The 576716-nt window shown below is 38.0% G+C and overlaps 1 protein-coding gene and 1 pseudogene across 1 annotated transcript; one reads left to right on the plus strand and one right to left on the minus strand.

The window, feature by feature from the left end:
- Window positions 1-179283: 179283 nt before the first annotated feature.
- Window positions 179284-180942, plus strand: FOXG1 (forkhead box G1). Its single transcript, XM_049898367.1, has one exon. It carries the CDS (start codon window positions 179374-179376, stop codon window positions 180847-180849), a length of 1476 nt encoding a protein of 491 aa, XP_049754324.1. The 5' UTR covers window positions 179284-179373; the 3' UTR covers window positions 180850-180942.
- A 52110-nt stretch (window positions 180943-233052) lies between these two features.
- LOC126083676 (Wilms tumor protein homolog) lies at window positions 233053-233988 on the minus strand (annotated as a pseudogene).
- Window positions 233989-576716: the final 342728 nt, after the last annotated feature.

Consider the following 576716-nt stretch of genomic DNA (forward strand, 5'->3'; position numbering starts at 1 on the left):
CTCCCTTGTTTTCCACTGGCTATAAATAGAGAATAACAAGGTGCTGATATATTAATTTTTTTATAAAAGCCAGAATATTATATTTTCTTCTGCTGTCAGTGGTCCACTTCAATAATTACAAGTAGGTGATGTAAATGTTATCTGTTTTGTCAATCATATCTTAAATAAGTTATAATTTTTAATGTTTCACATTGCTAAAGAAAATTCCATTCAAGGAATAAATTGCTTGTAGAAAATTTGCCCTTTACCGATACTGAATTTTATTGTCTGTATATAAATAATACTTTCCTGTAAAACACATTTTAATAAATTTCTGTTCGATTTATTGTTGTTTTTACATAAAATAGAAGAGCAATTCTTTTATCTGAATATTTTAATCCTACTGTTACTAACAAATTTTTACCCAATTGATAGCGCATATTTTAGTGGTTGTAATTGGAGTGGTTTATAATTATGCATATCCAGAATAAACAAGACAAACAACAGGGCTGGTAATGCCATCATCTTAAGAATATAAATACATAAAAGTACATTAAAAAGTATAATTATAAAAAGGGAATGAGAGTTATTGTCAAATCTTTTCTAGGTATAAATCACCACATTTACCAAAGGCTATTACAGAAAGCACGTAAACCAAGGATATTACAAAGTATTATTTAGAGAAACAATTGGACTCAGACTTCTTAATAACTACTTGCTACAAAAAAAAACTGCTGGCCAAATACAAAATGAGTGTAATCTACCATGATTAATTGTTTATGTTTATTTCCAAAGTGTATAATTGAGAAAAAGGGTAATCAATGATATAAATGAAATTCCAATGTATCTTTCATACACAGCCTTAGTGGCCGTTATTCTTTCCAACTTTTCCTACACATAAGAGCAAACTACATTTGCAAAAAAAAAGGCAGGCTTCTGTTATTGCCCTGATCCCAGGTGACTTGTAAGTGAATTTTTTTTTTTTTAATCACATCAAGCACAGAAATACAGATTAGAATGAAAACATAATTTATTTTGATATTCTTAATGAATTACTGTGTGTCAAATAGGTTTTAAAATGAAAAAGCAATAACGTTAGCAAAATCTTCTCATAATATCTTAATAAAAACACAAGAAACATAAATGTATGATTTCCTGTGCTTTGTGAGGTTTCTGAACTGCTCCAGAAAAAGATTGCCTCGGGAGTTGACTTCTGCCCTGCTGATTGATGCACCTTCTACACGATCCTTCAACAGCATCCTAGTAGCCCACCAGGAGTACTATTCAGGAGTCATTGGCATCTGGTTGAATGACCCTTCATCACCTCTAGTCCTCTCTTAAAACTTCCATTAACAGAGGTCAAATGACACCTCAGAGCCTGTTAGCAGCTCCACCTATAAAAAAAAAAAAAAATCTCATTTACAATTTGTTAATCATTTGTGATGTCTTTTTCAGCAATGTTCTTACTTCAGCCTCCAATTCTTTCAGTGTCTTTCTCCTCTTCAGGGAACTTCCTCTGACTGGAAAAGTTAAGTTGATTCTGAGGAAAGTTTAATTTCCTTCTTCCTTTATCCCCTAAGGCTTCTTTTTTTTTTTTCCTGACTGACGGGAGATGAAGCTGCATTCCCAACAACCACAAAGCTTCCCTCAAATTTGTGATGCTAAAGTTAGTATCATCCCAGAATTCCTGTTTAACTTTCAAAAGTTGATAGAAATCTGGAAAGGGAAGATTTCTCAAATGAATACCTTTTTATTTTCCCTCAGAATAATTCTATAAATTTTTATCTCCTGTAATCTGATTACCATAAATATAGAAGGTGACACATAAAGAATTATTTCCAAATATTAAAAAAAAAAATCCGTTGCCGTCCAGTCGATTCTGACTCTAGCAAACCTATAGGACAGAGTAGAACTGCCCCATAAGGTTTCCAAGGAGCACCTGGTGGATTCAAATTGCCAACCTATTGGTTAGTAGCCGTAGCTCTTAACCACTACCAAATATTAACCACTTCCAAATATTAGTGCTTTCTTACTTCAGGGCAAGTGAGGGGAGCTTTACGAATATTCAAATCTAGGTTATTTCTGCAATCTACTGATCTAAGATTGACTACTGAAGCACATAGTTTAAAATCTTTACAAAATGAATGAGCCACCCGTCTGTATGAAAAAAATCTCTCTTTAGTTATATCGGTGAAGATAAAACTTAAGATGACTTTCAGTTTTAAGGCTTTGACACTTGCGCTCACAGCCAATGGCACTTTTCAACAAATCACCTCCAAGTGCTTTACCAATAGGGTTATTGAAACTGTTTGACACAAGAGCAAATACGAGTGACTTATCAAAATCATGGTGCAAATTTCAAACCAGGCCATGAACTAATTTGTCTCTCACTCTCCCTCTTTCTCTCCCTATTTTAACGTTCACATTATACTATTCATTTTTTTCAAAAAAAAAAAAAAGCAAGGGCTGTCTATATTAATAAGGGCAATACAATTGGAGCACATTTATTACTTTTTCATTATAAGGACCACCAATATGATACACGTTACTCCATTTTTTGAAATTAATAGGGCCTTAAAATATGTATGATTCTGTTTCAGAATGTGGGTAGTAAAAATCAGTTTTGAAAGATAGTGAATTCTTGAATATCTGTCTAAGTGGAGAGAAGAAAGTGTAAGGAATATGCGAACTGAGAAATGTTTTAAGTATTTGTATTTTCTTTAATCGCATTTTGGTGTTTGTATCTTAAAATATTTGCTCTCCCAAAATGCATACTTAGTCAAACTGAATTCATTAAAAAACACTGTAAAGACACAACGTGAGGGGCAGAACACTGGTCAGCTTATCTGTATACTATGTTAACCCAGTTCCTTCCCCTTCCCTGTGCTGGCCAGAAATGAAATCATCTCTCCAATGAAAGAAAGATGCTAGTTCTCTTTTTCTAAGTTTGCACCACTTCTCCTGGCTGATATCTTTTCTGTAAAGGAAATGTCTTTTAAATATTTGAGGGAGTAAGTTTATCTTTAATTCAAATCCTCTACGCTAATAACTATAACTGAGCTAGGTGTTCCCGCCTCAGTTCTATTACTCAAAAACGCAGTGCGTCAAGTTCTATTACAGCTTATGTTGTACGGTACTATTGCTAGATTGGAGAAGGTATAAAATGATTGCAGGAAGGAAAAGGAACTGACATTTCTGCATCTTTGTGAAAGGGAATTGCCGTTTAGTCCCGGTTTTATCCTCAGTGCCCTGTATTGTGCTTAGGGTAAGACGGCACTTAGAGTTTGAAAATGGATAGAAAAACAAGTAAAATAAGTTATAATCAAGATTAGCATTTGCACATCACGTCTTGTTGCGGTCCATTGCCCGCAACAACACCTCCAAGGATTGTAAAGAATAGAAGAGCACCTTTTTAGGTCATCTCTGCTGTTCAATCCACACATGTTAAAAGCAGCTTACTATACCTTTAATATGTGCCCTCTGTTTACAACAAAATGTAAACCAAGAAGAAAAACAAAAACTAAAGCTCCAACCAGAGTAGCATGTATCACTACAAAAATCCAGTATGTATTTGGTCCATGACACCATTTCAATATAGCACAAGCAAATGAAAGTCTTTGTTTTTTCTTATTCTTTTTATTCTGCCGTTGAGAGACCTCGTCCCTCCAGTCTGCTACAGGGCCAACCAGTCAGCAGACAATTCCAGAATCACATTTCATAACACAGTCCAGGAACCCAGTGACCACAGAAAAGCTTCCTTTCGTTGTTATTAGTTTCAGGACCTCTGGGATATTAATTCATCAGGGCTCTCTCTCATCACTTCATCCATTATGCCTGTCTATAGCTCACATGGAGCAAAGAAGGATGCAGGCTCCTACTAAAGCAATAGCGTGAGATTACCAACACAATTACTTTCCGTGTGAGTAGGGAATTTTCTATACCTGCAGAAATGACTACAACCTGCTTTAGAAATATCCTTGTTGCTGTGGCCTTTTAAGGCTGCTACATAACTGAGATTAGTAATATTAATCTATTCTTTGTCGAGGAACCATGTCGTGTGTGGAAAATTAAATAGGGCCATCCATTTTAGAATTCAAATGCTAAGTTAAAATCTTCTTCTGCAGCCTTATCCTTTTTCTAGAATATGGTACATGTGTCGATGTTATAGGAGAGCATTTTCTCTCTCTTTCTTTGTTTGGATCTGGTTTTACAAACAACCGTAATATCCATTTCTACCGCTTACAAAATCTGTGAACAGGCAAGGCAGAGAGAACCAGCCATTTTATTTTTCCTTCAAAAATGCATGAAAATGTCAGCTGCCTTTTCCATGCCCATATTTAAAACACCAATGGACTGATAGAGAGCAAATGACTGTACCTAGTTAACCAATAAAGGTAAGGTTTTTGTTGTTGTTTTATGTTCCTGTGAGTTAACTTGTAAAATTCAGAGATTATCCAACTAGTCTTTGACTAGCAATGTAATTTTGTCTCTCACAAATTCAGATGCTTTGTGTTAACAAAGATTTCTCTCTGAACACTACTTTTCACCCCTGAAAATGAATGGTAATAAGCAGAACAAGCTCAAGAACAAGCAACTCACTTCTTTTTGAGACAGGATCCCAGCGCCATCTGCTGGCATTAAGCCTCCATGACCGTCTGAGTTACGTAAACCTCAGGAATTAAAGGCTGGAATGCTGTCTTGTGATGTTGCTCTTTTTAGGAGCAAAGACAAGACTTGACCTCTGTAAGGCATGCTTTCTGAACACTCACTTCATATTTGGAGAAATTAACGCACGGAATTCGGTGGTCCCTAAGGAAAGCACATTTCTTGTCCAGTTCAGCCATTTGGAAGTTGCACTTGTTTAACTACAGTTCTGTCCAATTTCCCTTGAATTAGGCCATGGGGGCACAGGAGGAAAGGACAAAGCGTGTACAGAACCTCTTCCCTCTGTAAGTCAGTATTAATAACTCTCACTCTTGAAGCCCATTCTTCACATATGCTTTAATCTATTTAACTATTTAAATCATCAAAATGTTAGAACTTCACTACTCAACAGAGAAAAAAAGTCAAATTTGGAATGCAGGCTTACCAGTACGTCACTTTTTTCTTGTTTGATAGTTTATCCTATTTCCTAGATAGTCACCTTTGGACTGAGTGTCCTGCTATGGTTTTATTCACTGAACTGGCATTTTCAGTATTTTTTTCCTAAAGTAAACTTCAGCTTTTCATCTCTAGCAAAACAGCTACACTATTGCCTTGCTTATCTGACATCCCTCATATACGAGCATGATTGCAACAATAAACTGTGAATTGAATTCCGGGTTTATTTGTTGGCTCATTTCTTAAAAGCCTGAAGGACAAAGTAGAAACTGCCCCATAGGGTTTCCAGGAAGTGCCTGGCAGATTTGAACTGCCAACCTTTTCGTTAACGGCCGTAGCTCTTGTCCACTATGCCACCGGGTTTCCTCTTAAAAGCTAGTAAAAAGAAAAAAAAAAAAGTCAATATATTAAGAAACAAAAGTGAAGCAGGTGACTAACTTGTAAATAGGCATTAAAAAATAAACGTTCCAATTTGTTCTTCAGCTATTTTTTCCAAAAAAAACCTCTATAGAAGAAAAACATGTAGAAAGTTTTGGATCTCAATGAGAAAATCCATTCTTAAAGTGGATTTTCCTTGCTATCATTCTGGAGTCCAAGACTTTCAAAATAAATGCAGCCATAAATCCATGGTCAGTGTCTCTGACCCTATCAGCTTCACAAGGAAGCATTTCCAAACCATAAATATAGGCTGATTGAAAACCAAGGTCATGTCTTTGTGGTGATTTATAGAGGTATTTAAGAAAACTGTCTAGGACTTAATCCAAATTAACATGAACAATTTCCAGAAATGTGATTGTCTCTTGCACAGAAATATTTGAATAAATAGACAGACACATAATTAAGTTTTCAAACTTAATTGTCTGTTTTTTGGGATGAAAGGTAGTGAAAAGAAAGATAAACAACTAATTAAAAATACTACCAGAGGTAAAGATGAAAGAAATGGAACAATAGCAATGTTGAAGGAGAGGGTTCATTATCTGCCCTCTTCAGCTCATGTGTTCCTTCTGATATCAGCTCAATCATTAATTACTCATGGAAGTCTCCACTGACCTCCCCGGTTAGGCCAAATTGCCCTATTATATGCTTCAGACCACATGTACCTCAACTTCATAACTTTTATCACAAATTCAGTTTTATATAGATGTAGGAGATTATTTTACCAATTTCTACCTCTCCTACTAAGCAGTAGGCTTCATAAGGATATCATCATGTTCTGAGTGTCAGCACTGTATCTAGACAAAAAGAATGGGCTCAATAGACAAGGGTTGAATAAGTGAATGGATGAAAGAAGTTAAGAAGTTTGTTTGACAGTGGCTCAAATTTATATCTTGCTTGGACCTTTGTCTTTATGTATTAGATACTAAGCTCTTACTCCCTATCAACAAATGAAAAATTTAACGATAACATATGGAATTGAGCCAAATTCTCAGGAATGTACGATACCCATTTGAAATTAATTAGGTTCTTGAGGAAGCCTTGTAAACAGTCTGAGGTCATTGAGTTAGCAGCATTCTAATGTCTTCACAGATTGCTTGTTGACACTTGCGGTTTTTCCCCTGAGGTAGTATATCAGGTGGTTGATTTATTTATTTATTTATTTGCATGCTAATATTAGCAAAGATAGTAAAATTTGTATTTCATGTAAAATGCATTGCTAAACGAGACATGATACACTGAACAGGCGAGCGACACTGATACATGCAGAAAATATTGATTTCATAGTCCTGAGGATGAGGCGATAGTAGTGTTAAGCACTCGAGAGTTAAGCAGCATTTTTTTTAAAGTTTCAAGAGAACAGGATTAAGTAGGGGAAAAAAAGACTGTATCAAGTAAAAAGTATTGCATAAAACATTTTCTCAGTTATAACCTTGCGTGTGTGTGTGTGTGTTCTCTCTTATATGCTGGCAGTGATGTAAAATATGTTTATTCACTTAGGCCATAATCAAACATATAAGTTATGTTTCTTATCTTCCATAAGGAAGTCATTTTGCTTGAGCAGCGATCTGCAAACTTTTTTCTGTAAAGGACCAGAGAATAAATATGTCAGGTTTTGCAGCCGTAGGGTCTTCATCTCAACAACTCAACTCTGCTCTTCTGGTGCAGAAGCAGCCATGGACAATCCATAAACAAAATCGGTGTGGCTGTGTTCCAATAAAACTCTTTTTACAAAAACAAGCAGCTAGCAAATTGGCTCAGAGGCCCTGGTTTGCCCACCTCTGGCTAAAGAGACAAAGGAAATGAGGCTCTTTCCGCCTAAAATCTGTGCAAATGAGGAAAATAGGTGTTAACTTGACAGCCAAAAAAACTGCTGTGTTAGTCATATGGTGATTCACATTTAAACAAATGAGGACAAGATAGTTTTAAGTAACCTAAAGCACACTCTGAAGAGCCTTGGTGGTGCAGTGGTTAAGCACTTGGCTGCTCATGTAAAGGTTGGCGGTTCAAAGGGAGAAATGACCTGCTTTCATAAACATTACAGCCCAGGAAACCCTATGGGACAGTTTTACTGTGTCTTGTGTATAGGCTTGCTCTGAGTCTGGGTCTACTCAACAGCACACAATAAACACATTCCCTAACTCTCATCTTCCATTTTACCTTTACTGACACAGTGTTTCATATCTGCCTCTGAAAGATTTCTGAAATCATTCCTGTTTTTCCCTACTGAAACCCTTTTGGATTACTCTTCTAATTTGTTTCTTCAATCTATTTTATATGCTTTTTTCACACTCTAAAATGTCTGCCTTCTTTCTCTTTCAACAGGTCCTCATCAGCATTTCACAACTTATGGTATTATTGGGCCCCCAGTGCTTTCCAACTTCAAGCTTATTTATTAGACTTGACATGTTCCCTGATATATAGATACAGTATGTGACTTTGGGACTTCTCAACACACTGTGAGAAGAAAGAGTATTATAATAAACGCACACACATCTAATTTGGCTTCTCTGTTTCTCTATTTTCCAGTTGAGATGTTGATATTTGAGAGATACATATCTGCAGAAACTCAACTTGCTCAAGAGAATTACTTGTAAGTCTACCTGGAGGTGCCTCAGAAGAAAGACGTAGTGACCTACTTCCAAAAAATGAGCCATTGAAACCCCCAAGGAACACAGTTCTACTCTGACACACATGGGGTCGCCATGAGTAAGAATCAACTGAAAGCAATTGCTTTTAAGGAAGACTCTATGTATCTCAAGATGGGCCTGCAGAAAGCCTTTTCAGAAAAGACTTAAGCAGAAACAATTACCAGGACATGATCTTCTCATGGTAAGACAAGAGCACAAGAGAATGAACAGAAACACGAAATGCCTTGTACCATCTTCCTTCAGAACTGGACCACTTAATTTCTGCCCATCTTTCATTGGTCAAACTAAATTATGTGGTCAAGCTTATAGCCAACAGGGTGAGGGAGTGTACTGTACTTACAGGGAAGTGCAACTAGGGCGTAGAAGTAATTATAGGCAAAGAATACCTTCTACCACAGACTGTATGAAAAAATCTATTGAAATGGATATTATATAATCTCTTGATGTGAATACCTAAATCTTATGAAACACTTTTGTGGGAAGGTAATATCAACATAAGCATAAGGGAAGCACCAACGTAATGAATTGCCATAAAATTCTGGCAAAGAATTTTGAATTTGTTGATGACAATTTTAAGGTACAGAGAGAGCAGAGAGTTGTTGCAGCATGCAGCTTCTTCAACCCGAGCTAGTGTACAGCGAAAAGAGAAGAAATGTAATTCCCATTTCACTGGAAAACTTTATGACAGATTTGTTTCGAGAAAAGAGACAAAAAATGCTTCAAAATCTGCAGACTGATGGCAATTTAAAAGGGCCATTTGGGCATACAAAGACATGGTAAGTAGAGTTTAGGACACGTGGAATTTGAAGTGATGTCAGGTCATTTACTTGGAATTTTTCTGAAAACAGTTGAAAAATGGGATTGAAACAGAGTTTGGGGTTGAAGGTGTAAAGACAAGCATCAGAAGTCTGGAGGTGAGAAAGCTGCAGGCATAGATGACGTTATCAAAGGAGTAAGTAAAATGGGGCAAAAGCACAGAATGATAGATAGAGGTCTAAGTAAAAACCAACCCTTGAGGTGAAAGCAAAAGAAGGCAAGAGAAATGAAGAATATTTGTGCCCTTAAAGTACTTGTGAGGCGGCCTACTATACTGGAACAAGCACCGGCTGAGACATCAGACAGACCTAGGCTTTGAATCCTAACTGTCTAACTGTGAGACCATGGAGAAAGGACCTCACTGAGCTTCAGTTACCACATAAAGTGAGGCTAATACCAGCTACTTCACAGTGAAGATTAGAGGTATACTTCCTCTACGACAAACATAGTGGTTTTAGATACAAAAACAAGTAAGTTAGTCTTAAGGCTCCAAGAAGCTCTTAATAGAGAAGAAAATGAATGCCAGTAAAATAATTACTGTACTTAAAATCAGGTGTCACAGTTCCTTACGTCTGATGCAACATGCTCTACTTCTCATTCTTTTCCTAATTTATGGTCATTCTTTATATATAAGTTACGTTTCTTTTCTTCCATAAACCCTTTACAGACGTTCACTCTGAATCATGCAGCCTGCTATTTTCTCTCAAAATACCCTATCCTTTTCCTTCATTGTACCTAAATTCACATATTTATTTGTATGGTTTTATAGTGTCTATCTCACAGGGTCACTATGAATGGACTTGATGGCAGCGGGGTTTTTTTTTTTTTTTTTAATACTGTCTATATTCCCTATTTTATTAGTCAGTCAATATTAAAGGTTATATTATTTTTGTTGATACACCATATGATCGTGTATCTCCAGGAAAAAAAAAAAAAAAATCAGTGATATCAGATGCAAATCCCGTCAAGCTCCTACCTTACTCACATTTTCACCTTCTTATTATAGAAATAAATGTTTCTTCATCTAATCAAGGTTGATCCCCCACATTCCTCACACACACTATTTTCTCCAAGTCTTTATCAGTCAGCAGTATTTTAGTCTCTCCAACTCTCTCCTGGGTCCCTCTGCAGAGACTAAAAATATGCTAGGTCTCTGTGAACTTAAAATAATTTCTCCTCCCAATCTTTCTCTCCTCCAGTTATATGCGCCTCCTTGTGTCATTTTTGCAGCACCACTCTTCCCTAGAGCAGTCTAGCTTTCCTATATCTACTTCCTAATTTCCCATTCATTCTTCAGCCTACTGTGGTGAAGCTCCATTCACAACAGTTTAATGAAAGACCTCTGGCAGAGATCATCAACGGTTTCTTGATTAAAACAAAAACACAGTGAATCATTTATCTTTCCTGACCTTGCAGTCACATTTGGCAGTTGACTGTCTCTTTCTTACAACTCTACTTCACTTGGCTTCTGTGACGCCACTGTCACCTAGTTATCGCCTGACATCTTTGACAGTTCCTACTCAGTTCGTTTTGCTGATTAATCTTCTCTCTCCTGTTCTCTAATATTGGTAATTACTGGAGTTCTGCTGCTTCTTACTTGAAAAGATTTTTTCTGAATGAAACTATGGTGACCAAGACGCAACGCTGTGTCACCAGAGAGCTCCCAAACTAGGAATCAAGTTAGAGCTGTTGTCTAACAATTGCACATAAATCCATAGCCTGTCTTATCTCTGTGCTTAACAGTCACCAAGGACATGGTTTATATATATCACACAAAAAACCACCCACACTTCTAATTCTAAATCTCATTTTTATAAAACCTAGAACTGACCTAATCTGTAGATCCATATGGTCAACGTCTATTAATTATATGTCTCATAGGTACCTCAAACCCAACATGTTCTAGAATTAACTCATCAGCTCTTCTACCAAATGTGTTCCTCCTCCTATATGCTCTATCTCAATAAATGAACCACCAATTACCCAAGTAGCAAAGTAAGAAATTTGGAAGTCAAACTAGACTCCTACTTCCCTTTGTATTTGCTTCTAACCAGTCTATGTCGGACATAGATTATTTTTGCTTACACAACAAAAGAGCAAGGACCAAGGAAGCCATGATTAAATGTGTTAAACATTGTGCTGACAAGAAGCCATTGGGTTTGGCAGGGGTCATCAAGAACATATCTCCAGTTGCATGGTAGAATCAGGTAGAATCAGGATCCAGATTAAAGTGAATACCAAGAGCATAAACCACACTCCTTCAGAAATAAAAGAGTTTGGAAGTTCCTGAAGCTGTTTAGAATGAGGAAATTTGATTTCATTTTTCATGCAAGAACTAAATGTTAATGTCTTATCTTCATTTTAGACTTTTAAAGATCTTATTCCAAATAAATTTCCTCAATTAGGCTTGAATATAAATAAAATCTGCAAATGCTAAATAGTTCAGATTTAGGATTATGATGATTATGGCCAAATACAAACTGTAAAATTTTGACTTATGTACTCCTTCTGAGACTCCCTTAGAGCTTACTAATAATTGAAACTAATTCTTGCTATTATTGTTCTAGTCCTTACCACGAGCCAGGCACTTTGCCATGCACTATACATAGATAGGAGCCCTGGTCAAGAGCTCCACTGCTAACCAAAAGGTCAGCAGTTTGAATCCACCAGCTGCTCCTTGGAAACCCCATGGGGGCAGTTCTATTCTGTTCTTTAGGGTTGTTATGCGTTGGAATTGACTCGATGGCAACAGGTTTTTGTTGTTGTTGTTGTTTATTTGTTTTATAGATAATTTTCTTCAATCCCTACAAAAACTTGAGAGATAGCTATTGTTTTATTGCTATTACCCTCTCATAAGGATGAGGAAACGCAGGTTTAGAGAGGAATCCAGAGCTTCCTTCAACATATAATTCAATCTTTAGGCCTCAGAATTCTGCTTCTACAATGTTGTTCACTTCTATTTTGATATTTCCATTTATCTAATTCATTTAAGTTGGCATTTCCACTTGAGTATAATAAAACAGCATTGGTTTTTTAACTACTTATAGTTCTTGTTTTGATTAGAACAGACTAGTTTTTATCTTTTAGTTGCATCTTTGATTTCTCCCTTTTTTTTAATTACTCAAATTTTACTATGCTTTATTATGCAACTCATGCGTTAGCATCTAACTGTTTTAAATATCATACGATTTAGAAAAAAAACACCATGCAGGCAGATAGTTTAACTAAGATCCAGGCCTGACCTCAGGGGGTGTGTATGTGTGTGTGTGTATATATATATGTTTTTTTAATTACTAAGTGTTAGCTCTGAGTGACTATATCAGATAGAGTGTTTGAGATCAATGAAATAGATACATAGACAGACAAAAGCATTCCGAAAGCATGATGTTATTAATTTCTCTGAATTAATTTAGGTAATTCTATTATCCAAAACAAAACAGAAACCCTTGTGGTGCAGTGGTTAAGTGCTACAGCTGCTAACCAAAGGGTCAGCAGCTTAAATCCACCAGGTGCTCCCTGAAAACTCTGTGGGGCAATTCTACTCTCTCCTATAGGGTCGTTATGAGTCAGAATCGAATCGACTGCAATGAGTTTGGTTCTGGGTTATTATCCAAAATATTTTACCCGTCATTGCTTCAGATACCAACTATTGTAGACAGTGCTTTCCCTACAGATCTTCAAACAATAGAACAAGCGTAAGTGTGAGCTATGATTTTTCTCACAAGCAAAAAAAAAGAAGAAAAGCATAATTGTTCTATGGGAAGCCTAAGTTTAGAATTACCTTATTATCCATTTTGAGAACCACCCACATTTTTGCCAGGCTGGAAGATTCCCCAACCTTCACTTTGCTTTTTTCCCTGATAAGAAAGGAATCATCTCCTGAACACGTTAACTGGTTTTCTTCTGGAAGGACAGGAGCTCCTGCAGGGGAATAACATAACCAAAGCAGCCCACAGTGAAGCACAATTTCTCTTGCAGGTGTCAGAACCCAAAGATTTGGGGTGCCTGCCCAGCTGGAGCTGAGTCGCCTCTGACAGTAAATAGCCTGGCACAGCGGTGACTACCAAGTGCTATCTGTTTTTTCTCTGTGCATTGTGTGGGTTGGGATTTTTCATTTCATACTTCATTTGCACCTGCTGAGTGATGCCACAGAATGGCAATACTCTCCATCTCCTCCCACTTAGGAAGCAGCACATTGTATGTAGCAGTGGTGCCCACGCCACTCATCAAGGCTCCGGCCTAATCCTGGTTGCAGATGCAACTGTCTTCCTTTTGCAGTTCTGCATAAGTGACAAAAAGAAGAAAAAAAAAAAAGTAGTATGATTTGATTAGTAAGAGCATAAATCAAAAAGTAGCCTGCAATGTACTTCTTCATCTTTTAAAATATATGGCCCACCAAAAGCTGTGGTTTTCAGCAAATGCTCTTTCTCAAGAAAACGTAATGTCCTCTAGACATAGAGTAATTAAGAGGCACTCAGGGAATAAGAGATGGAAGTCACTTATTTTAAACATTTATTAAGTGTTTAAAAATTGGGGAATACCCTGGTTTTGACTCCTAGGATAAATATTTTAAATCTAAATATTTAACAAAGAGGCCAACATGATTTGAAGACACCAGCATGTTAATGTTCCTGACAACCTGACTGTATTAAAAGCCCCACCTTTCAACTGAGATGTTCTCACATTCACCAGTAATATAGTGTGCTTAGAATACTAAACACCCAGTTGGTGCTTTCAATGTAAGCTTGGTGTAAGATGTACAACATATTCAAATTAAGTAATTTCTGAAGGAAAATCAGGAATGAAAATAGAGAACAGATTTATAAACCATGATAGATAATCTCTCATTTGCCTTCCGAAGGACCAAAAGGTGTCTTGAACTCTTGAATGAAGCCAGTTAACCCATCAAGTCTAAGATCTTTGTCTTATAACATTAAGGAAATGAAACAAACCCCTAAAAATAATGAGTCACAAAAAGCATGAGTGCTCTGTTTGGAAAATTAAATGTATTTAAAGGCATGTTAACACCCTACCAAATTAAATCCATCATATAATTAATAATATAAAGAGTGCTATTACTTGAGAGTATATGAAATCTACGACTTTATAACAGATGGTGCTTGCGGTTTTAAATGAGTGGATCATTTCATAATTAAAAATGACCCTTCATGTTCCCTCTTGTTCTCTGGAGAACAGGGGTATACAATGGACTTAGACCTTCTTCAGGGAGCTCTGAGAATATAATATCTGAACTGCTTTCGTCTTGTAAGGATGGTCTTTCTTTAAAGAGATTATTTAAACAATATGGAACTTTTTTAGATTAACTATCATAATGTTTAGAGATTAAGTAGAAGAAAATACATTGCTTATCATAAGATTTAAATTAACCTTTGAAAACAGTTAATACAAGATATCTGACATAAATACAAATGTCCCTTCACCAATGGAGTTTAGTATTTTCAATTCTATTGAAAATTAATCTCAAACATTTGTGGATTCATGTCCCATTAAAAGAGCATAGTTATGTCACAAAAGTAGTCTAGTTAAATAAACATTAACTGAATGTTCTGGCTAAGTTTCATTAAACACCACCCAATATGGATTATCAAAATTAATATTAGGATTAAATCAGTGTATATATAAATTACAACAAACTCAACATAGTTGAAATGGTCTTTGATGATTCAGAAGTTGCCTCATCATCTTGGAAGTCCTTAGAAGCATCATTATAAGTTGTTTTGCACTGAGAACTAATTATCAGTAAGTTACTGTATTTTGTTCCATTAACGATTCATTCTTTCAACATAGGTTTGCTGAAAACCTGACCTGTCTCAGGCATTGCTGGTGACTGCAATAGGTAGCTATACATTAGGTAGCCTACCCTCAAGAACTTCACACTCTACCTTGGAAGATAAATAGAAGCTTCAAACCATTACTTCAGTTTTTATAGACTTTGAGGGATTTTAACAATCCATCCACTCTCCCCAATAAGACTCATAACAAGACATCACAACCATGACCACTTTTGATAAATTCCCTCCCATGTTTCACAAACAAGTTGATTAGTGAATTTATCTGCATATAATTAAACACCCCAGATATACTTAAAGCAGGTTAATATATGAAAATATTAAATTGTGTTTGCTATTTCTACATATTTTCTTCCATCCTTTTCAAGGAGGTTGCTTTTTCTCCCTAGGTAGTTTTGCCAGGCTGGAAGCTGAAACTTCTGAGTGTCAACAGCTCTCATCACCTATTGTATAAACCTAAACTCCTTGGAGAGATTATCCCAAGTATGCTGGACAGTGAAGGGAGGAACTGATTCTTCTAAGGGCAGCAAGAGAAAAGGAAGAGATGGCCCTGAAACTAGGAAATGATAAGAAATCAGTAGTCCCATGGAAAGCCTACATCAGGGCTTCAAGGAAGTGACAGTTTTCAGGAGCTAAAGACCGTGTGATGCACGAGTGAGATTTCCCTATCATCAATGTGGCTCCAAAGAAACAACACTGGGAGATCTGAGGAGCTTCAGAGCCACAGGCTTCAATGATCAGTGTCTTAAAGTAACCATCAGGGACCCACAAGTGGAGGAGAATCCACCATGTCAAAGCATTTCATAGAAAGCAGGGAATCTGTACAACTTTGCATGAGGAGAGGGAATCTCAATAACAACTGAGGTTAAATTACCCTCAGAAAAGATTTCGGTTGATTTAAAGAAAATTAAGTAATGAGATAGCTGTTAGTACCTGAGTTTGTGGGCTGAGATTCATATTTTCTATAGAGCTATAACCCATTTCTTCTGGTTCTATTTCCAAAAAAAGAATAAGGTATTGACCAAAATCTCTTATTTTACTTCTAAGTAGGTAATGCATACTCATGGTAGGAAGAAAAAAAAAAAAAAACTAATTTTTTTTAAGACTTGGTAGTAATCTAAAATAATGTTTCCCTAGAATAAACATATAATTGATGAGGAGGAAATTAAGCCAGAGAGAAACTGAATGAGTCACTTTTACTGTCACGCCAGATTTGAGACTGCCAGTTCCTGAATTACTCATAGCAACCCTATAGGACAGAGTAGAACTGTCCCATAGAGTTTCCAAGGAGTGCCTGGTGGATTCGAACTGCTGACCCTTTGGTTTGCAGCCGTAGTACTTAACCACTACGCCACCAGGGTTTCTACATAGGGTCGCTATGAGTCGGAATGGACTCAATGGCACTGGGTTTGGTTTTTCGGTTTTTTAGTTCCTGGATACACTTTACCCACAATCTTATGGTCTATGTGTGTGTGTGTGTATTTTACCTTCTCATTTTCTTTATCTATTTTTACATATACCTAAATTAGAGAACTTATTCATTATCTTTTGTTTGGTCATGTTAGGCAAGATGATTCCAGATTGCCTTTCCTTTTGACAACATAGAGTTGGCCAAACATAAAAAGTCTGAAGTTTCTTACAATTCTATGTTGTAGTCAACAGAATACCGTAATGTGAAGCCATTGTATTAAAGCTGTATATTTTGGTAGTCATCTATTTCGAATAGATCTTGACAAAACCTGTTGCCATCTAGTTGATTCCGGCTCATAGTGACCCTATAGGATACAGTGGAACTGCCCCATAGGGTTTCCAAGGAGCAGCTGGTGGGTTCAAACTGCCCACTTTTTGGTTAGCAGTCAAGCTCTTAGCCGCTGCACCACCAGGGCTCCTTAGTAAAAATTCGAGTAACAAATTTTGAAGTATATCTAGACTGCTAGTCTACTTAAAAACAGTTATCCACCACCACCACCACTAGTCACCATGCAGTTGATTCTAACTCACAGTGACCCTATGTGTGTCAGGGTTGTACTATGCTCCATAGGATCTTCAATGGGCTTATTTTTTTTGGAAGCCGATTGCCAGGGCTTTCTTCTGAGAAGCCTCTGGGTGGACTAGAACCTCCAACCTTTGTGTTAGAGGCTGACAGTGTTAACTGTTTGCTCCATTCAGGGACTCCACTAATAGCTATAAAAAACCAAAAACCAAACGCATTGCCATCCAGTCGATTCTGACTCATAGCAACCCTGTAGGACAGAGTAGAACTGCCCCATAGGGTTTCCAAGGAGCTGCTGGGGGATTCAAACTGCTTACCTTGTGGTTAGCAATTGAGCTCTGAAGACAAGCTCTTAACCACTGAGCCACCATGGCCCCAACAGCTACAGGAGTCAGGAAATAAATTTATTGTAAAGGTAACAGGGACTCATTGGTTACCTGGAGAAAGGATAGGCACACTAAACTCACAGCTATCTATGAGCTACAACTAATTATAAGTTGCAATGAAACTACAAAGAATCCCAAGAGGATTCAGAAGGAAATGCCAACCTCGGGATGAGGTTAAAAAAAAAAAAAAAAAAAACTCTTAGTGGAGTTACCAATGAGCTCAAGTGAGGTTATCAAAGAGTTGGGTGAGGGTTCCCAGTGCTCACTGAAACAGTTTAGAATGAAAGGGATAAGGAAGAATGTCAGCCTCAAGTCATAATAGCCTGACGTCCCCACATGAGATGAAATGTTTATGGGAACCTGTTATATAGAGCTCATACTCTAGACTAAACCAGGAATTCTAATTGCTTCCCCCATTAAATGGACTCAAAACTAAAAAAAAATAAGAGAGATTAGGAAATGAATGGGGATTGTTGCAATTTGAAGACGATCTGGTAATCAGACATACTTCTGAGTGCCCACAATGCAGTGTTGTTAGGGGAAAGGTAGTCATCACATCATGCCTCCAATCACTTTAGAGTCTCTGAGAATGGTCATTGCAGGAATAGAGACCTTTCTCTTAGAAACATGGTTTGGAAAAGATGCCCAACACCAAGGGCTCAGAAAATAACTTTGGTCCAAAATTATAGGTATTTAAACAAAATGCTTTGGCATGGCTTATTTCAGGTGGTAACTTTTGAGACTTAACTAACGATGCCAACTTTCGGCTTCTAGACTTAAGAAGAAAGGCAGATGTTTCCATGGGTTTGTTCTAGGACCCTTGATGGGAAGGATCTATAGAGTCGCTGAACAAGTTGATTTCAATATGCACACATGTGTTTTAAACCTAGCACTGACAGGTGAACTCACAAACTGTGCCAAGAAATGCCCTGCATGATTTTGACAGAGAAAATAAAGAGACAGGGTCTCCAACTCAGTGAGCTTTGTGTTTACCTTCACCTGGATTGATTAATAATAAACCTAAAAATGATCACTTGGTCATAATACTATTATTAATATACAATTTACAAAAAGGCCTTTATACTGAGACAATTAGGTGAAATTAGCACTTGATAAGTGTATTCTAATCAGTCACAAGGATATCGATAAGGGATTGTAATCAGTTCAGCTTTCAAACCTTCACCAAGACGAAAAATGTTTACACAGAAAACCTAATTTAATATATAAGAAGTCTCATATAAAATAATTAACATCAAGCATTGCTTTAAAGGCTTTGAGCCTCAATAAAATAGCTGGTAATAAAAGCTTTCGTTAATCGGTTGGCACACATATAAGAAAGGAAATATCATATTTATGACAGAAAATTGAATAAATTATTCTTAGGAATAAGAAAGCATTTGCTATGAAAACCGTAGCTGCAGGAATAGAGCTGATCTTCAGAAAGGTTCCTAGCTGAATTACAATCAGCTCTTGCCTTAAAAAAAAAAGAAAGAAAGATACTCATGTTTTTGCTGCAAAGCTTTTTGTTCAATAAATGGATTTTTTAAATCTACATTAGAAGAGGCACTGAGAAAAAAAAAATAATGGATCTGGCAATAAAGAGAAACTCCAAATCTGTAAATCACAGAGCAGTCTTTCATGTTCCAAGTCGTATGCTATTTTATGTTTATATTTATACAGTATTTAATTTGAAGAGTTCATGGAAGGAGGATTTGTGGCACTTTCCTTGAGTATGGCAAGCTGTAGCAATAATTTTTGGCATGTAAAACCAAAGGATAGGTATTTGAAAGTGTTGCTTGAGCCAAGCAGGGACAAAGGGTAAGAGAAATAGAGAGATTGAGAGAGAAGAGAAATACAATCTGTGGACGATCTTGAGGCTTTTATAAATAAGACCTGTGACTGCATGAATTGTGTTCATCAATTCAGTCTTCTTTCTCTCTCGCTCTCTCTCTCTTTCTGTCTATAACAGGTAAACACACACACACATACACACAAACTGCTCACATCTGTAGCCTATGCTTTGCTTCAGATAAGCTTACTGGCTTTAAATTCCCATCACAAAGGCAATCTGCATACATGAATTTGGGGCGTATATGTCTTTCCCTAGAATTATACTTTTATCTTAATTTCATGTAGTATACATAGTTATTGGAGCCCTCGTTAAGAGTTCAGCTGCTAACCAAAAGGTTGGCAATTCGAATCCACCAGGTGCCCCTTGGAAACCCTATGGGGCAGTTCTACTGTATCCTATAGGGTGGCTATTATTAAAATTAAACACTATTAAGGATGGTTGAATATACTCAATAGGCACATTGCAGCAAGAGCCGTGAGCCAAATTTATTGTTTTTATTTTGAGGATTTTTTTAATGAAATAAGCCACACATATCAAAAAGTATAATAAAAAAAAGTATCTTGAACCCAAAAATACCACATGAGAAACAAAATGTGATAAATACAGTTGAAATGTCCTGTGTCTCTCTTCCCAATTACATACCTCTCCCTCTACTTTAGAAATAAACACCATTTTGAATTAAATATTTATCATTTCCAAGATGCCTTTGTATTGTTATCACACACACACACACACACATATATGTTCTTCAAATTAAATATTATATATTTCGACATATGAAATGAAACAGTGTATTGGTTTCCAACAAGCTTTCTTCACTCTGCGTTATGTTTGGAAGATTTGTCCACAATGATACAAATGGTCCTAGTCTCTTTCGTTTATTTTCATTGCTTTAATGTATTCCACCATACGACTTTCCGCCATTTATTTATTCATGCGACTGATGATGGTTGGGTACATTAACTCAAAATATTCCCTGCTTCAAACAATGAGCTATAATCATTCTTGCACACATCTCTTTGAGCACATGAGCAATATCGTCTCCAGGATACATATCTAGGAATTGCTGGATCGAATGTAGGTACATTGTCAAGTTTATTAGGTAATAACCAACTGTTCTCTAAAACAATTTTTCCAATTTATAGTCACAGCAGTGTCTTTTGCTGCATATCCCTGTATACACATTAGACTTTAGGCTAAACTGTGATGGCCTACCTCATTGGGGTTGTAATCAACATTGCCTTGATTTGTAAGGAAGTTGCATATCATTCCATGTTTTTATTAGTTGGTGAGGTGTCTTTTCTTCCTCATATTTTTTGCCCATTTCCCATTCAGATGCTTGATTTTTTATTATTGATTCAAAGAAAGTGTTTACATATTCTTGATAGTAATCCTTTGTCAGCTCTATGCATTACAAGTATCTTCATCTAGTCTTTCACCTGCCTTTTCTTTTTTTCTCAAAGTCTTTTAATAAGCAGGAGTGCTTAATTTTACTATTGCTCATTATTTCAATGTCCCATATGCTCTCTGAGGGCATTGGTGGTTCCCTAGTAGGATTCTTGCCTTCTACGAGGGAGATCCAGGTTCGATTCCCAGCCAACGCACCGGTAAGCACAGACACCACTCATCTGTCAGCGGAGACTTGAGCACTGCTCTGATGCTGAACAGGTTTCAGTGGGGCTTCTAAACTAAGACAGATTAGGAAGAAAAGCCTGGCAATCTACTTCCAAAAATCAACCAATGAAAATTCTATGTATCATAATAGTCTGATTCGCTACCTACCATAGGAACAGTGCAAGACAGGGCAGTGTTTCCTTCCATTGTGCATGAGGTCCCCACATCAGCTAACAACATATGTTCTACACTTTTTGTGCTTTAAGAAACTCTTCATTACTCTACAGTAAAGATATATCTTCCTTTGTTTTCCTCACAAAATCTTAAAGTTTTGTTTTTATTTAGGTCTTTATTCAACAGGGAATTTTTGTTGTTATTGTTTATGATGAAAGAGAAGAATCCTATTTCATAGAGATTAATTTATTTTTTAAAAAATTCATCCTTTCCCACTGATTTCAGGGCCTTTTCTCTCATATATCAACTTTCCAAGCATATGTGGCTTTCTTTCTGGGCTTTCTATTTCTTTTTATTTATTTCCATAGGTCAATCAACCTATACCCAAAGTAATATTGTTTTTTCCTATTACTATTATTTTAAAATGTCTTGGTATTTTGGTATGGTATCTCCCCAATTTGTTTTCTTCCCTCCTCAGTTGTCTTGATTTCTTTCTACTTCGTACTTATATATCAATGTTAGAATTATCTTGTCAAGTTGCATAAAAGCACTGTCGAGATTGTTAATGGAATATTGCTTCGAGTTTATAAATTTAGAAATGGTTTATATTTTTACTGTTTTGACTCTTTCTATTGCACATGATATATCTCTCCATTTGTTTAGTTCTTTAAAGGCATTCAATAAAGTTTTAAAATTTTCTCCCTGAAAATCTTGCACATCTTTTGTTGGATTTATCCCTACCACTTTGCATTTTAGTTGCTATTATAAATGCCATCCTTTTAAAATTACATTGTAAGTATTTTTGCCAGATCCTGTATCTAATAAACCTCTTAAAAATCTCTATTATTTTTAACAATTTAGTTGTAGATTCTCCTGGATTGTTTATTACCCTCAAAGAAAGGATTGTTTCATTCTTATATGTACTTCTTTTTCTCGTCTACTTGGCTGGTCAGGACAATACAAAAAAGAGTATCTTTTTCTTATTTCTGATTTTTAAAGGGAGATTTGGTAGATTAAGGAATTTTCCTGTATTCCTAATCATCTAAAAAGTTTTACCATAAATTAGCATTGAATTTTTAAAATTTTGTTTCTGTTTTTATTGAGATAACCCTGTGATTTTTCTTTATTAACCTGTTAAGGTGATGAGTTTCATTAGTACATTTTCCCACAGTAAATCATGCTTGCATGATCCACTGCCTCTGAGGCATTACTTACACATTGTGGGTTTGGGCAGCTAATTAACTGGTTTAGGACTTCTTGCTTCCAAATTGATGTAGTATCATAGCTTATAATTTTCCTTTCACTTTCAAGTATATGTGACTTTGGTTAAACTCTTTTATTAAAGAGATGGGCAATGTTTTTCCTTCTTTCTGTTCCTGGAGCAGTTTATATATGGCCGTATTAGCGTTATCAGTTACTTGGCTGTTTGGTAGAATTCACCTGTAAAACCAGTTCTCTTGGATGGTTTGTGTTTGGAAGAGAGAAGGGGGTGAATAGAGTTAATTAGTGGAAAATGGGTGGATAGAAAACTACTGTCCAGCCCGCTCCAACTCATGGGTACCTTATATACAACAGCAAGAATATTGCCCAGTCCTATACCATCCTTATAATTACCTGCATGTTGAAGATCATTGCTACCGCCATTATGCCAATCCATCTAACTAAGGGTGTCTTGTTTCAGTGATTAATTCCTCCTGATGACGTGTCCAAAGCAAGCAAGCAAACTGGATACTATTCTGTTGTGATACATAGAATTTTTATTGGCTAATTTTCTAGGTGGCTTAGTGGTTAAGTGCTAGGGCTGCTAACCAAAGGGTCGGCAGTTCAAATCTGCCAGGCGCTCCTTGGAAACTCTATGGGGCAGTTATACTCTGTCATATAGGGTCACTATGAGACAGAATCAACTCGACGGCACTGGGTTTTGGGTTTTGGGTAATTTTCTAAAGTTGATTGCCAGGCCTTTCACCTTAGTCTGTCTTACCCTGGAAGCTCCACGAAGTCTGTCCATGAGTGCCCCTGCTGGTACTTGAAATACGATGGCATGGTTTCTTAGTGGTTGTAGCTGTTGTTAGAGTCCCACTTATTTTGACCTTATGTACAACAGAACAAAACACTGCCCTGTCCCGTGCCATCCTCACAATCGTTGCTATGCTTGAAGTCATTGTTGCATCCACTGCATCAATCCGTCTCATTAAGAGTCTTCCTCTTTTTCACTCGCCCTCTACTTTACCAAGCATGATGTCCTTCTCCAGGGACTGGTCCCTCCTTGTCCAAAGTACATAAAATGATGTCTCGCTATCCTCGCTTCTAAGGAGCATTCAGATTGTACTTCTTCCAAGACAGATTTATTTGTCCTTCTGGCAGCCCATGATATATTTAGTATTCTTCACCAACACCATAATTCGAAGGCATCAACTCTTTTCCGGTCTTCCTTATTCATTGTCCAGCTTTCTCATGTAGATGAGACAATGGAAAATATCATGGCTTGGGTCAGGTGCACCTTTGTCCTCAAAGTGACATCTTTTCTTTTTAACACTTGAAAGAGGTCTTTTGCAACAGATTTTCCCAATGCAGTACGTCATTTGATTTCTTGATTGCTGCTTCCATGGGTGTTCATTGTGGATACAAGTAAAATGAAATTTAGACAACTTCAGTGTTTTATCTGTTTATCATGATGTAGTTTATTGGTCCAGTTGTGAGGATTTTTGTTTTCTATATGTTGAGGTGTAATCCACACTTGAGGCTGTAGTCTTTGATCTTCATCAGTAAGTGCTTCAAATCCTCTTCGCTTTCAGCAAGCTAGGTTGTGTCGTCTGCATATCGTAGGTTGTCAGTGAGTCTTCCTCCAATCATGATGCCGCATTCTTCTCCATATAGTCCGAGTCCTTGGATTATTTGCCCTGCATACAGACTGAGTAAGTATGGTGAAATGATACAAACCTGATGCACACCTTTCCTCATTTTAAACCATGCAATATCACCTTGTTCTGTTCGAAGAACTGCCTTTAGTCTATGTACAAGTCCCGTCCCGCATGAGGACAACTAAGTGTTCTGGAATTCACATTCTTCCCCGTGTTTTCTATAATTGTTATAATCCACACAATCGAATGCATTTGCAGAGTCAGTAAAACACAGGTAAACATTTTTCAGGTATTTTCTGCTTTCAGCCAAGATGCATCTGACTTCAGCGATGCTATTCCTGGTTCTAAGTCCTCTTTTCAATACGGCTTGAATTTCTGGTAGTTCCCTGTCAATGTACTCCTACAACCATTTTTGAATTATCTTCAGTAAAATTTTACTTTCGTGTCATATTAATGATAGACATTTTAAATGCTATTTCAATTTAGTAAGTGGAGATACTTCAATGTTTTCTACTTAACAGATACGAAAAGTTTTATTTTCCTTTTGAATTATGGCTTCCACTCAAGTTTTCAAAACAATTATCAGCAATGAGTTGACCTTTAATTTTTCTAAATGTCTGATTTGCATGTGATTATGTCAACTTGGTTATTTATTTGTTTATTTGTGCCTTCTCTCTTTGCCAGTCTTGCTTCTTTCTACTTACGTTGGATTTATTCTGTTCTCTTTCAAACTTCCTAAGTTGGACACTGAGCTCGTATTTTTCAGCCTTTCTTAGCAATAAATTTTTTTCTGAGTACTTTTTTTAGCCATATCCCATAACTTTTGATATATTGTGTTTTCTTTATTTTTCAGTTATATCGTCTATTTCCATTATGGTTTCTTCCTTGAGTTATATAAAAAAAATCACATAAAGATTTCTTTTCCCATGGGGCATTTTTTTTTTCCTCATCAGTTCTTTTGTTGAGAATTTAGCACTTTGACGATTCTGGCTTTATTCACGAAGCTTGGACCAAGTCTCTACTTTGTTCAGTCTGATGTCCTTGCCTGCTGCTTCAGTGCAGCTCAAAAATTCAGGCATCTTGTGATCGGCAATGCCCACAAGACAGTCTTTGAACTAGTGGAAACTTATTATTTTGGTTCTCAGCTCTTTCTTTACTTTGAGCTCTGGTGGTCATTACTTTCTTACAAGCCAAGTTATGCATTTTTAAAATGTTTTGTAGCAGGAGGTTTACAGGCTATTTAGTCAAGCCCATTGCCAGAAATGAAAATCTGAGGATGGCTCTTCATTTATATTTGCAGTTTAGGAGGGAGACTGAAGTATGATTTTTTTTGTTGTTGTTCCAATTCTAGTTGTTTCTGCTTAGTAAAGAAAATTCTCAAGGGAATGTTAATTTGTCAGTGGGGTCTTCATGCAGGGGATGGCATCTATTTCAATACATATTTTGGCTGATCTTGCTCTCTTGGCTCTTCAGTCTATCTATCATTATATCTAGAAAAGGATTTGACCCTGTGACCTGGACATTCCTCCCCAGCACCATAGAATGGAATGTTTAGGTGTCAAAATATTATTCATAACGTTTTACACAAAGGACTTAAAATTACTTAGAAAATATACATACAAGGAAACAATATGAATGAGCAATTGAACACGGTTAGGAAAGGGAAGACAAGGAGAAATAGGATAATTATAAATCCAAGGATAAAATAAGCATTCCAAAATAGTACCATAGAGTGCTATGTAGAGATGGACCTAATTTGTGGTGAAACCAAATTTGGTTGTGAAAGGAGGAAAAGTAAAAAGGGAAACATTATCCATCACAAAAACAACAATGTCCCCAGAATTAAAACAGACCAGTTATCAAAGTATTGGATCAAAAACGATAACATAGTATGGTAAAGCCACATTTAGCCCTGTGTAAATTCTAACATGTTACAACTATATTAGCTTAAACATCTGTCCAGGGCTGGGGGGAAACAAAGAACATGTAACCAAACAGTGCTGAAAGATACAATAGAAAATAATAACTGAAAAATAAAATAAAATAAACATCTGTCCAGGGCTGGGGGTAGACAAAGAACAAGTAACCAAACAGTGCTGAGAGATACAATAGAAAATAATAACTGAAGGATACTATAAAATTTTCTGTATGTTTTCCATAGAGAGAAGCTTGTGGAAGGTTAGGATTTTATCTTCTCTCTTTTTTTTTTTTGGCAATGAATTGAGAGAAATACATGACACACAAAAATTTACATGTGTGAAGACCCAGTACCGAGTACCCAGTACCCAGTACCCAGTGCCGTCAAGTCGATTCCGACTAATAGCGACAGCCATGAAAATAAATTACCTTAATGGAGATGGAGAGAATGAGTTGGGAATAATGCTTGGAGAAAAAGAAAAAGGTGGAAGATTTCCATTTTAGAGATAGTAGGGTATTGAATCAAACCAGAGATACAATTACTAGTTAACCAGGTACCATGGAGTCAGCTCTGACTCGTGGTGATCCATGTGCATCAGAGAACTGTGCTCCATAGGGTTTCTAACGGCTGACTTTTTTGGTAGTAGATTACCAAGACTTTCTTCCCAGGTGCCTCTGGGTGGACTCAAACTTCTAACCTTTCAGATGGCAGTCGAGCACCTTAGCCATTTACAACACCCAGGGACTCCAATACAATTACAGTAGTCTTTAACCCTTAACTTCTAGGTTCTGGGTAATAGCGTTTTGTTTTTTCCTTTTCTTTCTTTTTTTAGTTTCTGAGACATTTTTGTGCCTTTATGAAATAGATGGTTATTCATGCAAAAATATAAGACATTGACTCAGACAAAAGGAAAAATTGTTTTTAAAAAAGTGCTTTTGTTTTTCAAATAAACACAATGAGTTGAAAATAGGGAAAACAGAGTGACATTTTCTTCTACATTCACAGCCTACAAAGAATCCCAGTACTTTCAGCTTAGGTCTCACTTAACATTATCTTGCCAAGCAGTTTCAAGTCCCCTCCAACTTCCAGATAAGCCTGTTGCAATGGGATGCAGGATTGTAGAACCATTTGCCACTGGTTACCAAGAAAGTCTTGGTAATCTACTACCAAAAAAGTTGCTGTTGAGTCGATTCCAACTCATAGTGACCCTATTGGACAGAGTAGAACTGTCCCATAGGGTTTCCAATGAGCTGCTAGTGGATTCCACCTGCTAACCTTTGGTTAGCAGTCGTAGCTCTTAACTACTGTGCCACCAGGGCTTCAACTAGGTAATAGTGTTTTCCTATTGATATTTTGGTTGTGTTTTGAAGTTAAATATTCCTGTAATAAAGAGGTAACTATCAAAATTCAGTCAAAAGCAATTGATAAGAAAGAAGCAGACGGGGAAAGAGTATAGTCTGTTGCACATTAAAAAAAAAAAAAAAGAATTTCCTTGATAATAAGGATTACAGATACATCTTTAAATGAATAAAGAGGAAATAATGCTTCCAGTGTTTCAACCTTAGGGTATTTTGAAATCCTTGTTACCAGTGTCGGTGAAGGGGTAAATTCTGAGTGAAGAAAAGGAAGTTAGCACTGTTATTTGTAACTTCCAACTAACTCACATCTATTTGCATTAATGTTCAGGAAACAGGAATGGATTTAACCTTCCAGCCCCCCAAAAAAAGAGCAGTTTTAAAAACTAAACAAAGTAATTTGTCGCCATCTTGTGCCCTATTTTAAAATTACAGTGTGTTTTAGTATTTGAAGAGAAATTTCTCCAAAAAGTTCTTTACAGAATTCTCACGAAGCTGCTGTATTCGTTTTCCAAATAATATATATGTCCTATATATCTATTAATTTTAAATTTCAACTCCATTAGTAGTCGAGTGCATAAAATGTTTGAGGGACATATGTTCCATTGTGCTGATTTGGCGGGGGGGATGTATACACAAAAAAATCACAAACTGATAAAAATGCATTTTAATGACATACTTCTTTGTCACAAACATTACGGTCTGGAGCAGAAAAAGTATGAGGAAGAGGAACCTTTTAGGCTATAACAGGAGATTATGCTTTGAAAAGTTATAAAATTGCAGCAAAAGAGCAGATTTCTAGTTTTGCCTTTAGATTGAATAGTTGTCTGACTTAAAGAAAGATATTTAAGTTGTGGGTACTTTTCTTTCTCTGTGAATCTCTCCATCTCATAGGGGCCAGAGTCAAAGGAGATGGTAGATGTGAAAGTACTTTGAAAACATAAAGCTCTATTTTAAAAATAAAGGCTTATTAAAGTAAATAGATAAGGAAGAAGATAGTGCTGGACTTGTGCCTAAATTGAGAAGGAGTCAGGCCCTTTCCTCCACAGGGATTTGAACTAGGGAAGCTCAGAATATACTTTATTTATTTTTAATAAATATCAAAAATCTATTATGTGTGAAGGATATTAAGAAAAATAAAATCGAAAGAGCTTCCCTAGAACATCTCACAGTTTAGTGAGAGATACAGCTTTTCTTCTTTTTTTTTTAATTGTGAAAAGATGTGAAAAATACTAAGGTAGCAAGTTGAAAAAGTGCAGTGAGTAAAATTTAGATCCATGGTTTTGTTTTGTTTTTAAAGTTACGATAATAGCTTTAGATTGTGGAATAAGAAATAGATAATAAGTTCATGAAATAAGTATTGGTTAGGTCTACCTGATCCTAAAAATTGGGACAAAGCTGAAACATCCGGTAAATTATAAAAAATCCTAAAACATCTGTGTATTTCACATAAGCCGTGTCAACTCTTTCTTTAAGGAGCATCACGAATTTCAACACTGAAAACAAATTAAAAGGGAGAATCATTGCTTTAAGTGGATGTGAGAACTCTGGGATTTGCTTGCCACACCTCTTTCTACACCACCACCTGTCCACTGAGCCTCCGAGTCAGGTCTCCTCAATGTTGAGTCCAGTGATTTAGATCCTGAAGAAATAAGCAGGACTGATTAATCCAATTAACAATTTCTACTTAACATCTTGGAGAAAATAATAGGTTAAGATTTAAGAGAGAGACAAAGAAGTCTATTGATCCCTTAAGAAGATGACCATTTATTTGAGAAGATAAGCCATATCTAAATAGTCTACCGAGACTGGCCCTATGTGTCCTGCCTGACACCCATTAACTCTTCTCAAACAAATAGAAATCCAATTCTAATGACTTGAAGAAAAATATTAATCTCTATGTAACAAGATGTTAAAATGGTATTTTGATTAAAATAAACCAGGAAAAAAAAAGTTGCAGTCGAGTGGATTCCAACTCATAGCGACCGTATAGGACAGAGAAGAACCGTCTCGTAGTGTTTCCGAGGAGCAGCTGGTGGATTTGAATCACCGACCTTTTGGTTAGCAGCCTTTGCTCATAATCATTGCAGCACTATAGACAGTACATATTGGAAGCCAAGCTGAGGTACTCAATCAAAGTGTAAATATTCAAAGAAAACAAAGATCCATGGCCACTTTTCTGAAATCTTTGGAGAAATACAAAAACCCACCCAGTGCCATCGAGTCAATTCCGACTCATAGCAACCCTATAGGACAGAGTAGAACTGCCCCATAGAGTTTCTAAGGAGCTGCTGGCGGATTCGAACTGCCAGCCCTTTGGTTAGCACTTAACCACTATGCTACCAGAGTTTCCTGGGGAAATATAAGTTCAATAATTTAGGGTTTTTATTTTAGAAAGATAATATAATGTATATTATGTAACATCCTCAGTGGATATTATGTATCAATATTTCTGCAGGAAAATGTATGCATATTTCCACCAAGTGGGATAAATGGAGAGTATAAATAGCCTGATGTTAGTTTAAATCAAGTATTGCTACCAAACGATTACACCACAAACACACACGTAGAGGTACAGATCGATACACACATAGATATAAACGTTATTGTTGCTCGTTGCTGTGGAGTTGATGCTGACTCATGGCAACCCCATGCATGCAGAGTAGAAGTACTCTATAGGATTTTCAAGGCTGTGTGACCTTTTGGAAGCAGATGACCAGGACTGTCTTCTGAGGCGCCTCTGGGTAGGTTCAAACTGCCATCCTTTTGGCTAGTAGTCAAGCACTTAACCATCTGCACCCCTCAGCAGCCTGTATAGATAGATACACATGTAGATATTTGTTATGTTTTATTTTCAGCTTCTTAGATTTCAGAATTATAAAGGATTTTAGACCAGTAGTCAAGCATCAGGAGCCCTGGTGGTTCAGTGATTAAGAGTTCAGCTGCTATCCAAAAGGTCAGCAGTTCGAATCCACCAGCTGCTCCTTGGAAACCCTATGGGCAGTTCTACTCCATCCTATAGGGTCATTACGAGTTGGAATTGACTCAACGGCAACAGGTTTGGTTTGGTTTGGGTTTCTTTGGAGACGAGTGGTGGGCATAGAGGAAATACTTACTAAACCAAGGTCTAATGAGAGAAGTGTCCACAGGAACTCTCAGGGGATTGATACATGCCTCTTTCATTAGAAGGATACGATGCCCTGGTGCCTAGTTCCTGGCCAGAAACTCTGAAAGGGGAGAACTGGATCACTAGGAAGAAACGGTGGCTACATTCCTAGAGTTTGTTGGGACAAAGGATGACTGAGTATTTCTCATGGACCACACAGGGCCATGTGATCCTTCTAGGTTCTAACCAGTAAAATCACCTATTGTATCGATGACCTACTGCTGTGAAACCACCCCAAACTGTGGTTTAAACCAGCCATCTATTATCTCCTTCCAATTCTGTAGATTGACTGCCTGGTTCTTCTGCCTCCTGGACTCACTCTTGTGGCCAAAGTCAGTTGACAGCCTGGATAGGGCAGGATAGAGTAAAATGGCCCCACTCACATTTCCCGAACCTTGTTTGGTGTGATTGTAAAAGTTCAGATGGTGGACTCTCTTTCCCTTTCTCTCCAAGTTCTTGTTACTTATGATTTGTTTATGAAGAGTCCTCTAACACATCTTCCTTATAAATTGATGTTGTTAGCTGCCATTGAGTCAACTCCAGACTCACGGAAACCTCATGCACATTGAACCATTGTGATCCAAGAAGTTTTCATTGGCTGATTTTTGGAAGTTGATAGCCAGGCCTTTCTTCCTAGTCTGGAAGCTCCACTGAAATTTGTTCAGCATCACAGCAATGCACAATTCCCCACTGGCAAAAGAGTAGTGGCTGTGCCTGAGGTGAATCAGCTGGGAATAGCACTGGGCAAGAATCACACCACTGAACCACCACTGCCATCTCCTTCCCAAGTTGTCTTTGATTTCAGGTTTCTCCATATGATGCCAAAAGAATTCTAAAAGAATGAGGCCAAAGCTTAGAAGTCATAATGTTACTTTCCCCATATTTTAATGTATCAAAGCAAGCCACAAGGCCAACCCAAATTTGCAGAACTGGGAAGTGAATTCAGGCTCTTGATGAGAGAAGCTACAGATAATTTTAGGTTACATTTAGTGGATCACAAGAGTCAAAAGGACTTCAGCTGAGAGAACCTGCAAGTGAATCACAAAATTCATAAGGGCTAAAATAATTCATAAGCTAAGTGTCAGAGGAAAGCTCACCCACTTGCATCAGAAAACAGATATTGATGGGTGCTGAGAACCCCTAGAAACACCCAGAGAAACATCACCGAACATAGCATCCAAGGACATTTCTGCTCCTGTTTCCCAGCTTCCATGCCCTTGTTTTCACAGAGTTGAAAAGATATGTAAAAAGGGAGAAAAAAAGAGTGGGGACAGAAAGCTGGGAAAGAGAGAAGGGGCAAAACTTTCTCCAACTGTAAGATCAACATATTAATTATTTTTTCTTGAATAAATAATGAAGGTAGTACGGCATTTCATAAAAACAGCAAAATATCATCAAAATAATCCTTACCCATCTTTTTCCCCACAGTCTTATATCTCATTGTGATTGCTCAAATCTCCTTTGCCTTATTCTTCAAATACTACAGCCCACTTGGCTCTCTTCCTGACTCTCCGGTTCATAAAAGTCTGCCTCTTTTTTTCTTCCAGGGATGGTTCCTCCGAATACACATCCACACACCACTGATTAATATAATAGGAATTCTACAAGTGTCTGGAGAAATAAAATTTAGTTTGGAAACCCTGGTGGCATAGTGGTTAAATTCTACAGCTGCTAACCGAAGGGTCGGCAGTTCCAATCTACCAGGCACTCCTTGGAAACTCTATGGGGCAGCTCTACCCTGTCTTATAGGTCACTATGAGTCAGAATCGACTCAACAGCAAAGGGTTTGCATTAAATTTTAAAAACTAGTACCATAGGCAGTAAAAGAAAGTCATTGAAAGTTTGTTTTTTTTTTTAATCAGAGGAATAATAGTATGAAAATAATGTAAGAAGATTAATCCAATGGTCATGTGCAGGATGAATTCAATAAGAAGGTTCTAACAGATAGCAGCAGAATTCAAACCAACCTCAAGAGAGTAAGAGTATTATTCAGTTATATGGAAAGATAGCCAATGGTAATTTGCTTAGCCTGGAGAACCATGTGCTGCAGACGAAAAATGATGAATGTGTAGACGCATGCTAAGTAGAAAAGGATCTACTGATAGACCATTATAATACTCATGAGTAAGTATAATTGGAGGTTGTATTTGCATTAATCAAAATCTTAGAATTTCAGGCCTTCTCAAGTCTCAGTATTTTGTGATAGGTTGGGAAAAGACGGTATGGCTGCAATTTGCAGACGATCTCTATATTGACAAATTCTTCAAAATAATTATTGAAATACTCCAGATGGGTAAAAGCAAGATTCTATTGCATCAAATTATCAAAACATCTATGTTGATAAAAATCAAACCCTTCATTTAACTCAGGTTACTTATCATACACATCCAGAATTGCTCGCATTTATGGACTATTGCCATATAAATCACTCTATGTTTAATATTTGCTAGAAAGTATTTTCCAAGCATTTACAATGTAATAGGAACTTTTCTGGGCATTAGATAGATACACAGTTACAAGGCAGAAACTGGCCTGGCCTTCATATTGTGTAGTCTGGGATTCTGACACATAAATAGCTTATGAAGCTCTGGGATGTGTCCTATGACAGGGGAAGTACAAGAAATGGTGGAAGCACATAGAAGGGGAACCTAATATATAATTGGGGTGTGAGGGGGAGTCAGGGAAATATCTATGAAGAAAAAAAGCAATGCTTAAATAGAAACTTAAAGACTCAACATTAAAAAATAATAATAATACAAATAAAATCCAAATCATAATCCATATCAGATGGCACAGCATATTGAAGAATTTGGAGGTGATAAGAAATGTTGTGGGGGGGGCCAAGATGGCTGACTGGGGGGCCAAGATGGCTGACTAGCCAGAAGCTTCCACTGAAACCTCTTGCAAGAAAGAACCAAAAAAACAAGTGAATTGGTTACATATATGACAATCTACGAACCCTGACCATCAAACACAGAACTAAGAAATCAACCTGAGTGACCAGGGAGCAAGGGACTGTGCAGAAGCAGCGACTAGTTGCCAAGCCCACACAGCACCTCAGCTCTGATTCCTTGGTGCTGTTCTTTGGCGTGAATGAGGTGGAGCTGATAGTGGTTTCCTGAGACATGGCAAGCATGGGATGCAGCCCTAACCCCTGGGGCAATCTCAGCAGGGACACAGCCAGTGCACACAGGCTACACACGCCTCTGGAATCTGAGATAAAACAGCACTCTCCACACAAGTGATTTTGTCTCTTTTACCACACTACTGTCTCCAATCTATCTTATCCCTCCCCTCTCTGCCCCAGTCGGCTTCATTAACATTCTAATTCCCTGGGCCTGAGATAGAAGTGCCTTGCTTTTTCTGACCCATTCTCCTAGCCTGGGAGAAGTAGCAAATTAACAAACGGGAAAAATACTTTCCCGACTCCCCTAAACTGGAAGATCAGAGCAGAAGCAGTGCCAGTCCAGGAATAAGAGATCCATAAATTTTGGCTTTCACCCCTACATGGAACCAGGTGGCTATTATAATGCAAAGACAAATCTGTTAGAGGTCTGACTATAACAGTTTCAGCTGTGGAGAGGTAGGTTTTGTAGGTCTGATACTGCTCTACCTATTAAACAGAGCCCTCACCTACCCACAGCAGGGACCTGAGGGCTGAGGCTCCATCCACACCACCTAGCCACCCACAAAGGTGATCTGAGGATAGTGGTGCCTACCAGTCTTTACAGGTATAAACATGAGGTGCCTAAGGTACGGCTACAGAGCCCACCTACCAGAGCGCTCTGGAGAACAGAGACGGCCCTTCCTCACTGGCACCTGGGGAAGGCTCTCAGCACCTGCCCTCCTCAGAGTGTGACTCCCTGCTGCTACCAGAAACCAGTGCATACAACCATCACCACTACTCCTCTAAGATAGGAGGTGAGAGCCTACACCACACACTAGGTGACCAGCTATCAGGACACCTGAGCTGATTCTATTCAAGAATAGTGAATGGACTCATAGGCTCATATACCTGGTAACAGCTGTAACCATCTGGTAACAAGACATTAGTGCTTCAAAGGCTCCAATAATCAAGTTAGTGCACTCCAGTAGCCTATCTGGGTATATTGAAACAAAACAAAACAAGAAGATTGGACTCAGTGAGCAAATATAAAATAAATTATTACAATAATTTATAGATGGCTCAGAGACAGCAGTTGATATCAAATCACACAAAGAAGCAGACCATGATTGCTTCTCCAAACCCCCAAAACAGAGAATCAAGATCTCTCCCGAATGAAGATATATTTCTGGAACTGCCAGATGTAGAATACAAAAGATTAATATACAGAATGCTTCAAGACATCGGGGACGACATCAGGAATGAAATTAGACAATGTACAGAAAAAGCCAAGGAACACACAGATAAAGCATTTGAAGAGATTATTCAAGAACATAGAGAGACAGCATTCAGAAATTCAAAAGATTAACAATAAAATTACAGATTTAGACAACTCAATAGGAAGTCAGAGGAGCAGAATTGAGGAATCAGAATGCCGAACTGAGGAGATGGAGGATAAGGCAATTGGCACCAATATATTTGAAAAAATCAGATAAAAGAATTAAAAAAAAAATGAAGAAACCCTAAGAATCATGTGGGACCCTACTGAGAAGAATAACTTGCCTGTGATTGGAATTCCAGAGCAGGGAGGGATAACAGAAAATACAGAGAGTTGTTGAAGATTTGTTGGCAGAAAACTTCCCTGACATCGTGACAGTTGAAAGAATATCTATCCAAGATGCTCATCATCCAACCCCGTACAAGGTAGATCCCAAAAGAAAATCACCAAGGCATACCACCATCAAACTTGTCAAAACCAAAGATAAAGAGAAAATTTTAAAAGCAGCCAGGGATAAACGAAAAGTCACCTACAAAGGAGAATCAATAAGTTTGGACTACTCAGCAGAAACCATGCAGGCAAGAAGGCAATGGGATGACACATATAGAACACTGAAAGAGAAAAACTGCCAGCCAAGGATCATATATTCAGCAAAACTCTCTCTCAAATATGAAGGCAAAATTAAAACATTTACAAATGAGCACAAGCTTAGAGAATTTGCAAAAACCAAACCAAACCTACAAGAAATACTAAAGGAAATTCTTTGGTTAGAAAATCAATAATACCAGATATCAACGCAACACAAGGACACAGAACAGACCATCCTGATATCAATGCAGATAGGGAAATCACAAAAAAAAATCAGATTATTAAAAAAAAAAAAAACTCAAAACAGGGAATCAATGATGTCATTATGTAAAAGAGGCCAATAATCAATAAAGAGGAACTAAATACAGGAGGCATAGATCTTCCATATGGAAAGGAAATGAAGGCAATATAGGGAGATACAAGTTAGGTTTATTCTTACAAAAATAGGGGTAAATATTAAGGTAACCACAAAGAAGACTAACAATCCCATACTTCAAAATAAAAGCCAAGATAAACATAAAGACTCAGCAAAAACAAATTCAACTGCAATGAAAAAGAGGAACACACAATTTACAAAGAAAAACCTCTCAGCACAAAAAAGTAATTGGGAAAATGAAATTGTCAACAACACGCACAAAAAAAGGCACCAAACTCATACTTATCTATAATTATACTGAATGTAAATGGACTAAATGCACCAATCAAGAGACAGAGAATTTCAGGTCGGATAAAAAAAAACGTAATCCAGCTATATGCTGCCTACTAGAGACACACATTAGACTTAGAGACACAAACAAACTAAAACTCAAAGGATGGAAAAAATATATCAAGCAAACAACAATCAAAAACGAGCAAGACTGGCAATATTAATTTCTGACAAAATAGACTTTAGACTTTAAAGTTAAATCCACCACAAAGAATAAAGGAGTACACTATATAATGAGTAAAGGGACAATTTACCAGGAAGATATAACCATATTAAATATTTATGCACCCAATGACAGGGCTAAAAGATACATAAAGTCTAACAGCATTGAAAAGTGAGATAGACAGCTCCCCAATTATAGTAGGAGACTTCAACACACCACTTCAGTGAAGGAGTGGACATGCAGTAAGAAGCTCAATAAAGACACAGAAGATCTAAATGCCACAATCAACCAACTTGACCTCATAGACATATACAGAAAACTCCACCCAACAGCTGCAAAGTATACTTTCTTTTCTAGTGCACATGGAACATTCTCTAGAATAGACCACACATTAGGTCATAAAGCAAGCCTTTGCACAATCCAAAACCCTGAAATATTACAAAGCATCTTCTCTGACCATAAGGCCATAAAAATAGGAATCAATAACAGAAAAAGCACGGAAAAGAGATCAAATACTTAGAAACTGAACAGTACCCTGCTCAAAAAAGACTGGGTTATAGAAGGCATTAAGGAGAGAAGAAAGAAATTGACAGAATCCAATGTGAATGAAAACGCTTCCTATCAGAAGCTTTTGGACACAGCTAAAGTGGTGTTCAGAGGCCAATTTATACAAATAAATGCACACATACAAAAAAGAAGAAAGGGCCAGAATCAAAGAACTGTCCCTACAACTTGAACAAATAGAAAGAGAGCAACAAAAGAAATCCTCAGGCACCAGAAGAAAACAAATAATAAAAATTAGAGCAGAATTAAATGAATTAGAGAAAAGAAAAACAATCAAAAGAGTTAACAAGATCAAAAGCTGGTTCTTTGAAAAAATTAACAGAATTGATAAACCATTGGCCAGACTGAAAAAAGAAAAACAGGAAGGGAAACAAATAACTCAAATAAGAAAATGAGCAATATCACAACAGACCCAACTTAAATTAAAAGTCATAACAGATTACTACGAAAAATTATACACTAACAAATCTGAAAACCTAGAGGAAATGGATGAATTCCTAGAAACGCACTACCTACCTAAACTAACACAAACAGAGGTAGAACAACTAAAAAGACCCATAACAAAAAAAGAGATTGAAAAGGTAATCAAAAAAAATCCCAACAAAAAAAAACCCTGGTCCGGACGGCTTCACTGCAGAGTTCTACCAGACTTTCAGAGAAGAGGTAACACCGCTACTACTAAAGGTATTTCAGAGCATAAAAAAGGACAGAATACTCCCAAACTCACTCTATGAAGCCAGCATATCCCTGATACCAAAATCAGCTAAAGGCACCACAAAAAAAAAAAAAAAGAAAAGAAAATTACAGACCTATATCTGTCATAAACTTAGATCCAAAAATCCTCAATAAAATTCTAGCCAATAGAATTCAACAACATATCAGAAAAATAATTCACCGTGACCAAGTGGGATTCGTACCAGGTATGCAGGGATGGTTCAACATTAGGAAAACAATTAAATGTAATCCACCATATAAGTAAAACAAAAGACAAGAACCACATGATTTTATCAGTTGATGCAGAAAAGGCATTTGACAAAGTCCAAGACCGATTCATGATGAAAACTCTCAGCAAAATAGGAATAGAAAGAAAATACCTCAACATAATAAAGGGCATTTCTACAAAGCCAACAGCCAACATTATCCCAAATGGAGAGATTCTGAAAGTATTCCCCTTAAGAACAGGAACCAGACAAGGATGGCCCTTATCACCACTCTTAATCAACATTGTGCTGGAGGTCCTAGCCAGAGCAATTAGGTTAGATAAAGAAATAAAGATTGGTAAGGAAGAAGTAAAACTATCTCTATTTGTAGATGACTTGATCTTATACACAGAAAGCCCTAAAGAATCCTCAAAAAAACTACTGAAACTAATAGAAGAGTTCAGCAGAGTATCGGGATACAAAAATCAGTTGGATTTCTCTATACCAACAAAAAGAACATCAAAGAGGAAATTGCCAAATCAATACCATTTACAGTAGCCCCCAAGAAGATAAAATACTTAGGAATAAATCTTACCAGAGATGTAAAAGACCTACACAAAGAAAACTACAAGACACTACTGCAAGAAACCAAGAGACCTACATAAGTGGAAAAACGTACCTTGCTCATGGATAGGAAGACTTAACATTGTAAAAATGTCTATTCTACCAAAAGCCGTCTATAGATACAATGCAATTCTGATCCAAATTCCAATGACATTTTTTAACGAGTTAGAGAAACAAATCACCAACTTCATATGGAAGGGCAAGAGACTCTGGATAAGCAAAGAATTACTGAAAAAGAAGAACAAAGTGGCAGGCTTCACTCTACCTGATTTTAGAACTTATTATACTGCCACAGTAGTCAAAACAGCCTGGTACTGGTACAACAATGGAACAGAATTGAGAATCCAGATATAAACTCATCCACATATGACCAGCTGATATTTGACAAGGGCCCCAAAGTCAGTTAATTGGGGAAAAGACAGTCTTTTTAATAAATGGTGCTGGCATAACTGGATATCCATCTGCAAAAAAATGAAACAAGACCCATACCTTACACTATGCACAAAAACTAACTCAAAATGGATCAAAGACCTAAACATAAAATCTAAAATGATAAAGATCATAGAAGAAAAAATAGGAACAACGTTAGGAGCCCTAGTACATGGCATAAACAGTATACAAAACATTACTAAAAATGCAGAAGAGAAACCAGATAACTGGGAGCTTCTAAAAATCAAACACTTATGCTCATCCAAAGACTTTACCAAAAGGGTAAAAAGATTACCTACAGACTGGGAAAAAGTTTTTAGCTATGACATTTTCAATCAGCGTCTGATCTCTAAAATCTACATGATTCTGCTTAAACTCAACTACAAAAAGACAAATAACCCAATTAAAAAATGGGCAAAAGATATGAACACAGATGCTTCACTAAAGAAGATATTCAGGCTGCTAACAGATACATGAGGAAATGCTCACAATCATTAGCCATCAGAGAAATGCAAATCAAAACTGCAATGAGATTCCATCTCACTCCAACAGGGCTGGCATTAATCCAAAAAACACAAAATAATAAATATTGGAGAGGTTGTGGAGAGACTGGAACATGTATACACTGCTGGTAGGAATGTCAAATGGCACAACCACTTTGGAAAAAACTAGAAATAGAACTACCATATGATCCAGCAACCCCACTACTTGGAATATATCCTAGAGAAATAAGAGCCTTTACGCGAACAGGTATATGCACACCCAGGTTCATTGCAGCACTGTTTACAATAGCAAAAAGATGGAAGCAACCAAGGTGGCCATCAACAGATGAAAGGATAAATAAATTATGGTATATTCACACAATGGAATACTACACATCGATAAAGAACAATGATGAATCCATGAAACATTTCATAACATGGAGAAATCTGGAAGACATTATGCTGAGTGAAATTAGTCAGTTGCAAAAGGACAAATATCGCATAAGACCACTATTATGAGAACTCCAGAAATAGTTTAAACAGAGAAGAAAACATTCTTTGACGGTTAAGAGTGGGGAGGGAGGGAGGGAGGGAGAGGGGCATTTACTAATTAGATTGTAGGTAGGTTTTGTTTTAGGTGAAGGGAAAAACAATACACAACACAGGACTGGTCAACACAACTGGACTAAACCAAAAGCTAAGTAGTTTCCTGAACAAACTGAATGCTTCAAAGGCCAGTGTTGCAGGGTCAGGGGTTTGAGGCCCATAGTTTCAGGGGACATCTAAGTCAATTGGCATAATAAAATCTATTAAGAAAACATTCTGCATCCCACTTTGGAGAGAGGCGTGTGGGGTCTTAAACACTAGCAAGCGGCTGTCTAAGATGCATCAATTGGTCTCAATCCACCTGGACCAAAGGAGAATGAAGAACACCAAAGACAGAAGGTAATTATGAGCCTAACATACAGAACTAACCAAGGGATCGGCAGTTCAAATCTGCCAGGCGCTCCTTGGAAACTCTATGGGGCAGTTCTACTCTGTCCTATAGGGTCGCTATGAGTAGGAATCGATTGGACGGCACTGGGCGGGTTTTTTAAGATACAGAAAGGGCCACATAAACCAGAGACTACATCAGCCTGAGACCAGAAGAACTAGATGGTGCCTGGCCACAACAGATGACTGCCCTGACAGGGAACACAACAGAGAACCCCTGAGGGAGCAGGCAGACCCCAAATTATCATGAGAAGACCAAACTTAATGGTCAGACTGGGACTAGAAGAACCCCAGAGGCCACGGTCCCCAGGCCTTCTCTTATCCCAAGACATGAACCATTCGCAAAGCCAACTCTTCAGACAGGGATTGGACTGGAATATGGGATGGAAAATGATACTGGTGAAGAGCGAGCTTCTTGGATCAAGTAGACACATGAGACTATGTTGGCATCTCCTGTCTGGAGGGGAAATGAGAGGGCAGAGGGGGCCAGAAGCTACCTGAAAGGACACGAGGAGAGAGAGCGGAGGGAAGAACCATGCTATCTCATTAGAGGGAGAGCGATTAGGAGTGTATAGCAAACTGCATGTAAATTTTTGTACGAGAGACTGACCTAATTTGTAAACTTTCACTTAAAACACAATAAAAATTAATTAAAAAAAAAAAAAGGAAAAGAAATGTTGTGCATTTCAGGAATTGAATTATTGTGAAGAAAATAGAGAAACAGGGCAAGAGAAAATGCTAAAGTAAAAGACAGCCAAATTGTGAAGTCAGGCTAATGAGCCCTCGGGAGGTTTTAAGAAGAGGTGTGACATCATTAGGTTAAGCTCTCAACTGCTTACCAAAGTGTTGGCAATTCAAATCCACCCAGTGTTGGGAATTCAAATCCACCCAGAGGCTTTATGAAGAAAGGGCTAGTGATCTACTTCAGGAAGGTCACAGCCTTGAAAACTCTAAAACACATGGGGTCCCCATGAGGCGGAATCCACTCAACAGCAATAGGTTAGGTTAGGTTTAGGTGACATCATGGAAACCCTGGTGGTGTAGTCGTTAAGTGCTAAGGTCAGCAGTTCGAATCTGCCAGGCGCTCCTTGGAAACTTTACGGGGCAGTTCTACTCTGTCCTATAACATCGCTATGAGTCGGAATCGACTTGACGGCAGTGGGTTTTGGGAGGTGACATCATCAGACTTGCAGTTTTAAATGATCATGCTGGCTTTAATATGAAGGAGAGAATGGAGAGGCCTAGAGGAGGCCACTTGGAAGTCCTGTTAGCAGGCTATTGCAGAAATCAAGGTAATAGATGATAATGATCCAGGCTATGCCCATGATAGTGGAGAAAAGAGAAATGGAAGGATTCCAAAGATAACAAAGGGGGTAGAAACATACAGATGGGAAATGATTGGATATAAGGGTGGGAGAAAGGGATGATAGAGTGGAAAAATTTCTGCCTGATTATTCCTATTTTCTCTGAAAAGCAGGGGGAATACTTTGTCTCCATTTGATAGCATCACCATGGAGAATATGATATAGGCCTCACCAGGAAAAGAGAAAGTTTCCAGATTAAATTTGATTGTCATTTGAGGATGGAGACCCGAATTCAGAATGGAACCAATAAAAAGTGGCTAAAAAACAAACATTTATTTTTTGACCCTACAAATGTGTTCCTCTTTCTTCAGCAACCCCTTTTTTAATGAATGACATCACCAATCATACAGCAATCTAAGCCAGAAGTATGAGTTGCCTAGGGCTCAAATCCTGTACCTTCTATCTCCTTCATATTTCTTAAATTCATCCGCTTCCCTCCAGTTCCATTGTCACTACCTTGCTCTAAGTCACCTGGATTTCTATAACAGCTTCCTCCCTGATTTTGCCTTTAGCGTTGTTATTTCTGTTCTTTGTTATCTCTGGTACCAAATCATAATGTAATCCTTTACCTCTGCTTGGACCTATTATTGTCACTTCATACTTGGCATAACGAGAGAAGGATATACTGAGTGCCCTATTAGAGAGAGTTTACAAGTCTACTTTCTCACTCTAACCTTTCCCATCCCTCAAGCCTTCCTTCTACTCATCAGCTATTTTGGGTTCTGCTTATGAACCGGAGAAACCCTGGTGGCACAGAGGTTAAGAGCTAGGTCTGCTGGCCAAAAGGACAGCAGTTTGAATCCACCAGGTGCTCCTTGGAAACACTATGGGAGAGTTCTACTCTAACCTATAGGGTCGCTATGAGTCAGAATCAACTCAGTGGCAATGGGCTTGCTTTTTTGTTTATTTATTTATTTATTTTTGGTGAGAACCAGAAGGGCCAGAGTAGAATGGCCAATAGGAGCTGAGTGTGAGTCATAGAAGATTCTTGCTATTCTGTGCTATCTTATTGGGGGCCACTGGCAGAAGGGATTAGAAAATGGGCTTATCTCCATTCTCCATTCATAGCTTTTTGGTGGACATTGATTCATTAATTTCTTCAAATGTCTTCTATATATCAGACATCTTGCTTTATTATATGAGGCAAAAATGAATATGACACCGTCTCAGCCCTTACAATCTTGGGAGGGTGGTAGAATGAAGTTGTCCAAAAACTGCCAATTCTAATACATTCTGGAGAAGTATTACAATAGAAAAAAGTACAAGGTGCCAAGAGAACACAGGAAGAGGAGCTCATTACTAAAACGGGGTGAGGTGAGGGCATGTTTTCTAGATAATATAATGTCTGAACTGAATCCTAAATAATCAGTAAGGATTAGTAACTTTTTATCATATACCCATGGACTTTTTCTGTGAAAAATATGTATTTATAAATTATTTTCATGCAGTACTATCAACAGTCAATAAAGTAAAAATTACACATCCAGTGAGGCTTATCGTTAAGAATACTATATGTAAAATGATATTTTAATCTTCCTGATAATTTCTAATGTTTTGGTTAAATCTTTAAAAAAAAAATCTTTACGTGCCGGAAAAAAGAGTTCAGAGTCAAAATAGACAATATGTCAGTTCTTTCCTTTTCTTGTCACTTGCTTGTGCTTGCAATAATAGTCTTATCTTTAGTCTAGAGTTTCTTTTCAGGAATCTTTTTATGAACCTTGCCCATTTTGGGAGGGTTGTTGTCATTGTTTTTAGGTGCCATCAAGTCAGTTCCAACTCATTAGTGGCCCTATGTACAACAGAACTGAAACATTACTCAGTCCTGCACCATCTTCGTAAATGTTGTTATGCTTCAGCCATTGTTGCAGCCACTGTGTCAATCCATTTCATTGAGGGTCTTCTTCTTTTTTGCTGACCCTCTACTTTACCAAGCATGATGTCCTTCTCCAAGGACTGGTCCCTCCTGATAGCATATCCAAAGTATGTGAGATGAAGTTTCACCATCCTTGCTTGTAAGGAGCATTCTAGCTGTACTTCTTCCAAGACAGATTTGTTCGATCTTCTGGCAGCCCATGGTATATTCAATATTCTTCACCAACACCATAATTCAAAGGCACTAGTCTACTTATAATGAGACATTATAATCCATAAATCCACTTAACTGGGCATGGACAAACTGCAAAACATTTCACTAGACAGAGTGTAAACAAGAATGAGACTTCTATTCCCTTTCCTCACTTCCATCAGAATCCTTCACAAATATCAAGGGCACTGGGACTTACTGAGGGCACCAGTGTTGTCATAGTAAACATTTATAAAATTTTATGTATGCCTACTTAGTAGACAGAAATACATAAATAGAAGTTGTATTATTTTTCCCACATTTGAATGGTTTATTCTGTATACCTACTGGGATGCATGATACAACATCCCATTGTTATACCCTAAAAAAAAAAAAAAAAAAATTTTTTTTTTTAATGGTAAAATTCAGGCACTGGGCAAAGAAAATAGGGTATACAAAGGTCCTGAGACAAGAAAGCACATAGTCTCTTTGAAGAGCACTACACTGTGAGCTTTGCAGCCATAGTTCCTGGGCTTAGTCCAACCGGTGACTGTGAATAAGATACTTGTATTTTCAGCGTGTAAACTTTCTTGTTGATAAATGCAAGTAATGGTGTTTACTTCATAGTATTCTTTTAAAACTCAGTGTCTTAGGCACTCCAGTGCTGCTATAACAGATAGATATACCACAAGTTGATGGCTTTAACAAGCAGAAATTTATTCTCTCACAGTTTAGGAGGCTAGAAGTCTAATTCAGTGTACCAGCTCCCAGGGGATGCTTTCTCTCTCTGTTGGTTTTGGAAGAAGGTCCTTGCCATCAATCTACCCCTGGTATGGGAGCTTCTCAGAGCAGGGACCTCAGATCCAAAGGATGTGCTCTGCTCCCAGGGCTTCTTTCTTGGTGGTATGAGGTCCCTATCTCTCTGCTCCCTTCCATCTCCTTTTATGTCTTGTAAGATAAAAGGTGATGCACGTTGGATCGAGGATGTGACCTAAGTAAGGTGTTGCACTCCATCCTAACCCTTTTTAACATAACCTAATCTTGCCTCATTAACCACAGGCAGAGATTAGGATTTAGAACACACAGGAAAATTAAATCAGATCACAAAAGGGAGGACAACCACACATTACTGGGAATCCTGGCCTAGCCAAATTGAGATATATTTTGAGGAGGCGCTGTTTAATCCATGACAGTCAATAATGTAACAAAATTCTATCTTGGAATATTAATCCTTGTTATTTTCTTTTCTCTACTTCCTTATATGTGAATTTTTCCCCCAATAAGCAAAAGCCATCATCATTGCCTTAGGGAGAGGCAGGATTGTTATAGTGAAGAAAAAAAATAGTAAAAATATCAAGACATAACCAATCATTGGGTTGTTCTATTTTTTTTACTTCTAGAACAGGCTTTTTAGACTAATTTTTTTAAAAATAAAGATTTTCACAACCAAAATAATAAATTGGAAAGAGGATGGAAGAAGAACTAGATCATTCCATCCAAGCCTCCTTGGAGAACTAGATCATTCCATCCACACCTCCTTGGAGAACCTGAACTGATGGGGTGTGACTTTGGCGGAAGTCAAAGGTGGGAGTAGAGAGAACTGACTCTGAGAGGACCAAGTGGAGATGAATGGAGTCAGTGTGCAGAGACTCATAAACATTTTCCATGGCCTGCTCCACAGAGCCACATGAAAGTCAAGACACCAGAGAGAACCAACATGTGCCCAGACAGAGAACCCATGCTTGCTCTTCGTCTGCTCACTGAGGAGTATGGGTGTCATGTCAGGGCTGTCTACATGAGACTTTGCTGAACTCCAGTCAAACCACCTGCATATTCATATACAACTCTTTTGAAGGCCCAGGTTATTCTGAAAATCCCAAAGAATAAAGTAGAGTTCCTTAATACCCAGAAGAGTAGGCATATGGCAGCACTGAGCAGTACTTGGGTATACTGAACAATGGCAATTCCCATTCGACTATAATAATAACCATAGTAATACTAGCCAACAATTTAGAGAGGATTGGTCAAGTTACCAGGCACGATACTACTTAGCATATTAATGTACATGGCATGATTTAACCCAGGGTCTCATCTTCTACGCTACGCCATTCTTAGCATCTACAGCCTACTGCCTCCCAGATAAAAGGAGATTATACAAGTAAATTATTTAGCACTGTGCCTGGTGCATTTATTGTTTGCTTTAATTAGCACTTTAATATCATGGAAGGGGGGAGAGGAAAATAGGGAACAGTTTGGTTATCTCTTGTAACATTAAAAGGATAAATGAATCTAAAATTTTCAAGGTTCAGATACCAATGTTCAGAAAAGTTTGTTTTGTTTTCCAGACTATATTTAAAATTCACAAATAGTTCTGTCTTCTTATTTCATGTTGAAACATAGATATCATCTAAGGAAATGGGGCAGGAATCCAGAGGTCCTTGTTTTATAATCTCTGGGTGAAAAGAAGGTAAATGACTCCTGAGGCTTAATATTCTTACCCCATTTACTTGCTCTGTTTTCTAGATTTTTTGCTTCATTTCTAAACTCTTTTCCAGCATTTTCCCCACTCTTCAGGTATCCACTGATCTGAGCTAGTTTCCATGCTACTTTGCTGTCAATAGGGACCTGCCTGTGACTGGAGACTAAGATTGATTGTAAGTTGAGGTATTACTAAGCCCACTGAAGCCTCATGTCTGTACCATGTTGTCTAATCCATGTCTGACTTTTGGGTATGTGTCTCAACTGATTCCAAAGTAGGGAAGAAAGCGTGCATTGTTTATTGGTGCTTCAAAACCATGCAATATGCACTAAGCAAAATACCAGAACAATAGCGCCTGTTTTAAGAATGTTCTAAAATTATAATTACATAAACATTACAAAATTATGGAAGTAATAAAAAAACATGTTGTATAAAAACATTCATTCAATAATCATTTATTGAGTAACTATTAAGTACAAGGCACTAAGGATATGAGGATGACAAAAATAGACAGCCTCTGTAGTCCCAGAAATTGGAGTCTATGAAAGAGGCAGATATTAATCAAAAAACCAAAAATAAATGTAAAACTGCAATGATGACACTTATTAAGGAGTGTTGCACGATGCTTTGACAGCATATAATAAGGGGACTTGAGCTAGTCAATAAGATCACAGGTAAGGCTCACCAAAACTAATTGAGCTGAAGAGAGTATCTTTCTAGTTGAAGGAACTAGAATATATTTACATATTGTAGGGCTTATTCAAATCATTTCAAAAATATGGTCTCTCCCTTCCTGTATGAATTTGTTACAATGAAAACAGAACCACACATATATATATATATATATATGTATAAATGACTCTAGACTTAAGATGCTCCCTTCCAAAGTAGCTAGTGGAAGGGCGGAGTATCTAACCCTGAAGTCATCTGTCAGAAGTCTTGTTCAAAATATCACCACCAATGGACCAAAAATAAAACATCAGTACGTATGAGTCATCAGACTGGAAATGCAGGAGTTAGAATATGCATGTTAGGAAAGCAGTTAGCAACCTATAGCTAATAAAAAGGGATAAATAGAACATTAGAAAGAGAAATTGACTAATTTCAACCTTTTCTGCGTGTATGTGTTTTTCTGAATTCCATCCAGTCTTTGTTTTGGGGAATAGTCTTAAAGAGTGTTTTGATTAACTTCTGAAGACTTACCTTTGTATAGAAATGCTAAACTGAGGTTATTGTTTAGGATAAACAGTTTATCTGCATATGAAGCTGTACCCAGCAATCTGAAGAAAGCCATGACCTATGCAAAACAAAACTGGAATCTTTTTCTGAAAAAGCCACACTTACAAAAACAACTTCTAAAATAAATGTTATATATGCCAGGGGGAGGGAGGGTACCATGGTTCAACTGCAGGATTTATTTGTTCCTTTAAGGTATTAGTTAATTTTGCTATTTCTGGAAATCCCTATGCAGTTGCAGACTGCAAGAAGATTTGGATTACGTAGTAATTTGTAAATACAATAAAATGCTATTTTCAAAGTTATTATGCCCCCTGCCTGTTACTGTTCCCCAAAACACCTAAATAAACTTTATCAATGAGCATTTGTTCCGACTGCTATTTACCAAATGAGAAACTTGAGCTAAAAAAGAAACTTTAATAAAGCCAATTTTAAAATTGCTGTGCTCCATTCTACCCAAACATGACATTTAAATAAATAGCACCTATCGCCATCCCTGAGGACATACGTCGTAATTTGAAAAACTACAGATGGTGTACATTCATTTCTGCCTTGCTTTTTCCGACTCAGGCTCATTGTTACTGGGAATTTTAAGTAGTGTTCTTTGAATTCTTCCACTTAGTCACCACCATGCTGAATTTAAAAATCAACATGGATTTAAGAAAGCCCATTTTATTTTTAAGAAACTATCAAGAAAATGAACAGAGAGAATAATGTCCTTGATTTTTTTTTTTCTGAAGCAGTATGGATCATGAAGGATTTATATCATGTTTTTATAGGTGTCAAAACACAGCTCAGTGTCTAGTATATTTTATAAGATTTATAAACAAGAGAAATATTGCATAAAAGTGATATCGCATCTTATGTTTTAGCTAGTTATGCCTATTGATTATAGGGCGTATAACTTCAAGAAGACAAAATAGAAATAGTGCCTATCATGTTGAATGCCAGGCTAGGGTGTTTATGAGTACCTCCCGCTGTGTTAAATGACTCACACATCTGTCAGGTGTGCTGCATTACAGCCTTACAGCCGCAGGAAAATCTCAGTATAGGTTGTATGCCAGGCAAAACGCTTTGTGTCAGACCTTGTCAATCCTGCTGATGGATGAGTTCAGTATTCTAATGAGTAAGATTCAAAATAGGTTTCTACTTTGTCAGATCTTCCGATCACATCGGGAGGCTCAAAGCTCAGGCAATTGGAAGCAATAGGATCATCTTTAAAGGACAGTACTTCTCCTGACTCGTACAAATGTGTGGGTTTTAAGCTCTCCTGGTGAGATGGTCTCCTATCCCCTTGTAATCCATTTTTTAGAAGCTTCATTTAACAGATTAATTTCTGTTTACTCAAAACAAATTAATTCCAAACAATTTGCAAAGGATACCATACTTCTGAAGAGCTTTCATAACTGTTAGCTTTACGTTTTGCAAAGTACAGTGTCTGCAGTCAATGGATTTGCAGACATGTTAGTGAATTACATTTTAAGCTGTGCTAACATTAATTAAATCGTATAAATTGTTTCAGTAAGATAGTATGTATGTGTTCTACTTAGATAACTTGTAAGTGATAAATCCAACTACTTTTCTCATGACCTTTCATATTCTAATATAAAACTGAGTGGTTATTGAATTGGCTTTGGGAAGAACATGTCAGAAAACACAACCCCTGTTACTATCAACTAGATGCCTTAAAAACTGCATATTATTCATGTCATTGTCCATAAAAGGACGTAAGTCCTGCTCCCAATGACAATCTTGTAAGGGGATTTCATATTTTGTAAAATCGACATTCAAATTTACTATTTTCAAACTCTATTTGATATCTAATAAGAATCTTAGTAAATTGTATTCCAAATAATGCTCACTCCACACATCCTTAGTAGGGATGTAGTGAGGTGAACAAAAACAATGAAAAAAAAAAATGAGCTATCAGTTAGAAATGAAAAACCAATCTATTCTCTAATCAAAATGTCATGACTGCTCAATATAAAATTTGGAAAAACTTACTAGGAACATCATTTCTTTCCAAGAGACAACCTTCATATCAGTTAATACCCTCCAAAATTCCAGAAGCCGTACATTTAGCCTTTCCAATTAAACCACCAGTTTTGAATCTAATTTACCAGTGCATCAAAAATGAAAATTCTAATATTACCTATGAATTGTATTCATATAGAGATTATTCATTAATCAAGAAAGGGAACTTCTCTGGGTCATTTATTTATTCATGTATTCATACTGTCATAAGCATTAAGGAAAAGGTGCTGAACAAAGCAGATCTAGTTCCTCCTTTCATGATTTTAAAAGGTCTAAATCTCTAACTAATCATATTTCACTATTTTGCCAATTCGGTCAAATCATGTGCTAATACCGCACATAACAATACATATCGCAAATAATATCTGTGTTATAAGAAGACTTAATTTTTAGTTTTCAAATCTTTCTTTTAAAAATATATGTATATTTTCATTGCAGAATATTTAGAAAATGCCAAAAAGATAAAGATTGCAATTAAAATGAAGCCATCCATAATCCATAATTCCACTATCCGTATTTATTGAAAAGCTATTTTCCCCCACCTCCACTGCAGAATCTTAAGTCAGTTGACATATATGTGTAGTCACCTCGGGTCTTTCTATTATGTCCCAGTTATAGAAATAAAAGCAAAAGAGTTGATCAGTCATTTTACAAAAGTGGCTATCCAATGGCCAAAGGTAGTCAACTTCATTAGTCATCAGGCAAATAAAATTTAAAACAATTAGATATTCTCCATAATGGCTAAAATGAAAAGGACAGACAACACCAAGCAAGCTCTGATAAAGATTTGGAGAAACTGAGTCTTGCTTACATTGCTAGAGGGAATGTATATTGGTGTATATAAGGACTCAGGAGACTTGTAGGCAGTCTCTCCTAAAGCTGATTTTATGCATACCTTATGATTCCGCAGTTTACCTCATAGATATAAACATACTCAACAGAAGCAAAATATATTTGTTCATCAAAACTTGTGTACAAGAATGTACATAGTAACAATATTTATAATAGGCCCAAACTGAAGACATCCCAAATATCCAATAGTAATAGAATGGATATTAGTATATTCATAAGTGAAATTCTATTCAATAATAAAAATGAGAAAAAATGTAACTGCAGAAAACGATATGAAAGTCTTTCAAGCATACTGTTGGGTAAAAGAAGACAGGTTAAAAAGCATGCATAGTGCATGATTGAGTTTATATAAAGTTAAAAACAGATAAAAGTACTGCAATAAATGCATGATGTCCCACACAGATTCTTCTCCCCTATCTCCCTTATGGAACAAAACCTTAAGTTTCTGAGTAAAGGGCAGCAAACCCTGTTGATCTTTAGAACAGTTTCGCAGAAGAAGAAAGGAAACCGAAAATGCCCTTTGTAACTAAGGGAGGAGAAAAATTAATTCTGAGCTGAGATCATTAGATGTCTCCTACAATTGGAAGAAGTGGGGAGGATCACTGAGAAATCTCCACCCTCAGAATCCAGGGACACAATGCCTACCTAATACTGATCTGAACCAGAACACGGAGCATGTCTTCCCACCCCTGCTACCAGAACAGCAAACATCAAGTAACAAGTAAGAGGATTTGCTTGAAGAAGTTCAAAAGGTTGAAGCAAGAGTCTCTCGGAGGCACAGGTGTAAAGCGGAAGACCTAAAGCTGAGGATAAATCAAATATCGAGAAAAATCCAATGGCAAACCAACCCCCAACTTAAACACAAAATAATTCTAGAAGAATCTGAAGTACAGGTGCACAGAGGGTAACCATAGCAATGACACACCCCAAACCCAGTTTCATTCCTGATTGATCCACTCAACCCCACATACTAGAGGCCTGGTAAAAGAAAGTGTGTGCCCATTTCCAGGCATAAAGTCTATTTACCTCTGTCTCTACTGTCTTACACAAGATGTCAGCTTCCAATAAAAAATTAAAGGGATACAAGAGACAGCGGAACCTAACTTCACAGATGTAAGAGCCATAACAAAGGAAATTTAAAATACCTATGATTCCACGCACTGGGTTTTTTTTTATGATTAATATGTAAAAGGCTGTAATGGAAAAGATGGATAACATGTATGATCAGAGGGAAACTTTCAGTAGAAAAAAACGCACTATAAAAAATTAAAAGACACACTTAAAATTTTAAAAAATTAAAAATCAGAAATGCAGAATGTCTTTGACAGTTTCATCAGTAAACTCAAGACAGCAGAAGAATCAGTGAGCCTAAAACAGATTAATAGGAATAACCCAATCTTAAATACGAAAATTGTTGGGGGAAAAAACAAAAACAGATGAAAGCATTCAGAAGTTGTGAGAAAATATCAATCTAAAATATATGTATGCATAATTGGAATCATAAAATAAGAAACCAAAAAAAAAAAAAAACCAAACTCAGTGCCTTCGAGTCGATTCTGACTCATAGCGACCCTACAGGACGGAGTAGAACCACCCCACAGAGTTTCCAAGGAGCACCTGGCAGATTTGAACTGCTGAACCTTTGGTTAGCAGCAGTAGCACTTAACCACTATGCCACCAGTGTTTCCAGAATAAGAAACAGAACAAAAAAATATTTGAAGTAATAATTGCTGATCTAAAATACAGATCCAAGGTCTCATTGAACATCAGCAAGACGAATACAAAATACACATACACACTTAGACATATCACATTCAAGCCACTCAAAAGGAAAGACAGAGACTATTCTGAATGCATCTAGAGATAAAAGACACATGACATATATGACATATAGAGAAATAAAGATGAGAATTGCAGCAAACTTTTCATCATAAACAATGAAAGCCAAAAACAATATACTGACATCTTTAAAGTGATGAAGGGAAAAAAAAAAAAAAAAACAACTGTTAGCCAATAATCTTATACTCTGAAAATAACTTTCAAAAATGAAAGAGATATAAAGTACTTTTAGAGAAAGAAAAACTTAGAGAATTCATTGCCAGTTGATTTGTACTAAAAAAAAGGTGAAAGTGTTTCAGGCAGAAGAAATACGACTCGGAAAGAAACTTGGATCTACATAAAGAAATAAAGTGCACTGGAAATAGCATAAATAAAAGTAAACATAAAACTCAATTTTCTTGTTTTTAATTGTTCTAAAAGATAAACGACTGGCCACAGCAATGATGTGTAAAAAAAAAAAAAAAAATAGAAGCAGTGAATTGTGTTTTATAGCATATGTACAAGTATAAAGTACTACAAAGATAGCATAAAGAAGATGTCTTAGCTGGTACTGTCACAACAAAAAATACCACAAGATGGGTGGCTTTGAAGAACAGAAATTTATTTTCTCTTGGCAAAAGTTGTGTGATAGATATATTTACAAAAAAAAAAAGAGTAGCTGCTGAGGCTGCTTATATACAACCAAACACTTCATGGGAGTTGTTCCCTCAGTTTGGAAGTTTAGAGTTATGGTTTCACAGGGCATCCCAGTTAATTGGCCTAATAACATGTTTAGTGCTTCTGTTCTACCACCTACTTCGTTGTGTAGTGCCTACAGTCTTAAAAGCTTGCAAACTGCCATCCAAGTTTCAACAATTGGTCTCTATTCACTGGGAACAACAGAGGAAGAAGGAGAGTCAGGAATAAGAGAAGGATATGAAATGTGTGGCTAACTGCCTCATGAACAGCTGCCTCCTTTGCCATGAGACCAGAAGAACTAGATGGTGCCCAGCTACCTTTACTGAACATCTTGATCAAAAATTCTATAGAAGTATCATGATCAAAAGGAGGTAAATGCAGAGCAGAATTTAAAATTCTTGTGGGCTCCAGAATTTTGAGAGCCATAGAGGTTGGATGAACCCCTGAAAATAATGCCCTGAAATAAGCTCTAAACCTTAAACCCAAAATACCCCCTGAAGCCAACTTAAAACCAAACAATGGTTTAGCTTAACTGGGAAAAAATGTCTGCCTTGAGCACTATGCTCTTTTAAGAACTATGGGATGAAATTGACAGCAGTAACTCGAAAGATTAGACAGGAAACTTAAGGGGCAGTGAGTTTATGTTAATGAGGGAGGAACAATTCAAAAAAGGAGGGTGTGAATACAGAATTTGAAGAATATGATCAATACCACTAACTTGTACATGTAGAAATTGTTGAGTTTGTGCATATTTTGCTGTGCATAGTCTCAACAACAATAAACAAAATAAAATTTAGAAAAAAAGAAATTTATTTTCTCACAGGTCTAGAGGCTAGAAGTTCAAATCAGGGTCTCAAACATGTCGATACCTTGTGTGGGCTTCTCTCCTATTATCTATTGTCTGCTGAAAATAGTTACCATTCTTTTGCTTGTAGATGGGCCCTCACATGGCTCTGTCTTCCCTTGTGCCTCTGTCTATTCTGCTCTTTGTATAAGACACTATTCAGGAGTGATTAAGTTTAGGGCCCACCCTACTCTAGAATGACTCCATTAACATATCAAAGAAAACCTCTGTTTCCAAACAGGGTCATAATTATAGGTACAAGGATTAGGGCTTCAACACAGCTTTTAGGGGGACACAATACAATTCATAGCAGGAGCAGAGGAAGAGATTTGGAGTATATCCTTTTGTGCTCTTTATACTACACATGAAGTGGTTTAATATTATTCTGAGATAGATTCTGATCAATTAAACCTGTATATTTTAAACTCTAAGGCAAACACTAGAAAAAAAAAGTATAAAAGAGGTAAAAAAATAAGGAGGCAACAACCAGTAAAATGAAATCATAAAGAAATATTCAAAGAAGAAAATAGTCTACAGGACAAATAGCTTCCATGAACCACAACCTCATCTATCCTGAGACCAGAACTAGATAGTGCCCAGCTACCACTATCGACCGTCCTGACCAGGTACACCATAGATGGTCCTGGATAGAATAAGAGAAAAGTGTAAGATAAAACTCAAATTCTTTAAAAAGGTCAGACTTACAGGACCAGTAGAGACTATTGCCCTGAGATACCATTTAAATTTGGTACTAAAACCATACCCAGAGGTCACTTTTCAGATAAATGAGATTGGCTCCTAAAATAAACAATATCACCCATGAATACTGTGCTCCTTTAAAAAAAATTATCTACATGAGACCAAATTATCAGCATTTACCCTAAAGAAAAGATGTCAAATTTGGGGGGGGGGGGCGCAGAGGGAAGCTATATTAATGGAAATGGAGCAACTAGAATGGAAATAATGAAAATGTTGACAAATTGTGAAAAACGTAACCAGTGGCATTGAATAGTCTGTACAGAAACTGTTAAATGAGAACCCAATTTGCTGTGTAAACTTTCACCAAAAACACAATAAGTATTCCAATAAAATTCATGGAATGCAGCTAAAACAGTATATACAGGAAAATTTCTACATTAAATGCCTATATTAGAAAAGAGAGAATATCTCAAATCATTACTGTAAATTTTCACTCTAAGAAACAATAAAAAAAGAAAATTAAGTCCAGAGCAAATAGAAGAAAATAATAAAAATAAAAGCGGAAATCAATGACATTGAGGAAAAATAAGTGAGTAAGTCCATAAAGGAAATAAATTAAACCAAAAACTTGTTCTTTGAAAACAACGAATACAAAGAATAACTCTCTAGCCAGGCAAAGGGAGAAAAAATAGAAAATACAGAAATTACAAATGCCACAAAATCAAAGAGTGGAATATCACTAAGGTTCATAAAAGAATACTGTGTACAACTCTACACCCATAAATTCAACAACTTAGATGAAAAGGAAAAATTCCTTGAAGACTCAAACTTCCAAAGCTCACTGAAACAGAAATAAGCTGAATATTTCTACATCTATTAAATAATCACAGGGTCACTATATGTTGGAATCAACTTGACGGCAATGGGTTTGTTTGTTTTTAATTTATTAAACAAATTAAATTTACATTTTAAAAACTCTCCAGCAAAACAAACCCCAGGCCTAGATGATTTTGTTGTTGAATTCTAACAAATATTTAGGAAAGGTATAACGACAATGCTACAAGAATTCTTCCAGAATAAAGTAGGATATGCTTCCAAAGTCATTTAATGATGCTAGCTTTATTCTGATTCCAAAACAAAACAATTACAAGATAAGACAACTGCAGAATATTACTCATAAACATAGATGCAAAAATTCTTAGCAAAATACCAGCACATCAAATACAACAATAAATACAAATGGAGCTGTGCTTACCAAAAGGTCGGTTGTTTGAACCCACCAGCCACTTCACGGGACAAAAAATCCTGAGAATTTGCTCCTGTAAAGATTACAGCCTGGGAAACTCTATGGGGCAGTTCCACTCTGTTATCTACAGGGTCACTAAGAGCCGGAATCAACTTGACGACACACAACAACTATTCTCAGAAAACAAAATTGTCTACGCAGAATATCTCAAAGACTCTACTAATAAAGCCACTAGAACAAATAAGCAAGTTTAGCAATGTCTCACGATAAATGGATAATGTACAAATATCAGTTTTTTTCTAGATAATAGCATTGAACAATCGGAAATTGAAATAAAATATCATTTAGAATAAGACCAAAGATAACACAAGTATAAAGCTTACACAATACATGTAAAGTCTTTATGCACAAAGCTATAAAACACTAATGAGAGAAATCAAACAAGACCTAAATTAATAGAGCAATATACCTTGTCCCTATATTGAAAGATTCAATACTGTTAAGGTATCAATTCTCCCCAAACTGATATACAATGCAATTCCAATCAAAATTCCAACAGTATTTTTTGGAAATCAGCAAACTGAACCTAAAATTTATATGTAAAGGCAAAGTAACTAGAAAAGCCAAAGGTTCTTGTGAAAAAAAAAAACCCACAAATTGGAGGACTTACACAACTTAATTTTCATGTTTTTATAACACTACTATAGGTAAGACAGAATGGTTTTAGAGGGAAAAAAAATTAGGCATACACATCAAGGAAGCACAACAAAAAGTCCAGAAATAGATCCACACATATGTAGTTCATTAATTTTCCACTGAGGTGCAAAGTCAATTCAATGAAGAAAGGATTGTTTTTTCAACATGTGGCTCCTGCATGTGCAAAAAACTCAACCTAAATTCATACGTCATACCTAATACAAAAAAAATTTACTCAAAATGGATCACACCCCCAAGCCCGTTGCTGTCAAGTCCAATTCTGACTCATAGCCACCCTATAGGACAGAGTAGAACTGCCCCATAAGGTTTCCAAGGCTGAAAATCTTTATGGAAGCAGACTACTGCATCTTTTTCTCAAGGTGGCTGGTGGGTTCGAACTGTTTCACTTAGCAGCCAAGGGTTTAACTGCTGCTCCACCAGGGCTCCTTAAATGGATCAGAGACATAAATAAAAATCTAAAACTATGAAACTCGAACTCCACACGCTTGACAGCATCATTCAACTAATCTATATCTTTGCTGATTCTTTGTTGTTGTTTTTCTCTCTTGATACCTGGGAGATGTGTTAAATTACAGTAATTGTGTATTTGTCTATTTGTCCATCAAATTCTGTCAGTTTTTCTTTGTGTAGTCTGAAACTCTGTTAGACACATATACACTACTAAGCTATTATAGTCCCTTAATGCATTAATTGTATTATCATTAGGAAGTGTCCCTCTTTGTCTCTTGTAACATTTTTGTCTGGAAGCCTTTTTCTTACATTAATATAGTCACTCCAGCTTTCCTATTCTTAACAAGTTATGTAGTATATATTTTTCATACCTGTTGTTTTCACCTATTTTTGTTTAATCCTACCTCTTGTACACAGCATAAAGCAGCTTCTGATTCTTTTTTTTTATAATTATTATTGTGGTTTAAGTGAAAGTTTATAAATCAAGTCAGTCCCTCACACAAAAACTTATACACACCTTGCTACATACTCCCAATTACTCTCCCCCATTTTTTTTTTTTTAATGAGACAGCCTGCTCTGTCCCTCCACTCTCTCTTTTCGTGTCCCTTTCATCAGCTTCTAACTTCCTCTACCCTCTCATCTCCCTTCCAGGTAGGAGATGCCCACAAAGTCTCAAGTGTCCACCTGATCCAAGAAGCTCACTCCTCACCAGCATCCCTCTCCAACCCATTGTCCAGTCCAATCCATGTCTGAAGAGTTGGCTTTGGGAATGGTTCCTCTCCTGGGAAAACAGAGGGTCTGGGGGCCATGACCACTGCCTTCTAGTCCAGTCAGACCATTAAGTCTGGACTTTTTATGAGAATTTGGGATCTGCATCCCACTGCTCGCCTGCTCCCTCAGGGGTTCTCTGTTGTGTTCCCTTTCAGGGCAGACATCGGTTGTACCCAAGCACCATCTAGTTCTTCTGGTCTCAGGATGATGTAGTCTCTGATTCTTGTTTTTTCACCCATTCTAAACATCTCTGCCTTTTGATTAGCATATCTTACTTGAATGTGATTATCAGTCTGCTTATATTTAAGTCTGCCTTTTGCTGTTTGCTTTCTATTTGTCTTATCTATTTTTTAATCTCCTCTTCCTCCCTTCCTACCTTATTTTATATTAATCATTTTTTTATTTTGTTTTTTGTTTTGTTTTGTTTTAGTATTCCATTTTATTTCCTCTCAGTCTTCTAACTCTGTCTCTTTACATAGTCTTTTAGTATTTGCCAGGAATTACAATATCCATCTTTAATGTACCACAATCTTTTTAGAGTTAATCCTGAATTACTTTAAATAAAACATAAGAAACCTACAATAGCATACTTACATTTATCATCCCATCCCTTGTATTATTGTTTCCATATATTTTACATCTACATATTTTCCAAAACCAAAATTTCAATGCTTTAAGCCATTATATGCCTTTTGAAGAAATTAAGCAATAAAATGAAAAATATATTCTTTTGTATCTACCAACATATTTGCCATTTATTTCTGAGTTGCCATGTGTGTCCTTTTGTTTCAGCAAAAAATCTGCCTTTAGAATCTTGAAGAGCAGGTCTGCTAAATTGACTGGGTATGGAATTCTTGCTTGACAGTTTTCTTCCTTTTTTCTTTCAACAATTTGATTGTCTTTCCAATGTCTTCAGGACTTTTGTTTCTAATGAGAAGTCAGACATTAATTGTTTTGTTGTTCCCTTGTATGGTATTTGTTTGTTTGTTTCCTGCTGAGTTAAGATTTTCTCTTTGTCCTGTAGGTTTGTATTTTAAAAGAAGTTAAGAAATACTCATGTTTGATGCACATAAATTTGTTTGGTTTATTGCCAGGTGGTCATGGCAAGACATGCAAGTAAGACCTTATGATATTCATTTAGAACCAGAGAATCAGAATTAACCATTACAATTATAATGTTAGTTAATTGACGCAATCCAAATCTTTAGACTTAAGGTATTTACTTTTAATCAGTGGTCTTAGAAGGAAGGCTTGACCATAGCTCGAACTCAGTGGAGCTCCCTGAAAGCTAGCGTCCAAGGCCAGTGGCAGCGGAGATAGTCTCTGTAGGCTCCCGGTCTTTAGAGAGAGTAAGAGACTAGAGAGAGAATCCTTTGCCTGTGCCCTCTCTCATCAACATCCAGTGCTTAGGTATGAATTTCTCTCCTTGGTCTTACACAATAAGGGCCAGTGTGATATCAAAGACTAGTGTGTTACATCATCTCTCCTGGTTAGATATTAGCCGAATATCACATTTTTCTTCAAGGCTAGAGATTAAGGAAGTTGTTTACAATTTATGTCTCAATGCTAGCTTACAAAGATTAACTATGTGTTTTCTTTTATCACAAAATGCCAGGCCAAAGTCAACTTTAAGGCTGTTTACTACATTCTTTGTATATTTCTACATTTCTACTTCTAAAGTTAGAAATTTTCTAAATAGCTTTCTAATGACTTTCAGCCTTCTAACAATTTATGGTTAATGGTTAGAAAGCCTCACAAAGGTAGACATATTTCTATTTCTAAGCTCATATTGTGAAAGTACGTGTACGTGTGCGTGTATTTCAAAAGCATAAAATTGGCTTACAACTAATGTAATTTGAGAGAATTACAGAAACATACAGAACACTCTTGATCTTGGGCTTTCATGTAGCTTGACTAAAAAGTGCCTAAAGTGGTGAGGGGAAGGCCCTAAGTGTGGTTTTATTTGTTTTCATCCTCTTTGATTTTCATTAAACTTTTTGAGTCTGTACTTTTTTCACCAGATTTGGGAAGAGTTTAACAATTACATCCCTAAATATTTTTTCTGCCCCTTTCTCTCCCTCTTCTGGGACATCAGTTACACATATGTTGGACTGCATGATAATATCCCACAGTTCTCTAAGACTTTTCATTCTTTATGACTTTTATCTGTTTTTTATGTTAGGTAATTTCTATTGATCTAATTTTAAGTTTATTTATTTTTTTTCTCCCACCTCCAATTTGTTATTGAGCCTACCTAGTGATTTTTTTCACTTTAGTTATTGTACTTTTCAGCTCTGGAATATCTTTAAGAGTTTCAATTTTTCTGTTGATTTCCCCTACATCAATTTTTCTTTAATTATTTGAACATATTTGCCTGTAAATTTCAAAGCATATTTATACAGCAATTTTGTTTTCTTCATCTGCTAAATCCAACATCTGGAACCACTCAAAGTCAATTTCTATTGATTGCTTCTTTTTCTCCTTCTGCCATAAATATAGGTCATAACTTCTTGTTCCTTGGCAGAACTAGTAATTTTTAGTTGAAAACTGGACATTGGAGATTTTGGAATTTGTGTTCTTCTGAGCGTTGCTTTATTTGTTGTTGTTCCTGCTGTTGTTTGTTTGTCTAAACAAAACAAACAAACCCACTACAATCAACTCAATTCCAACTCAAAGCAACCATATAAAACACAGTAGAACTGCTGCATAGGGTTTCCAAACTGTAAATCTTTACGGAAGCAGACTGCTACATCTTTGTCCTGCAAAGTGGCTGGTGGGTTTTAACTGCCGACCTTTTGATTAGCAGGTGAGTGTTTTAACTGCTCACCACTAGAGCTCCTCTAGGGGGTGATTAACTTGCCTGAACTCAAAGCGCAAACTCTCTCTACCCCGCACTGTGAAACAGCTGATATCTCTGCTTCATTTTTTACTACTTCCTGCTGCTGAATTTCTTAGCCTGGCACCCTGAGGGAATCCTTTGCATCTGCATAGTTTAACAGTGAGCCAAGTATTTGAGCAGAATATAGACATAGAATTGGGAGCGCACTCTCTGGAATTATACATTGCTTTTGGGATTCTCCTCTTAAGTTTCAGCTACTCTGCCAATTTCAAGTTCTCTCCTCTGATGCCTCAAGTCAGTAAGGCTTCAGTTGTCTCTACCCAAACTGTCCACAGTTTGGGGAATGCACTCACCTGAAAAAAGGAACAAAATCACAGATCTAACCCAGTACAGCTCTGTGTTTCAAGACTAGTTTCCTCTCTGATCTTTGCCTGTTCTTGGATAATCCCTCTAGGTTCTTCCCTGCACAAGTGTAGTTTACCTGTCTTTCAGAGATTTTGGCAGTTTATACTCAGGTTTGTGTCTCACCCGTTCTATAGTTCCCTCACAGGATTTCCCTCTTAAATTTCCATCCACTCTTCCAGACCTCAGCTATATTTTTTTGTCATCTCCAGCTAGTAAGCCTGTAATTTTCTGCTACTGTAGACATGGTGATTGGGGAAAACCTTCAGGAAATAAAGCCACAAACTAGCAATTTTTATCCTTTCTATTTGCAGTTTTTTAAGGGTAAAATCTGCCCTATCTTCTGTCTAATTTTGGATGCTTTCCAGTATCTTTATATGCTTTTTTCCCAATTTTGTACAGATTTTATAATTGTTACCTGCCAGAGAGCTTGCAAGAATAGTTTATTATATTGCTAATTCTGGAAGTTCAAGCTAGATATTGACTTTTTTAAAAGAGCTGGTTTAATTACCATTACAGAAACAAAACATATTTACTGTAGAAAATTTAGAAAATATAGGTATGCAAAGAGAAAAAAATAAAAATTACTTCTAGGCTAACCATCACAAGGTTACCATTGATAATATTTTGCAGTTGATAATGTCTTGGAAACATGCATGGAATTATGTATTTTCAACCATAAACTTTCTTGAAAGGTATGCAAAACTCACTTGTGAGAATGACCTTCATGCTATGAGACAAAACCTAGAGCTATTAAAAAAAAAGAAGTAATTATTATGAATAATTTTATGCCAAAAAAAGTTGACAACAAAGTCAAAATAGGCAAATGCCTTGAAAGACATAAATTACCAACATTCTTAAAAATCTGTGAAAAGGAGAGAAAATCAGTTTTAGATATTCAGGCAGTTGGATATGTATCTGGAATTTATGGGACAAGTCATGGCTGAATTTATACATTTTGGAGTTATCAGTAGTTAAATTATACTGGAGAAATAAAGACCATGCCCTGCTAGGCCTTGTAGGACATGTAAAAGTATTCTGTCTGTATTCTAAGAGCATTGGAAGCCACTGATAAGTTTTATGTAAGAAAATGACAAATTTGCCCTTTAAAAATTCACTAACTGCACTGCAAAGAACTGACTGGAGGAGAGAGAAAAAAGTATGGAGGGAAATGACTTTAATGGCTATTGCAGTAGTTCAAACAAAAATGTTGATAGCTTGAACTACAACCACTCCTCACTTATCCACAGGGCTAGGTTCCAAAAACCAGGTTATTACGCAAAAATTAGCATTATGCAAAAATGGAGGATGACTGCATCATTACATAATTGCCAAATTACCTCATTATATATCCGCCAAATCACATCATTACATAACTAACAAACGACTGAGAATCATGGCCCAACCAAGTTGACACATAACCTTAAGTGTCAAAACAAGTGTTACGCTCACCTCGCACCTCTGCATTTGTTACTGCCAAATGTACATCATTTATAGTTACAAAATAGTCAGATAGATTTTTTTTACTATTGTTGTAAATGTGAAATGTCAGATAACAAGATAGTCAAGTGAGGAGTAGGTGTACAGTGAGTTTGGTGAAAGAAGTAGGAAGATTTACAAGATACTGAGGAAGTAAAATTAAGAGGTCTTGTTGATGGATTTGATATTTGGGATGAAGAAGCCTTTGCTTCTGTCCCGAGTAACTAACACGTGACAGTGCCACTCACTGAACTAAGGAATCTGCACATCATGCATTTATTAATTTTTCCTCATTTGTGTCTACTTGGAAACTGTATAAGCCTTGAGAAAAATTTTCATCTTCACTTAAAACCTCTGATCACAAAATTAACATGAATATTCCATTTAGATACACAAGACCTACAAAGGCATCCCAGTTGTACAGTAACATAATAATATCATTTGAGTGATAAACTATTGTGCTAATATTGTCACAACTATATCACCTCAAATTTTGCTACCCTAAATTCTCAGCATACCTTTGGCTCCAGGTACACAACTCAGCCTAATTATAGATCTTATCCTTTCCACAAATTTTGAAATCCTTTCTGCCTCTACTGTCAGTATGTGTACACTTTCTATTATCTTTATTGCTGTCCCCACAACCTATCCTACTTGTATTTCCACATTATTAGAGGAAATATTATGCCAAGCAAAGCCCTATTGCTACAAGAAAAGAAAATTTTAAAAATATATTTTCTAGTGTGTACATAATTAATACATAAAAAGACAGGGCATAAATAATATTTAGCCCTTGGAGAAATTTATTTTCTTTTAAAACATTGATAGCACTTTGTGATTGTTGCTTTGAGTTACATTGACTTTTATGACATTAATTATATGTTTTGCTTGTTTTTTAAAAAGTCGTTCATTCTGACAGGAGTAATATAAACAAAGGTACATTTTATAAAGCATGTAATGCTAACAATCAGTTCAAACAGAAATTTTGAAACTAGAAGACTACAAAGGACAAACTCCTATCCCTTAAGATTAAAGATAACCATCTAGCAAAAATTAAATTATAATGTTCAAGCAATACAAAGGCTAAACAAACATGAACCTTAGCCTACATACCAGTTATCAAACATATTTTACTACATGATACAGCTCATATATATGTCTTGGCAGTGCTGCTAGAAAAGAAACACCATTGATTTCTTGAAAAATACCTTTAAGCCATTACATGCAAAATTCTAAACTAGGAACTTTAGAAGGTGCAAAATTTGGATAAAAGCAAACCCTGACCACTAAGAACTTTAGAATAAATAAAAGATACACCAAAAGATCTCTGTATCATGGTTCAGATTACACTTAAGCTGAGATCCACATACTTCCTTCACTCATTTATTAGTTTTTCATTGAGTTCTTGCTATATTATAAAAAAAAATAGGACCTGTCAAAACACATTTGTTGAGCCAATTGAGCTTGACCTCTATGATCTCTTATTTTAGAGATTTAGAAGCCTCTGGGAAGCAATTTATTTTGTAGGGAAGAAGAATACTCAAAAAACTATGTCCATTTACACACAGGGACTAATGCTTAATTCTTAGAAAAAGAGAAAAGAAAGGAAAGAAGGAAGAATGAGAAGGAAGGAAGGAAGGGAGGGAAGTTGGAAGGGAGAAGACAAGGAAGGGAGTGAGGGAGAGAGGAGAAAAGGAGGAAATAAATAAGGAAGAAAGGAAAAGGAAATGGGGAAAAAAGGAAAGAAAAAAAAGCTGTATGTGACTAAATAATTCTGAAAATGCATAGGTGAAGAAGGCTTGCTCTTTGTTCCTCACTTGCAACAGAACACATCATAGAAAGAGAAGACAATATTTCTCTCCTCACTTCTTCACAGACCACTAAGAAGTTTTGATCCCAAGAAGACTTCAATGTATCAGTCGTGGTGTCTGATAGGAAATGACAAAAGTGGCAAAGATGCCTGGTAGGAGTCTGTGCTTCCTGGTGGAAAAGAGCAGTAGGAACTGACAGGGGCAAGGTCCCTGCTGTGTGTGATAGTCTCCAATGGATGAAATAACCATCAACATCAGGCATTATCGTAGCCAGAAGACGCAAGTGGTAGCCAAGAGAGCAACCAATAGACGTAGTAAAACTCAGTAGAAGCAACAGGACTGCAAACTACATGGCATGTGGTCATCAAACCAACTGGTCAATGAAAACTTGTGAATACTTCTGGGAGACCTCCATAAATATTATATTTTGAGACAAGAAAATCTACATGAGCTCCTACATAAAAAGTTGTTTTTTTTTTTTTGTTTTTTTTGTTTTTTTTTTTTTTACATATGTCAAGTGAAATCTTGATTATTATTATTATGAGCTCATTGTCAGCCACAACTTAGTAAGACCTGAAGAAATAGATGGTCCTAATGGACTCTGCAGGAGAGAAGCAGGAGAAGGGACAGCTTATTTCAATCCTCACCCGAGTCCTGGAGAAAGATGTTTATTTCTTGAGCTCGGTATTCACAAAGAAGGAGAAGTAGCACCATCCAACAATGCCTTCCTTGTTGCCAGGGCAGGAAAAGAAGTAGCGTGGTGTTATAGATTGAATTGTATCCCTCAAAAATGTGTGTCAACTTGGCTAGGCCATGATTCCCAGTATTGTGTGGTTGTCCACCATTTTGTGATCTGATGTGATTATCCTGTTGTTGTTGTTGTGCTGTGGAGTTGATTCCATCTCATAGGAACCCTGTTATCCTTGTGTTGTAAATCCTAACCTCTATGATGTAAATGAGGTGTGATTAGAGCCTGTCATTGAGGCAGGACTCAATCTACAGGGTTAGGTTGTATCTTGAGTCAATCTCTATTGAGAAGTAAAAGACAGAAGCAAACAGAGAGGAGAGGGACCTCATGCCACCAAGAAAGAAGCACGGGGAGCAGAGAATGTCCTTTAGACCTGAGGTATCTGAGCTGAGAAGCTCCTAGACCAGGGGAAGATTCATGACAAGGACCTTCCCCCAGAACTGCCAGAGAGAGAAAGCATTCCCCGGGAGCTGGCATCTTGAATTCAGACTTCTAGCCTCCCACACTGTGATAGAATAAACTTCTAATTGTTAAAGCCATCCGCTTGTTGTATTTCTGTTATAGCAGCACTAGATAAAAAAGTTTTTTTTTTTAGATAAGTAAGACATGTGGCAATAAAAATGCTGTAGTGATTCCTTTTGGGCCATAGTAACAACATTGCTGAGCTCTCACTGCCACTGCTCATTCAGGCTAAGATGAGGAGCTGAGTCAAATCTTGTAACATAACCTGAACCAACAGGATGCACACCTGAGTAGGTCTGCCTGGTGAGTTTGGTAGTCCTTTTATGGTATTGGAAACCCTGGTGGCGTAGTGTCTAAGTGCTATGGCTGCTAACCAAGAGGTAGGCAGTTCGAATCCACCAGTCGCTCCTTGGAAACTCTATGGTGCAGTTCTATTCTGTCCTATAGGGTCGCTATGAGTCAGAATCGATTCGACAGCAGTGGGTGGGGTTTTTTTTTATAGTATTGCTCTCATCTTCTTGTCTTCACAAATGGGAGCTTGTGCTTTCATCTCTCCTAAAGCTGAATTTCTCTCTCAATGCCTCAACTACAATTATAGTTTTTAGTGTTATACCAATATTATGCCATGTATTAATGAAATGCCAAGAACCATCACATCTTTTCAGTCCTTAGGCAACATTCCTTAATGAGAATAAATTTATTTTTGCTTTCATAAAGCAATATTAAGAGTACATAAAGGTGCTACCATTTTCTCCTTTCTCTTCACCTACGAGTTATTAAAAATCAACATTTTAGAACTTCCTTAGGCAACTATGACATAAGCTTCATGAGGACAGGAAATTTTGTCTGCTTTGTTCATTGCAGTATCTCTAGGGTCTAAACCTGTGTTTGACACAAGGTAGATTCCCAATAATTTTTAATTAATCAACACAAGTGGCTAAACTTTAGAATATAATAAGTGCCACAGATTTTCAGAATGAGGAAAGATTATTTCCAGATTCTAGGGAAAGTAGAGGTGAGCATTCCAGGATTAGGGAAGCAGTGGAATTTAAATTAAGTCACAAAGAGGAAAGAGGACAGGGGTCATTAAGAGATGAAAAGAAAGGACAGTCCAGGTAGAAGCCAACAAGGTAATCTAAGTCCCTGGAGCTAAAGAGTACATTGCATGCCCAAAGAAGAGTGGGCAATGCCGTGAAAACATGGAAGGGTGTGTCATGGATTGAATTATGTCCCCTCAAAAATGTGCATGTTAATTTGGTTAGGCCATCATTCCCACTATTCTGTGGTTGTCCTCCATTTTGTGATTGTAGTTTTATGTTAAAAAGGATTAGGGTGGGATTGTAATGCCCTTACCAGGTCATGTCCCTGATTCAAAGTAAAGGGAGTTTCCTTTTACTTTTCAAAGTAAAAGGAATTTCTTTATCTCTAAAGAGATAAAAGGAAAGGGAAGCAAGCAGAGAGTGAGGACCTTACACCACCAAGAAAGCAGCACCAGGAGCAGAACATGTCCTTTGGACCCGGGGTCCCTGTGGCTGAGAAGCTCCTCGACCAGGAGAAGATTGAGGACAAGGACCTTCCTCCAGGCCGACAGAAAGGGAAAGCCTTCCCCTGGAGCCAACACCCTGAATTTTAGCCTACTTTACTGTGAGAAAATAAACTTCTTTTTGTTAAAGCCATCCACTTGTGGTATTTCCCTTACAGCGACACTAGATAACTAAGACAGAGTCATGCAAAAAAGAGGGAGAAGTAACACTTGAAAGGCTGGCATGGTTAAGTTCAATATAAGGTTAATATCAGCCCCTGAATGGCAAACCACAGGGTGTGGATTTTATACTCTCAGCATGGTGAAGCTGCTGTCTGTTTCTGAGCATGAAAATGAACATCTCCTCTGAGTCTCAGAAAAATTAATGAGGCAGCAGTCCAGATGAAGAGGATAGAGATTGGAGGCAGGAAGAGCAATAGAAATTCAGATCAAACCCCTAAGGCATGTTCTAAAAACAAAACCTGATAGGAAGGGGTGGCTACATCCAATTGATTCCATCTGATTTTAAAGAAAATGAGTTTGTATAATTCATTTAAAACAGGCAGAAAAAGATTGAAGTCAAAATGCTGTAAAGCCAGGGATTGTGGTCTTCCTAGATCATCTGTCAAAAATTGATTCTTTTTATTCTTAAAGGCCTTTGGGTACCAAAAGTAGAATAGTAAAACAGAAGAGTTAAAATATCTCTTACTACGGAAGAAAAGAATATAAAGAGGAAGAAAAAGCTCAATGGCAATATACCGCGATAATATGAGAAAGGTGTATTTGACAGAAAGCAAACAAAACAAGGAAGAGAGAAGAAATCACAGCATGCTGCAATACTTTTGAGTGTGTTCTTTCAGGAATAGACCACAAAAAAGAGTGCATGATCCACAGGATGCATATATTATGGAAAGAGGAAGTTCAGAAAAAAAGAAGAGATTCAGTCTATAAAAATTTTTAGCAAGGAAAGTACAGCCCTTGTAATTGATTATCTAAATACCAAGCGATTAGACTGATGAGCCTGTCATCCCCCTGCAATCCCAAAGAAGAAACCAAAGAGACAAAAAATTCAAGGCACAAAGCGGCAATAAAATACTGACGTAGTTACCTCTACTTAGATGTTATGGTTGGAGGGGAGTAAGGAGAATCCCCATTCCTTGGCCATGAAGTGAGCAGGACATTAGTTAGATCAGCCAGACAAGGGAGCAGAGGCTTTTACCCAAAGACTGAGCAGAACATACAACTCAGTAGAGGCTGTAAGAACCAGAGGGCAGGAGGGAGATGCTCCCCAGCGAGAACTAGGAAGGGAGAGATCCCTGAAAGGCTGAAGCTAAGTACAAAGCAAAATAAAACAAAAAGGTTGATTTAACCCGAAAGTGACTGCATTTTAAGCCAGTTAATGACTTGAACGGATGAGTTTAATTCCTTTACACACATTCACACATTTTTCTCTGCCCGCTGAGAGAAAGGAACTAACTTGTGATTGGATTGTCAAATCAAACACACTAATCAGATATCATACCCAGTATGAAACCATACCAAATAATTTCAAGTACACAGGCAACCAAGAGGTTCAAGCAAAGCAAAAAGAGGCTTAAATCATCAAAGATGGCTTCTGAGGCCACCTTCCTTCCCATCTCTAACACACACCATTGGTCCAGAAAAGATAAGATTCAGGGTGTTCCTCAATAGCAGAAGGTGTTTGTAATGTGAAATGTGTCCATTTTATACCCCATCATGTTGAAAAGCCTTCGTGACACTCTCCAGGAAATCATGCCTTAGATCCTGGGTTCTACTTACTACAGCTAATCCTTAGCCAGGTTCATCCTATTAAAGGCATGTCAGAGAAAAATGTGTGTTAGTATATTTACCCAAAAATCTCATTGAGATTACAGTATACCAAGAACCCTGCTTTCTTTCTCTTCCCCAAGGGGTCTCCCTCCCTGTACCCATAAAGGATAGATTGCAGACCAGCTGTTTTAACTCCTGCCTTACATGCAGTAAGTGGAATTTTTCAGAAGAGTAAAGTTTTATTCCTTTACCTGTGTGTATTCGATTTGCACTTCATGAGATTTTTCTAGTTTAATCTTGACCATCATGTCTTTTTCTAGCTTCCATGGTATTTTGGCATTTATTCACGAGACAATAGGCTCCTCACTTCTAGTAGTCCTCCGTAAAAACCCAGACTATTTCTGTTACTTTGATTTGAATTCATGTTTTGGAAATCTCAATAAGGTGTGTACATGTTGAAAGATTTAAACTGACTTCAGGATGGAAAGAACATATTTAATCAGATAAAACTTAAGTACGTATTTTTTTTAATTAACACAGTTGTCAAATAGGGTAAGTTAAGGATAGAAAAACCACCCAAAAATGTACTATAAAAAATATTTTCCATGCAACAGAGAAGGTGGGAAGCTCCTACTTTCCCTATATACGCGATGCATTTACTTTAAGAACTTACGTGATTCTAAAACTGTATAATTTAGAGAGGCTAAATTAGGTAAGAAACATAAGCAAGAAAACAGATGTGTGATCTAACAAGTTGTTGTTGTTAGGTGCCGTAGAGTCGGTTCCGACTCATAGCGACCCTATGCACAACAAAAGGAAACACTGCCCTGTCCTGCGCCATCCTTACAATTGTTGTTATGCTTGAGCTCATTGTTGCAGCCACTGTGTCAATCCACCTCGTTGAGGGGCTTCATCTTTTCCACTGATCTTGTATTCTGCCAAGCATGATGTCCGTCTCCAGGGACTGATCCCTCCTGACATGTCCAAAGTATGTAAGACGCATCTAGCCGTCCTTGCCTCTAAGGAGCATTCTGGCTGCACTTCTTCCAAAATGGATTTGTTCGTTCTTTTGGCAGTCCATGGTATATTCAATATTCTTCGCCAGCACCATAATTCAAAGGCGTCAATTTTTCTTCAGTCTTCCTTATTCATGGACCAGGTTTCACACGCATATGATGTGATTGAAAATACCATGGCTTGGATCAGGCGTACCTTAGTCTTCTGGGTGACATCTTTGATCTTCAACACTTTGAAGAGATCCTTTGCAGCAGATTTGCCCAATGCAATGAGTCTTTTGATTTCCTGACTGCTGCTTCCATGGCTGTTGGTTGTGGATCCAAGTAAAGTGAAATCCTTGACAACTTCAATCTTTTCTCCGTTTATCATGGTATTGCTCATTGGTCCAGTTGTGAAGATTTTTGTTTTCTTTATGTTGAGGTGTAATCCATACTGAAGGCTGAGGTCTTTGATCTTCATTAGTAAGTGCTTCAAGTCCTTTTCACTTTCAGCAAGCAAGGTTGTGTCATCTGCATAACGCAGGTTGTTAATGAGTCTTCCTCCAATCCTGATGCCCCGTTCTTCCTCATATAGTCCAGCTTCTCGTGTTATTTGTTCAGCATACAGATTGAATAGGTATGGTGAAAGAATACAACCCTGACACACACCTTTCCTGACTTTAAGCCAATCAGTATCCCCTTGTTCTGTCTGAACAACTGCCTCTTGATCTATGTAAAGGTTCCTCATGAGCACAATTAAGTGTTCTGGAATTCCCATTCTTCACAATCTTATCCATAATGTGTTATGATCCACACAGTTGAATGCCTTTGCAGAGTCAATAAAACACAGGTAAACATCCTTCTGGTATTCTCTGCTTTCAGCCAGGATCCATCTGACATCAGCAATGATATCCCTGGCTCCAAGTCCTCTTCTGAAACCGGCCTGAATTTCCGGCAGTTCCCTGTCGATATACTGCTGCAGCCGTTTTTGAATGATCTTCAGCAAAATTTTGCTTGTGTGCAATATTAATGATATTGTTCTATTATTTCCACATTCGGTTGGATTACCTTTCTTGGGAATAGGCATAAATATGGATCTTTTCCAGTCAGTTGGCCAGGAAGCTGTCTTCCATATTTCTTGGCGTAGACAAGTGAGTACCTCCAGCACTGCATCTGTTTGTTGAAACATCTCAATTAATATTCCATCAATTCCTGGAGCCTTGTTTTTCACCAGTGCCTTCAGAGCAGCTTCGACTTCTTCCTTCAGTACCATTGGATCCTGATCATATGCCACCTCTTGAAATGATTGAATATTGACTAATTCTTTTTGGTATAATGACTCTCTGTATTCCTTCCATCTTCTTTTGATGCTTCCTGCATCGTTTAGTATTTTCCCCATGGAATCCTTCACTATTGCAAGTTGAGGCTTGAAATTTTTCTTCAGTTCTTTCAGCTTGAAAAACGCTGAGCATGTTCTTCCCTTTTGGTTTTCCATCTCCAGCTCTTTGCACATGTCATTATAATACTTTACTTTGTCTTCTCAAGAGTCCCTTTGAAATCTTCTGTCCAATTCTTTTACTTCATGAATTCTTCCTTTTGCTTTAGCTGCTTGACGCTCAAGAGCAAGTTTCAGAGTCTCCTCTGACATCCTTCTTGGTTCTTTCCTGTCTTTTCAATGACCTCTTGCTTTCTTCATGGATGATGTCCTTGATGTCATTCCACAGCTTCTCTGGTCTTCGGTCACTGGTGTTCAATGCGTCAAGTCTATTCTTGAGATGGTCTTTAAATTCAGGTGGAATATACTCAAGGTCATATTTTGGCTCTCATGGGCTTGCTCTGATTTTCTTCAGTTTGAGCTTGAACTTCCATATGAGCGATTGATGGTCTGTTGCACAGTCGGCTCCTGGCCTTGTTCTGACTGATGAAATTAAGCTTTTTGATCATCTCTTTCCACAGACACAGTCAATTTGATTTCTGTGTGTCTCATCTGGTGAGGTTCACGTGTATAGTCGCCGTTTATGTTGGTGAAAGAAGGTATTTGCAGTGAAGAAGTCATTGGTCTTGCAAAATTCTATCATTCGATCTCCAGCCTCATTTCTATCGCCAAGGCCATATTTTCCAACTACTGATCCTTCTTCTTTGTTTCCATCTTTCTCCTCCCAATTGCCAGTAATTATCAATGCATCTTGATTGCATGTTCGATCAATTTCATACTCAAGCAGCTGAGAAAAATCTTGTATTTCTTCATCTTTGGCCCTAGTGGTTGGTGCATAAATTGGAATAATAGTCATATTAACTGGTCTTCCTTGTAGGCGTATGGATATTATCCTATCACTGACAGCGTTGTACTTCAGGATAGATCTTGAAACGTTCTTTTTGACAGTGAATGCAACAACATTCCTCTTCAAGTTGTCATTCCCAGTATAGTAGACTGTATGATTGTCCAATTCAAAATGGCCAATGCCAGTCCATTTCAGCTCACTAATGTCTAGGATATCGATGTTTATGAGTTCCAATTTCATTTTTGACAATTTCCAATTTTCCTAGATTCATACTTTGTTCATTCCAGATTCCAATTATTAATGGATGTTTGCAGCTGTTTCTTCTTATTTTGAGTCATGCCACATAAGCAGATGAAGATCCTGAAAGCTTGACTCCATCCATGTCGTTAAGGTCGACTCTACTTTGAGGAGGCAGCTTTTCACCAGTCATCTTTTGAGTGCCTTCCAACCTGGGGGGCTCATCTTCCAGCACTATATCAGACAATGTTCTGCTGCTATTTATAAGGTTTTCACTGGCTAATGCTTTTCAGAAGTAGACTGCTGGGTTCTTCTTCCTAGTCTGTCTTAGTCTGGAAGCTCAGCTGAAACCTGTCCTCCATGGGTAACGCTGTTGGTATCTGAATACTGGTGACATAGCTTCCAGCATCACAGCAACACACAAGCCCCCACAGTATGACAAACTGACAGACACGTGGGGGGATCTAACAAAAAAAGAAAAAAAAAAAAAACTAGTGCCATCGAGTAGGTGATAAATATAAAATTTAAAGTTGTTAAAAGTCTCTTGTTAGCTAAATTTTACTACAGCATTGCAGTTTTTCCTTCAGTAGTTGAAATAGATATTATTAATTCTTGCTTTAAAAGAGCCTGTCTCTCTAATAGTGTTCCGTACATAATCCCACATTGTCACGTGATAAACAAACCTTCAGTATTGTCTACTTTATTATTTTCTGCATTTGAAATAACTTCTTGGAACTGACTATACTCTTACATTTTTTATTTTTTATTATTGATTTTTTAATTGATTCAGGTGACTAGTGATTAATAAGTCTTTTTTTTTTTTTCACTTTGCACTCCATTTGGAAATATATTTGAACTCACCACATTTTATCTGAATATTTTGGACTCTTTAAATTTGGACCACAAGATGAAATAATATGGTGCAGAGATTTTCTTCAAAATAATCTGGGGATGATGATATAAATCCAACAAGATTGGAAATGAGTTGATAATTATTGAAGCTGTCTTACGGGTGTTTCATACACATTACAGTATTCCTCCACTTGAAAAATTTATGCCTGAAAATTTTTATATTAATTAAAGATGGGCTATGACATTCCTATCAGGCTACCCACGTGACACTTCAGTAGCCTCATTTCTCATCACTGAAGAATACCTCCACTGTTTATTGCCAAGAATTTTTTTCCAGACCTGAATTAACACTAGAAGTAAAAAGTATTATACAGTGAGATGTTAATCTTGTTATTTGTAATAGTTTGACTTTCCGTCCCATCCCTCTGTCTCTCAATGCTGTTTACAAAAAATTAATTCCTAAAACACCTCCAGAAAGAGTCTCAAATGTTCCAATTTTGTTGTTACTATTTTAGAAAAAGGAAACTGAAAAAAAAAAAAAAAGTTCAAGGTCACAAAGCAATTTTCTGTAAAAATCAGCCCAGGAAACCAAAACTGCATGGTCCTGGAAATGAGTTCTAATTATTAGAGGTTGCCTTGATTAAGACTAAACATGAACTGTTGGTTTGATTGAGATGAAATTAGATTATAGACCGGCCTTTGCTTTGTCACGCTAGTATTCTCTCTTCTCTGAAAGCCCTCAGTATTTATGTGGTAATGCAAATGAATCACCACCAAATTTGAATCAAAATCATGTTTGCCAATAAGTACAGTCTTTATGGATCCTCAAAGACACTTTCTGGCAGCGGTCTCCATCAGTCATAGCTTTATGACTCATATCAGTCATCATGAGTAATGCCTGTCAATGTCACCAACATAGACCCTGGCTGAATAATCAATGTTATGCACCCTAGTGAATGAGGTAAGTTTCAGTGGTTAATGCAATTGAGATTGTCATCTTTGCAAGCACTGAAGTTCTTACAATTATTTTTTAGAGCGGATGGGAAGAATATTTCCTGTTCTGATAGTAATAGTTCTTCACTAATGAAAAAATAGCCAAACTTTTGAGTCTATACATTAAGCTTTGACTGAAAAATATATAGATATGTATTTCAGGACTAGTACTAAGGTCATTTCATTAAAATAGATTTCCCAGGGAAACAGAATGCCAATTTACTAACCTAAGAAAATATTGAGAAGTAAAGTATCTTTATCTACTTGTCCTTAATTAGTGAATTAGAGTACATAACATTTTAAAGTTACATAAAAGGCTCACACACATCATAAAATTGTTTCATGCCTGGCACTGAAAAAGTGAAATGAGTTGGTCATTGTTGTTTCTATTTAAATGATGTGTTAGTTTTTACTCTTAAGTGAAAAAATTATAAATTTTGAGGTTTATAACCCATTGCTGTTGAGTCAATTTCAACTCACAGCAACCCCATGTTTTACATAGTAGAATTGCTCCATAGGGTTTTAATGGCTGTAATCTTTATGAAAGCAGATCTCCAGGCTTTTCTTCCACAATAGCACCTTGTAGATTCAAACCACCAACCGAAGTTCAGCACCGTGTGGATAGGATCTCTGCTGAGACTATTACAAAGCTGAAATCAAAGTGTCTGCCAGGCTAAGTTCTCTAAGTTCTCCAGGGAGTCTGAGGAAAAAATAAATTCACTTACACGTTCATTCTTAGAGTAGGAAGAATTCATTTCCTTGCTGTTATAGGACTGAGGTCTCAATTCCTTGTTAGCTGTCAGCTGGGGCCAATCTCAGCTCCCAGAGGCTGCCCACAATCCTTGCCCTGTGGTCCTCTCCATTGTCAAGTCAGCGACAACATCAAATTCTTTTAATGTTTTGAATTTTTAGCTTCCACTTCTGCAGCTAGACAGAGAAAACCCTTTGCATTTATAAAGCTCACGTGATTATGCCTTGCTTATCCAGACAATACCTCTCTCTTAAGGTCAACTGATTTGGGACCTTAATTACATGTGTAAAATTCCTTCACAGCAGCACCTAGAGTGGTGTTTGAGTGAATAGCTAGAAGAAAGTGTGACTACACCAGAGACCAGGAATATTGAAAGGTCGTCTTATTAGATAAAATCTTATTAGATAAAACTTATCAGTATTAGATAAAATGAAATTTTACAGTATCTTCTGCATTCATGTATTTATACCAAATTATCTGGAATAAAAATCTTCAAATCCCACATATACCTAATTATACATGTTGTTGTCGAGTTGCTTCTGACTCATGGCAACCATATGTGTGCAGAGTAGAACTGTTCCATAGGGTTTTCAAGGCTGTGACCTTTCAGAGGCAGATCACCAGGCCAGTCTTCTGAAGATCCTCTGTGTGGGTTCAAACTACCAACATTTTGGCTAGTATTCAAGTGCTTAACTGTGTGTGCCACTCAGGGACTTCTATTAATACCTACACACCCTAAAAGTCTCGGTAGTCGGGGTTTCGTTTTTTATTTAGTCTGTTTTTTTTTTAAATTATTTGTTTATTTTCAGTTGGCCATATACAACACTTTGTACCTTTGTACTGAAGACCCAGATTTCACAATGTATTGTTTTGCCAATATACTTATACAGCTAGGCTAAAACATGCACACTCATTTGCTAGCCCATGGACTTTTGAACAGTTTCACAGATTTTCGGTATAACTGTTTATGAGAAATGATAAAAGAGCAAAAAACTAATTTAACTACCATAAATAGAGCCTATAACTTGGCTAGTCCACTGTCAGTTAAGGCTGTGATAATGGTCCTCTAGATCTCTATCATGTTAGTATTTTGTTTTTTGTAGGGATCTGTGGTATATTCTTGAAATGGAATAAAAGCCAAGAATCATCTGAATGGTGTATCAGTCAAAGCAGTATCGATCTTCTCACTGTTTCTGGTCAAGTTCTTTTTTTTTTTTTTTTTCTGAAAAAGAATTAGGTAGACTCAGGTCTATCATGATTCAAAGATCCTTTGACTCATCAAAGTGGCTCATATAGCAATGATATTTTAGAACTATCATTCATACTGCGTCATTATTGGCAGATACAGACATACTTGAAGTGACAATGAACGGTATCCCAATCCCGTTGCCGCTGCATCAATTCCAACTCATAGCAACCCTATAGGACAGAGTAGAACTGCCCCATAGGGTTTCTAAGGAGTGGCTGGTGGATTTGAACAGCCAACCTTTTGGTTGGCAGCCATAGCTCGCCATAGCTCTTAACCACTGTGCCACCAGCGTCATAAAAATTATTTCTTTTTGTGTCCTTGATTATTTTTCTTGGTCATTCTAGCTAAAGTTTGCCAGCTTGTTTCCAGAAAACAAGTTTCTTATCAGGTCCAAAAGAAACTAAGCCATCTGTCTTAGTTATCTAGTGCTGCTTTAACAGAAATACCACAAGTAGATGGCTTTAACAAAGAGAAATTTATTTTCTCACAGTCTGGTAAGTTACAAGTCCAAATTCAGGGCTGCAGCTCCAGACAAAGGCTTTCTCTCTCTGTTGGCTCTGAAAGAAAGTTCTTGTCCTCAATCTTCCCCTGGTGGAGGAGCTTCTCAGGCACAGGGACCCCGAGTCCAAAGGACGCGCTTTGCTTCTGGTGCTACTTTCTTGGTGGCATGAGGTCCCCAACTCTCTGCTTGCTTCCCTTTCCTTTTATCTCTTGAGGGATAAAAAGTGGTGCAGGCCTCATCCCAGGGAAACTCCCTTTACCTTGGATCATGGAGGTGACCTGAGTAAGTGTGGTGTTACAGTCCCACTTTAATCCTCTTTTACATAAAATTGCAATCACAAAATGGAGGACAACCACACAATACTGGCAGTCATGGCCCAGCCAAATTGATACACACATTTTGGGGGGACATAATCCAATCCATGACATTCCACATTTGGCCCCCCAAAAAATGACGTCCTTGCAACAAACCCCATCGTATCATAGCAAAAGTCTTAACTCCAAGTCCAAAATCCAAAAATTCGTCTTAATCTGCGAACTCTAGGATACAAGTTATCTGCTTCCACGGGTACGATGGTAGAATAGGCATAAGCTAGACATTTTCATTACAAAATTAGAGGAAAAGAAGACACAACAGACACCAAGCAAGTCAGTGGAACAATTACACTAGCCCTAAAGGCTTGAAAATAATCCTCTGTTTTCTGAGGCAATTTACACAATGGCCCTGCCCTACAGACTCTAGGTTTCAGCCACACTCTCCTGATTTTGGGTGGAGGCCCTTTGGCCCTGGGCTTCAGCTCCGCAACTCTGCTCCCTGGGCTTTAGGCACACCATTCTCCTAGTCCATCTGAGTGGCAACTCCTCTCTTAGAAACACCAGAGGCCATAGCTCCATCCTTTGAAATGCCTGAGGTCGTGGCCATACCTTTTTGAGACTGAAGCATCTGGGCATCTTGTCTCTCCAGTTTCTACTTCCTGGTTTCTTGGCCTCTGGGTTCCTCGGGCCTCATGCCTGTATATGCCCTGCTGGGGCAAGTGTTCCAAAGCTCTGTAGCTCTACTGATAAGTGCCTGGAGGCACCCCTACTCTGCCAGGAAGCCTCCCGTGCACAGGCACTCGGTTTTCTCGCTCTGTGGGTCAGCTCTAGCATTGTCTGGCACTGGTCTCCTGATTCTGCTGCTGCTGCTTTGCTGCTGCTGCCACCGGTCCTCTGATGCTGCTGGCCGTCTGTCACTGCTAGCTCAAGTCCCAAGAACCAGAGGTCAGACAAGAGACAGCTGCTGGATCCAGAACAAACTCTTAACCACTGTGCCACCAGAGTCATAAAAATCATTTCTCTTTGCATCCTTGATCATTTATCTTGGTCGTTCTAGCTAAAGCCTGCCAATTGTTTCCAGAAAACAAGTTTTTTATCAGTTCCAAAAGAAATTAAGTCATCTTTAAAAAAAAAAAACCCACTGTTAATATCATAATTCTGTGCTTATTAATATTTGGTCATGAATAGTTTGAGGAGAACCCACAGTATTAAGTGGTTTAGGCTAGAAAACAACAGGTTGTGTAAAGTTCAGACAAGGAACTAGAGCCAAGTGCAATGTTAATAAGACAGGGATCAGAGGGACCCCCAAATCTGGAAACCAAGTACAGGAAATGGGCCAGGGAGCAGAAACAAAGCCATTCCCCAGAACAATGGGGCAGGTTATCAGAAAATAGCCTGCAAACTTCTTTAATGTTGTCTTACAGAAGCACCTGGATAAAACCAGCCCTAGGGACATGCACAGAACATCCATCTGTGACTGCTGTGTGACCTTCCACCTGGAGAAGTGAGAGACAGCAGCAGCAGCTGGGAATCCAACTTGGGGAGAGAGAGACTGCACAGGCGTGACACCCCATAATAAGTCTTACTATGAAACCCAGAGGCCTCCGGGACAGAAGCCGTCTTAGAAAGCTGCTGCATGTGCACCTTAGTTAACCTATCCCCTCTCAAAATGGGCTACTTGCCAGAAAAACCCCACCTATGCCTGTGAATAAACATGAATCTTTTCCCCGCCCAAGAACTTTTAAAAACCCCGACAGGTCTTTTGTTCTGTAAAATGGGGCTAAGTGTTGCTTTAGGCCCTCCTCATCTCCACTTGCAAGCCTCTTCAATAAAACTTTGCTTGTGTGGAAAACTCTATGTGCCTTACGTGCTCATTCCTGACCAGTGAGAGGCAAGAAACTTACTCTGGTAACATTAACCGGTTGAAATTAGTTTGAAATCCAGAGTAAACATCAAAGTAAAAACAGAGTCTGGATATAAGTAAGGCTTTAGAATCAAGGGATTCTGACAGATATGAAAAGAGTAATATTATTAAAACACAGATTAGGTTATTAAAATGTCTCCCTATTGTACTTAGAATAAAACCTAAAATGTTTACTTGTAGCCATCAGGGCTTGGTTAGGAGAACAGAAGTCACTTTATGAATTCCTTGGGTAAGGGTTTAATTTCAGAATTAGGGGTCTGCACAGCCGTTATTGTAAGATCTGGGGGAACGAAGATAAAGGGAACCACTTTTCAAGGATGGTGAGCTAACACCAAAGCCTGGAGCGCTGATATTCTCAAGAATACGTTTTTCTTTGCTATGAACAAAATACATTTGAATTTTTCGTGTTGCTTTAGTATCCAAAGACTTTGAACAACATGTTTGTTAGTTCTAGTAGCTATTTTGTGGCTTGCTTTGATTTTCTATGTACAGCATCATATCATCTGCCAATAGAATTTTATTTCTTCCTTTTTAATATGTATGCCTTTACCCATCCTTCCCCTCCCCACCTTTTTTTTTTTTTCCACCTTACCCTGCCCGTTGCCCTCAAGTCAATTCCAACTCATAGCAACCCCACAGGACAGAGGAGAACTACCCCCTAGGGCTTCCAAGGAATGCCTGGTGGATTCAAGCTGCAGACATCTTGGGTTTTTTGGGTTTTTTTGCCTTAGGGGTTGGCAAACTTTTTCTGTAAAGGACCAGATAGTAAATAGTTTTTGCAGATCGTACTTTCTCTATTATAACTACTGAACTCCCCTGTTTTAGCACCAAAGCAGGTATAAACCATTTGCCACTGAGTTGATTCTAAGATGTGGCAGCCCCATGTTTGTCAGAATAAAACTGTAATTTTTTTTTTTTTATGTAGGATTTTCAGTGGTTGAATTTTCAGAAGTAGATCTCCAGGCTTTCTTCCAAGATGTCTCTGGGTGGCCTAGAACATCCAACCTTTTGTTAGCAATCAATCAAGCACATTAACAGTTTGCACCACCAGAGACTCCTAAAGCAGCTATAGATAACATGTGAACAAAAGGGTGCCCCTGAGAGGCAAGAGAATTTATTTACAAAAACAGTGGCTGACCACATTGGGTCCTTGGGATATAGTTAGCTGACTCCTAACTTATTGCACTGGCTAAAATATCTTCTATATGTTCAATACAAGTAGCAAGAGTCAACATACTTGTCTTCTTCCTGATCTTTAGAGAAAAGCACTTAGTCTTTCACCATTAAGTACAGGCAGTCCCAGGGTTACGAACAAGATTCATTCCTAAGTCTGTTTTTAAGTCTAATTTGTAGGTAAGTCAGAACAGGTACATATGGCTCTTATTTAGCATCAGTTAGTCAAATGTTTGTCTTCGTATATAGTAGGTATTTCACCTTTCTATGTATATACAACACTTAGGAAACACTTCCAAACCACGCATTGTTTTCATGAGTGTCACAAAGTAGTACATATGTTCATTATTATGAACCACTGTATTTAACTCAAATTTTAAATGTAATAGACTTTGTGGCAGTCAGTTCTTAAGTACAAACGAGTTGTCCATAAATTGCCTATTTGTAACACTGAGACAGCCTGTATAATGTTAGTTGTAGGTTTTTCATAGATGCCTTTTATTAGTCTGAGAAAGTCCCCTCGCATTCCAGCTTTGTTCAGAGTTTTTATGTTAAAGAGTGTTGGATTTTGTCAAAATCTTCTTCTGTGTCTAATGAGATAATATGGCTTTTGCCCTTTATTCAATTAATATGTATATCAGTGATACTTGGATTTTAAGTCAACTTAATATTTCTGGAATAAATCTTTCTTAGCTATGGTGTATCATCATTTTTATGTTACTGGATTAGGTTTGTTATATTTTGCTAAGGATTTTCGCATCTATATCTTTGAGTGATATTAGTCTAAAAATTTTTTTTTTTTATTAGTCTATGTCTTTCTTTTCTTGTAATATTTTTGTTTGCCTTTGGTAACAGAGTAATATGGGCCTTGGAGAATAAGTAAGGATGTGATGTTTGTGAAGAAATGGTTTTATTTCTTCTTTAAATATTTGAAATAATTTACCAGTGAAACTATCTAGTCCTCAAATTTTATTTGTAGAGTTTTTAATTGCAAAGTCAGTACTTATGTTTGCTGTAAGTGTATTCAGTTTTTCTATTTCTTTTTGAGCTAGTTTTGGTAGTTTTTGTCTTTCCAGGAATTTTCCCATTTTATCTATGTATATAACTTTATTTGTAATATTCTATTACAATCTATTTGATTTGCATAGTGTTATAATGCCCACTCTTTCACTCCTGATTTTCTTCATTTGTCTTTGGTCAACTTTTCTTGGTCATTCTAGCTACAGTTTCCCAAATATGTTCATCTTTTTAAAGAACCAGTTTTGATTTTATTGATTATCTCTATTGTTGTTCTGTGTTCTATTTCATTGATATCTGCTCGTATATGTATCATTTCCTTCCTTCGGAATGCTTTGGGTTAAGCTCTTCTTTATCTAGTTTGCAAAAGTGTAAGCTAAAGGAGTTCCTGTGATATGTGAAAAGCTTTAGTTATCTCCCACTGGACACATAAATGAGTCTCCCATGCACATTTATGCAGAATTCCAGAAAGCCAAGGATGTGTGGGGACCTTATCAAGTCCTTCTATGACTACCCTATTTCCCAGATCTCCCTGTTAAATTTCTGTCTAAGCCACTTCTCTGTTACTTTCTGCAATCAGGGTGACAACTTCAGGCTAACTGAGTTGTTGGCCTTCCTTGATAGCTTGCTATCAAGATCATTACTTTTACTGACAACACTTATGAGCATGAAGTTTTTACCTTTCACCCCAAATCAAGAGGGACCTTTCCCGCAGTGAAGTTTCTGGTTTTCCTGGCCTGTCCTACCCTGATAGAAATACAGTACCACCCAAGCTGGGAGGGAAGGAAATAGCCTAAAGTAAGAACACCACTGAGTCCCACTGTTCTTACCTAAAGTTCACTGATTTTTTTTTAATTAACTCCCCTCAAATTGCTATATAATTTGGTAGATTTCTGGAAACTGTGGTGGTGTGATGGTTAAGAGCTATGGCTGCTATCCAAAAGGTTGGCAGTTCGACTCCACCAAGTGCTTCTTGGAAACCCTGTGGGGCAGTTCTACTCTGTCGTATAGGGTCGCTATGAGTCAGAATCAACTCAGCAACAATGGGGTTTTTTGGTATGGTAGATTTCCAGAGCTCTGAAATGGTCTGATATGGTTGTTTTTGACAATTTGTCTACTTTAGTATTTGATTTTCGAGGAGAGGATTTGCTGACCTCATATTGCCATACCAGAAGATCCACTTCACGTATGACTTTTTGATGTAAGGTCAAGGGCTATCTTACCTAGCGATTTTTTAAGCAAAGTACTGTCATGTTTATAGTTTGTCTTTATTTAAATGAGATTCTAAGAGGAAGCAATTTCCAGTTTCATTATCCATTTGAATGAGAACAGCTCAGTGGCAAAAACAAGTACAAATTAGCTAAATGAAAAGTTCAAGCTGTGAATTTATCTTCAGGGCAAACTGCAGTGATTTGAAGGGCAGCAGTGGGAAGCTAAGTATACAAGCAATGCAAAATAGGTACTCTGGAGGTCTGACCTCCCTATGTTGTTCATTATAAATTATATATATATATTTATATATATATATAAAGATAATGTATTTATATATACATTACAAATATGTGTGTATGTAAGTCATATAATTTGTTTAGAGTGTAACTTGGATTGAACACAGGTAGTTAAGTTACTCTAAACAAATATGGTAATTTTATTTATGAAATAGTTATCAAATTTAATCTCATTAATTAAGAGTGTAACATGTTTAACATATCTGACACCCATTCACCAAAATAAAAAACCTGACAGACAAAAAGTAGGCAAAGCTTTATGGTTGCCAAGAAAATTAAAGATACGCAGTAATTCAAATTTTAAAAATCGAAAAAAATTAAACATTTTAAAAAATGAAAGCAATTTTTAAAATCTATCACTACTAAATATTGCCAAAGATATGAGAAAATCATGAGAGCTCTATGTGCGGGTGGAAGAATAAAATGCTAACACCAGTTTGGGGAACAAATGGGTATTATTGCTCCATAGATGCAAGGATAGCAAGGCTTCATCTGGCTTGCTTTGGACATATCATCAGTAAAAGTCAATTGCTGAAATCACTAAAAAAGGACATCATAGTTGGTAAAGTAGAGGGCCAGGAAAACCCTCAACAAGATGAATTGACACAGTAGCCTCAACAATGGGCTGGGCTCAAACATACCATGGAGATGGCTTAGGACCCGGCAGCATTCTGTTCTATTACACCTAAGGTCGCTATGAGTCGGAGCTGACTCGACAGCAATTAACAACAACAATGTAGTTTTTAAAAGCATAATTTCATTTCTTCCAAGAAGACATATCCCAGGAAATGTGTAGAAGAATTTTTTTTCCCACAGCATCGTTTGTGATTGGGAATAGCTGTCGTACAGCAATTAAAATGAGTGAACTAGATCTAAACGTATAAAATGGGTAGATATTAAAACATAACTGTGAGAAAAAATGAATAGTATAAAAAGAGTATATTACCATTTATATGTTTTAATGCATATTGTTTTTGTATACAAACATAAGAAATTAAAGTTAATACCATGAAGTAGAATACTCAAAATTTATAATAGAGGCTGATTCTGAGGAAAATATAGTATTGGGAAGGAAGAGAATATAGTATTAGGAAGTAACTCTGTATCTGTCAGTAGGGAGAGGGCAGTACAAAATCACAATTTATCTAATTAACATCTCCAGGTTGGCTTCCAACAGTGCTGCTATTAATTAGCCCTCTGCTACCAATCACCAACTTCTGCCAACTCTGCAGCCTCTAGCGATGCCACCCATTTACCCATTGCCTTCTAGTCGATTCCAATTCATAGTGACTCTATAAGACAGAGTAGAACTGCCCCATAGGGTTTCCAAGGCTGTAAATCTTTATGGAAGCAGACTGCCAAATCTTTCTCCTGTGGAGTGGAGCAGCTGGTGTGTTCAAACCACCGGCCTTTCAGTTAGCAGCCAAGCACCTAACTACTGTACCACCGGGGCTCCTTAGCTCTGCCACACTAGGTCCTAATCCCATCATTCTTTTGAGGATTCTGATCTACTGTTACTAGTCCTCCTCTACCACTTATAATGCTAAGAATTAACCACTAAGAGTCACATGTCTCCCCATCTCCCATAGAAGATACTTCTTCTTCAGTATAATAGCTCTTTCAATACATTAAGAGCTGTTACAGCCTTTTCATTTGGCATCAAAAATAATAGTATTGCCATTTCAGATTTATATTTATCACAGATAATGGAGTTTCACCATATTCATATTCTAGACAGGGAGCCATCTGTGTGCCAGCATTTTGTGAAGTACTCTGCTTTTTTCATCAACACCAACACCTAGAAGAAACAACATGCCTTCTAAGAGATCTCTTCTGAGATGACAAAGGAAGAGGTTCCATTGTTAATTCATTGCCTCATGTTCAAGCCACCAGGTCTAACCAAAATATCCTTCAAAGTAAAAGCACCTCGTCATTTTCTCCCAGGAATTAAGGTCCCATGCAATCAGTTAACCTGCCATAATTATGAATAAGTCTTTACTATAAACTTCCTTACACATTAAACAAAATTTCAAATTTAAAACATTTATGAATTATTGCAGATTCAATCTACTTGCCAATGTCATCACAATTTTCTAAATTTAGGAGCTTTATGAAGCTATTTTGGGGCCATAGTTTTGTTTCCTATGGTGACTGTGAGGATTACATGAGATAGTACATTTGAAGAAACGTATGTTACGCAGGGCCTAGCACATAAGGTTGCTATGAGTTGGAAATAACTCAGCAGCAAAGGGATTGGTTTTGGTTTTGGTTTAGCACATAGTAAGGAGCCCTGGGAAGCACAGTTAAGTGCTTGGCTACTAACCAAAAAGTTTGCATTTCTAATCCACCCAAAGGCACTGCAGAAAAAAGGTCTGGTGATCTATTTCTGAAAGAGCACATCCATGGAAAACCTTATTAAGCGCTGTTCTATTCTGCAACACGTCGGTTGCCACTAGTCCAAATCGACTGAGAATTTCTTAGGGATCCTAATCAATTGTCCTCAAGTCTACTCCAGCTCATGACAACCCCATGTGTGTCAGAGTAGAACCGAACTCTGAAACGCTGGGACCTTTGGAAGCATTCCACCAGGCCTTTCTTCCAAGCTACCTCTGGTTGGGTTTGAACCACCAACCTTTTGGTTAGTAGTGGAGCACTTAACCAGTTGCACTCTCCAGAGACCCTTGGCTCAGTTAATTCCACACATGCACATTCGTTTTTTCCCGGTCTTTTTCAATTCTTTACCAGTTAAGAATATCCTCCTTCTCATGGCTCTACCCACCTCCATTTTTCTCACTATTGCTTGTTCTTTCTTCCTTTATTAGCTGTGATTTAATTAGCACCAAAAGAATTCTAGAAATCCACACTAACCATGATCCTGTTGAGACTAGAAGAGTTCTACTAATCCACAGATTTCAAAGAATATAAAAATTATAAGATTGAAAAGAACATTACAAATTCATAAAAAAAGCCATAACTATCTTCAGTATGTAAAAGTCTATAAACATGCTCAGAAGTTTCTTTCAGAGTGCCACGGAATTATCTATTGAATTCTGTAAACAAGCTTACTTTTCCTTGAACACTAAAACGCAAAATAAATAAACGATTCCTTATTTGAGCTTAGTTTTTCAGCTTTGATTTATATTTCCACAACTGAATTTTTTCCACTTGTTCTCTATTTGACAAGATTTAAATTGCATTATGGATTAAGCTTTTTTCTGGGTTGGGCTGTGTCAGGCTGGGTTCTCTAGAGAAGCAAAACCAGAAGAGTGAGTAAACATAGAGAGAGATTTATATCAAGGAAATGGCTTGTGCGATCATAAAGGCTGGAACATCCCAAGTCCATGTGTCAGGATAGAGGACTCTCCAAATTCATGTAGCCACAGGGGCTGGCATGCCCAAGAATGGCAGGTCAGACAGCAGGGCTCTTACTCACAGGCTGTGAAGACTGACAAAATCCCAAGATCAGCAAGCAAGACAGTAGGTCAGCTGTTAGCTCAAGAACTGGAGGTCAGACAAACATAAAGCCAGCTGCAGGATACTGAGTGAGCAAAAGCCCATGCACGTTGCTAGAAAGTACACTTATATTCAATGCAGGCCACACACCCAAGGAAACTCCCTCCCAACTGATTGTCTACTCAACAGTAGATCCCACCATGAATGAGATCACGTTATCTCAAATCTCATCATGGAAGTGATCACATCATCATACGACAGCCACACTATATCATAACTGCCAAACCACTGAATCATGGCCCAGCCAACGTGATGCACAACTTTAACAATCACAGGCTGGAAGACAAAGTCTCAATTATAACAGTTTATTGGAAAAATTATATCGTGAGTTTCAAACAACCAACATGATATTCAATTTTCAGAATATAATAGTCATGGGTTGAATTGTGTTCCCCAAAAATAATGTGTCAACTTGGCTAGGCCATGATTCCCAGTATTGTGTTGTTGTCCTCCCTTTTGTGATATGATGTAATTATCTTCCATTGTGTGATATGCTGTGAATCCTGACCTCCATATGTTAATGAAGCAGGATCAGTGTGGTGCTTATCTTGAGTGACAGCCCTACTCAAGTACTACCCTTACTCAAGTCCCACCCTTACTCAAGTCCCACCCTTACTTAAGTCCCACCCTTACTCAAGTCACAGACTTGCTTGAGTCACACCTTTTATCTTACAAGAGATAAAAGGAGAGAGAAGCTAGCAGAGAGGGGAGGGACCTCATTACTGCCAAGACAGAAGAGCCAGGAGCAGAACACATCCTTTGGACCTGGGGTCCCTGCCCAAAGAACCTCTTAGATCCAGGGGAAGATTGATGTCAAGACACGTGGAGATCTCCAAGGAATGCTGGACCCACAGATATTGAAAGGAGACAGGACCTTCTACCAGAGCTGACACAGACAGAAAGCCTTCCCCCAGAGCTGGCACCCTGAATTCAGACTTCTAACCACCTAAACTCTGAGATAATAGATTTCTGTTTGTGAAAGTCATCCAGTGTGGTATTTCTTTTGTAGAAGCACTAGATAACTAAGACAATAGCCAGATGGAATTTGGGATCTATCTTATACTTTAGTGATCATAAGACAGGTACTTACAAAAGCCTGGTATTCCTAAAAAGCAGATTAGCTATGCATAACATCTGACCAAGTTTTTTATTGGAGGGATCCCAGATCTCACTTTTTATTAACTCTCCCTGTAAATCACTACTGTTAAGAATGCATTTCATTTAGAAGGTATATTTAGATGGATTTTACCCTGCTATTTTTCTTTTTAAGTATTATTCTTTGGCTTATGGTGATTATATTGTTCTCTGATCTTTTTTTCTCACTTTCTCTTTGTTTAGCATGGCCTTTTAGTTTACCACTGTGGTGCTTACTGATCAGAAGACTACTGTTTTCACCTGAACTCCTGAACAATGGGGCTAAATTAATTTCTACTGTTTAATGCCTGGATATGTGTTTTTTTGTTGTTGTTGGTGGTGGTTTTTTAATGGTTAATCTATGACGTTATTAAACAACTAAATTATCTTCATTAGGCAGTTGGTATTATCATCATTAGTTATTGAGTACCTAAATTAAACTAGGTAACATATGAACATACCACCCTGGTTGCCCAGAAATTTACAATGTAAAACCAAGTGAATTTCAAACGATGTAGAAAAATCACTCTCCACATTTTCTTAAGTTCTGTCCTTACCTACACTTTTTCCCAAAAGCTTCCTTCTCGCTGTTATTAATCTTCCTGAGCAATCAAAGGGCAGAACATCAGGCAATCAAAATATGGAAAGGATTGTTCTGTTCTTATATAAGTGTTCCTATTTCTTCAACCTGTGATTGTTATTTTGATAGACACCTATTACGTTTATCTCTTTCTTGAATGCAGTCAGATTTCACTTTTCTGCCATCACTATTTGGTGTTTTTAACAGCCTCATATTGATTTAATTTTCATGTGCTACCGTTTTCGATAATGGTAGAACTCTTCATTTGTCCTCCATATTTTACATTAATACATTTACATGTGTGGAAAATGGAGCTGCAGCAACGGTAATGATACCTGTCTCTGCATTATCTCAAAAACATACTTGTGTAACCAAGAAAAGGAGAAAATTTACATTCAGATTATTAACATTTAAGTATACAGAACGCAAGACTACCATTATTTACGAGTGGTTTATTACTTTCTTTTCCGAATAAATGTAGAGTTTGCTAATTATATACTGCAAATGTGGAAAGGAGTTTCTTAGACCTTCTGAACACTACTTTTTTCTACATAATTACCTTTAAAGTGAGGCAAGCATCTTTGTACTTCCTCAGTTATTAGAAAGGTATGTTCGCTAATGTATTTTCTATACTCTAAATACAATAATTAATTTTTAAAAACTTGGTTATCTGAAATACATTTTTCAATTCTAACACTTTCACAAGCATAGGGGTTCAAACATGGTAAAGGTTCACTATAACTCTTAGATTATGCTTCAAATACAACAAGTAGTCATAGAGCCTATGATATGCAAGGCACTACAATAAGGACCTTAAAGTACATGGAAGTAATGAAGACATTGTTCCTACCTTCTGTGGCAGTAAAACTGACATTTTACTTCACCACCATTGTGAATCCCACATAAGTAGTGATGTCTCCCACAGCCTAGAGGGAGAAAAAGCATTTCGAGATATACTGAAAATAACAGCACAGTCTAACTCGTTCCTCAAAGTAAAGGAGATCTTCCATATTTTTTGTAAGCTACTGACTCCTTACAGGAACAACTGTATCCCTGACCTTTGTAATGCTGATGTCTGAAAATACCTAATCACTTATGTAAGAGTGATAATCCTATGATAAAATTGTTTTATTTTCGGCCCTGAAAAACCTAGTAAAACTTACTCTGTCTAGTAATCTTCTAGGTTTTTGTTTTGTTTTGCTTTTCCTCAAATGCCTCTTGTGCTTTTTACCCAGTCGGCTAGTTCTTCTAAAGTCTGCATTCAGGAATGGATTCCAAAGTAACCTTTCAAAAAGAAATTATGGACAATCCTATGTATGCTAGAAACTCAGATTTTAACTAGAAGACCTTTATCAGAGTTATTTTTTCTCATCTAACCGACATCGTACGAGGCTGACATGTTCATACTAAGCTGTACCATACTAACGTTAATATGTTCATTCTAATGTGTTCACTGTAACACGTACCATATTAACATGACAGGGCACATGCGCTAAATATGTGTGGAGATCAGGGAAGAGTACAGCCTTCAAGTTTCATTAATAAATAATAAATATGGCAAAACAAATTAATTTAGTAATTAATGCAAAAAGTTTGAGAAGTGAAATGAGCCAAAGCAAAAGATTTTTAAAAGTTTAAAATGTATGTTAAATTAATTAGCCAGTAATAAAGAAATAGAAGTGGGGAATAAAAACCAGGACCTGATTTCTTTCAGAGAGCAATAAAAGAGACAAACATCTGTCAACTCTGACCAAGAAGGAAGAGAGAGAAGATAAGTATACAATCATAGAAGTGAGAATATTTTTTCAGTTATAATAATAATAAAATAAATCCTATATAAAATTTTATGCTAATATTTGAAAATGGAAGTTTTAAGGAAAAATTCCAGCAACCAAAGTAGCAAGAGAGAAAATTTTCATAAAAGTAACTGAAGAATTTATAAAAGGTACAGCCTATAATATGAACCAGGTGCAGATGGTTTTACAGGCAAATTGTATGAGTTCATCCAGGAAAGGAAATGTATTACGTGAAGAGATTATTAGAGAAAAAGGACATAGTGGTTCATGGAAATAGATACTGAAAATGAATTCAGTAAACACCAACAGGTAATCATAATTTTTAAATGCCTTTAATTAATTAGGAATAGAATGAAATTACCTTAATACTAATAAAGAATAAACATTGCTGTTAACAGTAACACACTTGAGGCATTCTGTCAAAAGTCAGGACCCACAGCAGGCAGCCACTATCATCAGTGCACTTCAGTTTTTTTTCAAGAACCTAACTGATGTAAAAAAAAAAAGAAAAAGAACAAGTGCTTTTATAATACATGGAGTAAGGTATCACAATAATTAATATTAATGGATTTTATAAGGTTTATTATTTTTTTATTAATATAGGCGGAAAATGTCACAATGGTTATTGTCTGTGAATTTTAGATTTTTCACCAAAAAAAAAAAAAAATTCAAAAGAACTGACCAGGAAATTTAAGCAGACATTTATAAGATAAATATAAATAGATAAGTAACTTGGTGGTGCAAATAGAGCACTCGGCTGCTAGCCGAAAGGTTGGTGATTCAAGTTTACCCAGAGGCACCTTGGAAGAAAGACCTGGCCATTTACCTCTGAGAAATTAGTCACTGAAAACCCCATAGAGCATGGAAAACCCTGTGGAGCACAGCTGTACTCTGACACACATGGGGTCGCCATGAGCTGGAATTGACTCAATGACAGCTGGTTTTGAAAAAATAATAAAATGGATAGAGACCTGGTCAGACTAACTGAGAGCCAGGCAGAGAGAGAGTACAAATTACAATACCAGCAGGGAAAGAGGAGATTTAACTACAGACTCGGTCTGCTCCGTTTAGTTTCTGAAAAGATAAATTCCAAATAATCAGAGATCATTTATTAGTTACATCAGTTTAAAATTCGTTTGATCTCTTAAAATTAACTTTGAACTTTAAAATTACATTTAAATGTGTTTTAAAGAACAGTAAAACCATTTTGGATATTGGAAACTCATTAGATAAATAAAACAGTCTCTGATTCTACTCTGATGATGCAAGTGGGATAATATTGTGAGCTCATGTAACCTGCAACATTGTCCGAAGCTTAAGGACTAGTTCTTTTTTTTTTAACAAAGACAAAAGTTTGTAAAGTTTATTTTCGATGAAAACACATACTCGTGTTTTTTTTTTCTTTCTTTACATGTACATAATTTTAAATGTTTTGTCTAATATTCATCTATTGCAGTTATAACTATAAGGAATTTGAAAAGTTATAATTAATTTTAAGTTTTAAAAAAATCAAGTCTTGCATAGAATTAAATGTTATATTTGCTTATATCCACACAGTGATAAAATAGGAGGAACTTAAGTCTTTTGAACCATGAACTTAATAAAGGGAAACACTTTATTTCCCCTAATCCTTTCCATATTGGGTTCATCATCTTCTGAATTTAATTTGCTAAAGTTTTTATTAAATTTATTAATGAGGAGATTCAAAGGTAACTTGGATCAAGAATAATAAAATATAAATATAATTTGAACATTTTAGATTCCTCTCCTGAAAATCCTATTACTGACCTAGTAATTGTTATGAATGATTGGAGTTCTTTTTGTTGCTGTTGCTCTTGTTCCACTCATCTTCTTACAGGGATGCTCAGGTATATTAACATAGCCAATTATAGCAAAGTGAGGGCTAAGGCATACTGAAGAGAACTAGAAGCCTAAAAAAAAAAAAACGCATAAAACCAAAAAACCAAACCCATTGCTGTCGAGTCGATTCCGACTCATAGCAACCCTATAGGACAAAGTAGAACTGCCCCATAGGGTTTCCAAGGAGCGTCTGGCGGACTTGAACTGCCGACCTCTTGGTTAGCAGCCGTGGCACTTCACCACTATGCCACCAGGGTTTCCATAGCTCACTGAATAATCAAGGATAGGCAATCTTATTGCAGCCGTCATACCGACCTGCATATGGAATGTTTCAAATGCACTCTCTCTGACAAATATTAATTGATTTTACATTAGCTTATATGAAATACAAATCAGTGTTTTAAATAAAAATTTTTTTTTCCTTTTCAGGTAGGATTTGTGTTCTTACTCTGGTTTGGGGATTAAACAAAAACATCGAATGGAATCCAGAAACATAAATCCATTAAATTCTTCTGTAAAGCGTAAAAAACTACTTTGTATTTCTGAAAATCTGCTATAGGGAAATAATATTATTTAATTTTTTTCTAATAGAAGCAGAAGAAAAGATTATCTTTGAAAGGGGCATGGAAATAAACAGTTTATAAATAAATCTCTGTTTTGAGTAAAATAATACTAAGAGCTGAAACTCAGGATTTTTTATGTCGGTGATTTATTCAAAGATGATAACAAGAACAATAACTACAATGTCTTTTTGTGGCAGTCATTTCTAAGTAGTACTTGAAATGTGATAATATTTATCAAATTTGATAAGATTTAATAAATAAGTAATTGTAAAAGATTATTGATCACTTCAGTAAGTTAAAAATCACTGTCTTCATTTTAGTGTCTGTACAAGAAGAAAATTATATAATTATGAGGAAAACGTATCAGAAAATAAGACAATAAAGACGACTTTATCCTTTTTTTTAAATGGCAATTTTTCAGTTTTCAGATGGTACCTCTTCTACTTTTTTAAAACCGTACAATTCATATCAGAAGACTTTTCAAAAGTTCTTTATCAATACCTTCCATTATCAATATATCCTATTTACTAAATAACTTTTAAAATCCAAGTGTATGAAAAAGATGGACTTAATTAAAAACTAATGAAAGGCTCTCTTCTGTTTTTTCTTCCTTCATGAGTAATTCAGCACAAAAGCCTTTTGGTGAAGCTGAGGAAGGTCAGCAACTGTGTGGCCCAGTACAGGGTGTCAAAGCACTTGAGTGGGATGTGGAGGGCACCTGTACAGGAGGCAGTGGTTGGAGTGGTCTAGCACATGCTGCTGGAGCCTGACCGGTATGAGAATGGGGTAGGGTGGGGTGGTAGTGAATTCCATAATGCGGCGGTAAACCAGTACTCCCAAAAGAGAGCCCTGAGCTTATTGCCATAGTGTGAGTATTCCTCGTTTCTGTCAGTTGCCATCAAGACAATTCCAACTAATGGTGACCCTATGTGTGCTCAGGAGAGCAGTTCCATAGGGTTTTCAAGGCTCTGACCTTTTGGAAGCACATCACCAGGCCTGTCGTCCAAGTTGCTCTGAGTGGGCTCAAGCTGCCAACCTTTCAGCTAGTAGTCAAGTACTTGATCTTTGCACCACCCAGGGACTCTGTAAATATTCCTACCAGGGCCAAATTCAATCTTGAAAAATTCCTGAATGTATAAAATGGTCTCGCAGGCTGGTTCCAGCACACCATTAGGAGGATGGATCAAGTAAGTATATACATGAAGGATGATGGGAGCCAGATTTCTCACTGTTGGACAAGGGAGTTACAAATATGGAGAGAAAAACTAGAATGTGATGAATTGGAATATGGAGAGAAAAACTAGAATGTGATGAATTGGAATTAGTGCTATCCGTGTGAACTTACAATTTTCAACATGTATAAATACAGAAATATAGACATAAATGAGTCTAAAAGTGTGTATACATAAATTGTATTTTGTGTGTGTGTGTATTCTCCAGCTCTGTCTAAGATCCTTGGGCTGGAGACATGACACCCAATATTAGTAAGTACACCTAAACTAAAAACCAAAGCAGTTGCCCTCAAGTAGATTTCAACTCATGAGGACCCCAAGTGTGCAGAGTAGAACTTCTCCATAGGCTTTTCAAGGCTGTGACCTTTCAGAAGCAGATCGTCAGACCTGTCTTCCAAGACAGCTCAGCCTGGGTTCAAAGTTCCAACCTTTTGGTTAGTAATCAGCACGTAACCATTTGTGCCACCTAGGGACTCCTAGCACCCACATATTGAATGAGACTGATTCTGGGCTTGAGACAGTGAAAGTATAACTTGAACCTGGAATATCTTGTGCCAAAAATAAAAGAGGTACTCTGAAAATTATGGCCAAAACTGAACAATTTGAATATTCAAATGAGTAATGAAAGTGGATAATAAGTCATTGACAAATTAGGAATCCAAAAGTCCATAGTAATATGAACAAATCAGTTTATAAGCAAATGGGAGGAAGAGAAAGTTTTTCTTTACAGACTACCAACTAATAAGTGTGGAAGGAATGATAGAATTAGAAAATCAACAATTAACAACCATCATAGCATTAATTACTTCAGCCTATAAAACACACCTGTATCAGATAGTTTCTGAAAATGACCACCACCAAGTTCTTCCCCTTCTGTGCACAGTGCTACTTCTCACATCAAAATATAATAAGCTAGCTATAGTGAGTCACTTGGCAAATAGAATATACCATAGGCTCTGTTCTGGGACTTCCAAATCTAGGTCACAAGAAGCCTGCAGCTTCCACCTGGCTTTCTTGAAATGATCATTCTTGACTCTCTCTCTCTTTTAACATAATCGCAACGGTATAAAAAAAAACAACCCATAGGGAAAAACCATATTTGACAGCCTCTGGTTGGTAGGCCCAACTGAGCTCACAGCCAACAGCCAGACTCAAATTCCAGATATGCATGTGGGTGAGTGTAATGGTTCATGTTATGTGTCAACTTGGCTAGGCATGATTCCCAGTATTGTGTGGTTGTCCTGCATTTTGTGATCTGATATAGTTATCCTCCATTTTGTGATCTGATATTTTACATGTTACAAATCCTAATCACTATATGTTAATGAGGCAGGATTAGCGTGGAATGTACCTTGATTCTCAGCTTTACAAGAGAAAGTGACTCAATTCCACCCTTACCCAAGTTCCACTCTTACTCAAGTCCCACCGTTACTCTGATATAAGGAGAATTTCCTTGGGGGTGTTACCTGCTGCCATATATATATGGATGCTCTGACAAGGCTCACCCTTGCTCTGTATCCTGCATCCAGCTCAACATCATCTGACCTTTGGTTCCTAGGACTTGAGCCCGTCCTCTGATCTGCTGATTGTGGGATTCACCAGCTTCTGCAGCGCTGTGACCCACCTGCCTGCCATCTGAGGTGCCAATTTTGGGATTTCTCAGGTTCCACAGCCCTATAAGCCAACAGCCTACCATCTCACCTGTCGATTGTGTTCGTCAGCCCTCGCAAAAAACGTGAGTTGGAGAAGCCTCCAGCCTGACATCTGACCATGAATTTGGGACTTGCCAGGCTTCACAACTGCATTAGCCATTTCCCTGAGATAAATCTCTTACGTTTATTTATATTCACACGTTTCACTGGTTTTTATTCTCTGGAGAACCCAGCCTAAGACATTTGGTACTTGAGAGTGATTCTAGAGAAACAAAATTGCAAGGATAAGTTTTTTTTAATTGGTTTTCAAGTCTGGCTAGCCTTAAAGGCACTGATTACTTTACCTCCATGGCATGAGATGGCAATAGAAATAAGCAAAATATTACCACCAATAGATCAAATGTTTGTGAGAAACAAGGCTCTCGGTGATTGCATATTTAGTATTTTCTGCAATTTTTGTCAGAATGAGATGTAAAAGGAAGCTGGTTGGTTGGTCCTACTTTCACTAGACAAAGTGGTGAAAGAAAGCGGTGAGCTCGGGGCCTCATAGTCATAGCTCAAGTACCACGTAAAAGACGTGAAAATTGCCGCTTGTGCCCTGAAAGAAAGCCTTATTTCTTGTAGTAACAGAGCTGATATTACTGAAAACCAAACTCAGAGTCTTACTGTAATAGTGGCTGAATTATAACACCAGTAGAATTCCCAGTTTTGAATGGTGTCTAAAGTGAGGGCATCGATAGGGAATAAATTGTATGATAAAATGGGATGGGGATATATGGGCAGACAATCAGGAAGATGGGACCATTGGAGCCTTAAATTCTGTTGACTCATCCCTGCCAATGGTGCCACCCCTCTTATCTGAAGAGATCACTCCATCTTTGTCTCCTAAGCCACCCTCCCAAGCAAAGCCATTACCCCTTCCACCCCCATTTGATGAGATTAACCCAGCCATGCCTGAATAGCCTTTGTCTGAGGTGGCACCTGAGTCATTGCCTGGAGCATCACCTGAGGCAAATGTTTTATAAGACATTACTGAAAGTTCCTAGGACTCACCTCCACCACCCATTTTTTCTTCTAGATTTATGACTAGACTTAAGTCCCAGTGAGCCCCAAAAGAAGAAAATATGACCAAGGAGAAGGCATGCTACTGTCTCAGGCTGGGTTCTCTAGAGAAGCAAAACCAGCAAAATATATACAGAGAGATTTTTATCAAGGAAATGGCTCACGCAGTTGTAGAGGCTGGAACGTCCCAAGTTCGTTAGTAAGGATAAAGCCTTCTCCTGGCTCAGGTAGCCACAGGGCGTGGCGAATCCAAGATCAGCAGGTCAGGGAGCAGAGTTCTTGCATGCAGGCTGCAAAGATCAATGAATCCCAAGATCAGCAGGCAAGACCGCAGGTAAGCTGCTAGCTCAAGTCTCAAGAACCATAGGTCAGATGAACAAGAGTCAGCTGCAGGGTCCAGAATGAGCAAAAAGACCATGAGCCTTGCCAGGATGTCCACTTACATTTGATGTAGGCCACAGGCCTAAGGAAACCCCCTTTCAACTGATGAGAAGATCACTTCATGGAGGTGATCACATCATATGACTGCCAAACCATTGAGAATCATGGCCAAACCAAGTTGACATACAACCTTAACCATCACAGATACACTCCAAAAGAACTGCTTGACTTTTCTAATATATACAAGCAGAAACCTGGAGAACATGTGTGGGAATGGTTATTAAGGGTGTGGGATAATGGTACAAGGAACATAAGGTTGGATCAGTTTGAGTTTAATAATATGGGCCCATTAAGCACAGATCCTTCATTCAATGTTTCAGTTCAAGAGGTTAGAGAAGGATCTAATAGTTTATTTGGTTGGCTCACTGAAACATGGATTAAGTGACGGTCTACAATAAATCAGGTTGAAGTGCCAGACCTGCCTTGAAATACTGCAGAAGGTATTAAAAGGTTTAGGAAATTTGGCATTTTAGAGTGGATTTATCAGATTAGACCCACAGACCCACTCATGGAGTGCCCAGAGGATACACAATTTACCACAACGGTGAGGAACAAATCTGTGAATGGGGCCCCAGTATCCTTGAAGACTGCTATGATTTCTATTTTATCTAAGTCAGATTTGATAGGAACTGCCTTAACTGAACTATGACACCTAACTACAATGTGGCTGATTGGATCCATTGGTGGTAGGGGCCAAGTGGCAGCACTTAATTGACAAAGACAAGGTGGGTATGGCTACCATAATGGACAGCAGAGTCAAAACAGTAATCAGAATAGTCTGACTCAGATGGACTTCTGGCATTGATTACTTAGTTCTGGTGTCTCTGAAAGGGAAATAAATGTGAAATCTACTAAATATTTACTTGCTTTGTATAAGCAAAAGAATCCTAGGTCAAGTGAATGGGAGCCTGACTTGAATCACCAGAACAGAGAGTCACAGCCCCTCAATCAATTTCCAGACTTGAGCCAGCTTAGACACTCACAACCCCTTGAATGAATGGAAAGCTGGGTCCCCTTGAGGAAAAACCCCACTGCACTGTCAAAAATTTATACTGTTAATTTTTCTCCTAGCCTTCCCCAAAGAGTGACTGTTTATTAGGGAAGAGGAAATTATCAGAGTTTTTGGAGATTATTGGATACTGACTCTAAACTGACACTAATTCTAGAAGACCCAAAATGTCAGAGTGGGGTCATATGAATGACTGGTTATTAACGTAGTCTTACCTCAGGCACATCTCACAGTGGTTCCAGTGGGTCCCTCAACCTATCCTGTAGTGATTTCCCTAGTTCTAGAAGGCATAATAGGAATAGACATACTCAGAAAATAGCAGAACCACCACATTAGATCCCTGACATGTACGTTAAGAGCTCTTATGGTAAGAAAAGCCAAGTGGGAGCCATTAGAACTACCTCTACCTAGGAAAATAGTAAATCAAAAGCAACATCATATTTCTGGAGAGATTGTAGAGGTTAATGCCACCAGCAAAGACTTAAAGGATGCAGGGGTTATGATTCCCATCACATCTCCATTCAACTCGCCTATTTAGCCTGTGAAAAAAACAGATGGATCTTGGAGAAAGATGGTGGATCATTGTAAACTTAACCAGGTAGTGACTCCAATTGCAATTGCTCTTCCAGATGTGGTTTCATTGTTTGAGCAAATGAACATATCTCGTCATACCTGATATGTAGCTATTGATCTAGCTAATGTCTTTTTCTCCAAACCTGTTTCAAAGGAAGACCCGTAGCTGTTTGCCTTCAGCTGGCAAGATCAACAATATAACTTCATTGTCCTGCCTCAGCCGTATATCAACTCACCAACCCCATGTCATAATTTAGTCTGCAGGAATCTTGGTTGCCTTTCTCTTCAATGAGAGATCACATGGGTCCATTACATTTATGATATTATGCAGACTGAACCTAGTAAGGAAGAAATATCAATGACGCTAGACTTATTGAAAAGACATTTGTGCACTAGAGGGTGGGAAAATAATCCCACAAAAATTCAGGCACCTTTCACCTCAGTGAAATTTCTAGGGGTCCTGTATTTTGGGGTGTATCATGATAGTCCTTTTAAAGTGAAGGATAAGTTACTACATTTGGCCTCCCCTGCAACTAAAAAGGAGGCACAATATCTGGTGGGCTTCTTTGTATTTTCAAAGCAACACATCCCTTACTTGGACATGTTACTCTGCTCTATTTATCAAGTGACTGGAAAAGCTGCTAGTTTTGAGTGGAGCCCAGAACAAGAGAAGGCTTTGCAACAGGTTGGGGTTGCCATGCAAGCAACTCTGCCACTTGGATCATATGATCCAGCTGATCCAGCAGTGCTTGAAGTTTCAGTTGCAAATCAAGATGCTGTTTGGAGTCTTTGGCAGGCCTCTATTGGTGAATCACAGCGCAGACCTTTAGGATTTTGGAGCAAAGCCCTGCCATCCTTTGCAGATAACTAGTCTTTTTTTGAGAAACAGCTCTAGGCTTGTTACTGGGCCTTGGTAGAGACTGAACACATAAACATGGGCCACCAAGTCACCATGCAGCCTCAGCTGCTCAGCATGAACTAGATGTTGTCTAAGTCACAGAGTCATAAAGCCTGACGTGCACTGCTGCACTCCATCATTAAATGGAAGTGGTATATAAGAGATCGGGTTCTAGCAGGACTTGAAGGCACAAATAAGTTGCATGAGGAAGTGACCTGAATGTCCCTGCTCTCCACTCCTGTCACATTACCTTCCATCTCCGTCTGCACCTATGGCCTCATGGGGTGTTCCTTACAATCAGTTGACTAAAGAAGAGAAAACTCGTGATTGGTTTACAGGTGGTTTTGTGGGCTGTGCAGGCACCACTTACAAATGGACAGTGGCAGCACTACAGCCCCTTTCTGGGACCTCCCTGAAGGACAGTTTGAAGGGAAGTCCTCACAATGGGCAGAACTTTAAGCGGTGCACCTCGTTGTTCACTTTGTTTGTAAGGATAAATGGCCAGATATATGATTGCATACTGATTCAGGGGCTGTGTGTAATGGTTTGGCTGGATGGTCAGGGACTTGGAAGAAACATGATTGGAAAATTGGTGACAAGGATGTATGGGGAAGAGGGACATGGATAGACCTCTTTTATTGGTCCAAAGACTTAAAGATATTTATGTCTCATGTGAATGCTCACCACAGGGCAACCTTGGCAGAGGATTTTAACATTCAGGTGGATAGGATGACACATTCTGTGGAAACCAGTCATCCTTTTTCTCCAGCCATTCCTGTCATTGCCCAATGGGCTCATGAACAAAGTGGTCAAGGTGGCAAGGGTGGAGGTTATACATGGGCTCAGCAACAGGGACTTCCACTCACCAAGGCCGACTTGGCTAGAGCCACTGCTGAGTGCCCAATCTGCCAGCAGCAGAGGCCAACACTGAGTCCCCAATATGGCACCATCCCTCAATGACCAGCAACCTGGTGGCAAGTTGATTACATTGGACCACTTCCATCATGGAAAGAGCAGCGATTTGCTCTTACTGGAATAGACACTTGCTCCGGATACAGTGTTTGTCCTCCCTGCATGCAATGCTTTGGCCAAAACTACCATTTGTGGACTCATAGTACCCCACACAACATCACCTCGGGTTAAGGGACTCACATTACAGCAAATGAAGTGTGAAAATAGGTCCATGCTAATGGAATTCACAGGTCTGACTATGTTTACCATCATGGTAAGATAGCTTGATAGAACGAAGGAATGGCCTTCTAAAGACACAATTATGGTGCCAGCTAGGTGGCAGTAGTTTGCAGGATTAAAACAATGTTCCTCAGGAGACTGTGTATGCTCTAAACCAGCATCCAATATATGGTGATATTTCTCCCATGGCCAAGGTTCATGGATCCAGGAATCAAGGGGTGAAAATGGAAGTGCATCACTCACCCCTGTGACCCACTTGCAAAATTTTTGCTTCCTGTCCCCATGACCCTATACTCTGTAGGTCTAGAGTTCTTAGTTCCAAAGGGAAGAATGCTACCACCTAGAGACACATCATTGGATACATCAAACTGGAAGTTAAGAATGCCGCCTGGCCACTTTGGGCTCCTCACACCTCTGGAGCAACTGGGAAAGAAGGAGTTACCATATTGGATGGTGTGATTGATCCTGATTACCAAGGGTACATCATATTGATACTACATTATGGAGGTAAAGAAGCCTATGTCTGCAATACAGGAGATTGCTTAGGGTGTATATTAATACTATCATGTCCTCTGATTAAAGTCAATGGAAAACTAAAAAACAAACCCGTTGCCATCAAGTCGATTCTGACTCATAGCAACCCTGTAGGACAGAGTAGAACTGCCCCATAGAGTTTCCAAGGAGCTCCTGGTGAATTCAAACTGTCAAACTTTTGGTTAGCAGCCATAGCACATGACTACTAATGGCCCAGATGCTTCAGGTATGAATGTTCATGTCACCCCACCAGGCAAAGAACCATGACCAGCTGAGGTGCTTTCTGAAGGTAAAGAGAAAACAGAATGGGTGGTGGAGGAAGGTAATTCTAAAATAAGTAGATGTTGTTATATTGATAGAAAAGAGCACCATTAAACTACATAGCTTGTGAAACACCCCAATAACATAAAAAATGAGCAAAAGGTAAATAGTAGATCCAGAGAGAGTAATTGCAAAAGTCAGGAAATGAAAATCCACACAGATCAACTGTGAAAAAGTCCCCACAGGCAAAGAATCATGAAGCAGAAGAAAACTGTAAGTCAATACTCCAAACAAACAAACACAAAAAAACTTTGCTATATTAGTACAACAGAATGCTACTCAGCAATAAACGTAAGTCACAGTTGATTCACACTAGAACATAGATATATTTTAAATGCATTTTTGTTAGTTGCAGAAACAAGATCAAAATGGTATACAGTGGATGATTCCATTTATACGATATTCTGGAAAAGGCAAAACTATAGAATAGAAAACATCATCTGTTAGGAGTAAGGGAGAGAAAAGTGTTCACTACTAAGACATTCACAAAGGTATTTTTCAGGCAATAGAATTATTCTGTATAGTATTATCTTTGTGTTTACATGCCCATAATCATTTGTCAAAACCATAGAATAATACATCACAAAGAGTGGCCTACACTATATACAACTTTCTAAAAATCATCCAGGATATTTGTGTATTCCAGAGTGTGATGCAAACCATGGCAAATGAATTTAACTCTATTACAAACATATGGCATAAGCTCCTTGACGGTGGTGAGAAAAAAATGAACTAATCTAAAGAACTTTGGAGACTGTGTTTTTTTCTGGAAAATATAAGGATAAATATAAGAAAAACTGTAAAGAAATACTGCTTTAATTTGCAAATTTGTTTCTCAGAGCAGTATTATTTAGCAATTGTGAAATTATACAGGTACCAGGGTTGAACAAATACATAGATCAACAGCACATAATGGGAACAAAGCTTCTTACCGTCAGACAAAGACTATTTAAATAACATGGGGGTAGGGAGAGACTAGAATGAAAATCAGCAGAAATAAAAAAGGACATTGCATAATGATAAAAGGGAAATTCAACAAGAAGACATAATCTGAAATGTATATAACCTAACAACAACAAAACTTCAATATATATGAAGGAAAAGCCAAAGGTGAAATAGAAAAAAAAAAAAATCACAAGGATATGGAAATCAGCAAGTATATAAAAAAATAAATACCACGTCAACAGTTGCAGAAATGAGGACTAGAATTGTTATAAGCATTTCTTCCTGTTTTAATACATGTGCATGTGTGCATCTATAGATCTAGGTATATCAGAGCCCTGGCAGCACAGTGGTTAAGAGTTTGGCTGCTAACCAAAAGGTTGGCAGTTCGATTCACCTGCCATTCCTTGGAAACCCTATGAGGCAGTTCTGTTCTGTCCTATAGGGCCTCTATGAGTCAGAATCAACTCGATGGCAATGAATTTTTATGTTTTATTATGTATAGCAAATATTTTTGTTTTCTTCCCTCCCTTATCCTATCACTTATAAAATGTAAGATGTAAACGGGACTAGTGCATTTTTGGTTGTACATATGCTAGTTGTATTATGTTAGGCACAAGTATGGCTTTATAATTATCTTTATTTAGAGACTACGTATGGTTTAAGGAGATGTGTACAGGTGCCAAGTTGACAAGGGGTAGACTGTGATGGTTAATGTTATGTGTCAACTTGGCTAGGCATAATTCCCAGTACTGTGTGGCTGTCCTCCATTTTGTGATCTGATGTAATTATCCTCCATTTTATGTATTGAAAATCCTAACCTCTATATGTTAATGAGGCAGAATTGGTTGGGGTGTATCCTGAGTCACAGTCTTACAAGGAGGTGTGACTCAAATCCCACTCTTACTTAAGCCATACCCTTACTCAAGTCATACCCTTACTCTGATATAAGGAGAGTTTCTTTGGGGGTGTTACCTGTAGTCAATATATACGTGGATGCTCTGGCACGGCTCTTCCTTGCTCTGGATCCTTCATCTGGCTCATCATCATCTGACCTCCAGTTCCTGGGACTTGAGCCTGTTATCAGACCTGCAAATTCTGGGATTCACCAGCTTCTGCATCCCTGTGAGCCAGCTGCCTGCCATCTGACCAGCCAATTTTGGGATTAGTCAGCTTCCAAAGCCCCAAAAGCAAACAGCCTACCATTTGACCTGCCGACCGTGGGTTTGTCAGTTCCTGCAACCACGTGAGTCAGGAGAAGTCTCCAGCCTAATGCCTGATGCAAGAATTTGAGACTTACCAGCCTCTATAACCATGTGAGCAGTTTCCTTCAGATAAATCTGTCTCTCTCTCTCTCTAGACATATATATGTATATTTCACTGGTTTTGCTTCTCTAGAGAGCCTAGCCTAAGGCAACAATTGACATCTAAAGAATGACAAAAATATACTCAGAAAACAAATGGTGTCAGAGTATAATAGCCAGTATGCAGGTTAACTACATGCACACGGCAGCTACAAAAGATGAACATTTTTTTTAACAATTTTACATTTACCAAAGAAGCAAATTAAGGTTCATCAAAAAATAGAACTTTGTTAAAATGCCATGTACTTGTTTTATGGTATAGTATTGATTTTATTCACTGGGATATAAGCATAATGAGAACAAGTAATTTTGTTTACTCTTGTGTCTCCAGTACCTAGCATAACGCCTGAGCAGTTACTCAAAAACGTTTTTGATTGCATGAATAAATGACTCACATCTGGAGGTGATACACCATGATCTTTTTAATGCTCACTCTTTTCCATTGAGTCGATTCTGACTCATAGTAACCCTATAGGACAGGCCAGAACTGCTCCATAGGGTTTCCAAAGCTGTAAATCTTTACAGAAGTATGGAGGGGCAGAGAGGTTCAAACCACTGACCTTTTGGTTAACAGCTGAGCACTTAACCACTACACCACCGGGGCTCATCTTTCAATACTTAGGGAATCTAAATCATTGTAATCCAGGCCCTGCCACCAAAATATACTGTGTTACATTTCAAATCTAAATCAAAAACCAGACTGCAATGATCCCCGTTTTTGTTTAGGAAATTAAGAGAACTATGTAAGTAAAAAAAATAACCCCACATTTCATGGTCTTTTTTCAGGAGTATTTCCATCTGTGTTCTTTTAAAAGTTAAGCATCAGGGCTTATAAAAACAGAAAGTAGAAAGTTAATATGTTCATTCTTGTCATGAATCAAACCTAGCATGACTGGCTTTGAGGAAAAGAAGTTAAAAGGTGCTGCAACAGTAGCAGATTGCGGGAAGAGTAGAAAAGGACAAAGAGGCAGGAGATTTTTAATCACAGGCTTTAATTTAAATTGAAATTTCTGCTGAGAATTCCTCTAATAATTGCTTTAATTTCTCTATCATTTGTCTTTTGTGTTTTTAGCTACATTCATTATTGGGAAGACTTTAAATTTAAAATAATTGTGCATACTGAATCCTCTATTGCCTCAATTTTCATTTCATTATGTTACTTTAATATTACAATGAACCAAAAAAAAGTATATTCTGATGCATCCAATTATTAAAGAACATTTCACTAGTCAAATAAAACCTTGGAAACTTTAGATTCTATTATTTTGGTATTCTATTTTAAGGCATTCTTATAGCTTTTTATTGTTTTTATTATACCAGTTTACAGATCTAATTAATTCTGCCAGCACAGAATTTGAGGCAGTAAACAGTGAACATGTTTTGAGACAGTGGAGATGTATGCCGTATCTATATACACAAATGGTTTGATTATTTTAAGTAAAGTGATTGGATGTTAATTGGTAAATTCATTCAAAGCTGTCGGATCTGCTGTGTGCATAAAACAACTACTGTATCAAAATAAAAATGTTCTAAGTTCCATGTAATGCTACTCCCTTCCTAAAAATGTACAAAAGAAACAAGGTATGAGAATAGATATATATACAGAAAGCAACTTTCTTTGGTGGGAGGAGATGGGAGGGGCTGGGAAGTGAAATCACTTTGTAGATAGAAGACACTTGTTATTTTTGGTGATGGGAAAGGCAATACCAATTATGGGTGAAGTCTGCACAGACTGACCAAGTAAATGATGACGCTAAGAAGTACACAAGAATAAGGGATGATTTTAGTAAATCATATAACATACACAATTTTGCATGTGGCCTGCAGTGAATATTATAAGTGGACATTCTGGGAAGGCTTGGGGGCATTTTGCTCATGCTATATCCTGCACGTAGCTCCTGTTCGTCTGACCTCTGCTTCTTGGGACTTGAGCTAGTAGCTTCAGCTAGCAAAATATACAATTTTGCAACAATAATAACAACCAAAAAATATATGGGTGGTTATATACGTACATATGTATGCATACATATGTATAGGAAGGCACATGTGAGTATATGGGTGTACCTGTATAGGTATATCTGTAGGCACGTGTATATACATGTTTGTGTGTGCTGCATACAAATTCATATATATGATATAGCACATAGGGGGCACAGTTATGAATAATTCCTAGGCATAACCAAATACATCCTGGGATTGGTTTAACGGTTTGAAGGCTTAGGACCTTAGTCTCGTGAGGCAACTCATTAATTGGCATAACACGGCTCATAAAGATTATATTCTACAAGTTTGATGGGTAACATCTGGAGTCTTAAAAGCTAGCAAGTCACATCTAATATACAACTATTGTTCTGTACTCATCAGGAGCAAAAGAGAAAGAAGGAAGCCAAAGACTTAAAGAAGAAGTTAGTTGTCTTAGGCTGTGTTCTCTAGAGAAGCAAAACCGGTAAAGCAAATAAATATGTATATATAGAGAGATTTATGTCAAGGAAATGGCTCACGCTGCTGTAGAGGCTGTAATGTTCCAAGTCCAGGGGCCAGAATAGAGGCTTCTTCTGATTCATGCTGCCACAGGGGCTGGCAAACCCAAGATCACCAAGTCAGAGAGCACAGCTCTTGCTCTCAGGCTGCAAAGATCAACAAATCTCAAGGTGGACAGGCAAGACCACAGATAAGCTGCTAGCTCAAGTCCCAAGAACTGGAAGTAAGATGAACAGGAGCTAGCTGCAGAATCCAGCACCAGCAAAAAGCCCCCAAGCCTTCCCAGAATGCCCACTTATGTATTTGATGCAGGCCACGTACCCAAGGCAATTCTCTTTCGACTGATTGGCTACTCATAGTAGATCCCATCATGGGGGTGATCACATATCATATCTCAACAGGGAAGTGATCACAACATTATACAACTGCCAAAACACTGAGAATCATGTCCCATCCAAGTTGACACAAAATTTTAGCAATCACAGTAGTCTACAGACACATGAAGAAATGATAACGATCATAAGCCATTAGGGAAATACAAATCAAAACTACAATGAGATACCATTTTGCCCCAACAACATTGGCACTAGTCCAAAAAAAAAAACAAAATAATAAATGTTGGAGAAGTTGTAGAGAGACTGAAACAGTTTCGCACTCCTGGTGGGAACGTAAAATGGTAAAACCATTTTGGAAAATGATTTGACACTTCCTTAAAAACCTAGAAATAGAAATACCATACAATCTTGCAATCCCACTCCTTAGAATATATCCTAGAGAAATAAGAGTCATCACAGGAATAGCCCACACATGTCTGTCAGTTTGTCGTACTGTGGAGGCTTGAGTGTTGCTGTGATGCTGGAAGCTATGCCACCGGTATTCAAATACCAGCAGGGTCACCCATGGCAGGTAGGTTTCTGCTGAGCTTCCAGACTAAGACAGGCTAAGAAGAAGGACCCAGCAGTCTACTTCTGAAAAGTATTAGCCAAAGAAAATCTCCTGAATAGCAGGAGAATATTGTCTGATATAGTGCTGGAAAATAAGCCCCAGAAGGCACTCGAAATACCATGGGGGAAGAGCTGCCTCCTAAAAGCAGAGTGGATCTTAATGATGTGGATGGAGTCAAGTTTTCAGGACCTTCATTTGCTGATGTGATACAACTCCAAATGAAAAGAAACAGCTGTAAACATCCACTAATAATTGGAACCTGGAATGTATGAAGTATGAATCTAGGAAAATCGGAAATTGTCAAAAATGAAATAGAACACAAAAAGATCAGTATCCTAGGCATTATTAGTGAGCTGAATTGGATGGATATTGGCCATTTTGAATCAATCATATGGCCTACTATGCTGGGAATGACAACTTAAAGAAGAATGGCTTCGCATTCATCATCGAAAAGAGCGTTTCAAGACCTCTCCTGGAGTACATTGCTGTCAGGGATAGGGTAATATCCATACGCCTACAAAGAGGACGAGTTAATACAACTATTGTTCAAATTTAGGCCAAAAATGAGGAAATGGAAGTTTTTTTTAACCAAATTCTGGAGTCCAAAATTGATCAAACATGCAATCAGAATGCACTGATAATTACTGATGATTGGAAAGTGAAAGTTGGAAAAGAAGAAGGATCAGTAGTTGGAAAATACAGCCTTGGTGATAGAAATCATGGTGGAGATGGAATGATAGAATTTTGCTAGACCAACGGCTTCTTCATTGCAAATACGTTTTTTCATCACATAAATGGTGACTATACACACGAACTTTGCCAGAAGGAATACACAGGAATCAAATTGAAAACATATGCGGAAAAAGATGATGGAAAAGCTCAATATCATCAGTCAGAACAAGGACAGGGGTCGATTGTGGAGCAGATCATCAATTGCTCTTATGCAAGTTCAAGCTGAAGCTGAAGAAAATTAGAACAAGTCAACAAGAGCCAAAGTATGACCTTGAGTATATTCCACTTGAATTTAGAGACCATCTCAAGAAGAGATTTGATGCTTTGAATACTAATGACTGAAGACCAGACGAGTTGTGGAATGATATCAAGGACATCATACATGAAGAAAGGAAAAGGTCATTAAAAAGACAGGAAAGAAAGAAAAGACCTAAATGGATGTCAGAAGAGACTCTAAAACTTGCTCTTGAAAGTCGAGTACCTAAAGCAAAAGGAAAAAATGGTGAAGTAAAAGAGCTGAACAGAGGATTTCAAGGGGCAGCTTGAGGAGACAAAGTAAAGTTTTACGATGACATGTGCAAAGACCTGGAGATAGAAAACCAAAAGGGAAGAATACACTCAGCATTTCTCAAGCTAAAAGAACTGAAGAAAAAATTCAAGCCTTGAGTTGCAATACTGAAGGGTTCTACCGAAAAAAATATTAAACAAGCAAGAAGCATCAAAAGAAGACGGAAAACTACAGTCACTATACTAAAAAGAATTGGTTGACATTCAACCATTTCAGAAAGTAACATATGATCAGGAACCTATGTTAGTGAAAGAAGAAGTGCAAGCTACACTGAAGGCATTGGCAAAAAACAAGTCTCCAGGAATTGATGGAATACCAATTGAGACATTTCAACAAGTGGATGCAGTGCTGGAAGTATGTATTCTTCTATGCCAAGAAATTTGGAAGACAGCTACCTGGCCAACTGACATGAAAAGATACATATTTATGTCTACTCCCAAGAAAGGTGATCCTACTCAATTGGGAAATTATGGAACAATATCATTAATATCACACGCAAGCAAAATTTTCTTGAAGATCATTCAAAAGTGGCTGTTGCAATATATTGACAGGGAACTGCCAGAAATTCAAGCTGGATTTAGAAGAAGATGTGGAACCAGAGATATCATTGCTGATGTTAGATGGATCCTGGCTGAAAGCAAAGAATACCAGGAATATGTTTACTTGTGTTTGTTGACTATGCTGAGGCATTCAACTGTGTGGATCATGACAAATTATGGATAACATAATGGAGAATGGGAATTCCAGAACACTTAATTGTGCTCATGAGGAACCTGTACATGGATCAAGAAGCAGTGAAGAAGTCAGGAAAGATGTGTGTAGTGGTTGTATTCTTTCACCATCCTACTCAATCTGTGTGCTGAGAAAATAATCCGAGAAGCTGGACAATATGATGAAGAACAGGGCATCAGGATTGGAGGAAGGCTCATTAACAACCTGTGTTATACAGATGACACAATCTTGCTTGCTGAAAGTGAAGAGGATTTGAAGCACTTACTGATAAAGATCAAAGACCACAGCCTTCAGTATGGATTGCACCTCAACATAAAGAAAACAAAAATCCTCACAACTGGACCAATAAGCAATGTCATGATAAATGGACAAAAGATTGAGGTTGTCAAGGATTTCATTTTACTTGGATCCACAGTCAACACCCATGGAAGCAGCAGTCAAAAAATCAAAAGACGCGTTGCATTGGGTAAATTGGCTGCAAGAGATCTCTTTAAAGTGTTAAAAAGCAAAGACGTCACCTTCAGGACTAAGGTGTGCCTGACCCAAGCCATGGTGTTTTCAATCACTTCATATCCATGCAAAAGCTGGACAATGAATAAGGAAGAAAGAAGAAGAATTGATGCCTTTGAATTGTGGTGTTGGTGAAGAATATTGAATATACCATGGATTGCCAAAAGAACAAACAAATCTGTCTTAGAAGCAGTACTGTCAGAATGCTCCTTAGAAACAAGGATGGCAAGACTGCATCTTACATACTTTGGACATGTTATCAGGAGGGATCAGTCCCTGGAGAAGGACATTATGCTTGGTAAAACAGAGGGTCAGTGAAAAAGAGGAACGGCCTCAACAAGATGGATTGGCACAGTGGCTGCAACAATGGGCTCAAGCATAGCAACGATTGTGAGGATGGTGCAGGACCAGGCAGTGTTTCGTTCTGTTGTATATAAAGTTGCTGTCTTACAGTCATCTAGTGCTGCCATAACAGAAATACCACAAGTGGATGGCTTTAACAAAGGGAAATTTATTTCCTTACAGTAAAGTTTTTTTTTTTTTTTTTCAAATTCAAGGCATCAGCTCCAGGGGAAGGCTTTCTCTCTCTATCGGCTCTGGAGGAAGGTCCTTGTCCTCAATCTTTCCCTGGTCGAGGAGCTTCTCAGGCACAGGGACCCCAAGTCCAAAGAACGCACTTTGCTCCCGGTGCTTCTTTCTTAGCGGTATGAGGTCCCAACTCTCTGCTTGCTTCCCTTTCCTTTTATCTCTTGAAAGATAAAGGGTGGTTCAGTGCACACCCCAGGGAAACTCCCTTTACCTTGGATCAGGTAGTTAACCTGACCATACAATACTGGGAATTATGGCCTAACCAAGTTGATGTGCACATTTTGGGGGGAACGTAATTCAATCCATGACAGTTGCTATGAGTCGGAAACAACTAGATGGCACCTAACAACAACAAATAACACACATATAGACATATGCATACCCATGTTCATTGCAACATTGTTCACAATAGCAGAAAGATGGAAACAACATAGGTGCCCATCAACAGATGAATGGATATACAAATTATGGTACATACACACAATGGAATACTACCCAATGATAAAGAACAATGATGAATCCAGGAAACATCTCACAACATGGATGAATTTGGAGGGCATAATGCTTAGTGAAATTAGTCAGTTGCAAAAGGACAAATATTGTATGAGACCACTATTATAAGCACTCAAGAAAAGGTTTAAAGACAGAAGAAAGCATTCTTTGATGGTTATGAGGGTAGGAGGGAGGAAGAGGGGAATTCACTAACTAGATAATAGATAAGGATAATCTTTGGTGAAGGGAAGGACAACACACAATACAGGGGAAGTCAGCACAACTGAACTGAACAAAAAGCTAAGAAGTTTCCTGAACACATCCAAGCACTTTGAGGGACAGTGTAGCTGGGGTTGGGGCCTGAGGACCGTAGTTTTGGGGGACATCTAGGTCGACTGGCATAACAAAGTTTATTTAAGAAAATGTTCTGTATCCCACTTTGGTGTGTGGCATCTGAGGTCTTAAAAGCTTTTGAGTGGCCATCTAAGATGCATCAATTAATCCCAACCCACCTAGACCAAAGGAAAATGAAGAGCACCGAAGGCACAAGGAAAATATTAGCCCAAGAGACTAAAGGTCCACATAAACCAGTGACTCCACCAGCCTGAGACCAGAACTAGATGGTGCCCGGCTACCACCAATGACCACCCTGACAGGGAACACAACAAAGAGTCCCAGACAGAGCAGGAGAAAAGTGCAGGGCAGAACTCAAATTCACATAAAAAGGCCAGTCTTAATGGTCTAACAGAGGCTGGAGGAAACCCCAAAACTATGACACCTGGATACTCTGTTAACCCAGAACTGAAATGGTTCCTGAACCCCACTCTTCAGGCAAAGATTAGACAGGACTATAAAACAAAAAAATAATACATGTGAGGAGTATGCTTCTTAATTCAATCAGATACAAGAGATCAAATGGGCAGCTCTTGTCTAGAGGCAGGATGAAAAGGCAGGAAGGGACAGGAATTGGTTGACTGGACTCAGGGAAGGGGGTCGGCAAGTGTGCTGTCACATTGTGGGGATTGCAACTAATGTCACAAAACAGTGTCTGTATAAATTCTTGTACGAGAAATTAATTTGAGCTGTAAACTTTCACCTAAAGCACAATAAAAAAGGAGGAGTGTTTTATAATATACCCAAAATATTGTAATCCATTACTAATCTCAAGGAACTATGCCTTATTTCTAGATACTTTATTGAGATTGGCTATCCACTGTATTGATGTAGGTTCAGCTTAAATTAGAATAGTTTATACAAGATAGACATAAGTTTCCAGATGGACACACCAGACTGACAAAGTCACCAGGTGTCCAGGCTCCTTCTTTCTTGTTGTTACCACCATCTGTAAAGTATTACTCCTTCCCTTTAAAAGCACAAACAGGGAATTGCACACATTACTTCCACTCACACTCTAATGGGCAGACCTTGATCATATGGCTATAACTATCTGCAAAGGAGGCTGACAGTCTTTACATTCTGAGCAACTATAAGCCAACTAAGAACTGTGAGAATAACCACCCATACCTGTCATAAGAAATGAATTCAATAAAAGCTCACAAATTTATGAAATTATATTTACAAATTCTGTTTTTTAGCTGCATAATTAAGAATTTAAAGCCTCTATGTTAAGTGGCCATAACTGAATTCCAAAGGTAGGTACATACAGAGAAAAATTGATTTTTTTTTTCCAATAGAGCTTTGAATAGCATGCAAAGTGCCCACACATCTGTCAGTTTGTCCTTCTCTGGTGGCTTGTGTGTTTCGGTGATGCTAGAAGCTTTGCCAATGGTATTTCAAATACCAACAGCGTCACCCTTGGTAGACAGGTTTCAGCGGAGCTTAAAGACTAAGACAGACTAGGAAGAAGGACCAGGAAGTCTATTTCAAAAACAAAATGGCCAGTGAAAACCTTATGAATAGCAGCAGAACTCTATCTAATATAGTGCCAGAAGATGAACCCCTTAGGTTGGAAGGCACTCGAAATACCACTGGGGAAGAGCTACCACCTCAAAGTAAAGTCAATGGAGTCAAGCTTCCAGGACCTTCATTTCTGTTGTGGAATGACTCAAAATGAGAAGAAACAGCTGCAAACATCCATTAATAATCAGAAAGTGGAAAGTATGAAGTATGAATCTAAGAAAATTAGAAGTCATCAAAAATAAAATGGAACTCACAAAGATCGATATCCATTGGCCATTTTCAATCAGATGAGCATATAGTCTACTATGCCAGGAATGACAAATTGAAGAAGAATGGTGTCCCGATCATTACCAAAAAGAACATGTTATGATCTATCCTTTAGTATAACTGTCAGTGACAAGCTAATCACTGTGATGGATGGAATAACTATTATTCAAATTTACACTCCAACCACAAATGCCAAAGATCATAAAATTGAAGATTTTTAGCAACTGCTGCAGTCTGAAATTGATCAAATATGCAATCAAGATGTACTGATAATTATTGGTGACTGGAATGTGAAAGGTGGACTCTGAGAAGGATTAATAGTTCAAAACCATGGCCTTAGTGACAAGAACAATGCCAGAGATTGCATGATAGAAGTTTCCAAAACAAACAACTTCTTCATTGCAAATACCTTTTTTCCACAACATAAACGTGAACACCACCAGATAGAAAACACAGAAATCAAATCGACTGTATCTGTGGAAAGAAACAATGGAAAAGCTCAATATTCTTCTGTCAGAACAAGGCCGGGGCCGACTGCAGAATAGACCATCAATTGCTCATATGCAAGTTCAAGTTGATACTGAAGAAAATTAAAACAAGTCTATGGGAGCCAAAATATGACCTTGAGTATATTCCACCTGAATTTGAAGACCATCTCAAGAATAGATTTGATGCATTGAACACTAGTGGTGGAAGACCAGTTGAGTCATGGAATGACATCAAGGACAACATACATGAAGAAAACAAAATGTCATTAAGAAGGCAGGAAAGAAAGAAAAGACTAAAATGGACATCAAAAGAGACTCTGAAAGTTGCTCTTGAACATAGAGTAGCTAAAGTAAATGGAAGAAATGATGAAGTAAAAGAGCTGAACAGAAGGTTTCAAAAGGTAGCTCGAGAAGACAAAGTAAAATATTATAATGAACTGTTCAAAGACCTGGATGTAGAAAACCAAAAGGGATGAACACGTTCGGCATTTCTCAAACTGAAAGGACTAAAGAAAAGATTCAAGCCCCAAGTTGGAATTTTGAAGGATTCTACCGGCAATATGCCCAAAATACGTGTGACGAAGTCTTGCCATCCTTACGTATAAGGAGCATTCCAGGTGTACTTCCTCCAGGACTGATTTTTTCATTCTTTAGGCAGCCCATGGTATATTCAATATGCTTTGCCAACACCGTAGTACAAAGGCATCAATTCTTCTTTAATCTTCCTTATTCATTGCCCAGCTTTTGCACTCATGTGAGGCAGCTGAAAACACCCTGGCTTGATTCAGGCACACCGTAGTCTTTGAGGACATCATACTTTATAAAGTAGAGAGTCATCTAAAAAGAGGAAGGTACTCAACAAGACGGATTGACACAATGGTAGTAACAATGGGCTCAAGCATAACAATTGTGAGGATGGCACAGGACCAGGCAGTATTTCGTTCTGTTGTACATAGGGTTCCTATGAGTCAAATCAACTCGAAGACACCTAATGACAACAATGGGCAAAATATTGGATGATATAGGAAGCATCAAAAGCAGATGGAAGGAACACAGAGAGTCACTATACCAAAAAGAATTGGTTGGTGTTCAACCATTTCAGGAGGTAGCATATGATCAACACCGATGGTATTGAGGGAAGAAGCCCAAGCTGCACTGAAGGCATTGGCAAAAAACAAGGCTCCAGGAATTGACTGAATAACAACTGAGATGTTTCAACAAACAGATGTAAGACTGGAGGTTCTCAACAGTCTATGCCAAGAAATTTAGAAGACAGCTATCTGGCCAAATAACTGGAAAAGATTCATATTTGTGCCCATTCCAAGGAAAGATGATCCAGCAGAATGCAGAAATCATCGAACAATATTATTAACATCACACACAAGTAAAATTTTTCTGAAAATAATCCAAAAGCAATGGCAGCAGTACATGAACAGGGAACTGCCAGAAATTCAGAAGAGGACATAAAACGAGGGATATCATTGCTGATATCAGATGAATCTTGGCTGAAAGCAGAGAATACCAGGAAGATGTTTACCTGTGTTTTACTAACTACACAAAGGCATTCGACTGTGTGGATCATAACAAATCATGGATAACATTTGAAGAATGGGAATTCCAGAAGACTTCATTGTACTCATGTAGAATCTGTAAGCAGACCAAGAGGCAGTCTTTCGAACAAAGCAAGGAGATACTGCATGGTTAAAATCAAGAAATGTGTGTGTCAGGGTTGCATCCTTTCACCATATTTATTCAGTCTTATGCTAAGCAAATAATCTGAGAAGCTGGACTATGCAAAGAAGAATGTGGCATCCGGATTGGTGGAAGACTCATTAACAACTTGCAATATGCAGATGACTCAACCTTGCTTGCTGAAAGCCACAAGGACTTGAAGCACTTACTGATACAGATCAAAGACTACAGCCTTCAGTATGGATTACACCTCAACATAAAGAAAACAAAAATCCTCACAACTGGACCGGTAAGCAACATCATGATAAACAGAGAAAAGATTGAAGTTGTCAAGGATATCATTTTACTTGGATCCCACTTTTTTTCCACAATCAATGCCCGTGGAAGCAGCAATCAAGAAATCCAACAATGTATTGGGAAAATCTGCTGCAAAAGACCTCTTTAAAGTGTTGAAAAGGAAAGACATCATTTTGAGGTCTAAGGTGTGCCTTACCCAGCCATGATATTTTTCAATCTCTTCGTAGACATGCAAAGGCTGAACTATTAATAAGGAAAACTGAAGAAGAATTGATGCCTTTGAATTGTGGCATTGGTGAAGAATATTGAATATACATGCCATGGACTGCCAGAAGAAAAAACAAATCCATCTTACAAGAAATACAGCCAGAGCACTCCTTGGAAGAGAGGACAGCGAGACTTTGTCTCACTACTTTGGACATGCGATCAGGAGGAACCAGTCCCTGAAGAAGGACACCATTCGCGGTAAGGTAGAGGGTCAGTGAAAAAGAGGAAGACCCTCGATGAGGTGGATTGACACAGTGGCTGCAACAATGGACTCAAACATAGCAATGTTGATGCAGGACCAGGCAGTGTTTTGTTCTGTTGTACATATGGTTGCAATGAATCACAACCGGGCTGATGGCAGCTAACAACAACAAGAACATTGTGCAAAGCAATACTAGTCCAATGGCAGTTGAACTAGAACACGTTACAGACAAAACTTATTAAAACACGATGATATTTTTCTCTTACATTGCTACCCTTTGTTAGATCTTTATGGTCACCTATCATCCTTTCCACTCTCCTCTTTCCTAAATAATCCTGATTTAATTTAATTATTAACATGAGAAGCCTCTCTCTCTCTCTCTCTCTTTCTTTCCCCTCCACATAAACACACAGGACAAAAACAAGAACAAAAAAACTTACGGCTATCAACTCACAATCATAAAGGAACCAGTCTTTGTGTAAAGCTGATGTTGCCGACAGCAAAGCAGAGATACTGAAAAAACTGGAATTCTTGATGACAAGGTTGAGCTGCTGAATCAACCCACCTTGATGCCATTTCTGGAAGATAATAAATGTTCTTACTTTTAAACTGGCTTAGTCAATTTTTCAATCATTTGTTGCAGAAAGCATCCTAACTGATATATTCCTAAATAACTTCTTTCTTACTTACAAAAACCTTGTAAAATATGATTTCCAGAGTTCAGATCAGCTGTTTACAACTCTGAAAAGTAAAATGTTCAGTTAAAATCAAATTTTCCTGAAATAATTCTGTGCATATATTCTGAATAAGTGTGGATAGCACTAAAATAATGCATCTTTACATTTGGATTGATCATAGTGAAACACTTTAATTTTTTTAAGCGTTGATTTCAATAAGAGTTCATCAGAACCTTATAATGTAATTACGTGCTTATCTAATTATGTTTCCATGTTACTCTCCAAGGTTTAATAGAATATCAAAATACAGCCATTAAATGAAGGACAGATGCTCTATTGTCCAATACTAGGAAATTAAATGTTTTCCTGATTTAAAAAAAAAAGAGAGAGAGATAGTATTTGTTTATTGACATACTTTTTTTTTTTTTTACACTTATAAGGCCTTTGGGGTTTTTGTTTTTGTTTTCTTTTTGCACCAGCCTTATCTATCTTTTCCACAAGAAGAATCCTGGAAGCTTATCTATTTTCACCAGACCAGAAGTCCTGTATTATTCAAAGGGACTTTCAAATGTTCTCTTTGCAGTGGAAATTGTCCTTAAAGGGCCTTGGAATACTAAGATTCTTTTGCAAACAAATAGCAATTTCCCTGGCTGCAAGAAGAAACTGATGTTCTTCATTATTAGACTGTTCTTTTTTTTTCTTTCCTCAGCCTTCTTTCTTTTATTTCATTATTCTTGACTTATTTACAATTTATTACACTTTGTATCACAAGACACATCATTATAATTGTCAGCCTCATTTAAGGTTTTGAAAGACGGTGAAAAGAGATGGATGCTCGAGACCTCTGGGTAAGAACGGAAGCAATATTAATGCGTCAATTGCTTGAGTAAAACAGATGATCCAATCATTTCTAAATGGAACACATTCTAGGCTAAGATAATGCTAACAGAACTAAATAAGGCCTCCTGAAAGAATGAAAAAAAAATATGTTGTCTACTTATAATTTGGGCCTCAACTGCCTAATTTGAAGATGGGAATGATGCCAATAATAGTGCATAGTTCATGGGGTTATTATAAGTATTAAAGAATAAATGTCAATAAGCATTTAGAATAGTGTGTATGCTCAAAAATGTTAACAATTACTATAAGTAACTCTATATGTAACAATTGTCAAGTATAAGCATACTTCAAAGCTTTTTTATTTCAACTCTTAATGATCACACAAATACATAATGATATTCTATTAGGTTGGCTTTGTTGAGAACAAAATTAAAGCATGCATTCTGTTTTCTTACCTGTGTAAATGCTAATTTCTCCAGCTATATATTTTTTAAATAATGAATTGATTGGTTATGTTTATAAAGTATAAAAATAGCTCAACTAGCTAGACAAGCTTTTTCTTTAAAACATTCACTACATTCGATATATTCAAACCAGTTGACTGGCACCTTAACAAAGATAAAAATAATCAGGTTTACTAGATATTTTCAACCAGTATGTGGTGTATTTTGTTTTCACTGAGTTCAAATTGTTTTTAGACAACAAGTATTTTCTTTGGAAACCCTGGTGGTGTAGTGGTTAAGAGCTATACCCACCAACCAAAAGATTAGCAGCTCGAATCCACCAGGCGCTCCTTGGGAACACTATGGGGCAGCTCTACTCTCTCCTTTAGGGTTGCTATGAGTCGAAATCAAACCGATGGCAACAGGTTTTTTTTTTGTGTGTGTGGTTTGGTTTAATTCTCTTTGACATAAGTAACCGAGGAATTCATTCCATTTGCAATTTAGTCACATTGATTCTACCCCCAAAATCACAAGTATTGAGATGTCACGGTATTTCCATACAACATGTGTTAATATCCATTTATAAGTCAAATATTTTTTTCTTAATCATCAAACATGTATTACCAGCTAGATTCAGAGCATCTTTTTGGCTGCAAGCAATTTTTCCAAAGAATATTACAACTGGAAGAACTTCAGATCATATTGGACAACCCCTTTCTTTTACAGGTGAAGAAACTGATGAGTACAAAATGACTCGAGAGCAGAGAGAATCTCAAGGTCACTGGCTTTAGCCAAACGGAGAACTCAGGTCTGTTCACCACATCCCACTGATTAGTTTTACAGGGCTGCTGTCCTCAAGGGACATTCAAGTTACTAGAAAACTTGCTGCTCTGTAGAACAGTTAATGGATTTGATTCTAACGGCATTGTTAGGACCTTTTGTAAAGTTTTATTGAGACCTACAGAAAGTCCTGTATTCAGTTCCACTAAAGATATAGTACTATTAATAGACAAAGAAAAAAAAAAGAAAGAAGGAAAATAGGTAATATTCAAGCCCTATCTAAAATTTGTGATGGAATCATTATGTCATCTTGATTAAAGAAATTGCTTTTCTGGCTATTATCTGAGAACAGAACATCTAACCAAAAAGTGCTGGGTGACATGTTCTAACAAGAAAAGATGTAGTTGTGAGTTGTTTGAAGATGTTGATTGACTCTTTATTTACGGTAGAAAAAAACAAACTGCTACAAGATATTTTCTGAATCCCGATGTATTTCTTGGAAGACTGGAAGTCTTATTCTTTTAATCAGTCAGAATATTTGTATTTTTTTTTTAATCTTCTCTTTACTTAATACTCTGTGACTATTAGAGAAGTCTTTTCACAGGAGCAAGAAGAGAGCTAAACATCTACCTAATGACGTTTATCTGTGTAGATGCTAAATCCTGGTACTTCGTACAAATTACAACTTATTTTTAAATTGCTATTTGTAAACTAAACTTGTTTATTGATTGCTTTAATCTTCAATTCTTTTTGTTGGTACAAATTCAACCACAGAAATGCCAGGAAATAAGGAGCACTTAAAATAGGGGAGAATTTCCATACCTCTTTGTCCCCAATTTGACAAAATGGGATTTTGTTTATTTGTTTTTTGCTATTTCTTAAGATATTTCTAGTTGTTGAAAATAATATGCACACTTCAAATACCAGTTTGGGAGAATATGAATGTTCAAACAATCTTAATATGGACACTTAAATGTTTTGTTACTTTACGCTTTCTTTGCCATACTAGAAAGATGATATACCTTCCCTTTTCCTCATGGAACATTTTGAAGATTAAGCCCCCCTTCTTCAAGGAAAGAAAAACAGTACCTTTGGTGGTAATGATTTTGTTGTTGCTGTTAGATGCTGCCAAGTCAGTTCCAACTCATGCCAACACTGTATACAACAGAACGGAATACTGCCAGGTCCTGCTCCATCCTCACAATCTTTGTTATGTTTGAGCCCACTGTTGCAGCCACTGTGTCAATCCATTTTGTTGAGGATCTTCCTCATTTTTGCTGACCCTCTACTTTTCCAAGCATGATGCCCTTCTCCAGGGACTGATCCCTCCTGATAAAATGTCTAAACTTGCTTATAAGGAGAATTCTGGTTGTACTTCCATGACATATTTTCATTCTTTTGCAGCCCATGGCATATTCAATATTCTTCACCAACACCATAATTCAAAGGCGTCAATTCTTCTTCAGTCTTCCTTATTCATCGTCCAGCTTTCACATGCATATGAGGCGATTGAAAACACCTTGACTTGAGTCAGGCACACCTTAGTCTTCAAGGTGGCATCTTTGCTTTTCAATATTTTAAAGAGGCCTTTTGCAGCAGATTTGCCCAGTGCAACGTGTCTGATTTTTTGACTGCGGCTTCCATGGGTGTTGATTGTGGATCCAAGTAAAATGAAACCCTTGACAACTTCAATATTTTCTCCATTTATCATGATGTTGCTTATTGGTCCACTTGTGAGGATTTTTGTTTTCTTTATGTTAAGGTGTAATCCATACTGAAAGCTGTGGTCTTTGATCTTCATCAGTAAGTGCTTCAAGTCCTCTTCACTTTCAGCAAGCAAGGTTGTGTCATCTGCATATCGCAGGTTGTTAATGAGTCCTCCTCCAATCCTGATGGCCAGATAGTCTTAATATAGCCCAGCTTCTCGGATTATTTGCTCAGTATACAGATTGAATAAGTATGATGAAAGGATACAACCCTGAAGCACACTTTTTCTCATTTTAAACCACATAGTATCCCCTGGTTCTGTTAGAACAACTGCCTCTTAATCTATGTGCAAGTTCCTAATGAGCACAATTAAGTGTTCTGGAATTACCCTTCTTGGTAACATTATTCATAATTTGTTATGATCCACACAGTGAAATGTCTCTGCATAGTCAATAAAACACAGGTAAACATCCTTTATGGTATTCTCTGTTTCAGCCAGGATCCACCTGACATCAGCAATGACATCCCTGGTTCCACCTCCTCTTGTGAATCTGGCTTGAATTTCTGGCAATTTTCTGACCATGTACTGCTGCAGCTGCTTTTGAATGACTTTCAGTAAAATTTTATTTACCTGTGGTATTACTGATATTGCTCAATAATTTCCACATTCTGTTGGATCGCCTTTCTTTGTATTGGGCATAAATATGGATCTCTTCCAGTCATTTGGCCAGGTAGCTGTCTTCCAGATTTTTTGGCATAGATAAATGAGCACCTCCAGTGCTGCATCTGCTTGTTGAAACATTTCAATTGGTATTCCATCAATTCCTCGAGCCTTGTTTTTGACCAATGCCTTCAGTGCAGCTTGGACTCCTTTCTTCAGTACTATCGGTTCTTGATCGTATGCTATCTCTTAAAATGCTTGAACATCAACCAATATTTTTTGGTACAGTGACTCCATGTATTTCTTCCATCTTCTTGTGATGCTTCCTGCGTGGTTTAATATTTTCCCCACAGAATCCTTCAATATTGCAACTCAAGGCTTGAACTTTTTCTTCAGTTCTTTCAGCTTGAGAAATGCCAAGCACGTTCTTACCTTTTGGTTTTCTAACACGAGGTCTTTGCACATGTCATTATAATGATTATCTTCTCAAGCCACGCTTTGAAATCTGTTCACCTCCTTAACATCATCATTTCTTTCATTTGCTTTCCAAGAGCAAATTTCAGAGTCTCTTCTGACATCCATTTAGGACTTTTCTTTCTTTCCTGTCTTTTAAAATGACCTTTTGCTTTCTTCATATATGATGTCCTTGATGTCATTCCACAACTCATCTGTCCTCCATCGTTAGGGTTTTATGTTCCAAATCTATTTTTGAGATGGCCCGTAAAATCAGATGGGATATGCTCAAGGTCATATTTTGGCTCTTGTGGACTTGTTCTAATTTTCTTCAGCTTCAACTTGAACTTGCACGTTAGCAATTGATGGCGTTTTCCACAGTTAGCCCCTCGCCTTGCTCTGATTGATGATACTGAGCTTTTCTATCGTCTCTTTCCACAGATGTAGTCAATTCAGTTACTGTGTATTCCATCTGGTGAGGTCCACGTGTATAGTTGCCACTTATGCTGTTGAAAAAGAGGTATTTGCAATGAAGAAGTCATTGGTCTTGTAAAATTCTATTTTCCGATCCCCAGTGTCATTTCTATCACCAAGGCAAAAATTTTCAACTACTGTCCCTTTTTGTTTCCAACTTGTGCGTTCCAATCACCAGTAATTATCAATGCATCGTGATTACATGTTTGATCAGTTTCAGACTGCAGAAGTTGGCAAAAATCTTCTATTTCCTCATCTTTGCCCTTAGTGGTTAGTGTGTAAATTTGAATAATAGTTGTATTAATCTGTCTTCCTTGTATGTATATGAATATTATCCTATCTACTAACAATGTTGTACTTCAGAATAGATCTCGAAATGTTCTTTTCGATGATGAATGCAAAGCCAATTCTCTTCAAGTTCTCATTCCTGGCATAGAAGACCATATGATTGTCTGATTCAAAATGGCCAATATCCACCCATTTCAGCTCACTAATGCCTAGGATACTGATGTTTATGTGTTCCATTTTATTTTTGATTATTTTCAATTTTCCTATATTCATACTTCATACATTCTATGATTATTAATTGATTTTTACAGCTGTTTCTTCTTATTTTGAGTCACACAAATGAAGGTCCCGAAACCTTGACTCCATCCATGCCATTAAGGTCAAATCTCCTTTGAGGAGGTAGCTCTTCCCCAGTCATCTTTTGAGTGCCTTCTAAGCTGAGGGGCTAGTCTTTTGGCACTATATCAGACAATGTTCCTCTGCTATTAATAAGGTTTTGACTGGCTAATTCTTTTCATGGAAACCCTGGTGGCGTAGTGGTTAAGAGCTACAGCTGCTAACCAAAAGGTCAGCAGTGCCATTCCACCAGGTGCTCCTTTGAAACTCTATCGGGCTGTTCTACTCTGTCCTATAGGGTCGCTATGAGTTGGATTCAACTCGACAGCAGTGGGTTTGGTTTTTTTTAAATTATTTTCAATAGTAGACCTCCAGATCTTTCTTCCTGGTCTGTCTTTGTCTAGGTGCTAAGCTGAAACCTGTCTGCCATGGGTGACCTTGCTGGTATTTGAAGTACTGGAGGCAAACCTTCCAGCATCACAGCAACATGCAAGCTGCCACAGTATGACAAACTGACAGATGTGTAGGGGGGTAATGGTTTACACTTTTCTTTCGATAGTCATCAATGTCAAATGAGAAAAAAATAGCAAATATAGTTTAAGAGAGGATGTACCCTTGAGATTCCTCTGAACGTAAAGTAAGATGGGCTGAGGGAATCCAGAGCAGAGAGGAAACTGACCCCTTCTCCCTGGAAGGATTCCTTAGAGGGAAACCAAAAGACACAAGAGAGGAATGGCTATGTGGTCCATCTAAGAAGGCTGGACCATAGACACAAATCTTCCAAGGCTCACTAATGCTCTATGGCCTAAGAATTACACCGAAGCAGCACTGAGCTGATAGGCCTGAAGGAACCATTCTTAATGGTAGTCAGATGGACTGATGAGTGATTGTTGTTGTTAGTTGCCTTCCAGTCAATTCAGACTTATGTTGACCCCATGTGTGTAGAGTAAAACTGCTCCCCAGGGTTTTCCAGGCTGTGACCTTTCAGAAGCAGATCATCAGGCCTGTCTTCTGAGGCACCTGTGGGTGGGTTCAAGCCGCCAATCTTTCAGCTAACAGTCATAGAAAGCTTAACCATTCGTGCCACCCAGGCTTTGGTGACCTGAAATTCTCCTCCCACTTCCAACTATGGAATATTCTTCTCTGAGGCTTAGGAAGGAGAGGTGTCAAGATCCATAGCTAGATTATTATATCATTGATGTAGTTGCTTTTAAAATAAGTAAATGTGATGTTTCTTGCTAAAATTTCAACTTTCTAACACACGTTCCCCATAAGTAAGAATCAACTAGACGACAACTAACAACAAAAACACACACACATTCAGAGACACTGTTGATACCAATAAGGAAACGGGTTTTCTCCTGTAGCCTTACTCCTTTTTTCTCTACAACCACAGTTTCCTCATTAAAAAAAAAAAAAAAACTCTCCTAAGCTTCTTCAGCCTTTTATCCTCTATTGCATGGTTAACCTCTACTAAAATGTGATAACCATCTCTGCTATCTCTATTTTCTTTGTCTCACAAACTAATTCCTTGGCATTCTGAAATCTGCTTCAGCGGCTAAGTGATGGCAGAAAACAATATCTCAACATAATACTTCTATTTGAACAAAAAGCCACGGATTACGCCTACCCACTTAATAATATTTTGTTTATTGTCAGTGATTCTGTTGGACTATCTTTTTCCTTCTTCTTCCTTCTTCATCTTATTTCTTCTGACCTTCTGTGTTTTCAAATGTGCACACACACATGCAGGACTGTATGCTACACATACACACAAACATGACTGTCATTTTAATTTAGTGATTTACAATGACTATTCTTGGAAAGAAAAGTATCAAGACCAATTATAAATAACAATAGGGTCTCTCAACACATGATACAGGTTCACAATTTCACAAAATTGTATAGCCAATCTGAGCTGACTTCTTGGTTGACTGAAATCAGAAAAAATGGTTGAAACACTGATATATTAAAAATAGTTGTTTTTTTTGTGTTTTTTATTTATAATGATTATTTGGGGAACCTAGTTATACTGGTGGCAGTTACTGGTAATCAATAATCCTCTTTGGGCTACAAAGGATTAACCGGCTTCTTAACTTCCTCTTAATCATTTATTTCAAACTCTTTTGCTTTAAATTTCTTTCAAGGGGAAAAAAAAAAAGTCATCTTTTTATCACAGAGCAATATTAATCACACAAGAAAAGAAAATCTCATTAAAATCCTGACGCTCGTTAGGGAAGTTTAAATTATTCTAACACTTCTCTGATATTGTTACATCCATGTAGCGAAGAGGCCTGACTCTCCTGCCAGTTAATTGTCTTCTATGAGCTGACCTACTGACCAAAGTACATCTTCTATGCTGAACAGAAGACAGAGTTGTAGCTGTTTTTATTAAAGCAACCAATTAAAAATTTCTCTGCCAAAGCACTGTTTTCCCTAAGTCCTATTACGTTAGCACATGCTTGCAAGCGTGTTACACATAGGCTTCATTTTATACAAATGATGTGCTTCCGCAAATTCAGGGATATTTGGAACCTATATCTGAGGTGCAGAGTCGATTTCAGGCTAAAGGAAACCTAGACAAAATGCTTTGCTAATTGAAGCATTCCCAAGTAAACAGCTATCCCCTAATGGATAAGTTATCTTATAAAATTGTGTGGAGCACAAAAATAGTAATGTTCTGTAAAGCTGGAAGAACAGACTATAATGGAAAAATGGAAAAAAAAAAAACAAACCCCAAACCCATTGCCATCAAGTCCATTCCGTCATATAGCGACCTTATAGGACAAAGTGGAACTGCCGCACAGGGTTTCCAAAGAGAGGCTGGCAGGCAAAGGCTAAAAGTCAGCAGAAATAGAGCTTGAAGATTTGACAGTGTAAGGAAAAAGGAAGCAAAATCACCTTCGGAAAGCAAGCCCACCTAAAGGAGCTTGAGCAGTCGGTCATCTGTAGCAGTAGGGAACAAAAAGGGAGGTAGTTTAAGAAGGGGAGAAAAGAGATATATGCAGTCTCCCCAGTGCAAAGTACACATATGTCCTCATTACCAAGTGTTGTCATAAGAGAAATACCAGAAGTCGATGGCTTTGAGGAACAGAAGTGTACTTTCTCACAGTTCAAGAGGCTAGAAGTCCAAACTCAGGATGTAACTTTGGGAAAGGTTTTTTTTTTTTTTTATGTCAGCTTCTAGTAGCAAAACTGCCAGCAATTCTTAGAGCTTTTGGGCTTGTAGAAGCATCTGTCTTTGTTTTCTATTTTCCTCTTTGCCATGTGTTTGTATCTATTCTGTTCTTTTCATCTCTCTACCATTCAGGAGTGATTAGGTTTAGGGTGCACCCTGCTCTGGCATGCCGTTAGTAACATAACAAAAGAAAACCCCTATTTCCAAACAGAATCATGTCCACAGGGGGACACAATATTCAACACATATTATGGGGGGACACAGTTCAATCTATAACAACATATGAAAGATTTTCATTCTAACATAGGTTATGCAGTTGAAAAGGCATTCACGACGTTAATGAAAATGGCTATCAACTGTAATCTTTTGAGTCTCTCAAACTAAAGAGTAAATAGCATGACACGTTATACATTTTCTTAAAGAGTCCCATGGGAACCACTTGATTAAACAGCTAAACCGGCTTATTTTTTTTCCCCTGCCGGCCTTTATTTTCCAGGTTTTCAGTATGTAAGTGCACATGGTAAGTGTTCAACAAAAAGACAGAGTGTTTTCCAAATTTAAACCACAGAAAACTTTTTCCTAAATTATTTCTAGAGATTAAGAGATTAAGGATCAAAGGGGTCACAAATTAGAAAAAATTACACTAAAGTACAAGTGAAGATGATATGATCCAAAATCACATTAGGAGACAGTACAAGCACCTGATTCGATTTGATTTAAAACATTGAGATTTTGAGTATTCAGGTGGCACTGGATGCGTGGCTGGTGTAAAATGAAATGGACTTCCTGACTATGCTATGGAGAGGCAAAAAAAAGCACTGTGTGCCAATTAGAAAAGTCAACCGGCCCTATTCCAGCTAAGAGCATCAAAACTTAGGAAATGGCGCAGACAAGTGAAGTCAATACAGCTGTTGGCGGGGTTCTATCTATGGAAAACGGCACCTAAGGCAATCAGTGTGAAATTGCTGAATGCTCTCTCACAGCCGGCTATGGAAACAGTGATGGCCAATGTTGCTATTGTTGTTAGGTGCTGTCGAGTTGGTTCTGATTTATAGGGACCCAATGTACAAGAGAAAGAAACACTGCCCAGTCCCGTACCGTCCTTGTAATTGTTGCTATGCTTGAACCCATCCTTGCAGCCACTGTGTCGATCTATCTCATTGAGGTCCTTCCTATTTTTCACTCACCTGCCACTTTACCAAGCATGATATCCTTCTCTACAGACCAATCTCTCCTGATAAAGTGTCCAAAGTACGTGAAACGAAGTCTCACCATCCTCACTTCTAAGCACCATTCTCACTGTACTTCTTCCAATACAGATCTGTTCATTCTTTTGGAAGGCCATGCTATATTCAGTATTCTCCATCAACACCATAATTCAAAGGCATCAATTCTTCTTTGGTCTTCCTTATTCATTGTCCAGCTGTCACATATATATGAGGCAATTGAAACATCATGGCTTGGGTCAGCCATATCTTAGTCCTTAAAATGACCTCTATGCTTTTTATCATTTTAAAGAGGTCTTTTGCAACAGATTTGCCAAATGAAAAGTGATGCCCCTACCTGCTGTACTTTAGTTATGCCTCTGGTGTTGGGCATCCTTCAGATTCAAATCTGGATGAATGTATATAGTCACAAACTTCAATAGGCTTGAGTAAAAAGAACAAAGATAAAAAAAGAAAGCCTAAATCTTCCGAGTTGCCAGTCATTGTAGTTTTCTTAGCAGTCCTCAAGTATTAGACACTTTATAAAATGCTCATCCAGTGGCGCAGTGGTTAAGAACTTGGCTGCTAACCAAAAGGTAGGCAGTTCAAATTCACCAGTCGCTCCTTGGAAACCCTATGGGACAGTTTTACTCTGTCTTATAGGTTCACTATGAGTCAGAATCCACTCGATAGCAAAGGTGTTTTTTTTTTTTTTTTTTGCTATGCATTGTTTTTTCAAAAATACAGAAATTCCAATATCAATAACATGTATATAACCTGATTTATGAAAAACTCAAACTTTTCAGTAACGACCTAACCAGTAACCCCGTTGCAGTTGTGTCGATTCAAGGAAACCACATGTGTATCAGAGTAGAACTGTGCTCCGTAGGGTTTTCAATGGCTGATTTTTCAGACATAGCTTTCCAGGCCTTTCATCCAAGGCACTTCTGGATGGACTCAAACCTCCAAACTGGACCTGATTTAATGAGCATATAGCCAACTGTGATTTGTGATCTTTGGCCAGATTTTTTACTTAAAACCAGGCTTTTAACTTAAGCAATTAAGTGGATGGTGAACAAGAGAAGAGGGAAATTTGAGGGGAAGGGGTGAAGAATAGATGAGTTCAGTTTTTGCCATGTTTACTCGGAGATGTCTGAGGGACATTTAGGTGGAGGTTTTCAGCAAACAGCTGGATATTTAATCTGAAACTCAAAAAGAAGTTGGGCGAAACATAAATATTTGAGATTCATCAGTGAATTGACGGGAACTGAAACCAAGGATCGCTCAGATGGGCAATATAAAGTATTTCAGAAAGAGTCTAGGAAAAAAAAATCTCAGAATTTTAATGCTTAGGCAGAGAAAGAATAGGATTCCTTATAGAATGATGATTTAACAAACCATATTCTGTCAGTTTGTCATACTGTGGCGGCTTTCATGTTGCTGTGATGCTGGAAGTTATGCCACTGATATTTCAAACACCAGTAGGGTCATACATGGTGGACAGGTTTCAGCTGAGCTTCCAGACTAAGACAGACTAGAAAGAAGGACCCAATCGTCTACTTCTAAAAAATTAGCCAGTGAAAACCTTATGAATAGCAGCAAAACATTGTCTGATGTAGTGCCAGAAGCTGAGCTCCTCAGGTTAGAAGTCACTCAAAATATGACTGGGGAAGAGCTGCCTCCTCAAAGTAGAGCCAACCTTAAAGACGTGGATAGAGTCAAGCTTTCAGAACCTTCATCTGCTGAATGGGCACAACTCAAAATTAGAAGAAACAGCTGCAAATATCCATTAATAATCAGAATGTAGAACACACTAAGTATAAATCTAGGAAAACTGGAAGTCATCAAAAATGAAGTGGAACACATAAACATCAATATCCTAGGCATTAGTGAGCTGAAATGGACTGGTATTGGCCATTTTGAATTGGGCAATCATATGGTATACTATGCCAGGAATGGCAAATTGAAGAAAAATGGTGTTGCGTTCATCATCAAAAAGAACATTTTAAGATTTATCCTGAACAACAACACTGTCAATGATAGGGTAATATCCATATGCCTACAGGCATATTATTATATGATTATTATTATTATTATATGATTATTATTGAAATTTACACACCAACTTCTAATGCCAAAGGTGAGGAAATTGAAGATTTTAACCAACTTCTGCAGTCTAAAATTGGCCAAACATGCAGTCATGATGCACTGATAATTACTGGTGATTAGCATGCAAAAGCTAGAAACAAAGAAGGGAAATATGGTCTTCATGATAGAAAGGATGCCAGAGATCACATGATAGAATTTTGTAAGACCAACAACTATTTCACTGCAAATACATTTTTTTCAACAACATAAATAGCAACTATACACGTGGACCTCACAGGATGAAATACACAGGAATCAAATTGACTACATCTGTGGAAAGAGACAATGGAAAAACTCAATATCATCAGTCGGAAGAAGGCCAAGGGCCAACTGTGAAACAGACCATCAATTACTTATATGCAAGTTCAAGTTGAAGCTGAAGAAAATTGGAATAAGTCCACAAGAGCCAAAGTATGACCTTGAGTATATCCCACCTGAATTTAGAGATCATCTCAAGAATAGATTTGACTCATTAAACAGTAGTGATTGAAGATCAGGCTGGTTGTGGAATAACATCAAGGACATCATATATGAAGAAAGCAAAAGGTCATTAAAAACACAGGAAAGAAAGAAAAGACCAAAATTGATGTCAGAAGAGACTCTGAAACCTGCTCTTGAAAGTTTAGCAGTTAAAGTGAAAATAAGAAATAATGAAATAAAAGAGCTGAATGGAAGATTTCAAAAGGCAGCTCAAGAAGACAAAGTATTATAATGAAATGTTCAAAGAGCTAGAGTTAGAAAACCAAAAGAGAAGAATATGCTGGGCATTTTTCAAACTAAAAGAACAGAAGATAAAATTCAAGCCTCGAGCTGCAATATTGAAGGATTCTATGCAGAAAATACTAAACATTTTGATGCAGGAAGCATCAAAAAGAAGATGGAAGGAAATCACAGTCACTGTACCAAAAAGAATCAGTTGATGTCCAATCATTTCAGGAGGTAGCATATAATCAAGAACCAATGGTATTGAAAGAAGAAGTCCAAGTAGCACTGAAGACATTGATGAAAAACAAGGCTCCAGGTATGGAGGTAATACCAATTGAAATGTTTCAGCAAACAGAATCTGCCCTGGAGGTGCTCATCCGTCTATGCCAAAAAATTTGAAAGGCAGCTTCCTGGCCAACTGACTGGAAGATATCCAGATTTGTGCCCATGCCAAAGAAAGGTGGTCCCACAGAATGCAGAAATTATGCAACACTATCATTAGCATCACACACAAGTAAAATTTTGCTAAAGATAATTCAAAAGTGGTTGTAGCAGTACATTAACAGGGAACTGCCAGAAATTCAAGCTAGATTCAGAAGAGGATGTGAAATGAGGGATATCATTGCTGAAGCCAGATAGATCCCGACTGAAAGCAGCGGGCACCAGAAAAATGTTTTCCTGTGTTTCACTGGCTATGCAAAGGCATTCAACAAATTATGGACAACATTATGAAGAATGGGAATTCCAGAACATTAATCGTGCTCATATGGAACCTGTACATAGATCAAAAGGCAGTAGTTCAAATAGAACAAGGAAATAATGAGTGGTTTAAAATTAAGAAAGTTGTGTGTCACGGTTGTATCCTTTCCCCATACTTATGCAACCTGAATGGTAAGCAAATAATTAGAGAATCTGGACTATATGAAGAACACAGCATCGGGATTGGAAGAAGACTCACTAACAACGTGCAATATGCAGATGACACAACCTTCCTTAAAGGGAAGAGGACTTGAAACACTTATTGATGAAGATCAAATACTGCAGCCTTCATTACAGATTACACCTTAACATAAAGAAAACAAAAATTCTCACAACTGGACTAATAAGCAACATCATGATAAACGAAGAAAACATTGAAGTTGTCAAGTGAGGTGGTTCCTAAACCGCATTCCTACCCTCACAATAGGGGTAGGCTATATTGGGGCTTCCGATCAGAACTGTTTCACTAGGATTAACCACTTCCTTTCTCTTTATATTGTTTTAACTTCAGGAAAATTCTACAGATAAGGGTCATAAACAAGTCCCAGGAAAACTGACCCCAGACCACCAGGCATGCGCAGATAGATCGTAAAACTCATGCCAAGGAAACAAAAGACTCATGTCAAGGAACAAAAGGTCACTGGACTTCCGTCATCTGTGATGGCCACACCCATTTCAGAAGTGAAAGATCCATCACTCGCTTCCTGCCTGTTCCTGGCCCTACCCCACAATGAATAATCATTAAGGAATCATAAATACATATAACTTCCTGATTCTGCCTACTGTAACAACCCAATGAAAGCTGACCCCCACCCAGTTTTCAGGGATCTGCCTTGGCCTTAACAGCTGTGTCCATTTCTCCATTCAGACAGTCTGCACTGAGCAGAGACCTGGACCTGACCCGGTCCTATTCCAGTTCAGGTGATTACATTAAGGATTTCACGTTACTTGAATTCACAATGTCCGTGGAAGCAGCAGTTAGGAAATCAAACAATGCATTGCACTGGGCAAATCAGCTGCAAAAGACCTCTGCAAAGTGTTAAAAAGCAAAGATTTCACTAAAGTGAATCTGCCCCATGCCATGGTGTTTTCAGTCACCTCCTATGCATGTGAAAGCTGGACAGTGAATAAAGAAGACTGGAAAATTGATGCCTTTGAATTATGATGCTGGTGAAGAATACTGAATATACCATGGACTGCCACAAGAACAAACAGATATGTCTTGGGAGAAGTACAGCAAGAATACTCCTTAGAAACAAGGATGGAAAGCCTTTGTCTCATTTTTTGGACGTGTTATCATGAGGGATCAGTTCCTGGAGAAGGGCATCATGCTTGGTAAAGTAGCCAAAAAACCAAACCCACTGTCATCGAGTTGATTCTGACTCATAGCGACCCTATAGGATAGAGTAGAACTGCCCCATAGAGTTTCCAAGGAGCACCTGGTGGATTCGAACTGCCGACCTTTTGGTTAGCAGCCATAGTACTTAACCACTATGCCACCAGGGTTTCCTGGTAAAGTAGAGGGTCAGCGAAAAAGAGGAAGACCCTCAATGAGAAGAACTGACACAGTGGTTGCAACAATGGGCTGAAGCATAACAAGCATTTTGAGGATGACACAGGACTGGGTGATGTTTTGTTCTGCTGTACATGGGGTCACTATGAGTCAGAACGGACTTGACAGCACCAAACAACAACAACAACTTCCTCTTAATCATTTATCTTGAACTCTTTTGCTCTACGCTTCCTTAAAAAAAAAAAAAAAGTCCACTGATTATGCCTGCCTTAGACAATGCCTTACCCCTGTTGTAGAGATTTTTGATTCTGAATCATACTTGAGGAGTTATCTTGGTTGTCAACCAGCAGATCGGAAGTAACTAGCAAAACAAACAAATTTTGGTAATTTGAAAGGTATAAAGTGAGTGTAAAAACATTATTGTGTACAGAGCACCCATATATTTAGCAGAGGATACAAGACTTCTTTTTACAAGACTTACTAGCACATAGTCCATGTCCTCAATAATTTTACACTTTCGCGAAGAGAACGAGGGGAATAATCTGACTATAAAATCACTGTAATATAATGTGAAGCCAGTGTTATAAAAAAAAAAAAAAATAGCTCTGCTGGTTCAGGGCAGAAAATACTCTGATTAGAAAGTTAGAACAGTTTGAAGGGAAGGTATTTGTACTCATCCTCTGCATACAATTTATTCCCTGCTATGACTATTCTCCCAACCCACCCCGGCAGCCAAATGACCACCTTCAAGGCTCAACCTCAAATCCCACATCCTCCTTGAAGTCATTTCTGAATCTCTAAATTGTATGCAAGCTCTCTCCCATTCAAACCTCTACTGTATGTTGTCTATACTTATCTTGAGGCACTCCACCTTGTATTATACTATGTTTTTACTTGTGTAATCTCTCTCCTATCAACTAGCCCATTCATTCTATCTTTGACTCTTCTTTAGCACATAGCATAGAAAGACTGAATCAAGAATTACTGGTGGAGTTAATATTGAACATGAATCTATTAAAGAATTGTTGGACATCTGTGTGAGGTTTATTGATTATTTATGCCAAGTATTGGGAACTGAGAGATTAATAAAACATGACCATGCATTTACAAAGTGTGCAACGGAATTTACTAGTAAGGCTAAATCTAAACTTTAGAATTCAAGTCTTCATACTAATATGGCTACTGGCAGGGATGATAATGGTTTAATTCAATTTGAACATAACACAAATTTCAAAATTGTAGTTTTTACAACTTACGAAGACTTGAATATTCAAAATCATCTCACAAAAAGCACTGTTGTCCAATTAGGGGAAAAGGTCTTCCCTTGTCATCCAGCAGTGTTATCTGCAATTTAAAAAAAAGTAAAATTGGCAAGTAGAAAGCTAAGTATCTCAAGGACCGAAAATAAAGGGCAACATTTGATGGACAATACTTTGAAAAATCAATAGTAGATCAATATCCTTATTAACAAAAGTGTGTTACTTAAATCCTATTTCACCTATTGTTTGTATTTATCACCAATATGTGTTATCATGAAAGTGCTGTGGGCAAAGAAAATCTATTTTCAATAAGATGTTTAGCACAGATTTCTGAAAACTAAATATTTCTATTTCCATTTCACACAATTATGTCAATAAGGCTGTTTTTTGTTTGTTTGTTTTGTTTCCTTTTTCATTAAATCAACAGTAGCAATGTTCTAATTAAAAAGAACAAAACCCGTTGCAATAGAGTCGATTCCGACTCATAATGAATCTGAAAAACAGTAAAATTAGGGGAATGTTGTATGACTTATTTTACATAAATTTGCTGCACAATCAGCTTCATTTTCACCTCTGTAAATGAATTATAGCTCAAAGTGACTGCCCGCAAAGAGCACATTCAGAAATTAAATTCATCTTTCAAACAAAAAAAACATTTTGGGGTCTATTTCCCAAACCAGTGTATCCTCTCACTACTGCCTCAAGTCATCCTGCTTGCTCATATCACAATAAGCCCTCAGAAAACTCAAGGATAAATTCATCCAGAATAAAATATACTATAATTTTAAAGTTTAAAGGGTTCATTTTCCCAGACCTAGTTGAGTTAGTAAGTAAAAGTCTTAAGCTGAAACAAAAAATTTCTAATAAATTAAGGCCTCAACCAGTAGAAATTTTGGCATGTCCCTCAACCCAATAGATTAAAAAAAAAAAAAAAAATGGAAAGGATCTCATCCAAAGAAGGGTTATAATTTCTCACCATTATAGGCAGGATATTATTACATCAATGGTGTTATTCCTCCATTTTAAAACTGCACATCATCAACAGACCTCAACAGGTTCAACAGAAACTGTACAGATCATAAATGTGTCTACCAAGACACACTTTCCCTTTATTCCTGCCACAAGACGAAATGACATTTCCCATCTTTTTTTTTTTTCATTAGTGGAGCCATAATGTCTGGTTTTCTCCATGGAATATAAGTAGAAATGACAAGCCAAAGTCTTAGGACTTAGGTGTGCTTATACCATATTGTTTCTCCCCTTATCATCAACTGAGATTCATAGAGAGGCAGCCTCCACCATACAGAAGACGACATCCCTAGGGGATTCTATGGAAAACAATGGAAAGAACTTGAATCCCTAAATAACTTCATGGAGAAGAATTGGACCACTTATTTTGGGTTTTTATTTAAGGGAGAAATCAATTTCTATCTTACTTAATTTACTGAATTATTGTTAAGTCTCTTTGTTAAGTACCCTAACTAATAAAAAAAAAAATACATACCTACATTTCCTGTTCACTTTGATTGCCCCCAAAATATCCTCATCAGTACTTCCTTTCGTTATTCTTAATCAGGATAGGCCTGGCTCTGATTGGAAGTAGATATGCATTCAGATACCCAAGTATAAGCAAACTATAAAAATGCACAGCCTTCTACTGGTAATTATTTTAAGTTCATTATATTATTGGCCTTAATGTGTTTATTAAATATTACCACAGTTAATATGAGTCAACTCTCTCACGGTAGGTATAATAAAAGAGAAATTTTAGGAATTGTTGAGCTTTAAAATTGAAGAGGGTTTTCTTTAAATCTCCTAGCTCACTCTTTTGCTTCTAAATTGGACATGCCCCTCAACCATTTAGAACGTATTAGACAACGAGCATTTGTCATGGATTGAATTGTGTCCCTCGAAAACATCTGTCAACTTGGCTAAGTTATGATTCCCTTGTATGATTGTATGATTGTCTACCACTTTATCTCCTGATGTGATTCCCCTATATGTTGTAAATCCTATCTCTATGATGTAATAAAATGGATTAACGGCAATTATACTAGTGAGGTCTACAAGATTAGGTAGTGTCTTAAGCCAATCTCTTTTGAGACATAAAAGAGAGAAGTGAGCAGAGAGACATAGGAACATTGTACCGCCAAGAAAGCAGCTCCAGGAACAAAGCATATCTTTTGGACCTGAGGCTCCTGTGCAGAGATGCTCCCAGACCAAGAGAAGACCGAAGCATCACAAGGGCCTTCCTCCAGAGCCAACAGAGGTAGAAAGCCTTCCCCTGGAGCTGGCACCCTGAATTCGGATTTCTAGCTTACTGGACTGTGAGAGAATAAACTTCTCTTTGTTAAAGCCGTCCACTTGTGGTATTTCTGTTACAACATCACTAGATAACTCAGGCAGCATTTAAATTGTTCAGTTACTCTACCTAGCCCATCACTATACAAAATTAACTACTTAAATCATGCTAGTTTTTTTTAGTTCATAATGATCTCCAAATCGCCTGAATTCAGTTCAGTGTTTTTTCCACTACAAAATTTTTCTTTGCTTATAATTTTATGAAGTTGAACATCATTCCAGGAAAATACTGTCTTACTTAAAAATGGCATTTTTTACTGCACACTTAGACAAAAGCAGTGGACAAGACTTTAATTATAAGCTTGTGCCATATCTTATTTTCTTGCAGAGTTTCTAAGATTATCATTTCATTATTTTCTAAATTCTACCATTTGTTTTGAAAAGATAACTGCACTTTTATTTTATCTGTATTTGCACTTTGAAGTTCATAAGTCTTTTTTGCTGGCTACTTTTTGGGTTTTCTTCTTGTATTTGGCTTTCAACAGTTTTATAAGTAATGTGCCTGTGTGTGGTTTTCTTTATACATATCCTATTTGGGTTTCTTAGCACTTCTTGCCTTGATATTTTAAATCAATTTTAAGTTTTTCTTTAGCACTATCACTTTAACTATTATTTCTACTTATCTTGACTCTAATCTTTCTACCTTGGATCAGATCCTCATCACTCACATAAGCTCTTTCAACAGCCTCTAATTGTCCTTCCTGTCTCCAGTCTTTAACTATATCTTCTTTACAAAGTGATCTTACTACTCTTGTGATTAAAAAACTCAGTGCCTGTAACATAAAGTCCAAATTCCTCATACATTTCATATACATAGTCTTTCCTGATATCACTTCTAGCAATTATTTGAGCAATGTGTCTTACTGTGGTGCAGTGAATTACTTATTATGGCCCTTCTAGCCATAGTCTTTGTGATTCCTACACAATGATTGGGTGGAACCATGCAAATAAGGTGTATGGAACCCTAACAAGATGTGATGGTTGGTGTTGTTATTGGTTTGGTTAGGTCATGATTCCCAGTGTTGCTTGGCCATCCTCCATTTTGTGATCTGATGTAATGACCCTAATTATCCTCCATTTAATGTGTTACAAATCCTAACATCTATATGTTAAAGACACAGGATTAGTTTGGGGTATCTTGAGTCACCACCTTGCAGGAGGGCATGACTCAAGTCCCACCCTTACTCACATAATGTCCCTTCCTGTGGTGTGGCCAGCATCCAATGTATATATGTGGGTGCTCTGGCAGAACTGTCTCTCTCTCTCTCTCTGCATCTGGATATTGTGCCCAGCTTGTTATTGTCTGACCTCTTCTTCTTGGAACTTGAGCAAGCGACCTGCCCTCTGTCTTGCCAATTCTGGAATTCACTAGCTTCCACAGCCCTGTGGGCCAGCTGCCAATAGTCTGACCTGATCGCCAGCTTCTGTAGCCTTGTGAACCAGCAGCTTGTCATCTAGCCTGCCGATTTGGGTTCATCAGCCCCTGTGGCCATGTGAGTCAGGAGAAGCTTACGCCTGACCCACAAATTTGGGACTTGCCAGCCTACACCACAGTCTGAGCCATTTCCTTGATTTGGTTCATGAGTTCTGTGAGATATTGCAGAGAATTAGGAAACCCAAAGATGGGAGAGAGAGTACTGAGGGAAGGAGGTTTAGGATTAGTTGATGTTAGAGATGATAGAGTGGTACAGCAATTTGGAAAAGTTAGACAGTTGAGAGATCTTTAACCTTCACCTCACAGGAACCAGCTTTATGTTGATCCATATAAAAGAAATTATTCATTTAGTTGGTGTCAAAATGGTGGTTTTGCTGCAAAAGCCCAGACTCATTGGAATATGTGGTTTTGGAAAAAAGGGGATAAATGAAAGAATAAGAAACCTTTGGTTTATGGATAGGATAAAAAACACCTATGAATCAAAGCAGCTGTTATTTTGCAATCAGTTACCCAAGGCAAAAGGTATTCATGGGAAGTAGTAGCGGTATATCTCACTCCTAAGGAATTGGCTAGTTGGATGTATATGGAAATATAGAGTGATAAGGAAAGGACCAATGTTATGGATTGAATAAAAAGTATCCCCAAAAAATCTGTGTCAACTTGGCTAGTTCATGATTCCCCACTATTGTGTGATTGTTCACCATTTTGTCATCTGATGTGATTTTCCTATGTGCTATAAATCCTACCTCTGTAACGTCAATGAGGTGGGATTAGTGGCAGTTACTTTAATGAGGCAGGACTGAATGTACAAGATTAGGTTGGAAGATTTTTGTTGTTGTTGCTGTTCTTTAAGTGAAAGTTTACAGTTCAAGTCAGTTTCTCATACAAAAACTTATGCACACACTGTTATATGACCCTAGTTGCTCTCCCTACAATGTTACAGCACACTCCTTCTCTCCACCATATATTTTCCCATGTCCATTCAACCAGCTCCTGTCCCCCTCTGCCTTCTCATCTCACCTCCAGACAGGAGCTGCCCACATAGTCTCATGTGCCTACTTAAGCTAAGAAGCACAGTCCTCACTGGTATAATTTTATGTCTTATACTCCGGTCTAATCTCTGTCTGAAGAGTTGGCTTTGGGAATGGTTTCAGTTTGGGGCTAACAGAGAGTCCAGGGGCCACGACCTCTGGGGTCCCTCCAGTCTCAGTCAGACTGTTAAGTCTGCTCATTTTACTAGCATTTGAGGTCTGCATCCCACTTTTCTCTGGCTCCATCAGGGATTCTCTGTCGTGTTCCCTGTCAGGGTAGTCATTGGTGGTAGCCAGACACCACCTAATTCTTCCAGTCTCAGGCTGATGGAGTCTTTGGTTTATGTGGCCCTTTTTGTCTCTTGGGCTCATATTTTCCTTGTGTCTTTAGTGTTCTTCATTCTCCTTTGCTCCAGTGGGTTGAGACCAATTGATGCATCTTAAATGGCCGCTTGCTAGCTTTTAAGACCCCAGGCGCCACTCACCAAAGTGGGAAGCAGTACATTTTCTTAATATATTTTGTTATGCCAATTGATCTATACGTCCCCTGAAACCATGGTCCCCAGAACCTCGCCTCTGCTACTCTGTCCCTCTAAGTGTTTGGTTGAGTTCAGGAAACTTCTTAGCTTTTCGATTAGTACAGATGTGCTGACTAGGTTGGAAGATTTTTAACATATCTTGTATGAAGTAGCTGCATCTCCCTTACCTGAATGTGTTATTGGTATGGATATTATGTCTAACTGGGGAACAATCCTTCCACACAATAATGTAAAACTGAAGGTGTGTAAATTTGCCTTTAGACCAGTATTGATTGGTCATACTTCATGGGAACCATTAGAATTGCCCCAACCTGCTCAGGTTGTTAACTTGAAATAGTATAGGATACCTGGAGGGCAAAAGGAGGTTATTGCTTTGATTAAAACCATGCTAAAGTTACTGAAAAAGAAGAAGAAAGTGGGAGGCCTCACTCTACCTGATTTTAGAACATATTATACAGCCACAGTAGTCAAAACAGCCTGGTACTGGTACAACAGCAGGCACATAGACCAGTGGGACAGAATTGAGAACCCAGATGTAAATCCATCCACATATGAGAAGCTGATATTTGACAAAGGCCCAGAGTCAGTTAATTGGGGAAAAGATAGTCTTTTTAACAAATGGTGTTGGCATAACTGGATGTCCATTTGCAAAAAAATGATACAGGACCCATGCCTCACACCATGCACAAAAACCAACTCCAAGTGGATGAAAGACCTAAACATAAAGAATAAATGATAAAGATCATGGAAGAAAAAATAGGGACAATGTTAGGAGCCCTAATATAAGGCATAAACAGAATACAAACCATTACTAAAAATGACGAAGAGAAACCAGATAACTGGGAGCTCCTAAAAATCAAACACCTAAGCTCAGCTAAAGACTTCACCAAAAGAGTAAAAAGACCACCTACAGATTGAGAAAAGATTTTCAGCTATGACATCTCCGACCAGTGCCTGATCTCTAAAATCTGTATGATTCTGTCAAAACTCAACCACAAAAAGACAAACAACCCAATTAAAAATTGGGCAAAGGATATGAACACGCACTTCACTAAAGAAGATATTCAGGTGGCTAACAGATACATGAGAAAATGCTCTCAATCATTAGCCATTAGAGAAATGCAAATTAAAACTACAATGAGATTCCATCTCACTCCAACAAGGCTGGCATTAATCCAAAAAACACAAAATAATAAATGTTGGAGAGGCTGCGGAGAGATTGGAACACTTATACACTGCTGGTGGGAATGTCAAATGGTACAACCACTTTGGAAATCTATCTGGCATTCCCTTAAACAGTTAGAAATAGAACTACCATACAACCCAGAAATCCCACTCCTCGGAACATATCCTAGAGAAATAAGAACCTTTACACAAACAGATATATGCACACCCATGTTTATTGCAGCACTGTTTACAATAGCAAAAAGCTGGAAGCAACCAAGGTGCCATCAATGGACGAATGGATAAATAAATTATGGCATATTCACACAATGGAATACTACTCATTGATAAAGAACAGTGATGAATCTGTGAAACATTTCATAACATGGAGGAACCTGGAAGGCATTATGCTGAGTGAAATTAGATGCAAAAGGACAAATATTGTATAAGACCACTATTATAAGATCTTGAGAAATAGTTTAAACTGAGAAGAACACATTCTTTTGTGGTTGCGAGAGAGGGGAGGGAGGGAGGGTGGGCTATTTACTGATTAGATAGTAGATAAGAACTACTTTAGGTGAAGGGAAGGGCAATACTCAATACAGGGAAGGTCAGCTCAACCGGACTGGACCAAAAGCAAAGAAGTTTTCTGGATAAACTGAATGCTTCGAAGGTCAGCGGAGCAGGGGCAGGGGTTTGGGGACTCTGGCTTCAGGGGACATCTAAGTCAATTGGCAAAATAATTCTATTATGAAAACCTTCTGCATCCCACTTTGAAGTGTGGCATCTGGGGTCTTAAATGTTAACAAGCGGCCATCTAAGATGCATCAATTGGTCTCAACCTACCTGGATCAAAGGAAAATGAAGAACACCAAGGTCACAAGACAATTATGAGCCCAAGAGACAGGAAGGGCCTCGTGAACTAGAGACTTACATCATTCTGAGACCAGAACAACTAGATGGTGCCTGGCCACAACCGATGACTGCCCTGACAGGGAGCACAACAGAGAACCCCTGAGGGAGCAGGAGAACAGGGGGATGCAGACCCCAAATTCTCATAAAAAGACCAGACTTAATGGTCTGACTGAGACTAGAAGAATCCTGGTGGTCACGGTCCCCAAACCTCTGTTGGCCCAGGACAGGAACCATTCCCTAAGACAACTCAGGTGTGGAATGGACTGAACAATGGGTTGGAGAGAAATGCTGATGAAGAGTGAGCTACTTGTATCAGGTGGACACTTGAGACTGTGTTGGCGTCTCCTGTCTGGAGGGGAGATGGGAGGGTAGAGAGGGTTGGAAACTGGCAAAATGGTCATGAAAGGAGAGACTGAAAGGAGGGAGCAGGCTGACTCATTAGAGGGAGAGTAAATGGGAGTATGTAGTAAGGTGTATATAAGTTTATATGTGAGAGACTGACTTGATTTGTAAACTTTCACTTAAAGCACAATAAAAATTATTAAAAAAAAAAAAACATGCTAAAGGCTGGAGAAAATACTGAAGATGTAAAAGATTTCATTTTACTTGGATCCACAATCAACACCCATGGAAGAGGCAGTCAAGAAATTAAAGGATGAATTTCATTGGATAAATCTGCTGAAAAAGATCTCTTTAAAGTCTTAAAAAGCATAGACGTCACTTTAAGGAATAAGGTGCACCTGACCCAAGCCATGGCGTTTTCAATAGCCTCATATGCATGTGAAAGCTGAACAATGAATAAGGAAGAGAGAGAAAAACTGATGCTTTTGAATTATGGTGTTGGCAAAGAACATTGAATATACCATGGATTGCCAGAAGAACAAACAAATCTGTCTTGGAAAATTACACCCAGAATGCTCCTTAGAAGCAGGGATGGTGAGACTTCATCTCACATACTTTGGACACGTTATCAGGAGAGATCAGATCTTGGAGAAGGACATCATCCATGGCAAAAAAGAGGGTCTGTGAAAAAGAGGAAGACCCTCAACAAGATGGAATGATACGGTGGCTACAACAACAGGCTCAAGCATAACAAAGATTGTGAAGATGATGCAGGACCAGACAGTGTTTCATTCTGTTGTATATAAGGCAGCTAGGAGTCATAACCGACTAGATGGCACCTGACAATAACATCAAAGGCTGGAGTGTTGGTGCCAACAAATTCTCTGCGTAACAGCCTGCATGGCCCACAGAAAAGGCAGATGGCTCATCGAGGCTGACAGTAGACTATGAAGGCCTAAATAAAGTAGTGCCACCTGTGGCTTCAGCTGTGCCAGACATGGTATCAACAGTGCTGAAAATACAGCAGGTTAAAGGAGACTCGTACTCAGTGATTGATCTTGCAAATGCATTTTTCTCAGTCCCAATCTCAGAAAAGAGACAGCTGCAGTTTGCTTTCGTGTGGGAAGAATTCCTATTTAATTTCACCACATTGCCACATAGTTACTTGAATTCTCTGGCTTACTGTCATAGTTTGGTTGCAAGAGACTTGGATTTGGTGCAGATCTCAAGTGTATCAATACATTATATTGATAGTATTATGTTAATATCAAACCCTGAAGAACAGGCTAGGGTTGATTTGAATACAGTGGTGACCCACATGACTAACAGAGACTAGTTAATAAATCTAGCAAAAATCCAGGGCCCTGCCAAAATGGTGAAATTCTTGGGAATAACTTGGTCAGAACCCACCTGTGACATTCCACAGGCAACCAACAATAAGTTGTTGTCACTACCTACACCCAAGACTAAGCAGGAGACCCAACACTTGGTTGTTTTATTTGGCTTTTGGAGAACACATATTCCACATCTGGGAATACCGCTGGCCCCCATCCATAAAACCACTTGGAAGAAAACTGCCTTCAAATGGGGGCTAGAGCAACAGTAGGCTATGTCTGAATTACAGAAATAGCCTCACTCTTCTTGCCTTTAGGCCCTTATGATCCACATCCAGACATGATTTTGGAGGTGTCTGCCACACAAACTTATGCAGTCTAGAGCTTATGGAAAAAACCTGAGAATGCCACCCTATAGCAATCACTGGGATTCTAGACTAGAAAGTTTCCAGATGCTGCAGCATGATATAGGCCGTTTGAAAGGCAATTTACTTGCCTGATTTTGGGCATTGATTGAGGCTGCCTCAAAGACAGAAGGGCATAAAATTATCACAAGACCTAAAATACCCAAAATGTCTTGGGCAATGTCAGAGAAACACTCTAATAAGGAAGATGGTATCCAAAATTGTTCCATAATAAAATGGAAATGGGTCATACAAGAACAAGCTATGAGGGGAATGCAGGGAGGCACCCACCCTATCCACAAGCAGGTAGCTTCTTTTCCCATAGGCTTCCCCTAGAACCACCTGAGAAGATGCCAGAGCCCATTGCTACATGGACAGTGCCCTGTGAACAACTTTTTGCTGACCAGCAGAAGGCTGCTTGGTTCATGGATGGCAGTTTCAGGGCACACGGACAACATGTGATGTGGAAAGCTGCTGCATTTAGACCAGCAAATGGAAACTCTGATTCAAGAAGGTAAGAAGAGTACAGCTCAATGGGATGAACTATATGCTGTCTTCCTAGCCATGAAGGAAAAATTGCACAATGCTGAGAGCCCACATGTTTGGACTTTCATTGATTCATAGGCAGTGGCCAAGGGCCTGTCTATATGGTCAGGCAAGTGAGTGACGGAATATTGGACATCCATGTGGGAAATGGACCTATGGAGAGCACTGTGGAAATTTAGAGGGTGTATTTTTGTAGAACATGTCTAAGCTCATCAGAACTCCTTTTCTGGATCAGAAGACAATTGGAATCAGAAAGCAGACCTGCTGGTATTCTCACTTCAGGTGGTCAATTGGGTCCATGAAATGAATGGACATGTGGGAGCTGCAGCAATGCAGGGATCAGCTGGATCTAGACACATCCACCTTTCACCCTCTGAGTCACAAATGCCAGTAAGGACTGTTCTGTTTGCCAGCAAGAAAGACAGAGGTTGCAGATGGGTGTGGAACAGATTCTCTGGGCGGTGGACAGCCCTGCATATAGCTGGCAAGCTGATTATATTGGACCAATGACACCATATGGCTACAAATGGGTCCTCACAGGAATAGATGCTTATTCTGGACTGGGCTTTGCATATCCTGTGACAGATGAAAATGCTAAAAACTTCACGAAGCGATTGGAACAAGAGATACCGTACCTATATGGGCCATCAAGTTATATTTTATCAGACCAATGAACACACTTTACAGCTCACAAGGTGCAGCGACAGGCCAAGAAACATCATGCTAAATGGACATATCATGTTGCATCCCACCATCAGAGTAATGGTTTGTTAGAGAATTGAAATGAGCAATTGAAACATTTATTATATAAAACAAAGGGAGATAAAGGCATGAAGGGCTGGTTCATACTCCTTCATGAGTGTGTGCTCACATTCAACATGAGGGAGACAAAGGGAGGATCACTACTTGATAGGTTTCTACATTTCTCTGGGGGATCTGGGAAAGAGGGAGTGGGGAGGATGCTTATTCCACTGTACAATTCTTCCCCACATCACCTAAAACTGTTTTTTTCCTGCCAGATGCTGCGGTTCTGAGGATCTGGGATGCAGTTTCAGGGGTGATCCCTAAGCAAGAAACTGTAACTATACCCCTGAACCTGCAGGCAAGAATTCCCAAGGGCCTGATGGGATGAATTGAACCTTTCCCCTATCTGGCAAAATTGAGGTTGACAGTGAACACCATGTATTGCCTACTGGGCCAGATAGCCCACTCATGTTGTACACATGTAGCCCTACCTAACATGAATGACAATGAACTGAGGGAGAATTTGCTGAACTGGCATTGCTACCGGTAATCTGGACTGGCACAGAAGCTGAACCTGATGTCCCTTCCCAAGGTAGAAAAGTTTGGGAAAAGTAAATGACAAATGGAAGGAATGAGAAATAATAGCTGAAGGTAAAGGAATGAACAAATGGGTTATGCACCAGGGGAAATCTAACATTATGCTGATACCTTGAGAGATACTCAGAGTAAGGGAATAATATTCTCTCAGTTAAATTGTATCAGAGGCCAGAAAGTATGAAGATAAGATGACTATTGGAGAGACTGACCAGATCAGATGGACACCTGCAGCAGACCTAAATGGCTGGTACCTAAGTAACCTCACACCCTGAGGACTCTTTGCCCTACTGAAGGACTAATAATTACTGTTTTTGACTGGTAAAATAATTGAGATGGACAAGTTAATCCTTGAAGTACGAAAGTGCCAATAGCTAGAAGAGCCAGGGGGTGGACTGCAGTACAGTAAATTACTTAACACAGCCCTTATAGCCATAGTCTTTGTGACTCTCACACAATGATTGGGTGGGCCCATGCAAATAAGGTGTATGGAACCCTAACAAGATGTGGTTGTTGGTGTTGTGTGTTGGCTTGCCTAGACCATGATTCCCACTATTGTGTGGCTGTCCTCCATTTTGTGATCTGATGTAATTATCCTCCATTTTATGTGCTGTAAATCCTAACCTCTATGTGTTCATAAGAAAGGATTAGCTTGTAGTGTATCTTGAGTCACAGCCTTGCAGGAGGGTGTGACTCAAGTCCCATCCTGACTCATATTATGTCCTTCCCTGGAACATGGCCCACATCCAATGTACATATATGGGTGCTCTGGTAGGGCTTTCTCTCTCTGCATCTGGATCCTGGGTCCAGCTCCTTATTATCTGATATCTGGCTTTTGGGACATGAGACAGTGGTCTGCTGTCTGACCTGCCGATTCTGGGACTCACCAGCTTCTGCAGCCCTGTGGAACAGCAGCCAATAGCCTGACCGATTTGCCAGCTTCCACAGCCTTGTCAGCCAGCAACCTGTCATCTGGCCTGTTGATTTGGGTTCTCCAGACGCTGTGGCCCTGTGAGTCAGGAGAAGTCTGCACCTGACCCATGGATTTGGGACTTACCAGCTTCTACAACAGCGTGATCCATTTCCTTGACATGGTCATGAGTTCTGTGAAACGTTGCAGTGAATTACAGAACCCCAAAATGGGAAGGAGAGTACTGAGCAAACCAACTTGGTGTCGATCCTTGTAAAAGAAATTATTCATTTACTTACTATTCCTAGACTAATATTTTAACCTTAAACAATCTGTTACTGCTTGTAATTCTCCCACAAACTCATTCTAGGTATTAGTGACATATCTTTACTTCCCATATCTCCTGATATTTTACTAAAATAAAAGAATAGGTGCACGAAGATAGAATTAACATATAATTGAGAAGTACATAGGAAAGAAATTTTCAGCAAATGAGAGATAACGAACAGATTATTAAAGCTGAAAATTAGAGACAAGACAATTAACTAATAAAATTAAAAATAAATGACTATAAAATAATGTCAAAGAATTCTCTTAGAGTTTAAAAGCAAAAAGGTGTTATGGATTGAATTATGCCCACCCCCCCCCCCCAAATATGTGCTGTAAATCCCAACCTCTGTGCCTGTGGTTATAATCTCATTTGGGCATAAATTGTCTTTATTATGTTAACGAGGCAGAATTAGCATAAGGTTTGTCTTGAGTCAATCTCTTTTTGAGATATAAAAGAGATTAAGCAAGCAAGAGATTGAGCAGAGATGGGGGAAGATTGATGCCAAGCCACATGAAGATCACCCAGGAGCAGAAGCTCAGAAAAGACAAGGACCTTCTTCCAAAGCCCACAGAGAGAGAAAGCCTTCCCCTAGAGCTGGCACCCTGATTTCAGACTTCCAGCCTTCTAAACTGTGAGAAAATAAATGTCTGTGTTAAAGCCACCCAGATGTGGTATTTCTGTTATAGCAGCACTAGGTAATTAAGACAAAAGGCAAAGAGCTGGAAATCATGAGAGAAAAGATAAGAGTCACAGGGGACAGGTATGGAAGTCCAACACCTGAATAAGAGAAATTCAAAAAAGAGTGAATGCAGAAAATAGAGAAGAGAAATTAAAAAAAAAAAGGGAGCAAAATTCTCGGAGTTGAAGTATACCCATTAAAAAAATATGTATATCCCTATTTAAATAGAAAGTTCCAAGTGCAGTGATTACAAAAAAGACTAACACCTAGAGATGATGATGAAAACTTATATTATTTAAAAAACAAAAAAAGGCTATCTAAAAAAAGGGGTGAGAATGGATTGATTTAGACTTCTTATCACCAACACTGAATGCTAAGAAATTGTATCAATGTCTTCTAGTCACAGAGAATTTTCTTTTCTTTAGAATGTTACATCAAGTCCAGTCATACACACATGTGCAGTTGTGCACACACACACACAGGCATAGTGAGAGCAAGACAAAGACATTTTTGTACTTCCCGTATATCCTTTTTTAAGAAGTTATTTTATGACATTCACTAGAAAAATAAAGAAAAAAAGCAAAAAGGAAAAGGAAGAAGAGGAAGAGGAGAGATGTTATTCAGAAAGCGTGGATGCCACACAGGAACTCATTGAAAGAAATCCCTGGAGACAGGCACCACACTAGTCCTGGCTTGTATTTGTTGGATGGATAGCATCAGACCTCAGCTTAAAAATGTATGGGGAAAATATAATAAAGACATGCTATTTCTTCAAACCAAAGGAGCAAAGTCAGTTACTAACCCAAAGGAAAAAAAGACAATATTGTAAAAAGCTGTGATTCGAATTCGGAGGAAATATAATTTCATCTTCATTTCAAACAACTGATAATTAGAAAAAAGAATCCATTCCATCCTAGCATAGGACATTACCCTGCATAATCACAAAATGTAAACTTTCAGAATCAACCTAACGGAAAAGAGTCAAAGACTTGGTTTTTATTTCATATCAAATTACAAGTGACTACAATCTTGACAAAATAAAAATAAGAGGGTAGCTGATAAATAGTGGGGAGCAATGGAGGTGATAAGATGTAGGAAAGCGTATGGGAGTGATAATACCATCTCATTATAAAGAGAGTTTTAAAGAAACAAGGAGTAAATGTATCAGGGGATCATTTATTACCACACAGTTAACCTGTAGAAGTAAGAAAAATAATAAATAACTCTCAAATACTCAGAGGAGGTACAAGCATATAATTTAGTATTATGCAGGAACCACCAGCAAAAAGAAAAGGAAGAACTGTTTCAAAGAGCTTTCTTCCAGGAAGCTAAATAATTGAAGAGAAATAGGACTGTTGCTTTTCATCACAAGCTCTTCTAAATTGTTTGATTATTGTTCCATGTCCATGCATTACATTGATAAAATTTTAAAATAATGTATAAAAATACAGCTTAGGAGACTTCTCTTCCAGGAAGCCTTTCCTGAACCTCCAGACACACATGGCTTTTCTCTGGGCTTGCATAGTATCCAGTGAGTACTTCTAATGTGGCTTTTATTTTATTGTACACATCTGACTAGGTGTCCATCTCCTCCATAGACTGAGTTCCACTGGAGTTGGGACTAAACTTTACTCATCCTTCATCACTTAGGGTCTAAATTTTTGTCACCTGGTACAGTATCTGGTGCACAATAGGTAATTATTTTATGTGCATTTAATGAAATCAATCAACTGTATTGGGTGATCTAGATTAAAGTCAGTATTTCAATCAATTTATCAATCAGTCCATGAGATATTTAATTCCTTCATTTACCTCATTATATATTTTAACTTTATAATGACAGTAGAATAGGATAGAGGTATACAAAGCTACATATTTCCAAACCACCAGTATTACATAAAATACTACAAGGAAATTTAAAATATAATCGAATACTCAAATTCTTCATATCTAGAATTTAAACATAAATCAAAAGTTGGTCCCAGACTATCTCGTTTTAAATCAACTTGCCATGTTCAGAAATGTTAATATCCCTCACTAACTCACAGCATGTTACTATCAGCCTTAATTTGGTATTATTTCATAGAAATGTTGCAATTACAATTCAGTCCACATTGATCAGCAAAAGTTAAAGGTCAAAATTAATTAATGTAAATAGTAAAGGGCAAAAAATTAATATGATGACGCACCTAAAATGCATAGAGTGTACAGAGAGGCACTGATATTTTGAGATTATCCATGTCGATTTGCAAAAGAACAGAAGGAAAAAATCTGTGGATAGAGCTGAATTGCAACACACTAAATTGGATGTCAACATTAAGAAAAAAATGACTCAAAATGTCGACCACAGTGAGTCTCATTTTAGATTTGAAACTTCTGACTAATAGACCTAACAATGACTAATGACATTGCAAATAAGCTGTGAAGAAAATGTGCAGCAGCTGCCTTAGAACTTCCACGTTGATGGGTGGATTTATACCAAAACCTAATAAAAAACCAAATGACTCCGTTTTAGTAAAATGCATACAAAGTTTTAGACACTGTATTGAATATATAAAATTTTTTAATTAAGACTTTTTGTGAATTTTATTTTGAATACATAAGGAACAGGAAAATGCTAGAAATTTCACATAGTTGTAAAATATATGATGACTTAAAATCAATTAAAGGCCAGTAGCCACTGACAAGGAATATTCCCATTTTTTAGAAGGTTTGTGTGACTTTCACAGTCCAAACACAAACCAAAACCAAATATAATATTAGAATATTATACTTGCTATTTATAAGCCTCCATAACTTACACTTCACTTGCTCTCGAGAATGAATTTCAGAGTTAGGCCTGGCAGGTGTTTTGGACTCCATTTTAGATAAAAGATACATGAGAGAGATTAGAGTGACAAGCCCAACATCACATATTTAGCAAATATTGGAATGGAGTCTAGGATTTGCATGTCCTTGATGTTCACTGGTCTTTGTACTAAATGCTTGTTCCCAGCCCTTTCAGCTAATAAAACATGCATACTCTTCTATCAGGTTTCATTTGGGGACTATTTTGTAAATACCTAAATCTGTGAGGAGCCACATCAAAACTAAATAAATTTTCAAACCTCTCCCACTCTCCCATCCCAATAAATGACTCATCACAAAAACAGGGTAAATAGGAGAAATGATAAAGCAACCTACAAATTCTCTTTATGAAGGAGTAAGAGTGAATTCTAATAAGTTACAAAAACAACTTTAGGAAATACATATTTTTTAATAGAGTACATTTGAAGAACTGCCTACTGTGCCCTTATGTGTGAAAATTTATTTTTTGAACAATATGAGAAAACAAAAATACAACTCTGAATTACTTTAAAATCTAACAAGCCAAAATATCTTTTGATTGTATTTATTTCACTTAGATATAGTAATATCTTTTCAAAACTGTAAATGGTACTTTACCTTAGAACACTTTTTCTCTAAACTGTTGTTGTTAAGTGCCTTCAAGTCAGTTCTGACTCATAGTGACCCCATGTACAACAGAATGAAACACTGCCCAGTCCTGTGCCATTCCCATAGTCATCGGTATGTTGCGCCACTGTGTCAAGCCATCTCGTTGAGGGTTTTCCTCTCTTTCGCTGATCCTCTACTTTACCAAGCATGATGTCCTTCTCCAGGGAGCGGTCCCTCCTGAGAACCTGTGCAAAGTTCCTGAGACGAAGTGTTGCCATCCTCGCTTCTAAGGAGCATTTTGGCTGTACTGAAAATAAAATCAGGATTTTTAAAAATATTTTACTAAAGAGTAAGTATCCAGTATCTTTGATCAGGTACCCTAACCTCCTGTTACCCATTCCAACAGGGAGGCAGACATTTGAACTGTGTTTTTTTCATTAATGTGGGCTTTAAGATTAAAACTTCAGACCCATCTAGGCATTCTAAAAACACAAGTGTGTAATACACATGGTAAGCAGTAAAAACAGCTGCTCTGCTGCATCTGGGGGTAGGGATTTATAACAGAAAAATAGTAACCACCAGAGACAAAGTGTGTTCTTATTTCCAGGGTAAAGGTCTTGCTGCTAGCACTTTGATGTAAAGCCAGGACTTGGGACCAAAACAATGAAGTTTTCTAGTGAAAATAAATAGCCCTCCCATCAAGTCAGGAGATAGTGTCAAAGGAACAAGCTACATAGTGATTGAAAGGCAGACAATGTGACCACTTCAGTACAGACACTGGCCACACAGAGGTGTGAGGTCAGTGATAGAACACAACAGCAGCAACAGAAAGGCAGAGTGAACTAGTTAAAGGTATAAAGCAGAAAGCTGAGAGAGAGCAAAAGTGACAGAAAAGCAGCCCAGTGTTCTCAATGCACAGAGAATCCAGAAACTGCACTGCATATATGGTGCTCCAGAGAGAAGGTAGAAGGACCAAGCAAGGTTCAAGATTTGGGAGTAATCGAAAAAAGTCCCAGTCCTAGAGTACAGAGACTAGATTTGATGGGTATGTCCACCATCTACCAACCGCATGGTTTTGCTCAGTTACTTTGTTATGTAGCCTCAGTTGTCTCACCTACAGTCTAGAGTAAAAAATGATAGAAGAAATATTAAAGCATCTACCAGATGGGTGGTATAAGCTTTAAAAGAAATAATGAAGAAAAACAATTAATTAGCACTCAATTAGTATACTCAATAAAAGAAAGCTATTATTATTTATATATGCTAAAGTCATTGAGTCCCTTGTAGTGTAATAAGAAAGCTGGGGCTTAAACAGGTCACCAGGTCTTTCTCTCACAGAGCCACTGGGTAGCCTCAAACCTCCAACCTTTCAGTTAGTAGCCAAGTGCTTAACCACTAAATAATGAAGTAACCCCGTTAAGTTCATTACATATTTGTAATGAAATTTTTTTAGAAATACACCAGTGAATACTGCCTACTTTACCTTCCATTTCAGGAATCAGATTATATAGCCTCAAGTCACTGGAAATATTTTAATTTAATAGGTTTTACAAAAGAGTTGAAGTTCTAGATTATTAAATGGATGTGGCTTTGATGATTTTATATATGGACACAGTCATGTTAATAGTTGAGTTATACCGAAGTTATCCAAAAAGATTTCAGAGAAGACATACGTTTCCTCATGTTTCTCAGGAAAGAATTGATTTTCCATCCACAACGTCACTGACATAGTTGACAATAAAAACTCAATTTCCTGACTTTAAATTAGATACTTCATTTACCTGCTGTCCAGTCTTGAAGTAGTTCAGACCAGACAATGAAGCCCTTTTTATAGGAGCTCCATTTTGATTATGATCTCTTTCTAAATGATTTACGGATAATGCAAAAATTTTTTATTGGCAAATACTTAAAAAGTAAGTCAATTTAATTTATCAGCTTGTCTTGATTTCAAGGGAAATCAAGAATCTTAGCATTGTCGACATTTTATTCTTTCCTGATTTATCATTTATTTAAACACCTGCATTCTGTAAATTTTTTAAAATTGGCCACAACAAGATGAGACAAATGAAATTACTCCAGTTGTTTCATTAAATACTGATAGTTTTTGGCTCATATGCCCAATAGGACAAAATAAATCAATGAAACCAATTGCTTCTAACATGGGTTTACCATTCTACTAGAGAACCCCACTATAGCACAGCTCACTACTACACAGATTTACATATTCTAGAGAGCAGTGCTTGCCACGCAAAACTTAACAGTAACATACAGTAAAGCCACCTTGAAAAACATGGCTAATGTATGAATCATCTATTCACTCCACGCTCACTATACTGGTATCATTATGAAGGATATTCATAATTTAATCATGTAAATCCACTCTCTATATGGGTATAAATATTCAGTGACCCAAGGTAAGGATATCGTAGTACTCAGTGATAGAGCCCATCTTCTATCCAGCAACCCCGTTTGTACAAGGAGGAACCGTGACTGACTTGGACATCTCTCCAGATCTAACATTGTAATTTCTGTAGCTGTCAATATAACAAATATATTTCCCATATTATTCAGACAACAAGAAGATCCTCTAAAAACATATTTAAGAAGCCAATTTTTACCTATTTAAGTGTTCAAGTGTGTGCAAATGTGTGTGTATTACAACCTAACAGAGATTTTCAATGACTTACCAAAACTATAAGGCAAAGTCATAAAATAATCCCACAGAAAAGGTGTGAAGAGGACACTTTACCAGTTGCCATCGAATTGATCCTGACTCTGGGAGACCCCATGTATTACGGAGTAGAACTGCACACCATAGGATTTTCATGGCTGTGACCTTTCAGAAACAGATCACTAGGTCTTTCTCCTGAGGTGCCTCTGGGTAGATTTGAACCCCCAACCTTTCGGTTAGTAGTCAAGCGCTTAATGATTTGCATCACCCAGAAACTCCTATAACAAAAAAAAAAACCAGTAAGAAGTATAAATTGGTTATAATACCTGTCCAGACCCAAGACTGCTTTAGAGAGAAACGTATGACACAAGAGCAGAGCCAGTAGCAGGTGCTTTCCCCCTTAACTCTGATTTCTAGGTCCTTCTCCAGAGCTGTAGCCCAAAGAATAGCTGTGACCCAGTATTCCCATGAAAGTGATAGCTTCCAAAGAACATGCTAGTTAAGGCTGACAACAGTCCTACTTGTCCATGTTTAGAGGCCAAAAATCTTACCCTTATTTGCTGCCTCAATTTGCTGAAACATACAGTAAAAGCTTCCTAGAAAATAAGTATTAGGAGAAATATCTTTTCCATTGTTTTTGGGCAGGGTGGTGGAACTAGGACTACAATCTATTTCTCTTAAGTATACCAGGCTGTTTCACTAACGTATTACCTAAGGCCATTTTTATTTTTTGCATTACCATTAATGTGGTGTAATTTAGAAGAACCAATAGGCCTTTCTTTTCAAAAATATCCCCTCCTGTAAGCTCCCTTAAATTTCCATGATTATAACCCACCTGTATTATAAGCATCAAAAGACCTTCTTTCTGTCAAATTGCCATCCATCAACCCATTAGTAGTTGTTAAATCAATTACTGGGTTCCAACCAGCAACTTTTTAAACAGAATACAATAGAATAAAAAATATCAGAGTACATCACAAGTAGTAAGGCTATACTTCTGTGAAACTTTTGTTTCAGTTGCGTATGTGTGTATGTAGATACATGTATTTGTGACCTGGGTCATGATGTAAACTGCATTTCTTACTATGAGTTAAGGGAAAAGCATTCTGAAAACCATTGCCTAAAGAGAGATAACATGAAGAGCATAACACAAGTTGGGATTAGTTTACCAAAGTCATTAACGGGTTACTCGGTAGGACTGAAAAAGTTACATGCAGTTTTTTAGCAAGGGAAGAGAAAATTACAGAACATGGTGCTGCTGTGAACTGGGGTGGGAGGCTGCAATGAGGAACATGGAACAGCCATAATGCAGGATGAGGTGCTGAGCACTTAAACTGAGGAAGCTAAAAGGAAACACACAAAGAAGAGCCAATGGAGTAAGTGATAGGTTCCAACATTGTGTATTTTTCAACTTTGTCTGGGGATCTTCTCCCTACACCTGCCTCGTGTATACCTAGATATAAAAAAGCAAATATTAATTCCTGCCCTTTCTTCCTTTGTAGATGTACCAGGGACTAGAAACTATGAAAGTATGTTGAGTTTGTCAAAACAAATCATTGTGATGGGAGTTGTCTGTAATCCATGAGGAGCTAGAGATCAGCATCACTTGACCCTCACTTTATATAGTATAGCCAAATATATCTAGCTCTCAAAGTCAGGATCATCACAATGCCAGCTTTAAGGAAGGGCTTATATTAATTTGTTCTAAGAATTTATTATAGTACATGGCAAGTCCTTAACATATGCTTTTTCATTTTTCTCTCCTCCTTGATGTACTCTTTTCCCTTCTCATCGGCTTAAATTGCATGACCAATCATTGCAATCATTCCTTTTTGTATCCTCAGTTCCCTTATCCCTCTCTTACTTCATACTCATTTGGCTGAACCACAACCCTGATTTTACATTCTTTTTTGCCTTACTAGTGCTGGAACCTCTGCAACTGACATGGCTGGAGAAAACATACAACTTGTGAGCTGGTTGTATATAAATTCATGAACAGGGTTCTCAAATGTGTCCATAATGCTGCCTGGCAATCACGCTACATCTGCCTAGTCTTTTCACTCTACTGCTCTACTAGATGTCTGTTTCATTCCTTTTCCTTCTTCCTCGAAACTTAAGTACTTCCCATCATCATTCTCCACCTTAGCTGAGCTTGACTTCTAGTTCACTGAGAAAAATGAAGCAATCGGAAAAGAATACTCACAGCCTTCTGTACCCAGGTACTTTGCTGTCCCTTCTGTTATGAAAGATGAACTGTCTGTGCTCCCATCTGAGTCCAGCCCCTCCCACCTTCTATACTTGATCCCATCCCATTTTCCCACTTAAGAGCATAGATTCAGCCATTCTTCTCTGTCCTATATCTTCAAAGTTTCACTTTCTATTGGATCATTTCCATCAGCAACTGAACATAATTTTTCTCCCATTAAAAAAGGTTTTATCTTAACTCCACTATCCCTCTAGCTAATTCATCTTTTCTCACTTCCTTTTTAGCAAAACTGATCAATAAATTGTCTATACTCCCCAAATTCTTCTTCTCCCATTCTTTCTTAAACCACAACTAAGGGACTTTCACCTCCACAATTCTAACAAATCTACCTCCTCAATGTAACCTATGACCTCCATTTTGCTAAATTTGATCAATTGTCTGTCTTTATCACACTAGACCCATGAGCAGCATTTGACACAATTTATCACCAACACCCCTTTCCTTGGCTTCCAGAACACCAAACACTATTGGTTTCCCTTTAAACTCAGTTGCCACTCCTTCTCAGTCTCCTTGTTGAGTCCTCCACTTCTCTCCAACCTCTTAACATCGGAGTCTGCTATGACTTAGTCCTTGGTCCTCTTCTCTATATACTACTCCACTGGTCTGCTCATCCAGGCTTACTAACTTTAAATATCTTCTACTTATGCTGTCAATTGCTCATATGCAAGTTCAAGTTGAAGCTGAAGAAAACTGCAAGCCCACAAGAGCCAAAGTACAACCTTGAGTATATCCCACCTGAATTTAGAGGCCATCTCAAGAATAGATTTGATGCACTGAACACAGATGATGAAAGACCAAATGAGCTATAGAATGACATTAAGGACATCGTACGTGAAAAAAGCAAGAGGACATTAAAAAGACAGGAAAGAAAGAAAAGACAAAAATGGATGTCAGGAGAGACTCAAACTTGTTCTTGAACATCAAGTAGCTAAAGCAAACAGAAGAACTAATGAAATAAAAGAGCTGAATAGAAGATTTCAACTGGAAGCTCGAGAAGACAAAATAAAGTATTACAATGACCTAGAAAACAAAAAGAGAAGAACACTCTCAACTTTTCTCAAGCTGAAAGGAGTGAAGAAAAATTCAAGCCTGGAGTTGCAATATTGAAGGATTCTATCCCCTGGTAGTGCAGTGGTTAAGAGCTTGGCTGATAGCCAAAAGGTCAGCAGTTTGAATCCACCAGCTGTCCCTTGGAAACCCTGTGGGGTATTCTACTTTGTCCTATAGGTCCGATAGGAGTCAAAATCGACTCTATGGCAATGGGTTTGTTGTTGTTTTTTTTTATGGGCAAAATACTGAACAACGCAGGAAGCACCAAAAGAAAATGGAAGGAATACACAGAGTCACTGTACCAAAAAGGATTGGTCAACATTCAATCATTTCAGGCGGTAGCATATGATCGAGAACCAATGGTACTGAAGGAAGAAACCCAAACTGCACTGAAGGAAATGGTGAAAAAAAAAAGCTCCAGGAATTGACAGTGTACGAATTGAGACATTTCAACAAGCAGATACAGCACTGGAGGCACGCACTTGTCTATGCCAAGAAATTTGGAAGACAGCTTCCCAGCCAATTGACTGGAAGAGATCCATCTTTATGCTTATTCCAAAGAAAGGTGATCCAACAGAATATGGAAACCATTGAATAATATCATTAACATCACTTGCAAATAAGATTGTGCTGAAGATCGTTCAAAAGTGGTTGCAGCCTTACATCGACTGGGAACTTCCAGAAATTCAAGCTACATTCAGAAGAGGATGTGGAACAAGGGATATCATTGCTGAAGTCAGCTGGATCCTGGCTGAAAGCAGAGAATACCAGGGAGATGTTTACCTATGTTTTATTACTATTCAAAGGCATTCACTGTGTGATCATAACAAATTATAGATAATATTGCCAAGAATGGGAATTCCAGAACACTTAATTGTGCTCATGAGGAACCTGTACATAGATCAAAAGGCAGTGGTTCAGAAAGAAAAAGGAGAGATTGCATGATTTAAAGTCAGGAAAGGTGTGCGTGAATTTTGGATCCTTTCACCATACTTATTCAATCTGTATGCTGAGCAAATAATCCAAGAAGATGGACTATGTGAAGAAGAACAGGGCATCAGGATTGGTGGACTACTCATTAACAACCTGCAATGTGCAGAGTGGCATAGTAGTAAAGTGTTACAGCTGCCAACCAAAAGGTTGGCAGTTCGAATCCGCCAGGCCCTCCTTGGAAACTCTATGGGGCAGTTCCACTCTGTCCTATAGAGTTGCTATGAGTCAGAATCGACTCGATGGCAGTGGAATACGCAGAGGACACACCTTGCTTGCTGAAAGTGAAGAGGACTTGAAGTACTTACAGAAGAAGATCAAAGACCACAGCCCAGTTTGGATTGCACCTCAACATAAAGAAAACAAAAATCCTACAACTGTACCAATAAACAACATCATGATAAATGAAGAAAAGGTTGAAGTTGTCAAGAATTTTGTTTTACTTGGATTCACGATCAATATCCATGGAAGCAGCAGTCAAGAAATCAAAGGACTCATTCCATTGGGCAAATGTACTACAAAAGACCTCTTTAAAGTGTTAAAATGCAAAGATGTCACTTCGAGGAGTAATTTGTGCCTGACCCAAGCCATACTGTCTTCAATTGCTTCATATGCATGTGAAAGCTGGACAATGAATAAGGAAGAGAGAAGAAGAATTGACACCTTCGAATTAAGGTGTTGGTGAAGAATGTTGAATATACCATGGACTGCAAAAGAACAAACAAATCTGTCTTGGAAGAAGTATAGCCAGAATGCTCCTTAGAAGCGAGGATGGCAAGACTTCACCTCACATACTTTGAACATGCTATCAGGAGGGACCAGTCCCTGGAGAAGGACATCATACTTGGTAATGTAGAGGGTCATCGAAAAAGAGGACGACCCTCAACGAGATGGATTGACACAGTGGCTGCAACAACGTGCTCAAACATAACAACAATCATGAGATGGCACAGGACTGGGCAGTATTTCATTGTGTTCTACATAGACTTGACCACACCTAACAACAACTTATGCTAATCACTCAAAAATTTATATCTCCCGCCGACCTCTCTCTTGAAGTCTAGATTCATATATTTAACTTGGCTTTTCCACTTGTATGTCAATCAAGCATCTTAATATAACCAAAACCGCTCTCCTGATTCCATGTCCAAACCTACTCCACCCTAAGTCTCCTTCTTCTCGATAAATGGAAACTCTATTTTTTTCAGTTGTTCAGACAAATATTTGATTCAATGTTGATCCTTCCCTTTCTCTAAGACCTCATATTTATCCCATCAGGAAAACCTATGAACTCTACCTTTAAAATACATACCTTTATAATATTTACATATATTATAAAATATACATACACATATATATTTAAAAATACATATTTTTATAAATTAAAAAGTAAAATCTCTTCTCACCACCTCCACTGCTAATGACCTAGCCATATCACCATAATCTCTCAGCTGAATTCTTCCCGTGGCCTCCTAATTTATCAAGGACCTTCCCAGTCTGGCTCACAAAAGTTTACTCTCAGCTGGGTAGCTGGAGGGATCCTTTTAAAGTGCTTGTCAAATTATATTACTCATCTGCTCAAAACCTCCCAAAATGCCCCCCAACACACACACTGATTTCACTCATAGTAAAACCAAAGTTGTTACAATGACCTACAAGGCCCTACATAACCTGCCCCCTCTCCCAACTATGTCTATGGCTTTATCTTATCCTCAGCTCCCTGCACCTCTTTGAATATGCCAAGATATTTCAATCGCATGGGTTTTGCAAAGGATGTTCCTTCTGTCTAGAATGCTGTTTCCCATACCCACATGGCTCACTTAGTTCCTTGGTATCTGTTATAATATTGCTTTCTCCTTGTGATAGATCGGATTCTAAGAAGGAGCCAATATTTCTATCCCCTGGTGTACACTCATTATATAATCTCCTCCCCTTGAGTGTGGGAGGATCTGCAAATATAATGAGATATTACTCCCAAGATTAAGTTAACTAATTAATTGACTTTGAGCTCATCAAAAAGGAGATTATTCAGATTATGCTGGGCGGTCCTGACCTAATTGGGATTAGCCTTTAAGAAAAGGTGAAGTGTCAGAGAGAGACACTCTAGCTAGCCTCAAAGAAAACACAAACTACCATGTTGTGAATTGCCTATGGGGGTTACAGGAGCTGAAAGAGAGAGCTAAGAGCTCACCCAAGAGATAACAAGAAAACAGGGACCTCAATCCCACAACCACAAGAAAATGAATACTACCAACAACCTAAGCGACCTTGGAAGAAGACCCTGGGCTCCAGATGAGAAACAAAGCAAAGCACACCTTAATTTCAACCTTATGAGACTTTGAGTGGAGGACCCAGTTAACCTGTGCCTGGAACTACTGACCTGATCCAAGAAACTATAAAATAACAAATTTGTATTTTTATAATCTCCTGGTGGCATAATGGTTAAGGGTTACAGCTGCTAACCAAAAGGTTGGCAGTTCTAATCCACCAGGCAACCAAAAGGTTGGCAGTTCAAGTCCACCAGGTGCTCCTTGGAAACCCTATGGGGCAGTTCTACTCTGTCCTATAGGGTCACTATGAGTCGGAATTACCTCGGCGGCAACGGGTTTTAAGTTTGTGGTACTTTATTATACAGCAATTGGAAACTAATACACTCCAAGCTAACCCAGTTAAATTGTAACCCCTCTGTTTTGAACTTATTATCCCCTTTATCCTCTTCCATTGTATTTTTCATGACACTGATTTATTTTATTTATTGTCTCGCCACAATGGAATGTGAAGTTCCACAAAATCAAAGAGTTTTACCTGTCTCGTTCACTGTTTTGTTCAGCTATAGTGCCTGACATGTAGTGGAAGCTAATATTTGTTGAATGAATGAATAAAATGATTATTAGGTACGTGAGTAATAGTATATAATAGTAATATAATAGTAATTCCTCACAATAATCCAATTAATTATTTAATCAGTTTATAAAACTTCGGATCCAAAATCTTAGGTAATCTTGAAGTTTAGTTAATAAGATATAAATTAATATTTAACTTATCTCTAGATATGTAAAGCATTATGGTTTTTATTAGAAGCAATGAAAAAGCACATTAAATGTCCATAAATGCTAATCCTGTAAACAGTAATAGAAATGGTAAACCTGTAAGTTGGCTTTACCCTGTGCCTGGCACTCTTCTAAGTGCCTTCCTTGTAAGTTTATTTCATTTTATCCTCACAAAAAACGTAATGAGATAATAACCATTATTATCACTATTTTATACTTCATGAAACCAAAACAGAGAGGTTTAGCAATTTACCCGAGGTCACACAGCCAGCAAGTGACAGAACTGGGTTCAAGTCTAGGCAATATAACTCCAGACCTTGAGTTTTTTAACCAATATGTTTTAAACTTTGAGATTTTAACCTCATTATATTTTAAGCATCTGTGTATACACAAAATTTATATTTGTCTATAACCAAAACACTATAAATAAGCTTAAAAGAGCAATGAAAAACTGAAGATACTTGAACTAGGTGATAAAGGGTTAACCCAGAAACACCCTTAAAAATTAATAAAATATACCCTAATAGAAAATGGTAGGAGGATACAACAGATAGATGACAGAGAAAAAAATACAAAATGTCAGTAAATATATGGAAAAAAATATTTTTGCTAGTAGATATAGAAGTACATTAAAGCAGTTTCGAGATTTTTTTCCTCTTAAACTGGCAAAAGTCAGTTTAATCTTTGGTGGTTTAACAAGACAGACAGTTTCATAGATTGCTAGTGTAAGCATACATTAGTGCAATCTTAATGAAATAGTACTCAACAATATGTGACCTCAAATTTTTTTCCCCTAAAAAAATCTATTTTAAGGAAGTAATCAGAAGTGGAGAAAAAGATTTGTGTGCAAAGATGCAGATCTCAAGTCATTTTAAGGATGAAAAATGAGAAACAACAAAAATTTGAAGCAATGATTAGCGGGAAATGGTTAAGCTGATCATTGTTGACCTGTGAGTTAATACAGGCATTTGAAATGATACCATTGTGGTTGAGTTGATTCTGACTCATAGTGACCCTATAGGACAGAAGAGAACTGCTCCATAAGGTTTCCAAGGGTAAGCTGGTGGATTCGAACTACTGATCTTTTGGTTAGGTGGCAAGCTTTTAATCACTGAGCCACCAGGGCTCCAGTATTGAAATGGTAGTGTTCGAAAAACAAAATAGCGATGAAGAAATTTTCACGCTTTAACGCAGAACACAAAACATACCCACAGACGATGATTCAAATTATTTCAAAGATACTGTATTTTGTGTGTATATTTATGCATGGGGAAAGACCTGTGGTTTTGGTTTTTTGGTTTTTTCTTTTTTTAATCACACAAAATGTTAACAGAAGTTATCTTAGAGTTTTGTTTCAATAGGTGATTTACATGTATCTTCTTTATAATACACTGGAAAATGTTTTACAGCACGGCTGTGTTATAACTGAAGTCAGAAGCAGACAAAAGTTAAAAGCATTTTAAATAATTTTTTAATAAAAACATACCTGTCTAACTCATATAATAAACAAGGACAGGTAGGTCTTCAAATTCAAATTCTTACCTCCTGCTTTTGACCCACATAGTACAGTGAGATTGTGGCTTTCTGCCTCATAGGAGACAACTATATGGTAAACACAAAACTAGAAAGTTCCACACAGAAAAATCTTCCAAGGGGAGGATGAAGCTTCACACCTGACAACCCCAAATCAGCTCTATATTATTGGGTACGTTTCCAAAATATTATTGGACTTTTTTTTCTTCTTCTTCTTTTAACTCAAACGTCTTACTTAGAAGCCCCAAGAAGTCACGGAATTCCTACTAAGAGTTAAAGATTTTCCAGCAGTTATTCGTAAGACACCTGAGAATACACTGAAATATATCGTTGTCATATTATTGGGGTTTTTGCTGTCACAGTATTGGGTTCTTGGAGTAGCTGTGGTCAATATGCATTTACTACAGACATCTCTTCCCAAGAAGCCATGCTATCATTTTATCAGACTCCATCTCAAGGCAGATAAAGATACACCATATTTTAAGTGATTGTAAGATAATTTTTTTTTTATTTTAACATCTCTGAGATGTGGAACATCTCACAATTTATGGCGTGTCACAACTTAATTGGCAGTGTCCCCCCCTCTTCTTCATGATCTATAAAATAGTGGTGCACCTTACAATCAACTATATCTTTGATTCAGTAAAATGTGCTAGCATTTCACCTCTTCCACTTCCTTACTTCCAATCAATAGAATAAAACTTTGATCATCTAAACACCAAACTGCCACACTTCCCAAATTTAAGAATGTCCTCTGACTTCAGAGGACACTTAACTAGCAAGAACTGGTATCTAGTGCAGCCACAACGGACTGGAAAGGTACATACAAATGGGTTGTTTCGTAGAGTCTATGCAAGGAAAACACCCATGCAGCCCTTTAAACATGCCACATGACCTTCTCAAGTGTGCCAGGAATGATATGTAAAGAAACTACTTACACCCCTGGCAAAAGACATTGTGAGTGTCAAAGCCAGATGTGGCTGAGACTCTGAAGCTGGACAGATAAGCTCACCTAGAAATAAAGGTGTAAAATCATTAAGCTTCATACTCAACTGGAAGAGTCACAAACTACTTTTCCAACAGGTGGTTCATACATCTCTGGTACATGGCTTGGAACCTGAGTAAATGGCTGTGGCATTACTCCTGAGCAGGGGCAAATTATCCAATAGGCTTGCTTACCAGGTCATCTGTAGTGAACAGTTTCACATTTTTGCACATCAAAGATTCTGCTTCGAGGTATGGCAGATGTCTATCTGCCTCCCAACCCCACAGCACCTTCCTACAGAATCATAACCTTTTTTCAAATTTACAATTGTTTACTACAGATTAGTAAGTAAATACAAGTAAACCTAAATTCTTACCTTGCTTACTGGGCCACTGCCCCTATTAAAACCCGAAAACTCATTGCCATTGAGTCGATTCCACCTCATAGCAACCCCACAGGACAGAGTAGAACTGCCGCATAGGGTTTCCAAGGAGCGCCTGGCGGATTCGAACTGCCGACCTTTTGCTTAGCCGCAGTAGCTCTTAACCACTATGCCACCAGAGTTTCTGCACCTGTTAAAATAAATCTGAAAAGAGGCTTTGGTGTTTACCTTGCCTATTGGCCAATCCACTGCTGCTCCTGAGGAAGGACAGAGAGCTTATTGCCCTGGGTCTCTGATATCACACCCCAAAGAATCCTTCAACCAATAAAGCCAAAAACCTGTTGACTTCTAGTTGAGTCCAACTCATGACAATCCCATGTGTTACAGAGTAGAACTGCTCCATACGGTTTTCCTGGCTGTAATGTTTAGAGAAGCAGATCACCAGGCCTTTTGTCCATGGTACCACTGTGTGGATTTGAACCACCAGCCTTTAGGCGAGTAGTCAAATGCAAACTGTTTGCACCACCCAGGGACATTTCAATCAATGCAGACTTTAAACAAACTAATTGTATCTGTAAGTAAAGCCAATACTACTTTGTTATTTTGTTTTATCAAAACCAATTGCCTTCCACCTGGGACAAATACTCATTTCAAACAGACCTAGTAGGGAAGAGAGGGTGACCAGGTAATTACACCTGCTCAGTTATGATTGTTGTTCTGCCATATAGAAAAGGAAAAATTGTTTCCTTTGGCCAGTGATGTCTATTAGAGCTCATTTTGGGGAAAAGAAATAGGCATCAAAAGAGAAAAGAATGAAAACAAAGAGAAGAGAAAAGAGTAACAGAGACCACCATCAATGACAGCAGAAGCAGGAACTTCTGTGCCAGCTATTAGTGGAAGTGACAAGGTGGCAATCACCAGGCATTCTAACAGGAGAGAAGGTTGTGATAGAGTCAAAAGATTAAACATCTCTGCAGCTGAGAGTTTCATACACTCATGGGTATCAACCAGTTTTATAGGCCCGTACTATATTCACAATAAATCTATGAATGAATGAATGAATGACCCATTGGATATTTGTAACATACATAGCCCCTACCTAACTAACCTCTGTGTATATCGCTCTTAACCTTAATATCAACATTCTTAAAAACATGGAATCTACAATGTATTTATGGCAGGAAATAGATACGGAATTCACACACCCAAAAGGTATTTTATTGATTTAATATCTATCTTCCCCAACTAGAAAACGAGCTCAATAAAGGCTGAGTTTTTCTTTGTTTTTGCTTTTGTATTCTTTATACAATGCTGTGTTTTCAGCACCAAGAACAGTGTCTAGGATATAGTACACGCACAGCACATGCTTGTTGAATAATGAGAAAGTTTATACATCATCCAGGGACTTCATATAATTCTCCATATCTTTATAACATAAAAGATAAAATAGTTTATATTCCTTAGGACTGAGAAAGTATAGCAAGTTTAGAAATTCAAGCCCTGTCATGTCAACTGAAGTGTACCTCAACTTGATGATTAAATAGGTTTGTACTTTATAGTAAGTCCTTCCAAGTACTCTAGAACAAATGTCAGATACCTTTCTGCACAGCCCAACAGCGAATTTAGAAGAAGTCAGAGAGAACTTGGTGTCTAAATGGACAAGGGGGCATCTGGGTTCCATTTTTCAGTGCTCTAAAAACAATAGTGTCGTTAATAATACCCCCATATCTCATTTGGAACCAGGGATGCAGTGGGCTACTGTGGATTTCGAAGGTTAGCTAGCTTGGATGGCCAAACACCAGCTGAGGGCAGCAGAGAGCTACCTGAGAAAAAATTCATTTAGGAGAAAGGCTTAGCAGCTCTCAGCTGAGAGGAGAGGGCTTCACTAGAGCCACAGTATGCTGCTGACCAGGCAGCCCATTTGGAAAGCCAGTCCACAGTGTGGCCAGCAAGAATGGTGTTCCCAAACACATTAATGCATGAAGTCAAGAAGCAAGGGAGAAAGGCAGGAAGAACCTCCAAGCTACTTGGAATAATCTGGTCTCCTACTCGGCATAGTTCCCAGGAGCCATTGACTCAGGTAGTGACCTCTCTCCAGAGCTGCTGAATCAGATAACCTTTTAGATTGCTTCAAACTCCAATATCAACAAACATGTTTTGAGTACATTATTTTTGCAAAGAATATCATTCCTGTAGAAAGAATATAAAGTTGGATTAAGAGGAAGGAGAAAATCACACATGAATCAAGAGTAGCAGGCACAGATTCTACCACGTTAAAAGGGTTACCCAGAATCCTCTAAACGCTGAGACTTCTCAAGTAGGCACGGTGGAATCTTGATGAGAACAAACGAACAGCAGCATCGGTTACTAACCCTGGTCCAGTATGAAGGCTCCAGCCTGGAAAATTACTGGATCAAATCATAGCCTGTGCAAAGCCAGGGTTCACATCGCTTTTCTGTGTCTTCCTAGTGGTGTGACTTTAGGCAAGTCATTTAGCCTCTTCACTTCTAAAATAAAATAATATCTGTCTTTATGATATCTGAAAGGAATTCACACACAAAAAAAATACCTTGTAGAGTTTCACACAAATATAAGGTAATTTTATTACTGGTCTGAGTAGTAGGAAGAGCAGAAAGATACCTAGGCAAAAACAGAAAAATATCCAAGAAACAAAACTTTGACAGACTCAGAACTTCCCTGGAAATGAGCCCTGTTCTTTCTAGCAAGCCAGATCAGTATAGGTACGATTCTCCTCAAATATGCCTTCAGCTTCACTGGGGCCCATATTACCATATTTTCACACAAAAAGTGAGCCCCTTCTACATTTGTTTGCCAATCACACCCTCCCACCTCGAGGTATTTTCATAAGTGCCCTATGCTAAGTTTTTTACAGCAATATGTAAAAAAAAAAATTTTTGCATAGTGATGCTTATGAAAATACCTTGCAGGGAGAGGGTGCAGTTGGCAAACAAAAGTAGAAAGCACCATGTTATTTGTGTAAAAATATGGTAAATGCTGAACATATTTGCATCATGGAGTGACATTTGCCTCCCATGAACAGTGTTCTTCTTGTCGTATGTGTGTAATGATGTTCCAAACCAGACGGAATTTGGAGATATTTTATTGCCACCTCCTGAAGGAATTTATTCACAGGGCCACAGAAGCAGGGAGGGAACTCGAGCTGTTTGCACCCAGCTCTGGTTCCTAAAAATAATAATAATAAATAATCATCACCATGAGGCTATAAGAACATGTTAGAAAAACTCAAATACAGCTGCCTCAGCTTTGTATTCAGTTTAATCCTGTTCCCACGCTATGATTTTTCCCGGATGGACAGCAAGAGAGAGCGGAGTGCATGCCAATGAGTTAGGAAATGTGACTGGAGAGCCTAGGGTTTTTGTCATTTTTTTAAATCATAAAAAGGACATGAGCAAGACATGGAGAAGAAGGGAGGCTCATCAATCCTTACTTCTAATGAGATACCTAACTGGAAAATCCATCATCGTCACTAAAGAGTGACAAATGACAACCCAGGCACCAGAAGAGGGTCTTCCCAAATGAAGGCTGACAACTCATTGATTCACAGATTTTTTTGAGCTATAAGGCACAGTAGAGATTCAGCCTCCTCGTTTTATGCATAAGGAAACTCAGTCCAGAGAAGTGGTGTGACCAAATCAAATTCTCCCAGGTGTTAACAACTAGGCCAATTATCATCCTAGACTCCTGCCTGGCTTGACTAGCAATCAGAGGCTAGCTACCTAGCTAGGCTAGGCTGTGCTAATAGCTAATATCAGAGGCCAAATTTCACAGCAAAAACACAGAATGTATTGGCCATAAATAAAAGGAAATAAACAAAACTGACTACATTTAAAGTTATGAAATATGGATCTACATATTCCAGCAGTCATCAACTGTTTTGTTAACATAACATGGAACATACTTGTGTCCCATCAAGCTTATGCACAGCCTACACCACAAACATGACCAGCTTATGAAATCACAGGGGTTGAGATGAATTCTTCTCCTACCTTTCTCTAAAGTGTTAAATGCCCAGCAAACATCCAAATTGTTATTCTGAAAAGACTTGGCTGTGTACTGTCTCTGCCATTGCTAAGACTTCCTCTGCCCAGATATTCCATTTCATCAGTCCAGTAAAAAGGAGAGATGGATGCCATCCAGGAATGGGAAGCCCATTTCTTTGAATTTCAAAATATTTTGAGAAAAGGTCATACAGGTAGAACATCAGTCTCATTATTTAAATGAAGGGATTATTTTGAGTGCGTTCCCTGATATTGAGTATACAGCCATCTCAATCAACTAAATGGTTGATCTGGATTTTTTTTAATATCAGATTTCTACATTTTCCAGTTTTAAGTATCCACGTAGAAACATATTTGATGATCACTTGGAAAAGAATGTAGAGCCCACAAACCACTTTTTAACACTAGTTTAACACGGAATTTAAAACATGGAAGCATGCTTTTACAACTTGTTTGCCCTGTTTGCAGCACAGACTTGAGGTAATTAAGTATCTTTTCCTTCCTGTACAATATTACCATAAGCTGAACTCATTAACATACCCCTTGATACCAAAATAGTACTGCTTTCCAGACGGACAACCAAGATTTATTAGAAAAAGGAGATGGTATTAGCCTCTCAAAATCCACTTCTTAGTAAACTATCCCACACACTTCCATCACTACCGTTGAGCATCATGGTCACTAGAGGTCGCTGCTGCCGTTTAAATGAGATTTCTTCTTGGCTCTCCAAAAAAGAGGAGGGAAAAAAAAATTCTAAAGATGCTTAGGGTTTTTAGAATTTTGTTGTTGTTGTTGCTGCTGTCATTGTGAGGGTTTTGGTGAGTGGAAGGAAACTTATTTATTAATGAATTCCGACCACTGATTTTTCACACGAAAAAAGGAAGAACTAGAAATGTGAAGTAACTTACCTAAGCATCCACAGGTAAGGAAATGGTTCCCCACGACTAAACTTCTCTGGGTTTTAAATAGCAAATGTGTTCCAGGTGTGAACAGTGAAAGCAATCATCTTTTTAAACCAAAGCCCTCTAAGTAATATTTATTACACATTATTTTTAATCTGTGTTCTCTCTGGCCTTCCCTTCAGCAACTGGGTCCATGTGAATTGTGAGGACACATGTCTTTCTCAGGCCAGACGTGAGAGAGTAAGGAGACCTGACAAAAGGCCATCATGCAAGTTCAGGTCATTTCTTCCTTGGGAGAGTTTATCTTCAAAGTTATTAAAACTAAACAAAATACACAACACAAACACACACACCCAGTCCAACAAAGACAACATCTCCAATCCACCTTGCCTGCCAACCAAAAAGAAAGGCAGTGGAGTTTTCTTGGAAGGCCGGGCCTAAGAAGGGGACAGGTGGCTGTGAGAGCAATTCTGAACTGCGGTCACAGACTAAGGTGAGGGGAAAGGAAAGGCATGCATAGGAAGCAAGGATGAAGGCAAGACAACTAGGAAAGGCATCCAAGTGTTAAGGCTGTAGCTTCCAGGATACTCCGGCTTACAAAGGAAAACCAAAAATTCATCACCCCTCTAAGTGGATTGGCAGGCAGGAGAAAGACGAGGCCGCTTTCACACACTCGCTCAAAGTTCCTGGACCCCTTTTCAAGCCCTCACCTCAAGAAAAGAAAAAAGGAGGGGGGGGAGGAGGAAGGGACGACGTGCCCTGAAAAGAAAAGAGAAAGGAGCCAACATCGCGGTTAGCCTTGGGAAAATCTCCACAGATGAGCATTTTTTTGTTGCGTTAAGTGGCCCACATTAGCAGCCTACACACGTAGGGGAAGGCTAACATTGCCCGTTAATATAATGCGGGAGAGGAATGATAGACCTGGGAGTTGAGAGTGGAAGCGCTAATTTTGCATAAAACAAAACGAAACAGTTCTGAGGAAGACTTAAGCTCTTAGAGGGTTGGGTGGAGTGAGTTCGGGGCGTGCCTTACTCCCCTGGGGAGGCATATACCGGGACATCAGTTTTAGAGACGCGGTTAGTTATTTCAATATAAATTTGTTTTGACCGCCTGAAAAGATAATTTCTACAGTGTGGAAGGAGATTCTAAGGTCCAGGGTTCTGAAGTGGCTTGTGGGAGAGAAGAGAGAGAATCATCTCCCGGGTGTCTCCTCAATCTCCAGCGTCGGCACTAAAAACTGACAAAAGAGCAAGGTCCAAAACTCAGCCTAAAAACTAGCCACCTCCACCACCCCACACTGCGTCATCTCATACTGGAGAGTGAGAGATAGAAAGAGAGCGAGAGAGGAGACAGAAGAGAGAAAAGAGAAGAGGGATGGGGGGAGGAGTGAGAAAGCGAGGAAGGGACGAAGGAACAGAGAGTTGGGAGGAAGGGAGAAAGAGGGAATGAAATCCAACTGAAGTCCGGTTATGGATCACACTGTCTTTTTCCAAAACGAATTAAACTTGCTTGTTCTTCATTTGCCTTCCTAGCAAATTTTCTACCTTAGCAGCGTTCTAGGTACATTAAAGCAAAGCAATACAATACTTGGGACGGGTGGGGCCGAGGAAGAGACCAGAGGGCCTGCGCGCGGGTGCCCCGGGGTGCACCCACTACCGTAAGTTAGTAACCAGACGTTTAGCCGCTGCGCTCTCAGTGAGCATAGCCTTTCCCCAAGGTTTGCTTTAGAGCAGTCAGGAGAAATCCCGGAGTGAGGCCGGCTTTACTGAGCGAGGAGCCGATGGGCTCCACCAAAATGCCAAAAAATGCCCAGCCCCTCCAGGCCCAGCCCAGAGCCCAAGGAGAAACCCCAGGTCGTTGAGGCTGCGGAAGTTTCTGGAAACTCCTGGGCTCAGTGCAACGACCTGACCTGGGGTTTCTACTGGGTAGGTCTCCCGGGTCGGGGTGGGGGGGGGGAGGAGGGAAAACATCCGTATGTGGCCTCTCCTTTAATGCCCTTATCTCAGTACTTTGAGCAACCCACTCAGGAAAATCAAAGGACCCATGGGCTGGAAGAACTGATTAGAGAAAGCCGGTTGTCAGATCTCCGTGTTGGGAGGCGGGTGGGGGCGGACTGTGGAGAAGTAGGGAGAAGCCCCCACGGTCGGCACTGGCAGGCAGAGGAACCCGGGCTACGTTTTCTTTTAGAAAGCCGGATAAAAGCACTAGAAGCGTGGTGGTTACGGCAGCAGCCGCACCTTGAAGACACCCGAATTCAGGCTGCTCCGGCTACATTTGGGACAGAAGTGGATTATACCTCCAGACCCAAATATTCCCTAACCTGCTTCCCTAACGCGCCCTTGCGCTTTCCAGGGAGAGCACCGCGCTGTCGGAGGCTCGGTGCTTCTGTCAATTGCCAATGAGAGCAAGACTCGCACAGAGCAATTACTAAGAAAATATTGTGACGATGTTGTAGGGCGGAAGGGGATGTGAGGGGGTGGGGGTGGGGGAGTTAGTTTGGAGAGCAATTTGCAAAGGAATATTAACTTTGATTCCCGAGGTCACCGCCGGAAAAGCGGCGGGCGAGGAGTGAGCTGCAGAGTTCTTCCTCTAGGTGGCGGAGTTTGGTACCGAACGACCGCTAGGCAAAGGCTGACTTCAAACACAGGAGTAAGCTTCTTGCTGGTTAAAAATAATAATAGTAATAATATAGAGGTGTGGGGCTGTTTTTTTTCCCCTTTTGGATATTTATTTATTGCAGCGAAAAGTCATTGATTTTCCTAAGCAAACTGTGTTTCTCCTTCACTTCGTGGAAAATAAAAACTGTTTGAATAAATAAGTTATTTCTGAACATTTTGTTGTCAAAGTGTTAAATGTTCCCGTCATTTTTATTCAAACACTAACATGATTACAGCCAATTATATATTCACCAGTGTTCTTTATTTTAGAGTAATTGTACTTGTCACTAATAAAACAGAGGCATAATGGATCGCTACTGTTCTGGATTTTCAAGCAATTTTGTGTAATTTGATTGAATTATACATTTATCTGCTACTTTTTTATTTTTATATTTGGGGATCCTATTTTCTTGAAAATTGCAGCTCTAAGCTTGTTTTGTTGTTTCTTCAGTAACGTACACTTCGGTAACACTGATAAATAGAAAGAGTCCCTTTGAAATGTCGAAAATCAGCTGTTTCTATCCCCACCCCCAACCCCTTACCCTCTCCAGCACTTCCACGCGGGGAAGACCTGAACTCTGCGCTGCCAGAAAGTCAGAGCGAGAGGCTAAGCTCCCCCTGAAAGTCGAGCGTCGAGATGAACTCCCTATACCCTCCAAAGACAGCCGCCTCTCTGCGTCGAGTCTTTGGGGCTTTGTCTCTTTCCTGTAATGATACTGTTGGGTGTCTGGGGCTTCAAACATGCCAAGACAAGCAGACCAGGGGTTCAGTTCATGTGCGATATGTATCAAGGGAAAGAGTATACACAGCGCAGCCGAAAGATAAACTGTATATATTACTCCAATTACACAAACCCCAAATGCCCTACCTACCCACCGGTCCACCCCCCTCTCGAAGTTACAACAATTACCTGTCTTGCCTATGTTCTTTTTAGGTTCAGATATACGTTGAAAACTGAGATCAATGATTTCTCCCTTTTTTGATACCATTGAAATACAAAGAGACAGAAAAAAGAGACACACACCTACCAGTGTTCACATATCAGAGCAAATCAAGAAATAAACGTGACAGCAGACAGCTAGGAGGTAGGTTTTTAAGGGACCGTCGCGGCAACTGTAGGAGCACAGTACGTGCAGTTCTTTTCCCCAGTAAATCCCTCCAGTTCCTAGGACAGGACTCCAACGCCCCGCTAGGAGCTGCAGCTGCGAGATGGAGCCAAAGGCTCTGACAAGTGCCTTGTGTATGACCCAATATTTATCAATAACAACAACAACAACAAAATCAAGTGAAACCAAGGCTGGGGATTTTGAACTACTTCTAAAGCCCTGGCTTGGATACACACGTGGGCGAAAAAAGTCGCTGGAGAGGAGTTGGCTCCATTTGTCCGCCCTGGGGAGCAATCCTGGGGCAAAATCCAATGCTAATTGATCCCAACCAGCCACAATCTCAGCTGAATTTTTTTAAGGGACAAAGACTAAGGAGTGTGTGCTAGATACTCTAAGCATTTTTCAAATAAACCGAGCGTGTAAGCAATAGCGTATACATGTACATAGATGGGGAAAGTGAATTTTTTGTAATTAATCAGAAAAACGATGCTTCACGTGTGATTCCACATTTCTTCAAAAGCTAACATCTCCCACCCTCCGATCGTTTGTAGCCTGGACTTAAAACTTCCTCCAGGAAAAACTGCGGGCCGGGTTTTGTGGTCCGAGCGGTTCTCTGGTCTTTTCGGGTGTTTAAGTCCAAAAGGCAAGCTGCCTGGGGAGGCGATTCGAGCGCGGCGTCCGGCCCCGCAGGCGGCCTCGGTAGCGTGAGTTGGGACAGCTCCGGAGCAAGGCCGGCGCCTCTCGGCCCGAAGACAGCGCGCGGCCGCCGCCTGCCAGCCTCACTGGCTGCCCTCGAAATGAGCCGGGCCTTTTCAGCGTTTCCATTTCCTCGTAGCCTCATCTATCTTATCTAGCAAGTTCACGCTCCGGGAGAAAAGAAAAGGGTGAGAAAAAAGAAAAAGAGGAAAACCTCTCCACCGTGTGATTCACAGTTCACACGCTCGGGAGCCAAACTTGCCGGCCGCGCTTTCATCCTGAATGGTACTTTCTCTCCTGCGTGCCTGGAAACAAACCAAGAAAGAAGACACTAAAATTGGTAAAGAAGAATCTATTTAGGATTGTTTTAAAAATAAACGTGACCCCCACCTTTGTCGTTGTAGATTCTGAAACAGAGGAGCCTGGTTGCTTTAGTTTCACGTAATAACGGTAACTTGCTCCTAACGCCGTTCTACACGCAGCATACCCTGTCCTCTCCTCTCCCTCGCCTCACGCGGCTCCTTCCAAAGGAAAGGAGAGAAATACGGTAGAACTGCTCGCCCTTATCTGGCTCAACACCTCCTCAAATGTAACTGAATATTAGAATTAGCTTCACCTGCTTGCACCCCAGTCTCTTAACGCTGAGCTGCGCTTTGTACCTATACCAGCTTTAAACCTTGATCTGGTTTTATTTCCCCTGTTCACCGTGGCAGACGACCTGTTAGTCTAAAAATATTGATCTGTGTGTGTGCTTTCGGTCTGATGTGCAAACATGAGACATCTAGGCTGAAAAGACAACTTTAGGGAGGGAAATGTGGAAATGAAACCTAAAAGCAAGGCCTCTGGCTTGATTGCGCTCTACCAGCGCCAGCGACAAAAGTGCTCGCAGCGAGCGCGCGTGTGTGCGCGTGAAGGAGCGGCGCGCGGGCCGGGAAGCCCAGGCTCAGCGACCCTCGCCGCCCGGAACCGCCACAGTTACCAAGGGGGTGGGGCGGAGGAGGGAGAAGAGCAGGACCATTTCGGAAACCAGGCTGGCAGAGATTTTTCTCTTCCCCGGGTTGGGGGAAGAAAAGCCTGCAGGAATGGGCGCTCAAGAGTAAGGAGGCAAGTGGGGGTGAGATGGGCAAGAGGTATCAACTGACCCACTGGTTTGTCCTCTCTTGTTTTTATAAAGAAAGCTGGTGTATTTGATTAGAAAATAGTTTCCTCTCTTATGACTTTCCCCTTGCAAAGAGGGACTTTGGGATGCGGGGCTCTCTGCGTGCCTCCTGGCCTGCCCACTTGCACTCAGGCCGTTTTCTCTCTCCTCGTTCTTTCACAGATTAGAGAGTGAGAGCATTTCCTAAAACATACTCATCGGCCTCTTGTACATATGGACCTTGGGCTGTTTTGTGGTCTTCGTGTACTTTTAACTATTGAGAGGGTGGCTAGTTCAGCGCTAGTCGCCTACTGATTGCTACTTAGTTAACATTGTTCTACCTTTTCTCACGATTGGAGGGTTGTTTCAAAATAGAGGGGACTTGATGTCACACATCTCCGAAGGGTCATATAACCCTTCCCAAAGTAGATTATTCAGGTTTCTACTGGAAATGAAATTGAAGCTCCAATTAATTAAGGAGAACAGTGGGATAGTTAGGAAATCTGACTGTGAGCATCTTAAGGCCTGTAAGCATTTCTTTCAGCCTGATATATATTTATTAAGCTATAATTTTTCTCCCTCAATACCCACTAGTAGAAAACCCAAGGTAGCATTTTCTTCTGTGCTGGCTTTTGCCCACTCTCACTTCTTCCCTTTCCATATATAGACTGGAAGGTTAAAGCCAGGGGGACCTGTGATCTAGCTTCGGTCATTCTTCCTCACCGCCACTCCTCCACCTCGTCCTCTTTTTCTCAGGCTTTTCCCGACCTCTCTGAAGGCCGGACATTGCCTTTTCCTTGGGCAACTAGAGGAAGTATAGAAACCGGTTCCTCGGGGTGCACTTGCCTGGAAGGTGTGTGACCATTCCTCCCAAATGGAGCCGGTCAAGAAATGTAACTGGCCTCCCCTCACACTATCAGGGACTCAGACTCCTTCCACAAATCTTCCACCCTCGAATTTCCCGAGCGTGCTGGCAAATAACGGGAATAAGTAAAAGGGTGATGGGCATTTTGCAGTAACAAGAGATGTGCAGAAGATTCAACTCAGAACTTACTTGGAGGGACATAAAGGACCCTTGGCCCTCAGGCAGTAAAATTTGGCTCTGGATGTCTGGGAGCCTGGCTATCTGTCCGGGTAGTGTTGGGAAGAAACCTCTCTGGGGTATATATTGCTGCAGGTCTCAGGACAGTGGCTTTGAATGGGTCTGTATCTGCCTTCAGAAAACTTGGGATCCCTGGCAGCGTCACAACGACCAGCCTGGGGTGTCCTAGGGGTCTGTCTGGGCCTTCTCTTTTTACCTTGGACTTTCTCGCTTCCGAAGTGGTTCCCTAGCTTATACAAGTTAAGCATTTCGATTCTCAAATACAAGGCTCTCCCATGGATTTTTTTTTTTTTTTCCCGAGGTTCTCAAGCAAAATTGCCGGTGCCACAATGTTATGATGGAAGGATGCTGAAATGACAGGCCTAGTAGACGCTTGTCTTAATCATCGGCTTCTTAATTTAGTTTTAGTGCGTTGGGTGTGTGTGTGTGTGTGTGTGTGTGTGTGTGTATACGCGCGCGATTGTGCGCGCCCCCGGGGTTGTTGAGGGTGCGCGCGTGCGCGCGCGTGCTGAGAGCAGCCGCTGACAACCTGCAGCTCCCTAATGAGTGACGAAGCAGGGCTGCTGCAGAAAAGTAACACTTCCCTGGTGTGAAGACCTCTTACTGGGAAGTTTAGTTCACTACTGTTCTCGCAAACCTAATCGTATAACCTGTAACCAAAACCCACAGAACAAGGATACAACACGCTAAAGAGTAACTTCTAATCACTAAATGTTAGCACTATTACCTGCTGTTAGGAAGGGATTACAGAGGAGCTGGCTAGAGCGAGGGCAGACCCTGCTCGTCACAGGATCTCTCTGGAAGTACCTGGATGCCTCTGCATGGGTTCCTCTAGCTCCCAAACGTCACGGGGTCAGGGACTCCCTGTGCATCTGCAGGACGAGAGCTTTAGCCAGAGCTTGGCGCTGGGCGCCTGTCCAAGGATGTCCAGTCCAGGGAATCGACAGCAGGGTGAATTTTTAGGTAAATATGCCCCCCTTCTTTTCCCGCAGGTAGCAAGGAGAAAAGAAGGGAAATACAGACCCAAAGCGGGAAGTAGCCTCTAAGAAAGACTAAATGTAACACCACCAACTGGAAAGATGAAAAGTATTGCTTAAGACTGGGATGGAGAACGCTGTGGAGCCTAGGTTATTAATTAATACTGGAGACAGAATAAGCTAATTTATATCTCGGTCAATTTTTCCATTGGAACTGCTCACTCTTTACAAAGTCTGTCCCCTTTTGGGGGCAGGGGAAAACAGAGAGGACCCCAGAAGGGAAGAGTTTACTACTGTATCAGAAAATTACATTTGCTCTGACTTTTGCTTTTATTTGTTAAAGGTGCCCATTTGTAGATGTGAGAGAGATTAAGATTGAGTCGATCACGAGCAAAAAAAAAAAAAAAGTTACAGAATTTGTTTCAGGCCTGGGACAACTGGATGCCCTCCATCTTTTGAAGGTAATCAGAGAGACTGAGCTAAGCTCAGCTGCTCAGCTGGAGTTAGGGTTTCCTGGGCTTAGGAAAGAGGCCCGAGGTGGATGGGCAGGCCTTCAAATCCAATTTGTACCCAAATTGGCTGTTAGGATGTACAAAGCCCCATCCAGGGACTTTCAACTTGCACAATACTCTGTCCAAGAACTCCCTCCTTCCCCCCCCCACCCCATTTCAGCCAGTAGCAGTTCTAAAAGGAAGCCATTGCTGAGACAAACGTGGGCCCCTGAGTAAACACTGCATCTTTTGTTGAGCAAGCCTACCCCCATATATATATATATTTATATATATCACCCTATCTCCATATAAAATGCAATTAAAATTATTTGGAGGAATTCAAACCACTTCCCCAAAAGTTGCAAATGAATTTTGTCATTAGGGATAACAGTTCCTCATACAATTATCCAAGACTATATACTGCTTATTCCTACACCAATACCCTACTTGAGAGACTTGTATCCATGCAATCCTTAAAATAATATACTGCATTCTTAATTTGCATGAAAAACATTTTCCCAGTCCATATAAGCTCCTGGCATGCGAAATCAGATTATTACAGCTCTCATTAGCAGAACTCAGTTTTTGCTATCTGCAAGTAAACAGAAGAAAAACTTATTTTCACCTGCTAAAATTTTATGCAGGATCATAAAACAATGCACACTCAGCTTTGACCTAAGAAACACCTTAAAACATTAAAAATTCATCAGTCAGTGCGGGTGTTGCATTCAAGGAACGCTCCTCCAATTTGCTGCTGAGCTCGGATTTGAATAAAATGCCCAATGTTAACAAACAATACCCACGTTTGGCACTTTGTGTATTAAATTGATCAAACAGATTTTAGGAGGCACAATGCACAATTTGTACAGACCTGATTGAGTTAATATAATATCAGCAAATTTTACATCGAAATGATTCTGTTTCTTTTCTTTGTGTTTAAAACCAGCACAGATTACAAATTTTAATGATCTGAAAATGTTTGGTATACAAAATCATGCTTATTTCAGTATTAGCAAAAACACAAGAAATTTTTCAACACAAACACCCAGCTGTGTCTATTTTAAAAGCAGTTCAATGACAGCTTGCACTTATGAGCATGCAATCAGCTAATTTCGCTTTTTTTTTTCTTCTGTGTTAATCAACACTTTCCTTCCTGCATATCAGAGTACAAATAGTATAGTTACTCCACAGCAGTAAATGTTTACGTAACCTGTCCTTTCCCAAGAATCCGGTTACACCGAATCATTTCACGCTAGACCGACTACGAAAACGTACCGGGCCGTCCACCTCAGAGGGAGCCCTGTGTGCCATTATAAGTGATGGTGAGCAGGGGGGCTCTGGGGGGAGACTTGGGGAGGAGTAGATGGAGGAATGGAGGGAGAGGGACAGGAATGGAGGGAGGGAGAAGGGGTGGGGGAAATGAGGGAGGAAAGGGGGAGGAGTGAGGTGGGAGGAAAGAGAGTTGAGCAAAAGTAGGAAGAACAGGCCTGAGGAGCTGAGAAGAGTGGGAGGAGGAGAGTTGAGCAGGGAGAGGTAGGCCCATACATCTCTCCAGCCCTTTAGCTCACGGGGCTCTAGGAGAAATCCTGAACTTGGGATCAATGTTTGGGGCCATGTCACTATCAACATTGATTGCCAGAATCCTTGAATTGTTCCATACGTAAATACAGTTTAAGTTAAAGAAATGTGTAGACATTTAAAACATACATAAACACAGTGGAAGGTTATTTGAAGGTAGTCCAATATTCAGAGCTCCTTTATGGCATTCCTAACACATACATATTTAAAAATCACTAGCCATTTGTAATTGTCTGTTATTCCTTCTGGGGTCAACTCTCTTAGAATTTCATGGTGTGGGGGTCGGGAGAGTGGAATAACCCCCTATTAACCTGAATATTCATCAATTGCATTCCTAGTTCAATTAGAATTGAACTTTAATTTCAACCATCACGCATAAACACCACTCTTTTTTCCTCATTTTTCTTAAATGTCTTAACTGCCATTTAATTTAACGGAGGGTTTATTCTCAAAGTGAAGAAACGCTTACATTTATGACGACTATTTACCTTACAAAGGAGGGAAAAGGTGTTCATTTATGCTTCACCTCCCTCTTCTCTTGGGCTACATCCTCCATAAAATGTGGTGTTTCGTGTTCATGTGGGATGAACAGCCTTTGATCAGTGTGCTCCGCACCAGATTCCAATCCCTGGGAAATGCAGGGCCTTAGCCCTGCCCCTGGCCACGGGATCCTTTTAAAGCCCCCGAATCGCAATCTCCCCAGTCACTTCAGCCTTCAACCAAACCCTCCCAGCCCCAAAGCCCAGGAAGCTGGGATCCTGGGACCCACGTTCCCATGGCTCCTAGGAGCCTCCCAGCAGCACCGGGAGTGGGAAGAGACTGGTTTCTGGATGCGGTTATTTCAGGATTGAGGCCCGCGCAAAATAAAAGCATTTGAGAAACGGGAAGAAAGAAAGAGGGAGTGGAAAATAGGAAGGCTTTAAAAACAAAACAAAAAAGGAAACAGACGCCCACCCCTATATTCCCTCCTATGTCAACAAGCAAAAAGAAAACATTTCCTGGGTAATCGCTCGCGGCTACTCGCTTCCAATTCGGATTAGAAGCGGAGGAGAAGCTGGAGCAGCGAGGAGAAAAGGACACCGAGCCACCCCGCGCGTGAGCGACGGTCTGGAGCAGGAGAGAAAGAAAGGGAAGGAAGAGACACACAGAGCATGTGTTACCTGGTTTATTTCGAGACTGTTTGGTTTTGTTTTCTTTCTGGGCACCCCTCATTTCCGAAGGCCATCAGAGGTGCCCACTACTGAGCCGCCCCCGCCCGCCGCCGCCGCGCCCGGAGCCCCGGGCCCTGCTTCCCCGCGGCGCCCGAGCCCGAGCTCGCCGCCGCCCGGGCCGCGGGAACCGAGTAAGTAACCCCCGCTTGGCCCCGCGCTCGCCTGCCCACTTCCTCCTCCTCCTCCCCGGCCCGCCGCTCCCAAACCTCTCCCGACCCTCCTCCCCCGAGGTGAAGGGCCCCCGCCCCCACGCCAGGGCTGGGCCCGCCCTCCCCCGCCACCCACGGCCTCGCTCGAGCGTCACCTACAAGGGGCACAATTGTCCTACGGGCCCGGAGATGCCAGCCCCGGGCCAGCGGGGCAGACTCCGGAGAGGGGTGCCTCCCCTCTTCCTGCTCCATTTCCTGCCCTCTCCTTGCATCCTCTCCCCTTCCTCCCACTGTCCATTCCCTCGCCCACGCCCCCCGGCTTTTAAAAAATAAAACTGGATACAAACTTTAATCAATAAGGACAAATATTGACGCTCCAAGGAAAAGGAACCAATACAGTGAGGAGGCCGGACATGTGAGAGATTTGCCCTAAGAGGGGAATTTCGGCTGAACAGCGCCGGCGGGGTGCGGGGCCGCAGGGCGCTCGGGCAAGGGCCGCGGCGCGGCGTGCTCCCGCCGCCGTATCCCTGCGCGGCTCGGTGAGGCCGCGAGGTCCCAGGCCCGCCGAGAGGGGGAGCCGAGCGCCCGAGGGGGCGGGAGCCGGCGGGCGGGGCGGGGGGGCGGGCCCGCCGATTGGTCGACAGCGAGACAGACGCTCCCGCACGCCGCCGGCTCTGATTGGCCCAGCGGTAGGAAAGGTTAAACCAAAAATTTTTTTACAGCCCTAGTGTGCGCCTGTAGCTCTGCAAATTAATTGTGGCTATAGCCGCCTCGATCGCTGTCTCCCCAGCCTCGCGGCGGCCGCTCCGGGACGCGCCCGCCCGCAGCCCGGCTCTCCCCCCCTTTGGGCTGCTGCTGCTGCTGCTGCTGCTGCTGCTGCTGTGACTGCTGCTGCGAGAGGAGGAGGAGGAGGAGGAGGAGGAGGAAGCAGCAGAGGGGGGGAGAGCGGGGGGTGGGGGGGAGACCATGAAGTAGAGTTGGGAGCGAGGGATCTTCACCCCCGGGGCGGTGGTTGTTTCTTTTTTCTCTTTCTTTCTTTTTTTCTCCCCCCCCCCTTTTTTTTTCTAATTCCTGAGGGGTGGTTGCTGCTTTTGCTACATGACTTGCCAGCGCCCGAGCCTGCGGTCCAACTGCGCTGCTGCCGGAGCGCTCAGTGCCGCCGCCGCCGCCCGCGCCGCCCGCGCCCCGCTCGGCACCCACCGGTCACCGCCGCCCGACGCGCCGCCGCTGCCCCGCTCCCGCGCCGCCGCCGCCGCCGTTTCCCCCCGACGACTGGGTGATGCTGGACATGGGAGATAGGAAAGAGGTGAAAATGATCCCCAAGTCTTCGTTCAGCATCAACAGCCTGGTGCCCGAGGCGGTCCAGAACGACAACCACCACGCCAGCCACGGCCACCACAACAGCCACCACCCCCCGCACCACCACCACCACCACCACCACCACCACCACCCGCCGCCGCCCGCCCCGCAACCGCCGCCGCCGCCGCCGCAGCAGCAGCCGCCGCCGCCCCCGGCGCCGCAGCCCCCCCAGGCGCGGGGCGCCCCGGCCGCCGCCGCCGACGACGACAAGGGCCCTCAGCAGCTGCTGCTCCCGCCGCCGCCGCCGCCGCCGCCCCCGCCGGCCGCCGCCCTGGACGGAGCCAAAGCGGACGGGCTGGGCGGCAAGGGCGAGCCGGGCGGCGGGCCCGGGGAGCTGGCGCCCGTCGGGCCGGACGAGAAGGAGAAGGGCGCCGGCGGCGGGGGGGAGGAGAAGAAGGGGGCGGGCGAGGGCGGCAAGGACGGGGAGGGGGGCAAGGAGGGCGAGAAGAAGAACGGCAAGTACGAGAAGCCGCCGTTCAGCTACAACGCGCTCATCATGATGGCCATCCGGCAGAGCCCCGAGAAGCGGCTGACGCTCAACGGCATCTACGAGTTCATCATGAAGAACTTCCCCTACTATCGCGAGAACAAGCAGGGCTGGCAGAACTCCATCCGCCACAACCTGTCCCTCAACAAGTGCTTCGTCAAGGTGCCGCGCCACTACGACGACCCGGGCAAGGGCAACTACTGGATGCTGGACCCGTCGAGCGACGACGTGTTCATCGGCGGCACGACGGGCAAGCTGCGGCGCCGCTCCACCACGTCGCGGGCCAAGCTGGCCTTCAAGCGCGGGGCGCGCCTCACCTCCACCGGCCTCACCTTCATGGACCGCGCCGGCTCCCTCTACTGGCCCATGTCGCCCTTCCTGTCCCTGCACCACCCCCGCGCCAGCAGCACTTTGAGTTACAATGGCACCACGTCGGCCTATCCCAGCCACCCCATGCCCTACAGCTCCGTGTTGACTCAGAACTCGCTGGGCAACAACCACTCCTTCTCCACGGCCAACGGCCTGAGCGTGGACCGGCTGGTCAACGGGGAGATCCCGTACGCCACGCACCACCTGACGGCCGCCGCGCTCGCCGCCTCGGTGCCCTGCGGCCTGTCGGTGCCCTGCTCCGGGACCTACTCCCTCAACCCCTGCTCGGTCAACCTGCTTGCGGGCCAGACCAGTTACTTTTTCCCCCACGTCCCGCACCCGTCAATGACTTCGCAGAGCAGCACATCCATGAGCGCCCGGGCCGCGTCCTCCTCCACGTCGCCGCAGGCCCCCTCGACCCTGCCCTGTGAGTCTTTAAGACCCTCTTTGCCAAGTTTCACGACGGGACTGTCTGGAGGACTGTCTGATTATTTCACACATCAAAATCAGGGGTCTTCTTCCAACCCTTTAATACATTAACATCCCTGGGACCAGACTGTAAGTGAACGTTTTACACACATTTGCATTGTAAATGATAATTAAAAAATAAGTCCAGGTATTTTTTATTAAGCCCGCCCCACCCCCACCCCCACCCCATTTCTGTACGTTTGTTCAGTCTTTAGGGTTGTTTATTATTCTAACAAGGTGTGGAGTGTCAGCGAGGTGCAATGTGGGGAGAATACATTGTAGAATATAATAAGGTTTGGAAGTCAAAATTACAGTAGAATGTGTATCTAAATAGTGACTGCTTTGCCATTTCATTCAAACCTGACAAGTCTATCTCGAAGCCGCCAGATTTCCATGTGTGCAGTATTATAAGTTATCATGGATCTATATGGTGGATGCAGACCTTGAGAACAACCTAAATTATGGGGAGAGTTTTAAAAATGTTAAACTGTAATTTGTATTTAAGAAGCATTCGTAGTAAAGGTGCCCAAGAAATTATTTTGGCCATTTATTGTTTTGTCCTTTTCTTTAAAGAGCTGTTTTTTTTTTTTTTTTTTTTTTTACTTTTAGACCAAAGATTGGGTTCTAGAAAATGCACTCGGTATACTAAGTATTAAAAAAAAAATAAAACCAAACAAACAAACAAAAAAAAAAAAAAGGAAAGTTGTTTCAGTTGGCAGCACTGCCCATTCGAATGAATTGGAAGGGGACAAAATTAATGATTGCCTTCAGTTTGTGTTGTGTATATTTTGATGTATGTGGTCACTAACAGGTCACTTTTATTTTTTCTAAATGTAGTGAAATGTTAATACCTATTGTACTTATAGGTAAACCTTGCAAATATGTAACCTGTGTTGCGCAAATGCCGCATAAATTTGAGTGATTGTTAATGTTGTCTTAAAATTTCTTGATTGTGATACTGTGGTCATATGCCCGTGTTTGTCACTTACAAAAATGTTTACTATGAACACACAGAAATAAAAAATAGGCTAAATTCATATATATCTTGATACTTCTGTCTCTTTTATTAAATAGAGCTAATTTTTAAAAGCCCACTAAAATTATAGGACTCCAAAGGCTTTTTCAGCCAATCTGATATTTAAATTGCTCCTTTGATTTCAACTGAGACTTTTAAAATGAAAATTGTATTTTTATCCAGTGTGGAATAAAAGTTTACAAGGAGCAAGCTATTTAATGAACACTAGCTTTAAAAAAAAAAAAAAAGCATAGGCTTTTCAGCTGATATCTTTAAGTTTCTGTAGATATACAGCAAAAAGAGATATAATTTAATTTTATGTGCATAGCTATTTACCCTGTGTTTATTTTCAAATCAGTTAATAGAATGCTTACTTTTTATATATTTTGTTTCAGGTATCTTGTTTATAGTACTTGACAAATTATAAATAAATATATATGTATATGGCTAGATAGAAGTAAATATAATGCACCCATATGTAATATATATAGATACACCGAGCCCTTCAGTTCAGGTACAATTTGCGCTACGAATGCTGCAAACATTTTTGTTTAAGATATTTGTATTTATACTTTCTAAGTCAGCATTTATTTTTGTGGCTGTTTACCCACAATGAAAGTTCTAATAAAGATGTGCTGAAGTTGCAATATAGATTTTGCTGAAGTTATCACCTGTTGTAATGACTTGTAGATCAATGTTTATATTTTATTTTAAACTATAAAAATTTAAAATTCTAGATGTTCAGAAGAAGTAAAATGCCTCTCTCTCCTTTTTTAAAAAAATTTCACAGTGTAGAGGTATTTATTTGATTCCTTTTTACCTATGTGTGATTTAATCTAGAGATTTGTTCCTTTTGCTTACACTGAGTCATAGTTTTAACTTGATGTGCATACATATATATATATCAAGTTAAAATATAATCATATATGTATATGAAGTCTAAAACATTTTTGGAATTGTTTCAGTCAGCCCAATTGCTATAACTACAGAAAATAATTAGAAAACCAGAGTAAAATGTTTACTAACTAATTGGATCCTGTGGGGAATCCGTGGAGGACAAGTTGTTCATTTGCTACAGTTGTGTAGTCTGAACTGTATTCTGCAGTAATGCAATAAGCTGGATACTTTTTTACAATGGACCCAATGAAAAATAATCTATCCCCAAGATGTTATCGGCAAACACTTAGAGAGTTGCTCAGAAAAAAAAAAAAAAAAGCCTAGGGGAGAAGCAAGCATACGCGAATAAATTTGAAATTGAAATACGCAGTAGTTAATATTGAAAAATTGGGGGTGGAGGTTGCGGAATGGAGAGAGAGGAAGGGAGAGAGGAGATCATTATGCTTAAAAAAAAAAAAAAATCCCACCACTAGAGAGAGAGACCCAGGGAAGACAGATAAGGGCCAGGAAATTTAAAAGAGCTGGAACCAAATTTGCACAAATGAAGAATGAGCCAAAATATACCAAAACTGGATGTAATTTTTTTAGTAAGAGAACAATTTTTGCCCGAGTTCCAGGTTTCTTGAAATTTAACAGTTTAGAAAGAAGCAGGAAAGAAAATGCCACAAATAAATTGTTTTAAAAGCTAATTCATTCATGGCGGATATTAAAAACAGTAATAGAATCCAAGCGAATAGAGTTAGGCAAAAAAAAAAAAAAAAGAACAAAACAGAAAACAAAAAACCTCCCACTAGGCATTTTTGAACCAAAATAGCTCAAAGAAAGGCAAGTGTTCAGGCTGACAAAGGTATGATGTATTGTTTGTTTTTGCCATGGATTTTATTTGTGGGATGAGAGTGTAATATCACATAGGAAATACAGTCTTTTGCCTACCAAGGGTTAAAAAGAAAGTTGAACTCTTCGATTGAGGTAAAGGAATATAGATATACAAGAAAGATTTCCTCCAGTATTTTCCTTTTCTGGCTACCTTAAACAACTATGCTTATTTGTGATAATAAGGGTTTAATTTTGGATGATAGTGAAATAGAATTTCAATGGAAAAATTTGAACTCTGAGGTGAAGAGTAGAATTGACTTCTTTGAAGTCGTAGGAACTAAGGACAGGAATGGAAGTTCTGCTTGGACATATTGTCCAAATTACATATATGCTGGATGTGATGAGAAGTCAGAATAGTTTGTTTAATATGCATCTAGACATGAAGCGGGAGATACAGAGAGAGAACTCTGTGAAGGCCTCCTGAGGTCCAATATGAACATTTCATTCATCTCCATCTCTTCTAGCATCCTTCAAGTTTTCTTCTCCAAAAACACATGACAGCCTGGCATGGCATTTAATACATTTTTACATCAAATTGGTTGTAATGTTGTGTTGATAAATGTCACCAACCCTTGCCAGGTTAAATTAGCTTATGCCAGAAAAATACTTCAAAACTTTTTGAAGCTTCTTTCATACTTTGGATTATTTTTAACGAGATCAAAGTTGCTCTTCTTGAGATTCTGTAACTGAAAGTGATTTACAACTTAAAAATTGAAATCAAATTATATTTTATTTCCAGGTTTAAAGTATTTTACTTGGATTCATCTGATAAAAAGTTAATAAAAATTATTAATATACAGAGAGAAAATGTAGTTAAACTGGAGCACTGACAGGATTCTTCCAAATATTTTTCTCAGACCTGTTACCGAATTGAAAATCAAAAGAACATAAAGTCCAAAACTAACAAGATTCAATTAAAGTCTTATTCTGGAGGGCTTCAGGGGTTTCTGTGGCTTATATAAAAATCAAAGACAGAAATTAAAAGAAAGAGTCTTGCGGTGTATTGATTTAAATATTTCGGTTGGTGGGTATTTTGCCTTAGATAGCTAGCTAAATTCAATGTATTTAGCACTCTAAATATATAATATGGTTTTGTAAAGGTATTTTCCACAACATTGTTGAGGAATTTGCATGCCTTGAAATAATTTTGCTTTGGAGAAATTAATTTTATAAAAAGCTAAAGTGGCTGGTTGTGTTTAAGACTAAAAGCCTGTTGGAGAATTAGGCTAACAAAGGGTGAAGGTGAAGATCATTAGAGGTTTTAGAGCTGGCTGAGACGGGTTGCTGGGGTTGTGTAACTGTGCCTGGAGGGCGGGGTTCCTGTACATTCCTACTTCACCAGATAACCTGCCCCCAACACCACGCCAGCTTCTGCCAGACAGATGGAACTCTCCAGCATGAAAATCTGCGCAGCCATTCCAACAAGCAGGGTAGGTGAAACTTGAATTAAAATCTCCCCCCCCTCCTTTTTTTTTTCCTGCTTGAGGCCAGATCCCAGAGATAAGGAAAGAATAGAGGTCATCTAGATTCTCTCTTTAGCGCACACACACGTCTGCCTTCTCCCCAAGAGCTACCTACCTGTAAGAGTTCAAAGGCGTTATCTTTCACAGTTACTGCGTCTTTCTGGATTTTCTTGTGTGGGTTTTTTTTTTTTTTAAGTCTTTTTCTCATCTCGATCATTCCCCTCTCTATCCTCCCCTACCTCCCCCACCCCAACTGTCAGCAGTTGAAATCGTCCACCTCTTAGTTTTCGTTCCCCCAAACTGATCCTCTACCCTCTCTAGCGGTCAGTTCGCGCGGACCTTGTCCTGAAGATGTAGGCCGAGGGGGCTCGGGGCTGGCGGACACGTGGTGTGGTATTTTGTTTTGAGTCTCTTGTCTCCTTCCCGATATCTTTTTTTTTCCTCCACCCAAGACTCTGCCTGACGTTGTCCAAAGGATTCCAAGGAAAAAGACATAAGCACTGGGAGCACTTTTTCCTCAAGAGCGGTAAGTGAAAGGGCTTTTCGGAAGGACTGGGCGGAGCGGTGGGGGTTTGCGTCTCACTTGACTGCTTTGAGGTTCTAAACCGCGACTTTCAGGAAATTTTTAAGGAAATTTCCTAGCGTCTCGCTAACCAACAGAAATAGCTAAAAGAATGCATCATTTTTCCACGTCGGCAGGAAATCATGGTGAATCTTCTCCAAGAGGATGTAGACATGGCAAAGGAGGATGGAGAGAAGACAAGATGACTTTATATGGGTGGGGGTAGTGAGGGATTGAAATAGGTCCTAGTGTGCAAAGTAATTTATTTTGTGGGAATATGGTTTGTGAATCTTATGGCTACTGCAGGAATACTCTAACCGGACTTTCTGGACGTTCAAACTCGGAGGTATTTGCTCTCCCTATTTGAGAGAAAGCTGTTAGCTCCAGAGCTGAGGACTTACCTCACTTTAAAGGCTTTTTTTTTTTTTTTTTAGAACGCTCCTCCTCCATTTTCACTTAAATTGCCAACCACCCCCATAGCAGGCCCTGCTCCCGAAGCTTGTTAACCTGGGTCCGGCGAGGGGCCTTACTAATTCACCCGAGCTGCCCCAGGTGGAGTTGCACCGATGTGCGTGGGAGGCTTCTCTCCAGCCTCTTCGAAGGACTAGGGAAATGAGCACCGTTCTGGGCTTGACTCTGTCCCTGCTGGGAATATCCCAGCTCCTGGCTTTGGCAATCTCAGGCAAATAATTGATTCTTAATGCACACTTAGGAGACTACTAGGTGCGCGAGAGTCTGACTGTCCCGAGAGTGGCTGCGAGCGCGCGCCAGACGCAGGTTCGTTCCTCCGAAGCGCATATGAGGTCCGCGCCCCGGTGTCCTATTTAGTTTTCCCGGCCCCTGAGGCACTGCTGGGTGAAGTTAGAGAGGGGCGCGGTGGCAGTCGTTGTGGCAGGGACCTGGCGGCTTTGTTTTCTCGGGTTTTGGAATAGTGTAGAGAAGAGACTTGGGCGGCGGAGCCGGGGCCGTGCTGGCGGCTCCGGGGCCGGGAATGAGGGGCGCTCTGGGGGCGCTGCGGCGGAGATGCCGGCAGAGGCTGAAGCCGGGCGCTGCGCAGGGAGCAGCAAGGTGAGGGCGCTCTTGCCCAGGACAAGCAGAGCTTTGCCTTTGGACGCGCACACTGGCTGATGCCGGGAAAACTGACTCTACAACCTTGGCTGGCGCGCTTCCCCACCTTTTTTCTTTCTTCTGGGTTCTCCCCACCCCCCCCTTTTTTTTTTTTTTATTGAAAGTTGTTTCTTACTGTTTACCCAGTGTAGTTTCATATCTCAGCACTATCTGCTGGTTGATAAAACTGTTCTGATAGACATCATCTCTGCTTCCCTGTCTACTCGACTTCCCCCGTGCTTTCCATCCCATTGCCCTTCTCTTCCCAAGCCTGTGGTCCAAGGCCAAGAGGTCTTAGGCAAAAGAGGTAGCCTACAGGCGGGTATTTCTTTAGCGCTACGAGCAGCCCTGGGTTGGGGGAGGGAGACACAGGTTCGGGGGCGCAGAGCACCCGGCGAGCGGGGTTATTCTCAGGCGGTGGCCTTCCGCCTTGCACAGGCGACAGAAAAGAAAGGTCGACGCAGTATAAAGCCGGTCCACTTCCGACTCCGCTCCCAGCAACACTCCTTTCCCCAGTTTCGATGCTTCAGCACCACCCTCACCCGGCCCTCTATCAAAACTTGAGGTAGGCAGAAATTTCTAAATTGTTGTGATCAGAAAAAACCTTTAAAATAATTACAAATAATAGCAACTCGCGAAATTTTTTGGGGGGGGCGAATGTGTGTGTGGGGGGGGATAATATGTCTCACGTCTTTTATGTGGCCTGTTGCCTGACACAGAAGATAATCCTCTTGCCTGGTCCTCGGTCTCGGTTGTTCCATAACCTTCCCAGAGTGTAGGAATAGCAAAGCAGGAGGAAAGCCCGTCGCACGTAGCGGGTTTGGTCCTAACGAAAGGGAGTGCTCACTTGCCAGACACGTTTGGATATACACTTCGGGCTTACACTGAATTGTCTTATTCGGCTAGCACTCCTCGAAGTAGGATTTCCCTTTCTCCTCCTCTTCTTTTCCTGTTGTCTCGTTCTTTGAATCCGAATGGTTTAAGGTGCAAACAGACCTTCCTTCACCCTGTCTGGGAAGGCGGTTTTTATTCTGTTGACTGAGCAGGAAGACCAAAAAACAGTAGCGAGGTTAGGGAGAGTTTTCACTTCATTCTTTCATTTTCTCACTACTCTGAAATTTAATGACCTGATCATTGTTGTTTGAAGTTAAATTATCTGTTAAATTAGCCCTAAACAATAACTGATGATATTTTCCTTTGGGGTCCAGTTGCCCCTGAATTCCTGGCCTTGGATGAGAGAGTCAAAGAGAATGTTCGGTCACAGAGCATTTGAAGAATAATCAAAATTGATATTTATGAGGTGGTGATACTATGTAGGAAAAATCAGTTTCAAAGAAGCTGGATTTCGTAAATAAAGGACCACATTAGATTCTAGGATGAATATAAGTAAGCATCTTTGTTGCTGAACAACAACAACAACAACAAAAACATGGACGTGGTATTTTCATTACTCTTCAGAACCTCAATGCACACAAACTTTTCACTCAACGGAGCTTGCTAATCTTTATCAATTCTGCCCTCGCAGCGATAACATTTCTGAGAGAAAATTCACTCTTAAGTAGAATCTGAAACGTTGTCATAGATATGAATTTCAAGAAATCCAAAGTGTATTTATTTCTTTGAGTCAGGCGCTCATTTATTTTGCAATTTTGTAAAATACAGATGCCTTCCTCCCTCCCTTGCCTGTTTCAGATTGCTAGCACGTTCAGGCAAAGGTGTGAAAGCTTGCATGGTGTATTGAGGAAATGACATTTTTCTCATTTGTTTTAACAAAAAGCCCAAAGAATCTTTAAATCCAAAGGTACTACAGTCGTTTAAAAATCTTTTTAAAATAATGAGCACTATTGTGTGTTTTCCTATTAAAATGTGCTGAATGAATAATTAGAGGCTCTGATAAAGGTTGAAAAATTCAGAGCAAGAAGAAGGTAGTAATTTTATTATTTGATACTTTTATAATTTTTATAATTAATGATGTAGGTTTAAAGATTGCCAAAGCTAACAGAAAGTAGAATACTCCTCCCACCCCCTCACAAATACTGTGGAAGGAATAAAACAGAATCAGGTAGAGCCAGCAGCAGGGTTTATTTATCTATTTAGTCATTCATTTCAGTAGTAGTAAAAGTATTAATGGAGCTGAAAATATATACTTTTAATTATACATTTCGAGCTCTGATTGCAGGCTGGAAGACTAGAATCGATCATTTCAGCATCGATAGTGTTGTCTATTACTACATTGATTTGTGTTTATTTATGCAGAGGCTTGCAGTTATTTACTTACATATTTCAGCATCTGCCTCTTGATTATTATCGCAGGTTGGTTTTAATGAAAGAGCTTATATAGGAAACACACTTCCTGACAGATCCATTTTAAGTAAACCTGATAGTGAATTATGGCAACTCAATGAGTTTACAAAATTACTTATTCATACTTGCTTTTTAGCAATTAGGAACCTGTTTTTGATTAAAGCCTCATGCTGCTTGAGAACTTCCATTCTTCTCTTCACACATTGTATTGATGTATTTCCCTAGGAAAACGGATGATTTTGGTGATGTCTGATATGATAGAATGAAACTAATGAATGAGCCTCCTTGTCATTTTCCGTTGGCATGACTAGGTTACCGTCATAACAATAAGGTGGCCACTGGATTGACTAATGTCGTAGATGAAATATCAAGGAGCAGCAGGATTTAAATGAAGAAATAAGACATCTGTTTTAAAACATCTGTTAATTTTGTTTTGTTTTTTTTTTTTTTTTTGGTTACCTCTGAAGTTATGTCAGGGGTACTTATTCAAAACAAAACATTTGGGAGATCTTGAGTCTGTATTAAATGCGTGTCTGCGCTCATATGACTTAGTGTATACGCGCAGTTATACCTTAGGAAGAGGGGTATTTCTTTTGAACGAATACCTCACTTGAATGTTGTGTGGCATGGCTCATTTGAACAAGCAGGAAAGATAAACACCTTGGAGGTTGTCTTTTATAAGCACAAAGCAATAGTGGGAGATTGAGAAGCGTTCTTCTTTATGCTTTTATTGCCATAGCAAAATACTAAGAGGTGACTTTAATTTTTTTAAGTCCAATTTATTGAGAGCTCTTTAATCCTCACTGAATAGAATTTTTCTCACAATTTGGAGAATGAATCCTCCCTTGCTAAGAGTATGGAATACATCTAAAAAATAAGGTTAACAGTCCTATTCTTCATCTTTCGCCTTCCCCTCCACACCTACTCTTTTCGAGGAATACAGAAAGAAGAAAACTAACCGAAATCTTTCTTGAGAAGCATAGGGCCTTGAGGGATGGAAAATGAATTAATCTCCTCACCCCGACGAGTTTTCCTGAAACTACTTATCATCAGCCTCCGGAGCTGTGAGAGGTGGAGCGGTGCAGTCCAGAAGCTGCAGGCAGAAGGTGGGCGATCCTGGGAACCTCAAGCTCTGCAGAAGGCTAAAAGGAGGAGCAGAGGGAGAGCTTTGAGCTTATTTATTTGTTTTATTTGTCTGTCCTGTGCCAAGCCCTTGAAGTTAACACAGCGGCCTAGCCTTTGTAGGACCAAGCACCCTTGGCATTCATTCTGGAGAGCTTGAGATGCCAGTGCAGCCGCCGAAACAGGACTTAGAGCTCAGGCGTGCTCACCCACCCTCCCTCAGTCTTTTTACGCACGCACCAGCTCTGCCTCACGTGCATCGGGCTAGTGGACAGTGTTGACTTGAATTGCTCTCCCTCGCTCCAAGCCTTTCCTGTGAATGAACCCGAAAACACTCGACAGGTCGTGAATAATCGTTTTAATGAGTGTGCAAAGCGTGCGACGGGGTGCACCGAGCTGTCGGGTTAAACAAACAACTTGTACTCTGACCAAATCCGATTGTTAAAGTGCAAAGTGATGTCAGTACCATTTCCATTGCCCTTCGGAAAACCACAGATCTGACACGCGGGAGTCCAATTTTCCCCATTAATGAAAAATAACAATATTTTCCAACCGTGTATGTGATCTTCTTTAATATTAATCTGAGCCAAACCAAAGCCTCATTTGCGAATCAGAGTAGTCGTGCCACTGCCTCAAAAGAACAAATTGAAAGAAAATAAAAATGAGGGAGAAATCAGAGAAAATATAGGAAGCCTGAGGGAGCGTTTCTTTTTGTTAGCTCACACATTGCTAATCAATAATGTAAAAATCTTCCCTTTTTGTATTTGCTTATGGCTCACTTGAAGCAAATATCAAGTTAACTGTATCTAAACAGCTGGGGTTGGTAATTTGGCCCCGTACTAAGATCGAATCTGTGGACCTCTGAGAACTTTTTCTCTCTGAAGTTTCACTAAAATATTTGTCTTTTATACGTTAGCCTGTGATAAAACAGAAAGATAAGTACATTCCACATTTATACTTTCAAGGAAAATAGTTTGGAAAGTAATGGGAGAGGAACCCTAACGGGTCACCAACTAAAACAATAACAAAAAGCACAAGTGAGCTCCTCCCAACCCCCCACCCTTTTCTTACACAACTACACTGAGGAAATATTTTTGTTTCTTTCGCATCCCGTAAAATGTTCTGTTGAAATTAGCCACATGGGCTCCTTTCCTTGTTCATTCTTTCATTTCACAATTTCAAATTTCAAATAACAACAGGGAGAGGAAGAAGAGAAAACTTCAAAAGGTTGTTTAAAAAATCCCTTTTACACATACTGTCTAAAAAGTTTGTGAAGGAGAGGAGAAATGTGTGAAGTATTTCCCCTACCAGCACTTCGTACATTCACAAATCAAGCAGAAAGGCCAAGATGCTTGGCAATCAGTGTATTAGTTCCCAATAACTAGCTTGTTCAGCTCAATAACTGTGTAAGGAGATTAGAGTTTATATTTTTATTGAATTAAGAACTATTGATCCTATTTTTCTTTATTCAAGCCTGAAAACATATGATGCCCTAAAGTCTAAAAGGTTATTTATCCTCTTATAATTGTAATCAGCTTGGCAAAGTGAATTGTTAGGGATATGATAGACTCAAATATAGAAGCTCAGCTTTTGCTTACTTAACTCCTATTGGCCATATTGTTTTCTACATATCTGTCTGTCTTTCTGACCATTTATTTTACATATGGATATGTCAGTATATGAGTGATAGCAATTAGTGCATTAATCCACCTAAAATGTATAGCTACTGTGCTTGATGGAATAAGCAATTTCTTGTGGAAGTTACTGTAGCTTTGTTATGGTGGTTGCTAGTTTATGTACATCTGTGACTATTTAGCCCCAGTAGGGAAAAATAGATCATATTGAAATCCTATTTCCATCTTCACAACTTGGAAAAGATAACCAGGGGTTTAGAACAGAGTTTTTGATGATCTAGATTGTTATTTAGTCAATGTGTGTATCAGAATATCAATTTTGAATATTCTCTCTTTTCTAGAAAATTTGACAAAAAGTGACTTTCAAAAGCTAGAAGCTTACTTTTTTTTTTTTGTATTAAATATTTTCAGGCACACAACAGACTGTGCAGTTATTACCTAAGCAGATTTCTTCTCTCTGGGCTGAATGAGTTGAGGAATTTTAGGAGTCACTGAAAGAGCTGCATCCATTTCTGTTTTAGATACACAAACAGCAGAGCTAGAGGGTGCGCCTGTTTTGTGTGTATATATGTAGTTAAAGAACTACACTATCAAAACATTAATTATATTTGAAAGAGAGCAGAGAGCTTGTTGTAGAGAGAATTGCATTATTGAATTTATATTCCACAGAAATCTGTCTGGAGAGAAGGCTGAAATTGTATACTTGTCTCATGTGATGCACCATTTTCAGTGAGGTGTGCAACGAGAGCGCAGACATGAACCAGGCGAACTTGGAGGGGAGTGATCTTAGCTATTTGGATGGTCCAGAGCAGACGGCATCCATGTGAAAATGCAAATCACATGAAGACTACATGGGACCTTTGTTCTCTGTCAACAAAAACAAACAGGATTCCCACCGCCGCCCCCCCCCCAAGCAAATCACAGAAGGATCTTAGTTGAATATTTGGGTGAACGGGAGGGAGCAGTTGAGTGATTAAGAACATTTCAGTTACGGTATTTTTTGATCCCCAAATCCTGTTTATTGCACAGCTGCCAAATTTTATATCCAAAATTTAGACTCTCTTCCTACTAAATCCTACAACGGTATGAATCATCCCCGATCATTTTTAGTTTTTTGGCTTAATTACTAGGTTTCAGCTTTAAATTACCAATAAACTAATTAAACTGACTAATCTTCCTAAACTTCTGTTGAATAGTGTAATAGCTGCAATAACAACAAAAATAAAATAAGAAAAACTGCAACAATAATGGCAAAAATAAAATGTTAATAATAATAATGCAGATAATAGCAGAAACAATTACAAAATAATTTCCCTGGCTGACAGGGTGAAGACAAAATCCGTTTCAGTCTGGAATTTGTGTTTCACGGCTGCTGTCGGGCATTCCTCTGAGCTCTTGTTTTGCTGGTTAGATGGATGATCCTTTCCTGCCCAACTCCAGTTCCCTACTAGACTCCTTTGGTCTAATATGGTAGGTCTTTTTAATGACACTGAGTACTTTTGTACCTATCCACCTGCCCTTCATTGCTATGGGCATGTTCCCCTTTGATCACCATTCCCAAATAAATCAATTCCCGAAGCAGACTGGGAGCAGAAGCAGAGAAATAAGGAGATTGCTGGACTGAAGATCTGGTGCCTTCCGGCAAGAGCTCTACTGGTGAGTGGGCAAGTCATCCTGTTTGGGAGGCATGTTCTCAGAACTGATGGAGTTTTAAGAAGGGCAGGGTAACTGATGTTCCTGTGAACCCAAAGAGAACACTGGCCCCGAGGAACTCAGGCCATAGGGCAAAGCACAAAATCTAGGGACTTGGCTTGCCTGCATGAACTCTTTCCATTCCTTAGGGATGGAGGGATGGAAAGGTGGCAATAAAGTGAAGGGAGTAGAAGTGGAGGGAGGAGAGCAGGTTGAAGATATTAGTAAAGGATGGTGACTTAGTGAGTAAAGCTAATCCCATCTCCTCAGGAGGAGGGAGAGGTGCTTTTGTCAATTGTAAACCTGCCAAGGATTTTTGTTCTAGGCAAGAGAACAGCTAGTAGTTCCTGGGACCAGGCTGGAAAGAATCTGCCAGTGTGTCTATACCTGCAGAAATTCAACTCTTCTCTCAATCCAAAGTCCTCCCTATCTCCTGATCACCCCCTCAAAGGAAATAAAAGAAAATAAAAAAGAATGGGTGGGAAGGAATTAGATTCAATGTTTATCAGGCAGATGTTGAAGTTAAAACCGGTGGTTTGGTAATTGCCTTCATTTGTGAAGGGGAAAAAAAAGCTGGTTAGAAGAGGAAGGATGGCTATGGGAAAGGAGAGGAGCAGCTGAGATTGAAATTCCTTGGCAACCCAGCAGCTTAGGGCCAAATGGAGAAGCATCTTAGCTATAGAGGGAAGAGGGACCCTTAGGAAGCAAGAAAAGACAGCCATTAAAGATGTTTGCTTTGTTCTGTTTTCCTGTGAATTATCATAGCCCTGAAAATTCATGAGACATCAAGATCTGCAGGCCTTGTTAAAACAACAAATGAAAATTTTCCTGAAAGAAAAGCCTAAATATCGATAGCCGGTTTTGAGCTCTAGAAAACTTTTTTTCTTTAGATAATGGCTTCAGGCTCACATATATCCACATCCCATAATAGTAAACCAAACAGTAGTTGAAGGAAGAAAGGGAGAGAAAGGAGAAAAAAAAAAAAAAAAAAAGGAGGGAGGATGAAACTTCCCTGCTGGTAGTTCCACCTATCCTTTGCTTTACTGTTTATGGGCCGGTAGGCTGGACATTTTATTTTTCTTTCTAATATTATCATCAAAAAATGAAAAATCTCAGTTCGTAATAGTATTATCTCACTAAAGGTCAGCAAAGAACAAACAAGGAGCTTTCATTTCTGGAGATAAATTTATCAATGGGCTGCTCAGCCTTATCTCCCCCTTTTGAGTTTACAAGGGGAGAAAGGCAGCTCTGGATACAACTGTGTACGGCTCTGTTCTTAAATGGTACCCAGGATTTCTCGGTGCACTCATACTAACTACTGAATACACTTCAACTCTTTTGGAAGTATAGCTCTGCAACTTGAGATCAAACTGGAGCGTTTCACAGGGAATATAATTCTGATTAACATATTTTAAGGAAAATACCCTCAGCCTTTGTGATCACTTCCTATTTGTTTAAGTTGTGTTTTTAATTAACAAACTATCATTTGTTACAATAAGAAAATTAAAAGCAATCAGCATCGCCAGTGAAAGTGGTATTCAGTCCTTTTACGTACATTCCCAGTGTATGGCATTTGAGAATTTATTTTCCAACACTTTGGTTTTAATTGTATGTAACTGAGAACCTCAAGTCAATGGAGAGATGCATACCTAAAAGAAGCGAAGTTTAACACTTTTGGAATGGGGGTATTTGATAGAAAGGAAAGAAACAATAAAAGCAGTTATTTCATGAAGTAGTAAAAGTCATGAAGACACCTAGGTAAAGAGTTCATTAATCTACTTACGAAAATTAGTAGATTTCTGTATCCCAATATCTCAATAAATCGTTTGCCAATGCAAACCAGATTTGCAAAACAAACACATTATTAGTTTTTTTAAGTTTTTACCACCAATAACTGGGATTTATTTATGATCTGGAAACATTGAAGGAAAGCCAGGACCACAACTTTCTGCTTAGATAATATTATGAAGCAAAGTTTTTTTTTTTTCCTTGAAGTGTACAAGAGTGAGGAATTTAAGGGTGGGTGTAATTAAGATCTGTACAGTTCTTCAGTAAACCAAGATGTGGTAATTCCATTCTTTATACATTCTCATTCTTATAATATTGAGTAATAGAAACATACAGCTTTAAAAACAGGAGAGGGTGATAGTTCAAGGAACAATATTTCAGAAGGGAAATGGTTTCAGATGATGCTCACTAACATTTTTTCCAATAAAGAATTTCTCAAAGCATAAAGAGCCAGATCTGTAGCGCAAGTGTGGCAAAGTATCTTAGAAATGGGCTTTGTTGGGGGCGGGGAGGGGGGGACATAATGGACAGACATTCTTTGAATGTTTGTGAAGAGCAATACTCCTTTGAAGAGGATTGTGAGATTGTCTATCAGGCTCCTTAAAAAATGGGACGAGGGCAGGTTTGGAGGCTGGGTATGTCCGAGCATCCTAGCTCTTGCTAATCATGAGAGGATTTGATTTCGGTCGGATAGGAAACGATTCTGTCTTGAGAGGATCTGCAAAAGTCTATTGGTCCTATCGTGTTTATTCTTGATTAGATACACATTTCAAAAACAAATCTTTTCCGCTAGGCTCCTCTTTGCAGTTTCGGCTTCATCGACAGCAGCCAGCTTACATTAAAGTCTGATCCAATGCATCAGTCCAGTTTTAAAAAGGAAACGATGGACAGGAAAAATAAAGTTGCAGTCTTATCAATGAAATCCTCATTGGCACTTGGGAATGTCGAAGAGGAAGGCTCCAAAACAGAATAGGGGGAGGAGAGCAATACTTCTTAGGTGAGTTTTGGGAAGATGTTAAGTAAAATGCCTTTGAGAAATTGGAATTACTCGAGCAGTTTAAATACAAATCTGCCGGAAACCGTGCTCTGTGCAAATGAAAATGAAGGAATTTATGCATATTCTAATTTTCTCTCTTTGGCTGCTATTTTGGAGGAAGAGACTTCTTTTGCTGATGGTGAGACTTTTTTGTTCTGCACAGGAAATGTGTAAGTGAACACAAACTCCCCCCCCCCCTTTTTTTTCCTTAGGATTTTTCTCCTCCATTCTCTCCCGGCCTCCCTGCAACAATCAGAGGTAGTTAGGTTCTCAGTTCTTCTGCCACTGATGGAAGCTTCTTCCCATTCCTAGGAGGGTAGGGGGTTAGGCAGCGCAGAAAACGGGCTTGGGTCTCCTCTAGGTCATTAAACCTTTGGAAATTAACAGTTTTCATTCCTAATTTGGGCATTCAAACAGAGTAGGGGGTGGGAGGGAGTCATATGCTTAATACGATGAAAAATCATCTCGAAAACGATTTCCTCCCACAGTAAAATTCTCAGTGACAACTAGGTTGTGGAAAACTTACATGCGATCTTATAAACCGCGTTCTGAAGATTCTGTTGACCGTCAGCGCCGAACCCAAACACTTTCCCTCTCACGCCTTCGAGAACAAACTTGGCTGGTACATTTTAATCATATGAGGACCAACCAGAAACTCTCTAGCTCCCCCATTCTTATGTAAGTAAAGCACCTAATGCTGAGAATGAGTCAAGTGGAGCGCTCCGGTCCTTCATTAACGTTTTGTGGAATATGTAGGGGTCGCCTGAAATGGGAAAGGGAACTGTGTGTCCTGAAAAAAGGGGCCCGGGCTACGCTGTTGGTGGAAAGAGGGGGACTGGAAGAGAGAGAGATGCGGAAAGAGAAAGACAGAGGCTTCCTCTCTCTCCTGGGGCTCCCGCCTTTGCCCCGCAGGCTGAGAGCTTCAGATTTAATGGGGGCGGGGCGGGGGGGGGGTGCAGAGACAGACTCCCAGTTTCTATCTTCTTTTCTATACCCCCGTAAAACCTGGAGACAACGTTATCCTTCAGTTTAATTTGAAAGAGCTCGGTGGGTGCCTCCTCCCCCGCTCCTCCCCCAGTGCAGCGGCTCACAAAGCGCAGCCCCAGTCCCCGGCCTGGCCTCCGCAAAGGCCTCTTCTCCCCGCTGGCCACCTGGGCGCCTGGCTGGGCCTACGGGCAGCAATGGCAGCAGAGCAGTGCCTTTCCACGCCTCAAAAAACTAAATGCGAGTCTGGAGCCCCTTCCCCAGATATGTTTCTGGTGCTTCTCAGGCAGCTTAGCTAATAGGCAAGGTAAGCAAGGTGCTTACCTTGCTTACTAGATCATGTATCGTGAACAATTTCACATTTTTCCACCACATCAAAGATTCTGCTTCTAGGCATGGCTGGCATGTCTCTTTCCCAACCCTGTCACAAAGCCTTCCTACAGAATCAAAGCCTCTTCAAATTTACAATCCCTGGCAGGGTCGGATGACTCAGTAAGCAAGGTAAGCACAGGCTGACTTGTGCTTACTTACTAATCTGTAGTGACCACTGGGTAATTGTTCACTACACAGGATCTGGTGAGCAAGGTAAGCACCCTGCTTACCCCGCCTACTGGTTAACCTGCCCCTGGGGATCCCTATCTGAGCCCCTGTGCGCAGGAGTGCCGGTTTTCTCACTCCCCACCCTGGGCATCCCAGTCCTACCTCCCGCTTCAGTCTTGCTCTTTCAGGGAGGGGGCGCCGCTGGGCAAACCTCTCGCAGGTCTCCTTGACCCTCCTCGGGGCTCGGCTCGAGGCTGTATCCGTTCCCTTTCTCGCTGGGGTGTAAGATGGGGGGTGGGGAGGGATTCGCTTAAGAAAACGCTGACAAAGCAGGGGGGACCCTTCTCTGCAAACCTCAAGTCGAGGAACCCCTTCGGAAAAACCCCAAAACTCCTATTCTGCAAAAGGCCTGCTATGGTGTGGCGAGGCCCTGTGGTCCAAGAAAACTCTGGAGTGGCCTCCTGCAGCCTCAGTGTCAGCTGAAGGCAAGTCCCGCCCCGGGACGTTGTTCCGTGCTTGCGAGGTCCTCCACTTCAGGCCCCCCAATGCGTCCTGTCCCACTCTGCCCACCGCTCTGCGGACCCTGCACTTCTGCCCAGTCACTGGGCGGTGGTATATCTCTAGAAACTGTTTTCTGTCTCCTTTTGGTGGCTACTGGGCTCTTTACCTGTTTTAACCATTTCTCGTCTTGAACTTCCATTTCTTCTTCACTTCTATAAATGTGGATGGAGACAGGGCGGCGAGAAAAGGCTCATTGAGATAAATGTCTCTCTCTTCAGATCACCTGCTTCGTTCTGAAGAGCCCTACACAAATTCACACCAGCAACTGAAGTTTAAGCCACTTTGTCTTCCTACAGGGCCTAGGTTAGTGTCTGCGTTTAGTAGGCATGCAACACATGTCCAAAGAACCACTGAATAAATGATTCCAATTCCCTGGGCACACTGGGCGCCAGGATTAGTGGAAGTCTTAAGAAATCAGCTGACCTGTGACTTCTGGTGTTTTACTGAATTCAGCTGAGAAGTTGATAAATAAATGGTTTTTACAGCCATTTTCCTAGTGACTACCAAGAACAGTGGGAAATCCCCAAGAGTTGCTGAAAATGTTTTCTTGAAGTTTCTCATGTGTATGAAGTAAAATGTTGTGAGTTTTAGAATTGGGGATTTATCAGCCCTTCTGTGGGTTTTTCTATTTGCTTTTTACCAAAAAAAAAAAAAAAAAAAAAACCCAAAACAAAACACTTTCGCTTTATCTGGAAAGAGCTTGAAGCTTTATGGAAAAAGATTCATGTCTTGTAGCCAACTTCAGGCAGAAACTAAGAGATTTCTCTTTGATTTCCTGCTGCCCTATAGATAAACCATTGCCAACCTTAATCCACTTCTATCTTGTGTCTTCTGCTGTGTTATTTGACAGTTCTTGTTCTTTATGATAACTTTTATTTTAAAATGCTATGAGAACTCTGTAACCAGGAGAGAAATTTTAGAGTTGTGAAGCTGTGAGACTGGATTCAGTTGGGTATTAAATACGTATTCTACTGAGCACCAGTTTTGTAACCCATAGACTAGTCCCTAAAAGCATTTAATGTCCCACTTTCATTGATTGTCACATAGTGAAGATGTATAACCAATGAGATTTATAACCATGAAAGTAATTTGAAAGGTTATAATTACTAATCAAATGTAAAGACTATTTATTAGCACCATTATTATAAGGCATCAGAGGGATACAAATAAGAACTGTTCCTATCCTCTGGGAACTTACAATCTAGTTGGGCATAAATAAAGTAAATGTAAATTAACAGAAACATCTACTAAGCAATGTTCAGTGTCTGGCATATAGAAGACATTCAGTAGTTTAGTGCCTCATATTAATTTGCAGACATGCCATTCCTTTAGCAGATATATGATACTGATAAGAAGTAAAGAAGGATTAATTAGGAAAACTTCCATAGTTTTTTTTAAATATTTTTTATATATATTTTATATTTATTTATATGTCGCGTATTAAGATTGCAAGTTATTTGTGTGTGAGGGGATAATGGTGGCATAAATGGAGAATGAGTAAGGTGTTTGATGAGATGGAATTTGTTGGTAATTTGTAATAACCCTTTAAAACCATGCAGAGGAGTTTGTATTTGATGGGAGAGGTGATAGAGAGCTATGATGGATCTACGAGCAGAAGATGGCATGATTAAAATTGACCTGTATTTTTTTAAAATGATTCTGCCCACTACTGAGCATAGGGAAAATGGAGGGATAAAGAGTAGAAGACAAGATCTGGTGCAGCTCTGGAATGTAATACTGCTAGAGAATGGCTACAGACAGAGTCATCATTATGCTCTTTCTTTCCAATTTTTATGCAAGGGATTGAAATGAACCTCAAGGTTGACTTTGAATAGAACAGGAGCCACAGTACCAATGGAAATAGCACAACCTCTTAATCTTCATTGTTGGTAGTATTGGGGGATATTAGGTGACTAACCTCAAGACATTTTCATTGCTATAGGTGCAAGGTATTTTTCCTATATAATGGATTTACCTGTTTTCAGTTGCAGTGATTCTGCAACTGGGGGCAATTTTTATCCCCCATGGACTTTGGCAGTGTCTGAAGCCATTTTTTAGCTGAAACAACTGTGTGTGTGTGGCGGCGGGGCACTAGAGGCATCTAGTAGGTGGGATACTGCTAAACATCCTACAATGCACAGGACAGCGCTCCGCCCCGCACAACAAGCATTATTGGGTCCAAAATGTCAGTATTGCTGACGTTAGGAAACCCTGAGTTCTGAGAATGAAGCACGAACTCTAGCTCATGAGTCCCAGGACCAGACTTCTATTTTACTGATTATTTCTATTGGCGTTATGTTTTATTTGCTTAGTAAGACAAATGTATCTCTGAAAATGGCAGTGTCTCTGCCTCGTCCTGAGGCCTTAGAAATAGGGAATTTGGAAGAGTACCTGCTTAGATGTTCTACTTTTCATAAAATGGAGTCAGAAATCTTCCTTAAGGGTTTGTCATTTAAATGTTATTTATTAAGTCAATAAAACGTGCCTTTGGAGTTGCTTAGCAACTTATGGAAAGCTTGCATTTTAGAAGTTCGTTTGTTTGTTTAAAACCAGGGTAGGTTGCATATTATTAGCTACATTACATGAATCAACAAAGAAATGTACACCGAAAATGGAATAAGATGTTTCAACACATTTTCTGCTCTCCGTGTCTGGCAATTAAAACGCTCTAATTGTCTGGCAGAATTGCATCAAGTATTTGACGAATGTTATTTACGTATGAAACTTCAACATAATATTGAGTATGTAAGAGAACCAAAGGGGAAAAATTAAGCAGGTTTGTCATAAAGTATGTGTTTATCTTAACCTTTCTTCTTCAAAAATCTTATCTACGAAGTACTTTTATCAGACACTAATTATACTCTTTCTGAAAAGAATTTCTCCAACACCCTTCAGTGCCTGCACCCTTTAATCATATCTCATTACATCTACCTAATCCATATCTTTTTCACATTGCCAGGACTCATTAACAGTTTTAAAAGCCAATCTTGGACACTATCATTTCTTGTAATTGAAATGAAAATAATGCCAATAATGTTTTATTTCTAAAATGTGACAGATCATTTAAATCTGTTCTGAAACCATCTCTCCTTTAAATATTAATGAGAAATTAACTTTCCAACATGCATTAAGCTAGCAGGAATGGTGAGATGTGTCTGAAAACCCTGAAGCACCTTTCTGAAGGAAAAGTTATTTTTATAAGCTGTTTAACAGTGGATCGTCAGTCACTTTGAAGGGAAGTGATCCTTGATTAACTGTTGGCTGATATTGTACTTCCACAGATGTGTGGCAGCAATACAGGTGCTACCTGTAAAACAGGACAGGTAATTTACAGGATCTAAGCATTTTATTTTTTCTGATTAAAAAATGTAAAAGCTTGACTGGACCTTCATCTCTATGTGTTCCACCACATAAATGCTGAAACAAGACAGACCAAATGCTTCACTGAAATGATGAAATACAGGCGTCATGGTTCCCATGATTTTAAAGAAAAGCCTGTAAATCTGGCTGGCACTTTATTCCTTTCGATTGCCCATTTTTAGAAATGGAAACCCTGACCACATTTGAAGTTAGATTAAGCATTTTGAACATTTTCCCGAGAGGTTTTGTGAAGAATATATCTTTGGAGAAGGGTGATGTTTTCTGTCTAATGGTGTTACATGAAGTAAAGCCACATGATAATGGCTTTTTAGGACTTGAAAGTCAAATGCTGTCCCTTGGAATATAACCGTTGGACTAACAAGTTATTCTCTAAAATGGAACCACTTCCTCCATTATAATTGAGCTTGAGGTTCTTTCTCGAAAGTACTTTTAATTTAAGAGTCATAGGAAAAGTTTAAGGCGGCTGGGTGGTACAATGATTAAGTGCTCAACTGATAGCCGCAAGATTGGTGGTTCGAACCCACCCAGGGACGCTTGGAAAGAAAGGTCTGGTGATCCGCTTCCAAAAGGTCACAGTTTTGAAAACCTTATGGAGCAGTTCTACCCTGCACATAGGGTCGCCATGAGTTGGATTCAACTCCAGGGCAACTAACAACAACAGGAAAAGTTTAACGGTCATATTTAATTATGCAGATAACTATTAAGTTATCGAGTTTGGAAAAAGCACCCACCAAAAGTCATTGTTCAAAAATACAGCTTATAAACAGGTACCCAAGCTATTATTCAGTCATAGTGGAAACGGAGTCAGAGCTTCATTCCTCTTTGATTTTTTTTCCTATTCATTAATTCTGCCAGGTAGCAATTATTTATTTTGAGGTTTTTTTTAATGTTCTTTTTTTTTCCCCTATGGAATACATATTCTTTTCTTCTAGAACTTATCTGTTTCTTCTGATTTCTCCCCATTGATATGGTTCAGATTGTTGTTGACTATAGGGAGCAGTTAGTAAGCAGAGTCAAGTGAAACCATGTGATAGTTGGTGAGTTTGTTTTTCTGTATCTTTTACAGTTCCACAGTTGCTAAGAATTGAGTAGGGTAAGATAATTAGAATTTTAGGATTTGTGAACACTTTTTTTTCAAAAATTACTCAATTTTTTTTCTTTTAAATTCTTTTTATTTCTTTATTCATTTTAGTGGGGAGAAGTTTTACATTTACTCAGTTAGACACAACAAGTTCTTCATATGTGTTCTTTTTGCTTTCACTAGCTTGAGTAGTTGGATCTAACCTAATTTTTATGGTACTGGACAATGCTTATTTAAATGGAACTTTTCCCCATTTATTATGAATTAAATTAGGTTGACTAATAAAAATGAAATTGGGTAAACGTAACAAAAGATTACGTAACAAAAACAACATAAAAAAATTACAGGTCCAGCATTAATATACTTTTTTTAAAATAATTTTTACTGTGCTTTAAATGAAAATTTACAAATCAAGTCATTCTCTCACACAAAAACCCATATACACCTTGCTAAAAAAAAAAAAACAAAACACTCCCAATTACTCTCCCCCTAATGAGACAGCCCCCTCTCTCCCTCCACTCTCTCTTTTTGTGTCCATTTCTCCAGCTTCTAACCCCCTCCACCCTCTCATCTCACCTCCAGGTTGGAGATGCCAACATAGTCTCAAGTGTCCACCTGATCCAAGAAGCTCACTCCTCACCAGCATCCCTCTCCAACCCATTGTCCAGTCCAATCCATGTCTGAGGAGTTGGCTTCGGGAATGGTTCCTGTTTAATATACTTTTAAGATTGTCTACCTTTTAAGCATAATTTTCATCTGTGTGTATTTCTCTCATAAGAAATTTCATTGTTTTTGTACTGATCATCTACTTTCTTGTCCTTTTTATGTTATTTTCAGAAGTTTTCCATTGGTCGGTACCATGAAGGCTGATGGCTTGATCACCCACTGTATCGGAGGCTATCTACTTATCTGTGAGCAGTTATCAACCAGAGGTTTCCAACTATGAGCTCTCCAACTCAAAGAAAAGTACCTGGATTCAGGCAGAAAGACATTTGGGAAGGAAAGATGTTCCCTTCGGGGACCATAATGCAGAGAAAGTTACTTCAGGATTCTTTCTGTGTTTTTGAAACTTTTTTCTACAGTATCCTCCAGACTCTAGTTAAACTAGGATTCATCCAGGTCTGTTCAATATCGGGAATTCTTGGTCCTCTTCCCACCCTCTGGCTCCACAGATAAAGAAGAGATGATAATAAATGAATAAAAATTGCTTGTTTCTATCTGACTGAATCATTCCAGTCTTGAAGCACCCTGGTGGTTTAATTAGCCTTATTAGTGCATTTAGTATCTCCCACACATTTGTTAGTGGGAAAGTGCGCCTACTTGGCATTTGCTTAGTTGGAAAAAGGACCATTAGCCCTGTGGCACTGGACTTTGCTCCTGAAGCGCATGGCACTGTGGCAGCATAAAGCTTGAACAAGCTTAGTTTTTTCACTGATGCATGTACCTGGCATAGCACCATCTTTCTCTGTCTTAGTATGCTAGCTTTGACTTGTACTGGGCCACACATCCTTCCAGAGCTTAGTATGGCATTTGATCCATTATAAAGAGATATGATGCCTCTTCTGGGGAAAGTTTGAGGGATTTTATCCCAGCAATCCAGAAGTATGTTAAGATAATTAACCAAATCCTGTGGATATACTGCTTCTACCTTAAGTGAAAGAAAAACAGAACAGCTGCCATTATTTATCCTCATTTCTTATAAATAGGCAGGATTTTTCAGTGTGTATTATCTTATCCTAGAATTCATTCTTTCAGTTCTTATTTGTGTTGGTTCTTAGAGGTTATAATGAGAGAGGTGCTAGCAAAAAAATTGAAATAAAGGGCACAAGATGAGATTGCCTTTTGAGAATTAAACTTCAAGATCAACACAAAACAGATCAGCACAAAGATACGCAAAGTTATTTTAAAGGAACAGATTAACTCCTGTGCAGCAGGACTTGGCTTAAACTAATTGAAGGTATTAGCAGTCCACAGAAAGAATATTAGTTATGAAAGCACAGATGAAGGAAAATCAGAACCAATGTAGGCAAAGCCTTTCCAAACATGGTTCAGAGAGGGAGTGGACTTTGTCCAGTGGACTCAATCACAATGCCAAGATCACTCCTATTGTGAATAAACATCAGGCTATTCAAACTTGATGCTTTTAAACATCCCGTGCATTAAAATGCCTTCATTTTGAATCCATGTTTTTCAAGCTGGGACAACTTCTGGCATATGGATAAAATCAGGAACTTAGGCTTTCAGTGTGAGAGCCAGATCCAGGATTATAGTATATTTGCCAAGGTCAGCCCTTTTTGCAGACCTTCCTGTGACAGACGAAATGCACATACAACTACATGATTTTTATTGTGGACAGGAGAGTAGTTGAAGTAAATTATCATTGCTCAAATAATGATTTATTGGGGCCAAAGATCACCCACAATACAATATTATACATTAAAAACATAACCATGAAGTCAAAAAGAATTTTGGAGTCCTAAATTCACTTGTTAACTGTGAGATCATCTTAATTTTATAGGCTTCAGTTTTTTCTGTCTAGTAAGCATACTCTTAAAACTGCTTAGCCCCATGCCCAGAGTGTGGTAAGGAACAACTGTAGCTAGTGCTTTAGGCATTTGTCACTATGATTATTAGTAAAATAATAAGATGAAATATATTTAGAATATGATTAGGGAAGAAGACTCTAACAAGGATCAATATTTGAAGTCATATAGTTTCTAAAAACTATTACTGCTCTAATATTTAGGACGAGTACAACTACCATATTTGCCTTCCTCTGAAGTTCCAGTTTTTATTTCTATCCCCTGTAACTTTTTATTACTTGTAATATTTGAGGAATAGATAAATTAATGAAGGAAGAATATTCTGGCCTCTACCGATTCTCAGCGGCTTAATAGAGTCAAGCAAGATTTATTTCTCCCTCATGTCACATTCCAGTGTGGTTCAGAATGGAGAATAGGCTGGAGCTTTGCCCCATTCAGTAGAGTTTAGACATTCAGGGACTCAGGAATGGCCGTGCCGTCCAATAGGGCCTTGGACTCTTTCCTGGATTTTCTGCATTGGGTAGGGAGAAATGAAAGCTTTTTGGTCCTGCAGGATAACCTCTCATTCCATTGGCCTGAAGTTAGTCATGTGACCCAACTTAATTGCAAGGGAGGCTCCAGACTGTTATTTAGCTGTGGGTTTAGAAGGAAAAAGAAATGGGTTTGCTGAACACACAGCATTATCTCTGCCTTACCAGCCAAGTAAATGCTACCACCCACAAAACTAAATCTCATGATTTTTTTTCTAAATTTTTATTAATTAGTTAATGTTAGGGAAGAGCTCTTGCCTACAAAGTATATTTGCATGCAATTTTATAGAGCTATATAGCTCACACTAGAGAGCCTTTGTCAACAGGGACAAGGATGGCTTTCCTATCACCTTTTGATAATTTTTTGTTCAATAGGGAGTCTCTGGATAACTCTTGGTGTAACACTTATCCTACTTCATTTCTATTTAAAGCTGGTATATGTGAAAGAGATTATATCCTCAAATGAGCATTTTTCTTGCTTTTATCATCTTGTGTCATTATCCCAGCATTCTTATTATTATAGTTGTTATTGAGAGCATACTTTCAGATTTAGAATAGAGATTAACTGTAAAATAAGTAAATAGGAAATTGTTTTGTTAGAATGAAGTATAAAAGTCAATGCTTTTAGAATTTTTTTTTTAAGTTAACTGCTATTTCAAAGTGACTACAGTATTTGAAAAGTGGATTGACAATCTTAGGTTCAAGAATTTTCTTCTGTGAAGAATGGCTATGATGGCAAACTTTACGTACAGTGCAAGCATTGCTATGATGCTCCAAAATCTGACTTTTTCGCAAGTTCCACTTTACTGCTGAGACTCTTCTTTGTATTTAAATTCATTCGGTATTATGAATCTCAGGGATTCTCCAAAAGATAGACTTTTAATATTTTCCTGATGGTATTTCTTCATTATGATTAAGGACAGAGATGAAAACTTCCTGTTTATTTTGCAATTTACCCAACAAATTGCAAATGATAACAATTAGCACTCAATGTCCACGTTGTAGTTATATCAATAATCTGTTGGCGACTGGCTTTGTAAATTTATTTCAATATGATCCTATCAATATACTATTTCCAATTATATTGATACTGTTTTCGAAGGAATCAATATTTTAATTACTTTCTCATAATGATTACACATATATGAAATTGTTTTGTATTTTGGTCTCTTTTATTAGAAATCAAACCATCCTGTATTAGCCATGTTTAATCAGAAGATACATTTGTAATACTCTTTAAGATACATTTTTAAATGACCATTTCAGGAATTAAGTGAAGTTAAAAATGTGCATTATTTTACATGATTATATATTCAGGTCCTTACTACTGTTTTAGTGTCTATTACACTAATTAATAATTCTTACATGATATATTTGTTGTTCTCCAACTGTTTTTTTAGTACATTGAACACTTTTTCATATAATTACTTGTTTGCAAATTAAGGGTTAGAGAGTTTAAAATAATAACATCATAATTTTAGTTTCAGTGCCTTTATTAAATAAATAAATGTAGAAAAATGAATATCCATAAATACATTAGTTCTTTAATTGGAAATGCATACTACTTAATTGAACAATTCTGTGAAAGAAAATGTTTGCAAATACACATTTAGAAAAGTGAAAAATGACATTTGCATGATTTTATTAAGTAGAAATGTATTAAATGTGTACTCATAAGAATTACTATTGAATATTTAAGCATGATGCATTTTTAAGCTCAGTTGTCTTCATAATCTATCTTTGTATATCACTTTTACTGATAGTATCATTTATGTTATATAATTCATTTTCTTGAGGAGCCCTGGTGGCACAGTGGTTAAGAGTTAAGGCTGCTAACCAAAAGTTCGGCAGTTTCAATAAAAACTATTGATCAAGACAAGGAAGAATTTACCAAAAACGTTTACCCAACCACCCTAAAACTTTCATTTTCATTTACTCTAGTGAATGTGAACCTTTTCAAAAGTTTCTAAGTTTTCAGTCTACTAGGACATGCAAGTTATTGAATATTAATGTAAAATTATTACCTTGAGTGTTGCATATTCCGTATGAGATTTTATATAATCGTTATTTTATTAAGTATTAAAAGGGTTTAAGTGCCCTAGATATTTTAAACTGTTTTTTTTTCTTTTGTTTCATAACTTAAATTGGTATTATAAATTCTACATTTATATCACTTTAACTTTCATATTATAGAACATAGACGTTTTGGCTTAAGGTTTTAAGCATATTTGACAAAAATCATTTTAGTCCTATAGTAGTTAAGCAGAAACTGTTTAGCATTTGAAGATGTGTGTAACGTAAATGCTAATTAAAATTCATTGGCAAATCATTTAAGATTTTATGTAAGTTGACTTCAAGACATTTTCTTCCAGAACAGTTGTTACATTTCCCCATGTTTCTTGCATGGTAGATTTTGTATTTAGCATCTGACATGTTTTCTCAACTACTGGTTTATAATGAAAACATGTAGGTACTCGAGGGAATGTGTTAAAAGCAAAATTCCATGATCCTTGAAAGGTAAATGACAGCGCCGAGATTGTCACATCTGGATCAGAAGTATTTCGTCTGTTTTACCTAACTAAACAAACACAAATAAAGATAATTAGGATCCTAACAATGCATGTTTTAAAAAACAACTTATGGCTTTGATTAGGTCAGAACCCAAGTTTTCATTTTTCTTTGTTCCCACAGAGTAAGAAAAATGGATTGACGTTCCGTATCCAGTGCCTTTAGCCCATTAATGGAAAACTATCATTTCATAGTTTGAAATTTGACCAAACCAAACCCACTGCCATGGAGTCGATTCCGACTCATAGTGACCCTATAGGACAGAGTATAGCTGCCCCGTAGAGTTTCCCAGGAGCCCCTGGCAGATTCGAACTGGCGACCTCTTGGTTAGCAGCCGCAGCACTTAACCACTACGCCAGAAGATAAGATTAATCACTGGCTTTCAAATAACCATATATATAATGATTACTTAAATATATACACATATTTACACACATATAATCACGTACATTTTAGTATGCCTAATTTTTCAGCTGAATTTACCTAATCACATTTTCTTTATTAGAATACAGCTAACATGTTTCAGAATTGCTAACCTCTAGCTGTGAAAATCCGTCGTACACCCATAAAAGTAAAACGAATTCCTTAAGTAAAATCACAATTGTTTATATTTAAGTTTTTAGCGTTCTAGAAAACCGTTCACTGAGTTTTAAATGCAACTTCGCCTGGCAAATTAGTAATTTGAAGAAGAAATTTTAATGTAAACTAATATTTTCTAAATCAGATTAATTTTAACTCAGAAGAAAAACTATTTCTGATATCATGAAGACAGAAACGTAAAATATTTTGTTTACATTCTGATCACGTGTCTTGATTTTAAATTAGTATAATCATACCTTCTTGCTGAGTTGGAAGTGTTTTCTTTACATTCTAGGCAGATGGCTTGCTATTAAATTAATATAATCATACTCTCTTGTTCAGTTAGGAGTAAAGTAGTTGTTTAATTAAACATGCCATTTGTTTATAATGTAGTGCTTCAGAAATACTAGTTCAAAAGATAGGATGAGGATTTATATCCAACATTTCAACCTGACAAGTAAATTACATTTCTTCTGCCATAAAGAGGTAAGCAGTGACAAAAAGATACATTCTTATTACTCAGAGATATGATATGCATCAGCCTACCAAATATGACTTGTTCCACGTTCAAGATTAAGGCAAAATGTATACAACCACGAAAACAAGGCTCTTCAATCTTGACTTTCAGTAATTCAAATGTTACATTAAAATGCCTTTCCTGTTACTAGTCAAGCCAAGGGTGAAAAAGGAGCAGGATGGGTTTTGATAAGAACATCTGGAAGAAATTAAATATGCCAGTTATTGTACACATATGAAAAACTAGGTCTTAGCAAATGCTATACTCAAGAATAAAAAAAATAAAAAATGTCTTCCATTTGCCAAAGCAGAATTAAGAGGATCATGTATGTTTTTTATAGTTTCCATTTCGTTAAATGGCCTTTGGGGTCATTTCTCCCTCACACAGAGCTCTTGTTGTTACAGCAATTACCATTTCTTCTACTACAGTAATGATAGACTCCTAACTTCCTAGTTAAACTTATGTGAAAAAATAATTCAATAAAAGGTTATATATATAAAGTAAAAATGTATATATTGCTCCATTGGCATAAAAGTGTGGATAATCTTCTAAAGTTCTCTAGAACTAGAATACAGGTTTTATACTTCGACTATTTTTGATAGAATATGTATTTCTAAAAAAATTCTGATTTCTATTTTCCAATTGGAATTAAAAGCCTTATACATAGGAAAAAAGAAAAGATCACTAAAAGTTACACATGAAATTGTAGTTGATCAGAATAAGTAAATTGATGTTACTATGTCACCAAACATAAACAATCAGGCTTTCTGGAGTTTCTTCAAAGATTAGCTATCACGAGCTTGTTAAATATTTTGTCAAACTTGCTGAAATATTGCCTATTTATTCTATAAATTATAAGGTAGATACAAACACCTCTTCCTTCAGTCACTAATTGATTCTCTATATGTCTCCCTGTTACCAAAAAAAAACCAAACCAACTGTCCTATCAGGTCGCTGTGAGTATGAGTCATCTCCCTGTTAGGCTTTAAAAATTATTATAATAAGAATATTGATATTAGCTAATACTTATTGAGTGATTATTATGTGCCAGACACTTTACACGTGTTTACTATTTGAACCAATTTGGTCACCTCTCCACATACCCCCAAATGCACACACTAACATTGTTACATGCTCACAATATACTTGTGTTTTATTGAGCAAATTAGAATTATATATGAAAGCAAAATTAAGAGCCAGTCTTATAGCTCAGTTAATGAAAAAGGATGCTAACATGTGGTAAAAAACCAATCTGGTGTTATTTTCATTTTGGCAGTTATATTTTTTTCTCCCCTCAGTGAACCACAAAGAAAGAAGATGGGTATGATTTTTACAGGGGTGAAATAGGTTGTCTGTCAGTTGGGTTTAGGCGACAGTTTGTCTGCAAGCCGTAAGGTGATCTGCAGAGCGCCAGAGGAAAGCAGGCAGGATTCCTGGCTTGCAAGAAGAGATATTGATCTACCTTAGCCACCTAAACAATGCCTCACCTGTTTGCCTTGTCCATACCTTATTTTACGCAGTCTAATGCTTGTTTTGTTTGACTTTTCTTTTATTTCTCTGGATCTGAGCTTTGATACACTTTGGGGAGTACATAAACACAGTGTTGTACTTGAACATCGCCATACTTCTGAGTCCTCTGGTGGTTTAAGACCACCCCTCCCTCTTGAATAGCTCTGTTATTGAAAATTAGGAACCAGAGCTAAATTACTAGGCTACAGACAGAAGTGGTTGATCCAGCAGCCTAGTGTCCAATAACACTGAATGTGAGATGCTGCTAATTACTGCCCTATGGACCTTGTTTCAAATTTCTTAAATTTCAGCTAGTAAAAGCCTTTATTATTATTAATTCTTTTCTCCCCAGCAGATAGTTGAAAGATAAGTTACTATAGTATTTAGAATTCTATCCACTTATTTTGGAGCACAAATATGTTACTATGTACTGCCTCAAGCACTAATGAAATACAAAACTACATTCAGCTTCCCAGTAAACTATAATATAAATATTTTACCAGCACTTATTATTAGTTTGCCATTTCCTGCTGACAGCTATTCCAACTTTGCCAGCAGGCACTGGGTCTCACAATTGTATTATGTTTTGAACAAATAACGACAAACAAAAATTCTCTCAAAATAAATGAACAAGATTTCCTGGGAGGAAAAAAAAAAAAAAATTCTTCCAATGTTAAATGAATATTTCTTTCAAACTCTGACATGCAGTATTATTTAATTTGCATATTGCACATTTCACTTGTACTGAAAAACAATTAACGAGGAACTAAATTACGTGCACTCTTAGGGATAATTTAACATTACTGTTGTTTAATTTTAAGGTTTTTTTTTTTTTTTTTTTTTTTTTAATAAACTTTCTGCTGTTCCAGAGCAGCCCACATCACAGTACTCCTATTGATAACGAGGACTCTGGTTTTCCATTGACACAGTTTAAGATTAGCGGAGAAAAGAGCAACTTTTCTAGAAGCAGAAAGTGAAAGATGCACATAAAACTCTGTCTTTTTTTTCTGTGTTGTCAAGGAATACCATGTAATTTAGCAAACGAGCAAATTGAAAATGTTTAAATATATTTTGGCTTTAAACTGATATGATTTTCCAAAGTTCTTATATCAGAGATACCACCTTTGATCTCTATGAAAATCTGATGCTCTTCATTTACAGACGAAACAAAGTCACATGAATGCCCTTATCCCACCTTAAATGCTTGTCTTCTTCATTTCCCAGCTCTTGCATCATCAATAACTACAATACGTCTATAATCAAAATTTTAAATATCCCACTTTCTAAACCTCATCTATCTTTTCAGCTCTCTTCCACCAGTACCCTGTCTCTGTAAACCTTCAATCCATTTATCCTATTGTCTTTTCATTGTCCTTCGCTCCCTCGTGCCCTCACTTAAAATCTATGTTCGATTATATTCACCTCCCTGCAAATACCATCCGCTGCTTTGGTGCCCTTTTGCTTCATCATGCCCAGTTGGCTGAAGTACAACCTCTGTTAAAGGAAACCCCCAACCTTCTCTGCACTTGGCCAGCTGAAATTGAATGCAGCTGGAGAAAAATATATAAAACAATGTTGCCTTATCTAACCCTACATTTAGGATCAGTTATTTCAAATGAGTCCTTAATGCTGTCTGGCAATCATACCACATTGTCCTAGTTCATTCACTAAGTTCATTTATACCATCTTTCCTCAAATCTCCAACAGTTCTTTCCCCATATTTATCCTAAACTGTTAATCATGATATCTGCTTCACTATGAAAACTGAAGCAAACAGAAGAGACTTTCAATAAGCTCCTACTTTGACATTTATTGAGCTAACTATATTTGAGTTAATTTAACTTTTATTACCATACCCCTAAAAAAGGTCAATCCTCTACTGTACACTAGGTTCTATCCCTCTTACCTACCCTAAGACATGGATCCAGTAATTCTCTTCTCTCTCTCCTGCACCATCAATATTTCCTTCTATCCTGAATTGTTCGCATTAGCATATAAGCATGATTTTTTTTTCTTGCATTTCTAAAAATCTCACTTTTGATTCCACTTCCCTTTCTGGCCCATTCCTTTTAAAATTGTTCCACTTTTTTCATTTCTTTTACAATAAAACTCCTAAAAGAGGTACCTAAACATGCTACTTCCAATATCTCTCTGCCTATTCTTTCTTGAACCCAGTCATAGAGATTTTCAGCACCAGAACTCTACTGGAACTTCTTTTACTTAGGTCATCAATGACCTCCATGTATCCAGTGGTCTATTCTCAGGGCTCATCTTACTTGAACTATCATTAACATATGATAAAATCAGTCGTTATCTCTGTAAAACACTTGGTCACTTGACTTGCAGGAGAACAAACTTACAGGGTCGTGTTTTTGTTGTTGCTGTTTGTTTTTCATCTCTCTGGATGTTCTTAGATTCTTTTTTAAAATTTCCTTCTATTCTCCCTGATATCGAAATGTATACTGCTTCTAGGCTCAGTACTCACAGTAACTCTTTTTTCTATCCATAATAATGACTTTTTTGAACTCATACATTCTCAAGGCTTTAATTGCCATTGATATGCAGATGACTCCCAAATATAAACCATCAGTTCAAATTTCTAAATTCCATGATTTAACAACTGTCCATAGGCATCACCACTTGGATATTTAATATACATTTTAAGTTCAACATGTTCAAAATTAACTTTCCGGTGTTTTCCCACAGCATGCTCTTCACCCAGTCTTTTCTTTTTCAGAGAAAGCAACTATAGTCAATTCTCTTTATTTGTGGTAGTTATGTCCTATAAAGTCATCACAAAGACTGAATTAGTGAATACTGAACCATTTCCCCTAATACAGTGTTAGGTTCCTGTGAGCCTTTGGTCAAAATATTTTTGTCAACTAATCACTACATGTCTTAGTGATCTAATGCTGCTATAACAGAAATACCACAAGTGGATGACTTTAACAAAGAGAAATTTATTTTTTCACAGTAAAGTAGGCTAGAAGTCCAAATTCAGGGTGTCAGCTCCAGGGGAAGGCTTTCTCTCTCTGTTGTCCTTCTCATCAGTCTTTCCCCGTACTAGGAGCTTCTCCACACAGGGACCCTGGATCCAAAGGATGTGCTCTGTTCCTGGCCCTGCTTTCTTGGTGATATGAGATCCCCCCTCTCTGCTAGCTTCCTTTGATCTCTTAAGAGATGAAAGGTGGTTCATGTCACACCTCAGGGAAACTCCTTTTACATTGGCTCAGGGATGTGACCTGGTAAGGGTGTTACAATCCCACCCTAACCCTGTTTAACATAAAATTACAATCATAAAATGGAGGATGACCACGCAGTACTGGGAATCACGGCCTAACCAAGTTGATACACACATTTTTGGAAGGACATAATTCAATCCATGACACTATATAACCCGCAGAGTGGAAAGCATTTTTTTGTGAGGCTGAAATGTACAGTTATGGTAATATAACAGGAAAATGTTAAGCCCTTCACAGCTAATGTTTTATTACAAAGAAACACTACATACAATTAATTATTAAAAAAAAAATTTAAATAAGATGCTTTGGAGCAATAACATACATACCAGAGTAGGGTGGATCCTAAACCTAATCACTTCTAAGAAATAAAAAGTGAAGAACTGAAATAGAGACACGCACAGGAGGAAGACAGATTCATATGAGGTCCCTGCACAGGCAAAGGAATGCTAAGGGTTGACAGCAGTCACCAGAAACTAGAAGAGAGACCCATAGAAGGAATCAATACTGCCAAAACACTGACTTAGATTCCAGAATGGTGAGGAAATAGACTTTTGTTCTTTAAAGCAACCCACTTGTGGTATAGCTTTTGTTTTGGCGGGACTAGGTAACTATGACACTAATATACAATATATTTTATTTATTTGTCTTGCTTATTGTTTGCCTCCCCCACTAAGTGCAAGTTCCATGATGTCAGAGATTTTGTCTTTTTCCTCTAATTTTTGTCAGTGATAAATCTTCACTGCCTGAGACAAGTTGTAAGTATCTATTTAATGAGTAAATGAATGAATTAAAGAATAAATAAATCAAAGATTTTGGGAGCATTCATTAAAAGAAAATATTTTATTAGATTTTTAAGTTTTTGTAATTGTTTATGAACTTGTTGTATTTTATGAATTGAGGAAATAATAATTAATCAACTGTTTTTCTTCTCTGATTCTTCTGATCTGTCCTGACAGCTTTGCCATGTACTAGTTAATTTCAAAGGCACACTGTATAAAAAGGCACACTGTATAGGCATTTAATAATTTAGTCTTCTTATATCATAGACTCTCCAATTGGAAATGGATATGAGTTGGAATCAACTCCACAGCAATGGGTTTGTTTCTTTCTTTCTTTTTAAATAATAACTAGACTAAGCTCTTTGAAGGCAGGGTCTTGTCCTATTTAGTTTTGCATACACATCATATAATTAAGTCAGCAAGATATGAACAAACACTTAATAAGGATCTAATAGGTTGGGTGAGGGGCAACAGTGGTTCAGTGGTAGAGTTCTCACCTTCTATGTGGAAGACCCAGGTTCTATTCACAGCCAATGCAGCTCAAGCAAAACCACCACGCATCTGTTAGTGGAAGCTTGGATGTTGCTCTGATGCTGAACAGGTTTCTGGGGAGCTTCCAGACTAAGATGGACTAGACAGAAGAGCCTGACAATCTATTTCTGAAAATCAGCTAATGAAAACCCTATTGATCACAGTGGTCTGATCCACAACTGGTCATGGGAATGATACAGAACCTGGCAGCATTTTATTCCATTGTGCATAGGGTCACTGTGAGTCGGGGGCTGACTTGATGGCAGCTAACAACACCAGAGTATGCTAGGTACTTCTGTTTCCAGGGATGGGACTGTTGAGAAAATGGAACAGGGCCTGTGTCTGTTTTGTCTGCTTTATTCATGGTTGTATTCCTTGTGTCTGCTGCATAATAAGTATTGAATACATGGGTGGTAAATAAATGTGATTCTACACAGTGAAATTAAGAGTGAATATAGGTATGCATACATATATCATTGCTTCCTGCTATCTGTAATGGTGAGATTCAAGAGAGTCTCCATAAGAACTAGGACCCTACAAAAGCATTCTTTTAACATAGAACATGCATATTACACTGACCTAAGTTTTTAGCAGTTTCCTTCACAAAAAATACTTGGTTTTTTTCTCCTAGATTCTTGTTTCCTTTTAAAAGTCTGAGAATGTGTTCATGACAAATTTGTAATTCTCTAGGACATTTTGGAGATCCTCTACCCAAAAAGCCAATCTGGAAAACAATGATTTGTCAAATTGTTTGCTTCTTTTAACTTTTTAGTTTAATTATTTTTGGCATTATAATACTGTTGGGTTTATTTGTGTCCCTCTAAAAGGTAGGTTTAAGTCCTAACCCATGGTGCCTGTGAATCTTACCTGGTTTGGAAATGGTGTCTTTGAGGATGAAATTAGTAAAGATAACATGGGCTCATACTAGAGTAAACCAAAAAAAACCAAACTCATCGCCGTTAAGTCGATTCCATCTCAAAGCAATGGTGGGCCGTAATTCAATATGACTGGTGTCCTTACAGAAAGAGGAGAAGAGACACAGAGGGAACAGACAGCCATGTGAAGACAGAGGCAGAGTTTGGGGTTATGCTGCCAGAAGCCAATGAAAAACTACCAGAAGCTGGAAGCAACAAGTAAAGGTCTTCCCTTGGGGCCTTCAGAGAGAGAGCATGGTGCTGTTGACATCTGGTCTCCAGAAATTTGAAAGAATACATTTCTGTTGTTTTAAGCTACCCAGTTTGTGATCCTTTGCTATGACAGGTGTGGTTGCTGAAACCAGGTTGAGATGAGCAAAGCATTTTTAATTATCTTAGCCCTATAGGGTCACTATGAGCTGGAATCTATTTCAAGGCAATGGGTATAGGCACAGAGACTAGGGCCTACAAGCTTTTCAGAATTCTACAAAAACAGTGGAGACTGAGAATGCGGTGACAATGTTTACCCATTCCCCACCAAGCCACTGGTTCTCCTCTCCAGAGACAACCAAGTACCAGTTTCATCTGTGAAGAACTTTCACTCAAAGAGCTTGTACTGAATTCATCTAGAAAATGGGAAGCCACTGAAGGTTGCTGAGAAGGGAAGTATGATGATATAACATTCAGGATAAATTAGAGCCTGAAGCCAGGTATACCAGCTTTTAGTATGAAGAAGGAACCCAAGAAGCATTAAGACTTGAACAAAGTAATACAGAAAGTGAATGGCAGAATTGGTGCAGGAACCACCAGAACCAACGAACGGAAATTACTTGGTGGCAAATGATGGTTCTATTTAAAAAAAAAAAAAAGTCTAAAACTGAATATATTACCTTAGATGATGGTAACCTCTTCTTCACCCCTTCCCTTTGTAAAAGAAATCAAGCAGAGGACGGGACACAACCTTTTAGGGATGTTGTATACCAGGAGGTTGAATTAAATGGCATATATAAAACTCCAATTCCCAGATTTTGTTATTATTATTTTTTTATTTACTAGTTTATACTGAAAAACGTAGTTAATGTTCCCTATTTTCTCCAGAGCACTTCTATTCATTCAATGTGAAATGGAATAATATTTCAAATGATCTGGAACATAGAATAGTTTAAGAATTCAACTTAATAATATAGACAATGTATATTCCTGAAACAATTTAACCAAAAAAATGAATCTGAGTTTTTAAAAATGTGTAGGTTTACTGGAATTGCTTTTGATACACATTAGATGACATTCTTATTCTACTTAGACTACTGGTCAGATAGTAGCTGATACATAATGGTGGATCATCAACTAAAGCAAAATCCTCTGTGAAACATTTTTTTTTTCCCCTTTAAAATTTTAACAAAGTCATTCCATGGCAGTCACAAGCTTTGACACCCAGGTAATCAAGAAACAGAAAATAGAGCAAATATTATCAAGAGAAGATAATTTTTGAACTGTAACCCAATTATTTATATTTACCAGAAAAATTACTTTGTCCCAATTGTGAAGTAAAAGATTTGAGAATGTTAAATGGATTAATTTAGTCGAGAAGATTACCAGTTTTTATTTAAATTGCTTCCAAGGGTTTGCAACCAGGTGGGAGGGTGGGTAGGTTGGTGAAAAGATCATCCTAGCCTGAAAGCATAGCAGAATCTCAGGAATGGGAGTGTGTGCGTGTCAGGAGGGTGGCATAGGGCTGTCTGGGTGAGGGCAGAAGCGACCCGTATATATTTTGTGAGAGGTATTCACAGGAATTAAATGTGTCTCCATCCTGGCTTTAGACCAATTTTTGTTTTGCAGTAGCCACTTTACCCAGTCTCTGCATTGCCTTTTATCTCCATGGCACTGCTACTCCCCCTTCGTCTGTATTTCTGGAAGGGTAACTAATTGTGATAAAAGGAGACGTTTTGTGGTGAAAAGGATACAGTTTTAAATACCTTTAAAACATTTCAAAAAGCAATACAATTAGCTAAGCACTTACGTTTTATTAGTAATAGCAAGCAAAATTAATAAGTAAATTCAACTAAAAATGATTATGTGTCAAAGTGTATAGTTTTTACATTGACACTTCACATAATCTGACTTGGCTTGGAAGGGAAATCATTCGGCTGTTAAAATTACTTTTAAAGAGCTGTCAAAATTGGAAAACCTGCTGTCAAAAATATGATGAGAAAAGTTTAAAAATGGTAAAGTATGTTGACTTAGACAAAAAAATATTACCTTCATGGAGGAAAACTTGAATATTTATCATGATCTTCATAAGGGATGATTTTTCCCTGTGAAATTGGAAATATTTGTTTTAAAATTTACATCCTGACACATGTATTTTCGTTTCATAGCAACACGAATGAAACCATTTATATTTGTGCCACAATGAGAACAACTCTAGGGGCTAGAAAATGCTAAAATATAAATGCCATCTTTATTTATTCTTACCATCATTTTAAATTTTGTTTTTAATTGAAGAGGAATTTTAACCCTTATCCTTATCTTCAGCTTCTTTGACTTGTTACATATTACTAATCATAGAAATATATTTTACCTAATGGGAGAATGTAATCCAAGTTTTCTTGAATGTTTGGTAAGATTTTTATATTTTTATTCTGTTTTTTAAAATGATAAGAAAATTGTATTATTTCTCACTTATCAAATGCTCAGTTATATGCCATTGAGAGTTTGAATTCCAAAATGGTTGAATTTTGAAGCTTGACATGAAGTATCATTTAAAGGCTGGTTCTTCTGTCTCTACAGTAATATTATTCCAAAAGACATAAATATTTGAGAGCTCTGAGACTTATGAGGATTAGTGTACAAATGACTGTAAAGCACTTTGAAAATGTAAATGTTTAAACAGTCCTTTTTTATTTTATAAAGAAGAAATTCAGAGTAAAAATTTAGCTATAATGGAATGAATTACATGAGATACAACTGTAGAAGAAATAAATCTTCTCCACAGAAGGAATAACTCAATGCAACTGTCTATGTTGAGCAAAGAATATCACTTCACAGTAGCTACAATTTTACTGCTTCTGTGGCATAATTACCACTGGCTATTATTTTATTAGGTTAATCTGTATATAACCTTATATTTTAACATCATTGGCTTTATCTTGAAAGTTTTTCTAAATGAGTTTCACACACCACATAATCTATGCATCCTAAAACACGAAAGCTTAAACAATAAAGGTCTTATAAACATTGCCACAAATAAGATAAATATAATTTCACGGCATTTACCTGAAATTCCAGTTCGATGTTAATTATATAGAAATTTAAGTGTGAAGCTTGCAAATTAAACACACCTGAATCTGAATATATAAATCTTATTGTCCTCAGAACTATGCTGACGTAGCCTTATTGCCCAAGTGCCATAACAAACTTTAAATTTAGAACTCTAACCAATAATCCAAAGTAGAGTATGTACACATTAGAGAAAAGTTTGTGTTGCTATGGGAACTTTGGCTTTTGTTTACGTTATATTGCAAACTATATTTTGTGCCTTGGTTCACCTTAATGACTACCTTCATATATTGCTAATTATACTATTTTCCCTCATTCACTCTGATGATTAACTCCTTAAGGTTAATATTGCTCATCTTTATTGAGTTAGTTCATATTTTTCCTGAATACAGAAATAAGAACATACATTTACCTTCATTTGTGAAAATTGCATTATGCATGTCGCCTGTTCATTACATTAGGTAAAAATTTTTAGCTTTTATGAGATTGCAAAATTACATTTATGATAATTATAAGATTGGACCTTATTTACCTATGGGAACAAAATATTCCAAATTGTAGAAAATAAAATTTGTGAACTTTTTTTTTTGTGTGTTGGACATAAAAAATGTATGATTCCGTATTCAAAATTCTCTGCAGAATTTTACAAGAGAAAAATCTAGGCTATTAAAAAAACAGTTCACTCATTCAATGTATAGGCAAAGACATAATGGAATATTCACTCTGTGTATGCAAAATTCCTCCTGCGTTAGTAGGATTCTATATAGTCAGTTAGTAGGTGAGCATATGGCAAATATAACTGTAGAACAGATACTGAATCTAAAGGTTTTCGTTACCTTTCCGAATTTTCTAACTAAAAAGCTTGCTAATTAGAAGAGCATCAAATGAAAACTATGTGTGTGTTATTTTAATTAAGATAAACTGGGATTGATATTTTTAATCTGGAATGGTCATTGGGATCCTACCCTGTGCTAGATATGTACTGGGCATGAGTAATTCATGATAAGCTGGGCGAGCTCTTCTGATACTATAAATAAAGAGCAATTACAATATAGTCTTTTGGGTCCTATATTTTACAAAGCTGTCATGAAAACCCTCAGGATTTACGAAGGGTGGTGAAAATATTATGTATGGTACTGTAGTGATGGGTACACAGGACCACGCATTTCTCATAACCCATTGAACTTTACTGCACAAACAGTGAACCTTAATGCATGCATGTTAAAAAAAATCAGTTAGAAGGCTGGGAGAACCTAGGATGGAATGCAGACTACGTAACAAATGTATGAAACAATCTCACTGAAAGGACGGGGAGAAAATTGATGACCAAAGTTACTGAGGGAATGAGTGGAGCCGCTAAGACTAAAGGCAAAAGGAATTGCATGCATGCAGTACTTTAGTTCCACAGGGCATGGGTTAACAATTTTGAAGGCTCTGTACGTGCATCCATTGAACAGTTAAATAATGGATGAAGGATGGTGAGAGCTAGGTTTCTCATCATTGGAGGGGCAGGTTACAGAAAAACAAGAGGAGAAGGGTAGAATGGTTAAAGGATGGAAAGATAGAATGTGATAATAAGTTAAAGAAAATTAAACTTGGAAACATCAGCATACACTTTTTTTAGCTTAATATAGATTTGGATCAATACATAGAAATATTTATAGATATATATGTATGTATACACAAGTTAATAATAAACACATATTTACTTAATCTGTTAGTTGAGAGGACCTGCAAACAAGGATGCCCAATAGCAACAAGCACACCTACCACCTGTGAAAGGACCCAGGGCTCTTTGGAGAAAAGGCTGATTCTACAGCTGGTGCAGGCAATACATAAGGAGAAAGCTTATAGTGCCAGAAAGTAAGGAAGCACGCGTGCACGCACGCACACACAAACTGATGGGGTATGTCAAAAGGACACAGAAGTCAACCAAAAGAGCTCCCGATGGCCAAGGCTGGGACAGTTGGAGCAATAAAATAAAGTACTATTGAATTATACCCAAAGTATAAAATAAATATCCAGGAATCCATACCAATATGAATAAGTGATTGAATAAATAAACAGGAGAAAATAAGTAAATCTCCTGTGTAGAATTCCAATTAATTAAATAGGCACTCTGCTCTCAAGGAAATGGAGCATAATCCCTAACTCCGCAAGTATGAGTTATTCATAGTAACTTCCTTCTAAAGAATACAGTATGTAAAGGGGGGAAAACAAAGTAACTCTACAGAGAAGAAATCTGACAAACACTACCTTAGCTAAGTGATCAAGATTAACATCAGCAGTCATGTCAGTCATGATAGTGTGTACTCTCGACAAGATGTGATGAAGATGCACTTTACCTCTGTGGTCTTCCTCCTGAAAATGCTTAACCATAGTGTAATCATGAGGACATGAGGCATACCCAATAGAGAGACACTGTATAAAACACCAACCAGTACTCCTCCTAACTGTTAGGGTTATAAAAAACAAGGAAAAAGTCTGAGAAACTGTCACAGGCAAGAGGAGCCTAAGAGGACATGACAACTAAAGTGGTATTCTTCATGGGATCTTGGAGTAGTGAGGGCATCTGGTAAAAACTAAGGAAATTCGAATAAAATATGGACTTAGTAACAATGCATTAATATTTGTTCATTAGTTGTGACAAATGTTCTACACTAATGCAAGAGGTTTATAGTAGGAAAAATGGTGTGGGGTATATGGGAATTCTGTATTATCTTTATAACTTTTCTGTAAATCTAAAACCATTCTAAAATAAAAAGTTCATTAAAAAAACCCTTAGTGAACACTCTACTGAATTCCATCCCTGTATTCTACCAAGTCAGATTGAGTTTTCTACTCTTTATTTCCAGTGAACAACACCAGTCCTGTAGACCTGGCTCAGTCAGAGCCAACTTTCACCAGGTTAAGGGGAAAGCGAAGGCAGTTTAAGCAGACAGAGGCAATTGTTTCAAGTTACTGGTTTTTATTTTTTTTAAATCCTTGGTGCTGTGTATCTTTCGTATCTCTCCTGTTCTTTTCCCTTGGTTGCTTTGTAACTTTTCATTGCTTGTTACTTATTTGTCATTAACTATCTATGTGACTGATGATACTGAGGTTTTCCATCATCTCTTTCCATAGATGTAGTCGATTGGATTTTTGTGTATTTCATCCAGTAAGATCTACGTGTATAGTCACCATTTATGTTGTTGAAAAAAGGTATTTGCAATGAAGAAATCTTTGGTCTTGCAAAGTTCTATCATGTGACCTCCGGTGTTGTTTCTATCACCAAGGCCATATTTTCCAACCACTGTTCCCTCTTTGTTTCTAACTTTTGCATTCTAATCAACAGCAAATTATTAGTGCATCCTGATGGCATGTTTGATCAATTTCAGACTGCAGAAGTGGGTAAAAATCTTCAGTTTCTTCATCTTTGGCCCAAGTGGTTGGTGTGTAAGTTTGAATAATAGTCATATTAACTGGTCATCCTTAGAGGTGTATAGATATTATCCTATCACCGACAGTGTTGTACTTCAGGATAAATCTTAAGATGTTCTTTTTGACGATGAATCCAATGCCATTCCTCTTCAGTTTGTCATTCCCTTCATAGTAGACCATATGATTGTCTGATTCAAAATGGCCAATATCAGTCCATTGCAGCTCAATGATTCCTAGGATATTGATGCTCATGTGTTCCATTTCAAAAGGTCAGAATTTGAATCCACCAGTCGCTCCTTGGAAACCCTATGGCGGCAGTTCTACTCTGTCCTATAGGGTCACTATGAGTTGCAATCGACTCAACAGCAACAAGTTTAGTTTTTTTATATAAAGTTCTACAACAAGACATAGGGTGATACAAGTCTATTTGGTTAAGTTAAAGTGAAAACATTCAGAACAAAGTGTTTAAAATTTATGGGTGTAGGGTACTGTGGAGAGAGATAGGAGAGAGTTTTATTTGAAATAAAGTATTGATGACACACACACACACAAAACTACATAAATATAAGAGGTAGTGGTTAAGTGCTATGGCTGCTAACAAAAGGGTCGGCAGTTCGAATCCGCCAGGTGCTCCCTGGAAAGTCTGTGGGACAGTTCTACTCTGTCCTATAGGGTCACTATGAGTCGGAATGGATTCAATGGCACTGGGTACTGGGTAAACTATATAGTGTATTCAAAGCCTGCAAGTAGTCACTGTGAGAGTCGTAGGTGCAGATCACAATAGACAGTTGTTGTTAGGTGCCGTCCAGTCAATTCTAACTCATAGCGACCCTATGTACAGTAGAACAAAACACTGCCTGGTCCTGATCCATCCTTACAATTGTTGTTATGTTTGAGCCCATTGTTGCAGCCACTTTGTCAATCCATCTCATTGAGGGTCTTCCTCTTTTTCAGTGACTCTCTACCAAGCATGATGTCCTTCTCTAGGGACTGGTCTTCCCGATGACACATCCAAAATATTATTATTTTTCTTTTGAGTGGACTTTAATTGAGAGCAAAGTGAAAAATGCAGGTCATATTTTAGTGTTTTCATCAATATGCTGTAAGATCAACACCCAAACAGTGATGCATCTAATATTTATATATTTCCTGATTTTAGTTATCAAAGAGCAAATCATTATCAGGTGTGTGTATATATATACATATATATATATATATATATATATATACTAAAACACGTTGCCGTCGAGTCGATTCTGACTCATAGTGACTCTATAGCCCAGAGTAGAACTGCCCCACAGGCTTTCCAAGCACCTGATGGATTCAAACTGCCAATATTTTGGTTAGCAGCCATAGCTCTTAATCACTAAAAAAAAAAAAAAAAAAAAAATTGGTTCCCTATATATAGTCACATAATAATTTCAAGCAACAGTAAATAATAAAGTTCTTTAAAAAAAAAAAAACACACACACAAAACCGCATTTAAACAATGGATTTCCTCACACTAGTCTCATTTTTTTCACCCATACTTGTAGACCCAAAGTTAAGTTACTTAAGAATTGTCTTACCAGTGGAGACACATCACTGATTCCACTGAAATGGAAGTTAAGAATGCCACCTGGCCACTTTGTGCTCCTTATGCTTCTGGATCATCAGGCAAAGACGGGAGTTACCAATGATCGATTCTGATTACCAAGAGGAAATTGGATTGGTATTACAAAATGGAGGTAAAGAAGAGTATGTCTGGAATGCAAGAGATCCCTTAGGGCATCTCTTAGTACTACTATGCCCTGTGATTTAAGTCAATGGAAAACTACAGCAACACAATTCCAACATGAACTGGCCCAGACCCTTCAGGAATGAAGGTCTGGATCACCCCACCAGGCAAAGAACCATGACCATCTGAGGTGCTTGCTGAGGGGATCCTGGACCAACCCCCATTTTCTTTAGAGTCATTTAAATTTTTACAGCTTGCCTTAGGCTGGGTTCTTTAGGGAAGCAAAACCGGTAAAGTGTATAAATATATATATATATAGAGAGATTTATATCATGGAAATGGCTCATGTGGTTATAGAGGCTGTGACATCCCAAGTCGGTGGGTCAGGATAGAGGCTTCTCCTGATTCACATAGTTGCAGGGGCTGGTGAGCCCAAGATCAGCAGGTCATAGAGCAGGGCTATTGCTAATTTGTGAAGATCCACAAATCCCAAAATCGGCAGGGAAGACCACAGGTAAGCTGCTAGCTCAAGTCTCAAGAACTGGAAGTCAGACGAACAGGAGCCAGCTGCAGGATCCAGAACAAGCAAAAGGCCCCAAGCCCCGCCAGGACATCTGCCCACACTTGATGCAGGCCACACACCCAAGGAAACTCTCCACCAACTGATTGGTTGCTCATAGCAGATCCCATCATGGGAGTGATCACATAACAAATCTCAAAAAGGAAATGACCGCAACATCACATGACTACCAAACACCGAGAATCATGGCCCAGCCAAGTTGACACACAATCCCACCCATCACAATCCACCTGTTGTCATCTTAGCACCTGTACACATCTCTTTAAACCATACATAATCTCTGAATAAAGACAATTATAAAGTCATATTTGCATCTAACATGATACAATGGACACCCATACAACTGAAAAAGCACTAGCCCTGTTTACATATTATATTTTATAAGCAAAGAAAACAAATATATTTAATGCACACATAAAATGCACACATACAAAGCATAAATACTCATAACAATTACACTCCTCATTTCTGCAACCGATCACGTGGCCATAAGTGGTATTTAGAGCTACCTTCTTTCACCGCTCTTTCCGTATTCCCTTTGCCCTCAGCAAGCACCTCAGATGGTCATGGTTCTTTGCCTGGTGGGGTGACCCAGACCTTCATTCCTGAAGGGTCTGGGCCAGTTCATGTTGGAATTGTGTTGCTGTAGTTTTCCATTGACTTAAATCACAGGGCATAGTAGTACTAAGAGATGCCCTAAGGGATCTCTTGCATTCCAGACATACTCTTCTTTACCTCCATGATGTAATACCAATCCAATTTCCTCTTGGTAATCAGAATCAATCATTGGTAACTCCCGTCTTTGCCTGATGATCCAGAAGCATAAGGAGCACAAAGTGGCCAGGTGGCATTCTTAACTTCCATTTCAGTGGAATCAGTGATGTGTCTCCAGACAGGAGCATTCCTCCCTTTGGAACTAAGACCTCTTGACCTGCAGAGCATAACGTCATGGGGACAGGAAGCAAAACTCTTGTGAGTGGATCACTAGGGGTAAAAATAAGTGGTGCCACTCCCATTTCCACCCCTTGGTTCCTGGACCCATGAATCTTAGCTATGGGAGATACACCACCATATATTGGGTACTGGTTTAGAGAATATACAGCCTCCTGGAGAACATCACCCCAACCCTGAAAGGTATTGCCATCTACCAGGCACCATAATTGTCTCTTGAGAAGGCCTTCAGACATTCTATCAAGCCAGGTGCTTCAGGATGATGGGGAACATAGGAAGACCAGTGAATACCACGAGCATGGGCCCACTGCTGTACTTCTTTTGCAGTGAAGTGAGTCCCTTGATCTGAGGCAATGCTGTGTGGGATACCATGATGGTGGCTAAGGGATTCTGTAAGTCCATGGATGGTAGTTTTGGCAGAATCATTGCATGCAGGGAAGGCAAATCCATATCCAGAGTAAGTGTCTATTCCAGTAAGAATAAAATGCTGCCCTTTCCATGATGGAAGCAATCCAGTGTAATCAACTTGCCACCACATTGCTGGCTGTTCACCTTGAGAGATGGTGCCATATCAAGGACTCAGTGTTGTTCTCTGCTGCTGGCAGATTGGGTGCTCAGCAGTGGCTGCAGCCAAATCAGCCTTGGTGACTGGAAGTCCATGGTGTTGGGCCCATGGATAACCTCCATCCCTGACACATGGCCACTTTGTTCATGAGCCCGTTGTGCAATGACTGGAGAAGCTGGGGAAATAGGATAACTGGTTTCCACAGAATGTGTCATCCTATCCACCTGATTGTTAAAATCTTCTTCTGTTGAGGTCATCTTTTGGTGAGCATTCATATGAGACACAAATATCTTCACTTCTTTGGCCCATTCTGAGAAGTCTATCCACATACATCTTCCCCATAAATCCTCGTGTCCAATTTTCCAATCATGTTCCTTCCAAGTCCCTGGCCATCCAGCCAAACCACTGGTCACAGTCCATGAATCACTATACAATCGCACATCTGGCCATTTCTTGTTCCAAGCAAAGTGAACAACCAGGTGCGCTGCTCTAAGTCCTGCTCATTGGGAGGATTTCCCTTCACTATTTTTTTTTTTTTTACTGTCCTTCAGAGAGGGCACAGAAAGTGGCTGTAGTGCTGCCATTGTCCACTTTCAAGTGGTGCCTGCATATCACGCAGTACCATTTGTAAACCAGGCACGAGTTTTCTCTTCTTCAGTCAACTGATCATAAGGAACTCCACATGAGGCCATAGATGCAGACTGGGAGCTGGAAGGTAATGTGACAGAAGTGGAGACCATAACCATTTGGGCCATTTCCTCATGCAACTTACTTGTGCCTTCAGGTCAGCTCAGGCCCAATCTCGTATATAACACTTCCATTTAATGATGGAGTGCTGCTGTGCATATCCAACTTTATGACTCTGTGGATCAGACAACACCCAGTTCATGACGGGTGGCTCAGGTCGCATGGTGACTTGGTGTCTCATGGTTAAACATTCAGTTTCTACTAAGGTCCAGTAACAAGCCAAAAGCTGTTTCTCAAAAGAAGAGTAGTTATCTGCAGAGAATGGCAGGGCTTCGCTCCAAAATCGTAAGGGTATGCACTGTGATTCACCAAGAGGGGACTCCCAAAGACTCCAAACAGCATCTCTGCCTTCCACTGACACTTCAAACACCATTGGATCAGCTGGATCATATGGCTCAAGTGGCACAGGAGCCTGAACCTGTTGCAGAGTCTTCTCTTGTTTTGGGCCCCACTCAAAACTAGCAGCTTTTTGAGTCACTTGATAAATAAGCCAGAGTAGCACACCCAAATGAGGAACATGCTGCCTCCAAAATCCAAAAAGGGCCACTAGGCATTGTGTTTCCTTTTCCATTGTGGGAGGAGCCCAATGCAGTAACTTTTCCTCTACTTTTGAAGGAATATCTTAACATGCCTCACACCACTGGACCCCTAGAAATTTCACTGAGGTAGAATGTACTTGAATTTTTGTGAGATTAATTTTCCATCCTTTAGCACACAAATGTTTTGCCATTAAGTCCAGAGTCGTTGACATTTCTTCCTTACTAGGTCCAATGAGCATAATGTCATCAATGTAATAGACCAGTGTGACATCTTGTGGAAGGGAAAGGTGATCAAGTTCCCTGCAAACTAAATTATGACATAAGGCTAGGGAATTGATGTAGAGTTGAGGTAGACAATTGAAGGTGTATTGCTGGTCTTGCAAGCTGAAGGCAACTGTTTCTGACGGTCCTTTGAAAGAGGTATGGAGAAAAAGGCATTAACCAGATCAAACGCTGCATACCAGGTACCAGGAGATGCATTAATTTGTTTAAGCATCTGAAACAGCAGCTGCGTTGGAGTTACCACCTGATTAAGTTTTCTATAATCCGCTGTCATTCTTCAAGATCCATTTGCATTTTGCACAGGCCAAATAGGCAAGTCAAATGGGGATGTGATGGGAATCATCACCTCTGCATCCTTCAAGTCCTTGATTATGGCAGTAATCTCTACAATCCCTCCAGGAATGTGGTATTGCTTTTGGTTTACTATTTTCCTAGGTAGGGGCAGTTCTAATGGCTTCCACTTGACTTTTCCTACCATAATAGCCTTTACTCCATTTGTCAGGCATCCAATGTAGGGGTTCTGCCAATTGTGGAGTATATCTACTTCAATTATGCATTCTGGAACTGGGGAAATAACTACAGGATGGGTTCAGGGACCCAGTGGACCTACTGTGAGACTGACATGAGCTAAGACTCCATTAATAACCTGAATTCCATATGCCCCGACTCTGACTGGTGGGCCACAGTGATGTTTTGGCTGTCCTGGAATTAGCGTCAGTTCAGAGCCAGTACCCAGTAATCCCCGAAAAGTCTGATTATTTTCTTTTCCCCAGTGAATAGTCACTCTCTTAAAATGTTTTAGATCCCTTTGGGGAATGCTGGGAGAAAGACTAACAGTATAAGTTTTTGGCAGTATATTATTGTCCTTCCTCAAGGGGACTTGGCCTCCCTTTCAATCAAGGGATTGTGGCTCTGTAAACTTGCTCAGGTCTGGGAATTAATTGAGGGGCTGTGACTCTCATTCTGGAGATTTGAGTTAGACTGCTGTTCACTTGACCTAGAATTCATGCACTTGTACAGATCAAGTAAATGTTTAGTAGATTTCAGATCTGCTTCACTCCTAGGGACACCACGACTATGTAGCCAATGCCATGAGTCCATAAGTGTCAGACAATTCTGATTATTGCCCGGTCTCCGCTGTCCATTAGTGTAACCACGCCCACTTTGTCTTGGCCCACTCAGCCCCATTGTAGTTAGGTGTCTTAATTCAGTTAGGGCAGTTCCCACTGTCAAATCTGACTTACATAAAATAGCAATCACAGCAGTCTTCAAGGACGCTGGGGCTCCCTTCACAAATTCGTTCCTCACCGTTGGGGTAAAAGGTGTGTCCTTTGGGTATTCCATGTGTGGGTCTGTGGGTCTAACCTGATAAATCCACTGTAGCATGCCAATTTTCCTAAGCCTTTGGATACCTTGTTCTACTGCATACCAAGGCAGGTCTGGTACTTCAACTTGATTTAGTGTAGGCCATCACATAATCCATGCTTCAGCAACCCAACCAAATAGACTATTAGATCCTTTCCTAACTTCTTAAGCTGAAATATTGAATGAAGATGTGTGCTTAATGAGCCCATATTGATAAACTCAGACTGATCGATCTTTATGTTCCTTGCACCATTATCCCACACCCTTAATAGCCATTCCCACACATATTCCCCAGGTTTCTATTTGTACATATTAGAAAAGTCAAGTAGTTCTTTTGAAGTGTAGCATACCTCCTCCTGTGTTACATTTTGTACTTCATCTTTTGAGGCTCGCTGGGACTTTAGTTATAAGTCTAGAAGCCGAAATTATTGGTAATATGTTTTGAGAACATTCAGCATAGTCTTATAAAGCATCTGCTTCAGGCAATGCCCCAGTCAATGACTCAGAGGTGCTTTAGATGCAGCTGGGCTAATCTCATTAGGTGGGAGTGGAAAGGGCTAATGGTTCTGTTGGCAGGAGTGATTCAACAGAATTTAGGGGCCCGGTGTCTCCAGCTTCCTGATTATCTGCCCATATGTCTCCATCCCAGGTTTCACGATGCCATTTCTTCCCAATCAATGCCCTCACTTTAACTTCAGACACCTCTTGGTTGGCAGTTGAGTTGGCGTTGTGATTCAGGCACTCTTACAATAAGACTCTGCGTTTGGTTTTTGACAATATCAACTCTGTTACTTCAAGAAATAAGGCTTTCTTTCAAGGAACAATTGGAAACTTTGAGGTCATTTATGCGGTGCTTGAGCTTTGACTCTGAAGCCCTGAAGTCATCTCTTTCTTTCATCAGTTTGTCTAGCAGAAGTAGGGCTATCCAACCAGCTTCTTTATATTTTTCATTATGACAAAATTGTAGAAAGGTATCATACATGCAATCACCCAAAGCCTTGTCTTTTACCAGTACCTGATCTATTGGTGGCTATGTTTTCCGTATTTGAATTGCCCCCTCAAACCATGGATTAACAGTGTCCTCTTAACTACTGGAAGCAGCGTCATCGACATCTTTAAGACTAACCAGGCTTGAGAACCAACTTAAAAATTCATCTTTACAGTTTTATTTTTCTAGAGCCACTCTCGGTACTAAATGTCTTAGGCTGAGTTTCCTAGAGAAGCAAAGCCAATAAAGAGTATAAATATATATATATATATAGAGAGAGAGAGAGATTTAGATCAAGGAAATGGCTGATGGAGTTGTAGAGGCTGTGGTGTCCTAAGTCAGTGGATCAGTGTCATGGATTGAGTTGTATCCCCCCAAAATGCGTGTCAACTTGGTTAGGCCACGATTCCAAGTATTGTGTTGTTGTCCTCCATTCTGTGATTTTCCTACGTGTTATAAATCATAATCTCTCTCTGTAGTTAGAGGATTAGGGTGGGATGTAACACCCTTGTTCAGGTCACATCCTTGATCCAATGTGAAGGAAGTTTCCCTGAGATGTGGCCTGTACCACCTTTAATTTTACAAGAGATAAAAGGAAAGGGAAGCAAGCAGGGCTGGGGACCTCATACACCACCAAGAAAGCAGTGCTGGGAGTAGAGTGTGTCCTTTGGGCCCAGACTTCCTGCATGGAGATGCTCCTAGTCCAGGGGAAGGTTGATGACAAGGACCTTCCCCTGGAGCTGATGCCCTGAATTTGGACTTCTAGCCTAATAGACTGTAAGAAAATAAATTTCTCTTTGTTAAAGCCATCCACTATGGTATTTCTTTTATAGCAGCACTAGATACCTAAGACAGTCAGGATAGAGGCTTCTTCTGATCCACGTAGCTGCAGGGGCTAGAGAATCCAAGATTGGCAGGTTTGAGTGCAGGGCTGTTGCCCAAAGGCTGTGAAGATTGACCAACCCCAAGATTGGCAGCCAAGACCTGAGATGAACAGGAGCCAGCTGCAGGATCTAGAACAAGACCTGCCAGAATGTCTGCCCACATTTGACGTAGGCCACATGCCCAAGGAAACTCCCCTTCAACCAACTGGCTACTCACAACAGATCCCATAATGGGGGTGATCACGTATCATATCTCAACAGGGAAGTGATTACAACATCACACGACTGCCAAAACACTGAGAATCATGGCCAAGCCAGGTTGATACACAATCCCAGCCATGACAAAACTTAAAACCAGGACACCCCAAATAATGAAAATGAATCCCATTTCATTTGTATGAGGAATATGTACATATCTGAAGATCCAAATGATTACAACACAAAAAAAGGCAAAAATAAAACACAAAAACAGAATCTCAGATCTTCAAACACAGCTTCTTAAGAAAAAAAGCATTGTGCTAATGATGAAATGGAATTAACCAAATGGGAAGATTCTTTTAGATTTCCATGCAGAAGTACTGGTTAGCTCTGATTCTTTTTTCAGCTGCTTGAAACACATGGGTTTTAAAAGCTGCCTGGTAGAACTACATCCTACCTTCCAGGTTAGCAGCCTGCCTGACCTCGGGAATGTGGGACGAGACTCACCCCAAATGTCTTGCTCTCTGGTTTATTGCTTACTGTTGCTGAGTAAATGGAAACCATGACAAAGTTTATACTAGCAGATACATACAAATGCCCTGGCTTATAAATATTCCATGATGGAAAATGGCACAATGACTCCATTCCTAGTGAAAATGCATGCTAAAGAGAAGCAAAAGGTGGGGGAACCCTATCAACAATGGCTCTTCTTACAGAGGAAAATTCAAACCTAAGGATGATGGGCTTTTAACTAACTGGACATCATTAGTCCCTTCATCAGCACTTGGTGAGTCAACTAAAAGTCAGCAAAGCAGAAAACTCCTGCCTCTGGGCAAACCTGGAAGGATCCAGTAGTATAGGGATCTTGTCTTGGAAGTTGGATGAAGAAGATCAACTGTCATTCTTTCTAAGAGAGGTCAGTGAGGAGGGATTTTAAAGTCTGATTTGAAAGTAGTTCACATACAGCCCTGCCTGGGACACAGAGCTATCCCTGTGTTGGACCCCTTAAAGCGTCAGCTGGAGTTTGACCACCTTTCTCTGGTGTATGTTGTAATGGCCAACTAATTCAATTGGCCCGGCAAACTTTTTTTTGACAACTGGGCCACCTACAGCTGAAGGGCTTTTTGCTAGTTTTACCTGTATGAGTCCCCTTGTAGGTCTTCAGGTGGTCGGACCAGGAGAACTTTGGCTGACAAGTTTTACACTGGAATGGTTTCACACCTATGTGTCTCCTTTGGTGTCTTTTGAGCTGGTCCGAAGGGAAAACCTTCGCTCATAGTCCTTGAAGTCGCACTGATACGGTTTCTCACCAGTATGCTTCCAGCTGTGCGTCTGTAAGTGGGACAGTTTTAAGTATTTCTTGTTGCAGCCAGGGTAGGCACGCACGAAGGGGCGTTTCTCACTGGTCTCAGATGTCTCCTGGACAAGAGTCGGTGCTACTCCAGGCAGACGGCATAGGTCCTGAATGCTCCTGAAGATGCCATGGGTGTGTGTTCTGTACTCGGCGCTGCAGAGGATGGGTGTGGTATGGTTATCACTCTTGTATCCCGCGTGGTGGTTGCTCTGCCCTTCTGTCATTTCACTGAGCTGGAGCTCCCAGCAGCAACTCCCTTTAATGTAGTTCTTATTCATCTGATTCCAGGTCATGCGTTCAAGCTGGGAGGTCATTTGGTATAAATTGTCATTACCGTGTGGCGTCCTCAGCAGCAGGGCCTGGCTGCCTGTCCAGCTGTCGGTGGGAGTTTGGCAGCCGTAGGCAGGAAGCGGCAAGGAGTACTTCTGTTTGCCCAGGGAGCTCTGCTGGTTCTTGGGGTCCTCGTGCTTGAAGGAGTGGTTGTGGAAGTGCGGCGTGCGATGTGAGGGCTTGTGGCCGTAGCTGGCTGTCCTGTCGAAGGTGACCGTGTGTATCCTTCCCGCCACTTCCCAGTTTATTTTTGCCATCATCTTCCAAGGTGACTGTGGCTTCTGCACCGACCCAGTGGGAAGTTATGTATAAAAAACGTCGCCTCCTCCTTGGAGAAAGTTGTTCTCCCCCAAAACAAACACCATGGTTCTTGAGCCAGGGGCACTGGCTCACTGTGATATGTTGATACCTTTTTGAGTGCCCTTAATATTGTTTTTTACTATTTAACTTTTTACTCTCTGTTTCGTCAGTATTAAATAATATTGACTGTCACCTGTTACCTATATGATAAAAAAAAAAGTGATTTTATTCTACTTAAGTCTTCTTTTTCTCTGCTCCAGTTTGTTTTAGTTGCATTCCTTCCACCTCCTCAAAACATAAAATGTTTATAGGATATTCTATAAGGATGCCCTCACACTGGTTTTAATCTCAGCTCAACAATGAAATCTATTAATGCTTATCTTGCTGTTGTTTCTCCAATTATAGGTTGGTTGGATAAAGGTTATACTCTAGTAAAATTTTCAGGAAAGAAAAACATGTACAATATTTCCTGAGTTCTTGTTAATTTAAAATTATTTTTCTAGAGCTTTCATAGCTGAAGAACACCTTGGCTAGATGTGAAGTCCTTGACTGGCATTTTCTTTGCTTGGATTTCTTGAAAATGCTACTCTGTTGTTGCCTTGATTTTATGCTTCTCTTGAGAAGCCTGTTGTCAGCTTAATTTTCTATTCTTATAAGTAATTTAATATTTCCTCCGGTGGCTTTGAGCATTTTTCCTTTTGTCTTTTAAAGTCTAATAGTCTTACTAGAATAAGTACTAGAACACGTCTAGGAATTAATTGACCTGCCTCAACTTCTCAGGGACATTGAGTCCTTCTAATACGTAGATTTTAGTTTTCCCTTATTTTTAAAAAGTTATTCAAGTTATACTTTTAAATATTAGTTCTGGGTTATTGCTTTTCTTCTTTAACCCACTGCTTTAGGGACTTCAATTATACCTATGTTTATCCTTTGCATAATTTTCACTTTATACACTTTGTATTTTACCCTTTTTAAATTTTTAAAAAATATCTTACATTTTTTCTCTTGATGGCTTTCCTGTCTTTGTCTAATGTCCCTAATTAAGTTTTTATTTGACTCTATTTTTCCCTGAACACCTTAATTTATTTTTCATTTCTCAGCTGGTTTTAATTTTTTCTTCAGTTTGTTTTGTAATTTTAATAAACCCTGTTGTATTGTACTTCTACCAGTATACTTTGTCTAGCTCTGTATATAGTTTTGAATTTACATTTATACACACACACGTGCACATGTATATACTAGCAAATTATTTTTTTACAATTTTAAATTGAGTTTGGAATGCTACTTACAATTGTCTTCTGCTTTGGATTTGGAATTTAGGTGAAAGTTTCTATCACCTAAAATTTTATGCTTACATCTTTTGTTTTATTTTTACAGTAGCTTTTATGGTGCTTTAATTTTTTATATTTACATGTTTTGTAAACAGGGTTCATAATTTAAAGTTTTTGCAATTTGGGGCTATTTTGAAGAAAGAAAAGCTATAGACATGTCAAAACTTTATTGAATGTATTCTTTTGTTTCTCTGATAAATATCTAGGATAGAACCTTTTGATAGAAGAATATTTAACCTTATAAAATTAATTTATGTTAATTTAATTTAAACTGAAGCCAATTAATTTTCCAAAGTGGTTGTACCAACCTACAGTCCCAGAGTTGTAGTTGCTCCACATGCTCAAAAACTCTTGGTATTTTTAGTGTTTTAAATGTTAGCCATTCTAGTTGGGTGGGTAGTGGTTTTATATTATTGTTTAATTTGTACTTCCCTGATGTTAAACCTATTTTCATATTCTTATCAGATATTTATAAATCATCTATTGTGAAGTATCTGTTCAAGTAATTTTCCTATTATTTATTGGGTTATAATTAGATTGTATTCTTGTGGAGTTCATAAATATTCTGGACACCAATTCTGTGTCAGATACTGAATATGTGTGTGTGTTTTTTTTTTTCATTCTGTGACTTGTTTTTCATTTTCTTAATAGTGTCTTTCAAAGAGCAAATATTTTAAATTTTATAAAATCCAATTAATCATTTTTTAAATGATTCATGTGCTTTTGTGTGTGTGTGTGTTCTATTTGAGATATCTTTTCTTACCTCAAGTTTATGAAAATACTCTCCTGTGTTTTCTTCTGGAAGTTTTATAATATGAAATTTTATATTCAAGTATATGATACCTTTTAGGTTAATTTTTGATATTGTGTGAGAAAGACTTAGGTTCATTTTCTCCCGAGAGATATCCAGTAGTTTCAGTGCCATTACTTAAAAATAATTTTCTTTCCCCATTGGATTACTGTGCCACTTTTGTAGAAAATCAATTGGCCATATATAGATGTCTGTCTTTTTGCCACCTATCTACTCTTCCTTTGATCTATACATGTATCTTTAGGCCAATACCACTCTGTCTTGATTATTTAATTTTTAAGTAAAGTCTGTAAGTTCTCAAACATTGAGAGAAATACATATTTCACTTTGGGAAATGTTTTTATTGTCATATAAATTTTCTTTTACTTTTTTTCATGCATACTTTTTAGAAAAATAATTAAGAGACTTAATTTTTTTTTTTTTAAGCAAGGTATTGGATTTGCAGAATGATTGAGCAGATAACACATAGAGTTCCATACCCCACACTACCCCCTCACTGCTTCCCCTATTATTAACATTTTGCATTACTGTGGTACATTTGTTATAATTAATTAATAGATATTGATAGGTTATTAAGTACAGGTCTTAGTTCACATTAAGGTTTACTTTTTGTGCTATATGATTCTATGGTTTTGACAAATGCATAATGACATGCATCAACCACTAAAATTTCATATAAAATAGTTTACTATTCTGAAAAACACCTGTGATTCACGTATTCATTTTTCTTCAATTCTTTTGCTAACCCCTGACACTCACTGATCTGTTTATTGTTTTTACAGTATTGTGTTTTCTGAAATGTCATGTATTACAATGATATAGTATATAGCCTTTTCAGGCCAGCTTCTTTCACTTACCAATAAACATTTAAGATTTATTCATGGCTTTTTGTGGCTTGAAAGCTCACTTATTTTTATTATTGAATAATATTATTGCATTATATGGGTGTATCAGTGTTTATTTAACCATTCACCTGTTGAAGGACATCTTGGTTGTTTATTGCTTTTGGAGTTATAAATAAAGCTGTTATTAACATCCATATGCAATACCTATAGTTTTACAGGTACAAATTAATTGCCTTTTGGTGTGATTTCCAGACCAATGTTGTCACATCAGATTTTTATCTTTATGGAATTGCTCAGGAAGCCTATTTTAAATGCAAGGGAAGAGTAACTTAAATTGAACATCTTTAGGAGATTTTTCAAAATTCAAGGGAACAGTAACTTAAGTAGGGTAAATCTTTATGAGATGATGGGAGATGTGTGTCCATATTTTAGGAGACCAAGACACACTTGAAAGAAGGAAATAAAACTCTATAGCTTGAAGTTTAGAGTCTTCAGAAAGAAAGTCTATAATTGCAGCATGATTCCCTAATAATAGTATTTTAGAGGACAAGTTTACAGCTACATTTAGACAATATGAAAGAGGCTCACAAGTAATATTCTCCCTAAAGGTGACAGGGAATGGAATGGGGACCATAGAAGATATTATACCTTTAATAGTTTAAGTATTATATCAATTTATATTTAGAATGTTCTTTTCTTTAAAATTTTTTTTCTTTAAAATAACGTAATGAAAATACAGCAAATATTTTCTATTTTTAGAATTGGGCAAAATAGGCTGTCCAATGCAAAATTGCGAGTGAGATCATTTGAAGCTGAGAAAACATAAATACAGTATGAGCCCACATGCCATGAAACATTAACAAATAGGGACGGGAAGCAGTGGGGGAAACCCCAGAGCTTTTAATCTTATTTTATGGTGGCATTCATGTACTGAAAAGAGTGAAAGAACAGCCCCCACACTTCCAGAAATGAGTCAGTTTCATGTCTCAAGCTGATTATAAACCATTCATGGGCGGCAGCCTCCCACAGCTGACTTTAACTGTGATTAGAATAGAGGATGGTCGTTAGTTTGGGCATGCTGTATATACCCTGAAGCCTTCAAAGCCTGATCATCGGGTAAATTCTAGGACCAAAAAATGAGCTTACAAATATTTTTTCATTTATGTGTTCTAAAAATGACAGCTAGTCAACAGGCCAATCGAATATGCTCAAACCATGCTCCATACTTTTGGCATATGCTGGAATAATTTTAAAAGTTTAGGAACCCCTTTTCAGTTTTCCATTTTAGACCATTTCAATTTTCCATTCCTATTTCCGTCACAAAGAACTCTATTTGATGAACATAACTCATACTGTTCCATGTAAAATCCTAGTCTCTTGTTAGAATTAAAATGTTTTAACAAATAGTATGGATTCAAGATGCTAATGGTCTAGAAGGGGAAACACTTTATAGTTAATATCTTGTACTTTGATGACAAAACACTGAGTAGAAGTGTTTGTAAAAACAATTTTTTTGGTTATTTCTTTTTCAAACACATAGGATATCTCATATTTAGAAATTTCCTTTTAAACCTTTCTTCTGAGAAGAGGTTTACTTGAATACATATAACAAAGGATTAAAAAAAAAAAAAGTCTGCTTTGCAGAATGACAAGATGGTCTGCATATTTCCTTGACTAAAAGCAAGGAAGTCCTGAAACTTGATTAAGGTGTTCACTTTTCTGCTACGTATTTGAAAATGTTAAGATTCAGTCATGAAATCATTATTTTTTGTTACATAATCAACTTTGATTAAAACAATTGTAATAGTATCAGACCTACAAGATAATAAACATACTGTCTATCAACTGGCAGATAATATTTGTTGAATAAGTGAAAGTAATATGTACTGGGCATTATTTATTTAGTATACTCCAGTATGTGAAACAGTTTAAGAAAATTGTATAGGCTATATTTAAAATATTCCTAGGTATAATTTCAGAAGAAATGTTTTTCTTTTTCATAAGAATACCATTTTATTTAAAACAAAATGAGGAAACTGTCCCAGTATAATGTGTGGCCACTTTACATCAAGCATTGACACCAGGGAAAGAACCCACACCCATTGCTGTTGAATCGATTCCAACCCATAGTGACCATACAGGACAGAGTAGAACTGCCCCATAGGGTTTCCAAGGAGTGGCTGGTAGATTCAAACTTTGGCCTTTTGGTTAGCAGCTGAGCTCCTAATCACTGTGCCACCAGGGCGCCCAACAAACATTAAATGCTCTTATTGTGTGAAAATTCATTTAAAACATGGAATGCTATATTTAAGAGAAATATAAGTTAGCCTTTTAATTATCTTTCCCAGCCTTCCCCCCACCCCCACCCTGGGCTCAGTTTCACCTATTAACCCTGGTTAAAAATATGAATTAGAAATGATTGCAGTAGAAGATTTGGAAAGAAAAATCCTTCCCCCTCACCTACCCCCTGCACTTATAGAAGTATAAGCCAAATTAAAAGAGCAGACAACTCAAAGCTGCCAGATGATATTCCAAAGGAAATCTCAAAATTTGAAGATGTAAACCATAATATGGGAGTTGTTCGTGCTAGTTTTTCAGAGTATCTTCTTAGTTTCGTTCTCAGAAGCATATTTAAAAAGTTAGTTGAATTATTAAAGCTCCAGGAGTGCTAAAACTCCAACTTTCCCACCCATACCCTACTAACCTGACAATAATGCATGTAAAGGAAAATACTCAAATAAAAATTCACACTCCATTTTTTCTAGGAGGAAGCTTATGGCATCATTATGTTTTAACTCATTTCTCCACTTAAAATATAAGGTAAGAATGGCCACTATAGCACTTGATATTCCTCTCAAAGGAAAATAAACAAAGCATATAATCCAGGACAAGTAATCCAGGATTCATATATAAGTGGCACTACATATTTCTGAAATGCCCTCCAAACTAAAGATTTATAATGAGTGAGACAAGAAATTATAATTCACTCTATCAAAAATCTGAAGAGGGAGGGAATATTTTTGCTATGCACAAGCTGAATCAAGTTAATGAGGCATCTAACATTGCAAAAAGAACGTTGTCTATAAATAAATTCAGTCTGATTGGGATGTATTAGTTGTCTGATAATATTCTGTAGCCTACTGATGCCTTGGTTGGAATATAGATTTCTTAAAAGAGAAAGGCCAATGCAAAACTCCAGGTTGTTTTCTATAATGGCATTAAAAGTAATTTTCTCTTTAAAATATGGCTTTGCATTCATGATATTTCCAAAGTAATAATTTAAGCAAAAGACAAAACATGCTCTTCTACTGAAATCCACCTGAACCTTGGAATTTGTCAAAAAAATCTCCCCACTTTTGTATTTTTTCCGTTAAAATCTGTCTTTTAAGATCCTACTCTTAAACTACATACATGAACTTTAAAGGCTAAGAAGGGATATAGTTAGACTCTCAGTTATTGTTCAGCCCAGATCTACAACCTTGACCGCGTACTTATGATTATGGTTGATAGGATAGATGGACGTTTTAAAATGACTACATGCTATTTTTTTTATTAGGTTCTGGGTGAGTCTATATTAAAAAAAAAAAATCTATAGAGTATGTGAATTTAACTGTTCCAATCAAATGAAAAATTCTAGTTTCATGGACCTTGTTTTTCATAGAATTATAGAATGAGAAGCAGAATGTATTTTATATTGGTTGTCCTTCTGCTTTTTCTTAGAAAACTCCTTTAATTTGTTCACCTGGTCAAATGCATAATAACTCTTCTCAAAAACTTTTCCCATACATTCAGTCCAAATTTACTTCTACAAAATTTACCCTCTGAAATAAGTTTAAAAATGTAAATGCATACATTTTTACTAAAAAAAAAAAATAAAGTCTAGAAAAAGGAACAAAGTGAAAAGCAGAAGTTCCCCTCTTTTGCACACCTATTCCCCACTTCCTGAAATTAGCCACCATTAACAATTTATTGTGTAATATTCCAGAAATATCTCAAGAATTCTGTGAATTCTTGGTAGGTGCCATTAAGTTGGTTCCGACTGGTAGCAACTCTATGTACAACAGAACAAAACACTGCCCGGCCTCCTTCTTACAATCCTTGTTAGGTTTGAACCCATTGTTGCAGCCACTGTGTCAACCCATCTTGTTGAGGGTCTTCCTCTTTTTTGCTGACACTCTACTTTATCAAGAATGATGTCCTCTAGGGACTGGTCCCTCCTGATAACATGTCCAAAGTAATTGAGATGAAGTCTTGTCATCCTTGCTTCCAAGGAGCTCTCTGGCTGTATTTCTTCCAAGACAGATTTGTTAGTTCTTCTGGCAATCCATGGTATATTCAATATTTTTCTCCAACACCGTAATTCGAAGGCATTAATTCTTCTTCAGTCTTCCTTATTCATTGTTCAACTTTCACATACATATGAGGCGATTGAAAATACCATGGCTTGGGTCAGGCACACCTTAGTCCTCAAAGAGACATCTTTATTTTTGAATATTATAGAGACCTTTTTCAGCAGATTTGCCCAATGCAATACATCCTTTGGTTTCCTGACCACTGCTTCCATGGGCGTTAATTGTGGATCCAAGTAAAATGAAATCTTTGACAACTTCAATCTTTTCTCCATTTATCATAGTGTTTATTGGTCCATTTGTGAGGATGTTTGTTTTCTTTATGTTGAGGCATAATCCATACTGAAGGCTGTAGTATTTGATCTTCATCAGTAAGTGCTTCAGGTCCTCATCGCTTTTAGCAAGCAAGGTTGTGTCATCTGCATATTGCAAGTTGTTAATAAATCTTCCACCAATCCTGCTGCTCCTTTCTTCTTCGTACAGTCTAGCTTCTTGAATTATTTGCTTAGCCTACATATTGGTGAAAGGATGGAACCCTGACAAACTTTCTTGATTTTATACCATGCAGTATCCCCTTGCTCTGTTCAAACGACTGCCTCTTGGTCTATGTACAAGTTCCTCATGAGCACAATGAAGTGTCCTGGAATTCCCATTCTTTGAAATGTTGTCCATGATTTGTTATGATCCGCACAGTTGAATGCCTTTGCATAGTCAATAAAACACAAGTAAACATCTTTCTGGTATCCTCTGCTTTCAGCCAAGATCCACCTGGCATCGGCAATGTTAACTTTCCACATGCTTTTCTGAATCTGACTTGAATTTCTGGCAGTTCCCTGTCGATGCACTGCTGCTTTTGAATGATCTTCAGCAAAATTTTACTTGTGCGTAATATTAACCATATCGTTCGATAATACCACCTTTCTTTGGAATAGGCACAAATACAGATTTCTTCCAGGTGGTTAGCCAAGTAGCTGTCATGCAAATGTCTTGGCATAGAAGAATAAGCACCTCCAGTGCTGCATCCCTTTTTGAAACATCTCAATTGATATTCTGTCAATTCCTGAAGCTTTCTTTTTCATCAATGCTTTAAGTGCAGCTTAGACTTCTTCCTTCAATAACATTGGTGTTTGATCATATACTGTCTCCTGAAATGGTTGAATGTGGTCTGGCTGTTTTTGATTCAGTGACTCTGTGTATTCCTTCCATCTTCTTTTGATGCTTCCTGTATCACTCAATATTTTGCCCATAGAATCCTTCAAAATTGCAACTTGAGACTTGATTTTTTTCTTCAGTTCTTTCAGCTTGAGAAATGCCATGCACGTTCTTTCCTTTTGATTTTCTAACTCCAGATCTTTGCACATTTTATTGTACTATTTTAATTTATCTTCTTGAGCTGTCGTTAGAAATCTTTTGTTCAGATTTTTTATTTCATCATTTCTTCCATTCAGTTTAGCTACTCTGCATTCAAAAACAAGTTTCAGCATCTGTTCTGACATCCACTTTGGTCTTTTCTTTCTTTTTAATGATCTTTTGCTTTCTCCATGTATGGTGTCTTTGATGTCTTCCCATATCTCATCTGGTGCTCCATCATTAGTGTTCAGTGCATCACGTTTATTCTTGAGATGGTCTCTAAATTCAGGTGGGATATAGTCAGGGTCGTATTTTGGCTCTTGTGGAATTGTTTTAATTTTCTTCAGCTTCAACTTGAACTTTCAATGAGCAATTGATGGCCTTATTCTGACTGACTATATCAAGCTTTTCCACTGCCTTTTCCCACAGATGTAGTTGATTTCATTTCTGTGTTTTCCATCTGGTGAGATCCACGTGTATCATTACCGTTTATGTTGTTGAAAAAAAGATATTTGCAATGAAGAAGTTGTCTGTCTTGCAAAATTCTATCATGTGATCTCTGGTGTCCTTTCTGTCACCAAAGCCATGTTTTCCAACTACCGATCCTTCTTCCTTTCTAACTTTAGAGTTCCAATCACCAGTAATTATTAATGCATCTTATTGTATATTTGATTAATTTCAGATTGCAAATGCTGATAAAAATCTTCAATTTCCTTATCTTTGGCATTGGTGGTTGATGTGTAAATTTGAATAATAGTCACATTAACTGGTCTTCCTTGTAGGCATATGGCTGTTATTCTATCACTGACAGCCTTGTACTTCAGGATAGATCTTGAAATTCACAACAAATGCTAAGCCTTTCCTCTTTAATTTGTCATTCCCATTAAAGTAGACCATATGATTACCTCACAGTTCCGAAGGCTAGATGCCTTCTGAGGGCTCTGAGAGAACTGTTCCATGCCTCTCCCTAAGCTTCTGATAGCTCCACCAGGCATCCCTTGGCTTGTAGCTGCAGGTATCACATGGTATCCTTCCTCTGTCTCCCTGTCTCTGTGTATCTTCTTTTTTTAGGACCCATCCTACTCCACTGTGACCTCATGTTAACATGACTTATCTTCAGAGAACCAGTTGCCAAATAGGGTCACACTCACAGGTACAGAGGTTAGGACTTCAACATATCTTTTTGGGAGACATAATTGCATTCGTAACAGGAGCTTTTCTTAATCTCAGCAATATTGACATTTTGGACTGGATAATATTTATGGTGGGGGACTGCCCTGTGCATAGTAATATGTTTAACAGCATTCCTGATCTTTACCCATTAGGTACCAGAAGACCCCTGTCTTGGTTATCTAGTGCTGGTATAACAGAAATACCACAGTGGATGCCTTTAACAAAGAGAATTTTATTCTCTCACAGTCCTACTAGGAGGCTAAAAAGTCTGAATTTAGGGTGCCAGCTCTAGGGAAGTCTTTCTATCTCTGTTGGCTCTGAAGGAAAGTCCTTGTCATCAGTCTTCACTTGGTCTGGGAGCATCTCAGCACAGGAACCTCAGATCCAAAGGTCACACTCTGCTCCCGGTGCTGTTTTCTTGACGGTATGAGGTACCCCATCTCTCCCCTCCCTTCTCTCTTTTTATGAGGTACCCCATCTCTCCCCTCCCTTCTCTCTTTTATAGCTCAAAAGGGCTTGGCTTAAGATACTATCTAATCTTGTAGATCTCATCAGTATAACTGCCACTAATCCATCTCATTACATCATAGTGATAGGATTTACAACATATAAGGAAACCGCATCAGGTGGCAAAATGTTACACAGTCATACAATACTGGGAATCATGACTTAGCCAAGTTGACTAAGTCATGATTTGGGGGACACAATTCAGTCCACGAAAACCCCCATCTTCTTGTGTTGTACAAGCAAAGGCATTTCGAGCAATTGCGAAATGTTCTTCGGTGGACGTGATCACTCCATGTTGAGAACCACTGCTCCAGGACAAACTGTTACATACTATAAACCAGGAGAAAATAGCTTATAAATCAAAGCAATTGAAAGATTTTACTTAGCTAAAACCTAGGTAACTTGCATTAGAATAGATTCTAAGGTATTCGACCCGATTGGGCCAAATTTATTGATATTATTTACAAAAGTTTCAAATTTCAATGTGTTAGCTCATGCAGTTTGAGATGATCCTAAGAGTTTCCTTGGTTTACTTGGTTAAATGAAACTTGGACACAATGGTGGCCTATGTATAATGAGGTTAAAATGCCAAAGTTTTCCTGGCATGATTTCAAGGAAGGAATCCAAAGACTTATGGAGACAGGAATAATTGGACTTGATTTATCATGTGCAATCTACACATCTACCTCTTAATATGGTCCATGAGAAGTTCCAGAAGACACTTCTTTTTCTAAAGTATTGAGAAATACATTAGTGAGGGGGAGCACTTACATGCTTGAAAAGCTCTGCGGTTGGTCTTTATAGGCCAGATATGACTGTAGGTGATACCACAATTGAGATGGATACCCTAATATCAATGAGGATGATGGAAACCCAGAATAACAGAGGCCAAGTGGCCACGCTGAATTGCGAAAGTCAAGATGTGCATGTTAACTTGTAAAGGGCAGCAGGAACTTACAAAGAATAAGAATTCCTTGGCCCATAGAACTCTTTGGAAGTGGCTTGTTTAGCACAGTGTCTCTAAGAGTGAAATAGATAGATGGGAAGACTACCAGCCTATTTCATCATCTATGTAATACAATAAACTCTATTATCCAAAAACCTGACTTGAATCACCACAGTGGAGAATCACAGCCTTTCATCCAATTTCAAGACCTAAGTCAGTTCACAGACTTAAGAGTAGTGCCTTGATTGAAGGGGAGGCCAAGTCTGCTTGAGAAAAGTACCCTGTACCACTGCTACAAATGCACACTGTAAATCTTCCTCCAAGGCTTATCCGAAGGGTCAAGAAAGAAGCATTCTTTCAGGAAACCCAAAGACTTAAAGGTTTGAATAACCAGAGGGCAGAGTTCAAGTAAACAATAGCCACTGGAAAGTAAGGATAGAAAACCCTGGAAAGAAGACAACCAGAGAGGGTACCCCCAAATTTTAGTGTAAAACTTACTTAAATGTCTGTCTGATCCATGTACAGGGCAGACTCCAAGAAAAGGTTGACAAAATTAAAGGGAGAAATAGACAGTTCCATAATCATAGCTGGAGATCTTAACAACACTCTCTCAGCAATTGATAGAACAACTAGAAAAAAAAAATTACAAAAGGCTTAGAAGAAAACTACTAAAGACTATCAACTACCTTGACCTACTTGATTTTTATAGGAAAGTATACCCTACAGCGAAGTCCCTGAATGAGAGCTCAGCTACTAACCCAAAGGGAGGTTCGGGTTGATTGCAAAATTATGGATAATTTTCATATAACGTGAAGGTATATATATTTTTTGACAATAAAAAAAGAAAATGAATATGAACCTCCAGGAAACTCCAGGAAGGACAAAAGGCTTTGAAAGAATAATTTTTTAAATAAAAGGTATTATGGTTTTGAGCAATTTATGGAAGTGCAGGGAAAGAAAATTAACTCTGATGTTTGGAATATTCTCATTTAAGCAACAGAGCTTTAAAGACCTAAATAAATTTCCATGGGTGTAATCTTACTACATGGTCAGCAAATAATGTGTCCTATACTTTTTTATAATAGCATATACTATAATACATACAAAGTTTTGACTTCTTATAATACATTTGAATATCTGCAGTAAGATTGTGAGAATTTGAACAGGATATTCATGCTAATGAACTTTAATAAAATTAATAACATGAAGATGAATTAGAGCATTTTTAGTGTTGGGACTGGAACACAGAGGAAGAAGACATATGACGTAAGTAATGGAATTTACTTGATAATAATATTGGTATGGGCTGTTGCTTTAAAAGCTTCAGATTTCTAGTTTGAAACCTCAGTTAGGGGAAAGAAAGTTTTTTGGTTAATCTTTGAAAGTGTTGATAAAATTAAAATAACATTACTGCATTAGTGGTATCAGATTCAGGAATAAGAGGAAATTGTGTGTGTACATGAACTCTTTCTAGGTGATAATATGAACCACTTGGAATATGAGTGTACAGGATGAGGAAGGTCAAGAAAAGTGCAATCTCATTCACTTCAGCTCCAGTTGAAGCTTGGAGACTAATCATGTCGGTGAGATAAAAATTAGCATCTGAAAGAAAAAGAAATTTAATTCACTGAAGCAAGTGCCCATCTAAAATGTATTTAAAATTAGACCATTTGTTTAATTATTTTAGAAGTATTTACAGGAGTCCCTGAGTGGTGCAAACAGTTCATATGCTTGGCTGCTAACTGAAAGGTGGGAAGTTCAAGTCCACTCAGAGGTACCTTGAAGAAAGGCCTGGTGATCTAAAAAAAAGAAAAATCAGCCATTGAAAACCCTGTAAAGCACAGTTCTGTGACACACATGCAATCACCATGAGTCGAAGTTGACTCGATGGCCTACTCAGTCAATCAAACAGTTACAACACTAAACCCCTTGTCTTCTTTTGTTCATAACTTCTCTAAAACAAGAAGGAATAATTTCAGATCACAGTGTTTTTGTTTTCAGTGGAGGAAACGGACGCTGCAGTTTGTTGGTCCAATGACATGTTCACATAAGCCAGTACAAGTTCATTCATTACCACGAAAAGCCATGGTGGTACATATCCTGCAGAGTTCTGACATCTCAATATTTCTCTCTTTGGGTTTTTTTGTTTGTTCGTTTTCCTTGTCTTTTTAAAATAATAAACATTTTCAAGATATTTCCAGAAGAACATCATATAGTTTATTGGCTAGCTGAAGACAATTCAGAGTCATTGTTGTCCAGTTGGATCATCACCTTCTCTACGTTGACAATTGATGTCTTAATTTCCTAACTCATTTTTATTTAAAAATGTATTAACCATCAGCTTTCCAAAATCTCTTTGAAAAACACAAAAGCAAGATGCTGAGATGAAAACAAACAAATAGCAAAACAAAACAAAATAACTTAGTTTTTAATTTTTATTTTGGCGTGTTTTTACTGAGAACTCTGGATCACAATGTCTTATAATTTTATATTCCTCTCAACTTTTTCCAAAAAAATGCATTTTAGTAGATATTGATAGCTTGTATAAAAATGTATATAGACAAAATATATTCTCCAATTTTTAATTGTTTTGAATTCTTTGTGTTCTTCTAAAATTCTAGGACAAATATAGTTGTCTCTTTTGTTCTTTTCGGGAACCAAGTATAGACTGAAACCAGTTTGTATATCTCTTTTTTGATATGAGTTACTTTTTTGCCTGAATTGTATGCAGACAGAGGGATGAGGAAATACAAAGAATGGAGGTGGAGAAAAGAGGGAGAGAGGAGATAAAAGAGAGGTAGAGAAGCAGATTATTGCATGCAGCATGCTAGTTTAAAATCTGTGAAGCAAAGAGTAATGGGTATGTGAGCTACAGATGAAGAGAGATAAGAGATAGTTTTCCTTGTAAATGATAGTACCCCTTCTGTTGACATACTCAGGTTATCCAGCCCCATTCTAGATTTCCCACTCCTTCCCCACCACAGATTTTTTCTGTGGGTGCCTCTCAAGCTTCTTTCTGTACCATTTGACTCCCCCAAAATGACTTTATCCATTAAAGTGTTTATCCTTTAAAGTGTTAAAAGTTAACAATTTTCTCAATTTATGTAGGTATTTTCTTTGTACATAGACTGTCAAAAAAACCTTGATCCTTTAAAATGTTTACATTTAAAGTATTAAAAGAAAAAAACAGTAAAAACAATTAAAAATTTAAGTTTCTGAAAGTATAGGACATATTATTTCTAAAACATAGTAACGTCGTGAGTACCCCATGCATTCTTCAGGTCATACATCTAAACACATTTCCCCCTTTTCATACGTATACATACGTATACACGTGAACAGAAACTGTTTTCCACACAAAAAGAAGCAAGTGGGGATTTTGCTTTGCTTTGAAAAGAACCACCTATGTTAGTTCAACTAAAAAGGATGGTGTCACGAGAATTATATAGCATAGCATGTGGGTGGTAGTGCATATGGCTGGGAGGCTATAGAGTCTCTGGTAGGAGGCATGCGGTTAGGCAGACCCTCTGCCTTGTGTTGCTTTCCCTGGTTTGGTGAGTCTTGTCTGACTCCTCTCCCTCCATTCTCAAACTCTAGTACTTTCAGGGCCTCTTTAAAGTTCCTGTATGCCTCTAGTAGATTTCTTATAGCTCACAAAGCACGTTGGTTTGTTCCCTGTTCTAGCTGATAGCTTCTTCCATAGGAGACTATTTTTATCTTTTGTTCTGCTGGTGCTTCTGAAAGCCTCATTTGTTGTGACATAAGGTGACTCCCTGAGAATATTTCTGCTCCTTTGTTTCAGCAGAGATACAATTTTCCTGATCTGCTGTATTGTTTGACTGGTAAGGAAATGCTTGATAATTCTGCTCACCATTCCCTCCTCATCTGGAATTTGGTCCCAGGTCGTGACAACTTCTGCATTATTAAAACTTTGCTGATTTTGTTGGTGCTTTATTGCCATTGCTGATCACAGGGCCAGTTGGGAAAAGGTCACTCTGATATGGACTTGGAGCTTCACTTCTTTTGGCGGGGAGGGGGTTAAAAACTTTCTCTTCTTTCATTTCTTAAAAGATCTGCCCCTGGGTTTTGAACAGGTGGACCGGTAATGATGATCATCTTCTCACTGACACCTAGAACTTCTACTGGGGTAATCTTGATGGAAGCCAGAAAATATTGCAAGTTTTAAAATGTATTGACCCATTTTCCCCATGACTTCTCTCATAGTCCAGGTGTGTTGCAATTTTAAAACTATTCTTATTTAGATTAAGTAAACAGAAATAGAAGAAGCAATTGATCTAAATGCAGTTTCATTGTAATAAAAAATTCACAAAATTTCATCCTTTGAGTGCGTGTGTGTGTGTGTCTGTGTACATGTTCGTAAGCATGTGTAAAATAACAACAGCTTCTATTTTTAAAAAATTAGGACTCTTCTATTGGATTCAAAGCTTATGTGAAAGAAGAAAATAGCTTTTAGGACACTAGCACCTAAAAAGACTGAAGTAATTGCTGTGAGAAGTGTATTAAAATCTCCAACTGTGTTTGTTGCTTTGCCTATTTTTGTCTTTGGTTCTGTCAGATTTTTGCAGGTAGTGTGAAGTTCTGTTATTAGATGTATACTATTTACGATTATTATGTCTCTCTGACAAATTTAGCCTTTTCTCATGCCTTTCTCATATTTCTTCTTTCCTAGTATTTCTTCTCATTTTGATTTCAATTTGCCTGATATTAATGTAGCCATGTAGGCTTTCTTAAACTTACTGGTTACATTTTTTACTCTCTTCTATCCTTTTACTTTTAAACTTTTTGTGATATTATAGTTAAACAGCACCACTTGTGGGTAGCATATTGTTGGATCTTTTCTTCTAGTCTAGAAATCTCTGAAGTTTAATTAGAATATTTATTCCATTTACATTTAATGCAATTATTGATATAGTCAGATTTGATTATACCATTTTTAAAAACAGTGTCTTAAAAAGAAGTTAAGAGAAGGAAAACACACCTACTCCTCACTTATTGACTGTCTTGTTATCCGACCCTTCACATTTAAGACAATAGTAGAAAATGTACTAGCCAACTATTTTGTGCATTAATGAGGTGTCAGGTGTGGCAGCAATGGCTATAAAGAGTTCTTTCCCTTGGAAAGGCCTCCAGAGAGCCTCTGGGAAGTTGGGCCATGCTGCCCGGAGCCCTCCTTTCCCTCCTGCTGACAGAGGTGTCACATCTAGCTGCCACTCGGGGCCAGCCTCCACCATGACTATAGCCTGTGAGTGGATGTGCAAGCAGCATTGAGTCAGGGGATGCCTGTTCTGGGTTTCCAGCTCCTACACAGCCTGAGGCCCTGCAGCTCAAAATCGCCATGGGCTGGGGAAGGAGGAAAGGAAGAGGCATGGGAAAGGGTGTTTGGAAGAAATGTTCTCGAGTTTAATGACATCTCAAAGTGAGCCAAACTGGGCCTGAAGCCTCCACCTCAGAGCGGCTGGGTGTGAGGTCAGGCTCCCAGCTTCCCAGCAGGAAGCCCCGAGCTTCAGTGACTCGCCAGGCCCAGAGGGCAGAGCATGCTCAAAGATCTTGACAGCAGGGCTTGGAGGAGTGGGAGTGAAGCTCTGGAGGCGGCTCTATGGGGGAAGCTCTGACCTAGCACAGGAGGAATGTTAAGTGGCTAAGCCATGGGCCTTCCAGCCACATTAAAAAAAAAAAAAGCCACATTAGCCTGGCTTTATCCAGCTTTGTCTTCTGCAAGCCTCTGTACAGGGGAATAATCCATAACTGGACTCCTTGCAGTGACAAACACATCAATAAGTCTTAAAAAAAAGTCTTAGCTGTTATTATTTCTATGATCATATTTTTTAAATAAAAAAAAATGTGGACAAATGGCTGCTCTGATCACAGAAAAAAAAATTCTCAATTTTTGCATAATGCCAATTTTCACATAAATGCCTGGTCTTTGAAACCTAACCATGTTGGTAAGTGAGGAGTAGGTGTAAAAAAAAAAGTAGTCTTATATAAATGTGTAAAATAGTCTTATATATTTAACCCACATTTCTACCATTTTCAATGTTCTTCATTATTTCTTACTAGATCTGAGTTTCCATCTAGTGTCATTTTCCTTGAGCTCGATGAATTTTCTTTAGCACTTCAGGTTTAGGTTCAGGTTAGGTTTAAGTTCTTTCACAGTTCAGGTTTAGGTTCAGGTTCAGTTTTTTTTTTTTTATATATATATTTTTTTCTTTTTTATCTTCTTACCTGCCGGCTTCCCTCTCTCTCTATCCTCCCATCCCCCCTCCAGACAAGAGTTGCCAACACAATCTCGAGTGTCCACCTGATATAATTAGCTCACTCTTCATCAGCGTCTCTCTCCCACCCGCTAACCAGTCCCTTTCATTTCTGATGAGTTGTCTCTGGGGATGGTTCCTGTCCTGTGTCAACTGAAGGTCTGGGGAGCATGGCCGCCGGGATTCCTCCAGTCTCAGTCAGACCATTAAGTTTGGTCTTTTTATGAGAATTTGGGGTCTGTATCCCACTGATCTCCTGCTCCCTCAGGGGTCCTCTGCTGTGCTCCCTGTCAGGGCAGTCATCGATTGTGGCCGGGCACCAACTAGTTCTTCTGGTCTCAGAATGATGTAGGTCTCTGGTTCATGTGGCCCTTTCTGTCTCTTGGGCTCTTAGTTGTCGTGTGGCCTTGGTGTTCTTCATTTTCCTTTGCTCCAGGTGGGTTGAGACCAATTGCTGCATCTTAGATGGCCGCTTGTTAGCATTTAAGACCCCAGACGCCACATTTCAAAGTGGGATGCAGAATGATTTCATAATAGAATTATTTTGCCAATTGACTTAGAAGTCCCCGCAAACCATGTTCCCCAGACCCCCGCGCTTGCTCCGCTGACCTTTGAAGCATTCATTTTATCCTGGGAACTTCTTTGCTTTTGGTCCAGTCCAGTTGAGCTGACCTTCCATGTATTGAGTGTTGTCTTTCCCTTCACCTAAAGCAGTTCTTATCTACTGATTAATCAATAAAAAACCCTCTCCCACCCTCCCTCCCTCCCCGCCTCGTAACCACAAAAGTATGTGTTCTTCTCAGGTTTACTATTTCTCACGATCTTATAATAGTGGTCTTATACAATATTTGTCCTTTTGCCTCTGACTCATTTCGCTCAGCATAATGCCTTCCAGGTTCCTCCATGTTATGAAATGTTTCAGAGATTCGTCACTGTTCTTTATCGATGCGTAGTATTCCATTGTGTGAATATACCGCAATTTATTTACCCATTCATCCGTAGATGGACACCTTGGTTGCTTCCAACTTTTTGCTATTGTAAACAGAGCTGCAATAAACATGGGTGTGCATATATCTGTTGGTATGAAGGCTCTTGTATCTCTAGGGTATATTCCTAGGAGTGGGATTTCTGGGTTGTATGGTAGTTCTATTTCTAACTGTTTAAGATAACGCCAGATGGATTTCCAAAGTGGTTGTACCATTTTATATTCCCACCAGCAGTGTATGAGAGTTCCAATCTCTCCGCAGCCTCTCCAACATTTATTATTTTGTGTTTTTTGGATTAATGCCAGCCTTGCTGGTGGGAGATGGAATCTCATCGTAGTTTTAACTTGCATTTCTCTAATGGCTAATGATCGAGAGCATTTTCTCATGTATCTGTTGGCTGCCTGAATATCTTCTTTAGTGAAATGTGTGTTCATATCCTTTGCCCACTTCTTGATTGGGTTGTTTGTCTTTTTGTGGTTGAGTTTTGACAGAATCATGTAGATTTTAGAGATCAGGCGCTGGTCGGAGATGTCATAGCTGAAAATTCTTTACCAGTCTGTAGGTGGTCTTTTTACTCTTTTGGTGAAGTCTTTAGATGAGCATAGGTGTTTGATTTTTAGGAGCTCCCAGTTATCTGGTTTCTCTCCATCATTTTTGGTAATGTTTTGTATTCTGTTTATACCTTGTATTAGGGCTCCTAGGGTTCTCCCAATTTTTTCTTCCATGATCTTTATCGTTTTAGTCTTTATGTTTAGGTCTTTGATCCACTTGGAGTTAGTTTTTGTGCATGGTGTGAGGTATGGGTCCTGTTTCATTTTTTTGCAAATGCATATCCAGTTATGCCAGCACCATTTGTTAAAAAGGCCATCTTTTCCCCAGTTAATTGATGCTGGTCCTTTGTCAAATATCAGCTGCTCATACGTGGATGGATCTCTGTCTGGGTTCTCAATTCTGTTCCATTGGTCTATGTGTCTGTTGTTGTACCAATACCAGGCTGTTTTGACTACTGTGGCTGTATAGTAGGTTCTGAATTCAGGTAAGGTGAGGCCTCCCACTTTCTTCTTCTTTTTCAGTAGTGCTTTGCTTATCCGGGGCTTCTTTCCCTTCCATATGAAATTGGTGATTCGTTTCTCTATCCCCTTAAAATATGACATTGGAATTTGGATCGGAAGTGCGTTAAATGTATAGATGGCTTTTGGTAGAATAGACATTTTTACTATGTTAAGTCTTCCTATCCATGAGCAGGGTATGTTTTTCCACTTAAGTATGTCCTTTTGAATTTCTTGTAGTAGAGCTTTGTAGTTTTCTTTGTATAGGTCTTTTACATCCTTGGTAAGATTTATTCCTAAGTATCCTATCTTCTTGGGGGCTACTGTGAATGGTATTGATTTGGTTATTTCCTCTTCGGTGTTCTTTTTGTTGATGTAGAGGAATCCAAGTGATTTTTGTATGTTTATTTTATAACCTGAGACTCTGCCAAACTCTTCTATTAGTTTCAGTAGTTTTCTGGAGGATTCCTTAGGGTTTTCTGTGTATATAATCATGTCATCTGCAAATAGTGATAACTTTACTTCTTCCTTGCCAATCCGGATACCTTTTATTTCTTTGTCTAGCCTAATTGCCCTGGCTAAGACTTCCAACACGATGTTGAATAAGAGCGGTGATAAAGGGCATCCTTGTCTGGTTCCCGTTCTCAAGGGAAATGCTTTCAGGTTCTCTCCATTTAGAGTGATATTGGCTGTTGGCTTTGCATAGATGCCCTTTATTATGTTGAGGAATTTACCTTCAATTCCTATTTTGATAAGAGTTTTTATCATGAATGGGTGTTGGACTTTGTCAAATGCCTTTTCTGCATCGATTGATAAGATCATGTGGTTTAAGTCTTTTGTTTTATTTATGTGATGGATTACATTAATGGTTTTTCTGATATTAAACCAGCCTTGCATACCTGGTATAAATCCCACTTGATCAGGGTGAATTATTTTTTTGATGTGTTGTTGGATTCTATTGGCTAGAATTTTGTTGAGGATTTTTGCATCTATGTTCATGAGGGATATAGGTCTAAAATTTTCTTTTTTTGTAATGTCTTTACCTGGTTTTGGGATCAGGGAGATGGTGGCTTCATAGAATGAGTTGGGTAGTATTCCGTCATTTTCTATGCTTTGGAATACCTTTAGTAGTAGTGGTGTTAACTCTTCTCTGAAAGTTTGGTAGAACTCTGCAGTGAAGCCGTCCGGGCCAGGGCTTTTTTTTGTTGGGAGTTTTTTGATTGCCATTTCAATCTCTTTTTTTGTTATGGGTCTATTTAGTTGTTCTACTTCTGAATGTGTTAGTTTAGGTAGGTAGTGTTTTTCCAGGAATTCATCCATTTCTTCTAGGTTTTCAAATTTGTTAGAGTACAATTTTTCAAAATAATCTGAAATGATTCTTTTAATTTCATTTGGTTCTGTTGTGATGTGGTCCTTCTCATTTCTTATTCGGGTTATTTGTTTCCTTTCCTGTATTTCTTTAGTCAGTCTAGCCAATGGTTTATCAATTTTGTTAATTTTTTCAAAGAACCAGCTTTTGGCTTTGTTAATTCTTTCAATTGTTTTTCTGTTCTCTAATTCATTTAGTTCAGCTCTAATTTTTATTATTTGTTTTCTTCTGGTGCCTGATGGGTTCTTTTGTTGCTCAGTTTCTATTTGTTCAAGTTGTAGGGACAGTTCTCTGATTTTGGCTCTTTCTTCTTTTTGTATGTGTGCATTTATTGATATAAATTGGCCTCTGAGCACTGCTTTTGCTGTGTCCCAGAGGTCTTGATAGGAAGTATTTTCATTCTCGTTGCTTTCTAAGAATTTCCTTATTCCCTCCTTGATGTCTTCTATAACCCAGTCTTTTTTCAGGAGGGTATTGTTCATTTTCCAAGTATTTGATTTCTTTTCCCTAGTTTTGCTGTTATTGATCTCTAGTTTTATTGCCTTGTGGTCTGAGAAGATGCTTTGTAATATTTCGATGTTTTGGACTCTGCAAAGGTTTGTTTTATGACCTAATATGTGGTCTATTCTAGAGAATGTTCCATGTGCACTAGAAAAAAAAGTATATTTTGCAGCAGTTGGGTGGAGAGTTCTGTATAAGTCAATGAGGTCAAGTTGGTTGATTGTTGTAATTAGATCTTCCGTGTCTCTGTTGAGCTTCTTACTGGATGTCCTGTCCTTCTCCGAAAGTGGTGTGTTGAAGTCTCCTACTATAATTGTGGAGGTGTGTATCTCACTTTTCAATTCTGTTAAAATTTGATTTATGTATCTTGCAGCCCTGTCATTGGGTGCATAAATATTTAATATGGTTATGTCTTCCTGATCAATTGTCCCTTTTATCATTATATAGTGTCCTTCTTTATCCTTTGTGGTGGATTTAAGTCTAAAGTCTATTTTGTCAGAAATTAATATTGCTACTCCTCTTCTTTTTTGCTTATTGTTTGCTTGATATACTTTTTTCCATCCTTTGAGTTTTAGTTTGTTTGTGTCTCTAAGTCTAAGGTGTGTCTCTTGTAGAGCATATAGATGGATCCTGTTTCTTTATCCAGTCTGTGACTCTCTGTCTCTTTATTGGTGCATTTAGTCTGTTTACATTCAGGGTAGTTATACATAAATAAGTTTTTAGTGCTGTCATTTTGATGCCTTTTTATGTGTGTTGTTGACAATTTCATTTTTCCACATACTTTTTTGTGCTGAGGCGTTTTTCTTAGTAAATTGTGAGATCCTCATTTTCATAGTGCTTGACTTTATGTTAGTTGAGTCGTTACGTTTTTCTTGGTTTTTATCTTGAGTTATAGAGTTGTTATACCTTTTTGTGGTTACCTTATTATTTACCCCTATTTTCTAAGTAAAAACCTAACTTGTATTGTTCTATATCGCCTTGTATCACTCTCCATATGGCAGTTCAATGCCTCCTGTATTTAGTCCCTCTTTTTGATTATTGTGATCTTTTACCTATTGACTTCCATGATTCCCTGTTATGTGTATTTTTTTTTTTTAATTAATCTTAATTTGTTTGTTTTTGTGATTTCCCTATTTGAGTTGATATCAGGACGTTCTGTTTTGTGACCTTGTGTTGTGCTGATATCTGATATTATTGGTTCTCTGACCAAACAATATCCTTTAGTATTTCTTGTAGCTTTGGTTTGGTTTTTGCAAATTCTCTAAACTTGTGTTTGTCTGTAAATATCTTAATTTCGCCTTCATATTTCAGAGAGAGTTTTGCCGGATATATGATCCTTGGCTGGCAGTTTTTCTCCTTCAGTGTTCTGTATATGTGGTCCCATTCCCTTCTTGCCTGCATGGTTTCTGCTGAGTAGTCAGAACATATTCTTATTGATTCTCCCTTGAAGGAAACCTTTCTTTTCTCCCTGGCTGCTTTTAAAATTTTCTGTTTATCTTTGGTTTTGGTGAGTTTGATGATAATATGTCTTGGTGTTTTTCTTTTTGGATCAATCTTAAATGGGGTTCGATGAGCATCTTGGATAGATATCCTTTCATCTTTCATGATGTCAGGGAAGTTTTGTGTCAGGAGTTCTTCAACTATTTTCTCTGTGTTTTCTGTCCCCCCTCCCTGTTCTGGGACTCCAATCACCCGCAGGTTATCCTTCCTGATAGAGTCCCACATAATTCTTAGGCTTTCTTCCTTTTTTTTAATTCTTTTATCTGATTTTTTTTCAGCTATGTTGGTGTTGATTCCCTGGTCCTCCAGATGTCCCAGTCTGCATTCTAATTACTCGAGTCTGCTCCTCTGACTTCCTAGTGCATTGTCTAATTCTGTTATTTTATTGTTAATCTTTTGGATTTCTACATGTTGTCTCTCTATGGATTCTTGCAACTTATTAATTTTTCCAGTATGTTCTTGAATAATCTTTTTGAGTTCTTCAACAGTTTTATCAGTGTGTTCCTTGGCTTTTTCTGCAGTTATCCTAATTTCATTTGTGATATCATTAAGCATTCTGTAAATTAGTTTTTTATATTCTGTATCTGATAATTCCAAGATTGTATCTTCATTTGGGGAAGATTTTGATTCTTTTGTTTGGGGGGTTGGAGAAGCTGTCATGGTCTGCTTCTTTAAGTGGTTTGATATGGATTGTTGTCTCTGAGCCATCACTGGGAAACTAGTTTTTCCAGAAAATCCGCTTAAAAAAAAAATGCAGACAGATCCCTATCAGAGTTCTCCCTCTGGCTCAGGCTATTCAGATGTTAATGAAGCCGCCTGGGGAGGGTGGGGGAGGGAACAGAGAGATAGGAGAGTAGCACCTCAGAATATAGCCAGAGTTGCTTGTCTTGCTTGTAATGACTATTATATCTGAGATTCCCGCGGGTGCCTCGCCTATGTGTGCTGGCTGTGTGGAGATTGCCCCCGGGGGGTCTGGCCCGCTGGAGTCACGGTCAGATCCTCTGCTTCCAGCCCCACGCCCAGCGTCAAGGCTCCCCTAATGGGACGGTGCACTCTCGACTCCAAAATCAGTCGCTGCCTCCCAGGGACTTCTCGTCCCTCCAGCTGCGTGGCCGTGCTGCCTCCGAGAACCAGTTGGGCCTCCTCCCGGGGTTAGTTCAGATGGGTGGAGCAGCTCCCCGTGCTTGTGCCGTGACCGAGTGTCCTGGCTGGGACGCTGTTCTCCCCGCTCCAATACCAGTCGCTGCCTCCCGGGTACTTCTCCTACTGGCTGCGTCCCACGCCGCCCGCGTGACCCGGCTGGGCCCCTTCCCGTGGTTAGTTCAGGGGGGTGGAGCAACTCTCCCTGTTTATGCCGTACCTGCGTCCAGTCCAAATCCCTGCAGGACGGTTCCCTGGCTCGGACGCTGCTCTTTCTGCTCCAAGACCAGTGAATGCCTCCCGGGGACTTCTCCTACCGGCTGCGCCCCACGCCGCCCGTGGAACCGGCTGGTCCCCCTCCCGGGGTTAGTTCAAGGGGGTGGAGCAGCTCTCTGTGCTTGTGCCGTACCTGACTGGTACGCTGGCTCCAGGCTCTGGAAACAATCGCTGCTTCCCCGTATTAGTTCGTTCTCCGTCTCTAAATCTGTGTTTGTTGTTCAGGGTTCGTAGATTGTTATGTATGTGATCGATTCACTTGTTTTTCCGAGTCTTTGTTGTAAGAGGGATCCGAGGTAGCGTCTGCCTAGTCCGCCATCTTGGCTCTGCCTCCTCAGGTTCAGTTTTAATGGTGATGAATTTCCTAGCTTTTGTTCACTTAAAAAACAAATTTTTTTTTAAGTTTCACCTTGATTTTTGATATGTGTTTTCACTGGATATACAACTTTTGCTGGGTGGGATTTTGAATTTACCACTTTAAAGATGTTACTTGATTGTCTACTAGTCTATATTGTTTCTGAGGAGAAGTCAGCCTTCATTCTCATCATTGTTCCTTATTTGTTTTCTGTCTTTTTTCTTTGGCTTCTCTCAGAGTTTTCCCTTTACCTTATGTTTTCAGCAGTTTGACAGTGATGTGCTTAGCTTCCTGGATCTGTAAGTTTATTCTTTTCTTTACTTTTTTCTACCTTTCATCACCTCTTCATCTTTTATTTTCAGAAATTTGACTGTGCTATGCCTAGTTTCTTGGATATGTAGATTAATACTTTTCTTCCAATTTGAAAAACTTTGGGATTTATTTTTTTTTTCTGCCTCATTGTCTTTTCTCTCATCTCCTCCTTTCTTAAATGTTTACTAATTGCACATAAGTTGGAAAGGCTGATATTGTTCCACAGACTATCAGAGAAGTAGCTCCTTTTAAAACATTTTTTTTTCTCTATATTCTTCAGATTGGAAATTTTCTATTGAACTGTCTTCAAGTTCAGTGAACCTCTTTCCTCCCATTTACAATCTTCTTCCTCATCCAGATATTTTTTATTTCAGACACTGTACTGTTAAGTTCAATAAAATGAGCTCTTGTTAGCTAGTTTTTTGAGCTCCTTAATACTATAATCTTTTCTTTTTCCCCCTTATCAGGCTCAAAATATCACTATCCACGTTATACAGAGTATAAAGCCTAGTCGTTGACCTGGCAGCTAGACGAGTAGGTGGGATAGCTTCTGAATGGCACACCTTGCCAATGATAGGCCTCTGCACAGAGGAAGAGCTACCCTTGCTTAAAAACGGTGAGACACCATCAGATCTCTGAAAGCTCGGGGGATCTGCAGAGCCACCATCCCATTTTAGGATCTCATTGTATTTTACTTAACAGTACAATATATGAAATTAAAAAATATCTGGATAGGGAAGAAGATTGTAGATGGAAGGCAAGAGGTTCATTGAACCTGAAGACAGGTCAGTAGAAAATATCCAATCTGAAGAAGGTTGAAAAAAATATCTCTATGTATGTATATCACCTTTTGCTGTTTATTTTTTGACTCAACATTATGTTATTAAGAATCATTTATGTTGATTTGTGAAGTTGTTGCTCATTCAGTTTTACTGCTGTGTAATATTTCATTATGTGAACTTAACAACTTATTTATCCATTCTCCAATTGATGAACATCTGGTAGATTCATGTTTTTCATCATTTCTTGGAGAAGTCTAAATTATTATCTTTAAAAAAATTGCCTCTCATACATTCTATCTCTCTGCAATTTCAAATATATATATATATATATATGGCACTCGGTACTGGGTATATATATATATATATAAATCTCATTCTATCCTCTATATTTTTACTCTTTCATTCATTTTTTCTTTTCCTTGTTCTCTGTACTGCATTCTGGATAATTTCTTCAAGTCTATCTTCCCACTCACTAATTTTCATTTCAGCTCTATCTAACTTGCTATTTAACATGCTCTTGTGTTTTTAACTTCAAAATAATATTTTCTATTTATAATAGTTTAATTTGGCTTATTAAAATCTCTTCTTACGTTTTTATATCCCTTCTGCATTTTTTTTTGTGGTAGAAGCATCTATTTCTTCAATAATTCATTTGTAGAAATTTTATATTTTGTTTCTCATAATGTCAATATCTGAAGTCCTTGGGACTCTAAATCTGTTGTTTGTTGTTTCTACTGATTCTCACTCATGGTGGCTTGTTTTCTTGCATGTTTGGAGATATTTATGAGCCCATGTTTGTTTAATCTTCATTTGTGAGAATCTTGGATACTTCTATGTAACCATAACATGTTGTGAATATTCATCATATCCTATTAGAGCAGATTGTATTTATTTGTCTCCACTGTTGGAGCCTAAGCTTCTTCGCAGTACAAACCCTGCCTTCTTTTCCCCATTTAATAAGTATTTAATTTATTTAGCTTTTTTTTTTTCTTCCCAGAGTCCCTGCTTAATGCAAATATCTTAGGTTCTGTTCCCCTTCCTTGATTTAGCTCAAGACTGTTTCCTGATGACAAGGAAAATATCAACCTGAGACTACTAAACTTCTTTCTAGAGCCCCTGTCAAATGCAAGATCTCCTTTCTTGAGGCTTGCTTAAGGCTTCTTCTTGACGGCAGCTAATATTGATATTTACCTTCAAGGAAGCCCTGTCATTCTCATTTGTTTGCTGCTTGCTGACCCCCCTCCAGGTTCACCCAACAGATATTTTTCCCCTGTGAGGGGTGCCCTTCGTAATTTCCCTTATTTCCTGTGATCTAGCCTTTGCATAGAAAACTAGGTTTTATCAAGTATCTGGTTATTTTGTAGCAGGAGGGCCCTTTGGACTATTTTGCACAATAATGCAGGTGAACTTGGAATGTGCATTTTTAACAAGCTGTTTTGCATATTTGTTTATAAACACCAAAGTAGAAGAATCAGTGGTATAGACTAGGCATGAAAAAGAATGTCATGTTCCCAGAAATGTTGAGCGATTCAGTGTGAATGAGCCCTAGCCTGTGGAAGAAATCCTATTAAACTGAAAATTTTGATTAGATTCAGGGTATGAAAACCTTTGAATGTCATGGTAAAGAATTTAAGATTTTTCTGGCTGTGGAAAGTAATGGAAGTGTTTTAAACAGAATAATTATATTTATAAACCTGTGTTTTAGAAAAAGAAGTCAGTATTGGGAAAGATGACTTAAAGAAGATAGAGACCAGAGACAGAGTGGTCAGTTTGAGTAGTGTTTCTCAACTTTGGAACTTGGGAACTTTTAAATGCTGATGTCTGGGCACATACTTATCAAATGATCTTATTGTGCCACTAAGATTGGGAACCACTGAGTTAGAAGGCTGCAGTCTACATAAGATTTGATGAGAAAAGTGAGAGTGATAAAAGTGCCTCAGAGGTGACACAAATTGAGGGAGCATTGACAAGCCTTGGTGACTGATCAGATATGAGAGGTGGAGGAGAAATCAAAGACGATTCCAAAATTGTCATACACAAAAGCTATTATCAAGGTCCTTCTGTGCTTGGTCTTTAACACTTCATTTTCCATGAGTTGATTATCTTGAAAGAACTTTGGAGTTCCGTGTGTGTACACATATGTATTTGTATATATATGTATGTATGTATATATATGGGGAAACCCTGGTGGCATAATGATTAAGCTCTACAGCTGCTAACCAAAAGGTCAGCAGTTCAAATCCCTGCCAGGTGCTCCTTGGAAACTCTAAGGGGCAGTTCTACTCTGTTCTATAGAGTGGCTATCAGTCGGAATTGACTCCATGGCAATGGGTTGGGTTTGAGGTTGGTATATATATATGGAAAGCTTGGTGGCATAGTTGTTAAGTGCTATGGCTGCTAACCAAAAGGTCAGCAGTTCAGATCCACCAGGCACTCCTTGGAAACCCTGTGAGGCAGTTCTACTCTGTGCTATAGGGTCACTGTGAGTCAGAACTGACTCGATGACAATGAGTTTTTTAGTATATATGTAAGATATATATGTATATAATACATGTATACATGTATGTGTATTTTTAAAGAGAAAATTTGAGGCACATGAGCTCTTCCTAAAATTTATGGAAAAAGATTACTTTTATATGTCAGCCACCATGAAATTCTTATAAACATGCATAGTCCAGTACTAAGATTTGCTTTGACTATACTCATAATGCTGAGAAAGTGTAGTTTCTTGTTTTTATTTTCTTTTTCTAGAGCTGATTGGATATTTCTGTGGGGTCTCTACCTTATTAGGTGGTGGTTACAAATGAACCAAAGACCTTATCTTTTAGTTCAAATCTTTAATCTTAATCCACCCCAATAATTTAGCTTCTTTAAATGTGTGCTTAGATGAATCAGGTGAACGCTTATTTTATTTATTTATTTATTTTATGAGATCTTCAGGACAAATCTTCCTTACCAAATGGTGTCTAAGAGCATTAGGAGAGTGTGGAAGAGCTTTTGACTTGGAATCCTCTGGATCTTCTCTGGACTCTTTTTGCAATGGCTGGACCGAGGGCTGCTGTGGTACAGTTCTTACTTTTCTGTGCATTCTTTCAGCATTAGTTACTGAATCTTGCCACTGGTATAATTCATGATCTGGTCTCTTGGCTTGGTCAGGACCTAATAATTCTCCCTCACCAAATTAGATGTATTATAAGATTTTGCTAGTGCTATAGATCTCTAATTCCATGTCACATCCTCCATTTAGCCTGTGGCCTATGATGTCCATACCACATAGGCCTACATGTAGGTGTTTGCATATCAGTTCAGCTACCTTCTTTGCCCATGTCTAACCCTTATGGAAATTCTGAATACTTTCTATCCCATGCAGCTACTGAGAATAATTATGAGGGGCTAGTATAGACCATCTCAGTTCATCTAATAAATTGTGATTATATTTTAAAATAAGCTAAAGATTTGTCAAAGATTATATGACTCCTCTATAATCTTTTGTAGATAAGTTTGATTTATTCTAACCTGTAGGAAAAAATTTAGATTACAAGCCCTTTAGGGATAGGGCTTATCTTTTCTTTGTTTCAATTACTGTTAAATATTGTGTTCAATCAATGCACTGTGTTCTAAATAATAGCAATACTTAAAAAGTAAAGCACAGTGATTGAGTTCATGTTTTGTAGTATGCAACCTCGGTTTGAATTCCACTTCAACTCTGTTACTTAGGAGATTTTGGGCAAGTTGCCTAAACTCAGTTAGCCCCAGATTTCTCATCTATAAAACAGGAATAGTAATAGAACCTACTTCCTAGGGTACTTGTAAGATTAATTGATATAACATACGTAAAGCTCCAAGCACATGCCTGAGCATATTAAAAAAAAAAAAAGTTAGCTAATGCTAATTCTGCTGATGACAAAAATTGTAATAGAGTTTATTAGAGAAATCCAGTAAAATTTTGTTTAAAAAAATTTCTTTCCAAACTCAGGGCTGGCGGAAATCTACAGAAAATTGCCTGAGAAATCATTAGACCCATATCTACATATCCAGTAGAAGAGCTGGCATATACTTTGCTCATGTAATGTGATCTTCTTATGGCTCATTTTACCTGCATGTTAAGGAAATGCTCTTAAGGACCATATCAGGTTTTTTTTTTTTTTTTTTTTACTTAGCTTCTTAAAGCAGGAGCCTAGCCCAGCTGGCATTCTGGGACTCCTTCCATCTTTGGTTTGACTTGAGGACTCAGTGAAGTACATGCTGTTCTTGTATCAGAAGTAGCAGTGTTAATTTCTTTATGCCAAATACTTTTGCAGAAGCTCAGGCTGAGATCCCTGGATGATTGCTTATTGCAAAGTCACTGAAGCAGCTGGCAGAAGAGTCTACATTGGTCCCTTTGAGACTTGTGCCTTTGGAAAACATTCTGGTTTGCATTTCAGAGATGTACGTAGCATGGTACAAAACTTCCATGGAATCTCCATTCGTATTTCACTGGCTTGTAGAAACTCCATGGGGTATCTCTATAGCATCCTACACTTAGGTCAGCCATATACTTTTTCATCCAAAGAATGCTCTTTAGAGGGAAAGGGGCCATGGTTAGACACAAAAATTATAAAGTAGTACTGTTCTGAGTAAATTGGGTTGTATAGCCACTATACTAGACTCTACAGTTGCTGATCCTGATATTCCTTTTTAGTTCAGTTCTAAACCTGAATGGCCCTGTTCTTCTGCCTGTTTTGTACTGTGGAAGAATGTCCCAGAACAACTTATAACAAGTTATTGCTTTCCTACTACAGCATCACTTTTGCTGCTACAAAAGGGTATTTATAATAATTCTTGGTTCTTATCAGCTAGTCTAAAAAATTTGAATCATTTCAAAGACAAGCCTGCAGACATCTTCCAGTGTCCATTTTAATTATTTATTCTACAAGCATTTATTGAATGCGTATTATGAGGCAGGAGCTGTTCTAAATGTAGTGAAACAATAATGAACATGACTAATAATGTACCTGTGTTATGAAGCTTACATTCTAATGTATAAACACAAGACACACAATAAATAATAAGTCACACATTTTGATTACTGAGTTACAATGAAGAACATATGTCTTTGAGACTGAGAAATAAGGAGTCAGACATATAGATGTAATCATCTGGGTTTTCAGATGATGTCATCTTGATGACTTAGGTACACCTGACTCAAGCCATGGTCTTTTCAATCACCTCGTATGCACTCAAAAGCTAGACAATGAGAAATGAAGACAAAAGAAGAATTGATGTGTGTGCGAAGACTTTTGAATATACTGTGGACTGTCAAAAGAAAAAACAAATCAGTCTTAGAAAAAATAGAACCAGAATGCTCCTTAGAAGCCAGGATAGCAAGACTTTTGCTCACTTACTTTGGGCATGTCATCAGGAAAGACCAATGGGTAGAAAAGAACATTATATTTGGTAAAGCAGAGGGCCAACAAAAATGAGAAAAACTCCCAATGAGATGGACTGACACAATTAGTCACACCAATGGGCTCAAACTCATCAATGATCATGAAGATAGCACAGCACCCAGGATTTCGTTCTGTTATACATAAGTTAGCCATGACTTGGAGCAGATTTTATGGCAACTAACAACAACAACAACAAACAACAATCATCTGTCAGGGGAGGAAAGAGTAAGCAGTGAATGCAGAGACACTCAGGGGGGAATGATCTCTGTGCACAGGACAAACAGGAAGCGTACCAGTGTGGAGAGAATAAGTGGAAGTGTGCTGAGGGATCATATCATATATGGCTAAGTAGGCCATAATGAGGAATCTGAGAACTTTTATTCTAATTATAAGTAGAAAGCTATTAAGCAGTTTTAAGGACACAGTTGGCATAATCTTTTAGAAAGATCACTCTGGTTGTTGGGGGGAAACTACATTGTGAGGGATAGAGTGCAGGAAGCTCAGGTAAAATCGTGCTGTAGTAACCCAGGCAAGGATGTTGGAAGCTTGAGGACTAAGGTGGAAACAATGGAGATAGTAACAAATGGTCTAGTTCAAAAAATATTTTGGAAGTAATGCTTATAGGAGTTCTTGCTGATTGGATGTGAGTGGTGAGGACAGGAAAAAAGGACAACTCCTACATTTTTAGTTCAGGTGAATGGGATACCAGTAAACTACGCTGGGGAAAGCCAAAAGGAAGAGGGTGTGTGTGTGTGTGTGTGTGTGTGTGTGTGTATGCATGCTAGAGGGAAATCCAGTTTCATTAGAATATGTTTCCACTTCTGCATCCATCTGTAGTCTGACAAGAAATGTACCCATCCTAGAATCTCTTGCAAAACTTACTACACATGTTAAAAAACGAAACTACTACCCATGTATTTTTTCCTTCTGAAGCATTTTTGCCATCTGTCTTCCTGAGTATTACAAAAATTTCTGATTTCTCCATTTCTGGAGCTCCACTACAGTTGTTGTGATTGAAACAACTTTCTGGTTGTTAACTAAATGCAAATCTAAAGTCTGTCGCACACGAACACACACACACTTGAACACACACACAAACACACACAATCCTTTGACTGTTTGCATTTTTCATTAACAAACATCGAGGATTGTTTCTTCAGGTCGTCTCTTAAGTTACAGTTTCCAGAGTCTGTTCATAACAATTTGATTTGAAGATATCTCAGCTCTTTAATTCAAAAGTCTAAAAACAATCTTACATATAATTCTTAACATAATGTCTGTCAATTACTATTTTCCTAATGCTTCTTCAACACTTTCTTGCTCACTTCCCGTGCGTTCTAAATAAGAACTTCTTAAACCTAATCTGGAAACCCTGGTGGCATAGTGGTTAAGTGTTACGGCTGCTGACCAAATGGTTGACAGTTCAAATCCACCAGGCACTCCTTGGAAACCCTCTGGGGCTGTTCTACTCCATCCTGTAGAATCACCATGAGTCAGAATTGACTTGATGGCAATGGGTAATCCTAATCTAGGAAATAATACTGGACTCCTATTCCATATATTTTCTCACTTCCCTTACTACATAACTCTGATTTGTTGGGGGTAGCAATGTGGCCACAGAAAAACTATAAGAGCAGCCTCCCTTGTAGTTAGTGGCACAATATATTCCAGTGAGTTGTAACTGAAGTAGTAGGATGAGTCTTCCATGAAAACTCCTCAGAAGGTAGAGAGGGTAGATGGCACAGTCAATTGGCATGTGTAATATACCTCTTGTTCTTTCTTTCTGTCTGAAATACAGTCCCAATGCCTGTGGGCTGAAGACATATTGTGGTTATGAGTTCTAGAACTTCATGCTATGGATTATGAAGTGGAATGACAGATAGAACCGGGGTCATTGATGACACTTTGGAGTTCCTGATTCACAGCTTTCAGGGCTGAAACTGTTTTTGCTGATATATCTGTGTTCAAGATGTTTTGCCACTTGATGACCCATTCCTGCTCTTCTCATAAATGAATTAACTTTTACACTTTTCACGGAAACTTAAGGGCGGATAAGTAAGAGTCTTCCCCATTCTCTGAAAATTTCATGTGTGTTCCTCCTTGTGAGACTTGGCACATGCTTTTTGTGTTTACCCATTTGTCTCCACCACTAGGTGGAGAAGTCATGAGGGCATATCAACCAAGCTCTGAGCCTAGTGACTTGCACATAGGAGAAATTCAATACGTATTTGTTGAATGACATTTAATTCCCTTCCGATGAGCTTATTTTGTTCCTCTCCTTTCCATTAGACAGTCTTTAATTATTTTAAAACCTGGCTGAAAACTGATTTGCTCAGGAAAGTTTTGCTTTATTAATCCCACCTCATTGTGGTTATGCCTCCCCTTGGCATTTTCTTGGTAGTTATGTAAGTCTCTTTAATAAAAGTGTTCATCTAAGTCTTCTTGATATGTGTCTTAGTTCCCTAACATATAATACAAATGCTTTATTGGCAGCATCTCTGCTCCCCTTTTTGACTATTCCCGTAGAACACCTGATATAGAGTTCTATGTGAAGCAGAAGTCTAATAAATATTGTTGACTAAATAAAACTTGGAAATTCACTCAGGCTAATTTCCTCCTTGATGATACGATTATTCTCCCAAAGGAATATGCCTTCTGTAAGAAGAATCAATTAGTCAGATAAACATATTTTTAATTTCCAAGCAAATAGTTTGACAAAAATGGCAATCTATGATTTGGGGGTGAATTAATAGTTTCATCCTAAATACCATATCTATGGTATTATTATTGGTTATATTGAAATAAATGCATATGTATACTCTATGCAAGTAGCTATTTATGGTCTTGCTCTTTTAGTTATAACATTTCTCAGGATGCATCACCTACATTCATCATGGCTATGCTAGTTGGAATATATATTCCTTGCTTGAAGACTGAAAGAATAGAGTCATGTATTTGATATTCAGGAATAAAAAGACTTAAAAACACACCAGTGGATGAATGAGAACCAACTGAAAAAGCAGAAATCATTCATTTTGTTCAGTGTGCGCACAAATACACTATGATCTGCAGTCCTATTTATTCGCAGACAATTGATCATTAGCTTCTTTTAACTGTCTAAAGTTACTTGAACTGAGGGCAGCTACTGCTTTCAGTGCATCACAGTATATATTTAATTCACTGGTTTGAGCATTTATAAGTGAAAAGGTGTAGTATAATGCAGAATAAAGGAAATTGAGGGAACAAAGCATCATTTCCACTCAACAAAAATCTAAAGGTTAAGTAGATGAGAACTAAAGACTTGAATTCATTTCCCAGAACAGTGCTTTATTACCAAAATAAACTTGAGACCACCACTTAACTGCAAAGAGAAGTCAACAAAGACTTCAGATAGTCATTAATCATCTTAAATAAACAGCACTTTGTAGGTGTTGGATTGACACTGTTGGCATAGATTGTGTCCTCCCTTTAGAAACACGCCTCAGATTTCTATTGTACACCTACGTAATTTAATTCAATGCCTACCACTTTGGGATTTAATATCTGAGAGAAGAAATTGGTTGCAGGAAAAAAAATCTAAACCTAAAAGAGCCCAAAGTAGCCAAGGGAATGTTTCATGGACATTTCTCTTGTTTGAGAGTGGAAATTTTTATTATTTTGTCCATCAAGAAGTTCTTAGCAATTTGAAACATTTAGCTATTTTTCATCTGACTAAAGCCAATGTATAGATAATTTCAAGTCTGTTTTAACAAATTATATGTCTTATTTCTTGGTGTGGACTTCCATGGTAAAAATACAGCCATGATGTTTACTTACACAAATTAAATGGCCACAAAATTTAAACCATATCTTACTTGTAATTTCTAATGAATGTTGATTAATACTCTTTCATAAATCAATAGCAATCATGCTTTTATAGCATTCTTCTTATTTTTATTTTCATGTTTTTTAAGGCTTTATAGGATTCTATACTTGACAGGTTTACCAAAAAAAAAAAAAAAAGGCAATGTTTGACATTTTACCTTGCCCTGTAAGCTATCTGACATACTTTCATTTATAGGAATAATGCAAGGGTAATCCAATTACAGCATTTCAACCATAATTTACTGCTTTGTTTTTTAAATTTATATTCATCTTATTTTCCATTAGAAGGTGAGATAAATGTAGTGTGTGAAATAATTTGTATTTGCAATACGATATTGACCTGAAAAACTGATCAACACCATTGCCATATATAACAAGAATTGGTATGATCTGTTAAGATGCTGTATATGGCCATTTATGTCCTAAAACTTCAGTTAATTGAATTTGATGAATATTAAATGATATACAGTACGAGTTTAGTGCTGGTTAAAAAGTTAAATAAGACACTTTTCCTCTCCTCTGGCTCCTACAATCCAGGCAATAAAAGATAGATCGATAGCTCTCCAGATATGTGTTTACCAGACTTTCTAATCAGAAGCCTTTATGATGAACTATTAAGATGTGATATAAAGTCTAAAGTATTGAGTCCTAACTTTGGCTTTGTCACCAATTATCTGTCCAAGGAGTAATCCTTGATTTTTCTTCTATGTGATAAAAGTAATACTTGTTCTCAACAACCTTAAGAAGTTGTTCAAAATGTATGAGTTCTTTTGATATCCAGTACATTGACTGTTCAAGGATAGGGTTCAACATCAAATAACATGTATTGAGCTCATTGTAAAAAGATGCAATTGATACATAAATTACTTATATCGTTATGCATGCAAGTCATTATTATATGCCTTATGTTGCTATTTTAATATATGCAAGTCGAGTAATATATGCAATAATAATGCAAATCATTGCTATCCACAACAGAGGAGTAAAACACCATCTAACATTTGGCAGAAGTTATTTTCATTAAATCAAGGTAGTAGGGAGAGCCTCACTGAAATGTTGACAGATGCTTTAAGCTTCTAAAAAAACAGAAACAGAAATAATTGGTCTGCCTTTATTTATGTGAGATGCAATAGTGAAGCACAGTGGATGAAAAAATAGCAGGGTATGGGACTTTACTAACCACAATATCTATGATATGTTCCTTTTAATGAATAAAATGAGCTTTTATTATATGAACAAAATGGAGCGCAAATTTTGTAGCTATTCGGTAAAAATAAGTGGCTGCCATCACGGCATATGTATTGCATAATGTATGTGTTCCTTACGTCTATTAAAAGTGCCGTGCAGGGACTTACATTGCTTTAAGGGGACACAATGTTTGAAATAAATGACTGTTTTAATGACTATTTTGTTATTATCATGTCATGCAAATGTCTTTTTCCTTAAGTTTATTATAAATCCGCAAGTTGAATTTGTTGATGGAAAACATGAAGTAAAAGGTTTTGTTTGTGGAAATAGAAAGGAGCGTACATGAGGGGCAGAGTGTGTTTTGCTTGGCAGTTCTTTTGCTACCATTTTGTTTTTGTTTTGAGTGCTGGAGGGCAGCAAATTGGCAGGTGTAAATAAGGCTCTAGCTAGTTTCATACTGTATTTACAATCAGTTATTATGGGTTAAAATGTCTGTAGTGCATAGGGAATTAGGCACACAACTTCTGTTAAGAATAATGTAAGCTTAATGTCTAATTTTCAACATAGCCTGCTGCACAATATACTTCCTCAGCCTAATTTTGCCATAATTACCACTAACTTTTATAAAGTGTATGCAAATAGATCATTAGGGATTTTTCTGTTTGTGTCTTATTTTGTACTTACCTAAAGGCTAAAATTTTGAATATACATTTTCCATGTCTAAAATTCTAATAGAGAATATAATTTCCAGTAATAGTAAGTAAAAAAAAAAAAAAAAGAACTTCCTTGCAACTAATTTAGAGAATGAGAGAGAAAGAGATTGAGATTTTCCTCATTGAAAAGATTGTTTAATGGTACCTGTAGAGCCTATTGTTGGAACTTTTAATTTTTAAAATAGCAAAGAGCTATTTGCTCTTTGACCATCTCATGTGACATAAAGCAGAATCAGCTTAAGACCGAGTTTGTCATTTACTGGAATTTACACGTACCACATGTCAAATCATGTCCCCAGAAACACAGCAACCACTAGCAGAGAAAGCCTAACGTCACATGATTACACAGAACACAAAGGTTATAATGTTTGTGCAAATATTGCTTTTTAAGGAGGAACGCCATTTCCAGGAAAGGACAGTATGGCTAGTTTTATATAAAATGTAGAGAGGACACCATTTCCGCATTACACTGGTCTGCACAACTTTCTGGAAGTCGTGAATTCCCCCGTGTCTCTATATCTGCTCTGTGCCTTCGGACAAAGGGCCAAGATAAATCTTGATTTTGAGGAGGAACAGTGAAAAAAAGATGATAAGAGAGGGGTATGAAATAAATAATAATTAAATAAGTGGCTGTTGAATAAAACGATTCGTTTTGCCCCAGGCTTCGGCCCTAGTGTATGAATTCCTAGTTTACAGCTGTAACTTCAGGATATAATAGGAGATTGAATCTTATACAGGCAATGAAACAGATGATCAAATTCACAAGGGATTGTGTCAGGCTTTTTCCAGTACTAAAGAAACATATTAATCCTTGTCACTGTTTTCAGAAACGATGTGACAGAAATAAACCTGTACTGTAACTTGGCCCTTTTAATGAGCTTCTGGAGCGTGTGCTTTCCACTCAGCACCTGAAAAACACAACAAAACACCTTTTATATTAAAGATGTGAGGTTTGCTGCTGGCTAAATTTGTACACAGAAGTCTAGAAACCAGTGCTCAGCCAGCTGGGAAGCAAGAAAGCAAATTCAGATTCTGCCATGAACTTCACAGACCAATTATCTACTTGGAATCATGGGAGTTTAACAAACAAATACCAGCCCCTGCTGAGCCTTTTCAGGCCAGCAGTTTATGGGTGATTCAGTTGCATCCGAGGCTTTTAGACTGATCAATTCTTAATCACAAAGCGCAAAAATTATTCTCAGACTCATGTCAGTTTCTTTGGACACCTTTGTTAACAATCTGCTTCAAATCATTTTTTTTTTTTTAAGAAACTGCAGACACTGTTTTTATTGACTCCCCACTTGTAAAGTGTTTATAGCTTGTTAATTTATATTTACCCCTTTACTTTTGCCTGCAAATCAACATCACTTAGCACAGTTTGGTTACACTTTGTCCAAAGGAAATTACAGAAGCCTGCTATGGGGCTAAAATGAAGGAAAGCTGCGGAAAATCAATACACTGCTGATTAAATAGATTGTAGCAAATTCACGGCTGTAGGCTACAGCGTGGGGACACCAGTGTGACGCCTATCTAGCAGTTAATGTGCTTTCAGTCAGGTGAAGAGAATTTCAGAATAAGGCAGAATCACCCAGGAAAACAAGAACTGCCTTAAACAAGAGTGTATGCGCATAGATGAAACCTACATTTTGCGTAAGGTCATCTTTCACCTCGGGAATGAATAGGATGTGTTTATTTTTAGAAACTGAGCAGCACTGTATCTTCTTTGTGACATTTACCTTGAGTATTATGAAAGGAACTAATGACCTTGCACGATGCCCCCTGTTTGCTACCATGAGTCAAGTGCTATTTTTTCTTTTATAGAATCTTAGGTTTAGGGATATTTTCTTATGTAATTTCAATTTGGCAATAATCAAAATGACTGAAAGGTAGATATTTGTAGAGGCTTTCCAAAAGTCATCAGGATATCCAATGAATGCATTTTAAGGAATGCAGGAAAAATTATTTTTAGTTCCTATTTTAGTTAGAGTGGAAGAATGAACATGAAATAAATTCCAATACAAAAAGAAATGCAGTTCATACGTAATTTAAAAAAAATATGTACTGAGAATAGATATTAACACAGCACCGTTGTAAAGATCAAAATTGGCTTTTAAATTATAGCAAAGCGCTGTTTGAGTAAAAGGCAGGATTTGAGTATCTTGACTAAAGCAGAAGTACTTCAGGTTAAACTATAAACTCTCTTTCCGTATTACCCAGTTCTTGGGCTCTGCAAACCTAACTCTCGGATGCGTCAAGGAAAATACGCATGTCCAAGGACCGGTTAAGAAGTCGTACTTCCTTCAGCCCAACTTCAAGGACTACGCTGACCTGTACTAGAGAGGAATTCAGAAAATGGGAAACTTTAAAGAAAAGTTTAAATACAATCTTTTGGGGGAAGTGTAATTAGAAGAAATTTTGTTTCATCCTTTTGTTAAAAGTTCTCATTTGACACACACATCTATCTCTTCAGGCCACTGTGATGCCATATGAAGAGGTGTTTTTTTCCCCCTTGACATTGCCCTGTAAGTTTGTATCTCCACTTACCATTGTTCACTCAGGATAGCTGTAGCTTTGGTATGTTATGCTATTCTGGCAGATACATTTCAGTAGTAAATTCTTATACTGAAAAATATGCTTGAGAAAATTATGTTCTATTCACAAGAGCCAATTTCAGTCTCAATCTCTGTTGTTTTTAATTCTCTCTTTTTCAAAATATCAAAGTCTTTCAAATGGTAACATGGTTAAGTTCTTTGCCAAACTCCATGTGTTAAAACGAAGGTGTTTTTGAGTCATCAAAGCTTATAAAAAGACCTTTAACAAGTAAACAGCTTTTCTCTATTTTTTTTTTTTTAAACTGGAAAGATATGGTATAAGAAAACACATTCATGGACACCATATGTGAACCAAGTTTCATCTCAAGATTTTTAGATTTTTGAGAATTCCTAGAAAATGAGGGTTTTAAAAGTACAGAAGAGGCTAACAATGACATGGTTTTCATACTGGCATGTAATATATATCTGATATGTATATATGATATGAAATATGTGCTGTATATCTTAAGGTGTTATGCCTTGATTAGTGTATTCTGAAAAAATCTTCGATAATTCTGTTCAGGGAAAGGAAACAACAATGTCTTCAATACGTCAGGGATATTAAAAAGAATCATTACTTCATTATCTCTATTTAGTGTAAATGTTAACTTCCCTTTCTTGTGTTGCTGTAAACTATTTACCAACTTCTTTGCTGTGCAAAGTTAAAAAAAAAAAATGAGATCACTCCTACTTAATGGAACATGCTCCTATGACACTAGACGAACAAAGCAATGGATAGCAATGGGAAGAATACGTATTTTAGAAAAAAAAGAAAAATACCTATACTTGAAATCCTTATAGGTTTGCTAGCTTAATTGTACTCTTGAGTGTGTATTTTAAGATTCTTCTTTCTTTTTGGCATTGAAAGAAAACTAAATTGAAGTGGCAGATTAGAATAGAAGGTGATAATGGAAGAAGGAAAGACTGAGTCACGCACATGCAAACTTCTGAACAAAAATGATTTTATAAATATCTCAATTTACTTAGATTTTTTTTTTTATTCCTGTAGTTCTAATAAGTTAACAACAGTTGTCTGTAAACACGCTTTACAACAATCTATATCTGTGTAAATCTGAGTTGGCAGGGATTAGAATACTTTTTGGTAGAAACCCATTTTTCCTTATTAATACGTAGTAATTTATCACCATTACATAGATGATTCCTCTGGAAAAAAATTGATGCACATTGCTCTCTAGGCTGTAATTTTAGTGTTCATGATATTAATCTTTAATTAAATTATAGTTATTTAAGATATGTATATCCTTAATTAAATTATACCATGCACATAAGGAAGAAATGACTGTGGTGTGATTAAAACTTATTTAAAAATATACTACTGAAATTTGAATGCTGCCTGTCATCTCCAAAGTATGACTAACTAGGCTTTGGAAATGACTAGAAAGTCAACTGAAAAACTGCCAAGTAAAACTGTTTGGCTCTTTAAAGAACTGTGCATTACAATTTTGGACAGTTCCTTTATTAAATCTAAATATACTTCTTATCGTATATACAGTATTACATTTCTAAATTAATTGTCATACTCCCATTTGTTAAAGAATTTCTCTCCACGTGAAAAGCAAAGTCTCACTAGATGTGAATTTTACACTGCGCTAGATCAATCCCAATACCAGTAAATGGATATTATTAAACAGCATGGGGTAGTGCAAACTGGGAAAGAAAACTTGTAGTGTGCTGCCTTTGAGCAGACCTGGCTTGCATGCTGTGACAAGGCAATTGTCGACATGCTTTTTCATGCCAATCTGCAGCTTTTTCAACTCTAGATGCTATGGCAACCAGGGTTTAACAGACTAAGCAGCTAACAAGCTTCCCTGATGGAATTGTCTGGTTGTGTGATTGCCTTGTCTTAGGGAAAATATAAAATAGAATGAAGACGCTTGTGGACATTTGTCAAGCTGATTATAATTTGGACAGTTGAATCATAATTGTCTGTTGTATACTGTACAGTAGTGACATACGCTGTTTTCCACGTTCCTTGCAGGAGCACACCATTGCATTCCCGCATAGGCTACATTTCCCTTGGGAACAATGGGTCCTGGTTACTGCGGGTTTGGAGCAACATGGCAGTCCACACCTCACACCAGAACATGTGGGAACGGAAAGAACAGTTCTAATTTTTTCTCTCTGAAAAGGCTTGGTGTTTGATTTGAACTATATTTGTATGAAATATAATGAACACAAGTTGATGTGAAGAGATATTTATCTTTTATAAAACGTTCATGTTCATAGGGTAAGTTGTAGATCAAAATATGCAGGTGAATTAATTTGTTATTTATGATTGGGCATAATTTTAGTTCTTTGGGAATATTGATTTTTTAAATCTGCAACCACTTAAAAATGTATTTGTGTCACCAATCATATGCATAATTTAAAACACTGGGAAAATAATCAAGCTTCTCTGATGGAATGGCCTTGTTTTAATACTGCCTTGTCCTATTGAAAATGAATAGAAGATACCCTATTGTTTTAAATGATTAAAAGCCTACTAATAAAATTTCTGTCCCTAAAACAGTCAAAGGCATTGTGTTTTCGAGAACATTTGCTACTAAACATTTTTTCCTTAAAAGGGATATATCTTTTAAAAAATTGAAATAAAGTAGTTATTTCAAATAAAAAAACTTGTTAAAAACACTTGCACAGAGAGACGTCTTAAATAAAATGAACTATTTTACAAGACAATTTCACTAATTATTTTATGGAATGTTATGAAATAGATTATTTTGTACTTCAACAATTTGATAATATTTTCAGTACGTGCTGAGCTAGCTGAGGTCTGTTAAGTATAAATTGATTGGAAGAACTTTTTAGTGAGCGTGTGGACCTCAGAAAAAAGGTCCAAATGATTTTGCTAGCACACTCATCTTTGCCACATCCCATCAACCACAGAGTTCTGTTACTTCTCTGTTTTTTTAATACAAATTATGAAATATTTCAAACTGATGCCTTTGATTTGACATGCTGAGACCTTTAGGAAAAGTAGGGTTTCCACACCCCTTAATTTTAGTAGAATGGACACCAGTCCAAAGTTGCCTTTCTGAAGTAAGTTTCAAAGTTACACACAGTGACTTATGGCTAGATGATGCAACTCCTAGGACGGGCCTATTTGCAGTTTGGGAGACCTATTCTTTATCTTAAACAGAAAAGTCTCAAGAGTAAGAACACTGTCTTCTGTAATGAGTAGCGCATACAAGAAGGGCAAGAAACGAAAATGGGAACGTTCTGCTCTCTTTATAAAGAACCTTCCCTGGACTAAGTCATAAGAAGGATTATTACAGAATTATAGTGTTTCAAAATTAATAAGCTGAGAATTACTGCCGAAAGCTTTATTTTACATGAGTACTAATAAATTGTCAAAAATAGCTTTTATTTACTGAGCTACCAGTGCTTCCCCTCTAATTCTATCTTACTTTGAAATTAGCCTCCTTTATTAGTCACCTATGTACCTGTCACTTTCCCGTTGTCATCTAGTGTTGCACTAAAGAAATCTTTGTTCCACTTACTCCTCTGAAGAATATAACTTGTTCTTTTCCCCCATCAGGGAGCTTAGTTGAGTTGCCTGTTAAATTAATATCGTTTAAGTTAAGGGAAATCATGTATTTTCAGTGAGAACGAGAATTTGGTTTCTGCTTTCTCTTTTGTTTATGAAAGATACGGATTAGGAGGATAAATATGATGGATTTTACTGTTGAATTTGCTGAAACTCTTTTTTATCCAATAAATTCTAACTTAGAAAATTCTAGACGGTACCTACTTGGAGTTTAAAGAATTATGCCTGAAAGCAAAGACAGTCTTCCCGTCAACTCAGAATGCAGGTGAGAAAGCCAGGGTGTTTTATATTAGCTCAATGATAATTTTCCACAGGATATGGAAATTGTAGTTCAAGGTACTGGTATTTTCCTTCTTGTTTAGGAACTAAAAGCATACAAACAGTTGGTATTTACTCAATTACAAAAGTGAATTTCAGTGAAGTAGGGAGATTACTGTGCTTCTTTGGAACATTCTATAGCAATAAAATAACATTTTATATCTATAAAATGTTCTTTTTACTCATTATTTTGAGTTATTATCTATCTAAAGTAGATATTTCTATCCCCATTTTACAGCTTAGAATAGAACAAAAACCTTGAGATTGTATAACTCATTCAAGAGGATGTGTAATTATTAAAAGAGGCAAACATCTTCACTTTTCTATTATAATTCTTTTTTCTTTGTCAAGAATTAAAATACTTCCTCAGTACTGTAACATTACAGTCAATCCTCCATTTTGAAAGGCAGCAACAAGTTACCTCCTCCATGCAATCTCCTATAGTAGCTTTTCTTTGAAAACCTCATCCTTCTTTTGAATTAAGGCACTAAATTACTACATTTACAATGGAAATCATGTATGGAGGTCATTTACATTTTAGCACAAATTAGTTTAAAATCATTATTATCTTGATAATATTACCAAAGCTCCACTGTGAATGGGGCAGAAGGCTATCTCCCAAACCTTCATTCAGCCACAGGCTTCTGTGTAGAATTCATATCCTGAGGGCTCAGGGGAAATGGCAGAGAAAGGCGGCAATAATGGTGGTGTACCACCTTCCTCAATGAGTCTTATGAGTACCTGGCCTTCTGTGAGAACAGAGATTAAAAACAGAAGTAAAGGTCAAAGTTTACCTAAAAAGCAAAGATGAGAAGGCAAGGAGGAGCAGGGAAGCTAGATCAATGGAAACAGAACAAACAGAATGGAAATAATGAGAATGCTGATACTTTGTGAAAATTCTAACCAATGTCACAGAACAATTTGTATAAAAACTATTAAATGGGAACCTAATTTTCTACAAAAACTTTCACCTAAAACACAGTAAAATATTAAAAACAAAAATAAAAACAAATAAAGCTTGTTCCTAGAAACAAGTAAAGCTCCTCCTTGGGAATGCCAGAAGGAGAGAGCTTGGAGAGAAAGACGATGTGTGCTAAAAAACCAAAATCAAAACCTTTGCTGTAGACTCAGTTCTGACAGCAACCCTGCAGGACAGAGTAGAAGTGCCCCATATGGTTTCCAAGGAGCGGCTGCTGACCTTTTGGTTAGCAGCCAAGCTCTTAACCACTGTGTCATCAGGGCTCCACTCTCATAGTAAAAGATTGGTGAAATGGTATTGTTCAGATTCTGACTGATTTTTCCCATAAAGTATAGAGAACTGGAGTGAGAATTCCATTACCCAGGAAAGGATTCCACCGTATTGTGGAAAATTGTGACTTTTTTTTCCCCTGCCTAACTTCCATATTTTCTTGGTTATAGAGCAGAGTGCACATTGTAAGCTGATTGTTCTTTTTATGTAAAATATTCCCTTGGATCAAGCTTTCTAAAAAAATATGCATGGAGAAAATTTAGCATTATGTTTAACTAGAGTTTAGAATAACTACTTCTAGGGTGTCTGTAAACTTCCTGGGCCACATGATGTCCCCTTAGCTCCTAGGCACGCTTGCTCAAGTGCAGGAACTTCCATCAGGTTGAAGGATTTATCATATCACACTACAGGGTATGGAATCCCTCTGCAGTGAAGGACTTAGCCTTTGGTCCTGGTTCTGAGAGTAGCATCACAATTTAGGTCTATAGGTGAGGTCTGACCCAACTAAGAGGGATCACATGAGGGGCCGATGCTAACTAAGCTTCAAAAGGCCATGGCAAGTTCAATAAAAACCTAGGAATCTGGTGGTTCATTGGAGTTTTCCAGTTTGGAGAGTGTGAACATTCGGCTCTGGAGGAGGGGTGAGCATGTCCCCTGGGAACACAGAAACTCTGTACTGAAGTACCGCAACCTTCCCTGTTGCCCATGAAGACGTCCACCTGGGGAATAAGAGACTGAAGATTCATCAGAAGGGACGGGTACCAGAAGCAGCAGAAACTCTGGACCCAGTAGTAGGCAGAGTCGGGAGAAAACATCACCAGAGGCCAGGAGAAGCAGAAGCCTGTGGTCTGCTGAGCAGAGAAGTGGCAACAGAGTATTCTGAGAGGGGTGGGCCAGGCTGTAATAGGCTTGGGGCTGCAGCAGCACCGGAGGCAGCTGAGGCCACGAGTGGCTGGGAAGTCATGGGTGGGAGCAGGCAGCAGCAGAAATGCTGGCTGGTCGCAAGAGGCTCAGAGGAGGTGCAGGAGCTTGTCCAAAGTGCCAGGGTGCCTGTCCACTGAGCCTAGCTGCATAGAAGTTGCCCTTAGAGCAGTTCTGCCTTGAGAGATGCCAGCCCAGGACTGTCCTAAGGCTCCTTGTTGAAAGCTGGACCAGCAGCAAAGGGGACAGAGCCAGCCAAAAGACGTTTCAGCTCAGTGATGCAGACCAAACATCAATTCCTCACCACAAAACTGTTGTTTATGCATTGGTTGCTCTCTATTTTCCATGTGCTAACGTTCTGGGAGTGTCTTCTGTGTTCTGGCTCTGATAAGATGAACATGATATTACTAGTTAGTGAACAACCTGTGAACTGCAATAATTTATATTTCTTCAGTAACCAGTGGAAACCCTGGTGGCGTAGTGGTTAAGTACTATGGCTGCTAACCAAGAGGTCAGCAGTTCTAATCTGCCAGGCGCTCCCTGGAAACTCTATAGGGCAGTTCTACTCAGTCCTGTAGGGTCACTATGAGTCAGAATCGACTCGACGGCAGTGGGTTCAGTAACCAGTGAGTGCTTCGCAGACATGGCATGTGTGTGCTGTACCCTGGAACTAATGCTTAGGTAAAAAAAAGTCTTGTGAGGGTTCCAGGCAATAATGAACACACCTGGAATGATAGTTGGAAGTGATGGTAAAAGGATGGGGAATCTCGAGGAAAGAGGACTAGACAGGCAGGGAGCATGGTCACTCTGGGAGAAGACCGCAGAACTAAACCTTTCTTTTTCTCTCAAAACTTTCTGTTCAGATTGGCTTCAAAATGATTACTGATTACATATCTATATCCAGACTCAGAAATATTGAAATTTTTTTTGACATTTCTAGCTCTGAAATTCACCTTCTTGCATTTGGCTGCTTTCTGAGATTCTCTGCTCTTTAAAGTGGCTAGGGACTAAAAATAAAAGCTTTCCAGAAACCAAATCTGCTACCATCAAGTCGATTCCAACTCATAGTGACCCTATAGGGTGGAGTAGAACTGCCCCATCGGGCTTCCGAGGCTGTGGCACACTGCCACATCTTTCTCCTGTGCAGCAGCTGGTGCCAACCACCAGCCTTTCAGTTAGCAGTCAAAAAGGTTTAACCTCTGCATGGCCAGGGCTACTTACTCCTAAAATTACACACCAAAAAAAAAAAAGGAACTTATTTAAAAATATCATCTGAAATTATTAACTGCTTTTATTTTTAACTTTCAAAAGTCTTTCCCTCAAAGAACAACAAAAAAGAATGTAATAAAAATGATAATGATGGTGATTGTAACAATAATAATAATCATGTTATTGAAAATGGAAACCCTGGTGGCATAGTGGTTAAGTGTTGGGCTGCTAACCAAAAGGCCATCAGTTCAAATCCACCATTTGATACTTACCATATTCCAGGTTTTCACTTTTAAATGCTTTAAGGTATTAATTCATTTAATCTTCCCAAGAACCCTAAGAGGTAGGTACTGTTCTGGCTGTTACATACATGATGAAACTGAGGCACAGAATAGTTACTGATTGACCCAACCTCACACATCCAGCAAGTGTGGAACCAATATTTTAGCCAAGGCTATTTGACTCCAGAATCTGAGTACCTAATTCTCGGTATCTTTCCTTTACACTTCAAAAGCTGAATTCTAATCCTAGGTACTGACGAACAGATTTCGTTAGTTCCCTTTATTACCAAAATTGCTTGATAGAAATGGCAGACTTTGTCTGCTGACATCATCTGATTGCATGCCTTTAATGCCTATACTTATGTATAACACTGTGCAGCGTCCTAAACAGAATACCCAGAAAAAAAAAAAAAAAAAAAAACCCAGTGCCGTGGGTTAGGAATTAAATCCTAAAACTATACCAATCTAATTATATTTATGTAGCATGGAGTGACAATACCATTTTTGAGTACTCACTGTTTTCTTGGTAGCGTGCTAGGTGCTTTAGCGACACTCTCATCAACACTTTGAAGGAGGTATTGGTATAGCTCTGTGCACATAAGAAAACTGAGGCATGTAGAAACTTTCCCACAAAACTGGTAAGTGGGTAGATATGGGATTCTAACTAAGTTAAATCTGAACCCATATCTCCCTCCTAAAGTTTGTTATCACTAACTTTAAAGTATTTTATGTTGTAGAATTCAAGTATTAAAATTGTGGAGGTGATAATTTAAACTGTTCTTCAATCTTATTGGTGCTGAAGAAAAGCGATAAGGTTATACCAATAGTGACTTCATGGAGGTAGTATAAATTTGGTCTTTTTAAAATGTTGCTTGAGTATATGTATGGTCTTCTTCCAGCACTCCAGCTCACAATGACCTATCTCTAACCTGCAGTAGGAGGAAAATTTGCACATAACAAATATATATGTATATATCCCAAAAACCAAACCCATTGCTGTCAAGTTGATTCAGATTCGTAGTGACCCTATAGAACAGAACAGAACTGCCCTACAGGTTTCCAAGAAGTGACTTGTGGATTTGAACTGCCAATCTTTTGGCTAGCAGGCAAGCTCTTAACCACTGTACAATCAGGGCTCTCTCTCTCTCTCTATATATGTATGTATAAGGTACATCTACATATCTATAACTTCCTTTGTTTTGTAGCTGATCTTGTTCTGGAGCCCACTTCCTATTGGTGGGAGAAAGAAGCTTAAATTTGGCAATTGCAGGTAGTGTTTATCTCTTACAGTTTAAAACATTTCTGATGTTTTAAAAATATGCTCTTGAATTCTTTGCTATTTTTCCCTTCAAATAATGGAATCATTCTCCTCTATTTTGAGTGTGAGCTGTACTGACTTGCTTCTGAAGAAAAGAATGTGGTGAAACCGACTATGTGAAACTTCTGAGATTAGTATATAAAAGGCATTGCAACTTCCTACTTACTCTCTGTCCATCGTATCACTCACTCTGGTGGAAGCTAGCTGCCATGTCAGGAAGACACTCAAGCAGCAAGACCCAAGTGGCAAGGAACTGAGGCCTCTAGACAACGGCTAGTAATGAAGTGAGACTTCTCGCCAATAGCCATGTGGATAAGATTGAAGCAGCACCAGAAGCCAGAGTCAGGTCTTCAGATGAGAGGTACCCTGGCTAACATCTTAATTAAAATCTCATGAGAGACTCTGGGCCAGAACAACCCACATAAGTTGCTCCCAAATTCCTAACCCATATGAGAGAATAAATGTTTGTTGGTTTAAGATCCTAAATTTTTAGGGTAATTTGTTATGTAGAAATAGATAATACAGAAGTTACCTCAGGTAATATCCAGACAATTTAAAATTCAAACTCTCCATTAGCGCCAATTCTCCTCAGCTTCTTCAGTGGGTCCCCACTTCCCTTTCAAGATGATATATGGGTACAGAGAAAAGCTTATGATGACGCTGTTTTATACTCTCCTCTAGGTTCTCCTCTGTCTGCTGGGAGGAGGCTCATTCTACCTGGACACTGATTTCTTTCATCGAAGTCCTCTGGGGAACTTGTCTCATTTGAACATTATTCTGGAATCTGCTCCTACTGACTGTGAACTTGTCTATTAAGTCAGGTCATGAAATCCTTGTACTCTGCAGTCTTTGCCATAGCCCCAGTTCTTCTCTGATGTACCCGTATTTTGAAGAACCGAGCATGTGCAAACTTTGGATTCCCTACATATCAGGTTTGGGTGCTGGGGAGCCTGATCCTCTATCACCACAGACTGTTTCTAAGCTCGAACTCTTGGGGAACCGTACTCTCTGTACCCTGTTTGACATGAAGTTTTTCTAAGGTTCTTGCTGTTATCCTAGGCAAGACCCTGAGTATCAAAGAACAAATTCTTACCCTGGGAGTCACTGAAAGTTTTCTTTATTATAATTTCAAAATATATGAAACAACCAAAATGGCCAAACATAGGAAAGCAGTTGGATAAACTATGGTGTATTTACACACCACCACTTTTCTGTTTGTCATTCTGTGGTGGCTTGCATGTTGCTGTGATGCTGGAAGCTATGCCACTATTATTTCAAATACCAGCAGGGCCACCTATGGTAAACAGGCTTCAGTGAAGCTTTCAGTCTAAGACAGACTAGGAAGAAGGGTCTGGTGGTTTACTTCTGAAAAAACTGGCCAATGAATAGCAGCAGAACAATGTCTGATATAGTGCTAGAAGATGAGCCCCTCAGGTCGGAAGGCACTCAAAATGCAACTAGGGAAGAGTTGCTTCCTCAAAGTAGAGTCAACCTTAATGACGTAGATAGAGTCAGTCTTTCGGAACGTTCATTTCCTGATGTGGCAAAACTCAAAATGAGAAGAAACAGCCGCAAATATCCATTAATAATAGCAACGTGGAATGTACGAACTATGAATCTAGGAAAATTGGAAGTCATCAAAAAATGAAATTAAATGCATAAAGATTGATATCCTAGGCATTAATGAACTGAAATGGACTGGTAGTGGTCAATTTCAATTCAACAACCATATGGTCTACTACGCTGGGAATGAAAAATTGAAGAGGAATGGGATGGTTTTTATTGTCAAAAAGGACATTTTGAGTTCTATCCTGAAGTACAACGCTGACAGTGACAGGATAATATCCATACACGAATAAAGAAGACCAGTTAATTTGACTGTTATTCAAATTTATGTACCATCTACTAATGCCAAAGGTGAAGAAATTGAAGGTTTTTTACCAACTTCTGCAGTCTGAAATTGATCAAACATGCAGTCAAGATGCATTGATAATTACTGGTGACTGGATTGCAAAAGTACAAAACGAAGAAAGCTCAGTAGATGGAAAATATGGCTGTGGTGATAGAAATGGAGATCACCGATAATATTTTGCAAGACCAACCACTTATTCATTGCAGATACTTTTTTCAACAACGTAATCGATGACTATGCATGTGGACTGTGCCGGATGGAATACACAGGAATCAAATTGACTACGTTTGTGGAAAGAGATGATGAAGAAGCTCAATATCATCAGTCAGAACATGGCCAGGGGCTGACAGTGGAGCAGACCATCAATTGCTCATACTCAAGTTCAAGTTGAAGCTAAAGAAAAGTACAGCAAATCCACGAGAGTCAAAATACAATGTTGAGTATATCTTACCTGAATTTAGAGACCATCTGAAGGGTAAATTCGATGCGTTGATCACAAATGTCCAAAGATCAAAAGAGTTGCGGGATACCATCAAGGATATCATACATAAAGAAAGCAAAAGGTCATTAAAAAGCCAGGAAAGAAAGAAAAGATGAAAATGGATGTCAGAAGAGACACTGAAACTTGCTTTTGACATAGAATAGAGTCATGGATTGAATTGTGTCTCCTGAAAATATGTGTCAACTTGGTAAGGCCATGGTTCTCAGTTTTGTGTGGTTGTCCTCCATTTTGTGATTATAATTTTATGTTAAAGAGGATTCGGGTGTGATTATAACGCCCTTACCCAGGTCACATCCCTGATCCAATGTAAAGGGAGTTTCCATGGGGTGTGGCCTGCACCACCTTTTTTCTCTCAAGAGATAAGAATCAAAGCAAGCAGAGAAGGAGCAGAGCAGAGAGGAGAGAGAAAGCAGTGCTGGGAGCAGAGTGTATCATTTGGACCCAGGGTCTTTATGCAGAGAAGCCCCCAGACTGGGGGAGACTGTTGAGAAGCCTGACAGAAAGAGAAAGCCTTCCCCTGGGGCTGACACCCTAAATTTGGACTTTTAGCCTACTTCACTGTGGAGAAATAAATTTCTCTTTGTTAAAATCATTCACTTGCAGTATTTCTGTTACAGAAGCACTAGATGACTAAGACAGAATTTGATACTGAGAGAGTGGGGTGCTGCTCTAACAGATACCTAAAATGTGGAAGCAGTTTTGAAACTGTAAATGGATAGAGAAGCAGCAGTGGAAGAGGACCAGAAATGCAGAGAACCAGCAGCAGCAGAGAACCAGGAGCAGAACCAGGTGACCAGCACCAGACAGCTCTGCAGCCAATCCATGGAGAGAGAGAGCTGAGTGCCTGTACACAGGAGGCTTCCTGGTAGAGTGCGGTGCCTCCTGGCACTTATCAGTGCAGCTAGGCTAGGCTTGCCGACCCATGGAGCAAGAGAGCTGAGTGCCTGTGTGCAGGAGGCTTCGTGTCAGAATGGGGTGCCTCCAGGCACTGATCTGTGGAGCTACAGAACTTTGGAACAGTTGTCCCAGCAGGGCAGATGTGGGTGTAAGGCCCACGGAGCCGAGAGGCCAAGAAACCAGGAAACAGAAGCTGAAGAGACAAGGAACACAAGAAGCTGAACTGCCTCAGTCTCAAAAGGTATGGCCATGACCTCTGAGGTTTCAAAGGGTGGAGCCATGGCCTCTGGTATTTCTAAGGGTGGAGTTGCCACTCAGATGGACTAGGAGAAGGGTGCATCTAAAGCCAAGGGAGCTAAGTTGCCTTCCCAGTGGACCTCAAAGGCAAAGCTGAAGCCCAGGGCCAAGGGGCTTCCACTCAGAATACAGAAAGTCTGACCAATATCTAGAATCTGATGGGCAGGGGTATTGTGTAAATGGTCTCAGAGAACAGAGGATTATTTTCAAAGTCTTGAGGGCTAATGCAATGTGTTCTGCTGACTTTCTCGGTGCCTGTTATCCCTTCTTTCCCTGCAATTTCTCCCTTTTGTAATGGAAATGTGTAATTGCACTTTGGAAGCAGATAACTTGTACTCTAGATTTCACAGATGAAGAGGAATTTTTGAATTTTGGACTTGGAGTTAAGAATTTTGCCATCTTATGATGGGGTGAATATGTTTTCGCATGTTGCAAGGATGTAATTTTTTGAGAAGCCAAAGGGTAGAATGTCATGGATTGAATTGTGTCCCCCAAAAATATGTGTCAACTTGGTTAGGCCATGATTCCCAGTATTCCGTGGCTGTCCTCCATTTTGTGATTGTAATGTCATGTTAAAGAGGATTAGGGTGGGATCGTAACAGCCTTACCCAGGTCACATCCCTGATCCAATGTAAAGGGAGATTCCCTGGGGTGTGGCCTGCACCACTTCTATCTCTCAAGAGATAAAAAGGAAAGAGAGACAAGCAGAGAGCGGGGACCTCATGCAGAGAAGCTCCTAACTAGGGGTGGCGGGGGGGGGCGGAGACTGATAAGAAAGCCAACAGAGAGAGAAAGCCTTCCCCTGGGGCTGATACCCTGATTTTGGACTTTTAGCTTACTTTATTGTGAAGAAATAAATTTCTCTTTGTTAAAGCTATCCACTTGTGGTATGTCTGTTACAGCAGCACTAGAGGACTAAGACAAGTAGCTAAAGCGGATTGAAGAAATGATGAAGTAAAACAGGTGTATAGGAAATTTCAAAGGGTGACTTGAGAAGACAAAGTAAATTATTATAATGAAATGTGCAAACACCTGGAGTTAGAAAACCAAAAGGGAAGAAGATACTCAGCAATTCTCAAGTTGAAAAAACTGAAGGAGAAAGTCAAGCCTCGAGTTTCAGTTTTGAAGGATTCTGTTGGCAAAATATTGAACGATGCAGGAAGCATCAAAAGAAGATAGAAGGAATACAGAGAGTCAGTGTATCAAGAAGAATTGGTTGATGTTCAATGATTTCAGGAGGTAGCGTATGAACAAATATTGATGGTATTGAAGGAAGTAGTCTAAGCTACACTGAAGGCATTGGCGAAAAACAAGTCTCTGGGAATTGACAGAATACCATTTGAAATGTTTCAACAAAGGGATGCAATGCTGGAGGTGATCACTCTATACCAAGAAATTTGAAAGATAGCTACCCATCCAACCGACTGGAAGAGATCTATATTTGTGTGCATTCCAAAGAAAGGTGATCCAATAGAATGAGGAAATTATCAAACAATATTATTACCATCACAGACAAGTAAAATTTAGTTGAAGACAATTCAAAAGCTGTTGCAGCAGAACATCAATAGGGAACTGCCAGAAATTCAATCCAGATTCAGAAGAGGACATGGAATGATGAATATCATTGATGATGTGAGATAGATTTGGCTAAAAATGGAGAATGCCAGAAAGATGTTTACCTGTGTTTTATTGACTATGCAAAGGCATTCGACTGTGTGAATCCTAACAAATTATGGATAACATTGTGAAGGATGGGAATTCCAGAACATTTAATTGTGCTCATGAGGAACATGTACATTGACCAAGAGGCAGAAGAGAACAAGGGAATACTGCATGTTTTAAAATCAGTAAAGGTGTGCATCAGTGTTGTATCCTTTCACCATGCTTATTCAATGTGTGTGCTGAGCAAATAATCTGAGAAGCTAAACTCTATGAAGAAAAATGGGGCATCATGATTGGAGGAAGACTCATTAACAACTTGTGATATGCAGATGACAAATCTTGATTGCTGAAAGTAAAGTGGACTTGAAAGCATTTACCTCCAGTTGTATCTCAGCATAAAGAAAATAAAAATCCTCACAACTGGGCCAATAAGCAATATCATGATAAACAGAGAAAAGATTGAAGTTGTTGAGAGTTTCATTTTACTTGGATCCACAAACAATGCCCATGGAAGCAGAAGTCAAGAAATTAAACAATGTATTGCATCGAGCAAATCTGCTGCAAAGACCTCTTTGAAACATTAAAAAGCAAAGATGTCACCTTGAGGACTAAGGCATGCTGACCCAGACCATGGTATATTTAATCACCGGACAGTGAATGAGAAGGAAAAAAGAAGAATTATGCTTTTGAATTATGGTGTTGGTGAAGAATATTGAATATACTATGCACTATCAGAATAACAAATAAATCTGTATTGGAAGAAGTACAGTCAGAGTAATCTTTAGAAGCAAGGATGGCAAGACTTCGTTTCAAGTACTTTGGACATGTTATCAGGAGAAACCAGTCCCTGGAGAAGGATATCATGCTTGGTAGAATAGAAGGTCAGGGAAAGACAGGAAGACCCTCAACAAGATGGACTGACAGAGTGGCTGCAAGGATGGGCTCAAGCATAGTGACGATTGTGTGGATGGCACAGGACTGGGCAGTGTTTGTTCTGTTGTACACAGGGTCACTAAGTCAGAAGAGACTCAATGGCACTTAACAACAACAATGTTTACACAATGGAGTACCATATACCTGTGAAAAAATGAGAAAGGTTGCTATGAACTGATATGGAGTGACTTTAAGGATATGTTGTTATGTGGGAAAAAACAAAGTGAAAAAAGCAACAGGAATAAATATGTGTGCACACATGTATTAGAATATGCACATATATTTCCTAGCTCTTGCCTCTAAGAGAGCCTAGAGATAATGACACCCAAGTTACAATGAGCACATTTAGCAGTAGAGTAGGGTCTTGGAATTTAAATACTATGTTCCAGTGAGTCGGGGTTCCTTGGAGAAATGGCGGATGCCAGGACTAGGGAAGGGAAAATATAAGATGAGCCTGAAGCATCTTACAGTAACGGAATGTATAGAAGTGCTCACAAAATGATGAGGACAAGTCAAAAGGACTTAGGGACCAATTTTAAAGAACTCCTAATGGCCCAAAGCGGGCCAACTTGAGAACAACCTAAACACTGCTGGATTTGGATTATAACTGATAGAATAAAATATTGAGGTAAATATATAAATGAAAATACAGACCCTCTAGAACAGAGTAAAACTGTCCATAGGTTTTCCAAGGAGAGGCTGGTGGATTCCAACTCTAACCTTTTGGTTAGCAGCCAAGTGCTTAACCATTTGGCTACCAGGGCTCCTCAAGAAGGCATAGGGTAATGAAAAGTCACTACTAAGCAAACATCAAGGTAATAATGGTTGTCTCTATCCATCTGTACACATATTGCTCAAAACATCAATGAATGCCAAAATTAATGAATGATGAGAAAGAGGATATTTGCATAGTTTCAAAATATCTCCTCATAAGACACTTATTAAATCCAAATGGAAAGATTATTAACTTTACAGTGGAGAAACACGGCAGACACAATTTAGCCATGTGATCACAGTTAACATTACTAGTAATAAGATATAATGCCATCACATATACCCTGATATGATGTACTGAAAAGGACATACCATTGCTTCTGTTTTATTCTTGTAAAAAAAGAATAACCTCAACTAAATTATGAGAAAACATCAGAAAAACATAAATTGGGGGACATTCTAAAAAACAACTTGCATGTACTCTACAAAAAGTGTCACCAACGTAAAAGACAAAGTCATGCTGAAGAACCATCACAGATTGAAGGACCCTAAGGAGACACGGGAGCCCTGGTGGTAAAGTGGTTAGGAGCTTGACTGCTAATCAAAACGTCAGCACTTCAAATTCACCAGCCACTCCTTGGAAACTCTGTAGGCAGTTCTACTCTATTCTAGAGGGTCACTATGAGTCAAAACCAACTTGATGGCAACAAGTAAGGAGACACTACAACTAAATGCAATATGAGATCTTGGGCCAGAAGAAAAGATACTAGTGAAAAAACTAGCAAAATTTTAATAAGGTTGGTGTAATGATATTGTATCACTGTTAATCTCCTGTTTTTAATAATTGCACTGTGGTTATATAAGATATTAACATTATGGGAAGCCGGAGGAAGGGTATACAAGAACTATCTGTGCTATTTTTGAAACTTCTGTAAATTTATACTTATATTTTTTAAAGTTAAAAAATTGGCAAAAGTCAAATTCTAATGAATTTGCATCATCTTTTTTTTTTAATATAATCCAAATGTTTTGAGAGACAACTTTCAATGTGGATCAAGGTTAATTCCTGTGATCTGAAAAGTGATATCATGGTAATTGAAGCCTTTAATGATTTTAAGCCACCACAATTTTGGTGAAATTGTAGCAAATACTCTATGTGGTGTAAAACACACATGCACAAATGCATGTGCACTCATACACACACACACACACACACACACACTCATGCACAAATACATACAGTTTCTCTATTGTCTATCACTCCTGGCTCCCATTCTACTTGAGGATGGTTGGTTGGCGCGTAAGGAGGTAGAAAGTTAGGGGTTGACCTCCTGCCATTTCCTTCACTCTCACTTTCCTTCTTCGCTTATTCACCTAGGGATGACAGGACTTTATATTTCCTTGTCTGAAAGGAACTGCCTTGTTTATACCCCCTCCTTCCTTAGGTGGCACTCACTTTACCCATTCATAAGACAAAATAATGTTTTAAGGGAAAGAACCCATGTATGAGTACTGCTCAAAATGCAATGAGAAGTACTTAAAAATATTATCTCCAGCACACTTACAGACTACTCTATACATTTTAATACCTGATCATTCCCTCAAGCTTGTTCCCAGAAGTTTATGTTCCTGGTTACATCCACCTTGAGGGTGAGGTTGGTATCATAGGCATCATTTGTGTACTCATAGGATGTGACACACCAACTAGTCAATACAGATTTTGTTGATTGTTTTAAGTACATTATTAAAAAATCACCTTGAGTTTCTTGTTATTGTTCTTAGGTGCTGTCAAGTTGGTTCCAACTCATAGTGACACTGTGTACAACAGAACGAAACACTGCCCGGTCCTGCAATATCCTTACAATTATTGCTATGCTTAAGGTCATTGTTGTAGCCACTGTGTCAATCCACCTCGCTGAGGGTCTTCTTTTCTGCTGACACTGTACTTTGCCAAGTATGACGTCTGTCCCTCTCCAAGGACTGATCCCTCCTGACAACATGTCCAAAGTATGTAAGATGCAGTCTCGCCATCCTTGCTTCTAAGGAGCATTCTGGTTGTACTTCTTCTAAGACAGATTTGTTCGTTCTTTAGGCAGTCCATGGTATATTCAATATTCTTCGCCAACACCACAATTCAAAGGTGTCAATTCTTCTTCGGTCTCCCTTATTCTTTGTTCAGCTTTTACATGCATATGATGCTATTGAAAACACCATGGCTTGAGTCAGGCGCACCTTAGTCTTCAAGGTGACATCTTTGCTTTTCAACACTTTAAAGAGGTCCTTTGCAGCAGATTTACCCAATGCAATGCATCTTTTGATTTCTTGACTGCTGCTTCCATGGCTGTTGATTGTGGATCCAAGTAAAATGAAATCCTTGACAACTTCAATCTTTTCTCCATTTATCATGATGTTGCTCATTGGTCCAGTTGTTTTATGTTGAGGTAAAATCTGTACTGAAGGCTGTGGTCTTTGATCTTCATTAGTAAGTGCTTCAAGTCCTCTTTACTTTCAGCAAGCAAGCCTGTGTCATCTGCATAACGTAGGTTGTTAATGAGTCCTCCTCCAATCCTGATGCCCCGTTCTTCTTCATACAGTCCAGCTTCTTGAATTATTTGCTCAACATACAGATTGAATAGGTATGGTGAAAGAATACAACCCTGACCCACACCTTTCCTGACTTTAAACCTATCAATATCTCCTTGTTCTGTCTGAACAACTGCCTCTTGATCTATGTAAACTTTGAGTTTAGTATTAAAGAAATGTGGTAGAGTGGTATATTAATAGCAAAGCCTATGATTCTCCTCCTTGCTTGTTTAGAAACTTTTCTCAGTCTGGTGAAAAAGTTTATCCATAGGCAAATTAAGTTTGCCATTTTGCCTCTCTGTACCATAAATGTTCCCAGCCATAGAAAATCATCATATATACCATCTGCTAAAAACCACACATATTATTAGTAATTTCAGGATTTTCTTTCCTTTTTTGTTACTTAATATCTATAAGAAGATAACGAATACAATCTGTATGTTGTAATTTCGGGGCATCTGGTTGGAACAGCTATTAATAACCTATATCTTTGTGCTTCAAGAAATTCTTGGTAAAAACACTATTTCTATCATGGGAATCCTAGCTCCATCTTTCAAAATGTGAGCAATTTAAAGGCATTTTTATTTAAACCTAAGATGAGGTCAAAGATGAGTGTGGGAATAATAGAGTAATATATGTGAAGATTTAATGGTAGAATATAACTCACCCAGTATTAGAGTTTGTCGGAGAAGTCTGAACCTTAGAGTCAAAGGTATAGATAGGCGTTTCAGCAAGTGAAAAAAAGAGAATTTTGAAAATATTGTTTATCTTGAAGATATGATTGGATTTTCTAATTTCAATGTACATTTCATCATACATTTTAAACTGTTCTTTTTTGTGCTTTGAGATGCTAAGAATGGACTTACAATTTTTAAAATTATTTTATTTTTCCATTCTTAGTGACAATTCTCTGTTCATACTGATTTAATTCATTAGAAAAAAAATACTTCATCTTGAAAGTATCTTATGCTTTTTACAAGCAGTTTTGGGTTATTGCTGTTGTTGTTAGGTGCCATTGAGTGGATTCCGGCTCAAAGCAACCCTGTGTGCAACAGAAAGAAACACTGCCTGGTCCTGCACCATTCTCAAAATCGCTGCTGTGTTTGAGCGCATTGTTGCAGCCACTGTGTCAGTCCATCTCATTGAGGGTCTCCCTCTTTTTCGCTAACCTCTACTTCACCAAGCATCATGTCCTTCTCTAAGACTGGTTTCTCCTGACAACACATCCAAAGTACATGAGACGAAGCCTTGCCATCCTTGCTTCTAAGGAGCATTCTGGCCGTACTTCTTCTAAGACGGATTTGTTCCACGGTATATTCAATATTCTTTACAGTCTTGGGTTAACTGCTATTTTTAATAACAACTTTCTGTCTTTCATTCATTATTTCACCACATGTGGCCAGTAGTCATATTTTTCCTATTTCCCTTATTTTGGAGTTGCAGATTACTCTAAAGACTCAACTTTTGGAGAATTTAATTTGGAGTAAATGTTTTCAGTTTGAATGTTTATTACATCTTAAAAGGCAAAATAAATAACTTATTGATTTCTTGTGAAATTCTCTTGCCCAATTATGTGTGGCCATGCTTGAAAAAAAAAGTTCTTTTTAGATATATAAGCTATTACCCATGTATGATAATAGCATTGCCAATCCCAAAACCATTATTAGGTGCTCCTTCAACTGAGAGACACAGTCCTTCTATCTTGTATCTGGTGGTCAATTGAATATTCATTGGATGAAAATTTTCATTATTAAGTGTTAAAATTTATACACTTAACATTATAAGCATTATTATTTACACTTAAGAAAAAAAATTGCTGTTACTATCTTTATAGACTTAAACTTAGGAAGAAATGGATTATTTCTGTATTGAATATATAGTGGAGTTATAAACAAAAAGGCAACATGCTTGGGTGGGAGCAGAGTCTGAAAAAAATCCATTATTCAGCATATTCCTAGTACTCAAAGCAAGTGTACCCTTGTGCCCTTGGCTCAAGAAATTAATAATCAAGATTGAAACACATAATGAAAAGATAACATTAATTATATAACATGATGATTTTGATAGCTAACATGTACTGAGAGCTTACTGTGTGCCGGATACTATGTTAGGCCCTTTTTGTACATTATTTTGTCTAATATTTTACAGTATACTAATATAACATCAGGCTGCTTTTAAAAAGTTCTCCGAAATGCACAAATCTGTTTCATGATTTTTTTTTTTTTACTGTTAAGAAAGCAGCCATCAATACATCTTTTCAGTATATTCTTTTATGTGTTAAGTGCTTTTTTTTTTTTTTTTAAGTTACCCACTTTATATTCCACTGTGTTTGAGAAGGAGGTTATAATTTTCAATGAATCTTCTTAGGATTGAATTAATCTTTATATCCTTAAATATCAGCTTTTTAAAAATGATAAATTCAGTGTAAACATTTAAGATAAGAATATCCATTTTTAAAATTCAAGAAATGAATAAAGGAAAATGTTGGATTTAATATAAGGTCAAAATTTGGAGAGGAAAAATTTATGAAATTGGATGTTCAAGGTAAATAACACCCAAAATGAACCTTACTCAGCTTATTACAAATTCTAATGACAGTTTAATCCCTAAGCCAGGAATAATAGTGTCAATACCTTCATTTTCAATAATAGCAATACAAGGAGAAGTGCGTTTTATATTCCTGAAATTTCTTCCATTTCACAAGGTTTAGTTATCCTGCCTCAAACTTTAAGGATTCGTGTGTTTTTTTCAATTACGACTTTTAGAAAAACTTGTTATTTATACAAATATTTTATATACTATATACGTGTATGTAAAATTGTAAACAACGATTGCTTTTAATTTTCAAGTTTCCTTGTAAGGTAAGATATGGTACGAATTACAATTTGAAAATAATTTGAGATATTACAAACACCAAAATTCACTTTCAAATCACATTATTTCCCTGCACTATCTACTCTACTTAATACATTATTTCCTAGTTACTTTGTGAGTATTAACAAAAAAAAAGTTATACTGAATTTCTAATTTACTCTGATAATAGAGAGACTTCATAGGTAGTAGATGATGAAGCATGTTAAAAATAATATTTAACTTTTATTGAGTGCTTAATATATGCCAGGCTATGTACAGTGCACTTCATGTGGATTGCATCTTTAATCCTAATCTTCTGTGGTACTTAATACCATTATCACCCCATCTTGTTTTACATGTAAGAAAGCATGTTTAGAAAGGTTAAGAGATTTGCCCAAGACCACTCATAGAAAACATACTAGAGCAGCGAGTGAATCTTGGCGTTCTGGCTCCAGAGCCCCAGCTGAAACAGTAACACCTTACTAAATATGTGCAAGATAATAGTCTTGCTAGGGCTCAGACGAAATACACCCATCAAGTTATTATCTGCAGTAAGGCTCAGCTTGTGCACACTACAGTGTGGGGGGCAACTTAAAACTCTTCAGTAGACTCTAACAGGGTTGAGCGTTTGTTTTCAACAAGTCGCATTCGCTCCAGATAGAGACTCTTTTCCCATCAAAGGACAATAGCTTTAAGACAGCCATTCAAAATAGCAGTTTCAGTGAAATGGGTCTGGTATAGGCTGAGCTGAGTAACTCTCACCAATGTCCAGAGTTGCAGGATCATGTAGACTTCAGTGTATAGGAAACACCACAATTCAGAATAGTCTGCAGTCATCCTTGGATTTTGGTCCATCTGATTTGGACTAGACCAATTAAAGCAATGGGAAATCTTAGGATGGTATCTCAGATATGTTAATTCTAGACCAGTTAGATGGAAATAATATAACGTCTGGAGTTGTATGCAAAATGCATAATACCATGCTAGTACCTCCTTTAAATAATTTTCCCTGTTCAAATTGTCATATTTTGCTCTACAAGGTTTCTAGCCTGAAACCAGTTGATGTGCATCTGAATAGCACAAACAGCTTCAAAATGTGATTTGTTTACATTAATAATTCATGTAATGCAGGCGTGTGCAAAAAGTTTGCAAGGGAAACTAAGTTAGCCACAGGTTTTTTTTTTTAGTTTAGGGATTCGACAAGATGAAAAATATCCATTGAAATTTGTTAGTCATAATGCTTAAAAATCCCCAGTTGAATCACCCAGTGGGGCAGCCTAATCTCCGTACACTGGGTACAGGTTTAATTTAGGATATTAATTCAGGTTTACTGCCCTGCCGGTCAAATGTTTGACCTCCTCTTTTGAGAGCAGGACTAGCAAGAGTCTTTTCATTTGGATGCACCTGTTGCTGTTGTTAGGTGCCATGTAGTTGATTCCAACTGATAGTGACCCCATGTGACAGAGTAGAACTGTCCCTTAGGGTGTTCTAGGCTGTAGTAGTTACTCTTTAAAGATTTCTTTAAAATGTTAAAAAGCAAAGCTGTCACTTTAAGGTCTGAGGTGCACCTGAACCAAGCCATGATGATTACAGTTGTCACATAAGCATGTGAAAGCTGGACAATGGATAAGGAAGACCAAAGAAGAATTGATGCCTTCGAATTGTGGTGTTGATGAAGAATATTGAATACACCATGGACTACCAAAAGAAAGTAAAAATCTGTCTTGGAAGAAGTACAGCCAGGATGCTCCTTAGAAGCAAGGATGGCAAGACTACGTCTCACATACTTTGGACATGTTATCAGAAGAGACCACTTCCTGGAAAAGGACATCACGCTTGGCAAAGCAGAGGGTCAGGGAAAAAGAGGCAGATCTTATTTTTTTGTTAAGAATTCACTACCAAGGCCATTAAATACATTCTTATTAAAAATTCTGTAGATGGACATGTGTTTTCAGGTTTAAAAAATGATTGAATTTACTCACATTTTTCAATTACAACTTTAATTAAAATACTAGTCTCTACAAAAACAAACAAATAAATCCATTGCTGTGCAGTTGGTTCTGACTCAAAGCTACCCTATAGGACAGAATAGAACTGCCCTATACAGTTTCCAAGGAGCTGCTGGTGGATTCGAACTGCTGACCCTTTGGTTAGCTGCCTTAGCTTTTAAGCACAGTGCCACCAGGACTCCATTAGTCTCTTAGTACCGAGAATTATTTCTTTATAGTCATTTAAAAAAATTCAGTTATGTTGTACAGAACCCATTATGTTTTATCCTGGTTAATAATAAACATGTTAGCAAAGTCAACAGTAAGTAAATATTTGATAATTTAAATAGGTCAGTTATTAGTTTCATGAAATATGAAGGAGAAAATTACCTTAAGTATGTTAAGTACCTTAATATTCAAATTTTTATTGTAGATATGAGTCAGTTTCATATTATTCATATGAATATTGATTTAGAAAAAAATGATGATTTTATGTGATGTAAGTATATGACAAATTATTTTCTTTTAATAAAAAGTTTCAGATTTTCCAACTATTTTTGGCAAGAACATGGCTGTTTGACTTTCTAAGTCGAGTCAAGTGGGTTCTTTTTGAGAGCTAATCTCTGTACAGCTGGAAAAAGGCTTGAAATTGAAAATATGAATCATAAATAGCTGATATAGTATTGAAATGTTGTTTTTATTTTGTGCCATGTAGTCTATTCTGACTCTCTCAGTTGAAGTAGAGCAATTCAATCAGTCAGTCAACAAGCATCTGTGGTTCATACACAATATTCCAGGCACTGTGTGTGTTGATAGGAATGGAACAATATTTATTTTACCATATGTATGCCTTCTATTAGGTCCTTAGGTGGTGCAAACAGTTTCTGCTCCACTACTAATTTAAAAGTTGGCAGTTCGAACCCACCCAGTGGTGCTGTGAAAGAAAGGCATAGAACCTGTTTTGTTAAGATTACAGCCAATAAGGCCCTATGGAGCTCAGTCCTATTCTGTAACACATGGGGTTGTCATCAGTTGGAACCCACTCAACAGCACCAGGTTCGTTTTTGTTGTTGTTTTATGCCTTCTAGTAGGAGTAGGAGTAAAGTATGCATTTGTTTAGGTCTTCTAATACACAACTATTTAATATCATGAATTCCATATTGAAAAAAATATTTAACAATTTTTGTATTATATTTTTTCTTTAGGTATGTTGGTGTCATGAACAAGATTGGAATTATACAATGAGTCCATGCTACCTTGATGTTCTCAGTAGTAGAGAAGAAAATGATAATTGGGTACTAAGGGAATTTGGGGTGTCCTTTGATGATGTGGTCAATTACTTGGCCTTTGTGAACATGTACGGGATAATTGGTTTTATTTAATAAGTCCATTTATGAAAGTAACCACTGTTTCACAGTGGTTGCTATCAAAAGGATTTTTTTTCCCTTGAAGAGATTACACGTGTAAAACATCAAACTACCAATTAATATAATTTGTTTAGAGCTATTTTTTACTTGTGTACCATCAAGGCATTAGCTATCAAAGGTGAATGGCAAAATACCCAGCCAAAAATGGGTTTTATGGCTATCCCAATGATTTAAACAAAGGGAATAAGAGAGAACAATTGCGTTAGATTTACCCAGATTTTTCCTTTAACAGAAGCTTTTAAACTAAGATTGATAGAAAACAGTGTTTAGGAAGAAATAATGCATACTGATTTATATAAAATGCTACTCGCTCTATTTTTCTTTCTGTATTAGGTTTAATGAATAGATATGCCTTTTTATTTTGTGGTACCCTACCATTAAATGATACCATCATTTTTTTTCTGCCTAAATAAATTCAAATTCTTGTCACCTACTATCTGTACAGGAAGATTTGAGACATTATTCCTAATTGAGATTTTTACTGAATATCTTTTAAAGATAAATTTGTTTTATTCTTTCACCCACTATTTAAAAGGATTTTCACATTTTTATCTTCTAAAGGAATTGTCAATGAGATACTAAAACTGCATAGACTATACATTAAAATCACTTTAGTTTTTAAGCTGTCATGAACTGTTTCAAAAAAGGCTAAGTTGCTATTGTTTAATGTCTGTCATTTTATAATGCTTTAGAAGTTATCTATCCTGTAAAATTATTAACTGATGCTAAAATTGCCTTGTAAGTATTAGGACAATAGCAATTTTGTAACAGCTGGGACACTGCCAATGTAAGATAAGTACATTTTGCTCTGTAGATTCATAAAGTGCTTTGAAATGGTTTGTAACTGATGGATGGATGCATTTTCTAAGTGTAGAAAGCAATATTTTGTAGAAGGAAATGGCTTGAAAGCTGACACACATGCATGCAAATGCCATTCTCTTCAGTAAGTAATTTGCTTTTTCTTTCAAAAGCATAAATGGCATAGTTAGACACATTATTTTGTATATTGCACATAACAATACAAGATGCACAAAACAGCAAGTACAAAACATTTCATATTGATAGAAGAACCCGTGGCTGCCGTATATGATTAGCATAAATGTATACACACTGAAGTAATGCCTTCAGGATTCAAAAGTGAAACTGAAATAAAATGGGAAAGTTCTGCGGAACTTCAGAAATAACAATATTTATTACATTTTCTTTTTAACTTAATTCTGCTACTTGATTGGAACGCTGGGAATATCACCTTAAATCAATACATTTTCCCTAAAGCTCTAAATATTAATCATGGTGTTAATGTGAGGTTATGAAGCCATTATATTGTTGCACATACCTACTTAGTATGGTTAACGTTTTTAGGTTACATTTTAATAAATGTCAATACCTTTCCCTGTATGGCAAATGCTCAGATAGAACTAGTTTTTATTAAGTAAAAATTTTTCTGTGACCTGAAGTAGAGATTTAATTTAAAAGTTTTTTTTTTTCTTTTCACTGATGTACCCCCGTTCCTAGAACAGAGACTGGCAGAGAATAAGCAATCAATAAATATTTCTGTTATGAATTTCTGGATTTACAAGAAAGCCCAAGTTTGAAGTCAACTGACTTTCGGAGCAGCTCCATAGCTGTTAAAGAACGTGGGGTTTGGAGTCAGACTGGTCTGGAGTTGAATCTTGATTTCAGCATTTATTAGCTGTATGAACTTAGGCCAACCTTTTAAATTTGCTAAGCTGCACTTTCCTATTACATAAAATGAAGAAAAAGTCACATTCTTAGGGTTGTTGTGAGGAGTATATATATATATATAAGTATGTATGTATGTATGTATAGTGCTTTCATCGCCCCCAATAAATTATTGCTTTTGAGTATGATATTATCACACCTCCAATATTATCTACATTATTATTTCATTTGCTCTATCCATATAGGGTTATCTCAGTTCTTTAACATGTGCCTAGTTTCTTCCTTGATTTGGACATTTTCAGTGAGAATCACTTATACGATTCTCATTAATGGGAATTGTGGACAGAGAGGAAACCATCTTCTCAAATTTTAGTGTATTTTAAATTTTATTTTACTGAAGGAATTAATTGACCCTTTGATACGTATTTCACTTACGTGTTCAAAGGAAATGTTAAAGTAAACAAAACCTATTGGTTTGGGTACTATTTTGGATGACAGTTAGGCAAACTGTTCCATTTGTATTTTGGAATGTGCCTTGAGTTAGGTATTTTCTTCAGGGATTAGGTAGTGTGGCACCTGGATACCTTTGGATCCAGTGGTCACAGAGTGTTACATAGCATGAATTAGTTGGGTGATAGACCTGCAATTTGGTAAAAATATCCATTTTCTCAAAAGGCGCATTCTTTGCTCACCTGGAAGATTTTGTCACAAAGATATACCAGTGGTATGCTTCTAGATCACAGGTGTTTACATTCAAGTTATTTCCACTTGAGAAGAACTCTGATGAGACCCCTTAATTGGAAAGACTTCTGTGATAAGAATGGAGAAAAATGTCTGTTCTTCGATTTAAAATCTTACCTACAAGTTTGGAGGACTTCTGATTTTATGAAACATCTAGATTATTAAATAACTGTGACTTTTCATGCTTAAACTATTTTATCTTATTTTATTTATGCAGTTTTTGTTTTTTACTTTGTTATACCTTTAACTCTTGATGGAGAAATATACATATTTTTGAATAAAGCTATATGTACATATATATATATGTATATATATATGCCTTTGGGTTGATTCTGACTCATAACTACCCTATAGGACACAGTAGAACTGCCCCAGGGTTTCCAAGGAGCAGCTGAACTGCCGACCTTTTTGTTATCAGCTGATCCCTTAACCACTGCACCACCAGGGCTCTCTCTCTCTCTGTCTCTATATATAAGATCTATGTCATTTTTATGTCATTATGACTTGATACTACTTTTTTATGACCTGGATAAATGACTCTCTGCTATGAAAAGACAGAAAGATAAGCATCCTTTTATATGCTAGCCACAAGATTTTAATTGTCACAAATTGCACAGCTCTTGACTTACAAACTGATCTTGCTCTGTATTTAGTTCCAGGGCAAAAAAAAAAAAAAAAAAGCTTTAAGAAATACAGTGCCACAAACAAAAATGGTAAATGACCTCCAGGACATAACTAATTTATAACCTACCTTCTATATTTACTTAAAAATATATCTAGAAAATCCTTCCTTATGAGTGCACATGGTTCTGCTTCGTTGTTTTTGACTGCTGCCTCACAGTGTTTCATATTGTGACTAGAGGACGATTTATTTGGCTTATGTCGATCTATAGACTTTTAGGTTATTTGTAATTTTATGCTATAAACAATGCTGCAATGAGCCATTCATAAATGCCCTTTGTGTATTCGTGTGGTTTTTTCTTTAGGGTGGATTAAAAAGAAAAAAATAGTTTGCTAGGTCACATAGTATGAACAAGATTCTGCCAAATTGACTTTCCAATTTGTGCTCTCACATTTGGTCTAACACAGGACTCCTTTCTCCATGTATCAGCCAAACTGGATATCAACTTTTTAATTCTTGCCAACCTGATGATATGTTGAGATAGCTTCTTTTTATGACTTTAACTTACATTTTTCTGTTTACCCTTAGTTTGATCATCTTTCATATGCTTACTGGATGTTCATACTTTCTTCTCTGTGAATTTCCTGTTCATATGATTTCCATGTTTTCCTGTGGTATTGTCTTTTTCTTGCCCATTTGTAGGGTGGTCTATTATTTGATTATAACTTTATTGTTTGATTATATATCTTTTCAAACTTGATAACTGTTGATGTCCTGCTACACCATACAGTTGTTATTGTGTTGTTAGGTGCCATCGAGTTGGTTCTGACTCATAGCAACCCTATAGGACAGAGCAGAACTGCCCATAGGGTTTCCAAGGAATGGCTGGTGGATTTGAACTGTTGACCTTTTGGTTAGCAGCCAAGCTCTTAACTTCCGTGCCACCAGGGCTCCACAGCACATCCAGGGGGATACATTACAAGACCTGCAGTAGGTGCCTGAAACTGTGATTAGTACTGAACCCTATTCATACTATGTTCTTTCTTGTACATACATACCTTTGGTAATTTTTTTTAATTTATAAATTAGGCACAGTAAGAGATTAACAACAGTTAACTAATAATACGATAGAACCACGTTAGGGCTTCTCTTTGGCATATCCAAATTGCCAGCATCACTACTTTTGTGCTTTGGGGCCATTTTTAAACAAAATAAAGATTATTTGAACCCAAGCGCAGATGACAAGAGCCTTCCTCCAGAGCTGACATGGACAGAAAGCCTTCCCCTGGAGGTGGCGCCCTGAATTCAGACTTCTACCTTCCTAAACTGTGATAGAATAAATTTATTTTTGTTAAAGCCATCCACTTGTGGTATTTCTGTTATAGCAGCACTAGATAACTAAGACAAGTGTGATCAGAAAATCTTCAGTGGGCACATGGGCCACACCATCTTTGCCAGCAGTCACATTGCCCAGGTCTCCAAAATGCCTGTCTCCATCCATTGGCCCATCATATTTTTTGAATAGAGGACTAAAGTGATACAGCCTTGTGTATTATCTCCAAACTGGTGAACAGTGAATCCACGGAGGCCTTCCATCAAGTCTGTAAAATGACACAGTAACAGGACAGGTCTGTTTCCTTCTGCTCCCAGTAGGTGGTGCCCTGCATGGCTGTTGCCCTTCAGCATGCACACAGCTTTGGTCACTGTGACTTGTAGCCTGCGCTTATGTCCAGGCTCTGAGGGCATGAGGAGGGAGAGAGGGAGGTGTCGGCTAACGACTCAGCAGGAGACACTGGCACAACTTTATTTTTTTCATTTCCAAATCTCTCCCTTTATTATCTTAATTAATCTTTGCTTGGAAACCAAAAATGAAACTCGCTGCCATTGAGTTGATTCTGACTCATAGCGACCCTATAGGACAGAGTAGAACTGTCTATAGTGTTTCCAAGGAGAACCTGGTGGACTCGAAGTGACGATCTTTTGGTTAGTAACTGAGCTCTAAACCACTAGCTTGGAAAGCAAGATCTAAAAACTGCTCGGGCAGCATCATTACATTATTACTTTCAGGCATTATTACTAAACTAGGCACTGAGAGAGAAAACCTCGAGTACATCCCACTTGAGTTTAGAGACCATCTCAGGAATAGATTTGACACATTGACTGAAGACCAGATGAGTTGTGGAATGACATACATAAAGGAACCAAAAGACAACATACATGAAGAAACAAAAAAGTCATTGAAAAGACAGGAAAGAAAGAAAAGACCAAAATGGATGTCAGAAGAGACTCTGAAACTTGCTCTTGAACATAGAGTATCTAAAGCCAATGGAAGAAATGATGAAGTAAAAGAGCTGAACAGGAGATTTCAAAGAGCAGCTCAAGAAGACAAAGTAAAGTACTATAACAAAATATGCCAAGACCTAGAGACAGAAAACCAAAAGGGAAGAAGACACTGAGCATTTCTCAAGCTGAGAGAACTGAAGAAATTCAAGTTTCAAATTGCAATACTAAAGAATTCTATGGGTAAAATACTGAATGACACAAGAAGCATCAAAAGAAGATGGAAGGGGAGGTGGAGCAAAGATGGTGGAATATGAAGCAAAGACAACGGAATAGACAGATGCTTCCATTGAGCCCTCTTTACAACAAAGACCTGAAAAAGCAAGTGAAATGAGTACATTTGTGACAAGCTGGGAATCCTGAGCTTCAAAGGCAAGCTAAGACAACAAACGGGGGGCAGGGGGACAAAGAGGCCATTCAGAAGTGGAGAGGAGTTACCGGAACTGAATCGCAGGGAACCCTCAGGCACTATTCCCAGAGCGGCAGCGGTGGGCTGGTACTAGCGTTCGGTTGCAGTTTCCTCAGGGAGAAGCAGCCAGCCACACAGCCCATTCACACCTCTGGAACTTGAGGAGAAGGGCGCTAGCAGCAAAAAGCTAAGTACTAGCATATATTTTACCTCACCCCCCCACCCCCAAGCTGGCTTCAGTGGCTGAATCCCTAGGCCTGAGATAGACCCTGGTGAGCACCTAGAGCCATCCTCCCAGCCTTGGGGAAGGAAAAAATTTGCAACTGGGGGAAAAAGATAATTTGCTGATTCCATTAACCAGGGGAGCTCAGGACAGAAGCGGCTCCTGTCCAGGCATAAAACGTGCATGGACCTTGAGCACCTTTCCCTTCTGCATGGGCCTGTGTGGGCCTATTTCAGGAGAATAGGCCCTTGTTGGCAAACTCCAACCATTTCAGCTGTGCAGTGGAGAGGTGGGTGTTTGACATTTGACATTGCTTTGCCTATTAAACAAGGTCCTCACCTACCCTCATCAGGGACCTAAGGACTGGTAGCTCCACTCAGGTCACCCAGCCACCTGCGATAGGGGTCCAAAGATAACTGGTACCTCCCAGTACTTACAACCCAAAACTTTGGGTGCCCATGGTCTGACTGCAGAACCCAGCCACGAGCACGCTCTAGGGAACAGAGATACGTTTTCCTCAGAGACACTTGGGGGTTAGTTCTTAGCCCCCTGCCTTGTTCAGAGTGTGACCCCCTGCTGCAATCAGATACCGGAATATACGCCAATCACCCCTGCCCCTCTCAGACTGTAGGACAGAGCCCGTACCACACACTTGATGATCAGCTACCAGGATACCTGAGCTGAATTCATACAAGAAAACTGAATGGACTCCTAGACTGATATACCTGATATCAGCTCTAGCCAGCTGGGGACAGGACTCCAGAGCTCCAAAGGAGAAAATAATCAAGGTAGCTCACTCAAGCAACCCATAGGGGTATACCAAAACAAAACAAAGCAAGCAGCTACGACACAGTAAGCAAGCATAAACTAGTACAATAACTTATAAATGGCTCGGAGACAACAGTCAATATCAAGTCACATAAAGAAACAGACCGTGATCACCTCAACAAGCTCTCAGAACAAAGAATCCAGAGATCTTCTACATGAAAGTGCATTCCTGGAATTACCAGATGCAGAATACAAAAGTTTAATATACAGAACCCTTCAAAACATCAGGATGCAAATGAGGCAATACGCAGAACAAGCCAAAGAACACACAGGTAAAGCAAATGAAGAAATTAGAAAGACTATTCAGGAACATAATGAAAAGTTTAATAAGCTGGAAAAATCCATAGACAGACAAAAATCAGAAATTCAGAAGATTAACAATAAAATTACAGAATTAGATAACTCAGTAGAAAGTCAGAGGAGCAGAATTGAGCAAGTAGAAGCTAGAATTTCTGAACTTGAAGATAAATCACTTGGCACTAATATGTTTGAAGAAAAATCAGATAAAAGAATTTAAAAAAATGAAGAAAACTTAAGAATCATCTGTGACTCTATCAAGAGAAATAACCTACGAGTGATTGGAGTACCAGAACAGGAAGGGATAACAGAAAATACAGAGAAAATTGTTGAAGATTTGTTGGCAGAAAACTTCCCTGATACTGTGAAAGATGAGACGATGTCTATCCAAGAAGCTCATCAAACTCCACGTAAGGTAGATCTTAAAAGAAAGTCACCAAGACATATTATAATCAAGCTTGCCAAAACCAAAGATAAAGAGAGAAGTATAAGAGCAGCGAGGGATAAAAGAAAAGTCACCTACAAAGGAGAGCCAATAAGAAAAAACTCATACTACTTTGCAGAAACCATGCAGGCAAGAAGGCAATGGGATGACATATTTTAAAAATTGAAGGAAAAAAGTTGCCTGCCAAGAATCATATATCCATCAAAACTGTCTCTTAAATATGAAGGTGAAATTAAGACATTTCCAGATAAATACAAGTTGAGGGAATTCATAAAAACCAAACTAAAACTACAAGAAATACTAAAGGGAGTTCTTTGGTTAGAAAATCAATAATATCAGGTATCAACCCAAGACTAGAACACTGGGCAGAGCAGCCAGAAGTCAACCCAGACAGGGAAATCCAAAAAAACAAAGCAAGAAAAAAAAAAAAAAAGCCCAACACAGGGTAATGGCAATGTCGTTATATAAAAGAAGACATCATTAAAATAAAAAAGAGGGACTAAGCAATGTAATCATATACCTTCCGTATGGAGAGGAAGATACGGCGATACAAAGAAATAAAGTTAGTTTTAAATTTAGAAAAATAGGGGTAAGTGATAAGGTAACCACAAAGGAGACAAACTATCCTACTCATCAAAATAAAATACAAGGGAAAAATACAGACTCAGCAGAAACAAAATCAACAACAACAAATATGAGGAAAGGACAATATGTAAAGAAAATCTACTCAGCACATAAAATCAAGTGGGAAAAAGAAACTGTCAACAATACCCCAAAAAAGACATCAAAATGATAGCACTGAATTCATACCTATCCATAATTACCCTGAATGTAAATGGACTAAATGCACCAATAGAGAGTGGCGGAATGGATTAAAAAACAAGATCCGTCTATGTGCTGCCTACAAGAGACATGCCTTAGACTTAGAGACACAAACAAACTAAAACTCAAAGGATGGAAAAAAATATATCAAGCAAACAACAATCAAAAAAGAGCAGGAGTGGCAATATTAATTTCTGACAAAATAGGCTTTAAAGTTAAATCCATCAGAAACGGTAAGGAAGGACACTATATAATGATTAAACGGACAATACACCAAGAAGATATAACCATATTAAATATTTATGCACCCAATGACAGGGCTGCAAGATACATAAAACAAACTCTATCAGCATTGAAAAGTGAGATAGACAGCTCCACAATAGTAGTAGGAGATTTCAACACACCAATTTCCGTGAAGGAGAGGACATCCAGAAAGAAGCTTAATAAAGACATGGAAGATCTAAATGCCACAATCAACCAACTTGACCTCATAGACATATACAGAAAGGTCCACACAACAGCAACCAATTATACATTCTTTTCTAGTGCACAGAGAACATTCTCTAGAATAGACCACATATTAGGTCATAAAGCAAGCCTTAGCAGAATCTAAAACATTGAAATATTACAAAGCATCTTCTCTGACCATAAGGCCATAAAAGTGGAAATCAATAACAGCAAAAGCAGGGGAAAGAAATCAAATGCTTGGAAACTGAATAATACCCTGCTCAAAAAAGACTGGTTTATAGAAGACATTAAGGAGGAAATAAAGAAATTCATAGAATGCAATGAGAATGAAAACACATCCTATCAAAACCTCTGGGACACAGCAAAAGCGGTGCTCAGAGGTCAGTTTATATCAATAAACGCACACATCCAAAAAGAAGAAAGGGCCAAAATCAAAGAATTATACCTACAACTTGAGCAAATAGAAAGACAGCAACAAAAGAAACCCACAGGCAACAGAAGAAAACAAATAATAAGAATTAGAGCTGAACTAAATGAAATAAAAAACAGAAAAACAATTGAAAGAATTAACAAGACCAAAAGCTGGTTTTTTGAAGAAATCAACAAAATTGATAAACCACTGGTGAAAATGACAAAAGAAAAACAGCAGAGGAAGCAAAGAACCCGACTAAGAAATGAGATGGGTGATACTACAATAGACCCAACTGAAATTAAAAGAATCATATCAGATTACTATGAAAAACTATACTTACACAAATCTGAAAACCTAGGAAAAAATGGATGAATTCCTAGAAACACACTACCTACCTAAACTAACACAAACAGAGGTAGAACAACTAAATAGACCCATAACAAAAGAAGAGATTGAAAAGGTAATCAAAAGACTCCCAACAAAAAAAAAGCCCTGGTCCGGATGGCTTCACTGCAGAGTTCTATCAAACTTTCAGAGAACAGTTAATACCACTACCACTAAAGGTATTTCAGAGCATAGAAAAGGGTAGAATACTACCAAACTCATTCTATGAAGCGACCATATCCCAGATACCAAAACCAGGTAAAGATAAAAGAAAATTATAGACCTATACCCCTCATGAATGTAGATGCAAAAATCCTCAACAAAACTCTAGCCAATAGAATTCAACAACGTATCAGAAAATTAATTCACCATGACCGAGTGGGATTCATACCAGTTATGCAGGGATGGTTCAACATTAGAAAAGCAATTAATGTAATCCTTTTTTTTTTCTACCACATAAACAAAACAAAAGAATCACATGATTGTATCAATTGATTCAGAAAAGGCATTTGACAAAGTTCAACACTCATTCATGATAAAAGCTCTCAGCAAAATAGGAATAGAAGGAAAATTCCTCAACATAATAAGTGGCATTTATACGAAGCCAACAGCCACCGTCACCCTCAATGGAGAGAGCCTGAAAACATTCCCATTGAGATCGGGAACCAGACAAGGATGCCCTTTATCACCACTCTTATTCAACATTGTGCTGGAAGTCCTAGCCAGAGCAATTAGGCTAGATAAAGAAACAAAGGGCATCCAGGTTGGCAAGGAAGAAGTCGAAGTATCTCTATTTGCAGATGATATGATCTTATACACAGAAAACCCTAAGGAATCCTCCAGAAAACTACTGAAACTAATAGAAGAGTTCAGCAGAGTATTGGGATACAAGATAAACATACAAAAATCAGTTGGATTCCTCTACACCAACAAAAAGAACGTTGAAGAGGAAATCGCCAAATCAATGCCATTTATAGTAGTCCCCAAGAAGATAAAATACTTAGGAATAAATCTTACCAGAGATGTAAAAGACTTATACAAAGAAAACCACGGTACACTTCTTCAAGAAACAGACAAAAAAAACTTACATAAGTGGAAGAACATACGTTGCTCGTGGATGGGAAGACTTAACATTATAAAAATGTCTATTCTACCAAAAGTGATTTTTACGTTTAATGAAATTCTGATCCAAGTCCCAAGGACATTCTTTAATGAGATGGAGAAACAAATCACCTGCTTCATGTGGAAGGGAAAGAGGCCCCGGACAAAGAAGGCATTACTGAAAAAGAAGAACAAAGTGGGAGGCCTTACTTTACCTGATTTTAGGACCTATTATACCGCCACAGTAGTCAAAACAGCCTGAAACTGGTACAACAACAGATACATGGATCAGTGGAACGGAACTGAGAATCCAGACATAAATTCATTCACATATGAGCAGCTGGTATTTGACAAAGGCCCCAAAACAGTTAAATGGGGGGAAAAAACAGTCTTTTTAACAAATGGTGCTGGCATAACTGGATATCCATCTGCAGAAAAATGAAACAAGACTCATACCTCACTCCATGCACAAAAACTAACTCAAAATGGATCAAAGACCTAAATATAAAATCTAAAACAATAAAGATCATGGAAGAAAAAATAGGGACAACGTTAGGAGCTCTAATACGTGGCATAAACAGTACACAAAACATTATTAAGAATGTAGTAGAAAAACTAGATAACTGGGAGCTCCTAAAAATCAAACACCTATGCTCATCCAAAGAATTCACCAAAAGAGTTAAAAGACTACCTACAGACTGGGAAAAAGTTTTTAGCTATGACATTTCTGATCAGCACCTTATCTCTAAAATCTACATGATACTGCAAAAACTCAACTGCAAAAAGACAAATAACCCAATTAAAAAATGGGAAAAAATATGAATAGAACACTTCACTAAAGAAGACATTCTGGTAGCTAACAGATATATAAGGAAATGTTCATGATCATTAGCCATTAGAGAAACGCAGATCAAAGCTACAATTAGATTTCATCTCACTCCAACAAGGCTGGCATTAATCCAAAAAACACAAAATAATAAATGTTGGAGAGGCTGTGGAGAGATTGAACACTGATATACTGCTGGTCGGAATGTCAAATGGTACAACCACTTTGGAAATCGATTTGGCGCTTCCTTGAAAAGCTAGAAATAGAACTACCATATAATCCAGCAATCCCACTCCTTGGAATATATCCTAGAGAAATAAGAGCCTTTACACGAACAAATATATGCACACGCATGTTTATTGCATCACTGTTTACAATAGCAAAAACATGGAAGCAACCAAAGTGCCCATCAACAGATTTATGGATAAATAAATTATGGTATATTCACACAATGGACTACTACGCATCGATAAAGAACAGTGAGGAATCTGTGAAACATTTCATAACCTGGAGGAACCTGGAAGGCATTATGCTGAGTGAAATTAGTCAGTTGTAAAAGGATAAATATTGTATAAGACCACTATTATAAGACCTTGAGAAAAAGTTTAAACTGAGAAGAAAACATTCTTTTGTGGTTATGAGGGGGGGAGGGAGGGACGGTGGGAGAGGACCATTCACTTATTAGATAGTAGATAAGAACTACTTTAGGTGAAGGGAAAGACAGCACACAATACAGGGGAATTCAGCCCAATTGAACTAAACCAAAAGTAAAGAAGTTTCCTGAGTAATCTGAATGCTTTGAAGGCCAGGGTAGCAGGGGCAGGGGTCTGTGGATCATGGTTTCAAGGGATATCTAAGTCAATTGGCATAATAAAATCTATTAAGAACACATTCCGCATCCCACTTTGAAGAGTGGCATCTGGGGTCTTAAACGCTAGGAAGCAGCCATCTAAGATGCATCAATTGGTCTCAACCCGCCTGGATCAAAGGAGAGTGAAGAACACCAAGGACACAAGGTGATTACGAGCCCAGGAGACAGAAAGGGCCACATTAACCACTGACTACATCATCCGGAGACCAGAAGAACTAGATGGTGCCTGGCTACAACCGATGACTGTCCTGACAGGGAACACAACAGAGAACCCCTGAGGGAGCAGGGGAGCAGTGCGATGCAGACCCCAAATTCTCATAAGACCAGACTTAATGGTCTGACTGAGACTAGAAGGACCCCGGTGGTCATGGCCTCCAGACCTTCTGTTGCCCCAGGACAGGAACCGTTCCTGAAGCCAACTCTTCAGACATGGATTGGACTGGACAATGGGTTGGAGAGGGATGCTGGTGAGGAGTGAGCTTCTTGGATCAGGTGGACACTTGAGTGTATGTTGGCATCTCCTGCCTGGAGGGGAGAGGAGAGGGTGGAGCGGTTAGAACCTGACGAAATGGACACGAAGAGAGAGAGTGGAGGGAGAGGGGGGCTATCTCATTAGGGGGAGAGTAATTGGGAATGTGTAGCAAGGTGTATATGGGTTTTTGTGTGACAGGCTGACTTGATTTGTAAACTTTCACTTAAAGCCCAATGAAAATTATTAAAAAAAAGAAAAAGAAGAAGATGGAAGGAATACACTGAGTCACTGTACCAGGAAGAATTGATTGACATCTAAACATTTTAGGAGGTAGCAAATGATTAAAAACCGATGGCATTGAAGGAAGTGGTGCAAGCTGCACTGAAGACATTGGTAAAAAATAAGGCTCCAGGAATGGACAGAATACCAGTTGAGATATTTCAACAGACAGATGCAACCCTGGAAGTACTCACCCTTCTATGCCAAGAAATTTGCAAGAGAGCTACCTGTCTAACCAACTGGAAGAGATTCATATTTGTGCCCATTCCAAAGAAAGGTGATCCAAGAGAATACAGAAATTATCAAACAATATTATTAATATCACAAGGAAGTAAAATTTTGCTGAAGATCATTCAAAAAATGGTTGCAGCAGTACATCAACAAGGAACTGCCAGAAATTCAAGCCCGATTCAGAAGAGGATGTGGAGCCAGGAATACCATTGCTGATGTAAGATGGATCTTGACTGAAAGAGAATAGCGGAAAGACGTCTTCCTGTGTTTTATTGACTACACACAGACATTTAACTGTGTGGATCATAAGAAATTATGGGTAACATTGCAAAGAATGGGAATTCTGAAATACTTGTGCTCATGTGAAGCCTGTACGTGGACCAAGAGGCAGTTGTTGAATTGAACAAGGGGATACTGCATGGTTTAAAATTAGGAAAGTTATGCATCAGGGTTGTATCCTTTCACCATACTTATTCAATCTGTATGCTAAGCAAATAATTGGAGAAACTGGACTATATGAAGAAGAAAGCGGGATCAGGATTACAGGAAGTCTTATTAACAACCTACCATATGCAGGTGACACAATCTTGCTTGCTGAAAGCCAAGAGGTCTTGAAACACTTAAACTGATGATTAAAGGCTACCCCCTTCAGTATGGATTACACCTCCAAATAAAGAAAACAAAAATCCTCACAACTTGGCCGATAAGCAACATCATGATAAATGGAGAAAACATTTAAATTGTCAAGGATTTCATTTTACTTGAATTCACAATCAGTGCTCATGGAAGTAGCAATCAAGAAATCAAATGACGTACTACATTTGGCAAATCTGCTGCTAAAAACCTCTTTAAAGTGTTAAAAAGCAAAGATGTCAGTTTGAGGACTAAAGTGCACCTGATAGAAGTCAAGGTATTTTCTGTCACCTTGTATGCATGTGAAAGTTGGACAATGAATAAGGAAAACCAAAAGAAGAATCACTGCCTTCGAATCATGGTGTTGATGAAGAATATTGAATACACAGTGGACTGCCAGAAGAAGGAATAAATCTGTCCTGGAAGAAGTACAGCCAGAATGCTCCTTAGAAGCAAGGATGGCAAGACTTTGTTTCACATATTTTGTACATATTATCAGGAGGGAGCAGTCCCTGGATAAGGATAAGGATAAGGATAAGGATAAGGATAAGGATAAGGATAAGGATAAGGATAAGGATAAGGATAAGGATAAGGATAAGGATAAGGATAAGGATAAGGATAAGGATAAGGATAAGGATAAGGATAAGGATAAGGATAAGGATAAGGATAAGGATAAGGATAAGGATAAGGATAAGGATAAGGATAAGGATAAGGATAAGGATAAGGAGGGAGCAGTCCCTGAATAAGAAAGGCCCTTGATGAGGTGGATTGACACAGCAGCTGCAACAAGAGGCTCAAATATAGCAATGATTGTGTGGATGGTGCAGGGCCAGGCAGTGTTTCATTCTGTTGTAGACAGGGTCACTATGAGTTGGAAGCCACTTGATGGCACATAACCATAACAACAGGAGTTCTTTAAATATTCTGAATACTTAATTCTTACCAGATACATGGTTTGCAAATATTTTTCACATTCTGTATGTTATTTGTGTTTTTGACTTTCTTGATAATGTCCTGTGATGTACAATCTTTTTTTGTTTTGATGAAGTCCAATTTATCTATTTGCTATTTTGTTGATTGTTTTTTTGGTATCACATTTAAGAATCCATTGTCCAATGCAAGATCCTGAAGATTTACCCTTATGTTTTTGTCTACGAGTTTCATTGTTTTAGCTCTTATAATCTATTTTGAGCTAATTTGCATATATGGTGGGAAGTAGGGATCCAACTACATTCCACTTCATGTGGAAATTCAGTTGTCCCAGTATATTTTTCAAAGAAATTATTCTTTTCCCATGGAATGGAACTGATGGTCTAGTAGATAATCAACTGACCAAAAATGAATGCATTTGTTTCTGGACTCTCAATTCTAGTCCACTGGTCTTTATGTCTATCTTTACACCAGTACCACACTGTTTTGATTTCTGTAGCTTTGTAATACATTTTGAAACTGGGAAATATGTGTCCTCCTACTTTGTTATTGTATTTCAAGAATATTTTGGCTATGCAAGTCTCCTTGCAATTCCGTATGAATTTGAGGATTGATGTTTTCATTTCTGCAAAAAACGCTGTTGGAATTTTGATAGGGATTGCACTGAATTTGTAGATAGCTTTTTGTAGAATGACGTCTTCCAGTCCACGAACATGAGATGTCTTTCCAAAAAAAAGTCTCCTTTAAATTATTTCCTCAGTGTTTTATAGCTTTCAGTGTACAAGTCTTTCACCTCCTTGATTAAATTTATACCTAGGTATTTTATTCTTTTAGATGCTACTGTAAATGGAATTGTCTTCTTAATTTCCTTTTCAGATTTTTCATTGATGGTGTATAAAAGCATGGTTGGTTTATGTTTTTTGGTATTGTACTCTGAAACTTTGCTGAAATTAGATGTAGTAGCTTTCTTGTGGAATCTTTGGGATTTTCTATATATAGAATCATGCCATCTTATCTTTCTTGTTTTGAATGGCTTTTATTTCTTTTTTCTTGCCTAATTGCTCTGGCCAGAACTTCTAGCACAATATTGAATTACAGTGGTGAAAGTGGGCATCTTTGTATAGTTTCCGATCTTGGGGGAAAAGGTTTCAGTCTTTCACCATTGAGGGTAGTGTTAGCTATGAGTTTTTCATAGATATCCTTTATAATATTGAGAAATTTCCCTTCGAAGCCCAATTTTTAGAGTGTTTTTATCATAAAAAGATGTTGAATTTTGTCAAAAGCTTTTTCCACATCAGTTGAGAAGATCTTGTACCCCCCCATTCCTGTTGACTGAAAAAAGAAAAAATACCCAAACCCACTGCTTTTGAGTCGTTTCCAACTCATAGCGACACCATAGGGTTTCTGAGATTGCAAATCTCCAAGAAAACAGACTGCCACATTTTTCTCCTGTGGTTTTGAACTGCTGACAATTCGGTTAGCAGTCAATTGCTTTAACCACTGAGCCACCAGCGCTCTGTTGACTAATTCGATGTATTACAGTGATTAATTTTCTTATGCTGAATTACCCTTGCATTCCTGGGATAAATCCCATTCGATCAGGGTGTATGATCTTTTTAATATGGTCTTAGGTTCAATTTTTTAAGGATTTGTTTAGAATTTTTGCATCTATATTCGTAAGGACTATTGGCCTGTAATTTTCTTATCTTGTGATGGCTTTACCTGGCGTTGGTGTCATGGTAGTTCTGGCCCATTGAATGATTTAAGAAGTCATCCCTTCTATTTTTTAGAAGAGTTTGAGAAAAGCTGGTGCTCATTTTGCATTAAATACTTAGCAAAATTTAACAGTGAAGCCAACTGGTACTAGACTTTTCTTTGGGGTATTTTTGATTACTGATCTAATCACTTCACTTTTTTTTATGACTATTGAGATCTTCTAATTCTTTTTATGTTGATATAAGTAATTTGTGTGTTTCTAGGAACTTGTCCATTTCATCAAAATTACCTAATTTATTGGAATTTGTGAAGATTTTTTTGCAAATAAATTTTATATAGATACATAGAATTTGCTTTTAAACAAACGTTGTAGTGATATTCCTATTCTAGTGTGCTAAAGCCATGAACCTTTGAGTTCATGTTTAAATTTACCTGATATTAAGGAAGAAAATACCCTCATGTATTAAACAGAATAATTATAAAACAAATTATAGTCATATAAAATTGTGAATACCTAGTATAAAACCCCCCAAAAAACCAAGCCCATTGCTATCAACTTGATTTTGACTCATAGTGACTCTACAGGACAGAGTAGAACTGCCTCATAGGGTTTCCAAGGAGTGGCTGGAGGATTTGAACTGCTGACCATTTGGATAGCATGCGTAGCTCTTAATGACTGCACCACCAGGGCTCCGACATACTTACCTTTTATTAAAATAAAAGAAAAGAATTTAAAAAGTGTACCAGATTAGTGTTCATTGAAGTCATAAAACATTGACTAAAAAGTTATTTTGTCATGGAGCTGTTTTCATTCATAAATCACATTTGTTCAGTTTTTTTTTTTTAAAGAAAAATTAATATTTTATGAGTTGTCGTAAGCAATCGAGTTGGTGCCAATTTATAGTGACCCTATCTACAATGGAAAGAAACTGCCCAGTCCTGCACCATCCTTACAATCGTTGCTATGTTTGTGGACATTGTTGTAGCCACTGTGTCAATTCATCTCATTGAGGGCCTTTCTCTTTTTTGCTGATTCTCTACTTTAGTAAGCACGATGTCCTTATCCAGGGACTGGTCCCTCTTGATAACATGTCCAAAGTTAGTGAGACAAAGTCTTGCCATCCTTGCTTCTAAGAAGCATTCTGGCTATACTTCTTCCAAGATGGATTTTGCATTGTTCTTCTGGGAGTCCACGGTATATTCAATATTCTTCACCAACATCATAATTCAAAGGCATCAATTCTCCATCTGGCTTCCTTATTCATTTCCACATTTGGCAGGCATGTGAAACCAAAACCAAAAACCAAAGCCAGTGCGGTCGAGTCGATTCCGACTCATAGCGACCCTATAGGACAGAGTAGAGCTGCCCCATAGAGTTTCCAAGGAGTGCCTGGCAGATTCGAACTGCAGACCCTTTGGTTAGCAGCCGTAGCACTTAACCACTACACCACCAGGCATATGAGGTGATTGAAAGATACCATGGCTTGGGTCAGGCACACCTTATTCCTCAAAGGGACATATTTGCTTCTCAGCGCTTTGAAGAGGTCTTTTGCAGCAGACTTGTCCAATGCAATACTTTGTTTGATTTCTCGACTGCTGCTTCCATGGGCGTTGATTGTGCATCATCCAAATAAAATGAAATCCTTGGCAACTTCGATATTTTCTCCATTTATCATGATATTGTTTATTGGTCTAGTTGTGAAGATTTTTGTTTTCTTTATGTTAAGGTGTAATCCACACTGAAGTCTTTGGTATTCATCATTAAGTGCTTCCAGTCCTCTTTACTTTCAACAAGCAAGGTTATGTCATCTGCATATTGCAGTTTCTTAATGAGCCTTGCACCGATCTTGATGCCGTGTTCTTCATATAGCCTGGCCTCTGCGATTATTCGCTCAGCATATGATTGAATAAGCACGGTGGAAGGATACAACCCTGATGTTCACCTTCCCTGGCGGCACAGTGGTACAGAGCTTGGCTGCTTACCAGAAGGTTGGCAGTTTGAATCCACCATCCGCTCCTTGGAAACCCTATGGGACAGTTCTACTCTGTCCTATAGGTTCTATAGTAATAGATTTGGCTTGGTTTTCTTTTTTTTGTATCCTCTTGTTTTGTATGAACAACTGCCTTTTGGTGTATGTATAGGTTTTGCATGAACACAATTAAGTGTTCTGGAATTCCCGTTCATGGCAATGTTATCCATATTGGGGCTAATTATGTAGTCATTATTTCTGGACACTTTTATATTATAGTTCAATGCCCTAAGAAAAAACTTATCAGGAAGCAGTAATATTATGTATTTGCATTTTGTTTCTATGTAAGAAAAAAAGGGAAACGATAAAAGGTATATGTTTGTGAGTAGTGAGTCTAAAATGCTGAATTTTTATGCCTATAAATGTCAATTGGACAGGATATTTGGAAGTAAAGAAGTGTGCAGAAGAAATTACATTCCAGGAGTAAATGTCAAGAGCTTCAATATTCAAACTATAAAGAATATATTAGAAAAAATCTGTAAATTTAGATCAGGAAAATATCTGATCACTAGGAATGAGGGTTAATTGTCATTTTTAAAAGAGTGAGTAACGTGTCATAATGCTAATTAGGATTTTGTCCAAAACATGAGAAAAACAACTTACCTTATTTGTCTGCTATTTGTAGCTATGTATTTTTTTATTGACATTTTTAATATCATTGAAGCTACTCTTTATTTTCCATTGACTGTTTTAAGTGATTATTTTATTTTTTGCCAAACCATTGAGGTCCAAAAAGCTGTCATGGCCGTTCTCTAATTAAATGTTATATATACAATTCTACTGTTGCTTAAGTAAGGAACTGTATTGCCTTATGACTGACACTGTCAGTATTTGAATGACCCTAATTACTTCTGAAAGATTGATGCTATTGGGCTTGTAAAGAAACCGATTTAAAGAAGCATTAATCTCTTACTGGTTACTAGAGTGTGTTGGTAGATATCAACAAGGAAGTGAATAGTAGTGAATTGCTTAGTCGTTTATTTTCAGGGTACAGAGGGTATTGCAATCTTTTGTGATCGTATATAGCCATCTTGGATAGATGAACTTCTCACATTGTAACTATGAAGTGTTTGTGTTCAAGATTGTTTCTACTTCCCTGAACATTTATGTGAGATGCAACACAATTGTACTTTGCCTCAGATACTTGTAACTTTCTCTTCTTAATGCATCTCAGCCATAAAACACATTAATCAAAATAGATGGGAGAAGACAATGAACTTTACTTGCATTCAGGCTGATTAATCATTGTACAACATGGGTGAGGTCATTGGAAACATGTCATTCTCATAGTCCACCATTTAAGTTTAAAGAGAGAAGTAATAGCAGAGCAATTGTCTGGCAAGAAGACCTTTCAAAATGTTTCAATAGGAAGAAGCCCCTGAATCTTTAAATGCATCAGTGTGTAATGCTATTCTTTCTTCTTTGGATTTTTAGCTACTTCCTTCTGCTGAAATATTTATCACTTTTAGATGCTTTCATGCATGTTTTACATTCATGTGTCTAGTGTATGCATGCCATTTTGTGTAATTTTATAGTAGAAAAGCATATTATAAAAATGATCATTATGCATGTTATAATATCTTACTTTTTTTGTACCACTTACACATTTCAAACTGCTTACAACAATATTCCCACATCTGACCATGTTTTTTCTTTTTCTTTTTGTGGGGAAGTCTGAAAATGAGATTCATAGTTGAGAAATAATTTTGAACAGAAAGTAAATTGACCACATTCTGATTTACTTAATGTTTCTGAACAATAAATCTAAAACCATAGATGATAAACTTAAGATCTGTGCATTAGCCCACCCACCCACTGCCGTCGAGTCACTATATGTAAATTTTACCTCAGCTATTTTTAAAAAATAACATATATGTGAAAATTTACAACTCTCTATTCTTATCAAAAGTTTGATATGCAGGAATCATAGATTAAAATTTCCAAATATTAACTTTTTTTCTCAAATTTCCATCAAACACTTTACAAAAGATGGTGTGATATTCTTGTAGAGTATGTCATACTGAAATAATAAATTGAGACAGTTGTTCACAAAATAGCAATTACTGCAATTATTTTCATGGAGAGATTCAGGAATAGAAGGACCTTTGTGATGTGGTGCTTGATACCTCTCTAACATTGTTTTCTGTGCTCCTGCTTTGTCTCTGCTCCCATATTACCAAACTGCATACCTGCATTTATTTATTTATTTTTAATTCTAATGACGTGTACTCCATGTCTTAACACCACAAAGGAACTGTCTGTGTAATAGCCCTGTCTTTAAATACTCACCTTCTAGGCACTCTCCATTTCTTCTACTCCATTGAAATTGCAGTCCAACATTCTCCATGTTCACAAATTCAGAGTACACTTTCAGTCTACCTCTTACTCAAGCTCTTAAAAAAAACACATTGCCGTCAAGTGGATTCCAACTCATAGAGACCCTATAGGACAGAGTAGAGCTGCCCCTCAGAGTTTCCAAGGAGAGGCTGGTGGATTCAAACTGTTGACCTTTTGGTTAGCAGCCGCGCTTATAACCACTACACCACCAGGGCTCCACTCAATCTCTTAGTAGAATTGAATGCACATGAGTCCTCTTTTCTGTGGGGGGGAAAAAAATCACCCCTCTTGTGACACCACTTTGACTTGATTTTACTTCTGTTCATTCCTTCTCACCTTTTTTTGCTAGCTTCTCCATCTCTTTTAAAAATTTTGATGACTTCTAATGCTCAGCTGTGTAATGGCTTCATCTTGGGACTCTGCTTATCTATCAGTGAACCTTGGAGACAGGCAAACTGTGTTCAAATCCCAGTCTTACCACTTACTAACAGCTCTTTCATCTTTTGTGTTTCAGTTTTATCATCTGTAAAATGGGGTTAATAGTGGCACCTACCTCATAGAGTTAATATAATATAATAAAAATTTTGATAATAGACTCAAAATGCTTGCAACAGTACCCGACACTTAATAAGTGCCAGATATTCCTATTATTACATTTCTCCCTAGAGATCTTCTTTAATGCCATGTCTTTAATACTACCTCTGTGCTGGTAGTAATCAAATTTACATTTAGGATAGACATTGCCCATGGGTTGCAAACAAATATTTTTAACTGCTAATTTGATATTTACACTTGTATATATAAAGGGCATATCACATTTTACACACACAACATGGAAATCTTGATACATTCTTTTCAAACCAATTTCACTCCCTGTTTTCCGTGTTTTGACACCAGGATTCTCAAGGTTGCTCAACAAAAAAATTTGACGTAATTCTTCACTCTAGACTTTCTCTGACTTCCACATTCAATCCATCAGCAATTCCTCTTTGTTCTACCCACAATATGTAGATTAAACCCATTTATTTCTCTGAATCGCCATTGTTACCAACCCAGACAATTATCACTTCTTACCTGGAGTTATGTACTAGTGAGTCTTTCTGCTTCCATTCTTGCCCTTTTGCAGTCCATTACATATAGACTTTCTGAAAGAATTCTTCTGAAACATAAATTATATCATGTAATTTTGTGCCCAGAACATGTTAGTTGTTTAACAAATATTTTGTTGAATGAATGAATGAATGTGCTACTAATGTGTGACATAGAATCCCATTGGTTAAGGAAAAAAAAAAAAAAGACATTGTCTTAAGTTTAAAAAGTATACTATATTGTTGGGGAGGCAGACAAGTAAACAAATAAAAGCAATTACAAATCCTTATTGGTTTTATGAAGCAAAAGAATAGGGTAATAGGAGAAAGAATAACTAGAAAGACGAGTACGGAGGTCTACTCTTTAGCAGGTGTACTTTAAATAGAGATTTGTAGATTGGGAAGGAGCTGTTCCGAAGAAGGATTATGTGTGAAACACTCCAGGCATAGGATCCTTGGAATGGGAAAGTTCTTGCCTGTTTCATGAAACTCAAAGAAGGCCAATGTGCCTGGAGTTTTGTGAGGAGAGAAATGTGTTTGGAAAATTAGACAGGGGACCAATCTTGCTAAATCTTAGTCTGGTATTTGGTGCTGATTATTTACAAGCTACAATAAGACCACTAGAAAGTTTTAAGCAGGGGCATGACACAACCCAATTTATGTTTATAAAAGATAAGGACTGTTTTCTTTGTGAAAGAAATGGAAGGAAACAAGAATGGAAAAGAGGAAGCTATCTATTGAAGCAGGCCATAAGACAGGATAGTAGTAGTAGAACTATATTTTGGAAATAATATTAAATAGCTAGGTGATTTGCTGATATATGGCCACAGAGAATGGGGAAAGGAAGCAATTAAGGAATGATTGCCAAGTCCCCGGCTACTGTGTGGATGTTAGTGCCAGTAAATGAAATGGGTGGATGAAAGTTTTATACTTGACCTTGGAGTTCAAAACAGAGGTTTGGGCTAGAGATATAAATTTGACAATAATTAGCATTTAGATGATATTTATCACCAAGGGAATGATTGGGATGACCTAATAAGAGAGTATAGAGAAAGAAGAAGGGAGGATCCAGGATTTGACTCTGAAGAACTCCAAGTTTCAAAGGTTGATCAATGGAAGGGAGCTAGCAAAAATGTCATCACACTTCATACACTATTTTTCTACGTCTGTACCTTGTACATCCATACTTCTGTAATCTACTTGGCAAACTCCTATTCATCCTTTGAAACATAGTCCAAATATCACCTACTCTGTAATGCTTTCTCTTTCTCCATCAGTCAATGACTTTTTCATATTTTTAACTGCTACTCTTAGTTAAAATAATGATAAACATTTAACCAACATTTGTCTTGTGATTATTATATGCCAGCTACTTCGATATGTGTGTTAAATGTATTGTTTCATTTAATCCTCATTATATCAACTCTGTGAGGTAGGGTTGGAGGAAGACACATTAACAACCTTCTTTATGCAAATGACACAACCTTGTTTACTGAAAGTGAAGGGGACTTGAAGCACTTACTAATAAAGATAAAAGATCACAACTTTCAGTACAGAATACACCTCACAAAGAAAACAAAAATCCTTACAAATGGGCCAATAAGCAGCATCATGATAAATGGAAAAAAGATTGAAGTTGTCAAGGATTTCATTTTACTTGGATCCACAATCAATAGCTATGGAAGCAGCAGTCAAGAAATCAAAAGACATTGCATTGGGCACATCTGCTGCAAAGGACCTCTTTAAAGTGTCGAAAAGCAAAGACGTCACCTTGGAGATTAAGGTGCACCTGACTCAAGCCATGGTATTTTCAATAGCATCATACGCATGTGATAAGGAAGACTGAAGAAGAATTGATGCCTTTGAATTGTGGTGTTGACGAAGAATATTTAATATACTATGGACTGCCAAAAGAACGAACAAATTTGTCTTGGAAGAAGTACAACCAGAATGCTCCTTAGAAGCAAGGATGGTGAGACTGCGTCTTACATACTTTGGACATGTTGTTGGGAGGGATCAGTCCCTGGGAGAAGGACATCATGCTTGGTAAAGTACAGGGTCCGCAGAAAAGAGGAAGCCCCTCCATGAGATGGATTGACACAGTAGCTGCAACAATGGGCTCAAGCAAAACAATGATTGCGAGCAGGGCGCAGGACCAGGCAGTGTTTCCTTCTGTGGTACATAGGATTGGTATGAGTCGGAAGCGACTTGACAGCACGTAACAACAACATGACAACAACATGAGGTAGGTGTTATGCTATTTTACACAAGAGAGAACTAAAGTAACTTAAAACTGGTTACTAATGGATATCGGAATTGAGCTCCGACTGTTAGCAGTTTAAACCTATTTGTGTAATTTCTACACTATGTTGCTTCCTATGTACCTAGTATTTTACTTTCACACCGCACTGTAACGTATTTTACATATACACCTAAATATATGTAACAAATAAAAACAAACAGGAATTTGAATGGAAATTTAAATTATTCTTTTTCTTTGTCTTTCTCTATTACTAAACTGAGTAAGCAATAGGACTCATGGCTTACTAATTTTAGTAGCATTCAGGCATGCACAAATATTTGTTGCACAATTAAATGAATATAGATACTCAATTTTGAAAGCTAATTCTAAAATTTTAAGTTCTTCTGTTTAATCTTTTGTTTGCATCTTTCTCTATATATATACAGTCGCTCAATGTTAGAAGTGGAATAGAATTTTAGAAATGGAATTTTGAATCTAAGCTTTCGCTAAGTTTATTAGACCTATGCTTTATTGTGTGCACATCTTCTCCCTACTTTTTCCAAGATTACATCACCAAAATATCATGCTGGTTGTTTATTGAATTATTTCATGTAATTTGTTCTAAGTTGTTATTTCATGCAATTTGTTCAAGCCTATCTTCTTTTTCTGGATTCCCCACCATTTTGAAGTAGTCTTCTATTACGAAGAATTTAATTTCATGCTGCTCTCAAGTATCTTGAATGGAGACCAAAATGTGTGTGAATTCTGGAATGGTAAAATACTAATTTTGTATAATTCACAAAGATAACTGTGTTAAATGTTCTTTGCTGTAAAAATGCAACAGAACAAGATAAAAATATTCTTTTTTAATAATATGAATTCAGGAAACAGTATATGTTATTGCTAGAATTATGGAAAAATATAGCTTCAATGGACTAAAATTATTACTGAATTAAAAGATAGCCTGATTTTAACAATGACTATGTTCATTTTTTTTTTTTTTTATGTTCTGATTCAGAAAGGTTGACATCATTATAATGTTTCATTTTGTTAGGCAATTTCCAATGAGGCAGTTCTTAATATTAAGAAGGTTTCATAGCTTTGACCCACTTGCAATATGTATACTGTTTTCTCATGTAGTTGAAATCAAAACATCCTAATAGAAAATGTTTTCACACAATGCAATATTACATGATCATAAGAAATATATCTTATTATTTCAAATTTATAAAGAAACATATGTTTCTATTTTATTTACAGGATAGTTTGCATTTTTTATTCCCCCCATAGGCGTACCCCCTAAGATTTAAGATGGAATTCACAATGAGCAAACTATTTTTGTGTTGAGGGGGAAATCACTGAAGGCAATTTTATACTTCTTCAAATGGCCTTTGTCTTGAAAATAAGTTTTAAATTAAAAAAATCTCCTTATTTTTTCCTGGGAATATATATTTGCCATTCAAAATTCCACATAATTGTTCACCCAAGGAAATAAGTATATACATCTATCATAGCATAACCGTCTTCTAGCGGCACTTTAGATCTGTCAGGAAGTGAGCCACTTTTGATTTTCTGTATCCTGTAAATAACTACACCCCAGCCAGGTCTATCACCTGGGATGCCATAAGTCACCAAATGATTTTATATTTGTGGTTTGATGTAATTTTCATCCCATCCTTTAGAACCTTTGCTTACCTTTAAACTAGCTCCCCAAGCAGTGCACAAAAGAACAAATGTATTTACATTTTCTAATTTATTACTTTTTATCCCACTCCTCCATTTCTTTCTTTTTTTGAGGAATCTACTTCTCACTATCACTATGAACTTTAGTCTCCCCATATGCTCAATTCATCGGTCTACTTTTCCTTAGCTAGAATCTATACTATAATCAACTCTGATGGTTAAGGCTGTGTGTCAACTTGGCTAGGCCATGATTCTCAGTGGTTTGGAAGTCATGTAGTGAGATAGTTTGGCAGCTATGTAATGATGTAATTTGGCAGTTATGTAATGATGTAGCTATCCTCCATTTTCCGATATAATGTAATCACATCCTTAAATTGATCTGATGTGACGAGCCAATCAGTTGTAAGGGGAGTTTCCTTGGGGGTGTGGTTTGCATCCAATATATATAGACATTTTGGCAAGGTTTACTGGCTTTTGCTTGCTCTGCATCCTACATCCAGCTTGTGATCATCTGACCTCCAGTTCTTAAGACCTGAGCTAGTGGCCTGGCGTGTTGCCTGCTGATCTTGGGATTTGCTGACCCCTGCAGCCTGTGAGCCAGCAGCACTCCATCATTAAATGGAAGCGGTATATACAAGATCGGGCCCAAGCAGGGCCTGAAGGCATAAGTAAGTTGCATGAAGAAGTTGCCCAAATGCCCATGCTTTCCATTCCTGTCACATTACCTACCATCTCCCAGTCAGCAGCTATGGCCTCGTGAGGAGTTTGTTATGACCAGTTGACTGAAGAAGAGAAAATTCATGCCTAGTTTATAGATGGTTTTGTACAATATGCAGCACTACTTGAAAGTGGATAGCAGCAGCACTACAGCCCCTTTCTGGGAACTCTTGAAGGACGGTGGTGAAGGGAAATCCTCCTGATGGTCAGAGCTTTGAGCAGCACCTGGTGTTTCGCTCCGCTTGTAAGGAAAAATGGCCAGATGTACAATTGTATACCATTCATGGGCTGTGGCCAATGGTTTGGTCGGATGATCAGGGACTTGGAAGGAAAGTGATTGGAAAATTGGAGACAAGGAAGTATGGGAAGAGGTATGTGGATAGACATCTTTGAATGGGGAAAAGAAGTGAAAATATTTGTGTCTTATGTAAATGCTTACTAAAAGGTGACCTTGGCAGAAGAGGATTTTAACAATCAAGTGGATAGGATGACGCATTCTGTGTAAACCAGTTATCCTATTTCCCCAGCTTCTCCAGTCATTGCACAATGGACTCATGAACAAAGTGGCCACGTGGCAGGGATGGAGGTTATGCATGGGCTCAGCAATGTGGACCTCCGCTCACCAAGACCAACTTGGCTAGAATCACTGCTGAGTGCTCAGTCTGCCAGGAGCAGAGACCAATACTGAGTCCCTGATATGGCACCATTCTTAGAGGTGATCAGCCAGCAACTTGGTGACAAGTTGATTACATTGGACTACTTCCATCATGGAAAGGGCAGTGTTTTGTTCTTATTGGAATAGGCTTTTATTCTGAATACGAATTTGCTTTCCCAGCACCTGATGCTTCTCCCAAAACTACCATCTGTGGACTTACAGAATGCCTTGTGCACCATCATGGTACCCCACACAGCATTGCCTCAGATCAAGGGACTCACTTCACAGCAAATGAAGTGTGGCAGTGATCCCATGCTCATGGAATTCCCTTGTTTTACCATGTTCACCATCATCCTAAAGCAGCTGGAATGGTAGAACAGTGGAATGGCCTTCTACAGACACAATTAAAGTGCCAGCTAGGTGGTAATACCTTGCAGGGTTGGGGTGATGTTCTCCAGGAGACTGTATGTGATCTAATCAAGCATCCAATATATGGTGCTATTTCTCCCATAGCCAGGTTCACAATTCCAGGAATCAAGGGATGGAGGTGGGAGTGAGTGGCACTGCTCACTATTACCCTTAGTGATCCACTTCCAAAATTTTTGCTTCCTGTCCCTGCAATCCTATGCTCTATGGTACTAGAGGTCTTAGTTCCAAAGGGAGGAATGTTTCCACCAGAAGACATGATTCTGATTCCATTGAACTGGAAGCTAAGAGTGCCACCCGGCCACTTTGGGCTCCTCATGCCTCTGAATCAACCCGCAAAGAAGGGAGTTAGTATATTGGTTGGCGCGATTAATTCTGATTACTAAGGGGGAAATTAGATTGATATCATATAATAGAAGTAAAGAAGATTGATATCATATAATAGAAGTATGTCTGGAGTACAGGGGATCTCTTAGGATGTCTTTAACGCTACCATGCCTTGTGGTTAAAGTCAATGGAAAACTACATCAACCCAATTGCAACATGATTGGCCCAGAGACTTCAAGAATGAAGGTTTGGGTCACTTCATCAAGCAAAGAACCATGCCTAGCTGAGGTGTTTGCTGAGGGCAAAGGGAATATGAAATGTGGTGGAAGACGGTAGTTCTAAATACAAGTCGCAGAAACGAGGACTCTAACTGTTATGAGTATTCATTCCTTGTATGTGTGCATCAAATATTTTTGTTTTCCTCACTTATAAAATATAAGATGTAAACAGGGCTAGTGCATTTTCTGTTGTGTATATGTTTGTTGTATCATGTTAGGCACAAGTATGATATTGTAATTGTCTTTATTTAGAAATTGTGCATGGTTTAAGGAGATGTGTACAGGTGCAAGTTGAAAAGGGGTGGCCTGTGATGGTTAAGGCCATGTGTCAACTTGGCTTGGTCATTATTCTCAGTGGTTCAGTCGTATAATGATGCAGCTTGGCAGTTATACAAGGATGCAGTTTTGCAGTTACGTAGTTTGGTAGTTTTGTAATGATGTAATTTGGCAGTTCTATAAGTTATCCTCCATTTTGTAATAATGTAATCACCTTCATTATGTGATCTGATGTGATCAGCCAATCAGTTGTAAGGGAAGGTTTCTTGGGGTTGTGGCCTGAATCCAATGTATATGGATGTTCTGGCAAGTTCATTGGCTTTTGCTTGTTCTGGAACCTGCGTCCAGAAGTTTGTCATCATCTGACATGCAGTTCTTAGGACTGAGTCAGTGGCCTGCTATATTGCCTGCCAAACTTGGGATTCATTAGATCCACATCCTGTGAGTCAGCAGCCTGCCATCTTACCTGCTGATACTGAGTTCATCAGCTTCTGCAGCTATATGAGTCAGGATAAGCCTCCAGCCTGACACTACCTACGGACTTGAGATTTGCCAGCCTCTATAACTTCCTGAGCCATTTCCTTGAGATAAATCTCTCCCTCTATCTCTCTATATATGTACACTTCACTGGTTTTGCTTCTCTAGAGAACTCAGCCTAAGACATCAACCATTCAAAGAAACTCTTAGCACTATAGACTCTATTGTCTATTTGACCTATTTAGTATCATAATCTAATCTTAACCTTCCATGTATTCCTTGCCTCAGCTGGCCAGCTGCATTGGAGAATACTATTAATGGTGTTTATCAAGCCTACGATAAATGCATGCTAGCTAACTTCAATTTGTTCTATATACCTGGAGAATAATTTTTCTTTTACTTCTCAGAATTGTTTTTTATTCCTCTTTAAATTTTTCACCAGAGTGCTTTAAAAATTCTCCATAACCTTAAAACCTCAAAGTCATTCTTGTTTTCATCATACATAGTTGATAAAGTAGCTCATCTTCTATTTTCCACTTGAAGTATATTCTGTTCACCCTTTAAAATATGTCTACATTTAACTATGATTTCTGTTTTATATTTTCTCAGAAGAAAAAGTCTTTGTTATTCTTTATGAGCTAGAACATCTTTCTGTACTCTTGTTTTATCCCTTTGTATCTTCCTTGTGAATTATTATCTTTCCTTGCATATTGATCTCTCTCGAATGCATCATCTCCCTTTGTCTACAGACTTAAGGTATCTTCTAGTTCACAAACACCCGTATGTCCTCTATTTCCCTCTCTTTATTTTCACTACCAAAATACCAGGGGAACTACTTACCTTTTGCACCTTTCCCTTTTCCACATAAAATTGTCTTTCTTCTTTCACCACTCTTTAGAGTCTGCTTTCTGGAAAATGACTAATGACATCTCTGTAATATTTGATCCTTTGTCAATCTATCATATTTCATGCTGTGGCTTTCCTTGGTTCTCCAATGCCACCTCCTTTGGCCTCTCTAATAATTATTTTTGTCTTTTTTGGTATCTTTTTTCTAGTGTTGTCCTTAAAAAAATTTATCATGAATCTGTTTTCCACCCTCTTCTCTTTTATTTCAACACTTTCTTTCTTTTGTATGTATGGTCTCTCTATATATCTGTAATTTCTATGTATATAGTCTCAAGTCACTGTCTCTACTTCTAAATGCCAGATGTGATTCTACAGTTCCTTGCAATGCATTACATATTTGCTTAAAAGCCTTTAATTCATTAAAGCATTTAAGGGTTTTCATTATGTGCCAATAATTTGAATGCTGTTCACATTTCACAGTAACACCTTCATGCATTTGACAATGTTAATTAAACTTAACAATTTTGTCTTTCCCTAAACATGACTTTTCCTTTACTTTCTACTTACTCCTGCGTTTTCTTCTCCTTTTGATACATTTTACTAATCCTTGCTCTTCATGGGTGAGCTCATATAGCTCCTTTCTTGGAATCTTCCTCAAAGGATGGGATACTTTCTTCCTCTGAATTTTCCAATTTTTTTTGGCTTTCTTATTCTTACCAACTATGCATAGTAGTCAAATCTCAAGATTTGATTGAGAAAATGTTATCAGTTTCATCTGCTGAATTTTACATATTTTAGCTATTTGTAGTCAGTACTCAATCCACGGACCAGTGATTTGTAGAGTCTAGGAAAGGTGTTTTCTTACCCAAGTATGTATTTCTTCATAGCATCAAGCATAGTGCTTTTTCATTTTCCATACAGACATTTCATGTAAATATACAGTATAAATGAATATTAAATTTGCCACACATGGGAGCCCTGGAGGCACAGGTGGTTAAGCCTTCAGCTACTAACCAAAAGGTCAGCAGTTCAAATCCACCAGCTGCTTCCTGAAAACCCTATGGGGCAGTTCTATTCTGTTCTATAGGGTTGCTATGAGTTGGGTTTGGTTTTTTGAACTTCTTTCTATTTAGATTAGAAAAACAAATTGTGTTGTTTCTCTTCATTCCCACTCAATGCTGATCTTTTTACATATCCCTTCAATTTTACTATTCTGATTCTGTTCATTCTTTATCCTCTTACCAATGAGAATGTTGTCAGAACTACATCAATACCTATCATTTCCTTCAGTTAAAAAACCCTGAGCATAAATTTGCAATTAATTGTGTGACCCAATTTTTTGGGTGGAAAGAATAAACCTCACATAAAATCTTAAGTAGGTGGTTGTCATCAACTAAGTTCTGGAAAGGACTGGCTTCATCTGCACTCTGTCCAGTAGAACACCATGTAGATGGAGACATTATTATTTTTAGGTGAGTGAGTGCTTCATGATGAAGAACATCTATACATCAATAAATTCTTAAAAAGTGTGGAGATCCAGTGTAGCCTGTAGTATCAATGAGGCAATAGAAAAGTGGCTATTAAAGAACAATAATCATAAAGTTTATTATAAGCCTTAAAGGAAGAAAAGAAATAAGAAAAGAACTGAAGAAATGAAACAAACATAGTAATAAATCTTTAGGGCATGAATGTAAAGGTCCCATACTGACAAGAACACAAGTTCCCAAGGAAAGTGACATATTTCAAAACTGTGACATGTTCTGTAGATTCTACCTTACAAACTGGAGTATGCTACATGAGAGAAGCTCCCAAATAATATGGTGTACGTTAAGAACTAATGCTGGAAAACTTTTATCTTAAACAGATGTCACAGAAAGGGTCTCTGTGAAGTTCCCAGCGAGTGGAAGCATTGCAATTATTAAGAATTTCATTTAGGATAATTCCTGGGGTCACTTAAACACATCCCTGATTTAGAAATTTTTAAAAATTCAGTGTACTTTGCTGTCACAAAAACAAACCATTCCTTATTTTTCCAATTGGATTATTTCTAGGAATTTGATAATTTTTACAATGATATTGCAACAAAAGTCTTTTATGTTTTCCTTATGATCATTAAAAGCTAGGTATTTATAGGTTAGAAAAGCCGTGAGTGTTCTTTGGAATTTTAAGTTAAACATACAAGAGTATAATAAACTGATGACATGGTGGTACTATTTTTAGGGCTTTTGATTTCAGGTACGATATTTCTGATTTAAATATGTCCCTGAGGCCCTTTTATTTCTCTATTTAAGGACACTCCATTGCTATTTTGTAGGCCTGAGTAGGGCTTCAGAGTAATTATGTGGTGAGTTTGTTGTTAGTTGCCATTGCGTTGGTTCTGACTCATAGTGCCCTACGTACAACAGAATGAAACACTGCCCGGTCCTGTGCCATCCTCACAATTTTTGTTAGGTTTGAGCCCATTGTTGCAGCCACTGTATCAGTCTGTCTCATTGGGGGACTTTCTTGCTGACCCTCTACTTTACCAAGCATGATGCCTTCTCCAGGGACTGGTCCCTTCTGATAACATGTCCAAAGTACGTGGGATGAAGTCTTGCCATCCTCACTTTTAAGGAGCATTCTGGCTGTACTTCTTCCAAGACTGATTTGTTGTTTTTTTTTTTTTTTTTTTTGGCAGTCCATGGTATATTCAATATTCTGCTCCAACATCATAAGTCAAAGGCATCAATTCCTCTTCGGGCTTCCTTATTCTTTGTCTAACTTTCCCATGCATATGAGGCTACCGAAAATATTTTGGTTTGGGTTAGGTGCACCTTAGTCCTCAAAGGGACATACTTGTTTTGTTTTTTTAACACTTTAAAGAGGCCTTTTGCAGCAGATTTGCCCAATGCAATACACTTTTGATTTCTTGGCTGCCGCTTCCATGGGCATTGATTGTGGATCCAAGTAAAATGAAATCCTTGACAGCTTCAGCCTTTTCTCTGTTTATCGTGATGTTGTTTATTGCTCTAGTTGTGAGGATTTTTGTTTTCTTTATGTTAAGGTATAACCCATACTGAAGGCTGTACCCTTCGATCTTCATAAGTAAATACTTTGGGTTCTCATTGCTTTCAGCAAGCAAGGTTGTGTTATCTGCGTATTGCAGGTTGTTAATGAGTCTTCCTCCAATCCTGATGCTGTGTTCTTCTTCATACAGTCCAGTTTCTCGGATTATTTGCTCAGCATACAGATTGATTACATATGGTGAAAGTATGCTGGATTTAACAATGCTACATGTCAAGGGACCTTTTATGCTTAAAATCTATCCTTTTTCCAGGAGGAAGAAATTATGAAATGATTAAGAGAGTTGTCTGCATTCATCTTTTCACCTTCTCTGTGTATTTAAGGCCTGTTTGAAGGAGTTATCCGATTAGCCCAAGGCAGTGGTTAAGTGGGTTTTCTCTGCTATAAGGCTGCATGGTTTCAGTTCTTGGCTCTTCCACTTACTAGCTGTTTGGCCCTAAGCAATTTCTTTAGTCTGTTTGTTCATCATTTTTCTTATGTGTACATTTGTGGTAATGGTACCTTTCTCACATAGTTGTTGTAAAGACTGAATAAGTTATCGAATGGGCCTGACACATTCTAGATGTGATAATATTGATTATGTTTATTACAGTCAAGAGTGAAGTTAATATTTGATTAATTCAAAAATCATTTATTACTTTCTTCTTAATACCTGATACTGTCCCTATCCTCAAGAAACTCATAGTTCACTAGAAAATAATGGCCAAGATAAACTGCTGTAATAGATATAATTATCAAGTGCTAAATAAAGTTTCTTGGAACAAAAGAAATTTGACCACAAAAGCACTTTACATTAATAGCTATAGCAGCTAACCAAAAGGTTGACAGCTCAAATCCCCCAGGCATTCCTTGGAAACCCTATGGGGCAGTTCTACTCTGTCCGATAAGGTCACTATGAGTCAGAATCGACTCAACAGTAGTGGGTTTGGTTTGGTTTTGGTAACATAGGTTAACTGAAAAAAATCAAAGAACAAAACTATTTATAAAAGAGAGGCATTGACAATTTATGTATGTTTTCTTGTGGGCAAACAGAAAAAGAGATGAAAAGTCTTCAACTGATTATTATTAATTTATGTGGTACCTACTTTTTCCTAAATGGGAAAAAGCATTAAAATAGTTTTTTAAATAAGTAGTAGACAAGCATTTTAGATTGAAGTTATATACGCTATATTCATCTATATAGCCTTACATACTGTGGCAGATGGATAAAAATTATTCTGCTGAGTTCTACCTAGGAACATAGCATTATAATGCAGATTTGCTTTAATTTCTTTCAAACAGTTTCAAATTCCACCAAGCTGGAAAAATTTTCAGTGGTCGTTATTGCACTTTATAACCACTATCATTCACATCATTTAATTAAAGAAGTACCAATAAAAAGATAATACATAAGTATCAGAGTGATTAAATGGTTTACATTTTTAATAATTTACAATCATTTCTTCTTTCTAGGGAGAAAAATGTTGTTTCTTAAGAACCTGGCAGACTATTGTTCCATGGTCCATACACATGCTGAAATAGTCCAAAGATTGAAACTGTGCATGAATGTCTCTGGAATATCTTTATTAAACCTGCAGCAAAAGAAGTTTGTTTAGCTCAAAGATAAAGTACCCCTATTAGCAATTTTATTCCCTTCAAGTATGACATTTGAGTGGGGATCCACTAATAGTTATATCTCAGTTCCAGATGAGAGTCATAATTTTTGTTTTCTGGTTTATGATTGCAAAAAATCATTTCAAAATTTGCCCGAGAAAACAGAGACCATATTTTGTTCATGATCCCAGTGGTTATTAGCTGTATGATGCAATTTTTAAAACCTACTTTTGGCTTCATTTCAATGCATACTCCATTTTAAAAATAGAGTTTAAAATTTCTGAGAGGAACCTCCCAGCAGGTAGATGTCATGACATTTTACAAAAATTAAAGCTCCTGAGAAGTTTTCATAGTTGAGTTTTCACAACAACACTCTTTTGGGCCATAAATAGCACCTAAAATATGTATAACTTGTGAACATTTTAGAAGAAAACTCGCTGCCTAAGACATTCTAGATTTCCACCCATGGCATACTCAATTTTCTGCCCCACCCCCCTTTTTTTTTAAAACCATTGCATCTTTTGGCATTTACAATAACTAAACATACAAATAATTTACATTGCCGATCTATGATGATGAATGTATAGTTGAACTGACCTAGCAAAATCTTTTTTTTTTTTTAAATTGTATTTTAGATCAAGGTTTACAGGGTAAATTCGTTTCTCATTAAATAATTAATACACACATTGTTTTGAAACATTTGTTGCCAACCCCAGGACATTTCAATACTCTCCCCTTCTTGACCTGGGGTTCCCTGTTACGAGCTTTTCTGTCCCTTCCTGCCTTCTTGTCCTTGCCCCTGGGCTGGTGTGTCCATTTAGATCCCTTTTGTATTATGCACCTGCCCAAACTTTGGCTAAAGGGTGAGCCTCAGGACTGACTTCAGTACTAAGCTAAAGATGTATCTGGGACCATACTCTTGGGGTTTCTCCAATCTCTGTCAGACCAGTTAAGTTTGGTCCTTTTTTATTCTACATTTTTCTCCAGCTCTGTCCAGGACCATCTATTGTGATCCCTGTCAGAGCAGCTGGTGGTGGTAGCCGGGCACCATCTAGTTGTGCTGGACTCAGTCCGGTGGAGACTGTGGTAGCTGTGGTCTACTAGTCCTTTAAACTAATCTTTTCCTTCTGTCTTTGGTTTTCTTCATTCTCCCTTGCTGCAGATGAGGTGGGACCAGTGGAGTATCTTAGATGGCCACTCATAAGTTTTTAAGACCCCAGACGTTACTCACCAAAGTAGGATGTAGAACACTTTTTTAATAAACTATGTTTTGCCAGTTGAGCTAGATGTGCCCCAACAGTATGGTCCCCAGCCCTCAGCCCAGTAATTTGGTCCCTTAGGGAGTCTGCATGTGTCTATGAAGCTTCCATGACCTTGCCTTTGACCTTGCAAAGTCTTGCTGGAACAAGAGCACTGATCATATGTTGATAAGATGGGAGGCAGTTTAATAATAATAATTTTATAAAATCAGCATTGTACTGGAGGTTGAGATCCCTGGACTAGAGTTAAAATTTTACTATAGCTCTATCAGTTTTATTAGCCGAAGAATCTTGTTCTATATATATTAGCTACCTTATTTGCACAAGTAATGAATTTACCTATTCTCTTTATCTAAGGAGAGGGCTTTGGAAGAAAAGGCATGTTATATGTTTCATGAGATAATATATAACGAAAATAATGGCAATTTGTATGATATCTGCAAACAAATTTTTTAAAAACAAAAAAATAAAAAGCCAAAAACCTAGCCAGCTCTCTTCTGTTTACAACATGACATCTATAAGAAAAACCTCTTGGTGGTAAGAACTTTCTCAATATAACTTGAAAAAAGAAGATAAACTTGGTTAGAAATTATTGCAGGTATAAAAATAGCTATTAATAACCAGATCCTGAGAAGTTAATCAGATTTTAAAAAGATACTTTAATTTTAATAATTATAAAAGAAATGTTTGACTTGTTTAATTGATAGGTTTCTCTTTAATTTATAGGAGAGGCTGTGGGTTGGTGTAACTAACGTTTCAATTATTAATTTTTAAGAAAGTGTTAAGTAAACAGAATTGAAAATTATATATTCAAAAAGTAAATAAGTGATTTTAGCCCTCTTAAGTGCTGACTGAATCATTAAATTGAATATGTAAGAGGTTTTAGGAATGAAACATCAATATCATCAGCCATTTGCTTACTATGATTGAAGAAAAGATAAGATATAACCTTCCATATTATTAAAACAAGATCAATTACGAGGGAGATGATGCCAGCGTGATGAGCAGTGTGTTTCCACTTCCTGATTAAGCACCTCCCCAATGTAATAAATACTTAAATGTCTAAAACAAAGAAAACTATAACCCAACCCCAGCAAATTATCCTTAACGATCAGAGAGCTTGGAAAAAAAAAAAAATCTCGGGTCCAACTACAAAGCATTAAAAAAAAAAAAAAAAGCATTACTGCACCAAAAAAGAGGAAGATGAAGAGTACAGTGCCCTGGGGTCATTTCCAAAAGTGACTTCTTCAACATGACCTGAAGATAGGAAAAAAAAATGATCATGAGTATGGTGGTAATCATTGTTTAAAAAAAAAAAAAAAGTACTACTCCAAATTAATGGTAACATTCTGAAAAAACTGTGTTGAATTTGTATACTTCATATAATAAAAACCAATGTACAGTACAAAATTCTGTAGAGTGAAAATTCAGTGATGCCATAATTGCAGTACCATGGAGATCTCAAATTACAGCGTAATACCTGCTGATAGCAATTTAAGAGAAAATGAGGGACCTAGAAAAATAATGAGAAATTTCTTAAGAAATATGAAGGCTAGTACAGGCAGTCCCTGGGCTACAAATGAGATCCATTCCTGAGTGCATCTTTAAGAATTTGTAGGTAAGTTGGAACAGGTGCACATGGTTTTTATTTAGCCTTACTTTAGTTGAAGCAGTTCTTCTCTGTCCTATAGGGTTGCTATAAGTTGGAATTGACTCGAGGGTAATGGGTTTAGTTTGGTTTTTTGTTAGTTCAGTGTCATGGATTGAATTGTGTCCCCCCAAAATATCTATCAACTTGGCTATGTCATGATTCCCTCAGGTATTTTTCCCATGAGAATAAAAAACAGAAGAGATTAATGCTATATGGTATGGTAGGTTCATTGTTTCGAACATTAAGAAATCAATAAGATCATATAATAGAGAATTAAATAATGAAAACCTAAGAATATTGCACTGTAGGTCCCAGATAGCAACAAAACACATAAAAGTAAAAAAGAGAAAAACCGCTAGAAACAAATATAATTTTTGAGTTCTTTAATCCAAATTGAGAATGAGAGATTATGCAGATATAAACATCAACGAAAGCATTATAGAAAGTAACAAACAAGAAAAACACAATCAAATAATGGAAAATAAACCAGAACACTATAGGAAGCAACGAAACTATAGATTTTTCCAAAACAATGAGAAAGATCTATAGTACTAAAGGTCTATGCTATGGCAATAAAAATGCCACTTTTTATATTTAAAGACTTTATTTTTGACAAAAAAGCCCGAATGGTATACAATGATTAAGAATTGGTTTAGATTGGGTACTTTATTTAACTTTCTGTGCTTAAGTTTTCTCATTCATGAAAAAAGGGTGTATAATAATACCTATTTCATTAGGTTGTTACAAGGAATGAGATAATGCCAATAAAGTATGTGGCACATATAAAGTGCTTTATAATAGTTAAAGTTATGATAGTGTTTGGAATACATTATCTTGTCCAATATACACAGTTCATTGTTGAGGAAATTTTAATTAATTGCATAGCTAATTATTCCCATTATTTTTTTAGGCACCTTTTAAAACTGTGCTTTAGATGAAGGTTTAGATGAAGGTTTAGTTTCTCATTAAACAATTCATACACATATTGTTTTGTGACATCAGCTGCCAACCCCATGACATGTCAACACTCTCCGCTTCGCTTCTCCACCCTGGGTTCCCCATAACCAGCTTTTCTGTCCCCTCCTGCCTTCTTGTCCTTGCCCCTGGGCTGGTGTGTCCATTTAGTCTCCTTTTGTCTTATGGGTCTGTCTAATCTTTGGCTGAAGAGTGAACCTCAGGAGTGACTTCAGTACCGAGTTAAAAGGGTGTCTGGGGGGAGGGGGGTCATACTCTTGGGGTTTCTCCAGTCTCTGTCAGACCAATAATTCTGGTCTTTTTTTGTGAGTTAGAATTTTGTTCCACGTTTTTCTCTGTCAGGGACCATCTATTGTGATCCTTGTCAGAGCAGTCACTGGTGCTGGTGGTACCCAGGCACCATCTAGCCGTGCTGGACTCAGTCTGGTGGAGGCTGTGGTAGTTGTGGTCCTTTAGTCCTTCGGACTAACCTTTCCCTTGTGTCTTTAGTTTTCTTCATTCTCCGTTGCTCCAGATGAGGTAGGACCAGTGGAGTACCTTAGATGGCTGCTCACAAGATTTTAAGACCCCAGACACTACTCACCAAAGTAGTAAGTAGAACATTCTCTTTAAAAACTGTAGTGCCGATTGAGCTAGATGTCCCCTGAGACCATGATCCCCAGCCCACAGCCCAGTAATTTGGTCCCTCAGAGAGTTTGGATGTGTCTATAAAGCTTCCATGACCTTGCTTTTGTCAAGATGTGCTGACTTCCCCAGTATTGTGTACTTACTGTCTTACCCTTCACCAAAGTTACCACTTGCCTCTTGTCTAGTTAGTGTTTTTTTCTTCCCCCCTTCCCTTCCCTAGTAACCATCAAAGATTGCTTCTTTCATGTGTAAACCTTTTCATGAGTTTTATAATAGTGGTCTTAAACTATATTTATCCTTTTGTAATTGACTTACTTCACTCAGCATAATGCCCTCCAGTTTCATCCATGATGTGAGATGTTTCACAGATTCGTCATTGTTCTTTATCCTTGAGTAGTATTCCATTGTGTGTATGCACCACGGTTTGTGTATCTGTTTATCTGTTGATGGGCACTTAGGTGGTTTCCATCTTTTTGCTATTGTGAATAATGCTGCAACGAACATGGGTGTGCATATGTCTGTATGATGGCTCTTATTTGTCTAGAATATATTCCCAGGAGTGAGAATGCTGAATCTTATGGTATTTCTATTTCTAGCTTTTTAAGGAAGCACCATATCATTTTCCAAAATGGTTGTACCATTTTACATTCCCACCAGCAGTGCATAAGAGTTCCAATCTCCCCACAGCTTCTCCAACATTTGTTATTTTCTGTTTTATTGATTTGTGCCAGTAACATTGGGGTAGGATGGTATCTCATTGTAGTTCTGATTTGTATTTCTCTAATGGCTATTTTTTTTTTAATGGCTAAGGATCACATGCATTTCCTCATATGTCTGTTAGCTGCCTGAATGTCTTCTTTGGTGATGAGTCTGTTCATATCCCTTGCCCATTTTTTAATTGGATTATTTGAATTTTCCTATAGATTTTAAAGATTAGATCTTTATCCAATTTGGCATAGCCAAAAAAAATTTTCCCAGTTTGTAGGTTCTCTTCTTACTCTTTTGGTGAAGTCTTTTGATGAGCTTTTAAGTGTTTAATTTTTAGAAGATCCCAGTTATCTAGCTTATCTTCTGGTGTTTGTATGTTATTAATTATGGTTTGCATCCTATTTATACTTTGCATTAGGGCCTCTAGCATTGATCCTATATTTCCTTTGTTATCTTTACAGTTTTGGATTTTATATTTAAGTCTTTGATTAATTTTGAATTTGTTTTTGTGTATGGTGTGACGTATGGGCCCTGTTTCATTCTTTTGCAGATGGTCATCCAGTTTTGCCAGCACCATTTGTTAGAAAGACTGTCTCTTCCCCATTTATTGGACTTTGGGCCTTTGTGGAAGATCAGGTGACCTTAGGTGGATGGATTTACATCTGGGTTCTCAATTCTCTTCCATTGGTTAATGTGTCTGTCATTGTACCAGAACCAAGCTGTTTTGACTGTCATAGCTCTATAACAGATTCTGAGGTCAGGTAGAGTGAGTCTTCTTACTTCATTCTTCTTCTTCAATAGTGCTTTATTTTTCTGGGGCCTCTTTCCTTTCCATATAAAGTTAATGATTAGTTTTTCCATCTCATTAAAGAATGCTGTTGGTATTTGAATCAGGATTGTTTTTATTTGTAGATTGCTTTGGGTAGAATTGACGTTTTCACAGTATTGAGTCTATCCATGAGCATAGTGTGTTTTTCCATTTATGTAGGTCTCTTTTGATTTCTTGTAGTAGTGTTTTGTAGCTTTCTTTTTATAGGTCTTACTGGGTTTCTGGTTTTTATGTTCCTGGTTAGATTTATTCCTAACTATTTTATTTTTTTAGGGGCTATTATAAATGGTACTGTTCTCCAGATTTCCTTTTCATCTTTCTCTTTATTGGTGTATAGGAATCCAACTGATTTTTACATGTTTATTTGTATCCTGCTACTCAGCTGAATCTTTCTACTAGTTCCAATAGTTTTCTTGTGGAGTCCTTTGGGTTCTTTTTAGTTCATCTGCAAATAGGGATAATTTTACTTCTTCCTTACCAATCTGGATGCCCTTTATTTCTTTTTCCTTTTTTTATACCTTTAGCTGGATTTCCAGAATAGTGTTAAATAGAAGTGGTGATAAAGGGCATCCTTGTCTTGTTCCTGTTCTCAGGGGGAATGTTCTCAGCCTTTCTCAGTTAAGAATGATGTGCACCGTTGGTTTTATATAGATGCCCCGTATTATGTTGAGAAATTTCCCCTCTATTCCTATTATGGAAACCCTGGTGGCGTAGTGGTTAAGTGCTATGGCTGCTAACCAAGAGGTCAACAGTTCAAATCCACCAGGCATTCCTTGGAAGCTCTATGGTGCAGTTCTACTCTGTCCTATAGGGTTGCTATGAGTCGGAATTGACTCAATGGCAGTGGGTTGGTTTTTTTTTTTTTTTTTGGTATTCCTATTGTATTCAGAGTTTTTAACAGGCACGGGTATTGGATGACTTTATCGAAAGCTTTTCTGTGTAGATTGAGATGATCGCATGATTCTTTTGTTTTGTTTATGTGGTAGATTATGTTGATTGGTTTTCTAACGTTGAACCATCCTTGTATACCTTGTATGAATCCCACTTGGTTGGGGTGTGTTTTTTTTAATATAATGCTGAATTTTGTTGCTAGAATTTTGCTGAGAATTTTTGCGTCTATATTTGTGACAGATGTTGGTCTGTAATTTCCTTTTTTTTTTTTGGTGCTTTTGCCTGGCTTTGATATCAGGTTTATGATGGCTTCACAGAATGAATTTGGAAGTATTCCTTCCTTTTCTATGCTCTGAAATAGTTTGAGTAGTATGGGTGCAATCTCTTCTCTGAATGTATGGTAGAATTCTCCAGTGAAGCCGTCCGAATCAGGGCTTTTTTGTTGTTGGGAGTGGTTTTTTTTTTAATTATTTTTTCAATCTCCTCTCTTTTTATGGGTCTGTTCAGATTTTTGACTTCAGTTTGTGTTAGTTTAGATAGGTGGTGTGTTTCTGGAAATTTGTCCATTTCTTCTCGGTTTTCAAATTTGTTGGGGTACAATTTTTCATAGTACGATGTCATGATCCCTCTTATTTCAGTTGGGTCTGCTGTAATGTCCCCCATTTCATTTCTTATTTGGGTTATTTGCATCCTTTCCTGTTTTTCTTTTGTCAGTTTGGCCAATGGCTTGTCAATTTTGTTGATCTTTTCAAAGAACAAACTTTTGGTTTTGTTGATTTTTCTATTGTTTTTCTATTCCCTATTTAATTTATTTCTGCTCTTCTCCTTATTTCCTTTCTCCTGGTGGCTGTGGGCTTCTTTTTTTTTAATTGTGTTTTCAGTGAAAGTTTACAAACCTAGTCAGCCTCTCATACAAAAACTTATATACACCTTGCTATATACTCCTAGTTGCTCTCCCTCTAATGAGAAAGCACACTCCTTCCCTCCACTCTCTATTTTCGTGTCCATTTGGCTAGCTTCTTGCCCTCTCTGCCCTCTCATCTCTTCTCCAGACAGGAGCTGCCCACATAGTCTCCTGTGTCTACTCGATCCAAGGAGCTCACTCTTTACCAGTATCATTTTCTATCTCATAGTCCAGTCCAATCCCTGTCTGAAGAGTTGGCTTTGGGAATGGTTCCTGTCCTGGGCTAACAGAAGGTCTGGGGACCATGATCTCCGAGGTCATTCTAGTCTCAGTCAGACCATTAAGTCTTGTCTTTTTATGAGAATTTGGGGTCTGCATCCCACTGCTCTCCTGCTCCCTCAGGGGTTCTCTGTTGTTTTCCCTGTCAAGGCAGTCATCAGTTGTAGCCAGAAACCATCTAGTTCGTCTGGTCTCAGGATGATGCAGTCTCTGGTTTATGTGGCCCCTTATGTCTCTTGGGCTCATAATTACCTTGTGCCTTTGATATTCTTCATTCTCCTTTGGTCCAGGCGAGTTGAAACCAGGTGATGGATCTTAGATGGCCGCTTGCTAGAGTTTAAGACCCCAGATGCCACTCTACAAACTGGGATGCAGAATGTTTTCTTAATAGATTTTATTATGCCAATTTTGACTTAGATGTCCCCTGAAATCATGGTCCCCAAACCCCTGCCCCTGCTATGCTGGCCATCGAAGTGTTCAGTTTATTCAGGAAACTTCTTTGCTTTTGGTTTAGTCCGGTTGTGCTGACCTCTGCTGTATTGTGTTGTCTTTCCCTTTACCTAAAATAGTTCTTATCTATTATCTAATTAGTGAAAACCCCTCTCCTTCCCTCCCTCCCCACTCTCGTAACCATCAAAGAATATTTTCTTCTCTGTTTAAACTATTTTTCAAGTTCTTATAATAGTGGTCTCATACAATATTTGTTCTTTTGCAGCTGACTAATTTCACTCAGCATAATGCCTTCCAAATCCCTCCATGTTATGAAATGTTTCACGTATTCATCATTGTTCTTTATTGATGTGTAGTATTCCATTGTGTGAATATATCACAATTGATTTATCCATTCATCCATTGCTGGGCCCCTTGGTTGCTTCCATCTTTTTGCTATTGTAAACCATGCTGCAATGAACATGAGTGTGCATATATCTGTTCATGTAAAGGCTCTTATTTCTCTAGGATATATTCCACGGAGTGGGATTCCTGGATCATATGGTAGTTCTATTTCTACCTTTTTAAGGAAGTGCCAAATCTATTTCCAAAGTGGTTGTACCATTTTACATTCCCACCAGCAGTGTGTACGTGTTCCAGTCTCTCCACAACCTCTCCAGCATTTATTATTTTGTGTTTTTTGGATTAATGCCAGCCTTGTTGGAGGGAGATGGAATCGCATTATAGTTTTGATTTGCATTTCTCTAATGGCTAATGCCTGTGAGCATTTTCTCATGTATCTGTTAGCTACCTGCATGTCTTCTTTAGTGAAGTGTCTGTTCATATCCTTTGCTGATTTTTAGTTGGGTTATTTGTGTTTTTGTAGTTGAGTTTTTGCAGTATCATGTAGATTTTAGAGATCAGACGCTGATCAGAAATGTCTTAGCTAAAAAATTTTTCCCAGTCTGTAGGTAATCCTTTTACTATTTTTTTTAATTAATTTTTATTAAACTTCAAGTGAACATTTACAATTCCAATCAGTCTGTCACATGTAGGTTTACATACATCTTACTCCCTTCTCCCACTTGCTCTCCCCCTATTGAGTCAGCCCTTACAGTCTCTCGTTTCATGCCGATTTTGCCATCTTCCCTCTCTCTCTATCCTCCCATCCCCCCTCCAGTCAAGAGTTGCCAACACACTCTCCAGTGTCCACCTAATTTAATTGGCTCACTCTTCATCAGCATCTCTCTCCCCCTCACTGACCAGTCCTTTTCATGCCTGATGAGTTGTCTTCGGGGATGGTTCCTGTCCTGTGCCATCAGAAGTTCTGGGGAGCATTGTCTCTGGGATTTCTCTAGTCACATTCATATCATTAGGTATGGTCTTTTTATGAGAATTTGGGGACTGTATCCCATTGGCCTCCTGCTCCCTCAGGAGTTGTCTGTTGTGCTCCCTAGCAGGGCAGACATCAATTGTGGCCGGGCACCAACTAGTTCTTCTGGTCTCAGGATAATGTAGGTCTCTGGTTCATGTGGCCCTTTCTGTCTCTTGGGTTCTTAGTTGTCGTGTGGCCTTGGTGTTCTTCCTTTGCCTTTGCTCCAGGTGGGTTGATGTATCTTAGATGGCCGCTTGTTGGCATTTAGGACCCCAGGCACCACAATTCAAAGTGGGATGCAGAATGTTTTCATAATAGAATTATTTTGCACGTTGACTTAGAAGTCTCCTCAAACCATGTTCCCCAGATCCCAGCCCCTGCTCCGCTGACCTTTGAAGCTTTCATTTTATCCTGGAAACCTCTTTGCTTTTAGTCCAGCCCAATTAGGCTGACCTTCCTTGTATTATGTGTTGTCTTTCCCTTCACCCAAAGCAGTTCTTATCTACTGATTGATCAATAAAAAACCCTCTCCCTCCCTCCCTCCCTCCCTGCTTTGTAACCACAAAAGTATGTGTTCTTCTCTGTTTTTTCTATTTCTCAAGATCTTATAATAGTGGTCTTATACAATATTTGTCCTTTTGCCTCTGACTCATTTCGCTCAGCATAATGCCTTCCAGGTTCCTCCATGTTATGAAATGTTTCAGAGATTCGTCACTGTTCTTTACCGATGCATAGTATTCCATTGTGTGAATATACCACAATTTATTTACCCATTCATCCGTTGATGGACACCTTGGTCGCTTCCAACTTTTTGCTATTGTAAACAGAGCTGCAATAAACATGGGTGTGCATATGTCTGTTTGTATGAAGGCTCTTGTATCTCTAGGGTATATTCCGAGGAGTGGGATTTCTGGGTTGTATGGTAGTTCTATTTCTAACTGTTTAAGATAATGCCAGATGGATTTCCAAAGTGGTTGTACCATTTTACAATCCCACTAGCAGTGTATGAGAGTTCCAATCTCTCCACAGCCTCTCCAACATTTATTATTTTGTGTTTTTTGGATTAATGCCAGTCTAGTTGGTATGAGATGGAATCTCATCGTAGTTTTAACTTGGATTTCTCTAATGGCTAATGATCGAGAGCATTTTCTCATGTATCTGTTGGCTGCCTGAAAATCTTCTTTAGTGAAATGTGTGTTCATATCCTTTGCCCACTTCTTGATTGGGTTGCTTGTCTTTTTGTGGTTGAGTTTTGACAGAATCATGTAGATTTTAGAGATCAGGTGCTGGTCTGAGATGTCATAGCTGAATATTCTTTCCCAGTCTGTAGGTGGTCTTTTTACTCTTTTGGTGAAGTCTTTAGATGAGCATAGGTGTTTGATTTTTAGGAGCTCCCAGTTATCTGTTTTCTCTCCATCATTTTTGGTAATGTTTTGTATTCTGTTTATGCCCTGTATTAGGGCTCCTAGGGTTGTCCCTATTTTTTCTTCCATGATCTTTATCGTTTTAGTCTTTCTGGTTCGGTCTTTGATCCACTTGGAGTTAGTTTTTGTGCATGGTGTGAGGTATGGGTCCTGTTTCATTCTTTTGCAAATGGATATCCAGTTATGCCAGCACCATTTGTTAAAAAGACTATCTTTTCCCCAATTGACTGACACTGGTCCTTTGTCAAATATCAGCTGCTCATACATGGATGGATTTATATCTAGGTTCTCAATTCTGTTCCATTGGTCTATGTGCCTGTTGTTGTACCAGTACCAGGCTGTTTTGACTACTGTAGCTGTATAATAGGTTCTGAAATCAGGTAGAGTGAGGCCTCCCACTTTCTTCTTCTTTTTCAGTAATGCTTTGCTTATCCGGGGCTTCTTTCCCTTCCATATGAAATTAGTGATTTGTTTCTCTATCCCCTTAAAATATGACATTGGTATTTGGATTGGAAGTGCATTATATGTATAGATGGCTTTTGGTAGAATAGACATTTTTACTATGTTAAGTCTTCCTATCCATGAGCAGGGTATGTTCTTCCACTTAAGTATGTCCTTTTGAATTTCTTGTAGCAGAGTTTTATAGTTTTCTTTGTATAAGTCTTTTACATCCTTGGTAAGATTTATTCCTAAGTATTTTATCTTCTTGGGGGCTACTGTGAATGGTATTGATTTGGTTATTTCCTCTTCGGTGTTCTTTTTGTTGATGTAGAGGAATCCAAGTGATTTTTGTATGTTTATTTTATAACCTGAGACTCTGCCAAACTCTTCTATTAGTTTCAGTAGTTTTCTGGAGGATTCCTTAGGGTTTTCCATGTATACTATCATGTCATCTGCAAATAGTGATAGCTTTACTTCCTCCTTGCCAATCTGGATACCCTTTATTTCTTTGTCTAGCCTAATTGCCCTGGCTAGGACTTCAAGTACGATGTTGAATAAGAGTGGTGATAAAGGGCATCCTTGTCTGGTTCCCGTTCTCAAGGGAAATGCTTTCAGGTTCTCTCCATTTAGAGTGATATTGGCTGTTGGCTTTGCATAGATGCCCTTTATTATGTTGAGGAATTTTCCTTCAATTCCTATTTTGGTAAGAGTTTTTATCATAAATGGGTGTTGAACTTTGTCAAATGCCTTTTCTGCATCTATTGATAAGATCATGTGGTTTTTATCTTTTGTTTTATTCATGTGATGGATTACATTAATGGTTTTTCTGATATTAAACCAGCCTTGCATACCTGGTATAAATCCCACTTGATCAGGGTGAATTATTTTCTTGATGTGTTGTTGGATTCTTTTGGCTAGAATTTTGTTGAGGATTTTTGCATCAATGTTCATGAGGGATATAGGTCTAAAATTTTCTTTTTTTGTAATGTCTTTACCTGGTTTTGGTATCAGGGAGATGGTAGCTTCATAGAATGAGTTGGGTAGTATTCCGTCTTGTTCTATACTTTGAAATACCTTCAGTAGTAGTGGTGTTAAGTCTTCTCTGAAGGTTTGATAGAACTCTGCAGTGAAGCCGTCTGGGCCAGGACTTCTTTTTGTTGGAAGTGTTTTGATTACTGTTTCAATCTCTTTTTTTGTTATGGGTCTATTTAGTTGTTCTACTTCTGAATGTGTTAGTTTAGGTAGGTAGTATTGTTCCAAGAATTTATCCATTTCTTCTAGGTTTTCAAATTTGTTAGAGTACATTTTTACGTAGTAATCTGAAATGATTCTTTTAATTTCATTTGGCTCTGTTGTGATGTGGTCCTTCTCGTTTCTTATTAGGGTTATTTGTTTCCTTTCCTGTTTTTCTTTAGTCAGTCTAGCCAATGGTTTATCAATTTTGTTAATTTTTTCAAAGAACCAGCTTTTGGCTTTGTTAATTTTTTCAATTGTTTTTCTGTTCTCTAATTCATTGAGTTCAGCTCTAATTTTTATTATTTGTTTTCTTCTGGTGCCTGATGGGTTCTTTTGTTGCTCACTTTCTATTTGTTCAAGTTGTCGGGACAGTTCTCTGATTTTGTCCCTTTCTTCTTTTTGTATGTGTGCATTTATCGATATAAATTGGCCTCTGAGCACTGCTTTTGCTGTGTCCCAGAGGTTTTGATAGGAAGTATTTTCATTCTCGTTGCTTTCGAAGAATTTCCTTATTCCCTCCTTGATGTCTTTTATAACCCAGTGTTTTTTCAGGAGGGTATTGTTCATTGTCCAAGAATTTGATTTCTTTTCCCTAGCTTTTCTGTTATTGATTTCTAGCTTCATTGCCTTGTGGTCTGAGAAGATGCTTTGTAATATTTCGATGTTTTGGATTCTACCAAGATTTGTTTTGTGACCTAATATGTGGTCTATTCTAGAGAATGTTCCATGTGCACTAGAAAAAAAAGTATATTTTGCAGCAGTTGGGTGGAGAGTTCTGTATAAGTCTATGAGGTCAAGTTGGTTGATTGTTGTAAGTAGGTCTTCCGTGTCTGTATTGAGCTTCTTACTGGATGTCCTGTCCTTCTCCGAAAGTGGTGTGTTGAAGTCTCCTACTATAATTGTGGAGGTGTCTATCTCGCTTTTCAATTCTGTTAAAATTTGGTTTATGTATCTTGCAGCCCTGTCATTGGGTGCGTAAATATTTAATATGGTTATATCTTCCTGATCAATTGTCCCTTTTATCATTATATAGTGTCCTTCTTTATCTTTTGTGGCGGATTTAAGTCTAAAGTCTATTTTGTCAGAAATTAATATTGCTACTCCTCTTCTTTTTTGCTTATTATTTGCTTGATATATTTTTTTCCATCCTTTGAGTTTTAGTTTGTTTGTGTCTCTAGGTCTAAGGTGTGTCTCTTGTAGGCAGCATATAGATGGATCGTGTTTTTTTTATCCAGTCCGTGACTCTCTGTCTCTTTATTGGTGCATTTAGTCCATTTACATTCAGCGTAATTATAGATAAATAAGTTTTTAGTGCTGTCATTTTGATGCCTTTTCGTGTGTGTTGTTGGCCTTTTCATTTTTCCACATACTTTTTTGTGCTGAGACGTTTTTCTTAGTAGATTGTGAGATCCTCATTTTCATAATGTTTAACTTTATGTTTGTTGAGTCGTTACGTTTTTCTTGAGTTATGGAATTGATATTCCTTTTTGTGGTTACCTTATTATTTACCCCTATTTTTCTAAGTAAAAACCTAACTTGTATCGTTCTATATCACCTTGTGTCACTCTCCATCTGGCAGTTCAGTGCCTCCTATATTTAGTCCCTCTTTTTGATTATTGTGATCATTATCTATTGATTTCCATGATTTCCTGTTATGTGTATTATTTTGTTTATTTATTTATTTTTTAGAATTAATCTTACTTTTGTTTGTTTTTGTGCTTTCCCTCTTTGAGTTGCGTTGATATCAGGACATTCTGTTTTGTGACCTTGTATTGTGCTGGTACCTGATATTATTGGTCATCAGGCCAAACAATCTCCTTAAGCATTTCTTGCAGTCTTGGTTTAGTTTTTGCAAATTCTCTAAACTTGTGTTTATCTGTAAATATCTTAATTTCTCCTTCATATTTCAGAGAGAGTTTTGCTGGATATATGATCCTTGGTTGGCAGTTTTTCTCCTTGAGTGCTCTGTATATGTCGTCCCATTCCCTTCTTGCTTGCATGTTTTCTGCTGAGTAGTCTGAACTTATTCTTATTGATTCTCCCTTGAAGGAAACCTTTCTTTTCTCCCTGGCTGCTTTTAAAATTTTCTGTTTGTGTTTGGTTTTGGCAAGTTTGATGATAATATGTCTTGGTGTTTTTCTTTTTGGATCAATCTTAAATGGGGTTCGATGAGCCTCTTGGGTAGATATCCTTTCGTCTTTCATGATGTCAGGGAAGTTTTGTGTCAGGAGTTCTTCAACTATTTTCTCTGTGTTTTCTGTCCCCCCTCCCTGTTCTGGGACTCCAATCACTCTCAAGTTATCCTTCTTGATAGAGTCCCACATGATTCTTAGGGTTTCTTCATTTTTTTAAATTCTTTTATCTGATTTTTTTTCAGCTATGTTGGAGTTGATTCCCTGGTCCTCCAGAAGTCCCAGTCTACATTCTAATTGCTCGAGTCTGCTCCTCTGACTTTCTATTGCGTTGTCTAATTCTGTAATTTTATTGTTAATCTTTTGGATTTCTACATGCTGTCTCTCTATGGATTCTTGCAACTTACTAATTTTTCCACTATGTTCTTGAATTACCTTTTTGAGTTCTTCAACAGTTTTATCAGTGTGTTCCTTGGCTTTTTCTGCAGTTATCCTAATTTCATTTGTGATATCTTTAAGCATTCTGTAAATTAGTTTTTTATATTCTGTATCTGATAATTCCAGGATTGTATCTTCATTTGGGAAAGATTTTGATTCTTTTGTTTGGGGGGTTGGAGAAGCTGTCATGGTCTGTTTCTTTATGTGGTTTGATAAGGACTGCTGTCTCCGAGCCATCACTGGGAAACTAGATTTTCCAGGTAATCAGCTAAAAAAAAAATGCAGTCAGATCCCTATCTGAATTCTCCTTCTGGCTCAGGGTATTCGGATGTTAATGGAGCCACCTGGGGAGGGTGGGGTAGGGATCAGAGAGCTAGGCGTGTAGCACCACAGAATATAGAGCTGATCCCCACGTTCACGCTCCGCCCCCGTCCGCCAGAATCCCAGCAGGACGGCTCCCCGGCTGGGATGCTACTCTCCCCGCTCCAAGATCAGTCACTTCCTCCCGGGGATTTCTCCCTCCAGTGCGCTGCACCGCTCGCGCGAATTGAGTGGGCGTGGCCCTCAGGAACAGCTGGGCTCGCCCCCGGGGTCTATTCAGGGGAATGCGCTCACACCCCTCCTGCTCTCGCCAAGATCCCAGCGAGACGTCCCCGGCTGGGACGCTGCTCTCCCCGCTCCAAGACCAGTCACTTCCTCCCGGGGATTTCTCTCTCCGGTGCGCCGTACCGCTCGCCCGAACTGGGTGGACGTGGCCCTCACAAACGTCTGGGCACCCCCCCGGGGTCGTTTTAGGGAAATATAGGTGATCCCCACGCTCGTGCCTCGCCTGCCTCCCCCCAAACTCCCGGCGGGACGGCTCCCTGGCTGGGATGCTGCTGTCCCCACTCCGAGACCAGTCACTGTCTCCCGGGTGTTTCTCCCACCGGCTGCGCCACTACGCTGCCCGCGCCAACCAGCTAGACTCCCTCCCAGGATAGGTTCGGGGGGTTAGGGCTGGGCCCCTTGTCTGTGCCGTCTGCCCCCCTGGTCTCTGCCCCAGCCCGGGCTCTGAAGGTCACCTGCCTGGTACGCTGGTTCTTAGTTCTGAAAACGATCGCTGTCTGCCTGTATTTCGTTCTCCGTCTCTAAGTCTGTGTTTGTCGTTCAGAGTTCGTAGATTGTTATATATGTGATCGATTCACTTGTTTTTCCGAGTCTTTGTTGCAAGAGGGATCCGCGGTAGCGTCCACCTAATCCGCCGTCTTGGCCCCGCCTCCCCTTTTACTGTTTTGTTGAAGTCTTTGGATCAGCATAGGTGTTTGATTTGGGGGAGCTCCCAGTTACCTTGTTGGTAATGTTTTTATACTGTTTATGCCATGTATTAGGGCTTCTAGCATTGCCCTTATTTTTTCTTCCATGATCTTTATCATTTTAGATTTTATGTTTGGGTCTTTGATCCATTTTGAGTTAGTTTTTGTGCATGGTGTGAGGTATGGGTCTTGTTTCATTTTTTTGCAGGTGGATATCCAGTTATGCTAGCACCATTTGTTAAAAAGACTGTCTTTTCTGCTGTGGGCTTCTTTTGCGGTTCTCTTTCTATTTGTTCAAGTTGTATAGCTAATATTTTGATTATCCCTTTTCTTATTTTTTGATAGGTGCATCTATTGCTATTAATTGACCTATGAGTGCTTCCTTGCTGTGTCCCAAAGGTTTTGGTATGATATGTTTACATTCTAGGAATTTTTTAATTCTGTCTTTTATTTCTTCTATTGTCCAGTGATTTTTAAGCAAAGTGTTATTCAGTTTCCATGTATTTGTTTTTTTTTTTTCCTTACTCTCCTTGTTATTAATTTCTACTTTTATGGTGTTTTGTTCAGAGAAGATACTTTGTATTACTTCAGTGTTTTCAATTTTGTTGAGGGTTGCTTCGTGGCCTAAGATATGGTTTATTCTGGAGAACATTCTATGTGCACCAGAAAAGAATGTGTACTTTGCTGCCATTAGGATCAGTGTTCTATACATGTCTATGAGGTTAAGTTGGTTGACCTTGGCCTTTAGATCTTCTGTATCTTTGCTGTGTTTCTTTCTAGAAGTCTCCTACTGTTATTGTGGAACTGTCAATTTCTCTTTTCAGTGCTGTTATAGTTTGTTTTATGTATTTTGGAGCCCTGTCATTGAGTGTGTAGATATTTATTATGGTTATGTCTTCATGATGGATTGTCCCTTTAATTGTTATATAATGTCCTTCTTTGTCTCTTTGGTGGATTTTATTTTAAAGTCTATTTTATCTGAGATTAATATTGCCAGTCCTGCTCTTTTTACGGTAGCTGTTTGCTTGATATATTTTTTTCCATCCTTTGATATTTAATAAATTTATGTCTTTGTTTCTGCGGTGTGTCTCTTGTAGACAGCACATTGATGGGTCCTTTTTTAAATTCATTCTGTCATTCTGTCTCTTTATGGGTGCATTTAAGCCATTTGTTTTCACTAAATTATTGACAGGTGTGAGTTTATTGCTGTCATTTCATAGTGCTTTTTTGTAGTGCTGACATTTTCTTTGTTCCCCTTACTCTTCTGTGCTGAATTCCTGTTTTTTGTGGCTTTTTTTCTATTTCTTTCATTTTCTTAGATTTTGTGTTTACTGAGACTTTATATTTTTCTTCTTCATTTTGTGGTAGGTTTGTTAACTTTCTTTGTGCTTACCTTGAAATTTATTCCTATCTTCCTAAGTTTAAACCAGTCTTTTATGACTTGCTATTGCCTTGACTTCCTCTGCATTTGAAAGTTCTATACCTACACCATTTATTCCATCTTTTATTGTTCTGATGTTGTTATCAATTATAGATTGACCTCTTTGGTTCCTTGACCTAAATCTTTTAGTGTTATTTTATCCCTTGGAGTTCATTATCTAGGTTGATATCTGGCTGATGCTGTCTTGTGTCCTAGATTCAGGTTGTTGTCTGATTTTGTTGGGTCTCTAACTCAAGAACTCCCTTTAATAATTCTTGTAAGTCTGATTTGTTTTTTTTTTTTATGTTCCCTTAATTTCAATTTATCTGGAAATGTCCTAATTTTGCCATCATATGATTGAGAGATTTGAAGGATGTATTACTCTTGGTTGGAAGTTTCTTTCTTTCAAGTTTTTATATACGTCATCCCATTGCCTTCTTGCCTGCATAGTTTCTGCCAAGTAATCAGAGTTTAGTCTTATCGTTTTCCCTTTCTCTCTGACTTTTCCTTTTTCTCGAGTGCTCTCAGGATTCTTTCTTTATTTTTGGTGTGATTATGATATGTCTTGATGATTTTCTTTTGTGGTTTATCCTATATGGGGTTCGTTGAGCTTCTGGAATGGCCGTCTTTTCACTTTTAATGATATTAGGGAAATTTTCTGTCACCAAATCTTCAATGATCTGCTCTGTATTTTCTATCTTCTTCTGCTATTTTAGAACTCTGATCACATGCAGATTTTTGCTGTTGATTGTATCCCATATTGTTCTCAGGGATTCTTCACTTTTCTTCATTCTTTTCTCTGATTTTTCCTCAAAGTGATATCCAAGAATTTGTCTTCAATTTCATTGATCCTGTCTTCTATTGTTTCAAATTTGCTCCTAAAACCCTTAATTGCATTGTTCATTTCTGAAATCTTGTTTATCTTTTGAATTTCTAATTGTATGGTTTCTGGTTGTTTATTTAGTTTGATATTTTGTTCCTGTATTATTTTCCTGAATTCTCCCATTGCTTTGTCTATGCTTTCCCTGATTTTACCTGTATTTTACATTTTGTCTATTTTTTCCATATTTTTGTCTGCCTTTTCCTTCATCTCTTGGAAAACCTTGAATATTAGAGTTTTGAAGTCCATATTGGAGAGTTCCAGTGCCTTTTCTTTACTGGAAGTTCATGTGGTGTTTTATTTTGGTTACTTTCTACAGCCATCCTGTCCTGTTTTTTATGTTTATGGAGCCATTCCTTTTTTAATGTTTTGATATTTCCTGCTGTCTCTGGGACACTCAGGAATTATTTTCTTCTTTTATTGATTGTAAATTTGTCTCATGCTGCTTTTTTGCTTTATTTGGTTATGTCTGTGAAGGTGGGCTGGGCATATTTTGTTGCTTGCTCACCTGTGGGCATGATACTTCTCAGCACTTTGTCCAGAAGGGTAAGGTTGGTCACTCAGCCATGGTGCAGCAGGGAGGGTCCAGTGGGGGTGGAGAAGTGAGGTTGGGTAGTTTGTGGTGGCATGAACTGGGGCCAACAGGATGGGGCCAAGGGGCAGTGCAAGGCATGGCCTCAGGTACAGGCAGGCAGGAGGGAAAGGATAGGATGTGATGTGCAGAGCTAAGTGGGTGAGTACAGAAGATAGAGAAACAAAAGCAAATAAATAAATAAAAAAGAAACAAAGGAAAAAAGAAATACAAAATACAAGAAAAGTAAATAAAATTGTGGTGCTGTAGGATTCGGCATGTGTGGGCAGGGCAGAACAGGTGAGGCCATGTGCTGGTGACTCTCTAGCTGAGTGCTGCAGCTCAGCCTGTTGAGAAGGGGTGTGGGCAGTGCATGTGGCTAGGTGGGTGGGAGAAAAGAAAGGAAAGAGGTGAAAGTGAGAAAAGATGCCAACCAACCAACCAAAAAATGGGTGGTGTAGGAGCTGGCCATTGGGGGCAGGTTGGAATCGGGGTAGTGGTGAGATGATGTCTCTCTCACCAGGTGGCACAACATGACCTGTTAGGAATGAGCGGAGTCAATGGGGGACCTAGGTGGGACAGAGAAGGAAACGGGAGAAGGAGAAAAATAAAGAAAAATAAAAAATGTGGCACTGAGGGAGCTGGCCTGTGGAGGTGGCACAGACCCTGGGAGGCTGTGTGCCAGAGACTCTCCAGCTAAGCAGTACAGCACAGCCTGCCAAGAAGCAGGGGGTGGAGGTGCTGCACATGGGGCTTGGTGGGTGAGAGAAAGCAAAGTAAGGGAGGGAGAGAAAGAGAAAAAACAACAACACACACAAAAAAGAAAAAAAGAAACAAAAACAAACAAAGAAACAATAAATAAAATGGTGCTGAGGGAGGTGGTCTGGTGGCACAGACCTTGGGAGGCTGTGTGCAGTGACTCTCCAGCTAAGTGGTGGAGCATAGCCCCTCTAGAAGGAGTGGGGACAGTGCACAGTGCTGGGTGTTTGGGGTAAAGGAAAGGAGAGAGAGAGAAGAAGAAGGCAAGAAAAAAAAAAAAAGAAAGCAAACCAAAGAAAAAAATCACAGCCTGTCAAGGCGGGGAGGGGACAGCACATATAAGGCCAGCTGGGCAGAGAAAGGAAAGGAAGGGAGAGAGAAAGTAGCAACAAAAAGGCCAAAACAAATAATAACAACAACAAAAACCAACCAACCAACCAAACAAAACGGTATTGAAGGGGCCAGCCAGTGGGGCCAGGGTGGACTCCAGTGGCAGAGAGCTGGTGTCTCTCCGTGGTGTGTTGGAAAGTGCCAGAGGGCATACAGAGGTAAGAAGGGTGGGGAGTGGGAAAGCTTGTATCCTGGTTACCAGGTGCTCGCTCTCCTGTGGGGAGCATCATGAAGTTGCCTTCGTACTCCTTGTCCATGATCTTTGGTTGTTGAGGTCCAAGATGGCAAATCTGTGCAGCAGTAAGCTGGTAGGGGAACTCCACTCCATAGTTCTGCTTGTTCTCTGTTTTCTGTCAGTTTCTTATTCTATTAGGTGCTTTACTGAGTTCTTTATTCCTTCATTTGATATTTAGGGTTCAGGAACTGATGTTTGTGTGTGTTTTATTTAGTTTTTTTTGGGTCTTTGCTGCAGAGGGACAGCATGGTGCTTCTGTCTATAATGCCATGTTGGCTCTACCTAATTATGCTCATTACAGTGACTAGTTATATGATTAATAATGAGATGTGATTTCCACAACTTAACTTTTCTCAGCTATATATTTGAAAAGAAAGATAAAATTGTTGAAAATTTATGAAATGGAACCTGAAACTGTTAAATTCTTTCTACCTCAGATCCTTTCCACCATGGTATTGTCTCCCCTGAAAGGTCCTTTTCACACCCTTTTTCCAGCACTCAGTGTCCAGACACATTTCTACTCACTCACCTTTCAGCAGTCAGTATTAAAGGGATTAAGGCAGCTTTCACTATTATACGTTCTTACAATACACTCTATTTTTCTGCTACATCACTTAGCACAAGTTTAATTACATAACTATTTGTCTAATTATTTGTTCAATGTCCGCCTCACCAGTAGCTTGTAAGGCCCATTAGGACGTTCATTGTAGCAGTGTGTGTAAGTAACATGGTAAACTCTAAATAAATACTATCTAAATAAATGGATTTTGGCATATTATAAATAGATAAACAAGTCATCTTAGATTCTTTTTGGGATGAAATAAAACAAACCAAAGAAAATGAATGTCTTCATCCACATGAACTGCTATTCTTCCCCTTTATCTTTCTATTCCAGTCACCCTAGTCTTCTTTTACATCTTGGAATGCATCACACTCCCTTGTCTTGTTGGATTCAGTATAACACTTGCTCCATTTGTAACTCTCAACACCATGTTTCATCTGCTCAGTCCCACTGATCCTGAGGTCAACGTTGTCTGGATTCCAGAAATAGGTTAAGCTTCCTTCTTTTCACTCAATACTTTTCTCATTCTCTCACTTGTATTTAATTATTAAACAACTGTTTTCCCACTATGTTATAAGCCCAATGGATTTGGGGACAAAATATGCCTTATTCAATGCCTGCTGTATTTCCAGTACCTTGGCATAGCTTCTGATATACCCACCTATCTATCTGTTGAAAGACATAAGAAGATAGGAAAGTCATTAGTTCTCAAGAAAATACCTCTTCATGAAAATTTGTAACAAGAGTAATTTAGAGATTTTACAGGTAAAACCATTAAAGCTGTAGAGATTAAGAGATTTGCCCAGTCCTACAATTAGTGGCAAAGGTTGGATTGATCCTCAGTGAACCTAGCTTCACTACTAGACCACTTTGCTCATGAACCACAGAAGCTGCTTGTTCAAATGCACATTTTTGGTTCCTCGGCTTGAAAAGTCTCATTCTGTAGGCAATGCCGACATATCTATTAGGCACAATAGGCACAGTGCTTAGAACTCACGACACTTAGGGGAACCATAGTCTGGCCAAGTTGACACATAAAATTGATCATTTTAATTCAGAAGAAAAAATATGAACTCTTAGGTTGAGAAAAATGTTTACCTGTGTGATACTAGTCTTTTTGTCTTTACCACCTCTCTGTCAGTTTGTCATATTGTGGTGGTTTGCCTGTTGCTGTGATGCTGAAAGCTATGCCACAGTATTTCCAATACCAGCAGAGTCACCCATAGTGGACAGGATTCAGTAGAGCTTCTAGACTAAGACAGACTAGAAAGGCCTGGCTATCTACTTCCAAAAATTCTACTACCAAACCCGCTTCTCTCTTGTTGATTATGAACCATAGCCACCCTATAGGACAGAGTAGAACTGCCTCATAAGGTCTCCAATGTTATAATCTTTATGGAAGCAGACTGCCATCCATATCTTTCTCCAGCAGAGTGGTTTGAACTGCTGACATCTTGGTTAGCAGCCAAGCATTTTAACCACTGTGCCACTAGGGCTTCTGCTTCTAAAAAATTAGCCAATAATAACCTTATACATCACAACAGAAAAGTGTCTGCCACACTTGCTTTGTGCACATCATCAGAAGGAATCAGTCCCTGGAGGAAGACATCATATTCAGTGAAGATGAAGGAGAGCCTCAGTGAGATGGATTGGCACAATAGGTGAAACAATGGACTCAAACATGTTGATGATTGTGAGGGTGATGCAGGACTGAGCGATGTTTCGTTCTGTTGTATTTCAGGTCTCCATGAGTCTGAGTCAACTCAAAGTCATCCATCCATCCATCCATCCATCCATCCATCCATCCATCCATCCATCCATCCATCCATCCATCCATCCATCCATCCATCCATCCATCCATCCATCCATCCATCCATCCATCCATCCATCCATCCATCCACTAACACACATGTAAAATATAATTTTTAATATTATCTTATGAAGGAGGAGACACATGAAGGCAAAAGTGCCTACAGTCCACAAAAGTTGTAATGTGGCCCTGTTAGTAAGTCCAAGTTAGACATTTTTAGGAACATCCACAGAGGATTTTGATCACATTTGAGGAGGTGCACTAGATTCTTCTGTTTTACTCCTGACTCAAATAGATTTCTTAAAAAAATTGCCATTTATTTCTGCAAATGGAAAAATGTTTCTTTATTAAGAGCATTGTTTTATTATACTGAAAATGAGCCTAATACATAGAAAAGATGTGCAACTTATTTTTTAAATTGTATTTGGGAATAAAAAATCATAAATGGCATAAAAAGACCAAACCAAATAATGTGACATATAACTTAATTTGTAGAGATGAAATTCTAAATAACATTTTCACTCAATTCACAGAGAAAAATAAATTGAAATTGAAACATATATTTCCATTATAACTGAGTAGGACTTAGCACAGCCAAGAAATGCTGGAATAATACAGGAGAGATTATTAATATAATTCAGCACATTAGTAGGAAAGATAATAAAAAATCATATAATTATCTCAATAGATGATGAGAAGAAATGCTAAAATCCTACATCTATTCTTGATTAAAACACTAAAAATTATGTTTGGAGTATTTCTTTCTCAGTATGACAAAGAGTACATATTTAAAACCTGGAGCTAACATTATACTTAATGGAGAAACATTACGGTTATTCTCTTTAAAAACAGTAATAAGAATGTACTCTGAACTAGCTCCTATTTAATGACATACCAGATCATATCGGGCCATAGCTATTCAAAAGGAAAATAATTAAGATGCACATATGAGAAAGTAAAAAAGAAATATCTATCTGTCTATCTACAAATAAAATGATCACATTCCTAAACACAAGGAAATTTATCTGAGGTAAGAAAATAACAAAATATTTATAAATAGCTGAATATCATGGTATACATGAAAACTAACACAACCTGGAGGCAGAGGTACTAGAAGACGGTAGCTCCACTTTTACCCCGACACACTTGAAAATTAAGGTGGATTTGTATGATGCACTTTGAACTAGATCCTGAAGCCAAGATATAGGAAATGCATAGCCATTTCCAAATTATCAGCATACCACGAACTATCCGTCCATATGCCTTGTCAGAGAAGGATTTGTTCCTGAGTGCCCCCTCAATCACACATAAACACACCTATACAGACTACTTACAGCCACACACACAAATACACAGTTACACACACACACATACACATCCATGTTTGCACACACAAAATACACACAAAGAGAATGGTCTTTTAGCAGATAAACACCAGGCAGAAGTCCAAAAAGATGAAAATCAGGATTTTTTTAATAGATAAAAGCTAAAAAGTGGTAGAACTAGTAGCCTGGCTGTAGATTACATGCTACGAATCACAACACTTTGTTGCCACTTCTGTAAATTGAGAGCGATATTATCTGCCTTAGAGGGGCTAATTGAGGATTACAAATGATCATACACCTGCAGCGATTAACACAGTGTCTGGCACATTACCCCATTGAGGCTCTGTAGATTCCGACTCACAGCAACCCTACAGGACAGCGTAGAACTGCCCCACAGAGTTTCCAAGGCTGCAAATCTTTACAGAAACAGCAGAGCAGCTGGTGGGTTTGAACCCGTTATGCAGCCTAGTAGCACTTTAACCACTAGGCCACCAGGGCTCCTCATAGTGTATACTTAATGAATGTTAGATATTATTGTGTTATTAGCAGTTTTTCCCACAAAATGTCATTATCAAAATTTCATATGACAGCTCTACAGCAGCCCATAAATCTATAATCATTACTACTTCTTTAGATCTTAAGGATTTAGAGCCCGTCCAAGGAGAACCTCATAACTGTAGATCAAGTATTTCATTCCTAAACTAATGCTGTTGCCGCTATAATATAGTGATGTTTGTCAGGGAAAAAAATGTTTAGTCCACAGTCTTTCTGGCTGAGTTGTGGAAAAGGTGAATATTACAAAAGAGTAGTTAAAGTTAATATGTAAGAATGTGGAGGAGCAATTCTTCAAAGACACAGAGAGTAAGGTATTGAATGTAAGACCCTAAGAAAAGCAGTAGCATTTTTACCGCATTTGATTTGAGGAGAAGGTAAATGAAGAAGAAGTCTAAGATGCCACGGCAATTCTAAAACAAGAAAACTATCATTCCTCAAACAATGAACAAAATTTGATAAATTTTTTCTTCAAGTGTTGAGTTTGAAGAGACAGCTGTTGTTAGTTGCCATTGAATCGGCTTTGACTTAGGGTAACGTTACGTAAAACAGAACAGAATATTGCCTGGTCCTGTACCATCTTCATGATGATTGATATATTGGAGTCCATGGTTACAGCTTTTATGTCAATCTATCTTTTTGAGGGTTAGTGTTGTCAAAATATCTTATCCCTCATTTTTGTTGACTCTCTACCAAATGGAAATCCTGGTGGCTTAGTGGTTAAGTGCTACGGCTGCTAACCAAAGGGTTGGCAGTTCGAATCCACCAGGCGCTCCTTGGAAACTCTGTGGGGCAGTTTTACTCTGTCCTGTAGGGTCACTATGAGTCAGAATTGACTCGGCGGCACTGGGTTTTTCTCTACCAAACGGGATGTCTTTTTCTAGCCATTGGTCTTTCACAGTGATGTGTTTAAAGTAAGCAAGCTGAAGTCTTGCCGTCCTTGCTGCTAAGGAACATTCTGGTTCTACATCTTATAAAACTGACTTGTTCATTTCTGTGTTGTTGTTGTTAGGTTCCATTGAGTTGGTCCTGGCTCATAGTGACCTTATCTACAACGGAATGAAACACTGCCCAGTCCTGCGCCATCCTTACAATCGTTGCTATGCTTGAGCCCATTGTTGCGGCCACTGTGCAATCCATCTTGTTGACAGTCTTCCTCTTTGTCACTGACCCTTTACTTTACCAAGCATGATGTCCTTCTCCAGGACCTGATCCCTCCTGATAACATGTCCAAAGTATGTGAGACAAAGTCTTACCATCCTTGCTTCTAAGGATCATTCTGGCTGTATTTCTTCCAAGACAGATTTGTTCATTCTTTTGGCAGTCCATGGTATATTTAATGTTCTTTGCCAACACCATAATTCAAAGATGTCAATTCTTCGGTCTTCCTTATTCATTGCCCAGCTTTCACCTGCATGTAAGGTGATTGAAAACACCATGGCTTGGGTCAGGCACACCTTAGTCCTTAAAGTGGCATCTTTGTTTTTTTTAACACTTTAAAGAGGTCTTTTGTAGCAGGTATTTCTAGGTATTCAATATTCTTGGCATAAATTCCTCTGTCTTCCTTTTTTTATCATCCAACTTTCACATGCATATGATGTGATTTTTTGACTGCTTTTTCCATGGATGTTGATTGCTGATCCAAGTAGAATGAAATAGTTGACAACTTCAATTTCTTCTCCACTTATCATGATGTTGCTTATTGGTCCAGTTTTGAGGATTTTTGTTTCATTTATGTTAAGGTATAATCCACACTGAAGGCTGTAGTCTTTAATCTTCGTCAGTAAGTGCGTCAAGTCCTGTTCCCAATCAGCAAGCAAAATGGTATCATCTGCATAATGCAGGTTGTTAAGGAGTCTTCCTCCAATCCTGATGCCACATTCATCGTCATATAGACCAGCTTCTTGAATTATGCTCAGCATACGGATTGAATAAGTAGGGTGAAAGGATTCAACCCTGACACACACCTTTCCTGATTTTAAACCACACAATATCCCCTTGTTATGTTTGAACGACTGCCTCTTGGTCTATGTACAGGTTCTATTTGAGCACAAATACATGTTCTAGAATTCCCATTCTTAGAAATGTCATCCATAATTTGTTATGATCCACATAGTCAAATGCCTTTGGATAGTCAATAAAACACAGGTAAAAATCTTTCTAGTATTCTCTGCTTTCAGCCAAATACTGATATCAGTCCATGAGTTATGACCTTAATTAAATATATGTTTCACTTGGAAGACATTTTTGGAACTCTGTTAGATTACTCTGTTGGTATATGCCTTTTACCATGCAGTTATATTACACATGAGTCACTCCCAACTGAAAATTAGGTGGAAATTTCTCAACTTCCCTTGAGCTTGCATTAGGGTCTAAAATACACTGCTTCAACTATAGCTTAATGCTGTGTAATATTGAGTATATTTTTCTGTGTATTTGCCATTCATATATTATTTTTGGTCAGGTATCTCTTCAGGTATTTTCTCATTTTAAAAATGTTTTTGTTGAGTTTTAAGACTTCATTATATATTCTGAATGTAAGTCACTTACCAGATACACGATTTGCAAGTTTTTTCTCCCAGACTATAATTTGTCTTCTCAGTATCATAACAGTCTTTCACAGAGCAAGAGTATTTAAGTTTGATAAAGTCTGACTTTTCAATTTTTTTTCATGGATCATACTTTTGGTGTTGTATCTAAAAAGTATTACAAAATCCAGGGTCATGTAGATTTCTACTAGAAAGTTTATGGTTTTACATCTTAATTTAGGTACATGACATGTTTTGAATTGATTTTTGTTTACGGTGTGAAGTATATGTGTATGTCCACTCTTTTTGCATATTAACACCCAGTTGTCCCAGCAAAATCCGTTGAGAAGCTCTCCTTTCTCCACTATATTTGAGCTTGCTTGCTAACCTTTTCCGTTGTACTATGTGTCTATCTTTTTGCCAATACCACATTGTTTTCATTACTGCAGCTTTATAATAAGTAATGAAATCAGGTAACATGGATCTTCCAACTTTGTTCTTCTTTCTCAGAATTGTTTCCTCTATTCTAGTTCTTTGCTTTTCCATATGAATTTTAGAATCAGTTTGTTAATATCAACAAAAAGTCTCATTGGGATTTTAACTGGGATTGCATTAAATCTATAGATCAAACAGGAGAGAATTGACATCTTAACAATATTGAGTTTTCCAGTTCATGTGCACAGTATATCTCTCCATTTATTTAGATATTCCATGATTTCTTTTATCAGTTTTTTTTATAATTTTCTCTATAAAGACTTTGTGCATACTTCAGTAGATTTATACCTACACACCTCATGTTTTGGTGCTGTTGTAAATGACTGTTGGTTTTAAATTTCAGATTCCTATTTTTCATTGCTGGTATATAGAAATAAAATGACTTCTTATGTTGATCTTTTATCCCATGACCTTTTTAAACTCATTTATTAGTTCCAGGAGCTTTTTGTAGTAGCTTCTATGAGATTTTCTACCCAGAAAATCTTATCATCTGCAAGTAAGGACTGTTTTATTTCTTCCTTTCCAATTTGTATACCTTTAATTTCTTCTTCTTATCTCTTATTATAGCCAGGACTTCTGGTATGATGCTGATGCCTTATTTTTTAGTCTGCTATGTTGTTGCTCTCAATATGCTCAACTTTTTGATAAACTGCTCTTGCCAAAAGGCGAATAGGATTAAAGTTTATTTCTCTAGTCATTTTTTTTGTTTTTGTTTTTTTGACTGCAATCAAAGATAATTTAATTAACCCACCGTTGGCAAACCGCTTCTCTTGCTAGGCTAACAAATGAGCCTCTCAGAAACTTGAGTTTTATCCTCATGTTATATTTCATATTTCTGGAAAAATGTCGCTGTGATGAGATCACTTGTACATTTTCTAATTTTTCTGACCATTTCTTTCCCGTGAATTAGGAATATTGTGCTGAGTGCCTTGTCTTGTAGTGACAGCATATATTGTATACTTTAACATAGTTGTATAAGAGTTGGCGCTGACTCCACCCCAACTAATAACAAGAATGTCATTCTTAATAAATTGAATAGTTTTATCTAATTTGATAACAAAATAATCCACTGTCTACTGTGTCTTAAAAGTGCAGCATTCAAAGTTCTTTTTTTTACATAATTGGTATGATCTGGAATAAAAATAATAGTAAAATGTCGTGGTTTGGAGATACGTGTGCAACTTGAAACATTGTCAGTCTGTAACTGTGTCACTGTGATTTTTAGTGCACCAGGCAGCAGTGCACAGCGATGAGACAGGCACCTGTGGTCTCTGTAGAAACTATGCAACTCTGCTGTTGTAGCCTGGAACAGCCTTAGATTATATGTAGATGAATGAGCATGGCTGGGTTCCAAGAAAACGTTATTTATGGATACTTAAATATTAATTTCACATGTCATCAAATACTCTTTTAATATTTTTCAAACAATTAAAAAATGTAAACAGCATTCTTAGCTTGCAGGAAATTTAAAAACAGGTGGCAGAACAGATTTGACCTATAGGCTGTAGTTTACCGACCCTTGCCATAAACCAAAAACCCCGTTGCCAACTCCAACTCATAGTGACTGTATAGGCCAGAGTACAGCTGTGTGATAAGATTTTCAAAGCTGTAGTCTCTATGGAACCCTGGTGGCATAGTAGTTAAGAGCTACTGCTGCTAACAAAAAGGTCGGCAGTTCGAATCCACCAGGTGCTACTTGGAAACTCTGTGGGGCAGTTCTACCCTGTCCTATAGGGTCGCTATGAGTTGGAATTGACTCGACGGCAATGGAGTGAGTTTTAATCTCTGTGGAAACAGATTGCCACATCTCTCTCCTGCAGAGCAGCTAGTGGGTCTGAACTGCTGACCTTTCAGTTAGTAGCTGAGCCCTTAACCACTGTGTTACCAGGGCTCCTTACCTTACTATAGTGCCTAGGAAAATCTAGAGAGGTTGTGGTGAAACAAATGTTTCATGGGAGGACATAAACCTAGGGCTAGAAAATACCTTGTAAGTCTTTATGAGAGAGGCTAAGTCCACATGCATATGTGTGCATATTTGTTGGTGTGTATATATGAGCCAGTGTGTGTATGCATTTAAGTGTGTGTAATTGTGTCTGTTTGTGTATTAATATGTGCATACGTGTGAGTATGTATATATTTTTTGTGAATTTTATGTATTTGTGTGTGACTGAGTAAAGACTCCAGAATAAGTCTCATCTTTCTCCTGCAAGGTGTATGTATAGATTGTTAGTTGCGTGTTGATAATTTAGATGCCATACATTAGCCATACCTTGGCTTTAGAATCTAGTTCAAAATTACACTCTCACCCTGTTACTAAGGAGTCTAGACATGTTTCTTTCAACACCATTCCTCTTGTGACCAGCTAGCAGAAACTGATTGCTGCATAATTTTTCAGACAATTACACCACATTTAGTGCCAAGTAAAGGTCCATGCCTTGGAGTTATTTCTCCAACCTTTTATTCTTAATGTTGTTTAAAATCTTGCATTCTAAGATTGCTATTCTTGGGAGTTATGTGACTTAATTTGTCTTTTAGTTTCAATTTTGTTTTTCTTTTCTGATATGTTATTTAACTTTGTGAAGTGTTTTGAGGCACCATGGGTAAAGGGGGCAAATGTCAAGTATAAAATGCTTTTCACATCCTGTATGAGTATATGTGGGGGTTGGGGAAGAGGTGGACAGGTCAGCACACATTTTCTTGCCAATTCCATACGTGAAATTCATGGGATACTCAGGAAATAGACTATGCCTCAAACTACTCAGCTGGAAAGTTGGGTTTTAACAAATGGCGTGCAGAGAGAATATGGAAGGTATGGCATCTGGCAATTGAAGTGGACTGTAGGAGATTCCCAACACATTACATGTTTCAAATGATGGGCACTCCAAGTAATATGACGAGGAGAGAAAGGTTATTATCAAACACTGTCTTAGTCAACAAGAGGGTTTCCTGCTGTCTGTGGACACAGAGGGATGAGAAAACATGTAGTCACCATGAGGACTGTTTGTTCCACGATATTTAGAAGTAATTTTATCATAAAATTTGCTTCTATCCTGTAAACTGCCAGAAACCTCTGAAAGGAAACAAAAAGCTTTGGGCAAAGGAATAGTCACTGGACATATCAAGTATGAATCCACTTCCAATGATACACTTTTCATTTATTCAACATTTAATTATTTCACATCTGTGGGCTGGCTTTTGAGGAAAAAAAAAAATCTAACTTCCCATTTATAGAAGATATTTTATTTTTTTATTACCAAGAAATATTCTGAAGACTGTTTTTTTTACCTTCTTTGAAATTGTAGCATCTTTCTAGCAATACATAACAAAGTAGGAACTCAATCTGATAAATTATATATAAAACTTTCATCTTTCGCAAGTGTTTTGCCTGGCCAAAACAGGACCAATTTACACCAATAATTAAATATTAAAGAAACTGCAGTCCCCCAAACAAATTTATGTGCCCGTCTTCCCCAAGACAGGAAAAAGAAATCAGCTTTACATTAATGAAAACATGAGTGACTGTAGCAACTATTATTTACAACTCTAAATGAAAATAGAGGACACCGTGTACTATGCATTATATGGGAAAGATGGAAAATATACTGCAGTTATGATATTAGTGAACTGTTTCTGAATGCACGATTTGTGGTGATGAAAATTATTTCTCTGCTAAAATTACCAGGATATGAATTTTTAGAATCTGTGAAAAATAGGTTCTAAGTTGCAACTTAATGTAGGTATTTACTTCTATTCCTATTTAGATCCTGTTATGGTTTGAATTCTGTCCCCCTCCCCAATTTATGTTAAAGTCTTAACCCATGGTACCTGTGAATGTGACCTTCCTTGAAGATGTTATCAGTCAATGTAAGATGAGATTGTACTGGAGTAGAGCGAGTGTTAATTTGGTCTGAGTGGAGGAGTGACACAGAGAGAAGATGACCATGTGATGCTTCAGTTGCAAGCCAAGGAATGCCTGGAGCACCAGAAGCTGAGAAAGACAAGCAAGGATCTCTCCCAGAGTCTTCAGAGAGAATATGGTCCTGCCGACACCCTGAATTCAGACTACTAACATCCAGAACTGTGTGACAATATATTTATGTTGTTTAAAATCACTCACTTTGTGGTACTAATACAGATCCCAAAGCCAGTTCTGTTTCAGGTCAGGTTTGCAAAGCTAAATAAAGTTAATATATGATTTTTTACCCCTAAATTGCTCAAATACCTGTGATCTTCTATGCCATGGCAGTGTGTGAAGATTGTACAACTCCAAGTTTATGGCATCCTTGAGAAAGAAAGGAGCTGAAGCAATAGACCCGTAGAAAATATACACTAGATACATAGCTCCTGAATTTAGCAGAAATTTGAAATGTTGAGTGAACTGTGGGTAATTTATGCTATTCATCCCCAGATCGGACCTTTGTTATTGGTTACCTTTTCAGAAACATACATGACCTAATTATTATCTCTTGGTGTCTGTCCCTTTAAACATCTCTGTCTGACTTGAAAAAGAGCTGGAGACTACATCAAAAACTAAATCAATATATAAATATTTAATGTTTGATCTTAACCGAACTTAATTATGAGTTTTCTTTCTGTTTACACATAAAGACATTTTCTCCTAAACTGTTAGATTTTATCATCTGTATAACATACATCTTTTCATCTCTATACTATGAAAACATCCATATGGATAGGCATCGTTGCTTTACAGGTGTTAAAGTTTGTTGATAAATATATAATTTAGAAGAAGCATATAAGTGGCAAGTAACAAAATGTGACTATGAAACTAATACAAAATCCAAATAAAAATGTCTGTGCAGTCTAATTAATAAAGCCCTTGGCCCATGGTTCAAAATAGGAATGAACTAATTTAGTTGGTGAAGTCATTTAACCTAGTTATGCCTATAATATAATGAGAAAAGAAAGCAAGAACTTATGGAAAACTGTAAACATTTGATTTCTTGATAAGTCAGTCAACATTCTTTCTTTCAAAGTTATGTCTATTTCCAACACATGATTGGTCACAGTTCACAGTCTGCTCAGGAAGTATGGATTTTCATCCCCTAGAATGGTTTAATTTGGTTAACTGTGTTTCTTCCTCAATAGACCATCTGTTTGAGTCGGGGGTTAAGTTGAAGATATCAGAAACTACTCGACTATTTTAAGCAAAAAAGGATTTAATACAGGCATTGAGTTTGTACAAACTTATTAGAAGGCCTGGAGGACATGCTTCAATACCACAGAAATAACTCATCAGAGGATTTTCTTCCTCTGGTAAAATTAAGAATCCAGGACACTGTCGCTACATCTATAAAAACCAAAAAAAAAAAAAAAAAAACCCTTCACCATCGAGTTGATTCCAACTCATAGCAACCCTATAGGACAGAGTAGAACTGCCCCATAGAGTTTCCAAGGAGTGCCTGGTGGATTCGAACTGCCAACGTCTATGTGCTCTAGGAATATGTTATTTCAACTGTGCAATCCAAAGATTAGAAAACTAAAGAAAACTAGGTACTGTTAATTCTGGAGTTTTATTATACCTGTTATATTGACACTGGCAAAAATGGATGTCCTGAGCCCTCTCACTATTCAAAAGTTAATTATGGGGAACTGGGGGCCCTGGTGGCACAGTGCTTAAGAGCTCGGTTGCTAACCAAAAGGTTGGCAGTTCTAACCTAATAGCTACTCCTTGGAAATCCTATGGGTCAGTTCTACTCTGCCCTACAGAATCTCTATGAGTTGGAATTGACTCGATGGCAATGGGTCAAGGGGTTGGGGATCTCTGCAAGGAGCCCTGGTGGCACGGTGGTTAAATCACTCGGCTGCTAACTGAAAGGCTGGCGGTTTGAACCCACCAGCCACTCCATTGGAGACAGATGTGGCATTCTGCTTCTGTAAAGATTTACAGCCTTGGAAGCCCCATGGGACAGTTCTCCTCTGTCCTACAGTATTGCCAGGAGTCGGAACCTACTCCAGGGCAGTGGGTTTGGGTTTGGGGATCTCTGCAGGCCACCTGGGAGGCATAAATGGTTAAGTGCTTGGTTATCAACTAACTGACAGATTGGTGGTTAATGTCCACTCAGAGGCTCCTTGGAAGAAAGGCCTGGCAATCTGGTTTTGAGAAATCAGCCATTGAAAACTGTGGAACACAATTCTACTCTGACACACGAGGGGTGGTCATGAGTCGGAATTAACTCCACAGCGACTGTTTGTGTGTGTTTGTGTGTGTGTGCGAAGGGGGGAGGAAATCTCTACAAATGCTGTTGCAGAAAAAATCCAGAGTCTCCATGACGGTGCTGGCCACCAGAAATGGCAGAAGCCATAGAACTGTGACTCCACACTACTCCTCCTACCAAGTATCACATGACTGCACCTGACTGTCCAAGCCTAAATCACATTCTCAGACCTTTCTGCAAAAGAGACTTAGAAATGCAGTTTCTAGCTTTTAAGCCTCTGAAGTACAGGAAAGCACAGTTGAAAGAGGATGGAGCGGATATTGAGCACCAATTCACCTTAACTCCAACTCTCATATTTATCCAGTCCCTGACCATTCATACTTCTCTTCTCATGCAGTAGAAACAGCAACCTGTTTCCCACCTATTGTTGTTGTTAGGTGTCTTTGAGTCAGTTCCCACTCATAGCGACCCCATATACAGCAGAATGAAACACTATCCAATCCTGAGTCATCCTCACAATCGTTGCGATGTTCGAACCCATTGTTGCAGTCATTGTGTCAATCCAACACGTCCAGGACCTTCCCCTTTTGCGCTGACCCTCTACCTTACCAAGCATGATGTCCTTCTCCAGAGTCTGGGCCCTCCTGATAACGTGTGCAACCCATATAATGAAACTATGCCCTCATACAAATGAAAACATGCACTCTACCCAAGAGAAGAAACCCAAACTTCTACTAGTCATAGAATCCTTCTATGGATATTTATTTCTCCCCTAGTTTACAAATTGTCCCTGCATTTATCCTAATAGTTACAGACTAAATTATAAAGTTATCTATCTTTTCCATCTATGTATCTATCTATCTGTCTATCAAATAGGGGAAAGGAAGTAGAAGAAAGAAAATAAGTTTACATAGAAGTAAATACGTAAAGAATAAGAAAGTAAATATATGTGGCTACTTTAGTCTTTGGTTGTCCAAATGGTCACAAGACCATTGTTGGGATTTACAGTATCGTTTTCTACTCTGCATTCCAGGATTCCATTGATCTCAGCTGCTTGGGGTTAAATGATAGGTGGGTTAAAGCAAACCTTCTTTCCTGGTGTTTCAGAGCCATTGGTAGTCTTGCCTACTTGGGTTGCTACAATTGTCCATGAACTTCTACCTCTGGACATAGTAAAATGAGGACACAACCCAAAGAATCCCCTCCATTCCAGACACATACATATGCCCTGCTTTCTACACACACTTTAATAGCAAACCTAATCTCCGTTGCCATTGAGCTGATTCCAACTCATAGTGACTCTTTAGGACAGAGTAGAACTGCCCCATAGGGTTTTCAGGGATCAGCTAGTAGATTCAAACTGTTGACCTTTTGGTTAGCAGCCTAGCTCTTTACCACTGCACCACCAGGGCTCCAAGAGCAAACCTACAACCCCTTAATATCAACATCAATCATCCTATCCAACACCTTCCCCCCGCCCCCGTCAGTTTAGGATCATTAAACCAAAAAAAACAAACAAGTAAACAAAAAACCCATTGCCATCAAGTCGATTCTGACTAATAGCAACCCATTAGGAGTTCCAAATGGCCGAGTAGCACTCCCAACTTCCAGTTCTAGGAACCAGTATCTCAACTGATGGAAGTATTACTTTCTTGAATTTCACAGCCTTTAAACCAGGAGAGGTCAAAGTCATGGGGAGAAGAAGGAAAAATTTACAAGAGGACTTCCACCTCAAATTTCAGATCCAAATATTCTCTTGATAGGAGAAACTGGACCAAAAATATATGCTCCATATTTTGCCTCACAACACCAATGAAGGTGTGTCCTAACACTGGGACTTTGCTAATGCTTCCACAGAAAAATTTAATGCCACCAAGGCCAAGCTTCACAGCAGAAACAGCAGAAGGCAGAGGAGGCATGGCTTCCATCTCATGCCTGCTTTCCAATTTCTTATAAATGCTTCTAATTGTCTGAACCCAAATCATACTTGAAGCCCTAGCTGCAAGGGAGTCTGGGAAATATAGGACGTTGGAAGGAAGGCAGAGTTAAAGTTGAGTATCAATCCATCTCATCCACTACACCCTCTAATTTTACCACCGCAACATTCTTTTGAAATTGTGGCATGGCTTGTCCACTTCTAAAAGCCAAAAATGTTTTTTTAATTGCTTTGATTCTTAACTGCTTTTATATTTAAATTAACATTCAAAAATTGCAATAAATTCTTCTCCCCACTTTATTCCTCAATTATTCAACTACTTTTGCTTCTTGCCTTACCAGAGATCTTAATTTTGCATCTGCTAGACATAACTCTGAGTCCTCTCTCAGATTTGAATTTCTTCATTTGGCAACCTAGATTTTATTATTGCTATTAGTATCTGGAATGGGTCAGTTCACATTCTCTTGACTCTATGGTCTTTACTGGTATCTCTTCATGATTTGTTACTAATAAATGTGCTCATTTCTCTTAATAATGTTCCAAATGAAGTTTTCGCAATCCCATTCTCTAAGAGTCTGGTGACCTAATTTAATGGACAATGCTTTGTATTGCTAATGATCATTAGTCAAATTATATTGGTTCTAATCAATATACATTATCAAATATTCATGAAATTTTTGCCCTTGAATGTTTTCGTTTATATTGATCTCTTTCAGTAAATATAACTTTTTATCCTTTGCTTTTTTTTTTTTTGTTTAATCAACAAGTATTTACTTCTGCCATTAAGGGCATAGGAATTACTTGGATTCATGGGGGACAGGAAAATGTAGATCTGACAAATATAGAAAAGTACTCTACACATAAAGCTTCTCAGGGTGATTATGATTTACAATAGTACCAAAAAAATGTGCCATTGGATGTTGGCAACAGAAAAGCTGATCATATAAATCTAACCCATACATTTTCAAAGTTAAGCATCACATTGAGAATTGAAATCTAAATTTGAAGACATGATGTAGAGTTTCACAGGTTCAAAAATTTTTACTTTGCCGTGAAAGCATTCAACTTCGTAAATGGCAATAAACACTGAATAGGCAGATATTTTAAAAAACATTTCAGCTCCTAACAACATTATGATATTTTCTGTTGCCAGTTTTATTGTTTAGTTCATTTGAATTAAAAAATTATTCCACAATGGAAAAATTAGTTTTGAAAGATGTTTTTCTAAGAACATTTAGGCAGTAATTGATTCTTTCATTTCTTTTCCCTGCTTAGTGGGCTTCAGGAAGTCAAATTTCTTCATGAAAGGGAGAGAAAAAAAATCATAATATTACCTCTCCTCTAATACTGCTTCTTATTTTTTCTAATACTGCTTCTTAAATATCTAGTGAAATTATTCCAAAATCATCTGAGAGAAAGCTTCTTCTGTACATTATTTTCTGTATGTCTTGGTTAGTGTTTGGGGCCAATTTAGTTCAAGATTTTAAAAAAGAAACTGTTGGTGGGTCATATAATCTAAAAAAGTCATACCGATAAAGTCATATTTGATACTTTTTTAAATTATACAGACCACCAACAGTTGCATATATTTACACACCCACACACACATGCAGACAGAATTTGTGAAAATGTGAGTTTTGTTGGAGAGATGCTTTAGAGTATTAGCTGATACCTTAACTGCTGCCCATATCCATCCAGTTACTAAAGGGAGAAATCTCCAGGAACTCCTCTTTCTGAGCAATTAAATGAATAATTACATACCCGCTAAACTTATTTTTCCTACTTCTCATTCATCTTTATTAATTTAACTTATCCAGACTGTAAGAAATTTTGTTTAAACTTCTCCAAGGAGACACATTTAGCCTATAGCTAAACACTGTTTATGTTAAAACTATAATCAGACATTTGATAAAATAGTAGTGTTGATTTTCAAACTTACTTCAAACTATTTTAGGTTATAAACAATCAGTATTCGAGTTCAATCACCTCACAAATCCTAAAAAAAGGTCAGGATCGTATTAGCATATTCACACGTAAACGGCATAGAGTTGTAGACTCATGCCTTTATATTTCTGAAATTGTTAATTACTAATACAGGTAACAGAGTATAATTGGACCATTTGGTGGTGTGAAATGATGATGTCTTCTTTTTTAGGTCCTTGTACCTGTAAATCATAGCAGGTAACACATCTTAAAACCGAGGTGACAGGACTGACGCGTGCATTCACACGCGTTTAGTGTAAGTCTTCACACCGCGTTCTACAGAGTGCTACAATATTTGTCAATTGATATTACTCATACCTAAAAGTTTTAAGCATATATCATTTCCTCAGAATTACTTGGAAAAGTCTAGCGTTACAGAGGAGAGTCACGTCTTAGGCCACCCTTGTGTTTTAAAACTAGTTTAGGATAGGTCTAATAACCAGGTAGAGGCAGAAAGCACGGTGTTCGTTGAGAACCCTTTCCAAACTCTTCCCAACTCTATGCTTCCCCTCAGGTCCAGAGGCTCCAGCTTTCACTGTGAGACCACGTGCTTCTTTGCAGCTCTCCTACTAGGCGATTCTGTTCCTTAAGCAATATGATTAAACCTTAGCTTAGTGTTACCCACAAAGAGATGAACAAGTTATAATTCATTGGCACATCTTCATAAAATGGATGTATTCTGATCAAATCCTGTATCTTATTGAGTTACAGAATAATTCTAAATGTATTGTGCATCAATCATCTGCATCAGCATTACACGGTATGTTGGTAAAAATGCAAACTCCTAGGCCTTACCCACAGGCCTACAGTATCAGAATTACTGGGAATGAGACTTGGTGATCTGTTATACCTCACAGTTTGATAATTGCTTATGAAAATGAGAGGTAGTAAATATTACCCTAATATTTACATAATAGAGTGTTTTTAGGTAGTGGGTAAAGACACAGTTTGAAGTTGCAGAGTTTCCTAGTAAAACTCTCTTGAACCTGGGCTCTTGGCCCAACCAATGTTCATCAGTGGCACTAGTGCTCTTTGGTTTCCCAGTGCAGGTTATGGGCTGATCCAGGGATCACTCACAATATGGGAGCTTCGATAAGTGAGTTCTGTTGTGATACAGTGAGCCCTGGTGGTACAGTGGTTAAGGACTCACCTGCTAACCAAAAGGTCAGCAGTTCAAATCCATCAGCCATTCCTTGGAAGCCCAACAGGGCAATTTTACTGTGTCCTATAGGGTCTCTATGAGTCAGAATCAACTAGTGAATATTGGCAGAATTAGGATCCAGAAAGAGTTTTGATAGGCTATTATGACATGGAGATAAATTATAACAGGACTTAATTTTGAGAACTCCTCTAAGTCACTTTGGAAAATTATTGGGGGAGATGATTCATACTTTGTAAAATTTATTAAATATATTCCAGTGAGAAGGGGATGATACCTTCCCTGAAAGCAAATGATTTTCTCCCTCCTCATTTATAAGATCAAGATTCAATTAATGATGAAATTCTGGCTCTTGTTAGATGATGGAGCGGCAAATCTCTACTGTTTTATAAACATCGTACAACATTTAAAGTGTGAAGATACTTTCACACCCTTATTAATTAGATAATTCTAACAAATCATAGTCAATATATTGATTTACAGGAACAGTCACTAAAGTATAAATGGACTTCTGTTTGGTAGATTAAATAAATTGCTAAGCATGGTGGCACTTTGAGACATTTATACACTGTAGAATTACAATGGCATTTTATTTTAATGCTGTGGTAATTAATGCTAAGTTATGATGATAAAATTACAAATAGCAATGAATACCAAAAGAGCTAATACAATAAATAGTAAATGAAGCAGTCCTGACAGAGAACTTATCCCACTGATACAGTTCTGATTTTCTTTAGTCAATATGGGGAATTCCTTTACTTCAAAAATATTACTATAGGCTACAGATTTTGAAGTAGGTGTGTACTATAATTCTTATTTTCTTTGAAGGACAAATATTTTATAGTGTATTTTGGTGACACACATTCTTAAGTCAACTAATATCTATCTGCCACTTTGATTTTTTTTTTTAATGGCTCACAGATTCTTTACCCTTTCTGAATCCAGCTCCTCAGTAATCAGTCATTCAGAGTGTAGAAAATAGAGATTATTGTTGATCTACTCATAGGATTAAAAAGAACATTGTGTCTCCTGGATTTTCATAGCCAATTCTATATTTTGCCTCATTGACTTTAAAACTATGTTAGCCTTAATTCTACTACACAGATGGTATTTTCTTCTTGCTACATTTGCTTATTATCTAAATTAACATCTAGGGCACATATTTATCTTTTTTATTTGAAACACATTTTTTGTTGATCCTATTTGTTGAATTTATCGTTTTATTTATATATTGCCACCTCATTTTCATTTACTTATTTATTCATTTATTCATGTAACATTTATTAATTTAATAAAAAATTTTTTTTTCATTAATTTAATAGGCACCCATATATGCCAGAGCAGTGCTCAGAACTAGAGATGCAAAGTTGTCTAGGATCATAGTTCCTCAAACAATATTTGTTAGGCTCTTCTCTCCACTTAGGTACAAGCTGAAATATATACTGATCCTTTGCTCTAGACTCAAAAATACAATATATAATTTAAACACATCACAACTGGTATTTTTATGGAAATGAAAGTCCTGTAGGTTGTCCCATTTTTTTCTGTTGTCCATCTGCCCCATATGACATTTGAAGATAGTTGTGATGAATTTCCTACCAGCAATGTGTATGTTTGAGTCATTGAAAATTCCCTAAGCTCTAATCAAGCACCCACTGCATACTCTGACGATGCCTCTGGGACAGGCCTCTGCTTTAATCACAACCCCCTACAGAAGTCTATACTTCCTTGAGAGCAATGTCTTCTGTTTGTTCCTATCTATCACACCAGGGGAGCCCTGGGTAGCACAAATAACTGAGCAGCACTGCAGAAGAAAGACCTGGCAATCTACTTCTATAAAGGTTACGGTCAAGAAAATCCTGTGGAACAGTTCTACTCTGTAGCACATGATGTCACCATGAGTTGAAATCAATTGAATGGCAACAGGTTTGGTTTTTGGCTTATCACACCAAGAAGGACATTTAAAGGCAGCGTTAAGTTGTGGAATGATTGGACTAGTTAGGGGAAGGAAGGATGAATGAGGAGGAGGTGAAAGATGAGGATGGCTGTTACTTCTTTTGCCCATGATTAGAATTCATAACGTCACTGGGTAAACACTGAAAATTAATGTCCTTCAGGATGCTGAGATTTGCCAAGATAACACATTAAAACCACATTGCCAAACCAAAGGGCTCGGTAGAGACTAAAATCTAATGTGTTGCCTCAAAAGAAATGGAGGATGGAGAAATGAAGAAAGCTAGGGATGAGAAATATGGGACGGGGAAGTGGTAGACAGTGTAAAAGAATTCTGGTGCCAAGATCTGAAATTCCTTCTCATATAGTCCAGCTGTGGCCTTGCTAAAGTGGGTTAGACTGACTTGTTAAAGGTCACGACCGTTTCACACATTTCATTGGGATCCCTAACCATTTCATGTTCTTAAAATTAGTTATCGATTACTAAGATTTGGCTCCATTCTTTCCCTTTCTAATCTATTTCTTGACTGCAAAGGGGTTGATAAAGTAATTAGTAAGAAAAATTCTAGTTGACAAAGGCACGTATTGAGTCAGTATATTTTGCTGTGGTGATTTTTCAGATCTTTCCATATTACAGAGCATTAAAAAAAAAAAATAGTTACATGAGTGGGAAGTACAAAATTGCAGAAAGCTCCAAATCGGTAAGACAGTTCCACTTTTATTATCAGCATTTTTCTTAAAGGAAAACATTAAATGCCTGCTCCTTTTTGAATAATTCATATTCGTTTTGTATTATTAAACTTTCGCTACTCAGATTGATCTTCATTCACAAAAGCAAATTCATGTAATGGCTTAGTTGGCGATATATAGTAATTTCAAAGCCACTTTCTATAAGACTTTAAAAAGAGTTAACCAACTTCCCTTTCAAAATATATTTCTCCATGTATAGACTATGTTGACATTAAATGAACATAATAGGGCAGTTTTTTTAAAGTAATATAGTAGTACCAGACAAAACAATGTTTTTGCTAATTAGCGATACATATTAATAACTGCTCCTCATGATGTATCTTTTCATTATTAGTGTCATTGCAAGAGCAGTTTCGACAAGCCTAAAAACCCACAAGATGACACCGGTTAATGCAGGGAAGACAGCTGAAAAACATAGAGCATTCATACCAGAGACAATGTATTGTAATGGAGATTTTCATTTCATCTCTCAGCAGAGAGCAGCCACTGTCTTTTGTGTTTGGATAGATGTATGGATATATGAAAAATTATAGAATAGGATAGAGGACATGGTAATGAGTGTTCTGACCGAATGTTCCAACCTAGGAAATTATCAGTCCGCAGCTACACGTTCAGATACGAGTGACATTATCCTGCATTATACCAGTGAGTACATTAAAGGAAATAGCTGGATGAATAAAATTAAGAAAAGAAAAAAAAAATTTTTTTTTTTTTTTAAATTTAAAAAGAGCTACTTTTCAGGAATGGTAGCTTTCCCCCCAGCCACCATAATTTTAAAGTGGCTGCAAGAACCCAGAGAGTAGTACTAAAAGTAACTGAAAGTCTCTTAAGAGGTACTCACTTTTCGAAGCCATTCCTGAGACTCATGTTAAATTAAATGTGTGCAAAGAAAAATGTGGAGAGAATTATTTTAGTCATCTTGAATACTTCCTTCAATTTGGATCTGTTAGATTCTCTTTTCTCTCCCAAAGTCCACATTAAAGAAAATGCTCAGTAGTAAATTAAGAAACATTAAAAGGAACACATGCTTCAAGGAATGCGTCCTTCACTCCTATTAAGACAAGAATTGAGTCTAGTGGATGCTTTAACAGTACATACCCTCTTCTCGTTTTGGGGTAACATAACTCAGGTCAATTAGAATCTACTTATTTTTTAGGGGCTTAGAGGAGAGTGTCACACGGTTGCTTGCTGGGCACTAAATTAGAGAAAATTGTTATTCAAGCGCTTTTACATTCTCCAGCCTACTTAACTATGTGTGGTTGTGCTGCATCACGCCCCAAAATTTCTTCTTGTTGGAGAATCTAGCCAACTTAGCTGGACAACAGAAATTTTACCAAAAATACTCAAATGTAAAATTAGTGTGTGAAAATTATGTAAATTAGAGTCACTATCATTTTACAATTATTCTTTAATCCTTATGATTCTCTACCAACTCAAATCACGGATAAATTGGATTTATCTAGCCCTGGTGGTCCAGTGGTTTTAGCGATCGACTGCTAATCGAAAGGTCACTGTAGGAGAAAGATGTGGCAGTCTGCTTCTGTAGAGATTTAAAGGCTTGGTTACTCTGTAGGGTCGCTATGAGTCGGAATGGACTCGATGGCAGTGGGTTTTTGGTTTTTGATAGAGTAATAGTGCACATGACTGATAACAAAGGTAGAACATTTTCTGTACCCCTGAATATCAGATTTGGAAATGTATGCTGCCCAGATGCCTATGTAGGGATTAGTCTACAAATAATGCACTGTGTCTTTCTCTCTTGCGTGTGGCTAATTTCAAGCTTCACCATTCTTCTAGTTATTCACTGATTAATTCATTCAGCAGATATTGTTTGAGCTCCATGTGCTTGGCACAGAGAGCTAGGCACTGAGAGTGTCAGATGAGTCCCTTATGTCATGGAAATCCCATTCTAATGTCACAAGACAGGCAATAAAAAATAAATAAGTGAACAAGATATGTGGGTACAACACCATAAAGAAACATTGCTAGATCCTGCACCATCTTCATAATTGTTGGCATGTTCAAGTCCCTGGTTGCTGTCACTGTGTAGTGCCTTCTTACCTAAGGGGCATTTTCCAGCACTGTATTAGACAATATTCTATTGTGACCCATAGGATTTTTATTAGCAAATTTTCGGTAGTAGCTTGCCAGGCCTTTCTTCCTATGTGTCATAGTTTGGAAGCTCCAGTGAAAACGACACAACATGGGTAACCCTGCTGGCATTTGAAACACCAACGGTATAGCTTCCAGCATGATAACAACATGAAAGCCACCACGGTATGACAAACCGAAGACAGGTGGTGAAAGACAAGGTTATGTGAAAGCAAATGCTTGGCTTAGGGGAAGGGGCATGGTAGAAACTTCTTCAAATATGATGTAAAGGAAGGTCTTTCTTGGCAGGTGACATCTGAACTAAGAACTGAATGATGAGAAAAAGCTGCCCATGAGATGATATTGTTGTTAGTTATCATCGAGACTATTCTGACTCATGGTGACCCCACCTGTGTCAGAGTAGATCTGTGTGCCTTAGGGTTTTCAAGGCTATGGCTTCGGAAGTAGATTGTCACGTCTTTCTTCTGAGGTGGCTCTGGGTGAGCCTGAACCACCAACTTTTTAGCTAGTAGTTGAGGGCTGAACCATTTGTGCCTCCCAGGGAAGATGTCCCAGGTAGAGGGAACCGTAGGTACAAGTCTATAAGACAGCAACGAGCTGGGCCTGTTCAAGGAAGCTGAGCCGAGAGTGCGAATGGCAGAGTGGCATCAAAAGGGGAAGAAGAGGCAAGAGGATGCCAGATTGTTGACAGCCTTGTAGGCAGTGGCAAAAGCTTGGAATCCAATTTAAGGCAGAGGGGAGAGCTATTATACAGCTATAAGCAGGGAAGTGAGGTGATGTGAATTACGATTCTGCCAATTTGCCAGGAAAGTATAGGGCAGGTTAATCAGTTTATAGTTGGGGTTATTGATAAACCATTGTGGATGGTTTGAGGAGAGAGGAAAGGCTATAAAATGGTGGAAAGCAAACATACCCAGGCAATGCTGAAGGTTTGGTTGAAATTTGTGTATACAGGACCAAATTACTGTCATCCCTCTACTGACTCTTTCTGTATCACTCATTTGAACGACTTTATGTTAAATCTTTTAATGTAGTCATTTGCTTTTTCTCTAAAACTTTTATCAGGTCCTTCAGTACATGGATGCTCTCTGTACTTCATCCTATACTCTGTTGTCTTTAACAATATCTTTAAGAAGTAGGCACTCAACAACTACTTTTGAGAATGATTTATAGTCCAACTGATGTATGCTGTATATACCACGTTGCATCTAAGAAATTAACAACCTTGGTGGTAAATTACAAATTTCTCCTAATGCCACCCGCATTTTTTTCCCCTAAATAAATTGATAAATATGTATGCACAGATTGGAATGTTGGTCATCAACAGAATATTTGTCATTACAATTTTTAAATGACTTCATAGCAACTTGATTTCAGATGGAGGTTCCTCTTTAACAAACTCCAGTTTAATAACACATTTCATGTTCACACTAGAAGTTTTAAACCCTCATCTGCATGCCCCAAACAGACACATACTTACTCCCTTTCAGATTTTTGTTCTCATCGATTACTCAGCAGGAGAGATGTGACTAACATAAAGCTCAAAGAGCCTCTGTAACACCTGTAAAAAAAAAAACAAAAAACACCTGTAGATTCTTTAAATCCTGTTTTAACTTCAACACCATTTTTTTCCCCTTTCTTTCGCATTTCACTCAGAAAAGGAGGAAAAAGGAGGGGCAGATTGTCTCTGTGTTTGAGAGTAATCATGGTTCCCTTCAATTGTCAGCCATTATTGACACAATGTTGCTCTTTCAAAGAGTGCAGTAAACCATTTTCCTGGACAGTATTTTAGTGAAACTTGATATGATGTCAAAGCATCATTGAAAACTTAGGGCAGCCAGGGCCCCTGTTAAATCACATATGTGCATCATCCCCTGGTGTTGAAGGATCCTGGTACGTGTAAAATAGATCTCATTGGTATGAAAGATACAAATTTTAAGTGATTTTTATCCCTCTACGTATTGCAAAGTTCTTGCTATTCTGCAGTTGACCTTTCTAAGAAAATGTTTTCTATGTAAAGGAATATTCTCTGTCCATTTAAAGCCAATATTTCTGGTTGTATTATTGCCTGCTAATGAAAATAGATTTCCCTCCATCTGAGACACATGAGCGTACATATTTGATGCTATCATTACATCCATTTCTCTTCCTCTTCAAATTATCTTGGCTGCATGTTCAGTTGCCATTCATTCTTACGGTCTATTTCCTTTCTCTCTGTCATCTTCTTTGTTTACTGATTGGGTTATACAGCTGCACCTATTAGCATTCTGGGCCCCATTATGACTTTAATTTCATAATACTCTGTTGCTTTAGCAGGAAAATAAAATCACTGGCTCATGATATCACATTAGTACTTGGGTGGCATGCTTCTTCCCAACAATTTTGCATCTGCCATCTTTGTAAATTCCAAACACCTTCCTAGCATAGCATGATTTTTCATCCCTCCACCCCAGTGCTCTCCTCTCTCTGTCTATGATGCCTTCTTCATAGATGGATAATAAGAAGGATGCAAAGGAATGTTAAGTTCATGGGATATCTGCAAACAGCCTCCCAACTCCAGGAATGCCATTTATGGAGCAGTGGTCAAGAGGGTTGCTATGAATTGGAATCCACTTGATGGCAATGGGTTTAGTTTTTTTTTTTTACAGTCAAGAGGGTGGGCTCTGGAAAACGACAGACCTGGATTTACCCTCTGGCTCTGTTACTTCCTTTCTCTGCAACCTTGACGAGCACTGAACTTTCAAGCTCAGTTTTCTCATTTATAAAATGTCTGTCCATTGACTATCATATAACCTCGAGCTCTTTCCCAAAGCGTGTAACATCTCCCAAGCATCTCATGTCTGTTCATCTCCTGAGTTTCACTTCTCTTCCCTCTCTTCCTTCTTCGTATGTTCCATCGTAGTTGCCATCTTGAAGATCCTGATACATTGAGTGCTGCTTGATGATCCATGTACTAGCTCAACCGTTTCCTCTGCCTAGTTTTCCCTTCCTTCTTTCTTGATCTATCTCTTACTCCTCCTTTTAAATTCAAGTCAGACCTCGAATACTGAAAGACACCTTCATTCTCTGATGCCTCTTTGGATGGGCTGAGTGTCCTTTTTTGTGCTCCTATTGCACCCAGTGTATCTCTCTGCAATTGCACTTAGTAGACCCTGTTAGAATCCCACAATTATCTGTCTATCTCTCCTCCTGGAACACATGCTACATAATCTCCTAGAGATCGAGGGTCATCTTCTTTCAATACCTAATGCCACACTTAGAATGACCTGTACTACTTTTCCTGACATCAGGAACTTTAGTAGAAATCTGCTGCCTATTTAGTAGCAAACAGATTAATATCAAGTTGTTCAGAGATATCCTAAACATTTTTAGCTTTTAAAGTAAAGGATAACTCTGCACCCTTATCCCCTTAAGAAGAAAATCTGTTTAGCCCTAGAATTAGATTCTCCAAAGGGACTGGTGGAGAAGGTATTACAGGATTTGGGTAGCTGCTCTTTCTGCCCGGGATGTATAACCCTCTCTGTTCATTCTTCCAGTTCTGTTGTAAAGTTACTCTGTCCTCTACTTATTTGCCAGCTGTGTTCTTTACTCTGTGCTTCCAAGACACTTTATTTGTAACATCTATGCGTTGTATCTTGACCATGTTGCATGTGATGATTTGTACATGTTTATTTCCTCCTCTGGAATGTGCATTTCCTAAGAGCCAGAGGAGGGAGATCTTCTCCATTTATACTTTGCAACTGTTATAACGCTTGGCACATAATAGGCACTCAGTAAATACTGAATGCATGATCCCAATCGCCAGGCGCTATGTTTGGGTGAGGTGACCGATAATACTCGCTGGTCAGGAGGAATAAGACACATTTTAAGGAGCCAATAAAAGACAAACTCTTCACTCTGCTAAGCATGTTTTCAATGCTTTTTTAAATGTGAAAGGGTGAATCAAGTTCACACTGAGAATTTAAGGAAGGAAAAAATTCCATGTGTGCCTTAGATATGCGAGGACTCCTATGTTTGCGAATCTGGATGTATTTGTTTGTACAGTAAATAGACTCGGTTCCTGCGGATATAAAACAGTCTCTGGCTATACTGGATACTCCAGCTGCTGGCGATGATTGTTTTCTGACTGGGGTGCTTGCTTTCAGGTTCTTCCTGTTCTCACTTGCATTTTTTTTTTTTTAAGTAGAATTCACCTGAAGCCAGTTTTCACACGGCAGAGCTAATTTCTATGCAAAAGTGAATGATGTCTCCCATTAAATATTCCTTAGAGCATAAAGCTGACATTGAATGTTTAATTTTAAGGCAGCTCAAGCAGTATGCACTAAAGGGTTGACACAAGAACAGGGATCACAGGAAAATGTAGGTGAGAAGGGAAACGATAAACTCGCTAAGGTTTTTCCCATCACCTCAGTACAGTCATCCCCTCATTTATCTCGCTCTTTAGCTGGGGTTCAAATTTATTTTTAAAAACTGGGTCAGACCCCTCAGGAAAAGCTAAACCTTAGCGCAAAGGTTAGGGATATTTGGAGGTCTATTAACCCTTCCTGGCCACCCGGAAGATGATATTGCACAAAGGGCCAATTTCACAGTTTTCTAAATGGCATCTTAATTGTCTGAAATCCAAATGAAAGCTGCTTAATTACAAAGGTTTACAATGCAAAGTGACTATCTCTTGCAGAAGGTAACATATCCTCATATCCTCGTTTAATTCTAATTTGACATGTTAGTGAAGAACCGTGTTTCATAGTGGACTCTCAGGCTGGTGGTGCTCACGACTGAGTAATTTGTAAATATGTAAGGTTGGAGGAAATTCTGCAATTGATGACATAAAAGGATAACATCCCCTTTTCCCAGGAAAATTTTGGATTATTTGAGGCAAAAGCGCTTCTTTATTAAAAAAAAAAACCTGAGACTATTTACCTTTTGTTAAGCATATTCACTGATGGGAAGAGTGTGCATTTGGCTAATTTCACATGCTGCGCGTTATGTAAATTCACAGTGGAATACAAAGAAACCATGAATACTTTTAAATTCATACTTAGCACAATATATACATATAGATTGTCCTTTGTATTTGAAGGTGATGCTGCTGTTATTGTCTCTGCTATTTTCTCAGTGTTCAGAGCTGGCTGTTTGATTGGCAATTCCTACTGTGTACAGTCTGCATATGTGTCGACTAACAACTGCAGCCATTGCCTGGAGGGCTTGATTGCTGGGTTGTTCAATATTTATTAAGCACCCAAGAAGTGCTAGGTGCTGCATTGAACAGCACAAGTGTAAGGCTGCTGTGTCCTCTAACAATTCTATTCCAAGGTGACTAGTGGAATGCATGTGCTTTTTACTCTTTTATGGGGGTCGATTCAAAAACATGGAATTAGAAAGAAAACACCATTTAACAGATGACTTTCCTTGGTGATATCTAAAGGTAGGTGGCTAATGTCTTTGCCATTCACTTAAGTAGGGTGCACTTCCTGGAGGTGTTCAGATGAGAAGGCCCTGTCTGAAGGAACTCATTATAATGGCCTATGAGATGTGAAGGCCAAGAAAGGATAGTGTGAAAATGTGATATCCTTCAGGAAGGAATGAGATGAGAAAACAATGCAGGGTCAGGAGAGCTTTGCTTAAAGAGAATGGAGAGAAAAGGATCTAGTAATCTTTTCAAGGTTTGGTCATAGTAAGTTTTGGGGTCTAATTGAGCAACCGTATCTCTGGCCACTGCTTACATTGATGTGTGAAAATGTTTCTCCACATTTTAATAATACTATTTATACTGTTAAGGAGCCCTGGTGGTGAAGTGGTTAAGAGCTCAGGTTGCTAACCAAAAGTTTGGGAGTTCGAATCCACCAGTTGCTTCTTGGAAACTCTATGGAGCAGTTCTACTTTGTCTGTAGGGTCATTATGAGTCGGAACCAACTCAAAGGCACACAATAACAAAGACAACATTTATATTTTTAATGGAATTATATAATGTAAAAATGGAAACCAATAAACTCAGATAACAATATTTCTTTTTAAGGTTTGGCTGTACTCTGTTCCTTAAAATATTAGACACCAACCACAGGGTTACAATTTTCTTCAGAGTGAGAATACAAAAAAAGAAAAAAAACCCAAACCCATTGCCTTTGACTCGATTCCGACTCATAGTCACCTTAGAGGACAGAGTAGAACTACCCCGTAGGGTTTCCTAGGGGCAGCTGGTGGATTCACACTGCCAACTTTTGTTAGTGGCCAAGCTCTTAACCACTAAGGCTCCCTAGTGGTGAAAATAATTTTTTAAATAATTAAAATTCGGGAGATAATGGGAAAGACAGAGATTTAAGAAACTGGTCAGAGTCTTATACAGTGTAATTTATAGTCAGTGTTAACCCAGGCATGTCATTCTTGAAACACTAAGTTACATAATTTTGCAGTTAAAATTTCACCATATAAATAAAATCACTGTATTGTTATTGATGGTTCTTTAAGTCTAACCTGTATGCTTTTATCCTCAACTGAATTATTTACAAGTAAAATAGCCAACATGTTAGACTGAAGTGTTTTCCTAGAAAATATAGTGAGAGATTTTGCACATATACATATTTTAAATGAGTACAATAATGTGCTGCATTTTCATTGCAATTGAAAAGAAGAGCATATTTAAGTTTCAAGTTTAGGAATTTTTGTTTTGATACTTTCCAAATGACAAAGATGTCATCTATATAATCAAGATAACTCTTATTTTTACATTCAAACAATTTTAAGTCATTTAGCTCAAAATACCCTTAATAAAACCTGATAAAGAAAGTGCTAATGCAATGTCTTTTCTTTAGTCATAATTATAACAAAGCAAACGTTACACAAAGAAGAGTCGGTCAGGCCATGAGTAAGACTGTAGTATTGACAGCCCAACCACACTTTCTTTTGATGATTTGAATTTTCTGGGATTTAAAAGTGTTAAGAATGCCAGCACCCACTTTGCTGCTACTCATCTGATAGCTTCTTGCCTAATGGGCTATGCATTAATTCTTTTAACTGACTTAAATGTTATCCACATTTTAGTCTAATTGCACAGCCATAACTTATCCTGTAACTATTGGGGAAAGTTAAGAAAAAGTCAACTGCAGACTTGCAGAAAATCCAGAGACCAATTAAAGTTTTGCTATGTGAGCTAGAGAGCTCCGACTGTAACACAGAAGCCAGTGAGGGTGGCAGGAAGGGTGGGGGTGGCTTTGAGGGGATGAGTCAGTGGAGGTGGAAAGAATGATACGGAAGAAGTGGTAAGAAATAATCATTTAAATTTTAATATTGAATTGAATGATTTTAATACAGGATTTATAATAAGAGTCAAGCCTTATCATTTTGACATGTTTTCTCTTCAGATGCCTTGGATGTTTAGAAGTTATGTTATCAGGTACAACTAGTTTTATTTTTTGCCTTATTTGATAGTCAATGATCACATTTTTTTTTAGTCAAAAATCGCAGATGCGAAAACCTGTCCATAGGGGCACGGAGAACTTCCACGTTAGAAATCTATTGCTAGAAAATAATATATTTTTTTTCCTTCTATTTCCTTTTCTTTCTCTCATCAATTAAGTATTTGACAAAAAATGCTGTGCCTTCAGGGATGTAACCAGAGGTCACGGTCCCTGACTTGAGATGATCACAAATATATCTTTTTAAGCATCTCTCTGATGGATACGATTCCCATTTTGCACAAGAAGAAATAGTTTATGAGAAATTTTCAAAACCACGTGGGCAATACATGAAAGAATGAAGACTAGAACCCAGGAAAACAAATCTTTCATCATTAGAGTGCAGGGCTTTCTAATGGTACTCAGCCTTCCTTTGAACTGAGTTCTTCAGAAATAGGAATTCCTGTGTGGAGATATTGTTTGGTCTAACCCAACAAACTGAAGCATAGTTTCAGAATCCAATACATCATTTGTTTTTGTACTTACCTTTTGATTAAGAAGAAAAAAAATGGAAATGCCTTGGATCTCAACGATGTCTTTCACAGGTTAATGCGTTTTAAAATTATTGTTCTGTTAAAACTGTGTACATGAAAAAGCTGAATGAAAAGTGAGGGATAAAAAGTTATTCATTTAAATCATCTCAACTATGCAGTTGATTAGTGTTTTTAAGTTGTGGTACAGTGTGGTGGGATTTTGCAGAGCCCCTTGGTAGCAACCAGGTTAGAATAGATGAGAGTAGGTGAGTGAGTCAGGGTGTGGTGCTCTGTGTATCCCCAATTCCACAAAAGGATTTTTTTCTATTTGTTTATAATTCTGGAGCTCCCTGGGTCTTACCTTTCATAGGAAGAGTAGCAGGACTAAATAAATTTATACAAAACCCACTGCCATCGAATCAATTTCGACCCATAGCGACCATATAGAGCAGAGTAGAACTGCCCCATAGGGTTTCCATGGCTGTAAATCTTTACAGAAGCAGACTGTCATTATCTTTCTCCCATGAAGCAGCTGGTGAGTTTGAACCTCCCACCTTTCAGTTAGCAGCCAAGCACTTTAACCACAGTGCCACCAGGGCTCCTAAATAAATCTATGTAGACAAAGTATTTAGATATTTCTTTTGTGAATTTCTGCATATCTGAAACGGAACCAGTATATCACGTAGTACAGTAAGTCCCCTGGTTATGAACATCCAACTTACACAACTTCACCTTGCCCTTTAATGTTATGTAAATGTGCCCTCACTTTGGAACGATTGAACCAACCCTGGCTCTCAATAAATTCTTCATCACAATCCCCTTCACTTGCTGGACATGAAGCTTCCAGCCTTTACTTGCACTAATGGCTAAATAAGAACCGTAGGCACCTGTTGCGACTTTCCTACAAGTTTGACTTAAAGACGGGCTTAGGACTGAATCCATTCCCACCTTGGGGGCTGCCTGTGTATCTGAGTTAAATATAGTCAAGATTTTCATGAGTTCTGTTTCACAGATGAGAAAAGAGTTACAAAACAAACCAACCAGCCCATTACTGTCTAGTGGATTTCGACCCATAGAGTGGTGCTAGGAAATAAATATCTTTCCCCAAGTCTCCTGGGGAGTCGGAGGCCCCAATGAATGGTGTTTTCAAGGCCAGGGATTTCTAGTTCACTGCCCTATCCATTAGACACTGCTCCTCTCGGCTTTCACGGCTGTTTATATTTGGTCTAACAGCAGTTTTCATTAATACCTCCTAAATGATTGAAATATAGTTTTAAAAACCTGAATTGTTACAACTGCATTGTTACCTTTGTCTTTATTAGTAAAACAATCTTTTTTTTTCTTGTTTACTCTGTTAAGTGCTAATGTAAATAACAGCTTTTATTTAGCATATTTTTGCTGACTGTTTTTACACTTTTTGCTACCTCTCGCCTAACCATATTTATCTCGTTCTTTTGCAAATCTTCTAACTTTAAATGAAGCTAGGATCTATTCTAAAAGGAGTCATACATCAGTATGCCTGTTCTTCAGTTCTAATTAAAGCCTTCGACTCCCAGGCACTTACACCCTTGCGCATTTCATCACTGCTACACAATGCTATTGCAGCTTACACCAGAGTAATTTTGATATAATTAAAATGATCTAATATTTCAATTGTTTGCTAAGAAACTGTGCGTATTCTCTTCAGACACTCATCATCTTAACTTCTACATAATATCCAAAAAAAAAAAAAGTCATCTTTCTCATCTCCTGGCTGATAAAGAGTAGTTTATTTTTATTCTTGATGGAATCATTTAAATATATATATTTTTTTCACCAGCATTTTCTGATTGCTTGTTTAAAATTACAATTCTGGTGTTAATAAGCTGGATACTTCTAAGAAAAGCCACTTAATCTCCTCAAGGCTTTTGTTTCCCCGAAGGAAGGTGTATTAGACAAACACTCCCTGCCTGCCTTGTGCTACAGGATTCAAACGAAGTGAGGGGGGCTTGAGTCTCACCAACTTTCTCCATCTAGGTTACAGAGGTTTAGAGTCTCCATCTCTTTTGAGTTCAAGCTCTCACACAATCCAAATTTGTACTGGAGTAGGTGTGCAAAGAGTTAACATGTTGGGCTGCTAACTGAAATGTGGGAGGCTCGAGGCCATCCAGAGGTGCCTGAGAAGAAAGATTTGGTGACCTCCTTCCGAAAATAGCCACTGAATACTCTGACACACATGATCTCACCGTGAATTGGAGTCGACTGGGTGGCAACCGGTTGCTGTAGAGGTGTTTGTGTGGTTGATTTCCTTCACTCGACCATCTCACAAAAGTAATGACCGCAACACCCCGATTGTTGCACGTTTCTGATTGAAGTACAGACTTTGGTGTCTATATCTTATGCCCAATGGTCGTAAAAGGCAAATAAGGACTTCATCTGCTCTATCAATCTTTAAAAGTTTGAGTTCCATATAACTGAAAGATGTACTGGTTCCTAAACATGCAACTCCCTCTGTCTCTGGAATAACATAAATAAAAAGGTACCAGATTAATAACCTGAGATAATAGCTCCAAGGAACAAAGATGAATCAAAGCGAAAGTGCAAAAGGTGATCGTTTTCCTGTTCCATCAGAAATATATCACACAGGGCCGTGTTAGGTCTGATCTCTCAGCTCCTTCTCCGGGCCTGCCATCTGGGCTCACGTGCAGGGTGTCTCTCACAGGATGGGTGCTTGGTCTCTACGGCTTTGCCCACCTTCTCCTAAGCGAGCATCGATGAACACCAGGCTCTCTGTGGTTACACAGGCGCCATTTTAAAGACAGCAGCCCGTCTCTAGTCAGAGCTGTATTGGCATTCTTCTTTTTCCACGGCACCTGTCATTTATTCATTTACTCACAAGAACAGTTAAAAAGAAGAGAAACAGATGTTGAGCTCATCAAACTGTGCACTTTTCTTCAGTTGAATCTCACCTACTTTCAAAAGGGAACAAGATGTTCATTCTGCTATGTATGTTCTTCTACTGCTGAGTTCTAATTATTGTGACTTTTCTAGGTCTTGGTTGTTGTCGACATGTGCTACTGAGTCGATTCCAACTCATAGCAACCCTACAGGACAGAGTAGAACTGCCCCATAAGGTTTTTTAGGCTGTAATCTTTAAGGGGACTGATCGTCAGGCCTTTTCTCTCGTAGAGCTGCTGGTGCGTTTGAACTGCCGACCTTTTGGTTGGTAACCCAGAGCTTAAAAATTGCTTTACCAGGGCTCCTTTGATCTCAGTTAGGAGGTACTAAAGGCATACGGTTTTCAGTATACTATATATACGTGAGGGCAAGACCTTCATTTCCTGAAGGAGAAGATCCTTTAGGAATAGATACTAATTCCTTAATAGCCATCTAGAGTTCTTTAGAAATAATAATAATAGGAACATAGAGTTTTATAGCTGGAAGGAATCAGTAATTTTTTTTTTTTTTTTCTTGTCATCAACCTCATTTTCCAACAAAGCTTTGTTTACCACAGTGTAATTTGATGGGGAATCCTTGGGTAGTGCAATCAGTAAAACACTTGGCTGCTAATTGAAGGGTGGCTGTTCAAGTTCACTCAGAGGCACCTTAGAAGAAAGGCTTGGTGATGTATTTCCAAGAAATAAGCCATTGAAAACCCTATGGACCACAGTTACAGTCTGACACACATGGAGTTGCCATGAGTTGGAATCCACTCGTTTAGTTTTGGTTTGGTACTAACCTTTAATTTTTTTTCTCACTGGTCTTATATAGTTTTTCATGGAGTCATCCTGGTTTACCTATGATTTGTGGGTCTAATATAGATGTACTGTCTCCAAAACATAAAAATTTTAAAGGAAGCAACCTAGGGTGCTCTCTCTTATTGTCTAACTCAGCAGAATCATAGGAAGTCAAACTTAATATAAATGATCTAAGGAATAACGAAGAATGATTTGTTGTTGTTGTTAGCTGCTGTCGAGTTGGCCCCCTCTCATAGTGACCCTATGGACAACAGAAGGAAATACCGCCCAGTCCTGCACCATCGTCACAATCATTGCATTGTTATGTTTGAGCCCATTGTTGCAACCACCATGTCTTTTGAGTGCCTTCCAACCTGAGGGGCTCATCTTCTGGCACTATATCAGACAATATTCCACCGCTATTCATAAGGTTTTCACTGGTTAATTCTTTTCAGAAGTAGACTGCAGTGTCCTTCTTCCTAGTCTGTCTGAGTCTGGAAGCTCAGCCGAAACCTTTCCCCTGTGGGTGACCCTGCTGGTATTTGAATACTGGTGACATAGCTTCCAGCATCACAGCAACATGTAAGTCCCCACAGTACGACCAACGGACAGACTCACGGGGGAAGAATGATTAAGAAAAAGCATATTCAGGAATTTATAATAATGAACATCATTTATTCATCTCTATGTATGTACAGATTCTGGATTAAATTCATTTATTCAACAAATCAAACAAAAACATAGTGTGTGTCAGGCGCTGTTCTAAACTCTGGGGATATAGCAATGAACAAAACAGAAAAAATTTCCTACTCCCATCGTGTGGTAGGCAGTTCATAAGATGGATCCTACTGATTCCTGCTTCCTGGTACTCACACACTTGTGTAATACCCTCCCCTTGCACGTGGGCTGGGCCAGGTGACTCACTTCTCATGAGTAGAATATGGCAAAGGTGTACTTCAGAGATTAAGTTACAAACACACCGTGGATTCCATCTTGAACACTCTGTCTTACCCTCTTGCTTGCTCACTCTGAGGAAAGCCAATTACAATGTTTTGAGTTGCTTTATGGAAGTGTGTATATGGCAAGGAACTGAGGGGGACCTCTGGCCAAAAGCCAGTGAAAAATTGAGGTCTTTGGCCCACTCAGGCCCATGAGGAACTGAGTCCTGCCTACAACTATGTGAGTGAATTTGAAAGTGAATTCTTCCCCAGTTGAAACTTCAGATGAGGCCACAGCCCCAGGCAAAAGCTGCAACCTCATGAGAGGCCTTGAACCATAGGCAGCTAGCTAAGCTATGCCTAGAGTTCTGACACACAAAAGCCATGAAATAATAAGTGTTCATTGCATTAAGCCACTAATTTTGGGGGTAATTTGATATAATTTTTTTTTTTTTGATATAATATGCAACAATAGATCATTGTATTAATACACATGGAGAAAAATTAAACAGATAGGTAGTGCTGGCAGGGCAAAGTGAAGAGTGATTATAACTTTAAATAGCATGGTCATAGAAGGCCTCACTTACATCATAACATTTAAGCAGAAAAACTGAAGGAGGTGAGAAAGAAAGCCATAAGATATCTGAAGGGAAATGTTCCAGGAAAAAGGGAGAACAGGTGCAAAGGACCTGAGGCAGGGGCGATTCTGATGTGTTTAGAGTACTAAGGATGCCAATGTAGCTAAAGAGGAATAAGACAGAAAGAGATAGAGATAGATAGATACAGAGAGAGAGAGAGAGAGAGAGAGAGAGACAGAGAGAGGGAGAGAGAAATTAAGTTAGCAGGAAATGAGATCTTAAAAGCTTATGTTGTGTGTGTGTGTGTGCCTGTCTTTTGTTTTCCTTGGGGAGGTGTTAGATAGAATTTTCAGTGCTGGGGGCTCATTGTAAGGACATTGAATTTTTTGTAAGAGTGAGTTAAGAAACCTTTTTTATGGTTGTAAGTAAAGACTGTACCATGTGGAGAAACCAGCCAGAAACCTATAAGGAGATGAGATTTGATGCATATCCAATAAAATTTAACTTCTTCCTTAGAATAACCCTGAGAGGCAAGTATTGCTAACTCTATAAGTAAGGGAACTTCATTCAGAATAGTGAAGAGACTCACCCAAGGCCATGTAAGTCTCAAATGCGAATCAGAATTTGAACTCATGTCTTTCTGCCTCCAAATTGAAACTTTTATTTTGGAGTAAAATCCAGTATCCTTCCCCTCTCTGCTCCTGAAGTGAAATCCTGAAAGACGTACAAATTGGAAAAAAGAAGAGAAAGGACAAGTTAAAAATAGGATGTCATGGATGGAGAGGAATTATTTAATTATTCTACACAACAGAAGAGGCTGGGAAGTACTCCTCTGGCCTCGTTTAAAAGCAGGAAACATTATACGTGACAAACAACAGCTTATGTTAGGTGACTTAACTAAAATCACTAAAATCAAGAGAGCAGACAGAAACAGAACTCAGTTCTCCTAACTCTCAGTTTCTTGTTGAACCACCAGAGAACACTCCTTTCCTGTTCACCTTTATAAGCTTATAAAAAGCACTATTATTACCTTGGAGCTTTTTTTTAAAAAAAATTAAGACAAAAACATTTCTAAAACAATTATAATTGATTATGTCATCTTTGTACTTTAAGCTGCTGAAGTTCACCAAATTATAGTGCGCTAATAAATGAAGATAGTACTTCATTAAAGACTTTAGACATTTTCTGAAATGAATTAAACTTAACAAAAGGATCTAAAGGGTGAAATGCAAATCTCCTGTAAAATTCTTTCCTGCAAGGTGTTCAAAAGCCCGAGTGATTAATACAGCACTAGATTTGGATGAATTTAAAACAACACGTGAGTGAACTCTGAAATAAAATAATTGAAGAGGTTTCCCATATATATATATATATATATGTATTTTATGGTCAGACACTGTTGACTTATTACACCATAGATTTTTAGCTAATCCATTTCTGTCTGCGTAGGAACACAGGGAAAAAAATCCTCATATCTCCACCGAGTCTACCAAATTTCTCTGAAAAAAAAAAATTATCATTAACAGTTGAATGTATGCCTTTTGTATTATTAGATAAAGCCTCTGGTCAAATAATAATACCTGTCAGGCATAGACACTGTGTGTGACTCTAGGCATCCATTGCTTCTAATTTTTGGAAAAAAAAAATCATTAGATCCATTTACACAAGAGAAGAAACCAAGGATCAGAGACAATTATCACACAGCTAATAAATGGGAAAACCAAAATTTCTACCCTGATGACTTAGACACCACAGTTTATATCTTTTCAATTAAGGCTTCAGTGAAAAGCAAAACAAAAAGAAACAACAAACAAAACCAGTTGCTGTTCACTTGATTCCAACTCAGGGTGACTCCATGTGTGTCCAAGTAGAACTGCTCTCCATTAGGGTTTTCAGTGGCTGATTTTTGGGAAGTAGATTGCCAAGGCTTTCTTCCAAGGTGCTTCTGGGGGACTTGGACTTCCGACCTTTGGGTTAGTAGCCAAGCGTGTTAACAATTTGTAACACCAAGACTCCAAGTCTTTAGTTAGAGAAAAAGAAGCCTGGGTTATTTCCTATTTCTTTTTTTTTTTTGTTTCGTGTGTGTGTGTCTGCACGGAAAGAGAGAGACTTCAAAATATACGAAGCTCAAATAATTGATTGTTTACATCTCTTCTTTCTCAGGTATAAAACATGAAGGGGTAATCAAAAGATGCTGTGCCTAGAGCTCTCAATCTGGATTGTTCAGTTCAGCCTTTCAGGAATTCTTGCTGTTTGAAAGAAACCTGTTCAAACTGGCCTCCCAGTCAGTCTTCAGTGAGCTTCAAGGCACCAACAGATTTCAATCATTGCTGGAAGTTTTATCCTTGATCTTGACTGATGGTTCTTGCTTCATCCTCTCCGAAAACATTTACCATTTAAGAATCGTCTGTATTATCACTGTTATAATGTGATCTAGGGTGTTAGCATCACTATTATTATTATTTTTAATCAAAACAAGGCTGGTCAATTAAGAAGAGTAGAGCAATGATTAGCTCTGACTCTTTCTACATGCTTTTTTCTCTTCAGAGGCTTCTCAAGCCCCAAAATTCTTAGAATTTAGGAGAAGGTAGAGTTTGAGATAATTCTTAAAAACCAGTTAAGTTTACCAAAATTCTTTGCACTTAAGTTGTTGTTGCTGTTAGGTGCCGTCGAGTTGGTTCCAACTCATCGTGACACTGTGTACAACAGAACTAAACACTGCCAGTCCTGCGCCATCCTTACAATTGAACTCATTGTTGCAGCCATTGTATCAATCCACCTCCTTGAGGGTCTTCCTCTTTTCCGCTGACCCTATAATTTACCAACCATGATGTCCTTCTCCAGGGACTGATCCCTCCTGACAACAAGTCCAAAGTATGTAAGATGCAGTCTCGCAATCCTTGCTTCTAAGAAACATTCTGGTTGTACTTCTTCCAAGACAGATTCATTCGTTCTTTTGGCAGTCCACGGTATATTCAGTTTTGTTCTCCAACACCACAATTCAAAGGCATTCTTCTTCAGTCTTCCTTATTCATTGTCCAGCTTTCACATGCATATGATGTGATTAAAAATACCATGGCTTGGGTCAGGCGCACCTTAGTTTCAAGGTGACACCTTTGCTTTTCAGCACTTTAAAGAGGTCCTTTGAAGATTTACCCAAAGCAATGCATCCTTTGATTTCTTGGCTGCTGCTTCTATGGCTGTTGATTGTGAATCCAAGTAAAACGAAATCCTTGACAACTTCAACGTTTCTTCATTTATCATGAGGTTGCTCATTGGTCCAGTTGTGAGGATTTTTGTTTTCTTTATGTTGAGGTGTAATCCATACTGAAGGCTGAGGTCTTTGATCTTCATTAGTAAGAGCTTCAAGTCCTCTTCAATGTCAGCAAGCAAGGTTGTGTCATCTGCATAACACAGGTTGTTAATGAGTCTTCCTCCTATCCTGATGCCCCATTCTTCTTCATATAGTCCAGCTTCTCAGATTATTTTCACAGCATACAGATTGAATAGGTATGGGGAAAAGATACAACCCTGGCTCACACCTTTCCTGACTTTAAACCAAATAGTATCCCCTTGTTCTTTCTGAACAACTGCCTCTTCATCTATATAAAGGTTCCTCATGAGCACAATTAAGTGTTCTGGAATTTCCATTCACCGCAATGTTATCCATAATTTGTAATGATCCACACAGTTGAATGCCTTTGCATAGTGAATAAAACACAGGTAAACATCCTTCTGGTATTCTCTGCTTTCAGCCAGGATCCATCTGACATCAGCAATGATATCCCTGGCTCCACGTCCTCTTCTGAAACCAACCTGAATTTCTGGCAGTTCCCTGTCAATATACTGCTGCAGCCGTTTTTGAATGATCTTCAGCAAAATTTTGCTTGCGTGTGATATTAATGATATTGTTCTATAATTTCTGCATTTGGTTGGATCACCTTTCTTGGGAATAGGTATAAATATGGATCTCTTCCAGTCAGTTGGCCAGGAAGCTGTCTTCCATATTTCTTGGCATAGATGAGTGAGCACCTCCAGAGCTGCATCCGTTTGTTGAAACATCTCAATTGATATTCCGTCAATTCCTGGAGTCTCGTTTTTTGCCAATGCCTTCAGAGCAGCTTGGACTTCTTCCTTTAGTACCATCAGTTCCTGATCATATGTCACCTCTTGAAATGGTTGAACATCGACTCATTCTTTTTGATATAATGACTCTGTGTATTCCTTCCATCTTCTTTTGATACTTCCTGCATCATTTAATATTTTCCCATAGAATCCTTCACCATCGCGAGTCGAGTCTTGAATTTTTTCTTCAATTCTTTCAGCTTGAGAAATGCTGAGTGTGTTCTTCGTTTTTGGTTTTCTGTCGCCAGCTGTTTACATAGGTCATTATAATACCTTACTTTTTCCTCTCAAGCCGCCCCTTGAAATCTTCTGTTCAGTTCTTTTACTTCATCATTACTTCCTTTTGCTCTAGCTGTTCAATGTTCGTGAGCAAGTTTCAGAGTCTCCTCTGACAGCCATCTTGGTCTTTTCTTTCTTTCCTGTCTTTTCAATGACCTCTTGCTTTCTTCGTGGTTGATGTCCTTGATGTCATTCCACAGCCTGTCTGGTCTTTGGTCACTAGTGTTCAATGCGTCAAATCTATTCCTGAGACGGTCTCTAAATTCAGGTGGGATATACTCAAGGTCATATTTTGGCTCCCATGGACTTGTTCTGATTTTCTTCAGTTTCAGCTTGAACTTGCATATGAGCGATTGATGGTCTGTTTCACAGTCAGCCCCTGGCCTTGTTCTGACTGATGATATTGTGCTTTTTCACCATCTCTTTCCACAGATACAGTCAACTTGATTTCTGTGTGTTCCACCTGGTGAAGTCCATGTGTACAGTCACCGTTTATATTGGTGAAAGAAGGTATTTACAATGAAGAAGTCATTGGTCTTGTACTTATAATAAAGATAAAGGAGACTATCATTTATGGATTTGACATACTTCAGAACAAACCTCTTGGAAGCTGTTTAACTATCTGTCTATAGATTGGTACGGATATAGATGTAGATTTAAAAAAAAAAAAAAAAAGGAAGAATAGCCAAGATGGTAGAATAGACAGATGCTTCCGATGAGCCCTCTTTACAACACAGACCTGAAAAAATAAGTATATTTGTGACAAGCTTGGAGCTCTGAGCATCAAAGGCAAGCTTAGACAACAAACTGAGGGGCAGGGGGAGGAAGAGACCATTCAGAAGTGGAGACGAGTTACCGGACCTGAATCTCGGAGAGCCCTCAGGCACCATTCCTTGAGTGGTGACTGCAGGCTGGTCCTAGCATTCAGCCACAGTTTCCTCAGGGAGAAGCATCCAGCCACACAGCCTACTCACATCTCCGGAACCTGAGAAGAACGGCACTCTTGGCAAAAGCTAAGTACTTGTGTATATTTTACCGTGGCCCCCCACCCCCAAGCCGGCTTCAGTAGCTGAATCCCTGGGCCTGAGATAGAGCCTGGTGAGCACCTAGAGCCATCCTCCCAACCTTAGAGAAGGAAAAAAATTTGCAATTGGGGGGGAAAGAGAATTTGCTAGCTCCATTAACTGGGGGAGCTCAGGACAGAAGAGGCTCCTATCCAGGCATAAACCATCTGTGGACCTTGAGCACCTTTCCCTTCTGCATGGATCTGTGTGGGCCTATTTTGGGAGAACAGGCCCCTGTTGGCAAACTCCAACCATTTCAGCTGTGCAGTGGAGAGGTGGGTGTTTGACATTTGACATTGCTTTGCCTATTAAACAAGGTCCTCACCTACCCTCATCAGGGACCTAAGGACTGGTAGCTCCACTCAGGTCACCCAGCCACCTGCGACAGGGGTCCAAAGATAACTGGTACCTCCCAGTACTTACAACCCAAAACTTTGGGTGCCCATGGTCTGACTGCAGAACCCAGCCATGAGCACGCTCTAGGGAACAGAGACACGTTTTCCTCAGAGACACTTGGGGGTTAGTTCTTAGCCCCCTGTCTTGTTCAGAGTGTGCCCCCCTGCTGCAATCAGATACCGGTATATACGCCAATCACCCCTGCCCCTCTCAGACTGTAGGACAGAGCCCATACCACACACTTGATGATCAGCTACCTGGATACCTGAGCTGAATTCATACAAGAAAACTGAATGGACTCCTAGACTGATATACCTGATATCAGCTCTAGCCAGCTGGGGACAGGACTCCAGAGCTCCAAAGGAGAAAATAATCAAGCTAGCTCACTCAAGCAACCCATAGGAGTATACTAAAACAAAACAAAGCAGGCAGCTATGACACAATAAGCAAGCGTAAACTAAAACAATAACTTATAGATGGCTTGGAGACAACAGTCAATATCAAGTCACATAAAGAAACAGACCATGATCACCTCAATCAGATGCAGAATATAAAAGTTTAATATACAGAATGCTTCAAGACATCAGGAAGGAAATGAGGCAATATGCAGAACAAGCCAAGGAACTCACAGATAAAGCAATTGAAGGAATTAGAAAGACTATTCAGGAACATAATAAAAAGTTTAATAAGCTGGAAAAATCCATAGACAGACAACAATCAGAAATTCAGAAGATTAACAATAAAATTACAGAATTAGACAACCCAATAGAAAGTCAGAGGAGCAGAATTGAGCAAGTAGAAGATAGAATTTCTGAACTCAAAGATAAATCACTTAGCACTAATATATTTGAAGAAAAATCAGAAAAAAGAATTAAAAAAATGAAGAAATCTTAAGAATCATGTGGGTCTCTATCAAGAGAAATAACCTACGAGTGATTGGAGTACCAGAACAGGAAGGGATAACAGAAAATACAGAGAAAATTGTTGAAGATTTGTTGGCAGAAAACTTCCCTGATATTTGTGAAAGATGAGACGATATCTATCCAAGATGCTCATCGAACTCCACATGAGGTAGATCTTAAAAGAAAGTCACCAAGACGTATTATAATCAAGCTTGGCAAAACCAAAGATAAAGAGACAATTACAAGAGCAGCGAGGGATAAACGAAAAGTCACCTACAAAGGAGAGCCAATTAGAATAAGCTCATACTACTTGGCAGAAACCATGCAGGCAAGAAGGCAATGGGATGACATATTCAAAAAATTGAAGGAAAAAAATTGCCTGCCAAGAACCATATATCCATCAAAACTGTCTCTTAAATTCAAAGGTGAAATTAAGACATTTCCAGATAAACACAAGTTGAGGGAATTTGTAAAAACCAAACCAAAACTGCAAGAAATACTAAAGGGAGTTCTTTGGTTAGAAAATCAATAATATCAGGTATCGACCCAAGACTAGAACACTGGGCAGAGCAGCCAGAAGTCAACCCAGACCAAAAAAAAAAAAAAACAAAGCAAGATTATAAAAAACAAAAAAAGCCCAAAACAGGGTAACAGCGATGTTATTACATAAAAGAGGACAACACTAAAATAATAAAGAGGGACTAAAAAATGTAATCATACACCTTCCATATGGAGAGGAAGATACGGTGACACAAAGAAATATAAGTGAGTTTTAAATTTAGGAAAATTGGGGTAAATAATAAGGTAACCACAAAGGAGACAAAACTATCCTACTCATCAAAATAAAATACAAGGGGAAAATAGAGACTCAGCAGAAACAAAATCAACAAACATAAATATGAGGAAAGGACAATATAAAAAGGTAATCTTCTCAGCACATAAAATTAAGTGGGAAAAAGAAACTGTCAACAACACACAAAAAAATTCACACCTATCTGTAATTACCCTGAATGTTAATGGACTAAATGCACCTATAAAGAGACAGAGAGTGGCAGAATGGATTAAAAAACAAGATCCACCTATATGCTGCCTACAAGAGACACACCTTAGACTTAGAGACACAAACAAACTAAAACTCAAAGGATGGAAAAAATATATCAAGCAAACAACAATCAAAAAAGAGCAGAAGTAGCAACACTAATTTCTGACAAAATAGGCTTTAAAGTTAAATCCATCAGAAAGGATAAGGAAGGGCACTATATAATGATTAAAGGGACAATACACCAAGAAGATATAACCATATTAAATATTTATGCACCCAATGACAGGGCTGCAAGATACACAAAACAAACTCTATCAGCATTGAAAAGTGAGATAGACAGCTCCACAATAATAGTAGGAGACTTCAACACACCACTTTCAGTGAAGAACAGGACATACAGAAAGAAGCTCAATAAAGACACGGAAGATCTAAATGCCAAAATCAACCAACTTGACCACGTAGACATATACAGAACACTCCACCCAACAGCAACCAAGTATACTTTCTTTTCTAGTGCACATGGAACATTCTCTAGAATAGACCACATATTAGGTCATAAAGCAAGCCTAGCAGAATCCAAAACATTGAGAAGTCTTAACATTATAAAAATGTCTATTCTACCAAAAGCGATCTATACATTTATTGCAATTCCAATCCAAATCCCAATGACATTCTTTAATGAGATGGAGAAACAAATCACCAACTTCATATGGAAGGGAAAAAGGCCCCGGATAAACAAGGCATTACTGAAAAAGAAGAACAAAGTGGGAGGCCTTACTTTACCTGATTTTCGAACCTCTTATACCACCACAGTAGTCAAAACAGCCTGGTACTAGTTCAACAACAGACACATGAACCAATGGAACAGAATTGAGAATCCAGACATAAATCCATCCACATATGAGCAGCTGGTATTTGACAAAGGCCCCAAAACAGTTAAATGGGAAAAAGACAGACTTTTTAACAAATGGTGCTGGCATAACTGGATATCCATCTGCAAAAAAATGAAACAAGACCCATACCTCACTCCATGCACAAAAACTAACTCAAAATGGATCAAAGACCTAAATATAAAATCTAAAACAATAAAGATCATGGAAGAAAAAATAGGGACAACGTTAGGAGCCCTAATACGTGGCATAAACAGTACACAAAACATTATTAAGAATGCAGAAGAAAAACTAGATAACTGGGAGCACCTAAAAATCAAACACCTATGCTCACCCAAAGACTTCACCAAAAGAGTAAAAAGACTACTACAGGCTGAGAAAAAGTTTTTAGCTATGACATTTCTGATCAGTGCCTGATCTCTAAAATCTACTTGATACTGCAAAAACTCAACTGCAAAAAGACAAATAACCCAATTAAAAAATGGGCAAAAGTATGAATAGATACTTCACTAAAGAAGACATTCAGGTAGCTAACAGATATATGAGGAAATGTTCACGATCGTTAGCCATTAGAGAAATGCAGATCAAAACTATAATGAGATTTCATCTCACTCCAACAAGGCTGGCATTAATCCAAAAAACACAAAATAATAAGCATTGGAGCTGCTGTGGAGACATTGGAACACTTATACACTGCTGGTGGGAATGTCAAATGGTACAACCACTGTGGAAATCGATTTGGCACTTCCTTAAAAAGCTAGAAATAGAACTACCATATAATCCAGTAATCCCACTCCTTGGAATATACCCTGGAGAAATAAGAGCCTTTACACAAACAGATATATGCACACTCATGTTTATTGCAACACTGTTTACAATAGCAAAAAGTTGGAAGCAACCAAGGTGCCATCAACGGATGAATGGATAAATAAATTATGGTATATTCACACAATGGAATACTACGCATTGATAAAGAACAGTGAGGAATCTGTGAAACATTTCATAACATGGAGGAACCTGGAAGGCATTATGTTGAGTGAAATTAGTTAGTTGAAAAGGACAAATATTGTATAAGACCACTATTATAAGAACTTGAGAAATAGTTTAAATTGAGAAGAAAACATTCTTTTGTGGTTATGAGAGGGGAGAGGAAGGGCCAGTAGGAGAGGGGTATTTATTAATTAGACAGTAGATAGGAACTACTTTAGGTGAAGGGGAAGATAGTACATAATACAGGGGAGGTCAGCACAACTGGACTAAACCAAAAGCAAAGAAGTTTCCTGAATAAACTGAATGCTTCGAAGGCCAGTGTAGCAGGGGCAGGGGTCTGGGGACCATGGTTTCGGGGGACATCTAAGTCAATTGGCATAATAAAATCTATTAAGAAAACATTCTGCATCCCACTTTGAAGAGTAGCGTCTGGGGTCTTAAACTCTAGCAAGCAGCCATCTAAGGTGCATCAATTGGTCTCAACCCACCTGGATCACAGGAGAATGAAGAACACCAAGGACACAAGGCAATTATGAGCCCAAGAGACAGAAAGAGCCAGATGAACCAGGGACTACATCATCCTGAGACCAGAAGAACTAGATGGTGCCCAGCTATAAACAATGACTGCCCTGACAGGGAACACAACAGAGAACCCCTGAGGGAGCAGGTGAGCAGTGGGATGCAGACCCCAAATTCTCATAAAAAGACCAGACTTAATGGTCTGACTGAGGCTGGAAGGACCCCGGTGGTCATGGTCCCCAGGCCTTCTGTTGGCCCAGGATAGGAACCATTCCCGAAGCCAACTCTCCAGACATGGATGGGACTGGACAATGGGTTGGAGAGGGATGCTGGTGAGGAGTGAGTTTCTTGGATCAGGTGGATACTTGAGACTGTGTTGGCATCTCCTGCCTGGAGGGGAGACAAGAGGGTGGAGGGGGTTAGAAGCTGGAGAAATTGACACGAAAAGAGAGAGTGGAGGGAGAGAGCGGGCTGTCTCATTAGGGGGAGAGTAATTGGGAGTGTGTAGCAAGGTGTATATAGGTTTTTGTGTGAGAGACTGACTTGATTTGTAAAGTTTCACTTAAAGTACAATAAAAATTATTAAAAAAAAAAAAAAAAACCCAAACCACTGCAGTCAAGTTGATTCCAACTGATAGTGACAGCAAAGACGTATCCCACAGAGTTTCCAAGGAGTGCCTGGTGGATTTGAACTGCCAGCCTCTTGTTTAGCAGCTGTAGCACTTAACCACTATGCCGCCAGGGTTTCCAGATGTAGATATAGGTATACATTTAAATATAGATACAGATATAGAGGTAGACAGAGTTAGGTATAAGGAGCCCTGGTGGTGCAATGATGAAGTACTTGGCTGCTAAACAAAAGATTTGTGATTCAAACTCACTCAGAGACTCCATGAGAGAAAAACCTGGCAATCTGGTCCTGTAAAGGTTTCAACCTAGAAAACCCTACAGAGCAGTTCTACGCTGTCACACGGGGTCACTATGAGTTGAAATTGCGTCAACAGAACACTTAAGAACAGTTAGATATAGGCAGATATATATTTTCCCCTACAACCCCAAGTTTTTCATTAACCAACTTCTTTAATTTAATTATCCTCTAAGCACCAATGGTTGAGAATTTTGTCCCTGTAAGGAAAATTAAGAGAAGTCTTGCTACTTTACTCCCTTCTTCCTACCCATCTATTAAGATGATGTTAAATCAATGTCAAGAGAGAAGATACCACCAAGAACGTCTTCTTTTTTACCTTCTGGGGTTGAACATAACTTCATTCTTTCATAAATATTTATATAGCACTTACTATGTGCCAGGCCCTGTTCTAGGTGTTAGTTGTAAGTTGTCTTATTCTGCCACTACTTAGAAAAGTTACCTAAAATCTTCTTACTCCCCTCCACCCTTGTCATTTGTTTGGAGAAGACTAGGCTATTTTTGGCTTATAATATCTGCAAATTCTCTCTCTGGTACAGACTTTAATTGGCCCATTTTTGAACCATGTGCCAAAATTATCTCCTAAATCCTTCGAGATTGATAATTTCATCCTTCTTTGACGTTTTCTTAGGAATGAAGGGGCAATAACTACTGGAGTTATAAGTCCTGGAAAGTTAACTCTGCCTGGGTTTTTTTGACTTTCCTCCCAAGTTTCTTTTTAGTCTCTGGTGTTGTTCCTTACATCGATTCTTACTTAGTCACAGTCAATAACCAATCTCCTTTTCTGTTTATTTCTTCCCAAGCCTCGTTTCCCGAGCAGTCTAAAAAGCCAGTATGTCCCACTACTAGAAGAAAATAGATCTCAAAGGTGTATTTTACCTTAGATGAACAAGACTTAACTACCACCACAGTGGTTACATGACAATTGTGGAAGGATAGTATACAAAGTCCTGAAAGACACACATACTCATGAAGTACAAAGGAGGATGGAGCTAATTCTGTCTCCCCAGAACACAAGGCTTTGCAAGAATTGTTTCTTCTATCTGGAATCTTTCTATGCACCAGCCACTCCTTGAAAACCCTGTGGGTTTGTTTTCTGTCCTGTAGGGCTGCTATGAGTTGGAATCAACTCGATGGCAATGGGTTTGACCCTTTTTGGGAGTTCCTGGGTGGTGCATATGGGGTTAAGTGTTCAACCTCTAACCAAAATGTTGACAGTTCCAGTCCAACCAGAGGCATCTCAGAAGAAAGGCCTGCTGATCTACTTCCATAAAAATCAGCCACTGGGAAGCCTATGGGGTGCAGCTCTAGTGAGACGCACATGGGGTCGCCATGAGTCAGAAACGACTTGAAGGCAACTGGTTTGGTTTTTGGTGCAGCCCTCTCTCAGACTCAGTTAATTTCGTTGTCTCCTCTGTGATATCGTTGTTCTATAATTTTTTATATGCTTGTTTTCCACAATTGACTGTGGACATTTTATTGTAAGAACAATGCGTTTTTCAGTTAATTCAATAGATGTTTATGAAAGCAAGGGTGAGAGGTGTGGGAAGAAAGGGGCCCAGGAGAAGAAAGAAATGAAGGAGGGAAAGAGGAAGCAACAAAAACAAAAGGAAGGAAGGGAAGAAGGAAAATACTTTAGGATGTAGGTTTGAACTCTGTGCTGTCATCAAGGCTTTGGCACGTTTTCACGTGGCTTTCTTTTTTTGTCTCTGTAGCCACAACACCTAATTAATCTTTGAAAAACACATGTTTTAAAAGGTCCACCTATTCTCATTGATATTAACCCACTGACTAAGGATTATTAGGAAAAAAAAATTAAAATACAACTCTTGCTTTTTTTTTTTTTTGTTCTTTGAAAATCCTTATATCATGATGGGTAAAGCCAGAACTTTAAAAAGTTAGGTAAGTTTAAACAAAACCTCTTTCATTAAAAATCCACAACAAATTTGAAAAAGAAAAAAAAGATAGCACACTTGGTGGGAATAAAAACTGCGCCTTATTACCTTTACTGGAAATTTACATTGTAAAGTTTATTCTATCTATTCGGGTAGGAATAAAAGTTTTGAGCTGCCAGAAATTATCTATCAAACAGTGGCTGCAGTGACTGAAGCATCAGTTATGGGTACATTCACAGGGAGGGTGAATCCTCATTCCGCCATCCATTCGATGACCACTCTCACGTTGAGGTGCCCTTATTTTGTTCCAAACCCTGAGTTTGCTTAAGCTTTTAACTCAGACTGTTTTCCAATCCAGTTACAACCCAATGTGTAATACAAGGAGAATGTGACTCATTCCAGAGCCTGAACACAAATATTGGAATGTATATTCCAAAGTGTCCCACGTTTAAGACACATGCAATCTTTTTAACTCCTATGCAACATTCTCTACCAGTAATTTCTTTTTATCGTTAAATCTACATTCTATTTTTTCTTTTTATTTACCAAGTATGTCACTTATAGATTTACTTTTCTTCAAGCAAGAATATGTTATAATCTGTTGCTGCTTAATATGTGATAATAGTCCAGAATGCAGCACTGGATAAAGGAGCAAAGTGAAGCAGTGCTTTGGCAGTTATCCAGTTTAGTTGATTACTCTAGAATGTTGGCTCCTATAATTCATTCTCTCCAGTTTTATTGTTATTTTTTGCACTTGATTTATATGGTTCAGTCATCTGCTAATTATTAAGCAGATAATCATCCTTTATTTTAAAGCAGTAAAGTCTCCAAAGTGCTGGGTTTCGTGTTTATGCGGATAAATTGTGATCATTTATAATGTCGAAACACTGACAAAATCAATGATGGTGTCACAGGAAGAATCAAGGCCCTGGGGAAGCTATTAACAATTTAGCTTTTCTAACGCATGTTGAGAATATCAATCCAACTTTCCTAAAATAATTTTACAGATGCATTTAATGATATGGAATTATCTCAGCTGCCTCAGTGGGCATCTCTGCTGTGTGTTCTTACCTTACAGGCCTACACAGTTAACACAAGCATAAGTCATTCACAGGAGCCTTCTGTTATCCTCGAATAGTTTGTTACATCAGCCATTTTATACAGAGGTTGATTATACTTCAACTAATGAAAACAGAATGAGTGGAAGGAGTTAATGTACAGTCTGATGGAGTAGCAATCTTTCAAATCACTTAATGGTTCTGAGAGAAACAAAAGAGATTTAAGTTGTAGTCTTGGAAACAACTTTTCACACTTAAAAAACTGTTGATTTTGGGCAAGATATATCACATCTCCAGGGCTTGACTTCCTAAGACACGCAGTGATTCCAAGCCCATTGCCATGGAGTCCATTCCAACTCATGGCAGGCTCCTGTGTGTCAGACTGTGACTGTGTGCTCCACAGGGCGTTCAATGGCTGATTTTTAAGAAGTATGTCACCAGACCTTTCTCCTGAGGTGCGTCTGGGTGGACTTTAACCTTCATCCTTTAGTTTAGCAGCTGAGCATGTTAACTGTTTGCACTACCCAGGGGCTCCGTGCAGTGATTAGGTAGTATTTTAAAATCTCTAAGGTTCCTTCTGGTTCTAAAACTGTTATATTATCACATCATATCATTATATTACCATATTATATCGTATTACCATGTTATAAAAAAAATGAGTTTTCCTTTGGTTATGATATTATGTTACATCATAAGAATATATTATATTCACATATAGACAAGTCACTCATTCAGGATATACTGGGATTGTTCTGAATAGAAAATGATGATTATATTGAAGCAAATTTTGAAATTTCATTTAAGAATATCAGTGGCAATCATGGATTTATTGTTTATGTGTCATATTTTTACGCAAATAATATGTGCTTTCTATGTTTATTTGCCAACCATTCTCTCCTCCCTAGAGGTATTTTCATAAGCGATGCTATGCTAATTTTTTTGTTTTACATGCTGCTGTGAAAAAAAAAATAAGGATAGTTCCCTTACAAAAATACCTCTCAGGGGCAGGGAAAAGATTGGCAAACGAATGTAGAAGGCACGTTATTTGCTTAAACATACGGTAAATTGCATTGCCAAGACCGCTCCAGGATTATCTAAGTTTATTCTCTCAAAAATCTTTATGAAATACAACCTACTATTTTCCTCATTTTTATAGATGAGCAAACTGAGGCATTGAGAGATTAGGTAACTCTCCCAAATTCAGTTGCTTATGAGCCATGATTTGAATTCTGGTCTCGGAGTTCAAAATCTTTACATTGTCTGCTTCTTGGACAACAAGCTGTTGTTTGAGAGAGTTTGATACTGGAGCCCACTGCTTCAAGATCATCAGTGTGAAGACTGGTAGAGCTTTCTTTTCTTTACAGAGGAACTATTTAGCTTTGTCTAGCTTCATGATATTGAAATACTCTTATAGTCATAAATCCAAAGAGGCCAGACCACAGAGCAGCATCTCCTTCCCAGGTTTCAGAGGTGACAGGGCTTCAAATGTACAGGCCCAAAATCTCACTTGGGTGCTCTGATTGTCATGCAGAAAAGGTCAAAATAAATAAAAGACATTTCAGTTCCTGTGCATAGTTTTTCAAGTTTGCATTCTTTATTTTTAGAGTTTTTTTACTTAAAAGCCTAAAATCATAGGTAATTTCCACTTTCAAACATGAGTGCCTTCATCCTTTGATTGCTTTGGAAATATGACACGGTTAATGTTTTACCTTCTTTGAATTAATTCTCCGACTCACGTATATTTTCTTTCCTGGATTTTAGGCTGGGGTTATGTTACAGAATTTATAAAACAATTGGGGGGATTAAAGCTCCGAATTAAATGAGGAAAATTGTCACAAAATTTTTCAGTTTTACAATGTTCTCTGTGTTATGTTTAACAAATGAGGACTATATATTGATTATCTAAATATACATATAATTACTGCTTCAAATATACATGTGATTGCTATTTTACTTTATAATACATTGTTACCATGGAACTGAGATTTTAATTTTAAAAGAATTTTTCTTGATATTAATTTCCTTTCATTTTATGGCTTTTTTATAGCAACATATTTAAAGAAAAAAATGCTACCTCTGTTGTGGCATGTATATATTTGTATACATAATGATCATTTAGATACTATTTAATATTCTTGCAATAACAACAACAACAACAACAAAAAATTGCTGTCCACTTGATTCCAACTCATAGCAACCCTATAGAACAGAGTAGAACTGCCCCATAGGGTTTCCAAGGCTGTAACTCTTTACCAAAGCAAACTGCCACATTTTTCTCCCATGAAGCAGCTGGTGGGTTTGAACCTCTGACCTTTCAATCAACAGCCAACTGCTTAACCACAGTGCCACCAGGGCTCCTTGTTCTTGCAGTAGTTAGTGATGTGAATTTTCAGCTGTTGAAAGAGTTGTTGTAATTTTCAAAACTAGACTTAATATTCACCTTTTCTTTCTATTTGTAAACATTTAGAAATGGCTCTGGAGGGTTGTATATATATTTTCCATACCATAATGAAAAGATCTAGTATTCAGGAATTTGTTCTTGCTCAGGTGAACTTCTATATGTCAAATAATTAGTTATATTTTCCAACAGGATAGCATTATTTATAAAGGGTGATTTTTCTTTGGACATATTTCTTATTCTCTCATTTTTAAAAAGCTCGCCCACCATCTGCTTTTCCCATTTTATAAGAGCCAAATATCTTGTACAACTTGTTCTATTCATGAGTCTAGTTATCATGAATAATTCTTTGAAATTTTTCCCATAATTTTAAAAAACAAAATGAAAGTAGGTTATTTATTCTTCTAAATAAAAGAAACAAAAACAGGGGCCAAACTTTCAAGGTCAAATGTAAGCAAGCAGAGAGCCGAGATGGCTGGTGAGGTCTTCCAGAAGTGTGACTGACACAGACACTACTGAGTAACAACCCCTTTATGGACCCTGCATGCATTTGACTCTACCCTACAGCTTAAATCCTTTAAGTGATTTCCTTTCTCTATTCTACTCAGCGTATGTGGTGCAAGCATCAGGCTGCAACTGGATGCTGTAACCCTGTCTGCCAATCACAGGAGGGAGGCTTCCTTCTTTGACTCTAATGGGAGATGGAGGTTCTAATCACTGTTTCTGTTACTTATTGTATACAATTCGCTTTTTTTTTTTTCCTCTTCCATTTCTGACTGCTGGCACCTTACTCTCTCTAGGAACTACAGTGCTGTCCTTCCTGCTTCTGCCTTTGGCTGCTTTCCCAATAGGAAAAGATAGAATTAGCACATACTCCCTGAGGAGGATGGGAGGGGACTCAGCAGGGATGCTTCCTTAGTCCCTTCAACTACTGGCAGGGAGTATTCATAAAGGCACCTCTGGAACCAGCTAACATTGTATTTTGTGATGAGTAGTACCACTGCCTCTGTATTCATGTATAGCAAGCCCAAGGGGAATAATACACAAATATTAATTATTGGGAGATAATAATATGTGTACAGCTCTTGATCTGTGTGTACAACTCCCATTGATATTCCATTAGGAAAACAAAAACACATTCACAGCCAGTGTTTGCCCAACTTATTTTTAAAGAAGCGTGGGTGTCTTCTAAGGGGAAAGGTATAAAGAATCACTGCTTAATAGAGGAGAAACACATGCTGGCATGTAATTTGAAGAGTTGAATTTAGATTATCGGCATTAAAGCTTTTGCACTCTCTTGATAGGAAGGAATGCTAAACTACTTTTTTCTAGGTAAACAAAAACTTCAAATTAAAGGAGCAAATTTTATGAGGCTTTGCTCAGACATGGTACATCTGCAGAACAATCAAGGCATATGAAAGTGAGTTGTAAGATAATTATCCAGATTATCAAAAGTCAAGTCAAATGAAAAAGATTTAAGGTACTTTTTCCAAGGATGTGGGGGTGGCTGTATTTTCTAAATGGCGAAAATTATTCTTCATCTCCCCCGGCTTTACCTTGTGGCTCTAGTCAATGGGATTTCTAAATATAGTGACGCCATCTGATTTGCCTCTCTTCTAGCACTGGTAGATTCTTCTCCAGGCCTTCCCATTAGATAGATACGTAATAGTTCCATTTCATGTTTCTGTCTCAGTACAATTCCATGCCGACACGTCTTCCCTCTGGAGAGAGGAGTGTGGCCTGGTGGTAGCAGCACACACAGTAAGAGCCAGAAATCACTGAGTTCTAGTCTCAACACCAGGTTCCTCAGTGACTTAGGCAAGTTACTTCCTTATCCCTTAGGTTCCAAATCTGTAAAGGGAGGTTGACAATGCGGTGACGGTGTTAGCAGTAATTAATGTTGGTAAAGTGTTACAGTAACTCTAAATATTGTTATCATTACTTCAACACAGTTGGTTCATTTGAGCAACCTCCCATGAATTCAAATGTGCTAGTTGATTTAGGCTATAAATACATATGGTATGTTCTGACTGCACTCAAGCATATACTAACAATCTCAAATTTAGAAAGAGACCATATTTCAAATATTTGCGAGGTCGCTTATTTTTAATTTGGGATATATTTTCCTTTAGAAACAATGTTAGTAATCTTCTAGGCAAGTCTATACAATTCTATTCTATCTCAGGGTATGTATTTGCAATAAAGACATCAAAAAACTTTTATTTTTATTTCAGTTTTATTGTGAAAAGAGTGCCTGACACATTTCAGGCATTGTTTTATGGATACAGAGGTAAAGATATCCATGCCTTCACAAAACTTACTATCTCGTTCAGTGCATAGTGGTTAAGAGCTCAGCTGCTAATCAAAAGATCAGCAGTTTGAATCCACCAGCCACTCCTTGGAAGCCCTATGAGGCAGTTCTACTGTGTTCTGTAGGGTCTCTATGAGTCGGAATCAACTGGACAGTATTGGGTTTGGGATTTTTTTTTTTTTTGGTTTTAGTGTTTCTCAAGTGTGAACACCAGCATCAGAATCATCTAAATGGAGGGTGATTATTTATAATGCAAAATTTTAGAACTTAACCAGAGAGAATGAATTAGAATCATGGGATCTAAGGCCCAGGAGTATGCTTTATAATGCGCTCTTCAAGAGCTCCTCATGTGCACCGAGGTTTGTGGAATACTTATCGATTGGTTCTTCATTATTCTCATTTCGTTTCAGAACCTGTAGTTTTTCTTTATTAGGATGCGGCCATATCACTAGCTTTTATATTACAAAGTTGCTACTTAGCTCACAAATGGGAAAGCTTTTATTTGTTAAAAAAATTAGGCAAGGGTTGGAATGACTGGAGAAGAAAGGGAATTCAAATGATGCCCAAGTACCTACATAAATGGTACTGCGTAGGGTGGAATTTCACACTATATATGCGTAATGTCTTTGGGAGGAAAGTTATGGAGAAGTTGCAGAAGACTGAGTGGAATAGAACAGTTTTCCTGTAGTTTGAAGGAGGAAGAGACGTAAGGTGTTTTCAGGGGGTATGTGGAATCTAAATATTTATAAATTTGAGGTTTTCTTTTTTCCTTTGTCTTATTCAAATCCCAACGTGCTTTAGGCAATTGCTAAACCACATACTGGAGTATGCTCCTTCACTTTTTTTTATCCTCACACTAAACTCACGGGGGAAAACCTGGTGGTGTAGTGGTTAAGAGCTATGGCTGCTAAACAAAAGGTTGGCAGTTCAAATCCACCAGAAGCTCCTTGGAAACCCTATGGATCAGTTCTACTCTCTTCTACAGGGTTGCTGTGAGTCAGAATTGAGTTGATGGCAATGGGTTTGCTTTTTTTTTTTTGGTTTAACCTGATGGGTAGGTAGGCAGCCAGCTGTGGTGGTGGTAACAGCCAGGTGACAGGAATGAGATCAAAGTTATGGGTTTGTTTATTATTCCTATTCTACAGATGAGAATGTCAAAGCTAAAGAAAGATGATACAATACACTTAAGCGTTTAAATTAAAAAAAAAATTAGCCTAATATTCTGGTTTCCTATAATGTGAGCAAAACCCACTTAAGATAACACATTCGCATGGTATGCTTCTCTAGATTGAGAGTATCTTAGTGCTTTTCTGTGAGTTTTTTTTATTGGACAAGAGCGTGACTTGGCACTACTGGCTTAAAATTCAAATTGGACACATTATCTAATCATTTACTTTGGGACATCATGAAGATATTTTAATCTTACTCTCATAAAAAATGAAGCTTGAAACACCTATTAGGAAAACACATAAATAATTAGTTTTCATTTCCCAGTTTAAAAAAAAAAAAGATAAAAAAGACAATTAAGATAACAGATTGACCTACAGATGTGTTATAATTTCGTTGCAAACCATCTTTGTACCTAATTTGATGAAAAAACAAAACAAAATGAAACCATGAAACCTCACAAATTCTACTTCTTTTTCTTGACACCCCAAATTCTAAGCCTGGCTCATAATCTGGATTTTATTTATATTAAGTTTATTGAGGACTGAATTAAACAATTTATATGGAATAGTGAATTTAGTCCTCATAAAAGTTTTACAATTCTATGATGTGACTCCTTTACTTACTTTTATTACATAATTTGTATTACTTTTATCAACGAATAGTTTCACATGGAACATTAAGGGGGTTGACATTATTTAATTAAATAGTTTAACTAACTTGAAGAGACCTTCATTCAGCAGTTGTATGTGGAGTTGGGAACTCTGCTACCTTAATGCCTGTAAGTTTAAATTCTCAATTTTATGCTTATAGTTGGTTCTCAAAGGTTAAATACATGGAGGCTCTGAATTTCAGCTACCAAATTCCTACTTGGACTCCCTGGCATGTCTATACATCCTGCTATTCTGCTCTCCAGAACATAGTAGATTTCGTTCACACTTGCAGCAATGTTATTTACTGTACGATCTGCGACTCAGATCTTGCGAAATTAACTATGAGGGTGCTGGGGAAAAGCCCTTATTTTCTATAGCTCAAAGTTGGCTATTTTGCTCAGTCATTGGCCACTCCTCCCCTCTTATCACCCACTAAGTCATTTTCTGTTTTATCCATTTTCTACATCAGGCAATGTGGTCATTTCCCACTGGCATCCAGATATGTTTTCAAACAGGACTTCTCACATCACTACTGAAGCGTGCCAGTTACTCTGCTTAACCTGCATCACTGCAAGTACGCACATTATTCCTACCGCACAGAGATTTAAAAGCCTCTGCAGTACTTTTAACATAAAACTTGCTGTTTAACCTCTGTATCTACAGCTCTGATATTGGAAGTGTAATCATCCTTGAAGCTGGGTTATTTTATTTTTTTGCAATGACAGCTTTAAATTGATAATTGTACATTCATTGTATAAAAAAAAATCTTTATAGCTATAAAAGAACTCACAAAAATAAAGGTAATTGATATTGTCTGGCATACACTATATTAGGATATAAGTGTGGCTGGGTAAAAGTGACCCCCAAATAAAATAAGATACAAGATTTTTTTTTCTGCAGGTAAGTTAGGGACTATATGAGATCTTGAAGGAGTCAGGAATTCACGCTCTTTCTGTCTTTTTGCTCTGCATTGCATTGGGCAAATCTGCTGCAGAAGACCTCTTTAAAGTGTTGAAAAGCAAAGATGTCACCTTGAAGACTAAGGTGCGCCTGACCCAGGCCATGGTGTTTTCAATTGCCTCATATGCATGCAAAAGCTGGATAATTAATAAGGAAGACTGAAGAAAAATTGATGCCTTTGAATTATAATGTTGGTGAAGAATATTGAGTATACCATGGATTGCCAAAAGAATGAACAAATCTATCCTGGAAGAAGTACAGCCAGAATGCACCTTAGAAGCAAGGATGGCGAGACCAGATCTTACATATTTTGGACATGTTATTAGGAGGGACCAGTCCCTGCAGAAGGACATCATGCTTGGTAGAGGATCAGAGAAAAAGAGGAAAACCATCAACGAGATGGATTGACACAGTGGCTGCAACAATGGGCCCAAGCATAACAACAATTGTGAGGATGGCACAGGAAGGGGCAGTGTTTTGTTCTGTTGTACATAGGGTCGCTATGAGTTGGAATCGACTCAATAGCAGATAACAACAGCAACATTGCTAGCCTATTTTCTCATACACATGACCAAAGTGGCTTCCCAAAGTGTCTGTAGGCCTGTATGATGGAAAGAAGAGAGAAGGCATACTTCTTCCCTTTAGGAGCACGTCCCAGAAGTTGCACATATCATTTCTCTCACATTCTATAGATAAGAACTTACATCCATGGTGACATCTAAATCAAGAGAAGCTAAAAATGAAGTCTTTAGATAGACTAACCTATGCCCAGCTAAATCTTCTGTTACTATAACCCCACTGAGAAAGACATTGGGGGAACAAATATTAGTCTTAACTACAGAGGAAGCAATGGACTTTTCCACATTGCACGGCACAATGTTTTCCTGCCTTTAAGCTTTCACTCTTTCCCCTGCCTCTAATCTTCTTTATTCACAATTTTTGTGTGACAAAATTTGAATCAGTCATTAAGGCCCAGTTTGATTTTCATCTCCTTTCGGAAGCCTTCTGTGGCAGAGACAGTAATATTTACCAAATATTAACCTATTTGTATATATTTCCCAGCCATCTTACAGGGGGAGGCTATGACTTTGCTATTTTCTACCTTCCAGCTGGGCTCAAACTCATGGAGACCTTACTGTATAATAGAATGAAATGTTATCTGGTCCTGTACCATCTTCATGATCATTGATATTCTCAAGTCCATTGTTGCGACTATTGTTTCAATCCATCTCATTGAGGGTTTTCCTCGTTTTTGTTGCCCCTCTACTTTACCAAACAGGATGTCCTTTTCTAGGGATTGGGCTTTCTTGATGAAGTGTCCAAAGTAAACAAGCCTAGGCTTGCCATCCCCACTTCTAAGGAACATTCCGGTTTTATTTCTTTTGAGACTGATTTGTTTGTTCTTCTGGCAGTCCACAGAATATTCAGTATTCTTCACCAACACCACAATTAAAATGCATCAATTCTTCTGCTGCATTCCTTCTCATTATTCAGCTTTTGCATTCACATGAGGTGATTGAAAAGGCCATGGTTTGGGCCAAATGCACCTTAGTTATCAAAGAGCCATCTTTTCTCTTAAAATTTGACTATTTATGGCTAACAGGTTTGAGCTCTTCCTCGGTTAAGATGAAGGCAGACAGAACCTTGTGTTCTGGATGAAGAAGCTACGATAGGATGAAACCTTTTCCAGTCTGGATTCTTGAGTGACGATCCAGCTTGAGTTGGTTGTATATTGCATGTGAGAGAGAAAACAAAACAAAACCTATTTTGGATTAAAGCATGGAGATTGTGAAGTTCTGTGTTATTGCGACAGAGCTAAGCCACTTTCTTTGACCCTCTCAGATTCAATCACTCACTTCTTTCTGTTTTATACTACTTTGCATGTATGCGTATAGATTCTTGCACTTACTACAGTATGCTTCTTTTGTCTGTGTGTTTCTGGTTTCCAGGGAAAGTCAGTGAGTTCCTTGAAGGTGTCTAATACACAGTAAAAAATACACAGTAGAGCTCAATAAATGGCGATTATTTCAGGAATTTTTAGACTGACATAAGCAGCAAAAAAGCAGGGTGCTATTAGAGAAGAGGATATTTGGATTGAAAATATGAAAAGTTTGTGAGCAAATGAATGACATGATGTAATCACTCCGATTCTTATGTTTGACTAGAAGATAACATTCTTGTCTTTTGACTTCTTCATGTCTTTTTAAAAATTTTGAAAGCAAAGTTATTTTTTCTATCCTTTTATATTAAATAAAATATCTTTCTAATGCAAAATTTACTTCTTTTACAAATTTGAAATTTGTTCTTGTGTTGTAGTGTTTCAGTAAAATTTATCAACCTGTTTAGTGCTACAAGTATTTGTTGTTGTTCTTGGGTGCTGTTGAGTCAGTTTCAACTCATAGTGACCCTATATACAACAGAATGAAACACTGCCCGGTCCTGTGCCATTCTCACAATCTTTGCTATGCTTGAGCCCATCGTTGTAGCCACTGTGTCACTCCATCTCATTGAAAGTCTTCCTTTCTTTTGCTTCTACGTTACCAAGCGTGACGACCTTCTCCAGGGTCTGGTCCCTCCTGATAACATGTCCAAAATACTTGAGACTAAGTCTTGCCATCCTTGCTTCCAATGAGAACTCTGACTGTACTTCTTCCAAGACAGATTTGTTCCTTCTTTTGGCAATCCGTGGTATACTCAATATTTTTCACTGACATCATAATTCAAAGGCATCAATTTTTCTTCAGTCTTCCTTATTCATTATCCAGCTTTCGCATGCATATGAGGCAATTGAAAACACCATGGCCTGGGTCAGGCGCACCTTAGTCTTCAAGGTGACATCTTTGCTTTTTAACACTTTAGAGAGGTCTTTTGCAGCAGATTTGCCCAATGCAATATGCTCTTTGATTTCTTGACTGCTGCTTCCATGGGTGTTGATTGTGGCTCCAAGTAAAATGAAATCCTGACAATTTCAACCCTTTCTCCATTTATCATGATGTTGCTTATTGGTCCAGTTGTGAGGATTTTTGTTTTCTTTACATTGAGGTGTAATGCATACTGAAGGCTGTGGTCTTTGATCTTCTCAGTAAGTGCTTCAATTCATCTTCATTTTCAGCAAGCAAGGTTGTGTCATCTGCATATCACAGGTTGTTTATGAGTCTTCCTCCAATCCTGATGCAGTGTGTGTCTTCATACAGTCCAGATTCTCAGGTTATTTGCTCAACATGTAGATTGAATAAGTATGGTGAAAGGATACAATCATGAAGACACCTTTCCTTGGTAGTAAACACTTTACTACCAACCGCATTCTAAAATGATAGTTATTCTTTTTAATAAAAACAGAGCACGAGATGTAATATTTCAGATAAAAGTAATGTACTTTCCATATACTATCTTGCCTATTTCTCATCATGATCCTATGATTTTAGGATTATTATTGTCCTCATTGAAAATACCAGGAAAGTGAGTACATGTTAATGCTGTGGACTAAATATCCATATTCTTATCATGGAACAATTCAATATTTTGTGCAATTGCTTATTCCATGCAATTATATAAATATAAATATAAATATATATAAATTTACCAGAATGTAAATTTAAATACTTGAGATCTGGTTTTATTTCCCCTGAGTATTGAATACATAATCATTAAGTTTTCTTTTATCAATAATAAAAATTATATTTCTCTATTTTGATTCATCAATGTACTTGGACTTGAAATCTGAACTTCTTTTTACAAGATCAACACATACAATGAAAGATGCAGCACTGGAGTTTGAAAGGGTTTGCTTAAATTGTTTATCACATTAAAGTAGTTACTCAAGGGTAGCCAAGAGTCAAAAAGAGTAATTTAAGAAGTTAAAATGATCTTTGTCACAGATGTTTAAAAAGAGCATTGGATTGTAGATTAGATCAAAACTTGCCTGAGTTTATCCACTCTTTGTAGCTAAGTGGGTTTTGGAAGGTGTATTTACTTAGATAACATAGTAGGAAACCCACAGTTTAAGTTGATGTTTTATCGGCAACAACAGAGTTGTTTAAAGCTAAATTTAAATGAAAGAATTTAGAGCTGCTTTTTGCTTCAGAGTAGGAAAAAAAATTTGAAGCAACAGAGATAAAATTATTTAAACATAAGTTTGCATAAAAAAGAGATAAATCAGACATTTCATCTGGTTTCTTTTTCATAATCATTTTACATGATACCAGAATTGGCCATCATCATTATTTACATCCAACCTTGCTATTCTATGTACATATTACATGCTGTTAAAAAATGATTTCTTGTACCATTTCCAAAGAGAGGGAGAAGGAAAAATATTCCATTCAGTATAAGATTTATGCTTGCTGAAGGCAGCAAGAATTGCTTGCTCATGTTTTAGAGAAGAATTTGGCTCCCTGCCACCAAAGTTCAAGTGACCACTTTACAATCCTTATTGAGAACTATTGTATGCAAACACATGAGCTGTGGATTGATTCTTACTTAATTACCAGACCACCAACTTTGCAAGTGCCATTAACTGCAATATAATCTTGGACACTACGTGAAACCATCATGATTTTCCTTCTGATCTCCCTGTTATGTTTCAGACCATCTATGGAAGGCTGAAAAGCAGTACATATAATTTCACACTTATGTGTCAAGTTGATGGAAAAAATGGGCATGCTACAATGCTTTCAGAGTTACAATTCAGGTGAGAAACCCAACTGCATATTGAATTCATGGGTGAACAATGGAAACTTGAAAACCGTAATTTTAAGTTTTATTTCTGCAGGTATTGGCATATGACACCAAATTATTAAATCTAGCACAATGCAAAATTAAGCACAGGAGAGATTTACATAGGGATCAGAGAGCTCTGTGGAGTTTTGGAATGAGCGAAAGCTGTAGAATACTTTTCATAATAGTGACTTTTATAAAACATACACTGAGCAATAGTTTTCAAATACTACCTCCACCTAACTTCTGTGGTAATTTACAGACATGTAACTCTCACATAAATGGACAAGAAAGTGCTAAAACACCAAAACAATGTGAGGTAGCAGGCTGATGCTTGTTGGCTTTGGTTGATGTTGCATCTGGAAAACTAATAACACAAAGCAAGAAGCATCTTCAACATAATGTGATTTTCTGGGTAAAGGGAAGGCTTGGATTTTTATAAGTAGCTCTCCATCCAGAAGTCGTTTTCTTTACACCTCAAAATAGGGAGATTTATAAATCAATTCCCTTACACATAAGCAGTGAAGAGAGAAAGTATGTCATTGAAACAAAATATTCCTGGGCTTTTAAAAGAAGGCATGGCAGGAATATTTGAAATAATCTATGAAGGAAATACAGTTGCTAAAGATTTTCAAGCACAGTTGTGAAGCAGATGTAAACAGAGACCAACAATTCTCCGAAATTGGTGTGTTGGCCCTGAGAGAAGGAAGTTACCAATATGAGAACGTCAGATAGTTTCTTCTTGGCAGGCCGGCAGTGATGCCATTGGTTGTGGATGCCTGGAGCATCGATTTGATGAGGCTTCTGAGGCTGAGTCTGGACTAGGTGAGAAATGGGGTGATTGCATTCATGAATGGTAAAGGAGGGAATAGTGATACGAGTGTATCTCACATCCTGTCCCAGAGTCACTGGACTGATTTAAGAATTGGATCTTCAGATAATGCAGATCCCAATAGCTGTAGCAAAGGATCCAGGACTAGAAAGAGAATGATAGGTTGTTCACACTAAAGCCATATATGATTATAAAAGTATATTTTGTAGAATTATTGCCTATTAACGTGTAAGTTAATTTTTCACGGGACAATACAGGGTGGATTTCCATTTTTCTAAGATAATTTTCTGACATTTAACATGGGGTGGCTATGAGCTGGAATTGACTCAAAGGCAACTAACAACAACATGTATTTAAGAAGTGATAACTGGAAAAGGTAAAAGAAAAAAAAGGCTTATTTATATTGATCTAATTCCTGCAACAAAACCAAAAATTGACCCATTTTAAGGGAGTTTGACCAAGGAGTATTTAATTCTAGGTATTCACTATTTAAACAGAAACTTTATTCATATTTCCGGTCCCTTAGTAAACATTCCACAGCTCTGGGTGACTGAGCTACTGACCTGATAAGGATTATTTCCCTTTATTTCTATATTTCTATCTTTCCTCACATTCTATTTACACTGGGTGGCAAAAGCTCCTTGACATAAATGTGGTAGAGTTACACTAACGCTTTTGGACCTGGGCAACAGTAAGGCTGCCATCATGGAGAATCAGGATGTTCACAGGCTATGTATGGTCAACTGAACTGCTCCCTACCTAATATCATTTGAGCTGGTTGAAACGAAAGATAGAACATCATACAATGCATGGGTTTGACACAATGATAACTAAAATAGTGAGCGAGGTTTCAGCTGGAAAAATAAAAAGTTACTACTGTCAGAATTTGTTGCAAAATTAAGAAAATGTTGAAAGTTTCTATAGAGAGAAAATTAGATTATTTTATGAGAACTTGAAAATATGTGCAGAGATTGTGATTGTGTATCTAAGGAGCATACTAAATGGGAGATGACTTGAGTCAATTATAATTTGGCTAAATATGCAGTAACAATACCTAAAGAAACAGAACTGACAAAAATAATTGATTGGGTTTTTCAGTTCCAACCCAGCAGAGTACTTTGGACACACAAGATAGTATGGTGGTCCTTATTTACCTCTTCAGACTCATCTTTCCCTACTCTCCTCACTGCACTCTTTGCTTCAGCAAGTAGAAGCTACTTATCATTGTCCTGCAAGATTTTTCTTACCTTGGGCCTTTGCACATAGTGTTGTCACTACCTACAATATGTCTCCACCCCTATCTGCCTCCCCATGCTTTATCTTGGGTCAACTTCAGGTCTCAGCTTATCTATCCATTAGATCTATTCATTATCCTATAAGACAGAGTAGAACTGCCCCATAGAGTTTCTAAGAAGCAGCTGGTGGATTCAAATGGCTGACCTTTTGGTTAGCAGCTGAATGCTTAACCACTGCACCACCAGGGCTCAAGTGCAAGCTTGGGCCTTATTAATATAATGAATTACCCAGTTGCTCTTCAGTCGACTCCAACTCTTGATGACCCCATGTATGTCAGAGTAGGATTGCGTTCCCTAGGGTTTTCAGTGGTCGATTTATCAGAATTAGATTGCTAGACCTTTTATCTGAGATGTCTCTAGGTGAACTCATACCCCCAATCTTTCAGTTAGTAGTTGAGCGTTAACCATTTTCACCACCCAGGGACTCCAATATAATGAATAGGTAAGCATAGTAGATAGGCCACCATATTATTCTGACACCATATCATTTCCTCTGGAAAGCCTTTCTTGACCTTTAAAGTCCTGGTTGTTTCTCCTATGTGACCTTTATTACCCCGTTGTTGTTGAATCATTTACGTATCTGTATCTTTTTTTTTTTTTTAATCTATCATTAGGTATATGGCTTAATATTAGGTCACAGTTTCAGTTAACATAGTGCCTAGAAGATGGTGGACGCTCAGTACTTGTTGTTTTAAAAAATGAATAAATAAGATAACATTTTTGTTTAACTTGGCTTCAGAAAGAAATTCTACATGGTCACCCAGAAGTTAAACTCAGGCCATGAGATTCACACAAGCGTACAGTCTCATAATGGTCTATGTGAAAATACATCTTAGGATAAGCCTCTGCCTTATGTCATAGAAATCCCCTACAAAGGGGATGTCTTTTTAGCTGTCTTTCCTTACTAGGCTACCACATTTTTATGAGAGATGCTTGGAAAAATTCTAAATAGAGCTTGAGACTACAGGCATTACCATGTCATGGTTTTTCCTTGTTTGTGGAAAGCAGATGAGTTTAACGTGGGAAGTAGATGGGTTGTGATCACGGTCTATACTTCTCAAGAAAGGTATACTAAGGTCTTATGGTTATTCGAGTTTGGGATTTTTAAAACCAAAGCAGACACTGCAATAAGCAGAAGTAAGAGATTACATGGAGAATGCGTGTTAGATAATTATTAAAGGAAATTACTACACTTGAAAGATAAAAAAAAAACTCAAAAAAATGTGAATGGATCTGTTAACTCATGCTGTGCATTCAACTCTAAGGGTAGATAACAACTCCATAACAAATGAATATTATGAATTCTGGAAAAAAGACATATGGTAAAGTGTCAAATCCTATGAAACAATATTTATGAAACAATATTTAATTCTTATAGATGAGGAAAATACAAAATATTCAGCTTCTGTGTATTAAAGTAAAACCTTTGCCAATGCTAAATAAATGATATAGGAATACTAACAAGCCAAGGTTTAGAATTCTGTGGAGAAATGAAGTTATGAACTGGAAGCTGTCATGAATTCTCATTAACTATGTGCATTTCCTAGGGCTGCTGCAACAAAGTACCACACTCTAGGTGGCTTACAACAGCAGAAATTTAATCTTTCATGGTTCTGGAGGCTAGAAGTTCAAAGCCAAGGTGTTGGCAGAGCCATACTCTCTCTGAAGGCTTTAAGGGAGGAATCTTTTCTTGACTCTTCTAGCTTCTGGTGGCTCCAGGTGTTCATTTCTTGGCTTGAGGAGGTGTCATTCCACTCTCTGTCTCAGTCTTCATGTGGCATTCTCTTCTTTTGTGTCTCTCTCTGGGCATCTCTTCCCTTCTTATAAGCACACCAGTCATATAGGGCCCACCGACTGCAGTATCACCTCACATCAACCTAATTACACATGCAAATACGCTATTTCCAAATAAGATCACATTCTTTGGTACCAGGGGTCAGGTCTTGAACATATCTTTTGGAGGGCACAAATCAACACCTAACATTGACTTACACTGAAATTCAATAGAGCAATCCCTTTTAGAAAAAAATTCTCTAGAAAAGGAAAGGAAAGGGGGAAGAAAAAAAAAAAAAGATCAGAGAGTGAACTCAAAGTTAGAAAAGAAAGAAAAATGCTTTGAGTTATATGTATTACATAACCACTGAGCTGGCTGAATTCAAGAGGTTTGGTGGATTGTTGCAGAGAAAATATATCAAAGACTAAATGTATGTGCTGTTTAACTGAAAAAAAAAAAATGGAAAATTCAAGTTTTCCACCAGTACAGGAGCCTGAAAATAAAGAGATCCAGTCAATATCACTAGGGTTGCAAAGCATAGAATTTACATATTGCCTAAAAATTTTAAGTAACATGGTCGAAGTCACCCAGAGGAATGACTGAAGCACTTTGAGGTAGGAAAAAAGTTGGGCATATTAGCAGGGAATTCTAGTGCTATTCAGAGCATAGGGCTTCATCACAAAGATGGAAGTAAGTCTAGGTTTGAGAGAGTTTGCTTCTTAGAAGCAGGGTTTAAAGATCTTTATAAATAAAGCAGAGGACTTGAAACATTATTATATTTTGGGGAAATGCAAATTCATGTTGAAAAATCATTTTATCTAGAACAGTTAAAAAATGGAAACAGAAAAACAGCTTATAGTTTTCATTTTAGAATCAGTATTAAAATGTATATATGATAACAGAATAATCAGAACTTGGGAGAACATTGAATTGATGAAGGTTGTATTGAACAGAGTGAATAGGGATTAAAAACAAACAAAACCAAACTAGCATAAAGAAAAGGACCAAGGTAGAAAGGAAAGCTAACACATGACTTTAGACGTATTAAAAAAAAAAATTAGACGTATTAACCACACTATAATTAAAAATGTGTGAAGAATTTCACAAGACTTAAACTTAATCCTAATTTAAATCTAGGCCAGCTAGGTGCTCAATAAATAATTGTATCAAACGAATGAGTTTTGACGAAATATACTACAGACATATGGGGAGCCCTGGTGGGGCAGTGGGTAAGAGCTGGCCTGCTAACCAACATGTCAGCAGTTTGAATCCACCAGCCACTCTTTGGAAACACCATGAGGAAGTTCTAATCTGTCCTATAGGGTCATTATGAGTCGGAATTGACTTGATGGCAGTGAGTTTTTTAGAGACATATTGTGTATCAGAGTTCATTCTTCCCACAGTATGTCTCACTCCTTATCATCTGTCTTTCTGGAAGGATATAATAGAAAGCGTGCTTGCTCTTGACTAGACAGACCTAGATTTAAATTTCAGTACTCTCTCTAGCTCTGTGATCTTAGTGATTGCAATAGAAAAGTTATATGCTTTATCTTACAAATAAGGCAGAGGTAAAAGTGAGATGAAGATCAAGGACAAAAAGTCCTGGGAAGAATAACAAGTTGGAGTTGAAAGGAGTGGTAAGATATGCCCTTAAGGTTAACTAGGTGTTCTGATGTTTGTGGAGGACCAGCTAATTAAAATGTTCTTTAATGGTCTATGATGATCCTTCCTGTCCACGACTCCCGTTTTAGTGGTCTACTCGAGCCCTTTCTTTCTTCTCCTCATAGGAGTTCCAGGATCTTTGCTGGATGCTCTCCTTTCTTCCTGTCATCCATAGACATCTATGGTAAACTACTGGCGAGAAAGCCAAAGGCCACCTCTCTCCACTGTTATGAGTACACCTTAACAATAGGTACCTAGAGACAATACACATGCTTTTGCTCTCTACCTTGGAGTGATTTCTCAATTTCAGATAGGTGGAGAGGTGGCGCTCCGGTGGTGGGGGATGGAAGAGCCATTTTGGAGCTGATGGCTACTTTGCTGTTATCCTATAATCAAATCACTTAGGTTACTATGTTGTTCTGATTCTTTCTAGGACAACATAACATAGACTTTCTTTCTGTTACAGGATAATCAGAGACACACAAAAGTTAAAATTCTTCCTTGGATTTATGAGAATCTCCATTCAAGCCTCTCCAGGTCAGAGACAAGATGAGAATTGAAAGCACTTGGAATGTGAACAGGTGCCTATGTTAGTCCTGTGAATCATTTCTCCAATTTCTCTAATCAAAACATTCTTTGGTAAGAGCTAATTGATAGTCAAGTAGCCTTTTTAAATTATGTTTCTATATCAAAGAAGTTGACTTGGAAAGCCTGTGTTATAACAGCATTGAGGTGATTAATGGTTTTATGTACCTAAAAAAAAAAAAAATTTTTTTTTTTTTGCTGTATCAAAATTTACTTCTGTTGCAGTGTTTTTGATGTAATATCTCTTTTCATTTTCACCAAAGTACTTAAGATAGAAGAAGCAGAATTCCAGCCTCCAGTCCCATATTGGCACTGTGTCTATACCAGAACAAAACAAAACAAACGAAACCCATTACCACAGAGTCGATTCCGACTTATGACGACCCTATAGTACTGCCGTGATAGAAATACCATGGATGGGTGGCTTTAGGAAACAAATTTACTTCTCACAATTTAGGAGGCTGGAAGTCCAAATTCAGGGTGCTGGCTCTAGGGGAAGGCTTTCTCTCTCTGTGGGCTGTCAAAGAAATTCCTTGTGTCTTTGAGAGTCTGCTCCTGGGTGATCTTTATGTAGCTTGGCATCTCTCTTCCCCCACCTCTCCTTGCTCACTTGCTTGTTTATTCTCTTTTGTATCATAAAAGAGACTTATTTAAGACAAGCCCTACTCTAATACTGTCTCATTAACATAACAAAGGAAGCCCATTCCCAAATAGGATTATAACAACAGGTATACATATGGGTTAGAGTTTACAACACATATTTTGGGGGGACACAATTCAATCCATAACACATGGTGTGAATTTTTAGTTGGGCTTTCAGATCCATTATTAAAAAACAACAAAAAAAAAACTTTATAGGTGGTGTAATCCTAATATAATGCATACATAGTCTAAAAATGAATATTTTCTAAAATCATATGAGTTTTTTTTCTGAGTAAAAATATAAAAGGAAAATAAATGATTCTTAAATCAATGCTAAAGTAAAATTGTGATGAAACTCATGCAAGAACTGAAATTAGACCAAAATTACATTGGCTTAATGAAATGCCATTATAAATGTATGTTTTTATACAATATAATTCAAATAATTTTGAAAGACTTTAGATGATCTTTTACCAAGCTCTATTTAGGGTTTCCAGATTAAATATAGATGCCTACTTAAATTAGAGTCTCAGATAAACAGTTTTTTTTTTTTTGTGGCCTAAGTATGTTCCAGGTATTGCATGGGCCATACTCATATTTAAAAAAAATCTGTTGTTTGTTTTACTCATATTTAATTGACAATTCTGAATTTTCATTTGTTAAATCTGTCTGCCCTATCTCTACTTGATTCTAATGGAAACCTACTCTATTTGGAAAATACTGTTTATAGGTTCAGGGAAGAAAGATATTTCATAACATTTGCAAATAGCAGTGTTTCATAATCATTCTAAGTAGGATATCTGTGTAATTACCGAAGTGAGGCTTTTTTTAATTTGGGCCATTTGAAAAATGGAGTAACTTTTGATGGTTTCCAAAGACAACCAGTGTTACCGCTGTAATCCAATGCTTACGGCAAATTAATCAGATTATTTTGGGGTTTAGTTACTTTACTAATAGTGGTAGAAGGTGATTGCAATTCAGAAGGAAATAGGAGAAGGGGAGCAATAAGTAAAATACAGAAGGCATTGACCTAAGAGAGATACAGGAACACACAAGTCTGTGCAACCATAGGAAAGTTAATATGTAACTTTGAAGCTAATTTTTCAACTTTATTTGTATAGTCTTTGCTATATCACTTACTATATGCTCTGGAGCCCTGGCAGCACAGTGGTTAAGAGCTATGGCTACTAAGCAAAAGGTTGCCAGTTCGGATCCACCAGCCCTCCTTGGAAACCCTATGGAGCAGTTCTACACTGTCCTATAGGGTCACTATGAGTCAGAATTGACAGCAATGGGTTTGGTTTGGTTTGGTTTTACTATGTGCCTTATGAAGTAGTTCTACTGTGCACATATGAGGTTGCCATTAGTCAGAATGACTCCATTGCAGATAAGTTGATCATAAAATACTATAGTCAAAGTCAAATGCAGAGCCTACATGGAGTAAACTTGCAGTTAAAATCTTGATTCTGTCCTAGAGGTATTAAGCTGAACTGGAGCAATTTCAAACCATTGTATATTGATATAGTGAAAGTCTATTTGCTCTTCCCTATGATCACCCTTCATGAAGCAGATAGGGTCATTATTGTCAGGGGAAATGGGAAGGATGGTGCTTGAATCATAGCGAGAATAGACTCAGATTTGTTGTTTGACATGTACTGTCATTTTAAGTTTGAGAGTAAGGTGGAAAAGAAGAGTTAGAGGTCCAAGGCAGCCCTGAGGTTTTGTGCCAAAAGAACCATGTAGAAGAGTGTCTCCTTAAACATTTAAGATTAACTGGAGTCTTGCCCAAGCAAAAGCAACAAAGGAGATGTAATGGTAACAAGTTCAGTACTGTGAACTGCATTTCCCTGAGCTTCAAGAGTATATTCAGAGACTTTACATTATTTTGCACTACTTGAAATCGGTTCAAGTGCCTACTCTTGAATACAAGCTCACAGATCACAATCATTCATCTTCTTTCCAAAAACAAATACTCTTTTATAAAAAGGAAAGGGGCTATCCTTTTTCTGTAGATGTCTATTAGCATCTTACAAATTAACCAAAGCCAGGTCTATCTTGTTTCTAATTTTATCTTTTTAGGGATAGGATATTTAAAAAAATATTTTTTGTTACCTCCACAAAAATGTCTTGTTTTCTTCACATTTTTATAACGGGTTGCTTTCTATAATGGAATATATGGTAAAGTTTAATAGGGTCAATTTTTTTCAGCAAAGAATTAATTCAAACAAGAAAGATTAGGGAAAAAAATTCTATAAGAGATGTGTCTGAAACTAGTTATTTGTGAAAGAAGGGTAAATTTGTATGAACAGAAAATGAAAAGCATTATGAGTAAGGAAAAGAGAGAGGAGAAAGAGAAGGAGAGGTAGAAAGGGGGAAGAAAGCAGAAACAGAAAGGAAATAAGAAAATGAGCATAGACATAAAGGCAGAAAAATTCATATGATGTGGTATTTAGTGGCTAGAGAAGCAATTATTTTAACTAGAACAGAAAATTGTGTTTTAGGCGTTGTTTTGTATTTATGGAAATCCTGGTGGCGTAGTAGTTAAGAGCTACATCTGCTAACCAAAAGCTCGGCAGTTCGAATCCACCAGGTGGTCCCTGGAAACTCTATGGGGCAGCCCTACTCTGTCCTATAAGGTTGCTATGAGTAGGTAATCGACTCGACTACAGCAAGTTTGGTTCGGATTCGGTTTGTATTTATAGATTGGAGTGAAGGAGAGAAAATGGTTTCTAGTCTATCTTTTGGACCCTTCCTAGGGAGATATCCATAACCACTCAGGTGTTTGTCTACACTGAGGAAATATCACAAATCTGACTTTGACCTACAGAAAAAAGACAGACATTAAAAAAATTTCAAAGTAAAAAATTTTCCCACTAAACTTATACGAAGAAAACTACAGGACACTTCTGTAAAAAACCAAAAGAGACTTACGTAAGTGGAAAAACAGACCTTGCTCATAGATAGGAAGACTTAACATTATAAAAATGTCTATTCTACCAAAAGCGATCTATCATTTAATGCAATTCCAATCCAAATCCCATTCTTTAATGAGATGGAGAAACAAATCATTAACTTCATATGGAAGGGAAAGAGGCCCTGGATAAATAAGGCATTACTGAAAAAGAAGAACAAAGTGGGAGGCCTTACTTTACCTGATTTTAGAACCTATTTTACTGACACAGTAATCAAAACAGCCTGGTACTGGTACAACAACAGATACATAGGCCAATGGAACAGGATTGAGAATCCAAACATAAATCCATTCACATATGAGCAGCAGATATTTGACAAAGGCCCCAAAACAGTTGAATGGGGAAAAGGCAGTCTTTTTAACAAATGGTGCTGGCCTAACTGGATATCCATCTGCAAAAAAATGAAACAAGACCCATACCTCACTCCATGTGCAAAAACTAACTCAAAATGGATCAAAGACCTAAATATAAAATCTAAAATGATGAAGATCATGGAAGAAAAAATAGGGACAATGTTAGGAGCTCTAATACATGGCATAAACAGTATACAAAACATTACTAACAATGCAGAGGAGAAACTAGACAACTGGGAGCTCCTAAAAATCAAACACCTATGCTCATCCAAAGACTTCATCAAAAGAGTAAAAAGACCACCTACAGACTGGGAAAAAGTTTTTAGCTATGACATTCCTGATCAGTGTCTGATCTCTAAAATCTACATGATACATGATACTGCAAAAACTCAACTATAAAAAGACAAATAACCCTATTAAAAAATGGGCAAAATATATGAATAGACACTTCACGAAAGAAGACATTCAGGTAGCTTACAGATACATGAGGAAATGCTCATGATCATTAGCCATTAGAGAAATGCAGATCAAAACTACAATGAGGTTTCATCTCACTCCAACAAGGCTGGCATTAATCCAAAAAACACAAAATAATAAATGTTGGAGAGGCTGTGGAGAGACTGGAACACTTATACACTGCTGGTGGGAATGTCAAGTGGTACAACCACTGTGGAAATCAATTTGGCCCTTCCCTCAAAAGCTAGAAATAGAACTACCATACGATCTAGCAATCCCTCTCCTTGAAATATATCCTAGAGAAATAAGAGTCTGTACATGAACAGATATATGCACACCCATGTTTATTGCTACATTGTTTACAATAGCAAAAAATGGAAGCAACCAAGATGGCCATCAACGGATGAATGGATAAATAAATTATGGTATAGTCACACAATGGAATACTACACATCAATAAAGAACAGTGAGGATTCTGTGAAATATTTCATAACATGGAGGAACCTGGAAGTCATTATGCTGAATGAAATTAGTCAGTAGCAAAAGGACAAATATTGTATAAGACCACTATTATAAGAACTTGAGAAATAGTTTAAACTGAGAAGAAAATATTCTTTTGTGGTTACGAGAGGAGGGAGGGAGAGAGGGCGGGAGAGGGGGATTCACTAATTAGATGGTAGATAAGAGCTGCTTTAGGTGAAGGGAAAGACAACACGCAATACAGGGGAGGTCAGCACAATTGGACTAAACCAAAAGCAAAGAAGTTTCCTGACTAAACTGAATGCTTCGAAGGCCAGTGTAGCAGGGGCAGGGGTTTGGGTACCATGATTTCAGGGGACATCTAAGTCAATTGGCATAATAAAATCTATTAAGAAAACATTCTGCATCCCACTTTGAAGAGAGGCATCTGGGGTCTTAAATGCTAGCAAGCAACCATCTAAGATGCCTCAATTTGTCTCAACCCTCCTGGATCAAAGGAGAATGAAGAACACCAAGGACACAAGGTAATTATGAGCCCAAGAGACAGAAAGGGCCACATGAACCAGAAACTACATCAGCCTGAGACCAGAAGAGGTAGATGGTTCCCGGCCACAACCGATGACTGCCCTGCCAAGGAACACAACAGAGAACCCCTGAGGGAGCAGGAGAGCAGTGGGATGCAGACCCCAAATTCTCATAAAAAGACCAGACTTAATGGTCTGACTGAGACTGGAAGGACTCCAGTGGTCATGGCCCCCAGACCTGTTGGCCCAGGACAGGAATCATTCCTGAAGCCAACTCTTCAGACATGGTTTGGACTGGGCAATGGGTTGGAGAGGGATGCTGGTGAGGAGTGAGCTTCTTGAATCAGGTGGACACTTGAGACTGTTGGCATCTTCTGTCTGGAGGGTAGATGAGAGTATAGAGGGGGTTAGAACCTGGTGAAATGGACACGAAAAGAGAGAGTGGAGGAAGAGAGCGGGTTGTCTCATTAGGCGGAGAGTAATTGGGAGTATGTAGCAAGGTGTATATAAATTTTTATGTGAGAAACTGACTTGATTTGTAAACTTTCACTTAAAGCACAATTAAAATTACAAAAAAAAAAATTTTCCCAGTAAGTCCTATACTAAATGTTAACAAAGTTTTTGTAGTTAAAAACAGGTCATATTCAGGGAGACTTTCAATTGGGATTTATTTTAAATTGTTATGGAGCCCCAGTGGTGCAATGGTTAATAGTTTGGCTGCTAATCAAAAGGTTGGTGGTTGAACCCACCCAGTGGTTTCCTGGGGAGAAAGACCTGATGATCTGTTCGTATAAAGACAATAGCCAAGAAAACCCTATGGGGCAGTTCTACTCTACCACATAAGCTCTCAATGAGTTGGAATCAACTTGACTACATGGCACCCAAGAACAACAACATACCTCTGGTTGAATTTTAAGGTACCTAATTTGGTTCCAGGGTATAGTGGTTAGCACATCTGCTTTACAGGCATAAGATCCTGTGTTTGATCCCCAGTGGAGCCAACTGAAGTTTTTGGAGCCCTGGTGGCATGGTGGCTAAGAGTTTGGCTGATAACCAAGAGGTCAACAGTTCAAATCTACCAGCCACTCTTTGGAGACACTTTGGAGGAGTTCTACCTTGTCCTATAGGGTCTCTATGAGTCAGAATTGACTTGATGGCCGTGGGTTTTGTTTTGGAAACTCTGAAGGCATAGTCATTAAAAGCTATGGCTGCTAACCAAAATGTCGGCAGTTCAAATCCACCAGGTGATTCTTGGAAACTCTCTGGGCAATTCTACTCTGTCCTACAGGGTTGCTATGAGTTGGAATTGACTCGACAGCAGTGGGTTTGGTTTTTTTTTTTTTTTTGGTAATATTAAATTGGGAACCCCTGGATGGTGCAAAAGATTAAGTACTCTACTGCTAGCCAAAAGGAAAACAGGCCTGGCGATCTGGAGCTATTAATCATTTGTAATTTAGTATATAGGGACCCTGCTGAGGCAGTGTTTAAGCGCATGGCTGCTAAAAAAAGATCGGTGGTTTGAACCCACCAGGCCTCCGAGAGGTGGGAGAAAGATGTGGCAGTCAGCTTCCATAAAGATTTACAGCCTTGGAAACCTTATGAGTTGCTTCTACTCTGTACTATATGGTCACCATGAGTAGGAATCAACTCTGTGGCAAAGGGTTAATTCGGTTAAATATGACCTACATAAACTATAAGTGAATGAACTTACCTGTATTAACCAGCAACATTACTGTCAGCTAACATTGTATTGCAGTTTAAAGAGTTAAGGTTTTCTTTTTATTGCATGGGAAGTGTTCCATAAGAAGTATTTTTACTTGTTTCTAACATGCATGTCGTTGGAGTTGATGGATTTTAGTGACTTTTAAGAGTTCATATCTACTAGAGACTACACTTAGGATGAAAGAAAAGACTATTCAAGGACCTCATACATAAAAATATCATAAAACCAAAAAACCAAACCCAGTGCCATTGGGTCGATTCTGACTCATAGAGTATGAAAATAAGCAAAGTTGAGAATTATTTTATATTCAGAATTTAGGAGGCATATAAACTATAAACTAAGGGACTAAAGAAATATAAGACTGAACAATACCCTGCTCAAAAACAACTGTGTTATAGAAGACATCAAGGATGGAATAAAGAAATTCATAGAATCCAATAAGAATGAGAACACTTCCTGTCAGAACCTTTGAGACTCAGTGAAAGAAGTGCTCACAGGTCAATTTATATCAATAAATGCACACGTTCAAAAAGAAGATAGCCCCAAAATCAAAGAATTATCCCTACATCTTGAACAATTAGAAAGAGAGCAACAAAAGAAACCCTCAGGCACCAGAAGAAAACAAATAATAAAAATTAGAGCAGAATTAAATGAAATAGAAAACAGAAAAACAATTGAGTTAACAAGACCAAAATGTGGTTCTTTGAAAAAATTAACAAAATTGACAAACCATTGGCCAAAGTGACAAAAGAAAAACAGGAGAGGAAGCAAATAACCCAAATAAGAAATGAGATGGGAGATACTATAACAGACCCAACTGAAATTAAAAGAATCATATCAGATTACTACAAAAAATTGTACTCTAACAAATTTGAAAATCTAGAAGAAATGGACGAATTTCTAGAAACGCACTACCTACCTAAAGTAACACAAACAGAGGTAACACAACCAGCAGTAGAACAACTAAAAAGACCCAAAACAAAAGGAGAGATTGAAAAGGTAAGTAAAAAACTCCCAACAAAAAAAGCCATGGCCCAGACAGCTTCACTGCAGAGTTCTACCAAACTTTCAGAGAAGAGTTAACACCACTACTACTAAAGGTATTTGAGAGCACAGGAAAGGACAGAATACTCCCAAACTCATTCTATGAAACCAACATATCCCTGATAACAAAACCAGGTAAAGACACCACAGAAAAAGAAAATTACAGACCTATATCCGTCTGTGTGGAAGACATAGAAATCAAATTGACTACATCTGAGGAAAGAGACAATGGAAAAGCTTAATATCATCAGTCAGAACAGGGCCAGGGGCCGACTGTGGAACAGACCATCAATTATTTGTATGCAAATTCAAGCTAAAACTGAAGAAAATCAGAACAAGCCCACGAGAGCCAAAATATGACCTTGAGTATAAACATATCCCACCTGAATTTAGAGACCATCTCAAGAATAGATTTGACACATTGAACACTAGTGACCGCAGACCAGACAAGTTGTGGAATGACATCAAGGACATCATCCATGAAGAAAGCAAGAGGTCACTGAAAAGACAGGAAAGAAAGAAAAGACCAAGGTGGATATCAGAGGAGACTCTGAAACTTGCTCTCAAGCATCGAGCAGCTAAAGCAAAAGGAAGAATTGATGAAGGAAAAGAACTGAACAGAAGATTTCAAAGGGCCTCTCGAGAAGACAAAGTAAAGTATTATAATGACATGTGCAAAGAGCTGGAAATGGAAAACCAAAAGGGAAGAACACGCTCAGTGTTTCTCAAGCTGAAAGAACTGAAGGAAAAATTCAAGGCTCGAGTTGCAATAGTGAAGGATTCCATGGGGAAAATATTAAATGATGCAAGAAGTATCAAAAGAGGATGGAAGGAATACACAGAGTCATTATACCGAAAAGAATTAGTCAATATTCAACCATTTCAAGAGGTGGCATATGATCAGAAACCAATGGTACTGAAGGAAGAAGTCCAAGCTGCTCTGAAGGCATTGGGAAAAACAAGGCTCCAGGAATTGATGGAATATCAATTGAGATGTTTCAACAAACAGATGTAGTATTGGAGGTGCTCACTCATCTATGCCAAGAAATATGGAAGACAGCTTCCTGGCCAATTGACTGGAAGAGATCCATATTTATGCCTATTCCCAACAAAGGTAATACAACCAAATGTGGAAATTATAGAACAATATCATTAATATCACAGGCAAGCAAAATTTTGCTGAAGATCATTCAAAACAGCTGCAGCAGTATATCGACAGAGAACTGCCAGAAATTCAGGCTGGTTTCAGAAGAGGATGTGGAACCAGGGATATCATTGCTGATGTCAGATGGATCCTGGCTGAAAGTAGAGAATACCAGAAGGATGTTTACCTGTGTTTTATTAACTATGCAAAGGCATTTGAGTGTGTGGATCATAACAAACTACGGATAACACTGTGAAGCATGGGAATTCCAGAACACTTAATTGTGCTCATGAGGAACCTTTACATAGATCAAGAGGCAGTTGTTCGGGCAGAACAAGGGGATACTGATTGGTTTAAAGTCAGGAAAGTTTGTGTCAGGGTTGTGTTCTTTTACCATACCTATTTAATCTGTATGCTGAACAAATAATCCGAGAAGCTGGACCATATGAAGAAGAATGGGGCATCAGGATTGGAGGAAGACTCATTAACAACCTGTATTATGCAGATGACACAACCTTGCTTGCTGCAAGTGAAGAGGACTTGAAGCACTTACTAATGAAGATCAAAGACCTCAGCCTTCAGTATGGATTACACCTCAACATAAAGAAAACAAAAATCCTCACAAGTGGACCAAGGAGCAACATCATGATAAACGGAGATTGAAGTTGTCAAGGATTTCATTTTACTTGGATCCACAATCAACAGCCATGGAAGCAGCAGTCAAGAAATCAAAAGATGCATTGCACTGGCAAATCTACTGCAAAGGACCTCTCAAAGTGTTGAAGGGCAAAGATGTCATCTGAAGATTATGGTGTGCCTGATCCAAGCCATGATATTTTCAATCCCATCATATGCATGTGAAAGCTGGACAATGTATAAGACCGAAGAAGAGTTGACGCCTTTGAATTGTGGCCTTGGCGAAGAATATTGAATATACCATGGACTGCCAAAAGGACGAACAAATCTGTCTTAGAAGAAGTACCACCAGAATGCTCCTTAGAGGCAAGGATGGCGAGACTGCGTCTTACATACTTTGGACATGTTGTCAGGAGGGATCAGTCCCTGGAGAAGGACATCATGCTTGGCAGAGTGCAGGGTCAGCAGAAAAGAGGAAAATCCTCAACGAGGTGGATTGACACAGAGGCTGCAATAATGAGCTCAAGCATAACAACGATTGTAAGGATGGCGCATGACAGGGCAGTGTTTTGTTTTATTGTGCATTTGGTCGCTGTGAATTGGAACCAACTCAAAGGCACCTAATACCAACAACAACATATTCCTCATGAACTTAGATGCAAAAATCTTCAGCAAAATTCTAGCCAATAGAATTCAACAACATATCAAAAAAATAATTCACCATGAGCAAGTGGGATTCATACCAGTTATGCAGGGATGGTCCAACATTAAAAAAAAAAAAAAATCAATGTAATCCAACATATAAATAAAATAGAAGTCAAGAACCACATGATCTTATCCATTGATGCAGAAATGGCATTTGACAAAGTTCAGCACCCATTCATGATAAAAACTTTCAGCCAAATAGGAATAGAAGGAAAACTCCTCAACATAATAAAGGACATTTATACGAAGCCAACAGCCAACATCATCCTAAATGGAGAGAGTCTGAAAGCATTCCCCTTGAGATCGGGAACCAAACAAGGATGCCCTTTACGACCGCTCTTATTCACCATTGTGCTGGAGGTCCTAGCCAGAGCAATTAGACTAGGTAAAGAAATAAAGAGCATCCAGGTTGGTAAGGAAGAAGTAAATATATCTCTAATTGCAGATGACATGATCTTATACACAGAAAACCCTAAAGAATCCTCAAGAAAACTACTGAAACTAATAGAAGAGTTCAGCAGAGAATCAGGACACAAGATAAACATACAAAAATCAGTTGGATTCCCTACACCAGCAAAAAGAACATTGAACAGGAAATCACCAAATCGATACCATTTACAGCAGCCCCCGAGAAGACAAAATACTTAGGAATAAATCTTACCAGGGACGTAAAAGTCATACAAAGAAAACTACAAGACACTACTGCAAGGAACCAAAAGACACCTATATAAGTGGAAAAACATACCTTGCTCATGGATAGGAAAACTTAACATTTTAAAAAAGTCTATTCTTCCAAAAGCCATCTATAGATACAACGCAATTCAGATCCAAATTCCAATGACATTTTTTAACGAGATGGAGAAACAAATCACCAACTTCATATGGAAGGGAAAGAGGCCTTGCATAAGTAAAGCATTACTGAAAAAGAAGAACAAAGTGGGAGGCCTCACTCTACCTGACTTTAAGAACCTATTATACCACCACAGTAGTCAAAACAGCCTGGTACTGTTACAACAATGGATACATAGACCAATGGAACAGAACTGAGAATCCAGACATAAATCCATCCACATATGAGCAGCTGATATTTGACAAAGGCCCAAAATCAGTTAAATGGGGAAAAGACAGTCTTTTTAACAAATAGTGCTGGCATAACTGGATATTTACCTGCAAAAAATGAAACAGGACCCATACCTCACAACATGCACAAAAACGGACTCAAAATGGATCGAAGACCTAAATATAAAGTCTAAAATGATAAAGATCATAGAAGAAAAAATAGGGATAATGTTAGGAGCCCTAATACATGGCATAATGCGTATACGAAACATTACTAACAATGCACAAACACCAGAAGAGAAACTAGATAACTGGGAGCTCCTAAAAATCAAACACCTATGCTCATCTAAAGACTTCACCAAAAGAGTAAAAAGACCACCTACAGACTGGGAAAAAGTTTTTAGCTATGACATTTCCGATCAGCGTCTGATCTCTAAAATCTACATGATACTGAAAAAACTCAACAATAAAAAGTCAAATAACTCAATTAAAAATCAGCAAAGAATATGAACATGCAGTTCACTGAAGAAGATGTTCAGACAGCTAACAGATACATGAGGAAATGCTCACAATCGTTAGCTATTAGAGAAATGCAGATCAAAAGTATAATGAGATTCCATCTCACTCCAACAAGGCTGGCATTAATCCAAAAAATACAAAATAATAAATATTGGAGAGGCCGTGGAGAGACTGGAACACTTATACACTGCTGGTGGGAATGTAAAATGGTACAACCACTTTGGCAATCGATTAAAAAGATAGAAATAGAACTACCATACAATTCAAGAATCCCGCTCCTTGGAATATATCCTACATAAATAAGAGCCTTTACACGAGTAGGTACGTGTACACCCATGTTCACTGAAGCATGGTTTACAATAGCAAAAAGATGGAAGCAACCAAGGTGGCCATCAATGGATGTATGGATAAATAAATTATGCTTTATTCACGCAATGGAATACTATGCATTGATAAAGAACAATGATGAATCTGTGAAACATTTCATAACATGGAGGAATCTGGAAGGTATTATGCTGAGTGAAATTAGTCAATTGCAAAGGGGCAAGTATTGTATGAGACCACTATTATAAGAACTCAAAAAATAGTTTAAACAGAGAAGAAAATATTCTATGACGGTTACCAGAGCGGGGAGGGAGGGATGGAGAAAGTTTTTTCACTAATTCGGTAGTAGATAAGAACTATTTTAGGTGAAGGGAAAGACAACACACAATACAGGAGTAGTCAGCACAACTGGACTAAGCCAAAACCAAAGAAATTCCCTGAATAAACTGAACACTTTGAAGGCCAGCGTAGGAGGGGCAGGGGTTTGAGGACCATGGTTTCAGGGGACATCTAAATCAATTGGCATAATAAAATGTATTAAGAAAACATTCTGCATCCCACTTTGGAGAGTGGCATCTGGGGTCTTTAATGCTAGCAAGCGGCCATCTAAGATGCATCAGTTGGTCTAAACCTGCCTGGACCAAAGGAGAATGAAGAACACCAAAGACACAAGGTATTCATGAGCCCAAGAGACAGAAAGGGCTCCATAAACCAGAGACTACATCAGCCTGAGACCAGAAGATCTAGATGGTACCCGGCTACAACCGATGACTGCCCTACCAAGGAACACAACAGAGAACCCCTAAGGGAGCAGAAGAGCAGTGGGATGGGGACCTCAAATTCTTATAAAAATACCAGACTTAATGGTCTGACTGAGACTAGAAGGACCCCAGAGATCACGGTCCCCAGACCTTCTCTTAGCCCAAGACAGGAACTGTTCCCAAAGCCAACTCTTCAGACAGGGATTGAACTGGACTATGGGGTAGAAAATGAGACTGGTGAAGAGTGAGCTTCTTGCATTAAGTAGACACATGAGAGTATGTGGGCAGTTCCTATCTGGAGAGGAGATGAGAGGGCAGAGGGGGTCAGAAGTTGGTCGAATGGACACTAAAATAAAGAATGGAGGGAAGGAGTGTGCTGTCTCATTAGAGGGAGAGCAACTGGGAGTATATAGCAAGATGTACATAAGTTTTTGTATGAGAGACTCACTTGGTTTGTAAACTTTCACTTAAAGCACAATAAAAAATTAAAAAAAAATTTATGTCTAGGCTATTTGAATTTTCAGCTATAATAGCCCATTCCTGAAGTTGCATAGTGTAGGCGTCTAATCGTTGAGTATAATCCTTGTGCTAGGCAATTTACGTATTTCCTCCTAAAAACTCTGTGAGGTAGTTTTTAATGTCCATTTCATAAACAAAGAAATGCAGGCCAAGAGAATACACGTAACTTCTAAATGATCACAGAGGAATTAAATAGAAAAAACTAAGATTTTAATTCACTTTGGTCATGTACTTCTTCTGCTATACCATGTGAATTCTGAATTTTATAACTGGAATAGAGTGAGGAAATATGGAACAAAAGAAGTATTCAAGTGGTGGATAAAACAGCAAGTTTGCCATCTTTTGCTGTGAAAGTTTCTAGATACATGGTACGAAGGAGAATAACATATGAAGGGAAAAAAATCTTTATTTTGGTTTCTTTTTCCTGAGGACCAGTGAAACTGCAAGATGGGAGTATTAGCTACAACAAGTTATAGTCGTAGCAAATACCACTGCTCTAGTCAAAAATTCTTAAGCTGTTTCTGGAAACCATCAGAAACCTAAATATTTTGTCTTTGTATCTTTATGAGATAACAAATAACCTTATTACTGTAGGCACTACATTTAAAAGAATGGATATGAAAGATGGAAAAAGAGGCAAAGAGAGAAGAAAAGGAAAGAACTATAGAAATGACACATGGGCAAATGTTATTATTACTTTAAAAAATCCAATGTGTCAAGAATCATGGTAGAATGGTGTATAAAAAATTTCTTTGGTTATATGACTCAGAAATTGATTTTCCTAGTGTTACACTAAGTAATTAGGAAACAGCAGTGATAGATACCATTTCTTCCACCTGACAGGCAGGCAGAACTCTAGTCAGAGTCAGTTGGGAGACTCAGCTAAGTAAGAAAACCCCCCAGAGAAAGGCTAAAGGAATATTTTGAAGGGCAAATGGAATACTCATCATTTTCTTGGGTGGTTTAGACTGTGCCTCCTAATCTGCAGAAGCCTGTTGACATCTTTATATCAAACATATCATTGCCCAATTTGACAACTGCTACAGGGCTGAAGGGGACAATTTGAAGGCCAATGAAGCAAGAAGGAAACTCTAAAGGCAAGGAGTTCAACTACTGGCTACCATACTCTCAATCATTTATGATCTCCCTACTACCAATGATCTTGCTGAAACTCATTCAAAAGTGGCTGTAGCAGTACAACAGGGAACTGCCAGAAATTCAAGCCGGATGCAGAAGAGGACGTGGAGTGAGGGATATCATTCCTGATGTCAGATCGATCCTGGCTGAAAGCAGGATCCATGTTCACCTGTGTTTCATTGACTATGCAAAGGCATTCAACTCAGTGGATCCTAACAAATTATGAGTAACATTGTCAAGGATGGGAATTCCAGAACACAGAATTGTGCTCATGAGGAACCTGAACATAGATCAAGAGGCAGTTGTTCAAACAGAACGAGGGGATACTGCTTGATCTAAACTCAGGAAAAGTGTGTGTCAGGGTTGTATCTTTTCACCATACCCATTCAAACTGTATGCTGAGCAAATAATCCGAGAAGGTGAACTACATGAAGAAGAACAGGGCATCAAGATTGGAGGAAGACTCATTAACAACCAATGATATGCAGATGACACAACTTTGTTTGCTGAAAGTGAAGAGGGCTTGAAGCACTTACTGATGAAGATCAAAGACCAGTCTTCAGTATCTCAACATACAGAAAACAAAAATCCTCACAACTGGACCAATAAGCAACATCATGATAAATGGAAAAAAGATTGAAGTTGTCAAGGATTTCATTTTTCTTGAATCCACAATCAACACCCATGGAAGTAGGAGTCAAGAAATGAAAAGATGCATTGCATTGGGCACATCTGCTGCAAAAGACCTCTCTAAAGTATTAAAAAGCAAAGATACCACCTAGAAGATTAAGGTGTGCCTGACCCAAGCAATGGTGTTTTCAATCGCCTAATATGTATGTGAAAGCTGGACAATAATAAAAACCCAGTGCTGTGGAGTCGATTCCGACTCATAATAAGGAGGACCAAAGAATAATTGATGCCTTTGAATTGTGGTGTTGGTGAAGAATGTTGAATATACCATGTACTGCCAAAAGAATGAATAAATCCGTCTTGGAAAGAGTGTAGCCAAAATGCTCATTAGAAGCAAGGATTGCAAGACTACATCCCACATACTTTGAACATGTTATCAGAAGGGACCAGTCCCTGGATAAGGACATCGTGCTTGGTAACGTAGAGGGTCAGCAAAAAAGAGGTGGACCTTCAATGAGATGGATTGACACAGCGACTACAACAATGAGCTGAAGCATAACAATGATTGTGAAGATGGCTCAGGACCTGACAGTACTTAGTTCTGTTGTACATAGAGGTCACTATGAGCCAGAACTGATGCAATGGCACCTAATAGCAACAACAGCAATCACTACCAAGTCAATAACTTTCTCATTTGTTATTTTTTTCTTTAACATTTGGTATTCTTTGGGTTCTTCTGACCCATTTTGTAGTCAAAACCATGGAGGTTTCCAAAAATAAGGCTATGGTCATTTTTTCTTTTCTTTTTATATATGTAATAAAATATTCACTACCATGGCTTTAACTATCACTGCTCTGTGATAGTTAAAATTCATATTTCCCATTTTCACTTTTCTCACAAATCTACTAGACTATAAAAAAAAAAGACTATAGCCATATATAAATTAGTCCACTTCCTCTCCATCGTACACCTGTTACTTCAAAGCCTACATGTATAAAATCAAAATTAATACACACTTCAATAAAAAGTCAAGAAATAAATAGAAATTATACAAAATAAGACAATAATTAACAAATTTTTTAGAATTTTCAAAATTCAGTAGTTATGAAACAAATGTACATCAAAACAAAAGGCATACCATATATACCTATTAAGTTGTCGAAATGAAAGCACAACATACCCAAACTTACAGGATGCAAGGAATGTAGAGGAGAATTTGTAGCTGTGAACATCTACATTATAAAAGAAGTAAGATCTCAAATCAATAGCCTAACTTTACACCCTGAGGAACTAAAAAAGAAAAGTAAATGAAGCCCAAAGCTATTAGAAGGAAGAAAATGATAAAAATCAGTGGTGATAAACAAAATAAAGGAAAACAATAGAAAGAAATGATGAAACTAAACATTGGTTCTTTGAAAATAATGATAGAATTAACCTACTTTTAGTTAGACTGACGAAGAAAATGTTAGAGACGACAAAGAGAAAAACTGCTAAAATCAAAAATGAAAGGACACTAATACCAATCTTACAGATACAAGAAACATTGTAGGAGAATATTATGAACCATTGTACACCAACAAATTAGATAACCCAGATAAAATGGAAAAATTCCTAGAAACACACAAATTACCTAAATTGACTCAGGAAGAAATAGAAAGTTTCAACAGACCTAAAACAAGTGAAGAGATTGAATAAGTAATCAAAAACTCCCAGCAAAGAAAAGTCTAGGACCTGATGGCTTCACTGGTGAATTCTACCAAACATTTAATGAAGGATGAACATCAATCTTTCTCAAACTCTTCTGAGAAATGAAGAGGAGGGAACATTCCTAACTCATTCGATGAGGCTACAATTACCCTGACACTATAAGAAAAGAAACCACGTTTCCGTTATGAATACAGTTCCAAAAAATTTCAACAAAATGCTAACAAACTGAATCCAACAGCATACTAAAGAAGTTATACACCATAATCAAGGGCATTTATTCCAGGAATGCAAAGGTGGTTCAACATAAGAAAATCAATCAGTATAGTGCAAGACATTAACACTATAAAGGAACATGATTATCTCAATTGGTGCGGAAAAGGCATTGGATAAAATTCAGTACAGTCTAGGGATTAACGGGTCTAGGGATAAAAACACTCAGCAAACTAGGAATAGAAGGGAAATTCCTCAACATGGTAAAGAGCTTATATGAAATAACAAAAACAAAATCAAAACACATAGCTAACATAATACCCAATGGTGAAAGACTGAAAGCTTTCTCCCTAAGATCAGGAACAAAACTAAGATCCCCATTCTCATCGCTGTTATTCAACATTGTGCAGGAAGATTTAGACATAACAATTAGGCAAGAAAAAGAAATAAAACTCATACAAACAAGAAAAGTATATTCATCTCTACTCACAGATGATATGATTCTATGTATAGAAAACCTCAAATAAGAAAACTACTAGTGCTAATAAATAAGTACAGCAAAGTCTCAGAGGGCAAAATCAACGCACATAAATCAGTTGTGGCTTTATACACCAACAATGAACAATCTGAAAAGGAAATGAAAACAATTCAATTTACAATAGCACCTAAAATAAATGAAATATCTAGGTATAGATTTAATCAAGGAGGTGAAAGATTTGTACACTGAAAACTATAAAGCATTCCTGTAAGAAATTAAAGGAGACCTAAATAAATGCAAAGACGTTCTGTGTTCATGGACTGGAAGACTTATTATTGCTAAGATGTCAATTCTACTGAAAGCCATCTAAACATTCAATGAAATCCCTATCAAAACCCCAAAAGCCTTTTTTTTTTTTCCAGAAAGGGAAAAGGCAATTCTCAAATTCATATAGCATTGCAAGGGACCCTACATAACTAAAACAATCTTAAAAAAGAAGATAAGAGTAGGAAGACTCACACTTCCTGAAGTCAAAACATACTAGAAAGCTACAGTAATCAAAACAGTGTGGTCTGGTTTAAGAATAGATATATGTTGTTGTTAGGTGTCGTCAAGTCGATTCTGACTCATAGCCACAGAACAAAACACTACTCGGTCCTGCATCATCCCCACAATCGTTGATCCCATTGTTTCAGCCACTGTGTCAGTCTATCTCCTTGAGGGTCTGCTCTTTTTCGCTGGCCCTCTACCAAGTATGTCCTTCTCCAGGGACTGATCTCTCCAGATAGCATGACCAGAGTATGCGAGATGTAGTTTCCCCAGCCTGGGAGACTGGTTGTATTTCTTCCGAGACTGATTCGTTTGTTCTTTTTGGCAGTCCATGCTATACTCAACATTCTTTGCCAACACCACAATTCACAGGTATCACTTCTTCTTCAGTCTTCCTTCCAGTTTTCACATGCATATGAGGCAATTGAAAACACCATCACTTGGGTCAGGCACACCTTATTCACCAAGGTGATGTTTTTGTTTTTAACACTTTAAAGAGGTCTTTTGCAGCAGATGTGCCCAATACAATGCGTCTTTTGATTTCTTGCCTGCTTCTTCCATGGGTGTTGATTGGGGATCTATGTAAAATATGAAATCCTTGACAACTTCAATCTTTTTTCCATTTATCATGATGTTGCTTATTGGTTCATTTGGCAGGATTTTTGTTTTCTTTATGTTGAAGTGTAATCCGTACTGAAGACTGTGGTTTTTGATCTTCATCAGTAATGCTTCAAGTCTTCTTCACTTTCAGCAAGCAAGGTTGTGTCATCTGCATAACGCAGGTTGTTAATGATTCTTCCCCCAATCCTGATGCCCTGTTCTTCTTCATATAGTCCAGCTTTTTGGATTATTTGCTCAGCATACAGAGTGAACCCTGGTGGTGTAGTGGTTAAGAGTTTGGCTGCTAACCAAAAGGTCACCATATTGAATCCACCAGGTGCTCCTTGGAAACCCTATGGGGCAGTTCTATTTTGTCTGATAGTGTTTCTATGAGTTGAGATTGACTTAACAACAATGGGTTTATACAGATAGAATAGGTACGGCGAGAGGATACAACCCTGATGCACACCTTTCCTGACTTAAACCACGCAATATCCATCTCGTTCTGTTTGAATGACTACATCTTGATCTACGTACAGATTACTCATGAACACAATTAAGTCTTCCGGAATTCCCATTTTTGACAATGCTATCCATAATTTGTTATATCCACACATTCGAATGCCTTTGCATAGTCAGTAAAGCACAGGTAAATATCTTTCTGGTATTCTCTGCTTTCAGCCAGAATCCGTCTGACATCAGCTATGATATCCCTGGTTCCATGTTCCCTTCTGAATCCTGCCTGAATTTCTGGCAGTTCCCTGTTGATGTACTGCTGCAGCCACTTTTGAATGATCTTCAGTAAAATTTTACATGCATGTGATATTAATGATGATGCTCAATAATTTCTGCATTCGATTGGATCACCTTTCTTGGGACTAGGCATAAATATGGATCTCTTCCAGTCAGTTGACTAGGCAGCTGTCTTCCAAATGTCTTGGCATAGACAAGTGAGTACTTCCGTGCTACATTCATCTGTCAATTTCTGGAGCCTTGTTTTTCATCAATGCCTTCATCGCAGCTTGTACTTCTTCCTTCAATACAATCAGTTCCTGATCATATACTGTCTCCTGAAATGGTTGAACATTCACCAATTCTTTTTGGTATCATGACTCTATTTCTTCCATCTTCTTTCGATGCTTCATGCGTTGTTTAATATTTCCCCTGCAGAATCGTTCAATACTGCAACTCGAGTCTTGAATTTTTTCTTCATTTCTTTCAGCTTGGGAAATGCAGAGTGTGTTCTTCCCTTTTGGTTTTCTATCTCCAGGTCTTTGCACATTTCGTTATAATACTTTACTTTAGCTTCTTGAGCCACCCTTTGAAATCTTCTGTTCAGCTCTTTTACTTCATCATTTCTTCCTTTTGCTTTAGCTACTCTATGTTTAAGAATAAGTTTCAGAGTCCCTTCTGACATCCATTTAGGTCTTTTCTTTCTTTTCTGTCTTTTAAATGACCTCTTGTTTTCTTCATGTATGATGTCCTTGATGTCATTCCACAACTCATCTAGTCTTCAGTCACTGGTGTTCAACACATCAAATTTATTCTGGAGATGGTGTCTAAATTCAGGTGGGATATACTCGAGGTCATACCTTGGCTCTCGTGGACTTGTTCTAATTTTCTTTAGTTTCAACTTGAACTTGTATATGAGCAATTGACGGTCTGCTCCACAGTCGGCCCCTGAGCTTGTCCTGACTAATGATATTGAGCTTTTTCATAATCTCTTTCCACAGTTGTAGTTGATTTGATTCCTGTATATTGCATCTGGCGAGGTCCACATGTATAGTCTTCATTTTTGTTGTTGAAGAAAGGTATTTTATTTCCAATGAATAAGTCATTGGTCTTGCAAAATTCTATCATGTGATCTCTGGCATCGTTTCTATCACCAAGACCATATTTTCCAACTACTGATCTTTCTCCTTTGTTTCCAACTTTGGTATTCCCATCACCTGTAATTATCAATGCATTCTGATTGCATGTTTGATCAATTTCAGACTGCAGAAGTTGGTAAAAATCTTCAATTTCTTCATCTTTTGCCTTGGTGTTTGGTGCCTATATTTGAATAATAGTCATAGTAACTGGTCTTCCTCGTAGGCGTATGGCTATTATCATCACTGACAGTGTTGTACTTCAGGATAGATCTGGAGATGTTCTTTTTGATGATGAATGCAATGCCATTCCTTTTCAAGTTGTCGTTCCCAGCATAGTAGACCATATGATTTTCTGACTCAAAATGGCCAATATCAGTCAGTTTTAGCTCACCGATGGCTAGGATATTGATGTTTATGTGTTCCATTTCGTTTTTGATGATTTCTAATTTTCCTAGATTTATACTTCGTACATTACATGTTCTCATTATTAATGGATATTTGCAGGTGTTTCTTCTCATTTTGAGTCATTCCACATCAGTAAATGAAGGTCCCAAAAGCTTGACTCTATCCACATCATTAAGGTTGACTCTAATTAGAGGAGGCAGCTCTTCTCTGGTTGTATTTTGAGTGCCTTCCAAGCTACAGGGCTCATTTTTTGGCACTATATCAGACAATGTTTTGCTGCTATTCATAAGGTTTTCACTGGCTAATTGTTTTCAGAAGTAGGCTGCCAGGTCCTTTTTCCTAAACTATCTTAGTCGGGAAGCTCAGTTGAAACCTGACTGTCATGGGCGACCTTGCTGGTATTTGAACACTGGTGGCTTAGCTTCCATCGTCACAGCCACCACAGTACGACAAACTGACAGACACATGGGGGAAGAATAGATATATATACCCATTGAATTGAACTGCAAGTCTAAAAATAAACTCATACGTATAAATGCATATGGCCAATTGATTTTTGACAAGTGTGACAAGTCCATTCGATGCTGAAAGAATAGTGTCTTCAACAAATGGTCCTGTTACAACTGGATTTCCATATGCAGAAGAATGAAATTGGACCCATCCCACATACCTCATATTAAAATTAACTCAAAATAGATTAATGACCTAAATATAAAATCTAAAACAATAAAACACATAGGGGCAAAAGTTCCAGGGCTTTGTTTTTGATAATAGATTCTTAGATTTGACAACAAAAGCATAAACAACAAAAGAAAAAAAATTAGGTAAATTGAACTTCATCAAAATGAAAAACTTTTGTGCATCAAGGGACATTATCAAGAAAGTAAAGAGACCGTTTACAGAATGGGAGAAAATATTTGGAAAACCCTACATTAGGCAAGATCATAATATCCAGCATATATGAAGAACTCCTACAACTCAACAACAAAAAGACAAACAACCCAATTAAAAAATGAGCAAAGAACTTGAATTGATCTTTCCTCAGAGAAGACATACAAATGGCCAATAAGCACTTGAAAAGATACTCAACAGCATGAGTCGTTAGGGAAATGGGAATCAAAATCACAATGAAATATCATGTCACATCCGCTATGGTGACTATTACCAAAAAAGATGGAAAATAATATGTGTTGGTGAGGGTGTGGAGAAACTGGAACTTCTTGCCTTGCTGGTGGAAATGTGAAATGGTGCAGCCACTCTAGAAGACAGTTTGCCACGACCTCAAAACTTACACACAGAATTACTATATGACCCAGCAACTCCACTCCAAGAGACTTGAAAGGAGAGACTCAAACAGATAAGTGTATGTACATCAATGTTCATAGCAGCATCTCAATGTTCATAGCAGCATTATTGACAAAAGCCAAATATGAAACAACCCTGGTGGCGTAGTGGTTAAGTGCTAAGGCTGCTAACCAAAGGGCCGACGGTTCAAATCCACCAGGTGCTCCTTGGAAACTCTATGGGGCAGTTCTACTCTGTCCTATAGGGTCACTATGAGTTGGAATTGACTCGATGGCACTGGGTTACTGGGTAATTGTCCATTAACATATGAATGGATAAATAAAATATAGCATATCCATACAATGAAATATTATACAGTCATGAAGAGAAATGAAGTTCTGATACATGGTGAGATGTGGATGAACCTTGGAAACACAATGCAAAGTGAAGTAAGCCAGACCCAACGGGACAAATACTCCATGATCCTACTTATACAAAATGTCTAGAATAGACAAATGCATAGAGACAAAAGTAGATTACTGATTGCCAGGACCTGAGGTGGGGGGAATGAGATTGGGGAGTTAAAAAAATACAGATGTAATTTCAAGTAAGCAAATACTTGATGAAAATAAGAAAAGGAACATTGCATCCCAATTAAAAAAAAAAAAAAAAAAAAGGCAGTTGTTTTCATACAATGCCTGACAAATGTTATTCTGTTCATATAGACAGATAACATTCATTTGTTGTAAAATTTCCTTGTGAAAAATTTTTTCATTGTTTTGTATTTTTTAAATGTAATTTTATGTGTGGTGTAGTGGAAAACACACTGTCCACGTGGTAAAAACACCGGCCCAAAGAAATTAGTTGACATGTGATCTGGTTCAAGTAGATTGGTTTATTAGTTTAAAATATTCTTGCATCAAGGGATCCTTATTTCTCTGCTATTCATTCTTTCACTCATTCATTATATGGAAATTGTATGGAAATAATGCTACATAATAAATCTGAGTTCAAAATTCAAAAGAATATTTATACTCTAAAGAAGTTATATTGTATCATTGTTTCAACCCTTGAACAAAGGTCATAAATGAAAAAAATGTAGAATTTTAATGTATTTTCATTGATATTTTCCTGATACAGCCCAGGACTTTATTACTGATTTTTTTTGCCTCATTGGTTTTTGTCCCTTGGATACAAAATCAGATTGTACTAAACAAGATGGAATATTTTCCCTGTAGATTAGAAGGATCATATTGTGCACTGCTGGAAACAAACCATCTGAGAATAAATATATTAGGAGATACAAAAATCCTTGTTTTATGCTTAGAAAGAAAGATAACATCAGGTTCCTGGAGTCTGACATTAAAGCTTTATATCAAACTCCATACCTCAACTTGTCTGTGAAGCACAATGTCTTTTTACATAACATTTCAATATTTAGCAGTTGCTTCTTTTTCTTAAAAAAAAAAAAAAAAAAAATTTTTTTTGTATCTTTCTCTACTTGAAGAGAAGTTGAAACAAGTTTTGCTGCTTCCTTAGTTTGGCACCAATTCAAATAAATATTGCCATATTTTGATTTCCAAGACTATTTGGGGCATGGGGCTTCAACACAGGTCTTTGTAGCAGCATCCCCAGATGTTCGAATTTTTTTTTCACAATGCATAGAGTGTGAATATATTTATGTGTTGGAGTGACACTTCCATAGGAAGCCTGGAGGCCTATCTGTTTACTCTGTGTCACCAAAGTTAAATTGTAAACGTGGGTAAATTTCACTGCTTGTTTAGACTTTACCAATATAATTACTCAGTGTTAGACAATAAGAAATGGAAAACACTTTAGTGGCTTCCTTATACCTGGATCTTTTGATTCTGTTTTGTCAATGAGGGCTTTCATTAAGAGTCATGGAAGGTTATAGCCCCTCTCAATTAATGCAATGGTAACAATTTACCCTCTCCTGCCGTAGTAAAGATAGAATGAAAAGAACCTGTCCTTCAATCTGTTTGTGGTAGGGATTTTTTTTTTAAGTATAAACATCGAATTCCTCTGCTTACTTGGAGATGGAAGGTCATTAACAGGGCACTTGAGCAGATTGGAATTACAGTCAATTGAGACGCTGAAACATCCTAAATGGCCTAATGCAGTGACTAAGTGCTTCTTAAATTCCAAAACTTTGACTTGAGTACAGCACTCACGAATTTCCATTGCCTTTAGTAAATTCTGTTTTATGTCGTCTGGTTGGAGGCAGCAACTCAAATTTAAACCACTGTGTTGATATTTTTTGCTTAGCAACATTAAACTAATTTGTTGGGATGTAAATTGGATTCTCAGTTAATTATATACGGCTGCTTATAGAAATTAATAGCAAAAAATTAGTGGAAAGCAAATTTAGTGCTACAGCTAATGTCAATGACGTTGACTTTAACTATTTCAGATTCTATGTTAATTTGCACTGTTATAGCTAAGTAGGCACAAAATGGCTGTTTGTAGGTATCAATCAAGTCAAAGATAAGGGTGTCCCTCTCTCTCTCTCTGTGTATCTAAGTTTACATTTTCTTAAATGTTGGCTTGCCTTCTAGAAAGAAGTATCCCTTTCCATAACACACTGATAAAAAGATTTTTATGGCTCAAGATAGAGAATGCAAAGAAGGAAAATCCAACTCAATACATTCAAATAATAGCAGCACAACGGCAATTGCTGATGAGTAAATAGTAGAAAATGTGCTACAAAAATGCGAGAGTCTATTTACAAAGGAATTAAGAGGACAGATAAAAAATAATAATTCTTGAATTAAGAAGTCCCTTATAAGTTTTTCTTGGCATTTTCTTTTTTTTCAAATTTCCTATTTGATTTTTGTTCCTAGTTTTCACTTTCTGATGGTCTCCAAGCATTTCCTTATATATATTTAATGCACTTTTTCTTCATTGCACCATTGATCTCATTCTTCCCTACACCCTAAGAGGCAAGGAAACTTTAAAGGAGAAAAAAGAATCCAGACCATAGAAAGCATGGTATGTTGTAGAAGTGTTTCCAGCAATCATATTTATCTTAGAGCCATATTAAATCAGTATGTAAAAATCATGCATATCTAAAGTCTTATAATAAAAAGTTACAGGAGACAGAATGGTGACGTAACTAAGAAGACCTGGATTTTTGTCCTAATATTGCAACTCATCAAGAATAGGATCGAGGTCACTCGATTTTTCTTGTCCTTGCTTGCCACATCTGCTAAGTGAAAGGAACTTACTAGATGACTTATAAGGTTAAGTATGAAATCCTTGGGTGGTACAAATGGTTAATTTGCTTGGTTGCTAACTGAAAAATTGGAGGTTCGCATCTACCCAAAGGCACCTTAGAAGAAATGGCTGGCAATCTACTTCCAAAAAATCAGCCACAGAAAACCCTATGGAGCATAGTCCACTCTGACACACATGGGGTCGCTCTGTGTCATAACAGAAACCACAGCAACTGGTGAAGGATACGTACAGCTCTGAAATTCTCTAATGTTAGGCACACTTATAAACTGCTGAAGTAATTTTTAAAATTATTTTTTTATGAATCCAGTTTGCTAATAAAAATAAGTTCATAGTAAGTTTGCATAATTTTTAAAGTATGAATTAGAGAATGTATGAATTAGAGAATTAAGGCTCTTTTAAAAACAATGAAGCAATAAGTGAAGCAGGGATAAGGGTAGAAAGGAATACTTAGTCTTATAAAATAAACTCAGAAACTGGAGAGATTGATGGTGTTGGGCACTGTATTGGTAGGTAGATAGTTCAATGCTATAAGATGCGTGGAAGGCTGGACCTTAGGAAGTGGAACCTAACTGTGAACTACGAAATAGGATGCCAGTGGTACAGGCACAGACATCTATCTGAGATCAGTGTTAAAGGGGAAGCAGGAAATGATGTGGCAATTAAGTAATCAGCTGCTGTCAAGATTAATTTTTTTCTAGAAGGCAAGGTCAAAGGTAAAACAGGCTTGAACAAAATAGGAGTCCAGTTTGAGTTGTGCTTTTCTCCCCCCTAGATAAATTTATCTGAAAACACACACACACAACTTTCTATACAGTTTAACTGAGGCAGCAATATACACTCTGTAAACACATGAATTCTCAAACCTCATACTAGTAAATAACACGTTTCAGAATCACTTGTGAATACCTGGCAATGCCCCCGAATAGTACTGAGAAAACAATACCCCCTTTATCATGCTTTAGTACAAAGTCTACCAAATAATAATATGCATTTTTCAAAATGACTAAATATATACTTACATAGTGGACAATTCAAAGCCATTATAGACTAGCAAGCAAGTAATAAATGTTCAAAAGTCCATAACTGCACATTCAAATAATACATAGCTGTCACCTTCAATAGATTAAATAATACAACTTCTCAACCATGGTCCTTTCACCAATATCTGTAACAGCTTAAATAGATATTTTTTAAACCCAATCTTGAATAGGTATACAGGAAAAAAAAGTCTACCTTTCTAATGTAGAAGTTGTAGAGTTTAATACTCAGCCAAGTTTATAAAATATCTAGATAGTAAATATTACTGCTACAAAAATAAAATTAAAAATTAAAGTAACAATAAAGAATATTTTTAGATAACATGGGAAACTCATCACTTTTAATTTGTTCATCAATATTCAGTGAGAATTTATTTAAAACCTAATAGTTTATGCTGACTATCTGATCTTTACACACAAAGTGGCAGTACATATGGAGTAAAGATTGACTCTTTAACAGGGCTAAGAACATCAGAGTGGTTGTCTATCTTCAAGAATTCACAAGGATGCATTTCCAGTAAAATACACATGGGTGATTAAAATTTTTTAATCTTAGATTTTTTTATCAATATTTAAGAAATTCAGTCTGTTGTTTCATTCTTGGAATTTGTGAATAATTCTGGTCACTCATATTTCGTGATAGAAAGTCAAACGATCAAGCTGCCTTTTTGTGATTTTGAAAGCCTCCATAATTGTCCCACTAGACTGCTAAACTGTTCTTAGTGCTCTCTGTGTGTAAAATAATTTTACTCACTGCATTGTCTTAGCCGAAGCTCTGTATAGTAAAATGTGGAAGGCAAAGGATAAAAATGTTGTTGAGACATTTTCAATTCCATCTTAGCCATTCTACCATTTTATTTCAATATTTTTATTGCATAATACCTGGTTACCCTTCCAGATTGTGGCTTGGCAGTACGTGGCTCATGCATGGTGTAAACATAACAAAATTTTTCATTTAGAGAGAAGTGAAGCTTATCTGCCTGATGTAGCTCTAGGAACAGTCCATCTTTGCTATGTCTTTGCTATTAGGAGTTTGATTAATATGTCATTGTTAATGTTGTTAGGTGCCATCCAGTTGGTTTTGACTCATAGTGACTCTATGTATAACAGAATGAAACACTGCCCAATCCTGTGCTATAACCCCATATATAAAAATTTAGGAAAGATTGCTTATTAAGTTAGACATCACTAAGAGATAAACTATTCCCAAGGTCAATATCATATAGCAAAAAACTTTGCTCCTATTTTAAGGAGAAAAAAAAAACTACTGAACATGAGTTATCTCAACTCCCTATCCAGTCTCTTACCAGTTTCTTCCTCTCTCCTATTCTCTCAGTTAGTTCTTTCTAGTGGATCCTTTCCTTTAGTCTAAAAGCTTTTTCAGTTGTTCTACACTAAAATCATTTCCTTGCATCATAAATATTCCAGTGACTATGTCCACTTGCTCTTTCCATCTCATCCACACTTACTGAACAATCAGATGTCTATTAGTTCATTCCACATTCACCCTTCAACCCTCTGTAACCTGGATTTCTGTCCCTATCACCCTGTAGAAACGACTCTTGCTGATGTCGCTAGTGATCAAATCCAATGCATAGTTCAGTCTTTATCTTACCAGACAATTCTGTTAATTTTAATGATCATTTTCTTTCTAAAAAAAGTTACCTTATCTTATATCACACTACACTTATACTTAATCATTACAGTTTGATTAGCATCTTTTTATCCTCCCTTTAGTGGCACATAAAGAAATGTTGTGTCTTATAGTCCACGATGACTGCCCTACGTTAGATGAAATACGGTACTCCATATATCTCTCTCAACATCTCCACTCCACTACCACTCCTCCTATTTCAAGTCTTCCTATCTTCTTTCTAGACATTCTTATCCATTATCCTTAACACTGGAAATCTCGCGTTTGCAATGCTATCAGATTATGGGGTTGTTCTGCTAAATTTTTTTTCAATTCCCATCATCTGTAGAATGAAGTGTAATGTTATTTGCATGAGATTCAAGGTAGCCCATGCTCTAACCTCAAATTTCAATATCAATCTTCTAATTCATCTCTTCCAGATTGGATTTCCAACAATATTGATGGCCTGATTCTCTCTTTCCTCACGATCTTTACTCTTGTCTCCCTCTCTCTGAATTCTTCCTCACCCTAACATCTCTCCCCACCAAATCCAGGAAACTCATATTCATTCTTTAAGGCTCACCACCTAGGAAAGGAAACATTTTATCTCCATAAGCAGTGTTACATGCCCCACAATAACTTATGTACATTTCCATCATTGAGGATACCAAATAGTACCATAAATTGTATTAACATGTTTCTTTCTATCACTGGATAGTATTTTCCTTGAGGGAAGACCATATATTGTTCAATTTTTGCACCCCTAAGACCTGACATAGGAGCTTGAAGGTTTTTGATAACTGTTTATTGAATGAATATTGGATAAGATATATCAGTGTTTAGTGGTAGTTAAGCCTTGTTTTAAGGATGTGTTTTTTCATGAATAGCACATGGTTGGAAAGGGAAAGTCAAGAAAACTAAGGGCAGAATCCCAGAGAACAGAAATATTTAAGATGCGTGCAGAGGAAGAGTTCCCTGCAAAGGAGATTGAGAAATAGAGATCAGAGAAGTATAACTGAACTTTGAATACTGGAGATATATACAGACGTTGATGCTGTCCCCTTTTACATGGTTGACCTTCCCTCCTAAACCCCCATAGTCACCTCCTCCCCATTCATCACCTGTTTGTCCTGGATGAGATTGAGGTGACACCTGAATCCCTGAGATATGAAGTGTGTTAATTAGATGAAGAGAAAGGGAAGAATATTTTAGGCAAACAATCTAGCATGGGCAAAATTCCTGCAGTAGAAGAGATTATGAAAAATGACAGTTTATGGCTATAGTACAGAGGGTGTGGGTAAGTATAAAATGAGGCTATAGAGTAAGGTTTGGGGCCAGAACTTGCAAGACCTTATGGATCATGTTATGGAGTTTCCCTTCGGTCTTAGGGCAATGGAAAGCCATAGAGTGTTTTAAATGCCAGGCATAGGCAGTCATAGGATAAGGTATGCATTTTGTAAAGATTATTCTGTCCGGAATGGAGGGGAACTTGAGTGGACACAGGAGACTGGTTATGTGCCTTGAACAAAGTAAGGGAAGCAAACGGTATATTGGAAAGAACATGAAATTTCATTAAGCAAGCTTAATGTAGACCTAGATTCCAGCATTTCTATGTCACTGTGAGGATAAAATGAGGAAAAGTATAAAAAAGATTGACAAACATTGGTTCTTTTTCACCTCTCCCAAACCAGGTTCTTATTAAACATTTAGCAAAGAATTATATGTAATATACAAGGCACATTCACCTTCAATTTTTAAACCCTCTCTCCCAACATTTGTACTTAGATTTATATTCTTCTACTAGCCATGTTATTAGTACGTATTTTTATACTTTTTACTCTTGACTTCTTGTAATTTAAGGAGACGTAAACTACAATCTTAAAAATAAAAACAAAAATTGCACAAAACTCATTGTATAGGCTTAATAACTAGGTTGACGTAAGTAGAGACGATTACAATTTGGGCCAGCCAGCATAATCTCTAACCCCTTAAACAATGCCTTCTTTATGAACTGCACTTTATATGGGTATCAGAGTAGAACTGTGTAATGACAGCCTTAATAGCTACCAGTCATAAAGAAACAACAGAAAAACGAATGTCGAGACTTGAAAGTTGGAAGGATCAATAGCTAGATAGCTTTTGTTATATGAGAGCTGACATTAGATCTTCAAAGCTATACTGCCGAAAGCAAAATAAATTAGGTCGTTTAGTATGTTCACTCACAAAACAACTTATTTTAAGGTTTGAATCCCAACACACTCTATATTTCTGTCGCTGCTCCTCTGGTTTAGAGGATTTATCCAATCCAACCTTTGTTTGTCCTCTGGCTGTTTGACAGTCCAGGCTACTCTACCTGGTGTCATTTTTATAAACAAGCATCTGTTTTGAGGAATGTGTGTGAGAGTGTCATCTTCTGTGGGCAAGATTCTTAAAGTCAGAGACTACTTATCCTTATATCCCTAGTATTTAGAAAAGAGTGTTGAACTTGTTAAATACTTAAAGATATTTGATAGTGGAGTAAACACGTGAATTACTGTGCAGAGTCTCTGTTCAAACGTTATCTTCTCAGAGAGCTCCTTCCTATCCACTTCCATCTTTCTATTTTTCTTCATGACACTTATTGCCACATGCATTTATATAATTGGTGTACTTTTTTTGTCCGTCTCCCTCACTAGAACATATGCTCCATGAGGGTAGGGACTTTACCTTCTCCACTACTATTTTCAAACCAAAACCATTGCCATGGAGTTGGTTCTGACTCATAGCAACCCTACAGGTAGGCTAGAACTGCCCCATAGGGTTTCCAAGGAGAGGGTGGTGGATTTGAACCGCTGACATTTTGGTTAGCGGACGATCACTTAACCACCGCAGCACCTGGGCTCTACTATATGCCCAGGGCTTAGAAAAAAGCCTGGCAAAGAATATTTAAAAAATATTTGACAAGTAAATGAATGATGAATATTTTTAGTGTTTCTTTTTTTATATTTGTTAGTATTTGACAAATTAACATGATTATGTTATGAAATCTTATTCTACAATTGTTGGGAACAGAAGGTCTTTTTTACCCTAACCCTATATCTTGTTTCTGTCCCATGGATAGCCGGAAGGGAGCAAATGCTGCTCAGCAGCTGCTGCCAGTAGAGGGCACTCTCAGGCACAGGTTTTGAGGGTCTCAAGTCTAGACCCTAGCTACTCACAAAGTATGGTGAGCTGACCAGTAGCATCTACACCACTTGGGAGCTTGTTAGAAATGGAGAATCCCAGGCCTTAACCTGGATCTACTGAATTAGAATCTACATAGTGACAAAATCACTAGGGGATTCCTACGCACATTAAACAAACACAATGCCCTTCTCAAGAAATTCTAGGCAAAGAAGGCTTCATGCTCCACATCCTCTTGTTTTCATGTCCTCTTCTTCACATCCCTCAATTTATATTATGGATGGTCACGTAACTTGTGGAAGAATAGAAAAGAGACTAATGCTAGTTGGCTTCTTCTGCCCTTCTCTATTAGAGAGAACAATTGGGATTCATAAAGATCTGTGTCTAAGAATCTCTACAAAACGTAAGAAGTGGGTGTAGCCTTCAATATACGCCTCAAAAAACAAATAAAGACAGCATGGTAGAAGGCGGACTGTGCTGTCAGTTGGGAGACACAAGTTCTTGATGTATGTGTGACAGTTTCTCACCATATGATCTTCAAAACGTGTTTTAGGTTTGGGATGTAGTTAGTTCCCTTATCTATGTAATGAGTAGGTTTGTTTAATCCATAATCTTTGAGCTGACTCCCAAGTCCAATATTCTGCTCTCAAATGAGATGATATATAAGAAAGTACTCATAACCTGAGAGAGTGCGTGGTGGTGAGAGAGAAGGCAACAATGAAGAAGGCTATTTAGTATACCATCATATGTTCTCATGAAAGTGGTAGATTTTTCCCCATTGTGGAATCAATGGTGTGCTTTATTGTAACAGAAAAATTTCAGCTTTCCAAGAAATGTTTTCCAAGAGAAATCACCAAATCCTCACTCTCCAATTTTTAGGATTAAGAAAAAATTCAGCCTTTAAAAAAATCTCTCTCTCTCTATACAAAAACAAAGAAGAGGCTTTCTTAAGAGAAGAATGCACACACTTTCAATCAGACAGAACAAGATTCGGAGTTTTAGGAGGTGAAGAAATGGCCCAGAGATTAGATTTATGGTGCCCTAACATGGCGGCACAGTGGTTAAGCGTTTGGCTGCTAACTGAAAGGTCAGCAGTTCAAATGGACCAGCTGCTCCTTGGAAACTTGATGGGGCAGTTCCACTCTGTCCTATAGGGTCACTATGAACGGGAGTCAACTCCACAACAAATGTTTTTTTGTAGTTGTTCTTTAAACATGGTGCAAGGAGCCCTGGTGGCTCAGCGGTTAAGCGTTCAGCTGCTAACCAAAAGGTTGGCAGTTCAAATCCACCAGCCGCTCCTTGGAAATTTTGTAGGGCAGTTCTACTCTGTCCTATAGGGTTGCTATGAGTTGGAATCAACTCATGGGCAATGGGTTTGATTTTTGTCTTTAACATGGTATAAACGGTTAAGTGTTTGGCTTTAACAGTCAACCTAAAGTTTGGCAGTTTGAACCCACCCAGAAGCTCCATGGAGGAAAGACCTGGTGATCTGCCTTCATAAATATTAGAGCCAAGAAAACTCTATAGGACAGTTCTACTCTGTCATATGCTGTTGCTATGAGTCAGAAACGGCTTGACTGCACCTAACAACAATATAAAGGCCCGATTACCTAATGTCACCTGTAGATATAGTTATAGCTATAAGAAGGTGCCAGTCCAGGGTGTTGGGTTGAGTGGTTTGGGATAAGCCAAGATATATGATTCTGCTATACTTGTAAAACCCATTGCCGTTGAGTCGATTCCAATTCATAGCAACCCTAAAAGACACAGTAGAATTGCCCCATAGGGTTTCCAAGGAGCGCCTGGTGGCAGCCGTAGCTCTTAACCACTAGGTCACTAGGGTTTCCCTGCTATACTTAAAATTAAATAAATTAAGTAACTAAATTCTTCTGTACCGTCTCAGGCTTAACTAAATCCAAATTCTTGTATGATCTTAGATCTTGCTCTGAATGCCCTAGGATCTTGGATAAAGCTCTTCATGTTCAGGGCCACCATTGATGAGGAGCCAGCTGCCATCTTCTTTTACCTCTAAACCAGACTCCCTGTTCATCCTTCTGCCCTGATGTCCACTTCACACATAGCGGCCAGCTGAATCTTCTTGTAGTTAAAATCTTATCACATTGTTTTATTTTTGGTTTCCTATTGCACTAAGAATAATGACTAAAATTCTTTCCCTGGTCTATCCTCTCTGTCCAAGTGTGGTTAGGCAATCGGGTGGCAGAGGTGTTTGCTGGTTTAACTAGACCAGATCTGGTTTGGAGTTGCTGGGAGAGCAACAGGCAACACTTCACAGTACAGGATAGCGAGGAGGAGATCATCAACTGGTGGCAAGAGTGCAACGGGAGTTGGGGAGCCAGCAGGGACAGAAAGCCTTCAGAGCCAGAAGCCATGGGAGGTGGATGTGTGGGGAGACTTGCAGAAGAAATGATGACACTCTGGGCCATATGCAGCTGCATGCAGGCCTCACAGAGTCTGTGGTTTCCAAGCTAAGAGAGCTGCAGAAAGGTTATTACCAGGACAAGACTGCAAGATCACAGAGTTACAGCCTTCTGGGTCCACAGCTTTACCTGATGTCTTCATACTCACGCCCCAGCTCCTGTCCCCTCATTAGAAATTGCAGGAAGCCTCTTATTTGTTCAGTATCCTTCCAGAACCCTCTACTAAGAAAACTTAACACCGTGCTCATTTTAAAGGACAAATGCTTAAAGTAATTCCATTGTTTATCACAGAGCATATATTGAAGAGTGAATTCAGAGTTAAAAGGCAGTAAATCAATAACTGACACTCCACCCTTAAACCCCAACCTAAACTAGCCCTGCAGGCCTAATCCATTGTTCTCAGTCTTACTACTCTGCTTCCTAAGTAGCACTCATTATAATTTTCTCTTCAGTTTTTTTTATTTCCCTGATTCTTTAGTCAGAGTATAAGCAAATGAAACAGGGATCATACTTGGCCTGTTCATTGGATTTCTTCTAGTGCCATGAAAGTGCTTAAAATATTTGTTGAATGTCTATTGGATGAATTTCCAGAATTGACCCTGAAGAGGAAATTTCTCTCCGAGTAGCAATGAGATGTTCCAGTTTTGATATGAAGACAGAAGTGGGAGAAGAAATGAGAATTAAGATGGACGTGACACGCCTGCTTCAACTTACTATTCTTACCATTAATGTTGATTTTTTTTAAAAAGAGAGAAAAGGAAGATACCTTTAAATACTCATATTTTGCTCATTTTTAACATCTAAGTTCTGTGCTAATATTCCTATTCTGGTATTATATTGATGCTTCATTGACTTTTGAGTATAAACCCTGGATTTTATTTATATGAAAACTGCCTATTGCTGTCTGAGGGTGGACATAGCTCTGCATATTTACGAAATCCTTTGTGAATTCATCTTCATTTGCCAACAGTTACACCACAGAAAACATCGTGCTTCAGGGTATCAAAATAATCTATTATTAAAAAGCATTTAAGCTCACCATCCAACATATCTTGTGTAACCACTAAGTAGATCATCTAGATTCCAAATTTCCTCAGTATTCCCCCCTGCCATTCATTTGGTTATCTCTGAAACATAGTTCCTAAAATCTTCAACCATGAAAATTATAAATTGTCAATGTTTTTACACTGTATATTCTTATATATTGAGGCTGCTATTTTCTCAAAGTTTCCAAAAGCTAAGAATGTGTGAAAAACTAACAAAGAAAGAGATTATTACGTTTATTACGATGCTCAGTCAACAGGTTGGACTCTTTGTTCTCTAAATACTTTCAATAACTTTTTCTAAAAAAAAATTTTTTCCCCAAATTAGGGTACATGCTATGAATGTACAGAACAGGAGATGTTCATGGCAGGAGGAACCCAGTTCACGCCGATTACCAGGAAAGCCTTTCCGAGTAAGTGACGCTTAAGCTACACCTAAAGTTTGAAAAGGAGTCAGCCAAGTGCTTCAGGTAGTAGGAGAAGCACTACTGAAGGTACTCAGGAGAGAAGGAGGTTGGTATTTTCTAGAAATTGAAAGAAGGTGGTGTGGCTGGAAAGCAGCAAATACGGGTGGGGGTTGGGAGCTGGTGCTCCCTGCAGTTGGAGTCTGGGCCAGAGCCAGATCCTGCACTGCCTAAGAGGCCATGTTGTTGTTGTTAGGTACTGCCAAGATGATGTCAACTCATACTGACCCCAGTTGACAAGAGTAGAACTGTTCCATAGGGTTTTCTTGGTTGTAATTTTTCAGAACCAGATAGCCTGGTCTTTGTCCCATGGAGCCACTGGGTGGGTTCCAACTGCCAACTTTTTCTTTAGCAACTGAGCCCTTAACCATTTCCACCACCAGGGTTCCTATGGGCCATGTTAGGAAGTTTGAATTTTAATTTATCTGCCTGGTAAGCCACTGTAGGTATTAGGCGCGGAAGTGGTTCAATCATATTTACTTTTCGAGAACCCCAGTAGATTTGCACAGATACAAATATTTAAACAAACTTGCTCTGATATTTTATAACTTAATAATTTATTTAATACATATTGACTAATTCCTCTGATAATTAAAATTCCCTCTTTGATTTTTAGTCAGATAAGCAATGCATGTAGAAAGTTTGAGGAAATAAAGAAGAAAATAATATCTACCAGCTCAACACATTGGGTAAAATCGTCTATACTGTCACTGTAGCTCTTCAACTTCCAGTCTGTTTCTACACATTTCCTGATTTCTTATATGCTAGTTTTTTTTTTTAGTGGGGATGATATCCCACCACCATTAATTGAATCCTCTTCACCCTCCTCACTTTTAGCATAAATGTTTTTCAAAAACAAAAATATTTGTTTCTAGAACATTCTTTGTCATGCTGGTTTATTTTTCAAAAGGGATTCTAAGCTTATTTATTTATTCAGTTTCTGAAACACTCCACTGGAGTTTTTATTCACATTTAATGATAGTTATAAATTTATTTGGAAGGGATAAAATTTTTATAATTGCAGTCATTCTGTCCACAAATATGGCATTCTTTCCCATTTATTAAAATATATAATTCTCAAATTGCAATGATTTTCTTCAACTAGACTTCTCCCTTTTTTTTTTTTTAAGATTTCTTAATTTTTTTTTCTCTATTTATTATAGAATATTTTCTCCATTGTATCCTTTAACTCATTAGTGGTGCTTCATAAAGTGGTACTCTTTATTGTTGTATATGTGTCCCATGTCCATTAATTTTACTAATTCCCATACATTAATTGTACATACCTTTGCTTAATTCCCATAAGTTTCATAAATATACAATGATATCATATGCAAATAGCCTTCTCTTAGAGAGTTATAGCTTCTTGTCATGCATCATTGGTAGCTGAGACATTAGAAGAAAAAATTATTAAACAATAAAGGTTATAGTGGGAAAACCATCTATTTACTCAGAACAATGTTTTTTTACAAACCTGAAGTGAAATGAGCACAAAAAAAATGCCTCCCTGGAAGTTACGAACTGTAAATACCATAAAGTCAAAGAGCATATGGATCATCAAATAATGAGTGAAGTCTGAACTAATAAACTTAGTGTTAATTAAGATAACATATTAAACAAATTGTATTAATTTCATGTATAATAATTATTATTATTTTATAATTACATACCCTCTTTAAAAAAAAAAAAGGAAAGGAAACTAGTGGAGTATTAGAAATAATTCTCTATTATATAATTTAAAAAAACTCTTAATTTGGGTAAAATGATCTTTTATTTCCACAGGGCACAATACTTACTAGTTTATAATTAATTTACCATTTCATAGGATCATGAAATTAGAAACATTTCAATAACAACAACAAAAAATCACATACAACAATGAACCAATATGCATGTTTAAAAGAATATAGTCTGAAATATTTTTTCATAATTTTGAGGACTGGAACTCCTGATACATAAAAACATGGAAGATAGTCTGTTCTTTTAACACCTGACTATTTTTTTTTTTAATCTGGCAGGTGGAAAACAGAAATATTCACTCTTTCAGGCACAATTTTCTGCACTCATCTGCCTTACTTGGCAATGGCTCCCACCCTTTGATGATTTCATGGGATTCAAAATATGTTGCCTTGCTTTCTCAGAAGTGTCAGTGGTTATTCTACAGGTTAGCACAAGGACATCCATGCAGAGGTGAGGGAGCAAGATCTCCAAAAGGCAGAAGTGTAATGAAAGAACAAGACCTGTAGGACAGAGCCTTAGAGAATACTTAAAAAAAATAAGGGGTCAATGAAATATCAAATGGTAGCAAGAAGAATGAAAATGAAGCAAACACGATGTTACAATTCAAAGAGAGAGATTTTTAAAAAATGAGAGCATAATCAATAGAGTCAAGCTGATAGTCTAGAATCAGATGCTTATCACGTAATTAAATAAGAGAGTGCCTGCCTTCAAGGAAAGATATGCTGAAAACATAAGATTAAATTTGTCTTAAAGGAAAGGTTATATTTAGCATTCCCTTAGGTAAAATATTTAAGATAACTTTTGATATTGGAAGTAATAAGTGTGGGAAGATGGAAGTTGAGTGGCATTTCAAAGGAAATATGATTTATCCAAATGTGTATATATGCCCACGATGGAGACTAGAATGGACACAGAACTAAACAATTCCTGTCAGTGAAATATAATTTTAATGTCAACCCCCCTTAAAATAGTCCCTAACAGGAGGGAATGCTTTGCAGACTTCAACTATATAGCATAAAAAAACATTTATACATCTATATTATTTCACATACTAGGACAAGAAGAAAAAAAAAAAAAGGGAAGACAGTTACCACGTATTTAACTTTTTATGCCGGAGTACCTCACTCCTGAAAAGTATGCTTTTGAGATTTCTCTGTTGTTTCTGTAGTTCGCTCCTCCTACACCCTCCCAGGACAAGTGCATCTTCTTATGTGTGTCATGTTGTATCAGGAATACCGCTGTTCTTCCATGAATAGGAAATAATAATTGTAGCAACAATTATTCTGGAATCCTCAATGAGGCTTATCCATGGCAATGGAAGTGCACAAAACAATGATGAATGCCACTGCACTTATCGCACCTTTTGTTTATTGATACCGGACATCTATGTTATCTTGCTCATCCTCATGATGCTTTTCAAGAATTTTGTTGTTCTCACCTACAATCTGGAAGAAGTCACTGAAGGGACGATGGGCAAAACAATTGTCTCCTAGTTGAACAGCAAATGAAATGAGAATCCGATACCCACAAATTATTAGATCCTGAAAACACATTTCACTTTATTCTTTACTAGGTACTCATGCTTGCATACCAGAGATCTTTCTTTCAAATAAAAAAGGAAATGTAAACAAATATATTTTTTTTAAATATCCATTGGTTTAAATAAAGAATCCTCATATAAAATATCTTAGCCTATCTATTAGCCAATGTAAAAATAAAGAAAAAACGTGTAGTCTAAGAATTGGAATTAGAGTAAGAGATAAAATAATCCTGGGATGATTCCAGTACTTTTGTTTATCCATAGGTGGATTATCTGTTTTATGAATTATTCATGACTAATTTTGGGTGTTAGAGCTGTATTGCCCCACTGCTTGGTTAGCTCTGAAGCCCTTTCCTCCCACTACCCAGCTGGCATGTGCTCAGGAAGACAAACTCTTTTTAAATACTAATCTAAGCAAAACACAATTAGGAAAGCAAATGTGCTAGAAAAATAATAATATCATGGCTTACGAAGCCAGATATGAAAGATTTGAATGTCACCTACCCTTTTGAAGTAACCATTTTTTTCTGTATGACACTTACTTGAGGTGGGCCGCTCAGATTAAAAAACAGAGCTTTAAACTGTAAGAGAGGCTCCTCTCATTTGGTGCGGTTAGAAGACTTCATTTGCAGAGTTTTACTGTGTTAGAGCAGTAGTTGCAGTTGCAGTCCTGAATCTCTTCCAGTAGCCTTCAGGTCCTTCTAGAAGGAATAGAAGTATCTACGAAGAAGACCCATGGCCGTAACTTAAAGCCATGTGCCTCTTCCATTTTGACAATACTCTGAGCTAAAGGGACCCTATGCTTACATCTGAAAGGCTGCACAGGCCTAACCACCTCATGGCTCACCTCCCTCAACACACACACACACACACACACACACTCACTCACTCACTCACTCACTCACTCACTCACTCACTCACTCACTCACTCACTCACTCACTCACTCACTCACTCACTCACTCACTCACTCTTCAGAACTTTTGGCACCTTACAGATTTCATAATTGATGTGCCATGCATGAGGTAAAATAGAAAGCTGTCCTTTCTCATAAAATGGGTGATGATCCCAGATTTGAATTCTATCTTTCCATATAAACTTGTGGGTGACAAAATGATCAAAATGCACTTTTGCCAGAATCTAGAAAATAACTGAGTCTTTGTTTGGATGGGAAGGAGATATATTTTTATGGTTTGAGTAGGTTAGCTAGGACATATAACTACTATCGTTCTTTTAAATGCAATTCCATCACATTCATGGAACATCATAACAATTTCCAAATGACAGAGAGCATTTAGCAGAGTTGTATACCAATGATTCACCTCCTTAAAAATTAGTGATTTACTAGAATGCCCTCTATTCATTCCTACCAGGCCCAGTATGATATGGCCTTTTGCAGGACATTCTTTTTCACCCTTCCCTGAGCTCCTGGCCCTTGTGCTGATTTGGCCCTTGGTGCAAGTGACAGTGGAGACACATCTTAGGCAAGAGTGAAGTTGTCAAGTCAGCACAAAAGGCAGAAGCACATAGAGCTTAAATTACCCTTGAAAATACAAGGGATAGAAGAACTCGTTCTATGACACCATGAGAAAACAATCAGATAAATCCAGGATGTGGGACTTCTACAGAAGGCCTGCTCTCCTCCAAAATCAATATTGTTTAAAAAATCAAAGTGGTAGGGAAACTTTTCAGTATTGAAAGAGATTAAAGAAACACTGGTACAAAATGCTATGTATGTACTTTGACTGGATCCTGATTAAAAAATCAGCTATATGTCATTTGGGGGGCAATAGGGAAAGTTTAAACATAGATTGGATAGAAGCTCTTATTAGGAAATTACTGTTGTCTTGGGTATGATATTGGATCAAAACGTAGAAGAATGTCCTAATTCCCAGGAAATGCAGGCTAAAACACTTAGGGGTGAAGTCTCATGATGTTTGCAACTTTTAGAATGGTTTAGAAAGGAACACATACACACACACAGAGCTTCCCCTCCCAGAGGCCCCTGAGGCAATGCTCAGATGTACTTTGTTATGTCTGGGGTGGATGCCCTCCCAGGCTTGCCCTTGCCCACTCAGGTGGCCAGAGTTGTTTTATAGGATTTCCAAGGAGTGGTTGGTGGGTTTGAACTGTCAGCCTTTTGGTTAGCACCCAAACTCTTAACCACTGTGCTGCCAGAGCTCTAGGAGAAACTAGGGCTCTGTTTTATCCTAAGAAGTGCATCCCTCCTACTTCCCTCTGGTGCTGGAGAAGAAGGAGGAGGAGGGGTTTTCTATGACTGTGCTAGCTTTTGTTGTCCTCAAGAGAGCTCCTTTTATAATTTCTTCATAAAATTCATGTCATTTTCTGGGGAGAGGAAAGGACTGACTGGAGATGTTAGGGGTACATTAGGGGAACATGCAGAAGTTTCCTTCCCATGCTTGGGGTGAGGAGAGGGGTGGCAAGGAGGTGCTACATACCTCATCTGAAGAGGGGTTTTGAACCAGCCATTTTGGGCTGTGTTGAAAGTGGGAACCTTCCTCCGTTAACGTACACTCTCCCACTAACTGCTAATAAAGTGGGGTTCTGTTTGTTAAAAAAAAGTGACTTACTCATACAGATGCATGGATAAAATACAAGTTTCCATAAGATGTCATTACACAAGAGGTTTAATATTTAACATGCTTTAAAAATTAGAAAAACAATATAAGGCCATTGCTAAAAATTAACTATAAATATATATTTAAAAATTTTACTATTCTTCTTATTAGCATAATTATATATCACAATTATTATGACTTAAATATGTTTATATTTACATACAGTCACATTCTTATTGGTAGTTCCTGTTCTTCATGATTTCTATATTACTATGTGTTCCTCTCTCTGTTTCTGGAAGACACCTAGCTTATTTCCCCGTAAGTGCTTTTGTGCCACATTTATTTCCTAGTCTTAAAATTTTTCACTGTCTTTATCCTGACCAAGGCTGTTCAACCCTCACTCTCAGCTTAAAAGTCACTTCCTCAGAGGCACCTCCCTTGATCCTGGAGGTTTTATTTTTTCATGTACTTGTCGCAGTGGAAAACATGCAGTCAGTGGGTGATTACTTTTAATGTCAATTTGTCCTACTAGACTGCAGGAGAGGCAGTACATCTGTTTTGTTCACTATTCTATCTCCAGGGTAGCACATGATGGTGACTAATAAGCATTTGCTGAATGAGTGAAAAGGACCTATCTTCAAGGGGTTATGGCTAATGACACCCTGGATGAGCAGGGGAACACAAACACGCTTGGAAAATAGAGGAGTTTTGATGAAATTTTACTATCTTCTTAATAAGCATTTAAGAATTCATTATTTTTTCCAAAATTATTTATGAAATGAATCATTTTAATTTGTACACCAGAAGAGCAAATTAAATATCAGTAGTGTAATGTATATACTTATTTTCAGATCTTCTGTTTCCATGGAGGGAAGTATCAAGCTCGTGGTTAACTGGATATGATCTTGAGGACCAGGGAACCCAAGAATATTAAGTGTTAACTAAAGACACAACTCTCCTTGGCTCTCATTCCTCCATGAATAATTCCCAAATCAATGGGCAACTAGAAAAAAATGAAGTTTATAATCATGTATCGCATTCTTCAGGTGAGCAGACTGCCCCCATAAAGATAACTACTGTGCTAGCTCTACCCATACTGTAAACTCTATTGTAATTTTATTGATCACTAATTTTTCTAAATAAATTGGCTCAGATGAAATTACAGCTATTCTTGATAATTTCAGAATACGTTTAAATAAGTAATCACTACATTATTGTGTTTCTTTTGCAAACAAAATTTGCAATACAACCTACTATGTTGTTATTGTTGTTAGGTGCCCTCGAGTGGGTTCTGATGGCGACACTATGTACAACAGAATGAAACACTGCCCTGTCCTGCGCCATCCTCACAATCTTTGTTATGCTTGAGCCCATTGTTGCAGCTACCGTGTCAATCCATCTCATTGAGGACTGTCAATAGTTAATGTTTATTAACAAATCATTGTTAGCTGTTGCAGTTAGAGTTTAATTAAATAATGTGAGGGATTTGAATTAAATCATGCATAGTAAGTCCCTGGGTTAAGAACCCCTGACTTATGGACAACTGCTGTAAAGCCTATTACCGTATTTTTACGAAAATAATGTGTGCCTTCTACATTGTTTGTCAACCATGCCCTCCCTCCAGAAGTATTTTCATAGGACCTGCTACGCTAATTTTTTTTTACATGTTGCTGTAAAAAAATTAACATAGTGGTCTTATGAAAATACCTCAAAGAAGAGGGAGCGGCTCAAACATAGAAAGCAGGTGTTATTTTTGTAATACATGGCATATTCAAAATTTGCATTAAATACAATGGTCTGTAATAACGAATGCATACATTAATTTGTGACACTCATGAAAACATTGAGCTTCAGCGGTTTGTTGATATTATTTTATTACATATTGTATAATGTTTAAGATGGTTTAGTGTATTTGGAAGTGTTTCTTAAGTGTTTCATATGCATAAGAAGGTAAAATATATACTATATACTAAGACAAACATTCGACTAACTGACACTAATTAAGAACTGTATATACCTGTTCCAACTTACCTACAGATTCAGCTTAAAGACAGACTTAGGAATAGACCTCGTTCGTAACCCAGGGATTGCCTGTTGTGCATTTCTTTGTGGCATTTTTTGTCCTTTTGCAATAACACACCTACAGATTAGCATAACTTATTTTCAAGGAATTAATGTTCTTCTGCAGAATAATAATTATTTTCATTTTGACCTGTTGAACTAGCTTTCTATTTACAAAAAATAATTAAGTGTTGATCAGAATGTGGCCCTCTTCTGAGGCATTTTAATCACCAGCTCTACCAATTCAGGCTATTTCTTTGCTGACCCAACATAAATATACTTAACTAATGAGTTATGGACCTTTAAGAGCCTTCTCCTCTGCGCTAAACTCTCCTAAGAATTGCCTCAAATATATTTTCCTCATTTCATAGACAAACTTTTTTGTTATTCTATATCAGTCTTCGATTTTGCTGGTTGCTCCAGGGAACTGTCTGATAATCTTTTTAAAATTCAAACTGTAAAAAATTACAGCAAAACCTCTTGAAGGTTATGGAGGTATACTCACTTTATTTACATTTATGAGAAAACTTCTATAATTGTAATTATCTCACTGGAAATGTTTCTTTATAATGTTCTGCAAAGCTTAATCTTGTCTTTAAGAGTATTGAAGCAATGGTTGGTCAGAGGATGAATGGGAAATTAAACAACTGAGGCAATTCCACCAGTACAGGTAGTCAAAGTCAGGTGAGTTTTACTCAAATTGTTCTTGTTCCGAATGGTTTTTCCCTTGAGTTTTCCTTCATGTTTGTACCTATTATTATTGGAAATTCGATAACATCTATCCCAGGAAGTTAGCTAGTTTGGTTGAATAAGAAGCTTCGGTAGAAAGTATAACCTTTTGCATCTTAAAACGCGTTGCCATTGAGTCGGTTTAGACGTGGGAAATATGCATAGAAAGGCCACTGAGTTTATTGTCCAAGGGTGTAGAAAATCTTTACCCCATTCCTCCTTTCCACATTCTGTCAAGTGAAGTCTTCTGCATCTTCATTAGCCAGAACTAAGTTATGTCGTGGTAACAAATCAAGCTCCGAATCTCAGCGGCTTAACACATAAAATCTTACATGTCCGATTTGAGTTAGTACAAATACACGGGAGGCTTTTCCACCATCGGCTGCCCCATCTGGAGCAAATCTAAGGTCACCATAGCCTCTAAGCATCTAAGGTCGCTGCAAAAGAAGAGAGCAGTGGAAGAGGCATACCTGTTCTTAAATGCCTAGGACCAGAACGACAATTCTGCTTAGTGTCCACCTCCAAAAATTTATTACACAGTCCCAGCACAACCGCAAGGGTAGCTGGGAAATGTAGACGAATACTTGGAATACTAACAGATTCTGCCAAATTTGTCTAGTGAACCCTCTGGAATATTCTTGCACATAGCTTCAAACAAGAAAAACAAACTCAATGTAAATGGTGATCTCCCTTATTTGATTACTGGCTAACGTCTTATCCATCAACATATCTCCTGTGAGCAAAAGAATAAGGTCAATTTTTTTGCCCATATGTATATATTTGGAAACCCCGGTGGCATAGTGGTTAAGTGCTACGGCTGCTAACCAAAGGGTCGGCAGTTCGAATGCGCCAGGTGCTCCTTTGAAACTCTATGGGGCAGTTCTACTTCTACAGGGTCGCTATGAGTCGGAATCGACTTGACGGCACTGGGTTTGTTTGGTTTTATATATATACTTATATATAAGTTATATTGTTTAGTGGAGCAACAACTTGAAAATTTAGACATTTTGAAGGGCACTCATGAAAATGCTTTGGTGAGTTGCATAAGCAGTGGAAGACAGAAATTTCATTAAAAAAAATCTTTGGACTCTATTATGGAAATGAGTTTTACAATTTTAAAACCTTAGGCTTAAAATATCTAGGAAGGGATATTTTGTGTGCTCGTTGTTTAACAAGGAGTCACAACATATGAGGACAAATACGATATGAAAAAGTTGCCCACAAATATCCAAGCAGGATATTAGTAAACAGCATCAGAGGGTAAGGTTTAGTACAGAGGCGTGTATTTCCTTACCACATGGTCCTAGATTTTTAGTTAAAATGTTTTCCTTTCTGGAAAAAAAATGCCTTTGTTCCCTGTTAATCGTATAGAAGACTTTTTTTTTTTTTTTGGAATTGCCCTTTGTCTTGAATACTGGTCACTGACACGAGTCTTCTTATTGCAGATGCATGAAGCAATGGCTAAAATCTGGAGTATGACGTCAGACTGCCAGGGTGTTGTTCTTGGCTCTTCTACTTACTATGTCCCTGGGTACTCAATTCTTGTTCTCTGGTTGTTTCCTCATCTGTAAAATAGAGACAGTAATATTACCTACCTCACAGGGTGGATGTGAGAACTAAAAGGTTAGTATACATAAAATTTTAGTACAGCATCTGGCAAGTAGTAAACTCTCCGTAAAAGTTCCTTGCATACAATTGGCTTGGGCTTGCCTTTGTTCTATGGCACATGTTTGTCATTTTTAGGTCCACCAACCTCTTTTTCAAAACATAACTCCACATCTAGCTTCTCTCGGCAGTGTTTCCTATTTATGCCTCCCGGTATGATTACTCTTATAGTACCTGACTTTTACAGAAGTAAAGTGTTTGCATGTTTGTGTAGTTTAGAAGAAGATAAACTGTGTGCTTTATCTCTTGCTGTAGTTGCTGCGATGCATTGTGTATCTTGGGCTAGAGAAGGTAGGCTTCCTAAAGGCAGGAGACATTTCTCCCTCTTATGATATGAATCTACCCTCTCTTTCAATGTTTAATGGAAGGGGAAAAAAATCAGCTCTCTGCTAGACAGGCTTATAATGTTATATATCTTGTCTCATTTAACATTAACCCTTGTGTTAGAGAAAATAAACTAAGGGGAAAATTACATACCTAACCGGTCCACTTCAGAAGAAATATTTTTACTCTGAAACTTCAGTGTAGTGATAAGCTTTGGGGTAGTGATAAATACATCAATGTTATTTAAGCTCTATTGCACAGTTATCCATAATAATTTTTAATCTTAGAAGAAGTGATGTGAAAATTGTATTAAAATTATCATTCTTTGCCCCCTCTTTCTACTCCCCCGAGCTAAGTTTATTAATATCAAAGATTGCTATTCATTCTATGTAAATTTACTAAGGTCTGTTAAATCTCCTGATTGCTGACATTTTAGAGTTTTATACACTTTTTGTCTCTCTTTTGACAAATCACACACATATCTTCAGGGACTCTTATTACAGAGTTAAGTACATTGTCTGACAAAAGCTGAAGAATTTTAATAGATAAATGACAAATTTTAACAAAGAGTTCTAGAGAGTTAATTTCTGAAATCGTTTACTGTATCTATAGAAAACTGGCGGAGGTAATTTGATGAGGTGCAGGTTTTCTGTACATAATAAGAGAGAAAATTATTAGTAGATATACTTGATAAAATCTAACTATTTGATGAACAATCACAAAAAAATAACCTACCAATACAAGTATATCTTCTTGCTCTTTCTGTTTGGGTCTTCTTTCCTGGACGAAAAAATAATCTCATCATTCATTAACATCTATCTTTTCTGTCTTCTAGATAGCTGGCTTAGAGAGATTCAGAATGAATCCAGAAAGGTCAAGTTCAAGTGAGAAAAGGAAGCAATTTTACTACTGCAAAATCAAGGACATCTTAAAACCAAATAAAAAGTTTTAAAATTTAAATATATACCTCGGGGTGGTTATACGTTCCTTTGAATACTTAAAGTTTGCTGAGGGTGTGTGTGTGTGTGTGTGTGTGTGTGTGTGTGTGGTGTGCTCGTGAAGGAATGTACTTGATGGGATCACTGCATGATCTGTTCTCTGCAGGTGCTGGGAAAGGTCAAACAGAGAAAATCATCGTCACAAAGTGAAGTGATTTTCTTCTTTATAAGCTCCTGATGCAAACAGACTGATGAACACATCAAGGTCTTTACTCACTTGCATGACATCATATACAATCACAGCTAAATGTTTCTAGCTGTCAAAGCCAAAGAGTAACTACCAGACTGCTGTCTGATTAAGATATAACCCTAAATGGTGTCTCCTTGGCATTTAGTTCATCAGTGCTTATTTTTCAAGACTGCTGAGCCCTGGTTTGAGTTAGCCAGCTCAGAAAAGGAGCAGCCTCTGGCAGTAATTGTGTGGCAACATTATTGAACATTTATTGACTGAAAAGCCAAAAAAAAAAAAAAAAGGACATTTAAAAAAAATTTTAAATCAGAATTTCCACTTCACATTCTTTGGAAGAGGTTTGCAAGCATGTGGCACCTAATCTTTGTTCATAATTTATGCCCATGTTCCAGACATTTTTAAAATCCGTTGTCTTGCAAGCTCTGATTTTGCTGCTACTCTTGCTGCCAGTTAAGTAGCAGCTTTTAGTATATGGAGGCCCCAAAGAAGATTCACCTTTGGAACTTTTTTTACCCAAGACATTTAAATTAGAATACGGACTCAGTCTGCTACCTCATCACTAGCAGCAAGTGAGGAGGACTCAGATCCTGCTGGGATAGACACACTCCTCAGGGGAGCAGCCAAGTAGTTTGGGAATTTGCACTATTTCTTTTACAGAAAAAAAAAAAAAATCACTTGATAAATAATGTTCCAGAGGCTCTTGGAAAAGACTTCTATGTATTCTCTGGGAATGATAAATAATTATTTTTAATGACAAAAATTAAAAAATGAAATGATGCATCCTGTAAAATTTGTAAAAAAAAAAAAAAAAAATCAAATCAGGAAGGAATGGGAGATAGAATTTCCTATAGCTTCAGATGATATTTTCTTCAAAGAGTTAGACCTTAATATTATGCAGTCACTTACAAAATAGAGGAGCTGTAAGCAGTAGACAGGCTGCTGTCTTTAAGACATTATGGCAGAAAAACATGGAGATTTTCAGCAGCTAAGTTATAGAGTTAAAGTCCACTCCACACACGTGCCAAATATTTGTTTTCGTATCGATATCACTAGGTAACAAGTACTAAAATATATCCAAACAAAACAAAAAGTGCAATGATACACATAATATGTGAGCAGGGGTACATTAAAACATCATGCAAATTCTTTGCTATTAAAAGCATTATAGACTAGCAATATTTTTTTCTCCTTTATTTTCATGCCAAATAAGAAGACACCCAACATATTTGAAGCAATATTGCATTATGCTATCATAATTTGTAGTTACATCAGAGTTGTGTGTTAGCTTTCTTTTTATTTTTTTAATGGTAACTTTCTCAAGTCATAGATTTTTCACCTAAAAGCAAGCTGTACCAATTTCCCAGAGTCAAAGAGTAGTTCTGAGTGGTCATGTGCAGGGATAGATTATCGGAGCTGTGTTTAGCTTTAATCTATCCTTGCACATGACTAAGGAAGGAGATGTTCTATCAGATTCTCTCCTTGTAGTTTTAAGTCTTTCTCTGTGTGCATCTAGAGTGGGAAAAGTTTTCAGATCCAAATCGGGTTAGGATTTAACCCTTATTTGGATTTTATTGTGACTGACTGAGAGAGAATTTGCAATCCCCACAAAGGAAAGGGTCAAGACCCAGGAGAAAATACAGAGAGCTTAGGTGGGGTTGTGACTCTTGGCTTGAGCAAATAGAGAGTTAATGGCTGGGAAAACGAATTTCAAGTTACTCTGGTATGAAATCCAGTGCTGAGTCACAAAAGAGCCAGAGCTGACAGCCCCAGACAAGGATGGGTTGGAGCAGGGCAGAAAGGAAGTCAATGCTAAATGGAGAACAGCAGGAGCTTGATGTGGGCCTGGAAGAGACAGGGTGTGTTATGAGTGGGGGAAAGAGCAGATGGGGTGTGACTGCCAGCCTACTGGCTAATTAGAAAATATTGGTTTGTTAAACCTGAGCTCTAAGAGAAAAACACTTAATGTGCACAACTCTAAGATAAAGGGCAATTGCTGAAATTTGTTTTCATGTGAACACATTCTGAATTATTCCATGATACTACTTTTATATGTGAGTTTATGTTGCTGAGATTGAAATGACAAGAAACATCGTTTCCTCTAAGTGAGGAAAATCCTTCTAGAAAACTTTCAGAATAAATTACCAACTAGAATTTTTAATGAGGCACAAAACCCCGAAATATTATACAAAGAGTAAAACAAATATACTTTAGAATCATATCTTGCTATTGACCTAAAAATAAATCTTGGTTTATTTAGAAAAAAAAAAAAAAATCTATAAGCTGGGGGATAAATCACCTTATTTAGGGAAATGGGCTCATCAAATCACTTTCATTGGATATCTTTCTGATAAATCAGAATAAAGTCCATTGCACATTAAACATACAACTGGAATTTCAATCAAGCCATTCTCCTTTCTCAGCATAATCAGTTCTACTTTATAGAAAAAATGGTATAATATTGACAGGTCTGGGGTTATCATGGCTAAATGCTTAAGTAGCACATTACTTGACCATTTTCTTTTTATTCTTTTGAAAGGTAGACCATATGCAATAGCCCATTCTAGGCTGACATTCCCCAATATTATTATTAAATTACTACTATCATTATTAGTTATAGTAGTAGTAGAAAGAGTATTAGTTAAAATGGCCAGAATTAAATTTTGTAAAAAAATATTTAGTATTTGTGAGAGATAACCTAAGAAGGTCACCATGCATCTGTCAGTTTGTCATCCTGTGGTGGCTTGTGCGTTGCTGTGATATTGGAAGTTTTGTCATCCGTATTTCAAATATCAGCAGGGTCAACCTTGGTGGACAGATTTCAGTGGAGCTTCCAGACTAAGACAGAGTGGGAAGAAAGACCTGGCAGTTTACTTCTGAAAAAAATGGGCCAATGAAAATCTTATGAATAGATGAACTCCTCAGGTTGAAACGCACTCCAAATATGACTGGGGAAGAGCTGCGTCCTCAAAGTAGAGTCGACCTTAATGAAGTGCATGAAGTCAAACTTTCGGGACCTTCATTTGCTGAGGTGGCACACTCAAAATAAGAAGAAACAGCTGTAAACCTTCATTAATAATCAGAATGTGGAATGTATGAGTATGAATCTAGGCAAACTAGAAGTTGCCAAAAGCAGGAAGAGTGATATCCTAGGCATTAGTGAGCTGCAATGAACTGGAATTGGCCATTTTGAATCAGACAATAATATGGTCTACTATGCTGGGAATGACAAATTGAAGAGGAAAGCCTTTGAGTTCATGGTCAAAAAGTACATTTCAACATCTATCCTGAAGTACAACACTGTCAGTGACAAGATAATATCCATAAGCGTACAAGGAAGACCAGTTAATGCAAATATTATTCAAATTTATGCACCAACTACTAATACCAAAGATGAGGAAAGTGAAGATTTTTACCAACTTCTGCAGTCTGAAATTGATCAAACATGCAATCAAGATGCATTGATAATTACTGGTGATTGGAATCAGGAAGTTGGAAAGGAAAATGGATGGGTAGAATTTTGCAAGACCAATGACTTCTTCATTGGGAATACCTTTTCTCAACAATTTAAATGGTGACTATACACATGGATCTCACCAGACGGAAAACTCAGGAATCAAATTGGCTACCTCTGTGGAAAGAGATGACAGAGAAGCTCAATATCATCAGTGAGAAGAATGCCAGGAACTGATGGTGGAACAGACCATCAATTGCTCACATGCGAGTTCAAGCTGAAGAAAATTAGAACAAGTCCATGAGAACCAAAGTACAACCTTGAATATATCCCACCTGAATTTAGAGAACATCTCAAGAATAGATTTGACACATTGAATACTAACAATCGAAGACTAGATGAGTTGTGGGAAGACATCAAGGACATTATACATGATGAAAACAAAAAGGTCATTAAAAAGATAGGAAAGAAAGAAAAGACCAAAATGGATGTCAGAAGGGACTCTGAATATTGCTCTTAAATGTAGAGCAGCTGAAGTGAATGGAAGAAATGATGAAGTAAAAGAGCTGAACAGAAGACTTCCAAGAGCTGTTCAAGAAGACAAAGTATTATAATGAAATGTGCAAAGACCTGGAACAAGTAAACCAAAAGGGAAAAACATGCTCGGCATTTCTCAAGGTGAAAGAAGTGAAGCCAAAAATTCAAACCTCGAGTTGCAATTTTGGATTCTATGGAAAAATTTTGAATGACTCAGGAAGCATCAAAAGAAGATGAAAGGATACACAGAGTCACTGTATCAAAAATCACTGGTCAACATTAAATTATTTCCGGAGGTAGCATATGATCAAGAATTGATGGTATTGGAGAAAGAAGTCCAAGCTGTGCTGAAGGCATTGGCAAAAAAACAAGGCTCTGGGAATTAATGGAATATCAGTTGACATGTTTCAACACATGGATGCAGCACTGGAGGTGCTCACTCATCTATGCCAAGAAATTTGGAAGACAGCAACCTGGTCAACCAACTGGAAAAGATCCATATTTGTGCCCATTCCAAATAAAGCTGATCCAACAGGATGTGGAAATTATCATTAATATCACACGCAAGTAAAATTTTGCTGAAGAGGTTAAAGAAGTACATTGACAGGGAACTGCCAGAAATTCAAGCCAGATTCCGAAGAGAATGTGGAACCAGGGATATCATTGCTGATGTCAGATAGATCCTGGTCGAAGGCAGAGAATACCAGAAAGATGTTTAAATGTGTTTTATTGACTATGCAAAGACATTTGACTGTGTGGGTCATAACAAATTGTGGGTAACATTGCAAAGAATGGGAATTCCAGAACACTTAATTGTGCTTTGCAGAGCCTGTACATAGACCAAGAGGCAATCGTTCAGAGCAAAGGGATACTGCACGGTTTAAAATCAAGAAAGGTGTGCATCACGGATGCATCCTTTCACTGTATTCATTCATTTTGTATGCTGAGCAAATAATCTGAGAAGCTGGATTATATGAAGAAGAATGTGGATTCAGGATTGGTGGACGATTCATTTACAGCCTGTGTTATACATGTGACTTGAAGCACTTACTGCTGAAGATCAAAGACTACAGCCTTCAGTATGGATTACACCTTAACATAAAGAAAACAAAAATCCTCACAACTGGACCAATAAAAACCAAACCCATTGACACTGAGTTGATTCCAACTCATAGAGACCCTATAGGACGGAGTAGAACTGCCTCATGGGGTTTCAAAGGAGTGGCTGGTGGATTCGAACTGCCAACCTTTTGGTTAGCAGCCGTAGCTCACCACTCCACCACCAGGGCTCCTGGACCAATAAGTAACATCATAATAAATGGAGAAAAGATTGACATTGTTAAGGATTTCATTTTACTTGGATCTACAATTAACACCTGTGGAAGAAGTCGGGAAATCAAAGATGAATTGCATTGAGCAAACTTGCTGTTACAGACTTCTTTAAACTGTTCAAAAGCAGAGAAGTCACTTTGAGGACTGAGGTGCACCCGACCCAAGTCATGATATTTTCAATAGCTTTATATGTACGGGAAAGCTAGTCAAGGAAAAAGGAAGACTGAAGAAGAATTGATGCCTTTGAATTACAGTGTTGGAGAAGAGTATTGAATATACCACGGACTGCTAGAAGAACGAACAAATCTGTCTTGGAGAAAGTACTGCCAAGATGCTCCTTAGAAGCAATGATGGACATGTTATTAGGAGGAACCAGTCCTTCAAGGAGGACTTCAAGCTTGGTAAAGTAGAGGGTCAGAAAAAAGAGGAAGACCCTCAGGGAGATGGATTGATACAGTGGCTACAACAATGGCTTCGAATATAACAATTATTGTGAGGGTGGCGAAGGATCAGGCAGTGTTTTGCTCTGCTGTACATGGGTCGCTATGAGTAGGAAATGACTGGATAGTAGCTAACAACAACCACAACAACAAATCTGTGGAGGTGTTCACTCTGTTATTTTCATGGGAAGTAATGCACCAACCTGGGCATTCATATTATCAAAGTAGGAATGTCTTCTAGATAACTATATTTAAAACAATGTATTTCTAATTGTTGAAAACAAGCCCTGGTGGTGTGGTGGTTAAGAGCTTGGCTGCTAACCAAAAGGTGAGCGGTTCAAATCCACTGGGCCCTCCTTGGAAACCCTACAGGCAGTTCTACTCTGTTGACACTATGGAAATGAGTTTGTTTGTTTTTTTGGTTTTGTTCCCCATTTTGGATCAGAAAAGGAAAGCATCTTATTAACTCCTCTTGTGTAATATTAGACATATTTTAAATTTTCTAGCAATGCTGCCAATGATCACACTTTTCTGCAGATGTGGATTCAGACAGTAATTTCATGAAAATAATTTATTAAGAAAATATCAAGTATCAGGACTTGAAAATATTTTCTTGCTAATGGCAATGCAAAAGAGCCTACAAATATTGGCATCATCTAACAGATAATGGTGTTACCTGACCTGTGAAATTGAAAGATTGGTTCTGAGGATAAGTCATAAATGTCCAATAATTTTTTTGTCTCTCATTTTTAATTGCAGTGCAAGGAAATGAAATGTACCAGGAATTTAAGGTTTAACAAAACGGCCAAATAACTCAAATTCATGTTAAAAATATGAAAACTGTTTAGATAGAAGGAGCCTTGGATTATTTGGAACAAGTTCTTCATATTATGGGTGGGGAAGCTGAAGCTTCACTTAAGTGTTTTGCTTTGGTCCGCTCTTCCCATTCTCTCCTTAACCTCTCAGGCATTTGTCCCTACTATTCTACTGAAGTAATCCCTGGGTGATGCAAACAGTTAATGCCCGTGGCTGCTAACTGAAAGGTTGGAGGTTTGAGTCCACCCAGAGGCACCAGGGAAGAAGGTTTTGTGATAACTTCTGAAAATCAGCCATCAAAAACCACATGGAGCACAGTTCTACTCTGACGCACGAGATTGCCATGAGTGGGAATCAAATTGATGACAACTGGTGCTTTTTCTACTGGAATCTTGTCAAGGATGTGATTAACCTATCATTTGCCAAAGCCAGTGGTCTATTCTTGGCCCTCATCATACTTCATCTCATGGCAGAGTTTGCCAGAGTCGTCCCTGCCTCATCTTTGACTTACTGTCTTTACTTAGCTTTTGAGATGCTTCTTGTAAGTTGCGACAGAGTTACCTCCAACTCGTGGAGACCCTATATATAGCAAAATGAAATTCTGCCAGGCTATACTGTTGCTTTTCCTTCTCCCTTACTGATTGTTGATTTCCTTTGCAGGTTCTACCTCTTTATGTTCGAGTTCCCTAGCTCAGACCTTGCTATTCCTTTTTCTTTAGACAGTTACACCTTAGGCAATCTCCTCCACTCTCTTGACTTTAAATATATTATCTAGATGCTGATGATGTATAAATCTTTTCCTCCAGTATTAGGATGAATTGTATATAGAACAACCTGGGTGGTGCAAGCCGTTTGGCGGTTCTAACCGATCTAGTGACAAGATAGAAAAAGGATTGGAGAACTGCTTCTGTAAAGATTATAGCCAAGAAAACCCTATAAAGCAGTTCTGTGGGGTCACCAGGAGTTGTGGGTAGACTAGATGGCAGCTAAGAAAAAGCAGCTAAGAAAAAACAAACAAAAAAAATCAAAACAAACAAAAAAATCCTAGAAACTCAACATTTTTTTGATGTAAATACATCTAAATGAGAATTTTTTTCCTCATATCTCTCTGCAACCTGGTTCTGTTTAGTTTTCTTCATTTCAATAAATAATACTACCCTTCATCTATTTGCTGAGACCAGAATCCTTCCTTGGGTTCATTTTAAAATTTAAACCAGTTCATATCTTTCCTCTCACAGAAATCTGTTTGTTTCCCATGATGTTCAGGATAAAAGTCAAACTCATTACCTTAGCTTATAAAACGGTATCGGTTCTGGTCCCTACCTACATTTATATCACGATTTCCTTTCACTCTCTGATTATCCCTCACCTTAACAACAGTGATCTTCTTGCTTTTCGTGGTATAAACCAAGCTTATTTCTACTTCAGGTACTTTGTACTTGCTATTTTCTCTTTCTTAAAACTTCTTCCTAAGATCTCCATCTGATTCACTGCCTAATTTCTTTTACATTTATGTTCATATGCCACCTCCTCAGATAGACCTTTACCGATTACCTAGTAGGAAGCAGTGCCCACCCGCCTACCACATATTGTCATTATTTATCCCCTTTATGCTTCTTACTAGCACTTACTACTGCTCGGAATATATTGTGTATTTACTCGTTTACTGTCTGTTTTCTCACTTGAATGTAAGCTCCATGAGGTCTTTATCTTGTTCAATAGTATATCAACAGGGCTGGAGCAGTGTCTGGAACACCGATTGCTCTTGATAAATAAATGTAGAGTGAACGAATGATTGAATGCATGAATAAAAGCAAGTATATTACTTGAATATTCTACTTGAGTCAGTTCAGAGCGTGGGGACTTTGTGGTTATTGTGATTGTAATCAACATCTTTTAGGAGATAGCTCATCGACTTTTGTCGTTATTTTTCCCTCAATCTTGATTATATATCCTCTAATCCTCTCTGGCACACAGTCAGTAAAACCCCTGCCTCTCTCTCTCTCTCTCTTTTTTTTTTTTTTATTGTGCTAAAAATATATATAACAAAATATTTTCCAATCTAACAACTTCTACATGTACAGCTCAGTGACATTGATTACATTCATCATGTTGTACAACAATTACCACTATTCTTTTCCAAATTATACCACCACCATTAACAGAAACTCAGTGCCCGCCCCTAAACAATGACTCCCTTTTCCCTCTTCCTCCCACCGCTGGTAACCACTAGTAAGCTTTAGTCTCTATAATTTGCCTATTTCATATAAGTGGGACCATAGAATAGTTGCCCTTTTGTGACTGACTTATTTCACTCAGCATGATGTTTTCAAAGTTCACCCATGCTATATCTCTCCCTCTCTTCACCAAACCACTGATGCTACTTTTTCAGCTATGTTAACTTATGGGAGAGTAGAATTAAGCTCCTCCCTTAGCCGTGAATGGGGATGGCGTCACAGGCTGGATGGAAGGACTTTAGCTTAGAGCTCTCCAGTCTCAGTCCTAGACGATAGATTTTGTTGGCCCACCTACACAGTGTTTCTCAACTTCTCTGTGCCTGGCCAAAATGAGAGCTGTATCTCAGTTTCTGTGAGTTCACCCACCCTCCTTCCTTTCCAAGGTTGCTGTTTCCTGCTGCGTATTTCCCTAAAAAGCACTTAACGGAAAATCGAGTTCCCAAACAAAATTCCACACCATATGTAAAAGAGTATGTCTCTGTCTCAACTAGAGGTGTATTTTGAAATAAAAAAGTAACAGCTCAGCAGTCATTTGCCATAGCTTGCTGAGTAAGCTGGGCTCAGGTTAAAAGGGGGTTATAGGCTGCCAGCCAAAACACTGACGGCATTGTTGAATTCAGAGATTCAGAAACCCTATATGTCCCAAGGATTCTGTGTGGCTGCCATTAATTACACTCCCTTCTGTTCTATCATTGAGAGTATCTCAATGCAGTTGCCCCATGTGGATAAAACAGATATGGATTTTAAGCTGAGGACTTGTTAAATTCTGTTCTAAAAATGTATTGAGCATTAATGGTAAGGTCGTGGAAGAATATTGCTGTGAAATCGAATCAGAAATGGACATAACCATGCTTGTTTCTCATTTGATCTCTCATCAAATTGAATGGAATATGATCTCATACAAGTTATTTAGGTTGCATCATAACTGACCCATTACTAACTCTTTGATGGTGTTAAAGACGTAGTTACTTAGAGGAATAACAATTGAATTAAAAGAACTCAAAGAATAAACATCAAAAACATATATGGTATACGTGAAAAAGTTAAGCATGGTCAACACTAGTGGCTTAAATTGCTGTTATTTTTTTTTTTTTTTTACTTCTTCAGTTTTTCTACACTGTCTTGTAGTCAGTAAGGAGGTTTTTGAGGGCTCCATGATTCCAACAGTATGTTAAGATGAGTCTATGTTACTCATAATAATGATGCCATTCATTGTCATATGTGATTCCATGAGTAGTAAAGGCCTTTGCTTATGAAAGCATCCCACTTATTTCCTGTAAAATTTTTGATGACAAGAATATCTTAGGTTTTTTTTTTCCCCAGTAATGTACCAATGCAGTAAACTTTGACAGATTTGAAAGTGACGTTGAATTCTGGAGGAGCTTTTAAGCTGTCTCCAATCTGTAACTGGGAGATTTTTCAATCAGTGTTTATATTTTTTAGAACTATCGTACACTGAGAAAATATTTTGCCTTCCAGTTTTTAAAGAGTACCCAGAAACGGTGTTATCTTCTATTGGAAACAACATTTAAAAGGATAATTGAGAAGAAAGTTTACCTTGCACATCAACACTTACTTACTTTTGTGATCTCCATCTAAGATATCTCAAAAGTAAATGTTCAACTTGTTATCATTATAATCGAGTAGACAATTTTTTTCCACAAGGTTACATCTGTTTACGCTATTTTATTATCTGTTGAATGGTATGATATGAAATCTCTTCATTGCAGTTTAGTTAAAGAAGCGTCAAGCCTGTGATGAAGCTGTCAATCAGCATTTAGTCATACAGTATCTATTTCTATCCCTGTTCTTCTTAGCACAGAAGGGCTATTATAGTCTACATTACGGCATAGCTACTTTGGATATAGATATCCTGAAGGGGCAGGATTTATTTTGAAAGAAGATACTCAACATAACATGACACATCATTTAGACATCTTTAAAAGTACACATGCAGGTATTTCAAAGCAAAATATAGCAAAGGCTAATTTTAAACATTTCATGTAACATTTTGTGAATGTGTTTTCTTTTTTTTTCCTCTTATTTTAATAGCCCTGAAAAAGAGCAAATGGGGTCATGTGACTCCTCTGGAATTGAACATGTCTGTTTAAAGCAATTCCTGGGCAAGTCTTCATTGTACTATCACCCTGAAGGGCTAGCTACTATAAGATATAATGTGTGTCACAATCGGCAAGAGAGAGCCACTCAAGGCCAAGGAGCAAGAAAAGTGGTGCTAAAATGCATTTGTAAGCACCTGAAAAGTGAAACTTTTCTAGATGTTCAAGGCTATGTGTTTCCAAGTATCGCCAGTGTATATATGGAATATGACTAAAAATTAACGAGACTGATTGCAAACCACCAACATGAAAATCAGTTATGCAGCTGTACACCGCACTGGATGTGCTTCCAGATGTGGCGATAAAAATGGATACAACCTTTTACAGCATGAGCTTTGGATACGCTATGCATGTGGCCCTCATTAGCTAAGCAAATGGCTGTTAATCTTCATGACAGTCAATTGCTGCGCTGCATTTCTGCTGAAAGCTTATCAGCTGGTCTGACCTGATCAGCAAGAGCAGCGTGACTTAATTTACAGGAGGATAATTCTCCCTCCCCCTGCAATTCTACGAGTTTAAAAGGCATAAGAAAGTTCTAAAAAGAAATGGCTGGAGCATTGAAACTTCCCTCTGGCCCGTAGCATTGTAGTATATAGGTAATGGTGAAAAGAGATTGAGACTCATAGATTCCATGAGAAATTCAGCAAGACTGAGTATCTGATTTCTCATGCAGAGGGCTGAAAATTTAATCTCGTTTTCTCGACTGATTTGGCTTCTGTTGAAGACTGAAAGATGCTCTTATAAGAAAAGATTTTTGACATTTAAGAGACTAAGCATAAACATGGTGTCCTCAGTAAATCAAGTTTTAGAAGGGAAATGTCGTGTTATAGTTCAGGAAGCATCAGAACCATCTCTAGTTTCCTAACAAACATTGTCTGTCTTAGAAGAGTCATCATTTTGCCCACATACTCATGCATCACCATCAAGAAACTTGTTGCTTTGGGCTACCTTGAGTTAACTGTGAAAGGCATGATAGAATACCAGATTCTACCCCTATGAAACTGAGAGCTTGACATGCTAGACATAATAGCAGGAAGAGGCAATTCAAGCTTCTCACGTAACTCTGCCAGCACGCATCAACCTATTCGACAGCAACTCCTGTTCCTTAGGCAATGTTAGCTGGAGACAACCATTGTGCCAATATTTTCTCTGCATGATATGCTTCATTGTCTCCCAAGGGTGGCAGATACCAATAAGCCACATTAGTATTCTAATAATAACAGTTAGATGGAAACTGTAGATGATTTCTTCAGAAAGAGCATGCATCATTTCTATTTTTGGTAAAAGCCCAATGTATCATGAACACTTAATTAATGAGTTCATGCAAGTAAGTAAATCACTTCCTTCCAGAGTTTTAGGTGCTTTGCGAGCAAGTGTAACTCATTCGGATCAATAAGCAGCCATTTAATCTTCTAAGATTTACACCATGCTTTTTTGGTGGCCCAGTTTAACAAGAATTTTCCACAAATATCTGACACTTTCATGCAAAAACCTCACTGATAATATCTAGATCATTAAATGTTTGTGAAAAACATTCCCAACTTTTCAAAAAATAGTAAGTTATTACTCTTTTAATTAATCTATGAAGAAAATTCAATCCAAATTTGTTAAATATTCATTGGTTATGGGTAGAATGAACCTTGCCAGGCATCACGGGGGGATGAACGAGGCAGGTTCTTCTCTCTCGAGGATGTATAATCTATTGAATGGACTGTGAAACATGGTAGAGTGAGGGCATTGGAGGGGAGAGGAAGGAGGATCAGTCCTCCTGTAGACAATAAGGAGCAGAGAAGGGAGAGCAGCTGAATTGGATTTCAAGAATATAACTTTAACCCTCTATTATTTAATCATGTATTCTATGGAATACATTTCAGCACAGCTTTGGCTGAAATGTATTCCATAGAATACATGACTAAATAATAGAGGGTTAAAGACATTGCTTTGAAGAGATTTTAATGTGTTAATGTTTGCTATAGCAAGCAGGTTCTAAGAAACAACATCATCCAAACTTTTTTGACTCAGGAATTGTTTCTATAAGGAGTATCTTTTGGTATCAGTTTTCTCTGAAAAAAAGAAAAAAAAACTTGAAAAATAAAGAGTTTTATTGACCTTAGTTTTTGGAAATATGAGACAGAAGGGCAGAAAATAAATTAAAAAAAATCTTTTACATTAGACTAGGTGAGAGATATTTAAGATCTGAGCTAGGATAGTGACAAGGGAAAAAATGATAAAGATTTCAGCATGGTATTTCCAAGAGCAGAATGCATAGATTTTGGTAATGAATCCGTAAGACATTGGGGGCAGTGTTAGGCAGGCAGGGAGAAGTGCCCAGCTAAAGGTTAACCTTGGGAATCATTCATAAAAATAAATACATGATGATGCCAGGGTTGATGAGATTGGAGACAGACTACGTAGGATGAGAAGAGAAGAAAATTCTGTCTTCAACTTGGAGGTCTGCCTACTTGGATGGAGCAGAAAAAGGAAGAAGAACTATTCTAGAAGATTAAAAAGTAGATATACTAAAAGATGCATATAAGGAAAACAACAGGGGGTTTCAAGGAACGGTTTTGTTAGTGCTATGAGACAGGAGAAAGACTAAGAGGAAGCCATGGGTTTGGGGATTGGAGCATTAACATTATTGAAGCCAGAATCTGGTTTGCAAAGCTTCTAGGAGTGAGGAGATAATGAGAACAGATTTTTTTTTTTATGGAAAATTCCTGAGAAGAATCCAGAGTTGAAAATAAGATTTTATTGTTATTGATGCCTCTTTTTATGTTTGCTTTTGTTTTGGAGATAAGACTTTACAGGGTTTATAGACTAAGGGAGCCCTGGTGGTGCAGTGGTTAAGAGCTCAACTACTAACCAAAAGGTCAGCAGTTCAAATCTACCAGCCACTCCTTGGAAGCCCTACGTGGCAGTTCTGTGCTGTCCTATAGGGTTGCCATGAGTCGGAATCAACTTGACAGCAATAGGTTTGGGTTTTGAGTACAAATTAAAAAGAAGAGGGTCTTTGAGCGGGAGATATTGGGTCTAAAGAGACATAAGGAATAGTCGTAGAAGACAATGTTATTACAAATTTTGACTGAGCATTGATTATAATTTTTATGTTTAGTGGACACAGAAAACTTATATATGGGAATTAGCAATAATTATCATCAGATTGTACTGGAGAGCTATTGCAAGCAAACACAGGTTTGAAAATTTAATCATATTTCTTTATAAATTAACTAAACACTTTCTAATGTCTACATGTTTTAATGACCAATCACTACAATGTATTCACCCTGATATGAGAATATAATACCTATGTTGTCTGTTCACAATTAACTATTACAAAACAAAATGAAAACTTAAAAGCACCATAGCAGGAAGAAGAGAGTAGGTCTCATCAGACACCACCACCGTCTCTATTAAGTCAATCAGCTATTATTTTTTGAGCATTTATTATGTGTAGATATTCTGCTACATGATGTGAAGGATATAAACATTAATACAAATGGGTTCATATCTTTATTAATTAATATGGTGAGAGAAGTCAGAACAAAAAATATATATAATATCATTAAACATATATGTATTTGGCAATTAGAACTTTGGCAGCCACGATTTTTTTTGGAACACAACTTTGAATCAGGTGGCAGAAAAAAAATAATAATCTGTGCAGAAAAAAAAACTGCCACAAAGCCAAAGCACTTTACCTCATAACAAAAGATCTTGACCCTTGTTAATTTTATTATTTATTATTATTTTGCCCAGAAGTGTATGTGATTGGGTGCATATAAATTTATAATTATTAAATCTTACTTATGGATTGACACTTCTATTATTATGAAATTTCTCTTCATTTCTAGCAATACTTCTTATCTGAAAGTCTACTTTGTTTGATATTAACGTAGTTAGACCAGTTATACTCCTGTTTAGTGTTTACATGGTATCTCTTTTTACGTCATTCTCTTTCACTCTTTCTCCAACCTCATATCTTATATGTCTTCTGTAAATAGCATATAGTATTTTAAAAATCCAGTTTGAATAATCATTATATTTTAATTGAAGTGTTTAGTTCACTCAAATTTAATAAAATTGTTGAAATATTTGGGTTTAATCGAGTCTCTTACTACTTGTTTTCTGTTTGTCCCATTTGTTCTATGTCTCTTTTCCCTTTACTTTCTTGCCTTCTTTGGATAATTGGAGCACTTTTTATTATTCAGTTTCTCTCATGCTATCAGTTTAGCCTCTGTACATTTATTACTATCCTTTTAATGGTTATTCTAGACATTACAATATTCATCCTTGACTTACTAAATACTAATGGGAATTCATATTTTTACCACTTTCCAGACAATGCAAGGACTTTAGAACACTTAAAACATTTTACCCATTTTCTGCTTCTTTTGATCTTGATATTTTTTTTAAGAACTTGTATAATAACAAAAGGTGTTTCTTATTAAAATTCCATCATCACAGAAATACATAATATTGAAAGTGTTGCTCTGAGAGGAGCCACAGTAAACAATCTGGTTCTAGTGGTTTTTCCCCCATATTATTAACATGGTTCAAAAAGAGTTTGGCAGTGCCTTGGTCCCCTAGACAATAAATTTATCCCACTTTACCCTGCTTTTATTGGACTTACAGAGGGAGGCTTACGGTAGGATATGGAATATATGGAGTAGGAAAATTATTCCCATCACCCTGCCTACCTCATTTCAAATTATTCCTTTTGTCCTCATCCCTTCTGCCTCTTTAATTTTGGGGTTGTAGGCATGAAGAGATCATTTAATGCTTCAAGTGTTTAATAAATTTGCCTTGAGTTCCATTCCAGAGCCAGGCCAATGGAAACTATGAGAAAACCTGTTCATGTCTTCAAGGCACTTACTACCTAGGAAAACGTGCCCTTGTCCCTGGTTTTCTAGACATCAAAAAAAGTACCCAGGATTTATCTCTCAGGGTCTCAGTTGCCCCATCTGTAAAGTGGGCATAATGATATCTCCTTCAACTTCATTGCCCAGAAGCCCTATCCAGTATTATGTATTGTTTATATATGTGTATGTATATTTGTATCACTTTATCTAGCTATCTAGCTATCCATCTTCTGTCTGTATATCCATCCACCCATTTATATGTGTCTTTTGATGGGCATCAATGCTCATTTTCTGTTGAGTATTTGCACAGGAGTAGAATTTCAAGATAATAGACTAGGCGTATGTTTAATTTTAGCAGATAACTTCAAAATACATTTCCGAAAACTTCAAAATACGTTTCCGAAAGGTTTATAACAACTTAGATTTCCATCAGCAATGTATTCATTTACAATTGATTCACATCCTTGCCAGTGTTTGATATTGCTCATCCTTTTAACTTCAGCCATTCTTGTGGGTATGTAGTGGTATGCAGTTGTAGTTTCTGTTTTCGTTTCCTTGTTTACTAATGATGTTGACTATGTTTTCATGTTTACTGTTTTATGTTTACACGTTTGGATTTTTGTGCATGTATTTGTGTATGAAGTGCCTGTGGAGTTCTTTTTCCCATTCTTAAAACAAGTTGTCTGCCTTTTTTTAGTTACAGTCCTAAATATGTTACAGACTTTTTTTTTTTGGACTTATGAAAATATCATTTCCTAGCTTATGACTTACCTTTCACTCTTCTAATGGTATATTTTGATAACAGAACTTATTAATTTTAATGCAGTCTAATTTATCAAATTTTTATTTAATGGCTAGTTTTTTTTTTTTTTTTTTTTTTTTTTAATGTCCTGTATAAGAAATATTTACCTAACTCAAAGTTATGGTACTTTCCTCTGTTTTCCTAACTCAAAGTTATGGTACTTTCCTCTGTTTTCTTCCAGAGATTTATTTTTTATTTTTCACATTTTTCTATGATCAATCCATTTTAATGAATTCTTTGTATATGGTGTGAGGCAGGGCAAATGTATTTGTATATGGCATTTGTCCCCATAACATATATCCAATTAACTCAGCACCGTTTATTTGGAAAGACTGTATGATTCCCTCTAAATTGTAGCACTGCTGTTGTTATAAGCAGGTGACCGTATATATGTGAGTTTGTTTTCAGGCTCTCTATTCCATTCCATTGATTCATCAGCCAATCCCTGGGCCAGTACATCACTATCTTAATTATTACAACTTTACGATAAGACTTGATATCTGGTAATGCAAGTCCTCCAGCTTTGCTCTTCTTTTTCAAGGTTGCTTTGACTATGCCTAGTTCTTCTCACTTCTGCAGAAATTTTAGAATCATTTTTGAAAAATTTGCACATGAAAAGTCTTCTGGAATTTTAATTGGGATTTTACTGAATTTTAGATCAATTTGGGGATAATTGACATAACAATCTGGAGTCTTCTCTTTGCTAAACATGACATATTCCTACATTTAATTAAGCCTTTAATTTCTTTCAGCAATGTTTTGTAATTTTTAGTGTGTATTTACTGTAATTTTTGTTAGACAAACATATTATGAAATCCTACAAGATATTATTATTGATTTAGATGATCAGTATTCATTTGGGTTTAATGAAAACTCATTTTTAGTCTTTTCATTGTTTTATATATCTTCCTGCATACCCTTGCCTCTGTTTTTCTGAAAGACTTCCTTAGATATTTGCTTTACCATGGATCTGCTTAACCAAAAGACAAACCCAGTGCCGTCGAGTCGAATGGCTCTGCTTAGTGTGTAAAAATGTCTTTACTTAGCCTTTATTCATGAGGAATATTTTCTCTGTTTATAGAATTCTATTTTTGACACATTGGAAAAGTGCCCTTCCACTATCTGTCTTCTGGCTTCCACAGTTCAGAGGTAAGCTATTAGTCTTACTGTTGCTGCTTCAAGTATACTACATCACGATCTCTTGATGCTTTTAAGATTTTTTCTTTGTCTTTGCTTTTCAGCCTTTAGACTATGATGTGCCAAAGTGTGTTTGGTTTGGGGTTTTTTGGTGCCAAAGTGTGGCTTTCTTTATATTTAGTCTTCTCATTGCTTGTATTATTTATCCTTTTATGGTTCAATATCACAGTTTTTTCAGTTTCGGGAAATTCTTTCCTAATGACTCTTTGACTATTGTTTTTGCCTTATTTTCTTTCTACTCTTTTTCTAATGCTCCACTTATGCATACATTAGACATTACATATGTTCCATATGGCTTGTGCATTGTTTTCAGTATTTTTAAGGATCCCTGGTGGTGCGCCTGTTAAAGTGGTCAGATGCTAACCAAAAGGTCAGCTGTTCAAACCTGCCAGCCACTCCACAGGAGAAAGATGTGGCAGTCTGTTTCTGTAAAGATTTGCAGCCTTGGAAGCCCTATGGGGTAGTTTTTCTCCATCCTATAAGCTTGCTATGAGTCAGAACTGACTTGACGGCAATGGGTTTCTGTATTTTCTCTCTGTTATTCATATTTGGATATTTGGAAATTTATAGTTGTAAATTTCTCTTCTATAATCTTCTAAAAAAATTACTGTGAAGAAATTACATCCCATTTAAGAAATCTTTACCTATTTCAAGTTAATTTTAAATAATCTTCTACCTCACAGAAGGTAAAAAAAAGTTAAACAGAGTTGTTAACCTGTTATTAAAATCACCTACTGAGTTCTGAATTACTTACTTTTATTTTTCCATTTTAATATATTATTTATTATTTTATATAAAACAGCTTTCTGCTGAAAAATCCAACATGGTTTCCATTTTCTTGAGCATATAATTTATATTTATTTAAAAATCTGTCTAGATTCACTGTGGGTGGATTCTTATTGTCTGTTTGTTCTTGCAGTTTTAGGTCCTTTGGTTTTTGTGTGCTGAGATGCCTGATCAATTTTTATTAAATGCCACATATTGAAGATGAAAAACTGTTGAGATAATTTGAGTTTCAGACTCCAACTGATATACTTTTTCTCCAGGGAGTATTTACTTCTAATTCTGGCAGACAGTCTGGGTAGGGACAGATTGCCCTAATCCAATCCAGTTATTGATCCCCTAACCCCAGGAGACTGTTTCTCAGTCTCAGGCCAGGGAAAGATCCTTAGATTTCAGTTAGGATTCACTTAATTTGTGGCTGGGTTTTAGTCTTGTGAGAGTTGGTTTATTTCTTGAGTATCCTTAATTTTGGGGTATATACCATCAGGTGTCCTAAATGAAAATCTGGTGGTAAGGGTTCTTTTTGGTGAGCCCTAAACTTCAATTTTGTTTACTCACCCCCTTGATAGTCCTAATATCTCTAAGTCTCAGTCTCTCCACTGCTTACTAGTAGACAACAAATGCCTCAAGGAGAAAAAAACCTGTTGCTGTTGAGTCCATTCCTACTCATAGAGACCCTGGAGGACAGAGTAAAACTTCCCCATAGAGTTTCCAAGGAATGGCTGGTGGATTTGAACTGCTGACCTTTTGGTTAGCAGCTGTAGCTCTTAACCACTAAACCACCAGGGTTTTCTCAAGGTGAAAAGTGGTGTTAAATGTTAGGCTCACCTATCAGTGCTTTCTTTCTCTCCAGAATCTTGGCTCCTCAAGTCTCAACTGCCTTGGTAGCTCTCCCACACCTATCAGTGATTTAAAAATATTTACCATACAGCATTGCTTGTGGTTGTTGGTGGGAGAGTTAGTTGATATAAGATAATCTACTATTTTTTTTTTTACCATAGTCCGAATAAGAAGTTAGTACACTGACATAGAACTTAAATGTATCCATGTATACCACCCAAAAGCCAAATATTAGAAGGGTATAAGGAAAAAGTATTTAAGTGAATTAGTGTGTTCTCTGAAAACAGTAGTTGAAGGACTTATTCTAAGAACATTTACACCTAACGTTATGTGATTATGGAAAACAAGTAATTGGGACAGGTATTTGAGTCATGTTACCATATTCATAGTCAGGAATATTTAAAGTGAGAATGATCAGGAATAGCTCTAAAGAGGAGATAGCCACCACTATAGGGCATAAAGTCTAGTGGAATTTGAGCAAGTAAGAACAATATAAATTTATACTTCTTGAAAGCTTTTATTTTTCTAAGAAGAAGAAAATCATTTCAACATTTCAAAACATTATATCTACAAGAGTTTGAGGTGTAAATTATTACACACCAGTTAAATTTAAAATCTTAGGCTTTATCTTTTTCTATGATCAGTCAAATTTGGCACTATCTCTAATTTTCATTTCTGTTCTGACCTGAATACAAGGCTGGCATGCTAAATTTAATTGCACTCAGCTTAATTGCTTCTTGATTTTTGACTCGTTACTTGAGTTGAATAAGTCAAAATGTTAGAAATGAGCAGGGAGTTCTGACAAGTGAACCTTTGAAGCATGCCTTCTAGATTACATGCTGAATTGGACAGTCTGAATTGACTGAGCTCAAATTGACTCTACATATTTTTACATGTTTGGAAGGACACTTGAAATTATATTTATTTATTATCTTGAATACATTCTCTTCATTGTTTATCACAGTGAGACAAACATCATATATCATAATGACATCTGACCAGAAGTAGTCGTGAAGGTGCTGATTAGAATTTGCCCCACCAGCATATAAACATATGTCCGTTAATGTAGAATATAGTGAAGCTTTGAAACCTCTGATCAGTCTCTAGATTTGTTCTTGTGTCTGAGTTCACAAATTAGAAAAAAATAAGATGGAGTGTGGATGTGATTAAGAAGAGTATAACTGAACTTTGAGTATGACTGCAAAACAAGTGAAGGACAAGCTCATAAAGTAATGCATTGTTGTAAGAAATAATAATAGGCAGAACAGGAATCATTTAATTTTCACATCCAAAGGGAATGAATTAATAGATTTGAATCAAATGTTGTTTGAAAATTGGACAAATTATTAAAAATGCCTCCTGATGATGAAACCTGTAACACTTGGGATAATATCTATAAATTTATCTAGGATTATTTAGGATATTTTGCTAGGATCTGGTGGAGCCCTGATGGCGAAGTGGTTAAGAACTTTGGCTGCTAACCAAAAGGTCAGCAGTTTGAATCCTCCAGCAGCGCATTAGAAACCCTGTGGGGGCAGTTCTACTCTGTCCTATAGGGTGGCTATAAGTTGGACTGGATGGCAACAAGTTTCAACAGTTTGGTGAAATGAATTAATTGATTATCTTCTTGGCTTTGGGAAAAAGGATGCCAACACAAAGCTCAATAGTTTTGTTTGGTCTCTGAGACTAAATTGAGTTTGTGTTTTGTAATAAATTAGAAACCTGTATGTTGAACGATTAATGACTATATGCAGACATCTTCTTAAAATAGCTCAGTAATATGTTAATGAAAAATAGTGAAACTTGTGAAATAGGAGATTGGGTTAAAAGAAATGTACCATACCCATATTTTACATCATTATTCTCTGTGCGAACCCTCAAACGTTTCTGATGATAAGTGATTTTGTGTGTGTGTATGTGTGTGTGTTATTCAAGTGGGGAGTGACAGGGCAAGAGTAAAAATTTATGTGAAACCAAAATTTCCATTGATAAATAAGAGATAAATGCACATTTTGGGGGATAGCTTTTCAGAAATTGTCTCTAATAATTGATGAGAATTTATTTATTTATTTTTTTGCTGTTGACATTATTGTTGCTATGAATTAATATGTATGATAATAAATTCACCAAAGTTGTAATATATTCCTCCTCTTGTTATGCTGTTCCCAGTAGAGAGCAAAATTAACCTTTTCTTTCCTTTTGAGATGCTTATCTTTAGATTGGCCATGCCTATCACATGAAGCTTCGTTCATGTGAGTATGATGCTATCAATTCTCGTAAAAAATCTCCACTTTTATCCCACTGGCAATGGAAAACACCGTATGAAATCTGTGCAAAGGAAAGCTCCAGACACGAAATTCTCTTGGATGCTAACAATGCTTCCCTGGGGCATGGTGAGAGGGTCTCAATTAACCTCCTCCCCATGTTCTAACTAGACACAGGAAGCTCTTTATTCACCAGCAATGGAGTTTCATTAAGGCCACTTCGCTGTAAGTGTAACAAAACAACTTCCAGGAAACAAACCAGAAACTGTAGTTGGATTTTAGAATTGCCCATACATTGGGGCTCTGTTTTTACACAGCTCAAAATTGTGTAATGGCATCAGAGGCTCCTTAATAAGCTGATGACCCTATGGAGCAACAAGGATCAGGCTAGAAGTCATGGAGTTTCCCCATCAAAGCTGAAGCTGAATTCCCATTTCAACTCTTCCTTCAAGAAAATTATCCAATTAATCTCCATGGATCTTTTTGAGAAAAATTCCTGTTGTTCAGATTACATGGAAGGATGAATGGAGTATTTTTCTTCTTTTTCTTTTTACATACCTGATGCATTTAAAACTTTTCGTCTCAGGCCCATCGGGGCTGGAAATTCCTGGAAAGAGTATTTCTTAGATTTCTGTCAGTACTTGACTGGTCTTCAAATAGAACCACGTAGAGTCCTTTAGAGCGAGCAAAACCTGACGAGGATTGCTAGGGAAATCACAGAAGTCAGAGACCTGCCCCAAATAGGCCTTCTTTATCTGAATCCCACTAAAAGTCAGCTCTATTGTTGAGAGAGTCAGGGTAAATTTCATTTATCTAGAATTTCTCATTTCTTGTCAAGTCCCCTCCATGGAAAGGCAGGGGCTAAGTGATAACCAGCATGTCTTAAGTCAGCAGCACTGATACCTTCTAAAGATTAAGGCTCTCAGAATAGGCGTATAAGCAAGGAAGCCAGCCAGTGCTTCACCTTTATTATTAAAAGAGAGAGAGAGAGATCAGATTACAACAGCACTTTAGTACAGGAGCTTTCTACAGCATATTGCAAAATATCTAATGTCCTATAGGGCGCCTCCTCTTCAGTTCTTTGGTGTGTGTATACAGGGGCCTTTTACTACCCCTTCCCTGAGAGCCAAGTGCTTTCTTGGTATCAGTTCCTCGCCCCTCCTCTTTGCTTGTGTCAGGTTGCAATATGTGTTTTGTTTTATGATTCTTAAAACTTTTACTCTTAGGTAAGGTAAGAAAAGTAAAAATGTGATTGTACAGAAGACACAGGCATGAATGGCAGTTTGCTTTAGTACAGAGAAATGACATGGATCTTAATCTGAAATTTCATATGCAGTTGACATAATACATACCCCATTCTCCTATCTAGCTTTTCTTCTTCATTCAGTTTGTATCCAACATCTGAAAATTGATACAATCATTTTGGAAAAAAAATAGCTCCATGCTTTTGACTTCTAGGATCCATTCAATTTGCAAGACTCCTCTATGTTTTACTGTGAGATATTTGCTTATGTGGAGGATTGCAGTAATGAAAGGGTGTGTTGTTTAAGCACGTATTAAGACATTTTCAGTTATTCATGGTGTTATGAAAATGAAATTTCAGTGAAATAGCTAATTGTTGTGCAATTTAAAAAACTAAGTCAACAATGTAATTCTAGATCTCAGTCAGGGTACTGATAATCCTACATACTGATAAAATGAGTAAAAAGCAAAAGGCATTTCTAAAATAATTTAATATAGAATCCTTCCATTCTCAAGGACAGAAGAGATGTGTTAAATTAGAAAAAGATTTCATGAATGGGGATTTAAAAACTAAGATTAAAAAGAAAATACATAATTTAAAAAACTATATTTTGTGCATTTTTTTAAAACAGTAAAGAACAAGTGATCAGTAATCTTATTCTAGAAAAAGATGCTGTGTTTTTCCTCTGGAGAAACTAAGGTGATAAGATGTGCTGGGTTTGCTTAAGGTGATACGTTTCAACCAAAACAGTGAACTTCTGTCTTTTGCCTGGCTGCTCCAATAAAAGAAATGATTCTACCTGCTTTCTGTGGCTGACATACATGTGGCTGTCAGTGGCCTTCTCCTGGGTCCCTCCCATGTGAATCACTAAAATTTTGGAGCTGATACCTGTGACTTTAGAGCAATTGTAAGATAAATGACTGGTTATAACCATGCTTTTCTGCTGACATTAAAATGCAAAGATATTAGATATGGCTTTTTCATAATAAGAGTCTTCTTTTTTTCTGGATCAGAGACAGTAAACAAGAATCAAACACATGCAGAAATATGTAATTTAAAATTTTATGTTGCATTTCACTGAAATGTTAGCTGAATAATATTGCTTTGGCACATATGTTATATTCATGTCAATATGTTTCATATGCTAAAAAGATCTGTGCAAGAGTGCCTAGCCTTTCCTGTTTACAGAAGAACTAAACAGCTGCTTAAGTTCATAGAAGAGGACAGGAAATGAATTATGAAAGTTTTAAGACCAGTTCAAATTTTTTTTCAACCACATTTATCTAATGAGTCTTGGAGTCAGTTAATAAATTATACTTATAGGAAAACATTCACTGGACACCCTAATTATAAAAGAAGAGACATCTGAACTAAATGTCAGCGGCATCTTTCTATTCTTTTTTTTTTTTTCCCCAATAGATATTTATTCTATCTAGGTCCTTCTTTACATTCTATTTTGCCAAGAGGTTAAACATATGATACTGTATATGTTCATTAACCTGCAGTGAAATTTATGAAAAATGAGTATTAATGTATAGCATTTGGCTACAGGAAGAATATTTTCATTAACGCTATACTCAGGCCCAGATTCTTAAATTTATTGTGAGATTGAAGACTAGATGACTAGCTACAGGAATGGAGGCAAAAGTCAGCTAGGAATATTGTAACATCATACCCTCTTAAATTTTTTAGAAGATAAATTCTTTTGAATAGCTCCAAAGCCGAATTTGGCAGTAGTTAAAATTTTCATCCCTGTATTTGTCTGATTTTGACCAATACTCCTTTTCCTTCTCTTCATCTCTCATCTTGGTAAACTAATTCTCAGCCAATTCCTTAGCACAAAGAGCCACGCCAAAGAGGGCAGCTCGCGACAAATTATTCAGAGATGTTTGGAATATTTTTCTATTTTCCTATCAAAGTGGCCTCCATATGGCTGCTATAGTTCCTATATTCATAATAATTCACCAGATATTTTCTGCAAAGGTTTTTGGAAAGGGTCTTCTAGGCTATCAGAAAGGAGACATTGGGTAACATTGGTCTGTGACTAAATACTACAAAGGTAAAATTGTTTGGATTAGAAATCATGTTGGTTTTGCAGCAATTTACCTCAAATATGTGAATGAGATAATGTTTATGTTGTAGCCACATCATAAGCATAGCTTGTTCTTTTTTCTTAATAGTCAAAGAAATGTTAGATAACTTTTTTTTTATGTAAGTAGTGTCTGAGATAAAAACTATTTAGGCATATTGGAGGGAAAAAACAGTAACCTATATCTTTTGATCTGAATAGCCATTTCTTTTTTTTGATCCTGTAGGATAGGATTTCCTGGCTGTTAAGTGCCTTTTCATTTTTCTAAAGGGATCTTGAAAATGTAGTGTTTGAGATTTTTGGTTTATCTTGCTATAAGCCAACTCACTCCTGCTTAGAATGCTTTGGTCTTGTTGATTATATCTGAAAGCTTAATTACTACATCCTTTGAGTAGAAGTTGTGTTACCAAATTCTAAAAAACGATGACAAGATAATTCTATATGGGACTCCACTTGGCCTTATTATCTAATATATCACAGAAATTCATTCCTTTACTAGAAAGTTTGAATTGAGGAAGATTAAATTGATTAATTTACTTAGTGATATTAATGGACATATGGACATTTATCATTTTTATCATATTAAATACTAAGTAACAAATATGTTGATAGCATTATGTTATACATAATGAGTAGTGGTTCTTATTAGGTTTATGATTATAAATATCACTCCTAATATTTGGAATATATTTTATGTTTCTAATTTTTAAAACATGATTTGATAATAGCACAGCTACACTTTGTTTTCATTTTCTGTAAAGAATTCCATTCTACATATAAAACTGATAGAAAGCAATTTATTACTGCTTAAACACATGGATGAAAATGCCACCTCATCCAGTGGTTGGGACTTATTCTGAAAATAAATTACTTCAATGATGGTGGAGAAAGCCCCAGTGAGGAACTCATGAGGTGAAACCAGACAGAACTGTCCTAGACAACAATGAAAAACCTTTTAAGGATGAAGCGACTGTAATATAACGTGGCACTTGTAGGTACATTAAGATAAAACATCCAGGAGCCAGTAAATTTTTTCATGCTGTCAGAGTATTCAACGGTACATATGAGCTGTCGCACTTCAGCCATCAACATCCAAAAAGGCTTAGCGTTTTAGAAAACAACTTTCCAATAGAAACAATTCAGCTTCATACTCACAGGCATATGGATACTAACAGATTAAGTAAAATAGCAGTTGTCAGTCTCCGAATCTTTACTATATTTCTTTTACCTTCTTTTTGACCAGAGCCTTATAGCCCATAGTCTCAATGTCCTCCCTTGCTTTTTGCTGAGACAGAAAGAGAAGAGAGAGGGAGAAAGGGAGAGAGAGACCACAAATACTAAAAGGAAACAGGGGTGTGTGGTTCTTAGAATTCTTGGTGATCATTTCAGTTTCTATTAGTATTGGGATTTATTATAGTTCTATCTGGGCAAAGAGAAGCAGAAAAAGAAAATATTGAGAAACTGTGTGTTCCCATCACGTTCCCCATGTTATCCCTTAACTTGCAGGACATTCTGGAACCACCTTTCACATAAAACACTAATATGGAGGTTGTCTTCTGCAAGTAAAGTCAAAAGAATTTAGGTGTTTATTAAATGAGAAAAAGAAAGTTCTACCAGTTTGAGCAGCTTAACTTCCCTCAGCTCCATAAAAAAAAGTTCTGATACACAAAGTTTTGATTTTCCTAATGTTTACAGTAGTGTTAATTCTAGTTTGCTCTTCTAAATTCGAAACTAGGAAAATATTAGATTATTTGAGTTGTATCTATTAATTTTACAATTTTCTTTATATATTTTAGAAATCCATTCTATATTCTTAAAAAAAAAAAAGTTTTTTACACCTAACAACAATTAGTGCTTCACTACTAATATTTTATCTCATGTCTCTCTAAGACAAGATTTTTCACACTTCTTATTTACTTTTCATTGCAGTGTATTTTCACAATGCTGGTGTGTACAATTTCTCCACGGGAGTTCCAGTGCAGTTCCTTTAAAGCCAGAGCCATATATATATACACATCCACAAAAAACAATTGCCGTTGAGTCCTCTCCTACGCACAGCAACCTATAGTGACCCTTAGAGGACAGAGTAGAACCTCCCCACGGGGTTGCCTAGGAGTTGCTGATGGATTTGTACTGCCGACCTTTTGGTTAGCAGTCAAGCTCTTAACCACTGTGTGTGTGCGTGTGTGTGTGTGTGTGTGTGTATATACACACACAGATGTATGTTTTATATATCTTACATATGAATACATTTTGTTTTTAAAATTCTCAATCTGCACTTACAGAAAATGAACAGTGTAGTTCCCCAGGGGACAGGAAATGGTTAGAAATATATTTGATAAATACTTCATGGAAGTATATTAACTAAATGTTACTACGTACCCAAAGATGGGTACAGTTCTTGTCGTTAAGAAGTGTAAATTTTAAAGGGGAGAAAGACACAAATTTTAATTCCTAAGTATTCAAAATGTGGTCTACAGACAACACACTGGTATCACCTGGCAGCTTGTTCCATAAGCTGAATGTCAAGCCCTGCCCCAGACCTACTGATTTAGAGCCCGTATTTTCACAAAATCAAGTATTTTCATACAAACGTAATGTGATTTATGCACATTACAGTTTGAAAAACATTACCCATCGCTGTCAAGTCGATTCCAACTCATAGCGACCCTATAGGACAGAGTAGAACTGCCCCACAGGGTTTCCGAGGAGTGCCTGGTGGATTTAAACTGCAGACTTTTTGGTTAGCAGCCGTAGCTCTTAACCACTAGCCACTGGGGTTTCCGGTTTGAGAAACATTAGTTTAATTCAAATCTGAGTAGGATTACTGCCGTAAGATCTAGCTGACACAGAGACAGAGAAGTTTGAAGATGGGAAAGGGGCCTTATGGACTGAAAAGAGCCTGGTGCTTGAATTTTGTTCTTCAAACAGAAGAGAGCTCACCAGCCAGGCACCTTTTACTAGCATAAAAATAAACGTTTTTAAAGAAACATTTGTTTTTGAATGTTTTTGGTTTACATATCATTTGGAAAAGCAGTCATATTACTGTTGACAATGTGTCAGTTTGATAGAAATAGGATTACCTGAATCCACATCAAAAAGTAGTTCTTATCTTATCCATCTTACGGTTTGTAAAGGAGTGAGTGACCAGGAAGCCCTCTGAGATTAGCTTTGTCAGTTACTACAATTCGTCAGTTTTGAGCAGAGTTCAGTGACAACGTAGGAGACCTTTCTGCCATAAGATCTCATCTCAGACCATATCTAAGAAGAACTGTTGTTGTTGTTGTTAGGTGCCATCGAGGCTGTTTCGACCCATAGTGACCCTACGTACCACAGAACAAAACACTGCCCAGTCCTGTGCCATCATTACAGTTGTTATGCTTGAGCCCATTGTTGCTGATAAAGAACTAGTTCACATAAAAATGATTACTTTTCAATCATTTTCATATTGTTTACCAAGCTTCAAATAGGTATAAGAACCGAGAAAGTCATAGCAACATGTTTTGCTCAGGTCTATGTGTACATATCAATGCCTAGCCACTCTCCCTCTGCCTTTTCCCCTTGCATTCTCCACCCAGAACACAGGGAACATGTTGAGTGTAGCCAGGAGGGAGTCGTACAGGTAATTGGGCTTATCCTCCACTTTGCTGTGGATTCACACATGTTACATTGGTGTGCATGAATGTTATCTTTTCCACATGAAAGGAAAAATAGGTATTCCTTATGAAATGTTCTTCTGAATGTGACTGTATAGACACATAAATTACATGCATGAGTCACATAGCTTGTTGTTAGTTGTCATTGAGTTGATTCTGACTCTGGTCACTCCATGTATGCAGAGTAAATCTGCTCCACAGCTTTCCAAGGCTATGATCTTTTGGAAGCGGATTACCAGGTCCATCTTCCAAGGAGCCTCTGGGTGATTTGAACTGCCAATCTTATAGCTGGTAGTGAAGCACTTAACTATTTGTGCCACTCAGGCACTCCTAAGAATCCTATGTAGGAGCTGACAAAAATTTATTTCCTATTGATCTCTGATTCTTTGGATAGACACAGATGTAAAGTAGAAACAAAGCCTTTGGAGAGCACAGGGAGGTACTAACTCATTTTAAAATAAATATTGTTAATACTTAATAGTACTGTATTGACTTGTGGTATAGCAGAAGGCAATGATCTTTTGAGTTACAATAATAGTGTCTGGAAGCAAATTAAGAAAATAACAAATTGTTATAAATGGAAAACACTCTATTGCTGGAATTGATCCTGTTATTCTTATTAATAATGATTTGATTTCATTAGGTATGTTGGAGCCCTAGTGGTGCAGTGGTTAAGAGCTCAGGCTGCTAAGCAATAGGTCGGCAGTTGGAATCCACCAGCCGTTCCTTGGAAATCTTACGGGGCAGTTCTAGTCTGTCCTATAGGGTTGCTATGAGTTGGAATAGACTTGGTGGCAGTGGGTTTTGTTTTGTTTTGTTTATTAGGTATATGCATTTTTGGGGTCCTGGTGGTACAGTGGGAAAGACTGCAACGGGTTTATAGGCCCACTATGAGTCAGAATCGACTCAGTGGCAATGGGTTTGGGTTTTCTTTTAATATGCATTTTTAGCTTTTACATGCCTTTTTATTCTTTATATATCATTTTTTGGATCCAGTTATGATTAGCTTATAACTCATAATCATAGTTTATGCTTTGGATTAGGTTAGTTGAGATTTTCTTTTTAGGATGATGAAATTTTCAGTGAGAAATGCTTGGACACAAAAACCAACTTAATAAATTAGAAATGTTAAGTTTTTATATAGTATATAAGAATATTTTATAAAAGATTCAAATGTTTGTGTTTCTTTTTAACCTTTTTAACCTAATGCACTTTAAGTGTCTCAAGTAATTAAGAATGAACAGTTCTAAGTAGCCAGTCCAATCAATCACTTTCTTAATTTTTTTCAGAATGATCTATAGGATTACTCCAATCAGTGCCTTGTATTGCAAATATATGATTAGCATTCATTCAGGCAATATAACAGCCTTCATAAACCTCTTATGTAATTTTGAGTTATAAATTTGTTAAACTTAAAATGCCCCTATTTATATTTAGCTAAGTTTTGATACTTGTTCACTTGAGGTCTATCCAGCAAAACATAACTCACTTTAAGAATTTAAAAAAAAGGGAATTAAATGCAGAGAATTAATTGCACAGGTGATAGAATATCTGACAAGCCAATTTAGTAACAATACAGTAATCTACAGATTAACACAATGAGGAAACCACCACAATATTAGGCTGGAGAGTCAAAAGGAGGAAATGGTAAGAATGGAGGCCAGGAACCGGAGTCATCCTTGGACAATGGAACTGTATGATGGTAGCTGGAACCACAGAAGAGACAAGCTGCTCTCAGTGAATCTGCTTAAGGAAACAATATTCTAGCTGCTTCCTCCTCTTGCCTCCATTTCTCATCTTCACCTCTCACTGACTGGCCCCAGCCAGAAGTCAACTGACTTGGAGCCTAGGAAACCACCCTTCAGGTGTCAGAAGGATGAGGAATGGATCTGAAGTCAAACAAGCCCAAGACTTGCACAATAATCTCCTAGGTTTTTATAAACACATGTAAAAATCACTTTTTAAAAGCAATGTGTGACAGTAAAGATAGGAAGACACACATTGTCCTCAAATTTATCCTCCTGAGAAATTTAACACCTGTGTTTCTCACTCATCAAAGAGGGCAGTGGGTAGTAAACGAAATCATAGCAGAAAAAGGATTGTACTAATCAAAGAAATTTCTGGTGAAAGGAGAATGGAAATAGAAAGAAAGCTACACTCCTGAATCCACTGAACTGAAAACAAAGCTTCAGCGGATAGCTATATGATTTGACAAAGATATCTCAAATTGCTCAGGAAAATCTCTTTCTTTACAGTAATGTTTCAGGCTATTTAAAACAGAATCCCAGTAGAGGAACTAAACAAAGATGCTAGGATTGGACATAGAAGACAGATGAATTTGGCTGTTATCCATATAAGAATAGAAGCCAAAATTATGCTGACTAAAAATGGAGCCAAGCGATGTCATATAGATTTGAAAACCATGTTGTGCCAAGGAAGATGTTAATGTTTTTCAATTTTCAGGTTTAGTAAGAATCATAAGTTGTTTGATTTCTTAATCTAGTTTACATATCTTAAATATCTCTGTAATTTTGCAAGGTCCTAAATTCTTTTTTTTTTTTTTTAACCATTCAAGATCTGGCAGTTCAGGCTAGTGCAGTGGTTAAGCGCTCAGCTGCTAACCAAAAGGTCTGTGGTTCAACCCACCAGTGAATCTGCAAAAGAAAAGACTTGTTTTTAACGTGACAGAATGCAAACTGAACCTGAGAAGTATCGTTAAGTGCTCAAGTTATATAAGGAGTGATGATGATGATAATACATGCCAACATATTTTGCAAATGTTGTAGAATGATACACAAATGAAATATTACCATAATTATCCCATTTGAGCCTCAAAACACCCAGAAAGAAAGAAAAATATGTTTGATGATACTTTCAGAACATCTTGAAGTAGCAATTAAATGACTAATTTTTTCTTTATTTGATTAATGTCTATGTCTCTCACTATTCTGTAACTCCATGAGGGCAGGGCATATCTTTGTTATGGTCACTCTGGCATCATCATTAGCCAGCAGAGAGACTTTCACACACCAGGCATTCAACAAATATTAATTGACTAAATTGATGAGGGATTTATCTGCTCCTAAACACAGTACAGCATTTAGTATTTTTTGTGAGGTTTCAGTAAATTAGTCCATGTCACGTGTTTAGCACAGTGCTAAAAAAAAAAAAAGATGTTTGATATCATTAGTTACATGTTTTCATTTCTGTGCTTAAAAACAGAAAAGAAAAAGATGCCATAAAACATAATCTATATTTTCAAACATGTGTCCACAGGTCTTGGAAACCCTGGTGGTGTAGTGGTTAAGTACTATGGCTGCTAACCAAAGGGTCGGCAGTTTGAATCCACCAGGCGCTCCTTGGAAACTCTATAGGGCAGTTCTACTCTGTCCTATAGGTCGCTATGAGTCGGAATCAACTCAATGGCACTGGGTTTTTTGGGTTTTCCACAGGTCTTAGATTGGGTTTCCCCAAAAGCAGACCCTGAAGCAAGATTTAAGAACTAGGCGATAATTTTAAAGGTAAATCCAGGAAGCATGGTGATGGAGTAGGGAAGTGAGGCACAGAAAATGGAGTAAGTGAGGTGAAGAAGGAAGGAAAGCCAATAACGGGTATCACCACTATGGGCAACTGGGGCTCAGTCTTACCGGGAACCTTTCAGAGATGATGTTAAACATAACTTCAGAGTTGTCCTACTAAGGAGCAGAAGCTGGCTTATTTACGAAACAAATTCCATCCTTCATTAGTTGGGATTTGCTCCTGGGAGCAACTTCTACCACTAAGGAACATCAAAAGATAATTTTTATCTTCATTTATTTTTGCCAACTGTTTTTGCTGTGTTTTTTTTTGCCATGATCTCTGAAGGACTTCTTATACCAAATTTCACTCCTCTTTACTGCCATGATACCACATTAATGTTTTTTGCTCCTGTTTGCTTGTTTTATTTTTTTCCCCTGCACACCCTGGCTTCTAAGTCCACTTTGTGGCATCTCTATCTCCCTATATTTTTTTGGCTCTTCCTCCACATGTCCTTTAAATTTTGCTGGAGCAGAGATCAGGCAAAGCCCCTTCTACTCTCATCTACACACTTTTGTACGTTTCCCAAACTTCAATTCTTACTCAGGAGGAACTTGTACATAGATAAAGAGGCAGTTGTTTGAACAGAACAAGGGGATACTGTGTGGTTTAAAGTCAGGAAAGGTGTGCATCAGGGTTGTATCCTTTCACCATATTATTAGCCTGTCTGCTGGGAAATCATCCTAGAAGATGGACTATATGAAGAAGAACAGGGCATCACGATTGGAGGAAGACTCATGATCAACCTGCATTATGCAGATGATAAAACCTTGCTTGCTGACTCTGAAGAGAACTTGAAGCACATATTGATGAAGATCAAAGAGTAGGGCCTTCAGTATGGATTGTTTTTGTTGTTGTTAGGTGCCATCGAATCAGATCCAACTCATAGTGACCCTACATACAGCAGAATGAAACAGCGGCTGGCCCTGCACCATTCTCACAATTGTCACTGTGCTTAAGCCCATTGTTGCAGCCACCGTGTCAGTCCCTCTCGTTGAGGGTCTTCCTCTCTTTTGCTGACCTTCTACTTTGCCAGGCATGATGTCCTTCTCCAGGGACTGATTCCTCCTGAAAACATGTCCAAAGTATGTGAGATGTAGTCTTACCATCCTGTTTCTAAAGAGCATTCTGGTTGTACTACTTCCAAGAAAGATTTGTTCGTTCTTTTGGCAGTCCATGGTATATTCCATATTCTCCTCCAACACCACAATTCAAAGGTGTCAATTCTTCTTCGATCTCCTTTATTCCTTATCCAGCTTTCACATGCATATGAGGCAGTTGAAAACACCATGGCTTGGGTCAGGTGCACCTTAGTCCTCAGGGTGACATCTTTGCTTTTTAACATTTTGCAGAGATCTCTTGCAGCTGATTTGCCCAATGCAATGCATCTTGTCTTTTGATTTCTTGACTACTACTTCCATGGGTGTTGATTTTGGATCCAAGTAAGATGAAATCCTTGACAACCTCAATCTTTTCTCCATTTATCACAATGTGGCTTATTGGTCCAGTTCTGAGGATTTTTGTTTTCTTTATGTTGAAAAAAAATTTTTTTTTTTATGTTGAGGTGTAACCCATACTGAAGGCTGTGATCTTTGATCTTCATCAGTAAGTGCTTCAAGTCCTCTTCACTTTCAGCAAGAAAAGTTGTGTCATCTGTATAATGCAGGTTGTTAAGGAGTCTTCCTCCAATACTGATGCCCTATTCTTCTTCATACAGTCCAGCTTCTCAGATTATTTGCTCAGCATACAGATTGAATAGGTATGGTGAAAGAAAACATCCCTGACTTGCACCTTTCCTGACTTTAAACCATGCACTATCCCCTTGTTCTGTTCAAACAATTGTCTATTGATCCATGTACAGATTCCTCATGAGCACAATTAAGTGTTCTGGAATTCCCATTCTCTGCAATGTTATCCATAATTTGTTATGATCCACACAGTCAAATGCCTTCGCATAGTAAATAAAACACAGGTAAACATCTTTCTGGAATTCTCTGCTTTCAGCCAGGATCCATCTGACATCAGCAATGACATCCCTGGTTCCATGTCCTCTTCTGAATCAGGCTTGAATTTCTGGCAGTTCCCGGTTGATGTACTGCTGCATCCACTTTTGAACAATCTTCAGCAAAATTTTGCTTCCATGTGATATTAATGATATTGTCGATAATTTCCACATTGAGTTGGATAACTTTTCTTGGGAATAGGCATAAATATGGATCTCTTTCAGTTGGTTGGCCAGGTAGCTGTCTTCCAAATTTCTTGGCATAGATGAGTGAGCACTTTCAGCACTGCATCAGTTTGGTAAAACATCTCAATTTATATTCAGTCAATTCCTGGAGCCTCATTTTTTAGAAGTGCCTTCAGTACAGCTTGGACTTCTTCCTTCAGTACCATTGGTTCCTGCTCACATGGTACCTCCTGAAATGGTTGAACATTGACCAATTCTTTTTATAGTATATAAAAAAAAAAAAATAGTATAGTGACTGTTTATTCCATCCATCTTCTTTTGATGCTTCCTCCATCATTTAATATTTTCCCCCACAGAATCCTGGAGAAGGACATCATGCTTGGTAAAATAGAGGGTCAGTGAAAAAGAGGAAGACCCTCAATGAGATGGATTGACAAGATGGCTGAAACAATGGGCTCAAGCATAATAACAATTGTGAGGATGGCGCAGGACTGGGTAGTGTTTCATTCTGTTTTGCATAAGGTCACTGTGAGTTGGAACCTACTTGATGGCACCTAACAAAAAAGTGACTTAAAAATCTGTGATTCTATTTCACATGGTTCTCTTGAGCCCCAAACATGTGTATTCACTTATTCAAGAAGTATTTATTGAATATCTACAATGTGTCAAGAAAATTGTGGTTCTACGATTATCTCAAAATAAAAATTTTAATTTAAAAAGTCTTTATAGTTGTAAAATATAATTATGTACAAAGTATATGAATTATAAATGCTCAGTTTAATTATCAAAAGAAATACTCATTTACCATCACCTAATTTAAGAAATAGAATATTTTCAGGACACCCGAAGCACTTCCCCCAATTTCCACTTCACAAACAACTCCTGCTCTCCTAAAAGTAACCGCTATTTACTTTTTATAATAATCACTTCCACCTAAACACTATGGTGTAGTTTTTTGAATTTGTCTTTGAACTTGCTCAATATTACATTTTTAACTTTCACCCGTGGTCGTTTTGTACAGCTATAGTTTGTTGATTTTTTTTTGTTCCTGTATACTATTCTATCACATGAGTACACCACAATTAATCTGTTGTTCTTACAACAGATATTTGAGAATTTTTCCTCCAGTTGTTGACTAATATAGACAACATCTTTATGAATAATCTTGTACATAACTTTGAACTTACATTGAGATCTCTCACCTTTGGTGCTATTTCTCAATCTTGGCTGTATTGTGCATTGTAGGATGTTCAGCAGCATCCCTGACTACTACCCACTAGATGCCAATAGCACTCCTCCCCAGTTGTGACAACCAAAAAAGCTCTCTAGATATTGCCGAATGTATCCTGGGGACAAAATTACCCTATTGAGAACCAATGATGTGCTTTCTCAAGAGTGTATAACTGGAGTGAAATTGCTGTTAATTATTATCTGTAACTCTAGAGGTAATGCTGGAATATTTCTTAAAATGACTTTACTCATTTCTGTGCCCACCCATGTATGAAACTTCCCTGTTACCCAAATCCTGTCTGCACTAGGTATCAGCAGACTTTTAAATTTTAGCCATTCTGGTAGGTTCACAAATGAATCTCATTCTCATTTTAGTTAGTATTTTCCTCATTGTTGATGACATTGATAATCTTTCTGAATATTTATTGGTCACTTGTATTTACCCTTTTGAGAAGTTACTGCAAACATTTTGACCATTTTCCTACTGAGTTGTCTATCTCTTAAAACTTGATTTGTAGGATTTTTTTTTTTTTTAATTATAGACATCCTGGATATGAGTCCCCTTTTTTATGTATAGTATAATCATGTCATATCTTCTCCAACTCACTTTGCCTGACAATCTGATTCTACATTAGGAAATTGCAAAGGACCAAGAATAGCAGCCAGGTCACTGTTGAAGAAGAACAAGGTGGAAGGATCTGTTCTACTGAATATCAAGGCCTATTAAAATCGCATTAATAAAGACAGACTGGTACAGGCCCAAGAGTAGATAAATAGACAAGTGAAGTAGAATAGAAAGCCTGGAAATAAACATATATATTTAGATGATTGGTATAAGACAAAGATGGCATTACAGAACAACAGAGAAAGGCTCGTATTTCAATAAATGGAGCTAGAAAAATTAGTATACATTTAGGAAGATAAAACTTAATTCTAGCCTTACAACACACACCACACACACACACACACACACACACACACACAAAGCTAGTTCCAAGTAATTTATAGACCTAAGGTTTAAGGCAAAACAATAAAGCATTTAGGAGAAAATATAAGAAAATATTAACCTTGGTTTTGGAAATAGTTCTTAAATAGGGCACACATTTTAAGAAAAACATTGATAAATTTGGCTATTGCAATTAAGGTGGATTTCATTTTACTTGGGTCCACAATCAATGCCTATGGAAACAGCAGTTGAGAAATTGAACAACGTATTGCATTGGGCAAATCTGCTGCAAAAGATCTCTTTAAAGTGTTAAAAAGCAAAGATGTTACTTCGAAGACTAGGGTAGACTTGACCCAAGCCATGGTATTTTCAATCTCCTCATATGCATGTGAGAGCTGGAAGATGAATAGGGAAACCTGAAGAAGAATTGCTGCCTTTAAATTATGGTGTTGGCAAAGAATATTGAATATACCGTGGACTGCCAAAAGAACAAACAGGTATATCTTGAAAGAAGTATGGCCAGAATCCTCCTTATAAGCAAGGATTGGGAGACTTTACCTCATGTACTTTGAACATGTTATCAAGAGGGACCAGTCCCTGGAGAAGGACATCATGCTTGGTATAGTAAGGGTCAGTAAAAAAGAGGAAAACCATCAATGAGATGGATTGACACAGTGGCTGCAACAATGGGCTCAAGCATAGCAAGGATTGTGAGGGGGCAGCAGGACCAGAGAGTGTTTTGTTCTGTTGCCCATGGGGTCACTATGAGTCAAAACCAACTCAACAGCACCAAACAAAGCAACAACAATTAAGAAGTATTTGTCCAATCTTGTCACTTACTGCTGGTTCTCTGAAATGCTGTTGCTGTAGCTGTCCAGAGAGGTCACACTTTCGTCTCCTTTTACTCAATTTTCATGGTCTCAGGAAGATTTTTCTGGCCACCTCATCTAAAATTGAAATATCTACCACCATTCGCACACCTCGTTTTCTTCCTGCTGTATTTTTCTCTTTAGCACTCAACGTTATCTTAAACGGTGTAACTCCTCGAGGCAGAACTTTTTGTCTTTTTTTTTTAAGGCTCTGTTTCCAGTGCTTAGTCAGGTAGTAAGGAGCCCTGGTAGCTCAGTCATTAAGCTCTGGACTGTTAACGAAAACGTTAGCTGGTTCTAACCCACCAGCCATTCCACAGATGTGGCAGTCTGTTTCTGTAAATATTATAGCCTTAGAAACCCCATTGATTGCTATGAGTTGGAATCGATTGTATGGCAACAAGTTCGTTTTCGTTTTTCTTTTTGGCTTAGTCCAGTAGTAATTGGCATATAACCAGCTGCTGCTGAATTGATTCTAACTCATAGCAACTTCATGTGTTTCAGAGTCAAACTGTACCCCGTATAATTTTCAATGGCTATGACCTTTTGGAAGTAGATTGCCTGGACTTTCTTTCAAGATGTCTCTGGCTTCATTTGAAAAGCAAACCTCTTGGTTAGTAGCCCAGTACTTAACTATTTTTACAACACAGGGACTCCAATTTGGCGTATAAGACAAACCAAACCAAAACCAAACCTATTGCTGTCATATAAACCAAAAAAACTCATTGCTGTCGAGTTGATTACAACTCATATTGACCCTATCGAACAGAGTAGAACTGCCCCACAGGGTTTCCAAGGAGTGCCTAGTGGATTCAAACTGCTGACCTTTTGGTAAACAACCACAACTCTTAACCTCTATGCCACCAGGGTTTCCTGTTTAGTAGGCACTAAATAAATATATACCCCAAGTGTCTGTCAGTTTGTTGTACTGTGGTGGTTTGCATGTTACTCTGATGCTGGGAGTTATGCCACTGGTATTTCAAATACCAGCCGGGTCACCTATGGTGAACAAATTTCAGCTGAGCTTCCAGACTAAGACAGACTAGGAAGAAGAGCTTCACAGTCTACTTCTGAAAAAAAATAAAAAAAAAATTTAACCAGTTAAAACCTTATGGATAGCAGTGGAACATTGCCTGATATAGTGCCAGAAGTTGAACCCCTCAGGTTGGAAGGCAGTCAAAAGATGGTGGGGAAAGAGCTGCCTCCTTAAAGTAGAGTCTGTCTTAATAACGTGGATGGAGTCACCTTCTGGAACTTTCATTTGCTGATATGGCATGACTCAAAAGGAGAAGAAGAAGCTGCAAACATCCGTTAATAATACAAATGTACAAAGTACGAGTTTAGGAAAATTGGAAATCATCAAAAATGAAATGGAATGCATAAACATTGATATCCTAGACATTAGTGAGCTCAAATGGACTAGTATTGGCCATTTTGAATTAGAAAGTCATATGGTCTACTATGCTGGGAATGACAAATTGAAGAGGGATGGCATTGCATTCATCTTCAAAAAGAAGGAAGATCAGTTAGCACAACTATTATTCAAATAAGCACCAACCACCAATGCCAAAGATAAGGAAATTGACGATTTTTATCAACTTCTACAGTCTGAAATTGGTCAAACATGCAATCAAAATGCATCAACATACTGGTGGTTGGAATGTGAAAGCTGGAAACAAAGAATAAAGGTCAGTAGTTGGAAAATATGGCTCTGATGATAGAAATGATGTTGGAGATCATGTGATAGGATTTTGCAAGACCCATGACTTCTTCATTGCGAATATTTTTTTCAATAACATAAATGGCAAATATACACATGGACCTCACCAGTGGAATACATATGAATCATATCAACAACATCTGTGAAAAGAGACAATGAAAATCTTAATATCATCAGTCAGAACAAGGCCAGGGGCCGAATGCAGAACAGAACATCAATTGTTCATATGCCAGTTCAAGACGAAGCTGAAGAAAATTGGAACAAGTCCACGAGAACCAAAATATATCCAACTTGAATTTAGAGACCATCTCAAGAATAGATTTATGCATTGAACACTAATGGCTGAAGAACAGACAAGTGTGGAATGACATCAAGGACATCACACATGAAGAAAGCAAGAGGTCACTAAAACCACAAGAAAGAAAGAAAATACCAAAATAAATGTCAGAAGAAACTCTGAAACTTGAGCTTGAATGTCCAGTAGCTAAAGCAAATGGAAGAAATGATGAAGTAAAAGAGCCAAACACAAGATTTCAAAGGGTGGCCCGAGAAGACAAAGTAAAGTATTATAACAACATGTGCAAAGACCTGGAGTTAGAAAACCAAAGGGGAAGAACACAATCAGCGTTTCTCAAGCTTAAAGAGCTGAAAAAAAAAATTCAAGCCTCCAGTTGCAATATTGAAGGATTCTACGGGCAAAATATTGAACAATGCAGGAAGCGTCAAAAGAAGATGGAAGGAATACACAGTGTCACTATACCAAAAAGAACTGGTCCATGTTCCACCATTTCAGGTGGTAACATAAGATCAAGAAGTGTTGGTACTGAAGGAAGAAGTCCGAGCTGCACTGAAGACATTGACAAAAAACAAGACTCCAGGAATTCAAGGAATACCAGTTGAAATGTTTCAAGGAATAGATGCAGCACTGGAAGTGCTCACTTGTCTATGTCAAGAAATTTGGAGGATAGCTACCTGGCCAACCAATTGGAAGAGGTCCATATTTGTGCCCATTTCAAAGAAAAATTATCCAACATAATGCAGAAATTATCTAACAATGTCATTAATATCGCACAAAGTAAAATTTTGCTGAAAATCATTCAAAAGCAGTTGTAGCAGTACATCAACAGGGAACTGCCAGAAATTCAGGCTGGTTTCAGAAGAGAATGTAGAACTGGGGATATCATTGCTGATGCCAGATGGATCCTGGTTGAAAACAGAGAATACCAGAAAGATGTTTACCTGTGTTTTATTGGCTATGCAAATGCATTCCACTGGGTGGATCATAACAAATTATGGATAACATTTTGAAAAATGATAAGTCCAGAACACTTAATTGTGCTCATGAGGAGCTTGTACATAGACCAAGAGGCAGTCATTTGAACAGAACAAGGAGATACTGGGTGATTTAAAGTCAGGGAAGGTGTGCGTCGGGGTTGCATCCTTTCATAATACTGATTCAATCTGTATGCTGAGCAAATAATCCTAGAAGCTGGACTATATGAAGAAGAATGCTGCACAAGGATTGGTGGAAGACTCATTTACAACCTGTGTTATGCAGATGACACAACCTTGCTTGCTGAAAGTGAAGAGGACTTGAAGCATTTACTGATGAAGATCATAGACTACAGGATTCGGTGTGGATTACACTTCAGTATAAAGAAAACAAAAATCCTCACAACTGGACCGATAAGCAAGATCATGATAAACAGGGAAAAGATTGAAGTTGTCAAAGATTTCATTTTATTTGGATCCACAGTCAACACCCATGGAAGCAGCAGTGAAGAAATCAAACAATGCATTGCATTGGGCAAATCTGCTGCAAAAGATCTCTTTAAAGTGTTAAAAAACAAAGATGTCACTTTAAGGTAGGTGTGCCTGACCCAAGCCATGGTGTTTTCAATCACCTCATATGCATGTGAAAGCTGGACAATGAATGAGGAAGACAGGAAAAGAACTGAAGCCTTCGAATTATGGTGTATCGTGTATGCCATAAACTGCCAGAAGAATGAACAAATCTGTACATTTGGAAGAAGTACAGCCAGAATGATCATTCGAAGCAATTATGGCAAGACTTGGCCTCATACATTTTTGACAAAATTATTTTTTTTTTTTTTTTTTATCAGGACGGATCAGTCCCTGGAGAAGACCATCACACCTGGTAAAATAGAGGATCAGTGAAAAAAAGGAAGACCCTCAACGAGATGAATTGACGCAGTACCTGCAAGAATGGGCTCAAGCATAGCAACAATTATGAGGATGGCTAAGGATTAGGCAGTGTTTTGTTCCGTTGTACACAGGGTGGCTAGGAGTCAGAATTGACTCAATGGCACCTAACAACAACAAATAAATATGGAAGGTCCCTACGTGATGCAGTTTCTGCTGGACTTATAACCAAAAGTTTGCTGGTTTGAACCGTCCCAGAGGCAACCCAGAAAAAAGTCCTGGTCATCTGCTTCCATAAAGATTGCAGTTGCCTGCTATCCAGCCGATTCCAACTTAGAGCAAACCTATATGACGGAATAGGACTGCCCCATTGGTTTCCTAGGCTTTAATCTCTACAGGAGTAGATTGCCACGTCTTTTCTCCTGCAGAGCCACTGGTGAGTTCCAACTGCTAACCTTGGTTAGTAGCCAAGAACTTAAACATTGCACCACAGGGCTCCTTCTCCATAAAGCTTACAGCCAAGAAAACCCTATGGGGCATTTTTACTCCATAACACATGGGATCACCATGCATCAGAATTGACTTGACAGCAGTGGATCTGGTTTTTTTCTTTTTTTTTTTTTGGAAATAAATATGAGGTGGATGGATACATCTTCTTCTAAACTTTCTCTGTCAAATACCCACATCTTCAAACAGAAACATGCATGTCATATGAAATGGCCTTCTCCCCTGCACTTATAAAAAAAAAGCACTTATACAGCCAAACAATTCGTATCCTTATCTACTGCCACCCTCAGTTTGGATGCTATTGTGTCTGGCCTAGCTTACTGCAGCCACCTTTGACCGGCTTTACTTCCTTTTGTTTCTCCCCCTAATCTGATCCCTTCACTGCAGGATGAGTGATATTTCTTAATACTTACCAAGACATCCCTTTATTTCATTGGCTTCCTTTAACCTCAAGATGAAATCCAAACTCTTTAATGTCATTCCCAAAGTCTTCATTTCTTAGTTCTCCAGCCTCATCTCTAGCCCATTTCTGTAAAGTTGCCCCGCTCTCACCACCATATGCTTCCTTAGTCCTTTATCTTTGCACTTGACTCATTTCTACTCTTCCTTTAGGTCTCAACTTGAATATTTATTCCATGAAGTCTTCCCAGTCCCTTGATATCCAGGTTTGGTTGTTTCTTTCTCCTTGATATGCTCCCATTAAAAAACACCCATAGCAACCTCTATTTCCATTCTGACACTTTATCATATAATATTTGATTTCCTGGTTACTCTCCTGTGTGTGTCCCCACCAGACGTCTGCTATGTGATCGTAAGGACCGTGACTGCCTTCTTCCTAGTAGCATCCCTAGTGTCACTCAACATTTTGCAATATGGTATTGTAGGTGCTCAGCAAATATACGTTGAATGAATATTGCCTTCTTTATACCATAGAAAGTGAGCCCTGGTGGCGCAGTGGTTAAAGGGCTTGGCTGCTAACACAGCCTATCAGCTGCTCCTTAGGAGAAAGATGTGGCAGTCTTCTTCTGTAAGGATTTACAGCCTTTGAAACCCTATGGGGAAGTTCTACTCTGTCCTTCAGGGTCTCTATGAGTTGGAATCAACTCGACAGCAATGGGTTTTAGTTTTTGATTTCTACAATAGAAAACACTGACTTTGCAGTCAGTAGAATCAACTGATAATAGAGTGTGAAACTAAAAACAAGCAAAACCAAAAACAGAGTACAAAGCTGGACAATAAAAAAGAAAAACAGGAGATTGGATGCATTCAAATTGTGGTGTTGGCAAAGGATATTGAATGTACCATGGACCACCAGAAGAAAGAAAAAAAATCACTCTTAGTAGAAATACAACCAAAATGCTCCTTAGAAGCTAGGATGAAAAGGCTTCGGTTCATTTACTTTGAGCACCAAAGCAAGGAAAGACCAATACCTAGAAAGGGACACCATATTTGGTAAAACAGAGGGTCAAGGAAAATGAGAGAAGCCCTAAACCACAATAGCCACAACAATGGACACGAACACACCAGTGTTCATGAGGATGCTACAGGACCAGGCAATGTTTTATTATGTTGTACCTAAGGTCGCCATGAGTCAGAGCTGACTCCACGCAACTAACAACAACAACATTGCCAGAATATGTGTCCTGCATAGATAACACTATGAACATATGCGATCAGGATGGTCGCCATAAGTATCTCCTAGAAATCATTTAGAATTTAAAGAGTTAAAATTCTTATAGCGATTGTGATTACTAAAGGATGACAGCATTGACGCAAATTGATAGGGCTGTTTTTCTTTTATTTTTCCTCATTATTATTACTTTTAAAACCTGAGTATTACATAGAAGTATAAATGTAAACTGTTAATGATTATGAAATTTCCATTTCAAAAAATTCAGATTTTATCTATTTTTGAAAAAATTATTTGTAATTTATGCAAAAGATTAACCTATTTTAAATAGCTCTCACATTAATGGATTCAAAATAATGTCTAAATACCAACTAGCATTGCTGTTTCTGATTTTTACTAACCTTGAAAAATGAAGTCTGCAATTACTTGCAAAGAGATGACCTCCCCAAAATATCTAGGTAAACTACTAATACTTTCGGTATTTGTTCTTTTTTTCTTTTGATTTGCTATTCCAGAAAATGCGAAGAAATTAATTCAATGCCATCTATACCCATACCTAAAATGGGATGCATTAATCAAGGCCCTCTCCGAAATCATCACTCATAAAAAGTGGCGTATCTCTCCCAACCTGAATATGGCAGCAAAATTGAAGCTAAGAGTCATCCTGAATAGTGCTGAACGTGGAACAAACTTACTCTTAGATCCAGAGCCCTCCCTATAGCATCAGTGGTTCCTAACGTCTGATAATGCCGGGGAAATATTTGATAACAGTCCTGACAATCACTGAGGAGGACGAAGTGAAAAGGGTACACTTAGGCACATATGGTGGGGACTGCCCCCCATTCAGGGCTTCTGGAAATTGATATGCTACCAGACTGACAAAATTGCAGGGTGTGATCTCCTTCTGCAGTCCAGGGAGTTTGCTCTGGGAGAGACTGGTGGTGCTAGGACATATGTGTCAGGACACTTGTGGAGGAAAGACGGGATGGACAAGAATGATACAACTTGTCTGATGGCCACAGAATGTGAGACCTTCTTCATCTGTGGGGCATCCCGTGTGCAGATCATGGCAGTGTAAACGGTCACCCGAGAGCATGTGCATCCCAGAACAAGAGTCTCAGTTACCCAAACTGTTAGAAACCGTGTCATCACTCCTCTTGATGGCTATTAGCTATACACTGACATGAGAAAAGAGAACACCGTTTAAAAGTGGTATTTAGGGGATGAGACTTGATCATTTCTAAAGCATATTTATAAAGGGAAATATTTTTCAGTGATCACCACTATTCACAAAAGGAAATTCTGAAGAGAAAAATAGTGCTGTTCAAGACTCCTCACAAATAAATTCAACTGTTTCTACGGAAAAATCTCACGTATTTTGGCAACCAAGTAGTGTTAAAATTAAAAAGAAAGGTATGTATATTTTTGTATGTGTGTGTAGATATAACCCCTGTATTACACATAAACCAAGGAGCACTACAAGAAATTCCACAGAAATCCAAATGTTTTTGTTGTCATGAAATTCTGAGGGAATGACAGTAATTCTAGAGGCATCTCATTCCCAGCAGAAAGGGGTTATGGACAAACTAACAGACCAGAAACAGGGAATGCCAAAACAAAGAAACAAATACGTAAACAAAAAGGCAGGCGTGCACACTAGCAGCTAAAGAGAAGTGCTGTCCAAACTCTAGGCTTATAATGAATATTGTCAAAGAAGCAGAGCCTGTTTAGGAAGAGAGTTAAAGACCTTTGTAGCCTACCAGTTATGTTTTAGTGTATATGATAACATCATGAAAAGACGGGCTTTCTTTTTTAGCCCTATTTCTCTCACCCTCGGTAACAATGGAGTCTTAGGAAATTTTATACATATATATGTATATATATATATAGGATGCATACACATATAAATATATCTACATATACACATATGCAGTCATATTCATATATATTTTTAAATATAGAATCTCATGGTTTAAAATTTATAAAATATTAAAATTCATTTTCTCAGAATGGTTGGAACATAAGCTGCTCTGATTAAGTAAACACTATATTTGGCTTAGCTGAGATTTATTATATATAATGTGTGATGTATTCAATTTCAAAGACTGAATGTGGTAAATAAACACAATACACTTGTATTTTAAATATCCTTTAATCTTTTTTTTTTTTTTTTTTGATAATTTAGAAGCAGCCTTGGTGGCACAGTGGTGAAAGCATCTGTTTGTCTGCTAACCAAAAGGTTGGTGGTTGGAACCCACCAGCCATTCCACAGAGATAGATGTGGCAGTCTGCTTCTGTAAAGATTTACAGCCTTGAAAACCCTACAGGGGAGTTCTACTCTGTCATATAGGGTTGCTATGAGTTGGAATCAACTCAATAAAATGTGTTTGGTTCTTTTTTTTTTTTTTTTTTTTGGTTAGAATGTCTTTCAGTAAATACAGGTCATTAGAACAATTAATATTTTAAATACTTAAAATATTATTAATAAACATGAAATTAGAATTCTATTTAGAGTTTAAAGTCATAATTTACAAAATGAGAATATTTTATTACTTACAGGACGTTGTATTGTTTACCTTAATATTTGGAATTGTACTACAGACAAATTATGGCTTTTCAGGAGGTAGTTACCTGATCTCAGATTGTCCATGGTCCAAGTATTAATATTTTAATTTTTTCTTTCCCCCTTTGATTATTGCTTCATTACAATCTTTAGGATAGAAGAGTGAGGACCTTTTAAAAAATCAAACAAAACAAAGTAATATCAGCAACATGTAACGTTTATTGGGCAGTATTATATTCCCATTTTACAGACGAGAAAACTCAGTTCTGGGAGTTTTAAGAGACTTATCCAGAGACTCAAAACTAATTAAACAGTAGATCAACTGTCAGGACTGACTAAAAAAAAAAAAAAAAGTATATATATAATTCTTTAAAAGGGGTCAATAAGCAGTTTTATGCTAATTTGAAGTTTAAAAGTCAGAAAAATTACTACTAAGTTTGCTTCAACAAACAAATGCAGCACTGGAAGTATTCACTCATCTATGCCAAGAAATATGGAAGACAGCTATCTGGCCAACCAACTGGAAGAGACCCATATTTATGCCTATTCCCAAGAAAGGTGATCCCACTGAATGAGGAAATTTTTCAAATAACATCATTAATATCACACTCAAGTAGAATTTTGTTGATCAACCAAAAGCAGCTGCAGCAGTATATCGACACAGATTCAGAAGAGGACGTGGAACCAGGGATACCATTGCTGATGTCAGATGGATCCTGGCTGAAAGCAGAGAATACCAGAAAGATGTTTACCTGTGTTTTAATGACTATGCAAAGGCATTCGACTGTGTGGATCATAACAAATTATGGATAACATTGGGAAGAGTGGGAATTCCAGAACACTTAATTGCACTCATAAGGAACCTGTACATAGATCAAGAGTCAGTCCTTCAAACAGAACAAGGGGATACTGAGTGGTTTAAAGTCAGGAAAGGTGTGCTTCAGGGCTGTATCATTTCACCATACCCATTCAGTCTCTAAGCTGAGCGGATAATCTGAGAAGCTGAACTATCTGAAGAAGAATGGGGTGTCAAGACTCATTAACAATCTATGATATGCAGATGACATAATTTTGTTTGCTGAAAGTGAAGAGGACTTGAAGCACTTACTGATGAAGATCAAAGATCACAGCCTTCAGTATGGATTACACCTCTAAAGAAAACAAAAATCCTCAGAACTGGATCAATAAGCCACATTGCGATAAATGGAGAAAAAATTGAAATTGTCAAGGGTTTCATTTTACTTTGATCCACAATCAACACCCGTGGAAGCAGCAGTCAAGAAATCAAAAGACAAGACACACTGAATTGGGCAAATTGGCTGCAAGAGATCTCCTTAAAGTGTTGAAAAGCAAAGATGTCACCTTGAAGACTAAGGTGCACCTGACCCAAGCCATTGTGTTTTCAGTCACCTCACACGCATAGGAAAGCTGGACAATGAATAAGGAAGACTGAAGAAGAATTGACACCTGCGAACTGTGGTGTTGGAGAAGAATATTGAATATACCATGGACTGCCAAAAGAACAAAAAAATCTGTACAACCAGAATGCTCCTTAGAAGCAAGGATGGCAAGACTATGTCTCACATACTTTGGACATGTTGTCAGGAAGGATCAGCCTCTGGAGAAGGACAGCGTGCTCGGCAAAGTGGAGAGTCAGTGAAAGAGAGGAAGACCCTCAACGAGACAGACTGACACAGTGGCTGCAACAATGGGCTTAAGCACAGTGATGATTGTGAGACTGGTGCAGGACTAGGGAGTGTTTCATTCTGTTGTACATAGGGTTGCTATGAGTCGGAACCAACTCGGCGGCACCTAACAATGGGTAAAATGGGTTTCTGTAAGTAGTAATGAAATGTTTCTGGGACAAGGATATTCCAGAGACTGTGTTCTCAGCAGGAATGGGCAGGGATCCAACCAGCAGAGGCAGGTTGATACGGTAATCACAGAGGAGGTAACAGGCCACAGGATTTGAACCCAGGCTCTTGATCTCCAGAGTTCGCACTTTTAAGCATTTTTAAGCTTCTACTTGGAGCCCTGGCGGTGCAGTGGTTAAGAGCTTGGCTGCTAACCAAAACGTCAGCAGTACAAATCCCCAGCCGCTCCTTGGAAACCCTATGAGGCAGTTCTGCTCTGTCCTATAGGGTAGCTATGAGTCAGAATTGACTTGATGGCAACAGGTTTGGTTCCACCGCCCCGCCGCCACTGGCCAGTTTTGCCAATTACTAGAAATGTTGAAGTGGTTTGTGAAAAATCCCTAACACTATTGATTAAACTTACCTTGTGAATTCTCCTTGAACTGCAAGAATCCTGTTCCTTTCTACCACAGACTATGGGCAATCAGCTACAATTTTACCTGAAATGATGAAAGAAATTAGTTACATAACATTAATAGCAATCTGCTAATAACAGTCAGATGAGGTATTGGTACAATGTAATATTTCTATAGACAGAAATAATCAAGGAAATATCTTAGAGAATTTACTTAAAAATGTAGATATTTTTAAAAAGAAAGAAATATAATTTATGACTTGAGTAATGACTCTAAGTGGCTCAATATAAGTAATAGATAAGATGAGCTATAATTACTATATTATTGGCTGAATGTAAATGGTATTGATACATGTCCTAAGTGTTATATTCTCCTAATTAGATAATGCTTTTTAAAGAATTCTTAACTGTACTATGAATTAGTTCTACAAACCTGTTTTAGACAATTCATATACAGGTAGGCCAAGTCACTTTACTGTGTATTACTAAACATTTCAAATAATAACTCAAATCAGCATTTTCTTTTAGCTCCCTTACGATAAATATGTATATAGGGCATGTTGAGAAACATTTATCATTCTTTAGCCCTCAGAAAGAAACTCAGTCAAACATAGTATAATGATGCCCCTAGATAATTATAATGAAGTAATAACTGACCTTAGCCGTGTACTAAACTGTGACATCTTGAATTCAGTTGCCAATATAAACTACAATTACCAAATCACTCTGTGGTTTAGAAAATCAAACCATATTCTTTCCAGCTATTCTTCTGGCTTGGCATTACCTTCTAAATTTCGGGCTTACCCAGGTCTGCTGTGGTGTAGCAACTGCCTACATTTATTGACAAGCAAATATTTTCTGATCTGTTGCCATAAAGGAAGGCTCACCCAAACTGGGAGGCCAGATTAAAAATTGAAATCCTGTCAGATGTCCAATTCTCAGCATGACTTATTATTTCGTATTGTCATTTTCTGTACCCGCAGAGTTAAGTCTTGTTAATTTTAGCACATTTAAAAGAATCCTAAATCATGGGTTTAAAACTAATGGGGCTCAACAGACATTTATTTATCTTGTGCACCAGGCCAATAAACAATCTAATGTTTCCAAATGCTAATTTGGAAGTTTGAAAGTCAAAGAATGTATTGCTAATTTTAAGTAAAATGGGTTACTTCAAGTAGGCAGAAAAACAAACACACACATACTGAAAAAAACATTCCTGCATGATCCATCTGATGCCCACTTTTACAGAAGAGAGAGAACGGAGCAGAGAGCTCCAGTTCTTCAGCTGGTGCTTAAGATGGAGCGTCTGGTAGAGAGTGAGAAGGCACAAAACTGCATTGCTTCAGCTGCTTAGGCCTGAAACAAAAACCATGTCTAAAAGTATTAATTGGAGAGAGTGGTACAAGGGTCTGTCTTGATTCATTTAGCACCGTGGACTTCCCCTATTTGCACATAAATCTTTACTTTTCTATTATTCATTTCAGTCAAATAACACATTAAGGAGGGGAAAAAAAGAGAGAGTGAACACCGAGTCCCTTAAGTGGAGCTCTCAGATGTTGAGAATTTACCTAGTAAGGCACATTTTCAGTCTTCATAAGCAAAGCTTTAATTTACAATCACTGTGAAACCCCATGATACGCTAAAATAGTACATTGTCAAAGGTATTGGGAAATAAAGATGCGAATGTGATGATATTTCCATTTTTAGTCCATCCCTGTATTACAACCCTATAGCACCTTTCCTCTAAGGAGATCAGGTGCTTTATATTTAGAAAAAGAAGGAAATGCAAAGCAAAGTAAAAGTTCCCCCAGAAATACACGGAGAAGAGTAAGAAGACTTAGAAGAGGACATTAGCCAAAAATAGAAGCACGAGCAACAGAAACCCATGCAAGCGCTGGCAAGTTGTCTAACTTAGGTGTTTTATTGCTGCTGCTGCTACCTTTTCAAAATTTAAAGGGTAAACAATAGATGCTGCCCAAGGTAGACCTCATGTTTGCTTCAGTCTAGTATGCCTGAATTTAGTACCATCATTTGACAATTTCTATCATTCTCCAGGATCATTGGGGCTTCATTTATAATATCCCTTGAAGCATTACAAGATATCCAGGTTTGTCTTATGAGTTTTATTTTGCACAGGTGATTTTGTGCCTGATGAGAGTGGGAGGGAGGGTCACCCAGAGGGTACTCTGCAGCTATTGCTGACATCTTTAGGAAATCTTTGTTTGGGTAGATCTCAGGGGAATTGATGGGATTTATACCAGCGTTTTTATGCTGTTTAAGTATAGTATGGCAAACTATTCGTGATGTCAAAAGAAGACAATGAAAACTTCTAATAATTCATCAACACTTAAATACAAATTTCATTTTCACTATCTAATAATACTTATATATAATGGAAAAATAATTGCACCTAGACATGGTTTCTAAATTAATTGGACTTTGTTTGAAGCATGGTATGTTAATATCCACTAATGACTGTGAGTCAGAATTGACGCAACAGGTGTGGATTAGTTTTTTAATGACTATCTGAATGACATTGGGCAAGTTTTTTTTTTTTTTTTTCCTAAACTCTCTATGGCTCAGTTTCCTCTTCTGTTCAAATAGGCATAAAACACTAACTACCTCACAGGCTGTTGTGAAGATTATTATGTGACACATAAGAATAGTTCAATGAAATTATCTATTAAATGTGTGGGAGTCATTTTTTATCTGATGTACTGACACGAGGGGAGGAATGTCTGGATTAATTACCTTTTGGAATCACTCCATGTCCTGCCTCCAGGAGCCAGCAGCTCACAGTTTGGGAACCGGAAGCAAGGCTCTACTATAGGACTCTCTGTAGAGACTGTTGGGATAAACCCTGACATGAGGGAGAGTTTATAGGGATATTCTGAGAGATAGTAAAAGGAGAACTATTATACTGGCCAAACCTGGATTACTGCAGAGTACCTTTGTTTAACATCAACCTACGTATGTTAGTGCACAACTACAATAAAGAACTAAGTATAAAAACAGTACCAGTCTACCTATCACCCATTGTTGTGGAGTCAATTCTGACTCATAGTGAGCCTATAGGACAGAGTAGAACTGTCCCATAGAGTTTCCAAGGAGTGCCTGGTGGATTTGAACTGCCAACCTTTTGGTTAGCACTTGTGGCACTTAACCACTATGCCACCAGGGTTTCTAACAGTAATAGTGCTTATTTCTTTTTTTTAATCAGCAGCTTTTTGCAGTACTCTCAAGTAAGGCACAGGTCTGTCTGGTTCTCACACAAGTGAGTGCTTCAGAGGACTGTAAAACAAAAGTTGCCAAGGATGAGTTAGATACATTAAAATATTAATAATTATATCCGTTTGATACCTTATCTAAACTAGAAAACTTTGATCAAGTTCCTTGAAAGAACTGGGAAACACTGCAATGGGCAGTCAGGAGTGCCTCCTAGAGGCAGGGTGGAGGGTGCTGGGCTATGGAACTAAATCGAGAAGCGCCCCGAAGATCCAATACCAAAGCTATCGCGGCTGAGTTGATTCTGACTCATAGCGACCCTACAGGACGGAATGGAACTGCCTCACAGGGTTTCCAAGGCTGTAGATCTTTGCAGAAGCAGGCTGCCACATCTTTCTCCCGTGGAGAAACACTGGTGGTCCAAGTGCTGACCTTTTGGTTAGCAGCCGAGTGCTCAACTACAGCATCATCAGGGCTCCTGGAGGCCCACTGAAAGGTGCTGTTTTGTGTTTGGGTCTAGGCCCTGCACCAGTCCCACATAAGACTCATCTCAGGCAGGACAACAGTAGCAAAAGAGTCTCCAAGCCACATCAGACACAGTAAATCTTATATTTTGGATTTTTTTTTTAAATAATAAAGTAATGAGACATGAAGATTGATCTCTTTCATTTCCTAATTATGCTGATGCCAAGAAGTAGACCTGATCTGATTCACAGAATTTGTCCCACCAGGAGGTATTTATTTTTTTAAACAGGTCAGGAATACTTTTGAATATTCAGGGGTCCACTCACTTTCCATAAATCCCAAGTACCCTGGTATTTTATAGGCAACGACAATTCTTTTTTTTTTTAATTAATTAATTGTTCTTTAAGTGAAAGTTTATAAATCAAGTCAGTCTCTCATACAAAAAGTAATACACGCCTTGCTATGTACTCCTTGATGCTCTCCTCCTAAAGAGACAGCACACTTCTCCTCTCCACCCTGTAGTCCCTGGGTCCATTCATCTGGCTCCTATCCCCCTCTTCCTTCTCAGACAATGGCGATTCTTAAGCAATATTTCTAAACATATACTTTCTATTGGAAAAACAAAATTAATTGCTATCTTTACCACCTGGTCAAATGCTGTGATTTAAAATCTCGGCTATTCTGACTCCTGGTTCAGATTTTTCTCATTCTACTCCTTTATACCCTCATGTCAAAGACTTTCCCAAGATTAAATGAATATCCTGAGTCCTCGAACCAGTACTGTCAGTCTGGCTGCCTTCCCAGGTGCGGAGTCAGCACTTTAAGACACAGCACTTTGCTTCATTGATTGATAAGTGACACCATTTTCCTGGGTTCACAGTCAGAGACACAGGAACAGACAGTCCGGCCACATGATGGAACTTACCACACGTGTGCATATACACACATACACACTACAGAAATGAGAGTTGTTTTTAAAGGAGGAAAACAGTTTAATGAAAAATAAAAAGCTATAATATATTTCACATATATCACCATTTCATATATGAACAACTGAGTTTTTCTACTATTGAACTCTAGCAGCTTGCACAATCATTCAGTCATTCAGTCAACAAACTTGGGTGCTTAGCAAGCATGGAGCTCCGTGGCTGCTCTACAGTTCCATGTCTAATGGGAGAGGTCTAAAAATGTCAATAAAGCATGCTGTGGGCTGGTACAAAGTTAAAACCAAGGACTGGGAACACAGAGGTCTGAACAATTAGCTCCTTTTCAGGAAACCCATGAGACTTCATAGGAGGAGTGATAGTCGTGCGAATTCTTCAGAGATTAGGATGACTTTGCCAGGCAAGGGCATAGCGTGCATGGGCACTGAGTTATGAAAGTGTTTGATGTATCTGGGGTGGCTAAGCTGGACACTGGGAGAAAAGAGTGGTAAGAGATGAGACCAGAAAGGCAAACGGAGGCAGACTGTATGCTCTGTACGTGCAAAGCAACAGAATTTAGATAATATCCTGTAGACATCTTGGAACCACTGGAGGTTTTTAAATACGGGAATGACAAGTTTACCTTAGATGTTTTTGGGGTAACAATCCTGGATGTTCTGTAGAGAATGGGTTGGAATGGAAAGAAGCTGAAGCTAAGGCAACTGGTTTCAATAATGTTAAATGAAATAAAGAAATAGAAGTTTGGAGTCCCCAAATTAAATAGATGCGGATGAAGTTGGGTGGCATATTGAATGTTTTAAATAAAATAACTCATGTGACTACTAATTACCATTCTAAAGAAACTTAGTAACCCAGTGCCGTTGACTAATTACCATTCTAAAGAAACTTAGTACTTAATAGAAATTAAAGATGTGTACAAAAATAGTTCATTGGGCTTATCTATGTTTCATTTTAATTTTAACCAAACCAACTAAACCCACTGCAGTCCAGTCAATTCTGACTCATAATAACACTACAGGACAGAGTAGAACTGCCCCATAGGGTTTCCAAGGCTGCAATCTTTACAGAAGCAGACTGCCACATCTTTCTCCTGTGTAGCTGCTGGTAGGTTAGAACCACCAATCTTGCAGTTAGCAGATGAGTGCTTAACCACTGTGCAACCAGGTCTCCTTGTTTTAATGTTAATGCCTCATATGAAAAGATAGTTTATTCTTGCCTTCTCTATAACCTTACCTCTCATTTGTTTCTCAACACATGGCAATTAGAGTTCTATGTAGACCATTACACTCTCACTATTCCAGAAGGTGCCTAATCTCATGGGTGTTTTACAGACCTTTTCTACACCTCTCCAAGGCATTCAACATGGTTGACCAGCCCCTCTTTTGGAAACTCTGTCTCCCTTTGGTTTCCATGCTATCATTCCTTCAAGTTTCTCTTCCTACATTTCTGACAGCCTTTTCTCAACGTTCTGTGTTGTCTTCTCCTCCTTAAATGCTGGTTTTCCATGGTTCTGCATTTTTGCCCTTCGCCCCTTCTTAATTCACCAAGTTTCTTCACTCATTTCTGTCATTAATCACCAGTGGTGAATTGGACTAGAAATTCATTGAACATATTCTAAACATGTGTCTTGTGTCAGCCTCTACATTACCTGCTGGCATTGTATCATTAATAAATCTAGTCCCTTTCCTCAAGGAGAATACTGGCATTCATCTCAAAGAAAAATGAAAGAAGTCAGATATATGTGTGTGTGTGTGGTTAAGCACTTGGCTGCTAAATGAAAGGTTGGCTGTTCGAACCCACCAGCTGCTCTATAGGAGAAAGATGTAACAGTCTGTATCTGTAAAGCTTACAATCTTGAAAACCCTATGTGGCAGTTCTACTCCATCCTATAGGTTTGCTCTGAGTCAGACTTTACTTGATAGCACACAACTACACACACACACACACACATATATATATGACATAAAAGAAGATTTTGTGGGATGACACAAGAAAAGGATATACACAAGTTGTGGGAGGAAGAGGATGAGTACAAGTTGGTTAGACAAAGGAATGAATTTCTGGAAGGAAGAGTACCATGATTTACGGAAAAAAGTGGTACTCTTCTATGCCTTGAATTTTATTCTCTAACAGGACTTGGAGTCCTTGTAGCATAGGGGTTAAGAGCTCAGCTGTTAACCAAAGGGTCGGCAGTTAGAATCCACCAGGCTCTCCTTGGAAACTCTACAGGGTAGTTCTTCTCTGTCCTACAGGGTCGTTACGGGCAACAGGTTTGGTTTTTTGTTTTAACAGGATTTAGGAGAGAGATTTCTAGCAATGAGACTGGAAAGAAGGCGTAGCCAGATGAAGTAGGACCTTGTATGACATGTTAAGGAGCTTAGATTTTACTTTATAGGTGATGGGAGCCATTGAAGTGCCAATTACTCCAGCAAATAGTGAAAGAATGAATAAAAGAGGACAATGCTAGACTTGGGGTTTAGTTAAGAAGTTGCTGCTTGGTAGTTAAGTGAGATACAATAAAGTGCTGATTTAATAGATCAATGGTAGAGGAATGGAGAGAAGAGGGCAGTTTCAAAAAGGATATAGGAGAAAAAATCAACAGAACTTGGTAGTTGATATGTTGAGACATTAGGGAGAAGAACTTATCTGGGTGCCCAGTAGGTCTCTTTAATAGTTATGGTGCCATCAATAAAGGATTAAATGTTCATTTTTGGAACATTGGATAGAGAAGCAAGAAAGATGATGAGTTCAAATTTGGACATAGTCCATTTTAGGGTCTGTTAAGACATTCAGATAGGGACAATCCAGCAGCTCAGTCATATGAGTCTAGACATTCTAGGAAACTCTGTTATAGAAATACAAAAATGTAAATAATAACCAACATTTATATAGTATTTAAAGAGCCCTGGTGGTATGATGGTTAAGCGATCAGCTGCTAACTGGAAAGTTGGTGATTTGAATTCACCCAGCCTCTCCATGGGAGAAACACTTGTCGATCTGCTCCTGTCACAGCCTAGAAAACCCTATGGGGCAGTTCTATTCTGTCGTGTTGGGTCACTATGAGTCAAAATTGACTCAATGGCACCCAACAACAGCATACAGTATTTACTGTGAGCTCTAAGAGCTATGTTAATATTAAAAAAAAAAAAAATTAGCTCAACTTATTTCTCCCTACAACCTTATGAGACAGGTACCATTATTATCGCCATTTTATAGTAACTTGCAAAACGCAAAAGAGATTTTAAGTGCTAGAGCTAAGACTGTAACCCCTGATTCTAGCACCCATGTTCTTTACCTCTCTATCATACTACTTCTTACACAGGTGTAGAAAATGAGTTGATGACATGAGAATATCAGCAGGCCATGAGTGATCCCCTGGCAACACTTCACCATATGTGGAAGTGGAAATAGAAAAAGGGAGTCTTAGAAGAAGACAGAAATTGAATAGAAGAATCAAAGAGGTATACAGGGAACCAGGAGATTGCAATATCATAGAAGTAAGTGCATGGCTTCTAAAATGAAGAAGTAAACAATGGTGGCCAAACTTTTTGGCTCTAGGTCCATCCTGTATCATTAACTCTAGATACGCATACAATTCCCTCAGGATTTCTCCCGTACATGCTCCTAAAGCATCTGTCTTTGTTACCTAGCACTGCTGTAATGCAAATACCACAAGTGGGTAGCTTTAAAGAACGGAAATTAATTTTCTCAAAGTTCAGGAGGTTAGAAATCCAAATTCAGGGCACCAGCTCTAGGTGAAGACTTTCTCTCTGTTGGCTCTGGGGGAAGAACCTTGTCTCATTCAGTTTCTGTAGCCCCAGCATTCCTCAGTTCCTTGCAAAACTTCAAGTGGCATCTATCTTTCCCTGGTTTATGCTTCCTTAACTCTGTGTCTATATTGTTCATTATAACTCAGAAGTGATTAGGTTTAGGACATACCCTGCACTGATATGATTTCACTGACATAACAAAGAAAACGTTCTTCCCAAATAGGATTACATCAACAGGTATAAGGATTAAGATTCCAATGTACACACACACACATTTTTTTTTTTTTTTCCGAAGGGGAACAGAATTCAATCTATAACAGCATCTCCAACTGAGCCTGCCTCTAGATGTTGCACCAGTGCATCCTATACTTAGGCCAGGAATTCCTAATCTTGGCACTATTGACACTTTGAGTTGTATAATTCGTTGTTGTATGGGACTGTCCTGTGCATTGTAAGATGCACAATATCCCTGACCTCTACTCCATAGATGCTAGTAGAACCCTCTTCCAAGTTGTAACTTATGTTACCAGACAATGACAAATATAACTGGAGGAAAATAACTCCAGTTGAGAACCATTGCTGTAGACCCATCCAGGTAACGTGATTCTTTGAAAAATGTAGTTTTTCACGTGCTATTCTCTGGAGTGGAACTCTCTCCACTTCCCTGCCAAGATGCCTCCTGATCATCCATCAGTACCCAGGTTCAGTGTCACCCTGGCTGAGATACTCTTTGTGTTAACAATACCCTATACGCACTGCTTTTATTTTACAAATGACAGTTTATGGTAGCTATTCTGTGAATTTGTTTTCTCCAAGTAGACTCTTGCTTTTATTTCTGTGAATTTGTTTTCCCCAAGTAGACTCTTGCAATTCCTTGAGATCTGGCACATAGAAGTTGTTCAATAGCATTTATTTAAACAAGTGAATGAAAGAAAATGTTTTGTTTTGTTTTACCAACATAATATTAACATTTTCTATGAAAGTTTTACTATTAGAGATTATCTTTTAGAAGCCAAGTAAGTATTTCTGGATTCTTTCTTGTGTTATTTTTAGTATATATATTTTTTCCTCTGCATCAATTTATTTCTGACTGAGCTCGACGGCACTGGGTTTGGGAGCCAACATCAGTAACTATCCTTAAATTATTATTTTAGTAGCTTTCAAAATGTTCATTTATTTTAATGTGATATCGTAGATATATTTTGCCATTTTAGAGGATATGCATTGAAAATAGGTGCAGGATTTTCATGTGATATTTTGAGTGATTTTTAGCAATAAAATAACATTCTCTGTTAACATATCACCTTAAATCGGGGGATCACAAAACCGTTTCAGCTGATTAATCCCTACTACACATCTTAGAAAAAAAAACAAACCTGTTGCCATCAAGCCGAATCTGGCTCATAGTGACCCCATAGGACAGAGTAGAACTGCCTCCATAGGGTTTCCAAGGAGCGGCTGGTGCATTTGAACTGCTGACCTTTGGTTAATAGCCATAGTTTAACATAGCTCTTCACCACTGCACCACCAAGGCTATACACATCTTAGGTAGGAAGGTATATGGGGTCATTCCCATTTTGTATTTGAAGAAATAAAATTCAGTATTTGTTTCCAGAAAATTCTTGACAGTCCTGAGATTAGCACTAGGAATGCCTGTTCCCAGTCTTGTTCTCATGTTGCAAAGCTGTTGGAAATATTAGCTGGGATAACTCGGTGTGGTGGACTAGGTTTTAACTCTATGGGAACCCCTTGAGAAGAACCACACGTGGAACTGGTTATCAGAGAATTTCATCAAGCCTCAAATTCATATTGAGCTAATATTGGGCATCTACCTTCTTAATGGCTACAGTACTTTATGTCTTTCATCATCATAGGATAACATGAAGATTTGTGGTAAATGTTATAGAATTCCTAACACACCATGGGTGTGTGTGTGCGTGTGTATGTGTATTTTTAAACAACAACAGCAAAAAAAGGATTGCTTATTGAAAAGCTACCTGACTTCTTCGTAATTCCTTTTGCAGTTTTGAGTCTGATTTGAGCATCAATCCACCACTAGAGGACTGCAGTAGTAGCCTTGAGGTCTAAGTCCTAAATTACAAAATTCTTAACAAATTGTAAATAAAGTTGAGGGTTGAGTAAGATTGCCAACTTCAGGGATACAGTAATGAATGACACCTGCATTCATTATATGACACATAGATTAAAGCCAAATCTTTGGTCAACTTCACTGGTAGACTGGTGAATGATGTTGTCCAACAAATTAGCAAAAATTTTAATAAAGATTGAGAACATTTGGTTTGTGAAGATTGTAGATTGTTAGGTCCTTTTTTAGGACAGTCTTTAGTATTTTTTTTTAGTATTATGACATCAAAAATATGAATACATTAATACTTTAGCCTAGCAATTCCACCTAGGTGTTTGAGATGGATGAGAAATCTGCCCTACAAAAACAAAGTCACAAGTATATAGGGACCTATGAACAATGATGTTTATCACAAAATTTTATTTTATAGTAGCAAAATATTAGAAGCAATCAGGATGATCATCCAGGGTCAATAATTGAATAAGTTATGGTGTAATATTATGCAGTTATTAAAAAAAAAATAAAAGAATGAGTTAGATCTATATACTAATCTAGAATGGGTTCATGTTTTATTATTAAAGGAAAAAAAGTTACAGATTAAGGTGTATATGTGATTTTATTTTGTAAAGGAAAAAAAAATTTCACACACACGTATATACACATATACATATAAATCCTGGTGATGCAGTGCTCCTTGGAAACTCTATGCGGCAGCTCTACTCTGTCCTGTACGGTTGCCATGAGTTAGAATTGACTCAATGGCAATGGGTTTTTGGTTTTTTGGATGCACACAGGTATCACATATGTATAAATGTTTAGGTATAAATATGTATAATTATAAGCATAAGTTTGTATGAGTGTAAAGAAGGTGTGGAAGGAATCATAACTATTTTAACTTTTATTGGGAGGAAGAGAAGTAGCCTTATTGAAGAAAGAGGGGGGAATAAGAACTTACATTTTATATACAGGTATTGTTCAATTTGTTATAATAAGCAGACATTGTTTCACAATTTGAGAAAATCTATTTAGTGTAGAGAGTTTTTTGTTTTTAACAATAACCAAACACTGATACCCCTCCAATAACCCAGTGCTGTTGAGTCGATTCTGACTCATAGCGACCCTATAGGACAGAGTAGAACTGCCCCATAGAGTTTCCAAGGAGAGCCTGGCAGATTTGAACTGCCAACCCTTTGGTTAGCAGCCCTAGCACTTAACCACTACACCACCAGGGTTTCCTAAGCTCTGCAAATATTTGAGAAACAAAGGACTAAAATTGGGATAAAAGAAACTCAGGAATAGTAAGAAAACAGGAAAAATTCAATCACAGCATAATAGTAACTGTAATGGTGAGGTGGGAGAAAGCTTTCCTTATTTTTTTTCTGCAACATATCAGGATAATTTAAAAGAGCAACAAGAAACTGGACAGTTAACCTGGCTCAGGTTGTTCTTTTCAGATGTTCTTTGACCAAATTTTGTAAAAAGTTAAGGAAATGTAATTTGAAAAAATTAAGCTGAAGCTAAATCCAGAGGTCAGGCTTGGGGCCAATAATCTGTTCAGTCTACAGGTTCTTACCACAAACCAGTGAGATGTTGACACCATCTGGACATATTGGGGAGCCTTGGTCCCAAACTTCAGATAAAGTTAACAAAGGAAATAATTTCTTGAATGACACAGGACAGTAAGTATTCAAGTGCTAAAGTTTCATAGTAAAGACTTTTAATGTAATGTTGAGAATGTACAAAGCCAATGAAAATGGTCAGAGAAAGCTATCTGGAGGAAGGAGACCAAAGGTAGCACAGATGAGCCAGCAGGGCATCACAGATAAGTGAGATTTACTCAGTGGTCACAACAACAGTAAAGGAGGAGTCAGGGGTGAGCAACTTGGGTGAAGACTGAATAAAGGCAAAGATAAATATCAAGAAGTAGAGGGAAATGTGGCTGGAGAAGGAGAGGAAGAAGTGGACTAGGAAATTATGATGGGCCTTTAATGTCAGCTATTCTCATAAAAAAAATTATGAGAATTTAGGCTTGATGAGACAGAAAACTGGGAGCATCTGCAGATTTTTTGATTTTGAGGGCAGAGTGTTGCGGAAGAAAGACATGTCTGGCTGCAGAGGAAGAGACAGGATAAACAACAAAAAAGGATTTCTTAATAATCGTAATCCCTTTTGCAGTTTTGAATCTGGTTGGAGCATCGCTCCACCACTAGGGGATTTATTTTCTAATCCACTCCTGGAATAGAAAATAATCTCAGCCTAAACATATGCTGCCTCGTATTGAGATTTATAACAAAACATCCATATTTTAAACCCCTTGTAATTGCCTATTCCATTGCATTCCTAGATCCCAGAATTGTGCTATAAAACAAAAACCAAACCTGTTGCTTTTGACTCAATTCTGACACATGGTGACCCTATGTGTGACAGAGTAGAACTGATTATAGGGTTTTCTTGCCTGCCATTTTAGTGGAGCAGATTGCCAGGCATTTCTTCTATGGTGCCACTGGGTGGGTTCTACCCACCAAGTTTTAGGTTATTTGCTGTTGTTGTTACGTGCCGTTGAGTTGGTTCCAACTCATAGCAACACTATGCACAACAGAACAAAACACTGCCTGGTCCTGTGCCATGCTCGCAATCCTTGTTATGCTTGAGCACATTGTTGCAGCAACTGTGTCAATCCATCTCATTGAGGGTCTTCTTCTTTTACACTGACCCTCTATTTTACCAAGCACAATGTCCTTCTCCAGGGACTGTTCCCTCCTGATAACTTGTTCAAAGTATGTGAGACAAAGTCTCACCATCCTTGTTTCTAAGGAGCATGCTGGTTGTAGAAGACAGATGTGTTCATTCTTTTGGCAGTCCATGGTATATTCAGTATTCTTCGCCAACACCACAATTCAAAGGTGTCAACTCTCCTTCGGTCTTCCTTATTCATTGTCCAGCCTTCACACACATATGATGTGATTGAAAATGCCATGGCTTGTGTCAGGGGCTTCTGTCTGGCATATTTTATTCTTCAAGGTGACATATTTGCTTTTTAACACTTTAAAGGGGTCTTTTGAAGCACATTTGCCCAATGAAATGCTTCGTTTGATTTCTTTACTGCTGCTTCCATGGGTGTTGATTGTGGAGCCAAGTAAAATGAAATCCTTGACAACTTCAATCTTTTCTCTGTTTATCATGATGTTGCTTGTTGGTCCAGTTGAGAAGATTTTTGTTTCTTTATGTTGAGGTGCAATGCACACTGAAAGCTGTGGTCTTTGATCTTCATCAGTAAGTGCTTCAAGTCCTTTTCACTTTCAGCAAGGAAGGTTGTGTCATCTGCATAATGCAGGTTGTTAAAGAGTCTTCCTCCAATCCTGATAGCCCTTTCTTCTTCACACAGTCCGGCTTCTTGGATTATTTGCTCAGCATGCATATTGAATAAGTATGGTGGAAGGATACAACCCGTAGTCAGACATTTTCTGACTTTAAACCCCACGTAATATTCTTGTTCTGTTAGAATGGCTGCTTCTTAGTCTATGTACAGGTTCCTCATGAGCATAATTATATGTTCTGGGGTTCCCATCCTTTGCAATATTCTCCATAATTTGTTATGACCCACGCAGTTGAATACCTTTGCATAGTCACTAAAACACAGGTAAACATCTTTCTGGTATTCTCTGCTTTCAGCAAGGATCCATCTGACATCAGCAATGATACCCCTGGTTCCACATCCTCTCCTGAATAGGCTTGAATTTCTGGCTGTCCTCTGTCGATGTACTTCTGCAACCACTTTTGAATGATCTTCAGCAAAATTTTACTTGGGTGTGATATTAATGATATTGTTCATTAATTTCCATATTTGGTTGGATCACCTTTCTTTGGAATAGGCATAAATATGGATCTCTTTTTTTTTCCAGTTGGTTGGCTATCTTCCAAATTTCTTGGCATAGATGAGTGAGCACTTCCAGTGCTGTACCTGTTTGTTGAAACATCTCAATTTGTATTCTGTCAATTCCTGGAGCCTTGTTTTTCACCAATGTCTTCAGTGCAACTTGGACCTCTTCCTTCAGTACCATTGGTTCCTGATCATATGCTACCTCCTGAAATGGTTTAATGTCTACCAATTCTTTTCGGTATCGTGACTCTGTGTATTCCTCCCATCTTCTTTTGATGCTCCCTGCATTGTTTGCTATTTTCCCTGTAGAACCTTCAACGTTGCAACTCGAGGCTTGAATTTTTTTCTTCAGTTCTTTCAGTTTGAGAAATGCCCAGCATGTTCTTCCGTTTTGGTATGCTAACTCCAGGTCTTTGCACATGTCATGATAATACTTTACTTTGTCTTCTCAAGCTTCCCTTTGAAACCTTCTGTTCAGCTCTTTTACTTCTTCATTTCTTCCACTTGCTTTAGCTACTCGACATTCAAGAGCAAGCTTCAGAGTCTCTTCCCACATCCATTTTGGTCTTTTCTTTCTTTTCTGTCTTTTTAATGACCTCTTGCTTTCTTCATGTATGCTATACCTGGTGTGATTCCACCATCGTTGATCTTCCATCATTGGTATTCAACGCATCAAAACTATTCTTGAGATGCTCTCTAAATTCACCTGGGATATATTCAAGGTCATACCTTGGCTCTCATTGACTTGTTCTAATTTTTTTAAGCTTCAATTTGATCTTGCATGTGAGTAATTGATGGCCTGTTCCATAGTCGGCCCCTGGCCTTGTTCTGATTGATAAAATTGAGGTTTTTCATCACTTCTTTCCACAGATGTGGTGATTTGACCCCTGTGTATTCCATCTGGTGAGGTCCACATGTATAGTTGCTGCTTATGTTGGTAAAAGAAAGTATTCGCACTGAAGAAATGGTTGGTCTTGAAAAATTCTGTCATGGGATCTCCAGCGTCATTTCTATCACCGAGGTCATATTTCTAACTACTGATCCTTCTTGTTTCCAACTTTCACATTCCAATTACCACTAATTATAAATGCATCCTGATTGCCTGTTCTATCAATTTCAGACTGCAGAAATTTGTAAAGATATTCAATTTCTTCATCTTTGGCCTTAGTGGTTGGTGCTTAAATTTGAATAATAGTTGTATTAACTGGTCTTCTTTGTAGGTGTATTGATACTATCCTATCACTGACAATGTTGTACTTCAGGATAGATCTTGAAATATTCTTTTTGATGATGAATGCAATGCTGTTTGTCTTCAAGTCATCATTCCAGGCATAGTAGACCATGATTTTCTGATTCAAAAAGGCCAATATCAGTCCATTTCAGCTCACTAATGCCTAGGATATTAATCTTTATGTGTTTCATTTAATTTTTGGCAATTTCCAATTTTCCTAGATTCATACTTCATACGTTCCAATTATTAATGAATGTTTGCAGCTGTGTCTTCTCATTCTGAGTCATGCCACATCAGCAAATGAAGGTACCAAAAGCTTGACTCCATCCATGCCATTAAGACAGACTTTACTTTGAGGAGGCAGCTCTTCCCCAGTTGTATTTTGGGTGTTTCCCAACCTGAGGGGCTCATTTCTGGCACTATAGCAATGCTCCACTGCTATTCATAAGGTTTTCACTGAACAATTCTTTTCAGAAGTAGACCGCCAGGTCTTTTTTCCTAGTTTGTCTTAGTCTGGAAGCTCAGCTGAAACCTGTCTGCCATGGGTAACCCTGTTGGTACTTGAATACTGGTGGCATAGCTTCCAGCATCACAGCAACACACAGGCCCCCACAGTATGACAGACTGACAGACATGTGAGGCAATAGTTTAGGTTAGTAGTCGAGCACAAACCATTTGTGCTACCTATGAATTTCTGAATTGCATTATGGTAGAATACAATAAATGTATATTATGATAAAAATAAAACAAAATGAAAGCATTTTATAGGAATAAATTGATGGAGCCTGGTTAATGGATATAAAGAATGGAAAAGCTGTGATCAAATATGACTAAAAAATTTCAAACATTGGTGATGAGATAATAATAGTGAAGTCTTTGGATTATACAAGATAGAGAGATAAAGAAAATAATTTTGAGGAAAATATGATTTTTCCAGTATTTCTAAGCAGCAATTTGATCAGTACCACTGTTGGAACACCATAGCCTCTTCATCTGACTTTAAACAAAGGGGAGCTGTGGCTTTTGAAAGCAAAGATAGAAAGACTACCAGTTGCACATACATTGCCGAAATACAGATGCATCAATTCAATAAACATGAATTGAGAATAAATGTGAACCAGGGATTGTCCAGGTGCTTGGAGCAGAAAATCAGACAAGATGATATACTTGCCTTCAGGGCACTTACTACCCCAAGGGTGAGACTGACATCCTATTTCACAGTGACTGTTTCTTTACGTAAGCTCTCTGAAAAGTGCTATGAGTTTCAACGGTGATGTCAGGAAACTGCTGGGCATTGGAAAGCCATGGACAAAACAACTCAGAGGTCTGGTTATTTGATTTTGATATTGAAAATAGATCATGAATGGAATGTTGGGAAAGGAAAATGGAGGGAACAAACATTTACAGATGTGCAAGGGACCCATGCAATCACTTGCCAGCCCTGTTTTCTAGAAAGAACACTGCATCACACTGACTACATCAGGGCAGCAGATGCTATCTCTTTTGGTACCATCGACCCAAAAAGGACGAAGGCGTTCTCCAACTGTTTGAAGTTGGGAATTATTTAGGTGTCTGGTGTGAAGTATGTATTATTTGTGAGTTCTAGTAAGTCGTGTCCTGTCATTTCAACTGAATCATAAAGGCATTTAACACACCATACGAGAAAACACAAAATAGATATGCCCAAAGAGCAGATGTGAGCATGTTTAAGTGTCCAATTCCATGTGTTCCTCAGGGCAAACTTCATTCTTGCACTTCGGTTCCATAAGCCACTCCCTTATTCTTATAATCAGTTCCTTTTTTTTTTTTTTTTTTTTGCTTTGTTCATTTAATTTAACTCAAATCGTATTATAAGTAAAAGCCAAACTAGTAGAAATGCCTACTACATTAAGGCAGCTCTACTAGATGAATTCATAGAAGTTATTTCATAGAATTCCTCTCTGTATTTCTCATAAGTGTATGCTATTATTCCATTTTACAGGTGAAGAACTTGTAAGCGGTAGACCTGGAATTCTGGCCCAGATCTTTTTCCAAGGTCCCTTTTATCTTACTACTTTACACTGCATTAAAAAAAATATTGAATTTTAGGATCATGGTTTGGTGGGACATCCCAGTTAATTGGCCTAATAATATGTTTAGTGCTTCTGTTCTATTTCCTAGTTTGTTGCGCAGTGCCTGGGGTCTTAAAAGCTTGCAAGTGGTCATCCAAGGCACATCAGTTGGTCTCTATTCACCTGGAGCAACAGAGGAGGAAGGATAGTCAGGAGTAGGGGGAGGCTTGTTTATAGCCCTCATGGCACAGTGATTAAGAGCTTGGCTGCTAACCAAAAGGTTGGCAGTTTTAATCCACCAGTTGCTCCTTAGAAAGTCTTTGGGGCAGTTCTACTCTGTTCTGTTGGGTAGCTATGAGTCAAAATAGACTCGACAGCAACAGGTTTGATTTTTTTCATGGAACATGTGATTGTCTCCATGAACAATTGTCTCTGTTGACATGAGACTAGAAGAACTGTATGGTGCCCGGCTACCATTATTGAACATTTTGGTCAATTCTACAGAAGACTCCTGATCAAAAGGGGGAAAATGCAGAAAAGAAATCCAAATTCTCATGGACTCCAGACTTTCTGGAGCCATGCAAAACTGAATGAACCCCTGAAGCTATTGCCCTAAGTTTTAAAACTTAAACCCAAAATATTTCCTGAAGTCTTCTAAAAACCAAACGATAGTTTAGCTTAACTAGTAAAAAATGTCTGCCTTCAGCATCATGCTCTTTTAAGAACTATCTATATAAAATCAAATTGACAACAGCAACTTAAAAGATTAGACAGGAATCTTAAGAAGCAGAGAGTTTATATTAACAGGGAAGGAACAACTCAGAAAAGGAGGGTGAGAATGGTTGCACAACTGGAAGAATGTAATCAATGGCACAATTGTACATATAGAAATGGTTGAATTGGTGTGTGTTTTGCTGTGTATATTCTCAACAACAACAAAACAAAATTTTTAAAATAGTAAAAATAATATATAGAACTGCATACATAAAAGTTTATAGAGGCATGAAAGGGAAATGGATGTTCTGAGGACCTGTACCCCTTTGATGTAGCTGAGGCAAAAAGTCATAGGGGAAACTATGGAAAGAGCAGCTTGAAATAGGTTGGGGTGAGCTCATGGAGGCCCTGTTATGTTGGGGAATATGAACATGATTTATGTGATGGTTAATGGTATGTGCCAGCTTGGCTAGGCTATGATCTCAGTGGTTTGGCAGACGCTATGTAATCATCTTTCATTTTGTAATCTGATTCGAGCAGCCAATCAGTTGAAAAGGGAGTTTCCTTGGAGATGTGTTATGCCTCCAGTATATAAATGAATGTTCTGGAAAATCTCACTTTTTCTTGACCCTGCACTCCTCTTGTCACCTGATCTCTGGCTCTTGGGACATAAGCCTGTGAAAGTATCTGTACTGATGCTTGACCTGCAGACTTTGAATTCACCAACCCCAGCAACCTCGTGAGCCAGCAGAGGCCTTCAGCCTGCCACCTAACCAGCAGATTTTAGGGTCATCAGCCAGGGCCTGCAGCCACGTGAAACAGCAGAGGTCTTCAACCTGTTGCCTGACCCATGGATTTGTGACTTACCAGCCTCCACAACCGCATGAGCCATTTCCTCACAATCACATAAGCCATTTCTTTCAAGTAAATTTCTCTCTCTCTATATATCTGTACATGTTTCACTGGTTTTCTCTTCTAGAGAACCCAGACTAAGACACTTATTTATGACAGGGAGCATTAGCTTTCTTTTTCTGTTAAAAATTTTAAAGCCAAGGCAGAAACGTTGTCAGGTATTGTTCAAGAAAGATAATAATGGCAGCATCAAAGATAGATTAGGGAAGAGTTAGAAACTTTTATGGTAGTCTATGAGAGAGAGACGGTAAGAGCTTGATATAAGATAGTGATGATAGGAGACAGAACGATAATAATGGCAGCATCAAAGATAGATTAGGGAGGAGTTAAGAAACTTTTGTGGTAGTCTATGAGAGAGAGATGGTAAAAGCTTGATATAAGGTAGTGATGATAGCAGACAGAAGGGGTTAGATCTCAGAGATAATTCATTTAGAATGTCCAGGATTCAGGACTACTTGACAGATGAAAGGCTGGAAGAGTTGCTGCTGACTACATGGTGTTCAGCTTGAACAACTGGACATAATGGAGATTCCAATGACAGGGTAAGTTTGAAGGCAAGAAAATGGCTGAACTAGGGGTAAATTCAAAATTTCATGACCATGTTTTAAAAATGGACTCTTTGCACTGCTATTTGCATTGTGCTTGCATTAGATTCTATCTCATTGTTTTTAAGCTCTCTCCTTAAGTCTTAATAAAAGACAAAGGTAAAAAAAAAGAAAAAAACAAACCCGTTACCTTGGATCTGATTCCGACTCATAGTAATCCCTTAAGACATGGTAGCACCGCCCCATAGGGTTTCCAAGGAGCACCTGGTGGGTTCGAACTGCCGACCTTTTGGTTAGCAGCTGTAGCTCTTAACCACTATGCCACCAGGTTTCCATTTTGAACATTTCCCAGTTACCAAATTTACTGAATTATGGGTACATAGAATTTTAAATCTAAATCTGTTACTGATCACTGACTTTTAATTTCTTCCTTATCTGATTGCTTTGGATCTGAGTTCTTAAAAATCAGGAGTGAGTACTGTTTGTGACACAGAAGGTATTTTAGAACTGAAGTAGGGGAAGAAAAACCCACTCCTTTCAGGACCCTGATTTATTATTCTCCAAGACAGTCTCCTGAATGAATCTTTTCCCTTTTTTGTATAAGAGCCTTCAAAACCAGTGAAGAACGTTCATTTTTGTACTTGATCTTGTTACTTTGCCAGGAGTAGCACAGGGGTCCCTTTGCGAGCAAGACTAAGGGCACTAAAATGGTTGGAAATCACTGAAAACAGTAGCAGGTTTATTTGAGCAAAATCGGCAGGGTGGTGTAATATACATTTTAAAAAATGCATTTTCATTAAAATTAAAAATGAGCTTCCAAACAAGCTCTGAAAAGGGCTACAAATATAGCCTTACAAACCCAAAATGAATTCAATGAAAAGAAACCAGCCAGGCAGCAAGTTGAGAAAACACCAATTAGAATTTTTAACAAGCAGAGACACTCACTGTGGGGTACAGTGTTTAAATCAGGCAAAAGAAATTGGGGCTTTCTTTTATACCTCAGCGCTGCTCTACTGTGCTCTCCCTGGAACTGAAATTTATGGGATTCAGAATGCACCCCAGGAAGAAACCACAAACAAGCAGTGCTTTCTGCATTGTATCTGAGCAGATGAAAGCAAATATTATTCTGATAGCTTCATATTTTGCCCTCCAAGGAGCTTTGCATTATTATCCATGACTAGGGATATTAGTAGTCAAACTACCACAAATATGTCAAACACTCAATTTCTGCCTTCCACCCATGGAGTTTAACTCAGGTCTTTCTAGCCAAGGAATTTTTTTTTTTTTTTTCTTTTTAAGCAAATCATACCCCAATACTTGGTCACAGCCATAGATGACCTTGCACTAAATTGGCTGTTAGGTGAAGTTCATCTTCAGTCCCAGCTCCAAGCCCAGCTATTAAGCTTGGCAAGATCCATCTCTTTTTTGCACAGGCCAAACAGGCAAGTTGAATGGGGTTATGGTGGGAATCACCACTTCTGAATGCTTCAGGTCCTGGCTGGTGGCACTAATCTCTGCAATACCTCCAGAAATGTGGTACTGTCTTTGATTTACTATTTGCCTAGTTAGGGACAGTTTTAATGGCTTCCACTTGGCTTTTCCCACCATAATAGCCATTACTCCGCATTGCTGAGGATCCAATGTGGGGGTTCTGCCTATTGTTGATTATGTCTATTCCAATTATGCATTCTGTAAATGGAGAAGTCACTGCAGGATGGGTTCAAGGACCCACTGGACCCACTGTGAGACAGATATGAACTAAAACTCCATTAATAACTTGACCTCCATATGTCCCCATACTGACCGATGAATGATAGTGATGTTTTCGGTCTCCTGGAATTAGTGTCCGTTCAGAGCCAGGGTCCAATAATCCACCCCAAATCTGATTATTTCCTTTCCTCCAATGAACACTCTTGTAAAAGGTCATAGATTTGTTGGGGAAGGCTGGAAGAAAAGTTAATAATATAAATTTTTGGCAGTGTAGTTGGGTCTTTCCTCAAAGGGTTTTCCTAGCCTCCTCTTCATTCAAAGGGTCCTGGGGCTGTAAACTGGCTCAAGTCTGGGAATTGGTTGAGCAGCTGTGACTCTCTATTCTGGTGATGCAAGTTAGACTGCCATTCATTTGACCTAGGATTCTTCCTCTTGTACAGATCAAGTAAATATTTAGTAAATTTGTCACCTATTTCAATCCCAGAGACACCATGAGCAAGTAATTAATGCCATAAGTCCATACAATTCAAACTGTTGATTACTGCTTTGATTTTGCTGCCCATTAGGGTAACCATGGCCACCTTGTCTTTGTGATTAAGTGCCACCACTTGGCCCGTTTTACGATAAGACTCTGGGTTTGGTTTTCAGCAATGTCACCTCTGTTACTACAAGAAATAAGGCTTTCTTTCAGGGCATGAGTAGCAACATTCAGGTTTTTTATGTGGCACTTGGGCTGTGACTCTGAAGCCCTGATCTCGTCTCTCTTTTTCACCACTTTGTGTAGTGAAAGAAGGACCAACCAACCAGCTTCTCTGTACTTGTCTTTCTGACAAAACTGTAGAAAAATATCAAATATACAATTACCAATGCCTTGATTATCACAAATATTTGATCTGTTAATGGTGATACTTTGTGTATTTCCACTGCCACCTCACAACATGGATTAGAAGTGTCCTCTTTACTACTGGAAGCAGAGTTATCAGCGTGTTTAAGACTAGCCAGACTTGAGAGCCAATTCAGAAAACTCTTAATGATATTATTCCTCTAGAACCACTCTCAGTATCAAGTGTCTTAGACTGGGTTCTCTAGATAAGCAAAATCAGTGAAGCATATACATAACAAAAAACTAAACCCATTGCCATTGAGTCAACTCCAACTCATGAAGACCATGTAGGACAGGGTAGAACTGCCCCATAGGGTTCCAAGGCTGTAATCTTTATGGAAGCAGACTGTCACATCTTTCTCTTGTGGAGTGGCTGATAGGTTTGAACCACCAACCCTTCAGTTAGCAACCTAGCACTTAACCACTGCGCCAACAGGTATATATATATATAATTACATATATATATATATATAAATATATACAGTGAGAGAGAGAGAGAGATTTATTTCAAGGAAATGGCTTATGCAGTTGTGGAAGCTGGCAAGTCCCAAATCTGTGGGCCAGACATCAGGTTGGAGGTTCCTCCTGACTCATGTGGTTGCAGGGGCTGAAAAATCCTAAATGGGCAGGTCAGATGGCAGGTTGCTGGCTCAATTCTCAAGAGTCAGAGGTCAGAGGATGAAGAGTTGGATGCAGGATCCGGAGAGGGCAAGCTTTGCCAGAGTACCTATACATATTGGATGCAGGTCTTACTCCCCAAGAAAACTCCATTTCCAACTGATTGGCTGTTTACATCAGATCACAAAATGGAAGATTACATAATATCTGCCAAATCACTGAGAATCATGGCCTAGCCAAATTGACACATAACTTTAACTATCATCATTGTCAAGAAAGATCGCCCTGTTGGTATTCAGGGGTCCAGTGATTTTGTCTCACTCACCCCCCTTAACAAAGTGGCACTCAGAAACCCTGAGGAACAATGAAGGGATTTCTATGTGTTGACTATTTGCTTTATTTGATTATTTCTACTTGTTGTTAGGGGCTGTTGAGTCAGTTCCAGCTCATAGTGACCCTATGTACAACAGAATGAAACACTGCCCAGTCCTGCGCCGTCCTATTTTACCCAAACTCTACTTTGTCTGAGATATAGTTTTAGGTTCCTATACAACAAGCCCTGGTGGCACAGTGGTTAAAAGCTCAGGCTGCTAATCAAAATGTCAGCAGTTCAAATCTACCAGCCATTCCTTGGAAACCCCATGGGACAGTTCTGTGAATTGGAATTGACTCAATGGTAATGGATTTTTTTTTTTAGTTTATACAATAAATATACATTTTTTTCAAAGAAACATCTCCTGAGTTAATTACATTTCCACTTAACCATGACTAGTAACTTTAAACCAAAGCTTATAATCATTTGTGACATGATAGATTATAAAAAAAAAAAAAAAGAGAGAGAGATGGTTATATTATACAAGATCCACCAATCTCAGAATGAAACTTCCAAAGTGCATCTGTAATCATACCATTTTCATCCCCTCCTGGTACCATCCTCACCTCCAAGCCACCATCACGTCTCTTCTAATTGTTTTCCTTGCTTCTGCCCTTGTCCCTGTATGTCTGTTCTCAACACTGAAAACAGTTATACTTTTGAAAAGTAACTTACATCATGTCACTCAAACCCTCTAATGGCTCACCATTTTGCTTAGGTTAAAAATCATAGTCCTTTGAATTGCTCAGAGGGCACTAAATGACGTGTTCCCTTCACCTCTCTGTCTTACCCCCCAGCTACTCTGCCTTTGTTCACCCCATTCTATTAGCATTGAATGCCATTGTTTCTAGAATATAACAGGCACCTTTCCACCTAAAACCTTAACTCTGCCTGCACTCTTCTTTTCCCTAAACATGTGCCTGGTTAGCTTCCTCACCTGCAAGTCTTTGCTTCGTGAAGCTTGCTTTGATCATCCTACTTAATATTCAACTTGCCCACTTCACCTCACTCCAAACGTAGTCATGGCTCTCCCAATTATTCTTTTTTAGTTTTTTTCTATAGCATATACCATCTTACACACTATTTCATTTAGTTATTATGTTTTCTTTTATAGTCTATCTCCCTTGCCCAAATAAAAACACTCTGACGTTGGGGATCTTTGTTTAACTTTGCTCACCAATCACTAAATAGAAGCTGGCACATAGTATATGTTCAAAAAATATTTGCTGACATAATGAACCCTGTCTCCTTATATTGAAAATCATGAATTATATTTTTCCTTTCTAATAAGTGGAACAAATACAGGTGTGCATATTCCTGCCATTGTAATTGTGCATTTCTGACTCGGGAATGTGGGGAAATGGATTTTATCTTGTTTTTTGGTTAAATGTGGTTAAGGGGTTGTCAAGATGTTTGCAAAGAGAAGGTTTTACTTGGTTGCATTCCCTGGTTTAGTGAACTTACATTTAATGAACACCTGCCTTCTGTTGATTCTGTAAGGTGTAAAGTTGAATAAGTCATGGAATGTGCCTGAGAAATATCAGCGCTGGGTGGAAGAGATAGGCTTAGGAACAACAGACCACCATACAGGTTGATACAGGCAATCGTAGATTCAAGCACCAAGGAACAATGGTAGCAAGCGAGATGGTGATTCAGCAAAGTCAGGATGGCAAACAAAGGCAGACACTGCTGTGGTTAGAACATGATCCAGATACTTACAAAGTAACTCTTGAGAGCAGCCCTGAACTTTGATATAAAAAGAAAATACAAAGGAAAGACAACAGGAATGGCAGAAGAAAGACCAATATGAGAAAGCCCAGGCTTCCTGCCTGGGTAGAGAGTCAAGGGATGCTGTACTCCACAGGAACCGTATGCGAGGCCCTGCAATTTTGTTCCTTTGCTTGTCTATTTTACCCCATAAAGAAGACCTGACCACAGGGGCTCCTCCACCACTCTGTTCTTCCTTTTGAGTGTTCTGGCTTCATTTAATGCGGGCTGTGGGCCCGGGCCCACATGCATGAACAGCCTGAAGCTAACAAGCAGGTCAGGACAGGGCACCACAGTGTGGAGGAGGAGAGGAAGAACAAAAAGGAGACAAGTCGACTGGTTTTTCAGGGAGTTCAAACGATACCATCTTAAATCTCCATTGTGTAAACACCAGCAGTGGACTACGATCATCCGACCATTAGTCTAGGAGTAAAACTCAGAGTGAAGGACTATCGGTAATTACACTATAAAGAATGAATGCTCTATAGGATAGAGAACATCAGTTCACTCCACCAAGAACAGAGCAAGCCAACAAAATCGTGTCGGTGATCTCAACATCAATGTGGACCAAGCAATAAACGTCAAGTATGTTTATTTATTTATTGAGCACCGGGTCAAGGTTTGTGCTTGAGTTAAGTTTCTGTGGAAATTCTTACTCCATGCTATTCCGAAGAGGCAACTCTGTTTCAACAGGCTTTGAATTTGGGTCCAGGCTCCAGCCTGTCTCAAAATCTAAACAGAATCCTAAAATCTGTTCTGCCTCTTCCAGAACTTGCTGTATTTTCTTTGCCTCCTGCCACCACACAGTTGGATGGACACCAAGTATAGAAAATTTCAGCCTCAAAGGAACATTTTAAGAAAGTTACCAGCCAGATCCAATAATTTGTATAATAAGTAACATCTCCGAAGTAATATTCTTGCAATACACCTTTGGAGCTCTGGTGGTGCAGTGGTTAAGGCCTTGGCTGCTAACCAAAAGGTCAACTGTTTGAATCCACCAGCTGCTCCTTGGAAACCATGTGGGGCAGTTCTACTCTGTCCTAAGGAATCGACTAGATAGCAACAGGTTGATTTTTTTGGCTAATATAATTTTGAACACAACTTAAAATAGTATGAGTTTAAGCCCTGAATGCTGGTGCACATGGGTTTGAATGTCAGGTCTGCCACTTACTAGCAATTTTACTTTGTGCCTTAGTTTCCCATCTGTAAAATGGGGGTAATGATTAAAAGGCCATCATATAGAGCTATCCAAAGAATCTAATGAGATAATTTAGATACAATGCTAAGCACGGTGCCTTGCTCCTAACTAATGCTCAATAAATCAATTATAATCGTTGTTATAGTTATTATAATTTCCACTCATTGGAGATCAATATCTGTTTTGTGAGTTCTCAAATACTAAGCTGGCATCCAGCATTACTTTAATTTTCCATGCACAGAATAAATCCAGGAATTACCATCCTCTCTGTTGAAAACCCTGGTGGTACAGTGGTTAAGAACTACAGCTGCTAACCAAAAGGTTGGTAGGTCGAATCCACCTAGATGCTCCTTGGAAACCCTAGGGAGCAATTCTACTATGCCTGGTAGGGTCCCTATGAGTTGGAATCTACTTGAACCCAACGGGTTTTTTTTTTTTGCTTGTTTTTCTTTTGCTTAAGTATCTTTTCTCCCTGGAGGGGGAGAGCAGCAGATAAAAAATGACAATGTCAATTATTTTAGCAAGACTTATCTAAACGAAAGTGTAAGAGTGAAATGTTGTTAGTAAACTTCTGTCCTGTGGCCAGAAAATGTTATCTGCACGAGCAGATTAAAAAGTAAAATTCTCAGAATTTTCAGAGGTCGATCATTTAGGATTTCATGTTCTCATATGATACAGACAGTGCACTGATTTAGAAAAGCAGGTTTATTTACTAATGGCAGAATCCATTCACTTTTGTACACACTGCACCTCCCTTTCTTCCAGTTCTCGTTTCCCCCCTCATTAATAGATTTAGAACTGACAGTGCTTTCACTTCTGAGTATAAAGAATAATTTTCTTCTGAACATAGAGACAACTATGAAATCAAAGTTTAAAATATAGTCCCCTTCTAACAGCGATTCAGATTTCCATTAAACCTCCTCCCACCCTCTCAAATTAAAGTTTGAAAAGCAGAGCTCAGAAATAAACTGACAGGCACTAGCGCTTCGCTCATTTCCAGCAAGGAAGCACCAATTTGATTCCTACCATAACAATTTTTGCTGTTGCTAGTGCATCAAATTTTTTTAACACAGCTTCTCAAGTGATAGAAATCATCCTGTCACTTTGTTTCATAAAATTGACACCCTGGGGAAATGCAAAATACAGTCAGAACTTGAGCAAAGCTGCTTCTCAAACCCCTGCTAGGTATTTCTGAAATCCTCTTTTCCTCTTAAACTAATGGCATCCAGTCCCAGTTGCTTGTTGTTCTTTTCTCCCTATTCTGTTCATGTGCTACAACATCCCTTGGCTTCCCTCAGCGCAGGAGCTGGTGTTTTTACAAGTGTTACTCATAGATTGGGATTCTACTGTTGCCTGATTTGAATGCAGCGACAAAGAAAAAAAGGAACTTGGTGAAATTATTTCACACACAGAGCAATAAACATATGGAATAAATTACTATGGAAGATGATTCAAGGAGTTTAAGAAACACCTGGATTTGTTTCTGGAGGCAATGGATTGAAGAGTGAGAAGCAGGGGCGTGAAATGAAAGCAAGTGTGAGGGCTCTAACCTCTTATTGAAATGGCACCTCTTACATTTATCGGGAGCACCAGCTACACCCAAGTCTATTTTAAGGGAAAGGTTTCTCAAACATACCAGGAACAAGTCAGACTAAATCACAGGAGCTACCTTCCTAACGGGTTTGGCTGCTTGCTTTGAGGAAAGAAAGCGAATGATGGAAGGTCCTTGTCAATCTGAGAAGGGGGAAAGGATATATGAACATGAAGTAACTAGAGCTTAGTCTAACGTTTAGACTAAAACTTAACCTGTCGGTCTGTTATGCTGTGATGGCTTGCGTCTTGCTGTGAAGGTGGATGCTAAGCCACAGGTATTCCAAATATCAGCAAGGTCACCCGTGGTGGACAGGTTTCAGTGGAGCTTCCAGACTAAGGCTGACTAGGAAGAAAGGCCTGGCAATCTATGTTCAAAAATTAGTCAGTGAAAACAGTATGGATCACAATAAAACATTATCTGATGTAGTACTAGAAGATGAGCCACTCAGAATACACAGTGGCCACAGCAATGGACTGGAGCATAACAATGACAGTGAAGAGGGAGCAAAACTGGGCAACATTTTGTTCTGTTGTACAAAGGGTCACTTTGAATTGGAGCCAACTTGACAGTATCTAATAACAACATCGGACCTCTTCGTACTATGCACCCTCCCTACTCTCCACACACATCAGGCTTCTGACTCTTCAGAAATGAGTTATTCTCCTCACCTGCACATATTGCTCTTACCTTTACCAGCTCTATCCCCTCTCTTTAGTAAGGAGGTCACCTTCTCTGTGATGTCTCAGTTGATAGTCATATCTCCCTCTGTGCTTCTCTATTGTGTGTAAAATATCTTTAGAAGTTTACTTTATTAATTTTCATCTTCCTAGCAACTCACATCGTTCCTGGCTCATAGAAGATACTTAGTATTTTTAAAAATTTAATTTGACTCACTTCGTTCCAGAGAATACATAAACCCAAGAAAACCAAAATCATTGCTGTTGAGTCGATTCTGACTTATAGCAGCAACCCTATAGGACAGAGTAGAAATGCCTCATAGGTTTTCCAAGGAGCAGTTAGTGGATTCGAACTGTCAACTTTTTGGTTTGCAGCTGAGCTCTTAAACACTGTTAAGTGCTTGATAAAAATAATAGCCGACATCACTGAGCCTTTACCATGTGCCAGACACCATTCTGTTTTCAACAACTGTTTGAGGCGGTGGCATCTAAAGAGAGACTTGAATCAGGACAGGAAGCTGAGACCATTATCTATGTCTCTAATCATTCCAGCCTGGTACCCAGAAAAAAATCCAGACAAAATGTTATCACCTGCATGTATCATTTTAGCCAGTATTATCAAATGTTCTTTGATGATTTATTCTATAAATTTTATTTTCATTGTGAGATGTTTCTTTATTTGTATTAAATACGTATTTCCTTTTATCTTCATTTCTGAGATCTGACTATAAGCAAATGAAGCAAAGGAATGTGACAGATTTCTTACCTTCCAATCCAGCAACAGTCTGTAGAGTGATGTGATCAATTCACTGTAACAATAATCCAAAAAGCGTACACTGGGACCATCAAAAAGAAGACAAGTAGAAAAACAATTGCAAATCTTAGAAATGACCTATATGCTACTCGTCTTAGTCGTCTAGCGCTGCTATAACAGAAATACCACAAGTGGATGGCTTTAACAAAGAGAAATTTATTTCCTCACAGTCTAGTAGGTTAAAAGTCCAAATTCAGGGCATCAGCTCCAGGGGAAGGCCTTCTCTCTCTATGGGTTCTGGAGGAAGGTTCCTGCCATCAATCTTTGTCTAGACTAGGAGCTTCTCTGAGTAGGAACCCTGGGTTCAAAGGATGTGATCTGCTCCTGGCACTGCTTTCTTGGTGGTATGAGGTCCTCATGTCTCTCTTCTAGCTTCTCTCTTTTATATCTCAGAAGAGATTGGCTTAAAACACTATTGTTCTTAAGAGAATATCTAATTCTATAGATCTCATCAATATAACTGCTGCTAATCCATTAGCATCATGGTGATAGGATTTACAACACATAAGGAAATCACATCAGATGACAAAATGGTAGACAATCATACAAAAACGGGAATCATGACCTAGCCAAGTTGAAAGATATTTTGGGGGGACACAATTCAATCATCATGACAGTACCTATTTCAAAAACATTGGTTCAACTTGGCTTTCAAATAGTAAGAGATATTGTGTGGGGTTGTTCACTAAGAAGCAAGCTAGTAAGGTAATCCAACTTTTGCAAATGCTATATTTTGATCTTATGGCACTGGCTATTATTAATATATTCAACTCATGAAAATATTTAGGGACACTGTACCTGTGTGGTTTTGTGATACTCACAAATTTTGGGGATTGTGCATATTCATCCTTGAGTATGGAAAAGAAGTTTGACCAATAGAAAAAAAAAAAAACTACGTGCCAATGTTAATTTGTTAGTGCACGTGTTTGTCACTGGGGTTTCCTAGTAACATGTAGTCTCGATTAATTCTCCTTTTCACAGGAGTCACTCATTTTTCTTTTGTGTCCTCCCACTTTGTACTTTGTCGAGCAATCAGCTATCTATTTTCTAACACTGCACACTAAGACTAGGCAACTTCTCCCTATATTATGATTCAATAACTGTCAGACATCAGATTAATTTCAAGAAATTGAAGTTTAGTCTTTAAATAGCTACTGACTTTCTCCCCTACATCTTACAAGATCCTGCTTTATTTGGGACCATCCTAAATGAACACAGCTTACTAAACTGCATCTCATTGTTTGTGTGAAATAGGATACCATCATACATCTTCAGGTGTTATTACGTTGACCTTCTGCTGTCCTCTTGACCTAAGAAGCTTTCTTCTTTCGTCTGAATCGGAAACTGGATGCTCTGTAGTGGAAGAGAACACAAGGCATAGTCATTTATTTTTTTTCTCCACAATGATAATAATGCCTTATGGGATTTTTGTCCATGGGAAGGTCAGGGTCTTAGATGAACACTACAAATGGAGTCAAAGCAGAGGAGGGAGAAACCCTTTAAGGTTGATGATAACCTGCACTAAGATGAAAGGGATTCAATGTGTGCCTATTTCTCTACTTAAATACATGCTGGAACCCTGATAGTTTCTTTGCAAAGTTAGAGCATGTGCTTAATTTAGACTCACTGTTTCAGGATCCAAGTAACTACCATATATGGGTGGAGCAGTGAGGCAAATTAGGTGTTGGAGTCGGGTGATGTCACACAGGCTCCAGCATAGCGAGGAGACCAGAGCTCTGTGAGGGCAGTTGCTTATGTACTATATAGTGCTTTTCTTATTTATAAAGCTGGGGCATACGTTCTATTGCTCTTGTTCTTAGATTTTCAGACAGCCATAATTTCCAGTCTTTTGTTTGAAATGAAGACCTGCCTGGAAAAATTGAGGGTGCTGCCAGCCTTAGTAAAAGGCTTTTTTTTTTTTTTGTAACATACTATATTCTTTATTCCACCCCCCCCCTTCAACTCTTGGGTGTGTGTTTGTGGGGGTGGGGGGCACAAGGTTTGAGAAAGAGATGTAAATTATGAAACTGAAAGCCCATGAAAGCAATTTATGGGCAGAATTTTGTCAAATACCTTTTTAGCCAGGAAAAAACAAAAAACACTGACATATACTAGTGTAATGTAATCTGCATCTATCTATGCATACCACAAAGAATATGTTCCCAGCGTGAAATTATTTGTGAAATGCAAGTTATACGGGATTCCTTTTGGAGAAGAAAATAAAAGTTTAAATTCAGGTTACATAGCCGGAAGACTGAAGTAAGCAATCAAAATCAAACCTTTACTGCACATTCATTTGACAAGATTTCAAAATAAACTAAGTTCCGTAAACCTGTTGGCAGATAAGTATCATTTGTCAGGCGATTAACAGAGACTCAATCTGTAATTATGAATCGCTGAAAGCAGGCCACTAATGAGAGAATGACTCACGTTATAGGGGGAGGGGGGAGGGGTCTCTCAGAAACTGCAATTTGATTTACAAAACTCTAAATAGCTAATGGCAGGTAGCCCTTGCCAACTAGCCAGCCAACTCTTTCAAGCTCATTAACAGAACTCCATGGTCTCACTAAGGGATAAACCATATGGAGGTGTCACTAAAAGCTGGAGACGAGAGACTGTAATTCATGTTCAGTCCTCCTGTGAGTCAGTCATATGGGCATTGATTTGAGCCTTTGTTTATCTGACATGACCTGTTCTTAAGCGAGAAGAGAAAATAAATTTTTAAGGGTTGTTGTTTTGTTTTGTTTTGTTTCCCTTACCACCTCATACTGTGGCGCTCAACTAATGATTAAATTTCTTTATTCTGTTCGTGTTTCCCCAGCTTCTAGGATCTTTCTTTATCACTTTTTATTTTCAGCATGACAATTGAATAATAGCATTACCCAAGCTCTTACTTCATTGTTTGCTTGAGCTCTGATCTTAGAGGCTTGTTAAATTGCTATGCTATGATTTCCCTAGCGAACCTTGCAAACCTGTGACTCTAAGGTCATTTTTAACTCTGCTCACATGGATCTTGCGAATGCTTGTGGAAGCCTAATGTGTGACAGCACACCCAAGAACACGTCTTTATAAGGCATCGTTTGTAAGGGGCTCTGCTTACTTAGGCCTTCTAACCTGGGTACCGTATTAGTATATATACATATATGCAGCACAATTGTCACTTGATATCCATCTGGCCTAGGGAGCTTTTTTAAATTATCAGAATAACATAGGAACATAGTTTAAAAAATAGTACAGAAGGCCGTTGAATGACAAAAAAGGCCCTCCTTCTATCCCTCTGTGTCGTCAGTTATATTCCCCAGCCAAATTGTTTTCACCAGTTACGCGTACAATCTATCCTAGCTCTGAAAAAGAAACTCTAATGACCAGTTTTTGGATTTATCAAGGTGAAATATTACCTAGTGCTTCTGTATATGATGCATGAAGATTTAGCTTAAGTGTTCCTCTTTTGCAAATCCTCCTGGCGTAGTGGTTAAGTGCTACAGCTGCTAACCAAAACGCCAGCAGTTCGAATCCATCAGGTGCTCCTTGGAAACTTTATGGGGCAGTTCTCCTCTTTTGTCGATTGTTTGGATCACTTATCCCTTCTTTCGTTGGTTTTCTCCTCCAAATGGATGTATGCAATTTTGAAGTGACCGTGGATCTGAAGTAGCTTAATTTTGCCCTCATATTGATTGCCAGTGTGGTTGGCTAGAAAACCTTAGATTGAAAATGGTTTTCTCTCTATACTTCAAAGGTTTGAGCATCTACTAGTAAGTGTTGTTTCATAAGCTGGATGCCAGCCTGAAATCATTGTTGCTTTATAGGTAACCCGTTCCTCCCTCCATTCCCTACCTTGAACGTAGTTGTTTACCTGTAGTGTTCTAAACTTTCATAATAATGTGTTTTGGTACAAGCGGTTCTTGTTCATTTCTTGTTTATATGTGTGTGTATCAAATTTAGAGTATATTCTCTACACTGTACCTAAGGGGTGCAAACAATTTGTGCTTGACTGCTAACTGAAAGGTTCGTAGTTTGAACCCATCTAGCGGTATCCTGGAAGAAAAGCCTGATGATCTGCTTCCATAAAGGTTACAGCCTAGAAAACCCTAGGGATCAGTTCACGTAATACGTGGGGTCATTATGAACAGAATCTATTTGACAGCAATGGGATATATACTCTGTTTACTTTATCTAAGATATACACGTATGTGTATATTTATGATACCAGAAAACCAAACCAAACCTGGTGCCGTCGAGACGATTCTGACTCATAGCGACCCTATACGACAGAGAACTGCCCCATAGAGTTTCCAAGGAGCGCCTGGCGGATTCGAACTGCCGACCCTTGGTTAGCAGCCGTAGCACTTAACCACTAGGCCACCAGGGTTTTTTATATTTATGATAAGTTCTTCTAAAATGTCTTCCCCTACATTGATACATTTTAAAAACATTTTGTTGCTGTGTAATTTGACCCAAATGTTAATGTACCTACATATTGCATAAGGAGCTCTGATGGTGCAAAAGGTTAAGCACATGGCTGCTAATGGAAAGGTTGGTGGTTCGAACATACCCAGCAGCTCTACCGGAGAAAAGACCCGGCTATCTGCTTCTGTAAAGATTACAGACAAGAAAACCCTATAGGGAAGTTCTGTCACATGGGGTCACTAAGAGTTGGAATCAATTTGACAAAACCAAAAAAATATATTCATTGTAAATTAGACTTTTGAAAACTTCATTCTCTCATTTAATACTTTTGCCTTAAATTATAATTTATATGGTAATGCTAATACTACAAACTCTCCTTCTCTGAATTTTTATTCATCTAAAAACATTTTTGCCCATTATTTATTTAAAACACAGTTTTAAATTTACTGTGTTACTTTACAATCGTTGCCATGTTTGAGCTGCAGCCACTGTGTCAATCCATCTCATTGAGGATCTTCCTCTTTTTTGCTAACCTTCTAGTCTACCAAGCATGATGTCGTTCTCTGCGTACTCGTTCCTCCTAATAACATGCCCAGAGTATGTGAGATGAAGTCTTGCCGGCCTCACTTCTAAGGAGCATTCTGGTTGTACTTCCAAGACAGAGTTGTTTGTTCTTCTGGCCGAAACCCATTTTAGCGGAGTCATTCCAACTCATACAACCCTACAGAAAAGAGTAGAACTACCCCATAGGGTTTCCAAGGAGTGGCTGGTGAATTTGAACTGCCAGCATATTGGTTAGCAGCGGAACTCTTAACCACTATGCTACCATGGCTCCTGGCAGTCCGTGACGTACTCAATATTCTTTGCCAACACCATAATTCAAAGGCATCAATTCATTAGTCTTCTTTGTTCATTGTCCAACTTTCACCTATATGTAGCGATTGAAAATACCATGGCTTGGGTCAGGCACACCTTAGTCCTCAAAGTGACATCTTTGCTTTTTAACCCTTTAAAGAGGTCTTTTGCAGCTGATTTGCCCAATGCAATACATCATTTGATTTCTTGACTGCTGCTTCATATTCATGTTTAGACTTACTGATATTAAAGTGTGTGTGTGTAGCTGCCCAGTACATAAATATGTATGGGAATCTGTAACTCAGGAGAGAAATTTGGATATCTATATATGGGGCAGTTGAAACAATGTGGGTGTTAATCACCCAAAAAAATCTAGGGAGCAAGAAGAAATGAGGTCTTGGAAGAAGACACCATAATTGAAAAGACAGGCAGCAAGTTAAGAGTCATTAAAGAAGACTGATTAGTACGACACCACACCCTGTTTCTTAGGAGACAGAGTTAAGTGGTGGTCTTTCATCTCTTTTTTACATTGTCTTTCTATAATAGAAAAAAATCCGTCAGAACTTCTAGTGTATGGGTAGCACTCTAGCTCAGTTCGAACGAGGATACACATGGTTACGTTTAAGAAATTTCATTTCCGAGATCATTTCCACAAGAACCTAGAAAAGGTGTTATTAGAACTGGTGTTGCCATATTTCTTGGATGTCTTCAACAACTTTACTGTATCAGAACATGAGGGGCTCCTCAATGTAGGACTTGAAGAGTCAGCAAATGGACTTTGTAACAATGGGCAGAAAGAATTAAAATATATTTACTATCAATTAAGGCAATCAATTAGCCTGATGAAACTACAGGAATGGTTGTTGTTGATCACTTTCAGGTCTGCTTCTCCTCTCAGTATCTCCTCCTCTAGCTATTGTGTCTTCGGCAGCTAGCCTTCTTTGTGTTTCACATACTTGCTGCACAGTTCTTGCTATGTCAAATCTGGTTTTCATATTAGTAACAGATATAATTTACTTCACTCTAATTGCAGTTGCTCAACTCGCATTAAGCTCAGAAGAATTTAAAATTATACGTACAAGGATTTACAGCCTTCTCCAGTGGTTAATCTTGGCTGTAGCTCTAAATCTCTCTGGCTTATTTTATGGACATGGCATCTTGGTAGAAGTCTTTCAGAATTTAGGCTGAGGAAAACTTTCACAATCTCCACCAATAAGCCCGTGAAATGCTCTTTCAGGTTATGAAACATCCTTCCTTTTGAGACAAACCCAGAGTTTTTAATCAGGTGTTAGGGCTACTAGTCTTCCATTTCAGCCTCAATGTCACCTCCTCAGGAAAGCCGTCTATGACTATCTTGTCTAACAAAGCATCTTTTATTTTCTGTTCTATAATTCCACAATCAGTGGCATCACTAGGGATATGCCAGGATGTGGACCCCATCAGGTGACAGTATCAATGGGTGACACCAAAATGACTGTCTATAAAAACATCCCTGTAGTTAGTTATAACAATAAAAACATTTTTCATAAGCCCAGCTTACATGTACCAATGTACCTACAAGGCTAACACTCTATGCTAATTTACTTTTTGAACCTTGTAATGAGCCCCAGTCAGAGCTGTCATTATTTCCCGATTATAACAATGCTTCCAATCACATGATTTTATCTACACTCCCTACAAGCATGCCCTGTTGTTTTCGTTGCTGTCAGTGTTTTCGTAGTGGCTGACTGTCATGGATTGAATTATGTTCCCCCCCCCCAAAAAAATATGTTTATCAACTTAGTTAGGCCATGTGTGGTTGTCCTTCGTTTTGTGATTGTAATTTTATTTTGTGAGGGTCAGGGTAGGATTGTAACACCACGCTTACTTAGGTCACCTCCCTGATCCAAGGTAAAGGGAGTTTCCTTGGTGTGGGGCCTGCACCACCTTTTATCTCTCAAGAGATAGAAGGAAAGGGAAACAAGCAGGGAGTTGGGGACCTCATACCACTAAGAAAACAGCACCAGAAGCAGAGTGCATCCTTTAGACCTGGGGTCCCTGTGCTTGAGATTCTCCTCAACCAGGGCAAGACTGAGGACAAGGACCTTCCACCAGACCTGACAGAGACAGAAAGCCTTCCCCTGGAGCTGACGCCCTGAATTTGGACTTGTAACCTACTAGACTGTGAGAAAATAAATTTCTCTTTGTTAAAGCCATCTACTTGTGGCATTTCTGTACGGCAGCACAAGATGACTAAGACACTGATTTTGTCAAATTTTCTTGTGTTTTAGCTACAATATTGTGGTAATTAGTATTTGTGAACCTAGATCAGTAACTTTTTTGAGAATGAAGTAGTAATTAAAGGAAAAGAAGGAGTGATATATGGGAATTACAATTTATGAGTAACAGTGCAAAAAGTATTACTAAGGATTCTGTGTGGTCTGGTATGGAGGGAGATCCATGAGAAGGGGTGACACCATGAGTTACTGCACTGGGTGACATCAACCCCAGTGATACCAATGTCCATGGGAATTAACATTATTTGTAATTATTTATTGCTTTACTTTTTTGTCTATTTTGGCTTCCCTCAGTAATCTAAGTTTTTGAGTGCAAAAATGGTATCTTTTTAAATCTCTATAATAGTCTATATAATACACAAGTCATTCTTGATGTGTAATAAATATTTGCTCAACAAAAGAGTGAATACATAAATACACTGGCGATGGTGGAGCTCTAGCTACTTATTTATCTAATTATCAATAAATTAATTAATATAATTTATTAAGCAATTATACTTGATACATTTAGCCAGGTACCTTCAAAAGAAAAATACCTGTGGAATAAAACAAGATGTATATGCTAAGAGTTAAATGCCTTAGTTGGGAAATAAGTGGGAATTTTATGTTTAGTCTGAGATGGAGTTAATTGAGCGATAAGCCGATAGGAACATTTTCAGTTAGAGATAAATAAATGTGTCAGTTCATCCACTAAAATTCTCATACAGTTTACAATCTCATTAAAAATGTACTCCTCATGATTTAATTAGCCTCTCAGATAATAAGTTACCAACATACTCATACTCATTAATGAGGAGTTAATTATGAGAAAAATAATGTGGTGCAGTAATAAGGGCCATCAATTGAAGCCAGATATTTATCCACCTATCTCTCCATCTATACGTCCAGCCTCCACTCATCTTTCCACCCATTCAACCAATTTTTATTGATATCCTGCTCACCAAATATTTACAGAAGACAGCTGTGCCCTGTGTCAGTCACTGTATTTGAAAAGCTAAAATGCTACATACTAACTGTGTGCCCTGGGCAATACTACTTAATATCTTAGATCCCCAATATTCTCAGCTACAAAATTATTATGCAGGATTGTAAAAAAAAAAAACTATTGTAAGGAAGAGATAATACCATTAAAACACAGTAACCGACACTCAGAAAATCTGTGAGAATATCGAAATAATTATCATTTTCAAGTGATAACTTTTATTTTTTGATTACATAGTTGAATCTATAGTCAAAGCATTCCAAAACTGAAACAACATTGGTTGGCTTTTTTTTTTTTTTTTTAATCTACAAAACCAGTATTTACAAACTAATAATACCAGATTTGATGACTAGAGAACTGAAAGTTTATCATTCTGAGGATTATTCACATTGGGAGCCTTAAATATTACTTGTGTACCTTCTGTCTAAGCTGCCACTTTTGATACAAAAGCAAAAATTAAAACAAAATTGAATAAGAAATATACAGGACAAGCATAACTGGTTTCCTCCATCTCTGGTTGGGCTTCAAGGGCATGAGAGAGCTTTGCTTTCTCAGTGAGGATTTTGCCTCTTACGTCATATTTCCAAGTCGCTCACTTTTGCTTGAAATTTGATTACTGCTACTTTTCACAGATCATTTCCAGAATCCTCTAGAAATTTTCTACAAAGGGCAAATACTCTGTATTGAAGCAGCGTAGGAAACCCCGGCATAGTGGTTAAGAGTTCCGCTGCTAACCAAAAGGTTGGCAGTTTGAATTCACCAGGTGCTCATTGGAAACTCTATGGAGTAGTTCAAAGGACTGTAGAAAGAAAATGGATAATATCTTTCAAACATATAAATAACTAAAATCAAGTAGAAATTGTTGAATTGGTGTATATTCTACTGTGTATAGTATCAACAATGACAACAAAAAATAAATTATAAAAAATAACTAAAATCAGGCAAATTTCTTTTCCATCCAAGAGTATATATGATTGCCGTTACAGATTAGTTAAATCAATCGTGAAAGACAATATCCTTCCATGTGAAAAACCTTTTTTTAATTCCATTTGGAAATATCTGAAATAAAAAGAAAATTACTGAAAGTCACATAGCAAATATCTGCATTGACAATTTGCCCTATTTGCCATACTTAACTTCAGCTCTTTAAAAAAAAAAAAAAAAACAGGAAATAAAGTGACACAGATAGAGTTATAACCTTATTTCTCCAGTTCTGCCGCTCTTTTTCCCTTCCAAGAGATTAATACTGTCTTTAAACTGTGTCTTAGGCTGGGTTCTCTAGAAAGCAAAATCAGTAAAGTGTATAAATATATATTAAATATATATTAAAAAAAAAAAAAACTTTTTTTTTTTTTTTTTAGGGAGATTTAAATTAAGGAAATGGCTTATGTGGTTGTAGAGGCTAGAACATGGGTCAGGCTGGAGGCTTATCCTGATTCACGTAGCCACAGGGGCTAGTGAACCCAAGACTGGCAGGTCAGACAGCAGGCTCTGGCTCACAGGCTGCTAAGACCAATGAATCCAAAGATTGGCAAGAAGGCAGGTAAACTGCTAGCTCAAGTCCCAGGAATTAGAGGTCAGAAGAACCTGAGCCAGCTTCAGGATCCAGTGTGAGCAAAAGCCCATGAATCTTGCCAGAAAGTTCACCCATATTGGATGCAGGGCACACCCCCAAGGAAACTCTTCTTCAATTGATTGGCCACTCACAGCAGATCCTGTCATGGAGGTGATCACACTATATCAAATCTTATCACGGAGGTGATCACACCATTATATAACTGCCAAACTGCTGAGAATCATGGCCCAGCCAAGTTGACACACAATCCCAACTATCACAAACTGGTATAATTCCAAAACATGTTTTTGAATATTTCCTACACATATTTTGTATCTCTAAACTATTTGTTCTATTGTTTTGTGTGTTTAATATTATTCATAAGTGGTATCATACTGCGTTTGATAATTTGCCTTTTTTTCTTTATTTATTTGGGTTTTCTAGAAAGTTTTTGAGCTTTTGAGGTTGCTACATGTAGATTCGTTTTAACTTCTAAATCCACTATTTCATTGTATTTATAAATCAGGGACAATATAATTGCTTCCATTCTATTACTTTACAAACAGGGCTGCAATGAAAATCCCTGAATTTTTCTTGATGTACAGTGCAGTGTGTAAGAGTTTCTCAGGAGAAGATACCTAAAATGGTTGCTGGGTCTAGGGTATATTCATCTTTGACTATGCTGATTTACCTTTCTATCAGTATGTATAAGAGTTCTGGTTTCTCCACACCTTCGCAATGTATTTGTGTGATAGGTTATTAATTGTGAATAGACTCCCAAGGTAATCTATCACTTTTCTGAATATTAGTGAGGCTTAGCATGTTTTCATGTGTTTATTGACCATTTTCTATTCTGCCTCTGTGAATTTCCTGCTGTTCGTATTTCTATTGGACTGTCCTTCTTAATTGTGTTAGTCATCTAGTGCTCCTATAATAGAAATACCACAAGTGAGTGGCTGTAACAAAGAGCAGTTTAGTCTCACACAGTCCAGTAGGCTAGAAGTCCAAACGCAGGGCGCCGGCTCCATGGGAAGGCTTTCTTTCTTTGTGGGCTCTGGAGGAAGGTCATGACATATGGTCTTCCCTTGGTCTGGGAGCATCTCAGTGCAGGAACCTCAGGTCTGCTCCCAGCACTGCTTTCTTGGTGGTATGAAGTTCCCATGTCTCTCTGCTCACTTCTCTCTTTTATATCTCAAAAAGAGATTGGCTTAAGACACTGTCTCATCTTTTAGACCTCATCAATATAATTGCTGCTAATCCATTTTATTACATCATAGTGATAGGATTTACAACACATAAGGAAATCCCATCAGAAGATAAAATGGTAGACAATCATACAAGGGAATAATGACCTAGCCAAGCTGACAGATATTTTGGGCAGACACAATTCAATCCATGATATTAATTTTTAAGAATTTTCTCATATATTGGATAATAAGAACTTTTCTGTCATGTGGATTAAATATACAACTTTCATTTTGTAGAGAGTTTTAACTTTTATTATGATAATCTCTGTCAAACAGAAGTTATTTTAATTTTAAAGCAAAATTGTTTTCTTTTTGATTTTTGTTTTTTGTGATTGCTTTGGGAAATCATTGCCTACCCCCAAACTGAAAATAAAACTCTATTTTTTTTCCCTAAAAGTCATGCAGTTTTTGCTTTTACATCTAGGTCTTTAATCCATCTGGGTTTTATTTTTGTGTGAGGTATGAGATATCTTTTTCCATATGGATAGCCAATTGTTCTGGCACCATTTATTGACTGATCCATTCTTTTCTCACTGATCTGTAATGCCACCTCTGTTTTTTAACTATTATAGTTTTATACTTGCCTCTATAACTTTTGAGGTTATCTTGCATTGCTTTTTCCCCCTGGGTTTCTTACACATTCGTTCCTATTATAAATAGTATCCATAACCCCCTCCACCAATATTTCATTATGAAAAATTTGGAACGTATGGATAAGTTGAAAGAATAGGAGAGTGAACACCATATACTCACTGTCTTAGTTATAGAGTGCTGCTTTAACGGAAATGCCACAAGTGAGTGACTTTAACAAAGCAAAATTTATTTTCTCACAATTTAGGAGGCTATAAGTCTGAATTTAGGGCACTGGCTCTAGGCGAAGGCTCTCTCTGCTTTGGAGAAGGTCCTTATTTCTTTTCAGTGTCTATTCCTAGGTTCCTTGGCAATCATGTGGCTTGTATCTTTCCCACCTCTGCTTTTTTGCTGCTTGCTTAGTCTGCTCTTTAATATTTTAAAAGAGATTGATTTAAGACACACCCTACACCAATACTCCCTCATTAACATAACAAAGACAACCTATTCCTTAATGAGATTATAACCACTGGTAAAAAAACAAAAAACCAATCCTGTTGCCCTCAAGTCGATTCTGACTCATAGTGACCCTATAGTGACCCTATAGGACAGAGCAGAACTACCCCATAGGGTTTCCAAGGAGTGCCTGGTGGATTTGAATTGCCAACCTTTGGGTTAGCAGTCCTAGCTCTTAACCACTACGCCACCAGGGTTTCCACAGGTATAGGAGTTAGGATTTACAGCACATATTTTGGGGGGACACAATTCAATCCATAACACTCACCAACTAGATTCTACAGTTAAATTTTGCTATGTTTGCCTTATAGTAGATCTATCCATATATTCATCCTTTCAACCACCCATCAATCTCTCTTACTTTTTTATAAATATCAAAGTAAATTTTAGACATCAGTCTATTTCACCCGTAAAGACTTCAACATGCATATCATTAATTAGAATTCAGTATTTGTTTACTCTCCTTTTTATTTTTAAATTTACAGACATTGAAATGCAAAAATGATACCATCTACAAATTTTGACCAATGTGTACACCTGGGAACACAAGTCCCCGTGAGTTTATAAAATATTATCACCCCCAAAAATCCCTTCCTGCCCCTTCCCAGTCAATCCTTGCCCCTGCCCTCTCAGGGGCAATCACTTTTCTGACTTCTATCACCATGGCTTTTTTTTTTTTTAGTATTTTCTAGAATTTTGTATGAATTGAATCGTACAGTGTGTACACACTCTTACCTAAGACTTTATTCACACAGCATATTTTTGAGATTCATCCATTTTGTTTCATATAAGAGTAGTTTGTTCCTTTTTACTCTGAGTGGTATTACACTGTAAGAATATGGCATACTTTATTTATTCTCCATTTGATGGACATTGGAGCTGTTTCAAGTTTTTAACTATAATGAGTAAGGCTGTGATGAACTTTCTTATTCAACTCTCTTTGTGAATACATGCTTTAAATTATTTTGAGAAATACTTAGGAGCAGAATTGTTGGGCTAAAGGTGAGGTTTTTGTTTCACTTTATTAAAAAAACTGCCAAGTTTTACAAGTTATCTAAGATCTTACTTTCATTGTTGAATTGAGGAAGTACGAATATATGTTAATTTATCCTACTGGATACACTATCCTTACTGAATCCAAAGACTCCTGTCTTTCATCACATCTGCAAAATTGTCAGCCATTGTCTCTTCATTATGTCTACCCATTCTCCCTATTCTGTCCTGGATCGTCATACATCTGCATGTTGAGTCTTTTCAGTCTGTTATCTATATCCTTAACCTCTTTTTTAACATCTCTGTAATTTCATCTATTTATGTTACATTATGTTAATTTTTTCAGAAGTGTTTACCAGTTCACTAATTAACTCTTCAACTGAGTCAAATATTTCCTATTATATACCTTTTAAAATTTACATTTTAATGACATTTCTTATTTCTTAGAGTTCTCTTTTTTCTTTTGCAGATGATCTTGTTCTTTTTTCATAGTGTCTTTTTCTCTTATTAAGGTTTCCATTCCTTTTTTTAAATCTTTCACAATTATAAAACTCTTGTTACTCAAGCGTATGAAATTCTTGGTCTGGCATCACATTTTGTGTGTGTGTGTGCTTGACATTGCCCCTTACTCAGAATGGATTGTTTTCTGGTTTGATTTTGGCTTTATATGTAGAACTTTGTCTTAGTTTCTTAGTGTTACTGTAACAAAAAATACTACAAAGTGAATGGCTTTAAAGAACAGGAATTTATTTTCTCATAATTCAGGAAGCTAGAAGTCCAAATTCAGGGCATAGCTCTAGGGGAGATTCTTTGCCTCAGCTTCTAGAGGCTGCAGGCATTCTTTGGCATTCTTGAGCTTTCAGAACCTACCCTACACTGGTATGACATCATTAACATAATAAAAGAAAAGCCCTATTTCCAAACAGGCTCATATTTATAGGTACAGAGTACAGGGTACAGGGGTTAGGACTTCAACATAACTTTTGGGGGGATACAATTCAATCCATAACAGACTCCCTTGCAGCCTGAGTTGTGAGAGTGTTCATCTGGAGTTTTGCATTTGTATTTCCTTCTGCTAAATTCCCAGAGGTACCATTGACTCTGTTCTATTTTTAATGATTCTTTTATAGCTTCAGGGTTTCTGGATCTTGTGAGGCCTCATGTGAAGGCGAATCGTTGCAGAGGAATTTTGTGTAATTATCCACTAAATCCTTTACATGCATTGTTTAATTCTGCAAAATCTCAACAAACCTCTGCAGCAGATACTATTGTTATCATTGTCATGCTAGAGATGGAGAAATTAAGGATTAGAAATATTAAGAAAATTATTGAAAGCTGCACACTGACTAGGGGCATAAGTAAAACTCAAACTGACACTAGACTCATTTCAAAATCCATGTTCTTGACCACTTTACTATGCTTTGTTAGTCAAGTAAACAATCAATCTAGCACCTCAAACACCCATTCATGTGCATCAATGACCCCTGTATATCTACTAGATTGTTAATAAAAAGTTGAAGAATAAGTTCAGAAAGTCAATTGAATACTTACAATTTTCTACATATTGATTTAGCTAAAAAGCCGAAAATGAATGATTATTCTTAAGCAACTAACGGATTTGATGCTTGTTTGTCTATTACACCCATTTCATTCTGTATATATTTTAAAGTCTTCGTATTGCAAAATGGAAATGGGTCTACAGGTTCTGGGCCCACAAAATGTCAATAGTCTTGGATGGTTTTAGGCTATATTTCATGTCATTCTTACACACCTCTTGCCCCAGTATGACACTCTAAACCTACAGTGCATCTTTCACTGCAAAGAGCAGCTATCCTACTGCTTAGCTTAACCATTTGTACCACCCAGGTAATTTGCGATCATCTACTGAACTAAAAAAAAAAAAAAACTGAACTAGAGATTGGCAGTTCAAATCCATCCAGTGGCATTGCAGACAAAGGCCAAGTGTTATGCTTCCATAAAGATTACAGTTAAGAAAACCCTACAGAGCAGTTCTACTCTGTAACGCTTTGGTCACCATAAGTAGAACTCGATGGCAATATTTTTTTTTTTTTGGATAGATTCAGATACACACACACATTTCAGTCTCATTTCTATTCTTAGAGGAAAATATACTCTTTCATTTGCTTATACTGTTTAATTTTTATTTCCCTGTCTCTCTTAGTTTCCTAGGACTGTTGTAACAAAATACCACAAAATAGGTTAAGCTTTGGGCTGCTAACTGAAAAGTTGGTAGTTTGAGCCCAGAGGTATCTCAGAAGAAAGGCCTGGCAATCTGCTTCTGAAAGGTCACAGCCATGAAAACTCTATGGAATGCAGTTCTATTCTGAAATGTCTGGGGTTTCCATAAGTCAGATCAACTCAGTGGCACCTGGTTTCTGTGTCTGTACTCCCCATTATATCACTAAGAAAGGATTAGGTTATGGACTCACACTAGTATGACCTAATTAACATAATAAAATCTCTTATTTCCAAAAAGATCATATTCATAAGTACAGGAGTTAGGATTTCTACATATATTTTGGGGAAACAAAATTCAATCCAAAACACTGTCTTATTAACCATTATTTAACATTACCTTTGAATCATTTTGTTATTCTCTAAAGTGCTTTAAAATAATTTGTATTAAAGGTTCAACTAAAATCAAATTCTCTTGTGTTTTCAGTGACACTGTGTAGAGTATAATCATTTGCTTCTGGGCTCCATCCAAGTTTTATTTCAATTGTATATAAAACATCTAAAAACAACTCAGCTGTATTAATGATTAGATCATAAAACATTGCTTCATTAATGTTTAATAAATGTTTGTAAAGCAGTAAAGGACTTTTGTTGACATTTTATTGCCATATATGTAAGATATTTCTCAGTATATCTAAAGAATTTACCTTGAGAAAAGCAAAACATTTAGAAATGTTTTAATTAGGCTTTGGAGAGTGTAGTACCCAGGAGAATGATAAAAACTGGACTAGAGTACATATATCAGAACGGTCAAAATGTCCACAAATAATTTAACATTGTGCTGGAAGTCCTTGTTAGAGCAATAAGGCAAGAAAAAGAAATAAGTGGCAACCAAATTGGTAAGGAAGTAAAACTGTCCCTATTTGTGCATGATATGATACTATACATAGAAAGCCCAAAAGTCTCCATAAGAAAACTACTGGAACTAATAGAAAGATTCAGCAGAGTAGCAGGATACAAGACAAACATACAAAAATCAGTTGGAGTCCTGTACACCAATAAAGAGAACGATGAAAAGGAAATCAGGAAAACAATACTATTTATAATAACCCCTGAAAAAAATATATATACTTAGGAATGAATCTAATCAGGAACCTAAAAGACCTATACAAAGAAAACTACAAAACACTACTGCAAGAAACCAAGAGATCATAAATAAACAAAACATACCATGCTCATAGATAGGTAAGCTCAACATTGTGAAAATGACAATTCTATCCAAAGTGATTTACAGACACAATGCAATCCCAATCCAAATATCAGCAATATCCTTTAAAGAGATGGAAAAACTAATCATTAACTCTATGTGGAAAGGGAAGAGGCCCCGGATATGTTAAGCACTATTGAATAAGAAGAATAAAGTAGGAGGACTCGCACTACCTGACCTCAGAACCTACTATACAGCTACAGTAGTCCAAGCAGCTTGGTGCGGTACAACAGATACATTGACCAACGGAACAGAATTGAGAACCCAGATGTAAATCTACCCATCTATGGTCACCTGATCTTTGACAAGGACCCAAAGTCCATAAAATGGGGAAAAGAGAGGCTTTTTAACAAATGGTGCTGGCAAAACTGGATGTCCATGTGCAAAAAAAATGAAACAGGACCCATACCTCACACCATACACAAAAACTAATTAAAAATGGATCAAAGACCTAAATAAAACAAAAGAATAAAGGTCATAGAAGAAAAAATATGGTCAATACTAGAGGCCCTAATACATGGCATTAACAGGATACAGACCATAACTAACAACACACAAACTTCAGAAGATAAGCTAGATAACTGGGATCTAAAAATCATCAAAACCCTTCACCAAAAGAGTAAAAAGAGAACCTACAGAATGCGAAAAGAAAATTTGGCTTTTACAGATCTGACAAAGGTCTAATCTCTAAAATCTATAGGAAAATCCAACGCCTCTACACAAAAAGACAAATAATCCCAATTAAAAAATGGGCAAAGGAAATGAACAGACACATCACCAAAGAAGACATTCAAAAGGCTAAGAGACACATGAGGAAATGTTCATAATCACTAGCCATTAGAGAAATAGAAATCAAAACCACAATGAGATACCATCTCACCCCAGTATTACTGGCACGAATCAAAAAAACAGAACGTAGTAAATGTTGGAGAGGCTGAGGTGAGACTGGAACTCTTATGCATTGCTGGTGGGAATGCAAAATGGTACAACCATTTTGGAAAATGATATGGCGCTTCCTTAGAAAGCTAGAAATAGAAATACCATATGATCCACCCATCCCACTCCTAGGAGCATACCCTAGAGAAATAAGAACAATCTCATGAATCGACATATACACACCCATGTTCACTGCAGCACTGTTTGCAATAGCAAAAAGATGGAAACAACCTAGATGCCCATCAACAGATGAATGGATAAACCAACTATGGTACATACACACAATGCAATACCATGCAACGATAAAGAACAATGACGAATCTGCAAAGCATCTCACAACATGGATGAATCTGGAAGGCATTATGAAAAGTTTTAGACACAAAAAGAAACAATCTTTGATGGGTACAAGGGAGGGGAGGGGTAGGGATGGAAAAACACTAAATAGGTAATAGATAAGCGATAACTTCGGTGAAGGGTAAGACAGTACTCAATACTGGGGAAGCCAGCACAACTTGTCCAAGGCAAGGTCATGGAAGCTCCATAGACACATCTAAACTCCTTGAGGGACTGAATTACTGGGCTAAGAGCTGTGGGGACCATGATCTGGGGAACATCTAGCTCAGTCAGCATAACATAGTTTATGAAGAAAATGTTCTACATTCTACTTTGGTGAGTAGTGTCTGGAGTCTTAAAAGCCTGTGAATGGCCATCTAAGATACTCCGCTGGTCTCACCCTTTTGGGAACAAGGGAGAATGAAGAAAACAAAAGACATAAGGGAAAGATTAGTCCAAAGGACTAATGGACCACAACTACCACAGCCTCCACCAGACCGAGTCTGGTACAGTTAGGTGGTGGCTGGCTACCAGCACTGACTGCTCTGACAGGGATCGCAATAGAGGGTCCCGAACAGAACTGGAGAAAAATGTAGGGCAAAATTCTAACTCACAAAAAAAGGACCAGACTTACTGGACTGACAGAGACTGGAGAAACTCCTAGAGTATGGCCCCCAGACACCCTTTAAGCTCAGTAATGAAGTCTCTACTGAGGTTCACCCTTCATCCAAAGATTAGACAGGCCCGTAAAACAAAATGAGACTAAAGGGGCACACCAGCCGAGGGGCAAGGACTAGAAGGCAGGAGGGGACAGGAAAGCTGGTAATAGGGAACCCAAGTTTGAGAAGGAAGAGTGTTGACATGTCATGGGGTTGTTAACCAATGTCATAAAACAATAAGTATACTATTTAATGAGAAGCTAGCTTATTCTGTAAACCTTCATCTAAAGTACAAAAAAAAAAAAAAGTCCCCAAATAACCCAATTATTTATTGCTCTGATTTGGAATACCAAGACCCTCTTTGGAGAACTACAATATGGGGTCTATAATTGGACATTTTCTAGGTATATAGACATTGAGTAAGAGATCTTTTGAAAAATATAATACATATCTTCTCTGACATGCAAGTACTTATTCATGCATGAAAATCCAATTAGAAAAGAGTCTAGAGATTTAAGAATTTTCCTCCTAAATTTAAGACATAATTTTAAGAAGAAAGAAAATTTTACCAATGATAAATTTGATCAAAGTATGTGATTTATTTCAAGTCAAGAAAGCCCACAAAATCCACTTCCTGATGAGGCTCTTTCTCTTTTTAAAAATTCTAGTGTTCGCATATTATTTTTTAAGTGAGATATGATGACCACTAAAATTAACTCTTATTATAGTTGTAAATAGAATGGCAAGATGTATAATGATCTTTTAAAATATTTTCTTTAAAACGTAGCAATGAAGTGATACATTCACTAGGTATTATTTACATTGTTAAACTCTAACAGTTCTTCAGCATTTGAATAACTAAATAATGATACGGTTTGCCATATGTTTCCATTTAATGAAGCCTTGTATTGATACTTAGATGCTTCATTAAGTCACAAGCTGCCATAATAAGTAGTTTTTCTCTTGTCATAAATGTGACATGGTTTAACTAAAAATTCTTGTCATTTTAAAAATTAAGAATGTTTTTATTCTGCATATGTTAGAAGCAACATCTCTCTCAATATTTCAGGTTTAGATACAAAACATTTTTAGGAAGCTGACATAGTAGTTTGGGAATTTTTTGTGCACAATTTTCTTGTCAGTAGAAGGTTTATAAGTTGTTATAACTATCATTTCATCATAAACTAAACAAAGTTTACATGCAATTTTCAAAAGCCTCTTGAAGTGACACCTGTTTCATTAATAATAAGTTTTAAAAAAAGTCCTCTTCTGAGCTGTAAACACCAAATAAAAAACTGTAATTTCATCCAAATCATATTTTTCAAGGCTTCAAGTTACCTTGGAAATGACAAGTTCATATATTTTGAAAGATTGCGTGTGGCTTGGAACAGTAATATCAGATTTTGTCTTTCTACTTTTTCAATGAAATACTTAAGGCAGGCTTTAATAGACACAATCATTTCTGTAAGTTCATGGTATATAAGGTCATGTTAATCGATGTTTGTTTGGAGTCAAAAAGAAGCTTTTAGATCTCTGTGTATTGTTTTCTAGTAAATTAAGTGGGATAGAAACAAAATCAGGCTTGACTAGGGATATTTTAATATTTCTTCAGCAAATATGGCTACACCGAAAGAAAATTAAAGGGCAACTGATCATATATAGTAGTTGACAAAATCATGTATTTTGAAAAACTACTGTATTTTTACTCAGATAAGTTGCACCCTCTGCGTTTGTTTGCCGGCTGCACCCTTCCCCCATGAGGCACCCTGACAAGTGCCACCATGGCAATCCTCTTCCCCGTGTTATTGTAAAAAAAAATTAGCATAGTGTGCTTAAGAAAATACCTCGAGGGGGGAGGGTGCAGCCAGCAAACAAATGCAAAAGAGGCACGTTATTTGCATAAAAGTATGGTAGGTTGGCAGAGGAAATGAGGCACACCATATTTCAATACTTGATTTTTGACACTTTTATAATATAAAAAAATGCATTTGAATACGTATCAAAATTTTTTGAAATTAAAAAAAAAATGTTATTAGCTGCCATTGAGTCTATTCCAACTCATGGTGACCTTATGTATGACACAATGAAACATTGCCCTGTCCTGCATCGTTGTCATAACCATTACTATTTTTGAGTGCATTTTTGCAGCCACCATGTCAGCCCATCTTAAGAAGGTTTTCCTTATTTTTGCTGACCTTCTACTTTACCAGACAACATGATCTTTCCTAATGACATGTCCAAAGTAAGTAAGGTGAAGTCTCGACACCCTTGCTTCTAAGGAGCATCTGGCTGTGTTTGAAAAACTGATGTGTTTGTTCTTCCGGCAGTTCACAGTGTGTTCAATATATTTTGCCAACACCACGATTCAAATGCATCAATTTTCCTTCCATCTTCCTTTTCCATTGCCCAGCTCTCACATGCATATATGACACAATTGAAAAGACCAAGGCTTCGGTCATGTACACCTTAGTCATCAAAGTGACATCTTTGCTTTTCAACACTTTAAAGAGATCTTTTGTAGCAGATTTGCCCAATGCAATACATTGTTTGATTCCTTCAGTGTTGCTTCCATGGGCATTGATTGTTGATCCAAATAGAATGAAATCTTTGACAGTTTCAATTTCTTTGTCATTTATCATGACCCTGATTATTTGCCCAGTTGTGAGGATTATTTAAAAAAATATATAGAGTGAAATTCACTTAGACTACATTGACTAAAATTGTTCCAAGTCTTGAAAATGACAATGATACTAGAATGCCAACGTGTTAATTTATTGTGAGAAATGACCTCGTCACAAAGACTATTCAAATTAACATAATTAGCATCTTCTCTTTTTATAGAGGCAACTCTCTGGAATCCAAGTAACAATTCAGAAATATAGAAAATTTCACACAAAATCATCAGTAAGGATAGCTAGAAGAACTTTTCTAATATAGTCACGGTAGAGAAGAACATTTTGGCCAAGATTTCTTTTTCTCTGGGAGTATAAAATGTGTAATGGCAAAGTTCTTTATCTTCTCCCTCGTCTGTGTACATTTCTGTTTTTCTTCTGTGGATATCTTCCTTTTCTTCTCTTCACCTGTATTTTCTAATACCCTTGTATAGACCACAGCCTTAATGCTGATAGCATGTCTGGTAACAATGCTTACAATTTTCCAGGCGTTATTTCCTTTAATAGTATCATCCCTAGTTTTTGGATGGGAAAACCAAACGGCTACCACCACCACCACCAGCTGCCTTCAAGCCAACTCTGGCTCATGGGGACCCCATGTGTGTCAGAGTAGAACTGTGCTCCATCGGGTTTTTGATGGCTGATTTTTTGGAAGTACATTGATAGACTTTTCTCCCAAGGTGCCTCTGGGTGGACTTGAACCTGAAAACTTTCAGTTAGCAGCTAAGCATGTTAATCATTTGTACCACCCAGGAACTCCCCAAGGAACCGAGAGGTAAGTAAATTTCCCATAGTCTAACAGCTAATACCTGTTGGAGCTCAGAATTCAAGTTCAGACCTGTCAGAATCTATGCCCATATAGTGTAGCCTGGAGCAAAGCCTTGTATTGCCAATCTAGAACTACCCCAGATAACATGATTAAACACACACACACACACACATACACACATTTTGCCTTCTACTCTTTTAACACAGTGCTTTTGGGGCTGACTGTATTTCAACTGGAAACCCTGCTGGCACAGTGGTTAAGAGCTATGGCTGCTAACCAAAAGGTCAGCAGTTTGAATCCACCAGGCCCTCCTTGGAAACCCTATGGGGCAGCTCTACTTTGTCCTATAGGGTCACTATGAGTTGGAATTGACTCCATGGCAGGGGGTATATTCCAACTAGGTGTTGGTATCATTGTTCAAACTATGTTTTCATCATTCCAACATTTTGGGGGCATTCTTCAGTATAATCCTCATGTACTGACAATTATCATTTTTTCCAAGATTATTAAATGCTTACAAAATATTTATTTAATAATGCTTTAGAAGAGTTGAAGACCTAGTTAAAGAATCTCAGTAATTGGGTAAAATGAAATGTGTACGATTAAGTTACTTCAGGTTTATTTTTCTTAATCTTTCCTTTGTGCTATTGAGTTTAGCAATGAGGAATTTTAAAGAAGAGATCCAAGATAGATAATTAACTATTCTCTATTTTCTTGATTCTGAGGTTTAAAAAATATGTTCTCAGCAACACAAATATTAATTAGATGCTAATTAATAATTTCACCCATGAAACATTTACAAAACAAATATGCAAATCCTCATAAACCAACTTGCACTCTAGTGATGATTAGGGTATCATTATATTCAGGAGCAATTCTGATGAATGCATAAGATTTTAAGAGTATGACCTAATGCTAATGTAGGGGAAACTTAAAACATTTTTTTTCCATTTTGTTTCTCTCTATAGCTCATAAGGATGATAACTAAGATTCATATTTAAATTACCTTTATACTTTAACATTTCATTTAATCTTTGAAATGGTAACCATCAATTTGATTTAGCTCAGTGGTTCTTAACATTTTGGGGTTATGACTCCTTTAAAAATATCAAGAAAGTTGTAAACCATTCAACAGTAAGAGAAATATTATTCATGTAAATACAAAAATTTTCACACAATATAGGTAGTTCAGAAGCTTCCTGAACTCATATATGAATTTCATGTTGACATACAAATATAGTTGGGGATTAGATCAGGCATCTGGTTCTAGTTTTGCCAATTAAGGAGACATGTGATCATAGACAAGTTATTTATCTCTCAGGGTATATGATTCTTTATCCATAAAATTAGAGAGTTGGTTTTTAAGGACCTTTCCAGCACTAAGAGAATGAGTTCTAAATTTAACTCTTAAATTTGAAGATATAATGATTGCCCTTTTTCTCTCTCTTAATAAACACACAACTTAGTTTCCAGATGAACACTGTCTTTCAATGTTTACCTTGAAAGGTCCTCAGTACTCTGGAGATGAGGCCAATCATCCAACAGAGGAAACGTTGCTTAAAATATATGAAGACCTAGCTGTTATAATTGCCAACTAGAGAAGCTTTTCACAACCTAGTGAAAACACTTTGCAGAGAGGTTGCTGAGAAGTGGCTGGGATTCTTTGACTTACAACTAAAAAATCAAACAGCACCAGAAAACTGACAGTGGGCAATGCTACCAATATTTTCTAAATAATAAAATTAGTGTGGGTTGCAGAATATGAACCCATGAATTTGATAATCATCACAGGTAAAATTAAGCAGACTGTTCTTGAACAATCATGATCACTGGGAATCAGAGGAAGTTAACTTATAACAAATTCTGTCAAACAAGTCTCATTTCCCATCCTAATAGGGCTATTAGATTGGTTAATGGAAGTTACATTTCAGCAAAATGTTCACTAGTCTCTGCCATACCAGCCTTGAGGAAGCGATGGAGAAACTTGGGTAAATGTAACAAAGCTAATTTCTAAAGGACTAGAAATAATTGTGTTTCCTGTAGCCTGTTGTTGGGTTCTCTGTTGGGGCCTTCCTTAGTCAAGATACACATTGATGAATGGAATGATGACAGTTAACTCAGCCAAAGAGAAAATTCAAGAAATGATAAATCAGGATCTCCAAATGCTTTCATAGAAGGAGAAATTTATTTTAATGTGATATGTATTTTTTTAAATAATAAATGTTTCATTTTGTACTTAAATTCAAAAATCATTAACACATATACAGATATGGGTATCCATGAAATATTTATTGGGCAGCTACGAATGCCAAGTTTTGTGCCCTATGCTGTCTTCATACTCCCAACATGGGACACACTTGGCATATGATATTGTCTCTCAGGAAGCTCACAGTCTTACGTTGGAGGCTAAATAGTAAACACAGTAATAATGCAAAAAATGCTAAACACCATAGTAATAGCATACTTTCTGGCTTTGTAGGTGAGTCAGAGAAGACTTCAAAAGGGCATGCTATTTGAGCTCTGTTAAATAGAAAATTGCCATACGGGTAAGAATACGAGGAGAGTTAGGGGTGTCTGGCAGGGAGGGCATTTCAGGCAGAGGGAACACCAACAGTAATCACATAGAATCCTGGTGCATTTAGAGGAACTGCAAGTAGTTTCAAGTAAATTTATGAGAGTAGAGAAAGTTCAAGCTGGAAACGGCGGGTAACAATCAACTAACAGAAGGATACATATATAGAAAGAGCCCTGGTAGTGCACAGGTTAAGTGTTCGGTGGCTAAGCAAAAAGTAGGCAGTTTGAACCCACCAGCCTGTCTGTGGAAGAAAGATGTGGCAGTCTGCTTCCATAAAAAGTACAGCCCTGGAAACCCTATGGGCAGTTTTACTCTGTCCTATAAGGTTGCTATGAGTCAGAATTGACTTGATGGCACACAATGACAAAAACATATATAGATAGATAGATGATAGAGAGAGAGAGACGGAAAGATAGATAGATGTGTGTATAAACCCTACAGTATATCCCAGAACTCTCCAGAGTTGACCTGGTTCTGGCAGCTTTTCTTTGAGTCTTTGATGTGCTCCAGTTTTGTGCCAATAAACACCGTTTGGTATTTAATTCAAGTTGTGCTTCTGTCTCTTGGAATCAAAAATGTCCAAATTAAACAATAAACACTACAGTTCCTTCTATACTTCAAATGGAGGTTGGCTAGTTGATTTCTAAGGACACACTGGCTGCTTGCCTTCAAATGACTTTGCCCTAAGTGATTTTTATTATTTCCAAAATTCAAATGCACTCTCAAAGGAACTAGCTCGACACTAATCAGCTATTCCAAGAAAGAGGAGATCACAAACAGCAACAACAAAATCTGACAACATAACTGGAATAAGTATAGAGCCTTCTACTTGACTACGTTAAAAGGAAGAGCATTCATTTTATAGTCTCCGGTATGTTAATATCTTATTGGCTTACAATGTATTTAAAATTTTAAAGGTGAAACATAAATGCTACAAACCACTAGTTTCATTTCACATATTAGTCTTTTGCAGCTTCCATTGTTACATGTATACATACATATACACGTATTGTTAGATGCTGTCAAGTCTGTTCCTACTCATAGCAACCCTATATACAGTCATTGCCATATAATATAAGCCATTATTGCAGGCACTGTGTCAATCCATCTCATTGAGGGTCTTCCTCTTTTTCACTGACCCTCTATTTTACCAAGGATCATGTCCTTCTCCAGAGGCTGGTTCCTTCTAATAACATGTCCAAAGTACATAAAAGGAAGTCCCGCCATCCTCTCTTCGAAGGAGCATTCCGACTGCACATCTTCCAAGAGAGATTTGTTCATTCTTCCAGCAGTCCGTGATGTATTCAATATTCTTCATCAACAACATAATTCAAATGCATCAATTCTTCTTTGGCCTTACTTATTCATTGTTCAACTTTCACATGAGATGACTGAAAGTACCATGGCTTGGGTCAGACACACTTTAGTCCTAAAAGTGACATCTTGGCTTGTTAACATTTTAAAGAGGTTTTTTGCACCAGCTTTACCTAATGCAAACACATCATTTGATTTCTTGGCTCCTGCTCCATGGGTGTTGATTACGTACATACATAGAAATACACAAATATGCTGGATTGACATAAAAGCCACATAACCACAATGGACTCTAACATATCAATGATTGTGAAGATGACACAGAATCAGGCAAGATTTCTGTTTGTTATACATAGGACTGTCATGAGTTGGAGGCAACTCGCTGACAACTAAAAACAACATATATAGCATATATATGCATTATATTTACATATATAATTTTTTGCATTTTTTTCTTACCTTAGGTTTTCATTTTATGTTTGTAAATATTTATACCTTAAGCAGTTTTCTAGAAATCAGCTGGCTAAAACTAACTTCTTCTTGTTGTTGTTAGGTGCTGTTGAGTCAGTTGCAACTTGTAGCCACCCTGTGTACAACAGAACAGAATACTACCCAGCTGTGGACCATCTTCACAATAGTTGCAGACAGCATGTCAGTTCATCTCATTGAGGGTCTTCCTCACTTTTGCTCACCTTCTAATTTCCCAAGTATGATGTCCTTCTCCAGGGACTGGTCCCTCCTGATAACATGTCCAAAGTATGTGAGAGAAGTCTTGCCATCCTTACTTCTAAGGAACATTCTGGCTGTACTTATTCCAACACAGATTTGTTTGTTTTTTTGGCAGTCCATGGTATATTCAGTATTCTTCACCAACACCGTAATTCAAAGGCATCAATTCTTCTTCAGTCTTCCTTATTCATTGTCCAGCTTTCCTATATATATGAGACAATTGAACATAATGTGGCTTGGGTCAGGTGCACCTTAGTCCACAAAGTGAGATCTTTGCTTTTTAACACTTTAAAGAGGTCTTTTGCAGCAGATTTGCCAAAAGCAATGCGTCATTTGATTCCTTGACTGCCTCTTCATGGGTATTGATTGTGGATCCAAGTAAAATGAAATCTTTGACAACTTTAATATTTTCGCCATTTCTTATGTTACTTATTGGTCTTGTTGTAAAATTTTTGTTTTCTTTGTGTTGAGGTGAAATGCATAGTGAAGGTTGCAGTCTTCGATCTTCATCAGTAAATGCTTCAAGTCTTCTTCACTTTCAGCAAAGTTGTGTCATTCGCATATAGCAGGTTATTAGTAAGTCTTCCTACAATACTGATGCTGTGCTTTTCTTCATGTAGTCCAGCTTCTTGTATTATTTGCTCAGCATACAGATTGAATAAGTATGGTGAAAGGATACAACCTTAATGCACATCTTTCCTGACTTTAAATTATGCAGTATCCCCTCTTTCTGTTTGAAAGACTACCTCTTGGTCTATGGAAAGGTTCCACATGAGCACAATTAAGAGTTTTGGAATTTCCATTCTTTACAATGTTATCCATAATTTGTTAGTAGCAGCAAAACAATGCCTTATATAGTGCCAGAAAATAAGCCTCTCAAGTTGGAAGACAAAAGACACCTGGGGAAGACCTTCCTCCTCAAAGTAGAGTGGACCTTGGTGACAAGGATGGAGTTAAGCTTTTAAAACTTTCATTTGCTGATGTGGCATGACTCAAATTGAGAAGAAACAGCTGCAAACATCGATTAATAATTGGAATGCGGAATTAGAAGTAGGAATCTAGGAAAATTGGAAGTCACCAAAAATGAAATAGACTGCATAAACATCGATATCCTAGGCATTAGTAAGCTGAAATGAATTGGTGGCCATTTTGAATCAAGCTATTATATGGTCTACTATGCCAGGAATGAGAAATTGAAGAGGAATGCCTTCACATTCATCATCAAAAAGAACATCTGAAGATCTATGCTGAGCTGGTAATAGGGAACCCAGGGTTGAGAAGGGAGAGTGTTGACATGTCATGGGGTTGTTACCAATGTCATAGAACTATGTGTGTACTAACTGATA

The sequence above is a fragment of the Elephas maximus genome, chromosome 10 (assembly GCF_024166365.1).
Source record: "Elephas maximus indicus isolate mEleMax1 chromosome 10, mEleMax1 primary haplotype, whole genome shotgun sequence".
Lineage (NCBI taxonomy): Eukaryota > Metazoa > Chordata > Mammalia > Proboscidea > Elephantidae > Elephas > Elephas maximus.

What these genes read in the sequence shown, in the direction of transcription:
- FOXG1 (XM_049898367.1), top strand. Translation starts at nt 179,374, where the DNA reads ATGCTGGACATGGGAGATAGGAAAGAGGTGAAAATGATCCCCAAGTCT.